The sequence below is a fragment of the Labrus mixtus genome, chromosome 21 (assembly GCF_963584025.1).
Source record: "Labrus mixtus chromosome 21, fLabMix1.1, whole genome shotgun sequence".
Classification (NCBI taxonomy): Eukaryota; Metazoa; Chordata; class Actinopteri; order Labriformes; family Labridae; genus Labrus; species Labrus mixtus.
Window position 1 is genome coordinate 10282890 of NC_083632.1, and position 566400 is coordinate 10849289.

At 39.1% G+C, this 566400-nt stretch overlaps 11 protein-coding genes across 14 annotated transcripts; 4 read left to right on the forward strand and 7 right to left on the reverse strand.

Moving 5' to 3' along the window:
* Nucleotides 1-691: 691 nt before the first annotated feature.
* Nucleotides 692-41562, reverse strand: svild (supervillin d). The gene is made up of 29 exons (XM_061029150.1): nucleotides 41181-41562; nucleotides 29622-30100; nucleotides 25222-25256; nucleotides 21864-21919; nucleotides 18932-19029; nucleotides 17602-17677; nucleotides 15705-16240; nucleotides 15054-15186; nucleotides 10397-10544; nucleotides 9552-9635; nucleotides 9154-9240; nucleotides 8737-8920; nucleotides 8463-8635; nucleotides 7297-7458; nucleotides 6954-7090; nucleotides 6689-6836; nucleotides 6433-6578; nucleotides 5999-6174; nucleotides 5633-5768; nucleotides 5132-5432; nucleotides 4796-4950; nucleotides 4156-4258; nucleotides 3860-4067; nucleotides 3641-3774; nucleotides 3405-3560; nucleotides 2943-3086; nucleotides 2301-2413; nucleotides 1747-1902; nucleotides 692-1576 (listed from the first exon to the last, which is right to left on the reverse strand). Exons 2-29 carry the CDS (start codon nucleotides 29984-29986, stop codon nucleotides 1490-1492), a joined length of 4437 nt encoding a protein of 1478 aa, XP_060885133.1. The 5' UTR covers nucleotides 29987-30100; nucleotides 41181-41562; the 3' UTR covers nucleotides 692-1489.
* Nucleotides 41563-43418: 1856 nt separating this feature from the next.
* Nucleotides 43419-50077, reverse strand: LOC132955789 (glycylpeptide N-tetradecanoyltransferase 2-like). Of its 2 annotated transcripts, none has more exons than XM_061028805.1 (12): nucleotides 49990-50077; nucleotides 49783-49891; nucleotides 48909-49053; nucleotides 48077-48195; nucleotides 47824-47915; nucleotides 47163-47279; nucleotides 46898-47068; nucleotides 45499-45607; nucleotides 45065-45235; nucleotides 44786-44953; nucleotides 44136-44273; nucleotides 43419-43606 (listed from the first exon to the last, which is right to left on the reverse strand). In XM_061028805.1, exons 1-12 carry the CDS (start codon nucleotides 50007-50009, stop codon nucleotides 43583-43585), a joined length of 1383 nt encoding a protein of 460 aa, XP_060884788.1. In that variant the 5' UTR covers nucleotides 50010-50077; the 3' UTR covers nucleotides 43419-43582. The 2 variants fall into 2 exon arrangements, with proteins under 2 accessions (XP_060884788.1, XP_060884789.1); XM_061028806.1 differs by having other exon boundaries at nucleotides 49783-49911; nucleotides 49990-50010.
* Nucleotides 50078-169361: 119284 nt separating this feature from the next.
* Nucleotides 169362-171840, forward strand: LOC132955979 (leucine-rich repeat-containing protein 51-like). The gene is made up of 4 exons (XM_061029099.1): nucleotides 169362-169458; nucleotides 169714-169919; nucleotides 170560-170708; nucleotides 171634-171840. Exons 1-4 carry the CDS (start codon nucleotides 169407-169409, stop codon nucleotides 171764-171766), a joined length of 540 nt encoding a protein of 179 aa, XP_060885082.1. The 5' UTR covers nucleotides 169362-169406; the 3' UTR covers nucleotides 171767-171840.
* Nucleotides 171841-207380: 35540 nt separating this feature from the next.
* On the forward strand, nucleotides 207381-367746 carry LOC132955509 (protocadherin-15-like). Its single transcript, XM_061028370.1, has 39 exons — nucleotides 207381-207527; nucleotides 221063-221077; nucleotides 221849-221914; nucleotides 231185-231345; nucleotides 231878-232033; nucleotides 235402-235521; nucleotides 236318-236428; nucleotides 240349-240519; nucleotides 250656-250764; nucleotides 253954-254066; nucleotides 255475-255681; nucleotides 259641-259775; nucleotides 263083-263232; nucleotides 263338-263429; nucleotides 264482-264583; nucleotides 273237-273369; nucleotides 274426-274505; nucleotides 276790-276883; nucleotides 282668-282796; nucleotides 291365-291484; nucleotides 291606-291791; nucleotides 292723-292959; nucleotides 295423-295539; nucleotides 298307-298447; nucleotides 300340-300452; nucleotides 320820-320929; nucleotides 323491-323631; nucleotides 326490-326617; nucleotides 330925-331155; nucleotides 331463-331551; nucleotides 334244-334420; nucleotides 334980-335198; nucleotides 336938-336946; nucleotides 338217-338327; nucleotides 353891-353912; nucleotides 354596-354634; nucleotides 354858-354931; nucleotides 360213-360342; nucleotides 364655-367746. Exons 1-39 carry the CDS (start codon nucleotides 207395-207397, stop codon nucleotides 365417-365419), a joined length of 5436 nt encoding a protein of 1811 aa, XP_060884353.1. The 5' UTR covers nucleotides 207381-207394; the 3' UTR covers nucleotides 365420-367746.
* Nucleotides 367747-368439: 693 nt separating this feature from the next.
* On the reverse strand, nucleotides 368440-449029 carry plce1 (phospholipase C, epsilon 1). Of its 2 annotated transcripts, XM_061027789.1 has the most exons (45): nucleotides 448889-449029; nucleotides 437429-437769; nucleotides 436247-436906; nucleotides 435433-435840; nucleotides 435012-435221; nucleotides 413682-413860; nucleotides 413008-413150; nucleotides 400321-400475; nucleotides 399797-399964; nucleotides 393898-394043; nucleotides 393569-393716; nucleotides 393302-393412; nucleotides 393081-393190; nucleotides 392834-392950; nucleotides 390874-391002; nucleotides 390648-390784; nucleotides 390039-390145; nucleotides 389762-389886; nucleotides 389479-389623; nucleotides 389078-389242; nucleotides 388725-388839; nucleotides 388373-388532; nucleotides 388166-388288; nucleotides 386982-387118; nucleotides 386624-386862; nucleotides 386369-386430; nucleotides 386116-386281; nucleotides 385850-385957; nucleotides 385380-385496; nucleotides 384369-384527; nucleotides 383861-383996; nucleotides 383542-383583; nucleotides 380585-380703; nucleotides 380311-380428; nucleotides 379311-379448; nucleotides 378224-378514; nucleotides 377899-378062; nucleotides 376432-376693; nucleotides 376175-376293; nucleotides 375630-375758; nucleotides 375300-375497; nucleotides 374745-374945; nucleotides 374446-374658; nucleotides 373702-373816; nucleotides 368440-372198 (listed from the first exon to the last, which is right to left on the reverse strand). In XM_061027789.1, exons 3-45 carry the CDS (start codon nucleotides 436859-436861, stop codon nucleotides 372002-372004), a joined length of 7146 nt encoding a protein of 2381 aa, XP_060883772.1. In that variant the 5' UTR covers nucleotides 436862-436906; nucleotides 437429-437769; nucleotides 448889-449029; the 3' UTR covers nucleotides 368440-372001. The 2 variants fall into 2 exon arrangements, with proteins under 2 accessions (XP_060883772.1, XP_060883773.1); XM_061027790.1 differs by lacking the exon at nucleotides 383542-383583 and having other exon boundaries at nucleotides 372060-372198; nucleotides 373605-373816.
* A 4043-nt stretch (nucleotides 449030-453072) lies between these two features.
* On the reverse strand, nucleotides 453073-464325 carry slc35g1 (solute carrier family 35 member G1). The gene is made up of 5 exons (XM_061028024.1): nucleotides 463853-464325; nucleotides 461592-461772; nucleotides 459861-459995; nucleotides 458868-459064; nucleotides 453073-457431 (listed from the first exon to the last, which is right to left on the reverse strand). Exons 1-5 carry the CDS (start codon nucleotides 464190-464192, stop codon nucleotides 457019-457021), a joined length of 1266 nt encoding a protein of 421 aa, XP_060884007.1. The 5' UTR covers nucleotides 464193-464325; the 3' UTR covers nucleotides 453073-457018.
* Nucleotides 464326-466484: 2159 nt separating this feature from the next.
* Nucleotides 466485-477276, reverse strand: lgi1b (leucine-rich, glioma inactivated 1b). Its single transcript, XM_061028992.1, has 10 exons — nucleotides 476726-477276; nucleotides 476516-476587; nucleotides 475030-475101; nucleotides 474307-474378; nucleotides 472450-472521; nucleotides 471526-471695; nucleotides 471183-471347; nucleotides 470333-470553; nucleotides 467432-467678; nucleotides 466485-466879 (listed from the first exon to the last, which is right to left on the reverse strand). Exons 1-10 carry the CDS (start codon nucleotides 476908-476910, stop codon nucleotides 466530-466532), a joined length of 1626 nt encoding a protein of 541 aa, XP_060884975.1. The 5' UTR covers nucleotides 476911-477276; the 3' UTR covers nucleotides 466485-466529.
* A 259-nt stretch (nucleotides 477277-477535) lies between these two features.
* Nucleotides 477536-496733, forward strand: fra10ac1 (FRA10A associated CGG repeat 1). The gene is made up of 14 exons (XM_061029011.1): nucleotides 477536-477547; nucleotides 478946-479091; nucleotides 479579-479671; nucleotides 480813-480858; nucleotides 481044-481120; nucleotides 481326-481409; nucleotides 481622-481706; nucleotides 482926-482971; nucleotides 492092-492205; nucleotides 493424-493466; nucleotides 494089-494222; nucleotides 494386-494436; nucleotides 495896-495980; nucleotides 496562-496733. Exons 1-14 carry the CDS (start codon nucleotides 477536-477538, stop codon nucleotides 496602-496604), a joined length of 1059 nt encoding a protein of 352 aa, XP_060884994.1. The 3' UTR covers nucleotides 496605-496733.
* A 3151-nt stretch (nucleotides 496734-499884) lies between these two features.
* Nucleotides 499885-511019, reverse strand: pde6c (phosphodiesterase 6C, cGMP-specific, cone, alpha prime). The gene is made up of 22 exons (XM_061028993.1): nucleotides 510517-511019; nucleotides 509773-509925; nucleotides 508747-508836; nucleotides 508424-508564; nucleotides 508217-508291; nucleotides 508028-508092; nucleotides 507669-507735; nucleotides 507336-507383; nucleotides 506592-506741; nucleotides 506202-506345; nucleotides 505755-505820; nucleotides 505412-505567; nucleotides 504857-504964; nucleotides 504317-504426; nucleotides 504138-504225; nucleotides 503940-504040; nucleotides 503636-503743; nucleotides 503434-503497; nucleotides 502291-502365; nucleotides 502087-502170; nucleotides 501079-501232; nucleotides 499885-500991 (listed from the first exon to the last, which is right to left on the reverse strand). Exons 1-22 carry the CDS (start codon nucleotides 510985-510987, stop codon nucleotides 500945-500947), a joined length of 2565 nt encoding a protein of 854 aa, XP_060884976.1. The 5' UTR covers nucleotides 510988-511019; the 3' UTR covers nucleotides 499885-500944.
* Nucleotides 511020-515584: 4565 nt separating this feature from the next.
* Nucleotides 515585-518472, forward strand: rbp4 (retinol binding protein 4, plasma). The gene is made up of 6 exons (XM_061028245.1): nucleotides 515585-515625; nucleotides 515856-515958; nucleotides 516127-516263; nucleotides 516391-516497; nucleotides 517335-517547; nucleotides 517717-518472. The coding sequence occupies exons 2-6, from the start codon at nucleotides 515857-515859 to the stop codon at nucleotides 517740-517742; spliced, it is 585 nt and encodes a 194-aa protein (XP_060884228.1). The 5' UTR covers nucleotides 515585-515625; nucleotide 515856; the 3' UTR covers nucleotides 517743-518472.
* A 1858-nt stretch (nucleotides 518473-520330) lies between these two features.
* On the reverse strand, nucleotides 520331-530100 carry cep55l (centrosomal protein 55 like). Of its 2 annotated transcripts, none has more exons than XM_061028069.1 (12): nucleotides 529977-530100; nucleotides 529290-529516; nucleotides 529085-529192; nucleotides 528085-528240; nucleotides 525464-525517; nucleotides 524924-525050; nucleotides 524381-524517; nucleotides 523954-524147; nucleotides 523584-523707; nucleotides 523186-523257; nucleotides 522679-522804; nucleotides 520331-522460 (listed from the first exon to the last, which is right to left on the reverse strand). In XM_061028069.1, the coding sequence occupies exons 2-12, from the start codon at nucleotides 529476-529478 to the stop codon at nucleotides 522248-522250; spliced, it is 1500 nt and encodes a 499-aa protein (XP_060884052.1). In that variant the 5' UTR covers nucleotides 529479-529516; nucleotides 529977-530100; the 3' UTR covers nucleotides 520331-522247. The 2 variants fall into 2 exon arrangements, with proteins under 2 accessions (XP_060884052.1, XP_060884051.1); XM_061028068.1 differs by having other exon boundaries at nucleotides 524381-524526.
* Nucleotides 530101-566400: the final 36300 nt, after the last annotated feature.

Sequence of the window (566400 nt, forward strand, 5' to 3'; positions counted from 1 at the left end):
ACTTCTTATTCAGATATCACAGGCATTCATGGTAACAGTTTGTATTACACATAATATATCGTCACAAGTTTACATTTGTGATGCCAGCTACAAAGGCAGTTCAGTCAGGACCACTTTGTCAAGAAAAATACTTTTAAAATATTTTGATTTTTGGCGGTGTGGCTCCGTTCTGGGATCTCCCTGCCCTTCCACGCGTTAACTTGGGAAGCATCAGCGGGAGCAGCACACATTCCTGCCCTTCCCGTGCATACAAGGAAAGCTGAAGGCGAGAGAGATGCAGCAAAACCCCCAAACAGAGCAGGCATCGATGACATCATGACATTGATTAATTCAGACACAACATAAAAGGAGGAGCTGGAGCAGAGGAGGGTTGCAAACGCGGCTTGCAGAAGGAGCAGCAAAGAGTAGGAAGGTTAGAGCATCTTAAATAAGGCGGCATAAGTGTGATTAGCAAATTGGATGCTTAGAAGCCAATCAGCAAGAGGTCTTGCATGAGATCAGCTGTTCACAATGAAACACTGACATGAAAGCAGAGCATGACTCCGTGGCCTGCCTGAACTAACGCTATGCTCAATTTTATACAGCACAGTTACTCTCTCGCTGTCTCTCTCATACACAAATATACTTAATACTTTTAAAGTTGCACAATTACACACACACACACAACATTTATAAGAAGACAAAACAGTCATTGAGTCCCAAGAACCAATTGTTTATAGCTCTACAATCACAGGCACACAGGCAGCTTTTCATATAAACCAGGAAGTATCCAGTACCAAACTTAAGAAATATTTTTGGGTCAGTCTAAGGATGACCGTGATGTTTGCATAGTCAGTGTTCAGGTTTCATGTTTTTATTTGCTTTGGGATTTTGGAGTGTACTTTAGAACACGCCGGTTAAAATAGAAATATAAAAAGATAAAAAATATTTTTTTCTCCTATGACACAAATCAGATGTCTCGAATACAATCATGATTTTTAAAACATCACATTTCTTTTAAACAATCACAGATTAGAGGGAAGCTTTTCTGAGCTTTGACTTGTTTTACTTCTTTTCTTTGTCAACCTCCAAGAGGAAACGTTTGGCTGAATAACCTAGTCCCAATTATATGTTTTCAGGAAATACCAACAAAAATCACAATAAACACTCCCACAGTCTTCAGACAGACACTTCACATACAAACACATTCCCACCCAGAAGTTGACACTGTTTGGCGTACACTTAATAACACATTCATTCATAGTATATTACATATTTATAATTGGAGGTTCACCATTTCAAAGATTAACAATTGCACATAATGGTCGGGTGAAAAATATAAGTGTTAAAAGAGGGATTATAAAAAAAAGATGAATATTTAAACACAATTGTACATTTTCTTTTCTTAATCCTTTAAAAATAAGGACATTTTTTATGAGGGGAATAAACATAGTAAAGACAAGCTGCTTCAAACATAAAAACAGACAGTTTTGTGTCCAAACAGATGTGTTTAAAAGAGGCCTTTGCTTTTCTTCAGATTCTTTTGTTTCCAGTTTGGCAGAGCGTTGAACTCGACTCGACTCATCTCAAGAAGCGTCTGCAACACAAATAAGTCAGAAGACAAAAAAGAAACAATCAGTGAACATGTCAGGTGTAACATAAGCATACTGTGTATTAAAAGTAACTTTTCTACTCTGTGCGTGCATAAATACAGATACAGGAGTGAGTTAAGAGGTAATCTGTTTGTTAGTTTGAACGCAGCACTACCTTGAAGTCCTGGTCGGACAGGTACACCTCCAGGCGTAGAGGGTCCACTCCCTCTGGCAGTGGTTTCCTGGTCAGTTCCTCGATGGAGTACTGCTGTTTACTGAGCTTGGACAGAGCCTCCTTCACTAGGATCACCTTGGTTTTGGAGCTCTCAGTCTGTGCACACATGTCAGTTCCAGCAGGTAAACAAATAGAATAGTTTTTGAACCTACTGATTAGAATACATAATACATCTCACAGACGAGACATAAACAACACAATGCTGACATGACAAAACATTTAATAATAGAAGAATAAAGAATTGAAACTTGACATAACCTGTCTTTATTCATTTAAAATCTCTCGTGTTGTTTTCTGCACAATACTATTACACTCTTTTCTTTTATTATAATTGTTTTCTCTAATTGAAGTGACTGCTTGCCGGCTGTTTCTGAACCGATCTGGTTCAGTGAGATCATTTGGATTCTTACTGGTGACAACAGCATGGAGCACTGCATACTCCACTCTGACGTAATAACAGAGACATCACAATAGAATAAAAAACAGTATCCTACCTTTGAAGGGATACTGGTGTCTTTCTCCCAGTATGGAAAGATGTTGGTGAATGTGAGGGGTTCACAGCCTGCAAGGACCAGATAGGCCAGAGGGGGCCTCCGAGAATTCTTCTCTGTAAGTCAAATCACAGGGTTGAAAAGATATTAAAGAAGTGCTTTGAAGCCAGCAGTGCTGCGTGACTCTTACACTTCATGAAATCAAAATGCTGGTTCTAAAAATAATTCACCCAAGTACATTTTTTTTTATAATTTTAGAAATGGGCTAATGCAACTAAAATATCTGTTTTTTTTAAACAGGCTGTAAACATGTTTATTTCTGCTTTTAAAAATGGGCATTTTCATGTTAATCTGTAGGCTCTTGCAGTCAGCTTCCCGTGGACACTTGATGAACTGCAGCATTTTGCACTGTCTCATTGCACATTGAAAGTTGCTGCTTGGTGTGTGAACATTTTTAGAACTGTCAATGATTAAAAGTGAAAAAAAAAATCCATTTTGGTGAATAATCAGGTAGGAGTTTAGTTCAATGCATTACATTTATTAGAATAATTCTGTTTGTGGCTTCCCTTTTGATGAAGAAGAATTCCAATAATTGTAGTTGGTCAAGGACGCATTTAGCAACAATGGTCATCAGTCTCCTCTTACCTTTGCAGTACTGCAGCACGGTCTCCATTGCGCACTTCCTCTCATTGTTCCAGCGGATCTTTGCGGAGCCAGTGCACTGTGTGTCATCAGGCTGCCAGCCCTGCCACAGGTACACCTCCATACGATTATCAAGCATGAACAGGGCTGGGAACAAACAGCATGACAATTACATCACTTGCATGATGAATCCATAAGCATTCAGGAGTTGTATAATCCAGGTATTATTGTTTACTGCAGTACTGACAGATATTATAACTATATCCATTAACACTTTATTTTTTCTATCCATTTATTAACAATAAGTTTCTATTCAAATTATTCTAGGATAATAGATCAGAACTAGTTATTATTATTTTTTTCCAGAAAGAAATCTGAATGTTCTGTTTCATTGAACTCATTTGGAAAAATAATAATTTTTCAAATACACTATTAAATATTATTGCCACAGGTGTCTTGTAGTACCTGGCTGCTGCGCTGAGTAGAGGTTCTCCTGCAGGAAGGGCATGGCCATGACTCCCTCCATCACCCTGGCTGGATACAGCTTCTCCTCCCCTTCGAACACCCCTGAGCTTGCTCTTAACCGGAACAGCCGGGGTGTGTAATTGTACTTCCCTGGATCTGGAGACAACACACACAAACATTAGGTTGTGAATTTACAAGAAGCAGTAACTGATGATATTTCTCTCTTGAGAACACACCTTGCAGCATACAGTCGTAGGCCTTTTTGTGCTGCGGACCCAGAGCCTTTGTGAACTCTGCTGGTTCAGACCCCTCCTCCACCTCCTCCACTTCGAGGCTGCTTGCACTGCTCAGACCTAACTCTGAGGGGCACCTTGAAGACCAAGCACAGGAAAAAATGTTGCTCCATATATCTGAATCAACAGGAGATCTATCAAAACATCTTCCCCAAGCCTCACCTTTGGGTCACTTTGTCCGCAGCTCTTTTAGCCACCTGCCGGGCGCTGGCGTGAGCTTTACAGCCGTGCCACAGGTAGAGGCGAGATTTCTGAGCATTCAGAAGCACCAAGCTGGCACGAGAGCGCAGACTGGCTCGCTGGCAGTCTACCTCCACCAGAGAGGCCTCCACCTCGGCCTCACCACGGACACAGAACAACCTCCAGCCATCTGGATGGGTGAAAGCAGCCATGGTTAGAATGATTCAGAGAGTTAATGTGATATGAAATATTAAAAGCCAAATGGTGTTTTTCTCTACCTGTGTTGTTGGCACTGTCCTCTCTGCTGCCCTTGTGGATGACCAAACCTCCCTGGAAGAGCTGGAGGAAGCACGGAGGCTCTTTTCCCTCAGTCACCAACACCTGGACAGCCAAGAAGAGACAAATACATAAAAGAAAAAACAAATTGATTTACCATTTGTTTTCTGCACCAGTAATGAGTCTGCCCACGCCAACATTATTATTTTTGCATATTTTAGGTTTCATTACAAAATCTCCATATTCAAAGAATCTTCACGAGCAAGGCAACAATGTAATGCATGTCATTGAACCATTATACATTGAATTTGCTTTCTTACAAGATTTTGCAAAGCCTATGAATCCAGACCAGTAATAAATGTGGAAACACTCTTAAAACTCAGGAAGTTATTTAAACACAGTTCAATTGTTTGTTTGTGAGAAGTGCTCATTTTGGAATGTTATTTTAGCTTTATAAAGATGTAATTTCCAATAGTTTCTTAAAATGCTTTTGTAAGACACACTCAGACTTCGGACCTTTTTATTTTGCATCACATTTTTTTTAAAGGGTAAATCTACACATACATTTATGTATATGCCAAATACATAAATAGAGAGAACATTTGTTTTACTTATGTGTGGCTGTGAAGACTGATCACTCACTTGTGACCCCCTGTGGCTGCCCAGCTCCACGGTCATCAGAGCAGAAGTTCCTTTCTCACTGACGCTGGAGTGACGGCCCTGCCAGAAAAAACAGGCAGTCCTCTCTCTCCCAGGAGCCCCCGCACTCAGCTCACCGGGTTTCTGTCGCTTCCCCACTGACAAATAAACACAACACAGTGGAAGATATCAGAACTTCAGCTTTGAGGAAAACCAACACCACTAACTAAGTGAAGTCATGCAGGTACAAAGTCCTTCTACCATTATCTTCTGACTTTTCTTTATTTTCAAATGCAAACCAACTCCTCAGGCCTCCTTTGTGCCAAACACTTGACTCACCGAGTGTGGTGATGGAGTACTTCCATCGGATGATGTAGGTGTCTTCTTGGTGCAGTTGTCCCAGGCTCTCCTCAGGCAGCTCCTCCTCTCCGTGCTCTTTGATGTGCCAGGAGTCTACTACTACTGTCGACAGCTCCGCCTGTCTGCCGTCATCTGCCCTCACAATGCCGTGGCCCCGCTGGACGTCCACGCCCTCAAGGACTGTCTTCACCGGCCCCGGCTCGTTGTCAAGCAGGGTTTTGGCGTCACATGGTTGCAGGTCCAAGTCGAAGGAGGTACGATCAGTTGAGTGGACTGGACTCTGAGAAGAAAAATATAAGTCAGTTTAAAGTACCGGTAGTTACTTCTGTCAACATAATCCCTTTATAAAGTCACACTTTGTTCTTAATTTCTAAAAGAAACAAACAGATATAGTTAAACATAAAGAAGTTTCATTAACTATATTTGACAAAAAAAATATATATATAAAACATCAAACACATTTAGTCTAACCCTGTTTACCTTGACTTCCTCAAGCTGTGCTGCTTCCTCCTTCTTCCTCTCGGCCCAGTCCAAGAACTTCTCTCTGAAAAGGGCCGTCTCATTGTGCTCTGATAGCCGACCAAACAGAGTCCAGCTCGGACGACCCTCCCCCTGTCTGAAAATCACAGAAACACACACAGAAAGGAAGTCATTTAAAGACTTCTACCAGGCTGCAGCTGCACTGGCATGACAAAACCACTAGGGGCTACAATAACACAACCAAAGATAGCACAAACTCACAGAACATGTTTTACTGTATAAAACTGCTTTTATTCAGAATAAAATGCCTAAAACAAATTCCTCAAAGTGCTACAGAAGGATGAAGATTTAACATGAGATACTCACTGAGGTACATCTTTATCCGTGCAGGAAGCGTCTAAAGGGTTCACTCTGCAGTTGCTGAAGTCATAGCTGCCGCTGTAGAGCTGTTTACCCAATTTAACAGCCACTTTTCTGTCACCCAAGGAGACGTCTTTCCCATGCCAGACGTACACCTCACTGCCAAAGTCAAACACGAGGACCTGGTGTTCAGAATGGGCATTAGGGAGGGGACACAGAGAAAGTTAAGTGCAATTCATAAAATGCAGAAACAACAGAAATATTGTTTCTTGAAATGCTTCTCGTGTAGTTTTCTAACTTTTAAACAATTCTATTTTTAGACTTTCTGTGCTGTTCCCAGACTTTTTTAGCCAGGTGTAAGATGGATCAAATCTGTTTTCCACACTTGTCAAAGCCTCCCAGAAACATGAGTTCATTACTCTGGTGTGCAGCTGTGTTACCTCTTTAGAATCGAGCAAGGAGACACTCGGGATGGAGGCCCAGGCGTCCTCATGAGGCACCAGCTTGTCTCCCTGGAGTCTGTACACCCCGTTAGAGTCACACACTCCGCTCTCATACAGCTCGTCCTCCTCTGGCTCCCCAGCCCCTGTCACACACACATCCTCCTTGTTATGATTTTAAAGGTAACCAGAGATGTATTGAAAGCAGATGATGATGGTGGGGTATGTAGGTAGACTTTTAAATTTGAGTATGAACCTCTGTATTTGGTTTTTCCTCCGAGCAGGCTCCAGAATTCGTTGGCCCATCTGCTATCAGTGTTGATGCCTTCCTCCAGGTTCGTCACCTGCGGGGCTTTACACCCAAGGTCCCTCTTTGCCTGAACAAACGCTGCCATCTCAGACGCCTGGCCAAACAGAACACATTTTAACAGGTTACAATGCAGCATCAGCACCTCGCTTAAAATTCCAAAACTTGTTTTAAACTTGATTTAAAAGTTCCCATCTGTGGTTTCCTTCTCTACCTTTGCTTTCTCAATGACGTTGGCAAACTCTCCACTCCACATATAGCAGTGTTTCGGCGTTATGAGAAGGAAGCAGTCACCACTGTTCAGGGAGCGCGCCGTGGGCTCCATCAGACGCACTTGAACATGCCGCCGACCTGAAAGATATGATCAAACAATTTATACTTTTAAACAGCCATACCTGGACAGATAAATGATTGATATGAATAATTATTGACATTTGAGAGTATCCAATTACAGTAACAGTTTTTACAGGTTATGGTTAACCCCCCCAAAACCCCCCCTCTATTCAACAGATATATTTGCCAAACAAACATTTAGTGCATTCCCTCGAGTCTCTGACCTTTAATGCGAATGAGCATGAGCTTGTTGAAAGGCAGAGCACTGTTGTTGGTCACAACATCCGTGGACTTGACGTTGCGCAGGTTGACCTTGCGGAAGTTCTCCTTGCTGGCCAGACCCGCCAAGGCCACGTCAGCCAGGTTTGATCTGGCATGTTTTGCCACTTTGACGGAAAGGACCAGAGACAGTTAGACATGAACACAGCTAAACACATACTTGAGGTCATTGTTATTAAATATTATACCATGCAGTGTTTCCCCTAGGTTTACAGCTTTGGGGGGGTGCGGGCAGACGGACGGCGACACAAACACTTAAAGGAATCTTGGTGTTCATGCGTTACTTTTAATGACAGCGGGCCGCCCCCCCCAATGGCAAAAAAATATATAATGCCAATATAATGGTAGGGGAAACACTGCCATGATCTGCTATCACACCCATTATTACAACAATCAGATTCAAAACAAAGACCATAAGAAACAATTTTCTTGATGCGTTTACTTTTGTTGACAGCCTGTATGTGGCTTTAATAATCACTTCCTCTTCTGTCACTGTGACAGCGTAATTGTGGTCTGTGAAGAGTACGCATAAAGAATCAAATAAAGGAAATGCACTGCAGCAGACTGATCTGAAACTGAGCATCTAATTCATGAATATCAGCTTGTACCTTTAGATCAGCTCCAGTCATTTACTTCAAATAACTGGCACTCGGCATGATAAAAGGTTCCTAAGACTTCAGTGAAAGTTAGTTTACTGAAGATGAGGGGAGTGATGTTTGATGTCTTGTCTTTGTTCGAGCAGTCTTTGGTTATATTCAGGAAAAGTGCCCCTCTGTCATCATCTGATGAATTCATTTCTTTTTGAATATCTATAATCAGATACCTGCATGTTAATACAGATAGGAATTTTGTCCATTAAGTCGCAAGTTAAATAGTAAACAATGACAAGTGCATGGAAAAGGGAAGTGTCGGTCCTGGGATATCTTTTATGACTTATCTACATATCCCCTGGATGCTCTGGAGTTGACATATTGTGTGCACCCATGGGGCTAAATGTGGTTGGTGAATGGTTTCACTGTGACAGAAGAGCAGCAGGTCGAAGTGATGGGCTAAGCTAGGCTAAGGTGAGCACCATAACAGCTTGACAATAAGTAACTTTCAGAAGTCTTACTCCTCTCCACTTGGATCCTCTTAGTCTCCACTGTTGCTACATTCAGCCTCTGCTCAGTGTAGACCTTCCGGATGTCGTTGCGGGCAGCCAGAGCTCGCAGAGGGTTCCTGGAGCCCTGATTCCTTCTGGCTGGTCGTACAGCTCGCTTGTGTTCTGCCACGGCTGAGTCCAGCCTGAAGACAAGTGTGCACAAACAGTGGTCCTTCTTAGTTTGATGACGGCAAAAAAAAAACCATCTTCAAATAATAGCAAAACATGTCAATCTTAGACTAACTTTGGTGTGTTAGCCTGGATCTGGCTCAGGTCCTCCTCTGTCAGAACCAAACTGGAGTCCTGGAGCGTCGAGGGCGAGACAGATTTGTAGAAGTTGCCGAATGTCTCCTCGTCATCCAGGGTCATCACTTCTTTCTCGGTTTGTGCCATCACCTCAATGGTGGATGACTTGCTTTGGCTCACGCCTAGCCGACCACCATGACAGAACACAGAACAGAGGGAACAGTAAGTGTTACTAAAAAAAACCATTTTCTCTTGTTCATTTTGCTTTCTTTCTTGGATAGTGACTTTGGTGAACAACAAATCCACAAGGTCAAGGTCGATGATTTGGATACACAGTATACAGCATGTAGCTCAGTAGAGGTGAAAGAGACTTAAGATTCAATTTAAATATGTAAAAAATATATGCAGATTTTACCTTTACTATGGAGCTTGTCGAGGAAAGACTCAAGCTTGTCAAGCCGTTTATCTCCTTCTACCTTTACGTCACTTCTACTGGAGATTTCTGTGCAACAAAAACAAACAGAGGTCTGGTTTAGTGTGCTTGGTGTTACAATACATTGTTAATATTTGGACTGGATATTATCTTAAAAATGTAAAGACTACTATCAGATTTGTGGGTTTTTTAAAGATAGATAGATTTAAAGATGTTGTCAAAAATTCTATCAGCTGGACTTTGTGGCATTTTCTTGACATGTCACCACAAGAGTTCATATCCAGAATCAATACAATCTACTCAATAGAAATCCACTCTGTCAACAGATTAATCTGGTTCATTATTAAAGTCATTATGCCTTTTACTTGAAAGTCTTTTACCTTCGTGTGGCTTTACCGGTGTGGCATTACACTTTTTGAGAGCAATGAGAGGAGACTCTTCTTTTCCCGTGTCCAACACAAGACCTGGTGAAAAACAAGGGGGAAGTTAGGGATGCAAAGTAATGGTTATTTTTCTGCATTATGCCTTACAGTGTAAGAACATAGTGAAAACTGCTAATAAAACATTTCCAGAAGATAAAATGTTTTGTCTGACCAATGGTCCAAAAGTGCAAAACAATTCTGTTAAACTTCAACTACGAGGAAAAAAGCAACAAAATCTTCTACTAAGGTACTCTGGCATCCTCCCGTCCCCTGTGATTGGTGAGGAGTGTCCGTATGAGTGAATTTGAGTGTGACTGGTTGTCTGTCTTTATGTCAGCCCTGAGATTGACTGGCAACCAGTCCAGGGCGTACCCTGCCTCTCGCCCAGTGACAGCTGGGATAGGCTCCAGCCCCTCGCGACCCCGAACAGGAAAAAGCGGTGTAGGTGATGGATGGATCTCCATGGGCTCCACATTTGTGTCAGGGACCACTGAAGATATTCTATATATAAAGACCACAGTAGGCTGAGGGCCCCTGTATTGCTGAGGATCAGCTGTGAGGTGAGATGATTCTAAATATGAACTGTAATAAAGGCTGCAATTATTGTAAATCTTTTGAAATTAGTGTCTACTTCTTGTCTGGAAAATAAAAATACTAATGTAAAGCTAAATGTAAGCGCTGCAACCTGACCAGGTTAGGAAAAGTAAAACTCATACAGTGTGCCAGATTGTCTTTGCCTATTACAGCAGAACAATAAGCCACCCATCTTCTATTCAGGCAACAATGACACACAGTGTTTTTACCTCTCTTGGCCATGCGTCCAGCCACAGTGAATTGGGTGGAGTCGTTGGCTGCTCCTTTGCCTCTATTCTTCCACTGCTCCTCCTTGTCTTTAAGGATCTTCATCCTATCTGCCAGAGACATCTTCGGCTCCAAGGCTACGCTGGATTTCTGGAGGAACAATTCAATTTAAGATTAAGCATTAGGACTCGTTTAAAGAATGTAGGTCAAACGCTTTACTGTCCAATTATTTCAAGGGAGGAAAAGACAGACGTGAGGATGCAGTGAAGGAACTACAAGTGAGCAAAAAAGATTGTATAAAAAGGCTGAAAAAATATAGGCAACCAATCAGCCACTCTTCAGTAGAGCTTTCTTTACAAGATTTACTCCTGCTGCCATTTTTGCACCTGAAACTTGCCCATTAAAAATGAATTAGCTGAGATTTACTGGCCCTCTTGTTCCCCCTGGACCCCAGGAGCTGTTACAGTAATTAATGATATTCCACCTCTAAATATTTGAAGCGTTTTATGGCCCTGCCTGGGTTTTTACAGGCTGCCTCGCCTTATTTCTCAGCAAATAATGAGCAATTCACTGCCTGTAGTATACCATGAGTACTGCCTTCCTTTCTAGGTATCACAGTCTTAAAAGCAGACTTAACTCAAAACTGTGACAGAAAAAATACACAGAAAAAAGAGAATAAAAGCATACCACAGATTCTTTGTGGTTGGAGCCTGCTTGTTAGTCAATCAATCAATCAATCAATCTCTATTTCTATAGCACATTTAAAACAACCTTGATTGACCAAAGTGCTGTATAAGCGTAAAAAACACAATGTAAAAACAACAAGTAAAATAACAAAATACAATGAATTACAATAATCCAAAACGAGAGGTTATGAACATGTGGATGACTCTTTCAAATTCATGTGGAGGGAGATAGGCCTAGTCAGGTATATACAGTATATTCTTGAGTTAGTCTACCCTTTATGAATTTGTATGTGAGCAATAGCAGTGCAATTATTTGGGATTCCCCTTACAGGCTTCTTAGGGTCACAGAAGAATCTTTTGTGGATGAAAATGCTCGACTGACTGTCTCACTGTAAGTCAAAGCATCATCTCTGACTTAATCATTCACAGATGTCAGAAGCTTTAAAAAAAAAATGCTGTGGCAGGAGTAATGAGCTTCAAATGTACAAGATTAAAATTAATTTTAGAAAATCTAGTGTTATTGTGATCGATTAAACATTTTTTTCCTGACTTAGCCCCTAATGTCCAGTTCGTTTGACTAGTGTGAGTGTTCCGATCCGTGTTCAGGCACGGTACACTTCCTGCACGGTACGGGAAAACTTTGCCTAGTTTGAGTGCGCCCTTAGAAAAACATGACCCAAAAAAAACAGAGGTCATATAGACTGTTAGACTCTAACAATATTTTTTTGCTTTTGAACTGTCACTGTGCAAAACTGTCCATCTTGCCAAACCAATCATTTTTGATACATTGGAAAAGAACCAGCAAGAAATATATCTGTCATACAACAAAAATGAAGCAGAGTTGTAAACAAAGCTGTAATATGTAATCTTTGTTCAAAATGAATGTGGCACTTTTCAATACATGAGAGTCATATAGCCAAAACATTCCCTTTGAGAATCCTGCACTCAAAAACACAGAGACAAGCCCTCCTCCCCCTCCTGCTTCATCTTTCACTTACTAAAGCGTTTTTTTTTTCACACTCCATTGTTTAACATGTTGCATGCTGTGGTCAAATATTAGCCTGACATGAGAGAAAAGTTCAAAGAGATACATTCAATCATTCTAGCAACAAACAGAGACATCACACTAGAGCTGAACTTCAAAGTGCTGATTTTATTACATGAGAGTAAAGATAAATGTGCTGACATATGGACCTGTTTTTGGCAGTGTTTGAAGCCAACATGAGCAAAAGTGAGTTTTCAACTATTTTATACAGGAATGAGACAAACGTCTATATTATAGGAGAAAATCCTGTTTCTTGTAACTATAAACAACACTGAAGCTTCAGGCTTCTATACACAACAATACCTGTGATCTCACACAGTCCCTCCAGCTAGCGGCCAATCTCTGGAGTCGATCAGAGAGGGGAAATACCTCGGCCTGACAGGACCCCAGAGAGATGGGAGGGAAGGAAAGGGCCGGGGCCGCAAACCCCGACAGGAAACCATTTTTCTCAGCCCTGCCTTACTGTATGGTGTTTTCAGTACTTTGGCCAAACCCACTGACACAGATATCGACCGACTCAGGGGGCCGGCAAACCATATCCATGTAGCAACAGGCAGGGTGTTGACAGCACTGATTTAACAGCAATGACTGTGTAAAGTTGCCCAGAATAAAGGGGGAAAAATATAACTCACAAAGTCCATGCAAAGAGGCACCTATGTGCACACACTCACCTGAAGGGGCGGGGAAAGGTTGACAGGCAGGTGTCAAAGAAAGGGGAAGAGTCTTCAGGTAAAGACAGAGGAAGCTGGAAAGAAGAGGAAAAGAAGGAACAATAGTAGGAAGAAAAGAAAAGGGAAAGGGAAGTTATCAGAGGAGTAGAGAGGAGAAAAGGAGAAGCAGGGTAACATAAGACCGCAACAGCTGGAGTGGGCAGGATTTAGCATGGATGACTAAAGAAGAGAGACATGGGTCACTTAGAAGCTGGGATAAGGTTTGAGAGGTTGGGAGAGGGAGGAAAAGGGAAACAGACTGTATGTAAAAGTGCATGTGAAGGGTGAAAGAGAAGAAAGCAAAGCATGGATAAATAGCGGGGAAATTTCTCATTGCGGTGGTGGGAAAGTTTTGACTACTTTTTTGACTATTTACGGAAAACAATCCCAATATATTAGGGATAACTAACTCATCTTTAGTTGATTAAGTGATACATGTCCTAGGGAAAATGTTTCCAACTGATCTTTAGTCTTTAATGGACTAGATCCGACCAGTTTTCAATGAGTCATCACTGGAAAACAAAACCTAGACATTAAGTAAATCCTGAGGGCTTTGAAAGCAAATTGTTGTTTCCACAATATTATTTTAATATCTTTGTGGCAAGCATACTTTAAAATCTGTTGTTTAAACTGCTGTCATAACTGAATTTTAATTAATTCTCCAGCAATGCCTCACTTTACAACACAACTGTGGTGTGCAGAACAGCTTTGCAGGTTTAACAGGAAACATCTGGAGCTTGTTGAAGGTGAGCCTGGCGTGTAGCATGCATGTTACATTCCCCTGGTCAACTCTATATCAACCAAAGAGCCATGACATCTGCTCTGGCTTGGCAGTGCGTGAGATAAAAACTGAATGCCTAAATGTGAAGCCAGCATCCTTTCCTCAAGAGAGAAACAAAAATGTAACAAAATGGTTCCAACGTGCAAGTAAATGCACCATAACTAATAGCATCAATGCCAATGATTTAGCCAAACCATGTATTATATGTCATGTGAGTTATTTTCCTTAAGTAGTAGCCACAGTGCACAGTAGGTTCCAGACAAATTCATAGGCAGTAACCACAGATAGAATTAGGAGGAAGAAATCCGCAGACATGTTGGACACCCGTTTGGCTCCCTCTCATGCGTGTGAGTGTTGAGAATGAAGATTTTGTGCCACATAAGGAATTACACTAAACTTTTATGGACTTACTGTTGATCTATCGTAATGCAGAAAGACCACACGAAATGTAAAAATGACTGCAGTTTTCTTTTTTTGTCAGCCAGGGATTTGTTCATATTTTTGGCTGTCTGTACTTAGTTTTAAATTATTTATTTTTTCCAGACTAAGAGCGGATTTTCTTAAAGGTTAGGTCATCGTTGGATGTAAGTGCAGCCTAAACCAGAAATCCCCCCAAGAGGATCATTGATCTGGACAGACATCAAGCCAGAAGATGGTCTGCATGACTAAAAATGACATCACTGCTGTTTTAAGGTTATCCGTGTTGGGTTTTCCATTGCTGATGCACTATTTTTTACTTGGACTCTCTATGCAATGCTTATAACAGAGTGTAGGAATTTTTTTTTCCACTTAAAAGCTAAGTGAGGGTGGTCTTGTTTGCTAAAGGGAAAAGCTTGTTGAAACCTGCATGCACTTCCAAATATGTCAGTTATCTTGTGTGTTAAAGGCTGACCTGTTTAACTGCATGACCTAGGGATGGTTATTTACATGTGTGAGGCAGTAAAGTCTACACAAAAAAACAGATTTTCTTTACTTGTAAAAGAGGAGTGCAAACGATCAACAAAGAAATCAGGCATTAGCTTGGGAGGTTTGCAGGTGTTTGGTCAGTGTAGGGTTTTACTTTTACAAGAGGAATGGGCGTGACCCTCTTTTTCTGTTGGAGGCTATTTAAGCTCTAGATCTCTGCATCCAGTATCACCACTCCCAAATCTGCTGCGCCCCCACCAAAGCCCTAACACTAAACTCAGACCCTCTTAGCAGTAACTCTGGGGAAAACAGCTGAATCAGCAGCGGAAGATAAAATGTCCACAGCCAAATCTTTCTCTCCCCGAAAACACAAAGCTGAGAGGAAGGCTCAACATATGGCAGGATCAGCTCAAAAAACAATCAATGAAACTTGCTTTTGTTTTCAGGGAGTCTTGACCTGTATTTCAGATAGAACTACCATATAGACACAGGGAAAATAGCTTTTGTTAAAGAAAAGGAATCAAAACATACCTTTTTCCTCCAGGCATTTTCAGAATCTTGGAGCTGACCAAAGCGATCAGCCAGAGACGTTTGGATCAGATCAGATGGTTTGAGTTTCTTCAGTCTGTCCGTCTTCTCACCTTCAGTATTAAACTCTGCCAGTCTGAAAAGACAAAATTCAACTTCAGCTTTCCCTTGATTTTTAAGGCAGCATGCACTGTCTTACATACAATAAGATATTTTTTTAAAGTTTATTCTTTGGGCTGTTGCCCTTATTTGGATAGGACAGCTATAGAGTGACAGGAGCTGTGAGAGGAGAGAGTGGGGGATGATTTGCACCAAATAGCTTTAGGGATGGGTCAGCATTGTCGTACCCTATATATTCCAATTATTGCATCCCATAATGCATTGTGAAAAGTAGTGTACAATCGATGGCTACTATCCAAGCAATATATACCATCGGAAAGCAGAAAGTAACTATTGACTGCCCTCAGACGGCTCCCTACTGCAACAATATTTGAGAGATGAATGTTAGTTTCAGTCGAAATTTAAATCAGTCATTTTTAAGCATTAACTTTTTTATTTTATTTCCTAGCTTTGCATTGACTAACATATGTACATTTATGTATTATAAGTAGGCCAATGGCATACTGTGTGCTCTGTTTGTGTACATTTAATGACCTCTGTTTGATAGAAGAGCCTGTGCTTCCATCCAAACTGCTCTCCAGCTCCTCCACATCCTCTGACACCGAGGACCTCTGCTCCAGACTCTCATCAGGCGAGGGACTCCGCATCTCCTCAAAGCTCCCCCCGCTGCTGCTGCCACTCTCCTCCCTCTGCTGTGTTTCGATGCTGAAGCTTCCTCCATCAGTCATATCCTCAGTCAATGACTCATCCTCTCTGTCACTCTCCCCATCCACCTCTTCCTCTATCTCCTCTTCCTCCTCTTCCTCCTCTTCCTCCTCTTCCATCTCCCCCTCCTCCTCCTCCTCCTCCCCGCTCTCCGGGTGGCTAAGGGTGACGCTGCTCTGGCGGGCCGGCAGCGTGCACTCAGGCGTCGAGCCCTCACTGTGGTCCGACTCCAAGCTGGTGGAGCGGCTTTTCTTTAGTATTCCCCTGATGCCCCGAGGTCCAGAGTCTTGGCGCTGCAGGGAGGTTGGCTGGCAGGGAGAAGAGGAAGGGGGGGAGGAATCTTGGTCATTGCTGAGGGATGGAGGCTGGAGTTGAGAGGGAGAAAACAAAGGCTTTTTTTAAAACTACTAGACATAATATTTATAATTTCTGGAAAAGACCAAACCAACATTTTCACACTTTTTCTCCACATAAACAGAATAAAGCCACAGCTTATTACTTTCTCAAGTACACAGACTTTATGACACTAAACAAATATAAATAACACATACTCATGTTCCAGCTACTACTGTTTAAGCCTTTTCTGACCAATGGCTGTTATGAAGACATTTTGGGTAAAGCTTGTGGCTTCAAAGGAGAGAAGCAAACACAGAAAAGCAGACTAAGGGCAAAAAAAGTCACACTTAAGTGATCAGAGGAAGGGGTCAAATGAAAAAAGGAAGTCATAGAGTTTATCAAAATGAAGCAATCAGGGTGCCAACAAAGGATGAGATTGTTTCAAGGTGTCAAGGAGAGCAGATATTTGTTTGTTTTTCCGATACACTCAATAACATGTTTAGATTTCAAAGAAAATATGCTCAGAGTAATCTTGTAATCTTTTTTACCCTCCCCAAAAACTAAAATGGTAACCCTTTTGAGAATGCTTTCATGCTTTTAAAGAGTAACTACAGTGCATTGCCTTCTAGCAAACAAAAATCAGTAACTAGCCATATAAACACGATTTTTTGTCTGTACAGTATAGGCTATTTCTTAGATGATTCATCAGCAGCTGGAACAACAGCAGATGACTTGCTGACAGGTAAAAAAAGTCACAAGGGAGTTTTGATTTAGGAGGGGATGAAGGGAGGAACACACCGTGAGTCCAGTCGGGTGTGAGAGTTCAATGCTAACCAGGTGGTCGTCTTAAATGAAAAACAGCAGGGTGTATAACGTGTGGGTGTGTGTGGTGTGTATACAGTACATGCACATACTGTGATTACATGTGAGGATCAGTTTAACAACACACTGACGTAATCACATTTTATCCACTGGAGAATCATAATGTGTGTGTGTGTGTGTGTGTGTGTGTGTGTGTGTGTGTGTGTGTGTGTGTGTGTGTGTGTATGCATTACAACTGTACATCAGTGACTGACATGAATTACATCTACACATCAACTTCAAAACACAAAACTAAGCAAAACCAGATCCAGAAGGTGAACGGAGCCAGAGTTAAGGTGAGTAAGAGTTTTGGCTCGCATGAGATGGTAAAAAAATGTTTTTACTGAACTGCAGTGGTGGTCAAAATATCGTCTTTCCATACAAAATCTAGGCAGGGTGCTTTTAGATTTGAGCCGAATGAGTTATGAAAACCATGTGATATTACATAACACACTTTTATAGTTGTACTGAGTAGCATGAAAACTTTAGAAAATACTTAAGAATAAAATGTGAGATGGGGGATACTGACCTTCTCTTCCTCTACAGTTGCAGCATTTTCATGAAGCTCCTCTGAGGCCTCTTTCTCATCCATTACTTTGCTTCCGCTGTTATCAGGAAGAAATAGCAACAAAAACAACAAAAAAGAAGAGAAGAAAGAAAAAATAGTAAATTGGTTTAGTCTTTACATGATGGAACTGCAGTAAGGAGCTAGCTGCAAAGGGGATTTAATTCCAAAGTGTAGTAACTTCCAGTCTGCCATATCATATGACATCTATTTCTTTAATGGACATACAACCTGGTATTTCATGTAGTCAGTCTATATTGTATTTATTGTGCAATACCTGATGTACTGTAAATGAACACTGGAGCAGATAATCACCCTGATGAAAAGCTACATTTTGTATCCAAAGCCGTTGATACAAAGCAGACCCTGAAAATGTATGTATCAATCTAAACAGCCTTAACCTGAAATCTTTCTGATTGTTTGTTCAGTAAATTTGAGTTGATGTTGCAGTTTGAGTTGTGTGCATGTGTCAACAGAGCTTTGTCACTCAGGAGACACAGCACTCACTTTAAAGGTCTTTCCTCTTACTTACACAAAGGGCGTTGTCAAATCAATAAACACTGATTTGTAATCAGAGGAAGTCTGAGCCAGCACGATGATAAAGAAGTTGGACTCTTTGAATTTGCTAATACACTAAAGCGAACCCTGATCAGCTCAGTAGGTCAGTAGGAGTCTGATGTGATTGTTTTGAACCTTTGGAAAGCTGTGATGACCAGACACATTCACTTTTGCTTTGAGTTTGCTCCTTAGGTTAATGTTTTAATTTGAGCTCTTTGTGTTCTACTCACATAGACACACAGACACACAGACACACAGACACACAGACACACAGACACACAGACACACAGACACACAGACACACAGTCCAGCTCAGTTCAGTCCTTGTACGCCACAGTAACTGTGCTAAGTACAGTCTGGCTCGCACTGCTGCGGCTATTAAACTCACTCTGGTTTGCATCACCATGGCTCCATGTTTGTGTGTATACATGTGTGCATGAGAGAGTGTTTGGTATTATAGAAGCTCTGCAGGTTTATCAGGTTTAACTCTGCAGCTGCTTACATCATTAAAAAGCCCTTTGAACTAGTCTGTAATTAACTCTGTGCTCAGATCAATCTGTGTGTCATTTTGTTTTAAAGCTAAACTTGTTTTCTTTCTGTTTGTGTTGGAGCATAATACCGATACCTTTCAAGTAAAAAGCTTTACAGTTTTCATTGTAAAGTGATTCTGCTATCATGACCAATTCTTTGAGAAGCTGACTCTGCTGTGATTTAAAATACGTTTGAAGCTTCCTACCTGCCAGAGGATTCCTCTTCTTGACTGCTCATCAGCTGACACCTCACTCTGGCGTTGGCTCGTTGGCCGCTGCCTCCATCCTCAGTCCCCTCCAGGTCCTACAGGTTGAGAGAAAAGTAGCTGTTACCTTAAAGGGTTTAGATCACGTCTGACAGAAATCCTGCTGAAGCCCTACACCGGTTGTAAAAAAGGAAAAAGAAAAAAAACAATTCACGATAAGGGAAGTAAATGAATGAACAAGGCTCCGCCTAATCCTTTAAGCAAAGCAGTTAACCCTTTCTTGAGTTCCTCAGAGAGAGCAATCACAACAACTTCAGAGGGAGTGATCGTGAAGTATTTAAGTAAAGATGAGAACACCCTGTGTACATACTGTGAAAGCTGAAACAGAAAGAGAAGGACTGCTTGTACATTTTCCACATTTAAGAGAAATACTCTCAGGGGAGAAATTTGGTTTATTTTGAAAAGTTTTTCTACAAGCTTCAAGTTTAAAGATACCCATGAGACAAAGTAGATGGTATATGGAAATACTCTGCTTCGAATAAAAATGTGTTTCTCTAATCCTTTTTCCACTTCATCTCCTAATAACCAGGTTAGAAATTCTTATTACAGAGCACCATGGACTCTGTGAAGAAGCAAATTTGTATGACTTCAAAAGTCAGAATTCTTTCATACTTCACTTTAACAGTTTAACCCTCAGTTTGTGCTTCCATTGGATGTTTCTTGTTAACACATTAATCCTGTGTGGGTTTTCTCAGCGATTAATATGATGTCACAGAATATGTTACTGGGTACAACTCAGATATAAGGCGAGTTTTATCTTCTTGTCAGTAGACACTTTAGCGAGGCCCTGAGGTGACCCGGTAAAGATAAGTGGATCTCCAGCTGTGAATGTGAGCAAAGAAATCGTAATCAAATGCTCCCCTTTTTTCCACAAAATTACATCCCAAGGCTTACACAATTAGAGACCTCTTACACACAGACTGATCACAAAGAAGGGACTAATTTTCCTCCCAGCATGAATTGATCAAAACAGCTTTTTATATACACTCAGGAACTCAAAATATAAACAAGCTCTCCCAGAAGTTTGAACGTTTTACTGCCTCCTTCCAATGGTGCAAAGCAGACATACTGTAACCTCCTCTCTCCAGCTGGAGACACTGACTCACTAGCTCTCAGCAGGGACTGTGGAGGAGAAATGAGTGATAAGGGAAAAGTGATGACAGCAGAGGGGGCGTGGGGTGGTGGTGGTGGTGGGGGGGATCTGTCATTGCCAATGACTTTCAATCGAGACATCTTGAAATAACAGAGATCTAGGTCAGAACAAAGGACAGAGGGAGAATAAAGACAGTCATGTGATTGTGAGATGGCCTTGAATGTTTTCCCAGCAGGTTTTCAGCTGGAGAAACTTGCTGCCATCTGGGTTCACTTGGCTAACCTTGGCACTGTTCCTGCTCTGTAAAGGCCAAGTCAGAACAGCTTCTTTCATCCAAATAATGCAACCGAACCACTTGTGATACTTAAGCAGCCTGGGAAAGCGTGATAATCTCTGCATTTTTAGCACAAACGAGTATATCTCCCATACAATGCAGGACATTATCAAGTGTTTGTGCCTGAATGGATCTTTCAACTCTGTGGATTTCTTTCCCCTCGCTGCTTTAAGACCTCCATGAATTGTGCGTTTTTGTGTGTGTGTGTGTGTGTGTAGTCATGACTTTGGCCAAGTGTGCATCCAGGTGCAGGACAGCTCAGTGTTATTTAAAACAGCTCAATTTGTTATTAATGGAGCAAACTTCCCAAAGGGGTTAAAGTGTACACCAGCTGCAGTGGAACAGACAGCAAGTAAATAACTGTTGAAACATTTAAGATAGAGCATCTGTGACATCATACATCTGTTAAATGTATGTTTAAAGCCATTTAGTTTAGAGTGAGCTGTGTTCTTTGGAATGTAAAGTTAGAGCCAAGAGGGGAAGCGTGGATAGAGCTGAGATGAGAAGGGCAAGAAGCATCGAGGTTGACAGCAGAGACAACTGTCAATCAGGCAGAAACACCTGCAATAGTTTTTTCTTCTTATAAACCCTTTTCACACATAAACTCCTGAAAATTTCAAACGTACCCCTCACAGCGGGAGGCAAGACATGAGGTAAGAAGGATGCAGAAGTGCCTAACATTTCCAAGATGGCGGGCGAAGCAACAGATTCCGATGCTATGATTGCCTAATATCAACGCTACATGTAACTGGACATATTCACAGAATGAACAAAGGAGTTAAAGAGAACAAACTGGTAAGCAGAGAATAGTATTAAGGGACCCTGCTGGCCTAGTGGTTAGATCGGACAGCCCATGTACAGATGCTGTAGTCCTTAAAGCGGGCGGCCATGGTTCAAGTCCAACCTGTGCATCCTTTCCTCAAGGACCTTGTTTTTTCAGGGGGCTTTTTATGCCTTTACATTAGAGATTGGACAGTGGACATAGTCAGAAACCAGGGAGAGAGAGAGAGAGAGTGGGGAACGACCAAAGGGAAATGAGCCCCAGGTCGGATTCAAACTCAGGCTGCTCACCTTCGAAGACTTAAGCCTCTTACATGAGGCTCTTATAGTCAAGGCTAATCACCTCCCTGCCTCCATGGCCCCAAGCTAGCTCCTCCTAGACCAGTCTGTCCACTGAGAGAAGTGAGACTACATTTATATTGACCCACCTCTTACTGCTGGTTAAACACAGACTGGCCTGTCCACAAACATCAGTGTAATGGAACATAACTGCAATTACTAAATGTGATGCGATTACTGAATTGTTTAGAGGAAAGAAAGAACTGCATAGCTGTTACCTGTTACCGAGTAAGCAGCAGTTATGCCTAACGCCGAACCCTAGTTAAACCAGAAGACGCTTCACTTATTTGTTAGGTGGTGTCAGAGTACCGCAGTTTTTTTCATACCTTGGAAAGAGATGTTTTGGAAGTCCTCTTGACTGGTTCCTCAGACTTCTCTTCACCTGAAAGGAACAGACAAACACAATGCCGGGGCATTACAACAACAGTGGGAGGAAATATGCTTTACGCACGGTGTGTTTGCATTTCTGACTGTCAAAGAGACAAACAAACACCTGTCTCTCTATCAGTTATAAATTGCTGTTCACTGTGAGGAAATAAGAAGCACACAAAAACAGACAAACTCACACACACAGCAGCATCCATCTAGGTGAAGTGGAAGATTTTCATGCAGGGGAATGGCAATTTGATAATGTAGACAAGAACACTGACAGGACATAATCTCATTGGCTTCAACATTGCTTAAGTAAATCTTTGTATCGGAAAAAGAATGTTGTGATATTTCTCTTCGCTTTTGGATGACTTTTGAGCTCTGTTGGGTTCAGACATACAGGCAAGGTAAAAACAGAGTCGAGAGTTTCTTGTTAAACAATGGACTTAAAAAGCAGTTATATTGTTAGTGTGTGTGTGTGTGTGTGTGTGTGTGTGTGTGTGTGTGTGTGTATGAATATATGTGGGAGAGAGAAAGACGTTTATTCATGGGAGTTGTTTAATCAAAAACAGTCCTGAGAAAATAATCTTCTAATCCGAAACAAAAGGAAACCATTACATTTAATGATACTTCACAACAACAATGCAGATTTCTTAAGTCAGCAAACTTCTCCCACTCTCGATGCATTTTTATAGCCCCCATAATCTAACATTTCAAGCCAATATTTCTCCCCTCCTAAGAAAACAAAGGAGCAAAACCATTACAAATAATGGCCTGTCTCTGAAGAACTCCCCTTTTCTAGTGGAAACAAAAACACTGGAGCCGAATACGCTACGTTTGATTTGTGTCCGAGCTCCCCTGCTGTCCAGAGCTGAGCTTGATTTAGATCTGATGATGAAACATTTCAGGCGGTGACTCAGACTGCACTCGTTTAGCTTTGACTCCAGTCCAATCTTTCTTACATCATTATCCATCCGGCGTCCAAGCGCAAGACGGAGAAAGAGAGAGAGAGAAAGAAAAAAGAAAAACTCAAGAGACGGAAAAACCTCCACTTAAGTTTAGTGACTTTTCCAGAAGTGTTTTTCATCCGTCTCTGTTCAGTCAAAGCTGCTGAGAGAATATTGGATTGACCGTTGACCTTTTAATGGCCAAATACACGCTATAAAAAAAAGGATGTAGAGTTAATCAAATCTTCATGATTTGTTTTACAGAAAAAATAAAGGAGTTATCACTGGGACATTTGATAGCTGAAGGGGAACCCAGATGAGACCATGAGAGGAGTTCTACATCAGAGCTCTGAATCCTTTACCAGCCATTACAAGATTTGACATTTGCCATGTAAACACACAGATATAGTCTCACTTCGCTCTTATTTTCACACACACACACACACACACACACACACACACACACACACACACACACACACACACACACACACACACACACACACACACACACACACACACACACACACACACACACACACACACACACACACACACACACACACACACACACACACACACACACACACACACACACACACACACACACACACACACACACACACACACACACACACACACACACTAGTTAACACATGAATACTGATTGTCTTTTGTTCCTCTCTGTGCTCCTTTCTAGGGCAGTTGTTTCTCTTGTCTTAGACTTGTTATACAACTAATCAATCATTTAACGCTAAAGCAGTCATCATGATCTAGTGTCTTTTATATTCTGTTCTCAAATAACCAAGTCATTAGGGTATTATTATACAAAAGGTAAAGTGATTTACATCTTTTTGTCAAAATCAGCTTTTTCTGAATGAACTTAGATCTTTTACAAGCTGAAGCGACATTCAGAGTTTCTAGCTTCCACATCATGACCTATTTCTGTTAGAAACAGGAGATGCAGGTGGGACCTTGTATTAGGCTACATCTTGTAAGTTGTTGAAAAGTGGGCAAACACATTAAAAACATGACTAACATGTCTGGATGGTTCACCACTGTTGCCAGTATTGGATGCAAGCTAACTTTTCATTCTTAGCTCTGTAGTGATGAAAGTGGAAGATTGATTGAAGAAGGGATGGCAAGGGATCTGTCTCTGTCTCTTGTGCTTTAAATATCACGTTGTAGATAAAACCAGTCTGACTTAAAGGAAGCCTGCACTGTGTAATGAAATAAGATCTGCCCTAGGCAGCAGGTGAGTAAGCACACAAGTCAAACACACTGATAAGTGTTTGGATTTAACCTGTGATTTATTTGCACATGGACACACCTGCTCTGTCAGATATTATTTATTCTTGCCATAAACATGTGCATGGAGAAAGTCAAAGTAAAATGCTACATTTTAGTCACTTTTTGGACTGGAAAACTAGCTGAAAACCAATCACATTGTGCAACAAAATAATGATTTTACGCATGATTAAATCATGTTGTTTTTACTAAAGCTGAAAATTATTTAGACTATTCTTATTAAAAACAATCCTGCTTACCTTTGAAGGTATAGAAAGGTCTGCTTTCAGTGTTGAGCAAAGGCACATGTTGAACAGTTCCTTTAAATATTCTGAAATACTGAAAAAGGGGGCTTGTTGTTTTCTCTTGGGGCCTCACCTCTCTTCCTGTCAAGGTCTGAAGCCTGGCACTTTCACACACACACTGAAGTATTCATTACACAATCACACATCGTCGAGGGGTAATAAGCACACAGCAACAAAGCCATGTCCAAACCATAAGAGATAAAAAGAAAAAAGGCATGCAGACAATAGAGAAAAAGGCAAACAGACAGACAGACAGCCAGGCAAACACGACGTACACTCAGGTGGCTGATGGTGATTTGGAAAAAGCAGTCAGCAGCCTGTGTGTATACTTTCTACTCTCTGTAGCAGCAAGCACCAAATAAAGTGCATACCGCTCGTTGGCTGAAACAAACCTGCGATGTGATTTTGAACGATCAATGATTTGCAAAGAAACACACACTAGCCAAAGTTAATTCACACACCAACTGAGGAGTGGTGCTCTTTGAACAAAAACGTTGCCCACAAGTGGGCAAAAATAGTCTCCCTTTGCCTTTTGTAAAGAAAACCATCGCCTGAGGCAAAACATTCAGTTTCAATAAAAACAATGATTAGATCTGTTTCCTTTCTCTCCTTCTCAGTGGCAGAGTATTCAAACAGCCAACATGTATAAAACCAGGTAGGTGATCTGACATCAGCAATGAGCTCAGTATTTTGAGAACTTGAATTAGTTCAGGGATAAAACAGCTTGTGGAACAATAGAGGATGTGAGTGCAGTGAAAGTGGAGGGTTCATCTTACCCTTTGGCTCCTCTGTGTCATCAGTTTCTATCAGTCTGGAGGAGAGAGAGAGAGAAAGAGAGAGAGAGACAAATGAGGTCACTATCTCACGTACTGGAGCGATGACAGAATGACTCGTCAATCTCAACCGCGGCTTGCAAGCTAGGCAGAAAAATAAATCCAAATATGTTAAATAAAACCACTTTAAGAGTTATAAACAGAACCATTGGCTAGTGTGCAGAAAGAGACTTACTGTGCGTCCTTTAATATGCATGTAACAACATCTATTCATGCTGCTCCTCCAGTCCCATGTTGGCAATGATATAACAGCACTGCCTGTGCAGCGTCTGAAGATGTCCATTCAGCTCTAAGTAATGGGCGTTAAATATGGATGGGGACAGCAGCTGCCTGTGGGGTAGCAACGATGATGTAACAGGAGGAGGGGAGAGCTTTACACACAAAGAGGAACCACGGTGGACATCTGGGAGGGATCAGAGGTCACTGAAGAGGGGAGACTGCCCCAGGCTGATCTGATCTGAGGGTTTGGGATTGTTCTGCAACGGCTAAATTAAGTCAGACCCTCTTCTGACCAGCTTTGTACTGTGCTGCACTGTGCTGTGCTGTGGTCCATTTAAACTGCAGCACTGTCAGGAAGTGAAAGCTGGAGTAGGGATGTTACTAGCAACTAATTTCCCTGTCGATTAAACAGAAATTCATATTCAGACTGGCCAACTAGTCTAAAGGAAAGAAAACAGTCAACATTGAGCACAATTTATTTAACACAACATTAGCATTGTCCAAACCATACTGCAAGTAGTCTATTTAATACTACCAGTTCAACATTCTACAATACTGGAATTGACAGCTAGTTTAAATGCCTCTGATGTGTGGCACTTTGTGACATGCATCACTCGGTTGATAAACGATGTCAAATTGGTTTGCAGTGTCTAAAATGAGCAGTGCTAGCACCACCGGCCTTACTGAGTACTTCCTGCAGGTCAACGTCTACATGCCTGTGCTGAACGTGGTTACGCATTGTTCCGATTGAGTCATTTTATTTATTTTTATTCTTACTTGCCCTACTCTGTTATATTGGATCTGACTCTGTACTGTCTAACCTTTTCTTAGATGGGTGTCACTTTGAGTCAAGGAACTTTAACAAGTCATTTTTACAGCAGTATATGATTATGAGTAATTGTGGGCATGGGTTGTGCTACCACGGAAAGATTTGTCAGTTTTGGTCTGGCTCGCCTCAGTAAAGCTTTGTGAAATAGTGGGCAATCTTAATATGCCAGGGAAAGTAAGAAGAGTTTGAATATGGGATCATTTCATGGGAAGCAACTAGAGATCACAAATTGATGTAGGTATAACAATAATTAAAAAGATAAACACATGCAAAGGACTGAGTGAGTCAATTATCAACACTTACAGTAAACCTCCTCACTCTTCCTCTTTTTAATTATGTCACACTGAGAGGATCAAGTTACAGTACAAAAAGGATATAATCATGACTGTATCGTGTTTCAAAGATTTAACTTCAATGTCTCTAATTTGTGCACCTAACTTCAGGGAAAGCTCCGTTTTCACATTTCACGTACTTGAACTCTGTAATGGTTAAGCCATGTAAACAATAATTAGCTCAAATCCTGTTCAGTCTTTCCTTTTATAATCCCCTGGCCTTACAATAATTTACCAGTAGCACAATTACTGGTGTTTATTACACATGGTTAATAACATCCTGAACACCAAACCCAAAATACTAGAATAAAGGAGGATTCATTTGGATGTTTAGGGAATGCTTTAAAACTCAAACTCATAAACAAAATCTTCTAGGGCTTGCAGATGTTCACTAATTGGAAGAGAGGTAGGTTGATCCTTGGCTGCTGCAGTCTGCATATTGAAGTAAACTTGGGGGTAAAAAACTAAACCTTTACTTGCTGTGTATGAGTGAATGTGACTGTAAAAAATAGTGGTGACATCAGTCTTTAATGTGAGTGACAGCTAATTCTAAGTGTCAAAATGAAGCGTCTGAAGAATGTCGCCCTTCAACTGTTAGAAGGGAAGCATTCTTGTCTGTCACTGATAAACCTGTTGACAGACAGTTCTCGTTATCTATGGAACAGCTGAGTTCCAGTATCCTCCTTGTTGCTATTTCTGTCGCAGACACACACACAAAGACATGTCGGGTTTGAAGGATCAGTGAGTATTCTTCAGACTCATTCAAGTACATCAGAAATTGAGACATTCTCTATGAATATACAACTCAGAGAACAATCTCTACCGATGCTTTAAAATAAAGAAAGGTGACATGAATGACAATGCAAGAGCAGAGAATTCCAATTATTCCCTCGAATTTAATGGGGGAAAACAACTTATTTTTCCCTGGCAGGTTATTGACCAATAACAACTGCTTCTACCTTAAATGCTTTGTATGTTGCATAAGCATACCTGCAGAAAATAGACTTCACAATTAACCTTGACACATAGCAAACCTCAAAACAGAACTGCCAAGATTATAGCTACCATGAAAGACAAGCATGTGGACAAACACATCAACTTGCCAACCTGTGTTTAAGCTCTCTGTAATTAAAAAAAAAAAAAAAAAAGTAAGCCATAACATTTCTGTGACTTTACTCTGGGTTTTACTAAATATTATCTCTGCTTGTGGTAAGCCCAGGCTGTGAGAAAACTACTCCCTTCTCATTAAAATTAAATCTAGCGAGATTATCACATAAAACACTTGATTCACTAAGATTTGCTGAAGAATGCAATGCTGCATGTACTGTTTTCAGCATGTACTGTCAATTACAACATAACACATGCCCTTTCCCAATCTTATTTGGCCATCTTCCAGCTATCTAGATGCCTTGCTTCATTAAGTGCAGGGCATGAAAACTTGGCAGAGTGCAATAATCCTACCTCCCCCCCTGCAGGCCAACTCTGACTTTATCTGTACACCGTCCATCTCAGCGCTTCTCTCTCTCTCTCTTGTTCCCTCAGGCTGTTTTTTCAAGAACAGACAAGTCTGGCTATGTGCACACGGCATAATCCTCTGCTTGATTACAGCTCACAACATCTCCAGACACACGACTGGTCGTGTTTTACTCCATTTATGTACAATTCTCTGAGGAACGCTGCTGACAGCAAATTAGATAAGTCCAAAATGTTCTTTGACAACTCCTGGTTTGTTATTGTCCCATTCCGTTAAACATGCTAGCTCCTCCATGTTGCTTTAAAACAAACCAAAAACAAGCTGGTTTCATGTCATTAGTGTAGAACATATCATGGCAAAACAAATGAGCCAGTCCTCTTTGCTTTGCACACATGGCCAATTTTGGAAATGTAGGCAGTCGTGTTTACTTCAAACTGGAGATAGCACTCAGTGTTCTGCAAATGTGCCGACTTGTTGCCTCCTCTTCCCCTCATTAAGAGTCAGTGAGCCCTTTTACAGTAATCTAATAGCTGTTTCTACAGTCTACTAGCTGAACTGCAAATGTTCCCTAAATCAAAGAATGCCTCAGAAAGGAGCCACTGTACTGGATACAATCTAATCAGAGGTGATCTGAACATTTACCTACAAGTCTAAGCAGATTTCCTTGAAGGTCGGGAGAACATTTAAACTGAATGAATACACAGTCACAGCACTCTACTTTGAATACAGTCAAAAATGAGACACACATGAATATCTGACAAACAATCAGGGTTTTTAGTGACCTATTTCTGAGATGTTGTAAGAGTCCCTACACCTTGGTAGCTTTGTGTTTCACATCTCTGGCCTAGTTTATGTAACATAAGGAACAACGCAAGGACTGGTATAAACAAACAGGCAACAAACGCATACTTTGCTTTTTACTCTTGATAATCCAAGATGTTCCTGTATCTTTTTCCATCTGAATATCAATACTTTAGAACTGGAGGGTAACATATTATCAAGTTATACATAATAATGGTGGAATAATGCTAATTGCTGATATTTTGCTAGCGTTGACAAACATAACCTCCGTTAGCACAGCTTTATTGTTACAGGTTAATTTCACATTCTACTTTACCAATAACTAGTTGAGTTTCATGTAAGGTTAATAAGTTACTGCATCAAATTAATGCATTAACTGGAATGATTATAGAATTGTTCTGACACAGATACTGGTATCAATATAAACCAATACTTTTGCAGCATATGGCATGATGTGTAAGCCAGATAATGCATTGATAGAATACCATAAATAATAAGCCCCCCAAACAATCTACTTGTTTCAGGTACTGTATCTTGTCATTAACAAACAATATTATTCTTAGGCTATGTTGAAGGAGCAATGGTAATGTAATGTAAGTAACCTGAATATGTATCTGGAAAATAATGCAATGGGAACATCTCTGCTGTATCTGAGACAACATTATTACTTAGAAGCAGAACATCTCACCTGAATTGCGAGGAAATCTTGATAGATGTGACAACTTCTGTCTCTCTGTGGTGAGTCTCCACTTTTTCCTGCTCCGGCTCATCTTCAGTGTGGTCCACTGGTTCTGCTGCTTTATTCCTGAGGCCCCTCCTGGTATAAGATTTCTCTGATCCATTATCGTCGTATTTATCCTTCTCCTTTTTTTCGGAAGATACCGTTTCGGCAGTGTCGTCAATTTTCCTGTCCCTGCGGACATATTTGGAGGTAAATTCGTCTGTGTTTCCATAGCGCTCGGCAAGCTCCCTCTTCCTTTCTGCCTTATAGCGAGCGATTCGCTCAGCTTTTGTCTCTAGAGCCGAGCTCTGCAAAGTGTCAATTCCATCCATTTTGGAGTTTGAATGCAGGTAAGAAGATTCAGAGTTGCTACTTCGATTGTCCTAATCCAGATTTGTAGATCTCCCTTGACAGTAATGTCTCACTCCATCCAAGTAATCCCAGTTCTGCACACAATAAAAGAAAGTCTATATTAGTGTTTTATAAATGTGAAGTAAAATTTCACACAGCATGCTCTGGAAAACTGTAAATCTCAATATACATTGTCAGCTTTCAATCCAAACTGGCTCTGCTGTAGAGCTCCAAGCCAAGCCCTGCCCTGCCCTGGCTAACACCATCACCCCCCTGTGAGAATGATGTCAGCCAGCTCTGCTCAGAGACCGCCGACCACCGCAGAGAGACTCTCATATAACCTCGACTTCATCGGCTTACTTGGAGCCAGTTGGAAAGAGGGAGGAGAGAGAGAGGGAGAGAGTGAGAATCACACATCAAATAACATCTTCATCCAATTTTAGGCCTTACATAACTGAGGCTCTGAGCCTGGAATAATCACCTCTTCAACATTATCCCACCTCATAATGAGTCAGTATTTACTACAAACACAATGATTGCCCTCAAGTGTGAATGTGTTAGCCCTGTGATGGACTTGGCAACCTATCCAAGTTTACACAGCCTCTCCAGCAATGCACGCTGGGACAGACTGGAGCTTTATGTGTCCCTGAGAATGATTATCTGTTTAACATTGACTTTCCACCTCTACCACGATAAAGATTTGAAATATTTTATAACTGTTCTGCTTTTGGATGTCTTATGAGTTAATTGTAATGACTTGAGTTGAGCTCATTTGGTCCCATTAAGTATTCACAGAGCAGAAAACCACATATGGCTCTGATGCAGAAGTTTGAAAACTGCCCTCACTTATGTGCATCACCAGCTGACAAACTGAGTAAACATTGTGTGCACGCTTTCTGATTGCTCCACTCCATGAAAAAAAAGGGGCTTTTCCACTGACATTTCCCACAATGCCTGTGTGCTTTCGATACTTCTGTCGAGGACATCGTAAAAACATCGAGTAAAAAATGGACAAAAACTGAGGTACTATACGGGGGGGGGGGGGGGGGGGGTGTCCAAAGTAGCCCCATGGTATGCCTCAAATTGCAAGACTTGGGATAACTTAGTGCCCAGGTTACATCTGGACAGTCTCAGTACAATTGTGACGTTAAGAAGAATGAGGAAAAAGTGAAGAATATAGGTCAAGAGGTAGAAAAAAAATGTGTGCATAGGGTGAAATAAATGAGCTGACTCCAAGAACCTTTTCCTGTAATGATGTCAAGCTTGAACAAATGTCTAGTGCACCACAACTGACCCCTGAAAACCTGCAGGGCTTTAAAACCAGCCCAGAATCAGGACCTCCTTGAATAAGGGGATGTAAGTGCGTTTGTGTGTCTCACCTTGACCTCCCCTATCCCACCTCCACCTGACATAATAGCACTTGGCTAAACAGTGCCCCCCTTGTGGGAATTTAAATGTAGTCTGACCATAAACTGTAACTCTGCTGGATGATTACACGTTGTCTGCGCCTTATTATAAACCTGGGGATGTCCAAGACACGGTCACTCTGGGAAACTTGTGCTCTAAAAACAATAAAAACCACCATCTGTTTGTTGCATTAGCAAATCAGCACCAATTGCTTCTATTAAAGCGACAAGTACCCTGTCAGAGAGATATTAAACTAGATCATATATTCAAGACAGATATAGCCGGAGTAAAGTCGTTTTAATGGATAATATGAAAACCAAATGTTCCATGAAGGTGCAGGAATAATCAACTGGTAGCGGTAAAATGTCCTACTGCCGAGACTTTTCTTATTAAGCTGTAAAACCTTACGGAGCAATAAAGCTCAGTCAGGAAAAAGGTGTTACATGGGGTTGTATCACATTTCCAGTCACACTTTGAGCATTTAAAGATTGTTTTCTGAAGGTATTGTGAAAATCCATATAACAAAGAAGTAGCCTGCCAACCCTGTAAAAATGGACGTGTTTCTCAAAACAAAAAGGTCATACACAGCAAGCATACAGGGCTGCCTGTAGCAAATGTTATTAAGTAGAAAAGTAGAGCTTTTGCAAAAATGTATCATGGAAAGCTAGCAAACAACCTTGTGATGCTAGTGGAGGTGTCACTCTGTTTCAAGCATCAAAATTTCCGAAATAATTATTTATCATTAACAGTTATATACAAGTGATTAAAAAAATGAAAGCACTTTCATGTTAGAAATCAGGGTTTAACTGATGCTGGTAAGGAATGACCACAAGACAAGCTGCAGCTAATGTGAGCTTAGCTTGTGTTGAAAGCGCGCATTCCTTCTGTGTACTGAGCTAATTATCATATTCATACTGCTGTTGTTAAGCTCCAGGGGTAAGTAACATAAAGTTTTTGGTACTTTTTTTGTTGTTGATCGCACTGGGATCAAAGGGGTATCCGGTATTGGTCATGTCTGGGCATCAGAGTTGGCATTGCTTTGAAAAAATGAAAAAGATATCTGAACATCTCTGCACCGAAGGGCACTCAAAACCCAGTGAATTACCTTATGAAGGCAAAACCAATCCTGAGTTCAGATGTTGATTTCAGCACTGTGCACGTACTTACATAATTCACCTAGGTCACTACCTATAAAAGGAGTGCTAAACAGTACACTAAAGCTCCAGTCCATGGAGACCCAGAACATCAAGCATGCTTTGTTTGGAAGCTGGTTGTGTTATTTTAAGGGACTGAACATACAAAAGTGTGAGTCATGTGTTAAAAATCATGGTTCCTATCAGCAAACGTGAGCTAACCCAAGAGTACTTGTTTTGGTAGTTTTTTGCTGTTGTTTTTTTTTTTTTTTTTTTTTTTACTTACAAAACATCCAAAGGTGTCTATACCTATATTTGGTTATTGTAAACAAGCCAAGTCAGCAAGACAAAAACACTTAAAACATGCTAATGCTGATTCTGTACATGATAATATAAAGCATTTGCATTACATTGAAGTGACTAGTAGATTTAGTTTCATCCGACTGTCCTAAAGAGACTAATTGAGGCCTTATCTCAGAGGACAGTGCGTCTGCCTCTCTAACAATGCAGTCAATCCTGTCTAACTTGCTAATTCATACATATACAAATTCATACATGCAATGTTATCTCTGCTCCTCTCTGCCATGTAAACAAACAGAGTCCTCTCTTTTTTCCACGCACTAGGCTGTTCTCTGACCTTGTTTTGCCTACTGGGGCTTGTTACTGGCAATGAGAGGAAGATCTGTCTCAACAAAGGCCAAGTGTGTCACTTCCTGACCCTGCCCCGTATCCTTCTTCATAAAAGCTCGATTAATGAGGAAATGTTACTCAAAGGACTGGCAAATGTTCAACAGCCTCTCTCTTGAGGGACAGGATGTGTAAAATACTGAGGAAACTTTGAATGGGTTCAACAGCCAGACATCCCCTTCGCACTCCAAACCGTATCAGATTTAGTGTCCCACCTGGTGGTCCCATCTTTAAATATTTACTTCTCTGCGACGACCTTCAATAGTTAGAGACAGTTACTTCAGATTACATAATAATTGCTGTTGACCTCATAGCAGATGTAATGTTTCTCAAATGCAGAAGTTGCAACAGCCACAAGCTGACTTGTAGCCCACCAATCTGTTTATTTATTCACATGTCCACACAGGAGGACAGAGTAGGAATGCAGGCTACACCCTGCTCATAAACAGTAGACCGTCTAAATATTCAGGAGCTTTGTGATTAGGAACAGAAGAAATGGTTGAATTAGCAAAAGGATAACCTGGTCACTTCGATGACCCAGGTTCATAATGTGAATGCAGGCTCTGTCTTGCCAACATTAATATTGCAGTGTGCTTTTTAGCTTGACCACTAAATATTTCTATTGACTTAAGACATCACAACACCAATGGAACCTATAAAGTAAGACACCCAAAGGCAGACTAGAAAGTCAAATGTGTAAACTAGAGCAGTATGAGAGCATATATTATGCACTCCTAAAAATATCTAGATAATCTGAAAATATTTAGATAATTTCAGGAGGACTGCTCAAGAAAGATAGTCTCCTGACCTGGCTGTTCACATACAGTATGCACCTCACAGCGAGAGACTATCCCTGTCAGATGGGAGGCTCAAGGTGAATCCTCTGCAGAATATCCTGCTTCGTTCTCACATCAGCTCACCCAGACTTGCTGCAAAAAATACCAGGGTCTGGCAGGAGAACTCCGGCTGAAGTCCGAATGAAACATTTGGTTGCTTGCGTTCACACATACAGCTCATCTGTCAAATATCAGGAGTTATTCCGGAGTTTTCTGCAAGTAGGTTTGGCTCAGTTGTACTTCTGATTTTCTGTACTAACCTTATAACTTCAACTTAACTCTGTGGAGGTTTGCTTCTGAACCTACAATTATTTGACAGTTATTAGGTTTCAAATTTACACATCTGCAGAGTTCAAATGGACAGCTATCAGAATGTATATGCTCAAAACCAACACTTTACAACAGTCTTCCACTGTAAACCTTCAGGAATCCGTATAAAAGTAACCACAAGCATCAGAGACTAAAAGACACTGAGTGTCAGAGCTTTACAAAAAGAGAGGAGGCTGTTAAAGATGCAGCCAGCTCCTGACCGAGGGAAGAGGGTGGGGAGTGGAAACTTCAGGTGCCAGGCATGGTTAAGCGAGACAGTGGACATAAAATAGACTGCTGGTCTATTTGGTTTTTTTTTAAATACTATGGGGAATTTCAGACACTTTTAGAAACTATTAAGAAGCAAAACAAAAGAATGAAGGTACTTAAGTCCCAAGGCAGGACAATTTACAGCAAAGGAAACCTGACAAACTTCCTAAAGTTTTGTGTCCTTGCTTTGAGGTTTGGTCCAGTAATCTGTTAACCATCATCAGTGTAAAAAGGCCACAAATAACCTTTCATCTAAGGCTTAATAATACATGTAATCTTCTTTTCTTTTTGATGTGCATTCAGAAATAAAGACATCATGACAGCTGCTGAGTGGTAACCAAAACTGTGGCAGAATTGGCAGGCTATGTGTTTGAGTGCATGTGTGTCTGCATTACTGCAACCAAGTCATGTGACCAACCATTGAAAGCAGATAGGCCTAAGTACAGGTCACCAGTCCCTAATCCAATAACTCCATCTTCCACATGGTACATACAGCTGCTAACCGATCTATTCAACCAAACACATGCATCAGAAAACACTGCCAGGGAGGGGGCGGGTTGAGAGAGTGTCAAATTTTATTTAAAGCCATGTTAATACTGCAATCAACCACATACTGAGCGCCAAATGTGTTTCTCATTAAAAAGCAATCTCTCCGCTTTTAAGGCGGTTTAAGTACCCCTCCTCTGTCCAACCTCTGGCAGAAGTTTTAATTGTAATTGTAGAGGAACACAACACTTTGTCGTGTTGAAACGGGCCTCCGCTAATAGAGATCTTCAAAGGCTGAAACTGACAGGAGGGGTGTGTTTGTTTAACACACACACAAAATGAAGTCACATGACTCAACTCTTCCCTGGCTGTGAGCTACAAGAAAAATAGGAAAAGGGGGAGAAGGGATGAAGGGACAGAGGGAGAAAAGCAGAGGAAGGACTGGAGGAAGAAGAGGGCTGATCAGGATCAAAAGAGCTGAAGAGGGGAGGGTACAAGAGAACGAGGAGAGCTGCATAGGTCAAGAGAGCAGAGGAAAAGAGGAAAAAAGATGGAAAGGGCTGAGGAGAGAATGGGCTTTTTGTGGGGGTGGATGTGATGGCTTTGTGGGGCATGTGTCTCCAGGGTGCCAAGGGGCCCCAGTCTGGTGGTATGGGGGATAAGATCTGCAGAAGAGGAGGATGGGGAAACAACCTAATCCATCCCTCCCCTCTCCCTGCTCTGTCTCACAAAGAAACAAACCCCCTTCAAATCCCTTTTACCAGAAGTCCTGCTGACTGCAGCCAGTCACCCGAGAGACAGTTGACATAACAGCCCCCTGGGTACTCATGCCTGAACTCTGCTCCAAGTAACTGACACTGTAAAAACTGTACGGACCTGCTCGAGGCAGGGCAACCATTGTTACACGGCAGACAGAGTATGCTGCTTAGCCTCTTAGAAATCCGTTTTAAAGAAGGGAAACAGCACGTGTCTTTCAAACTCTATAAGGTTTCACACAGAGATCGGTGTGTTTTTCTCTTATTTTTTATAAGCTAGTTCTTTGTCCTGTCGTTGCTGCTTTCTACTTTCAAAAGAGCCATTAAATGTGATGCATGGGAAGCCAAACAATCAAATACAAGCAAAGACACGCAACTGTGGGACCACAACAGAAAAACACACTGGATCCTCCATCCAGGCTGCTATCATAGAAGCTGCAGATTGGAGTGGGAAGGGTTGGGGTTATGGAGCTTTATCTAGCAAGGGGATCATATTCATGCACTTGCACACAAACACACTGCTACACTGGATTCACCTACACTTTGTTGGACAGATGTACTGTAGGAGCTATATTTAAAGCTCCAAACTTTCAAACCATCATCTATCTTTTGCTGCACACTGGCATATGGAAACAGTGCACCACTCCACAACAGATGCTTTGGAGTGGTGCACTGTTGTTTTTATTAGCTTGTTTTTCCCTTATTCCATGAGTACTTCCAGGATTTATTTCACTAGTTCCTGCTGGCATTTTTTTTTGAAGTCATGTGCAAAAAATTGCACAGCCGTGCAAACAAAATACATTTAAGAATTGCCAGCAAGGAGGAAACAAGATAAATCCTCGTCATTTTAAAGTACCAAATCGAGTGGCTGGAAAAATACAAAAATTACTTGAGCTCACCTCATTTCTCAGTCAAATTTGTACCAGGTGAATATTTATACCACTCAGGATACAAGAAAAATACACGTGCATATTTTCATGTTATTTTTCTCAATAACCAACAGAGTTACTAGAGTCAGAGCCGTCTCTCCATTTAATGCGATTTTATCACTTGTCATGAACTTCTCATCATGGACCTCAGCCACATAGTGGTCATCTGAGTATACACACAAGACTGAGCAGAGACATAGGACGACATGAGTGGGTAGGGGGGGTCAGTGGGTGGAATGTCTCATCCGAAAGATCCTGCTCCTGGGGTTTCTCTCTCTCTCTCTCTCTCTCTGGTGTCCACTGCGCACAGCAGAGTAGACACCATCTGGCCAGCTGGAATTCTACTGAGCAGGGGGTGGAGGAGTTAAGGGGGTGTCCTGTCTTGTAGGGGGATGGGTTATCGCTGATAGATGGAGAATTAACAGTAGTGGTATTAACCAACTCAGCCAACTCAACTCTTGAGTAAAAAACTAAAAAATAGATGGAAGATTATTATAATTATTATAGAAAAGTTGCAACATGGTCATTTCTAGCTCCAAACGCAAAAGTTGGTGACGGCAGAAATGCCAAACTCACAAACGATAGGTGACATCATAGGGTCTATGTCCACTTCTTGTAAACATTGGTGTGTTACGCAATATTGCTACTTTTACATGTCAGGCTAGCCGTTTCCCCTGTTAGATTTTATGCTAAGCTAACTGTCTGCTAGTTGGATGTTAGATAAATGGAGATGCATGGATACTTCCATCCAGCTCCTGTCCAGAAATGAATGAGAGTCTAAACCTTTTCTTAAAAAGGGTAGCCTACATTTATAGCACTATAGCAGACACATGTTGAACCAGCATTAAACTCCGAGAGTAAGCTGAACAAGGTTGGTATTATTTACATGCTCTTCGTAAACATTTCCCTTTTGTATAAATCCAAATCAATATTTACATACTCCTGTCAGCTTCCATTAAAATGTTGCTGTGTTACAACACAATACTAAACATCATCTCTGTATATGGTCTACAAGGATAAATCTGTGCATGTTTTATTAATGGATGTTTAATGGCAACATCTGTCACTCACATGGGCAAGGCAACACAATCCTGGTTGACATGCATATAAAGGCAGCCAATAAAATCACTCCTTTTGAGCCTAGATTGAAAACACTCTGATTTTATGGGGGTCTAGGTCTTTATTTTTAGTTGACTGTCTTGTCTGCTGAAATTCTGTTATGGCACTGAGCTTAAACAAAGCAAAGTGTAGTATCTGAGAGGCCCTTTGCTTCCCCTGTGCATGGAAACTATAATTTGAGCACAAATCTAATAAAAGCTATAAGTAGAACCATATGTATTTGCTATGCAGATATTAAACCGGTACAAGACCTCATTAACAAATACAGTTGGAGTCTTGGTGAAAAAGCTGGAAGTTGTCCACCCTTAAAGCTAGCTAGGTTTATAAATATGTCTTTAGATGTCTCTAGATTAGATCTTTAGAAAAGATTATCATGTGGGTGAAGAGTAGCACACTACCCTGTGGTTTTCCTATCATTTACATTGTTACATCACTTTTGCTTTGTATAAATATTTGTACTGCAGAACTTCTTGGCTGTGCAGCTGACATCAGACCCAACTGAGAGCCGTGTAGAGAGGATAGGTCAGACCTATGAAGAGGGGACAGATGGGGTCGAGTGGGTGCATCCTATGACTGATTTGAAGCCAAGTTTGCCGTTCTACTGTATCATGTCACCTAAATTCAAAGTTAAATGCTAAAAATGAAAATACAGAGTTATGGGTATAATATTCAGCGGGCTATATGAAACAATATCGACTGCTATACATGAATGTTTCCTTCACTAAAACCTCTGGATGTAGGGCTTTTACATAAAGCCATGAGTAACAGAGAAAATAAAACATTGTTTACTCTCCCTTTGCAGGTACAGAAAGAGGACATTCCTCTTCAAATCAATGGACGAAACCATCCACACATCAAATTGTAAATCCAAATTGGATATAAATGTAAATCTTTGCTACCACACTGAGTCCATCTGACTCCACAAGTGCCCTTATTTGGGTTCATTACCTTTAAGAGCCTTGTTAAAACCTTAATTACTTGTTTAAATCTAAATTACAATCCTAATTTAACTACCATTTAACATTCCTTCAATTACTCATTGAAGATTCACTCTTTGGGAGTTGCATTCACACAATGCACTTCTCAAACCCACACCTTAAGGACTGGGGGCTCGTAGAACAGCAGAAGATAATAAAACATAAGCCCAATGAGAGGCGATTAACCGATCTGAAGCTTTAGGAAGAGGGAAAGTCATCACAGAGGCCAAAAATAACAATAACAAAGCGATGCAGTTAAGTGCCATAGGAAATTCAAGCTAATTTTATATGAAGATTTCTCTTCCACTCAAGCTTTTTCTTTTTCGTCTAAAACTGCTCCAAAAAGTTACAATCATTAGAGACCAGGCCAAGGGGAAATTCATTCACTAATATTGATAACTTGCAAGAATAAATAAATGTCAAGTTGATGTTTAAGTGTTGAACAAGACATGTCTCGGCAGCAGGATGTCCTCATTTCCAGCACACTCGTCTCTCGCCTGTGTTGAGTAACAAGATCCCTTCAGGAGCAACATGACGACACGAGGCATTCAGGTGAATGATACACTTAACGCTCAATTCTGTTCAACAACAATGGAGCGTCTGTCTTTTTGTTTGGGGTCTTTACATGGTCCAAAGAAAGGGGCAGGTAAAGAGCAGAATTATGTGGGTGGAAAAGGGGGGAAAGTCACTCACGGGGTGGACTCGCTCTGCTTCAGCTGCTCTGCACAAGCTGGATATGGATCATTTGTGCTTGTGCTTCATCCTTAAACTTTATGCTACTTCACAACAGTAATACTAAACAGCATGCTCTGTCATTTATGTGTTGAAGAGAGATACAAACATGTGCTGTCCTGCTCGGTGCCTTGCAGAATGTCTTATCATGGAGTCCATCCATTTTTTTTCTACTTGCACAACATCAGCTGGCTGAGGAAGGTGTGTGCAAAAACCTGTTGTGACACAGGCCTTGCAGTCAGTGGGAAAATTACAGTCTGGCAGGCCGCAAATACCATAGCCCTTGGATATGAAGCTTCAATGAATTTTATTATATTCTCCATTTGAAAAAAACTAAAGCAGCTAAAGGGAAATGACAGCGAAGGAGACATAAGAGAACTCTATCAGGGACACATTTTTTCCACTTTCTCTCACTTACTTTTGGAGATACAGTTAAAAAAAAACGGAATATTGTATCACCTTCTCTACCTAAAATAACATTATTTTGACATTAACACTTAAATTAGCACATGCCATAAGAGCCAGGCCGAGTTGAAATCATAGGAACATGAGTGCTGAAAGAAAAACACAAAGAGTAAACAGAGGCAACACCTTGCAAGAGCACAGTCTCCATTTTCAATGGAAATCAAACAAGCCTCATGCATCGCCAATGTCCACATTACACAAGCATTTTGCAAGTATTTGCATAGCTGTGGCAGTGTGACACAGATAAAGAAGACTTTGATTCTACACAATGTGCGGAACCAGGAATTATTGTACCCTTTTTTTTTAAGTTGTAAAATATGTTTCTAAAGACATCGAGACTATTACAGCCTTCACACACTTGTTTATCACTTTGTTTTCACAGGTGGTTTTGCAGAAGACAACCTCAAATGCTCTCTCCTCTCTGTCACTCTGTCTCTGAGCTGACTTAAGGCTCAGTCTTGCTTGTGGAAAGAGGGCAGACAAAGCTTGACTCAATTGATCTATGTTGAGTATTTGCAGGGCAAAAGTAGGACAGTGGGTGAAAGGATAAAACCAGCAGGCTCAGGGGGTCTGTCACTTGATATGTTATAGCCTACAGAAACTCAACATACATAAATATCATAAATAAATAAAACAGAACTGATGTGCAGAATCAAGAGTTTACGCTCCTCATGGGATGAGTTTGTGCAAAGGTACAAACCTTCACAAACAGTGCAAATAAGAAGTAAGGTTTTTTTAGATACAAGACTCGAGTAAACAGCAGGAGGGCGGCTGGTTTCCTCCAATGTCACCGTGAGAACTAGGTTAATAAAAAAGGAAGGAAGCTAAACTGACTAATGCAATGACAGCTGATGAGTGTGTGTATGACAGTAAATCGACACACTACGAAGAGTAGCGAAATAAGTGACTCTCACAATTGCACGTTTCCTTAAACGCCCATAAACAAGTTTAGTTGCCTAATTCATCCATTATTTAACATGGTGTAACCGCATATAAAGTTACACTGCAGCGACGTACGTGTATAACAAAGTTACAACATAAACTGTGAATTCATAGCGTGCATAACTTACCTGCAATTCTTTATGGAGGCCTGAACCAGCGTCTGAAAACACAAAATCCACGGAAGTACGCGTACTACAGCTGTTCAAACAAATACAACGACAAAAAAACAGATGTTTGAACAGCAACTTAGCATACGTGATGTTCTGTAAATTTCCTGCTGACATTTAACCGCAGCACGTCACAGACTAACGTTCAGCCGACAACGAGCGCGACCTCGGCGAAAATGATAGAAACAAGTAGACATGAATTAACACTTGTCTTCTTTCGGGAAAAAAAAAAGTCTATATTTCTTTTCTCACGCTCCACCAAAACTACAGAGAGACACGACTCTCTCCTGCCCATGCAGCAGAGTGCAGAGACGGAGGCAGGCACTGAGAACTGCTGCTGCTGCCGCTGCTGCTGCCGCTAGCAGATCCAACAACTTCAAACTTAAAATGCCTTCTCGCTTCTGATTGGTCCACACTCAGCGTGATGCTGCGTTCACGTGCCCACTGTGAGATCCCGTTTCTCTGACTGTGGTGGGGTGTTTTTCGAAAGAAAAAAATAGTGGCTATGGAAAGTGACCATTTACATTCACAACAGTATTTTTGGGGTAATCGTATATACTCATATATAGTCTGAAATTTCATATTTCCACCCACATCTCAATTGGATACTATGTTAAGTGTGGTAGCGAATGCTACTTTGTTTTACACTGGAGTTACCTGAAGAGTTTAGTAAGAACCCGATCAAGATATCAATCAGTATCTGACGTCTTACAGATATGTTGTAAGTGGCAAATGTATTTTCTAATGAATGTGATTCTTACATTTTCACTTTGTCAGCAAAATAATTTTAAAATGTGACACAGGAAAGATTGATTTCATTCAGTTTTAAAAATTCATGTGGCCTATATTGGCAATCGTTTGAATAATTATTGTTTTTTTTTCTTCTTCCAAAAAAGCATCTTAATTTTCAGTACCAGTATCAGTCTAAAAAAAGACATAGCCTTTTGGTTTGGTTGGGCTCTTGATAATAAAAATTGCAGGCAGAACAAACACTTTGTAATACACTGGAATGACATTTGGTAGCCTACAGATTTCTTAAAAAATAATGCAGGGTGATTATTATTATTATAATTATCATTTCAGGGGGCTTTTAACTTGAAACAAATATTGATTAGATAATACAAATAATGCATGCATCAGTCCGACTTTATTTTACAACTGTTAAGGGCTCTCAACAACACGCAGATTTCAGACACTAGACAGGATTAGTAGTTCGATTTTGCAGACGCAACGTGCAGGAAATGTGATTTGTGAAAATCACTGGCTTATTGTACCAAACTTTTATTTCTTTCACTTTTCAGAAAACTGTGACTGCGTGTATTTTTTCAACACTCATGAAGGCATCATCTCTTACATATAGCCTACAACAATAATATTGTGGGTGTCCACAATAAAAAAGCACAGCTTAATGTCAAGACTAGAGTGCCTCCTGCTGGTCATGCATTGAAAATATAATGTACCGTCTGGTTTAATACATAAATCCATGTCAGTAGTATAATTGTAATCAATGCACGTTGTGTAGTCTTAAACCAATGAAAAAAAAATATCTTATTGCTTCAATATAATCTTCTCCTAATTAAGAAAAGGCAGATTCAGTCGATTATAAGCAGATGAGTATGAAAATAAATTATTATCATCAGTCATTTTCTCCTCTTAAGGTTAAAGGGGCTGGATCCTAGGTTCTTTTTAACATTGAGTATGAACAACACAGAGTATGAATTATTGTTTTTAATTTAATTATGAATAAATTAAGCTGCTTGTAAATCATCCATAAAGGAATCTGATCATGATCATACTTTATTTAGAAAATCATGTCTAGATGAGATTTAACGTGGTGTGTTTGTGTGTTTGTGTGTTTGTGTGTTTGTGTGTTTGTGTGTGTGTGCTCTGTAATGTGATTAATGATTTTGTCCTGTTATCCAATTTATCGGTTGCTCAATTATTAAGTGTTTTGTCACTTGAGGTTATGTGAAGTAAATAGTCTGATAAAATAACAAGAGAGTAACAAAACACACACAGACACAAACAGACAAACACACACACACACACACACACACACACACACACACGCACACACACACACACGCACACACACACGCACACACACATTTCCGGAATTGCTTGATTCTGTTTACTTAATTCTCCATCATGTCAGAAACAATCTATTTGTGGCTCGGTAAATAACTGACATGCTGGTGATGAATTTATTCACAAATAGAATTATGTCTTTATTTCTTTGTGTTTGTGTTTTCTACAGTTTGTTTTCCTTTAAAACACAAATCCTTCCTGCTGTTGCAGTTTGAGTTCCTGCCAATCACGCTTGTCTTTTCCTCTTCAGCCCATTCTCTTCTTCCAGTGGAACGCTAGTTTGGCAACAGCAAACCCACCTATAAAACATGCACCCAATACAATGAATTTGTTTTTATTACACAGACTACTAGGGTTTGTATTTTAGGTGTGATGACATCATTCCTGCTGATTGTACAGCAAAACAGACTTGATCAATATCATGAAGGAATGTTAAACCATGAATTTCAGATTGTCTGTTGATCATCATCCTTCGTATATTTTGACTTTGAAGAAAATGGGGTGTATTCTTAAGGAGGTAAATTTTTCTTTTTTTTTTAAAAAAAGAAAGTATTTTATAAAGATTTTAAATGCATTTCCCTCCTTGTAGCATGTAGATGTTTAACTAACGATTCAGTGTTTGTGATAGAGTTTTACAATGTGAAGTGTGTTGTAAACATAGAAAAACAAACTTATTATAGCCCCTGAAAGGTATCATTATTGCATTAGGAGACATATACACAATAGCTTCAATCTTCCTCCTTCCAAAAAGCAAACATCAGCCCAGGAGGAAGATGCACATAGTGACAGTGATGTGTTTAACAAGTGAAGAAGAACAGTTTCCAGTACCTTGTCTGGTCTCACATTAGGACACTTCCAGTTGTATAGGTAGTAATAAAGGCTTGAGTCATGGACGCTGAACTTAAGCTTCTCCAGGAAACTCTTGTTATCCATCACGTCCAGAGCAGAGAAGATGTCGAATCCTTTCTGTCAGTGTGGACAAAGAGCATTTATTTTTTTTGTTATATTACCCATTAAAACACTTGAACACACATAAACATAACATTGATGCCTAGAATACCAGTAAGATCTTTACTAATATGTCTTTTAAGTACATATGTCATTTAACTGCAAGTGTATGGATAAAATTTGAAGTAGATTCCTACAAGTCATTTCTGAGAAATGAAACAAAAACATAGTATACCAGGGGAAAAGATTTGTATAAATGCTAATAAACCAGTGTCAATTACTTAGTTTTAATAGGTTAAACTATCTACTGTCAAAGAGCCTACGGACATGTTAAAACTAGAGCTTACAGATTAAATAAAAGTACATTTGTCTGATATATAAAAAAGAAACATTTCGTAGGATGTAAGAGGCATTAGCATAATATGCATAATTTAGCATCCAAAGCTTTTACTTGAGTATAATCTGAATCTAATTGCAGGTTTCCAGGTGATGTTTTATGGTTAGAGCCTTTAAATAAATAAGTCACTCACAGATTTGGCCAGCACCAGTGTGTCCTCCAGTAGAAGGCCTGGGTCAGTGGCGGTCGTGGCAACATAAAGGAGAACCGCTGCTTTCAGGCCAGTGTGGACCGGGTGATTCAAGACTTTGTAGGAAGTGCTGTGAAAACTCACCATGTCTGTCAGTGTGCCATCATCGCCCTGTGTTTTGAGGGGAGGTGTGATGAAAAAAAATATTGGAAAATTGCGTGGAAAGCTCTTAAATCTGTAAAGATGGGGAAACACAGGCTGATAAAAAGTGTAAGGTCAGACCTCCACCACATATGTGTCAATCACATCCTTCCTCGGCAACAGCCAGTGCTCTACTTCCTCTGAAGACAACATGGGCCTGAGGTGAAACTTGCAGAGGTGTGACTGGAGAAGTGAGCGTATTCCCACAACATCTTCTTTAGTCATTGGGCGCAGGCCAGGTGTCTTTGTCACCTTGGAGAAATCAGAGGAACGATATATAAGGACAGGGGGGGAAATGTATCTTTAATTATTTTAAACTAATATTAAATATTTTAAACATAATTAGTCCACAGATGTGAACAGTTCCAGCCTCCACTATCCCGAACGGGTCAAGCATTATAGATAATGTGTGTGTATTTAAAGTCTAACATCTTAGTCTATTCTGTGATATCAGACCCATGTCAGGCTATAAATGCACTACTTACTTTCACCTCTAAGTGGCAGCAGAAACTAACCTCAGGCAGTCGGTGGAATTTGAGAGCTCTCTGCAGGTTCATGTTTTGTCTCAGACCTGGGTAACCCACATCATTCAGCTTTCGGAGATTCAGAGGGCGATGCCAGGGACTGTACGGGCAGAATGTTTCAGAAAATAAGTACCAAAAATGCTATGTTTAGGGTAACTCAAGTTATTTTCTAGCCACTATTGTTAAGAGGAAAATCATTAGTATTATAACAAAAGTTTAAATCCATAACCAGCAAAATGAACTTTCATGTTTTATCTAAATTCTTTATTGCGTTCAACTTCTCAACATTCTGTTTTCAAAGCTAAAGCAACTTTAAATATTCACGACTGAATAAGCAACAATCACAGTCAAAGAGTTCAGAGAGAGAAAAAACAGTTATGAATTATTAATGAAGGATGTTAAAGAATTCTGTTGAAGTTTTCTAGTTGAATACATTTTGTAAAGAAGAAGAATACAACATACTTTATTAATACCCAAGGGGAAAATCAGAGTTTTCACTCTGGTATTGAACACGCATACACACAAATAGGACACGCACAAACAGCATCCTATGGATATGCACTTGTAATTGTGAGGGGAATGCACATGGATGCATGCAACAAGCAGTCAAACTTTGGTGATTTGCTCAAGGTCACCTTGGCAGTGTTCAGGAAGTTAACTGGCATTTCTCCAGAAACCAAACTTAATTTCCATAATTTGGTCTGTATGGGGGACTCCCACTGTTAACTCTCTGGTTCCAAACCTAAGTCCCTACAGACTGGGCTACTGCCACCCCGAAGTTGCTGTCTTTGCTGAGTTATTTAACACAACAGTGATTGAGACAATGACCTACAGAGGCCTTTACATTTGCAGTACTCTTTGGAATATTAGCAACATGGAGTCTAGTGAATATTCCCTGGAAAAAATCAAAAGCTCTATCCATCAACGGTTAGAGAGGCAACCACAGACTGGTCTGAAGCGTTGTACAGTTAACAGGTCAGTACTGAGTCAAACAGTTGCTATGGCTAAACAATGGAAATGGAAAATAATGTATTCAGATGAAGATGAAAACGCAAAGAGCAGCAAAGAGTTTAAATCTTTAACAACTATGAAGCACAAAAAAAAAAGACAGACTAGATCTATAAGATTGCTTCTTTAATACTCTAAAACTATAAGCTGGTTTGGTCAAATTTCATTGGAAGCTGTCTTATATATACTGAAAAACAGTATATCCATGAAAAATGACTAAGATTCTTGTGAAGTAATCTTTTTGGTTCAAATCAAAACATACTATTCATCTTCAAAAGCTTATTGAAAAATACATTTAATTCACTCTTTTCAAAGTTGAGATTTTTTGCCCCACTTCACTTTTTACTTCAAGTGGGATTCAACACTGTGTAGCAGCTACTACCTGCAGGAGCTCAGTGGTGTAGGCAGAACAATGCTTGCTGTGTAGACTGCCTGGTAGATTCCCTGCTGGTTGACCCGTCTGGTGAGCTCTCGGATCAGAACGGGAGTCATCCGCTTGAGGCGCAGCTTCTTGTGAACACACAGGAATTTGACCTGCACCATCCGCTTCTCCCTGCAGAGCACATTTATTAGCATTTTCTTTGGGACTTTGCAGAAAAAACTCATATTCATGTAAACTCATATCTCTATATTTATGAGATACTCACGTCTCAAAAATGCGGACTTCTGAAGGAACCGCAGCAATGAAGCCGACCAACTTGTTATTGGCCTCTACTCGCACACCACAGTGCCACTGAGCCACCCAGTTAGGAGGTTGTAAAGCCCTTAAGAGGAAAAGAAGGACATAGCTTGCAATGTCACTCTGCAAATGAATGAATAGGGGTAGTTCAATAAACTCTGATTTAAAATAATTTCCTAGTTAAGGATTGAGCCCGAGGTGACTAGGCTGAATGAATAGCCACAGCAGTTTTCATGGAGCTCAGAGCCAGAGGCCTTCACCTTTTCTTAGAAATATTTCTTAGCAATATTATAAGTACATGTTTAAGTGTAAATGTAATTCTGTTTATATTAGTGTTACTTTACTGAACTTTACATTTTAATAGACCACAAAAAAACATTCAGTAGAAGAAAATGAATAAGCAAGTTTGTAACTGAAAGAAATCATTTGTTTTTTATAAAGGTGTTGATGTGTGAAAGTGACAATAAAGGATATGGATATATTTATCTTTATACTAAACCCCTGCTTCAAGCAGTGCATGGGTAAACAGTCTACATGGCCTTAAGATGGAGGAAAAAAAGGTTTTAAAATTATTATTTTTTAAACTCCATAAACAAGGATTGTTCGATTTGCTACTGCTGGTCACTTACCATTGCAGATACTCTGGAGAGAAGTCAAATTTGATAGTGTTGTCGTCATCCTCCATGTAGTTATCATTCAGTAGACTGCAAAGCTCACTCAACTAAAAGGAAAAGATTTGAAGATTTCTGATTCCTGTTTTTTTCTGCACTTCATGCTAAGAATTTACAATTTTCACTCCTAAATGTGGCTCAGCCCCCCCCCCCCCCCCCCCCCATGGATACTCTGTGGCAGATGGGTGTGACCTTGCAGTATGTGACTTACCACTTTGGGACTGCTGAGGTCCAGCGTGTCCCAGGAGTAACCCTGTGGTAGAGAAAAAGGTTCCTGACGGACACTGGCTACATCCTCCACTATTGGGCCATGAGTTTCATTACTTTCACCTAAGGACACAAGTGTAGAATTAAATATTTCTAGGTGATTTTCTCTATTAGATCGGAAATTTTATATTTACCAACAAACTGTATTTTCTGTCCGTGAAAAAACAAAGCTACATTGTGCAGCTGGTTAGCTTAATGTAGCTTAGCATAATAAAATGGAAAAATAAAACCGCTAGACTATATCTGTCCACAGATACCAAAGCAGCTTCTTAAGCTCATTTGCATGTTATGTCTTGTTTGTTGGTCAGACTACAGTTAAAAATGACAATTTGATATTTTTGGATCTGAAGAAGAAGCTTAACCAATATATTAGCTTAAATAAAGGAAACCGAGAAACTGGTTTACGGCTAGCTCTGGCAACAAATACAAAATTGGCTTAATAAAGCTTTGTGTTTTTAACACTTTCTTTTTCTTTTTATACCTCTATGTTTCGGTTTGTCAGAGGAATTATTAAGCCAAAGTTTAAAAATCCAGGAACTTTTTAAATTCCTGGAGTCCCTGATGGTTGTCTGGCAACTGCTCAGAGCTAGGTGAGGTCATTTGGTCTACAAACTAATGTTAAGATAAATATCTGATGGTTTTGGTCTTATATGTAGCTTACTTTTTCCTGTAGAAAGAAACAAATAATCTAATATCTTAAATTAAATAAGTTTGATCCAGTGCTTTGTTTCTACAGATTTTTGGCATTTTATCAATTAGACAATGTTACTTCATACCCAGTCTTGGGACAGGCTGTGTGTCCCAGAAGTGGTATGTTCTTTTTTTGGCCTGCTGCAGGGTTTTTGGCAGACTTGAGCCCATTGAGAAGAGGTGGAGAGCTCTCTGGATCTCCTGTTGCTTTTTCTCTGGAAGAGCATCCAGCTTTTAGAGAAGAGAAGACAGGCAAGGATAAGTTGCTAAAATCTTTCGAGGAAATTGAGGTTTGAAAGTTGTAAGAAATCAAACTGTTAAGGCTACAGATGGGAAATGCCATGCTGGCACAGGAACACTCTCTTGATCTTGTATTGTTTTAATCAGTCCTTGTGAATTTAAAATGTTTTTTTATCCTAATCACAGAGATTTTTTTTTCGTAATGTACAATGTCACTTAAAAATCAAGGCATGAGGAATGTACTGTTAAAGGAAAGACTAATATCCCACTTTAAGAAATGTTCTTAGGGTCCTCTTTTTGGTCAAAATGGTTTCTTTTTTTTGTTAGATTCTTGAATGAAGAGATCTACTGACATTAATGAATAACTTGCAATAAATAGCACTTAATCAGATTCATTGTGTTGACCTTAAAATTGGAATAATTTCCCTTAGTATTTTGTTTACTTTCTTTCTTTTAACACTGAAAATCATAGTGGATCATCAAATACATTGTGTTTCTAAGTGTTCTAAGTCTTTTAAAAAAAACTGCTCAGGTCCCTTTCCTCCATTCAGGCCCTGGGTCCCACTTTTCCCCCCAATATGACGCCCATGAAGAGTAGCATAAATCCTCTTAAATTGTACATTAGAAACTGGTACTTTAAACAAATACATGTGCTGTTAATGTATTATATGAATATTAGAGACAAATGTATGAGTTTCACTTTGTTTCAAGTACATGTACCATGGCAAAAGGGTCCCTTGGTCCCTCTTGCCGCCAGGAATCTTCCTTTTTGTTCTTCTTTCTGCTCCTTTTATGTCCACCATCCCCTTCTTCTGTTAGCTCCTTAACACTGAAAGACATTTTCATGCACTGATCTTCATGTATATTGCACTGAATAATTTTGACCATCTTAAAAGAAAAGAAAACTTTGAATTCTGTCATACTTACAGCGAGTTTGACTCAGTCATTGGTAGTAAGTGTGCGTCCTTGAAGCCGAGGGTGAATTGGGGTGTTTTTCTGACACATTTGTGGTTTTTCAGCTCTTATCTCAGCGAGCAGCGAGGGGAGGAGAGTGACCGCCTCAGTAACCCAAACCAACTCCCACCCAGCCGTTAGATAACTCAGAGCAATTCTAACAATTAAATATAACTTCTCACGGCCTCCATATGTCAGACAGCTGCTGAATCGAGAGCACTGCGGCAGATTAAAGCTTATAACAGCTTGATCCATGGGGTGTGTTTAATTGGTTGAAGTTGTCTAATTGCACAGTTCGCATATAGGCCTCCATAAAACTTAAAGCTTTGACCAGAGTTGTTTTATCTTTTGTGGGCAAATCATTGTCTCTGTTGGCAAGGGTGACCTGGCCAAGAGGGCAGCAGCACACGTGATAAAAAGCATTACACGATAAAGAGACAGTTTACAAACAATAAGTTAGGAGAGAACAACAGTTTACAATGTGCAAATAAAGTGCAGAATCTTGATCACAGATTACAATTCAGAAACACAGGCACTGTCCAATTGTATCGTGTATTTTATCTTTTAAGATCGAGCCAAAGGCTTCAAGCGAACTACGGTAACTGGGACGTGGCTGAATGCTGAGTGAATGTTTGGGCTTTTTTGGTTTTAGTCAAAGCTTCAAACCAGCCATTGTGTCTATCAATTAAAAAAGTTATAATTTAGAATAGACTTCGAATAACTATGGAATGTCTTGCATCATATCATGCCTTGTTGTCGTTGTTGTGGGTAATTTGTAACTCACTCCTGTCCCATTGCACCTAAACTGTGTCTGTGTAACCATGTTCTTCAATAAATGGTGTAATCTTCTTTGATTGAGGATTTAGCTAAATTGTACAAAATGCTGCTCACATCATTTTTCATGCAGAAAGTGAGGCCTGGAGCTATTTTTTGTCTCTACTTTATGATTATACAGTGGATTTCTCCTCTCACTGAGAGCTGAATACCTATAGGATAAGGATGCTGCTAACAGCTGTCACCTTTCAGGGTGAAGTAGTAAAAAAAAAAGAGTGCTGAGTTATAAGTACTTGACTACGTCCATAAACAACTGATGTGACAACAACATGGCAGAGCGCAAGTCTGGGCAAAACAAATATCTTTTACAGCAGAAGTCAGAAAGAAATGTATTTAACAGTATAACTGTAGGCTTTTTAAAAATAACTAATCTGTGATCGTATGAAGACTAAAAGTGATGCCTAAATTTGTATTAGGTGCTGCTTGAGTAAATTGACAGTTGGTTACATGGTAGACGCATGTAACTGCCTAAGGCCTGTGTCAGCTCCAGCTAGTTGTCTGCACCTAGCTTGATCGAAAATTTGGTTGAGTTAGCTTTCCAACATGTCCCATCCCATCATCAACACTCTTGTTCAATGAGAAGTGTGTTTAAAATAGCCCTCTCTTCGAGGAGGAAGTCCACTATTGGTGCGATTCTTCCTCCCACAGACCTGTCACCCTGACAAACTGCCTACCTAAACATCTGTTGGCTCATTTGAGGCTAAGCTAAAAACATACAATTTCAATGGAGATATAAAACATTCCTTGTCATTTTAGGGTATCTTACTTTTACTTCTTTTGATCAGCTGGAAAAATGTAATGAAAGCCAAGCTTTTGGATCAACTACTGCAATAATGAAACTTTTTCATTATGACCCATTAAACCACATCTCTCAGTTAATAGCTCAGGGTTACATTTATCAAGAAGAAAACCGTCTTTTTCTGACTTTGGAATCAGAGCAAGCTTCTCTTTCTGGGTCCTAATCAACATCTTTTCATCATAGAGCAGGACTTTGATGTTGCCAAAGCCTCAGAAAATGAAAATGGGTCTGTTCTGATTAAGAATCTTCCCTCTTAAATCATGCAATCGTAGGACCCTATTTGTTGATTTTATTTGGCCGTGTTGTCTGCCTTGATGAGTTCACCTTGAGCTGATTGCTCCTGGCTCTCTCTCCGTGCCAGATTTTTGAGTCAGAAGAGGTCTTATGTTCAATATAGAAGCTGGCCAGCTGTGTTATTGGTGACTTGTCATTTCCCGTCTGCCTTTGTCCATCTTACATTTAGGTCGGTAAGCTGGCATTATGGGGAAAAGTGACAGTAACAGTCATTGGACAGGATTCACTGTCTCGTTCAAGGACGTGGGAGATCGCTCTCAGAGAAAATGGCCGTTCTGGGAGATCGAGACATTGACTTTACAATTACAACTGTTACATCTACAACCACTGACAACCTCCATCTCACCTTTCCTGGATGTCTGCCTTCCTACCTCTCTCTCTGACTCATTCGCTTGTTTTATATTCCTGCAAAAGAAAGACACAGAAAAGGCAACAGACACATTAAACTGTCCTTGGCAAACCTGCACTGGGCCAAAACTGAAGGGAAAAACTCTTAAACTGGACCATCTCTCAAATGAAGAAAGTAATGGCTTCATCACCTGAAACTTCTCCTGAAATGTTAATAACTTTCAACTGTAGTCGCTGGACAGGTGAGTGACAGAACAATAAACACACAACATTAAGGTACATTTCAACTACAGTTGAAAATGAGCTATGATGGCTAATCTGGCACATTGCATTGTCCCAATAAGTTTACATTTTATAAATAAATACAAATACATAAATTAAACTATTTATTTCTCTGCAAGTTAATAATTCTTTGTTACAAGAAAGACTCATGATCTGTCATTTCCAGTCCTCCGGTTCTACATCTCTGAATCTTCATTATAAAATCATTACCGAGAATCCTGCCTCAATACATCAAAGTGCAACAAAGGTTCATGTTGTTTGTGCAGGATAGTGATGGTGCTTTTTCTGCATCTAAAGTCCTGTCAGGTTGTAAACAAGACACCTTGAGTTAGCTCAGTTTTTGTTTATAAACTATTCTGACACCTTTGAGCTAAGATACCTTTATTTTCATTACAAACAAGAACAGTAAGTCTTTTATGATAATAGCGGTGCTGTTTTGCTTGTTCCTTAGAGTAGGTGCTCCATGTACAGAGGCCACAGTCGTACTCACACTGGTCACAGGTTCCCCTCTCGATCCTGTCGCTATTTGGTCTCATTTTGTATTCGTTTTTTTTTTTGTTTTGTTCAGTTTTTCTGCTTGAAACACCAGCAAGAAATTAAACTTTCCATCTGCAATAAAAAAACAAAATTTGTGTCACCTTAAATTACAATAACTAATCTCCCATCATGTATGTGCAGTGTTAAATCAGGCAGTTACATGAGCTACATATCCTACTCGGTTATATCCCAAGCCGAAAAACAAATCATCTTTTTGGATTTTGTCCATGATGGATTCCAAAAATTATCAGTCACTTTCATTATTGCAGCAGCCAAACTAATTCTGAGCTTTAAGTGAACCTGCATATGCTGGCTTGGATACCTGCCAAAGTGGGCGCGAGAAGAAGACCAATCTACAGAACCACATTCAAAATTGAGTCCATATTATTGGCAGTGTGCTCATATTACTTTCCTGCCCTGGTTGTGTGCGACGTACCTTATGTGGGAGTTGTAAAGGAAACAGAAACAGACACTTACTTCAAACAACATCTCTATACAGACTATGACTGTCAACAATATCCTCTTTTTATGTGTTTTTTTTTTCCCAGTTTCTCGTCCCTGTCGCATCGTTTTACCTGCATTTATGAGTCTTTGTTCTCTGTAAATAACTTTCTAAATACATTTGCCTGACCCAAATACCTCCAGGATAATTAAGTGACCTATTTTAATCAGCTAGTAGCTGAATCTAGAATTCATCTGGTGCTTTAGATATGAGGAAAAGTTAAGGATTGGGGGGGGGGGGGGGGGGGGGGGCAAATCTCACTCCGCCTGAGCCTCAGGGTCAGACAGAAATCTGGTTCAGGATTCAGTTTGGCTCCATTGGGGACACTATTTCAGCCAAATTTCATCATAAAGCATCATGATAGAAGATGCAATATTTGCACAATTCTTCTTCTTTGCACTCCTTATTCCCTTCTTTGCTTTGGTTTCAGGAATAGGATCATCCACATGAGTTATTTTCTTTCAATAGTTACAGTAATTTTTTCAATCTATCCATTATCCATACCGCTTTTTCCTGTTCAGGCTCACGGGGGGTTGTAGTTGATCCCAGCTGTCATTGGGCGAGAGGCGGGGTACGCCCTGGACTGTTCGCCAGTAAATCACAGAGACACCAATTAACCTAACGAGCATGTCTTTGGACTGTGGGAGGAAGCCGGAGAACCCCTGCATGCACAGGGAAACATGCAAACTCCACACAGAGTGGCCCTGTCTGTCAGGGATTCAAACCAAGAACCTCCTCTCTGTGAGGCAACAGCACCCTTCTTTCAATCTATGACACTAAAATCTGTTATGACACCAATTTTAGTCCGTTTCAGGTAAGAAACAAAGCACGATACAAGCCTTCTGTTCCCAGGTGTTAAAACTGTTTAATCTGGATTAAAAAATGTTTGCTGGTAAGGATCGGTTCATCTATTTTTCAAATCTGTATTGGATCAAGCAGATCAAGAAACATGCCTTTAAAAATGACCAAATGTTTATTATCTGTGTTCTTATTGGCACAAAATATCTCAATCTAGGCTTTGAGACATGTGAAGAGCAAAAAATATGCATGGGTCCTGGACCTCTCATATGCAATAAGGAGAACAACTGTTAGAAACTTCTTTTGATTGTTGTACGGATGAATAAATGAAAATTCTTTTTTTTTTTTTTTTAAATGGAATGGATTTTTTTTGCATTGACATCTGTTTGGAGGATTATTTATGAGGACGATTTTAAAATGCTTTTCATCTACATACTTTATGTCACTGGAACAGTTTAGTAATACACATGTAAAATGTAAAACAGATATGCACTATGATTATAACATTTTGTTGGAACAAGTCAAAACTTTTAGTTCATTTCTTTTCCTGAAATCAAAACTGTGAACACACTTTGCTGGGATAATTTTTTTATATATATATGTTTTAATTAAACCCGTTCCAATTTTTAAACAGCATATAATACAGGATGCACACGGATAAAAACAAACCTGGATTACATAATGGAATTAAAATTCAATATTTTTTTTTTCGGAAATAGGACTTGAATGAATCCAAGAGTCCAAACGTATATGGATACCTCGGCATGGGAAACCTTCTGGGTCAGAGGCACAAGTCTGTTTAAGGTGACGATCTGGGTTTGATTTAGTTTTAGATTGCTCAAGTGACTCTAACACTAAATCAACACGACAGAAGGCAGAGTAGATGGATGAACTGAATAAATAACATGAGGAGTGAGGTGAGGAGAGGAAGGGAAATTAATAAAAGAGGAGCAGTTTTATTTGGACTCAGACAAGAAGCCTCCAAAATCACTTTGAATTGAAAATGATGAGTTTGTTCGCCTTACCATCCTGGAGTGTTTGTGTGGACGACTGTGTTCAGACAGTTCTTCACACCTGTTTTCCCACATTTATGTGTATGCACAAGAAAAAATGAAAAAAGTGAAATTTAGGACAAAGTCCTTTAGATGTTAGAATACTGATGATTTTAACAAAGTAATGCGTGCCAGAGCAGTAAGCAGAATATTTTTTTATATTGAGATGCACTGAAATAAAGTATGCTAGTAAGTCTTTTAAGCAAAAAACCTCTTGAACTAAAATACTCATTTTAATCAGTCGAGTTTAGCTAATTTAAAAAAAATATATATTTCAAATTATTTTAAATGATTTAAGAATTCAAAACTTGAAACGGGACCAGCTAGTTTAAAGAATATATTAGCCTATAGGTGATAAAAAAAAGAAGCATATTATCACTTTTAAAAAAAGTTTTTTTTTGGCATCAAATTACTAAGAGACTTAAGAAAATGTGTTTTAAGAACCAATATTCATAGGAAACCATTTATTATAAAGATGAATGACCAGTCTCCATCTCTTCCCGCCAAAATTCCCCATGAAGGCTCCTGCGCATTTTATTCATAGTCATTTGGATCAGTAGAGATTGGCTTGTGGAATCTTGTTACTAATGTCCCTCCCCTCCCGCTTACAAAAACACATCTAACTTAATGAGAACATGAGTCAAATATCCCTCAAGGTCAGTAGGCCTACAGTCTATAGCAGAAGAGATGCTTGTGTTGGTTTGAAGCAGAATTATGGAAAATTGAAGGACTAATGTGTTCGTCTTTGTCAGAATCCCTCTCTAGTTTCTCCTTTTCTCAGATAATACTGTGCACACAGCAGCCACAGTAGATTAAAAGCCCTTTAAATAGCATCTTATTATTAATAACAACTTTTTTTTAAAGAAAAATGAACACTTGCAAATAAAACAACATAATAAGAACTAACTTTAATGACAGACAATGTTTGAAAAAGATTAATTGGGTGTGTTTTTTTAAAATAGTTTGACCCATGTCCCATCTGTTAACATGGAGGAGGCATAGCTACCTTTACTGCAACATTGCATTTCTCCTTCACTGAAAGACCCATGAGAGCCTGTTTTTATTGTTCCTGGTCGTGAAGACATATTTACTGTAATGGTTGGAATATATTTGGCACCGAGCATGTGTCTTTATGTGTGAGCTTTTCTGTGTGCGCGCGTCATACAGATTAGCCTCTGATCCCTTCGTAAACCAGAAATCAATAGGTCTCAGTCCGCATTCAGACGGTGAGACAGACAGTTCTGCTTCAAAACATCCAAACATTTCTTCTGCTCCACATTCAGAGCACACAAATGTCTCTCTGACACCCAAGAAAGGAGCGAGAGAGAAAGAGAGAGAGAGAGAGAGAGAGAGAGGGAGTGAGAGGGAGAGAGAGAGAGAGGGAGCGAGAGGGAGGGAAAGACGAGAGGGGGAAAAGGGAAAAAAGCAGGAGGGAACAGGTCTATTTTTGACATTGGTAAAAGATTTGGAGCGAACAAAGACACACACAGATGAAAAGTGATGGAGCAGGAGACATTGACTCTGTTTGCCTTAAAGCATAATAGCAGAGGTGGCCCTTAGCATTGTGGGCCCTTTGCAGGGGCTACATCTATTATTCTATTCTTACATGTTTACGGAGGCACTTCGAGAGGCAGGTTTTTCTTCAACCACTCTCAGTTTCTTTGCATATAATAGTAATCAAACATGATGCACATTTATTTATTATAGAATATTCAGGAACAATGCTTTCCTGACTTAACCTGCTTGTAGAGCTTGCTGAGATGTTCCCCGTTGTTATCCAGGAGGGAGAGCTCTCATGGCCTAGCTTTGCACACTAAAAAGTGAAACAACAAAATATGAATAATTTGAACAACATTAAACCACAAGTCAATTTTGCTTGCCACCAAAAGAAGCTACCCTTTTGCCAAGAGAGTGACAAATTACGGGATAGACATTAATAAATCAGTAGGAAAACATACACAGAAGCTGTTATTTTAAAAATAGAACACCAGAGGTCACTGTTTTCACTCAGAGGTAAGAGAACACCAGAGAACACCAGGGGTCACAAAACTGCTACCCAAACTTTCCTGTTTTTACCTCATAATCTGTTAAAAGGAACAGCATGGGATAAAATAGATATGACTCAGCATCATACATTTTTAAATTGATTGTTTCTGCTGCTCTAGAGACCTGCCAATCTGAGTTCAATCTGGGCTACAAAATAAGCCACATTTTTTGCCAGACAAGTCTATGAGACAAGCCACTTGTTCAGCACTTCAGTCAGGAGCAAAGTGGAGCTGTGGACAAATAGGTTTCCGAAGCCATCTCCTTAAATCATCAGTGTGTGGATTGACAAATACCTTCCCTGAAAGGCATCCACTTTGTCTTTTTTCTAATAAATGCAGGGTAAAATAGGCAATCATGATCACAAAGAAAAGAAACACAGGCAGTTATACATGCACGCACGCACACACACACACACACACACACACACACACACACACACACACAAACACTACATGGTATGCAATCATCAATTTACAGAGACAAAGACATTCATGTGTGTGTGCATATAGCAGATGCAAGCCACCACAGGACACACACACACACACACACACACACACACACACACACACACACACACACACACACACACGGCCTACATGAATGGATCTTGCATGCTGAGCCTGTTCTGGCTCAGAGGGACTGGCAGTGACTGGTGGACTGTCTGGCAGAGGCAGTGAGGTTGGCATGAAGAGATTGAATGAATCCTTTGGAGTTAACAATGACAGTGTGGATTTCAGTCATTATTTTAGATGGAAATGGAAAATCACATTATACTGTGAATCAGGTTTAACTGTTTCAACTCTGGATGAACTCCGCTCACTCTGCAAACCTCCCTGCTGAGTTCACTGTGTATAGTCCTCTGCAGTAAAAAGGGACCCCCTGTTGTGACTTATTAAATGAAACAAGGTTACTTGGCATTACAGCTCATTCACATTCACAATTGCAAGATGATTGTTTCTCCGTTAAAACAGTTAATCGTCTCCTTTTACTCCTGAAACTGCTTAAGAAAAGAATCAATCAAGTAACACTGTATCACCTTTATACTTCATGACTTAGACTTAGACTTAGACTTAGACTTTCTTTATTGTCATTCAAACTTGTACTTTACAGTGCAGATAAGAACAAAATTTCGTTGCATTTGACTCGTTAGTGCAGGATAAAAACAGCAGCAAGTATTCACATAGAAAAAATAAGGTGCAGATATAAATAGATATAAAAAGAGAAGCTATGAGTAAAATTACTATACAGATAAATATATTGCACGTTTGTGATGTATGTTATATTGTATTTTACAGTCCAGTGAGGTAGTCCTGTGTGGGGATTTGAGGGGGGATGGAGGGATTATTCATTGTATGTAAGTTAACTATGAATGCTGTTGTTAGCTGAATTTTCTCTTGTTTGTTGAGTTTAAGGATGCTGGGACATTTAAGAACTGTGTGGAAGGCTGAGCAGAATTGGTATAAAACAAATATATTGAAGGAATGATCCTTATCTTGTTTTGTTTCTGACTACATTTTTGTCAAAACTGCAGCGCTCAGCTGATCTATATACATCTATATTGTGGTAGCTATCTTTTTTTTGTACATTTTTAATTTTTCTTTTTTTTATTTAAGATGTGTACTGTGTTCACTTTTTGTTTGCAATCTTTGCTCTTTGCTGCTGTAACACTGTAAATGTCCCCGTTGTGGGATAAATAAATGAATATCTTATCTTATCTTGTTTTGTTTGTAAACAAATTACAAATTATAATATGATTAGGAACAAGGAGTGATTCGTTATCCAAGATTTTCTGCCTTTCAAAGAAGTTTCTATGAATTGATTTTCACAGGTAAGAACAAGAATTCAGTTTCAGCAGAGTCGAGTTTTACTGACAACAAACGTCATTTCAAAGAAAGTCCTCTAACTCATTATGTGTGTTGAAGTAGAAGAAATGGTTTAAATGTGTGAATATTCTGAAAACACAATTTGAAATGCTGTATGAACAAAATGAAACCAAATCCTGAGGTGTATTTTGTTACTTTGTTACATGAACCAGGAAAGCTGTACAAGGGCTGTCACAACAAAATAATTAAATGCTGTTTCAAATGCTGTTAGTGTTTTTTTTTCAGTGAAAAATGTAGTATCCTTTTTTGGAAATAATCTTTATTCACACTGCACCACCTGTAAGAAACAATTTGTGTTACTTTTTCAGATATGAATACTTTTTTCCTCAACCTACGGTGGAACCCAGAGTGAGTGCTGTTTTACACAGAGACCCTTTAGAGGATACTTATATCCATCAAATCAAATACGTAGATGGCTAAAATACAAACATTACATCGTCTGTAATCTGCTCGTGAAAAAACATCAGTTGTTAAAAACAGTCCATTAGTTTCCTTCTCTTTTCCGGTCCAGCCAACAAGATTACAGCAGACCCCCTGCGACCCCCTTTGGTCGGAGTATGAACTCTTGACTTCAGGGCGCTGATACATAACAGAATGCCCAAGATGAAGCCCAAAAGAGGTATAACATCCTTAGTACGACGCAGTATTCAGCTGCTTAATAAGTTCTGATTATACAGTATGAACTTGGCACTCTGCACTTTATTCAATTTGCAACTGAAATCCCTCATTTAATTATGTGATGCTCTAACGCGTTTTGATGTGCTGTCCTGTATATGCTTATTTGTAATGCGTTTTTATGCTCTCGGTGCAAGGCAAATTCCCCTAGTGGCAATAAAGGTTTCATTCAAATGTAGTTCCATATTTTTGTCTTGGTGTGTGAATCGCTGACATAAGAATACAAAGTAAAATAAAGCCTATAAAGGAGCAGGTTTGTGTGCAACAGGATTTGATAGTTTTATGCTTCCTAAGGACACAGATAATACAGAGCATGTAAAGTTTGAACTAAGGAAATAACCAGAGCTTCAGGAGATTTTTGTAGCCACAGCTAAGATATTCTGCTGCAACGTCTCCTCATGGAGAGGCGAGGAGATCTTTGAGTTTCTACAAGATTTGCTCTTTTTTCCCTCTCGCTCCCGGCTGATTTATTCAGCACAGACATTATAATTAGTAGAAGGACAACAGCATGGAACAGCATGCAAATGGCCCACACACAGAAAAGAACACAGAAACACTCAAACATTCACATCAACAAATGCATTTCACACAAAATGTATATAGGCTTGCATACAAGGACAATATTTCACACAGGTCTTCTTTCTGAAAACACAGTCACATGGGGAAATGATGACATCACAAAATGCTAGTGAATTTATAATCAGCATCATGACAGTCCGGCTACTGTAGCATGACAGTGGGCAAAGGAACACAAACAAAGGTTTCCCCACACAAAATGTTGTTTAATTTGGATTGCTTGCTGCTCTGAGAGAAGCAACATATTCTCAACATTCATTTCTCAGACCGTACTGTGCTTTTAGAGAACACCACTTTTGTATCCCACACCTGTATTGTGCCTGACTGGTACTGATACTCAATATCAGTGAATGTCGGTGAATCTGTTGCATTGTTGGTGTGAAGAGGCTGGCAAAAAAGGGGGAACATATTTTTCTCTAAAGTGTCAGAAACATGTAAGCTCTTTATGATGGATTCAATTTTAAACCAAAGCCCTTCAGAAGGGTCTGCGTGGTTTTTGAAAAGGGCCAATAGCTGATGACGGTGTGGCGAGGTAACTGTAGGACCTCCGACAGATGGCAGAACATGCGAGACATGCAGTGCCACATTTTCTGTATCCTGGCAAAGGGCAACTTTGAATAGTTGTCTGACATGATTGCTTTTCCCACCACGGGGTAAAATAGGTTTGGGAAGCTGTGTGTAAAAGCTTTCACTGCTGTGGGGAAAGTATCAGTAGAAAATTTGAATCACTCTTCCCAAACTTTCTTGTCATGAATTCCAAATATGTAACACCCTAAATGTGTGTGTGTGTGTGTGTGTGTGTGTGTGTGTGTGTGTGTGTGTGCAGTTGTTGATGCAGAAAAGGGGGTCAGACAGGGCTCATTTTTCCTCCTTTTTTTTTCAACTTTTCTCTCTTCCTCCGTCCTCTTCTCCTGAGAGCTCATTCACGGAGCCATTACATTTTTGAAAATGCTGTTGAAGTAATTTGTATGTAGGATTCACACTTTACATCCACGTCTCCAACTCATCCCTTTGAAGGTGAACAGAAATTAACCAGGACCTAATTTATGCTAAATTAGGCAGGCAGATTATCCAAAGTAATTTCAGTCAGAACACCTGTTCACAAGAGCTATTTTGCGCAACCAACATCTTGACACTTTACGGCTTAACCAATTATGCAATCCCAGCTCCTGAGATGATAGCTCAATAAGCACAATGTGTCGGCTTTAGATGTAGTGCGTGGGGATGATGGATATGAAAAGGTCCAATTATATGCCATGAAAAGCCCCATTGAAACTAAGAATCAACTGAACAACAAGAAAATCCAGGGATATGTACTTTTCTCTAGGTCCTAACGGGACTGGCAGAAAGAAAAATTGCAAAAGAGCAAAAAAAACCCCACAAATTTAATTGAAAAATATACTCATATTCATTTGGAAACAAATAAGCTGAAAAGGGTAAGTCTGAATAACAGACTTGAGTTCTTGAAAATTGTCAAGCATACATACACCAAACATTCTAGAGAGTGTTATCCGCTTTCAAAAGTAAAATATATTTTAATGTAGGTTATAGGTGTCGGTGATGACCAAGGCTAGAAAAAATATCTCAGTTTTTTGTGACATTTTATCACCAAGAAATAAATCATTTGGATAAATGAATTTGTAAATGATAACTATTTACATTAACCATTTTATCATTTGAGCGCCATGGGGTCTAACGTCTAAAAGTCAATGGGGATTTTGAATGGGTTTGTGGTTAGACGCCTGAAATAAGGTCTGTGTTTAACACAAGCTTAAGAGACGTTGCCGTTTTGTTAAACCACATAAACTACGTTAGTTAATACCCCCACTTGTGAATTTTGATTTTTTTTTACGCGTCTTTAAAAAGGCGGTTGCTAACAAGTGGCTAAATGTGACTACAGTGGTTGTCGGGGACATTAAACGTCATCACGCCGGACACAGAGGCCAGGAACTCTCGGAGATGTCTCATGTAGGTTTAATCTTAAAGGGATACTTCACCCATTTGCATTAAGCTTTGTATCATTTGAAACCTGATAGTAATTTTGAATGGTCGTGCATCCCGTCCTCATTTTCCCCTGAGATGGGAAATCTTTGTATTTCTAAGTCTGAAAAGGAGTGATGCAATTTTGCGTCACTGGAAGCTGTTGTGGTTAGCGGGGTGAAACTACAACGCTAGTTCTTCATATTTTCGCCCACTGAAGCTACAGACCTATCACAGATCGGTGGGTGGGAACTCACTCCCAGAATCGAAACTTAACGTCCGCCATATTACTTGGAAGCTATGCTAACAGGCTCTATGGAGAAAGCTGATAATGGCGAAAAAATATAAATACAGCGGCGAGACGGCTGCTGCCGACAGTCCGGTCTTGTGTTTTGGCTGCTGCGGCCGGACCACCACAACACAAGACCTGCCTGTCGGCAGCAACCGTCTCGCGGCTATGTTGCTGGCCGCGGTGGTGAGGACCAGGAGCCCGGGCCGGCTCGAGCTGGGGCGGACTGGTAGTGTCGGTGCTCTCACTGTTTGTCTATGGACTCAGACATAGAGTCTGTTTTCTGCCAGGAATCAATTCTGGAAGGAATCTCGGAATCAGTTGTGTAAACAGCCTTATGTGTTGAAGTAAATATGTCTGTAAATGTTTTTATTACTATATTTCTACTGCTACATTGTATATTTTGGAGAAACTGTAACGATCGAATTTCCCTCTGGGATTAATAAAGTATTTCTGATTCTGATTCTGAAATAGAGGACCTTAGTGGGAGTTGCCTGCGGTGCTGTGCATTCTGGGATTTGGTGTCTTTCATCCACATGAGCCAAAAACTACTACTACATATATGACCCAATGTCAATACAGATTCATGTTTCAACGGGTGAAGTATCGTTTTAAGGTTAAGGAAAATATTATGTTAGTAAACAATTTATTAAGCTACCCGGATTAGTTTATCGGAGATCGTCTGAAGCATAACGCTAGTGATGTCACAATCATCCGAACGTGGTGTGGTTCGCTTGTAGCATAACGTTAGCTTTTTACTTCTTCCGGCCGCATTAACGCTTCAAACATCATAAAACTGGTGCTCATCTGTGAAGATTATCCTGCCTACGCTTCATTAACGTGCGTTTGCCACAGAGCTTATTTTCTGCAATGATCCAAAATCCAATGCAAAAATCCCATAGGCGAATTCTCGTTAGACATGGCGATGCTACTTCCGGGTTGGCCTACAAAAATACGTCATATGGTTTGTTCTCTATGGCTGAATTACCTGGTTGAATAAAGTTTTGATTAAAAAAATGGCCAAATTGTATTTACGTCTTGAGAATTGCCCACAATCCTTTTCTGTCGCTCATAGGCAACATTACCTGGAAGAATGAGTCAGTTAGTTAGTTAGCTCAGCTGCTTCTAATGGAGTTCATGTTTATTTTATCTGCAGCAAAAACGTTTTTGAGTCCATTCAAAACGGCTCGTTTAAGAATATCGCGACTATTGAAAGTAAAACAGAACAAATTCAGTTTGAGTGGTAAATAGAGGTGCTAAAATAAACAATATGTTCCCGTCAGCTAGTAGCATACTTTTGCTAGTCGCTAAATTAGCCGTCAACGTCATGTTGTCTGGATGCTGAGTGTTAGAGATTTAACTGTCTGTTCATTGAAGAGGGACTAACACAACTATGACATGCTGGTTGGCCTCGAAATAGCTTTTGTCGTGCATCCCTGTTTATATTTTCTGCTGTTTGTTTGTGTTGATGCCACTTGATTGTGTGTCATGCCATAGTTAGAGTCCCACGTTTTGCAAAATCTTCTCAGGGAGCAATTCATTGTACATCTGATTCTTTCTAGTTTGGCCAAATTAAGAAATTATTTTATTTATAACAGAGGGTGGTGTTGGGTATTTCCACTTAAATTATAACAGGCCTCAGGCAAGGAGGGTAACAAAGGCTGTGAAGGCGGCTTCTAGGAAGGAGAGTAATACTGTGTGTATGGAGCTACACCACATGGTGCAGTCGTAGCATTAGGTTCAATCAGTTTACTTGTAACTTTGAAAGTGATCCAACGATTTCCTCCCAGTTTGATTGTAAAGCAGAACAAGACCAGAACTAGTGAGCATGGGTTGCCGGTACAGGTGTGGTCAGAGATATTGTCTCCTAAATCAGAGTGTTTTAATAGAAGACTTGAGGAGTCCATACATAGGGTATGAATTGGAGTAGATGTGTGATATCATTCCCTTCAGGGCTGGTATTGGCTTAAGGAGTCAGTCCAGTAGTGAATCAGAGGATAGAGTAGGACATTTTGGAGGATTATATAGTCTTTCTGTGACACAACTGTATAAATCTAAGAATGATATGAAAAAAGAGCAGAGTATGTTTAATTATCAGAGTAGTTCAAAGTAATTTTCAAATAACCTATTGATCATAGCGGCTCTATGTCAGTCATTTGGCAGATATTATACACTATTATTTGGCCTCATTAAAGTACAGAAAGTTTAGAGTTTCTGATATTTTGCTTAAACTTCGAGAACAGAAAACTGGCTTGAGACTTCCCCAAATCTAAAGTCTGGCTTTGGTCAGAGTAGATAGAGGGCTGATGAGATGGGACCTGTCAGTCATTTTAAAATGCTGATGGACAAGCAGCAGGCACCGTTCTGGACATCTAGTCTAAAGTCAGTGGAGCTTAGATTGCATAGAGTTAATGTATCTGGCAGTGGTTTTCACTTTAACATTTGGGCACCATCAAGTTTCAGAACAGTTGATGTAGTATTGGAATAAAAAACAATTCATTAAAAGTATTTCAGAAGCAGAAGCAAGGGATCCCCTGTATTGTTTGAGTAACTTGTAAAACTAACCAGGTCTTGTGTTGCATGAATCACCTCCCATGCCTTCTTGAACACTGTGGACTGATTCAGTGCCGGAATTGTTCATGCTTTCACGTAAGCCTCAAAACACAAAATGTTCCATTACTTTGGCACACAGTGCTCTCTCAGGGGAAATTAGTCTGCTCATTGTACACGGAGTTCAGCGACACACTGAACTCAGCCAGCAGGAAATTTGATGAGAGTATAAAAATGCAGGCGTGATCAGAGGAAAAGCTAAATTTAGAGTCCACAAAAGTCCACAAAATGCTACAGCTTGTAGGGCTTAAGATGATCATATATTCAATTTGAAAAGGCAGTAAGGGAGCATGGATTTATCTTCAATGGATCTGATTTAAACCTAAATCTGTGTTTCTCTGTGCATTTCTTCCATGTCTTCACTCATCTATCTTAAATCTCCAAATTTACACGTCCTTAGTCTTGTCTCTAAGTGATGATTACCATAAGAGCCACTACTGATAACATAATACTGTGAGAAGGTGAGGTAGGGCTGTGTTGAAAGAATTGTAGAAGGAAGCGCATGTTTTCTTTTAAAAAACATTACCTTGTCTAAATATATTCCTTGGAGTCAAACAACGTCTTCCTTCAGTTTTAACTGGGATCAAAATCACTGTATCCAACTCAGATTATTTTCACTTCAATCATATTTAACTGTTGGATTTAGTTGTTCCTTATCTCTGTTGTGTTCCACGCCAAATAAAAATAAAATACATCTCCATGAATCTTAATGTATCACATCCTCAGTCTCTTCACTTTAAGCTATACATATTGCTGCAATTCCAATAACAATAAAGAAGTTAAACCCCTTTTTTATTTGGGGAGTGCTTTTAAAAATCTGAATTAAACAGACTAATATAAATAATATAAAAAGCTGCATCATTCCAATAACAGTATTTCTTATCCCCCATCAGGGACAATAACTTTACAAACAAAAAATAGAAATCTTTCTGTGAATAACAAGTTTGCTGTGGTCTACAGAATTTTTTTTTCTCCTATGAGCTTTAACAATATTGAACATGTAATACACACTGCGTGTGTGTGTGTGTGTGTGTATGTGTGTGTGTGTGTGTGTGTGTGTGTGTCTGTGAGTCAGAAAAACAACAAACAGGGTGTCAAAGACAAACAGTCTTTATAGCTTTCATTTTAGTACGGAACACAGTGTTCTGTGACAGAGTTTGTTTGGCTGAGTCTACAGCTACAGACAACAGCAGGCTGTAATGTTAAAATCGTTAAAGGAGATCTGTACTGACCTACACCATAAATTACATCAGTCTGGGACACCTATTGAGTAGTTTTGCGAGATGTGTAACTCAGAAACCTCCATATTTATCTTATACTGACTTCAATAAATGTATTCATTCATTCATTTCTTTCAAATGTACGGGCTGATTTTTGCTCCATAGTGAATGTTGAAGAAACCAAATGGTTTAATATTCTTTATTGTCAGAACCTGACAAACTATACTTGAACAGAGCAACATTTCACAATCAAAAGCTCAGTGCACGGTGCTGGAAAACGCTGATGAGACAGTGTACTGCTGGATAGTAACACTTTATATATCCTACTGGCCCGGTGCTTGCTGAGAGTACACCAACACTTGTTTGGGACGTTCGGCCATTTCTTTCCTTCGCTGTTTTCTAACCGGAAAGATTGTTTTAAATGGGGGAAAAGGTTTGTGGTGTTGCCTGTATTAGCTGCACTTTCTGTCTTGGCAAAAAGCCAAATTATCTCCAATATCCAGAAGTTGAGTGGCCTTTCTTGTCGCCTTGAAGATGATGTTTTATCCCTTCCTCGAGCTTATAGGTTCGGTGTTTTCATCTGTGTCGCTATCGCTCATTTCGGCTTTGTTTCCATTCCATTTCAAAAGTCTGTAAGCCTGCTCCCATATCCCTGCGACGTGATTGGCTGTTTGTTGTCTTTTTCTTCTTCTCTTTAATGTCGGGTGGCAACTAGCGTTTAAGGCACTTAATAAGCGCCCCCCGCCCCATTCCCAGTGTTTGGGTGGTGTAATTAAAGGTTTAAATCTATTGAACTTTTATCAAACATTTTTATATTAATATTGAGAAAAATTATATATATTATATCGGTTTATGGCCTGAGTGAATGTTGAATGAATATGAAAATCAAGATGTTAAGGCAGAACAGAATTTCCCCAGTTGTGGCCCTGGAAAAAGTCAACACTTGCCATAAAAATATACGCACAACAGCACATACACACACAATCTGAAATGGCAGCTTTGAGAATGGGTTATTGATTTGTGATCATGCCTGCAGTGGCATTTCAATTCCTTATATCCAGCAGCAGAAATTCCATTAGGCTATTTATTACAAATGTCACAACGACTGCTGCGCGTGTGATTGCCGGTCTTGTGTGTCTTCTGCTTCCTGAAAATGTTTGAATGTTGGGTGTGTATGTGAGAGCATAAGTGTCTGTTTTTTTTTTTAATAGTAATTGTTAGTAAAACAAAGGTGTAAATGTGATTGCCAATGTGTGAGTGCGTGTGTGTGTTCGCCCACCACTCATCCTGCAGGGAGTTTCAGAGACGGTTCAGAGAAGCGGAGAACAATCAGTGAGAGGAACAGAGAGGACAGGAAGGAGGAGAGCAGTCTCAATGGGTAGGGAGAGAGAAAGAGGAGAAAGAAAAAAGTAGAGATAGTCAAAGGGAAACAAAGAGACTGAGAGAAATATCAAGCAAGTCAGACAAGAGAGAAACAGCATGAGAGAGCTACAGACAGAAGGAGAGACACGACACAGCTGTAAGTTAAGAGTGGAAACATACTTGTGATACACACTGTACAATTTATTAGGTTTCAAGCACTTTGTTAATTCTGACAGCGTGTCCAAACAGCTCGCGAGCATTACACCCAATTTACACATAATCCGTGCATTGTGTTCCGTCAGGGTTAGGGACAGGGAGCATGCTGCAAGCATCTGTCATCCCGAACAGACTAGATCGACCCAGACAGGAAGTCAAACAAGGGAGCGCACAGAGCATTCAACCAATTTCAAAATAAAAATAAAATAAAATATACAGACTCATGATCGTTTATCCCATCAATCTATCAACATCAAAGGTACCAAATGAACAGCAAATGTACCTTGGAGAGGCAAAGAAACATGTTGTTTGCACGTTGTTTACTTTGTTCCTGTGATCTTGTAGTTCTCCTGTGATCTTTCTACCCGTCAGTACAGCTTCTTATGCCTGGGTTCCGCTGCACTCACACACAAGTAAAAGCACAACATTTCAATCATAAATGTGGATATTATTTATGCACCAGCCACTATCTACACTTTGATAAACAAGCGAACAAAATCTTTTGAGTGAGATAAGCGAAAGAAAATCAATGAAAAGTCTTCCTGTTTGTCACTGCCAGTGCCTTGTAGAGCCCATATAAGCAAACAAAACAGACATGTCTTAAAATGTATGCCAGCATTTTTAAGATACTTCAATTTCATTGTTTACATTTTTTTAATGTAGTCCGTTTCTGCCGTCAATATGGGTTGATGTATTGTGTGTGAGATTCACACTTTATTTCAATTGCAGTCATTTACCAAATATGGTCATGCATGAAACTCTGCATCTTCACAGGTGGTTTTACATAAGCTGCCTGATTAGATCTCTACAGGACTGTGACGGATGCACAGCTTACATGTACTTGATTGACATGTGTCTCAGTTCACTGTTGTTTGACAACTTAGGGGAAAACTTGACAAATTCAGACTGCACACAAATTATATTTTGTCATGCATGGTAGAAAAAGCAAAGGTATGAAAAATAAGATGAATGACGGCTGCCTTCCCTTTTAGCTGCTCTGTAGTGTTAGAATTTACAAAAGATTGATCCTGACACCCTCAAAACGAACAGAGCTATGATTAAGGTTTATTTTTGCAAAAAACACGAAAAAGAGCTTGATCAAAATTCCGGATGCAAACAGCTCTATTTTGACCTGTTATTAAGGCCCAATAACGACTGAAAACACTGTTCACATGCCAGGCCAGTTGTTGACGGTTGGACTTTGTAATGAAACAACACACACGTGCCCAAAGACTCATCCTTCTACAGAGCAGTGAAGTGTAAACATACAATAATGGCTAATGGCTTATCGCCTTTTGGCTGCACTTTGCCAGCGTATAGGTGGATGGAATATTTGGGGAAATGTTAGTAATGTGTCTCCGCTGATCAAAGTGATGGTGCTGCAACTCTACACTCTGCTACAGAGTGAGCAGCACAAACCGAACTCGGGAGTCCGGCATTGTTGTTTTTCACCTACTGGCGCATGGCTTGTGACTGGAAGGGTAATTCACAGGTGGGAAAAGTCTCTATTTTTAGAGGAACAGTATATTACCAGTTAACACAATGACAGAGATGGAGGCTGTGTTAAAAAACAGGCTGGCTGGAGGGAGATTGACCTGCATGTGTAATTGGACAACATGTATTTTTGTTCTGTTGCTATTTTGATTCCGTTTGGGGGTGTTAAAGGTGATACACAAGATTCATTATGCTGCTTCAAATAATAAAGAAAGTTCACATATTGAATAAGTTATGGTAAAATAGCTTAGAAGCTATAATGACCTTCCAAGAAGAGTTTTTAAATAAAAATAAATAAAAAGTTTAAATCAGACAAAGCAAAATGTATATTGGCCAAAACTTTAGGGGATCTGTAGTTTGGTATTATTAATAAAGTTAACATCTTTCCTGTCTACTATCAACGGTTTTTGTCTATAGCGCCTCTAAACCATTTTCTCAGTCTCTTCTTCTCTGTCTTTACTAACATAAATCATTGTTGACAGTCATTAAGCTCCCTGTCTAAAAGTTTTAAGTGGCCACCAAAAGGTCAGAACATCTCAGATACCACGGAAAGAAGTAGAGGAGCTCAGATACAGATTGTGTGCTGTCTGAGCAGCTAGAGAAATGACAGTGATTCAACGCTCCACATACTGCAGCTGGGTCCTTCCCTTCAAGACACAAAACATATCTGGATCAAAAGCCCTGACAATAAATGACAGAGTCAAAAATATATCAGGTCTAATAAATCATTTAATGTTAGCCCAGGCCTACTAACAACCCCAAAACAAGAAGAAAACGTTCAAATCATTTTACCACGTCATCCAACCAGTTTCAGATATATCATTTGTGATTTTTTTTTTGGTAATGTTTTTGTATCTCAGAATTAGGGCTGCACGATATATCGTTTCAGCATCGTCATCGTGATGTGCGCAATAGGCACACTGCAAGGACATACATTTCTATATTTTACCACATTCAGTGTTTCCCCTAGGTTTAGAGCGGATAACGCCACAGATACTTAAAGGGATAATGGTGTTCATGTGTTTCTTTTAATGACAGCAGTCAATATAACAACTGAACAATTATTTGAACTTGTAACGCCCTGTCCAGCTTAGTTTTGGTGTCTGTTTTGGTGTTCATTGTCTGAGCACCCCTGAATGCAGCATGCTAACAGCGCATCCCCTGCGTAACGGCAGAGAGAGAGGGACATGCCCAGAAAAGTCTGAAGTCAACTAAGCCCACTACTTTATTTTCTGATGCTTCTTAGGGACTTTTTATTATTACGTGGGCGTCCGTCAACCACACACACCCAGGCCTCCGCTGGTGAGAGTGTGCTCACCTGTGTGCGCGCAAGTGTGCGTGTGTGCATCGGGGCCATACTCAGCCGTGCACGACACACGAGAATTGTAAACGCGCGACCATGTAGAGACAGAAATGACATGGCGTCGTGTAAATAAGATAAATAACATGAGGCTATTTAGTTTGATGAATAAAAGGAGGAGGTATAGACCTGTTCTATAGGAAAGGTATCCTTATGACTTCTGTTGTGAACTGGCGCTAGGACCTATATAGAATAAAGCCCGTTCAATTGTTTATTTCACGTCCTCCTTCCCACTACTTAGCATTTCATGAGCTGCCATAAAACTTGAAACAGTCGTAGTTTAATGTCGAAGTAATCCGTTGCTTAAAGTTTGCTTTGCTTCCAGCAGAAATCGCCCTTTTTCTCTTTCCAAGGCGGATCATCTTCACAAAATGCATTGTGCTTGTTCTAGAAATGTCTCTAAACATTACTTTTCATTGATTCACATCTCTGGCAACTGATTACTCAAGCCTACAAAAAAGGCAAAACGCAGGAGGAGGACAAACTCTGTGAGCCATTGCGCGCTCTCACTGTGTTAACATATTTAATAAATATCCCCGTAATATTATTTGGTCGCGGAGGGAAACTTAAATGATGGTTATTAAAATGTCTGACCTGATGTGAGAAGAATCACTAGCAGGAAATATTATAGATCAATATCAATAATTAACGGATCTCAACATGATTAAGACTCTTATTATTATAAGAGTTATTATTATAGCGTTCCCGGAGGCAGTGAGAGACAGACGCAGACAGGTGAGAGTCTGTAATCATCATTTCAGGGAGAGTCAGGGAGAATTCAGCTGAAAAGAGTGAAGCAGTAAACTTTAAAAAATATTGCAATATATATCGCAGGAAACAAAAATATTGCAATGTCATTTTTTCCCAATATCGTGCAGCCCTACTCAGAATGCCTATCCTTAATCCTTTAAAAAAATATTTTTATACAAACTGCTCGAGGCAGTTGCCCTAAATGCTTTAAGACGAAGTCATTTGATGTATTGTTGTTCAGTTCATCAGTTACTAGCAAAAGGCTATATAACAACATTTCCATCAATACTACAGAGTCTACATACATCCACAAAGAATAATTTCTGCAAGTGTGAAAGCCCTATATGTTAGGCTGTAACGCAGCAAATTGGGGTTTTGAGCAAGAAGTCACTTGAGAAGTAAACCAAACTTAAAGAACAATTTGATTAGAACTCTGGCAGTATGTGAACAAAATCAAAGCAGCAAGTACACTGTTGAAACATCGTGACATGAAATAAGAGTGTAAATAAATAAATGTCATTTTAGGAGACAGTGTTTTTAGGAAGTGTGATGTTTTCAATGTTTACTCTACTCTTTTAATTTGTTTGCATTTAAACATTTGGTAACCAGCACCTACGATGAGATGCAGTCAAGGCTAATGGGAATGTCAATATGTTCTTGCTTGGTAGAACAATTTCTGAGGATGAGGAATTCTTAACATGTGAAGTCTCGAGGAATTTCTGGCTTTTCTTTTATCTCATCACAACTACTTTCTACAAATCTAAAAATCTATGTTGTGTGTGAATGGTTGTGTTTGTGGGCACATGTGCTCCTTCATATTCTTGAGACAGATGACACAGTCTGAAAAAAATCCATAAACTCATCTTCTTTTCACTTCAAGGCAAATACACTTGTTCATATGTCCTGTCCTGTTTTGATTTTATTGCCCATAGACACACACACACACACACACACCCGCACACACACACCCACATACTCTAAGATGTGCACATAAATGCAACACACAGTCTTGCCAAGAATTTATCTAACTCTATTTTTGTCCTATCAGGATCTTCTGTATTCCAGTACTGTCTATTCTGTCATATTTGTATTTTTTATTTATCTGTGTGGTGCTGACTGATGACTTCTCATACTTGACCTGATACATAATACCTGAACTGAGAGAAGGTCTTAAATTGAATTAGTGATTGTGTTTGTCTTTGTGTCATTGATTGGGGTGATGTCGTTCTCAGTAAGTGCACAATAATGTCTAAATTAAGTATGCTAGATAAATGTAGGATGTGATTAAATGTTGATGTGGATGAATGAACAGATAAAGAATGGGGTTCCATGTGGATATTTATTGCTTTGGTTTTCTGCTCAGTGGAGAATAGGGAAAAGAGAGGTTTAGATTTAAGAGAAGCCAAAATACCCCTTTGGCAGGGCTCCAGACTAACTTTTTGCATTGGTTGCACTGGTGCGCGTAACTTTTTTTTTTTTTTAGGTGCACCAGCACAAAATTTAGTTGCACCCAAATTTTTCATTGCGTCACCTTTAACGCCATAAGGTCACCTTTTTATCGCTCTCCATAACTTTCATAGAATGTGAATGATTTTTAAACAAGATAAAGGTGTAGAGCAGGGGTGTCAAAGTCCTATTGGGTCGGGGGCCGGATTTGTTCAAATGAGACCTCAAGTGGGCCGGACTAATTTTGCAGACATCACTATAACTCAACACATGGATATATAGGCTAATGTATGATTAAAAAAAAAAAAAGACAAAAAAAGTTACTTCTATAGAAAACTGCATGTTAACGCATAAAATGTAAAAGTACATTAAGCAGAGGGGTTAACTCTGTCATTGCAAACTGCATGTTGGCACATGGAAATATTTAAATGTACCACATATAATTATGTTTTGTTTGAGATTATTATATTATTTTTAAGTTTTAATATTGCTGTTCAAGGTGATAGAAACTTTAACACAGGTTATTCTACCTGCCCTGGGATCAGTGCATTACTAGAGAGAATGAGAGAGAGAGAGGGAGAGAGAGACTTTAGATCTGTGTGTGTCAGGCCACAGCACAGTTTGCACTCGTTAAGGTTCATTACAGATAAAACCTGCTCACATGAGTAAGTTGTCACAAACACACAGAGTGTCTTTGATGCAAAGATCGAAGTCATCTTCAGGTATTTTAGTGTGAGGCATTATAAAATGATAACATGTTTCCAAACCAACAGACTTGAATTGATCCTTCAGCGTTGCACACTGCAGTCTGATCAGCTCCGTGTGCACGTTCTTCAAATAAGTAAACTCAGTTAAACGACTTTTGAGTCTGGCAGTCCATTCTTCTACGTGTTCGCAATATCGTGATCTAACTCTGTCACTGACTTTTAATGCGCCATGAATCTGTGCCATCTCCGTGCGCAATTCGAGGAAGCATTTTAGCGCTGCTCCACGGTTAAACCAGCAGACCTCTGTATGATTGGACTGCCTGTGCGTGATATCGTATTTGGATGAAATGTTCAGTAATAGTTATATTTTTACTGTCTGATGAAAGCGCAACAGCAGGCTATTGCATTTAGAAGTGATGTCGTGCTGAAACTTTTAGGTGATCAACACAACACGTTGACCTCTGGGTGACCTAAAAATGAACCATCTGTAATTAATTTCAGTCGTTATTCATTTTAATTTACTGTTTTTACAATAACCAGAGGTAAAATAAGTCTATCAGGCTCAACGCCAGTGTCCACAACCTACACTTAGTCTGGATGTGAGGACCGAGGGCTCCGTGTCTTGGCTGGATGGACTCTCAGTAGTGGGGATGGATGGAATGACAGTAGTAGGGCTGGTTGCAACAGTAGGCTTAGTTTTCTACCTCTCTTCATTTTCCCTCGTTTTGTCGCGTTTATTTTCTTCTTCTGTTTCAGTTAGTCTACTCTGGCGCTCAGGTCGCTCGCAATTTTTAAACACACACAACTTAGAGCAGTGAACAGGACCACAGCCAATCAGAGGCAAAGACCCGCCCGAGCTCTGTCTCTTATTGGTTTAGACCACGATATGATCCTACCATGAGTGTGAGTTCGGTCACAGGAGAACACAGAGAGATGATGTGCTTGCGAAAGAAATCTGTTTTCACCCGGGCAGCGTCAGGTGCACCAGTGCGACCTAGAGAAAATGTTAGTTGCACTCTTAAAAATTTTGGTCGCTGTGCTATTGGTTCTATAGTTTGATGTTAACTAATAATATTAATAATAATGGAATATTATTATTGGAAAATAATAATGGAAAATTGCCTTTAAGGTGTTAACAGATATAACATCAGATCATACTAATTTTATCTTAAGTAACGATCCACTTTACACAATGTTAAATAAAATAGTTCTTAAATCGATCAGCCAGGGTTACACTACAGTGGATTTCTTTCACACCCTCCACAAGGATTGTTTTCTGCAAGCAGCCAATGACTATCGTAAAACATAGTGGACAATTCTACTTGGTGAAAAAAAAGAAACCAGGATGCTAGTTCTAGGAACAAAAATTGTCACATTCCTACAGATTCTTCTCCTCACACCACTAAATAATTTATTACTGTAAATATTATTTATCTTATTTTTACCTAATTCTATTTGATCTATTTTACCGTATCTTATTTTGTCTTATTTTGGTTGTATTGCACAGTGGGATGGAGACAAACGCAATTTCGATTCCACTGTATGTCTGGCATATTTTGGAATTGACAATAAAGTTGACTTTGACTTTGACTTGACTTTGACTAAACATACAGGCCGTTTTTAAAGGAGATCTATTTGTATTATACACAAGATGGACAGTTGTTGGTGTAATCCCCGGACGTGGTTTCCTGCTACTCTGAACAAGATGTTAAGATAACTTTGTGAGACTTGGCCAGAACCTGAAGTCAGGTTATTCAGATGAAACTAAAGGATACGTCAACCCGAAAACTCACTCAAATTTCCCTGCGACAGCAAACAGAGCTAGCCAATTGGAGGAAAGTGGGCAGGGTGGGTGATAGGGTGGGCCTTAATTAGACAGCAGCTAAAATGAACCGTTTCAGGCAGAGGCTGAAATAAGGGATTTTACTGATGCCAGTTTGAGATAAATGAGGAGGCTTTTGAGCTGCACATCTCGCACTGCTACTTAATAGGAGTCCCACAGCAACATAAATAATGGTGAAAAGTGTCTTTGATAGATCTCCTTTAAGCTTACTTGCATTCAAGTTCTTCTATTTTCTCTTTTCTGCCAGTGATTGTGAGTCTGTGACTCTGTTACCACACCAATGAACCCTTAGTTTGAAATGTACTTTTATATGAACTTTTACAGTTAATTTGACATTGAATCTTGCTGACATACTGTTAGCTTCTTAGTTAATAGCTGAGCCGAGCAGTTCTGAGCTGAGCAAACTAAAAATGTCTATTTTTTGTGTGCAATTTTCTCATTGCAAAAGAACCTTATGGGATAATTATAATTTTCTTAGATACTATTCATGAGAGGTCAGCAGTAGGCGACCCTATCAGCTGGCCCCCTCCGCAGGGTCTGGGGGCAACTGAGACAGGGGCACCCCTGCACCACACAATGACTGAAGTAATAAAAATGATAATATATATAGAAAGAAAGAAAGAGGGGAAGGAAAGGAGGAAAGGGGAAAGAAGAAAAAGGAGGGGAAAAAATAATAATAAAGAAAGAGAAGAAAAGGAGAAAAATAGGAATAAAAATGAAAAAAAAAAAAAGCATACACTTGAATTACACACACACACACACACACACACACACACACACACATACAAGCAGGGCCCTTCAACACCCTCAACATACAAAATTGCAAAACGTTATTATTACTCCCTGCTTGCCTGTTTTGTCTTTGTCTATGCTGTGCATTGTATCGTCATGTCTCCCATGTCTCCTACATACTATTGCTCTTGTCATGTCCCTCACTCGTCTTGTGTTGTTCTGCATTACCTAATAAAAAAAAAAAAAGATACTATTCAGAAAAACCCACCGTGTTTCTGGCAAAACTGTTTTTTGGCTTGTGAAAAAAATTATCTTTGGCAACTGACCAATGTTTAAGTGTAATAATGCCATTCAAAGTGTCCACCATGGGGAATAAATAACCTCCTTGGAGTCCATTAATTCCTGATAATGAACACCCTGTTAGGTATTACTCCTTACACTTCAGATAGGAGCTGCATAATTCCAGTGAACTACTGCCAAGGTGCACTTGAAGGAAGTGTTCATCAAATAAAACCATAAAATCAGTTTGTAGTTTTTCCCTCACGTGGATCTATTTCTCACTTTGAGTATATTATGCCAAAATGGGAGTAAGTGAAGGGAAGAGGGCCAGCTTAAATACAGTATATCAAATAAAAGATCATGATCTAATCTTTTCATCAATGCATAGTACCTCATCATTTGTGCGATAATGTGACAGAATTTCTATCTTCAAATATTTTACAACTGCTGGGAATTGGGTCCAATTTTATTTTTTCCCTCTCTTAAAGGCTTTCTTACTTTCTTACCTCTGGCTGCAAGCCCTCGAAGCACTCTCAGTCAATAAACTGCCGTTAAATGAAGGTGATGATGATGAATGATGTAGCGTTACCGAGGGAATCTTTTTTATTTAGCCTTTTCAAAAGGGGCAGTGTCAGTGTATGAGCAGGCTGTCAACTTCAGAGAAACCACATCTATGAGGTGATGCCGTGTTTTCATCAGGGAACAGACAACACACACACACAGATATGTATGCGCATACAAACCAAATTACATTTTCTGAATGGTTTTCTACTTTTCACTCTCTCCTTTCATTACCACCACACACACCACAACTTCATAGGCATGTACACACAATCGCTGTGTAATAATTTATTGCATGTTACGTCTGGATTCTATTGGAGTAAGATTGCCTGACACTTTTTTATCTCAAAACGCTGATTTTGGAACTTGTATGGCATCATAGAGTTAAAGTGTAAGAGTAAATCATGATCAGTGGGGCGTGACGCACACATGAACCCCAGCCATCACGCGCACCCGTTTACTTTTAGTGAACTGGAACATTTATCTGTTCACGCTCACTGTGTCTGCATTTATCAACAATCATTAACTTAAAAATATTATCGTTATCTCACAGCCTGCTGTAGTCTGTGAACTTCTGCTAAACAGCGCTGCGTTATATCCAAACACTGAAGATACAGTGCACACTTAATGCATGCTCCGTTTTCTATTGTGCAGTAAAAAAAATAGACGACTATTTTGCCAACAACAAAACATGTCAGAAAAGAACAATATTTATAGGACTTAGTTTCATTGTTATATTATATTAAATGGTTAAATAAAAACCTTCTGCAAAGTACTGCAAGTCAAGTCAAGTCCTTCTCTCCTTGATTTGTATTCACCCAGTGAATTAAAGGCCTTTTTTTACAGAAGGGTATCTGCAGCGTTATTATAATCAGCAGCACTGACTAATGTCCCTCAACACAAGCATTGTAATTCCAAAATCAATATGAGGCTTTAATCATTAAGTAGGTATCGTGTGCAGTTTGCTTTAGTAGTGCAAGAGACTCATAAATGATTTAACATATTCAGTCTGACCCAGCTCTGTGCGTGTTTGTGTGTGTGTGTGCGTTTCTGTGCGCGTGTTTATAAGAGAGCAGAAGATACTAATATATAGATTGCTTTGTTAGCTTACATCCTTGGACTTGGCATAAATGACTGCTGTATAAAGTAAATAAAACTGGTGTTGGTGTTAAAACGTGACTGACATGGGTCGCCATGAGGAGGGGGGGAGAGAGAATTGAAGTTTGATTGATCCTGATGTTCGCACAAATCTACTTTTGTACATGTATTTGCTCTATGGGGGGGGGGGGGGGGGGGGGGGGGATTGTAATATATGATGTAATTTCTTTGTACATTTTCTAAATAAAAAATTTATCACAAAAAAACATGACTGACATGACATGTATGTTATGATTTACCATAAATGAATGCACCATTGCTTTATGCCTGTTTTTCCCACCAGCAGTTTTTTAGGAAAATTCCCCTTCACAGTTACTTTTTATGCAAATGTAGTGTGTTTACACTCTTACAGACATTTTAATTAAGAAAAAGTAGTCAAATCTAAGTGTTGAAATAATCAGCTTCAAGCAAAATCCCAACATAAGCAAAAATAATCCAACTTTAATCAAAAATTGATACAATCTAAATATTCAAGGTAGCCTACTCATTGTGGAAAGTGGGCTATTTGTAACTTCTAACCCAAAACTTTCACCAGATACGTGTGCATTGCGTGTCCCCTGTGGTTACGGCTCCTCGCGCAAAAACCATTGAAAACACAAAACAAACACAAAGACAACCGTTGTTCTGAACCGTCAAAGTGGAGTGTTTTATTATGAAAATAAACCGGATGTTTAAATGTTGTTATGATGTCTGACTTCCCGTCCTGCTGAATCTTTTTTGTGGTAAATTGTTTCTCCGGCATCTGTCAGAAAGAGAAGCCTCGCATATGGCCTCTCAGAGGGCTCGGGACTGACGGAGCTGAGACGGAAATGAGACGCAGCACAGCGGAGCCAGTAGAAGCACACACACATACTTTTGAATAAAGTAAAAACCAACAGCTCTGCTGCTGTTACGGAGCAGAGACGGACCCAACACGCTTCTGATGGAGGCAGTTTGCAGAAATTGTTAATTACAAAACTCCAGTAGTGAGTTACATAGTTCAGCTTGTTTGGCCCATACTATTTACATGCAGATGTGTTTCTTTTTGCTTTCAGGTCAGATAAAGCTAATTGCAGCTTGCTATTGCAAATTCTGATGCAGTAAACATGTTGAAATCAGTTTTCCATTATTTTGCTGTTGGCACCCACTAATCGCCACCTGCCACCTGAAGTAACACAAATCCCAATGAAGCTCTTTAGGATCTCTGTAGGACTCCACCCAAAATGTGTTTGTACAGTCCCAGCGCGCACCTGGTTCAGTTTGAAAATATGTATAATAATGGAAAGGATTCAGAGATAATTGGTTTTGACTGCATACATTTTTAATTAAATCATCTACCTTTTATCGCATTTTGTTTCAGAGAATCCACATGGATCATCAGCACTAGCTGCTGCTGTATCTGTCTCCCTCTGTGTTTGACTAACATGTAAGTGTAAGAGGATAAGTGCAGACACAGGTTGTTTTTTTTTTGCACATTTGTCAAATGTATGTGTTTCTCTTCTGACATCTGCCTGCATGAGCTTGTGTGTATGTCAGCTTTGAGTTAATTGCAGCTGTGTGCAGCGGTCTTTTTTCATATTTCTTTTTGGAGCCTTTGAAATCCTCTAATGTGAACCTTGTCACTCCATGCCTACGGTCTTAGAAAATCAAGCTGAAAACTGGAACAGCATTGGTTGTTCGGGTGTAAGGCTTTGTAGTCATAAGGTCTTTGATATTTGGAACTTTTTTAAAGCCTAGTCAGGCTGTGCAGGTAGAAGCGAGAGCAATCAACGGACTCAAAGCTGAAAAAGTATAAAATAATTAATACATTTATATGGATCAAAATATGTCAAATTTACATTTATATGGCTTTCACACTTGCAGTAAAAGAGATTTCCCGGAGGAGCTGTATATGTGAACGCAAACAGCCACATTTTTCGCTCGGACTTCACCCGGAATTTCTCCACGTTTTTCTGTTCGCCAGTATGTTGTTCTCCGCTCTTGTCATTCCGTTGGACTACACGTAGCATCGATATAAATGCAAGTATTGTCATTATAGCTTCGCGTATACTGATTTGAGTGTGTTGCTTCATCCGCTACGTCAAGTCTTACCTCATGAGACCACCCTCTCTCTTACAGGGATAGGCTCAAGTTGTGAGGTGCATATTTAAACAGCCAAGTCGGGAGAATCTCCGCCGCAGTCCTCCCAAGTGATCTACATATTTTCAGGAGTGCTTATGTGAAAACGGCTATAGTTTAATGTTCATGATACATTTGTGTTGTTTTTCCTTTCCAAAAAATGTGTTCCACTTTTTGAAGCTCTCAGTAAGGAGAATACGGAGAGTGAAAAACAGGTTGTAAAGGCACAGTAAGAGTGTATTTGCAATATTTGTAACATCAATTTATCAAAAAAAAAAACTGTCTGCTGCACAAGTTTCTATCCCTAAAAGTACCCCTACTTTGCTGGTAGTGTGTGATCTTTAAGCTTCTGTGATAAACAAGCAATCATGAAATATAAAGTAAAAAAAACCAATAACAAAACCTGCCCTGTACGTGTGTCAGCTGGTTTTGAGTGGCTCTGGGCTTAGTGATGTGTGAGCATTTGTAATTATGAATTCTTGTCGTTTTGAGTGGATAAAGGCACTCTATTGCTTGTGTGAACATGTGCACTCGCATGTGTGTGTTTAACTGCCCATTATAATCCAGTGCAAGTGCGGTCAGCACTTTCAAAGATCTTTAGCGTAACAATCAATAGGTACATTAACCATTCCCTTTATGAAGCAGCAATACGTGATCGTATATTGAATTGACCTTCTAGGAACTGCAGTACTTGTCAGAGTTTGATGTAGAAGAATAAGGAGGCTGACAACATGCACGTCAAAGATACAATGACTCATGCTGTGGTAGAAATGTAAAAACGCTGAGATGCATGCGGTAGCAGTGTCAAGCTTCAGTTTATCTGGATGTTGATTGGCTGCTTTGGTCACGCCTTCTACTTATCCCACTAATTAACTCAGAAATCAACCCTGTGCATGCTGTAACTGCTCATGTGTCTTTGTTTCATTTAATACCTAAACATTTCCCAGAAGGCCAAGAAGTCGAGTTCGGCTGTCCGCTGCCAAAGAGACATACAGCTGTGAAGATAAAAACTGTTTGCTGTTATAGGCTATTTACTGCTCAATTTGTGGTTTTACGGCTGACGTAATGCTCTCAGGAAATGAGTTTGAAAATGCTTTGTTGGCAAACTGGGGATTATAAGATAGGGGTCCAAAGAAATTGTATTGCTACATAACAGGACACTGGAACTCAGTAATTACTAAATCTCGCCTTTTTCCACTGTTGTAGCTTACTTTTTATTTCCTTATGACTGTCAGCCTTCACATATTTTTCCAAACTCGTCTTCTACTTCTTTTTTTTTCTCTCTAGCATCTTTCCATGGAGCAGATAGAAGAAGGGTCAGTGGGTGGGAGAGAACTATATCAGGATTCTATCAGCATTAAAGCTTTCTTATTTACACTATTGAAATTAATATAAGCATGACCTTTTATTGAAAGTTATTCTCAAACATTAACTGTTGGAAATCGGCTATACAAATGAAGTTTGTAGGTGTAGTTATTTGATAAGATAAGACATAGAGCCCTGTGTGAGTAAAATAATATGTTGAAACTTCTGTCAACATGTGAATATCTATTCTGAAGTGTAAATTGTGAAATATAATGAAAATCTATCTTTAATTCATTTTAATTCAAACAGCTATAAAGAATGATTATACTTTTAGCGAGAGCATTGTTGTTAACAGGCAGCTGGCGAGATTCACATAAATAAAACCGTCTAACAAGGGCTTACAGATAATTTGGTGCTAACAAGCCTGCAACCACTGCATTTTAAATATGAATTAATGTAGATTTGCACCCTACTAACGGTTTGACAGTTTCAACGAAAAGTTTTCATGCTTGTACTGTATCTCTTCTGAGTTCAGATTAGAAACTTGATTTGCATTCAGATCACAGTGAAAGTGGAGTCCGTGTATAATTCGACAGTTAGACCGTGGTGTGAGTTTAAAAAGAAAATTGCAGCAACATTTTATGCTGATTTCAACCTGCATGAAGCATTTCAATCTACATAATATCCTTATCACAAAGTGCCACAAGGGCATTTCTTCTGTCTATTTCTCTATCGTTTTCTGTAGTGTCTCACTCTTGCTCCCTCTCTGCATTTTTACACTATCCCTGTTTCTTTTGTAACAGTGAGTTCCTCCTTCGCTCTGTCATAATAAAATATGGATTTAACAAAGAGCCTATATTATGCCCTTTTTGGGGTTCATATTTAATCTATGTACCTACTTTTGTACGTTCACAATAGCTAAAGTCTGAAAAAAGTGTCTGTTTTCATGTACTGCTCCTCCTTGCTCCCTCTACGCTCTGAGTCCGTCAGCTACACTCTGTTGAGCCCCCACTGTTAGACCCCACGTGGGCCAAGTCTGCTCTGATTGGTCTGCCGATCCGCTCTGTCGTTATTGGTCAGCACGCTTCTCGGAAATTTCAACCTGAGCTGCAGGGCTTGCCACAACGAGCCAATGGGCTTAGATTAGTGATCTCACACTGACAATGATGCCACACTGACAAATTTTTATTGAGGGGGGCTAGAACCGAGCGTTACATGAGGCTAATGCTACAGCTAACAGGAGGAGGTAGGAGAAGCCGCGTTTCCGCGTGTGAGTTTTTGCACATAGATGTACCTAAACATGCAAAGGACACTTGGAAAACACACTAAAGGGCATATAAAACCAGAAAAAGCATAATATGGGACCTTTAAATGAAAAGTTCATTTGCTAGAATTAACATCGTCAAAATCCTTAAAAAGAAGTAGCATATATAAGCTGGATAAGGACAGCACTATGATTAATAACCAGAAACTGCAAGCAGACTCCTGCACAGCGCACACTGTCTTAATTGCCAAAATATATTTGCCACAACTTGGTACCCAAACATATGCAATTGAGACAATGTCTGTAGTTGTCTACAAAAATAGGCTATAGCCCCATTTAGAAATCCAGTTGAACCACAATTTGAATGATTAACTGCTGTTCTCTCTTAAGCTCTTGGGGTTAAAGATATGACTGAAAATCTGCTTCTTTACTTTTTCACACTGATTAATAAAGTAATGGAGTTTATATCTTTTTGAAAGATGTGGTATAAAAAGAGTTTCCAAATTTATAACAATATAACAAAGATCATAGGACACATAAGTCACTTTAGGACTGTATGTAAAGTTTAAAGACAGTGGATAGTCGGAAATCAGGGAGAGAGTGGGGAATGACATGCGGCAAAGGAGCCACAGGTCGGATTCGAACCTGGGCTGCCCGCTTGGAGGACTATAGCCTCCGTACATGGGGTGCGGGCACTAACCACTGTCCCACCAGCGCCCCAAGATTAAATGCTTTTTTACACTGATCTTTCTTTCTTGCAAAAAAACTCAAATGCAACAAAATGCAATTGCATACTACAATATATCACATAGACGTAATCGCACGACGGCACACTTCTGTTCCTTTAGTGAAGCGTTTCTGACAGTGGCCACAGGATTTAATTGAGTTCCTGTCAGAAGTATCAATTGTTCAATTTCTCATCTGTCACAAGGTTGGGAAAAGAGACGTGAGAGGTAGGAGGATTTAAACTCATATTGTATTACAACCTGTCAGTCAGAACATTGGAAAAGAAACCAATCGAAACAGGTAGACAGAGAACAGACTCATAAGGGGATTAGTACATATTGCAAACTACAGAATAGAGATCTGTTTCCTTTGATAACTTCAGACTTGAATCAGTGGTTATTTCCAAAAGTAGAATTATTCCTTAGAAGGCCAATTTTAACAATTGTTAATAAAGCTACTTTTTACTTTGTTTCACTTTAAGTTTGAATTAGTTAAATCACCTCATTTGTGCAATTTTCTTTTTCTTCATCCACAAAACTCAATAAATCTTTACAAGTTTGTTGTCAATTTCCAACACTTGATGTAAAAATAATTTCAATAACACTTTCACTTTTCTATCCTACTAAGTTTATAATTCTTATTAAACCAATGGAATAAAAAAAATGGATTCCTGTGAACTATGAATAGAATAGTGATAGATTATAGAGTCCCCCCCCCCCCAAAAGAAATGTGTTGGCTCATCTTCTAATCAAAGTATTTGCACCCATCCAGAACATTGTGAAGATTTTTAGTATTCATACCAGCAAAAATCTTAAGACTCAAGATCCTTCCCTCTGACAGGTTTATGTCTCTGCTGATAATTCTACTGTGAGAAGGTTTTAAAAAAAAAGAAGAGCAATTTCACCCCATTTAAATTTCTAGAGGTCACAACGCCTTACCAGAAGTCTTTCACCTGTCACATGGAGTTTTTGTAAAAGAAGTAGTTTTAGAAATGTTTCAATGTAATTCTCCCAACTTCTCTAATCTCCAGGTTGTTTAAAATGCAGGAGCAGGATCAGCCCCCAGCTGGCAATACAGAATGGATTGGGGCGAATTTCAATTGCTTCAGGTTCCATGCAGTTGTCTGCACTTGTGGTCATGACAGCGCATGTCTCAGTATCTTAAATGGGTATATTGGCTCTTTGGCATTTACTTTTTCAATAAACTTCAAATGAATTTAGAACATTACACAGTAATGTTGAAATGCATTTGAACCTCTTACCGCAGAGACACAAAACATTTTCATTACTTAATTTGAGCAATAATGAGCTTTAAACCAACAGCCTGTTGACAATCTGAAAGGTCCAACTTATTTTTAATATTATTGTCCAGAAACACAGGTCCATCAACTTGATTTGGATCGATGGTAGCTTTTTTTTTAAATGAACAATATTACCAGCTGACGAGAACACCTGTTTGGAGAACTCAGATCTTCCTGGTAAAAACAAATACTTGGGAGCCAACTTGGAGAGTTGCAGGTTCTTGTGCATTACGTGTTTCTCCATCATAGCAGTGGCTGGCTGCAGAAAGAGTGTCATGTCTCCTGTAAGTTTGCATCTCCTGAAGCGTGCCCCCCTTGCTTTTGCCACAACTTTACTGTCTTCATTTACTGAGGTCAAGTGTATGTCAATTTACACTGAGATCGCCCTCTGCTGGATGAATCGGCAAACTACTTCAGACGGCCCGATTCGCTGATAGTCTGTATATTTTGAATTTGAACGGCTCATTACAGTTCAAATAGGAATCTTCTCCCTCAGGTTTGAATCAATCTTTGAGTTTCTAATAAAAAGTGAGCCATATTTGGTCCCATATATTCTTCATATACACCACATTTTAGGGTAATGATATCTGATCAGTTCATTAATGAACATACTCGCTGATTAGAAATGCCATATTTTAGACAACATCAAAGGCCAATACAGATACTGGTGTTAGTACAACCTTTAAAAGGTAAATCTGGTTGGTATGTTTGTTTACATCAATTAATTGGTTATTTATCACTTCAAGAGAAAACAAGTACCCCTATTTTGTGCTGTCATTGTTCTCCAGTAGTTTTTATTCAGGTCTTTTTCATCTCTTTGACTCAACTCACAAGTGCATACAGTAAAGAAGGGGAACTTTTTGGCTTAAAGCTCCTTTCGTCTCTTTTTTTCCCTACTGTATGGCAAGTAATCTGTCGGATTTCTGCAGTGGCATTGCTGGCAGCCTTCATGTAAGGGGGCAACCCATGTTGTGTTGAATAAAGAAGCTCACACTCCATCTTTGTTCATTATTTAGAATACCTTTGATGTATAAAAGCTGTGCTTTTTTGTCTGTCTGGTGGTGCCATGAACAATTTTCATCAATAGAACAAGACATACTCAAGAGGTAGAGCCTTGGGTTCCTTTGTCAAATGCCTCTTTTTTTGCAAAAGGCCCCTGATACTTTAGAGGTTTCATATTTACGGTTCGCTGACCTACTCTTTTAGTCACTTCACTAACCCTCTCCCATATTGGTCTGTATTTTATTGGCTATAAGAGGTGCACTTCAGCTATCCTGGCCAAAAAGAGCTCCTTTGATGTTCAGGCACAATGTGAGCTTGCTGAGGATAAGCTGGACACAAATTCCTGCTTTTAAAGTTTCTCTTTGATTCAAATGATGTATGGTAGGACGTTGGTAAGGTTGTTTTAGTGGCCGTGATGAATATAAATAGAATTATATACAAGCCCACACGCACTCACAGTGCTCATGCTTACAGACATACTCTGCAACAATTGAGACATTTGAGGCCTTCAAATTCAACCTCTGAAGCTTCTTTTCCTCCATCACACACACACAGCGAAGTGTATATTGGTTCCCTCATAAATATTCTTTATGGGTAGTTAGGATTTGCGTAGGATAAAATATAGTGAATTATTCAAGTGAAAAGTTTTGCAGGGTTCAACAGTGACTCAAGATGAAAAGTGAGAAGTGAATATCTTAAGTAGCCACACAAATATACACACAAGCATGCAACCCACCTTCCGTATTTGTATGCAGAAAAAAGTGTGGATGCACAATGACAATGATAGTTACAGAGACACTCTGTATCTAACTCCTCCTTCAGTAGATGGCTCCAAAAGGAATACAAATGTCTCTTTCACTGTTTTTCCATCTCATCTTTTCACTGTAATTTTCTTATTTCACTTGTATTCGCTGTTGATTTTCTGTGTTATGATCACTTAGGAGCACTCTCTCATGGATCTCTCAGTTTCTTTTATGTTTCCATGGTGCTGTCTTATGGGTCTTCAGCTGGAAAAAATAAACAAAAGATTTTTTGTGTTGGTAGTATTACAAAAAAAAGCATTAGGATTCCTCTGGTATGCTCTCTGTAGGCCTAAAAATCTCTTGTGGTGAAGGTCATGTTGTAGCTCCAATTTTGTAAAACAGCATGAACGACCTGTAGCGGCCATCCAGTTTCATGCATGTTCATTACATTTCACGCACAGCCAGACTACAAAGTAGATGGCTTGCATAACTTTATAACATTGATCGACTTTTCTTCCTTTTTACTTCTCAAGCAAATGTTTGAATTTTTCTTTTTCTTCTTCAGTTCTCATTTATATTCTTTTACTTCTGCTTCTGACACCTTTTCTCTTGTCTTATTTGTTTCTCACCTTGTATTTCTTCCACTCTCCCTCCTCCATCCCCTTTTTCCCACTCAAGTTGTCTGAATCTCACTCTACAAGAAGGACCTGTCGTTCAGTATCCGCAGGGCTCTCTGTTGGACATCCTGATGTAACAGTTTCAAGTATTAAAGAGTTCAACTGTCTGAACCCACAGGTAACCCCCTTATGAGTCTTTGGAGGGTTTCAAAGTTACTCTGCACTTCCAACGACAGTCCTAACAAGTTCCTAGAGTAATAACATTTAACTATCTCCTTTGTTTACATCTCTGCTGTAATTGTTCCGTTTAAACTGGAGTTTAAAATCCATCTGGGGCTTTTGTTTCAGCGTTCACTGTCTCTACAACTCCACTAGTGTGTAAAAGTTTATGTTCTGGTATGCTGACTCCTAAAAGTAGGTGAAAACCAAGGTTGTAATAATGATTTATTTTTCTTTAATTTGTCCTCCCCGTCATTGGTTCCACTCTCAGCTGCAATATCGATATATTTTTAGAAATCTTTTCTAGGGCTCATAAATAGTAACAATGTTGCTTGCAGGATTCACTTAAACTGGTATCATTTTCTCTCAATCTATTCATGATTAGAGGTGGGACAACAAAAAAAAAATCGAGATTCTTATCCTCTGCGATTTTTAAATCGGTTCATAATTTCCAAATAATAAATCTTTTTCAAACACCTTCTGTCTCGCTGTAGCACTACGGGGCTTCCATAGAGCAAGCTACCACGGCTAAACACTGCTAAGTGCTAAGGCATTGGCATCGTCATTGAAGGCAGGTGTTTGGCCACACTTCCCGGGGAAGACTGTGCTGGACATGATTTATTCAATATGCAGGGTTTGCAAAATGAAAGTAAAATACTTCGGAAACACTACTATCACCCGTTCTCACATCATACGCCGTCACCCGGAGTTCAAAGAGGAACAGCGGGGACCAACACCAACAGCAGACAACCCACACTACACTTCTTCAGCAAACTTCCAGCAAACTCTGAACAGGCAAAAAGAATCACGAAATCCATTGCCTGTTTCATCGCAAAGGGCCTGCGCCCCTACAGCGTGGTCGAAAATTAATGATTTAGATTTACGATTAAGACAACGGAGCCGAAGTACGCTATACCATCCCTTAAGTTTTTTTTCTGAAAAAGCTGTACCACAGCTTTACGAAGAGACTAAGACAAAAGGTGTAGAGGCTTTGACTAAAGCCACCATGGTAGCGCTTACCTGCAATGCATGGACATCAAGAGCAACCCAGTCCTTCGTCACATTCACTGCTCACTACATCACAGATACTTGGCAGCTCGAATCTCGTGTTTTGCAAACTAGATTAATGTATGAAAGCCACACCGCCATTAACGTGATCTAATGTTCTGGAGTCACTGAGAACATCTTTATTTTTACATGTCTAGCATGATACAAAGTTCTTTTTTTAATGACAAGTTTCAGAAAAGAAAAAGGCAATGTTTGCACATTGATGTTATGTTAATGTTGTTGTCACTGAGAAAGTGAGAATGGAGAAAAGTTTTCATATGTGCAAGTTTATAAAAGAGCAAGTTTCTAAGAAAGAAAGGCAGCTAGCCTAAGTCTGCCAATTTGAATTTATGCAATTTTGCATGACTTGTTATTCTTAAAACCACTGACTGAGTGAGAATTGAGAAATACAAAACCTTTGGGCAAGTTGAGCATAATAAATGTTACCTTTGGTCTTAACATTTGCCTTTGCGTGTTTATATTATTGCAATCAGTCTAAAACCTTTTCAAATAATGAAAATTGTATAATCTTACACTTTTATGTAATACCGCACCACCTTTATTAGCTCACAGATGACTGAAGTACATCCCGAAGTATGTACTAATTAAAAAAATCCAGAATCATTTTGAATCGAAAATCGATTCTGAATCGAATCGTGACCCCAAGAATCGGAATCGAATGGTGAGACACCCAAAGATTCCCAGCCCTATCCATGATGCATTTGTGTTGGTTAAAGCAAGAATGGTCTGATGTCAAAGCAGGTCAGCCTCTGGATTTGAATCCTTATCTCTTTGGTTTCTAGGATTGAGGAGGAGTGAGACTTGGTGTGTGGTTTCTCCTCCACGTCTCCAAGCAGGCCTTAGGGAAGACCGAAAGGGAATATTTTCAGATTAATGGGTCTTTGGCAAGGTGCAGAGTGTGTCTCAAGCAGTAGAAGTGTGGCTGTCGAAGTGTAAGCACCTGCTATCACATCTCTCATACAGAGGCAGGGAGCTGATAATAAACAACTTGCCAGCTGCCTGCCTGTAACATCATGCTTAATACTCCTTGCAGCTTCTTGGCAGGGACTCAGAAAAGGCGGATTGACTTTTCTGGAAGTCCTGGCTTCTTTGGCTGATGGCTGCTGTGCTGGCCAGGAGGGTGGTCACAGCGTGATTGACTCGGAGAGTTTGATGGCATTGTTCCAGCTTCAGGAAGCGCAGACTGAGGAGTAGAAAAAAGGGACAGTAGAGAATGCTACAGAGGCCAGTTTATCAGCCGACTACCAGCCTTTCTTAATGAAGCAGGAAGTGTGAGACACAGCAGGTCCCTTTAGTGCTATCTACAGTATCTACATCTGGCATGGCATGTGGATTTGTTAGGAATTGGATGTCAACCTCTTTATCTCTGTTGAGTGTTATGATCTGGATCAGAAAATTAATTCAGTGGTCTAACATCATTGAAGCAGAGTGAAAAATATATATCCATACTATCTCTAACATGTGGTTTGGTTTTGAAATTGTTTTGACATGTCACCAGGTTAAGGTAATTCAGTGGATCCTATCTGGATAAATTGTTGCATACGATACTGTCTCAAATCAAAATTGTGTTGTGACGGACTATGTAAAAGATGTGCATTCAGAATGCGTGATGAAAATTGTAACTTTTAAATATTGGATGTGGGGGAACTTGTGTTTTTTATACTGAGGTCATTTACATGACTTAGAGGCTCAAATAGTGCGGAAAACAGCCGGCAGTTAAAACACACATCGTTGCAGAGGAACTCCGCAAAAGGTTGTACTCCATTTAAAAATGAGTGTGATAATTGTTGGCAATGTTTGCACTAATGCCATGTAAATTAATGTGTTGCCCAGTTAGTCAACCCTTCAATTTTGTAAAGACTGAAATGTCTCAGCAACATTTTTTTTAAAGTTTTTTTTTTCAATGACTTTGATGGTAAATGGACTTAAGCTTATATAGCACTTTTTAAGTCTTCCGACTACTTAAAGCGCTTTTTACACTTCATGTCATACTCACAAATTCACACACTGATGGTAGTGATCGCTATGTAGTATCATCCATCAGAAGTAGCTAATCCCATTCATACACCACCACCGGAGCAATTTGGGGTTAAGTGTCTTGCCCAAGGACACATCGGACATGTTGCCCAGCTGGAGATCGAACCCTCAACTTTCCGGTTGAGAGGCGACGACTCTACCAACTGAGCCAAAGCCGATGATCCCCCTACACTTTTCAGGAGGTTGACATTTGTGGTTGAGTGTTACGGGTAAATATTGGATTTTGACATTTGTTGTTCTCCTCAGGATAAACTGTAATAACTTGAATAACCCCTGAACTCTCATCATTAACTCAAAGTGTAATTTACCCAGTGCTCATCTTTATGTTTAAAATGCTGCAAACTATGGGTGCAACAGATCGCAAATCTCACTGTTTGGATTGGATCACCGGATTGTATCACTCTTCTACCCCCTTTGCCATTAATGTATCTCTGTTTTAACAACACAATGAATCACAATGCATCTCCATGCATCTCAATAATGTATTGCATCCTCTATACACATTGCAGTCGGATAAACTTGAAGTCTCTTTTTATTAAGTCATTTTTTATAAAATGTGACTACAAGAATCTGCAATATCAAAAGTTTCAATACCAGTCGGACAATACCCGGGGACAAATAAAGTTTTTTGAATTGAATTGAATTGAATTGAACTGTAAATTGCTTGTTAATGTTTATATTCTGTCATGCTTTATTAAGTTGGTACCATAGTCATTACATCAATTAAACATCAGCGTAGCACTGTCATACCCAGCATGGTTCCATACTGATATTTAAAATTCTGTTAAATCACTGTTCTGCTTAAATTCAGCCTCACAGAGGTGCTGGCATGGCTGTAGACTCTCACTGTTGTTGTTAGGCACACTGCTGAGAGGAGTTATTCTGTGTTACGCTTCACAGAGCAGAAAGAGCGATGCATACACATAAAAGAATACAACTATGCTCACAGGCAGTATAGATGGAGTCAAATAAACAATAATCAACTCTGGACTGCTGATACACGGACATGGATACACTACATGGAAAAATAGAATTAAAACCTCTACTTCTTTGAACATTGAACACTTCACTACACCAGTGTTTGCTGGTCAGCTTAAAGCTATCCCCCAATTGATTTAATGTCATATGATCAATTAGCTCTAGTTCAGAATAATGCAAAAGCTTAGTTATTTGGACATTTTAGGAAACCTTCACTTTTGCTCTCATGCTTAGCAGCTGTTTCCAGTGCAAAGCTATAAGCTCTCCAAACACTCCCAGTGGCTGCAAATAGAACATATAGGTGATATTAAACCAATTTTTAAGCATATTTGTCCAAATGTAGAACTAATTCTAAAGTGGTTTGTTTCACTGTATCCAACCCTAAATCATTATCACAATGGCTAGGATCAAACATCATGTAGGTGCAGAGCATTTCAGAGCTCAAACTCCTTCAAACATCATTATAAGACACTGTTTGTGAAGCCTTTTACATTTTCTCAGAAGCTATATTGACACTTTTATGGATTATTTTGGACTGTTGCCCAATATTTACAGTGAGAGCTGATGGTCCAGTGCTATGAATTTCAATATCACTTCCATCTGTCCCTTCTGACCGCATTGTAGACAGGCCTATTGATGCATTCAGTCCTGTGGTTGGGTTGAGTGTGAGTGGACTCTGGTGATTTTCACCCCATCTCCTCTGAGCACCTTGCTTTCAAAGATCTTTGAAAAGTGTGGTGGAGAGTGAATGTGGAAGATGGTATAATGATGGATCATGAATCTCTTCCTGAGAAGAGTCACCGTTTTCAGGCAGAAAAATGTTTCATGGAGCCAGAATGCCAAACCTGCCCTGCACTGATTGATGAGCACTTGAAGAGCATTGTGATTGGATATTCTGTATCTAAAAGTGAACACATACTGTCACAAAACATTGATAAGAGTAACTGCATCTTATTTTTGTATTTACTGAAGTTGTTGTTGAAACTTAAATACATAAAACCATTTATGGTAAAAATTTGAGATTCAAGTAATATTTATTGTTTTCTTTTTATGCCACTAAATGACAGTTGCAACTAAAAACAGCACCTGATAAGCTTAAGGTTAAACACTATGTAAGTAACAAAGAGATCTGGAGACACCCAATAAAAAGTATAATCAGCTAGGGCAAATATTTTAAGTCAATAAGGTGTTAAAAAAATACTAGTTACTATTCAAAATCAATATTGTTAAAGCTGCACTTAGCATTATTTCTACATCAATGCTGCTGATAGGGATGTTCCTGGACAACTAATTTCCTAGTTGGTTAACAACATCATTTTGTTTGTCTTATGTTAGCAGCGCTAGCACTGCCAGCCTTCGGTCCTCCCTTCAGCTTTACATACACATACGCGCTTTAAACACAGTTGATATGCCAGACGCTGCCGTATGCAACTTTAACTCCATCTTCTAGATCAAAGTACTGTCAAACCTTGAAGCTATATGCTATCTGTAAAATGTGTTTGTTTACATCCAGGTTGTATATTGGGGAGCGCAGTTCCATTAACCAAAGCTACAGCCATTCTTTGGATACAGCCCCGGCTAGTGGCGTGCAGCTGCATTGCAGTTTGAGTATATAATTTTACCGGTAGAGAACGTCAAAATATTAATAATTTGTGTAACCGACTAGTAAAGCTCATGCTGAATAACAAGGTTGATGACGTTTGGCCATTAAGTTGCATGAACTGGCACGTTCTTAGTTGGTAATAACGTGAAAAGGTGTATCTCCTGGTGACGGTATCAACAATTTAGCTTCTTCTACAATGTTCTAGAATGCTTTCAGTTTAAAGCCTGTATAAAAAGTCGGGCTGGCATGTCAGCTCACACTGTACGACTGAATCTGTTACGACGCCCGACCAGACCTTGCGATGTATGTGCTCACACTATACGACCCGATTGTCCGGCAATGAAATCAGGACGAAGCGTTGACAATTGTTAATAAAGTTTCATTTGAAAACTCCAACGGACCGTGGTTGGTGAGAGAGAAGGAAGTGGAAGTTGTTGTAGGATAGAGGAAAGTAGATACAATCGTAGATTAGGGGTGTAACGGTACACAAAAATTTCGGTTCGGTACGGTTCTCAGTTTTGATGCTTCGGTTCGGTACATTTTCGGTACAGTAAAAGGACCTGATGCAACACTTTTTTTTTCTTTATAAGGAACATTTAGAATTTCCCTTTTACACATTGGGCTAAGTGCAGCATTGACAGTTCAGACTTGTACACCTGCTCAGGTTACTTTTTAATAACATTTTAAATTAAACATTGTAAAAAAAAACACATAAAATAAACTTATGCTGCATCCTTCAACCAAAAGAGTCTCCAATAAATAAAAGATATGAATGAAATAAAGTATTCCAGAATGAAATGAAGTAATTAATATAGCCTATATGGGTTTATTTTTAATTAAAGTGACACCTTTTAGTTTATTATGTCAATAGTTTTTTGAATGCCCTGTCAGCACATAATAAACCTAATCACATCTGGGACAGTATAGTTTTATCGCAGAACTATTAATATTTCCCTCTGTCGATATAAGAACTTCAATGGCATTTGTTATGGCTTTGGCCCGTTCAGAATTACTAGCAAAAGGCTGTCTGTTTTTTCCTAGTTGCAGTGATGTTTACGTTCGCGTGCTTTAATAAGTTGGACGTGTTGCCTGCGACGTACCCGATGTCCGCTGAACAACGACGGCACACTACTCTCGTCTTGTCAACGTCTCTTTGTCCATTATTGTGGGAATGGGGAGGGAGGGTGTTCATTCTATCATGCTGCAGGTTATGTTCCCACACAGACGCATCTCCCCCTCCCCTTTTGCGCCGCAGTGCTGCTGGAGCGGTGTCATCGCTGAAAATGAAAACGAAACTTAAGAGTAAGTCCGTAAAAAGAACTCCATCCCGGTTATATGCAACTGTTCAAACCCACAGGGCTCGAGGAACTAGTAATCTGCACAGTTTATGTTTTTACCTTTTTTTCTAAAACTAAAAGCTGTGTCACATACCAGCGGCCGCAGCCTTCCTACACACTGAGGTGGGCTTCTGCTTTGCGGTCTGTGTGGGAACAGAGATTAAAGCACTTTTGTTCCGCGCGTACTCGGATCGGTCCGCGTGCGCTCCTTCCGAAAGCCCTGTACGGAAAGGGTCCGCTCCGAGTATGCGTACCTTTACACCCCTATCGTAGATATTTGGATACAAGTTTTAGAAAAGTGCTGCACTGATGATTTGTAACAGAAAAAAACGCTGGGTTGTGTCCTGCCGCTGGTCGCCATGACTACATTCCTCCCTTGTGTCTAGTGATTATATTGTAGTCACACACACAACTTCTGCCGGACCCTTTCATGACGTAAACTGCAAGATTTTAAATTCTAAATATTAAACATGTTGAAATAAATCGGGGCGTCCCCGACGATCGCCGGGCAAATCGGAGACGTTAAGATTGGATCTTTGTACCACTCACACTACAAGATAATCTGAACAGATAATCGGGTCCGAGCAGCCTTGAGTCGGGAGCGACCCTGCGATTGTCAGGAAGGAGGAATCGGAGCTCAAATCGGCCCGATTATCCTGCAGTGTGAGCCAGGCTTAAGCTTATTTCTTAACTCATTGTTTTGGTTTTCGGGCCTGCAACTTCACCCCTGTTCCTAAGGCGCACACTGTATGTTATGAATATCTGATAGAACTGGGAAAGATTTAACAGCTAAAAGTATTTTTTGCTGAGGATTTGGTGCAGACCAAAAGCTAGCCAAAAGAGCAAACTGGGTGGACTGGGTTAGAGCTATACAAACAGCACCAAATGAATGCCTAGGTTGCTACATACTGTATATGCTGGGGTGGTATATGAAGAATTGTTGAACAAGTTTAAAGGGAAGTTCTGTATGTTATTTCGAAACCTTCTTTTGCTGTCTCTGATGGCAAAATATAAATAAATCGAACAGCTCAGCCCAGCTGTTGCTCATATAGCCCGGGTAACTCTAGCATGGTCATTTATAAGAGTTGGCTTTCTTGTTACTTTGTTGTCGTAAAGTTCATTCAAAGAAAAACTTTCAGCACAAAATTACAGAAAGAAGGAAGGAAAAGTTTCCAGCTTTAGCAGTTCCAGGTTACGAGTGATGAGATTTGATGTCAACTGTAGTCCTTGGGGATACTCGGTGGTTCAAGAGGATATGGTCATGTGTCTGTTCAAAGGGATTTGATTTTTTTTCCCCATTTTATTTTCTGAAAACAGTATGTCATCATCATGGCATCATGACTCCTGACATCTTCCAGGCTTCCTCTTGTTGAGGACAAAACCTCCCCCATCATTATCATTCAATGCACACCCTCGTACACACGGATATACTTCATTCTTTGAAAGACTGCTCACTCAGTTTCGCTTTCACCAATACAGGCGAACACACACACGCACACACGCACAGAAAACACACAGTAAAACAGGAAATGGAGACAATGATGAAACCCCAGTGTAATGTTCAGTTCTCAAACATCTAAAAGGACTGACAAATGTCAATCTCCATCCCTCGTTTGTGGGTGTGTTTGTGTGACAGAGAACACAAAGCGGTCCTACTGATATCTGAAATTGTATCACAAGATTAAAAGATTCAACAACAAATGGATGCTCCCAGTTTTTTGTCTCACACTGACAACATCGAAGTCTGTGTGTGTGCTTGTGCGTATGTTCATGAAAACAACGTATAAAGGCATCTTGAATTATTTGTTGCCATCATTAGAGAGTGTGACATACAGTGTTATTTGGACCTGCTGGGATAAAAAAAAAAAAAAAAACAGTGCTCCTGCAGTAAATACACATAGACTGGTAAACACAAAATTTGCTTGTGATTGATAGAATCTCGAGCTGCAGCTGAAGACTGGAGAGCAATTTGTTGACCCCAGGACCGCATCAAAGCTTTTTGCTGATGAGGTAGTTTTACTTGCTTCACTGGACCGTGTCCTGGAGCGCTCAGTGAGGAGGTTTGCAGCTGAGTGTGAAGCTGCTGGGATGAGGGTCAGCACCTCCACGTCTGAAGCTAAAGCACTCTACTGGAAAACAAAAGGATTCCCCCTTACAGGCAGGGAGTGAGTCTCCTCAAAAAGTTAAATGATAATGCAGGGTTTGTACCAGACACTAATGATGAAGGAGCTCAGCATGAACATGAATCCCTCCACATTTAAATTGATAAACACTCTCATCTTTGACCGTGAGTGCTCTCTTTTTTCCTTTGCTGTGCTGGCTTAACACCTGGAATGTTAAACCAATGCTTTGTTGTATTTGAACAAGCAATTTGAGCTGATTTTACCATCCAGTCTGGATGTTTTTTGGGTTTATTCAATTGTGACGGGACCCTTGCATAGACTCTGTTCATGCCAGAAGGATTATATCCCACAGGGTCTGTGAACAACTGAAATCCCCAGAGAAGATCTGATAGATGTGGCTGGTGAAAAAGGATGGCTGAACTTGTGTTGCTTATTGCAACCTCCTGGATCACATCGTTACTTTTTAAAGTTTTGAATTCAGAAAAAGATGAAAAACTAAAAAAAGTGCTGCTAATATTGTGATTACCAGGTTCAAAATGTTAATCACAGGAAGAAAAAAAAAATAGAATCGAGTTTTCAAGAACACGGTCAAGTCCTTCTTTTCCCGTATTGGCGACTTTGTCTTATAACAAACACATGTTAATCATCAAGACTATAAATTGCATAGGATGTGCATTGCATTGTTCTCCATTGAATATCCTCTATTGTTTTCTTTGGTTCGTCTTGCTTACTTTGTGTTGTTAGGTCAAGCAACGTACTTAGATGCAGCTTTTACAGTCAGGTGACAACCTGAGTTTAAAGAACACCATTACGGCATTGATTCAGAATGTGTCATATAATAGCTTCGACTAAAAGAATGCAGATAGGCAGATAATGAAATAGAAACATGAAACAATCCTATAAGATGTGCATGAAACATTTGCCAGTATCAAAGTGAAAAATGATAACATAACTGAAGTTGAGTATTGTAACCTTTGCATACTGGACACTTCTTTTGTAACTGAGATCATTTGATTACAGAAATGGAAATACCAGCCAGCGTTTCCCGTAATTTATTTCCAGACCTTTGTCAGGAGAGTGATGCGATTAGTTGGGTGACGAACTCATCCAGCCCTGCTCCAGCAAATTAAACACACAGACAGGTGGAAAATATCCTTTTAAGTGGTTAGAATGAGAAATGACATGTTTGAGTAATCAGCATGATGTACAGTATATGACTGGCTCTTCTTAAAATAGTAAAAATGATAGAACATTAAAATGTTAATGTGGAAATCTTGTAAAATGTAAACACTTGCATGAGTTTATGTCACTAAATGATTCAGGAAGTATCTAGTCAGTCATTGTCATGCACACAGTCTGGTCTACGTTTCCTTTTGTCTGCCTCTCGTTTTCTCCTTGTCATTTTTCTCTAATCTCATCTGCTGGTTGTCTTTCACCTTATCTGTACTCTTTCAACCTCTCCCTTGCTTTCTGTCACTCTATTCTCTCCATCTCTCCTGTATCTTATTGATTTGATCCTGAAGTCCCCCCCACTAATACTGCAGCCTGATTTGATGAGCACAGGCTCATGATGCAGTGAAATGTCAGTTACCTTTTGGGAAGACAAGATTAGAGAGCTCGTGCAAACCAGTCTGTCTTCGTGTCCCCGTCTTCTAATCATTTGTTTCTCCCCTCCCTCCTCCTCTCCATCTGCCTCTCTGCTGTTTTCCCTTCCTCGCCAAATGGAAAATCTACCCGCATTTGGCGCTTGGTGGGTGTTCATTTCGGACCCTGAGTGTATGATTTAATGATAAAATATTTCAGCAAAATCACAAAAGAAGCGCTGTTATTAAAGACGGTAGTTAAGATTTTGTGGGGAACAAAAATCCTACAGAAATACAGTCCAGTTAAACAGCACCACTAGATCAACCTCAATAATGAACATATTGTAGACTTTCCCCTCGACTTCTTCATCAACAAAAGGAGGAAAATGTGGATATAAGATTAACGTCAGAGAAAATGTTTTCTTTTTTTCACTTTCTGTTCCGCTTCTACTGGGGTCTTTCTGTTACTTACTCATTATGAACAATTTTAGGTTGAGGCATAAATCTTTCTTTGGAGGCCTTTGACAATCAAATATTTGATTGAGATGGATCATCCAGTAAATAAGTATTATTGATTGCTTCTGTGACCATTGGCATCCAATAAACCTCATTTGTTATTTGTAATAAGAAAATAAATTGAGTGTTGTGTTGAGGCGGAGGCCGCTTCCCCATCAACATTAATACAATTGTGTGTGTGTCAGCTGGCTTCTCCGGCAAACAAATTGCTTTTGCCTTCTTTCCAAGCGACTTAGGCAAAGTAAGTAAAAAAAAAAAAAATATCGTGCTGTTAAAAAAAGACAGAAACAATTTGTTTCAAACCTTAATAAAAAAAACTACAAAACAAAAGAATTAAAGCGAAAATAAAAAAATTAATCTGTCACATCATCATAGAAAAGATGCAAACAAAGGAAAATGAAGATGAAGAGTTCATCCAGGTCACAGGTTTGTTTGTAAATGAGGGAACAGGCAGAACAAAGACAGTTTGTTTCACATCAGCTTAGGTTTCTTCAAAAGGCGAGGAAACATAAAGTGAAATGTAAAGAGAAAATAGAACAGACATCCACAGGGGAGCCGGTTTCTCCAGGTAAATAACATAATGTTCCGCTCAATTCTGAGTTGTTTTTCTCTGTACGATTAAAAGGTGAGTGTCATCAGCAAACAGACGATACTCCAAAAGCACAGCATGTTCTGCTTAAAAATTGGATACAATTATTAACAATAACAGTATGTTTTTGTGTAGCTATGTAAAGATCAACAACAATTTCTAAAGCATCTTACTTTCATAACTAATAATTAAATTTAACTAGAATTTAATGCCCTGATTGTTAATGCATATTGTACAACTAAATTCACAATGCATTTCTTCAAACCTTGTTGAGATGCCCATATGCACACATACATTCACTGAAGTCCAAGCAAATTGAAATAAAGTAGACAAATAAACTGCAAGAAGAAAATGTAAAAGATAATTATGATTTAAAAAGTGAGAAATTACAAAAAACAGAAAGATTAAAGTTATCATTCTGATAATAATATATAAAAAAGAAAAAAGGAAGTCAAAAGAATTGCATTCTGGGAGTTACTGTTGTATTGTTTTTTCCCACATCATGAAGATATTTTTGCATATTTATTGCACATGCACGTAAACAGTGATTCAGATGTTAAGTGCTGTGGTACTGGAAATGTGGTGAGGGGTAAATAGAAATTGTGGAGTCAGTTCAAACATACTTATGGCATTTGTGGTCCTATAAAGAAAAGAACATCTTCCCCATGAAACCTGTTTCTACATTTTCAGTCTACTTTACTGATGAGAAACACTTGTTGACTTCACCCTCTAACTGCTCCCATTATGTGTCATTGTGAGAAACTATGTGAAGCTTAAGGTTCATTTGCACTCCAAGAACATCACCCTGTTACTTCTTCGTGCAGCACATCATTCTCCTTTGGTGATGCTGTGGTCACAAAACGCCTCGAAATCAATGAGTCCAAAAGAGCCTATTGGCAACCAGCTTTGGTAAAGAATGGATGACTAGCCACTCATGCTTAACCACACAAGATTGTTATCACCATGAAAATGAAAGCAGCAAATATTGATTATCCTTAATTTCTTTTTAACTTCTACCTCTTGTATCTGCAATATATACAGCAATACACAACTTGTCTTAACTCTAGACACACTTATCTATTCAATGCAATTTCTTTCAATCATCTAATCTGGATTTTACAACAGTAGCAGTTGCTAAAGGGATACTTCACCCGCTGAAACATGAATCTGTATTGACATTGGGTCATGTAGTAGAAATGTGAAATAAATTTTGACCGTCCAATTCTTGGCCGTGAAAAGGCAGGAAGTGTCTTTTTGGCTCATGTTGATAAAAGATACCAAATCCCAGAATGCACAGCACCGCAGGCTACTCCCGCTAAGGTCCTCTAGTTCAGAATCAGAAATACTTTATTAATCCCAGAGGGAAATTCGATCGATACAGTTTCTCCAAAATGTACAATATAGCAGTAGAACAGAGAAGGCAGAAAACAGACTCTATGTCTGTGTCCATAGGCAAACAGTGAGAGCACCGACACTACCAGTCCGCCCCAGCTCGAGCCGGCCCCGGCTCCTGGTCCTCACCGCAGCCGACAGGCAGGCATTGTGTCTCGGCTGCCGAGCTGGCAGCGGCCGGCGGCAGCAATATAGCCGCGAGACGGTTGCTCCCGGCAGCCGGGCTATCTCTCTCACACAACCCTGTGGCACCGTAAAACGTAGTAGGCCTACAGATCTGCCGTTTTTACAAGGCAATCCCATACAAGTGAACGGTTAATGATCAGCACTTACACTTACTACTTCTTATTTTTTAAGTTATTGTATCTGATTACAAATTTTACATATGCTGTGATGTGAACACGGCATTAAATGTCGCTAGCTAACACCGGTCACTCACCAGGACACAGCCCGGTTCTCCTCACACTATAACTCAACTTCTCTCATTTGGCCGTTGTTCCTCCTAATCCTGCCCTGTTCCTGGTCTCTATCTAGCTTAACAGGTTCATAATTATAAGCCTGTGGACCATCATATGCATAGGAATATACATTTTCTTCCTATTCATTGGCAGGAGTGACAGATGGATCCATGTTTATAATGTTAAACAGAGGCAGAATCAGCGGGACTCATCCATGTGATCAGTTTTTAATGCGGAAGTAACCGCAAACGTACTAAAATGTCTCCAGGAGACCCTGTGGTTTATTCATTTCAGAATTTCTTTCAAAATATTATTTTTAAGTTATTATCCTCTAAAATGCTTAACTGGTGTCTTCAACCTCCAATATGCTCTTTAAGCTCTATTTCATGTGCACTGAATGAAAGACGTCAAACAGAAATACAAGGAAAGTTTAATACCACTCATATTTAAACTTTGTAATGCCAACCTCGATTTCCATCCTGCTGTGATGGATTTAAGGAAGATATTTAAAGCATGCATGCAGCTCCCTGTCTCTCACCTGTCCTGGAGGGTGAAGAATATATCCCACAGCGATGGAGACAATATCATGTTGGCTATGCTGAACACGCACACACACACACTTCTGAAAGTAAAAGTAGCTGAACCAGACTTAAATATAGTTCTATTAAATAAGTTATATAATTACTGAAGCACCATGATTAGTAAATGACTTCATCATGCACTACAAAATATATATTTTTTCATTCATCCAATGAAATCTTACAAAATATTGCAGACTGCTGTGTTTTGTCCAACAAGCTGAGTTACATTTGTGTTTCCATATTTTGTGCGCTTTCTAAGCCATAATGGCGGCATGTACATTTTTGACTAAGCTCTTAAAACTAAGTGGTTCGAGTGTGTGTGTGTGTGTGTGTGTGTGTGTGTGTGTGTGTGTGTGTGTGTGTGTGTGTGTGTGATATCTCTAATTTTTCCATGGTTGAAAGGAGGTGGGTTTTTTTTAGTGTGTATTCACAGCATGATGCCGTATTGCAGGCAAACACATGCAGCCTGAGGAGACACATTAGGATTAACACACACACACACACACACACACACACACACACACACACACACTCACACACAAGCACACAGTTGCATAAAGAACCATTGTGAGGAAAACAGGCAAAAAAGGCAGAAACACAAAATAGAAAACATGAAATGAACAAAAGACAACAAATGTCCTCAGCTCCTCTCTTGTGTCTGGTTTTCTGCCAAGAGTAGTTCTTGCTGCGGCAAGAGGCAGTTTAGAGAGTAATTCTAATGAATAACCTCTAGTAAAGCAAACACTTTATTAATGTGTAGTTTTATTATTCAAACTGATTAGATGCTAATCCTACTGAGGCACTCATTTGTGGTTGCCTTTCTTCAAAAACACTATCTACACAAGTCTTAAAATAATGACACATTATCACATTTAATTTTTATAGAGACAAACTGATACCATTTTTTGTAAACCAATATCGGTTCTTTGTTGTTGATGACTTTTAAGAAAGGCTGGCAGGGACCCAAAGGAAGAGCTAAGTAACTTTGCAAATGAATTAAATCACTAACTGTCCCAGAAACACATTCAGAATAAAAGCTTTGAATGGAAACTAGCGGTTGGCCTCTAAACCAGTATCAACACCGGCACCATTATTACTTTCTTTCACAACATGGATTTTTGAATAATCTATTTAAATACACAGGCTTGGTGTAGAGAACACTAAGTCAACACTGATTGCTCAGCTCACCAGTCACAGTGGCAGGTAAATAAAATTGTATTTTCTTTTCTTCTAAATGGATTTAACTAGTAGAACCTCACTGAGATCAAGACTCTCATTTAGTGTCCTGGCCAAGAGGGGCAGCAGCAGCACAATAAACAAGTTTCCAACATAAAACACAGAGCAATTTCAGACACAGATCAGCAAAAGAAGCTCAGATTGAACCCCTAGGTCTTCTGCATGTTTCACTCTGACACTCAGAGCTGGTGCCAGAGTGAGTTGTCAGTGAGTCAGTGTTTGTAACTGTGTATAATGTGATGTGCCTACATGGCGCCGCGGATGGTGGCCACAGTACTGCGCTCTCTAGTATAGTACTTGTCGTGTTTTTGCGGCCCTTCTCTGGAATTACTAAGCATCGGACTGTCCTCTGCTGCTCCGCGGAGATTATTGCCGGAGGAGCTGCAGCTCTCTATGGACTTTGCTGGAGACGCCGCTTACGGGGAAAGCGAGCAGGAGCGCTTGTTAAACTGAGGCAGCGGGGATTACGCACTGCAGTCACTGGAGCTGTGTGAAGTGCCCTCATGCGTCAAAAACTCCACCACCATCCCAGTCCCAAAGAAACCCACTGTTATGATAATGCGTTAGGAGGATTCACTTCAGTGTCTTTAGCGGTAGGTGTGGTTGGTAGGAGGAGAAGCGGGGTCAGTACTGATGTCACACCTGAGGGGGGTGTGGTGGCTCTGTCTCTGTAACCTTCATTAGCAGCACCTGCAGAGGAGCCGGTGGAAATTGGTTTTGAGTCGAAGAGATGCCACGAGGGAGACGCGAGGACGCAGACACCTGAGAGACTGAATCTGAAGTAACGTTTGTTTTTGTTTCAACACTTCACGGGTTCTTTTTGCACATGAACTAAACTGATATGAAAGAGAGGGCTGGCGGAGGAGATCGTACCCAAGTGACTCCGTGGATCGGGCTCTCCGAGTGAGCTGGTCGCGACACGTACGATGATCTTTGCGGTGAGTCACCGACACGCACCCCGCAAACAGACAGGACAGTTGCACACACATTCAGTTAAGGCGGGATACACATTCACGTTTATGCAACACGTAAGGAGAGGCATGAAGTTACGGGCTCACTGGCCTTAGCGTCAGGCGCAAGGATAGCATTTAGCTGTGGGTTTGTGTAGTGGCGTAACACCCACCATCACAGGACTCAATGACTACAGGCCTGTCACACTGACGTCTGTGGTCATGTCCTTTGAGAGACTGGTTTTGAGCCACCTGAAGGACATCACAGGCCCCCTGCTGGACCCCCTGCAGTTTGCCTACCGGGCCAACAGATCGATGGATGATGCAGTCAACATGGGTCTGAACTACATCCTGCATCACCTCGACTCCCCGGGGACCTATGCTAGGATCCTGTTTGTGGACTTCAGCTCGGCTTTCAACACCATCATCCCGGACCTCCTGCACCAGAAACTCACCCAGCTAACAGTGCCGGCCTCCACCTGTCAGTCAGGAAGTTGGTAATCCACTGACAGGAGACAGCAGGTGAGGCTGGGGAGCACTACATCCAGCACTCGGACAATCAGCACTGGCGCCCCCCAGGGGTGTGTTCTCTCCCCACTGCTCTTCTCCCTCTACACCAATGACTGCACCTCAGGGGACCCTTCTGTGAAACTTGCAGACGACACCACCGTCCTCGGTCTCACCGAGGACGGAGACGAGTCTGCTTACAGACGGGAGGTGGAACAGCTGGCTCTCTGGTGCAGTCAGAACCATCTGGAGCTGAACCCACTCAAGACTGTGGAGATGACAGTGGACTTCAGGAGAAGCCCCCCTTCACTCCCCCCTAACCATTCTGAACAGCACAGTGTCTACTGTGGACTCCTTCAGGTTCCTGGGATCCACAATCTCTCGAGACCTGAAGTGGACCTCCCATATAGACACAATCAGAAAGAAGGCACAGCAGAGGATGTACTTCCTGCGTCAGCTCAGGAAGTTCAACCTGCTCCAGGAGCTGCTGATCATGTTTTACACCGCCATCATCCAGTCTGTTCTGTGCACCTCCATCACTGTCTGGTTTGGATCTGCAACCAAACTGGACAGACACTGTCTGCAACAGACTATAAGGACTGCAGAAAAAATTATTGGTGTCGACCTGCACCCCCATCCAGGACTTATACCAGTCCAGGGCCAGGAAACGGGCAGGTAGTATCACTGCAGACTCCTCACACCCCGGACACAAACTTTTCAAACTCCTCCCCTCTGGCAGGCGTTACAGAACACTGTACACAAAAACAACCCGTAATGAGAACAGTTTCTTCCCCCAGGCTGTCACCCTGATGAACGCTAAACAGTCACAGAGTGTCAGACCTGTGCGGTGAAATTTTTCTAAACCGTCACTGTGAATATACATATATGTATATATATATATTATTGAATTTAAATGATAATATACGCACACTTATTTATGTAAATACTGTAATTGACATCTTAATTGACCCATCTGTCACATAACTGCATTTTACTTATTATCATGTTACTTCAGCATCTTTTGCACTATTCACCACTGCACTGTTTCATATTTAGTCATGTAAATATTAGTCTTTTCTTATTATGTTTATTGTTGATATTTAATGTTGTACCTGTACATAAGAGAGCACAGTTCACCGAAGTTAAATTCTTTGTGTGTGCAAGCATACCTGGCCAATAAATCTGATTCTGATAATGCATAACTTCATCATTGTGTATTTGTAGTTGCGGAAACGCTTTTAATTTTGAAAGAGCAGTATTAGGACATATGATGTTTTCAGCAGCCCACCACTATGAAAACATAGAAACAAAGGGGCTAAAGCACCTTCCACAAAAGTGCCATTAAAAAAAAATATATATATATCTTGTTTGTGCACAGAGTTGCCCTACAAGCAGATATATTTGGTTAGATAAGAACATCAGTGATTGTGAAGTGAGACTGCCTGCCTGCCTTTCTTTCTCCACTGGTTTCTCATTGTGCTTTAAACTCATTTGGTTACACATTCAGCTTGGATTTATATAATGTAAGTTTAAAGTTCCCATATTATGCTTTTTCTGGTTTTATATGCCCTTTAGTGTGTTTTCCAAGTGTCCTGTGCATGTTTCGGCACATCTATGTGCAAAAATTGTTGTCCACGGAAACGCGGCTTCTCCTACGTCCTCCTGTTAGCTGTAGCATTAGCCTCATGTAACGCTCGGTTCTAGCCCCCCTCGATAAAAATGTGTCAGTCCGGCGTCATTGTCAGTGTGATATCACTGATCTAAGCCCATTGGCTCGTTGTGGCAAGCCCTGCAGAAATTTCCGAGACGCGTGCTGAGCAACTGACCAATAACGACAGAGCAGATCGGCAGACCAATCAGAGCAGACTTGGCCCACGTGGGGTCGAACAGTGGGGGCTCAGCAGAGCGTAGCTGACGGACTCAGAGTGTAGAGGGAGCAAGGAGGAGCAGTACATGAAAACAGACACTTTTTTCGGACTTTAGCTATTGTGAACGTACAAAAGTAGGTACATAGATTAAATATACGAACCCCAAAAAGGGCATAATATGGGCTCTTTAAGACATATCTTGCACTGTGTGTTATGGTAGTCTTCTGTTTTGTTTTTGTTATGTGCGCTTGCATTTTGGGATGTGATACATCCCTTGAGAGTTACCATAGCTGCAGTAAAGCAGTTGTTTTTGCCGTAATCAGGCTTGCTATGCACATCAAATAAAGCCTTGGCTTGATAAGTTAAGTTATACTCTCTGTGTTCTTTTCCTACTGGGTATATTTACTCACAAAATTTTACTTGAGTAATAATGTCAACGAGTACGAGTACTCATTGCTACTGTAAAATAAATGTGTGGGGTTGATTTTAAATATGGGCTAGAAATTTGCTTCAAAAATATTTTATATGGTATCTTATTAGTTATTACTTAAATGTTTCCTAAATTTGCAACAATTAAAAAGGGATTAATTTGTTTTCAAAGCAGAAGACAGATTGATAAAGTGGCACAGGTTATCTGAGGACAAAATGCACCTTCCATTAGCAGCTGTTTGTTTTGTTTGTGTGTGTCAAATGTTTAATTCATCATGGAAGCCAAGGACAAGATGGAGTTTGGGGTTTTGGAAGTGTGTGTGTGTGTGTGTGTGTGTGTGTGTGTGTGTGTTTGAGAGTCTGGGGCTATACTGTTTGTGTCTGTGTCAGTGTTTTTGTTTGGGGTCTCTCTGCACCATCTGTTAAATAATGATTCACCTGTGAGGTCTCTAACACTGGTATATGTACTTCTCTGTGGGACTATCCTAATGGCTGTCACAGCAAATTAAGAGTCACATACTCAACAACACAAACACAGTTACATCCAAAAAACACCTGTTTGTTACAAATCCAATGTCAAAAAAACAAACTGTATGCTTAATTTTGCGTGTGTGTGTGTTTGAGAGTCTGGGGTTATACTGTTTGTGTCTGTGTCAGTGTTTTTGTTTGGGGTCTCTCTGCACCATCTGTTAAATAATGATTCACCTGTGAGGTCTCTAACACTGGTATATGTACTTCTCTGTGGGACTATCCTAATGGCTGTCACAGCAAATTAAGAGTCACATACTCAACAACACAAACACAGTTACATCCAAAAAACACCTGTTTGTTACAAATCCAATGTCAAAAAAACAAACTGTATGCTTAATTTTGCTTGGCTATCTTGATTTAGGCAAATGATTTGATTTGAGTTAATTAGTCAGTATAAATTTGACTGAGTTATGATGTCATTGGGTCCGTAATAAAATCTCCATTTTTCAACATCACTTAAGGAAAAACTTAAGTGATGTTGAAAGTAGCGTTTGTTTTAGTTAAATTTATACTTTATTTATTAAACCAATTTTTATTTAAATTCTTTCAAAATTTGAAATTGATCTTTGCTTTCCAATTAAATGTAAGACATTATTAATGCAGCTCTAATTGATTTGATTGTGATTAAGTATCAGATTTCTAATATATTGTTCTTAGTGGTTAATAATAAATAATAAATTATTAATTAATTGTTTAAATTGTGTTTTTATAAATATCTCAGTTTCATTTATTGTTTAAATGCAGTTTACAGATTGTCTTTGTTTGTTTGGTTTGTAGCCCCAAGTCATAGCACCCTGTGCTCTTGAGTTGCTAGAGGGTTGCTGGACCCCCTGTGCTCCTGCTTTCATGTCTACTAATCTATTATTTTGACCAAGAAAAACATGAACTGTATTCTCTGTGAGGGAGTAATCACTTTTTTACAACCCTGGTTTATTGCTTCAGATGGTTTGATACTCAAACACTCATTTGGGGTTGAGTATCGCTTTAAATCTTAAACTCACTTAAATTGTATATAAAATTGTTTGCTAATGGAAAGTTAAAGGTTTGTGAAGCACGGAGAGAATAATTGTATACACTCTTACATCTTTTGCTCACTATTTTTCTGTTTCCTGCCTGTATTTCTGGTTACAACACACACATACAAACACATGATCACAGCAGTGCCATGTGGTGTCAGAGCCGTTAAAGTAGAAATTATTCATCATTATTAATCAAGATAACTGTGAATATGTGTGTATGCATGAATGCATGTTTTGATATACAGGAGGTCAACATGTGCAATTTAATGTGTGTGTTTGTGGGCGCGGGGTTCACGGCGGGGTCAGCCTCTCTCTCTGACACCAGAGAGATACCCATTTAAATGCATCTCTAATTATCACACTGATAATTACACACTCTCAAACACAGACAAAGACGTGGTGGGGCTTGTGCACGTGGGCGCACACGCTCGAGTCTTAAGGTGATTCAACACATAATGAGATGGAGAGAAAGGAAGAGGGAGAGAGGCGCATTAATGCATCACAGGAAGACTTGATGGATGGTTAATGAGCAGCTTTATGTGTACAAAGACACATTCACAGAAAAGATGCGTTCACAGCAGCAGACCAACAGGCCTTTTAATATCAGAGGTGATACCGTGCTAACACTTGAACTCTATTTATTCTACTTTCTCTACTTTAAAGATAAGCTTATTGAGTAAAAGAAAGAAATATATTGAAATGAATAGCAACAATAACATTTTCCACCAGATTTCCAGTGAATGTTTAAACTTTTTCCATATTAAGCCAACATAAAATACATGTTCAGTACTCAGAAATATGAGACTACTACCTTGGCTATCTATCAGTCTACCATCTGTGCCTTCTGTTTTCCTGCAGGTGATGGCAGGTGGCTTCTAATACTTCAATCTACTCAAACATAAGTCTAACTGGCAATCCTTTGTTTAAGTAAGTTAGCCGACACACTTTGAAATCTGAAGCATTCTCAGGACAATCCTGGTTTTAGCAGAATTTAAAGCTTCAAATACACCATGATGAGGTTATGCACGCTAGTTTGACCATGTCTTAACTTTAAAGATTCAGTGATGAACCTTTGCTTAGTGTTATTTTAGTGCACCCAGTGGACAAACCAGCAGGTCGTACACCCTTGCCCTGTACAATTGTTTGTTTAAACAAAAATCATCATCCTGCGTTTTTATATAGTTAGACGTATCACTCATACAGATTCTTTGCAATGGAAAATGTAAACATACTTTGTGTCTGCAGCTTGCTGTATATCACTGACACCTACAACTACGGTGCTGCATTAAATTCAAAATGTTAAACCTTATTACGGTCATGTTTTTCTATTGAATCTTGTATATATTTGGCATAAATTAATTTCTTTCAAATTTGAATTTTAGAGGATAGGTTTCTTTTAGAAATGAATAAAGCAAATGGGAAGTAGCTCAAACTAAAAAAGCCCATTAGACATCCCTTCATTTACTCTGGGTTAGCTAGTTTGAGAATCCAAAGCAGACAGATTTTGTAGTCTATTGCCCGTGGCTACCTTGAACTGCTGATCCTCAAAATGAAATTACATTTGACAATTTTAACTCTGGATCAGTTTAGATAAATTGGTAGAGCCCCCAAACCAGATAGAAAACTGCGGAAACAGAAGCAGTGCCTACTGACTGAGTACAAACTAGTTAAATTTAGGAAAAAAGCCTAAATGTCAGGTGTAGAAAATTCATAAAAATCCTCATCTAAACTCATAAAAGAGGATACAACACTTTCAATGCACATACCATATGGCATGCAGGTAAAACAAAAGAATATATATTAATCCTAATATAACTGTGGACTATTTTACTTTTTTCTTAAACATATCATAGCCACCTGTTTAGCACAACTTCTGCTCTAGTTTTTATCAGCCATGCCTTCTTTTAGTCCGGCTGTAACCTCCCTTCTTGTCCGGCTTCAACAAGTTGGCTTTACTCACAGCAAAATTTAATTGGCATTTCCTCGTTGCAAGCCAATCAAAGGAATCTATGAACATGAAATTGTCCCGTTTAACCTGGTTACCGAGTGATACGGTTCCTGTGGTGTCAGGATGAGTGTTGTGTTCCCCTGACGACCATATGAGTTTTTGTTCCCGTGGTGATAGAAAAGTTATTCTAGGTCTTTGATTTCCCAACGGACCACAGTGCAAGTGAGGGAGAAAGGAACAACAAAAAAAAGAGATTCAGGAGAGGAGGAGAATGGTGAGATACCGGGGGGAAAAAAGAAGTATGGAGTGAGAGCATGGAGAGGTGTAAAGACAGATGGATCAAGGAAAATAGATTTTTTAGAGACAAGAAGAAGGGGGAAAAAAGTAGAGATAGCAACAAAAAAGAAAGAAAATTAGACTGGGACTATTGGCATGGCTGGAGGATAAAAACAGATTGTTTTTTTTCTGGTGTTCAGGATCAGTGGATGAACCGTCCTGCAGCAATCTGAAGTTTATTACAAAGTTTGACTGCAACACAATCTGTACATCCATCCATCAATCAGTCCGTCCATCTGTCCATCTAACCATCTATCCATCCAGCTATCAGCCTGGTTTTCTTCTCTCCTTCAAAAACAAGGATAAAGACAGCAGATTTAGATGGGGTTTTTTTATGCTCGATGAATTGAAGACGCCTGCGGCAACTCAATCTGTTGTCAAGTTTCTGTGGAGCCCTGCTCACAAGAAGAATTATTTTAGACCTTGTCTGATTCGTCCCCTCTTTTTTACTGCAAGAGACAGAAGTTGCAGTTTTCAGCTAAACTACGTCAAAGCGAAAATATGATTTAAATAAAATATATGGTTAATATCTTTACCTCTGGTCAAATTCACCCACTATTTGAACTCCAATCGTCTCGATTATAGAAATGGTGAATATAAATATACTGTTTGTATTGTTAATGATTGGATTCCTGCATTGGTGTTACATGCTGTTTAATGTAACAAGTCTGTGACCCACAGCTGGTCATTGAGTAGGTTAATCAAATTTGTGTTTTTGACAAAGTGTATGATATCAAAATATTTCTGAGAAGACTTATATTCAAATTAACCTGTTTTCATTTTGAAAATCCAAATTGACATACATATGGGGTGGGAATAGCTCACGATATGACACAATACAACATTAATATTTGATGAGTTTAATTTGATACGATATGAATCATGATGCAATGCAATACAGTATGGTACGGTACTCTAAAATACGATACAGGAAACGTTGCCAGTGATAACAATAATAACATGATGCAGTGATTCTGTGCTAATTGATGTATTGCAAGACAGTAATTTAATGATATATCACGGTATCTGACTGAGAAAAACAAAATGCCCTTAAAAAGGTAAAGTGCAGGGTTAAGTATTTATTCACTTATAGACTTTGTTTTCCGTTTTAAATAGCACACTTCATCTCTTAACTTATTTTCATAGCAGCCTTTTGTTGTTGCAGGAAAAATGTCTGTATGTGCAAAAAAGAGGCAGAACTAACCCCCACTAAGGAATTATTAGCTCCCATCAACTGTAATCTGACAATTATGTATTTGTATTAATAAATATATATCCACATAAAAGTACTGCTAACAATCTGTTCTAGTTTTTTTTTTTTAAATACACGAGGCATAAATCTGCTTAACTCAGTGGCACAACACCAATCAGCATTTAGATTCACTGACTTCCTGGAATGCATAAAAAATAATCAATCCGACTTCCATTCAAAAAAGCATTTTAAGAGTTGTTTTCTTCTGACTAATCTGGCAAAGCTTGTCTTTACAATTTTTCAGAATCTGCATCATTATGTTTTTATATTTTGGCAAACTTAATTCCTGTTAATTTAAGTAAATCACAAGAAATTTGGTTTCTTTTTCAGGCCCATACTACTGGTGGGGCTGGAGTAAAGCAGCAGTTCAACTCATATACTACTGTATATATACTGCGCAACAGATGAATGGGCGCTATTCCAAAATCTTTTAGACCAAGAAATTACTTTTTTTTTTTTTTTTTTACACTGCAGATGTGAACGCCACACAGAAAAGAAAGTCTTGCCTGGAAGTCACTTTAACACTAACTGCTGATTTCACCCGAAGTATCCTGAATTGCCCATCCTTTCCTAGAGGCAACAAGCGTATATATCAAACAAAGACTGCTAATGGGTTCTGAGAATTGTCCAGTTCAAACCACTGCAAGAGTTTCATCTTGCTATGAATCATCGGTCTGATCTGGCCTTTACTTGTCCTACTTCCTGGCATGTGTTTTCATTGGCTGTAACCATTTAGATTTGCTTGATTCATTCTTTAGGGGCTCTTTAGTTTGTTTACCAAAAATGTTAAAGGCATTGATTGAATTGGTTTGACCTGTATATGACTTGGAGCCATTCCTGGTAAAACAGAACAAAAGTTTGTGCTGATCTCGATCTGACATTTTTCAAAAACAACAGATTCTAAATGAGGTGTAAAGTGAGCTAAACCTTTGTCAAAGGAAATCTCTTTTGTTAGTGTGTCGATTTGCATGTCTCGTCTGTCAAGTATGATAATATAATTATTTTTTTCAGCTAGCACTAAAAGCAAACGGATAATTAGGCTGCTACTCATCTCAAACGGGCACACACACGGCACACACGGCACACACACACACACACACACACACACCCAACAGGGTGATTGGAATTGTGCTCTTGTATATACCCAAAGGCTCTTACGCACCTGTTCCTGTAGGAAATTAGAAAGTTCATACTCTCAGTCTCTTTCGCACACCTACACTACGTGCTGGAGGATACAAATTTAGGAAAGTGTCTAGCTGTGCACACACACACACACACACACACACACGCACACACACACACACACACACACACACACACACACACATACACATATCCTTGAAATAACCTGGCTCCAGGTTGTTGTTGGCTCTGGTTTTGTTTGCAAACTCATTATTAAGAATTTATATTTTTTAAACTGACCAAATTAAAGTCAGGATTTGACAAAGACTTTCTCCAGCTCTCATTGTAGGTTCTATTTCATTCAGTTTTCATTGGCATTAGGGTTAATATCCATAACCTACAAAGCATCGGGATGAATATCAAATGTTTTGTAGAGGTTGTTAAGCTATGAAGTATTGAGCTGCGTGATAACCCGTTAAAAATAATCCTTTTCTTTTAAAATGTTGATTATGATTATTTTTCATTTCGCCTTCTTCCCAGAGACAACCAATGAGCCAAGGAGTTCACCAAAAAGCATTGATGTTGTGCTTCCTGTTTATTTTGGAGTGATTCAGAAGAACATTGGTTTGATATTTTAGAAATCTAAAACGCAGAATTTTGAGATACTTTGCATGTTGGAAATTAGGTTGTGTCAGAATTATAGGTGAAAACATTCAGTCTTAATTTGATGAACTTTTTGAAAAGCTTATTTTTGTCTTTTCCCACTTTCCTCCGTTGCCCTATAGTGTTGGCAGGCGAACAACATCCTACCTGTCTATGTATCTGATAAATTATCCTTCCTGTTAAGCGATGACAGAAGCTTTTGGAAATGCCAACACCAATCAGACTTGGACCCACAAAAACACACAAACACAGACAGAAATAATCACAACTTGAACTCTGTCAGGGAATATTTTGAGAACTGTTTTTCTCTGTCTGTGTTTGAAGACTGCATAAATCAAGTCAATTATTGAAGAGTTTTTTAATCCTCAGGAAACTGTGGGGTGCCCATTACCAAAGTATGCTAATGATCTTTCCTTCCACTATGAATCTCAAGTGGTGAGTCATTTTAAAACATAGGCACTTGCCAATTGGAACAGGCATGACTATACTGCTGGATCTCAAGTTATGAGATAACATAAGAGTTACAGAAAGCTAGAGATGGAAACTCTTGAAGGACACTCGTGACATAATGGAAAAGACTGTAATTTGCCTTTTGAGAGATTCCTTCTTTCACTATCACTACGGTCCTTTTTGTGCTTGTGACTCACAAGCTTCATTCTGATATAGATCTCATCCTTGCTCTGTTTTACTTTATTCAACTGCAATACGTTTTATAGTCACTAGGGCTCGACCGATATGAGGCTGTGGGGGCCAATACCGATATCAATATTGAGGAGATAAAAAATTCCGATACTGATATCGGCCGATATCTTTTTAACCTTAGATGTATGTAGATGTAATCAAAAGCTTGGGGAAAAGATATATAAAGAAGACAAGATGGTCACTCAACTGGTAAGTAACTGTACCTGTACGTGCAGAGTAGAGTGATACTGCTTGATGTAATCCATATAGCACACTCTGCTGGTGACAGAGAACAGATAGTTTAATACAATGACATTCAAGTTGAATACTATTTGACTGGTGAAGAAATCGAGGAATATCTGCGATAAATTAGCCCATACCGTTCGTCACTTGCTAATATCAGCCAATATTATCTGCTGGCTGATTAATTGGTTAGGTTCTAATAGTCACCCCCTAATTAAACACAGCTTCCACGGTACTCAGTTATCTGTGAGCATCATGGAGTGAGTCTCTTTAGAGTGCATGCGTGATTGTCAGAAACAAAGTTTGTAAACTAGACAGTCAAATAGAGATTTTCACCCACTTAAGCAACTGACTATGGGGATAAAGAAATACAGATAGGGAGTGTAGAAAAGGGGGTGTCATTTTTCCCTCTATTTTCATTTCAGGACAGCCCATTCAAGTAAAGTCTATGTTGGGGAAACATTATTACAGCACCACTTGTGCTTATATTGGGCAGGGCGTCATCTGAAAGATGTCTTACAAATAATGTTTTAATGTAAATGTATTTAAATTCAATGAAATCACCAAAGTTTTAAATTATGAAAACCACAAAGATCTGCAGTGCAACTTCTTCAGCAGCAGAAGTGAAATTAAATGCTGGTAATTCTGTTTTTGACACATGGAAATAACAGGTGTGGCTTCCACTGGTTTTGTCCCGAGTCAGAACTTTTACGATAATGAGTTTATAAAATTGCTGAGATTAGCATTAAAAGTTAAATCATATCAGCTGGATCATTTCTCTGGAGTCGTCCTTCTTACGGTCCTGTTGAGCTTTAAAAATCACAGTCCTTTCATTGAGTCGTTTTACAGGTGGGTGTTTCTTCTTCTTCTTTACAATCTACCGTAGTGTGCAGTAACCAGCCTGAATGTGAGCTGTAAGGGGATCAAAGTTAATTGACTACAGTTGATATAATCTGCAGCTGCTGGCGTTTATCATTCAAGCAGCAAATGCAGCAGTCAGCACTGAATTCAAATCAGGAAGCCTGCTGCATAAAGTTGTGAAAGTACATATAAAAAAAGTCCATGCAAAGATAGGTGACAGACTTTAATGTCTTTCTATATAGACAAATTGGTGTAACAAATGGACAATAAAAGTCAAACATTAAAAACTTAGGACTTGTATTTGTAGCAGATTTTTAACTGATCCTGAAGTGGGAATTAATAACTATAAGCTTTTTAGTTTGTTATAATAGTTATAATAGCTCAACTAAACACTGTGTTTCTTATGAAGACAGAGGACCAACTCATTTTCTTCTTCCTTGAATAAATAGACATGTTTATTAGGGTTGGATCAGTTGTGGGAGAATACCATTTATATATGATATGGGTCAGCCAATTTTAGACAATATATTGACTAAGTGACTTTATCCTGTTTTATATCAGTTTTCTTGTAGTCTATCAGATCTCTATCCTCAGTCCGTGTCTTAACAGCATGCCACAGGAACGTGCGTCAGCAACTAATCCAGCGTTGTTTTGACCCTAAAACCTTGTTTCTATTTTCATTCCTGTCACAGGAAGGATTGACAATGCGCTGCGAGTGTCCAGCAGACATATATTTAAATGTATTTAGCTCTTCTTGCTCAGCAGAGCTTGTTAGCTTGTTTTAAAAAAGATGCAGATGTAGATAGTGGTTTAGATGTCATGATACTGTCACTGTACAGGTTGTTGTGGACCTCAGGACGAATGGGGATCCTAATAAATTCAATTCAATCTTGGGGAGTGGGAACATTTTCACAAAGTGGAAAAGTGAATGTCCTTTGCTGCGTGATGCAAGCAATGTCTGACACTCTTTTGTGCTTTTAGGACTCGCTGTCAGTCAGGACTCCATAGGCTATAGCCTTTCAAGAGGGCGGCCCAGGTACAAGTCCGGCCTGTGCTCCTTTCCAGCAGGTCATTCCCCGCTCTATCTCCTCTGTTGATAGCACAGAGTAGAAAACAGAGGAGATAGTTATCTAGAGAGAAAGACAAAGTCATGTAGGTAGTAAGAGAAATCTAACTCTTAAAGAAATACAGGCTTAAAGCTAAAAGTTGAGTATACTTCTTCACCTATAATGATGCAGAAAAAGAGGAAGAATGGTTATAGTGAAAGAAAGGGACGTGCATCTGACTTCTTTTTCAGAAATCATTGTGTCATATTGAGAGAGGTGTAAATGGCAATGTGCAAAGAGCTCCATCCTTTTTTTCTCACTCACTCTCTCTCTCCCTCTCTCTCTCTCTCTCTCTCTCTCTCTCTCTCTCTCTCTCTCTCTGTGTCTCTCTCACACACACCTCTAGCTCTCCTCCACTGTCTCTGTCATGGATCATTATACGCTCCGTCTGGATGATGATTATGAGAGAAAAATAAAAGCAGTGCCAGACACTGTGTGTTACTTTACACTCATGACACGTCCACACACACACACACACACACACACACACACACACACACACACACACACACACACACACACACACATACACAAACCAGCCTGTCTCTAGTTAAGTAATCATGAGGAAATATTAGAGCATACGGGTGGCTAAGATCAATAACCAATCAGAGTGTGACCTTCACAAATACACACACACACACACACACACACACACATGCACACGCACACACATGCACATGCACACGCACACATACATACACACACACAAGATGTTTTCCATCAGAAATTACAGTCATATGACTGACAGTTTTTTGCATTTACAAATAAAATGTCAGGTATTTTTGCCTCGCCTTTGACTCCCAAATATCTACTCGTTCTCCCTCCTGCACCCGTCCATTAACTGTCTCAAAGGTGCTACGTGAAGCATTTACAGATCAATACATTACCATCACTGCATTCATTCTGAGTTATTTGGATAATTAGTCTAAGTGAAGGAGACCAGACTGGCAGCTCTTCAGTGCTTCATTTTTATTGTATTAATTATTTTCAATTTTCATTTCTTATCCGTTTATAAAATAAATTAGCAAAGTGCTTGGAATTGTTAAGCTTGGAACGAAATATGTCAGCACTTACTATAAAATTCAGAAAATTAAAAAATAATAATGGAGTAGCTAGGTGCTTTTACAGTAATCAGAAGAAACGACTCCAAAGAGAGGCTCTTTTGTTGTTGTTTTTGTAAAAAACTGAACAGCTTTGTTTTGACCTGGCTGTAGGCAAGAATTTGTTTTGACTAGACTTACTGAATTATAAGTCTGTAATATATTTGATGTTAAAGCATGAATGACCTTATTGAACTTCAGGCTGGGAGAAAAGCAGTGAATGGACCTTCTAGCCTGGTAGTTAAGCTCTTGCTTTATAACAAAAACAGCGTGGTGAATTGTTGGTGCCTCGTTGAGGAATTCAATTGCAATACTCTTGAGCGTTACATATACATTGTGAATAAAAACATTAAATTAACTCAATCCATCTGTCAGAAGAGATGCAAGAAATATATATTTTTTAAATATGCCATATGCAAATATTTGAACAACTAGTATTTATGCAATTGTCTAAACAGAATCTCACACAAATGTTACCTTTAGTATCCTGTAGTAGAATCAAATTCTTATCATGCTTTTTCTTAATTTGTCAAATGCAGACATAATATACAGCGTTTTAAGATGTACACATTAAATAGAAAAATCTAAAAATGTACTTTAACTTAGGAAAAATTCAAAAACACAACATGTATTTTATACAAATAGTAGTATTTATTCAGCCTGTTACAAATAATCTTGATTTGTCAGTCCACCACTGAAGCAGGATGACGACAAATAATCAAGCTCGACTTTGCAAGCACTGTGCGTTGAGAAAGTGGCACTGTATTCTTCCCACAGCAGACCTTAAAGTGTGTTTTGTGTAAAGTTAATCCCCTGGGCTGAGGGCTTTATGTAACTTAACTTGGTAGATTTTTTGCACGTAACATATCTCACACCCTGTCAAAAATCAGCCTCTTTCCACATGGGCAGTATCGGCAGTAAAAGCTTGCTAAAATGATCACCCTCAAAAAAGTTTTGTAGTGTAAGCGCAGTACAATTAGTTGGAAGTGAGTAAATGAAATAGAAAAAGTGTTTTGTTTGGTTTCACTTCCCCTTTTCTGCATACATGCACAAAGCAATCACAACAATATCTGATAAATGTTTGGAAAGAGGAAGAGGTTAAAATGATCCAGACTTCACATCGCTGTGTGAATCTCCTGCATTTTAAGTGCTAGACCTAAAGGAAATATTTGTAGTGCAAGGTAAATTGCGCAAGTACTATCATATTGGCAAACTTTTTATATTGGACCAGAATTAAATTTAAGTCTTTATCTGCCAACACTTCAAATGGGTCGAAGTAATCTTCCATTCCTAGCTGTACATGTTCCTGACTTATTTTGTATAATGACATAACGTATCTAATTCTTCCCTAGGCTTCATGTGGCAAACGATGGTGGATTTATACGTACTAGAGACTGCTGGCCTGGATGAGCGACAAGCAGGCTAGCAACCCTCCAGGAACCACTGCCATGATCCCCGGCAAAGCCTCAACCACTTTCACCCCAGCACTACAGGAATCCCCGCTCAACGCGCCCAAATGCGTATGATGCTACAGTCTACCAGGGAAAACACCTCACAGATGAACTTATGCGCTTCTGTCTGCTACCTGACTCACCTGGTATGTGTTAAATATTTAACGCAAAGGGAACAAAACGGCCTGACGAGCCCCTGTTTTATCATAACCCAGCTCATGGGCCATGGCAAAAGATGAGAGTAGTCAGAATTGATCAAATTAAACAAATATTTTTATTTGAAAATGAGATGTAGAAATGTTGAACAACAATAGTTATAAGGTGTGTTTCATCTGTATCATCAGTGGTGAGTGTGTGGGTGGTGAGCATTATGTGGTGCACTATCATATGAAGAGTGCACTAACATAAAGAACTAAAGCAACACGTGTGCAGTCGTCGGTCCAGCATACACACGAGCACACAAACATATACACACACATGCTCTAAGCAAGGGCGGTCACAACTGACTCTTCAGCACACCTGCAAGAGTCTTTTAACATTTCATTTCATATGTCCCTCTTTGATTGCATCACTCATATGTGCTTGACATTTAATTAGAATATCTCCCACAGCAATTGAAGGCGTCATAACAGCTGGAATAGCAAGTAGTGTGATTATGCTGCTGCACATTGATTTTAGCAGAACTGACACTTGTTACCCTCATGTCACACAGACTGCTACCAAACAAGAAAATCAACTTTTGACATTTGGTCGCATCTGCTTCTGGGCGTGATAGTTATTTAATTAATTAACCTTTTTTTTCCACAGCAAATTTGTTCTGCCACTTTTCCATGTTCATTTATTAATTAGGCTCAGTTATAATTAATGCAGATGTGACCGCAAGTTCATGTGAGACAGAATGTACCAAAGGAAAGCTGACAAGGTGAGAAAGATGGATCAGTGAAGCACTTTTCTATCTTTCATTTCTGATGATCGCACAAAACAACTGACACGCACACACAAACACAACATTTGCAATGTACAAACAATGTTCTTGTCTCCAAGGTATCACATTAGATTGATTTAACGCTAACAAAAGAAGCTACATCAGCGCATAATACAAACAGATTAAAAAGTACAGATCCTAATTTTATTATGCTGAACAGATAATGGTTGAAATTATTTAGAGGATACAGCTGCAGTACCACTGTGTAAAATGTTATAATAAAAAGTCAAACATAACCTACCACCATGAAAAACACAAAATACAAATAAGATTCATTTTGTTTGGAAGTTAAGTTCCATAGCCTGTTTTGGAAAATTGTCTGTGGGGGCGCCGGTGACCTAGTGGTTACTTTGCACTATAGCCCTCAAAGCAGTTGATCCAGGTTCAAATCCGGAATATTGTTCCTTAGTTGCATGTCATTCTCGAGCATCTGTCTCTATAAAATTCTTACTCTTATCCACTGTCTTATCTCTACAATAAAGGCATGAAGATCCCCAAAATAAAAACATATGAAGTGTACAAAATGAACAGTTGCAGCCTAGAATGAATATAACGTTCACACAGGGATAGGTCTCATTTGTGTCATATTTCAGTGAATTTTCTTACTCCTAGTGCACTGCATGCCAGAGATCTCAGGATGTATTGAGTGATTTATACAGTTTATCATATATTACCCACTCTGTGTTTGTTTACACCTCCTGGGATACATTTGGCATCCAGTTCTTTGCGTGTGTGCATGCTGGTGCGTGTGTATGTATTTGAGTGAGGCTGAATGAGAAAAAGATAAGGAAGCACAGAAAAGGGTTCTCAGGTCTGTTCGTCTATATTAAAATTTCCCCTCAGAAAGACACTCGATTTAATTGTAGCTGCAGGGTGTGTTTGTTTTGGTTTTGCTGACCTCCCTGAGTGCATGCAGATGGTGCCGTGAACAAAATGTGGCCAACAGGACTCGCATCACTCTATTTAGCTGCATTATTCATTTTTAAATATTCTATTCAAATTATTTAGAAATGATCGATGTGGCACATAACCCCCCTATGGTCCTGTGTCCACCTCGCCTTTTTTCTGGGCAGAAAAGCGCTGGCTGAGTGCTTGGGAGCGCTTGCATGAAGCGTTTGAAACAGTTGAAAAAAACATTAGGTGGCCTATATTATTATATAAGTATTTTAAGGATTTTACTTGTTAAGTTCTTGGCCAAAAAGTTGTCATTCAAAGCTCCTGTCAGAACTTTTAGATGTGTGTCCATTTTGATGAGCCCTGTAGACAAAGGGGGTAACTTTAATATATTTGCTGTTTTTGTCATGATGATGCAAAAGTAGTTTTTGATTTTAAGAGAAAACTCTTCCTGCCTCTTATAAGGGTCTAAAGTATCACTTAACAACAATCATTATCCTTTGTAATTAAAAAATGCCAGTTTCAGAAGGGAGCAATTAATACATTTGTCTGACACCATTCAAAGGCATTGAAAGTAAACCAGTTATCATACCTGATTCTGGTGGTCTTGTTTGCTTTTGTAGATCATAAAGAGACATTAGAATTAATTCCAGTCTGCTTCATAACCAGCTGAAAAATTCTCACTGGAGCTTTATATTCTGTAGGACCTTTTACTTTGCTACTTTACATTGCTTTTAAGCAATTAAATGCTATTAAAGGCTGAATATGCAACATTTTTTACATAATGTAGTCAAAATCAAGTATATCCTCTGATAAGTCATGACTGTCTTCAATGAGTGTGACACCCGAGTCCCGCTGTCTGTGATGTTTTTTCCCGAGCCGTGTCTACAGCGTGTTTACATAGACGGCTGGCTCGTCCCCTCGCGTTTAAAAAGTTGTTTAATTGAGGGACTAGAGAAAAGAAGAATAACATACTGTACTCACTGCTTATTTGACTATCACGTAAGCGTTTTTAGATCCCTGCACGCAGTGTGAATCTACGAGCAAACTGAAGAGCGCTAGCATTAGCAAGCTAACAAAACAATGCAGCGCGAGTTGTTTTGGTTTCATGCTGGTGCTCAAGGGCGACATCAGCTGGATCAAAAAGTTGCAGATTCTTCCTTTAAATGATGTTATCTTAAATAAAAAAGCTTTTAAACATACTTTAAGTAAGAACAGCAGCTACAGTTTATGTCTTATTTTGGCTGCAGACACTGAGAGCCATAAAAAATACTACGTTTATAAATCTATGCTACATGCTTATGTGTGTGTCCAACATCTGTCGTCCTCTCTTTTGATGTGTGCCATCACGTTCGCAGAAGCCACAGTTGTCAACACCTTTTCTCCCTTTCAGTCCATCTTTCATACCATATTTACTATATATTCCTTTTCAAATATTTTGAGTGAAAAACCTTATCAAAAGGCATTTTTCCTTTCCAATAATGTCCCTTGTATGCAAAGTTTCTCTGCCTCATTCTCTCTTTTTGTGTGTGACTGTGTAAGTGTATGTGTGGAGATATGTGTGTGTCTGAGTCTGCGGCTAATACTTGAAAATGTCCCCAGGGCTTGGTAAAGCAATGAATGTTTCTCTGTCCCCTGGAGGACAGCGCATTCATTTAAAGTAGCATTCAGAAAGACTGCATAGAGGGAGAAAGATATGAACAAATATGAATGACCAAGAGGAAGCTGCTTTCTTTTAACTGTATTGAACAGTGAACATTTCCTGCTGTGTTTCTCCACTAATTGTTAATATTTCAAGTTTTACTCTAAGGTACTTTCACACACACTTGCTTCTTACTAAGATAAGAATGATGCATTTTTTCCTTTACTTCTGGACCGCTGCATCCTCACACTATAGATCATCTGTTAGCAAGACATCATACAAAGTGACAGGAAGCTCAAAGACCGGACATTTATGGCAACTGTCATCATGAATCATCAGCTCAGAGTCCACTGATTGATTTATATCCTTTGACATTCTCACCAAGACAAAAATAATTATGACAACAATAAGTCCAACTGTTACTGCACTCAAATGAATCTATAATCTGTTGTGGAGCATTACTTAGTAAATGCATGGTTACTTATCCTTAGTTTTTTCATTCCACTTAATACTTTAATTACAATCAATTTCAGAGTAACAATATTGGGGTAATATCCTAACAGCTACAGTTCACTCACTAAAGCCTTTTTGCTGCATAGAGAGCTTTTACAGTTTTTTTTAAATATAGCATAGGGAGTATATAGAGTAAAATACATGCAGAAATCCATCGATCCAACATCGACAAGCTTTTGAATTAATTCCAAAATCACACATGGTAAACTCATGATCAACAATAGCTTGCTTAGTGCATGCATTTGTCAAAATTAGATTTTTAAGACCTATTATTGGGCTTGTTGTGTCCCCCTGTGATGAAGCACTGCATTAACAATGTTACTGATAACATCATTTATCAGCCTTAGAACTCAAATCATTTTTGTTGCCCCGAAAACATGAATTAAGATGATTAAATTAAATTAAATACCATGACCATGCAAAGACTCTTGGACTATTGGTTTCAGGTAAGAACTATCAGTTTGGAAAACCTTTAGCTGGGGATAGCTCAGCTAAAGGTTTTTTTTTTTTTAAGCTGTCTGACAGTTAAAACACTTTTTCTGTACACATTTAGAGTAATAGATTGGTTGAATTTGTGACTCAACAGACTTAACAGTCTTGTTGCACAAGATTGCATTTTTGTCCCCATGCAGTCAGCAGTGGTAAAGCCAAAATGTGCACTAAATAAATACACCTTGGTACAAACAAAGGGATTTGCATCCTCTCTTAGTACAACAGTGGGAAAGACAGTTATCCAAAACACAGGCCCAGAGGAAGAAGGAAATAATTCATGTCCCTTGTCTTCTAAAATGCCACCTATGCTCAGGTGACGACCTGCCGGGGAGGAAGGGAACGGTTTCTTCCTCTGAATTTCAATGAATTGTACTTGCTGTAAATTTTTGTGGAAAATTCCAGTTAATGCTCTTTTTTAGGCACCGCATCCATACATAGTGTGAATCAAAAGTTTCCCTTTATTATATTATAAAGGCATAGAAATCATTTGGAATAGTAACATAAAAGTGAGTCAGAGAGTCCTCTTCCCACTATCCATTTTGAAATACTTGTAATTGTGCAGGACTATAATATGCAAATAAAAAAAAAAATTCTCGGTCTGCACATTAGCCAAGATGAACACTGCTTTGCTTTATTTTACAGGTTCCCGCACTTTTCTCCACATTAAGGCATGACGCAGTAAAATGCAAAACACCACGTTATGGTAAAATCACAAAATCTAAAGCTTAGATTGCAGTTTTGCCCGTAGGCTGATGCATGCATAATTGATCTGAAAAATGTCTGAATTATCCCTTTAAGTGTAAAACTACTTTGTGTGTGTGTGCTGTCAGTTAAATGTGTTTGAATAAATACAGTACTTTAGTGTGTGTGTATAAGTACATTACGATATGTGCATGCTAATACCTAAAATTGCTTGTGTGCCTGTTTGGGCGACTCGAGTATGAATTATTGAATAGTAATATCTCATGAGAAGCATATCACACGGACTGCACAAGACAAAGCCCTCTTGAACCCCTTGACACACTATAATCATAGCCCTCAGCTGCACACAGGGAGAGGGCGGAAAGAAATTGTGGAAATGTAGTAAAAAGGTGGAAGGGAGGAAATCATTTTTTCCTTTAGTTGCCCAACATCCTTGTGATGCCTGTTTGTCTATCGGCCTTCTTGTATCTTCAATCATTTTTGTTTCACCATCTATCATTTTGTGATCTTGGGAGTTAAAATGATCAATCCCTGAGGTTTCTGCATTGTAATTTACTGGCAGGTGACTGTTCTTGGATTCAAAAAGTGGACTTGCTCGACCACCTACCTGCTTAGAAAACAGAAAATGTGCTGTGCTTGCTCATCAGGAGTCTGGAGTCTATCCCTGTAGTGGAAGCTCAGAGAGCAAGAGAGGGTGCTGCAATCTGGGACAAGGTTACAAGAGCGATCCCCTGATCAACTTACGTTTGGTCTTGGGGATGACCATAAAGCGATGCTGCTACCATTATCACACATCTTCAGTTGTGTACCTTGTTGACTTTGTGTTTCGGCCATTTATCACAAGACTGCAGGCTGATCTGACCTGTGTGTGTGTGTGTCATATGTTGGGCCCCTAGATGGTCATTTGGCAGCCCTGACGGACGTCCCTTCTTTCTGCAACAGCAAGTGACTGCTCCTCTCTGTGATGTTGGGTAGTGCTTTGTTTTTCCTTCCCATTGGCCTGCTCTCTGACTCCTACTTTCCTCCGGAGCCTTTCAAGGAACTTGCTACAACACCCCTCCACTGGACGCACGGTAACATACCATCCTTGCTCCTCTTTCGGCCTCATCCCCCCACATCCACCCAGGGGACCAACGATGATGAAGAAACACTGGTAGATGTAGGAACATAACTATTTCGTTTTACTGAAGGGAATTTTTTTGCCAGTTTGGGTGCATTATTGGAAAATCAGTTTGGAAATCTACGTCTGCTTGTTCGGCTGATCTTCATCTTTTAAGACCTGACAATCTCTCTGACGGATGAATAATGAACTTTTCACAGGTCACATCATCTTCAAATGATGACAAACTGGCCTCTCACTAACAACTGATCTGCCTGACTGACCCATTTACTCCAGCAATCAATCAATTAAAGTGATTTCCATTGATCAGGTCCACTTTATGGTCCACATATCACATAATGACACCAGGAGTGAAAACTGCTCTTCTCCTAGGAGCATGTTTCCTATGTTTGATTATATAAAGTGACTGCTCAGGCTCTTATACAACAGCCCCTGCCTTTTCTTTGTCTCTGACTCTTCCAACATTTTCTTCTTAACCTTCGTTCCTGTCCTGTTGTTATTTTCCTTCCTCTCTCTCCGCTCTGTCAGATGAATGATTTTAAGCGGTTCAGGGGTCAAATCATCACCCACTGCACCTCTATGAACATACCAGTCCCACACCAATGATTGATATCTTACATATGGCAACTCCTTCACTACAGCCATCTGTCAAGCATCAGTCCTGTTTGTTTTTTTTTTTCAATCAAAGGAAAAGTGATCCATTGCTGTAGGAAGCATGCAGCTACAGTTTTCAGTCTTATCTAGCAATGCAACAACAGTATTTTTAGGCTAAATTTAAATGTCAACATATTTGATTTTCTTTAACATTTTGTCCTCATTATGGCATCATTCATTGTTTAAGACAACAAAACAATTCAAACAGATTTTATCAACTGTGTCTGCTGAGTATTGTACTGTTATTATAGTTGAAGACGATGGTAACAATATAAACTCAACACAACTGCTCAGAATCATTACAGCCTACTGCTGACTAATGTCAGAGAACATGAGTCCCTACCGTGACACAATGTGACGCAATGTTGAGAAGAATAGTGTTTTTAGCAGCTTCTCTGAAAACAGCCACTTTTTCCTCTTGCACACAATTTAATGTATCCTGTCATCCCTAGCCCTGATTCATTTAGTATCTTTTTACATATACATTTGGTAAATGGTTAATGGACTTGAGCTTGTATAGCGCTTTTCTAATCTTCTCACTACTCAAAGCGCTTTTACTGTACACTGCATGTCACATCTACCCATTTACACCCATTCACACACTGATGGCAGAGGTTGCTATGTAAAGTGAGTTAACCATCAGACTGAACTAATCCCACTCATACACATGCATACGCCGCTGACAAATTTGGGGTTAAGTGTCTGGCCCAACGACGCATCAGACATGATGCTGCAGGAGCTGGGGATCAAACCCCCAACCCTCAGGTTAAGAGACGACCGACTCTACCAACTGAGCCACAGCGGCCCCCAACTACTACTATTATTAAAAAATCATCAACCAAACCTTACTGGTTTGTTTGGTAGTCAGGACCCTTCACTCCTTTTAATTCGCAGCCCTCCATCTATCTATCTGAGGGGGAAAAAATGTCTCCATGAACCCCCTTAACTTCTGCTGCAGTGCTTTTTATGAAAATAAGGGGGGAGGGGCTCTAATGAAAGATTATCTTCCTTTATCTTCAAAATCTCTTTAAGTCTTGCTAATTGGGTTTTAATTTGGTCAAATCAAGATTCTGATGGGAAAAATCCCCAATTAACCCATTTAACTCAAGTTGGGAGTCTAAGACAGGAAAACATGCATTAATTAGTAATCTTTCATGGTCTATCTTATCTCTTAAAAGGATCATTAAAACTATATATTTTTTATTTTTTAATCATTTGCATAGACCTCTCATGAACTCAAACATAATGTATTGTATTTATGAATCATAACTACACAGAACATGGTTTATTTATGGTATGTGTGCGTCTTTGTGTAACAACTACCAAATAAAAGCTAAAACAACCTACATTTCCTGAAATTCTCATCTATTACAGACACTTTTGTCGGTAGGTAACCATCATTCATCACTGGCAAGAAGGTCGCATTACTTTTGTTTCTAGAAATTGCTTCCTTTTTTCCTCTGAGGCGATAGCTTTGATAACTAGGAGCAAGTCCAGGAGTAAGGAGAGTTGAAATTGATGCTGTCAGCAGGAGCTGTATAGTTTCTTCTTGGAAGGGATACTTAAGTTTTTCCTAAAAAACATTTTGCTCAAAAGCCGCACACGCGCTCTTCACGTTTATCTGTCTCTGTGTCTCTCACTGCCTGTCGGTTTATCTGCTCGTCTGTCATGCTGTGAAGCTCAGGTTTGAGCAGGGGGGATTAGAACCTACAACCATTTCTTCTTTAATAGGATTTGACAGAGAGGGGCCAGTTTCACTGTTAGTGTGTGTATGTGTGTGTCTGCCTGTTTCTGTGTGTGTGTGTGTGTGTGTGTGTGTGTGTGTGTGTGTGTGTGTGTGTGCGTGCGTGCGTGCGTGCGTGCGTGCGTGAGACAGTGTTGCTGTCATGGTCATGCCCCAGTCACAGAGTCACATACTGTCAATGTGGCTGTCTGTGTGTTGGTGCCTCTGTCATGCCTACGACTTTCCATGTCATAATCCTCATGGGCTAAACTGGGTGTGTGCGTGTGCGTGCACACAGGCACATGTAGCTGTGAGGAGGGGGAACAGAGGGTCTGAGACAGTCTTCAGCTCAATCCTCAGAGGAGATCCTCTAAGAGCATCAAGAGGCAAGGACTAGACAAGGTGCTTGTGTGTCTCTTTGTGTCTGTTTTTTTTTGTAACCTCTCACTGCATGAGGGAATGTGTCTTGTATGAGAAGTCTTCACTTATTTGAGGTATGAGTAGAGTTTGTGCTTACTGAACCACACACTACTAAACACACCTTTGTAGACATGTTTGGTGTCTGCGTCACTGTCCAAGGTTCTGAATCCATCTGACTGGAGATATTTGTGTAAAGGCGGTTTCTGATTGCTCTATTTTCATACATAAAATCGACAATCTTCTATATGACATAGAGAAGTTAACCGCCTGTGCTCTGATTCATGTCTCTGAATTTTTATCATGAAGGAAACATTTTATTGGAACACCTGAAGACAATGTTTAAACTACAGTATTAGTAGTTATTTAAACAAACATTACATAAATATTCATATATGATGACCGCTGATTTGTTTATGTATTGGCACACACATCTTGAATAGACAGTACTGCTCCAATTGCAACCAGTTGTTGAAAGTACACAAAATGTTCCTTCTTGTATTTGTTTGAATTGCCTTTGTTAGAGTTGTGCAAAAATCAGTTTTGCTTGAAACAGACAGTAGGGGTTAAGGTATGTACTTTCCATTATGGAATACTCCGTATTAGATGTTATATTAACTACAAAGCAGTCTACTTAATGCTCTTACAGACCTTCACAGACACACAAGAGGTCAAGGTCAGTCACAGAGCAGGTAGACAGTTGGATAAGTGGTTTACTTGAATGAAGCAGCTTGAAAACGGTGTAAAAGTTATATGAATAAAACTAACATTTCCTGCCTTGAAAAGAAGGCTACACTGTACATGCTAGAAACAATAAGGGCTGAAGCAGCAAGGACACCTGCTACTAAGAAATTTAACACAATTACCAAGGTCTCTGTGCAGCCTTTCTGTATGGAACCAAGGAAAGGTAAAAAACATGCAATTAGAAGCATATAAATGCACATGTTGTCTTCTGCCTTATTTTTTTATACTGACAAAAGCATATCTGACGCTGCCCCAATGCCTGTCACTCTCGACTGGCGCCCTATATGAGCCATGCTACGCCACATCATTATCCAGGCCACCTGCTAGAGGAGCGACAGATGGGAGAGGCTTACCTCGTGCACCCCCAACTGACAGCTCGAGTCAGCAGAGCAGACGTTTGTCAATGACAACCACAACAAACTCTGCTTGACGCTTGTACGCTCAAACCCTTCCCATATGTGGATGTGTAATGCACGGAGCCATATTGGTCTCTGATAGTGCAGAGTCAGAGAGAGAAGTTCCACTGAGATATGAATGACATGAATGAAGACTGTCGACAGATTGTATGCTAAGCTGAACTCACTCTACAAAACTATAGTTTGATTTGTAACAGGGCTACAACTTATGTCTGTCTAGTATTGCATTCAATGTTATTTTCAGCCCTTTCTCTTAGCATTTACTGGAAGATTTTGTTGAGTTCAGTCTCTTGACATCTTAAGGCAGTGCTTCCCCAGTGCTGTAGATACAGCACATAAAATCGGACTATATTGATGAATTCATATTGAATGAATTACTATCCTAATCAACATGGTCATCTATGACCTAACACATGATACAATATGTAGAATTGTTACACTAAAATATCTGAATTAATAAAAAATTTACTAAACCTATGATATATATATATTTTTGTTGAGTACTTAAATATTATCAACAATTATCAAAGCCAGAGAAATCCTTAATGTTGTAAATGTAACAGGACTTGTCTTGTTGTGGCGGGCCGCCATGACAGACACGCCATGTTTATCGTTGCCATAGAAACACTGCATGTTACTTCAAAGGCTGCTACATAAGGAAGTTGGAACTGCTACTGAAAGCTGCTGTACAGTTGCTGATCTTCTCAATATTCAAAGCTCTAGGCTTGCTTTAAGCTGATAATTTATGTGTTTCATCACAACTTTTGGGTGCCAATTCAATTTGCATTGCAAAGTATTACAATTCAAGTATTGTGATTCCATAGTATTGATTATTGCAAAAATTTCTTTGCAATTTTTCCCACCTTTTTTCTTTGTCACCTGGGTGACAAGCCCGGTCACATTGAGTATGTGATTGGTTGCTGCCCTGGAGCAGCGACATTCAGCACCTTGCTGAACAGTAGAAGCTGAGAGAAAACATGACATTCATTGTCTATGATTTTTCGCTTTCTGCTACTCTCGGCTCACATCAGCTGTTTTTCTGTAAAGGGATATGACATTATTAATATTGATCCCAGGGCAAAAAAAACTTTCTTTTAATTCATCCAGATAATCAGCCCTTTTAGATATTTGCACTGGCATCCTTTCTTAAGAGTAAATTGTGTAAAGGTTTTTTAAGTACATATGAGTGATGTGAAAAAACCAGCAACCATTCAACATATTTCCTTTAGAATACTTGAGTCAAAAGAAAAAACTAGCTCCTATTATGATTTCAAATAATAATCCAATAAAAATAGAGGCTTTACTCAGCTTTGTCGAAGAAAACAAACAACATATCTAGGTATGTATGCTGAAATTTTGAATGTCCATTTTGGAGAGGAACTTGAATTCCTAAAAACAAATGAAAAGTAAAGAAAAGTTGACCATGAACTTCAAAAGAGTTCATAAAGCATAAATTAACATTCCCCGTTATAAAAAGATATAATGCTGTTTATGGCCGTTGCTTATTAAAAAATGAGACGTTCATCAAGTGACAGAAAGTTGTTTCACTACCTTGCTAAATACATCTTCTTGAGGAGAAGAACATCTTTGAAAGTCCCAAAAAGATAATTTGATTGTACATTCTTGAGAGAAACACAAAAGTCACTGACTGCTAGGGTCATGGATCTAGGTCTAAACATAACAACAATAAATTCATTAACATTAGTGTGTCATCTGCATATAATAGCATTATATCGTTTAATTGATACAGAGAAACCCCAAGAGAAAAATGTTTCAGAGGGCATGAGTGCTTACAGATTTTGATCTTGCACTCTCTTAAGAGCATCAGGACTTTTAGCAAATTTGTGTAACAAACTTAAAGAATAAAGACTGTAATCCAATGAAATTAGATTAAGTAACAGTTAAAAAAAAAGAGGGAATAAGTGAGTCTTCATGCCTCAATAAGTTCAGTCTGTTTACATTTAAACAGCCCATTCTGTAGTGCTATTATCCTTTTTATAGATTTAATTTTGTGCTTTTTGTGACATTATTGGAGAGATAGGACGTTGAATACAGTTGGAAATCAGGGAGAGAGAGAGAGAGAGAGAGTGTATAATGACTTGTGGGAAAGTGGCCACAGCTCAGCTTAGAACCTGGTCCGACCGCTTGGAGGACTATAGCCTCTACACATGGATGGATCTACACAGATTGTGCACTAACCGCTTCCCCACCAGCGCCCTGCTATTTTTTCATTGTGGCGTCAGGGTCAATGTCAGGGTTTATGTAGCTTTCGAATGCAAACTTCTTTTTTTAACATTCAATTATGCATGAACCGATTTTATGCTGTTCAAGAAGATTCAGAAATCATGCAGAGGTCAAAAGATGGAAATCAAGTTCATTATGAAATAAATTCACTGTTAACATATAACATTAACACATAACATAACACATAACACATTTTTATAACATAAAAATCAAATATATAAGGCAAGCATTTAAAATGAGAATTTCAAAGACATTAATACCCACTTATAAGAAAATATATATCAAATTTGATTGACCTCGTAATGGTCACGTTATTAAGAAGGTAATGGGATGATATCTATCTTTATGGGCTGTCCAATGAACACATGACATCAGCAGATTTGACAAACACACGCACGCACGCACGCACACACGCACGCACGCACACACGCACGCACGCACGCACACACACACACACACACACACACACACACACACACACACACACACACACAATCATAGACAAAGGCATTTAAATGTGTGCTTTAACCCCATAGATGGCAAAGGAAGAAAAACATAATTCATTATTATCTTCAACACACAGACAGAAGCCTCTGAGCTTGAAAGAATGACAGAAATAATTGATGGAATTTGAGTGTGCGCATGTACTGTATGTTTGTCAACGAGCACGGAGAAAAAAATTGGTGAAAGAGTGTATACATGTATGGGGGTTTCACTCCCGGCTAGAATGAGGTTAAATGTATTCTGAGGACAGACAGTAGTTATTTTACACCACATGAAAACTGTGTTTGTGTGTGCAGCTGAGTCTCTGCGTGTGTAAGTGTGTATGCATGTGTGAACTCAGCATTTGTAAGAAGATAAGAGTGACTAATATATGTCTCTGGTGCAGCAGCAGCAGTGGATGTTACTGGAGGGTTTAATTAGCTGTCACACAAAAGCCAATAGACTGAAACACAATATTTAACACACCCATTACAGACTATGTAAATGAAAGAGAAAAAAATGTGTGTGTATTACCATGTGTGCGTTAAGCTACACAGTTCTCAGTTTGTATAACTTCTATAGTACACATATAATGTGTTTTTAACCTGTTATTATGTATGTTCATTCTTCAAGCGTATGTGGGGAAGACAAGTGGGTTCAGATAAGAGAACATAAGACCACTAGCCCAAAAAGCAAACCATCAATGACTGTAGATGGTTAAATAACCTGCTGAAGTTAGGGACTGAATCAAAGGTGCATGTGGGAAGCTCAAGAGGGCTTCCAAGACTTTGTTAATTGCGTTTTCTGGATCATTGAAGCTTAAAATGTTTTTTTTTGTAGCCTGATTAATTTTGAAAGACATAACAAACCACAATTCATTGACATAAAAACTAACAAGCAAATTTATTTGAAATAAACTTTGCTGTATCTTTTGTCAATAAATCCTCACTTGTCTGATCACATCTCATTTTGACTATAATTGTTATCTGGAAAACAACCGTTTCAACGGGACCTTGTCCCTTTAAATTGTGTACATCACCTCCATTTTCATCAATCTAGCATAAGCTCTACGAAGGACAATATTGATGGATCAACCAATTTGGAAATATCTTAAACACTTAATGAATTGCTGTGATATTTGATAAATATATTCATTTTCCTTTGAGGATAAATATCACAGACTGGTGATCCAGTTTTTTCATTCATCGCTACTAGCAGATTGGCATTTTTGGTGACACGTGAACTATTTGATGAAAGACACTTTGAGAATATTACTGCATGAATATCTGTATCTTTTTGGATGTCTAAGAGTAACAGCTGTTTTCAGTAAAGAGTTTAACCGTGTGTTCATGTACAAGTTTTTTAATTTTCATGAAAGTAGACTGATTAGGGGAACAGCTGAGGATTGCTTTGATCCTATGATTGATTTCAGCTGCTGAATCAATTTCCTCTCGAAAGGACAACTCTGAATTTTTATGACAGGAAACCAAAGACATTTCTCCTGAGTTTGCTAAATGATCCCAAACTCTGAAATTGCTTCAAATATCTTCAGTAAGGTCAACATTAGTCTTCAGCCTCAAACTTGAGACGATCCCAGGAGTTCTGCCTGGGGATCTTTGGCTGGGCACTTGTCCAAACGGTGTGCTAAATGTGATCGATAACATTTAAAAATCAATCCTTAACTGCAAGTTGCAGCCCCTGAAGCTGTGCTTAAAATGGCAGTAATACACTGTGTCCTTTAAGTTTTCATCAGGAGTCTCTGCAGCATTTTGGACCAGCTGTGTTCTGCTAGTTTACAGAAGAATTACTGTAAAGACTGATTTGGCTTTTGAAAGACAAAACTTCAAAAGGGTGAAACAGTTTAAGAATTTCCAATAAACACTTATTTTCTCTACTCAAAACCCAATAAAGTAAGATAAACGTTTGATTCTACCTTTGAGAAAAGAACTTATGAGAATTTAGTCAATTTAGTATATGGATGCAGAAGAAATGTAATTGTATTTAACATTTCACAAGTTTATCTTTAGTCACTGTTCCATTCATGAAACCCAGTGGTATTAAGCCAGCGTATGATAGCAAATAGCTGGTTGCATCCATCCACAGCCCAGGAATTAATGAAGGCGTCAGTTTTAACATAAATTTTCTGAGATTTGATAACTCATTTGTTAGCTCCAGAGAATTCTCTTTTTTTTTCTTGACTATGGTTGTGATGGTTTGTTTTGCTTTGTGTTCCCACAAAGTCTTGTCCTGACTTCTAAGCACAATCAACATAATCATTAGCCTGAAAACTTTATTCTCCCGGTGGTGTTGTGCTCAGAGGCTCTGGGGCAGACCAATTTCCGCCTTTTGTATTCACTGAGCTTTAATTAAGACAATGAGGATTTAGCATCCTCCAAAGACATCACCCAGGGGATTAATTCTACCTCAGCTGCTCCCCATAACTCTCAAACAAAATAAAACAGTCCAACACGGTTTGGTTTTTCAGATTAAAACATAGAGTTTGGATTATATTTTCAGTCTAGGGGGACTTAAACCCAGAAGCATGATTTTTTATTTTATTTTGTGGCACAATTTAAAACAACTGCATGATCGTTGTAATTTAATGTAAACTTTCAGATCTTAGGGTGAACATAACCATATTTTTGGATTGACAATTGTGCGTTCTTCTATTATGTAGAAGGTGTTGGATACATTTGTGGTCCCTTGGGTCATGACGGATCCCACATGATAACAGTATTTGGCTTGCAGCCCTCGCTTTGATCATAGCCTATACAACTTCAAAGGCACAAAAAGAGAAGTTAATTTAACATTTAATGGAACCATTTTTTTCTCCAGGAAAAGTAGACAAATCCTACCTGAATTCCACCTCTAAGAACAGAGATGGAAAAGCATGTTTCTGCTAATAGCTGTGAACTCTTGGCACTTGGTTATTAGACCTCTGTTTGATAGCCAGCTTCAAGAACTCTAAATTGCTGCTCACATTTTTTTCTCAGTGAGCTAAAAATGTCAAATGGCTAATAACAGCCAAGGCAGACAGAGAATCATATTCTGGTGCCAAAGCCAGAAAAATAAACACATCCACAAAGAGTAATGACAGTAGAAAGGTCAAACAGGCTGGCTGTAGTAAATTAAAGCGCAAATCTGATTTCTTTGCTCTATATGACAAAGGTTAACTGTGCAATGCAACCTTCCTGTTTTGAGTTGTTGTGTATTTGCCATTATGATCGGTAAAAATGACTCTCATTCACCCAAAACAGAAAAAAGCAACAATGAACAGCTTAGTTGACTGAAAACTGAATTGAACAGAAAATTACATTTTAGTCTGATAATCAGGAAATCTATCATGCCCTTAAAGGTGAAACCCTGAAGACAAAGACAACAAGGATACTCCGTAATGTGTCTGAACAAGTTGTCCAGACTTACACCAAGTCTAAACACAATTTCTTTGCTATATTGTATGTTGCTGAGCGACAGGAAGAGGTTGCCAAGTTATCAGTCACCAGTATTTTTTCTAAAGGTATGGGATTTGAAGGTACCGTTGAGCTCATGGATCAGCGGTGCTCCTTTGGGTATCTACATTAACAGTCCATCTTATTTCAATAGAGGGCTTTCCATAAGCAAACAGCAGACTAGTCACATTAATGCAGACTGCTTTTTTGTTATTGGTGAGTCTAAGGAAATAGTTTGGATTAACACATCGTGGCTCGCTTGACTGCGCTTTTAAGAAGCATATACTTCGGTTTCAAATCCGTTTTACAAGCTTTTGATGGATGTCTGATTCTGTGTGGGTGCAGAGGCTCAGCTAAGAAGAAGCTTCAGTGTTCAGTGAATATTAGCAAAATAATTGAACAAAGGAAGAAGAATAAAACATTAACATAATATGACTCCTCCTATTGTGGTAAAATCTATGTATATATATATATATATATATATATATATGGATCTATATATATATGTATATCTGGATCTATATATATATGTATATCTGGATCTATAGATATATATAAAGTATATATATGTATCTGGAACGATAACTATCTCTATGCGGAATGCATCAAATTACTGCAGCTTTTGTTGAGGGTATGCTGTAGAAAAGTGTGGGAAAACAGCTTCAGATTAAGAGTTACTAACTTCTTTGTTTAAGCACTTAGGGGCGAACATCACCAAAACCTGTGGAATCCTCCTTTGTACAGTTTTAGGGTCCCTATTGTTTCACCTTAATGCTCCCTGCGGTAAAACTGCTGCGAGAACATGATAACAGTGGTGCTGGAGATTCACCAATTTAATTATTATAGAGCCAGGCACGACTAACAGGGGAGATGTTATTATAGCTAAAGAACTTTTGTCTTGACTTCCTAAGAAATGAAATATCTGCAGTATGTTCAAAATGATGATGCTGTTTTTCTTAGATTAATCATCACTGAATGAAAAAAAAAACATACTATATCTGATGTGCTTGAAGAATATAAACCGAGCAATAACAATGGCTGAATTATATCAGACATATACTGTAGGCATCTCAAGTTGATTTCCATGCTGCTTAAAGGCAGCAAACAGAAGCACATTTATGTTCTCACCCAATTTGTTTATCCCACTTTTACACTGTGATAAACTTTATTACATTTTGGACTTCGAATTACTTTGTCAGGTCATCTAATTATCCTTATTATCATCTTGTTATTCCCAGGAGGTTTACTAAATTTACTGCAAGAAAGAAGGCCAAAACTACCATATATGTTTCATGGTTCAGTAAAAAGTAACACATGTCTATTCAAAGACAAGGCATTTTAAGTGCACATCAGAATTTAATTTGGATTTCTTCCGTCATTTTATTACCTGTAAATAAGAAAGGAGTACAAAGTCTTTGCTGCTTTTCTTAATTCCAGTGCAGGTCTGCAAGTACCACTCAAGATTAGTTGGCACACATTACTCTTTCATCACAGCTCCAGGTTATTTGGCAGGCAGTAAGAGACATCACTGTCTCAAAAAGGAAAGCACAAAGACATTTGATCCTCATCTGTCCAACTTGTATAACAAGTGTCTGCTTGTGTGAAGGCCGTACATTCATGTGAGAGTGTCATAAAAGCATGTCACAGAGCAAGAAAGTAAACACGAGAAAGATTCAACAGTGATACAAACTTAAAGAGTGTGTGTATATGTGTGTACAGTAGCAGTGAGACAGCTTGAGAGAGGATGGGAGAAATGTCAGCCCATCCGTCAACATGACATGTGCAATCTCTCCTCCTCTCTGTCTGTCTCTGTCTGTCTCGCTCTCATTCACTCGGTTAATTCAGGACTCAGAAAGCTCTTTCTCTTCCTCCCATCTCCGACATTAACACACTTTCTCCTCTGGTCCCTATCTACAACTCTAAATCTCTTGCTTCTCTATCTCTACACTTATCTCCCTCCTCACACTCCCTCTTTGTTATTCTCCTCTTTGGTATCTTTTCCTCTCTCTACATTTCTCTCTCTCTGGTTTAATACAGACATCCATCTCGCTCGCGTATCCCATACAGAGAAAACAATGAGATGCTTTGGATGCGTCTGCCCTTTAAAAAGCTTCATACCAAGCTGCTTTTTTTTGGCTGAGCGGAGCGCTTTCCAAAGTTGAAAACAGCTGACCTTTTTCAGAAAAGCACGTATAACATCCACTGCTGTTTTTATCAGCTGCCTGATCATGACAGAAAAACAAGAGGACAGAGAATGGCAGCTTCCTACAACAACTGCAATGATAAAGGGGGATTAAAAATGACACACACCTGTTAGAACATGACCATGAAGCTGGTTGCTTATTGGGAATATCTATTTTCCTTCCACTTAATCTAAAGTTACACTGGTTGCAGTGGTGGGCGATATAACGATCTTAGATCGTGAAGGATTTTAACGTGCTGACGATCTGCCAAAGCTGAGAGATCGTAGAACCGGGCTCATGTGTTTATTCTATCATGCTGCAGTTTATTCTCTGACACAGACGCGTCTCCCTCTCTTTTGCTCCGCAGCGGTGAAAACGAAACTTAAAGTCCGCAAAACAACTCCATCCTGGTTATATGCAACTGTTCTGATATTTTTCCAAACCCACACGACGTGAGCAACAGTTCAGTTTACGTCTCGGATAGCGACACATGAAACCGTTTAACGAGCCGGAGAGACGTTCACAGTCAGAGTCAGACAGAGCAGAGCTCAGACAGACAGACAGTGGAGATATAAAACCGGTGTTTAAAATGTTGCTGTCGGTGTTTTCTGCTCTCTCTCGGTTTTTAAAAGTTACTATCAAGCTTCTCCACCCGAAGCTCACCTGTTGTGATTACCGAATTTATAGGATTACACTAAGCGACGTTACAAAGCAGCAGCCAGGTGAGCGTGAGTAACCATGGTGACTGTCTGTCTGTCAATCAACGATGTCCCGCCCCCTCTATGAATTAAACTCTTCTTTCAGTAAAACTTACTTTGATCATGTGTCACAGAATGAACACATTCTGTATTATGTACATAAACAAAACTAAAGTTAGTCCAATGATGTCACAAAAAAAAAAACAATGCCTATGAACAAATGCTGCAGAGCCGATATGAAGCTACAGCTGTAGGAACTCTGCAGGGCTAAATAGAACAGAAAGACAAGAACTCGAAGTCTACATGTTTTTAAATGAATGAATAACTGCATGAAAATGTTCTTGATGAACACAAAAAGTGGACACTACTAAATCATAATTTCAAAGTGGTGCAGAAAACCTTCAAATTATGCATAAATATTGGTCAAATCGAGGGAAAGATATTTCTGTTGCTAAAGATGTTCTGGGTGAGACCTCCAGACCTCCTACACAGATGTTTTTCAAATAGACTAAACTTGTCAGCTCAGTTTTTTTGCATTTAAAAACATTATAAAGGGAAATAAGTTTGGTTGAACTGGTCAGTAACTTACAAATTAGTCTTAAGATCAGTATGAAAAAAATCGTGATAAAATCGTGATCGTGATTTTGGCAAAAAAACAAACGTGATATGATATTTTTCCCATATCGCCCACCTCTAACTGGTTGCAACAATAATTTTTATTGGTCGATTTATTGGTCAGTTAATTTTGTTGTGAGGTACCGCAATGCATAGACACATCAGTTAAATCAGACCTCACCAGGAAAAGAGAGTTAGGAAAAATATTTGAGTTACACCCTTATGATGCAGTTCAATGGCAGGAAAAAAAAGAGGCAAATTTTCTGCAGGCTGCCATACAAATTCCATTTGATTGTTGGTGTACACGTTACTTTCCTTTAGCCTTATACGTAAAAGAAACAGCAACTCCTATAGGACTCATAACCCTTGTTTTTCAGTCTTGAACGCAGCATGTTGCAGACATATTAAAGAGTTACAATTCAGTGATTATGAGGGATGACTCAGACAGCAAGTGTCCGCTCTGATCCCGGCCCGAATCATAGCTGATAAGTATTTACATAAATGTTATAGAGGATCCGACAGTTGTAGCTGTGCTAAATCAGACTCACTTTGTTACAAGCAACTTGATCCAACAACTGAAGGCTCTGATTCACAGCTATGAAGCTGATATAGTTAAATAATTGAATGATTTGAATTAAAGTTTAAAGGGGAGAATGTGGAATCAGGGAATGAGGGATCAGCTATATAGAAAACTTGTTTCTCTACAGGAGATTATTGCCAGAGTGCAGACCAATGTTGTGAAACAGACAAACTCAAACAGTTCTCTCTGCGACATAAAGTAATTACCTAACCTAAGCCCCAATCCCAACCAGGGATGGGGGGGAAGCCAGCTGAATATGTATATACTTTGTTTCTAAGATCATGTTTTTTTTGGTCTTTTAGAATTTCTTGGTTTGGACAGCGAATTGAGTTGTAAATAAAGTAAATGAAAAAAAAATATGGGAAGCAAGAATGGGGATGGTGTGCAGCAAAGGGTCAAAGTTGAACCCGGGCCACTTTGTGAAGTGCTGGGCCTCTGTACATCAGCTAATCCATCGCCCGACCTGAATTCTTACCAATTAGATGATCAGAACACTATTTGTCATTAAGGGATCTTTGGTGGGCATGATTCTGAATTAAATTGACAGTTTGATAATCAAAACTCAAGTATCAATTAGACATTAGCGACACATGAAACCGTTTAACATTAAAAACCTTTAATTCTAACGTTCAATACCAAGTTGACACAACACTAATTTTAAGCTGTCAAACAGATGAACATAAACCTCATGCCTTATTGGATTAAAAACAGAGCAATGCTTTAATATACAGTCTCTTTACTGTGTACCACTCTTTCCATTGGAGTTCACACTCTGGAGATTGCTTTTCTTGAAGTATTATACATCTCCTCCACCTCCACTTTCCTGTTATGTCTGCTCATGTAGGCTGCCCTTTAAAAGGCCAGCAACAACCAGGGTCAAAGGTCAAATTGATTGAACTTTGTATTGAGTGCCTCCCACACCTGAGTGGGGCACATCATGTGGCCAGCAGCACTCGGATTAACGGAGCGTTAAGGCTCTCCATACAAGAATACAAGGGCTTGACCGACCAAGAGGGATTTATTGTTCGGCGTGTAGGCGGCCCTGGTTGACGTAGCTTGGACATCTAAAAAAATGAATAAACCATAGAAAAACAGAAATCAACCCTTATCCACTTTTGCAAAGCTCTATAGTATCTCTTTTATCGGCTTGTTGTTTGTTTAAAAAATATATAGTTTGTTATACATTTATGCTTAAATGAAGGCACACTGGGATGTTATGGAAAGCCCATACTTCCTTGCATGTGAGTAATTACACAACATATTCAGATTTTAGCTTAAACATTGATCTGTAAATAAGCATGTTGACTAGCAAGGCAAAAATCCATAAACATTATTATTTGTGTTTAAACCATGCCATTGGCCTCTCTGTTATTGATTCAGTTCAGACTAAACTTGAGTATTGGCTGATACAAAGTGTGCCCTCCAGTACTGCTGCGGCACAATAATATACAAAGTATTAGTGGAAAAACCACGATTGTAGAAGTTTTGCGACCTGTGACTATTCTGCCAACACAACAATGTTTATGTGTGTGAATGTCCCACATTAATAATGTCACGGCTCTCTCACTCTGGCTCCCTCCTGATTGAGGTTCATTCCGTTCACCTGCTCTCACCTGCACACCAGCTCTCCATCTCCTCATCAACTCAGCAGTATATATACCCCGGCTCTCCAGTCACTCATCGCCAGATTGTTGTATCAACTACTGCGGTAGACTACGGCTCAGGCTAAATTAAGCCTTTGAAAAATCTTAGAAATTAATCTTTTGTGCATGTTTTGGTTTTTGAGTTTCATCCTCTCTCTTCCTTTGCTTCAGGATTGCCATTCACCCACCTGCCTTCCTGCTCTCTGGACTCAAGACTGCTCAGCCACACTCACACCCCAACTCTGGTCTGGTCAGCCTTCACCCCCTTCACTCTGCTAACCTCCAGAATAACCTTCAACCCATCTTCATCTCCATTTGCCACAATAAACCTCATTACCAATCAACCCCTCTGTTTATGTGTCCTGCATCTGGGTCCTAAATTCACTAGTCGTAACAAATAACCTGTAACAAGTCAATTTTTGGTGGTATAATGGTTATACAATTAGTCCCCATACTGCAAACCATTTATTCTGGTAGTATAAGGGTTGCTTCTTATTTCCTTAGGACAAAACCAAAAGGTAAAATGGTATTCTGTTCTGCCCTTTAGATCTCTGACTCGATCAGACAAATTCACTGATCTCCACACTTCTTCTTTATGCCATGCACAAAAGGAGACATGCTGAGTGAAGCACAACAAACTATGCAAGGGCATGCTCTCACACGCCACACACACAATAAGACGCAGCCCAACAGACTTAACCACAATTGGTTTCAGTGAGTTGTCACATTGTGGCCAAAAGTCAATTTTACACTTGCTTAGCCCCATAATAGGAAGTCATGTTGACAACCCAACAATGTAGCTCAGCTTCTAGCGGGGTTTTAGACGAAGAAAAACAAGGAATAGGAAATAAGGCAGCAAGGGAGGGGGATTTTATGCAACATTCAGGGGAGTTGATAGAATAAATCGCTAAATGATTAATTTGTGCAAGTGACCACCCATCAAGCTTTTGGAAGACAACTTTCTAATGGGTCAAACTTTGCATTATTATTTTTTAAATGTAATGCCTAATTGTAATCTTTGTGAAAGCTTCCTACTTTTTGAAATAATGACTTTATTGTTTAATTTAATCTTCAGAACTAAATGACATTTTGAAATTGGCAGTTTGAATGAGTGTTTTCTCATCTCTGTTGATATCAGCTCCAATGTTAGCTGTTCATTATCTCTGCAGGGAGTCAGAGCAGAGGCACTGCTAACGCAGACTGAACTGAACATTTCCTTCTGCTGCCAATTGAACAGGGCAAAAGAGTAGATAGACAAGTTAGGCTACACTTCAAGCTAGGTTCACACAAAACAAATATAGACAAGAAAGCCAAAAAATGTTTTACTTTATATTTTTTTGGTATTGTTTGTATGGTGAATATTTCATGGAGAAGATTACACAGCCCTTGCAGTCAGGCAGGCTGGTGTATCTCAGGAATGATGAAGACAACACCAGCACCTTTCTGTGAAGTTCAGAGATGTTTAACTTTGTTGGAGTGCCTGTACAAAAAGTGAGTTATGCCAAACCAAAAAAAGGAGGCAGTATTCATAAAAAATCGTCTGAGAAAAACTGCACTTTAGAACAATCATTGGCATTGACTGTATGCTCTTAGACGCCATAAGTGTCATTGAACACATCCAAACAGGTGCACTCATGAACACCTGTTTCCCTGATTCCCCAACACCCACTCCAACACAGTCGGCTAGCTTCAGAAACTCATAAAGAACCACAACCATTGTCCTTATTAACATCTGGTCGAACAGTACTCAGCCAAAGAAGGTCATAACATCCTATGTAACTGCTGAAGAAATGATTCATGCCTTGGCTCCATGTTGTTTGCAGCAATCTGTCCAGCTGTACAAGAGATTAGATTTTTTCCAATTTCCGTCCAATCGCCAAACATGTGCTCAAAGAGGCGGCGGGAACGGAAACATTAATTCCTGCTAATGTCACTGCAAAATAGCTGCCGTCTTGCAAGATAGAAAAAAAGAAAAGAAAAAGTGTTGTTTGAATGACATAATGATTATAAACAACAGGGAGGTTTTTTTTTACATTTGTTTAAACTACCAATTCCAAACACTTTTTAAAGATGTTTAACTGGCAAAAATTGGGGATTTGCACGTTTACTCGAATAAACGGTCAGTTAAACCAATTATTAATATTTTCAATTGAGCAGCGAATTATGGTAGTATTTTGATCTAAAGAATGGTGTTAAAGTTGTATGTATACTCTGTCAGGTTGAATTGGTACATTGACTGGAGCATTGTATACCCACATTAACCATAGGCGAAATTTCTATTCAGTTTTAGTTAGGAACTATATGCTTTTATTGGGATTAGACTTTTAACACAATTCTTGGTCGCTGATTCGATTCATATTGCAATTCTAAAGTATTGCGATAAAACAAGTATTGTGATTCTATGCTATCGATTAGATTTTTTTCCAGCAAAAAGTAAGCGAAATCATACAATAGGAAAGAGTCAGTCAGTGTTTTATTATCATCTATTAAAATCTCAGCTGTAACATCCAGTACATCTGTTCCTACAAATTCACTTTTTGTGATCATCAGCTGACAGCTTCTGTTTCCTTTGTTACCTGGGCAATAAGTCCCGCCTCATCTAGTTACTAGGCTACCTGTCAGCAACTTGCTAAACCACACATTCTGAGATGTTTCAGTGTTACCCAGAGCGGCTGAATAAACACCAAACACTGTGAACACTCTGAAAAATATGTTGAGTCGCTGCTTATTTGTTGGCTTCATTTTGCAGATGCATAATTTCTTGCTTGGTAAATATGGACCCACACTTGTCTCAGATCAGGTAAAATGGAATTTAAGGGACCTGCAACAAATGGCAAAGGTCCATTTATAAATGTTAAGAGAATAAATACACTTCTTTGAAGCCATTTCTTCAAGTGTTTGACAGCTGCTTCCCAGAGGCCTCATACAATGAAAGTCTTTTTTTCCTTTCAGTGCTTCTTCCAACTATATATTTTCTCTCCAAATGATAAATGTTTGAGAGAGAGATAAGGAGAATGTGACAAATGGTCTTCCAGGACACTAAGCAGAAGGGGAAACAAAACCTCACTGCGTTCTGGGTTTATAAGATTATTTGTTCATTTGTGTGATATACTAAGATGATAAAAGGATTTTTCCTTCCGAGTAAAAGAGTCACCCTAAGAGAGAGAATCACATCGTGCCACCAAAATGGTTTACACTGCTGTCATATTTATTGGTCTGTTTGTTTGTTTGTTAGTAAGCAAACTCTCCTTAAAAACTCCTCAACTACCTTTAGTGGAATAGTGATGAACTGGGCCAGATGATGACTGCTGATGTATTGAGCAACACCAGGTGCCAGAGGGCTTAAAAAAGCTGTGTTTATACTCATCTAATCTGGATGTGTGGCATGTAACTTACTTTGAACTAGGCCTGTCGCAGAGGAAGGATTTACAGTCGAGCCTGATTCATCAGATTCTGCCTGTAGTTGACTGACAGTCAAAAGTTTTTTGTTGGGGGGCGCTGGTGGCGCAGTGGTTAGTGCGGGCGCACCATGTATGGAGGCCATGGTCCTCCAAGCGGGCGGCCCAGGTGGCTCCTTTCCCACATGTCATTCCTTACTCTCTCTTCCTGATTTCCAGCTCTATCCACTGTCCTATCTCTCCATTAAAGGCACAAAAAATAAATCTTAAAAATGTGAAACTTTATTTTCAAAACTAAAGTAAAAAAGGATCCACGGTTCTACTCACTCGACATTGCCTTCCAAAGATGTTGGACTTCCCTCTCTGGTATTTAAACTGTTGTATTAGCTCCTGTTTTTGTCAAGAATAAGGAATGTATTAAGAAGGTTAGAACAAAACATGTTTTTAAGTCCTACCCACCAACCATTCTCACTTTAGGAAACACTGGATTAGTGTTATAACAGCACTTACAACCAATGAGGGTCAAAGTCAGAAAATGCGGAATTGATGACAACCTCAAGGACCGTACCACTTGATTATATAGCAAAAAAGCAAATTTCTACTTTTTGTTGGCAGTCGGCTTTTATCCAGGGTGACTTTCAATGACTCTACAGATGTGTATTCAGCATTTTGCTCAAGGACATTTTGACGGGACGGACGGCTGTTGATGTGCACACTGTCTGCCTCCAAGATTGAATCTGTAACCTCGCGGTAATGGGATGGTCTCACTAACCGCTAATCTACTCCGCCACCTGAGAAAAAGAGACGGAAGAAATGGATAGACAGAGAAATATGAGGGAGTGGGTAAAAAGAAAAGGGGATGAGAAGGGGAAATGGAAGAATGAGGGGAAAGGATGATAAGGGAGCTGAGGAGGAGACAGTGAGACAAAGTATGAGTGATAGTGAAGAGTTATTGAATAAGGAGGAGGAGGGAGGGATAGACGGGGAGTGATTGAAGTGACAGAGCGAGCGATTGAAATTAGAAGAAAAGAGAGACATTTTGGGAAAGAGAGAAATGTGCAGGAAAGAAAACTGGACAAAGATTAATTGAAATAAAAAGTACAGATGTCACATTAACAGAAACATTCAGCTCTTCTGACTTGTACTCTCGGTTGGTATTTCTATATTAAATACACATCAGCCATTGGTCAGGTAGCAGGAAGTGGTAGAGCTGTACCCTTTAGCCCTTCATTTCCTCAATGACAAATTCAGGTGTCCTTCGATTCCTCTTCCTCTCTGTCTCACTTACCGTCAGCGCTATCACATATTCTCATTAGTCACCATGGCAGCTAAGATGAGTGTGTGTTTGTGTGTGTGTGTGTGTGTGTGTGTGTGTGTGTGTGTGTGTGTGTGTGTGTGTGTGTCAGAGAAATAGAGATGGAGGGAGAGTGTTACAGTGAGAAAAAAAGGGGAAAATACATGAAGAAAATGATGCATGAGTGTGTGGATAAGCAAACTTGGTGGGGGGTCGTGCTGTAGAGATTGTGTGTGATATATATTGTGTGTTTTATATTTAACCTAGGACAATATACGATACAAATTGATATTTGAATCCATGGTTACTGTTCTTAATGTGTTTTTTATTTTTATTTTGATATACTTTATTAATCCCCGAGGGGAAATTCGGATTTACACTCTGTTATTTTAGGGACATACTTCTCACACACATGCACAAACAGGACATGTAGACATGCATTGGTGGAGAGATGTCAGAGTGGGGCTGCTACACACTGCTATGCAGAGAGCGCACTAGAGCAGTTGGGGGTTTGGTGCCTTGCTCAAGGGCACCTCGACAGTGCTCGGGAAGTGTCCTGGCACCTCTCCAGCTACCAGACCATTGAATTGAATTGAATTGATTTATTTAATAGGGACAATGCAATTTAACATAATTTCAATACAAAGCATGAAACTGATGTGCTGCATAAAGAGTGTATAGCTATTGCTAATTTCCAACTCGTGTCCCCAGTTCCACCAACTTCCATATTATGGTTTGCACTGGGACTACCTTTCCAAGAGGCAAGAGAATAGCCGTTGTACAAACAAATATTTTTTCAACATGAATATTATTATGTTAAGGTTAAGGCTAATTCACACACGCTCAGGTGTCTAACTTTGCTCAGGTGTCTAACTTTGACAGGTAGTTGGGGAAATAAATAAATGTTGTTACCAACATAGAAATCTTGGCTGCACATTTAACTGTGTGTGCTTTGTAAAGCCCTGCTTACACTTAAAACAAAGTACGTATTTCCTCCATGAGGCAAATTAAATTGGCTTAAATTTTTTAAGCCAATTTAACTATAAGTAATGAGATAATGGAAACCCTTCATGACATATTGTTTTGGCTTTCATGTGGCATCTGTAATTGTCACATGTGAAGGATGGGGCATTTAGGCACTTGCTCTGCATCAGACTTTGTTTTTATTGATCAACTTTTCTGGTATGCTCTTTTAAGATTGCGTTTTTTTGTCTTCTAGTACCTAGACTCAAGGCATTAAAAATGTCATGAAAGCCATCACTCCCAACAACACCCTTAGGTTGTAAACCTTAGCCATGATCAGGCTATAAACGACGTGACTTTGGCAAGTTGTGGCTGGAGAAAGTGTTTGCACGGGGTTTGCTATGCCAGCTCATCTCAGGTGAGATTCATCAGGTGTTTAATACGAGCGGATTTTTTGGAGCTGTCCAGAGCTAAACGATAAGCTTAAATTTCTTCTTCCTTGATCATGTAGGAATATACACTTATATTTATATTGTATTTGGACTGTTGGTCATAACAAAAAATACATCTGAAAAATTCACTGAAGGCATCAAGATATTAACATTTGGTGTTCTGGATTTTATATTGCCTTTCAAACTGACAGGTGTTCCTTGGAAGAATCACATCACTGACAGCTTACACAGTGACTACACTGACTTCAAACAGTCTGGACTGTGCGTCTGTGCAGATTAAGGTACTATTCGTGGCAAAATTATGACCATAAGCAGCTGCCATTCCAGTTGGAGAAAAGACTAAGCTACCTCCCCAAAGCCAATGCTGTCCGACTGGAAAAGGAAATTATTGGAGCAGATTGGACTGAAGACAGGAAAGAGCCAGGAGAGAGTCTTTTCCCAGTGTGCCAAAGCGTAGGACCAGTTCCAGGAACAGTCTGTTTGTAACCAGGACGCATTGCCAACAGGGAGCGAGCAATCAGAGGGATGACATTTTGGACATGGTAAATTCCTCTCTCCTCTCTCCTCTGCACTCCAAAGACACAGACTTACGCTTTGTTTGGCTGGTGAATGCCAAAACATTCACCATCTATGAAAAAAGATACACATAGAGATGAGAGATGAGATGCACATACTTTTCCTTGACCGTTACTTGCAGCAAATAAAAATCTCTTAGTTAGGTTAACCTTTTGTTTTTAGGTCAAAACAGTTAATTTTTAAAATTCTCTGAGAAGAAAAGCACAATAATGTCATAAAAACAATTATCTTTTCATAATAGTTGTGAATTACAGTTTTTGTTCTTTTTAGGACTACTACTAGTAATAGAACTGTTCAGTCAATGAGTACTGGTGCCTAGATTTATATGTCTACAGTCAGTTATAAAAGTTCTTTATTCACAAGCCTTCATTAAGCATGTAGCCTGGAAAGTTGAATCCTTGGCCTCAGGCACTGTATCCCAAGTTCAATAACACAGCATGAATTTTACACACAAACATGCACTCATGGTCAACAAGTCTAAATTAGTAAAGTAGTTTCAATGGTTTATCAGGGCATTCAAAAATACACCATGTTAGGATCGAAGACATTACACGTGGTACAGTTTATTCTCTTCTACATCCCCTACAATGTAGGAATCTAAAAAACGATTTCTCCGACTATAGTTACAGACAGATCATATTCATGGTCACACAAGGATTGGTGTGTAGCCAAGCTAGGCCTATGAGACTGTAGCTAAGGTTACATGAAGGCTTGCTATGAGCTTAAAGTTAATATCAGCACTTTATAATTGTCCCTGTGAGTTTATTTACAATGTTTACCATAGTTATTTGTGATAGCATTGCATTTGCTAATTTGTGCTGAACATCAAATAATACAAAAAATGATGGGGATGATTAAAAGTATTTGGTAACAAACTAAAGTATTGGCATAGTATTATATCTAAACAAAAGCCATGGATAGGATGGTCAGGATGAATGAACGAATAAATGAATGAATGAGAAATGTGGCCTTCTGGCGGAGCTTCAAATGTCAAATGTTAAATCTATCCATAGCAACCCTAAAGATTTGCAGCGTATTAAATGACAATCTAAAGTCAAGAGGTTTCTCCCTGAAAAACAAATGTCAATCTTATATCGGTTCCATTGAAAAAATGAGTGCATCACCTACTGTAATTGGATTCATCCTCAGAGGATAAGGAATATTCATAGCTAATTACAGTAGGTGATATCGTAAACTCGTGAGATAAATGCCCCGGTATCCATTTAAATGCAGCAATCTTGAACATTAGATCCTTTGCCATTTTCTTGCCCATCAAGTGTTGGACTTATGTCGTCATCCCCAGAGCTGGGCTGCTTCAGTGGTTAGCAAGTCATGCTGAATGTTGTTAAAAAGTCAAACTGGTCTCTGGTATAATAAAACAGACTCCCTGTCCTCAACTTACCTACTGAACTTTCGCTGTTATGGGATATCACACTTTTTTCCAATGAATATGGAGACTTTGTAAGATATGAAATAATGATAATAATGAATAATATCCCTTTATTTGAGAAGAGTGTCGACAAGATCTGGGTTAATATTAGCATGTGTGTTGGTCTTAAAGTCAAACACTCTCAGTTGAATGTCAGCCTAAAATGGGGTGAAAAGTTAAAGAACCCCCTCAGATATATAATGACAAAGAACTGTTTCAACTTGACACACACACACACAATGCCATTTCTCCTTCAGTTCTGTGATAATGTGACAGCAGAGGTCAGAGATAAAGGGAGAGCAGAAGGGAGATAACTTTGTGAGGACGGCAGAGAGACTGTACATGAGTGTGTGTGTGTGTGTGTAGGAGAGAGGGTAGTAGTATTGAATGTGGGATGTATTTTGAGTAGGCCTGTAATTGCATTGCTTTTATTCCAGACCCATTACGTTTCAGGCGTTACGGTTCAGTGCATGCAGTCACACGACAAATACGTCCTAGTGGAGATAAAAGGCAATCACACATAGCAGTTTCTAACCCCAAGCCAGGCGGCAGTAATCTGCTCGTGACTGTTTTCTAACTGCTATTAAACAACGGATGAAGAAGAAGAAGTAGACACAACAAATGACATGAAGAAAAAGATTGGTATAAAGTAGCAACATGATACTGCGGAGCAACAAGACCCAACTGCTTCACACTGTTGTGTGGGGGGCAGCTCTGATCGGAACACTAGGAAGGTCTAGTCAGCCAGCTTAGGTGGGTGAAGCAAAACTTGCTTTGAGTAGAGATTGACAGTGGGTCGTTGTCAGGCTTTGTTTGGGCTGAGCACTTAAGTTTCATTCTCTGAGCATCAAACGTTTACGCGGGTCACACCCTCTGTTGATTGCAAGCTGAAAATCCAAGCTTAAAAAGAGTCTGATTCTTAAGGGTCAGTTGACACGGGTCACACCCTCTGTTGATTGGAAGCTAACAATCAAGCAGGGGCTGTATTTTCACTTAAATCCAATTTTAAGGGAGTTTGAATCTGAAACAGCCAGCAGAACAATCTCTGATTTGAAAACGGTCTGTTGATTGCAAGCTGGAAATCAACCCGGGGCTGTATTTTCACTTAAATCCAAGCTTAAAAGAGAAACTATCACTGAATTTGTACCAAAATGGTGAAACCAAAACCTAGGTACGGATCAAACCTTGACCGCTGTGAACTGTTACACCCCTAATTTTTTGCGTTCGAGTATGAGAAAAAATCATTTTCTGTTGGATATCTATTTTGTCTGTTGTTGAATTTTGGTGCAGTAGTGTCAGCTCCCAGTCACAAGGCAAGATTCCATTTCGTATGTCAAGTCTGGTTCTACTTGAGGTGTCTGCGTGTCAAAAGAAAGTTTTCTGTGCCACTGTTGCCAAATGTTGCCGAGTATTTGCTCATCTTGTGGCTGCCCCGACAGAGACCCAGCTCAGCTGTCTTTTTCCTGCTATGTGAGTCCAGGTTGGGCTCGCTTCAAATGCCCTAGTTGTAATTTTAACATAAATCTCTGTTGTCAAACTATGTAACTTTACCATCTAAACAATAAATTCACCTCTTCATCTCCAACTCTCTTTCTCAATAATAAACTGTTCCACAAAGAGCCTCTACAGGACTGGAGCACTTCATTTGAAGACTATATGCTATCTTGTTTTCTGAATTTGAATCATTCAATGCAAGTCTGTTGCCCTTTTTCAGCCACTGTGCCGTAGCAGGAAATAAAAAGACCTTGAGAGACAAAGTTTCAGGGGAGAGAGGGCACATCTAGCTTCACACAACAATTATATATTCTTAAATTATCATTTGAAGGACAGTTAAGTGAACACGATCTAGCAGACTTTTTGTATTTATTTATTTTTATAGAAGAGAGTCAGGAGTGCTGGGGCACCACTCTAATCCACGTTAGTGTCCTGATGGAAACCCTGCATTAACACACTCACTAATAAGGCTTTCCAGGAAAATTGGCCCAAACTAAAGAAAGTTAAAAAGGAGTCGGATACACATCTAAGCCCCAACAATGTCTTTTTTTAAATAATGTTTCACCCATTAAACATCAAAGAGTTCTTGAGAAAAAGTTCTTACCAACTTTTATGGATTAGTAAGGAACTAAACTCTGTCTTTCGAAAACTGAAGAGTTCCCACAGCTTTCCTGTCTCACCTTCCTTCCTCATCATCTGTTTTTCTTCCCTTGTCAACCTCTCCCCCTATATCTCCCTGCCTCTGTCAATCTACTCCATCACTGTTCAGTTTTCACATCCTGGTCCTCTCTTCATCCTCTTCTTGTTTCCGTTCTTACTCTCAGCCATCCTGTACTTTTATCTCACTCACTCCTTTCCTTACATTTTCAGTATTGGAGGGTACAGTTGCTCGTTCCAAGTTCAAACACTGATTCAGAAATGTAAGCATGCATGGTTTTAATTCATTTTAAGCGTCTCTTCCTGTTCCAGCTTTGTTCCTCTCTAAGTCTGTGCTTCATTGAGTACTATTCAAAGAGTTACTCTTTAAAAAAAAATGTTAAAATCATTATTTGATTAATATTTTTGTATTCAGTGGCTTTAGAAAAACGCATTTACCCATAAGCCTTCAACCATGATTTGCTTCACTATGACTTAAGGTTCAGAAATGGCTGTAATAATATAAACAGGACATGCATGATTGTGCGGTTCAAGCATTATTAGACACCCAAAATTATAGCTAATAGTTGGAAAATAAGCTCTAAATAGACATATTTGGAACAATCCTTACTATACTCTCATATGTGCTTATTTTGAGTGTTTTGAGTATTTATTTTTTTAGTGATCTTCAAGTTAATCAAAATCCCAATTCTACCCACAACACACTTAGCTCAGCCTTTTGCCAGTGTCTCTGACGTTGGCATGGAGAGAGAACAGATGTAGAGATGCTCCGTTAAAACAACACATTTATTACAACTTACAAACTAGTCTTTGTATCTCTGTTGTGTTATCAACTTGAAGAAACTGACATAAAGCAGGGTTTAATGTAGGGTTAGTCTACGACTGAAAATGTTATAAATCTCAAACATAAGCAACAAGCCGGCTTTCGTAAAGGGCTTCACTTTCAAAGCAATATCACAGACTTGACAAACAGACTAGATAAGTAACATGGGAACCACATTTAGCTTTTATGGATAAAGAAAAGTTGTAGCATTGAAGTGGATTGGACATGATTTACATTCTAAGTCCTGCAGTGCAACTGACTTCTTAATTACTACTTTAGGAAACCAATCAGGCCTGTTAATGTGTTTACTACAACCCCGCCCACTTCTACAACCTGTCAGTCAAAGCACTCAGACATTCCGCAACCACTACATCAGGCTAACCTATACAACCACACAGCTCCCTTCCTCCTCATCTCATGACAAGATAAATCAGCCATTCAGACACTGAGTGACTACACCCACGATCCCCCTAACTCCCATCACGTCAAGTTACAAGTCCAGTGTGTGTGTGTGTGGAAATGTGCTTACTCCCTACAAACCTGTATGTATTGGTAGTGCGTCTGCATCTGTACTGAAAGATCCACCTTTTTTCAAGACATTTTCATTCAAACATATGTATTTATAGCTCTGAGTTCAAGTGCATCTGAGAATGTGAGAAGAAAAGGCAACAAACTAGAAAGCAAAAAGTGGGAAGAGAGATAACAAGGCAGAGGGAGAAAGGACAACGGGAGGAGGGGAAGATATACCGGAGGGAGCGAAAGAGATTAAGCAACAGAGAAAGACAGACAAATCATTAAATTCATACCCTGGCCGGGAGGTAGATGGCAAATGAAGTTAGTGGAGGTGAAATTGTTACTGAGGGTGATACAAAATTCAATTATCTCTATTAGTTCACTTCATTATCTTGGGCTCAGATGCTCTAATGTTCACATTATACTATCACTAGAAAACGCTGCCTCTCTGTTGGATTCATCTCTTGCTCTATTTTTTGTGTGTGTGTTTGAGTGTGTTGTTTTCCCCTGACAGATTAATTGGCCTGAAAAGGAAAAAGTGGAAGTATCAGCTCTGTCATAACCTTTGAAACTGCATTTTGAAAATCAAGGTCAGATTAATAGCTTTTTCATAACTTTTTTTTAACTATGCCATTTCTGTGTTTTTGTCTTTCAGTAAGCTCTGTAACTTACTTTATCAAATGCATTCTTTGCCATGTCTCACTCAAAAACAAGCTCTCAATATCAAAGTACTTTCTGGTTAAAGAAAGGTTAAAAAAAAAAAAGCCTTTATACAGCAGTGGCAATTCGTCTTGTGATAAGATTCATATTACAGTACAGTTACAATGAAGTATCTCACATTTTATTTTGATACTGCTAGAGAGCAGCATTTGTCTTCATACAGTCAAATTCAGTCCACTGTATAAAATGTTAAAATAAATGGTTTTGCTGATCACTTTGCATACATGGGTAGCAGTGTTTCCTTTTTTTCTTTAAATGTTTTTTGGGTCTTTTTGTGCCTCTATTGGATAGATAGGACAGTGGATAGAGTGTAAAACCAGAGAGAGAGAGAGAGGGTGGAAAAATGGTATGCGGGAAAGGAGCCACGGGCTGGATTCGAAACCTGGGTGCCCCTTGTGCCTCTGGTAATGGTGTTTTCTGACCAAAAATTGTGTCCTTCTTTCAATCTCATTATCAGCTAAAACTTCTAAGTATATTAGAGAATTGCTGGAGACACTTCAGCGTGACAAATAATTCTTGTTAAGTGAGCTTGAACCCAAGGCCAAACCGCTACCACACCAAAGAAATCTACATATTTTTTTATGGGCATAATTTTATAAAGTAACACCTCTATTACTTTGCCTGTCCCCTTCCATAATGAAGTTATTGTTCTGTGAGTGAGAGGAGGCTCAGTTCAACTACGCTGCAAGGTCAGTGCTTATTGATTTACCATTCATCTGTTGTTGAGGTCCTTACCAGTGTTGGGATGATAATCTTGATTATGAATGGATAGTTCAAGTAGTGTTATGAAGGAGGAAGAAACAGGGAGTGAATGTGATGAGCCCGGAAACAAAGAGAAGGGGGAGATAAAGAGAAAATAAAATACCTGAATGAATGCAGGAATTCATTTCGAGGTCCTCGAGCCAATTCTTTTTCCATGACATTCAGCAAAGTCATGGGAATAAACACAGAAGGAAAATAGCTGCCAAAAAAAACCCAGACAATTAAGCAAAAATGAAACTTTAAAGAAGTATCTTTTTACACCTCTGGTCATTTCCATCTGTGTTTGTTCACCTAACACCATAATTGAAAACTAATGAATTGATGTGAGCTAAATAATGAAATATTTCTGTGACTGAATGTTCTACATCCTGCGTTCAACTTCCCCAGGTTCTCCTCCCTCTGTCAGCTCTGGATGCTTTTCAATTAAAACTTTCATTAAAATGCCTCAGAGCAATTAATGAGATCGTTAGATTTAGTAATCATATAATCACCGCATGGATAAGACATCAGACTTTGAATTTCAACGAGAGAACAACAGACAAACAAATCAACAGCCGAGGTCATTAGGAAAGTGTCTGTGCATAATTCTGAACATCCAGGGCAGCTTATTCAACTAGGATGGTTGAGCTGCTGTTGAATCAAACTGTGTGTGTGTATGAGGGGGAAAGTCAGACTGTGCAGCAACAATTTCAAACAAAGTTTTCAGTTTTTACCTCCTGATCATTGCAATTGTTTAGCTAACATTTACCTTAAAGGTCAAGGTTACAAATCTTGAATTGTATTTTCTAAATCTAAAGTTTTAATAGAGGGTCTATTGGAAAGTGAAATGTTTAGCTCACTGGGTCTTGATTTCAAACAAGACTGGCTCTTCTCTGGCAAACTGGTATATCGACAGGAGCAATTTGTAATGAAATTTGGCCAAAGGAATGTTGTTGTTAACCTGCAAGGAGGATCAAAGGCTGGCAGTGTTACCCACACTTAGCCAACCAAAAAAACAATGTTTACATGCAGATAATTTAAAGGCATTTTATTTCTTACCTTTAGACTAGTCTGAATTTAAATGTCCCTTTAACTAAATAGGAAGTTAGTCGCCTGGGAACAGCCCTAAAAACAACCTTTGACATGTTTTATTGATGTTTCCTGGGATTATTGGGTGTTCTCCGATATGCAGACTCTCACCCGACAGAGTTTTTTTTCCTTTCTTTCTTTCTTTCTTTCTCGAGTCCACCTGTCTTGTAAACTAAGCACGCTTCATAATTACGTAAAGCCATGCATGTGTGTTATACGTCCTTATGTACAAGAGGTAACCGTGCTCAGGTCCGGTTAGTCCTGGAGCAGTGTGAGTGCAGACCAGCAATGGGGAATAGGGAGTCGTGTAACCTTGACAACTTTGCTAGTATGAGTGTGCCCTTATTCTATGGCATTCCTGCTGCGTGATCCAGTTATCACAAGCAACTTTAGGAACCTGCACACTGCATTAGTGTACTGCAAAACATCTGCACCTGACCTTCATTGGTTCACACCAGGCCTTCTCATCCCCTGCTTTGACAGTTGCCTACCAACCCCCTCGAACTTGAATCTCTTCTTCTAAAAGGCCTACTTTAACTAGTCTTCCCAGGGAAAAGTCACCCCTAGCAAGATCATCCGTCATGTTGTTTTTGAAGTTTGGTTACTGCGATTATCTCTGAGAATCTTAGCTGTCTCCCGATGTCAATCTTCAGATGCCAATCCTGTGCATGTCTGAGTAGTCACCCTGTTAGAGTTAACTATCGCTGCAGTCGCTCTCGAGCCTCAACAAGGGCAATAGACTGCTTTACTGGTGCTTCTCCCCGGACAACAGTTAAAATATGCTACAGAATCTTTCTGCCTTATCGACTTTCACACCCATCACAACCACTTCCAGTGGTAAGTCTGGAGTTTTGATGGTCTATGTTTCCAAGAAACTTTGTCAAATCATGAATACCCAACTTACCTTAAAACTATTAATTTCAAGCTTTAATATCTTTTCACGAAACTTGGTTCTATCCTTGGATGTGGGATGGTACCGTTGACTAATTGAGACTATGTTCTGTTCTATGTAAAGCCCTGCAAAGGCTTGAACCTCACACAAATTAGTCATCTTGATACTGACACTGCACTTATAGTTGCTGTGGCATGAATAGAAGTAATTGACAGAACAACATTATATGATAATTCTACCTGTTGTGATTTTATGTGGCAAATGAATAATTACTTATATATCACAGCCAGAAGAGTGACATGTTGTTTTTACTCCATGTTGGTGCTCATAATTATAGAGTAAACAATCTGACATATGAACGTGAGATGAAGTGTGAATTGTTTTTGTTTTTTTCTTTTTCCTTTTCTGTTGTGTGTTTTGGCATGTACTGAACAAATTAAAAAAATTAAAATTACTAAAGCCCTACAATTACTGGTTCAGCATGTGGAGTCAGATAAAGATTGACAGGCCAGCAGTACCTAAGCTATAAAAGGACAAAAGCTGTTCAGGGGAAGGGGTTAGAAAACAGTCAGCCATACAGTTGTAAGTGAATGACTCATTCTTGCAGCATTTTAATCAATCTACATTGACAACTGAATTCTCTTGAATATGTTTGACATGCAGGAATTATACAGAAAATGTTTTGGAGTGGTAAGATGGATTTGAGTGAGTTGCTTATAAATTTAAGTAATTTCAGAAATGCAGCTGAGCCATGTTTTTCACAATGTTCATTAAAACATTGCTGACGTACGATATCATTCAGCCCTTCTGACTGCTATAGAAAAGACACAAATGGAGTTTTTTTTTTAAAGTGGCAAAGTCACCATAAATCGAAGAAAGGAAAGCAGAGACGTGCATTTCCAACATAACTATTAAAGTCTTTGAAATCATCTCTGGGCTGCTTGACCAGTTAAGAGGAAGCCTCAACAACATTGGAAAACATAAATTATTTAAATATTGACTGTCTAACTTTATCAATATCTAATTCCCCCCCAGAAGCTGGTACATATAGTGCATGATGTGCTGTATACATCATGTTTATGACACGTCCATGTAGATAATGAAGCAAAACATTTCTCCCTCAAGGCTAACAGAGATATAAATGATGTAAAGCAAATCAGAAGTGAGGCTTTCTTGTTGGTTTCTTTTGGTGCGAATGTGTGTACGCACTGAGGGAAAAAATGTGTGTGAATTGGGGAGGGATGTGATCACAGCAGAAGGTGTGCTCGTGCATTTCTATTTGCTGTGCCTTTTGAGGGTGTGAGAAGCAATAAGACATATTTAAATCTTGAATTTTACAAATAGAGGCAGAAATGAAGCAGCAAGAGACGAGTTACTATGCGGCACAGTGAGACGGGGCAAACAGATTTCAAACCTGGAGTTTAGGCAGCACAATATTGTTTGATCAAGCATGCAGAGGAGAGAGAGTACTCAGCAAACTCACCCTCTCTCCTTAAAATCTAAGACTTACATCCTTAGACATGGTATTTTCTCTACTCCATACATACCCATATCTGCGTTCAGGAGCAAACGTTCCTGATTCTGCATTTATTCTGCATTAACAGTAACACTGGACATATGCTGTGCTTATTTCATTCAGCCGTCAGTGCAGCACCTTTATTAGAAACTCCGAAAATCACAGAACACGTTCATTTCTGCTGAGCCCAACAGCAACTATTAGACCGAGATAATAGTGAATGCATGTTTAGTGCTAAAATGATTGCAGATTAGGAGAAATTGAGCAATTATAAATCTTAATTCAATCTTTTACTAAATATGAATTTATGCTATCTTGGTGTTTAGTGCACAAACATGATGTAATCCTTTAGAGAAGTCTCTAATCCAGTCGTAATGTCTTTATATTAAGACTGACTGCAGTTGTTCATGATATGAGATTCGTGATAACATTCAGCTGTTTATGGATATGACAACCAAATAGATTGAAATTAGACTACTAAGTCATACAATCAACTACTGCAAATTAGGCAGTCAGATAGCCAGTTGAGGGGATAAGATGATCAAATTTAATACTTGAAATTGGACTGTTGGCCGTTAAATAGACGATGCCTAAAAAGTGGACTTGAACGTGCTTCAATATACATAATATACTTAAAAGCAGAAACCCATAGCTTAATGTGAATTAAAGGGATTTTCCCTCCTTTATTTAAGGTTGTTGCATTAATATTTTCTAATGGAGGCAGGGATTTGGCATTTATGCAAAAGACAGCATGCTCAAACTCACAGTCACAGTAACAATGCTAAAATGGCGATGTGTAATAGGTCATATATGCCACCTGCAATGAAATAGTTTAGTGCGTTAGCATGCTAACACAAAATACGTTAGTATTCACAGGCAAATGAGCATAAAATAGATTGTTGAGGCTTGCCTCATGGTTAGCAAAACCAATGCATATGTAATTTACTTTGCATTCTTACTTAGCCTTCAGGGAGAGACTCCACTGATTGAAGGTGGAGTCTGATTGTGTGGAAGCAGGTGAAAAAAATGACCCTACTGTTCTCCTCAATTGTTTTATAACCTCAGTTACATTTAATGTAATGAGTCAGAAGCTTGTCAGAAGTAATGCAGCAAGAAGATGTCGTTTTTTAAGATTCATCCTGATGAGGATGTACTCAGCATCTTATCTGTCACCTTGAAAACATAATAAACACAGAAGAACTACACTTAAAGTTGGTAATCAATTTTCAAATGAAGAAACAAAAGTCTCCTGGTCACTTTAAAAAATCTTGTGTCAAAAGTAAAGTTGTATTTGTCTGCAGGAAAAACATTAAGCGCTTATCTATAAATGTGGATTCAGGGAATGAATGTTTCAGATTAAAAAGGACATTTCCTTTCAAACACAAACTCTGATCATGTTGGCAGTTTGCAAATCTATTAAGTGAAGTTTTACTGATTTATCAACCAAAGTTTCTTAAAACATCAAAGGAAGCACTGCATGATTTTTTTAATGTAAACAATCTTAAAACAACTTTTGAGAAAACTCTGTGTAACATCTTTGACCCTGAAGTTTCAATGAGCTCATGGTGAAGATGTTGATTTAAGATTGGTACTCCCCCCTCCCTCACTGAGCCGTTGGTTTTTATTTTGAGTAACATCCTCATCCCTCCTCTTCTCCATAGAACTCTGTGATGGTGCCCTTGACAAAAGCACTTAACCCCACCTGCTCCAGCTGGGCTGCACTGCAGCTGTATCGAGCAGCTCCCCAGAGTGACTTTGTGTAATTGAATTCGGGGTGAAATGGGTGGTATTGGGAAAAAAAAAAAAAAAGGTGCTCCCTATGGTCTTTGGTTAAATAAAGGTTTCTAAAAGTGACAGGAGGAGCTGATCCTGCTTTCTTGTAAACAGTTTAAGCAGCTTTTCAGAAACCTAATACTTTGGTTGTACTCTTCCTAGTCTTTCAATTAAAAAGAAAATCATGTATGTAAACTTTGTATGTGACTTTTATATTTTTGATTTTGTTGTATATTGAACCCTCTTCTATTTCTTTCCTTAAGCCTGCAGGATAATCGAGCCGATTTGAGCTCCGATTCTTCCTTCACGACAATCAATTAACTAGACTGTGGCGGCCCGCCATAGTCTAATCTGTCGCGCCATAGTCTAATTTGCCCCGCTAGCATCACGGAGTTATTATCAACTATAAGAACATTTAAAGTTTTTTTTCCCCAACATTTGAAGTACAGTTTACCCTGTTAAATGTGATGTGTGTAGCTGCAGTAGCCTACACCGGAATGTGTGATTGTTTGCCGTTCCCTAAAACGGTCCGTTACCGTGTTTATAATACCTCCTGTTTCACAGCTCACAGCCGCTCGGATCTTTTCAATCGCTGCGCAGCTTTCGAAGGTTTTAAACACAATCAAAGACGTTTGATCACCCTGTCAGAAAAAGCAGCGTCACTTGTTGTAAACCTAGATGTCGAAATTCTAGCTGAATATTGTCACGGCTCTCTCACTCTGTGGCTCCCTGCTGATTGAGGTTCATTCCTTTCAGCTGCTCAAACCTGCACACCAGCTCTCCATCTCCTCATCAACTCAGCAGTGTATATATACCCCGGCTCTCCATCCACTCATCGCCAGATCGTTGTGTCAACTACTGCAGTAGACTACGGCTCAGGCTAATTAAGATTTTGAACGATTTTTTGAAAATAATCTCTTGTGCCATTGCGCGTGTAAGTGGACGGACTAGAAACAAAAAGTTAAATTGATCATTCCTCTACAGTTTACGTGTCAACCTGTGAACTACATGGCTGACTGCAGTCTCTGCTGTTAACAGACTGATGCCGCCCAAACTGCTCAATGTGCGCTGAGCGGTCGTCTGTCTCTGCGTCTGCACGTCACCCTCCCTGCTTATTAAAAAGTATATTAACTGGTCATAAACCACGTCTGAATGTTTTGATTTTGAAATGATCTTAACTCGTCTGAGCTGCTGTTAATACTCTAAATATTTAGAATACTGAACATTACAATCAATTAATAAAATATGCTTTTGCGCAGCAAATTGTATGACGTCATCAAACAGAAGCATGTTGTGGAGGAATGATCCAAATGTGGACAAGAGGCTTGAGATGATCATAACTGAAAGAGGAGTAGGAACAGTATGCCTGCTTGAGGGTCTCTATGGGCCAAGCCTAAAGCCATTTAACTTCCATGGGCATTGGATTTTATGTTTTGACAATTTGTGCACTACAAGAGCACAAAATTGATAGAAGATAACAAAGTTTTTCATACATTTAACCTCTTAATTTTGCACAAAATTGATGCATCAGACTTTAAAATGTACACATTTTTCTCCCGGGGGTGCCTGCCCCCGGACCCCCCCAGAGAGTTTGGTGTCCCCCCTCCATAGTCTCATTAAATCCTGTGGGAAACACTGAAGGCTGCTCGGACCCGATTATCTGCTCAGATTATCTTGTAGTGTGAGTGGTACAAAGATCCAATCTAAACGTCTGCCCGGCGATCATCGGGGACGCCCCGATTTCTTTCAAACATGTTTAATATTTAGAATTTAAAATCTTGACGTTTACGTCATGAAAGGGTCCGGCAGAAGTTGTGTGTGACCACAATATAATCACGAGAGACAAGGGAGGACTGTAGTCATGGCGACCAGCGGCAGGACGGAACCCAGCTTTTTTGTATTTATTTATTTTTTTTACTTTTTTTTTTTTACTAGATCATCAGTGCAGCATTTTCTGAAACTTGTATCCATATATCTACAATTGTATCAACTTTTCTATATCCTAAAACAAGTTCCACTTACTTCTCTTTCACCAACCGTCATCCTTTGTTTTTTTCAAATGAAACTTTATTGACAATTGTCCCAATTTCACGCGTACCGTGTGAGTTCTCCGGCCGTGCCCGACAATCGGGTCGCATAATGTGAGCGTGTACATCTCAAGGTCTGGTCGGGCGTCGTAAATGATTCAGTCGTACAGTGTGAGCTGACATGCCACCCCGACTTTTATACAATCGGGGAAAAAAATCGCACAGCGTGAGCCAGGCTTTACTCTTATGTTTTTAATGAAATGTGTTCTATTTTAATCCAGTATTTGCAAAAACAATCCTGCATTGCATGCTAACTCTTGCTAATTAGCACTAAAAGAACAGTAGAGATCGCGCTGAGAAGAAACTCATGAGCTTTATGGTCATGAACTAAAGTGCTGGACAAATTAAAAATGTGACCTGATGATGCTGCTCTGAGAAAAGTCAACGGCTCACCATAGTTATTACAAGTTTTCCTAAGGGGGGAATATGAAAATATGCTGATCATAGGACACGTGTGCAATGCCAGGGGGTCTTATGAAACAGCTTTGAAAAGCTGTATGTCTGTGGTTTGTGAAACAATCACAGCATCTTGTTCTAGTTAACATCATGGTATTACCCCTCATATCATATAAATCCTCATGGTATAGTGCTCCTATGAAAAGCAGAGCAGATGTATGGATGAGCTGTGGAGTGTCAGATCCAGGGAATCAGATATTTGAACTCTGCTCTAGACAAACAAAGGATTGTCTTTCATTTTCTCTCTCAAACTAGTTTATTAATTCACTGCACTTTAATTTTTCTCTTTGGCATATTTAACACATGGTATTTCAATTAGCATGTTTTACAGAAAAACAAACACCAATGGAAAACATCATGAGAATCAGACCTTAATCATCTATCTCAAATACGCCACATTCTATGAATTACATTGTACCAACTCCTTCAATTCTCACAAACATACAGCTTTGGCAGCCCCTCTCATGTTCCCATGGCAGCAATCACTCAGAATACAGTAGATGCATCCAGACACACACAAACACTACTTAAAGCCGGAGAGAGTTGCAGTGCTTTAAGACTTCCTTTAAAAGACGACAAAGTTTCAGCTGATTTCTGGTCATAGTATATTCCCCAAACTTCCATAAAACAACAAAAGTGAAACATTTCCTACACTCACATTGTCTCATTGTGTCTCCAGATGTACAGTAACTGTTAAACTGAGTGAGGAGCTAATTACAAGCTTCACTGTACAGTATCATCTGTCTAACTTTCATCCTAATGGACTGAAACACTGCTGAACTCACACGGTCTGTCACACAGACTGACGTGACTGATGCTTTGTATGATTGGTTGAACGTCTGACCGACTAAACAACCAAAGAATCTGAGAGAATGACGGGCGGTGAGTGCAGCTGATTGACTGTCAGTAGCCCTTTAATACGAGCTGAGCAGCCATGTGTGTCCGTGCCATGAGCGGGTTGAGTGACCGGCAGGCTAATAGCATGACCTCCTGTGTGATAATAATGGGGGAAGAGAGTGAGAATGGTGTCAGAAAGACACATCAGGAGCAAAAGAAGTGAGGTTTTGATATACAAAGAGAAAATGACTGAAAAGGCAGTCATATAGAACACCTTACAGACATGGCCACACACCCATACTAGAAGAAAAAGGGGACGGATTAGAGCGACTAATGGAGTCAAATGGAGATCGCCTCTTCTAAAAAAGTAGAGAATGAAGAAAGTGATAGAGGCTGGATCAGGAATAAGACTGGTGAACTTGTAGGTGTTCCTAATAGATTACATAAATATCCCCTCTATGCACCTTTTGACAATGTTTTTTTAGTCTTAGTGTTTGTCTGTGTCTTTTTACAGTTATAATGCACAATACCTCATTTATGTCCTTGGGTGTATATTTAACTGTCCCCTTGGGCAGAAGTAAGGATAATGACGTCTGTATTCTCATGTGCTGTTACAGTAAGAACGATACCCCTGACATGGCATTTTTGCCTTAAAATAGCCTGAAGCCTAGACTGAGATATGATGAGCAATCAGTTTAGATTGTCTTTGCATATAACCATTGGGATTACATTTATTAAAAGAGGTATTCTTTGAATCTAAATTTGACACTTGTGATAGAAAGCTTCATACTACACTAAGTGCTCTCTTAAATGAGGATGCGAAGTCCACATAAACTGATACTTTCAACTTAGTTTGGTTGATCGTAAGACTTTCTTGACGTGTTGCTACAGAAACTGGAACATCCTCTGCCTTAGTTAAACTGCACTCATCTTGTCTGTTACGCTGCAGTCCATTAACCTCAGAACTGGGAATGAAGTAACACCTGAGTTAACCGCGTTTCAGTTGCGAGGCAACATGAACACCCCCACGAGTACCTTGGTTTTGTTAGCTGAGACCAGGTGATAATGAGACTGTCACAGATTGTCGGAAAACGAGTAGAGGTGGACCCAAGTGCAGAATGAACTAAAAGTCTTTAATAAACAAAAAGGCAAACAAAATCTTACTTCCAAGATTCAACAAACAAAAACCCAGGGATCAAAACAGGGAGCCACAGAGGAGCACGAGCAAAAACAGACATACCAACGAACGACATAGAAACAACAATGAACTGACACAGCAGGGAAGAAACACAGAGACTAAATAGGCAAGAGAGTAATCAAACACAGGTGAGACTAATAACACAGGTGAAGACAATCAGGGCAATCAAGGCAGAGAGAAACACTGAGGACAATACAAAATAAATCATGAAACACTAAAGGCACACAGAACTCAAGAGTCTAACAAAACATACTAGAACACAGAGATACACGAGGATAATAAATGACAAAATAAAACAGAAGACACTGAAGACAAAACTAGGAAACCATGAACACTAGGAAACATTAACACACAAGGAAAACAAGCAACACTGGGATAAAACAGGGAAACTCAAATTCAAAACCAAATCATGACAAAGACAACACATCATCAGATGGAACTTGCACATTACACTAAAATAGGACTAAGCTGCTGATGAACACAATAGTTACAGCTAAAAGAGGGCTACTGATGTTGCTTAGAGTTTCCAAGTCGGAATTCCAACTTCAGGGGGGCGTTCCTGATGACGTATTAGACCAGTAACTCTGAGTTTTTGACTTCAGAGATCAAATGGAACGCACCATTAGAGTTGGATATATGCATAATCCCAAGAGCATTGCTATTCAAAAGCAAAGAAGCAAACAGCTAAATACATCTTAAATAAATCATCAAGAGCAAAACAAAGGACAAAGCATGAAGATGATGTGAACAGTTTTTTTTCTACAATGCGTTCAAAAACCAACAGTGAGCTTAAAATATTTGTACTCAGTAAGCAAATCATCCAACCCAGTATATTTGCTTACCAACAGTCCATATAAAATGCATAGTTTGGAGATGTCAAGTTATTGCACCCTGACAGCTGTTAACAAAAACTTTAAATCAACCAGGTAAGATTTCAGTCATAACTTTTGCCTGGGTTTGAATATTTCAATTTATGCTATCCTTAAAATGAACAGCACAGGAATTCCAACATAGATTAGATATGTAACTACTACAACCCAGTGCTGGTTACAAAGATACTAGAGAAGAACTGCATACGATTACTTATCCATCCAATTTACTGTATTCTTCACAATAAGGAGGAAATGGAACTGGATTTAAATCATGCATCAATCATCATCTAATCCTCCAATGTATACTGACTTATTAGGAAAACTATGCTGGTGAAAACCTTATCAGCATAGCCATTATGTAAAAATCTCAGCTTTTCAGTGCAGCAGTCCTTTTACTTTCATTATAGCTGAATATGTACTCTTTTCACTGTCAATACAAAGTCAGGGATGTTATTTTAAGCACCTCTGTGATGCACAATTGTACACAGTCCATCATTATATACTGATTTAAGGTACGATTATGCAAATCTTAAAGCACCAGTCCAACAGCTTTTACAGCATCACTAGAGAACCGGTGATGTTTTATTCATGTAAAAATGTATCAGCTAATGTCATGGTTCAGTGTCGGGTCAATCAAAGAACAAGTGCTGTATTCTATCAAATGGCACATGCAAGAAGACAAATCCACACAGAAAATAATGGCATCTGTCGTTTTCTCCACTGGCAGTGACTTTGATACATAATGTGACCAGTAAAGGACGTGACTCCCTCTTCTTCAATGATCTTATCACTAAGTTTGTGTGCATGTCTGGGTTCAACTTTCTTGAGTGCAAAGCAGGACAGTGTTACAAGTGCAACTCAACATACACAGGAGCTGGTCTGAAGGGGGTATATTGTCCAAAAAAGAAGCAGTATGGCTGGTCATCCGGCAGGAGAGGTTGTGGCAGGCGGGCCGGAAGGCAGGCAAAAACACTAGGGGGAAAACAAAGAGAGACAAGTGGTACACTATAGAAAAACTCTTCAAGAAAATCGCAACAAACTTCTCTATCCAAAAGGGCAAACTCTAACTACCACTGTTGGTGAGCGGAGAGTGGATGGAAGACGAGGGTTTTTTTTTTTAACACTGCAGGCTTGATTGTGGATGGGAAACAGGTGTGCAGCAAAGAGGAGGCGATGGAGAGGCTTGACCAGGTAATGAGAAACACAAACTGACAGGAACAGACGGACACAGGGGAGATTGGGAACACAGGGGAGGCTGAGGTTGCGGACAAGGCTGTAACAGAAGTAGTGACTTTAACAGAGAAGTTTTTCCCTTTACAAAAAAGCAAAGTCCTCCAATGCAAAACAAAATAAATTAACATAACCTTGCAGACTGTTGATACAGTTCACCATTGAAACTGCTCCAATTCATCACTTGACATGAATCATTTTTTCCTCTAGTAAATTGATATGATAACAATATCTAGGCTGCACACAGAGAGAGTAATACCAGGCTGATGTCAGCAGCTCCTTGTTGTGACCACCTGCTACACCTGCACTGACGTTTAAATTGTTTAAACATTGTCACCACGGTGAATGGGAGAGCAACACAGGCAGACGCACACAATTGTTAGAGTTGAAGGTTTTAGAAAATAAACTTTGGCTCTAATTGTTCGAAAAACAAAATCAAAAGAGGAAGAAAACTTCTGTGACTTTTTGTCTGTGTTTCTATTCTTAAGTAGATTGACAAGCAGACATGCTAATCCAGCCATGATGCCGTTTTAGCTCTCACAAATCCTTTTTTTGTGTGTGTAATCCTTTGTGGTTGCGACGCAGCTGCAACAAAAATACGGCTGCTGAAGGAAAAGAAGTGTGTCACGTCATGTTGATGCGTTATGCAAGGCACGCGTGGTGCAGCAGCCTAAAGTGCTTCCTTGTCTTTTGCATCTCTGCTTGCTCAGATCATCTATTAACACAATCATTAATGCAGAATCCCAAGGCCACCCTAACTTCACCCATAGTGATTATCTGCAGTTGCACTCACAGACCTTCAGTGGGCACCAAAAACAATTCCTCCATAATTTAGCTTTTTGATAAAATACTCATCATTAAACTGTGTTTCTTCTATGTTAAGTACCTTGAGCTAAATTGTGAGGAATTTACTGCAATGCTCCAGTTTATTAATTGTGGCTCTTCAACAAGTGTGTAACAAGCCTTTATTGTAGCATAAATACATTTTAAAAGTTTAGAAAAAAAAAAGTATAAAAAATTGATTGTACGCAACATCATCACTGCAGATGGGAGTGCAATCCACTAAAAGCTTTTTCAACACTTAGTTAAAAAACTGCACATTCACACGTTTGAGCTGCTCAGTAACATTTCTATACTCTTTGCTGCTGCACAGACTCACTGTAGTAAATGAGGGTTAAACACATTACTCAAGGGCAAGGAGATTGCAGTCCCAGCTGGAGGAAGGAAAAAGTTCTACTCATTCATTTAAGTCCAGATCTTTCCATCTGGTCTGGACCTCAGCCTGCATTCTGAGGGATATTGGGACTTCTGTATTGATATTTTATTCAACTAAAAATGACCCCATTTCCTGATCTTTGAGGCACCGCCATGAGAAAGACAAACACACACACACACACACACACACACTTTTCCAGTTACACCATGGTGATACATACTTCTAACATGCTCAACAAATTGACTGGTGAAAAAAAAATACACATTTTTATGTACAAGATAAAGAGAGCATACTCTTAAAGAAGGTATAAGTAAGTAAACCTTTATCACAAATATTCTTCAGGAAGTCCGACACTCTTATGAACGTGCTCAAAAACAGTCTGATTCCAGCCAGTGTCTCTGTGTCCTTGACTTGAACTCATTGCAAATATGCCTGTCTGTTTTCTGCTCCATCTCATTGAAGGACTGCCTTCTCCTTCAATGACATGCAATTGTACTATTATTGGAGCCACACACACACACACACACACACACACACACACACACACACACACACACACACTCACACATTTATACAGAGAGACGTCTTGATTGAACGACAAGGTGAGGAGAAACTCGGGCTGATGGATGTAATTTTCCATCATCACCTCTTCTCTCTCTTGCAGGTCTTTTCTTCTTATACTTGCCCTCTGTTCGTCCTTCCAAACTTAAATTATTTTTGCATTAACTGCATCTTCTCTTCTAGTTATGTACAATTATCTCTCTTCATTTGCAAATCAATCAACAGAGAAAGTGCTATTACGCCATGAATCTGCACAAGTCTTTGCATGTGTTGTATATACAAGCATGTGACAATATTTATGCATGTTCATTTTTGTAGCTCTAGCTTATTTTTCAGTTATTTAACAGTCTTCCTCACCGCTTGTTTTTCCTGACAGGTGACTTCATGTTATGAAGATACAAAATTTAATTGGTTTATACTTCACAGGCATTGAGTCTTATTACTAATTCCTCCTTAAAATCAATCGCTTTTTGACTTTGGGCATTTTTCTTTGAAAACTAATTCAGTATGGATGGCAGGCATTAGTAATGGGATGACATTTTAAAGTTTTCTTGCTTGGGTTTTATGAAAGTTCTGACACAGTAGAAGTTTTGTAGTCTATAATATGTCTGGGAAATTGAACTCAGTACTTAGTTAATGGACCAGGCAGGTAAGAAATCCCATAAAATTATTAAGTTCACAATCAATTTCATTGAGTTTATAATAACAACACACATTTGGTTTGCCTCTTTATTATCTTTGGATAAAGAAAAGTCACCATTTTTAAAAAATGTAAACTGAAATCAGCAGTTGCTTCAGAGGAAAGTAAATGGTTGCTAGGAACAGTTTATTTTGACCCACATGTTTATTTTTGAAACTAAAACAGAATTTCACATTCACACTTTCAGTTTTTTGATTTATAAATGCTGTTTGCTTGACCTTGAGGCTTGAGCATGAACGGCCCTCCAGTGGATCTGTCCTTTAAAAACCTCAGCCATATTGCAGGTATCATATTTTTCTCATATTTTACAATCTGTTTTAGCCTTACAGCCGGGTTAGTATTTTTATGGTATTTCTTATTTTATAGTCGTTCCTTTAGTGTCTATTATACTCCGACAGTTGTTTGTGCAACTCGGATTTGCTATTGTAACAACTAATGCTAACATTTATTATACAATTGTGCATGGCAACACAGATTAAACAGCAAAACTTGTTCCCAAAAACTTGCCAGCTTTTCACTATAATTGTTTTTTGTTTAAGCCTCAATGTTCCCAAAACCCCGAAATGGCCTACGACCTATAAGAACCAACTCAGAGATGAAGTACGTGAGCTGCTCTTTGCGTCTCAGTTACAACAGCATCCAGGACTATTCTGGCCTCCACTGTATGCTGAACCACTTCCTGGCTGAGCCAACAAAGCTCGGCTGGTTGGACCTGTCCTTCAACAAAATCACAAGCATAGATACAGTGAGACCTCTCTACTTTTTTATATCATGTAAATGTTTTTTTCCAATGTTTATCTGTCTTATTAAAACAAAAAATTCGTTTTTTTTAAACCTATGATCACACTAATATCCCTGATTTTAAAAAAGTATAGTTATATTTTATCCATAGGTATACTGAATCAAACACTTTACACTAAACTAAATATTCTAGCATAGTAACATCACTGGATGCTTTAAAGCTGTAGTTTGCAACTTTATTTCATTATAATTGTAATTAAAACGGAATATATTGATCATCGTAATTACTGACAATATCAAATCCATTGAAATGTTCATTTGAATAGGTATATGATCTGTATTTGTTAGTTATCTCCTTTGTATTAGAATTAACAAAAACATTCAGGCTAAATCAACTACCAACTATCAACTAAATAACTAGCCAATCACAGCCAGTCTGAGAGGAGAATGTTTGGGTTGCGGACAACGATTGGTTGCCTTCCATTTAAATATTCATGTTCATACTGACACTTTAATTTGTGATTGCCTTGCAAATAATTCACAACCTCATTCCTGCGACATTTTTACGATTTATGTTAGCAACTTATTTTGCTTTGATTGTGTTTGTGTGTGTGTGTGTGTGTGTGTGTGTGTGTGTGTTTCAGGTTTTGTGTGAGCTACGTGAGCTGCGTGTGTTGTACCTTCACAGTAACTGCATCTTGAGCCTGTCAGAGGTGGACAAGCTGGGAGAGTTGCAGTTCCTGCACACCATCACGTTGCATGGAAATACCATTGATTCCATCAAAGGCTACAGGTGGAGACTTTGTTATCTTTTAGTTCAGGCTCACACACACATTTTGCTTGTCTGGTAAAACATGTGGGGATATGCAGCAATTGTTTCTGGGTTGTAAAAAAAAATTCATCTGATTGGATAGAACCAGAAAGTCAACTACTACAACTTCTACAACTAGAAGAAACTACTTTCGGCTACTTTACATTCGTAGTTTTACTCCTTAATTGGTCAAAAGCTAAGCCTGGGTGATTATGAGATGATTAATGGAACTGAAAAGATGGAAAATCATGGCTCTGCTACATAAATTAGTATTTCCATGCACTTCTCTTGGATCTTTGCTTCATAAAGAAATATTAAGAGGTTTTTTTCATCTTTGTGCCTGAAAAAGTTATTTAAACAAAATCATGGAGAGCTGTAGAGGGCAAATGTCTCTTTTATGGAACCTCTAAAAAACACCCTACAATCACTCCTTTTTTGTAAAGGTTCACAACCATTAAAGGCAAGTCAAAAGTACAAAATTTTGTTTTGAAATTTAGCAGGAGAGAAGCCTAAAGGGAACAGATACAGCACTTGATGTTTGGCAAATGACAAGGTGAAATGGTAATTGGTGCTTAAATAGAGAATGGGCTGCAATCTCTTATAATACAAATTCTGTTGCAATCTCCATAACAACAGATGTATACACAGAAATAATCAAGGTCACCCTTTATTGGTTTAATTTCCCATGCATTAAGCTTCTGGATTTCATTTTCATCCCATTTCATACTATCATTTATGTAAAACGAAAGGAAAGTGCAGACAAGGTCTTCTCTGCATTAACTGAAACATGTCTTCCCCATTCAAAGCTAAATATAGATTCATTATATGGAAGCTCACTGAATGTCCATGAAGCCCCTGGATTTAAAGCTTATGCTGTGTGTGTGCATGTGTGTTTGTGTGTGTTCAGGCAGCATGTGGTTTCTGCCCTGCCTATGTTGAAGAAGATGGATTTCAGTGCTGTGACACGAGAGGAGCGAGTGTTGGCAAACATTTGGAGTCCCTGCACCAACCAGGGCAAAATTGCTGGATGGCCATTGTGATATATTTGAAGTCCTAAAGTGCCTGCTGCCAGCTGGATTTCTTTCCCTGTGTTGTTGATGAATTAAAAACACATTCTCACTCCCAACTCGTTAATTATGGCAGCTTGACTCCTAGCTTCAAATAATGACACTCTAGGCACCGTCCTATCATCAGTAACGTAACAATATAGATGCACTGCATAGACTAGACTTTGACTCTGGCTAGACTTCCAAACTTACGATGTTAAATAAGGGATTTGACGATTAATATATCACAGTGTTTGACTCTTGGATCTTCAACAGTCATTGCATCGCTTTAAAAGTTGCAAAGAAGTTGCAGTTTGGTATTGGTATTTGATTTAAGTTATGTACATACATTATGGGCCTGTGTCCACAGACAGCGCAATTGCGCTGACAGCGTTCATTTTTAATACAAATCCAATGTAGTTGGAGAACTCACAGGGCTCTCATTTGAAAACAGTTTAACTTTTAGCACAACGCTGCAGTCGTTAATCTCACTCCTCCCTCACCAAATCAGAATCAAGACATGGTGGGACATCAGCTTTGCTAACATCAATGGCGGAGGAGACGCTAGTTACTCATCTTTACGAGGGTACAAATTTGAGGTGTAGTCCTGCTTCTGATGCCAGGATTTGGCCGTTTTACATATTTTTTTCTTGCAGAGGTATCTAAAACACACCTAACGGACATTACCAAGGGAAGTAGAAGTTAACTTTCGTAACCAAGCAACAATGAGCGCTGGTGAGAATCCCTCTGTAATGGAGGTCGTGAGTGCTTCCAGCACAAAAAGCGATGTCTGCGCACACAGGCCCTAAAGCTTCTGTGAGGACTTTAACTGATTATGAAACAGATGGAAAATAAAATGGATGCCTCTTATGAGCTACAAAAGCATACAAGACCATCAAGATTCATAGATCGTACATTTCAAAGGTCGTAGCACCTACCTGCTCAAGCACGGTACACTTCTTTGGCCCTGGCATAGTTGGAATGGGTTTTTAGATTGTTCCCATAATGTGAGCCAACCGTTCTGCACTTTGGATTTATTTTTGATTTTTTTTACTTTAACCTGAGGCTCCTCTATCAGGGAACAGAACCTATATCCTTAGTTTATGTGTGCTCATTGGGTGCTCTAATTGTGTGGTGACCAGAGAACATTAAGGGTCACCTTTACTTAATGTGAAATATAAAAGCTTTGTGTGTGTGTGTGTGTGTGTGTGTGTGTGTGTGTGTGTGTGTGTGTGTGTGTGTGTGTGTGTGTGTGTGTGTGTGTGTGTGTGTGTGTGTGTGTGTGTGTGTGTGAGAATATATATTTAAACAAAATAATGTTTACTTAAGTGGAGGAGGGTTTGGCATTTGGCGTCAGTGTAAGGCAATCAGAACCCAATTTACAGAGGTCTGCAATACATGCACACACACACACAAATAAAACAAATATGGATGTGACATGTCCGGTTTACATTGTAAACAGCTTTGGGTCTCTGCTATTACCATCTGGTCTTGTTAGAGAAGAAATGTGGACCATAAATCAGGCCTGAGGCTGAGTTAGCTGGCTGTCCTCCAGGCTCTGTTTGGTGCAGGGTCGTGTATCCGTGTTTCCTCCAGCGAAATCTTTAATTGATGGGATGGAAATGCTTCTGAATCAGCATTTTGATCATGTGATACAAAAAGGGCTGCGGAAACCAATACTAATGAAATTGTTTGAAACTGAATTTGGACCTCTTGGGACTAAATCTTGAAATTAATGCTTGTGTGAAGTAATTCTCTGTGAGTGTTGGAGACCTCAGGTTCTTTTGAAACATAGTACTAATATGACTCTTTTTCAAACAGCATTTAATCCATGTTTCATGCTGTGCAGTGAAGCCGGTATCAATGAATATCTCTCCTTTAGACTGGCAGCTGCTCTCAGCAGGACTTCTGCTTTGACTGTACAGTGCTGAAGGAAATACTTTGACACAGATTTTGACTGCTTATTAGCTACCATACACGAAAGTCACTCTTGTTGATTATATTTCAGATGTGCTTCTCTATTTGATACGTTGCAGACTGCAGTGAAGTAAGATACAGGAATGTCGACACATTTCCAAGGTTTGCAATGAATGGAAATATACAGTACAGCTGTCAATGAAATATTATTATGCTAATGTTTCTCATGTAGAATGTATCCCTGGGAATACAATATACCAGGCTGAGTTGTACAAGGAAGAAGTCAATGCAGTCCCCCTTTCCCCCAGTTAAACAGTTCATAGTGTTGTATGATCAGATTATTTTATGGACAGCTTTTGATTAAATCAGTGTTAGCAGACTTACGAGAAATCAAATGGATACATTATTTTTGGCCATTTGGTATAGATGGTGTCTTGAAGGCTAACAAAGTATTTTTCATACATTGGCCGTTAGTTTGGCACTATAAGCTTCTGTAGTTTAGTCTGTAAAGTCTGGGATATCTTCTAATTGGTTTAAAGATACAATATGTAGTTTCTGCCGCCAGAGGGCTCTCAATCAATACTACAATAACAAAAGATGACATAGAGGTTAGCGGGGAATCAAGGGAGAGCTCTCTGCTACTCCCCTCAAACTTTAAACAGTTAGCAGAGGCCAACATCTACTCTAGTGCAGATGTTGTACATCTACAGCAACTGCATTGTTTTAAAATTATAATAAATTCTTAACGAAAGATAGCGTTTAAACAATGAATACAGTATTTTATATCCATGTGATATACAGCTTGAGAGGTGTTCCAAACAAGGGTTGTTGTAGACTTCTATAAACTAAATTATATGGACTAACTTTTCTCCTGAGGTAAAGAGAGCTCTTAGCCAAAGCCAAAGTCAGCTTATCGAAGAAAGTGTCAGCTTTTGTTTGATCTGGGACGAGACCAAGCTGACCTTCTTTGAATTGAAGTGTTGTCTTTTCAGTGGAAAATAATTTAAAAAACCCTCTGGAGTATCAACACAATTTGTTGTTGTTGGTTTCACTTCACTTCTTTGCCAATGGCAAAGATTAAAGCTACTTTGGTTTTACTGTTACCACTCAATGCATCTTTTCTTCTGCATTTATCCTCATACACACAGCCTGTGGTATGTAAGTATGTAATTCCTAGTGTTTTGAATACCCCCTCATTTCAATTAATGTATTGTTTTTCATTTTTCATGAATTCAGCAGAGCCACAGTAGATTTATCACATGCTTTCTGCTTACAAATCCAACAGATCTCTTTTGTTATTTGCAGTGCCATGAAGATTGTTGTCAATGGGAATTAAGGAAAGACAAACACTATAAAGAATCTTATTTACACTTTAGAGTGTTGACATTAGGCTGGCAATTTTGTCTTTTTCATTTATTTTGAATATGGAACTCATTTACTTTCCAGCGTATGGGTAACAATACAGTTTGTATTTATAATTCATCACTTTGTGCAAAGGTTCCTCTGGTGTCTCATCTTTAGCTGGACTGTCCATATTGGTTATTAACTATTTTTAATGAAATGTTACACTGATCCATAGTTTTGTCCACCTACTATAAATATCTAAAGTTGTCAGTCTGAATCATCACATAGCAGTCCATGAATTACTTAAAGCAAGATGCCTTCTTTAGTTATTTGTAATTAATTATTTACCGAGTTCCATTCTTCATCTTCTCACCTTCAATAAACAGCGCTGCCAAACTCTATCGTGGACGATTCATGATGAAAATGACTTACCAAATTGAGTACAGACAGTTCGGACTAAACTAAAAAAATATTGTACCTTGAAAATTCAGAGGCAAGTTGCAAAAACTGTGCAACACAAATATTAAGCCAAAGGCGGGTAGTGTGTTAGTCAGCTGTCAAATTCTGATTGAACTCACATTAAGACACCTGGATGAATAGTTTAATCAGTGTAACATGATGCAAATCAAACCCAAAGTGTTTGGTGGAAACGTTTTGGCACTACTGAGTCAAGTAACAAATAATTAAAAGATGCAAAGTAGTTCAAGATTATCAACATTATCAAGTCACCTGCTTTTCCCCCCACTTCTTACCATTCACCCCTTCACTTCCAATACGGCGGCCCAGATATGCATATTGTCAAACTGAAAATGTGTCTTTTATACTCTTGCCTGAGTGCAATATAAAAATCAGAACTGTCCGGGGCGCCGTTGGCCTAGTGGTTAAAGCGTGTGCCCTGTGTACATAGGCTGTAGTCCTCGACGCGGGCAGCCCCTGGTTCGAATCCGACCTGTTAAAGGTTCCTTTCCCACATGTCATTCCCCACTCTCTTTGCCCCTGATTTCTGACTTTCCACTGTCCTGTCTCTACAATAAAGGCATAAAAAGCCCCCAAAAATGTTTTTACATAATAAAGTCAGAGCTGTCCTACACGGAAAGACAGAACAGAGCTGCACGTAGCACCATGTGGCTTTGATGTGGTCTGAGGAGGCAGACGACATGCACAAATCCCAGTAATCCTCAACACTAAAACTACACCACACTGCTTGATCGTCACCGACACACCCCCTGCTGTCCCTCTCCTCCTACTAAGGTGCAGTTGTTCTCTGCTCCCTTCAGGGAAAATGACATCAATACAGGACACAGAGAGTGTTTATAAGATATTCTGAGAGCACTAGCTACACCAGGTAGTTATATTTTCAGTTTCTGGGAGGGAATCCAGCTCAAGAGCCATAAAGGACAGAGCCCAGAGAGTGTTATTTTATGAGCCCAGATGTGTTGAATAAATCATTTTTCTCGGACCTAATTAAACACTTACTGCCTAGCCCTGTAAAGCTATTAACATCTGCTCTACCAATGAGCGAGGAAGAGCTCCAGCACTGGATTACATTAACCATAGCAGACAGAATATGTATAATCTTCTCTTTCATGATTTTCCTTTTTGTGTTTCTACGCCTGTCTGTCTGTCTGTCTGTCTTTATAGCTTCCCTCCTCTCTTTGTAATGGTATGAGTGTTTCTGCTGCTCTCAATTTTTACATTTTGTTTGATTTCAGGGATGAATTAATTCTTACTGTTCCTGTCATCAAACAGAATACACATAGTAAAACTTATGTCGACACCTGTGTTCATTACATTTCTGTTTCTCCCAAATTCTTAGAAGACTTGGAACCAGCTGGTATTCAGTCATTGATTTAGTACAATAGAAACTCATAAGACATTTTGTCAGAGGGTTTTAGGAAGTAACTGGCCAGTCAGAGCCTAGGAACCAGGCACAGTAGAGCTTTAAAGCATTGTATTTTTTCTCTCTTTAAATAATCTTGCATGCAGCGGTATTCCATATAAATTCCCTCGGCGTTTGGAGAGTCATGTTTTTACACACCAAAAACGTGAAGGATATTAAAGGTCTGGATTTCAGTATTTTTCTATAAACTTAGCTTCCATCATCTGCACATATGGCAAACCTCATACTGTATGACGTTAAGTTTTTTCTCAAATATGAAGACACATTTGAAGCTGCATGTTAATTTCCCAGAACAGTGTGCAACCTAGAGCATGTCTGACATGTAGAACTGAGTTGTATGGGTAGAGGAGTCATGTATTAAAGCTGGTATATGAAGGATGTTAAAGAGTCTCACTGCCTGGAGAAAAGAGCCGCTCAGTGGTTTGGTAGATGTTTTTGGTTTGGACAGGTATTATTTTTTAAATATCCTTTGGGTTCTGAACAGGCAGGCCAAAGTATTGGTTATTTATTGGTATGTCTCTTGAAATATTCTGGTGAAGGGCATCTTGCAGTTTTCCTGTGTAGGGTACTGGGCAGTATTCTTCTGTGGTGTTCTATAGTGTGTAATATGGCTTGTTTACTTTAACAAAACTGTTCTCCTTCTCAAATGCCCAAAACAACTTCATACGAATGAGTCTATAAAGTAATCTATCTAACCTCCAGTATCCCATCAGTGATGCTTAGTAGATCAGTACCAATGATGCTTTGGACAGTTTTCATCATCCCCCGTAAAGACTTCCTGTACCATACCATTTAAACCAGTTACATGTCTAGTCAAGATGCTATATTCCCAATGTTAAAGTTAAGAATTAAACAAAAATACCTTTATCTTATAATGTTTCCTTAACAACTTAGCTGAGAAACTCTGGACAAGTTTGGCTTTTATTTTTTTAAATCTTAAAGAAAACTTTAAAGAAGGAAACAAACTGTTTTTCTTGCAAGTGTTTTTCTCTAATCTGACCCCTGAAGCTGCTTTCAGACTTTTTCTATAGGACCTTGTTGGTACCCAACATAATGTGTAAGACAGTCCTAAATAGGGTTAACTTATCCCTTGCACTTTGTCTCAAACTAAAGAAATCTAAGTATTTATTGTACCTTTCCTTGTATTTGCAATGTAGAGCACAAAGGAAAGCACAAATAACAATTATAATGAAAATATTAAACTGCTGTGGTTTATATGTTGTAAAGAAAGTAAAATAATACCCCTAATATGAGAGCTGTAAAAGGAAAAAGAGTTTCTACTCACTTGCGTAACTTTTTCTGCACTGCAGTGTCTCTGCTTCCTTTGGAGTCAGGAGAGTGGAAGGAGAACTTCACCTTTGTGGATCAATAACGTTATGAAATCAACTGTGTTCCCTCAGTTATGTGATGGTATCTTAAGCCACAGGGCTCCCACAAGCTTTAGGACTGTGCTGCAACAGTCTTTACATAATGGCATTATCAGATATTCTGCATGCCTTCTGCTAATTATACCTCCTCAGATGAGCGATATTAATCACTTTGGGATCATTCCGTATTATCCCTCTAGTGCTTTGTTTAAAAGAGACAAACCTCCCTTGTAGTGGAGGGTTTTTTCTTGATAAATTGGGGCCTCCTGATCTTGGCTGCCAGTCACTGAGCTCAATAGGATTTGGTGTAATCCTGCAGAGAAGCGCAGAGCAGATGGACACACTAGTAAGATCACAGTGGTATAGGGGCTATAATTGGCCTGGGCCTCTGTCTGCAAACCCCTTTTACTGGTTGTAATGGCAATCCTTGGATTATGTCATCAGATTATAGATTAGATGTACTCTCAAACTACAATGATTGCCTTGATAGATTTCTAAACAAAAGGAACATTTCATTAAAACATCACAGGAATCAAAAAAACAGTAGCTCTTATATTAATTGCTAATTTGCACACCACATACAGTCACAGTAACTTTACTGTAATCTCACTGAGCAGATGGACTGACAGGTAGGTTTATATTCAGTAACTCCTCTACCTTCATCTATCACATCTGAACTTTATGATGAAGTTACAGAATAAAGAAAAGCATGCAATTACAGGCAGCTGTCTTGAGGTGCCACTCTTCCACGTATCTAGTAAAACATAATTAATAATAATTAAGAGAACACTTTTGTTGAACATTTGCCGAGTTCACATTTTAGATTAAAAAAGTGTAATGGTGTAAACATGCCCATCTTAATCATGGAGTTAATGAGGCATTAAGATTTAAGGGAGTTACATTTAAGCTGTTTGTTTAGAGGATAAGCCTGTTTGAATCTTTGATTTTAGTTCTTATTTGGATCATAATCTTAGCTCCTGGGAGTTTAGGCTGTTAGATTTCTTTTGAACAACATCTTTTACTAGTCTGCTTACTAGTTTCTGTATTACTTTATGGTCCATCAGTAAAAAAAAAACTTTTTTCTTTGATATTTCAGATATGTCAAAATCTGAAGTCTACTTTAGATGACTGCTATAGCCTAATAGATTTGAAGAAAAGCTTGATGTTTTGATTTCAGATCCTCTTGTTTTCAACTGTGTGTACATTTGTCTCCAGACAGGCTAACCGATTAGAGAACAAAGTCGCTGTTCTCCTAGATACTCCTTTCCACTGTTATGTGTACATATTTTCCTTTTCTTTATAGTGCTATTATGTAGTTTGGTGGAGTACAACGGCGCACAAACTGAATAACTCTTTTTACAATTGCCTAGAAAGTAATATCTTTTCCATACAAACAGCAAACAGTAAACCCAGATCAGCAGCACTGGAGACAAAGTCTTTATAATAAAAAGAGGGGGGGGGGGGGGCTTCAGAACAGGATCACACAGGTTTTCTACAGAGACTTTAGAGATTCATCAAACCCACACTGAAGACATATGATCAAGTTTTAACAGTCTTTGCAGGAGTTTAGTTAACAGCCTCAAATCTACATATTCAAAGTTATTATTTAATAAAGCGCTAGCTGCGACTCTTTATTAGCCAGCGTGTAGTGTGCATTCCCCCCTGTGCCAACTGATTACGACTTTAATCATTGTATTAGGAACATTCTTTGTTGTGAACCTTTTATTCAAAAGGGTTAGTCAAAGTTTTGTAATATTATATTATTATACGTACACTGTTCCCCCACACAGGCAGCATTGTGCATACATGTCGGCATGGAAATTGTGTTTACTCAAGTACTGTATAAAATAAGGAAATAAACGCATTCAACATGTCAGTGTCTATTCACAGGTCTTTGAGAGTACAGCTGCAGAAGTGAAAACAGTCGTACCCATCCTCCAGAGGGAGCAGTACAAAGTCTAAAACTGACCCATACATGGTTCAACATTAATTAGGGCTGAAGAACACATTTTGGTTAAATTTGAAATGTATAAACACAAATATTGGGGTGGGGAGTCAGAAAGAAGTGCCAGACCTCGATAGCCCACTCCTCATCTCCCCTTTGGCTAGCAGCTTAAGATTTGTTTGCCACTACTAGCCTAGCATACCCAAATCTTTGACGAACAGTAAGTGGGTTGAGGTTGCACTGTTGTGGCTGGTGGCAGTTAAAAAAAAACAGGATTTGGGGAATTTACAAGACAGTGTTGCTATTTCTTTTTACTTATTTCTTTAGCTTTTTGAAAATGTTATACATGTGTAATGCTAAATATGTTTAAACGCACAGTATTGATTCTCTCTACTCACAAAAAAAATAATAACAGGGTTAGTAAAGGTTTTAATTAATTTAGATATTTGAATGTAACTTTTGTCATAAAATGATATCTCATATAAATAAGGGTTCTTTACAGCTTACAGGAAGCATGACATCAACGTGTTATTTGCACATTGTTCAAATTAGTCTCTTCACATTCTGTATTATCATTACATATCTCTCTTTCTCGGTAGCCACTATAATGTCTCATCTGGACCTGCAATGTAGGCTCAATCTTTTTGATGCACCTGAAAATACACCTTGGGACATACAGGTCATGCTCGTCTTTTTAGGTACAGTGTGAACTTTTAGCCACGACAATAAAAACGAAAATGGTTTTATTTGAGGAAATGTATGCTGAATTGTTTTTTTTCTCTGAGAACTTCTGTCATAACACTATTGTGCGTGAGTGGACACTGACGAGTTAAAAAACGTGGCAACACCTCCTGTGCTTCCCTCTCCGCCATGGGGCGCAGAGACCAAAGCAGAGCGGAGCAGAGAGCTGCAACCAGCCGGTAATCCGTGCGCCTTTTGCCGGGGACGTAATTAGATTACGGCGGTGCAGCGATTCCTGCTGATGCCTGCTGCTCCTGCGGTACATGCACGGCTACCTTTCCGTCCAAAGCCCCCCTTTCTGACTCCGCATCGACTCTCTCTCTCTCTCTCTCTTTTCTTTTCTTTCAGCAAATGTCTCTCTCTCTTTCTCTCCCCCGCTCTGTCTGTTTTCCTCTCTCTGGTTGAGAAGGCAAGAGGGAATACTAGAGGAGATATACAGTTACCCTGCCTGCCTCTCTCTCCTACAGAGCTCGCACTTACCTTGCAAGTCCCAAGCCGGAGACTTCAAGTCAGTCAAAGAGGACTGAAGAAGAAAAGGACTATTTTTTGCACAACAGAAACGCCACAGCTTGACTTGAAAATAAACTATTTTTTTGTATCGTCTAGGAGGCGCGGACTGCCCTTTCTCCACTCCTAACAAAAAAAAAAAAGACAAGAAAAGTGTCCTCGCTTTTGAGTCAGACGAGTGGATGACTTTTGTGGATGTTATTTGCTGGATTTTCTCTTCGGGCTTCGTCGCACGGCGGCCCAGAGACGGCAACAGTGTGTGGAAAAGTAGATTTGCATGTTAAACATATGGCTTCACCGGGGATGACAAGGTAAGTACCCCTCTTGAGCATTACTCTTCCTTATATTATGCTCGTGTGGTGAGTTCAGGGACCGAACATGCAACCCCTTTTCCCCCCCGCATTTCTTTTGTACATTATCCCTTCACTGTTCTGGAGCTTTATCCCTCCGCAGGCTTGAAGAAACAACTAAGTTTTTGTGTAAAGACAGCGGTGCTCCTGTTGCTAAAATATGTGGCAACTAAAACAGATAATGTAGCTAACGCATGCTTTTAAAAACTCAACATGCTGGTTTAGATAGTTGGAGCTTCTTCTTCGCCTGTTTCTAAGGCGGTTTGAGTCACTGTCCGTGGTGCTGAAACAGTAAGTGCTGCTGGTTTAGCAAAGGGACGTCGAGTTGAATTAATTCAAGACAACTCAGCACATTTATATGCAACACGATGCTTTCATTGATCTCCGTGGTCTTCAGCTACTGAAATTGACAGTTGTCGTAATTATATCGCCTTTCTTTAGTATTAAAAGTTTATATTGGGGTTTTTATGTTACAATAAGGTAAATAAACTGAGTTAAGCTACATTTCTGGTAGTTGTAATGCAGTCTGATGTCTTTAAACCTTTTATATGTGATACAAGTCTGCAATTGAATCCCCTGTAATCGATCATCTGAAACTGTTGTACAGTAGCATGGCTTCAACAAGTAGACAGTGGACGCGCGTATGAGCAGCTACAGTGAGGTGTATTTATATAAATATGGTCTATGGTCCCGTCAGAAGCAGGTTTACTCCCAGCAGCCTGTGTGTCTCGGATTATACAGCGAGAGAGAGAGAGTCATCCGATTACCTTAAAGTACGGCAAGCTGTCGCCTTCTCCACCGAGCAGATAGTGAGGGGAGAAAGTCAAAGGTGATGAATGGTTTGGGATGTTGTAAAGAAACAGGTGAAGGGCGCTGCTCTTTGGTTTTGGCTTTCTTTTACTATAAACGTAAACTGCTCTGTGTAATGTAAAGCAGGCACGTGTGTAAATTGATTTAGGTGAAGTGTTTTTTTTTTTTTTTAGTGCTAAATAATAATTCTACCAGGGGGCTAAATATTGCTGCCAAGTCTGATGAAGCAGAGGAAGACTGCATATGAAAGAGTATACCCTCTGGATTATGTGCCAAAGCTTTTATACCTGTGAGTGTGTGCATGGTGTGTAAGCGTCATAAGTGTGTGTGGTGTGTGTACAGAGGGGTCAGATGGACAGAATGTGTTTTGTGAACCTGGGACCCATCCACTCGTCACCATGTCAAATCCTGTTAGTCACGCTGGATGACAGAAGCACCAGGACTTCAGTTTAAATAACTGCTGCTAGGACTTTGCCTTTTCAATGAGAGTCTGTCTTTAAACTGAGAATATACTGTCATAGAAAAAAAAAAACATAGGCAGGTAATGATACAAAAGGAACATGCATACATAATCCCTTCATTTAAAAACGCCCTCATCTTACTTGAAGTCCTTACTTTCTCTAAAAGTAGTACTTTTTGCTTCACAATGTTAGGCACATTATTGTAAGAACACAGTGTCTCTCTTAAATGTCAGCAACTGACTATATTTGACAACTGTGTTGATAAATTGGCTTCATAAAATCATTTAAGATGCCAGTCAAACATGTTTTTTTTTTTTACTTCAGTCTGTCTACAGTCAAACTTAAAGCTTCTTTCTTGACCCTTTATTCCGGTAGTTTCATGTAACAGCAATTTGCATGCAACACTTGTCTTTCACTTTCTCAACATACTTTTGAGTTTATCTAAAACTATTCAGGGATTTTACCTCTGTATGAGAGTTGTCTGCTTTTTTTTTTTTTAGTGCCGCTTGCTCCAAGACAGAACAATTTGTTGCAGAAATGTCAGCTTCAAATTATGATAATTTTGGAAATTGGCTCACAAAAGTAAACACAGAAACTCAACATTATGACCTCAAACTTCTTCTTTTCGAGTAAGATGTGAGTACTGCAGTCAGCTGTTAGCAGTAATAATGAGGGGTTATTGTGTTACTGTAAAACTGAGGGGGAATGATAACCTTTTCATTCAAGTGGTTCTCATTTTAATCGTTACAACTGAAAGCCGTGCTGGTCTTTATTTTAATCATCTGCAAATTAAATAAGAACTACAAGAGGTGCTTCAATTACTACCTGGTGGGATAAGTATGTCTTATCTGGTGTCTGGGGTTCACAATTAAGAACTACTGCTTTAGTCACATAGCTCCTAAATGCTTCGTTTTTTTTTTCATTTTGGTGAACATTATCAAATGCATTCAAGCTCAAGACTCTGTACTCGTCCAATTTTTCTTTTAATTTCTCAATGAATTCTACAAAAATGTAGATATGGCTCTTAGACAAACTTAGTCTCTTAGAAATCATTTAAAATGTAAAGACTATGAGTCCAGCTACTAGAAATCACTATAAATCATCCACAATACTAATGAGATTGATTTTTCCTGAGGTATGTGATGAAAAACGGTTTAGATACAAACAATAAAAGTATTTCTACAGTTTCACATTTTACACAAAATATGCTCAGACGACTGGGCTACTTCGAAAGCTAAGAAAGGAATTGTTTTGGCTAAAAAGTATTGAAATTGTACTGATTCTATTGAAGGCCTGTCTAAGTTAGTTGGTATTTTAAAACATGAAGTATAGTCCAAAGTTTTTGGTCAAAACTCTAGATGGAGGGCACTGACCTCCTTTCTGCAGAGCTTGGCATGGCAGGTAAAAATATATTTTTTTAAACCACCTGGAGCTGAGCCTCTGACAAAGTGAATAACTGTGACAATGACCACTTACACACACAATGATACTTTTTCACCCCTCTGGCACCTCTCTGAAATGAATGCCTCAATGAAAGTTTCGGTTTAAGAAGAACTCAAAATCCCTAAATGACGGGCTTAAAAAGTTTAATCCTAAAGACAGTTTGACTTTGCCCGACCTATTCTCAAGTTTGACTTTTTGCGATCACCGCGCCATTTTATCATTCTGCCCATTTGGTCTCATAAATACAATGTGACGAAAGCAATGGGAGAGTTTATGGGATTTTGATGCTTTTCTTAGTGTTAAATGAAATCACATTTACCGAAGGGGCTTATTAGAACATGACTGTATGGTCTTTATATTTCTATCATATTCAAAAGCAGATGAAAACTCTTTTCCATAATTAAATTGCGCAAGTGTTTTCAGCTATTTGACCTTCTTTGGGGATGCTGCCCGAGGCTTTTTCAGTTTCCTTTTATATCATCCATACTTTGTTTCATTTTCCCCCTGTTACTTTCCCCCCAGGAAGCAAAATCTAAATGACAGGGCTCGCAAGTTAGGGAACTAACAAAAACACTGCACTTGTTAGAAAAAGGTACCAAATAAGTGGGCCTTGGGTTTGTTAAAGGTGGCAGAGGAACGTAGCCCACCCACTGATTCTATCAAAATGGTAGACAGACATAAATTGGAGCCTAAACAAAAGGAAAGTGGGAGGCAATAAACGGATGGGGTAATGGAAGGAGTCACAAATGGCTGAAAGGAAGACATGTTTTCAAAACATACACACATGAGATTTTCATTCAAAAAGATAACACAGAAGCCAACTGGAAGTGTTGACTCTGTGGAGACGCACAACCAACTGAGCAGAGAAAATCGAACCTCCCTTTATAGCTTCCCAACCCGGCTGATAGTCATCAGCCATCAGCTGGGGGAGAACATCACAGTTGCCGTCAATAGCTCCGGATGAGCAAGTAAACCTGTGACCTAGTTCCTTGGGAATCTATCCAGGACACCCTATAGATATGTATAATGGTTGGAAATTAGCACCCGTCACCCGCCACGTTAGGGTGTTTTTTTTGGCAGTGACTTGTGAATTTGCTCAACCTACCGGCCACAGTGGTCGGTTAAGTAAAAGTAACGGGACAGAATGATTTGTTACAGAAAACAACATCAATTGACTCACAGGTCTCCTGCTTGTTCCACTCTGACTTTATGGGCAGAGCCAGGCTGTCCTGCATGGTCACTGACCACAGGGCTCCGCCTCCTCCTAGTCTCAGTGTTTACAATGCTATTGCTTGGCTGTGTGTCTATTTAGCCCAAGGCAGCATGGTTTAGCATCACCATTAGAGCAGGTCTACTTGCTGAAGGGGTGTTAAAACGTATGTCTTGCTGCTTAAGTCCAAGATGATTAAAAGAAGCAGGTAGGCGATGAGTTAATATCCCACCCTGACATGTATCCAAATCTGTATGATCATCTATTTTCTTTGAACATACTTTAAAAAAAAATATCCTCTTAATATTCATAATTTTGTAAAAATCCAGAAAGCATCACAATAAGTCTCCTCCGCTTAATATAAATCAAACATGACTGTTGCGTGAGATGACACTGTGACTACATGAGGATCACTATCTTGCTTTGATAATAACAATAACATCTATAACTGACTTGCATACTTTAGCTGTTAAAGTCTTTCATAACGTTTCCTTACCAACAAATCCCTCTAGACACTCTGGAGATTACAAGTTCTCATTATAGCTTTATTTACATTGACTGACTTGCCCCTGTGATATCGGTACGCTCTATATTTGGTTCCTTTGTCCCAGTGGGCAGGCTACCTATTAGAGAGATGTCATATCAGATTAGCCACACTCATGTGAGCAAGGCTAACTATTCTTATTCATGACAGATAGCAGGCATAGTTGAGTTATTCCGTTTCCTCCTGAGACTATGAGTGCTCTGTATGGACGAAAGCATACGTCCCTTATGTGGCTTATTCTTATGATCATTCTAAAAATACTGTTTATTTTGAGTGCGCTTCTAAATATAACCCCAGATTACAATTGTAAACTGTATATATATTTCCAATTTAACTCTTTATTAGACGTTTCTTTTATGTTGTTTTGTTGTACATGTCCTGTGAGGACCATATCTTTTCATTAATGCTCACAAAAAACTGTCATAGTCCAGTTGTGTCTAAAAGAGTTAGTCAGGACTCTGTCTGAACAACACTAGCTGCTTCGTAACTTAAAACATATTCTGTGGGATAATGAACTTGGTTTCAGTTGTTCTGTCAGATAAAAGAACATATGGTTCAAATCAAACAGATCATATTAGCCTACTTTACACCTTATACAGCACATTTAATTACAGGTATAAGCACAATGTTCCATACAGAGTGTGAGACACCAGTGAAGTTGAAGTAGTAAATATAAAACATTAGATGTAAGTACACACAATTAACACTTGACAGATTTTCTCCCACTATTGATCACACCTCAGTTTCCCCCCTCCCCCTCAGGTTTGGGGAGGGGGAAAGGTTTGGTGTCATCCTCGACAGCACACTACCATTCCAAGCTCACATCAATAGAATAATGTCACTCAGTCTGCTTATTTCCATCTGCGTAACATTCATTGCCTCTCCGCCCGTCCCTCACACTCAACAGTAACCCCCCCCCCCCCCCCCCCCCCCATTAATCATATCACTCCTGTCCTTCAGCAGCTTAATTGGCTCCCGGATAATATCGCATTGACCTTAAGATTATGCTCACCTTTAAGACCATTTATAACAGTGCTTCACAAAATTGTATGAAAAATACACTCGAATATATGTTTGTTGTTCAGTCATAGCCACAGCTCCTGTAGGTGGAATAATCTGAAAGGTTTATAATAGCGGAAAGAACAGTTGTAAAACTACATAGGATGTCAACAAAGAAATTCAACCTTGTGCCTAGAATTGAATATTGGATGCCAGTCTTCCCTGTGGTTGCTTTATGACTTTCACCATCTGTGTTGCCGAGAAGAATATGATTGACTTTACTTTAGTTTATTTGCTTTATTCTTTGGCATTCCATTCACACCAAAGTTGGAAATTACTTTTTTTTCCAACTGCATTGAAGAACTGCTTATCCACATTGACATTTGCTGGCGTTCTCATAGTACTGGTGCCAGATTCAGTTTAATTGTTTCAAGGAAGGGATTGAATTTCTGTGGAACAATACAACCAAGTAAATTGTTCATAACAAGATTATCGTCCTGCAGGCCAAAAACGCTATCTGAAATCTGCATATCTGGCAACCCAGGCAGACAAAACAAAGATGCCAATTAGTAAGAGCTGCCTAACTCATTTTCTTTGTGACCAGATTTTTATTCTGTTTATAACTGAGGAAAGGTAAAGCTTATTGTATTGCAGATAATTATAGCTAAGGGTGTAAAAAAAGACACATTTAAGTTGTCACTAAATCACTAAAGGAAAAAGTCAACATCACATTTTTTTTCAATTTATATCTCACCCCATCCTTGATTTTAATTTCCCAGTTTTTTTAGTTATTTTTTTTTAAGTGGGTCAAAAAAAGTGCATTTGCTTGTTTGCAGTGGGTGGGTGGGTCCCTGTGCATCGAGCGGTTCATTGATGTGCCTGAGTCCCAGGGTGAGATTAAATGAACTAAATTTTAATCCTGTGTGGTAAAAGTTCTAAGAGCCCCCTACCCCAGTTTAATACCCTAAGTAGCTTTCTATCTGATCAGGGTATCCTAACCCTCTCCAATCCTGGACCCAAATAAGAAAGAATTAGTCAATAATCCTTAGACATAGTATAACATGTTTACCATGAAAATTCACTATCCCCACTTCAGGGACTCCACTTTGAATGCCTACACATAGTTTGACATATTGAGTTAATGATACATGGCCAACAACAGTGCAATGGCAACCTCTTCAGAGTGGCTGGGAAAGTAAAAGTGGGACATAACCAGAGGGCACTGAGGTAATGTAGCAGCAGGTTTTCACCAATGTTGCAGCCACCTTGGGCTGATTCCTGTTTCGTCAGTCAACACAGCTGCAGCGATTATTTAAGGTCAGAAATGGGTTTCGTTGTTTACAACAGACCAGTGATAATGGTGTGCTATAAAGTGTAAAAATAATGGCTTCCGTTTCTATGAACTGTATGTCAGGAGCACAGATGGACAGCACTGTGGGATAGCAAAAATACAAGATTGGATTAATTGATATTTATGGTAAATAATGACATCCACACATATATATGAAGTCAAGATATTAACAGGTTATTTTTTTATATTTAGTTCACCATAAATATAAAACCAATATATGAACTCTCAAACTTCATCAACAGCACTAATTATTTATTTTTCATTAATAATCCCTATGAACACATTATACATATACACATATTATATTACCTCAAATGTGTTCGTTTTCTTGTTGTCATTTGTAGTCCAATAATTATATGCCACCAGCATTTCAGCAGGTTTTGGTTGTGCAGAATAACCATCCCTGTGGTTTGCAAGACCATGTCTTTCAACTGCAAGTTTCAAGATGCAAGTCAGACTGTTAACAAGTAGCAGCACATGTAAAAGGACTTGTAGCCCAGATATCCGTTATTGCTTATCGGCTGGTTACACTGGAAGCCGCGGAAAATTGCCAATTGCTCCTAGAAGCTATATCTTTGTGAGGAAACTAGCCAGATCTGGTTCTGACAATGGTGTATGAACAGTTGACTGAGTAATTCATATGATGTGAAAGGTGTTTGTAGTACTGTCAAGCCTATAGAGACGTACCAACTCTGCAATGTCCTAAGCTCGATAAAGTCATTGTTGTTATTTTTGGTGGAATCCTCTTTAACTTTGTATCCCACTTGCCTTGCACCAGATTGCCGACTGAACAATTTAGGGACTAAATGTTAAACTTAAGATAGCGTTTAGCAGCTGAAGAGAAAAATACTATTGTGGGAGTTGGTGGAGACCAATAATAGGCTAAAGGGGGAGAAAAGATTGGACTTCAACTTGTCAGATTGAGAAAAACACACTTGGAAATTGAAAGCTACTATTCCATTGTCTGTCTTATCTGTAAACAAGTAGTTTTCTTACTTCCTATCAATCTACCTGAGAGGCTACAAATTATATGACAAGTATTGGACTGTAGATTTGATCTTGTTGCAGACTGTTGCTAATTGAACAAACATGTTTTTTTTTCTCACATTTTTTAAAAATAATTCACCAAAAACAAATTTTTTCAAAACAGCAGTTTTTCTCAGGATAAACCACACTGCATTTAGTTATTTATGGAAAACTTTGATTCATTGGCTTTAAAAATATAATCTGTTCGAAAAATTAATTTTTAAGCAGTATCTTCCTCCTACTTGTTCCACACACTGTTTTACCTGTTCTCTACATTTAACGAAGAATTAACAGGAAAACAACGCTTTCTAGGTGAGATATGTCTGCTACTATTTAGGCTAAGTTATAATATTAAACTTAACACTTACACTTATTACAGACATTTGCATATTTTGTGTAAAATCTGACAGTTATTTAAAAAAAATTGGTGCATTTGAAGAGCGTCGGATGATTGTTCTCGGAAGTCACTGTGTCTGGTTTAAGATCTACAGAGATGCTCTGAGCCTGTGTTGTGACACTCTCAACTGTGTTGGGCACTTCTAGCAAAATTCCCAAACACGTAACCGTCAGCAGAAATTCCCATTATAGGCGGCATAGAGAAAAAAAAACAAACAGAAGGAGGCTTTTCTCACTGGAGTGTGAGAGAATATTGTTTTACCTCTCTCTGCGAGGGACAGCAGATGGAATTGTGTATGACAATGGAGCAGTCTTGGTGTTTTTGCAGGAGTCTGTGTGTGTTAGTGGCCACATGCTAAGCCACACAAGGTTGCCAGTGTTAAGTCTTGCCTTTGGCTCTGTGTGTGCGGGGATGTGTGTCTGTGTGTGTGTGTGACACAGAGAGGGAGGGAGATTACAGTGTCTATTGCCAACTTCAAAGTGCCTACTGGTATTGTGCCAGGTCAGCATGTTTACACAGGAGAATTGGTGTTGGGACACACACGCATGGGCCACACACACTCCTTGTACAGGCACATGTGTAGACATATCTTATCTCTAGTTGTGGCACCCTTACACACACACACACACACACTCATGACACGCACATCGCCCAGAGTGCACTGGTCTTATCAGAGGTCCCAGCGAGTTAGGGGAGGCGTTTAATCAGGGTCAACACACAGCTCTTGGCAGCAAAACTGATTCCTCCATCGCTCTCTCTCTCTCTCTCTCTCTCTCTCTCTCTCTCTCTCTCTCTATTTTTTCTTCTACGAGCTCTCCCCTCACACTGTGCTAGTCTAGCTGGCTAAATATTTTGCAGCAACAAAATTTCCTCTCAGAAATGTTGAAGCTGAATCACTGGAGGCTTCAAATAGTTTCACACTCAAAGATTTACCAACTTCCTCAGATATTTTGAGGGAAAGTTTGTTCAAGTCGAGCAAGCTCTGCAAACACACCGGACTCTCTGACTGCCTTTGTACTTACACTAGCTGCTATTCTCTTTTGTGGGAAAGCAAATGGTAGTATGTTTCAGAAACAGTTCAACCCTTTGGTGGATAAACTGAATCCTTTTCTGGCAGATAGTTTGAGGTGACATGGTAGGGATGGGAATCTCTCCTCTACAAGATTATCATGATTCCAATCTTGATTTATAGGATACGATTCGATTAATTGAAGAATTATTGAAATATGGAATGATTCAGTCTGATACGATTCAATACTGTAAGATTCAATCCGATGTAAACTTATTGAGGAATCCTCAGTAAGTTTGTACTTCTTGGAACTGAAAAAAAGGGAAACAAATGAATCCAGGGCTCGGACTGATGCACTTGAATCTTCAACATTAAGATTGGTTATTGATTTGAATCGTTTAATTTGAACACCACTGTTAGAGTCGTATGCAAACGAAAAAGCTGATTAGTTTAGCTTAGCATGATATATACAAGCCCAGCTAGGTCCAATGGTTAAAAACGTCTTACAAGCTCCTAAGAACACCAGTTTACACTTTTATTCCTTTTATATCATCTATATCTGAGGTACAGCTTTTTAATTTATAATGTGAGGTAACACATGAGGATAGTGTTGATAGGACGGGCTATTTTTTATTTTTTTTATTTCTTTAAATAAGGCCACACTCCATCATAACAATGACTCATCAAAATGGTTAGGATGGTATGTGTAACTTGAACTAAAGCAAAAGAGTTTTAGACCTGATAGTATGAAATATTTCTCTCTACTTTCACCAGTTCTAGTACTTTTTATCTTCAAGTTTTGGTGGTTGCACATCGGCACTCTGTTGGGTTAGATTGAACAGAACGACTGTAGTCCTATTATGAATGTGTTTTGAAAAAATGTAGGTCACACATTCTAACACAGTAACTGGGATTTTAAACCACAACAGGTACTGAACGTGAAGAGTAGCAACACTACAAAACATTAGTTATCCAAACGAAGTCACAGACACCACCCTAAAACCTGAGTGTACACTGGCCTGGCATTTAGAGGAGCTCAGGCGGGGATAGTGAAGATTTCATGCACGTACAGGTTAAGGATTTTTTAGGGGGGTCACTTAACACCCTTTAGGGGGAAAGATAAAGCTCAGAGCCCACATATTAGACTTATCTCCTCCTTAAGGTAAAAGTGTTAGTCTCTTGGATGTCAGTTGTTGTGACTTGAATGCTGATGTTTTTCCTATAAAAATCTGGAAATGTTTCAAACCCTCAGAAGTTAAAGAACTTTTTAAGAAGCTGGGTTTCTGGATTGCTAGATATTAGCCAAGCTAGCATATAAAGTTATTTTAGGGTACCAAGGTTTGTATGATGTGTTCAGTATTTATTAGAAAATCAAAATATAAGCATTGTGACAATGAAATCAGTTTATAACTAAATGCTGAATATATGCAAATTAGCTTTGTAACTGTTAGCTTTTTAGCATTCAAACTAAGGGTGTGCAGTAAACCATTTGTATTACGTACTGCCACAACATGGATTTTTGCCATACAGTTATCACTGGTTTAGAAACGCTTTGGTTGTCGTGCACACACAAGGCAACACCGATTGCTCAACCTACCAGCCACATTGGTGGGTATATAATAGAAGCGTAAAATAATGATTTTTGACTGTCAAGAGCACCAGAAACTCAGAGCAGAGCCAGGGGTTCACAGACCGAAGGGCACCACTTCCTCCTGTTGTCAGAGCGGGTGTAAGTGTTTACCATCAAAGTGAATTGTAGCGCAGCAATTTAGATAAACTTGTATTCTCTCCTCTCCAACTTTCGGCAAATTACAGCGACATAAAGTGGGTGTGCTCTCCTGCTGCACGTCTCTTTCTCTCTGTCTGGAGCTTCAACATTGGCTATGTTGGGAACTGATTGGCATATCCATTAACCAGGTCTCTCTGCTTAAAGGTGTGTAAACTGATGTCTTGCTTGCATCTTTTCAAGCTGTTGAGGTACTTATATCAGTGCTTCCCCTAAAAAAACTTGACCTTTCAAGGGGAGGGGGGGCGTTGGGGGGGGCGGCCCCTATAATGGTTGGGGAAACACTGTATATTATGATAGTCATATCAGGAAATGTGGTGTTTTCGGCAGCAGCTTAACATAGGAGGAGGAGAGAAATGAAAGTTAGAACCACACAGATTCAGTCAGAAGCTACTGAGATCTAAAGTGACTTTTAAAACATCTTTGTCTGGTCTGGTCTCACACACAGGAATTTATTAGATATCCAATCTAAAACTTTTACCTATAAAAGTTTAAAAAATATATAATGATATGAATCTGAGGGCATATCTGCCATCTCTAATTCAAACGTTAGCAAAGCAGCCTTGAGTTGCTTTGAAGACCAAAATCACTGAGGTGTTCCTCACATATGGGTTTGAAGATACATTTTAACTAGCTTTACAATTAGCTATCTATGTGGTTTCTCCAACTTCACCCTTTTTTTGTAAGAAATAGGCTAAAACTGCAAATCAAGCTCAATCTTACACAAACAGCACGGTTCAAGTGGGATCAGTGAACTATGATCGGATCTGTTTTGTCAACTGTGTAATGTCCAAGTAAGTCAAAATTGGCTTTTTATTTTTTTGTGGTTTATGACATATAGATAGCCAACATTACTTTGTCCTTTAAGGCACTTCTGTGTGGAAAAAAAAAAGCTCTGAAATCGATGTAAGCTGGTAAAAAAGTATGGCTTTTGTAGAGATTAACATGCCGACTGGGCAGAGGCTAAAAAGGAAATTGAAAACACAACCATCTCTCTTGTACATGTCACTTCTTCATCATGTTCCCTTCTCTCCGTTTTCTTTTGCTGTTCCTCTTCCTGTCTTCTCTTGAGATATGTCTCCTCTCCTCAGAACATGAAACCACTACCACTCAAAGAAAGACAACTTTACAACCAATTATTTTCACTCCATCAATTATTCTTCCAGTGTATTTGCTCCCCTTCATTCCTTAGTCTCCTTGCTGTCATTAATATTTAACAAAAGCTGTCAGTTTTGAAGTGTTTGAAGAGTCCAGCTAAGTTTTTCTCTGTTACTCGCTATGTCTTAGAATGCCAATGAACTTGATGAGTTTGGGCTCTTTCAAAGTTTTAACTTGTTTCATTTGTACTAGATAGTACTCTTGGTGTTTTTAATGGCTTAATTCAGGGTTGACTCAATCATTCATTGTTTGAGTTGTTTATTCATTCCTTGAAAATTTAATTAATATTGTAAAGTCTTAAAATAGGAGCTTTATGCCCTCCCCCTGTGCGTGAGGAGCAGTGCCCTGCAGATCATTGGATCAGCAGATTTGCTGCCAAGCTCAGGTGACAGTCTAGGTGTTGGCAGCTCTGAGCTGCGTGCAACCTCTGATGCCTGTTCCAGGGCAGTATGTCAGGTCTGAACAGAGAGGGTAAGAATTACTTCATCAGACTGACAAAAGTCGTTTTTATAAGTGTCAGGTTCATATGGAGAGAACTCACTCGGTGTTGAGAGTGTTGTTTTTTTTGTTGTTTTTTTCCTGTGTTGGATTCCTGGTCATGTGTTTGGAGGAATGTCTTATAAATGTTAGACCTTGGTGTGAATGTTTTGAATTTGCTGAATTTACTTAAGTTTTTCTGAATTTGTACAAGTGTTGTTTCCTCTAAGAAAACAGCTAAAAAATAGTCACTCAACATTGTAGTTGGAGCTTAAAGACTACAATTATCTGCATTTTTTTAGGCGTGGCTGCAGGTTTGGTTATGGTGGTCAGGTGGTTGATCCCTTTTTTGGTAACATTGCCATGTAAGTCTGTTAAATTGTTTGTATTCTCCAAACAGTTATGTTTGTTTTGATGATTTCAATGATCTTCTTAAGGCTAATTAGCAACGGTTAGCATGCTAACAAGCGTAAGAAGATGCATCATACCGAGACAAAAATGATCAACAAGCATTGTGAGTGTGAGCGTACTGCGTTTACATAGGCATGCTTGGGTTGAAATAGGTTTGTTAGCCTTATAGTGTCTGACAAATGTTGCTTGACCAATATAGGAATTAAGATTCAGGATATATTTGCCTCCATTTAATTTAATTCACTCCTTCGAAACTTACTAACCTAGCTCTATGGAAGCCCAATACTGCGTTGCTAGATCTTCTTGCACTGAATGTTGGTTAGTATGTTTGTTTCAATGAAATATAATGTAAACTCCTAAACAAAAGTAAAACTGACCACATCAGTAATGCTATACAGTTTTCCTTGTTATAAAACTCAAGCCCCTTTTTACCATTATCAATGTCCCTCTAAGTTGACTAGACCTGTTAAAATAAGACTGACAGTAGTTTCTTTCCTTTGGACAACAGCATGTACAATTCCTACATTTGTATTGACAAATGCACCACTTTTCTTCCATTTTTCAAGCAAGAAAAATGTGATGGCTGCTCTGGAGATGTCAATTTTCTCCAAGAGAGTGAATACATTTTAGGCCAAAAATATAACACAGGTGGGAAGCAGAATTGTACTTAACATTAAATCCTTGACACTTTCCCTAAGTTGTTGTTTATATTCCACATTTCCTCATACTCTACCCAGTGCTAGTTCTGTAATTCCTGAAGAAAAATGTAATCTTCATTGCAGAAACTGATCACGTTTGACAGGGCTTTACAGTGCGTCACAAATTCTACAAGAAGATTGGTCTGTGCTACGAATGATTTTACCTCATCATACTGGTGCAATGATAATGCAATACTAAAATTGAACATTCTTGAAAAATGAAATTCAAACCATCAGAAGTTTACACAACTTTAATCATGGAAAGTACATCCTTGAATATTTGGATTCAGATTTGTACCAGTGTTTGCTTATAATTTTTTGGCATCCAGGGGTAACAACCTCCATAAACAGACTGAAGTTGTATCATTTCTAACAGGTGAATATCTCTTTTTTTTTTAGCAGATATCTCCACTTAGACCTAACACTCAACAACACCACAGCTGGTGCATGTGCATGTTCATGTGTGTGTTCTGTTTGTGTGACAGCTACAAGCCTTCTCATTGTTAGCTGGGGTTTTCCAGAAGAAAAAAAAGTATCCGACAAATTGAAATTAGAGCTGCCGTGACATTAGAGGTGAAATCAAGCGCATGATATGAAATGTGAGATTTATTGCCATCCATACAGTTATGTGATGGCAAAATAATTGCTGAGCTGAGAGGTGAAGGCTATCTGACTGATCAACCGTGGTCACCAGCGGCAGCCTAATCTGTCACAGTTAACACCTACTTACATCATGTTAGCCGCAGGGCATGCCTCATTATTTACTCAGTCACATATGAAGGCTAACATGTGAGTACACACCCTTAGCATGTGTGCCAGGATACCCCTATCACACTATCTTATATGTCACATATACAGTACATATCTGCATATAGACTATGTTCCATTGTGTCCTGCATTGAATATCTTTTTAATGTTCTGCCTCTCAAGAGAGGTCTGCTGAGAGTGTCACACTGAACCACAAATACTTAACTCAGTAAATGGAGGACTCCAGAAGGAAAATTCTAAGTTTGTTTAAAGGCCATCAGTGTCGGTACACAGAAAATCCAAAAACTCAGGGGCAGAGGCATCCCAAACCGTCTAAGGCTAAGGGCTAGGTCAAAATAGAAAAACGGTCAGATCGAAGGCTACCAGAAACACCAAGAAGAATGCTGGAACGCTGACACAAAGTGCTAATAAACTGGGATACAAGGAGGAGAATACAGAGACTATATATTAAAGGGGTGTGGAGACAACTAGACTAAGGTGACAGAGACAAGGGAGGGGGGCCAGGAGGGATAAGACGTAACTAGTCTGGAGCTTTGACAGAGATTGGCTGTGTCTGAAATCACACACTATATAGTGCACTATATAGTGAATATGCCATTTTGTAGAATTCTGAGTGAGCATTCTCATTGATTCCAAACTGGGGGGGATGTGCACATGTGAACTGTAACAAGTCTTAGTTTAAAGCTTTCCATTTAAAAAAGTTGATTAAAGTGTGTGTGTCTGATTTCACTATTCAAAATTATTATTTTTGTCAATAAAGTACAGATACCAATCTAAATACCTATTCTGATACTGATTATACTAACAATTCCAATACCAATGCTGACCCTGATACCAATACCAATGATGATACTGATACTGAAACCAATGGTGTTATTGATACCGAAACCAATGGTGATACTGATATTGATACCAATACCAGTACAGTGTTTCCCCTAGGTTTACAGCGTTGGGGGGGGGGGTGGGGACAAGCCGACACGCCGACACACCGACATGCCGACATGCCGACACAAACACTTGAAGGAATCTTGGTGTTCATGTATTACTTTTAACGACATCTGTCCTTTTCTATCGGAAAGGTATCCTTAACTGGAGGAAACACTGCAGTATGAGACATGCCTCTTGAAATACATTTTCAGATAGGGCTGGAAATTGGCAAGGACCTCACAATTACGATATGTATCACAATTACGATATGTATCACAATTGCTCCCTCTGAGTCTTTTCTCCAAGTGAAAGAGTTTAAGTATCTCACGGTCTTGTTCACGCGCGAGGGAAAGATGGATCCAGAAATTGACAGGCAGATTGGCGCAGCATCGGCATTAATGCAAGCATTTTACTGAACCACCATGGCAAGAAAAGACTTGAGCCTGAAGGGCTCTATAATACAATGAAATATTCTATAATATATATGTTCATGCTATGCCTAAACTTAAATCTTTTGATTTCAAAAAGAATTATGAGGGTTGTGCTTTCTCTCTCTTTCTTTGATGTCTACCCATTAGCCAGCAGCTAACTTTTATACGTCTGCGTTTTCCTTCAGTGTTACATTTTTAAAGTGCGAGGCCTGGTTGCAGGTATGAGAAGGCCTTCGGTGTCAGAAAGAAAGTTTGAAAAGTGTGTTTCAGACTGAAAAATGCCTTCTGTTAAACCAGCCCTGGTGGTGCATTGGTGGGAGGAACCAATAAAGTATGATCCAGGAAGTGTTTTTGTAGGTGTAGGTTACTGCATTAAAAGGCTTTACAGATGTCAAAACACTCACACATGAAAACACTCACACATGTTTAGACTGTATTCATACCCAAAGTACATGATTGGCAAATGCAGGGTATCGCCTGATGATTTTGGGTACATTGAAGTAAAAGTTGAGCCTGGCTTAATTGTTTTAATTCGATGAACATGTTGTACCTTCTTATCCCTTCCCCCTGCCCTAACTTCGATTTCTGTTGTGACATTGTACTTTCTGATTTAGAACAGTTTCTTAATGTCAGAATAGACAAACTCAGCCCATTAAACAAAAGTATTGAAACGGGAAATGTCATGGCCACAAGGGGGTAGTTAAACAGCGTTGTATAAGAATGGGAAAAAATAAAAAGAGGGCCAATGAAATAAAACAGTATTGCATTGTTGAGTGAACAGAAGAATCTTGCTAAATACAAATATCATGTATCTAAATTAAGTAGAGGCTCCCTAAACATCCTTACTTTGCACCACTATGAGTAGATAAGTAAGTTAAAACCATTCTGGCAATCTTTACAGAGGACTGGATTTCCATAAGATTTTCATTTTGATACATTGAATTCAATTATACTGCTTCTCTCCAATCAAACAGGACTGGAGCCATTCTCCCTGCGTCATATTTCCGACAGTAACTGAATTCAGCTGAAAGGGATTCGTGTATTATAAAGTCTTAAATGAGACTAGAAGTTCCAGGATTTGACAAAGCTTGCTCGCAGGATGAGTTGCCAAATCTTCTAAGTGGAACGAATACAGTGGAAAATGCAGCATAATTGTCCTCGTTTGAACCCAACTTCCTTCCAACTCCACCTCCTCGTCCTCTCTGTTAATTTAAATCTCCTTTTCTTTCTCAGTGTTGCATTGAATTTCAATCATTTATTGGCTTGATTGTTAAACAAAGCATTATTGATGTGGCAGCTTTGAAAAATGTGCAACGGAAACAAAAACATATTTACACCTCAGTGCTTTTTGGTGCTTTATTGCAAGATCTGAAACTATGCACATTCTCTCTCTCTCTCTCTCTCTCTCTCTCTCTCTCTGTCTGTCTCTCTTTTACCATAATTCTCCATTCTCCAACTGTTCATTTGTTTTTAAATGTTCCCATTATTTTGTCATCAGCCCGCTTTTCTCTCTTTATCTTGCTTTTCCGCTGTTTGCTTTAATGCCTTATTCTCGCTTCATTTTCTTCCTCATCTATCTGCTTACCCTGGCTCCCTGCTTGCTCACTGGTTTTGCCAATTTAGTGTGCGTTCACAAACTTCTCATATCCTTCTTTTTCCTTCTGGCTTGCCCACAACTGATCGATATATCTATTTCCTCAGCCAATTTTTTTTTTTTTGTACCTTCCCTTTTCTCAGCGATAACAAACTGATTAGGTTTGGAACATAAAAGTCTGTGAGGCTTTGATGCGAGCGAATCCCGCAAATTGCTTCATTTATTTCGGTAGCACTTGAGGTTAAATAACTGCAACAAGTATCTGTTATGTTGACAAGAACGTTTAGCAGGTAATGTTGCCACTTTGGTATGCCAGCTTTAATGCTGCTTTCAAGTGCTGTTGAAATTTATTAAAATTACATCTTGAGTGCAAATGAAGGACCCTGCAGAGGAGGAAAAAAAGGAAATTAGGAAATTCATGATGAGTTATAAAAAATAAGAAGGAGTTTGGTTGTCTTTGCCAATAGCTGATGGCTGGTGCTAATTTAGTCTCATTCCCCCACCTCCCCCCATGACATCCCAGCTTTATAAAGTAATGGCGGCTTGGGGAAAGAGTCTTTCTGTAAGGGACTTAAAGGCATCATTTATATTTTGGTTGGCTCAGTGGTAGAATCAGTTGTTGGCGCTTCAATCCCCAGCTCTTTCAGTCCGATGTCTTAGTATCCTTGGGCAGGACACTGAACCCCAAATTGGTCCTCCACTACACTAGTGGCCTACAAGTTCTTGTGAATGGAATAGTACTGATGGGCAGTTTGGCACTTTGTGTAGTGGCACTTTGTGTAGTAGCCTCTGCCATCAGTGTGTGGATGTGTTGTAAATGGGTGAATGTGACATAGTATACAAATGCTCTGACTATTGAGAAGACTAGGAAAGCCTTAAACAAGTCCAAGAACATTTACCAATCCATTTTATAACTATAAATATTATGTTAAATTTTATGAGGGAAAAAAAAAAAGGATCTCATTAAGTCATTTTACACCAGCAAAATAATATGGAGCATCTACAGTGTTATTTATAAACCCACATTTTGTAGTCTAGTTTTTCAAACTGATCTTAGTATTTTTTGATGTCTAAATGGTATTTGTTAGTTTTGTGTGGTGTCTTGACTGTTGTTGCAGTTGCTGCTGTGACGGTGTAATTTCCTGCAAAGGATTAATAAAGTACCCATCTGTCATCTATCGATCTACTGTACGTCGCAAAAGCTATAGCAGCAGCCTGTTGCAACAGTAAGTTGATTCAGACTTTATTCCCACCCTTTTGCCAAGCAGAAAGTCAATCAAAGATTAAAAGTATTGGATGGCCAAGTGGATGTCAGAGGGGCACATGCCACTCCAGGCAACCCATTGTTTAAATATTATGTAGAAATTGGCTCTGTTTGGGTGAAGTATCTAGTGTTCATGCTGGCGGGGCAGGATGAGAGGTTGATATGAGGTCATTGTGAAGGACTGGTCTGGTTAAATATTTTCAATTCTCCTTAACAGTCTGTTCTCCTTCATAAGTTGAAAAGTTTGCACTTCGGGCCGCCTTTGATGTGCTTCCATCACTGCTTGTCTTCCCAAGGAATTTGCACTCTTTTAGAATCCAGAACTTGAGCATTAAGACCTGAGGCTTTAGAAGACAACTCTTTTATAATTTATCATCGCTTCCGAGCCTGTCTTTTCTCTCCACTTTCCCCTCTGTGTCTCTGCTTTTTTTCTGTTCTGTGTGTGTGTGTGTGTGTGTGTGTGTGTGTGTGTGTGTGTGTGTGTGTGTGTGTGTGTGTGTGTGTGTGTAATCAGGGAAATTGTTGCATTTTCGATTCTGCCTCTTCACACTCACAGGTGCTGACTGTCTCTGTGAGTTTGGCAGAACAAGAAGAGACGAACAATGTGCACCGATATTAGTTATACACAAATGTGTGTGACTTTGTGCTTTTCAATACTGCCACGGGGAGAACAATTTGCCCCCAATATGAATCCTTCAAACTGGTTCAAACTGGTTTAATTCAATAACCCCATATGCAGGTATGCAGTGGCATGTGTATTTACAAAAAGTGTTTACTGTTTGCATCGTTTACTTCATTTTGACAGTGTAATTCAAGCTGTTTATCACATTAAAGCAGGGAAATTGATTTTAAAAAGTTTAGCTTGACACTTGTCTAGTGGTGCATGACAAGCTCCTGGCACCTTTCATGCCTTATCCTGTTTCTCAAAGCCTATTCCCCTTTGTATAATTACTGAAACAAAACTGTATAATAGAGTGTCGAATGGAATTGGAAAATAAGCAGGGGCAGGTTGAGGTTTCATTTAAAAAAAAGACTCACATTGGAGCAAAGGTATTAAATGAATACAAAATTAACAACTTGAATTATTCTTGTATAAATAGTCTCACAATATAGCTGCTATTTAGCCATCCACTTATGGGCAGATTATGGGGCTACAGCAGCCTGAATGCTGTTAGAAAGAAAGAAGCGAGACCCTCACTCTGAAAGACAGAAAACAAACCAGTCAGCTGTGCGGTGGACTGGTTATTACTGGGTCTCTTTCTTTTGAAGTGAGTGTGCTTGTTGCGCGTGTCTTTTACAGTCTTTTCTCAGTTTTACATCTCTTTTAAGTTGCTGTAGGAGTCTTTGTTGTGTTTAAGACACTTTTCATCATTTTTTTAAAATCTATTTGTAGTTGTGTGCATCTTTGTAGTCACAACATTGACTTTTAAACTCTTCAAACAGTGTCTGCTCCTGGTGTCTTGGGCCTGTTGCTATTACACCTGTTTTATAATTATGGAGTTTCATCTAATGAATCTCATCTCTAAAGATCTCATCCATAGCCCCTGCTTTTGGACCAAATTCTCAAGAGAGTTTTGTAGTGATGCCATAAATAAGCATACGGGCACTTAGTCTTAGCCTTTTTAAAAGACATAAAGTTTCTATGTAAGATCAATTAAAAAAAATCAATTATAAAATAAATCTCTTGCTGACATTTTGCAGATCACCAAGTTGTTACCCAAATTTTATTCAGATGTAATGATGTCATCAATAAACCTACAATGTGATTTAAACAGAAGAATAGAAAAATATCCCCAGTTCTGCTCTGAATCTGCACCTTTTACCTTTTTGTTATGTTTTCTGTGCAGCGGTGTGGCTACATAATAGACCATCCTGTAAGAGTCACAGGGTTTCACATGTTCAGTGTCCTGGCAGGCGAGCCTCCAGCAAGACAGCAAACCAAACGTAGTGAGTCGTTCTGAGTAAGACTGCCAGCCATCAGCTGAAAAAAATGTCCTGCTTCTGCCAGCCATCAGAAGCAGGACATTTCTAGTCTTATTTTGGCAGCAGACGAGCTGTGAAAGATGCAGTCAGACACAGACAAAGACACACACACACACACACACACACAGACAGAGACAGACACCAACACAAACAGGCTAAGAGACACACTGACGTTGAGAGAAATAGACAGATGTCATCTCTGACAGTACAAGGGAAATATTTGTATTTGTTGTTCTGTTTCCGCAGCACATGGAAACGCAGTCGGTTAGAGTTACAGTAACGAGGTCTTATCAGCCACTCGCGATGACAGGACGCTGATGACAAACACTGAGATGGTGAGCAACATGAAACAGGACGTCAACATCTCTCACTTTCACTTCTTTTTTTGGGTCAAGACTCCGTTTTGTTACTTAGCTCTTTTATTTTTAACTCAGAGCGACACATTCTGCATAATTATCTCCACTATTTAAAGGTCAAACTTTTGTTGTTGTGCCTTCCGAAGTTGTTGTTTTTCCCTTATCCTGCTTTGCAGTCTTTTTCATGAGATGGCCATTGTTTCTTCCTTACCCCCCCCCCCCTCCCCGCCTTCTCATTTTCTTCCCCAACCTTTGATCATTAAACATCAATGGGAGGTTGGCCTTTAAAGTCCACGGTCACAATCTGTACCTCATTTTTCCCCCCCGTCTTTGTCAGTCTGCTCGTCTGTCTGGTGTTGTCTCGGTAAAAGTCTTTGTTTTCTGGTCCCTCTCTCTCTTTCCTAATCTCTCATTCTCAATCTTTTTCTACCTTCTGCCCCATCTCTCCCCTTGTTCTCTGTTCTCTCTCCCTTTCTTTGTTTCCATTGCATCTCCGTGTTTTTCTTATTCTCTCGTCCTCGGTTTCCTTTGTGTGGCGCGCTCCTCTCTCTATCTGTCGGCTGTATTTCCTCGCTCTCTCTCTGGAGGAATGAGACGTTTTGAAGTTCTACCAGAGGAGAAGCGCCTTCAGCCCTCGTTCAATTCATCCTGGTTACTGACGCTTACAGCATGGCCTACTATTCAGTGACACAAAGCATTGTGAACCTTATTAGGGAATTAAACATTAGCCAGCAACTCTGCCCAACTCAGAGTCTCACAAATAGGGTCAACTCATAAAGATTCATGTTTGTAAATTACAGACATGGTGTTCTCCCTGTTTCTCCTCATTCTGCTAAAATGTTTGATTTTCCATCACTGTGTGATTTACTGATAAAACTGTGTCTGGGGGAAGCCATTTTGCTTATTCAAATGGTTTTTGTTTTCAGAAGTGAAATTTTAATGAACTGCAGTTGTGGGTTACGATTACAAATAAATGAATAAAGGCTTTGGTTTGGTTAGACGTGCATGTCGTGTGTGATGTCGCACAGTCATGCGCGCTGCAGCCGTCGCGTTACTCCAAAAAACAGTCATTGAAAGCAGGTATAAGTGATGTTGGAAAGGCAGAGTTGCAGCTCAAAGTTTAAAGCAATGACCCGTCTGTTGAAATGAAAGACCTCAAAAATAAATGAACAGGAGCAGGATAGAATGCGAGTAATGCTACAGGGACTGGAATAGGAAGGAGGGGAAGGTTTTTATTTATTTTATTTTATTCTAGCCCGGGATTTGGATGGGACAGGATTTTTTTGTGGGAGAGGTATGGGAAAGCCTCTAGTACATATAAGAGAGAACTTTGGTTCTGAATCAGTAGGCTGTATCTTTAGCTAGATCTGTACATGGACCGTCCAGTGTTATGGCAATTTGTTAGTCTTACATAACACATCAATGTTAACTTTTGGTTCTACATAGGACACAAACAGAGGTCTCTTCAGTGGAACAGAAAGAGATTTCTAGATTTCATTTTGGGAAAACTGGAACACCATGTGAATGCACATAAATCCTGTAGATTACATTTTACTGTTCTACCAACACAAGACCAGGTGACGTATACAGATGTTACATTTAGGCAGAAACATTTATCTATTTGTTTCTCTATTGTAAAGTGATACTATTAGGTATTAATAGAAGTTTCATTTGTCTCAAAAGGGCGAGAACAGAAACATCTGACCTTCCAATTAAAAGTAAAATACAAACAATTTCCGATATGGTCTCAGTTGTAGGCCAAATCATATAACTTTCATTAAACATTTTTTTTTTTCTAATTCCTCATTGTTAGAAAAAAAAAACAATCTTGCTTTCTGTTTTCTTGTAAAAATAGCTCATTTGAGAGAAACAAGTCTATTTTTAGTTTGTTTTCATTGTTTTTCTCAATGTGAGGTTATGAAGAATAAAAAAGTTCATCTCCTAGAAGGGAATCACAGTTTGGGTTAGTAGATGTCAAAGGATAATGTAGCAGAGGCTGTTTATTGTATTATTCAACTCAAATGACAGACAGATATGCAACAGAAAACGAAGCCTGTCGCAGATATTAGATTTGTTTATCCATCCCTTTCAATCAAAAACTTGAATTATTTTCTGTAAAGCTTGAACATTAATGGAAATAGATCAGTAAGAACGAGACAAACACACGTATACATATAACCTGAATTACTATCCATTTAAAGAACTTTTGATTCACTTCCTTGGTGGTTTCAGAAAAAGATTCAAAGCAATGTTTGAGAATATGAATAATAAATAATCTTCAGATAATACTTTGGTACAACACTTTCATGTTTTTATCTAGTGGGATTATGTGCAGCACTGCAACTCTTTTTTTTTTGCTGATGTATTTTTTGACATGTTAACATCATATGTCTATTAGTCTTTGCCATTACTACAATATGTCTTCCAGGGGCTCTATTTACAGATAAGGGGGTGAAGCCTTATTAAATAACTACCAGATTAAAAAAAAAAAAACATCAAAGTCATCAACCAGGCTAGCATGATGGTATAGAGACTCTTAGGAATGACTAAATATCGAGCATCCATATCAATTCATAAAGATCAGTGCCATTGAAAAAGAATGCCATCTGCTTCTCTCCCCTCTCTACGATGTCAGAGGTGTTCCTAATATACTCTCAGGGCTTCGTCTTGATCAGAGTCCACCACACCTGGAACGCCTTTACAGATACACTGAAGCACCAGGGTCTAATATGCTGAACTCAATTAAAAGCAGGTTAAGAACAGCATCGTAGCACTACTAAGTCTGCCCCTGAGCCCCTGTGACCGCATCTCACCTCTGGGGTTTGGAAGAATATCACAATTACATTTTCCCTGTCAGCCAACTCTATCTCCATCCAGGGGGCAGGGCAGAAGTGATCTGACTCTGTCACAGTAATGTCTGCCATGGGAACTTCTATAAATCAGTTCTAATTAAACAGGCGGCACATTTGACGTGATGGGAAGACGTTAATGTTGTACTTACTGAAGCTAGAGGTTTCATCTCAGATAAAGTCTAATATAGGATCATATCTTTCTGCAGAATGGAGAATACTTTCAGTCTTACCACAAAGACTTGGACAAAACACTATTTTAGGTTTGTCAAATTAATTATATTGTAGACTACTGCTGTTCTGTGTCTGGATTCAACCAATTACTATAATAGTAGTAATAATACTTCTGTATATTCATACTATTATACCGAATACTAATTTTAAGAAATTAAATTGCACACATTGGATGGTTTAGTTGGTTGGTAAGCTGAAGGGTGAATAAGCTCATTTTAAGAAGACTGTCTGGGAAGATAGTGGAGAAGGAGTGTGACAAACATACTCATTCACATCGAAGAATATGGGGTGCCATATGTGCCAAAATTAGGTATTAGTAAACTGTGCTGACAGGATATGTCCATTTCAATCGGCTTCAAATCGTCCTTTATTGTCACAAAAACTGTTTGTCACAGGTTATTTCCATTTTGATTTTTCAAACCTAGAGATTAACATTTTGCTTCTGATTGGTCGAAAATGTTGCTCCATAGAAAAACATTCTATCAGATTTAACAGTATGATGCAGGGCAGAATGAGGTTTTCTCCTGTGCAAAGTAAAACGATTGTCTGTATTGTGGATCTGTGAATACATTTCTGTATGAGTTCACAAAGATAGCACCGAGTGAAACCTTCTCTTTTCCCTTGAGCTGTACATGCTCTCCAAATTAAATGTAATCAGACTTGAAGCAGCCCACGTTCACTCCATTTGCACTTGGTTTTAAATTGCCATCTAGTTATGTACCCCTTATCTGGATAACATATAACGTGATTTTGATTCTTTACACCTTACACCTCTTAATTTGAATGCATCCTTATGGGTATGTTTTCACTTCAGGAACTTTGCATACATCTATATAAGATACGAAAACAACAACAGCCACACCACAATCTGCACTTAACATGTGTTTGTTTTCATCCAGATGACAGGTACAGAAGCAATAATACTTTAGAAGCAGACATCTCAGCTAATTGTTATTCTCCCAATATCATCTTCAAAATGTCAAATTTGCGCTAATTCTGAGTTGTTTATTGCTACTGCTTTCATTTTACATCACAACACTTAATAAATAAAAATAGCAAATTTACATAAATACTTCCTTCTCCATCATCGTCCACAGGTTTTGATATTTACATTCATGGTGGAAATCCCTGTAAAATGATCATTGTCTTTTTATGCACAAGCACAAAGACTTGAAACTGGCTACAACATTGCAGCGAAAGTTGAGTAAGGAAAACATACAATCTTGTGGGAATGGGTTTGAAAAGTGTAGTGGAAAATGCCAGCTTTTAATGCTGCATGCATTACACAGCTATAATGATTATAACTGACCTGTGACCATGTGCTCCCGCCCACTTCTCTTTCAGCAGCTGGGTGCTCGGTGAGGAATGGTGGTGAAGATGGTAAGGACGCACTTAATGGGGCCGCTGTCATGGGGCCGGGTCAAATGGATGAGTATAATGGGAACAGGAGTCCTTTATCTGCTACTACTATCCACCTGCCTCGGACAAGACACTGAAGGTAAAGAGTCTCAGTTTGTGTCGCCTCCTTCATCTCCCTATCCATCTCTTCTCAGCTGCACTTGATGCCTTTGTCTTGCCCTTTTTTCACCTTTTTTTTTCTTTTTTTTTGAATAATTAGAATCTTCTCAAGTCTCCTCAGTTGGGATTTAAGATCAGAATTGTGCACAAAATGTTCTGTATTCTGACGTATTTTAGACAGTGAATACCTCTCAGTCAGCTGCAGCAGTTCAAGAGATATTTAATGTGTTGAATCTCTTTGATGTAAAAGATGTGCGAGCAGTTTATTGAGTTTAACTTTTATTATTCATTTTCCACAATCTGTTGAATATTTTTTTTTCTACACCTGTTAGCAAAAACATTATACTGTACCTGCTAACGGGAACATGCTAACATTGTTAGTGTCAGCAAACACATTACACCTGCTGCACATTAACATGTTAGCATTGTAGCTGTTAGTGTTCTGATGTTAGCATCTACTTTAAGTCTTGTTACTATGTTCTTGATCATTTGTAAGATAGCTTAAGAAGTATATTTTAAAACAAAATTCCTTCATCCTTTTCACTCATAAAATCATTTAACCTTTTGAATGTTACATTCAGCTCAGTTAGCAGAAAGGTTTCAATGTAGTGCATTGTAAATATTAACGTTCTATTCTATGTGGTGACATACGTGTTATATGTTTTAGCTGCTTTGTGTTTTTTTTTGTGTTTCTTCTTTCACTCAACGATAAACTTTCAAGTCCATGAGAAAAAAAGGCCTAGCATATTTTTTTGTTGAAAAAAAAAACATCCATGTTCATTTTCCCTTGAAGTGAGAGCAAAGTGAAGCAAGGCAAGTCAGAAATTAAGTCATCACCGAGGGTAGAGCTCAGCATAATACTCGCTTGACTTTCTGCTCGATTTGTCAGAATATTAATATTCCATTTAACTTTTAGTCCCTCAGATTTATCTGGTTGGCATTTCGCTGACAGTGGCTGCAGCCAAAGGTGAAAGTCTGGGACTGTGTACGCGTCTGTGCTGAGGCAGGAGAGAAGCATGTGTTAGCATCAAGGCTGTCCTTTACTGTGTTCGTGGAGAGTTTCTCTTAAGTCAGGTATATTCTTAATACCCATACGACAAAGAAAGTCCCTGAACCCATCACACATGTCCTCCTACATACAATTAACACATGTAAAACTGTTTCTAAATGTTTGGCAGCCATTATTCTGGTGGCATCTGCACATGACAAAAATAGTATGTTTTAATAAGCCTGAGTTTTCAGGTTGACAGACAAAATGTTACTCCTCCTCGCGACATGACTGCTACTACGCTTTTAATGAGCTCCAGTCCCAGGATCCTCGGTTGATTTGAACTGTTTGGACCCTTGCTTGACAAGAGACGCAGTGTGTCTTAATTAGCCTGGGTCCTGAGGTACGGTAACAGACTATATTTACTCAGATTCAGTTTCCAGTGTGACAACAGTACCAGTGTATTTTTAAAACCTTGATCGAGCGATGACAATGTGTCAAATCAGGCTTTTGGGCTGACGTTTAACACCTCAAAATGTATTTACTCCCACTAAAAAACCTGTTAACTTCTTGCTAATTAAAATCTCATATGTTTTAATGCTCTTAACTGAAAGTTTGACTTGCAGCACACTCTAACTATTGTTGTTGGATTCAAATTCTACTTAGTAGAATTCCTGTATTAGACCTGATTATAACTTCAATTATAGCCTTGTATTGTTTAGGTGGTGGTTCACTGGTTGGTTTAATTGAATGCAAATGATCTTCTTATATTAAAAAAGACTAAACAAAAAGTTATGCTTGAACTGCCATGGAGTATATTGAGGCTAAAGTGTTTGATTGTGTTTCTTTGCACCTGTATGTTTGCCCATAAGAGTTTCAGCATGACGATGAAACCTTTAACTAGTTTGTGTGTGTGATTACATGCCCCTGCGGTGTATTAAAAAATAAGACCCCCCCCCCCCCCCGGCCACCAAGAAATAGACAATAATAAATAAACCTGATATTTCCAGATAGCCGTCTCTATCCTCTTTCACGAAGCCATTTCTCTTACCGTGACTTTCTCAGGCTGGCCAGTTTTCCTACGAGGCTCAATGCAAAAAGATTCTGACACTATGTAAATGTCAGTTGCTAGCGTGACTGTGACCCTTTCCCAACTGACTTTTACTCGCTAGCCCTTCACATCGGAGTGTCACTGTGAATGAGCTCAAACTCACAGCTGTTTAGGGCACTCTGAATTTAGAGGGAGGGTATAAATAAACAGGTAAATTATGGGGCACAGCTGCCTCCATGTCATTACCAGGATACATACATCACTATAGGGACGGCATGCTTGTAAGCCTTAATCCTACTGTCCACTGGTTGTTGTTTATCATCATCCTCATTAACCATTCACAAATAGATTTTTTAAATGTCATGTTGGCATTTTGCGACGTATCCTGTCTGTGTTCAATGAAAAATATGCTCTCTTGGTTTACAATGTTTACTATAACTCCAGTGTAAATCCCTGCATCATTAATCTCAGTTAAGAGGCTTTTTTTTTAAGGATGATTAGTCACAATTTTGAAATACTTCACTTTTTTACATTATTTTAAAAACTTGAAATGTACCACATCGAAATGCAAAGAAAGCTAGAAGCCTATTAGTTGTAAAAGTTGATAAGTATGTTGGGACATTTCTGGGGCAACACTGGCACCAAATCGATACTGTATGCAATGGTTGCATATCAATTGCAACATAGCAATGCACCAAATCCCAATTCTCTTCTAGATCTCTGAAATACTGCTTGAATTTCTTTGCAATTCAGAAGTGAAAGCAAATACCAAGAGTGCTCCAACTATAGTTTGATAAACCACTTGCACTTTAAATGGGGTTCAAAATCTTTGATGGTTGTTTTTCTGCATTGGATAAGATTTGCAATCAAAGAAACAACCTTTTAAACCTCTGTCTGTTTTCAACATCCCTTTAAAAAGGAACAACAAACCAGTCCTATCCAACCACAGTAACGTGGATGCTATACCCATGTCAAGTTTATTGATGTTCACCATCTGCCAGTCTATGCAAGTGAGTTATAAAGATGCAGGTTTCCATGACATTGTTTCAACCTGTTTTGCTTCTGTTTGATGGAGCGGGACAGTATATGTGCTGTGACAAATATGCTACACCGCTAATGTCTGTTGTGCCAGTGTTGCGGGGTTGATACTGCAGATTTATGTAGTATTTTTGTGCGTGTGTCAGCATGTGTGAGGCATTCAGAGTGTGGATGTGATTGGAGTTGGAGTTTTCAAGGTGATTTTAATATTTATCGCTGCTTTCCTTTGTTGTGAGATGTTTCATCTGAAGTGAGCGTCTCTCCCATCTGTCATCACTTCAGCCTCCCTTTTCGTCTTGTCCCTTTCACTGCCTTTCTTTTCAGTCCGCCATCAGCCCATCAGCCCCTCTCATGTCCCTGTTATACCCCTCTCTCCAAGGAAGACTGATCTTTGGATGGATTGGTGTTTCTCCACCCCTTCCTTTGCTTTTGGAACTTTTCCTCTCTTATGTTTTTAGAGGCTTTTTTCTCTGGCATACTTTACTTTAAACGCCAATATTTTTTCTGTCTTTGTCAGTATGTTTCTTTCAAAAGAATCCAACATTTTTATTGCGTCAAGTCAAAAATATGTAATGGCAACTTTGTCCTTGACATACAGCACATACTTGATAGCTTTTTTTAAACACTTGTTTTTGTATAATTTAAGCTGGTATGTTTCTAGATGTTTCCCTGCCTTTGTTGGAACATTGCATTGCTAAAGTCACCAACAGTTGATGCATCACCATTGGAAGTAAAGCAGGGCTCCAGAGTGCGACTACATGCGACCAAAATTTTTAAGAGTGCGACTAACATTTTTTCTAGGTCGCACTGGTGCACCGACATGATAAACAGAAAAAATGATTGTAAGAATCACAATTCCAGGTTAAGAGGTCGTATGTACTGTGATGTATGTTTATGGATACGTAAAATAACAGGCTACGTTATGAAAAGCTTTATAACTAGCGTGGCTGCAGGATTGGTCAGTAGGGAGAGAAAGAGTTGGTTTAAATTAAAATATAAGCCCTCAGCATAGCTTTGGTAAAGAAAAGTTAGTTTTTGGAAGCTGAAAAACACATTCTTTCTGATATTGTTCTGCAACTTACCGTTTATTAGCTGCTATGCTGCTAGCTAACAGTCAGGTTTTCAAACCAGTCTCATTCATTCTTTGGAAATTTGAAAATGATTCTGGCTTCTGAAATTCAAAAACACCTTGCTGTGTATGAAGTAAAATGTTTTTTTTTAAAACATTTTTAAAATGTCAAAAGAGGAACATGATTACAATTTGAACCTTCAATGAAACACTGACATGAAGCTTAAATGTGTGTTTCCTTCTTTTTCTGAGCAAAAAACCCTCTGAACATTCAAACTATTTGTGTAAAATTGATTACAGCTGAGTTAAATCCTGGCTATAGTCTGAGACTAGGTTTCTTTCATGCCTTTATTTTAGAGATAGGACAGTGTATAGAGACAGAAACCAGAAGATAGAGAGTAGGGAATGACATGCAGGAAAGGTGCCACAGGTTGGACTGGAACCTGAGCTGTTTGGTCTCGAGGACCTAAGCCTCTGTACATTGGGCGCGTGCACTATAACCGCAAGGTTACCGGCACTACAACAAAGGGGATCCAACAGTTGCTAGACACCATCAGAGCATCTCAGGTTATTGTTGGGGTGTTTATGTGTTTCCACCATGTGTCCTCAGAACAACTACCGACTGATTACCACCACTACCGCTGTCAGGTGTGTTCAACCCAGCATAGGCCAGGAGCAGATCTGACATACTGAGACACAGACAGAGAGAAAAGAGAGTCAGGATAATTGATAAGCCTGCACAGTGACAAAGTGGTGATCCCTACAGTACTGAGTCCGTGTGTTTCTTTCTGTGGGAGCGCTTTCTTGTGTGCGAGCAAGGTCTACAATCCGTTTTCTCCAGAGATACATCAATCTAACACAAGGTCACACTGTCGCTCCTCTCCTTTTACTCCTTATTTTCACCTACTCTCCAACCATGCGCTCTTTTTCCTCCCATCCCCCTCTACCAATCCGTCCCTTCTTTCTCCTTCACTTTACCCCGAATTGTCTCATCTTTCCTCTCCATTTTTGTCCCCTCTGTTCCTACTCCGTCCTCTATGGATGAATGGATTGGGGTGCAAGGATGGATAGATGGATGGATAGATGAATGGGTGATGGATGAACGGCTGGCTGGTTGGGTAGAGAAGTGAGGACGGAGAGGAATCGGACCCCGGGGAGAGGTGCAGATTGGTATACCTGCTGATGGAAGCTTTAAAAGTACATGACACATGAAAACTTTTAGAGAGAAAAACACCCTTTCTCCTGTCTGTCTGCTCCTGTTTTCAACCTTTTATCACCATATCTCACCAACCTCTTTTTTGAAAGACTGAGTAGTCTATTTGGGGAATTCATGCCTGTCAGCCAAGTCGGTAAACGCTGTAACAAAACTTTTTGGTTTGTAAGCCATGTTGCTAAATGGAAACCAGGATTTTGGCCAGTATAAATGGAAGAAATGACTATCCCAGCTTCTTGTTTTAAGATTTTACACGGTTTAATAATGTGCTTAAAAGTACTGTACATGATCTCAAAGGAGTTATTTGCATATCAACGAACTCATTTCAAAGATCCCCAATTTGTAATTAACTTACAAACCCTGGGTGAACACTGTATTTGGCTGCACGCCCCCATACATACAGTACTGTGTTAGTTCTATGAACATACTTTGACAAATACTATCACAATGTTAGGTCGCTTTGATGAAACATGTCCTCATTAGTTGAATTGTGTGTATGAGCGATAGACACTTTCTGTAGGTTTTACTGCACTGATTAAACGATATTGTTAAACAGTGTTTCTTAAACATCATGTCAAAGATGCCACAGTATTAGGCCCAACATCTAACAGGAGTTTTTGCTTATACCAAATAATATCAAGATGTCCCTCTGTTGGGTTACTGAATGATGGAAATGTTGTGAAAATACATTGCTGGGGATCCCCTGGAACGCGTTCTGGGACACCTAGGATTTGAAAACAACTGTTCTGACAGACTTTTTTTTAGGAACGCATCTACAGATGTCTCTTGATAAACAGTATATTGAATGGCAGACTAATTCATCTCCTCCTGTGCTATATTATCCATTTTGCTTCAGTGTTGCTTATTTGACTGGACAGTTTCATCATAAAATGTTTGCTTTGCCACCTCCAAATTCTGCAGCCATCAATCAGCAGTAGAAACTCCTCTCCCCCGTAAGAGAGAAACCTCTCAAAAATCTGATCAACTAAGAGGTCTCTTGAGATCATCTCCGTCTGCCTTTTTTATGTATTCACATAATATTCCAGCATATTTTTGAATTCACTGTCAGTGGGTTTTCCCATCTACTGTTTAGATTCCATGCAAGGTAGCCAAGCAAGACTATAACAGATGACAACATGGAGAAAGCAGTGAAGTTCAACTTCAAGTGAAATGAACAGAAACATGGCAGGGTGAAAAACTTCTATAAGAGAAATTAATTTATAAAGTAAGCAGCATATGCACTACACCATTTTTTGTAATTGTTTCTGGATATTTGGTCAGGATATAATCAATGACAGAATAAATATATGATATCTTCTACCATTCTTTCAAAAGAAAATGAGAATGTGATTTCTACTGATGTTTGTTTGGAAATAAAATTAGTTTTAAGCGCCAAAAAAAAATCTTACCCCCCAAATTAAGTGAATAAAATAATTTCTCAAAATATTCAACTATTTATTTGGTTTATACCAAGATTATTCAGCCCATACCAATGGGATTGAAAATAAACAAGAAAATAACTTTTCCTGCCACTTTTTCTCCCCTGTGACATGGGCCCTCATTGCATCACTGACAGGCCCAGTTTCTAACTTCATCAGATGAAACGAGTCAATTATTTTAGTGGAAGCAGGCCAGTGTGATGGCACCGATGTCTGAGGTACTACATTCTTCATTGTCATTGGGGAACAAAGCATCCTCAGCTTGCCAATACTTTCTGCTACTAAGTCCATGTTGTCTGATTCTGTGCCACGTGCAGACACACTGCTAATTTCTCTTTGGATTAAACGTGATGAGCATTCTGATTTTCTTTCACAGCATATGCTTCTTTCCAACCTTAGATTCCCCAGGTAATTTTAATACTCTGTTACCACACTTTGTTCAAAGACTGTGCCAAACATTTGATCTTACAAAAATACATGCATTTTTTAAATGTAGACTTTTTAAGTGTATAAAAGATGTGTAAAAACAATATTTTGGATTTAACACTTTAGTGTTTAACATTTATCAATCTAACTGTCTGAAGGATGAAGGGCTGCAAACTAACGATTATTTTGACCATTGATTCATCGACCCATTATTTTTCGATGAATTTGATACATTTTTATTTTATTGCTCCCCCACACACATTTCCCCATTCTCCTGCTTGTATTTTGATGGACTAAGACGCAGAGCGGGAGAATATATCATGGATTTTGAATGTCCAACAGCCCAGCACTAGATTTTTAACAAAATGATGTTTCTTCTTAGTTTTTATGATCAAATATCTATTTTTAACTTGCCAATGTAATGGCTTTGTCATGGTAAAACCGTTGTTAATAACATTTCTTCTTATATTTTTAGTTAATCATTAAATCATTACCATCACTGTAATTAATGGAAATAAGTGTATTTAAACACAAACACAGTTTAAGCTGACCAGTAGCACTTGGTAGCACTTCGCTCAACTATCTGATTGTGACATAAAAAAGCTCTGAGCCTTAGCACTAAGCAGGAAGTGACTGACAAAAAAACCCAATGTTTTTTGGAAGTTGTGAATCCATTTAAAATCTCAGAAGATAAGAATCTGGATTTTTTACATAAAAGGTTTTTTTCCCCCACCTCTATTGATTTGATCTATTCTCTGTTGCAGCGCTACTTTGATGAGTTGTGTTGTTTACTAAATGCTTCCAACAATGTTATAACAGTGGAATATGTTATTTTATTCACAGTTAAGCCATTTTCACATATGCACTCCGGATAATATCTAGATAGTTACAGGAGGACTGCTCCGGAGATTCTCCCGACCTAGCCGTTCACATATGCTACTCACAGCGGGGGACTTTACCTGTCAGAGGGCAGGGGGGTCGGGGGATTTCCTGAGGTCCGCTACACAACGTTATAATGAGAATATTTGCCTTCATATCAATGCTATGTGTAATCCAATGGAATGACAACATCCACAAAAGAGTGGAGAACAACATACTGATGAACAGAAAACATAATGCAGCCGTTTAATTACATGCACAGAGATCGTAGTGGTCGCGTGCAGACACTTTAGGCAGACACTGAATATAACCGTCATTCTCTTTCTATTGGCTCGAGGTGAATTCTCCGGAGTATTGCCGCATTCTCACATCAGCTCACTCAGACTTTCTGCGGAAAAAATACTAGGGGTCTGGCCGGAGAAACTCCGGGTAAAGTCCGTGTGAAAAATTCGGCTGTTTGCGTTCACATATCGCCTAAAGCCCCTCCGGGTAGCCAAATCTCCGGAGTTTTTCAGGAGATTTCTGTATGTGTGAAAAGGGTTTTACATTTTGATTTCATTTCATTTACATCAGAAACTCCAGACAGTACACCCAAGAGTGTGGATTGCAGCTAGCTATATTAGCTAATGCTACATGTGGCTTCATCATTCCACCAAGTCATTCCAAATGAGTCGACTCAAATGCATTTTTAACCAAACTAAAGGTTTTTTCCAATGAACTTATCCACTCACTTGATCCCACACTACTGTGTTACATCGTACAACTACCTGTATATTGTTATAGGAACTGCTCCTTTAAATATGTTATTGGAAGTGGTTGCTTTTCCCTGTTGAGGCACACATTCTATGTACCCAAGTGATCCTGGCCTAGACACTTACACAGACACACACAGTAACACTTTTCCAGTAGCCCACTGAGTCATAGTCTCAGCATGTATATTTTATGGTAACTCTAGCATGTGTGAGTGCAGACAGGCATATGGGGTTGATCTTGTAAACCGTGTAAAGTGGCGTGAATGTGCACATGGAGTTTTGTTGCAAAGAAACGGTTACTTAGCAGCATGTGTGTTTATTCGTGTGTGTGTGTGTGTGTGTGTGTCTGTCATGGAGACAGTTACTAGGCCAGCAGTCTATGTAGTGAACATTAGACGTGTTTGTTTAGACTCTTAGGTATCAGTCAAAGTCACTTCTTATCCTCTTCTTTCTTAAAGGGGACTTTTTTTTCTGCATCACTTGGCATCCTGAACCTGCTTATTCTGCCTGCCAACTTCAGATGGGCAGAATCTGAATAGCAAATAAAGAAGATATTGATTAGCCCACTTGAGGTTGGAATAAAGAGGCAGTGTTCGGATGATAAATCCAAAATGGAGCGAGCCTTTTGTCATGCACTGCCTGTGATCTTGTCTGAACGTCAAGGTCTATTCAAATATTTGAAGTCTTTTTTACCTGTGGTTTGCACCTTGAACACTCTACCCCCGATTCCCCTCATACAACTCTCCATGGGGCTTTTCATCACCTTGACAGAAACCTGGCGTTTGGTAGATTTATTCACTTGCTCATGCACAAAGTCATTTTAGTGATTATTTTCCCCCAGAAACTTTAAAAGAGGAGTGCAGGAGTGTGCGTGCTTAGAGGAGAATAAGTGAGTGCTTACAGGAAGAGAGGCACATATGATTGAGGAAGAAAAAAAACAAGTTGACTTTTGATGGTAAGCATGAGTAGACTCAAGTGAATAAGTACCTGCATACAAGAGGATACTGACTGAGCCCTTTTGTTGGATATCTCACACAAACAAGTGTCCTCTCGTCAGGAAATACGCCGTGACCTTTGTGGATAAGTTATTTGCATTTCAATGAAATCATATTTTCATCCTTAATTTCCTTCCTTGTTCCGTTTTGCACATTACGATGAGTTAACTGAACTTTCAAGCACTGTGACAGCAAATTACTTTAACACTTAATTCAATGTAGGAAAACGTGTGCCAGCTTAATTAGTTTCATTTTATGGTTTGACTTCTGTGCAAGTAACTTATGTATTAATCAAATTTCAACATGCAAAAGATGAAAATATTATTCAAATTTATTTAAAACTGAAAGACATTGGACTCATTAGCATTAGATTTGTAAAAGGTTTTCATATTTTTAAAAAGACATTTCACTAATTTCATTTTGGTATCTTATCTCCATCTGTCTATTTAAGTTACAACTCCGACTGCTTACTGTGTCATCCTATTTATTTTTCAATGGGGGGGGGTTACAGACTGACAGGCAGAGAGAAGGAGGTGGGTGAGAAGAGACAGAGGATGGAAGTAACCAAGGGGAGAGAAACAGAGAGATGCCCCACAGAGAACAAATGGCTGGTTAGTAATAGATGAGGGGCATCAGCTTACACTGAAGGATAAAAAAAAGCAGTCAAGCAGGAGATACACATCTGTCATCTGCTGTAACACACACACACACACACACACACACACACACACACACACACACACACACACACACACACACACACACACACACACACACACACACACACACACACACACACACACACACACACACACACACATACTATGCCAGCTGGTAGAGTGTGATGTACCTAGTGACTATTGTTCCATGGCTCATGCGTCTGAGGGCCATAAAGTAAAATACTTGATACTTGATAAAATGCAAATTTCAATTCATACTAGCAGACTATTCTAAAGGTAAGAAAGCTCTCAGAAAACAGTCAAGATTTAACACGCCTAAATATGAAACAGCATCATGGGAAAACAATGTCAAATGGGTTTGCCGAGTGTGGCGAGTGCAGTTCTACACCCTTGAGTCCTTCTTGCAGGTTAGTGATAGGACGATCTTAGATCGAGATGGATTAGAATGTGTCGACAATCCGCCAAAGCAGAGAGATTGTAGTATTGGGCCACAGTGTACAGTCTACCTGTACAGTCTATCTGTTGCAGTCCACTTCTCATACACATACATATCCAATGTTTTTTTTCTCAGCTAAATCACACTACTTGCTACTCCATTTCATGCCGTCATAACAGACATGTACAGTTAAACCGATCATAGCGAACTTGAGGTTTGACTAGAATTTTTTTATTCCAATCCTCTTTTCCTTCAGCAGGATTGATGGATGAAAATGAAAACTGAAGCGTAAGAGATTAGGTTTGCATTTTGTATGGCAACACAACAAGCCTTTTTAACAACCACAAACAGACAGCATCCTAAACGGTATGCTGAGAGTCAAACAGCAGCAGCCACAACGCAGTCATCCGAGGCAGATCTCTTGCCGTTGTTTTAATTGTAGCTGCCTGTGTTATTCTGCTCACTCTTAGTTTTGCGATGTTATTAACAAGCCTCTCCACACAAGACTCAACTGTTGTACTTGAAATAACAGAATCGTGAGTGAAACTGATTGATTAACACTTTGTAACTTGTTTGATTATCTATTTAAAACCAGTAATGTAAAAATGTCAGTTTTTGGTTTTATGCTGAGTTATATTTAAATATTTCTTGACAGTCTATCCATGTGCACAGCACTTCTTATCAGAATTTCTACTTTGGTGTCCAATTCCTACTTTATTCAACCAACCATCCAACCCAACCACTCTATACCTTCAGTGTTGTGCAAGATTTTCAAGCTTCCTGGATTGAATAAAAAACTGTCATTGAACATAGGGATGGGCATTTAATGCAGAAATGCTGTTGTTAAAACACTGAGAACTGTTGAATGAATATTCAATGCTTTGAATGATAGCTCTGTTAGCATAATCCCAATGCAGGGCTAACAGGTTACCCAACCTTAACTATATAAACCTTAATGTTTCTGAGCCATTGGTGACAATGGTGGTGCCAATTATCTTGAAAAGTCACTGGCCATTAATGTCAAGAAAAGTGAAAATAAAAACATTTGTTCAAGTTGTACTACTTACTCTAAATAATCTTGTCAGATTGCTAGCTAGAACAATTGTTTGTCGACAACTTGGATTTAGTGTTGGATGCTAAAAAAAAAACAAATATACAGTGTGAGTACAGCTGAACTTCCTTTGTGATGGAAAATATTGTCTAAGTAATGTTAGTGGGGTACTAAATGCCAGCTCTAAGGACAAGCTTGCAAAAACACTTAACAGTTATGATATGCACCTATAAAACAGCCGAAACAGTCAACAATCTATCAGTTTTGTTTCTTGGTTTCAGGGTGAGCTTAAATAGAACAATGGAAGACATTGCATGGCAAATTGGAAAACCAATCATTTTCTGCTCCAAGATAAGCTCATCCGAAGCCCTAAGACAGTCAAATCTATATTTTGGAACACTCAATACTGTCTCCCATGGCAAAAAAAGAAGAAAAATCAAGACACAACACCAATGTATACTGAGATAATATATGATGTCACACAGCTGTAGTGCTTAATCATGGAGGGGAAGACATAGAGGGAGACAGAGTGTGAGAGAAAGTGTGATTATTGTTCCATGAAGTTTATTTCCTAGGTGAGTAGGAATTCATCTTCCAGCTTCCCTTTGGGATTTTTTCCAACAGTCCTCAAGAGTTGTACCATACAGTTGGACTCTCTGGTGAATGTGAGGGTTCTTGAACTATTCTAGCAAGGACAAGGGGATAACAGAGAATCCTTGAATGTCAATGTTGATGTTTTTCCATCAGAATTGGAACATTGTAAGCCCTCAGCTTGGGTTGAAATTACTTCTCCTGGTAGTACAGTACTGGTAGCTGTAAGAGATAAGGAAATAAAAAATAGTTTCTTCTTCTTCGAAGCAATACACAGCAATACATTTTATTTAGCCTTCTACTTCTGTGTTAAAGAAGTGGCTAAACAAACATTACACTGCTAGCCGAGTGTTACACTACAAACAGGCAAATTATTTTCCCATTAAAAGTTAAAACAATTAACAGAGGTTTAATTATAAGCTTCATGTTGAAAATGTGTTGTTTTCTGACCTGGCCACAGCAGGGTTTCTGGAGTAGTTGCTAGCTAAACTGTTAGCTTGGCTTTTTGCTAGGTTCTTAGCTTGTTTCTTTAGAGTGAGGATTTCTCACTGTACTTATTATTATACAGCCAGCCATACAACAGTGATAGCCATCATAACACTTCATACAGGGTTAATAGTGTAGCCTAAAGCTGAAAAATAATATGTATATTCTTTAAAGTGTTTTGTCTTCAGCAGTTACTTTGTAAATTCAACCTAGCTATCAGTATGTAAAAATGGTGCCTACACAGTTCTGCCTCAAACCCACTTAGATGTTTATTTGACTCCATAAGCCCACATTTCTTTCCCTTTCCTTGCTCTAAAGTTTAATTCATGAATTTTTTTCTGCCTTTTCCTTCCTTCTATCCTGCCTTTGCTGCTACTTTCCTCCTCTTCTCTTCTCCCTGGTGGGATGTCTCAAACGGCAGATTGGCAATATGAGGGTAAGACCTTTCTCCTCTTTTTTCTTCTGTTAACCGTGTGTTCAGTCATTGTGCTGGATTATTAACCCCTGTTAACCCTGTAGAGATGACAGGTTGGGGGTTACATCTGCTGATTGTGGAAGAAAGGGTCATGACTCTGTCGTCATCGCCGGGTTCCTTACCTCAGCTGTTTTTCTACTTAATTTCCTTCTAATTATATGATTACAAAGCTGTTTCCCAACCCATCCATTTGTTCCCAACAAAAGATAAATCAATGAGAAATTATATCAGTTATTCCAACCCCTGTTTTCCTGACATTGTTTTAAAGATGTTGCCCTATCAGCATGATTCAGCTTTCACAAAAAAACGTATCTAACTAACTATTTCTCTACTTTTCTTCAACTCTTCCCTAAAAGTAAAGTCCCTTCCAACCAGCATTGTTTGTCATTACGGACACTTCATTGACCGTTCCTTCTTTTTATTAATTCTTCTGCTAGCACCATTCAAACCTCATGTTCATACATCTAACTTAATAAAATAACTTTACACACATTGAACACATTCTGTTTGATGCATAGGTCTACATTATATCCCCAGAGTCTCATTCAATTTCAAAGGGAGTCTCTGACTGATTGTAGCAGTCATTTATATTTAAAGCAAACAAATATATATAGAAAATGATGTTAATATTCTTCAAAATTCAGTTTTATATTTCAGACTTTTTCAAAAGCTGTGAAATCCTTGAATGTTGCACTCATAATTTTCCTTTTTTTTCTTTTGTCATCTTTACAGAATGTAAACTGTCGAGGTCGGGACCCCCTGCCACCATTGTTGCCATAGATGAAGAAAGCCCAAACGGTAAAGTGTCCTGCTGTGCTGTGTTATTTCTTAATTCTATGCCACAAAGTTGACAAACACACCTCTACAACCTTTAAAGTGTCAAGTGGAAACTTTGGTGAGAAGTTCTTCAGATAAGCGTCACCTTTTACAGTGTGTTTAACAAACACCGTAAGATGATCTTCACCCCTTCAGCAGATGCTGGTTGGTATGTCATGTAACCTGAACTCATTAATATTCATTTTGCTGCCGCTTTTATAGTCACAGTTTGAGTCTGAACCCTTTCCCAAAGTAAAAGATTAGATGATTCAATTTAGGCTAGTTCACCGGCTTTATCATGAACAAAAAGAAGACATGGCTGTCTTTGTGTCTCAGTGTGATGGCTTGTTCTATGGTGTACTGCCTTTGTCTTCGCTGCTGGAACACACAAAATAAAATCCCTGTACTTCAAACCAAAGGTGGAGATGAAAATTGCGATCTCATTGCGATGAGATTTGCACTATTCACCACTGCACTGTTTCATATTTAGTCATGTAAATATTAGTTTTTTCAAAAAGGTCTACCTCCTCAAAAAGCGTTAACTCGCCTTTTGAAGCAAACAAACACCAATATACATTGAATCAACCTGGCCCCCTGAAATCTGAGCTGCGTCCTGATAAGAGTGTGAGGGTTCAGGGCGGACCCACTGTGAAATCATTACGTGCTTCAGGGCGCTGATGTGGACGTTCCAAAGCCAAAGTCGCCATTTCTGTGAGATACCTGCAGACTTTTCTGTTGGACTCACTCATATTGATGAAAATGGTGATAAGTGAAAGACGATTTTGCACAGAACAATGGATTGTCTGAGGAAGAAAAATCACCAGGGAGTAAATCTGTAGGTGTTATGACAACTTTTTGTGTTGGTTATTTATGTTATACTTCAGCCTCTGCTTTCTTTTTCTGTTTATACAAAGTGTTAATTTTTCAAATAATTGGTCAAATACACTCATATACTCACTACACACAGGATGTCAGTGAAGTCAATGAGGATTTAGTTCTCAGGCTGAAGGGTGGATATTGGGTTTTGGGCTAAACAAGCTGTGGACCCACCCTCTATTCAAACTCACAAATCCAACCAGTCAGGATGAGACCTGCGGGACAACACTCCACACAGAGGACAGAGCACGCACTAGAATACAGACACTGCTACACAAAACTAGAAATGACTTTCATCTACCTGCCACTGCTGCTGGTGGATTCAAAAATCTACCAGCCACTCGTTTTTTTACCAGCCACTTCATTTAAACAGGCGACATTGTGTAATGACGTATAGTAATGACAGCTTATAGTATTTGAGGAATAGGCTTTTTTATGAAGAGAAATATTTATTCAAGAAAATACTGATTTGCAGGCATCATCACAGTCATATCGATTTCTGCTCGAAAGTTTGAGTTTCATTTTGTCAACTACAGTAACTTACTGTATTTACAGCCACTCCTTTGACCACGAGCCACCACCACAGCCAGCTTCTTTTTTTTTTTTTTTTACCTTTGACCTCAAGTGAAGCGAGTCACAAGTTAAAACACACCTTCAGCAGGTAGACCTGTTGAATAGGAGATGCAAATCTGTGCTGCACTGGGCTCAAGTGACACTGAGCATAGCCGTTTCAGCACAACACGCCTATCACTGTGAACACTGACACGAGGAGGAGATGTCTGTGGTCAGCGAGCGTGTCGGCTGCCTGGCTCTGCTCATGAAGTCAGAGCTGAACAGCAGAAAACCAGGAATTAATTGACGTTGTTTTCTATCACAAATCAATCAGTTTCGTTACTTTTATTTACCCACCACCATGGCCGGTAAATTGGTAGGCGGTGGATGACCCAGATCAATGCTTTTCTAAATGTAAAGTTACAGCCAACAGCTGTTAGCTTAGCCTAGCATAAAACCTGGGGAAATAACTAGCCTTGCACTTTTCAACGATAATAGCACAACTCAAAAACAGCTTTAAAAATGTGTTATACCTTTTGTTCAGGCAATATTAAGTCACAACTGGTATACCAGAAATAAGTGACTATATCCAAACAACAAGTAGCCCCATAGACAACACTCTGTGAATATAAAAATATCACTTTCTAACAAGAAAAATGCTAATTAGTACTTTTAAAAGCGCTGGTAGGACAAGTAAAACAGTAGCTTTTTCCTCAGTTTATGCTTAAATAATCTGACAGCTGCAGACAGATACAAGAGTCGATCTCCTCAATGAAACAAATATCCACATTTTTCTTATTATTTTGGATAGATTCTTCTCTGGAATATAAATAAGTCAACTTTAGGTTAGAAGGTATCTTTCCGATTGATACTGGGTTGTAGGCCAATTTAATTATTGTTCAAGATCTTTTTTAATGAACTATATACTTTTTTGTTTTCCACACCCTGGCGTTTAGTGTCAATCTGTTGTTTTGCAGCTTAATTCCTGACTTAGTTTACAAAAGATCTGATGATGGACATTTTTTGACAAGAACCCCTAATTTGAATATTTGAGATAAATAGAAAAATGTTCCCTCTTTTCTCTCCTGCCACCTTTAATCACCTGACAAAACAAAAAGTACGGCTGCATGAGTTTTCAGACACCTTTTATCCGAACACCAAAGGTAATATATTCAGTGTATTTTTATTTCCAGAGTTTGCTCAAACTGTTTAAGACCTTCATAGTTAATTAGCGACTCCTGGTTTGATGGCTCTGTTATTTAGACTATGCAGAGGACAAACACACAATCCCAGAGTCTCCTGTGGAGTCAGTCTAACTGCAGGCATCTGTGTGCATATAAAGTTCATTTTTAGAAAGATCAAAGGAGGTTATTCATGGAGGGATCCGTTTTAATTGATGATTTTAATCCCTACTTTGGTCACAAGTAAATTAAGGCTTATGTTGGCCTCGAGGAAGGCCGATAAATCGTATGGGGGGAAGGTGTTAATCTGTGCTTTTAAATCAACCTCTTATCTCCGCTCTAAAGATTAATGTTCAGGAACAGAAACTTGTCACAATGTTTGCCTTGACTGCTTTTCAATGAGTTTTAAATTATGAGACCTGATCACTGTAATCCTAACTGACATGAAAAGAGATTAGCATAGCAACACCAGACAGGGAGGAGAGCCGAGCCTCACATCTACAGCACCCAGCTCGCACATCTGTATCACTTGATAGCTTAATGCATCATATTAAGCTAATCATCCTCCTATTTATCCCGTTCTACATTTAAACAGGGTAACACCACATTCTTCATTCACAATATTTGTAATCAGATAAAGACATGTGTGTTATATTTCCATCTAACTCAGTGTTTCCACGATTAAGACGATAAAGATACAGAATCCAATATGAATGTGAATGGTGGGTGGCATTTCTGGCATATTTGACATCAAGAATCAAGAAAAGAATACGTTATTAAATTTGTTATAGTATGATTCCAAAGGTTATCTTGGTCGAATAATTTAGAGGTAGAATTAGAAAACGTGCATCCTCAATAAAAAGGAAACTCTATCCTTTACTGTCAGGGGGGCAGTGTCTTTTGTGCAGCCTAACAAACAGAACCAGGGGAAAAAGTCGGCAAATCAGTCTTTCTACACATTCATAATGCAACAACTCAGACAATGGTATCTTCATTGTGTCCCTTCCGCTCTTTATACTTCAGGTTGAAGATATTCAGACATTATGAACTTAAATAAATGGACTCTAGAAGTGAGGAGGACCATTAATTGATTTTAAACCAATGTGGATACGTCCTTGTATTGATGCTATCTTTCAGCTACACAATAGTTGTTCCAATTCAAGATATGCTGATAATAAGCATTCAGCCTACAGATTGGTTTAGGGAGCCAAATGTTGTGCTTTTCTGTCATTGTGCAAGTGTGGCAATAACTTTATATTCAGGTGATTTGTGAGTGTGTTCTGTACTACTGGCAGCTACAGTGTATGCTTACATGGCACTACAGTATGCATGCATATACAGGCATTTGTCTATGTCTACATTTGATTGTCTAACAACAATAAAATGCATCAAATGCATGTTTGTGCTGGTGTGTTTATTGTGTATATGCTTCATGCAGATATGTGTGTTCATGCTTGTTTGTTGGTTAATCTTAGTAACAGTGCAGTTGAGGAATAATTTAGTAATTGGATGGTTTGTTTGCATATTGCCATGAATCGTTCTGTGTCTGGCAAATAGTGTTCAGATTTAATAGAGTCTTGCTTTAGGGTGATTATCTGGGGTTGTTGTTGGCAAATAAGAGATAGACTCGAGAAAAGAAAAGAGGCGGAGAGAGATAAAGGGGGAGGCAGAGGGGGAGTGTAACAAGATACAAGTTTAAGAATTGTACCTCCAGGAAATGTCATAAAAGTTTATGTTATTGACGTTGGATTGAAAGTGGTTAGAATGTGTGTGAGGGTGCCAGAATAGCCACATATGTACAGTCATAGCATAAATATGTACATGCTTTATTGCATGGGATTGGTTTTCAAGCACATTACACATTTTTACTGGCACGGAAAATTGCGTGTAATAGTGTACAATAATCTTCTCTTGTTGCTCTGATATTATTAGTGTACACTTGTAAATGGTCCTTTGCCTTGCCAATCAATCTTGAATATTGATATTGCTGTCCCCGAGCAGCAATCGTTTTCATTCCTTACATGGATGGAGAAGCGTATCATCTGCGAAATATATGAGCTAAAGGCTTGTCCACTGAAGTCGCTTTAAAATCTCCAGTACATGTGAGCATATATGCATCAAACACGAAAAGCAATCATCATCAAACAGATGAAGTACAAATGCCTACACCTGTTCTTTCCCCACTGCAGTTTTTGGATTAAAACGTTTAAAAACCTGGATTACTTTTGGCTTTTATAAGATATAGAGGATAGAAGATACACAGAAAATATTTGAATTGACTTTAGTGGGTGTGCGTGGCAGACTTAGCCCTGTTCTGCTTGTTGTGTGAACACAGTCCATGTGTTCACCTTCACCCAAAGTGAATAAAATGAATGAACTAACAATGTAATGCAGAAGGTTTTCTTTAACCTGCTGAATGTCACCCACAAACAGCGGATGCGCCATCTATGTTGACCAATATTTTCCTGTTTCTTTTCATCGAGCAGGCATAGGCTGACATTGGTTTGGAGTTGTGTTTCAAATGAGTAAATGTAGAATGAATAACAGATATTTTCATTAATGTTGACTCATCATGTAGGGCCAGGTTTTTACAATGAACAGTAAAGAAGAGTACGAAAAACCAATTTACAACCGCAAAAGGCAATGCTGCAAAAAATAGAGCATTAAGAGAAAGCTACAGAAAACCACAACTCACAAACATGTGAAGTTGTTTTATTTTATTTCATTTCATCAATCCATGCACTCTCAATGTCTCCTCTTTATTCTGCTGTGTGAAAACTGCATATTGTAAATAACTTACGCTTTAAACATGATACCATTTTTTCAAACATGATGTGTTTTTATTTTTTATCACCAGAGGTTGCCAATTAGTATTCAAAATAGTGAGAATGTAAATCAATGAAAGATGATATTGTAAGGTATGCAGATAGTATAAAAAGTGTGTTTTTATGGCCAATTTGAATTAGAAGATCCCTCTGGAGCAGGTTATGTGTGAAGCATTTAGTCAGCATGTCCATCTTGCCTGCTTATAAAAGAGCCAGCTTCTTTATTCTGAAAATGTGACCTTAGGGTTAAAAAAGCCTTCCATAGCTATTAATCTCTCTCTGCTTTTATCTCCACTGGTGAATATATGCTCTGTTTTTTTACCTCTATTTTGGTCTCTACCAAATTGCCGTTTAAAAATCTGGGGTTTTAGCCTCTTAAGTATTAATTCAAACTTACCTGCTTCTCAAAATACTGTCTTCCTAATATACGGTGAAGTCTTTAGAGCGTTTCTCACTGAAACAACAGAGAGGTTAGATTGAACCAAAATAGTAAATCTGTAAGGTGAGGAGAGCAAAACAATAGGCACACTTTTTATTGGACAATGTAGCAATGGGTAAAAAAAATAGCATTGATTATAGTTGTTGTAATTGCAGCTAATTTTCCCTCTAGAGGACATATCCTCTGATGATGAATGAATTTCTGTGATTAAATGGTAACAGGGCAATAGGTAGAAAAACTGACATGTTACACGGTCTGCTTTGCAGGTTGTCTCCTTGAAATCCCCTCCCCCAACCACCAGCTGAAGTAGCAGGCAGATGTGATGATTTCTTTTCAGTGCATGGGTTCTACCTCAAGCTAATGTCCTGTAAAAATTCTATTAACACGCTGCCACAGTCCTCGTTTTCTTTTTTCCTAATATTCTCTTCTCAGCCTCTCATTCAACCCAATCTTTCTTTCCTCAATCTTACCTCTGCTATCTTTTTAATTTCTCTCGCTCTCCAATCGACCTTTGTTCTTCCTCCTTTCCTTGGACAATTTCTTCTTTTTGCCCTTTATATTGCCTGCTGCGCGCACACCCACAGACGCCTACAGTTCTGCTAAAACACTTCAAAACACGGGTCAATTTAATCAGGTGCTGCTGGGTGCAGTATTCAGTCACACATCCTACAAAGTGAGGTCAGTGTGAGAAAAGCCCATTTATATTAGACGGTCCGGGAATTAAATTAGAAACAGTCACACAGGCTGTAGGCATTATCCGTCTCGATCTACTTTCCCCGTACTTGTTTTTTTCTTCTCTCTCTACATTTTGCAAGATAGATGCAGAAAAAACACAGAAGAGGGATAGCAAGGAATGAAACGGCTCTAATGAATTTCATTTTCTATCCCGTCTCTCATATAAAGAAACCAATTTCATTAAATTTCCCCATTTATTTAATGTCAGCGAATCACGACAAGGCATTTGACAAGGTTTCCATGGCAGCCCAGGAGGCCATGACCTAATTTTATGTTTGTCAGATCTGATGTGAGATTGTTCAGTGTGGTGTGTGTCTATGGTGTTGAACCTGTGCGGCTGTGTGTGTGTTCACCTGGAGGGGTAGTATTAAGTATTAGGCAGGAATCCAGCACACAAACAAGAAAACACAAAACTTCTGGCCTCGTCAGGTTTTCATAATCTTGTCTTTATTTCTCGTCACTGTGTGTGGTTTACTGTGCAGCGTACAACTCATCTATGGTATTTTGGTTCAAGGGTAGGGCCGAGCGAAAGTCAGTAATGCCTCATGCCAAGGTCCTCCCAATAATCAATGAGCATAGTCAACGAGGGAGAAATGGTGATTCAAGGATTAAATCTATTTTTATGTAATTTTCCATCCACATGTAAGTAACCTTGACCACACGAGTGCTGATTGCAGATGGAGTATAGCTGCTTATTGCAAATTCTTCACTGCCTGACAAGAGCGACCGCACTGCAAGAACCTGATTTCCATTAATCGAAATACACTAAAAGATTTCAGAAACACATACAAAAGTCCAAAACTAAGTCAACATCAGAAACATGCCGCAAAATGAACAATAAGAACACATGCTACAAAGGCCACAAACAGATGCATTGACACCACACTTGTTGATGTTTTTTAAACTATGCAGAGAGTAACCCTTCGTTCAGACCCAGAGAGGTCACTAGACCCAACAGTACAGACGAGCTGAAGGCCGCCATCAAAGCAGCCTGGGCTTCCCATAACACCTCTGACTGCCTCCATGCCACATTGACGCAGTAATTCATTCAAAATGATCTCCGACCAAGTATCGAGTGCATGAATTACCATTCTTTTCATAAGGTATTTTTGTAATATAAATCCTTTTGAGATCCTGGAGATTTGATTTTCATGAGCTGTAAGCCGTAATCATCACGATTAAAAACAAAAAAAAAAAGACTTGAAATATTCCACTTTCTGTCTAAAGAATGTAGATCTAAGAAGGTCTCCCGTCTTGAGTTAAATAACAGACAAAGTTAACTTATTCACGGTATTCTAATTATATAAGCTGCGCCTGTATATTGTTGTAAGCACACACTTCACTTTGTCTCACACTGAAAGCAAACAACATCTAATAATGTGCTGAAGTATAGTTCTGTGCTCTCTCACACAAACACAATAGATTTTTCTTTTTTGATAAATAATGCAGTGTGTTGAGCTGGATAATGGGTCTCTTATGATTCGGAGCTGCACAGAGTCAAGCGGTTAAATTTTGAGCTCCTCTAACGTTTCTTTGTCTTTCCTCCCCATATATTCTATATACTTGTTCTGATTTAATCTTTTCATGTAAAGTTGAAAATAACCCTTAACAGGTAATAGCAGTGTAATCTAATCTTGAAAACAATGCACTGGTTTGTATGACTCACTCATATGCAGCCAACAGAAGCAAACTTTTGGCCTCTGTAGGAGTTCTAATATTGAGATAAAATATTGCAAACAATTTGAATACACAGGGAAGTTTGGCCTCCCTCTGTTTTCATTTTGACTGTCAATCACCGACAAAGTCAGAGATCTTCTATTCAACAAAGATGTTTATCTGTTTGCGGTTTCTCTCTTCTTGTGGAGCTGACCTTGCAGCCCTTCTCGTCTGCATTTCCTTTTCTTTCCTCCATTTTGATTGAAAGATAATATGCAGTCCTTCCAAAAAAATATACGGCTGACAGTTTCCATTCACATCATTTATGGTCTCACTGTTTATATTTCTCTGACTCTGTCTTTCTTTGCCTTTCTGTTACTCTCCTTCCCAAATAAATTCACCGCCCACAGTTGACTGAGAGTTAAATAAATCAAGTTTTGTTCCAGACGTGCCATCTGGCTTATTTTAATGCTCACTTTTATTTATATTTTTTTGAGGGGTTTGGGGTGAGATATCATGCAGATGAAATCACTGAAGTCATTACAACTTTTTATTCTCCACCTCTGAAGATTTCACGGATAGATTTCCTAACTTACTGTGAAATGTTTGATTTTATTTTGTGCTGCTCTTGGTCTTTGGTATTTTCAGGTACTCCTATTGAGGAGCAAACAGAATTTAAAAATCCTTTTCCGGTCTGCCCTTAATTTAATTTCCATGAGTTCCACAGGCTTCTTACTCTCTCTATTCTGTTTGCTTGCTCCTTCATTTCATTTCCTTTGACCTTGGCTGCAACCTAAATATAATTTCCAGGTATATGCAATCCATCGAGAGCACATAAAAGGCAGTACTTTCCCATTGCAGCCTCAGTTTTTTTTTGTTTTTTTTACTTATAAAGTTTGATCTTGGACCAATTCTCTGCAAAAGTTATCTGGAGGAGTTCTGGACTGTGTGTCTCTGGCTAACTGTTGGGGTCTTATTGTGTTCCCAGGAACGTTATTGGTGGAGAACATGCAGATAAACGGAGTGGCTGAGGGTCCGGATCGTACCATCTCTCTGTCACTGAGGGATAACCACAACTACTGGGTCATCCTGGATCCTGCCAAACAAGCACTTTACCTCAACAGCACAGGAAGGGTTCTTGATAGAGATGTAAGGAAAAATAGAGATACATTTTATTTGATGTCTTTTACACTAAGAAGTAATATGTTTGGGTCTTATTCATGTCATAGAATCATACCCTACGGATTGGTTCCTCAGTGTTAGAAAGATAGAAATCCAAATGTATCTGGTCCGTCACACAGGGACCACTTCTGTTTTTTTCCACATAGCACATTTAAAGCACTGTGGTGCACACAGAGACCTTTTTCAGAGGATAAATATTGAAGAAGAAATTTTTTGCAGCTTCTTCCACTTACTGTTGTGAGTAAGTCAAACAGTTTTAGCTCCATTTACACTGGAAAACAACCAGCTGTTAGCTTTGTAAAATAAATCAGTCTATGATTTTTTAAGTTTTATTTGGCACTAAAGGCACCGTAAAAGAGGCAGCCAGTCTTCTGTGCAAAATTTGAATGTAATTTGTTTCATTTGCTGGTTAATTATTTACCACAACTGCAGAATTGTATCCTTTGATTGAACATTCATCGCTTTGTTTTTGTCTTTACTTTAATTTTTTTTTTTACAGCCTCCATCGTATATTCAGTCCATCGTGGTTCAGGTTCAATGTACCAATGAGCTCGTCGGCACGGTGATTTTACACGAAGTCCGCATCGTCGTTCGTGACCGCAATGACAACGCGCCTCATTTCCAACAGCCGAGATACTACGTCGCTGTCAGTGAGGTAAAGACACACACAATTACACATACACACAGCTTCTTTCTCTCATTGGCTAAAAGGAAGTCCATAGTACTCTCTCTCTCTCTCTCTCTCTCTTTTTTGTACTACCTTAGAGTCTCTTACCTAAATCAAGGGTCACTTATAGCTCTTATCCTGCCAGGCTGCTGTCTATCATTATGGCAGGTACACGACACAGGGGTCTGACACCAGAGACGAGAGAGAGAGAGAGAGAGAGAGAGAGAGAGAGAGAGCTAAAGTCCAGCAAGTCCTGCATGAGTACAATAGATCAGTTGCAGTACAGAGACTTTCCCATGCCGCTCTGGGGTTCATGCTCTGTTCCAGCACTGCCAGTGTTATAGGCTGCATCAACTCTGCAGAAATTGTAGCCTGGCACAGATGCATACCGGGATGTATTTTAAATAAACTACCAGACAGTAATGTGTATACCATTTTGCTGTCAGACTAAAGCTAAACTGAAGCTGAAGGGCAGCACTATAAGCAGGAAAAGAAGAGTTTTTGTGAAGCTGAGAAAGCATCTAAATCTGTTATTCGAAGGCTTTAAGATGCCAATCTCACAGTTTTGTGTCCTCCAGAGTCTGTGGTTGGGGAGCGGAATTTAACTAGAAGAGGTTCAAACTGAACCTGGACAAGGATACATGTAGCCTGCTGCCAGCACAGACCCGGGCAGACCCAGTAGAATTTCTCATTACGCAGTCCTCCACCGCCTGTCCAACTCAATCTGTCTTTTCACCCTCGCTCTTTCTCTCCCTCCCTCTCTCTAGGTCTCTCTTCATCTCTGTTTTTTTTTTTTTTTTTTTTTGCAGCCCCCCCACCCCTCCTCTCCCCGTCCACCCTCTCACCACTTCCAGCTCGTCATTATGTCACCTTTTCTCAACCTAGCCACCTTTCCTCCACCACTGGCTATATATTTCTGTCTCTCCTCTGCCACCTCTTAGAGCTCTCAGGTTTCTCATTACTCCTTCTAAAATAAAACCCTCCACTACCGTCTGTGACAACCTTACAATTTAGGAGATGCATCGTAAAAAACACAAAAATATGTTTCCTGTGCCAGGCAAGGTAACTCTGGGGGCAATCTTTTTCTTTGTAATTTATTGTGATGTGTGCAATTATTAAGATCTGAGTGTAGGTCTGGTCATAGGCAGAGAACAAATGTCTAATTCAATTATCTTCCCTACAGAGCTCCAGCCACCAAAGCAGTACATTTAATAATGTCTGACTCTGGCTTTGTCTACATTAAACCACCTTTTATTTGTCTTTCACTAACAATTATTGAGTGCAAGACAGTGAGGCAGACAGATAAAGGCAGCAAAGAGTTATTTATAACGGCGTCTAGGACACAATTTATGACTTCACAGTGAAAGTTTTGGGTACAAGGTGATCCTTGTGGCTGATTTCATGAGTTGGCAGCGGTGCCTGAAACAGGAGTTGTTTCATTAGAGCTGTTTCCAAAAGTGGCAGAGTGACAGGGAGAGACGTTCTGAAGACCATTGTTGTATCAGTGGGAGGCAGAGATAACCCTGTTGAGGGAACTGATGTAACAAATCATCAGTGCAGCAGGTAAATTAAAGTTAATCTCAAATGTTTCATGAGCCGTCTGGAGATTAGACGTCTGTTTTGACACATAATCACAGAAAACGCAGCACGGCAATTTATGGTTGGCAAAGTTATCGCTTTTATGTGCTCTGGCAAGGGCTCAACTTTTAGTATAAAGTTTTCTCTTAAAAAAATCATAATGAATATCTGGATATTGAAGTTTTCTTCCTGCTGGAAAGTGACTTCTCTTGTGCACTAAAATTGGATTGTAATTTGAAGCGTAAATGAAAGCCAAAATCAAAAATACTTTTGCAAATAAACTAATATTTGTCAGATCTTTTAGCCCACTGATTAGCTTCTACATGACACTGTCTCAGCTTTCCAATGAAAGTCATACATGTTCACACCAAATGTAGTAGTGTGTAATAGTATGATTAAACTTTAGATCATGGCACTAACTTAGGATAGCTGTTTTTATTTACAAGTTAGCATTATCCATTATGTTCTGATTCTTTGCGGTCCCATTGTGTAGGCTCCATCTCTCTACAACTTCAAGTTGTGTTCCAGTTATTTCTATCACATTCTGCTTATTGGTTATTTTAACATTAATTGCTGCTAGTGTAGGGTCAGGTTAGCTATTTGCTACAATAACATCAATTCAAAAAATGTCAGATATGCTAATTCTCTGTAGCTGGTGAAACAGTGGTTAGCCATAAAACTAGCTTAATGACAGTGTTATGGAAGAAAAACATTAGAGGCTCCCATTGTAAATAGTTTGGTACATGTACATTTGTTTAACTTAACAACAAGAAGCTGGCAAACATTGACGATTACTTGTGCTTTTAAGCAACATTTATTTTCAGCTCCATTCCAAAGGGAACTCTCTACGTTTGCTATATAGTTTTCTTCAAGTCAGATTTTGCTGTAAATTTTAAGCCTGATTCAAACCCTAATATTAAAATAAGCATGCCTCTGATATGACAAGAGGTGAAATCACACAGCTAACTGAAATACAACTGTTCATATTCGCATTTCACAGCTAAACCAAGTGAACCATACTGAAAATGAATGAACACGGTGTGGCGTTTAAGACAGAATGTTTTATTAGTTGATTAATGAGGTTAACATCAGACTCACTGTGAAAAGGGATAGCATAGTAATTCATGTTTGTAGATGTAATTTGACAGTGACTTATTTTATAACAGTTTAATTATTTTATTTCACTAAAGTCAAGGACACAATTTAGGCTAAAGAAACACTCACTTTCTTATTGTTTTAGAGCTGAAGACAACTCCTTTAATGTCTTACTTCATTTTTTATTTCCAAATGCCCCGTTTTTAATCGCAAATTTCCAATTTGATAAGGGCAATGAGGTGTAGCAAACATTCCAAACATTCCCAGCAGTAACGGAGGGAGACACAATAAGTTAGCTCAACAATGCTGCCTGTGTTTTTATTTTCAGTCCAAATGAAATCACAAAAAGCTGCAAGCTGATTTTTCTTCTCAAGCCCCATTTGAGCACAATAAACATAAAACTGCAAGTCATTTTCTGTTTGTTTTGTCAAGACAGTGGGGTATCAAAATCCCTTAAGTCCAGACTTGTGAAGAGATTTTTAAAGGCTCTCTCCTTCATCTCTGCCTCATACAGTCAAATATGTTAAGCATGACACTCTCAGGAAGATGAGACAAGGACAGTACATGATAGACACCGTTTGCTGTCAGCAGTACAGAGAATAAAAGCAGTGAAGTGTTTGACATCATGGAGTGTGAGCTTGCAGACAAAGATGCTGAAACTCTCTGCTTGTGTTTGTTTTTAGCTGACGCCTGTAGGAACCACCGTCTTCTCTGGTTTCTGGGGGAACAATGGGGCAAAGGACATCGATGACGGTCCCAACGGACAGATAGAGTACACCATTCAGTACAACCCAAAAGACCCGGTAGGTTATCCATGTTTGTTCTTTTTAAAGTATGATACCCATGTTATGAACTCATAATATTATATTTTGGTTTAGCAGTAAGGAGGTGGCATTGAATCAGACTCTGGTAACTGAGAGTAAGATTAAGGAAGAAAAAAACCCACAAAAAAACAAATAACTTTTAAAATAAAAAGACTACATTGTTTAAAATGAAGACCACATCCGTATTTTGGCCTAATTGACCTCTGGTGCTCCATATGGCTATAAAAATAAGGCGTACATTATGCTATTGCTAAGCTGTTATGCCCTGGTTCTACAAAAAAAGTAGTGAATATATTGATGTTTGAAGTTTTACTGTACTCCATATGTCCTTGTCTCAGAGTTAAGTTGACCGTCAAGGCTTTAGCCAATAACCTCCTCTGTTTCTTAAGCTAGCAAGCTAAAAATTTTATTTAAAAGTTCAATAAATATATTTTATAGTAATAATAATAATAATAATAATAATAATAATAATAATAAGATTTAGAAAAAAATGTCATTTTTGTACTAATTCTTTTTTTACTTTTGTAATTACATCACACTGTGTGCTCCTCTTGACTGCTAGCTCATAGAAATGTACCAGTTTATAACTGAAACAATCCGTGTCATGGCAAACCAATGAAGGAATAGTAATTTCTACTGCTACACTAATACTGCTGTAACTTCTGTATTCCTCTTACCAATAAACATGTAAACTATGATTAAAAAGATGAGGGAACTGCTAAAAAGAAACTGACTCCCTCTGTTTGTTTTCGTGTTGTATCTTTGTGTGTTTCAGACCACAAACAGAACCTTTGACATCCCGCTCACACTGTTTGGCTCCGTAGTTCTCAGAGAAAGACTCAACTATGAGGAAATAACACGGTATCTGGTCATCATACAGGCAAATGTAAGTGATTCTTGTTTTCTCTCTGTGTGTGTTTGAATTCATGCAGCATTATATGAGGCCGACATGATACAGTTTTATATATAATACTGGATTTAAAAGTTTAATATTTTCAGAACAAAGGTTTTCATGTGGGACCAGTTATACAGAATTTCTGGGAAAGAAATCCCTGGTTTGAGTGGGAGTAGAGTCTGCAGCGTGAAGTGTTCTTCTATTCATACATTTTTTCTTATCAGTGTTACATTAATGTTACAAAGCCTTGGACTACTTCTGCTCTTGTCAGAAACCAATAAGTGCTTCCTTAATTTCCACTAATGCCTTTGTTAATGTGATAGTTTTTTTTTCTCTTTTCATTTCTCAGCACTCTGTATGTTTTATTCATAACGGTGGTCTATAATATAGTTTATTTCACTCAACATACTAAACAGACTAAATGATCTAAACTGATGTGTGACAGAAAATTGTCTTAAGCTGCTAATTGCACCATTAAGGTTTTTTGTAAGACAAGAAAACGCTGCGACAGAAGCTGTAGCTTTCAACTAAGTATTGTTGGAAACATTCATACGTGTCAAGGCCCATTTACCCTGAAAGCATTATTAAAAGTCAACAGTACACTGAAAGATTAATGTGTTTTTGACTGCTTGAAAGCCTGATGTATTCGCTGTTCATCTGAATACAATATTAAGAGTGTTTTAGGGGCTGTGTATATGCTGAATATAAATTCTATGCAGACTTGGAGACCATGTACAACCAGGATAAAAAGCCCTTTTGAACAAGGCTGACCTTAGAGATTCAGTTTTGTGACTTTAAATGAAGTAGTGATAGAATAAGTCAAATTAACTCATACTTTCTTTATTTAATCAACAGAATAATGGTTGATCAAACATACTAATTGACCTTCCATAAGTACTCTAGGACTCACAATTCTTACATCATGTATATAAAAGTGCATGCAATCCGTCATCTGCAGCAGTTGCAAGCATGTCAAACCTTCGACCAATGTCTTCCACGAGGTACCAGTTTGATGAACCAATCATGCCTCCCTGTCTCCCTGCTCGTTCTCTACCCCTTGCGTGCACTAGCCCACACTCAAAGCGCGTCACAGATGACCACAGATGGATATACACAATGCAAGCGATGAGCTGAGATCTGGGGCGTGGCCTTTGAGGGAACACAGAGGGGAGAGGGTGGGTGTAGACAGTGCACTGAGGGAATGCTACTTTCAAAATCATGCTAGTGTTTTTTGAAAATGACCAACCCTACCCGTTTGTTTTATGTACATTTACTCTGCTTACGTTTCTCTGCTGTCACTATCTAGATAACATTTCCACAATTATTTTGCATTGCATGCACTACGACAGGGGGGGGTGAAACATATGGCTTGTGGGCTGGATTTGGCCCATTAGCCGGTTTCATCTGGCCCGCAAGACGCTACGGCGAGATGCAGGAAACTGTCAAAAATATAAATATTTTTTATTCTTATTTTCACCTATCTGTTAAAACAATGTAAACTTAGCAGAGTCAGAGGTTAATATGATCATTCAGTATATCAATTAAGAATGACTCTTTGAACTATCTTTGTCAGCTGGGAGTAACATCATAAAAAAGAAAAGTTGCCAAGTGTACTATTGTTGAGGCTGCATTGTTAGCGCATCAAACATGCTGTCCAAAAAGAGAAAGGTTGACAAGGAATGCTGCCTTAACTAGTCTTGCAAACAATTTGAGAAAGTTCCCCTGATCCAGCTCTTCTGTTCTCAGACATTTACAAAGTTAAACTTGTGAAATCTAATTGATATGAAATAAAGGCTGAAACACAGCAGTTCTATTGACCATTTAGATCAGGGGTGGGCAACTGGCGGCCCCCATCAACCCTAAACATGGCCCTCAGGTCAATTTTTACATATCAATTAATTGGGAACATGAAGAAAACGTGACAAAATATGCCATGAAATCATGAAAACCAGAAGTATGTCCATAATAATATTTGATCACTGGTATATGTTGAGTTAAATTGGAGAAAAAATTGACTGTAATCCTTTTTGTATACTACAATTTGGCCCTCTGGCAGTGAGAATTAAATGAATGTGGCCCTTGCTGTGACCAAAGTTGCCCATCCCTGATTTAGATGAAAAAGTGTTTCCTGTGAATACACTGAAAATCCATCATTGTATGGAACTGAATGTCAGAAGCAAAAGCAGCTCAACAAAGAGACAGAAGCACTTGAGTTAAATGTGTGTGACTGCAGATTCATTCCCAAGTAGAAATAAAAAAAAACTGCATAGCTTTAGTTCCAGTGTCTTATAAATCTGTAATGTTTGGTAGCTAGTTGTATTGATTTTTTTTTTTTACAATGGCTTAACTGAAACCCAGGCCTCCTGAAGCTCTTGTCAATTCCGTTTTCAGTCTGTGTCCTGCCGAGGACATTCTAGTCTAGTGTGTTTAAATTCAAAAGCCTGACGCCATTTACAAAATTAAAACTTTCTACTTGAATGAAACGATATAAAAAATTGATGGGACTGAACTTTTAGGCCTACACTATTCTAAAGACAAAATTAATGTGCCTGTATTCATTTCTTTATGTTGGTTAGAATTTATTTTGCATTGTAATTCAGTACTCTTACAAGCTAGCATTATTGCACAACTAGTTAGGCAAATAAGCTAAAAATGGTGCTAAATTTGTTTTGCAGTAAAGGCTCCATACTGTCCTTTACAAGACTGCACAGTTGTTTGTATGTTGTTCAAATCCCTGACAGACAACTGTCAGGTCATGAAAACTAATTGTTCGACGCAAACCTAGCTTCATTTCAATGCTAGCAGTTAGAACAGAGCAGAATTTGACACATGCTAATGTTCACAACAGTGTCAATACGGATGTCTGGATCTTTCTTTGTGGTGAACCAGATGTACTGGTGGAAATGAGATCTTCAGTGGTTCATTGGGCTGACTAAGCTGTCTTGATGAGGTTTGAAGTCTGAAGAAAAATCTGTTAAGCAAATAGAATTGTATATGAAATAGCCATCCATACTGTCAAGATTGGTTGGAAAACAAGGAGAGGTGGACCCAAGTGCAGAATAAACTGAAAGTGTTTAATAATCAAAAAAGGCAAACGAAAACTTACAATCCAGAACAAAAAAACAAGGAGACACTAGTAGACTGACAACTAACATATGACGTACAATGAACTGACACAGAGGGCAAGAAACACAGAGACTAAATAGACACAGGGGTAATCAGACACAGGTGAGACTAACGACACAGGTGAAGACAATGAGGACAATCAACACTGGAGGGAAACACACAGAGGCAGGACAAGAAACACTGAGGACAACTATGACAAATACATGAAACACTGAAGACACTGTTAAACATCAAGACACACTAGAACAGAGAGGGACACAAGGATATGAAATTACAAAATAACACAGGAAACACTGAAGACTAAACTAGGAAACACACAAGGGAAAAAACCAGCAACACTAGGGAAGAACAGGAGAAATCAAAACATGGAAACCCAAACGCCGAAAAAAACAAAAACAAACAAGACCAAATCATGACACATATCAAGCTAATATATCAAGTATGCTAAATTTCAGGCTGTCGGTGGTTGGTTTAGCTTCTTTTATGACTCTACTTGACATATTTGCTGTTTAAAACTAAAAACGTGATTTATTACTTTGATCAAAGTGCTGTACTAAACATGTTTTAGTCAATGGTGAGGTATAAACTGTAAGTAAAGTAGACACCAGCCTTTGAAGGCATTGAGAGTTTCCTGCTGCGTATTGGTTTAATTTTCTGAGAAATATTCAGCACGATCATGTTGAGGTCACTTTCTATTTAGGACTTGGGATTCAGTAATGCAAATATCTAAATACAGTGCAGAATAATCCAAAAGTTAACTAAAACCTCTCTCTGTGTGTGTCAAGGACCGGGCCCCTTACCCGAGTGAGCGGCGTACAGCCACCACCACTCTGACCGTGGATGTACTGGATGGTGATGACTTGGGTCCCATGTTTCTTCCGTGTACGCTCGTGGGAAACACGCGTGACTGCAGTCCAATCACGTACAAGGCTAGTGTACTGGAGCTGACAGAGCCGGTAAGTGTATACCTGTTATGCACCTCCGTAATACAATGTATGGCATTTTGTGTGTTTGTATGGGGGCGCTGAGGGAATGTTTTTATCTGTGATTGCTGGATACATTTTTTGCCACGAGCAGATAACGGTTGAATACTTACTTTAAGGGAACTTTTGTGAAATATGATGGTTATTTTGTGTTCATGTGTTTAGACTTCATTTAAGTTTAATACCGGAAGAGTTCATTCTCACCATATGTGCGCTTCTGCGTATTTGAACATAAATGTATCGACTGATTATGTTCCATTTTCACTGTCATAAAACTGATGCAGATTTTTATCAAAATCATCAAATGTGTGATCCCCAAATCAAGTAAAATTATTTAGTTGTGCCTCGATACAATTGGTTAGAGCCCAACTGTTTTAAACACTTTTATTAATTGCCGGCTTTGAAGATTAACCTTCTCTGGTCATGGATAACTCTTGAACTTTTTTAACATAGTAGAACATCAGTATTACGCCTACAGTAAGAGTAACAATTATGAAACGTTCGGTTTTTAATTTGACATTCGTGTTGGTGTTGCAATCTAGATGTTTAGAAATCAAGGATCAAAGGCTAAAATATGTAATTTTAAAAAAGCAACACTTTAAGTAGTTCTGTAAGTGAACTCAAAAAAGGAAGCTGTAATGTTCAAGTTTGTGAAATCCTGCTAGCTGATATTTTGTGTGCATCCCTTCTTTAATTTAGAGGTTATTTCTTATTTTGAGATTATACCAGTCTACCAAATCTCCACCTGAAAAACATGGACAGTATATAATCATGTTAGTTATTTCTGTCTCCAAAATTTGCACTGAAATCTATAAGATAGGTCATTTAAAGAAGACCCTCAGAGTGTTTTTGGATAAGAAGTCGATTAATATTTCTGTCAGATCGTCCTGCAAATCTCTTGTGAATGAACAAGTGTTGTTTAAAAGCGAGTCTGCGGCACCGTGGTGTGTATTTCTGCTTACACGGCTGTATCTATCCTTTTGCATTTGTATCCTGAGCATTTAGCTGATGCTGTTATCCAGAGCGACTTACAATACCACTTTGTAAATGAGACAAAGTTGCTGCAGGCGAAATCCTCAACTCTGACAAGTCAGCAGAGCATTCATCCCTCACCACACACAGACACACACACACACACACAACCCTTGATCATGACAAGCCTGCTTATGCCACAACACCCACATCAGGCACCCAACTACACACACATTCAGAACAGTATCGGGCCAGGAGAATCTAACTGGACATTGTGTAATTTATTTCTTTTTTAATGCTGATATCTTTGCACACACATGATCCACTTTGCTCTACACACACTCAGAGAACTCTTTCTCTGCCTTCAAACCTCTCTCTCTCTCTCTTTCATATCTCTTCTCACTCTAACACACACACAAACACTTTCCAGAGACTAACACACACACACAATTTTTCTCCAAGCCAAGAGAGACACGACGCGGAGCAACGGGAGTAAATCAACTTTACACCTTGTGGTTTTGAGAAGGAACAAGTGTGCGCAGACAAGGACAGGGTTTACGATGGAGAGATGGGTGTAGAGGAGGAGGGGGTTGATCGCACAGGGAGAAAAAAGAGAGGAGAAAAGGCAGACGCACAGAAAAGTTAAGCTGGGAAATTACTTTAGGGTTATTAACAGTCTGTAGGTGAGGTTATAGTAGTTGCACCAAACACAAAGATTGTTTATCACAGTCGATTTGCGACCAATACACAACTGCAGCTGACTCAAGATGCTTGACTGAATATAGTTTTTATACAATTGCAACATCACAGCAGTACAGAAAACACATTATGTGTCAATATCAAACATAGGTTGATTGTATGTGCTTCTCTGTTTACATGTGGATTGTTGTTTGCTTTTATGCTTTTTTGAATTAATACTACTGTGGAGGCTGCTGAATCTGTGCTGCACTTAAATTTGAGACAATAAAGTGTTTCAGCTGGTATTGCATTATTTGATATGTTATGTTATGGTATGGAATGGTTTTGAATGGTATGGAATGGTTTGGTTTGGCTTGTTATGGTATTGTATGGTATGGTTTGATATGGAGTAGTTTGGTATGGTATGGTATGGTTTTATATGGTGTGGTATGGAATGGTTCGGTATGGTATGGTATGGTATGGTTTGATATGGTATGGTATGGTTTTATATGGTATGGAATGGTTTGGTATGGAATGGTTTTGTATGGTATGTTTTATTTGGTATGGTATGGTATGGTTTTATATGGTATGGTATGGAATGGTTTGGTATGGTATGGTTTTATATGGTATGGTATGGAATGGTTTGGTATGGTATGGTATGGTTTTATATGGTATGGTATGGAATGGTTTGGTATGGTATGGAATAGTTTGGTATGGAATGGTTTTGTATGGTATGTTTTATTTGGTATGGTATGGTTTTATATGGTATGGTATGGAATGGTTTGGTATGGAATGGTATGGTTTTATATGGTATGGAATGGTTTGGTATGGTATGGTATGGTATGGAATGGTTTGGTATGGTATGGTTTTATATGGTATGGTATGGAATGGTTTGGCATGGAATGGTTTGATATGGTATGGTTTTATATGGTATGGAATGGTTTGGTATGGTATGTTTTGTTTGGTATGGAATGGTTTGGTATGGTATGGAATGGTTTGGTAAGGAATGGTTTGATATGGTATGGTTTTATATTGTATGGTATGGTTTGATATTGAATAATTTTTAATGGTGTATTTTAGTATGGTATGTGTTTGGTATGGTATGGTTTGGTATGGTATGGTATGGTTTTATATGGTATGGTTTGATATGGAATAATTTTTAATGGTGTATTTTAGTATAGTATGTGTTTGGTATGGTATGGTTTGAAATTGTATAGTTTTTAATGGTCTAGTTTGGTATGGTATGTGTTTGGTATCATATTGTATCATATAGGGATGAGTCGGGATTTTTGAATATTTATATAGCCATTAATTATTCAAAATCGAACACTTTGGTAATTCATAGTGCTTTCCACAAGACATCTACTTTCTACATTATACAGAAGATAAATGCATGGACAAGTTTTTCCAGATCCTGCTGGGACATCAGTCCTTTAATTATTGATATTTTCTTCAGGTGATTGTAGTCCAACTTTGTAATTGTTGCTTTTAATATTCAGGTCTGAGTCCATGACTACATCCAGATTTCTGGCATGGTCTGTGGTTTTTAATATTAATGACTGAAGTCGTGTTCTGACTTTTAGTCACTCCTTTCTTTGGTCCAAAAACAACTACCTCAGCTATGTGGTTGTTTGACTGAAGAAAATTATGGCACTCCCAGTCATTGATTTCTCCAATATATCTTCCCAGTGCTTGTATGGGTCCATAGTTGTTGAACATTGTGACATTGAAATGTAGATATGTGTGTCATCTGCGTAGTTATGGTAACTTTTTTGTTGTTTTCTAAAATCTGAGCCAGTGAAAGCATGTAAGATGTTAATCAAGTACACCCGGTGGATTTTAAGTGAATGTATCCCTGCTATCAGCAGCACCATGCACCACTTAAAATAATCTTTGAAAAGTCCCCAGTGACTTTCAAACAGTACTTTGTTTGAAAATGCACATCCAAAGTATAGCTTCCCAGGAGTTGATACAGGCAAATGTTTGAAGACCTGATTACTCTTTTCGCGCAGCAGACATTTTCACATGTCACAGCAGGAAAAGTGCAGGTGTATTCAAATCTAATGATGGTTACATTCAATGCAGTTTGGCCATTTGCACTCAGAGAGGTTACCATCCTGCCTGGGTCAGGTCTGTTTCTCTAAATTCAAGTTGCTGTGGTTGGTTAATGGTACAAAGTCTTGTTCGCCTTTTGATGTTATTGTTCATTTATTAATACTGCTGTGGAGGCAGCTCAATATCTACAGCACTTGAAGTCCAAGACGAAGGGGAAAATTAGGTGTATTGGGTCGTGTCACGTCATGTCGTTTCATGTCGTTGTGTTGTATCATATAAGTTATTTCTGTTTCCTGCCGTTAAGCATCTAGAGTCATTTTGGTCTGCAATATTTGAAAATGCCCCCTAAAACCTGGAATATACCTGAGTGGTTTCAGACTTCAAGGAAAGTCAAGGCTCGACTTGATTCACACTAAAACTGAAATCAGGATATCTCTGTTTTTTTTAATTATTATTATTTAAGTGCAGGGAAATACATTCATAGCAATTCATTTCAGATTTTATTTATAAACTGAAGTCTCTTATCAACTGCTAAAAAATATCTAACTAATAAAAAGCATTATGACAAAATAAAATAAGAATCACTCCCAATTTACAGTTGTTTTTAAGCTTTGCTGAGTTTAAGGGCTCATCAGATGCATTTACTGTACAGCTAGGTGAACTCTTAATTGCCAAGAATTTTAAATTTCTACAAACATGTCACAATAATACCCTGTAGTGCCCATTTGTCTGCACATTTGGCCTCATAAAAGTTGAGGCAACATTTGAATTATATCAAAAGTGACACACAAAAAAAAAAGTTGTAAAAAAAAGATTGGCAGCAATATCCAAGTGTTTTATTAACAAAATGAATCACTTAAATTGTTTAAGGTCATTTTGCCAACAGCTTGTTCTCTGCCAATGATTTTACCTGAATGCACCTCTGTTTATTCAAAGCAGCTGCCTCTCAGGCCCTCCGTTTGATTGATTAATCCAACATCCTCTGATACATCCTGCTTGAATGGAACCCCAATAAAGGGAATGTAATTAACACTCAGAGTTTACATTTGTACCCATCAAACTGTCATTGGAAGAAAGAGAGAAGGCTAGAGGACAAAAGGAGAGACAGACAGATTGACAAAAAAAAAAAAAAGAGCGGCTACTGTTGGGTTTTAAAAGAAAGATGAGGAGGTGAAGTGAGGAGAGGAGTGGTTGCAGAGGAGAGTCAAGGCACTGTAATAGTTTGAGTCCTAATCAGACTGATAAGATATGACAACCTCTGAGCCTCACAGCCAACATAACTGTTTGCTGGCTGTGCCTCGCTCCCACACACCGACACACACACACACACACACACTCTTACACTTACACACAAAGATGCTGGTCATTTGTCCCGGGGAGTTTGCTGTCAGGCCACGTTCGCACAAACACTTCAAAAACGCTGCTGCCTAAGCAACTCAGAAATGTATGGCTGTGGGGGGGGGGATTATTGAATAGTACAGCCAACAAACCAATCATTTAGTTTTTATTACATCAGACTGGCATTTAATTGGATGCAAGTTGAAAAAAAAAAAAGATAAAGCATAGCAGGCTCCGGAGAATAAATGCTTTAGCTTCATTTGTGACTGCTTTCTACACAGAGCGTAACTTTGCAGCACTGCAGCACACTGCCTTGTGGAAATATCAGCAATCTGTTATTTTTTTTATGTGATAGGGGAGTTCTGTATCTCTGTTGCGCCTCGAAGCACACGTGCTCCTGTAGAGCTCAAAGGTTGACACAAAGCCTCACCTGACCACTAGACGCCCTGTGGGAGTTTTCTCCTCCCCCTCTATCCCCCTCTGGATCAGCCACCTGCCTGCACAGCTGCTGCTCATTTGCTCATTAATTCCCCAGTATATCAAAAAAAATACACACCTCCCCTATACGCACATTTGCCAGGTGTTTTTGCCTGGTTGTTGTTGTTGTTGTTGTTGTGTCTGACTCGTTCACGTCTGCTTGCTTACCTGTTGCTGCTATTCTTCCTGCTGATTCTGCAGCGTTTGCTCGCCTGATTCTGCCTGCCTGCATGTTTTTCTTGACAGTAAGCCGCGGGAGCCAGGTGAGAAAAGAGGCTTTTAAAGTTGCCTCTGCATTGGAGTCCACACTTTGGGCTCATATCACTGTGAGTTCAGTTCTACCTAAGTTAAGTGGCTTTAATAATTCAGAGGTTTTGAAATTTTGGTTTGCTCTCAAAAATCACTTATTCCTTAAAGTATCGCCTGTTTTTCCCACTTACTAATCAAGTAATACATTTTAAAACGACAGGGGATAAAGACCTTATACTATTATTCTTCTCGGCCAATTACACCTAGCAACAGCTTGTTATCCGTTGGTAGATCACCGTTGTTAAGAGGAACAAAACGTTTGTAAGGAAAGCACACTGTTGCCAGGGATGCAGCCCTAAACACAAAATCTGGAGGACCAACTGTAATAACATCAGTTTGCGGAAATGAATCTGTTCCATTTTTAGCGTCTGTCTGTTTGCTGTGGGAGAAAAGAGAGGGTAACAACAATAGAAAGAAGTTAAAAGATGCAAAACTGTACCCTACGTCAGAGAAATCTACAGAACTGAAGATGACGCACGAAACGGCAACCGGTCACGAGACGTGGCGTGTGCTGCGTGGTATGCAATACGTTGGTGTCTAAAGACTGTTGAATGGAAAAGAAAACGTCAACAGGCTCTGACATGACGAGGATGAAAAACTTTTGCAGATGTCTCACTGCACTTTCAGTGGAAACATTAAATTAATTGTGAGTAATGAAAGCTAGTTTAGCTCATTTTAGGAAAGCTGTAGCGTTGTTTGTTGTTATGGGCGCAGCTCCAACTGTAGATTCCAACAGTCTATTTCTTCAGCAGAACAAAATTATATTGTTTAATAATTTCCAAATCAATACTTTGTGACAAAGTTTTCATCCCTTACTGGATGATGTATCATTGAGCAACATGGAAAGTGTCAAAGATCATCACTGTGTGTGATATTCAGTAAAACTGCACGACCACAGTGTTGCATTGCTTTTAAACAACAGTCCTATGAGAGACATACATTTATAACAAGTAATAAGCCACCACAGTTTTATTTATTTATCACTCATGTATCATTCATCACCTCACAGCCAGTGAAAATCTGAAGTAGCAGCTTGATTTAACTAAACAAAGAGTCTGCTGTTGGTTAATGGTTCTCAGAAGAGCTGCAGCAGATTGACACTCATGGTTAAAAGTCTCAGTGCTGTTACACCGCTCATTTAATGTCTATTGTTCCATAAAATGACAGTCAGAACTAACTTTTGTATGCGAGAAATTACAGTCAAATCCTGATAAAGGGCTTTTAACTTGTATAAATGTGTTGTTTTTATAGTTTTGCCCAACACAAGACCTACAGCAACTAATTTTGCTTAAATAAACAATACATCTAAATTTATAACCTTGTGCTATTGGATTTTACAAGTTAATATGTGAATACTTTTACTCTGAAATGTCCTTCCTGCCATCCACTTCTATGAATGACAAAAGCCATTCCGACCATTATTATAGTGCTGCTAGTGTTTTTAAAGCTACAAATGAAGGCTACAGTTTTGCCTCTAAAATGCTCTACGTGCTTCTGTTAGAGAATGTGAGTGCTGTGTATGTACAGTGGACCACACAGCCAAACACCAGGCTTTAAAGCCAGACTCTACTTTAGTTAAATTGCTTTGCTTCTAGTGCTTTCCGAGAGAGGAAGATTTGTATGGGCAAAAGAAAGGTTGAGCATCTCGGTAGAGGGGAGTGTAAAGGAGACTTTTCGATGTTATTTCTTTAGAAATTTGAAGTGGTGGTCTAAGGGAGGAAGGGCAAGAGGATTGGGTCATGAGGTTTAGATAATATTTTTTGAGGAATAGATTGAAGTGAATGTTTAGAAGTTGAGATTGATGCATTAGACCCATTTTCATTGGCCAGCTTTATTTTGTCAACCTGTTTGTATTAAACCATAAAGGTTACCGTAAGTAATGAAACATTTCACCTTCATTTGATTACACATCTGCGCCTTGCAGTATCTCAACAAAGCCTGGAGGGAATCTTAATGTATCTCATTTATTATTTTCATTTTGTCATATCCATCCATTAGCTTCTGCTTATCCAGGCCCAGATAGCAGTGGCAGCAGACTAAACAATTCCACCCAGCCATCTCTGTCCCTCGAAATGTTTCCCAGCTCCTCCTGGAGGAATTCTGAGGAGTCCCCATGCCTGATCAGACATGAAATCCCTCCAGCGAGCTCTGGGTTTATCTCTGGTTGTCTTTCCAGTTTGACTTTCCAAGAACATTTCCAACAGGAGGCTTCCTAATCCGATGCCATGTGTGGTAATATGCTCTCCGTGATTGTTTAGTGGACAGTTCATCTTCTTGCTTACACTTTCACTATCAGTATTTTACTATACATGTAACATGCGCAGAATCACAGAGACGATGTGATCAGATGTGAAATACTGTGTTTTTCTTCTGAATATTTGTCAATTGAATCTGTTTTTAAAAGCCATTAGCATTGTCTTTAAAATACAGATATAAGCATTGACAATAAACATTTACAATATCAGAAACATTAGAAGTGTATAATTGTTGTAAAAAACTTTAACAAAATTTATCTGAACTAAGGTGACCACTTAGAGTTGAATTTTTTCCAAAACACTTTTCCACTTTAGATATGGTGACCCATTTATTTCACATTTTAGTTCACAATGTAGTCAGCAAGTGTTGTAGTTTATAAGTTTAGATTAGATTAGATGTTCTTTATTTTCCTCAAGGGAAATTTTGCCTCAAGCAAAAGTGCAGAGAAAAGGCACAGCCCTGTGCAACGTGCATACAATACACAAAATAAAACATGAAGCAGGTAAACCCTGCTGCACTGCAACATGATCAAAAAAACAGTTTGCTTCAAAATCACACATGTGATTGCATTTATCTGGAGCACACCTCAAAAACAAAGGCTCAACCCAGTGTTCAGCGGGAAATAAATATCATTATGTGTTACCTAATAAATAAAACAAACAAGTCAAATACACGTTTTGGCTTCAAAAATAATGGTAGGTTGTTTTTTTGTCTTTAATGTCCTGATTCAAGTTTGAACCCTTAAATCAAACACATAATCTCTATTTCTGTCACTTAGGAATCAAACGTTCTAACTTGATCGCATAAGTACATCATACTTTTTGTCCACTGAATATGTTTGTTAGATTACTATCACATTATTATGTCAGTGTTCTTTTTTTGACTCCTCTTTTCTTCTCTGTAGCATTTACATATTCCTGAGCTCTTTGTTTACCCTCCTCTCCTGCAGAATCCTCTCCCTCCCGTATATTTACACCCTCTTTTACTCTACTTCATTACTCGCCATAACTTCCTCATTGCCTGCGTCTCCCTCCTCTGCTCTCTCTGTGACAGGCAGAGGAGATATAGCTCTACGATGGCTAGTAGATTTTAAGTGCTGCTTGACAGGCGCTGTGTTAAAGTATTGTGTAATAGCAGGTGTATGGGCGTACTATCGTGTACATTGCCTGTGTGTGTGTGTGTGTGTGTGTGTGTAGATGTGTACTGATCCAATTGTGCACATTTTGGAATACGAGCAGTCTGATACGTGCTATTGGTTTGACATTTTACAGCTTCAGTGATTGTAGATGTTATCCCATAGGCTTGTAATGTCTCTCTCATTGGGGGTCTTGGTCTTGCCGACACCTCAGCATATTACACTATTATAACTCAACATTATAGCCTGGGCATACACACACAGTGCAGACACAAATCTACACTTGTAGAGCTCTGTGTCCAAGAGATCTTATTAGTGCAAAATACAGAAAAGGGTCCTAATCATGTGTGTGTGTTACGATTATTATATCACAGAACATGTTTGTCTTCCCTTTATGTGTTGCAGGTATCCTCTGCGAATGATTTAAACTTTACCTCAGTGTGTTTTTGCCAGTAATTGATTTTCCTACATTCAGCAGCCGTCTTCTGTTTGTTTTCTGTTTAGCTCGCTTGCTGGCATGCTCAAAGGTTGTCCGCTCATAAATAAAAACGCATTAGAAAAGCTTTTTGAATGCCTTTTTCAATAACTGAATGAGTCCATCAAGCAATTATTTATTTTAATATCCCCCTCCATTGTTTAAGCTTTTGTTTTAAGCTGTTTCCTTTTGTTGCAAACATTTCTTACAAACTAAGCTTAATTGAAAAAAGATGTTTCTAAGTGATCTATTAGAACATTAATTCAAGCTTGCACTGTTGGTGAAAAGGAATAAAATGAACATTGAAGTTTGCTTTTTTGATTTCTGCTTCAAAATTAAAGTCCCAAAAATTGTTTTTGTCGCTTTGGTAGGTAATATTGTCACATTAATATTTGATTGTTGTTCTTATTTCAGGGTAAGGTGAATCCGCTCAATGTGACTCCTCCCATTCAAGCTGTGGACCAGGACAGAAACATCCAGCCTCCCTCTGAAAGACCAGGGATTCTCTACTCCTTCCTCATTGGTAGGTTGTGTGTTGTGAAACTCAGTTAGAAGACATTCATGAATGTGCTGTCAGAGAAATGTGTAATATTGGGACACAGATTCAGAGGATTGCTGCACATTAATTAGCATGATTGCTAATGGAAGTATTTGATATCTTTATTATATTTTCAATAATACATGAAATACGTTGCAGAAGAAAAATGTTAAATATCACTACATACCATGATACAAGACTGGAGCCTTATTTTGACTCTTGGCTGGCACAGACACATGTACAAATATTCCTGTAATGCTAGATATTATTTCACTTTCATAAGAATGTTGTCTTTCATAAAATTAAGTAAAATGGTTAAAGCTAAATCTTAACAAAACAAATAGAGAAGGAATCCCTAATGGTGAGTTAACCTCACCATAATAGATTCATGAATATTGTTATCATCTGCCGCTTTAAAGACTGTAACACCCACCAACGTAATAAACCACAAACATAACATAGATCTGCAGTTTTTAATGGAACAATCCAATTTAAAAGAAAATATACAGCTCACTACTCCTGCTCGGCATCACTAATTTATTAGAAAACATTTCTAAGATATTGGGGGATATTTTCTTTTCAATGTGATAGTTTGTTGTCCTACTCACCTACTACAAAAGATAGTGTGATGTGCGCAAACCTCCTGTAAAACAATGGAATAATCCCACAGATGTAATAATAATGACAGTTGACAAACCTAATATGTAAATCCCTGAAGGGATTTGTTACGTTTCTTGGAAAGTGAAAATCTTTCAAGCTTTCACAAATGTAATATGAAAATGAAAAATAATCTTTTTGGTCATTGTGAATTTCATTTCATTTGTTTTTTGTTCTGTACATGTCAAAACACACAACGTTTTTCTGTGAACGTCGTTTTTCACAATTTATCTCAATCAATGTTCGGAAAGGAGCAGGGAGAAGAATAAATTTTATTTTGCCCAATTACAATGACTTGTCAACCAATACCATGGCAACATAAAACAAATCTGACAATCTTTAATTCCACTTCCCCATAAATAAGGAGGAAAACACACACACAAAACACACTGACTGCCAATTTCATTTACTCTATTAATTCTCTCCTTGTATATTTTGTTAAAGTGAAATATCTGAACACAGAATTCCACAATTTGATTCCTACAACAGAAATACACATCTGTTTAAAAAGTTGTCCGTGCAAACTGATGCTTCAAATTAAAATTGTTGCTTATTTACTTAAACACCTGCCAATTGGTTGGAGTCAGCTCATTGGCTAATATCAGGGGTGGATTACGTTTGAGGCCTGTTATTACGTTGGCAGGTGTAACAGAGATAAATCTGTAAATCACTCTGGCATCAGCACATCTGTTCACATACCGCTTTGATGGAACCACGTTCTAATGCAGACCTAGTTAAAGAAAAGGATTATTAGGTTTTTGAGGAAGGCATTGCAACGTTTATGTGCAGGATGATCTCAGCAGAATAAAATAGTGTCAGTCAGCAGGAAGCTATCAGGCAGTTTGCACGGGAGAAGATGTTTCCAACCTTGCAGAGATGGAGTTGTCAGCCCTTTTGATGCATCATAAGTACCTTAAGTTGAAAGTGTTTTATAACTAACACTGCATCACTTCTTCAGCTCCTCTTGATTACTGTGTGAAATGTAAAATGAAGAGTCACAAAAAAACGTTTACTCCTGAGGATCTGCATAGTCGGTAAAAAATTTACTGACATGACTTGTCGGGGGCTTGATTACATTTCCCAGAATCCTGCTGTGAAACTAATCTGTCTGAGTAGGAAGATTATGAGCAAAAGTGTCACAAAGGGGCCGAAAAAACATGAAAAAATGAATTAATAGCATTTGAGTTTGTTGTGAAACCTTTTATATTGAATAATTTTGTTTAAATTCATATCAAATATATTTATTTATCTAGCATCTTTGATACAAACATTCAGTCGAGAGAAATCACTTTTCATACGAACCATAAAAACAATAAAGTGTTTGAAAATAATGAATGATATTTGTTAGATACATGGTAAATAGACTTGTATAGCACTTTTACACGGCAGGTCACACCGACCCATTTATGATAATGATTTCTTTAATTCAAACGCGTACAAAAAAATAAAAAATGTAATCTAATCTAACTAAAAAAAATCTGTGGAAAACAAATTTCACACCATATACACACCGATGACAGTGGTTGTTATGTTAAGTGACCATCAGAAGTAACTAATCTCGGGGCGCAGATGGCCTAGCGGTTAGGCTCCTTTCAAGTCATTCCCCGCTCTCTTCCGATTCCTCCTCTTTCCACTGTCCAATCAAATAAAGGCAAAAAGCCCGAAAATAATAATATATAAAAGAAGTAACTAATCCCGTTACACGTTGATTCACACTGACAAAGCAGTAGCGCCTAGCCCAAGGACACGTCATACATGTTGCTGAAGGAGCTGGGGATCGAACCCCCAACCTTCCATTTGAGAGGCAACCAACTCAACCAATTGAGCCACAGCCGCCCCAGATACTAAAAACAGCAGGGATAATCCTGTTGTTAAAACAGTGTTTAAAACCCATGACCCGGGTTGAAGTATTACTCCAAATCTAAATGAAAAGCCAGATTAAAAACATTGATCTTTCAAATACATCAAGAGCCTGCCACGTAGATATCCTTTGGCAGTTAGTTCTCGCAGTGGTTTGTTATTGTTCTGAAAAAGCAAACTTTTGAGAAGCCTGTTTTAAGAATATTTTTGTTCACAGTGGCTTCAGGACAAACCTTGTGAAGAAGACTGGCTCTCACACAAACATCTGTAATCTCACATGTGGGGCGAATCCTGCTGCTTTGTAGTCATGTGCCTCCATTGCTGAACTTGATTTCCCAACTGGGCAATGCTGCATTCCACAGCACTGTGAACTGTATGTTTGTGTGTTTGTGTTTGTATCCACCCCACCTGTGGAGAGCAGAGATGAGAAAACCGGGACCATTAGCCATGCCTCACGCTCTTTCTCTCCCCCCCCCCCCTCCCTGTTTCTTTCTACTTCCACCAGACTCCCAGCAGACAAACATATATTGATTTTAAACCAATTACTGATTCCTTCTCCTTCATGCACACACACTGAGTACCGTAATTTTGTATATTTTGCTCTGTTCTTACTGTTTATGTATTTTTGCCTCCTTCCTCTCTGGCTCTCTCACTCAGGCAAACCGGAGTCCTATGCAGACTATTTCAGCCTGAACAGAACCACAGCAGAGCTTCTGCTACTAAAGCCCATCGATAGAGAACGCTGCCGCAGATTTGATCTGGTTATCAAGGTGAGAAATGCTGCAAAAGCTGCAAACAGGGGAGGTTTAACAAAATTTCCTCGCAACATTTAAAAAAAAAAAAACAACAACCTTCCTCTCCAGTTTGCAATGATTTATTTGATGCCCTTAACCACCAGGCATCCATCAAGTGTTTGGATGAATCTAAATTAGGATTAAATGTTTCTCCTTACTTGTTTATAAGGACCCTCCTGGTTTGGATCAATAAAAAAGCAGTCCACCCTGCACATGTTAAATGCTGGTAATTAGAAAGCATTAGGACAGTCCCATGGTGTGTGAAGGGGGTGTTTTTGTCTTAATAAGGCTTGTAATGGAAATGCACCACCAAACACAAATTAAGTTTGGCTCTACTGATATATAGAGTACGGTACGTTTTTTTCCCCTCTGTATGATGTTACGGGAATTCATTTGTTACATGTGCAGACTTCAAAAACATTAAGAATCTCCTCAAAGTGTTGGAGGATAATATCAGATAAGGCACAAAGGTGTTGCTGTGTAAAGAGAACTGAAAAACATGAAACACAATGATGTCGCTCCATGTAACATGCGCTTGCCAACGATATCAACATCTCTGTAATGCATTATGAAAGAATCATTAGAAAAATAAAGTGTCAAAGGGATCCAGAGATAGGTGTCTGTACATCCATGCATCCTTAAATAAGGGGCTCAAACAAGAATACCAGCACATACTTGTATAGCTGGAATTACAACACTTCCATCTACCATCCTCTGATGGGTTAAAGCTGTCCAGTAACTATCTACTGTATTGAATGGGCATATCCTGGTGTTGCCATATTGGCATTGATCAGACTTTTGAAATATTTTCTGATTTACAGACATGTTACAAAAAGAGCCAGTCTAGACCTTACCTTATTAATCCACCATATGCACAGCATTTGTCAACATTTAGCAAAGTAACAGTGGCAAGGAAAACGGCGTCTTAACAGGCAGAAAAACCGTCAGCTAATCCTGCAGTAATTATAACTATGGCGGGCTTGAGACATACAGGTAATGACTAAATTCAATGATCAGCACTGGTTATGATCAAATTACCGAAAACTAGAGAATTGATTTAGTAAAGAGTACAGAGTAGCAACAGTAAACAGTAAAGAGCAACAGCAAAGAGTAACCATTCATAAACAGTTTTTTCTCTAAAAACCTTTGCCTCTGGAAAAAAAAAGCTTCAAAAAACACAAACTTATAAAGCAGACTCTCCGGTGAGTCACCAGTAATGGTGGTATGTATTTGTAGTTTGGCATTTGTCAGAACTCCTTTGTCTGCCATCTAGGCACATATTATGTGATGCATTATCATTAAATACCACTTCAGTAGCAGGAGTAATGGCTGGAGTACAGCAGCCAGCCAAAATGAACAATAATTCTCTCTCTCCCTTTTATAGGCTGAGCAGGACAACGGTCACCCTCTGCCAGCTTTTGCCAACCTCCAAATTGAAGTTCTGGATGAAAACAACCAAGCACCCTACTTCTTGGAGACCAGTTACCATGGGTACATAAGCGAGGCATCAACTGTGGGAACCACTGTAGCAACCAATACTGGCCTTTCTGCACCACTAGCCATTGTCGCGCTGGATAATGATGTGGAGGAGGTGAGGGGAAAAAGCGTTCTGGGCTGTTATTGACTAAATAAATGATTGGCTGATTAATATTAATATTCTGGCAATTACATTTTTTAAACTTTTAGTCTTTGGAATACATTTGTATTAGATAAGGAGAATAATATAGAGGTTCCTTTTTCATTTTTAGAGGTTTCATTAACATTTATGAACTTAATAAATATTTTTTTTGTGTTTTTTTTATTCAAAAAACCAACAACAACTTTATTTTTATAATTTTTGGAAACCTTATTCATTTTTATTTGGGCTGTCAAACCATTAACATTTTGAATCTGATTAATCACATTTTTAACTGCAGGTTTGAATTTCCATTATTTCCCGTTGAAAATAAAAATTGTTGAGCTTTTATTTTGAATTTTTTGTACTGTCTTAAGCTGAGAGTACTTTACTGAGAGCTTTTATTTCACATTTCTGGTAGATGGAAGGTTTCGGCCATTAACTAAACAATGGAAAAATGAGCTTGTTACGAATCAAAAACTAAATGGAAACGGTTATAAGGGACTCCAAAAAAGTCAAATGTTTGATGTCACAAGGTGGATATTAGTTTGACTTGTCAACTGAGCTGTTTAGGAGTTTTTCAAAAGTGAAATAAGACATTAATCATTCTTTTCCATCACTGTGACTACAGGGAGACACTGCAGAGGCTTGTGCCCATTAATCACATTTAAAAAAAAACAATGCATTAATTTAAGACGTTAATTAATCGTGATTAAATAGTTAATGCAGACAGCCCTAATTTTACATTTATTGAGCTAATTAACATACAGAAGACATTTTTGCATTATTTTAAAGCCTTAAACATTCGAGGAATCATTTAACATGAGCTGTTTAATGTGCCTCCTTTACAGCTGACAGCCAATGACACAGCTGTAGGTATCTGAGTGTTTTCATTCTGTCTTTATATCTGTCTCCTTATTCTTAATTTCTCTGAAGCTTAAATTCAATGCCTTCTGCTCAGCGTCTGTGGGCAACTTTTAAGTAATTAACTAAGTTAACCTGTGAGACCTAACAATTAACTTGGAAATTTAACATTAGCATAGCCTAGCCAAGCCTTCGCTTATCAGTGAATTCAGCTAGCATTAGTTCAGCTAGATTCTACCATTGTTTGCTAGCTTGTCAGGTAAGCAAACAGAAGCACTGCTAAGGTTTTATTTGAGCTAACATAGGCTTAATTGGATTTCATTAGCTGCAGAAAGCCAGATAATTGAGCTGACATATAGTAAGCTAATATTTGTTAATGTAAGCTAGCTAAAAAAAACTAAGCAAACTCAGCTGAGATTTGATTAGATGTAGCTAAGAAGTAAACTCATACCCAGTTCATGTTTTATCAGTGTAAGCTAGCTATTAAATCAAACAAACATGAGCTCATTTAATCCTTGATCTATTTAATTATTTTTTTCCGAAAACTCTGTAAACAAAAATACATTCCCTTCAAAATGATTCAGATGTCAAGTGTTACCACAGCAACATTCACATACCATGGATAAAGCCAAAGCTCGACTGGCCTGTGATGCTATGCTATGAGGCTAAACTATGATGAAGCTGCTGTTATATGCTTTTATACTGGTAATTAAATGATAATTATAATTAACCAATTGTAAAATAAAATGCAAGTCTCAAGTGTGTAAGTCATTGCTTGAATGTTCAACTGATTTCAAACACAATACAATCCATATCTTAGGAAATATGAGCCACACAGTGATTGCCTTTATATGAACAGAAATGAAGGATTGAGCCACTGAAGTTTCTGTTTCAGTCATTCTAGTTGTTCTACTGATCTCTATTTTGTGCCTTGTTTGCAGTGTGTGAAGTGTCTTTTCTAAATCCCTCTAAATCTGAATAGCAAAACCATTTACCTTTTAATTTGCCTCTCAGTGATAATGTAAGAATGTACAATGCTGCAACATTGTAATCGCCCATGCATTCCCAAGAGCTTACTTTGTTTAAGATGTAGCATGGGCTTTTTGACAAAAACAAGCTTTGGTTCATTGCTTTCCAGAAGACCCCCACAGCAAGGAATGAGCTTAGTTGGGATAAAACTGTGTGTGTTTGTGTGTTCCTGAGACTGTGTGTGTTTGTGGCACTTGATATACGCCGGGTTATTTTGAATATTGCTAACCTTGTCTTTCCTCTGGCATTTAAGTACCAACAATGATGATAAGTCCTAATTGCTTTATGTGGCGTCCATCACTTTTATTTATGTGTGTGTGCATACTGCTGTGTTTGTGTGTGTTTGTTTATTTATGACTCAATATACACATCGGCTACATCGACAATATCAGCCCCCCCTACACTGCTGAGCCAGCCCTATCTGCATGAGAGCTCACACTCACATAACACATATACAGCACACGCACACGCACACACACACACACACACAAAAAAACACAGAGGAGATGACTGTGTGGGTATTGTCAGGGGAGGACTTGGATGAAGATTGTGTCTCTATAACTGAGTATAGCACACACACAGCCTGCTTAGGAGTATTTTTATGTCATGAAATCAGGGAGGAGGAGTATTTCATTAACCGTTTCCTATCTTAGCACTCTCTCCTAGTTGTTTTGCATGTGGAAGCATTGCATTTGTCATGCTTTGCCACTTTTTTTTTTTTAGATTTTCTTTTTATTCAAGTTAAAGTCAAACTGGTGTACAGCATTTTTAAATAAAAATCATTTTTTTTCCGAAGATAAAAGACAAAAAATAAAAAACAGACATGCTATAAACATAAAAGCACAAGATTAAGATTTACTTTTATTGATCCCCGCAAGGGGAAATTTCAGTTTTTACACTCTAAGTCATGCAACACATACATGCACAAACAGGATCCTATGGACATGCACTAATGGAGAGATGTCAGAGTGACGGAGCTGCCCACAGTGGGCGCTCCTGAGCAGATGGTGGGGAGGGGGGGGTCCATGTGTAGCAGAGAACCAGGGGAGTTACGATACAACATCAGCTATTTACCTGAAATGTGGGTTTATAAACTCAATCCATCCTTTCCAACATTCATTAAATACATCACTCTTCAGTCTCAAAATAAATGTTAATTTTTCCATTACAAAGATGTCGTGCATTACATTGAACCAGTCTTCTAGTACAGGTGGGCCTCGACATAACCATTTTTTTGTTATGGCTTTTTTACTAGCAACCAACATTATTCTGTACATGTATGCTTTGGAAAAGTCTAGTTTTGCCACATTTTCACGCCAGTTTTACTTAATTTTTTAGGATTTCAAAACAGACATGGGAATAGAGACAGATGTCTGATGTGTGCTCTTTTAATAAATGTCTTTTTGTTCCTCCAATCGTTTCTAAATATCAGTTTATTCCTTAATTTTGCACTGATGGAGGCTCAAACGACCAATGTGTTGTAATATGATGGTGGTACTACAGACCTCATAGATGCAGTGTTAATCTCGTCAATGAAATAAATGACGAAAATATTCGTTGACGAAGGTCTTTAAATTAGTCAACTATGACGATGACGAGACGAAACTCCGCTATTTGACGATTTGATAAATAATATTACTTCATCATCTAATTGACGAAAATGTGACAAAACGAAAACTACATTACAAGTGACGATTATCACGTACCCCCTCAGCTGTTCTAAAATCATTGTAAACCATAGCATATTTCATCAAAGGTGTGTGGTGAGTGCAACAATGTGCAGCCTGGAGCCTCTCGCCTGCAGGTCCGTGAAGCCCCGCCCCCTGGAGCTTCTGATAATAAAAATAAAAGCTCACGTCTGATTTTGTTGACTAAAATAACTTCTATTTTCGTCAACTAAAATGATGTTTTAACACTGCATAGATGTAATCATGTGTCTTTTTATTGTACAATAAAGTACCTTCACTTGGTGATTCAAGCTCATAGATTACTGATGTGAGCTCTTTTCTGTTTCTCTAAACATCTCCCTCTCTCTCCAACAGACTAGAGATCCGCAACTCCAGTTATCCTTGGACAGCTATTACCACCTTTTCTCAGTGTCTTCTGCTGGAATGAGAAGATATCTCACCCTGCTGCAGCCACTGGACAGAGAAACTCAGGACTCTTACACATTCACGGTAAACTCTACGGCCTTGGAACTTCTGTGAAATTGATTAGATTTAAAGCAGTAGTGGCATCGAAGTTTCAGGAGCGACTCTACTAAAGCAAGGTTAGAAGGTAACTTCAACAAACTTCAGAATGCTGCTGACCAATTAGAAAAAAAAACTTTTTTTTAAAAAACATTTAAATATAAATCCACTGTTTCAATAATATAACCATAAGCCTAGGTATGGTATAAGTTGTGTAGATTTAGGGACGTGGTCACCTTGAGTTACAAGAGTATCCTGCTAACATTAAAACAGCCAATTCATGCATCTTAGTCTCTCAGCCATGTTAGTGTTGTTTCTGCCTTTTGGGGGGATATTTTAAGTCAAAATTGGACAATAATTGATCTTTTTTGGTTTAATGGCACTCTCTCACTTGTTGTACAAGAAGACCTGGCTCAAGCTTTTTAGTTCAGTGAAATTCAAGAATTGTTGTATTAATTGTATTTATTTATTGTTTTTTCCTGTCTCTTTACTTGTTCAGTGTTTGTTTAACTTTTATTTATTTATTTGTCAGCCAGAGCTAAGGAGTCAGGATTGTTGTTGGCTTGTGAATATAGAGATTACAGTGGACCATAGTGACAAGAAGAGTGCTTTTTGTTGTTGTTGGTTATACTACATGTGTCCTTCACTCGCTGCTCTCCAGTTGGATGAGCAGGTAGTGAGTCAGTTACATTTTACAAGCACTTTCAGCTTCTTCAGATTGATAAATGATCAACTCTGGTAAGCCACCAGCATTAATAGAATCTTATTCTGTTTACATAACAAGGGTTAACTTGCTCATTCACAAGATTATGGATACGCCACTGGTGTAGACTGTTAAGCTTTGATAACTTTGCCTTGGCCAACCCTTTGCCCCTCTCCTTGTCACTTTGTGCTCCAGAAAACCAACATTGTGTCGGCCAAATGCAGAACAAGAGGCTTGATATTCCCAGTCAAGAAACCAATTGGTTACATCTCAATGGCATATTTTATGCAGTCCATAATTCAGGCCAGAATGTAGCTCTTCTGTTGCTTGGTTTCGAAAAAAAAACCCTAATTAGAGACTCTCTCTCCATCACTTTCTCTCCGTCTCTCTTGTGTTCTTTGTTGTAATCTTCCTCTGGTCTACTCTCCCTTATTTTATTCCTTCTTTCTTTTGTTGTTCCTCTCTCTCTCTCTCTCTCTCTCTCTCTCTCTCCCAAAATGCTATCCTCCCTCTCCTCTTAGTCTCTCTCTCTTACTTCAGCGCAATCAAATTCAGCAGCGTCTTTATTGGTGGGCCACAGAGAGGCTGCCAGTTGCCAAGCACAGTGTATCTATCTATTGATCTGCAGCATTCATACAGCAGTCAGTTATCTGTCAAGTTCAACCTGGTCACACTGCTAGTGTGTGTGTGTGTGTGTGTGTGTGTGGGAGTGCAGCGTATTGTATGAGTTCATGCATCCTTTTGTATGCATGCATCTATTTGTAAGTTAAATGTGGAAGCGGCAGAAGGTTTAGAGTATTGATTTAGGGGCAGAGGTGTACAGTAATCATCATGAAAGCTTTGCAGAAGAAATCAAATTCCAGAAGCAGAGAGAGAAAAAAAAAGAGAGAGAGGCTGCTACAAGACATGGAGGATGGTTTTCATTTAAAGGAGTCAATCAGCTTCTTGGCAGATGAGCCTGTGGAGAAGATTGGTATCAGTGAAGAAGCTTCGGCTGATATGAAGTCTTTTATTCACTATCGAGGGTACAATGTTTGTTTGGTTGATTTTTTTTGCATTTTTCTTTGTGAATGTAATAGTGAGACGGTACAAGAGTTGTTAATCGACCGGAGCAAATACAAATGAATAATTTCTGCTTAAAGGAATAGCTCAACTTATTCGGAAAATACACCTTTGTGCTTACGGCAAAGGTTTTATTAATAACACTAACAGAGCTCTCATGTCCGTTTGATAAATAATAAGCTAGAGCTAACAGGCAGTTATCTTCGATTAGCATAAAGACCAGAAGCACTGAGAAACAGCTAGTTTGGTGAAGTCAAAAGATTAGAAAATAAAATGCTCTTAAGACCTCTGAATCTGAGTATCAACTGAAGGGGGGGAATGAAAAATATCAGAATATTCCTCTGTTTGTTATATTTAATATATCCCAAAAACATCTGGAGTTTTTACACAGAGGTTTTGAAAGGCACTTAAATAGTGAGCCCTAGGCATAAACCCCCCCTCCCCCCCCACTTTCTCACCCCTCCACTAAGTTAACCTAACCACCAGTGGCCTGTTGCACCAGCTTTGTGTCGGTTCTGTCTTAAGTTTTTATGTAATGCGGACTAAACCCTATATTAAAACTAGTTAGTTAGCCTAAGTATTGTCATTGTTTGGTTGCACCACAGAGGCCTAATAACAACATCCATAGAACCAAAATACTGTCACAGAAATGCTGTTTTAACTTTATGTGATGGGTCAGTGAAAATCATCACCCACCTTCTAATACGATACACCATGACAACCGTATTTTACTTTTTTTTACAACTAGTAGGAGCTGGGTGTAAGATTTAAGTTTTAACTTAAGTTTTAACAATCTCAGCCGGTGCAAACACTAAAATGTTAGTAGTGCTTTAACTACATCCTAAATTAGAATTGATGATCAAACTAGTTTGAACTTACACAGAGCTACAGTGCTGCTCTCTTATTTCTACTTCATATTCCATTCGTGATCACACACGTTTCAGTCTACTCTATTACAATTAGTAAAAAAAAAATAAAAAAAGAAGAGAGAGAAAGCATTTTACCTTATTGTCAAACTATTCCTGTAAGAAATGACTTCATAGTAAATGACTGCTTGTTTCGGAAAGTTCATGTAAATCTATGAATTGTAAAACAGGACACCAATTTGGATTGATCTCTTTTTCTTTTTGTGACATTATTAAGGTCGCATGGCATCAACAATCATCTTGAGGGATAGGGATTTTAAATATAAGGGCAAAAAACCAGGGAACAAGAGTTTGAAGAGTTTTAAAGAGTTTTAATTACGCCAACAAAAACATATGAATAAACTAAAGACCAGGGGTTGATGTTGAAAAAGGACAGAACAGCTCTGCTTCTAAAGAAACAAGAAAAAAACAGCACACTCTCAAGTTGTCAAAGTTATGTTTAAAACATAATTCTATCACCTCAGGAGTCTCTAAACAAATCTTTTGCAGCTGTAATATCTCCTACAAGAAGGAACATTTTATTTCTGGTCAAAATATAAAAGAAAACAATGCGCATACTGTATATTTATTCTCTCTGTCTGTGTCTCTGTCTCTGTCTCGCCAGCTTTTAGCATCAGATGGTGTCCAGCAGAGCATGCCTGTTACCGTGGTGATAACAGTGCTGGACGCTAACGACAACACTCCAACTTTTGCAAACGTCTCCTATAATGTCAACCTGTTCACAGACATGATGCCTGGAGAAACTGTGTTACAGGTACACACTGTCACAAACATGAAGTGCATCTTAATAACTGTAGTGGTGAAACACATTCTGATGTTTTGGGATGTCTGTGAGAGTTTTGTTTATTTTTCTTCCCAGCTGTCAGCTGTTGACTCCGATGCCGGTCCTAATGGTCAGGTGACCTACAGGATCCTAGCAGGTGACCAGGGACATTTTCTTATTGGACCCAGGTAAATACATGGCTTGCATTCAGATATTACCGGTACTTGGAATTTTCTGAAGTCTCTAAAGACACAGTTTCCCTGCTTCACTGGCTGTGTAGTCATGATGTAAAGCTCTTTGTCCTACTTATGTCTGTCTAATAACAAGATGCAAAAATTACAAGTTATATTTCTAAGAGGGAGTTTCTGGCCAGGCTCAGTGACTAATACTATCTGTTGGCATGGAAGCGAACAGTTTGTGTAACTATACCTTTGACTTATTCAAGTGTCAGAACTCTCAGTTATGCTGTGATTATGTAGGCCATCGGGCAGGAGACCAAAAATCCACTTGAGAAATGACAAACAAAAAAATCCCCCAGTTATATGTAGGTAAAGCTGAATGGTACTGCTAGTCTTATAGTTCAGGTCCAGGTGACTTTATTTGTACCTGTAGGTCGAATTGTTTTGCAGCCAGCGAGACGATGACTTCCATTGTGACACACAGTGACAAACAAATGAAACATGAAGCAACACAATGAAGAGAAAAGACAAACGAAGAGTGCTCAAGGTTCCACCAGTCAGGGCACATAAAAGAGAGAAATGTCAAGAAATAAGAAATCACTTCTACAAACTACCTCTTAATTGAAGCCTGGGTAAAAGCAAGTTCAGGACTAAAATAAATACATAAATAAATATGTATGTGCAAATGTTACTACAGCTTGTTTAGTTCAGTGATATCAGCAGGAACAAATCTATTTTAGTATTTATTACTGTTGTCATTAGGGTGGTTAAAAAAGGTCATTCGTGTGTGACAAATAAAAAAAAAAAGAATAAAAAAAAAAAGATTTAAAAAAAATAAATAGTTTTTTAAATCATGTGAGATTTTAGAGAACACAGAGGAGGTCGACTTAAATAATCCTACAGGACGTGTTGAAACACTATGAAGCCTCAGTTTGATCTGCAGTTGTGTCAGATATTCAAGGATTAGTTGATTCATCAACGCTAACATGCTACACTAATCAGTTTTATTGAAGTGAATTGACTTGCAGTGTTGATGAATACTTCATGAACTGTCTCCACAGCACTGGGATCATCACCGTGGCAGCGGGTGTGGAGCTCACAGTGGGTCGGAGCTACGCTTTGACCGTGGAGGCCGTAGACAACGGACATGTGCCTCAGAGAAGGTGAGGATTTATTTCTTGCTTCATCAGCCTCTTCCTTTGTCTGAGCGGAGCAGAGGCTTAAAAGGTCATCAGATTTCCTGAGCGTTCACTCTCATTTTTAAGACACTAAAAGGCACTCACCACCTCTCCTCTCCTTCTTTGTTTCTCTGCCCTTGCTATGTTCAAAGTGTTTCACTTTAAGTGTTCACTCAAACTTTTAATCGTGGATTGTTTCGTGAATTATAACTTTGTATTTTAAAAATGGCAGGGAATGGTTTTGACAGAGGAGAATGTGTATACACTGAATAACTAAGAATGAAAGATATTGAAAATTATTTAAATTGTGCCTCACTACAACTTCTGCCCTCCATGAGTAATAGGAAGGAAATTAGACTGTCTGCAATTTGAGCAAATTCAGGCACTCTCTGTATCTGGAATAAATGCCACTGATGGGAGAAGAAACTAAATCTTGTTCATCTCACTCTAGATAAGAGATAAGGGCTGACATGATAAGATGACATTTTTTTGTTCTCTGCTGCCTCCTGTTTCCCATCTCCAGCTGCCCTATCTCTCTATAGATCCAATCAATGTGGACAAACTGTTCCACAACTTACAACATTTTGTGGAAAATGCAGCGTCTCTTAATGTGTTGCAAACTCTGTGTGTATCGAGTCGGTCACTACAGCCTGGCGCAGAGAGAGGGAGCAGTTGAATTATGGATTTTATATTCAAGCAATAGTTTTGAAAACTGAGAGTAAAAGCAAACATTCAGAAATCATCAAACTGTTCAGCTTCAACTAAAACAGAAACACCATAAGGAAGACTGGAAAAAAAAAACATGAGTAAGTGTCGTCAGTGAAAACTAGAACAATACAGTCTGAGCAATGGCCCGGTGCCTGAACAACAGCCTGTTGGTTGCTGATTCTCAAGGCACACTTGGTTGTCTTTCTTTAGAATTTGCCCTTTCCCATATCTCAACAAAGGGATAAATTGGCTCTGAAGCGTCTTTGTAGAAAGGACAAACAAACTAAGTCAATGCTCTTCAGACCAGCTGCACATAACAAAGGAAGCACTTAGGCTCACAGTTCAGTTACATACAGAGATGTTTTAACTAAAACATTTAATGAAAGTCCAAAAAAAAAAAACACACTTTAAAAATGTGTTATAGTTCATCGAAACACCTACAGCATGCTTTAATATGAGAATATAGGAAAGTAACATATGAGATGTGTGCATTTTTCAAAATCCAAAATTTAATCTGTGATGCAGAAGTGGGTACTCTTACTTTTCATCTGGTGTGCATGTTAACAGGTTAGAGCTGTCATATTTACCCCCTGCTTCAGAACCCCCCCCCCAAAAAAAATCATGACAACCAGAGACTGTGGACTTGTACTGCAAGGTGAGAAAGGATCTCAGCTAATAGATAACATCTGGAGAGTCATGTGAACATAAAACTAGGAATAAAACACATTTCATTCCAGTTCCAACATGTATTTAAATTCAGAACTGCCTGTGTCTGGGGTGCTGGTGAACTAAGTGTGTGAGGAGTGTTTAATGACTAAATCTACATTTAAACCTCTTTAATCCAACACTCCAAGCTGACAAAAAAGGACTGCTTCTCACTACAGCATACTGATTAATCATACTTGTATACTTTACCTTGCATTCCTGTGACACTGTTACAAAGTTTGATGCCATGAAAAATACGTTCATGGCATCATCATCTACAAAGAGAGGGACATTGCACTTATTAGGCGAGATTAATAAATATATTCGATTGAACAACCATGCACAGAGCCACTCCTGCCTACCTTCACTCCTATTTAAGAAGTCTTATTGATCAAATAGTGGAACACAACGTGCTATGCCAGTGCATTTGGTACATTGACTTTATACAGTTGTATACATTTTCAATCTTTTTAAAAGTATTTGTTTATAGTTTTAATAACATGCTTAATTGGCCAGATACTGTTTCTCTTTCACAAACTGAAATTGTCCCTCACATACGCATGCAGTGTCATGCATCACTGCAGAGGTAAGAGCTGTGGTAAATAGATAAAGAGCTGCAACGCTGCTTAAGCAGAGCAAACACTGAAGTTTAGAAGTGAAAAGATCTGATTTGATCAGCTTTATTTATTCATGGCAAGTCTAATTCATTATAATATGCCCAGATCAGCCCAGAAGCAATCCCCTGTGCCTAAGAGAACACTCTAGTTCCAAAAAGAAGATAATTCATGTGCAGATGGAAATTGTGGTTGATTTATGTGTCTGTTAATGCCACAACTGCAATGGGTTGCTCATTCCAACTAAGTTTGTCTGTCTTCATAATAACTACAATCCTCTCTGGTCCTGTGAACGTCTCCAGCTCTGTAGCTGCCAAATCAATACAAAATGTGAACCACTGCAAATTGAGGTGGTTCCAGTGATTGGCTCGCAGATTGTCCCCAAATTTCCCTAGACCCCTTGTCTATCTCAGCTGGAAACATAACCTGCTTAACAAATCAATATCTATCTGTCTGCTACCTAATTTATTAAGACTATGTCTCAGGACCCCGAGTGGGCTGTGTCTCCCCTCTAACAAGACATGAGTGACAGTCTTCTTGCTAGGAGGCTGGAGATTTTGAAGAATCCTTCAGATTCATTTTTCATTCAGATAAGAGGAGTCTCTGCATGGCCTAGATAGATGCAGCTCATAATACAGCAAACAGTCTATGCTCGGGGCCTCATTTATACTTTTATCAAAGTGCAGGGTAAGAAAATAGAGGGCATCAACAGAGCAAACAGATGAGGGAGGATCAGTTGAAAGAAAAATATCCTGATTGAAATTAAGATAGAGAGAGAATTTCATATTTCTTTCTTTAGGGCATGTAGTAAGTATAAATGGAACAAGGTCATCTGATCAGTAACTCGACAAACATTATTTTTTCATTTAACAGTCAGCTTATCCTTGGCTTCAATGACTTCAAACACCAGCAGTTCAGTAATAATGGAGTTCTCGTAAACCTCAAAGAAATCACTTTTTTTCTCGTTGTCGACTTAGAAGTGGCTCATGTCACAGGGCTGCAAAGATTACCCAGACACACCTTTTCTTCTTCAATGCTACCGACGTACCATGAGATAAAATCAACCTTCATTCATCCCACAACGGAGAAATTTACATACCGGTCAGAAAACGGAAACCCCAAATCCTCCATCAAACTTATAGTGAGCAGTCAAGCCCCCCAAAAAAACAGGGAGGTGGGAAAATGACATTACCATACAGAACTTAATCGGTAATTCATTAATTCAAAGCACTGGTAACAAGGAAGTCAAGTGCTGAAGGGTTGTAGCTCTTAGTAAATCACTGACATTCCAAATGTCAGCAAATTATTATAAAGAGCAGAAAATTAGAATAAGTGGTTTGAGTTGTACATCTAGTATCTATAAAGAACATTTCAGTTCAGGATACTTTACTGTTGGTCTTACTAACTGCACATACTTTTGTCTGCTTTTGTTGCAAAAGAGTTCAGTAGTTGCAGGATTAATTTGCATTGAAGGTTTTCATGTAAACATATAAAGTATATTCAAATGAACCTTGGTCATTGGCCAAAAGTTAAATCAAAAATCCGCCCGCCACCAGCTGCTGCAGCCTTCCGGCAGTATCTCCATCGGGTTGACTCAACGTCTACTGCCTTGCACACAAAATAGACTTCATATTTATCCTCAAGTTGATGCTAAAGTCAGGGGCATATTAACCTACCTAAAACTTAAATGTGATGTTTAAGATAATAAAGAGCAGACACTAAGTCTGCCAAACAATCTAGATATGAGGAGTGGCCTTGGTTGGCATAGTCACGGCTTACTCTATCAGCTGTGACTGTCGTCAGGGCAGGAAATGAACTAAATGTCTGTACATCTACAGAGATACAGAAATTCCATCACAATGTGAAAAAAAGTAGATGTGAAGCATAAATATTTAAGCCGGAAATGGAGTAATTGTAGTAGCATTTGTATTAAAACACAAATGTTGGGGCGCTGGTGGTGCAGTAGTAAGTGTGGAGGCTGTAGTCCTCCAAGCGGGCAGCCTGGGTTCGAATCCGACCTGTGGCTCCTTTCCCCCCCCATGTCATTCCCCACTCACTCTCATTTCCTAATTTAAGACTCTATCCACTGTCCTATCTCTCCAGTAGAGGAACAAAAAGCCCAAAAATAAATCTTAAAAAAACAAAAAACAATAAAAAAACACAAATGCTAGTTAGACACTTGTGAGACAGACAACTGATACTCAAATAAAAATTGTTCAACGTAAGCTTAGGAGTCTACAGCAATGACAAGTGGTGCAATTTGATGCAGAGAGTCCGGAGGAGAATAAACTGGCTGGTAAATTGCACCCAGGGACAAAGCAATCCACCTAAACACTCATATTACCCAATAATGAGTTGCTGGACTACAAAATACCTCTGATTGAGTGGAGAGGAGGAGGCTATTTGTGTGTGCAAAAGGGCAGATTGGGGACTTGAATGTGAAGAGGATGAAACAAGCTAATAAATGTGTTCAACACTAAGCAATGTAATGTTTCTTACAACCTGTCAGCCTGGTTTTGGTGTGAAATGTGTGTGGATACATAAAGTATTTGTTTGTAATAAGTAGAATTGCTTCCATTGGTACACAGAGAGTTTTCAGATGGAAACAGAAAAGATGAAATAGACCATGCTGCTGCAGTAGAAACCACAACCGAGTAATCTCCATACCCTCAATCGGTTTTCATCAATAATGCCATCTGAATCATTTCACTAAAACACTGGCTTTCACTCTGTCTGGAGGCTCACATTCTTTCAGCCTTTATCCATTTATTTTTTTTATTGTTTAGAACGTAAACAGATTTTGCGGGCTATTGTTTAGACCCGGGGTTCTGTAGCTTTTTTCAGTCAATGATCCAGTTTGAGAAGAGTTAATCTCTCCCTTCTCCCCCCGCTGGAAGTCTGCACTCTCGCAAAGTAGGAACACAAACTAAGTCCCTGGGCCTTCTTAGCCTGCAATTCAATGTGAGGAAAACCAAACATCACTTGAGGGAAAAAGAGGGGAAGACTGGAAAAACTGGAGTGAAAGGGTTCCTTTGACACTTCATGAATATGATTATATGTTGGGAAAGGCCCAATTTTACAAATTTAAGTGAGAAAATGTACTCTCAATTAACAGTATAATTAGGTCAGGATATTTTGTCTTCTCATGTATTCATTCTTTGAAAAAAGTGTTGTCTTTGTACGGTTTTCCTCTCTGGACATGTAATGTGGTTTAATTAGTTTAGGAAAATAATAATTAAGAGTACAAATCGTAAATTCCCAGGATGATTTAAGGAGGTTACCAAGGACAATCTTTTTGAGTCCCAAGAGCTGAAATGGTCCAAGAACTGAGTTCCTGTCTTGGGCAGTATTATTTTGCAAACTTTTCAGGGAATACTGTGAACCATTTGGGGGAACATTAATGTAGGATGTTCCCTCTGGGTCCTTCCACCATGTCCCCATAATGTTTTCAGAACCTTCAGTGACTTGAAAGGAACCCTATTCCAATAGCTATTATATATTCTTATAGACTGTTGTTATGTGATCAACTGGAAACCAAGAAGGAACGTCCTTTGAAGTGAAGGAAGTTCACTTAGTGGACGTTCCCTGATGGTTATCAAGGGAGCTCTTAAAAAGTCCTTAAGGAAACATTTTGAATGTGACCATCTGCTTCCATCCCAAACGCCCTCTTTGTAACTTTGCCATGTGAACATGTGTGTTTTCACTGTCTCCTAATGTCTTCTAGGGATTTAGGCTGTAGCTCTTTCATCACCAATTTGGGACATTTTGACAAAGTCCCAAATGTTCTGTTAAGGTTTGGGATTTTTATTCACTTTAAACTTTCAGGGTAAATTACACAATGTTCCAATGAAGGACTCTACTTCCTCTTTGCTGTTTGTGTTTGATGGCTGTTGAATAAAGCTTGTATATTGAATTCTGTTTAAAAATCATACGGTTTCAATAAGAGTTTGAAGAAGCTATTTAAGATTCAGTATTGTAAAGGATAACTACTTAATCTTAGAGCTGTTTAAGGATGAATAAATGGGTGCTGAATGCTTTAGAGGTTTTGACATAATATAAATATTTAAGACAAAATTTTGATCTTTTTTTCTTTAAACCTATAAACAATATATTTTTCTTCACATCTGCACGGTAACAGGCTGCACGGTGGAGCGTTGGTTTCCTCGCAGCAAGATGGTTCCTAGTTCAAATCCCTGTCGTACAGGAGCCTCTCTGTGTGAATGTGTGGGTTCTCCCTCTTACTCTGGCTTCCTCCTACAATTAACTGGTGACTCTTAATGGCCCGTAGTTGTGAATGTGAGTGTGGCTGATTGTCTGTCTCTTTATGTCAGTCCTGTGATGGACTGGCGATCAGTCCAGGGTGTACCCTGACTCTCGCTTAATGACAGCTGGGATCAACTCCAGCCCCCATGCAATCCCCGTCTGGAAAAAGGAGTATTGATAGTTTATTGATATTTTATTATAGTTGCATATTCTTCATTTTTTGAAAGCTCTGTTTTGGAATATACATGTTCCATCTAGACCTGAAAAGGAGATAGTATCTTTCATGACATTCAGAAAAGAAACAATAATTTTTAACTACTATGTAACCTCATTGTAACTCAGTGTTTATTTATGTAAATGGGGATATCCTAGACAGCTTATTCCTAACAAATTACTTGAAGTATCGCCTTCAAGTGATGTTCTCTGCCAGTGGAGCATCCTTCGCTGGAAGTCATAATGGAGACTTCTGGCCCTCACATTTTGTTCTTTTGAGTTTAAGAATGGGTCATGATTAAAACTCGAAACATTGTTATATATTTATCAAAGTCCTCAGTTCTCCGTTGGTCTCAGCTGAACTTGCAGTTAGTGCATTGTTATCTTCTAATTTGCAAGTCAATACTTTCTAGAAATTGTTTGCAACACAGCCCTCTCAACTGTGGGTCTCAACTGTGACAGAATATTTTTCAATTGTGTGTTGCTTAAAATATATCTGTGAAGACAGCCTACTAACGGCCAGGGATGTTTATCAAAAGAAAAAGTAAACAATGTAATGTAATTTAAGTCTTTATTTTACAAAGTGACATATAGTATTTGTCAGATAAAACTCCACATTTATTTCCTTTTGATGTCATCACCTTAAAAATAAGACACTCAAAGTATTTCTCCTTTTTAACTTCCTCTTAATTCACTTGTAAACCCTTTATCTCTAATTCTTCAACTTCCTCTCCTCTATAAAGACGGTGTTTCTTTAATTCCTGCTAAAATTAAGTTATTTTTTACCTGTCAAGTGAACTCTGAATCCACTTACCATCCTAGGTTGGTTTGGTTTGCTTTTTCTATGTAAGGGGTCATTTTGAGAGGAGGTGTCTCTTCTCACCCTGAAGACATTGCATTCCCCCATAACAACCTGCTCACTAAACATTATCTAACTTATCACAAGGCTAAGCACTTTAGGAACAAGAATAGTTTGCATTAAATAGATTAGGAAACAGTTGTATTGATTCAAAAATTGCTGCATTTCTTCCGCTCTGTTAAACTCACCGCTGACATTTTGCTTTTTCATTCACCAATCATTAAACACCGCCATACCCAATGGTATTAACTTTATACACCGTCTTCAATTTTATCCATTACTCTGTCTTAGCCTGCAGCTGTTTTTATAACATCTTTGGTTTTTGTGTCATCTTCACTATTTAGTCTCCTTTTTATTTCGCAAAGTACACTGTCCTAGGTCAGATTTACTTCTATCCTCAAATTAATATTATTAGGGTTTGTCCTCCAGAGTCTGAGATTAGAAACACATACCTAGCAAAGTCTGTTCCTCATTGCTCAGTTTGCTAAATATTTGACCTTGGCAGGCAATTATTGACCAATCAGACACAAACGATTAACATGGCAGTGTAATGAATAACTGTAATGAATAGTCAAATGCATTATCACTCCATTTATTATGAACTGCAGTTCTAAGCACATGTTTAAAGCCTTTTAAAAAATTGATTCTAATATAATTTTAAAGATGTATGTGTTTGGCCGACTCATCTCTCAGTAACAGGTCAATTTCTTAAGAAAAGTGAAGCCATGGTACATCATTTACTTCTGAATGTTGCAGTATAGAAGGGTACATTAATTGATGATGTTGAAAAGCCCTCACAAGATGGTGTCGCTCTTTACACATGGCATATTTTTCGAACGATCAAAGAATAAAAAATAGAAGATTTTCTCTGTGTAAATCTGTTCCAGCCTTCACATAAATAAATAACTGAAACAGCAGGATAAGTTTGTCAAACTGCAAATAGAAACCTTAAGCCCTGCAAGAAGACGTCAGCACTCTCTCTTTGTTGTTGACTCTACGCTTTTATCGATTAGTTAAACACGGCATGAAGTGCAAAGAAACAAACACTCGCCGACCACTCTTAACTTAAATAATAGACCATTCGCCCTCCCTGACACTGCTTTGTTGCCCTCTATCCTCTTGTGCTGCCCGCCAGCTCTTTACATCCTTCTTTTCTCCTCTCATCCCTCTCCAACATTTCTATGCTACTATTCCCCCTTTTATCTGCTTCTCTGTTTCAGGCTGTGTGGTGTCCTATCTGCCTTAACCAATTCTCTTTTATCTTTTCTCTCTTTAGGTCATCAATTACCACGGTCTATATTGAAGTTTTGCCCCCAAACAACCAGAGTCCTCCTCGTTTCCCCCGTCAACAATACAGCCTGGAGATCAGTGAAGCTATGAGGACAGGAGCTACACTGCTTAATCTGCAGGTACTGTGCAGTCACAGTCAGTTACATACACAAACAAAACTATCTGGTTCCAGCCATTTATCCCACTGTAGTTCTTACTATTTAAACATTTTTATCCATTTTCTTTTAGCTATTATAACCATTTATTCTTGACTTATACTACTTCTGCAATTTGTTGATAACTTTCAGTAATAATTTTAATAGTTGTCTTTGGTAATTATTTCTTACTACCAACCTTTTTGTAGTTTATATTAGCTAATTAGTTTAACTTCTTATCCTTTATTTGTTGCTATGTGGTTTAAATGTTGATTAAGCTAGTTTGTACAATACAGCGCTAACCATTGTTACCAGTTTATTCGCTACATTTAGCTAACTTTGAACACTTTAAATAAATTTAACTAGTTAAAATATATAGCGCATTTATTATTTATTAGCCAGTTATTACAATGTGTTTGCATTTTGTTAGCTATTTATGTCAACAGGTTATCCGGTATCTTGGTTGTAAGCTAATTAGTTCAACTGTAAATAACGCACATTAAGCTAACAGTTTCCATATTTCTCTATGATCTTTACCTATTTTTTTTTAGTAAAATGCTATCCATTAACTAATGTTAGCATTCTAGTTCAACTGTTTAAATAGCATCTTGAGCTAACTAATTTGATATTCATCCATTGCCCTGTTCAAAATGTTGTCTTCTTTGTTTCTGTTAGCTAATTACTTCAACTGTTAAAATGTGTCTTCATTAAGCTAACCTAATCAACAGGTTAGCTTCTATTTAGGCTAACAAAATTTAGTTAAATATGTTATCCATTATATTAAGAAATTTTACATTTATCCAAAACCTTTAGTCAATTTTAGCTGCTATGTTAATTGTTTATTTCTTATTTTTGTGGAATATTTTGTACTTATCATCTTGGTTTAGTTACTTACTGGTACACAGATTTCAGGGTTTGTATATGAATGTGGAAGTTTTTTTAATAAAAGAAAATCATAATTTTCATTTATTTATTATTTTTAATCTATTTGATGGAAACAATATTATGTCTATGTGTTGTTGTTTTTTTTTATACTTTCAGGCAGTGGATCGGGAGAGGGACCCCATCACCTACAAAATACTCAGTGGAGACCCTGATGGATATTTTGCACTCAAGCAGAAGTAAGTGGGCTGACAGAAACACAACTCTTATTATTTAATGCTTGTGGATTAGGTACAAAAGTAATGCCCTTTTTCTTATCTGTGTGAAAAATCAGTAAAATATGTGTTTGAGGTTAAAAGCAGTTTAAACTAAATCATACTGAGAACTATGAGGTCTTCACATAAACACACCCACACCCTCTCCAACATCCACACCACTCACCACAGACACTCACAGACTCGGAGAGCTTTTGTTGTATTTAGTCATTTATTGCTCATTAAAAATGCATTTCATATGCAGCATGGGGAGAGATCCTATCTACATTTCTGGAGGGAGAAGGATATAGAGAGAGAAAGACAACGGAAAGTATGGTAAAAGACTGCAAGAGAAGGGGCAGAATTAAAAAGATGTGGAAAAAAACCAGGGAAGAGAGATTAGAGTGTTGGATAAAGATGAGAGAGCAGGGCTGAAATGGAGTAGAAAATGAGTGTTAGAAAGCTGAGAAGGAAACAATGAACAAGAATGACACACAAATTATGATTTAATAGAAGGATAAAATAAAATGTTTGTAAAGGAATTATCTAAATAAATCCTTAACTTCAAAGATTGAGATGAATTAAAAAGGAAATATGTCTAGCCAAAACTGATGGTATTATATCATTGCTCAAGCTGTGTTTTCTGTATTAAGGCACCAAGAGTAATGGAGTAAATTTTTACACACTTTCTGGAGTGATATAACATTGCATCCCTGCAGAATTTGGCTAGTTTAAATACACATAAATAATACATATGAAGAGCACCAAAGTAGGCTAGTATTCCCTATTTTTTTTGATGGACGGCATTGATGGAATCGAAAATGTCCAAAAGATTTGAATTACTTTGATACATAATTAAATGGACCAGCCTCAGAACAGAATGCAAAAGATGAACTCTGAGGAGAATTTTCAACCACTGATTTTGAATGAATTTAAATAAATTTGAATTCTCTTAAATTCTCTCTTAACAATGGGATTTACTCTAGATCATTCCATACATAAAGCACATGTTTGTCTTCAGAACATGCATATTGAGGAATTGTGTTGAGATTTCTAAGATGATTATTTGCTACTATACTACGCGTTTGTGTGTGCGTGTTCAAGTGTGTACATGTGTGTTCAGGGACTTGTCTTTCCACAAATCCGCTATAAATATCCATGAACTGTCTTTGAGTTTGTTCTGGAAAAAGAAAAAGCTTCTCATCTTCCCCTCTGTGGAACACTTAACATCTGCACTACACAAATTTACTCGTGCATCAACACACAGCCGCACACATATACACACACACGCACACACACACAGGGGAGATACACACCCTGTCAATATTTGGAGAAAATGTGAATTTCAGATTGTGTCTAATTCATGCAAGTAGCCCAAATTAGAACTACTTCAATCATTATGTAAATCTTCACTTTGAAAATAAAAAAAAAATTCTAATCAATCAGGGCCAACATCAAAGATATCTGCTGGTTTGATTGGTCAGAAGTCTCAGACAGCTGAAGCTGCTGATCTTCTTAAGTAATTAACTCACTTCTCACTTCTGCCCTAAAATCTGACTTTTATCTCTGAGCTTCTGATTGGACACTTTGAATTGTATTCAGTAAGTTACTTGAATATGAGATGTTATGACTATTAAACAAAGCAAATAATTGATGCCCTGTTTGTTATGAAATGCCAGTGAAATGTGATTTCATCTGTATTTGATACATAATGATCTGTTTATGGTCTTATTTTTGTGAAAAGCAACATTTACCTGATTATAGTGTTTTTAATGGCACATCTCACTGTCTGAGCCATTACAGCAACATCACCCTAGAGGAAGTGCCTTAATGTCATTGTGGGGGAGGTGGTGGGTGTGAGGCTTCATCTGCATCACCAAAGTAGCCATAACCACAGTTGAAAATACACGTCTGGGTGTTCAGAGTTTTATGGTGTAGTTATCGGAGCTTGCCAACTGTTTAGATTTGTCTCCGAAGTGGTGTTTTTAGAGAGGAATACACATTTTCAGTTCAAATGTCCCCCATGTTACCAGAGTTAGCAAAGAAACAACTTACAAATAGCATCATTCACAGCATAATAATGATCATGACTCTTCACATTGAACAACTTGTCAACTTAGAAACTTAGAGTAAATAAAAGGATTTTTGCATTCATAATGATTTTTCCACACTTTTTTGGCTTGTGCATTTTATTTTAGTTGACTGTTTTGATACATTTTGATCTAACTCTAGGAGGTTTAACACGGCTCTCTGTGTGTGTTTTCTGCAGTACAGGGCACTTGGTTCTGGACAAACCTCTGGATCGGGAGTCTCTGGATTATTACTCCCTGGTGGTCACAGCCTCAGACAGACACCCAGATGGGGTAAGAAAATAAATTGTACTACAAAGACACTAGATGGTTGTAGTTTACTTTTTCATAATGATAAATGAGTTAAACTCTGTGTTGCTAAGGGATACACTGAATCCTTTTCAGTGAGATGCCACAAATAGCTGCATCATTATGTTAAAATAGTTACTTCACTTTTAATAACCATAAATATCTAAGAGTTTTGATTTCATATGAATCATATGGATGTCTGAATAAATGATAAGAAAGAGAGAAGGTAATATGAGCTCCAGGGCTGTAACATGACATAATTAGCAGTTTAAGGAGATCTATTATGCTGATCCATATTTAAATACATGCATTTTTTTCCCGATGTTGAATGTCCCTACTAAGCCTCAGCAATTTTTTTTTTTTCAAGCAAAACATACAGTTGTTGGTGCAATCGCCTGTCGGGTTTCCTGTTGCTCTGAACAAGACTTTGTCAGGTTCTGCTGACATACAGTATAAGTGCAAAGCATGGGGCAAAGTTGTAGGACATGCCCACCCCGGCAGCTCTTTCAAGGACACGCCCACCAGGAAGCTAACTCAAATTTCCCTGCGACTGAAAACAGAGCTGGCCAATAGGAGGAAAGTGAGCATGTAGGAAGGGGGGGCTTTAAAGAGAAAGCAGCTGAAATTAGGGATTTTCCTCACGCCAGTATGAGGCTTTTGAGCTACACATCTCGCAACACTTCTCAATAGGTGTCCCAGACTGACATAATTAATGGTGCATGTGAGCATCATAGATCTTCTTTAAGATAATGGACTCATTTTAACGTAACAAAAATCTGAGTGAGGATCACCTTCCCCATAAGTTTTGGTTTACAACTTTAAACAATCAAACGTGATTGAGAAGACCATTGCGGTATGAAACTGTGAACAAACACACTTGTGTCAGTAGTGACACTGCGGAGTTACTAGGCTGTGTAATACCAGCTGTTGGGACTTTTTGATCATTATAGGTAATATTCTTCCTTCTATATCAAAGTTTATGATCAAACTCTCATAAACCTTTGTGTTAAGTTTTATTTTCCGAAGAGAAGACAGCAGAAAAAAAGAAAGAACTGCTTTCCAAAACGTCTTGCCATTACATGCAGATAGAGCAGTTTGAACGACCTCAAAGTGATGCTGGGAATGCATTTTCTTGTCACACAGAAACTTTGTCTGCAGATTGCAAGAACTGTTTTGCAAAGATGATGGCATGTGTGCCCTTTCTCACTTACTTAATTGATCACAGGTCACCAGAATCACTTTCTCTCGCTCTTTCTATTTCTGTCCTTTCTTTTTGCTGTCCTTTTAAAAAGTCAAACCTTCAGACGCTCTCTCATATGAAAGTCAAATAAAGACAATGGACCGACTCCTCCCTGCCCTCCCCTCTGTCCCTCTCTTCTTTTCTTTCCTCCTCTCTGTTCTCTTCCTCATCATTCATCTATTAATCTAGCTTTAAGAAAAGTGTGAGACTCTTTCTCCTCTGCTCCTCTGCCCCCACCTCCCACCCCTTCATGCACATGTCTATTATAACAAAAGGCAAAGTTCAAGGTCCCACTGAGAAGAGAAAATGCTGATTTAAATACCCTGACCTTGTCTCACACACACCAACACACACAACATCATGGGAGAGAATGAGTGGGAGGAAGAGAGAGAGATGAAGGAAGAGACATGGGAGAGGTATTCAGGGGCCTTTTATTACCTTAACAACTGTGCCCTGGTTCATACACAACTCTATAAAGGACTTGACACATACACACCCAGAGCCTTGCGCACACATACTTACTCAATTGCTCTCTGGACCTTGACAATTAGCGTATTATCTTAGTGCCCCCGAGGTCTTTAAGCCAGAAAATGGCTAAAAGTAGTTTGCACATTTGTCTGCTTGACACTCCATTATATTGTGTACAAGAGGGGGAAAAAAGGAGCAGAGAAATGTTAATAGAGAAAGAGAGAGAAGGTGTATGAGAATAGTGGTATCAGACACACCAAGAGACAAGGAAGTAAGTCAAGGAAAGAGAGAAATAGGAAAAGGTGAGGATAAGGGGTGTAGTTGCCTCACAGAGGACCATTAATCAGCATCATTCCAAAGGCCTTGGGTTGTCTTCATATGCGTGCACACACTCACACACCTGTCTGTGTGCCCCATTATTAAATGTCCGGTTGTGAGAGTGTCAGACTACAAAGTGCCTAATTGGCTATTTGGCCGGTAAATCCATCATACTGCCACACACTTAGGAGCCTACAAGCCTGTGCAGTAAACCAGCTCCAATGTAAGGGGCACGGTGCATTGTTGGACTGGAGTTAAAGTTTGGTGCAGTACAGTTTGCTGTTGTCACATGGACTGTTTGGTACTCAATCATGGCATGGCTTTGTGAATCCGCTCCTGCTTCGGTCATTAAATGTGGTGAGACTTGGTGCTGCTGTTGCCACGATGATGGCAGTAAAAGTGACTCTATACTGAAACTTCTTCAAGTGTTTTTTTTTAATAGGAACAAAATTCTAACTTTCTAACATCTGTACTGTTTGTAGCACCAAGAACAAGGCACATTGATTCATTTCTTCGGTTGAAAATACATTAGAAATAAGATTTGACATTAAAAAAGTGTACAGCTGGGCACTACATTATATATGGAACTTAATTTATAATAACTCATTTGTTTCTTGGGGACTATTTTGGTTTTAATATACATCAGTCAGAGAGAGTTGTTATGTTATGCAGGCAGGAAGGTAGAACCCAAGCGTACTCCATGTTTAATATGCTAGTGAGTGTTGACAGCAGCAAGACAATGAATGTAAGAATGATTTGAAATCAACTGCACGGGCTATTTAATATCATTCCATGGAACATGTCGCCCAGCGCAACAATATGGATTACTGCTGTGTCTACATGATTTATACAAAAAAGGAGGTTTTGACGCAAAGGAACAAGTTATGTCAAGATAGGCTTTTTACAGGATAAGAAAGCAATGGGAAAAAAAAAAGATATATATATATATATATACGTATATTTTAAATGCCAGTCAAATCTTTCAGTTGCAACAACGTAGAGCAAAAAAAGGCAGTCTGGTGTTTAGGGTTTGTGATAGTCGGTTTGAGCTGGCAGACATCAGCGGATTTCCCTCTACACACGTAGCTGCTGAGCAATTGTCAAGACAGACAAGGATTACCTGCAGAAAGTGACACATTTTACTGAGAAGGGGATGAATCCACAGGAATTACTTTTTAACCTTTTACTATCCATGCTAAACAACAGGGAACTAGTATAACGTAGAACTTTTAACACCCTCTAGTACAAATTAATATTTACTATAAGTATTGATTGAAAGGATTCCCATATTTATTCATATATTTATATTTATTCCATAGAGAAAAGGTATACAACTTAAACCTTAAACATAGGGGGGTGGATGTTAGATTTTGGCAGGTGGCCATGGTTTCAGCAAGATAATAAACTCTGAGATGGGCTGTTATTGAAAAATGATGTGCTTACAGCTGCCTGATGCAAGAATGGAGCTCAGTGCAACTCTGTCTCGCTCTTTGTGTCTGTCTGTGTTTGCCAGCATTTCCCACAGCTTCCCTTTTTATTATATCACAGCTCATTCTGCTTTACATATATTGGCATTGAGATAAACTGTTTTGTCAACTGTGAGCTCTCAACCTCAAATTACTTGCATCATCGTATGCCCTGCCAACCTCAATAGCCTGTTGTCACCTCTGTGATTGTCATTCTCCCACACACGCACACCCCCGCACCCTGCTTTCTCTCTTTTCATCCCAGTGGTAAGAATCGGTTTGCTCATCCTGATTTTCCACCTCCCCCACTTGCCTTTTTTGAAAGTCAAATCTTCCATCATTCTCTCTCTCTCTCTCTCTCTCTCTCTCTCTCTCTCTCTCTCTCTCTCCCTCTCCCTCATGAAAGTCAAACCAAGAAATTAGTGACCTCCCACCAGCTTCTGTCTTTTCTGCTTCTCTGACCTTAGTTTGTAACATTTTTTTCTGCTTTTGCTGCTGGTTTTATAACTGTGACAATAAAAATAATAATTTTAATGAATCCCCTCCACATTTAACAAACCTGCTTTAATGCTTCAGGCGATTAATCCAAGTTGTTGTATTACCCCTCTGTTGGCAACAACTTTCCATTGTTTTGTTATATTACCAATCAATTTCATAATGGGCTCAGTATGGCCACAGTAATCGCTTCACTATCAATACTGTTCCTTAAGATACATCATCATTTCTTTAAAATGAGCACCCATCTCTTTTATTTCAAAACATAACATTAGCATAACATTAGCATAGGGAGTGAGCTCATAAAACCAACTAAGCTGTCTGTTCGTAAAGGACTGTCATGGGAATCATTGGTGCCTTGTTATCTATTTCAAGCTGAGGATCCTCTGTAGCAAATCCTATAGGAATGTTATACTGAAGTCAGCTAATATATTAGCACTGCAAATATTTAGATTTTTGGACCCTTCAGCATGAATGTTATTTGCAGACCTTAAAAATAGCTATCATTGGAACCAGTTGAATATGCCCTTACCTATTTGTTTATATGTTCTGCCAAATGCTTAAAGCATACTTATGGAAATCTACCTGGAATGTCTGGACATTACTGCACTAGTATGGTTAGAAACACTAAATTATGCTTTTGTTGTCGTTCTCCACAAGGACCAAAACACAGCCTTAAGCACAGCTATACAAAGCTGGCATGGATCCTCATGAATGTGCCAGCCACTGTCGAATCCCATTGATAAATACCATTCTCTGGATGTTTTTCAAAGTCTTGGCCAGAAGACTTCTGCCAGTAGTTGGAAAAATAATTATCCCAGATCAAACATGCTTTACCAAGGGACCCCTTTCCTCTGATAATATTTGCAGGCTCACATACTGAGTGCAATACATAAAATCCAACCCGTCTGTAGCTTGGTATAACCTGATGTTGAACTATAATTTCATTGTGTTGCATGGCATTATCTTTGGAGGTTGCTAAGATATTTCAGAGATTAAATATTAATATATCAATGTGATAAAAAAAAAACTCTATGCTAACCTATAGTTCTGGGTAATGTGGGAGGTGGCTCCTCATTGTTTTTATTCAAACAACTTAAAACATCTATTTAAGTGCTTGCATAATTCTTTATAGACATTGTCCCCTATTTAAACATTCATATGTATCACATTCAATATCACTCTATGCAGATGACACATTGATTTATAGGGCAAATGTTCAGAAAAGGTCTCTCAGGACAGTATATTTGTCATCACAATGAAGATCTCGCCCCCAATTATCAGTTCAATGATCCTTCTTGCACCTCCAACAGGACACTGAATAAAACAGGATGCTTTCTATGATGCTATGTGTGGAATGATAAAGGAGCCTATGCATGCATCATAAAGAAAATTCTTCAATTTGGAAGACTCTTACTGGTGCTTGTAAAGGCATTATAATTACATTTTTGTCATAGAATATATATAGCACCAAGAATTCGTTTGCCTCCATTATGGTGACTTTCATGTCTATCTCATAATGCATTTAGGTGTGGATGGCCCTGTCGGTTAAATGTTTGTAAATCTACTTTAGGGTGAACAGCTCAAGCAAAATCCTGGGCAAGCTTTCAGCTAATTGGCTGTCAAAATTGGCTCATTAGATGGTTACATAAGAGAGCTGTTAGTGAGACAACCAAGAAGACAACAAAGAAAGCGGAATAGAACATTAGATGCTTGTAAAATTGTATCTTCTGATGTGTTGTGGCCTGAATAGTAACACAAGTTTCTGTTTTGTGTGTGTAGACCTCCTCTGTGACGGTGAACATTGTGGTGACCGATGTGAATGACAATGACCCGCTATTCGATTCTTCACTGCCGGTGAACCTCACTGTCATTGAGGAGCAGGATCACGCCTATGTTGGACAGGTCAAGGTAGGCAGATGCACACAGACTTAAACACCTGCACAGAGAGGCAGCAAAACACACACTTTTTAATCCCTCTGTTGCTTCGTCCTTCCCTGCTCATTACACCTATCGAAATTCATGTTCAGGATCCCCACTGTTAAATGATCATTTATGTATGTGTGAACATGTATGAACAAATCTTTTGTATGTTACAGCATTTGTTTGTACAGCTGTGCAACCTTTGTGTGCTTTTCTTTACACTTATCTTTCATTGTATTGATGTATCTTGAGCAAAACTTTAAAAATAACAATTTATCTCCCCGCATCAAAAATGTCTGCAAATCTGTCATTATACATACATGCTTCCCTGCTGCTCTGGGCCTTTTAATTGCAGATTACACTTGTTTACACTTGTTTTTTCTTCTGGTTTTATCTGCTTGTTTGAAACACTTCTTGTGTCACTGTGGCTTAGCTCCTTTGTCAGTGATGTCTTGTTTCTTAAATCACTACACCACGGTCACCGCCCTGAGAAAAAGACACATGATCACTCAAACTATAAAGGCTCATTTAAGCCTCATCAACATTTCTTTGTCTTCTCTTCTGCAGTTTTGTACGATACACACACACACACACACACACACACACACACACACAAACACACACACAAAGATTCACACAGGCTCTAATTAAATTCTGCTCTTATAATCTTCCACAATGGGGACTATGGATCCCTAACATAACTCTGCAAACCTTGGTAGCTTTGTAATTAGGACTTCATTTTATTATACTCAGAGGACTTTCTGTGCATATTTGTAGGTAGAGAGGATTTTTGAGAATTGTGTGTGAGCATTTTGCACTTGGGAAAGGTGTCTAATTGGGTTTGGTGCTTTTCCCATACTTTAAATATTGCTGCCTGAGAATTTTTGTATTCCCCTCCCACGTCCCCCGTGACAATAGATATCTGTCATCGTAAGGGAAGTTTGACTTCACATAGATTGTTTTTTTTTGCGATCAAGGTTTTATTTAGATAAGTGCTAAGAAACAACATCATACATTACAAATGTGTTCCCTTTTCTTCCCTCCACCTCCTACATCTCACACAGGTACATAGTGAATTTGTGATATCGTCATGATCTATCAAACTTCAAACCTCCTTACACCTCCCCAATCCTCCCTATGGCGACGCCCCACACATCCCCACCCTGGATCTCTACCCCCAAAGACAAAGAAAATAAAAACAAGCTTAAGGTCAAGCACGCTGCACACTGTCTTTAACTAGGTTATAGGCCGCATCCCACACTTGGAAGGTCTCAAGGCTGACCCCATGCATTCAAGCCAAGACCTGCAGATAATTAACGCAGCAGAAATAGACAACTTTAAAGCTTGGTCCAAAAAAAAGTTTTGGTGAACATTGGTCTACTGGTACAGAATTGGTGAGCGTTAAAATGCATCTTTTTTTTTTTTACATTGAGGATAAGCGTATGGAATAACTTTGCAGAATTATGGGCTTGACTGGTTGACTTTTTGTAGCTGTTTGGTAAAAGGCTAAAACATGCCTCAACTCCATCTCTGTGTCTGTTACTCAATGAACCGAAAGGTAGGTAGAGTCAGCAATATGGTAAGCGCTATCACTCCAAAACACCTCTTTAGAAACAGTTGTGTGATGTCACTGAGACTAAATCCGTGTTTTATACACCTCCACTTACCCACTAAAACTTCCTGTTTTTGTACTTTATACTAATAACTGAGTATATATATATATTCCCAAGACAGGGGTCATGGCAAAATCTGACACCTAGGGCACTGATCTTCAAAGATGCACCCCCATTCATGCCCTTGCTTGGATTTTCTCAAAGCTTAATTCAAAGCTTTCATGCAGCGATGTCAGGGGTTCAGGGGTCTGCTACTTTGCCAGGTTCTAAATCATGCTCCTCTGGTTGAATAGTGTGACCACTCCTGAGATAAATATATGGCCCCTCTAAATGGATGTCATGGATTTTCAACAGCCATACCGTTAACAGGTTTCAAACTTAAAGGTTCAATATTTCTTCCAATTTGTTCCAATTGGGCAGTTTTCCAAACTCGTAAACCCAACCTTAATCATAAAGAGGGCATTTAATTCAGAGCTTTCCAAGTTTTAACTCTCGCTCAGACCTTTGGGCCCCTTCCAAATTCAACATGCAAAAACACTATCCTAATCACTAGAGAGGGCACTTGAATGTATTCCAATCCTGAACTTCCTCCCTTTCAAGGACCCTTGGATTTTCTCCAAGCCAAAACAGACGGTGTGATCCCTCAGCAGGCCATGCAAGGCACGACTCCGGGCCTCATTCCAAACGCAGGGTCCCTACCTGTAGCTATTAAACAGATTTCCTGAAGAATGAATGGGCCTGACCTTGGTGTGCTGGTGGTTGTACGAGTGAGCTGGAAAGAGAAATGCACGGGTGGCAGGGAGAAATGGCAGAGGGACACTATGCAGAGGAAAGAGGGGTAGAGAGCAGTGGAAAAGACTAAGCTAAGAGGGCACGGCTGCATTCCTAACCTAAATGTAATGAGTTTAACACGTGGTTTCTATTTCAAAGAAGATAAATAAATACCCAAATAAAACTGCAAACCTCCAGAGATAAGTCTTATGACTCTGTAAGATAGAATGATAGTACCATAGGTCAGAAAATAAGAAATAAATGCAAAAAATGTTAAAAACAAATCATAACAAATATAATGTAAATAGTGTGATGTCATCTAAACACTATACCAGACTTGTTTGGTTGTATGTGGTTGCATTTAAACATTACTGGAAAGCAGCACCTGAGTTGAAGAATCAAACATGGTTTAACAAGCTCGCTTTCTGCCAAAGCGCCTCTTCATTAGTCTACAGCCTCCACCACCAACACAACAGCAGATGATTGAGCTGATTTTTAGACCTTCAGCTGCAGACAGGAGAATGAATCAGTGAAATCGCCTGCTGGAGCTGATAGGAGGAATGAAACATTGCACACTGTTGCAATGATTGCTTGTTTCTTCAGTGTGGTAGCTTACTCTCCGCATGTACCATTAGTGGACAAAGCGTGTTTATGACTAACTGTGTATGCATCTTGTTGTTGTTTTTTTTTTATTGTAAATCCTTTGAAATTGATTCACTTAAAAATTATGTTCAGAGGGAACCTTACTTCAGAAAGTAGATTGATTTCTCTACATAATGTTTAAACTCCAGTAATCTTCCATTTACGACAGCAGCAGTTCACTATACACAAACTCACACAAACACAAAACTGACTTTGTTTGCTGTGTATACCATTGTTCCTTTTTGTTTATTTATTATGAAGAAACGTCTACTTGCAAACCCTATTTCAATAGTAATACTGATGATAATAACTTACAGCACTTTTCAAAACAATTGACATAATGCTCTACACTTATTACAAGGAAAAATACTTTAGGCAAATACACAAATACAGCTATAAGAAAAAGAAATTAGAGCAAATAAGAGAAATAAGATCCCAAAAAAAGAAATGTAAAATGGTTAAAAAAAAAAAAAAGGTAAAACAAAGCTAATGGTTAAGAAAAACCACAAACAAATAAATAAAGATGATTAAAAGAGAAACTGGTGCTTTGGTTAAATGGAAAACGTCAATTTGTTATTGCTCTTTAATTACTAAAATATTTATAAAACTTTATAAATATATTGATAGAAAAGAGACACTGAGTTTGCCTGCCTCAGATTTCCAGGCAGGGAGTTCAGCCTCTGTGTGATCCCAACTGCAAACAAGCCGTGGTCACCCTTTGTGACCAGTCGAGATCAGCAGCCATTAGTAGCCAGTGAAGAGAAGTGAGGTCTGGACTAATTGGGGGCGGCCCGTAGCTCAGTCCATAGGGACTAGGGTTTGGAACAAGAGGGTCACAGGTTCAAGTCCCCATGAGGACCATAATATGGAAGTTGGTCTAGTAGCTGGAGAGGTGACAGGGTACCTCCCGAGCACCGCCGAGGCTCCCTCGAGCAAGGCACTGGACCCCCCACTGCGCTGGTGTGCTCCCTGCATAGCAATGTTTAGCAGCCCCACTCTGACATCTCTCCACTAAAAAACATGTCCTGTTTGAGCATGTGTGTGATTCGGGACCTATGGGTGCGAGAAGCCAGTCTATCATTAACTGAGTGTAATACCAGAATTTCCCATCAGGGATTAATAAAGTATATAAATTAAAAAAAAATAGATAATAATGTGGTCACTTCTCTTGCAGTATGAAAACTAGCAGCAGCGTTTTGAATACCCATATGATTTTTTAATCCAAAGACTTTCAGATTAAATGATGCATTGATGCGCCCCATTAATGAAGCAAGACAAAAGCCATTTTAAATGAGCACCATTTAAATAGTTAAAATTCTGTGCAACACAATAATTGTTTTTCTTCAGTGCCGTCCTGTCTTTCATCCCGAAACCATTCTGATTAATCTTTTCACCCTGTGTGAGGCCCCCCTCCCGCCAATTGGGGAGCCACTGCTCTTAACTTTACTAACACAATGTGCTGGTACAAGTGCAGGACTGAACATTTTACTTTGTCACACCAAATTGTTGAAATGGAGTTCAGGTGGAGAACACAAATTGAAACCCAATCACACCCTCACATGCAATGTAGAATCAGGAATAATTTCAATGGCCTGTCTGTATGTGTATCTTTCTAAGAAAAGACTCTCACACTGTTATTACACCTAACTCTATGGTTTATTGGTGCTGAAGAAGAATGTGCTCATAGACAGAATGAAAAAAAAGTCAGTAATTTAGTTTCACTTGCAGGTTCTTCTCTCGCTGTATCCAGGAATGAAATTAGAGTCTGAGGTGAGAAAGTGATGAATAGAGAAAAGTGGGAAATTTGGAGAGAAGTGTGAGCACCAGAACAGGAGAGGAAGAGCTTGTGATTGTAGTGATTTTGTATTTTGTATATTTCAGGCCTTGAGCTTTTTTTTATTTTATGTTTTTGTCTGTGTGTGTTGAAAAGCAGCAGACGTTACGCTGCTGAGACATTAATCCTATTGTGTTTCTGGCTTTTAACTGTCTGGCAGCGTAATTATACTGAGAGAACTGTGAGAAAGACTGTGAGTGAGGGATAAGACACAAAACAAAGAGGGAATAGAAGAGGAGGATCGAGGCAAAGAAAGGGAAACAGACAGTACCTGACTCCAGGAACTGCAGGCATCAATACACAGACATCAGGATGATTAAAGCTGCCTACATGTACTACCTAAACTATTTCATCCACTGTCTGGAATTACATTCTTCAGAAACTTGACTGTAGTATGGACAATATTTGGATATTAAGCATCTGTCCCATACAAAATATAAACTGTATTGATTAAAGAATTATTCAGGGCTGACTTGAGGCACATGCAACAAAAGGTGGTGACTAACTTGAGCCTAAAAAAAAATGTAGTTCAGTCCTGAATGACAACTCTCCTGTTGAACTCTCTCTTGTCTCCACTCACATCAAATGCTCAACCACCCACTCACAACGACACAAGCTGGAAGAGAGGAGAGATGAAGGTGCAGGTGTGGAGAGAAAAAAACAACCTCAAGCTATTCTTCCAATAGAGAACATTTGGCTCAAAAAAAGAATGGCTTCAAAATAGAGGTTGTTTTATTTTAATATTTTCCCAGGGTAGGAAACCCCTTGACCACCCTGCCAAGTTAAGGGGTATGCCCCCTGAAAAATACTCCAGTTGTCATCATATTTAACCACATTGTATAAGGATCGAGCTACACACAAATATAAACTTAATAAACAAAAACATACATTTAATGTTTCAAACCTACCATTGAGGCATGTAAAGGTTTATCTGTCACAAAAGTATTGTTGTAACAAATCTCTGCGGTCGTTGGGTAGTAATGGTTTTGGGAAGGGGGCAAAAAATCTTAATGTTGCCTAGGCTACCAAACTTTTTCCATTTGACATTGTTCATTCCTCATACAATCAACTCAGTAATCAATTAGTCGCCTTGCCGATGAGAACGCTAATAAGTCTAATTCTCCTCTTCTGCGTCTCACAGTTGCACTTTCACAAATTGTCTTTCTCCTGTTGTGTCCATCACAAAATGTGTCTCTTAAAACTCCAACTTATCTTATTTTCCACAGACTACAGAACACTGGCAAAACACAGCCTCATTTCTATGAATCCTAATAGTGACTGTGTGAGGTAAGATGAAACTTTAATTAACCAAAATTGGATGAACAGGGAAAAATGGGTCAGTGCAACAGCAAGAAGTGACACGGCGCTGCAAATGAAATGGATGATAGATATGAACTGAGTCACTGAGGTTTGATAAACACATTAAACTGACAATTTTGACACTGCTGCTTCAATTCCAATTTCCAATATCCAGTTACATCAAGAAAATGGAGATGAAATGACAACCTACGTACATTATATAACGTAAAGACTGCGAAAGCATTCACTCAGAACTCAACTGACTTTTAATGCAGCGTTGAACCAATGGTCGTCATCCTCAAGTCATTTGAATGGATGAATGACATTTGTAATAACTACTTTTTTAATCTCAAGAATAAACATGTTTCATTCCATGAATTCATCACGTGCATTTCTTTTTCTCCAATTTCCATGATTGCTTATTTCAGTAGTATCATTTTTTTCAAACACCCTGCTCACTGTTGTTTGCTTTTCTGATGATATTTTTTCCCTCTGTGTTGAATCTGGGCCAACCTCTCCTCTATCTGCACACTTGGTCTTATTTCAAGTGGGTTGAAGTGCACCTATAATTTATTTGTTTGCCCCCACAGCTTTGGCTGAATTGTGAGTAGGAGGGTTTAATTATTTTTTTTAATTGAAGTGATTTGTTATTTTAGTTTTAGTTCAGCATTTTTATACAGAGTGAATAATGTGACAATTATTGGAATAATTCCCATGAAATGTTTCATGTTAACAAGTCCAAGTAGATCATTCTTAAATGGGTTTAATGATCCTTTTGGATTTCATCATCTTCAGTTTAGTGTGCTATAGCTGTGAGCCTTGTATGCAACTGACACCGAGGCGTGTTGTTCTTTCAGAGTAAGAGGAAGGGTAACACTTTATTTGAAGCGGTATGCATAAGACTGACTTAACACTGTCATAGCCATGACATAACATGACACATGTCATGTTATGTCATGGCTATGCTGAAGCTGAAGGAGGCTTTACTGTATGAATGTTTCAAGAAGATTACATCATAGTGTTGAAGTCTTGTATGTCACATCTTCATGGCAATATTTTGTAGTCTTTGAGAATTTGTTGTCGTTATTTATTTCTACCCCGTGAACACTGAAACATAATGTTTTCAAAACAGGATCTTTTTATTCTGAGGCGACACAGTTTGAGTTTTTAGCATTTTTGCAACAATTCTCCTTATTTGTAATGTTCTGATGGGAAGTCCTGATCGCTCAAACTCTGAAAAATAGTATTTTACACAAACACATTGCATCGTTTTCTTTTTTACCTTTTAGCTTTGAAAACAGGTGTGAATCAATTATTTCCAATACCCACTTGAATGAGGCAATTATATCTTTCTTGTGGTGACTATGAGAGGCAGAAGCAGCGTAAACAAGGGTTATTTCCTCACACTCATACACACATACACACACAGCAAGTTGATATTTCCTCTGTTCTGCTCTCCTGCACCTGCTGGGCTCTCATCTATTTTAACATCATCAGAGTGCTGATTGGACAGGCTGAACAGTCTGACGAGGTGAAAGGCACACCAGCAGCAATTTGTTACCTTCTCAACAGCGTATTAGGCTCAGGAGATGATGAGGAGATGGAGTCAGAGTTTGGCTAGTGCGGAAAGTTGGAGAGTTGAATGAAGTGCAGCAAAGAAAAGAAAAAGACACCTAGTGCTTCTAGTTCCAAGTGAAAATCAGAACCACTGTCTCATTAACTCTGGGAAAGTTTAACAATTGCTCCTAAGTTTAATTCTCTGGACAGTTGGATTGGGGGGGGGGGGGGGGGGGGGTTGCTGGAGTGCCAAGGCTGAGGGAAATGTGAAAATGTGAGAAGGCAAGACAGAGAAGAACACAGAGGTGTGTCTTTGTCACCTTGTCAGAGCTTCCTACATGACGCTATGACCTCTCTTAGCTGAAGTTTAAAAAAGAAGTGAGAGTATTAAATAGTTGGGGTTAGAAGAACAAGGTCAAAAGTTTAGAGTCAATACAGTTGAATTGTTGGTGTGTACTCATTTGAATAAAAGCACCCTGAGGACAGCAGAACTGATTGATTATTCTCCTCTGAGTCATTCTGCAGTATCTCTCCTGTCAAACAGACGCATTCATTTCAATTATTTTTTACTTGATTCCAGATGAAAGGCTTTTGGGACTTATACACACAGTGTTCACACACAGTTTGCTGGATTTAAGAGGAAGTTGAACTAAAACTGACAGCTTGATACATTTCACAGATTTCAAAACAGACTATTTAAGTCTTTAATCATGCTTTTTTTTTTTTTTTTTTTTTTTTTTTACATGTTTGCTGGAATCTGTATTTTTGCATCCAAAAAGCACTCATGTTGTCTTTCTTCATGCATAAGTTCATTTACTATTTGTATGTGTCTGCGTGTAGGCTACTGACCCAGATCTGGGAGCGAGCGGTCAAGTCCATTACCGGCTCGTCAACCACCAGAAGCTGTTTTCCATCAACGCCACGGGAGCCATCAGAACCACGATGCCACTGGACAGAGAGGTGACAGGAAGTGACCGATAAGCAAAAAAAAACGACAGGCAAAACAAATCCATATAACAGTGTGACCATATTCCATAGCTGTACTGTTGATGTTTGACAGTGATTCTCCGTCATCCTTCAGCTCAAAGGTCACTACCTTCTGATCGTTGAAGCCTGGGATGGTGCCGTGGACCCTCGGCGCTCCAGACTGACGCTGTTAGTCAACGTCCTGGACGTAGACGACAACAGCCCCACCTTCACACAACAAACCTACAATGTCATCTTACCTGAGAACACCCCAGAGGACACAGTCATTTTACAGTTAAAGGTGAGCGAGTCAATTCAACCACTCGAACAAACATAGAATGTAGACGATTTTAAAATGATCTGGTGCAAAATAAATGAGATTATTAGTTTATGCACAGCACAATCGCAGAAGGCTGCAACTATTTTTGCTTCTTCAGGTACAATTTTTCAAGCTTCCCCCTCTCTCTCCCTGCATTTCCTGTCGCTCTATAGCTGATCTAACAAACAAAGACAACGGCCAAAAAAGTTAAATAAAAAAGTACATCTACAGCCATATACGCACCCTTACTATACCTTTCTGTGATAACATTATGTCCTCACAAGGGTGCACACACAACATGTGTCCAATAAACTGTGGGCAAATTCAAACTAAAACATTTTCTTTTTTTGGCAGTTGCTTAATATTACCAAGTAAAAACAGAAAACAGAGACCATGAAGTCAATTTTTTGAGGAAATACCCAACCAAGACTTTTAATCAAACTGCCTGTGTGGTTTTTTTCTTCAGTCCAATAAATGCATTTCAAATCATGAGATCAAGTCCAGGCAATGAGACCGATCTTTTTTTTGTTTCTTTTAGAGTTTCTTATCCTTACATTCTTTTTAATTTGAAATTGAACCAAACTGGTTTCATTTAATGTTCCAGTCAGAACAAGGAATGTCCTAAAAAGACGTTTCATTTTTAACTCATGAACACTGAAAGTCAGAGATAGTTATAAAACAGAGGGCAAATAAGAGACGGACCATCGGCTGGACCATATGTGTTACCACCACAGGGGTTTTAGAAACACCAGCTCAACCTAGTCATAATGAAAATACTCCAGTCTGTTACTGGATACAGCACATGTAAACTTTTTTTTTCTTATATTCCTCCTAGCAAGTATGAAAAATTCAAGCTGCCGTCAAAAATTCACACGGCTGTAATATTACTTTTTTCCTCTTTCATCCTTTGTAGGCAATAGATGCTGACCTCAGCTCCAACCTCACATATCGAATAAGAAGTGAAGGCTTGGACCAAGAGATCTTTCAACTTTTCCGCATCAACTTGGTGACAGGGGAGGTGTCCGTTCGCAAAGTGCTGGACTACGAGGCTCTCTCTGACCCAGAACCCACATACACATTCACTGTGGAGGCCACAGACATGGAGGGATCCATGCCTCCTGGCCTGGCCTCTGTTACTGTCAGGATCATGGTGAGTGTGGGTTGTGATGTGGATTTCCGTTGTTGATGATATGTTTGATGATGAAGAAATTCGCCGTTGAGACCGACTTGCTTTTAAACAGAATTATTTGTTAACAAGTTGCAGAATCACTGAACACGTCTGTCCAGGAGAGTCAAGAAGCCAATAATGATCTCTCTCGAACATACATTGAGAGTGCTATTTATACATAATGTCACAGGACACATGAGGACATCTGTTTCTTGTTCTTGGGTATCTCTCTGGACACAGGGGTCCCTTTGTTCACATTCCACTGTGGGGGATCCTTATCTTAGATTTAGGCATTTCCTGGCAACTCATCACTCAACCTACCAACAACACCTCTGAGCAAACATTCCACTGAAGGGGACTCCTTTATCAGATACAAATTCTTTCCAGATGTGTGCAGTATACAACTTAAAGGGCAGTATAATATCTCTGTCCTAGATATTTAAGACACTTCAGCTGTCTTTCTAAGAGTGAGGTCAGAGAGACAAGTGAGGTCACTGCTTCTCTCTTTTAGTTCACTTTCTTTTCAGCTGAAGGGAAAAAGTCTTTGAGGCAAATTTCTTCTTGGTAATGGCTAAAGTTTAGAAATGTTGACCCGGTTAAGAAGTTGAGTCTTTACCAGCTTTGGAAATACGACGATGACGGATAAAATGATGTTGTAGTCTTGGACCACTGGCCAAGCTAGGTTTTGGCCTCAGTTTAAAAATAAAATCAGTTAAGTCTCCATCCTTTGTAGAAAACGAAATCTTGAAAATTGAGTGGTCCTGCTCTGCGTCTGACACGTACATGACAACGGTTTTGTTTCATGTTTTTATCTGCTGTCCTGTATGGTTGTCGACATCTCCCGATGCTAGGCAAATGACCCTGGGGTAATAAAGTTTTTATTCATTCATTCAGAATGAGTCGACACATTCCTGATGGAGCCTAATGTTTGTTAATGAACGACCTTGTTTTTGCAGTGTTCTTTTGCGTGACAAACTTTGTGTGGAGTTGAAGTTCTCCGTAGAAATCACAAGCTCCGTCCATCTCAGGGAGAGTTAGTCTGAGTGGTTTGTCCGTTGCCCTGTTCTGTGATAAGACTATAAGCTAAACGTCACTATGCTTGAACCAACCAACAAATGACTGATGATTACAGACAATGTGAAAATCCAAAAAAAAAGAAAAAGGAAGAAAGTGTGGGTGTCGAATAAACGGTCAAACTGTGCATGGACACAGTTTGGATCGCTGTTAAGTTATGTCCAAACAGAAACCAAATCATTTTCTTGCGATACTCACATAAATTTGTCCTCTGGATCCAGTGTATATTTACAGTACAATGGTTCAACCACTAACCCGAACCCTAACCCGTCATACTGCATTTGCTTGAACCAAGAATAAAGAGATTTAGTTGTGATTTAATTGCAATAAACAGGTCGAAAAGAAGCCTGAATAAATACATCTGATGAGGAAATAATGAATTAATTCTAAGGTCAGCGGATAACTTGACAAATAAATGCAAATTTTAAACCAAGATCAGATCAACCATTTGTGGCAACAGAGAAAATCTCAACACTGATTGGCTTTTGCAACACAGCATTGCAGACATTTCTCTATTGATCTTCATTTTTTGGCACATTTTCACCATTCACTCAGATCCAGCATTGCTCGGAACTTGTACGGCAGTCAGCCGGAGCACCATACTCGCCTTCTGCTTTTATTTCCCTCCCTGTGATGCTGAAAGGCTGCATAGGGAGTTTTTAGTGCTTCTGATCCATTTGTATCTGTTTTATTAAGATGTGCAGGCAATTGTTTGGTGAAAAGCTTTGGTACATTCATCTCCTGTCAGGACTCTCTGACATTCAAGACTTCAGAGCAATAAGCTGCCGATTTCATTCCTTTTCACACCACCTTTGTTTACCCCCTCTTTTCCCCCTGCGCTGTCTCAATTTGACATGTGTGAAAGAAGTTTTAAAATCCATCATTCAGCTAGAATGCAGGGCAATCAAAAACACATTTTTTTCCCCTTTGTGAGGTGCCCTTCCTTTCAAGCTTGCTGCTATTCTCTGGTACTGCTGACAACCTGCATTGGTTTAAAAAAAAAAAAAAAAAAAAGACCCAAAGGTATTCTGTCCTGTGGCGATCCCATTTATCGTACTCACAGAATAATGGTTATCATTTTTGGGCCCAAAGTCAAACTTTAGGATTAGCTTTAGTGTTAAGTATTGTATTCAGGGGTGATGCCACTTGGATAAGGGGTTGTAACCATTTGAAGCTGTTACATTTTCTCCCCTTTAGAAGATAAATCTTTCCAAACACATGAAGTTGAATCCACCTTAGTGAGTATCTGAAACTGAATGAGAATAGGGTCTGCAGGAAAACAACAAAAAGCAGCAACAATTGGTGTATTTTATACTGAGAGTACCACTTCCGTGCTCCTATGTGTGTTTTTGTGTGTTTCTCTCTCTCCAGGACATGAATGACTTTTCCCCTGTATTCAGCCAGTCAGTGTACCGAGGCGCGGTTGCCCCTAATGCTGTCAAGGGAACCATCGTAGCCACAGTGATGGCCAATGACTCTGACCCAGCGGTGAGCATTTCCTGCTGCTGATATTCAATCAAACTGCTTTTCACAGTGTGTCCCTCAAGTTGTGAGTGGCGATGAAGCAAGATAATGATGCTTGACTCCTGTTGGTGAATGTGTTTGCACTGTTTTTTCTACCCCTTTGTAGCACTTTGCGATCCCTCAATTGAGCTTTTTACTCCAAACGTCCTTGTTATATTGGTTTGTTTATTCCACTTGTTGTAGAAACGAAGGTCAGCCCACTTTAGAGCTCCAGTGTAAGCTGTTAGATAGTTTGCTGTGGTTAACACCAGGTTTTAAAGGTAATGCAATGCTCACACTGGGGTCCTAGTGCAGTTTCACAATTGCTTGTGTGCATTTGCTGAGTCACACAGCTTCATATTTAGATCCAGATCTGCAGAATAGCTGTGTGAGAAATAGCTCTCATCTCTATTCAAAAAATCAAAAACAAGAAAACAACCGGTAGATCTGCAATTTTACTGGATAAATATTTATGAATCACCAGAGAAGTATTCATAGAAAGCCAAAAAAAAAACCTGTACTTTGCATCACTGCACAAGAAGCCATGATCTTATATTCCTGTGAAATCGTCTACACCGGTGATGTTTCCCCATAAGCCTCTTTTAAAGCCCCATGTTTCTCTGACTAATGTTTCCTGCCTTCTTCCTACATCAGCTGAATTGATTCAGTCTTGAGGTTTAAGCATCCATATGGACTCTCCAGGGTCAAAAAGTTTCATTATAACGCCCCAGCTCTCTGCTTTCAGGGCTCTCAGGGCTCATACAAGGCACTAAATACCACCTTAACAGCCCTGGATATACTGTATGTTTGATATTTGGTTTGTTGTGTCGCTTAAGTGTCACTTATCCCCTTCAGACCCGAGATTTACCTCTTAAGTACAAATCTTTATAAGAGTTTGTCACAGCAGAGTTTTGCTGACTCACTAGGAGCTGTTATCTCAGCAGAGCTTACATTGGAGCAGACAGCTCTGAAGTTAGTGCAGTGCTTCTACAAAATGTAACTGCTTTATGAATGATTAAATAGAACAAGAATAACTGTTTGTATGTGTGTATGTGCTCCCTCTGTGTGTCTAATGAAAGTATATTGATGTTTTTCCACTTCTTGTATTTTTTCTGCTGTTGCTTTTATAATCTTTTAAGAAACATGAGCTTAGAATCGTCTCTGTTTGCACTTTCAGTAGCAGGTTTATTCAACTCAGAAATTATCTGTGTCCAAAACAGCGATCACAATGACTAAACAAGCCCTAATCTTACTGAACATGAAACATTACTTGAAACAAAAAAAAACCTTTTTTTTACCTGTTGACCTAACTAAATCAAGCGAAAATGGAAGCAATGAAAAAGGCCTCCTCACTCCCACTAAACTGCCACTAGGTGTGCATTAAATTAATTACAAAAAGTTTATTAAAAAAACTCAGATATTTTCATCTAAATCAAACTACACCTTTATCAAACCAGGGGGCGACCTCAAGTACTGAAAAATAAAGCCAATGCAGAAGACAAAACTGCAGCTCCTCAAGTGTCCACTTGAGGCTGGCTCCAAAAACCAAGGAACCCCTTTAGAGCTCATATATGGCCATCCAGCCTGCATCAATTCCACCTCAATGGCCTCCTTCTCTGTGAGCTGGTCAGTGGATTCCAGCATTACCAATATTATGACTGTAATCTATGGGCTTCTTAATGCCTCTTCAGAAACCATCCAATGAAGTCACCAAGACAGCGTCCATGTTTTATACAGTCTAGGTTTCAAACTGTCAGAGAGAAGAGTAAAGACATTTACAAAGATTTACAGATTACACACCGAATTAAAGATGGAGTGGGCAGACTGCAGTCAGGTAACATTTAAGAAGGATCATGACATGCTTGGTCCAATCCAGTAGCAGCAATCAGTCTTAATGGACTAATCAGAGACAGCACTTGCATCAGCACCAATTTACAAAACACATGCCAACAGACATAGACACACTCTCACATATGGAACATCCCACTGACCACGGTACATGGGAGGTGACAGAGAACTGTACATTTAACCAGAACAGAAAAATAACTATGACTCAGGCTCTATTTACTAGCAACATGGCTTTGTAGTGGTGGTTTGTAAATTTCCCCACTGTGGGATAAATAAAGGATTATCGTATCTTATCTTTTCTACACATTAGATCGCAGTGTACTCTCAGCTGCCGTCTGTATCTTTACTTAATTTAAAATAACTATAGCCTCAATCAAGATTAATGTTCACTTGCATGCAGAATCGTTTTCTCTCCCAAAGAAAGAGACAGACAAATGTTTGATAAAGACCATCTCCCAAACAATCAGGCACACTTTTTACACTGAAAAAAGTTTAGAAGGTATAAAACATTAGGGTACTTTTATTATGTAAATAAATCAGTTTTATTTATTTCCTGACATTTAGAGTCAAATTGGTCTCACCAGCAGATGTCCACTCATTATAAACTTTACAGTTTGATCCACGGTCATTAGACTGCCTAGGCTGGGACCTAATTTATCCCAAATGGTTATTTTTAACAAATCATGTTTTCAGACAAGGACACGTTTTGACTTTTAGTCCCAAACTAATTACTTTAAATACTAAATTCTGTGACATTACTACATTATGCTGTTTCTAGGTGCTACTTTGCAAAACCTTTTTTTTTTTTAAGAGTGGCATCCGAGAGAGTCTGTGAGAGCTATCTCGTGTTAATGACAGATTATTCTAAAAATGTCATCCTAAGTGAACTTTTTTGTCTTCACAGGGCACTCCAGCAGGTCTAGTGCGATACAAAGTGGACCAGGAGGCTCATCCGTACTCTGCCAGTATATTTGATGTTGAGGAAAAGACGGGGCATGTGGTCACCAGAGTAAACCTCAATGAGGAACCCAACTTAAAGTTCAATGTAAGTATTCACACATAGCAGGAGCTCACCAGTAATCTACAGTGTACAGGGTAATGTATGACATGGGTCATCAGCCCGGGGTCTGGACCCCCCAAAAGTCATAGGATGATTCTAGCAGGCTCTGAGACTTTTATTTATTTAAAGAATTAAAGTAAAAAATGAAATACTGCTAGACTAGCTGATGCTTATTCTTCTTTTTTTCTGGACTATTCTTAAGCCATGCTTGCAAATTGGTTTCTGAGATGGCAGTGTCAATCAACTTGAATTCAGTAGTCTGAAAAGGGAAACTAACAACTTGATTGAACCTCTGCTACAAAAAGAGATGCAACAGCAAATTGGAATTGCTAGATAGTAAGAAACACACAAAAACAAGTGAGGTAATGGCGCAGTATTCCACAGAAGGTTCCTGTGACTCAGTTAGATTCACACATGAGTAAGCAGAACTGGAACATACTGCCGTTTTCTCAACATTTTGCATGTTTTTTATTTGTTTTTTGCATTAAAGATTTCATAAAATAAAACATCCACTATGGAGTCAAACAGCTGTAAAATACTCTCCCAGAAGAACAAACGAAACCCATCAAACAGCCATTGATCAAGTGATTCTACTCTCTATCACACTGTAAACACATATTCAGAATCATAATCAATCAAATCGATCTCTTCCAGATGCAGATATTGGCACAGCAGCCGTAGAGGCATCATAACTAGAAAAGATTGATCTGATGCATCGTTTTTATGTTGTTTTTAGATTGAGGTATTTATGGGCTGGGTAATGGGTCAACACATAAACTGAGTCATTAACAATTTGAATCATCACTGTCAGATTTCACTTGCCGGTTTGTAGCTTTTCTGTTAATAAAGGTGTGTATGTGCGGACAAGCAGAGTACAGAACTGTAGATTTATTAGTTTCACTATGTTCCTCAGCTGCACTCCTCTTTTTGGCTTTGCTTTGGGCTTTGCTAATTTCATCGTTTCATTGGGCTCTAATTAACACAACTAAGGATTCAGCGTCCTCTGAAGATGTCTCCCAGGGGATTAATCCTACCTCACTTGCTCCCAATAACTCAAACAAAATGAATCAGTCAAACACTTTGTAACTTTTGGATTCTGAGATAAACAACATTGAGAAGGTATCATTATCACAAGGACAAACACACATAGTCTCATGTAGCACATGTCTGCCTAATTAGTTGCATTGAAGGCACGGTAGGTATTTTAAGAAGAAGAAGAAGAAGAAGCATGCACAAGAGGGTGTCAGAGAATAAAAAACGGTTTTCTGACTTTAAAGCAACCAACCAATCAAATCTTTGTTGCAGTTATAAAAAGTCATTGCACAAACAAATGAAAACAAAGCACTTAATGCCCAAATGTGACAATAAAGTTTATGAGTAGAAGAGTTATCTATGCATTCAGTAAGTGCCTTGTTAAAGTTTAGATTCTGTAGAATAAAAAAAGGCACTGCAGTATTCGGATCATTTTTCTGACTAAATGAGATGGAGGAAACAATATTTCAATGGCCTAATATTGAAGTTTTCCCCTCATTAAGAATCCTTTGGGGCCAGTTAACAGTGGTTACCCCCCCCCCCCCCCCCCCAATTAAATTAAGAAGAAAGGCTAAGCAGGAAAAATAAGCAGACCAGTGGGATACACACTCATGCTGTTCTTATTTTCCCATGCAAATAATGTGCTTTTAGAACATGGGGAACAAAGATGTCGATATGTACTTCTGGTTTTATTCGCCTGTTATGCATAATCTGCATCCAGTCATTCTCCACGTCTACACTGACATGTTGCAAGCAAACATGGGGATGCCTATGTTGTGACTTTGTTCTTACCTGTGTGTGTGTGCGTGCGTGTGTGTGTGTGTGTGTGTTTGTTTGATTGACAGCTGGTGGTGGTGGCCTATGATGATGGAGAGCCGACAAAGGAAAATACAACTTTGGTAGAGATCACAGTCCTTCAGCCATCTGTCATTCCAGTGTTCGCTCAGGAAGTATACAGGTACACACACACACCCATTCATGTGCAGTGCATGGTTTCTGTTATGCATGAAATTTCCATGCTGTTTTTTGTGGCAACACCTGCAGTTACTTGAGATAACATTGAGAATATGATATGAACACAAGACCCAAAGGCCTGTTCATTCATGGATTCATGGATTGCAGTCTGTGCAGTTTGTTACAGCGCTGCGAAAAAGCACGTAGCATTTTTTATCCAACGTGCACTTGAATTGCGCACGGAAGTGGTGGACTCCACCTCTTCAGATTCAAACTGTAAATAAAGTGTTATAATGATACATTAAAATGAATTATAACTTATTGTTGCAAATCCAAAGATAACATTTTTAATCGCCAAAGTTTAACTAATTTCTAAATCATCTGTTGAATTATTTTTTACATAAATGATGGATACAATACATCTATATATCAGCTTTTAATGAACAGTAAGTGTAGCTTTCTAAACCTGACCTCGATGCTTGGTAACAGCTGTGGTCTGTGTTATTATGCTGTGGTGCATCATGTCGAGACAAAGTTCCGCTTCTGTTGAAGCATCATAGATATGAAGCGTTTTCTATTGGAGATTAAGTCAATACAGAGTGTTTCTATTTTTGTTTGTCACAAGTAAGACCTTCACAATGCAAAGAAAGTCTGAAGGAGCTGTTAATGATAAAATAAAACCTATGATCAACCTAAGGGCAAAAACACTGAGTTTATTCTAGTTTTTGGGGTTTGTGGGAAAACAGCCATGTAGCTGTTGCAGACCAATGGAGTTCCAAAGAGCATCTGTATAGTTGCACCGGATGGTCCTCTGTGTGCCCCCTGATTGAGATGGAGGTTTTTGTTTTTCATTCAGCAAATTATTAGAAGGTGCAATTAAAATATAGAGAAGGAGATTTACCATACTAAGAAAATAATCAATTATGTTTATTATTTTGCAGATAGAATTAGGCAAAGAAAAAAAAGTAATCAATCATATTTAACTTTTATCCACGAATAAATCTACACATAAACATGCATAGACACAGTACAGGACAGTCACTACCTTCTTTATTGAATGTTTACTCAGATAGCATTCTCTGCAAACACATAAATAAATAAATAAAATAAAACAGACGGCACAATGTGGGATTTGATTGCAGGGAGGACTCTATATGAAGCGTAACATTTGAAAAGCTTGCTTCATTTTACAATTCTTTTTAAAAATAAATATGTACAGTGTCAGTGGGCAGCAACACACTTTTCCCTGTCTGCTGGAAATGTGCTCAAAGACACCGACACATTGGTGTGCCTAAATTGAAAAATCACTTATTTTCTGGGTGGGCTAATGCATGAAATGTTCTTTCCTTGCATGTTTCAGTGCAGTTGGGATTTATAAAAACGGCCAACACGGCCTCCCACAGTACACATCCATGTTGAAATGTGTTGGCAAGCATGATGCCTAAAACAATTACTGCCTCTTCTGTTATTGTTCTTTTAATCGATCACAAAGCAAAACAAAGTTTCTGCTCTCATATTTGGCTGCATTAATGTCTGAAGCTGTCAAACATCAATACACCAGAGGGATTGATAACATATACTAACACACACTCTCTCTGTTTCATTCACAATAATAAGTGACACTCTCACCTCTGCACGCTCTCACTCTCAAGTCATCATTGTTACTCATGCGACTGATGTTTGCTTTATGAGGTCATGGGGTTACCTCAGGATTTCTCTGCTATGATTGGCTGGGTGGACAGAGGGCACAAGGTCAGATGTGAAAATGGCCAATAAACTACAGCTATTATCTCTCTGTTTTCTCCATCTTAATCCGTCATTCTGTCTTATCACATCTTTCATTAGAAAAACTAACAACATTATCATGTATTCTTCTCTGTCCTGATATTTTGACTCTCTTTCTAGATGGGACTTTATTTGAGCTTCTAATTTCCTGCCTGTCATAGTGTTATTTATCACCCCCCCCCCCCCCCCCCCACACACACACACACACACACACACACACACACTCACACACACAAAGAGCTTTGGGCCGTTGAATTGGCCTGCTTCCATTTGCTCTTCCTTGTTTTTCTGGTCTGACAGGAAAAATATCAAAGACATCAGACTTAGATGAAAATTGCGGAAACATTCTTTTAAGGGTCATATTTTCCAAATGTTTCGCAATTACTGTTTTTAGGCCGAAACAACATCGAGTCAATCTCAGTGAGCTTTTTGTGGCTAATTGCTTGTTGAGGGAGAGCATCAGTTTAATCTCATGCTTTTATTCTCTCTCTCTCTTTATTATGTTTCATTTTTCGGGGTATGAACTCATCCTGTTTCCCCTTCCTTGTCTACTTAAATCAAACATCAAAGATTATTTACAAGTTTATTTCTGGGCCTTTTATGCCTTTATTTAGTGATACGAGAGTGGCTAGAGTGAGAAATGGGAAAAGGAGCCGCAGGTCGGATTCGAACATGGGCCGCCTGCTTGGAGGACTACAGCCTCCTAACATAGGGCATGCCCACTAACCACCAGGTTACCAGCACCCCACATCAATGATTTGTTAAGTTTTATTACCTTGAACGAAACTTAAGAAACCACCCAGCCTCCTCTGTAACAACTCAGTCATTTAAATGAAATTCAACAAAAAAAAATGGCCCCATCGATTCATTGATGCTGAAGCATCAAGAGGGAGTGTTTATGTAAATCTGTGTTTTTGTTTTAGTTGCTTTTAGCTTTCTTATTCAAACACCAAAGCACCATAAGCTCTAAGCTAATGAGCTTGTTTAAGAGTAATTGGACTTCAGTGCCAAATACAAACATATTTCCCAAATATTACAGACAAAAATTCAAGATGTCAATGTTTGTCTTTCATACAGAGCTCTTTTCTATTTTAGGAAAAAGGGTTAGAGGCAATAGAGAGAAAGCGATATGTCATCCAGCCATATAATACAGCGTTTATGAATATGTAAAATAGCTTCCAGCTAAAGGTACGTGTGCCTGAGTGCGTGGTCGTGCACTCTGTAGAATCTGCGTGTATTATTTGTAAATAAACACACAGCTCACATTAATGGATACAGACACACATTTTTATCTTTGCTTGCATGTGAATGTGGATTATTATTTTTTTTTAATTCAAAGGCCTGTAGTTTAGTGTGTGTGTGTGTGTGTGTGTGTGTGTGTGTGTGTGTGTGTGTGTGTGTGTGCGTGTGCGTGTGCGCGTGCGCGTGCGTGTGCGTGTGAGAAAGAGATAGTGTTCTTTGTTCTTGTAATTCCATGTAGTATTCACACAGAGTACAGTGTACCAGCTTTGAATTAATTATCCCATCTTTAGTGAATAAAAGCCTACCATTGCACCAGTGTGGTTTTAAGACCCTACTAATGCAGTTAAATTATTTTTGCATGGTTTTAACAGAGGGGGCTCTAGCAACAGGAGAGGCTGAATTAGTAATATTTATTCCTATATTTATATATAGAGAAACAAGGGATTCATTAAACATGCACTGTTCATCACTGCAAACTTTCAGTGGTGGTCAAGTTAAATAACAAACATTTGACGCATTAGAAGTTGATCTAGTGAAAATGATTCACTAGTTATGTTTAAATATTGTCTTTTCATACCTGCTGTGCTTGTCATTTTGTCAAATCTGCTATTATATCGTTTTAATATTTAACTTTGTGTTCTTCATAGTTCTGAATATTGGCAGATGAAACAGACACAGACTCAGTTCTACAACAAACTGCATTTTTAATGACAGCTGAGCTTAAAGTGCAGTCTTCCAGCTGCTTGTTGGTTGTTAGTATCCAGGTTGTATGAGCTGTTTATAACCTCTTTTTTTCATCAGTATGTACAAAAGGTGTATGTTTTACAGTGAATGGCATTTGCTGAAAGTCAGAGCTTTAACCTTTTAAACCAGTTTTGTTTTAATTTAGGTGAGATTCAGTGAAACTACATTTACAGAGAATCTCAAGTCCACTGTATTAATAATTGCCATACATTGCCATGCTGCCAAACACAGTTTTAGAACTTGCCCTGCCATTATTGTCTATGTTGTACTTGACATTGTTTTGTCCAGTTTAAAAAGCAATATGTCACATTCTCAATCATTTGTCATGACAAAACAAGGTTTCTGTGTCCAGAATACATTCAAGTTGAATAATAAGATACAGAAGAACATGCATTTTTTTCAAGGTACACACTGTTTTACATAAAAAATTGCTCACAGCGCACCGAGACTGAACATCAGTGAAGCATAGCTTTGCAGCTGTAACCTGCTGTTTGTGCATTTTCACTCCGTGGTTCTCTAATCCGGTAAAACAGTTAACAATGTGAGGAGGACATTTGTTAAATCTTAGTAATGTCTGTGTGTGGAAGAGGATTTTCTCCCTCCTCTGATTTCCTCACTGTAGGACCATGCTTGCACCTGCAGTATTAGTATGCAGCCAGTATCACACACGCATGAATAGTTATCAGCACCCAGAGGCTATTATCAGCATGAGGTTAAGTGAACCGAAACAAAATATTACTCTTTCAAAGATTATTGAGATCCACAAAACCATCCCATCACTTAATCACTTGCAAGCATGTGCGCATGTATGTGTCTGCTTTGTGTGGGTGCATTTGTGTGAATTTAAGTGCATGTGTGAGTGCATGTGTGGGCTCGTCCCCATGCTGTCAAAATGCCTCGTAGCTTGTACTTTGTTAATGAATCTAGTTAGAAAGTAGGGAGAGAGTCAAGTGCCAAAATACTTCTAAACATCAAAGCTTTGTTTTTAATCCAGAAATTGAGTGATCAAAAGCAATGTGTTGCTTTGTCTTGCGTCATTACATAGATAGAGATAAAACTCTACAGCATGGCAACAGATTGAGATAAATCTGGTCGTTTTATCAATTTCTCTGTAGTGATACACAGTTCATGCTTTTTCGAAGAATCACAGGCAGCCAGGCAGGAGGTCACAGTTTTTATCTCTATCAGCCAGCTGGACAATTTCAAACCCAGAGGACAGTCATTTTTTCTCTCTGACAGTTAACATGTCATTTGTCTGGCATGAAAGGAAAAATACTTTTGTGCTCATTATTTATTACAAGAAGATACAGACTAACATAATCCTTGGCAATATCATCAAGTATTAAAAAAAACTACAAGGACTGAAACTGTACTTTTAATTTTTGGGGAAAAACACAGTGGTTTGTCTGCTTATCCAAGGCAACATAGTGTTATAGTGTCATAATTTACATAGTAGTTGAAATAATTCTGAGTTGGCACCTTATATGATTAAAGTGTGGAAACAATAAAAACCCAGCAGGACCCAGAATAGAACCTTGAGGCACACCACAGCTTATTTAAACAATTTATCACTTATTACTAATATGGCCCTCGTTGTTATCTCTCTTATAATCTTGCTATCTATCTACAAAGGCAACAGACAACTTCATGCTCAGTAAACTATCTTCTGTTAAATTAAACTTCTTCTTTGCCAAAATGGAATTCCCTGAGGCTCTCAGATATTTTATCTATGAGGTAAACATATCCTCCCCTATGTCAAAAACAAGCACGTCCAATCTGTGGCTCTACAAAATCCGGAATATGTCTAACCGATTCAGTTGAAGGTAACCTTGTTTTGTTGAGGCACACAAACAGGCAAGTACACGGAGAGTGCTCCTGGCAATGTTACGACTGTGACAACAAATGGCAAACAACCATGGTGTTGTTATTTATAAGATGGCTTGCAGCTGGGAGAGAAGCAAGAGAGAGAGAGGTGAAGTGAAGACGAAAGAACTGGTAGAGGAAGATGTGAGAAGGGGATAGTGGAGAGAAGCAATTCATAGGTGGGGATGTAAGTTTCAGATAGAGAAAGTAAGAAGTAGGGAGTGAGAAAAGCTGACATGGGAAAACAAAAAGTAAAAGTTTTGTAGGAACACAGTGACTGTTCTGCTGGAATAAACCTTTTAAAAAAAAAACACTAAAATTGATCGACAGGTAGAAAAGCAGAAACGCACACACAGACAGATCAACATACAGGCTGAAAAGTCTTTAAAGTGGCAGATGAGCTGACAGGCTGACAGATTGAAGCAGATTGAACCAAACAAGCAGGTAAAGACTCGAGTAGAGGAGCGTTGAGACGCAGATGGACAAGAAGATACACAGAAAGGCAGGCTGACAGTGTAAATATACTTCCAGCTTGATAGATAACACTCTTATAGTCAGTCAGGTAGATAGACATTTTTGCATTCCCATACCTTAGGTAAAAAAAACACTTTCATTTTGCTTATTTAACCCGTTGTATGGCTGAGACCTTTTATTTTTGTCTTCCGACTTCTTCTAACTACTCGTCTTCACAGATCGTACGCAGCTCCTCTGTGCAATGCAGGAAAAAGTCTGAAAGTATTAAAAATTATTACGCAAAGATATAATGCATGTGCATACAGCTAGAGATATTTAGATAGATAGATACTTTATTGATCCCGAGGGAAATTCAAAATCACAAACAATTCAAACATCTCTACATTTAAAACTCATGTGAATTTACATATACCAGTTGCATACCTGTAAGAACTAAACAAGGAACGATCTTTCACAAGATGCAGCAGGCAGAGAGCTCATCTCTGGCAGCTCCTAAGGCGTAGATCATTATGTCAGTCTGTTTGTGGCTGTAAAATACAAAACCTCCAATGTCAAGGTTTTTAAGTCTTGATAAAGGGAGTTATGGTGTGAGACTGTGAGTACTTCTGCCTTTTCTGCATGTTGTGACCCTAAACCAATGCCAGAGTTTTGCATTTTATAAGCTTGAAAAGGTAGGTAGCTACAGTCATTTTCAGCCTCACCATCTTCCTGCTCTTGTAAAAATGTATGATATTCAGCTGGTATTTTGGTTATAAAACTATAAAAGAAAACAGTAGAGACAGTTTTCTTTGCTCTAACATGAATTTCCAAACCAACAGAGCAAAGACAAAAAGCCAAAAAGAAACTTTGAGTTTTCTTTAAACTGAGCAACCATCTCTGACAGTTTTACACAGCATATCTTCTGGAAGTTGCCCTGAAAGTCCAGCAGCTGTCTAGTTTTATGTTGCAACCTGCTTTAAACTCCTTTTTACTGGATTCTGTGCAGTATGAGCATCAACAGAGAAACAAAAGTGTTCAGAATACATTTTTCAAAACGTTGTTGTGCATAGTCTAAATATAGCCATTTATTTCGCATCCTTCTGAAGTATGTGCTGTTTTGAAAGGTTCATTAACTACAACTTATACATTTCAGTATAAGTACAGCATAATTTTATAATTTAAAATTTAATTCAAAATAATGCAAATCTATTTTTATTTTGAGAGCAGGTCTATGTTGTAGTATTTTTAGAGGGACCCAACCTTTATCCATCATGAGCAAGTTCTTTTATACATCTGGCAACTATGGTAAGAAAAAACATTAATTTAACAGGCAGAAACCTCGAACAGAACCAGACTCATTGGTGTAAAGCCATCTACAACGACTGGATGGACATGTGAAACAGTTAACATATGATTATGAGTTATACTGACGCACAATGGGCCTCATTCACTAATATGTGCGTAGAAATGTTCTTACTCTCTGCACATAAAACAAGTGCATACGCAAAATCACCATCAAATTCATGACACGTGCTTACCAGCCAATTTTGTTCTCACCAACTTGCGTATGATAGTGAATCAGAATCATTCTAAATCGTCAGGCGTGTGCCTGCAGCCTGCAATCAGCACACTACCTAGCCCCCATCTCTCCATATAAGGACATCCGATTGGTGTATCAGGATGAGAGCGCAGAGGTGGAGACATCGGTGTGTCTGCGGCTTAGATGCCATTACAGTGAATTACCTGGTTGCAGCAGTACGTGCATTGGCAGTCGGAATCAGTGTTAACTTGTATTTCTCTCTTACCATGTTACTGACGGTAAACATGTTTTTCGATGTGAACCTTGAACTGGGGCGGCGCATGCGCAGGGTGTTGTGTATGTGTGGCGAGACTGGCTGCAGGCTGTTGTGTGTGTCCACCAGGAGGTGAATAAAGTTTCGACACCAAATTAACGTTGTGTTTATTGCAGTTACCATTGGTAGCAGCGGACGACTACTAATTATAAAATCCCGCCGAAGTTTGATGAAGCCAGGCCGTACGAATGTTGGTAGAATGAAGTTAATATCTGGACGCGAGTTACGGAAGTCGACAAAAAGGAGCAAGCCCTTGCTGTTGCTTTGGGGCTTGAAGGAAGAGCCCGGGAAACGGCGATGGAAATTCCCGCAGAGGAACTGGACAGTAATAACGGTATGGCTGCAATGCTAGCAAAACTGGATGCCGTGTTCCTGAAAGAGGAAAAGGACCGCGTGTATGAAGCATATTCTCATTTTGATGGAATTAAAAAGGATAGCTCCATTTCCATGGCGGACTACATTATCGACTTCGAACAGCGTTACAACCGGATGAAAAAGTACAACATGACTCTTCCTGATGCTGTATTAGCTTTTAAGCTATTAGACACAGCGTGTCTGGACGAAAAAAAACAGGCAACTAGCTTTGACGCCGTGCATTGAGCTAACTTTCTTGTCTATGAAGTCAGGACTGAAGAGAAAGACGTCAAGCTCCTCGGATGGAATACAAGTGAACCAGGACGTGACGTTCTTCACAGATCAAAGACAGCAAGTAAGAAGTAAACGGAACATGATATCGCAAAGTGGACAACAAAAGCAACCGTTACAAGGTACCAATCCGTTGGATAAATTCGGTAAGAGATCGAAGTGTGCCATTTGTCAGAGTACCTTTCAGTGGGCCAAAGACTGCCCACACAGAAGACTTACTGAAAATGAAGAAGAGTGTAACATCACACTGTTAACAAAGGACTCCATGTCTAATACAGAGATTTTTTTGACTGAATCTTTGGGATCAGCTATTATTGACACTGCTTGTACTCGTACGGTTTGTGGAGAGAAATGGCTAGAAAGCTATATTGATGACCTTAACCAAGATCAAGTTAATCACTTGTTGCAAACGAAAACAACCAGTTGTAGGCCTTTTCGTTTTGGAGATGCAAATGTTGTCCATTCTAACAGAAAAGTAAAGCTACCTGCTAAAATAAGGAAGACAAAATGTCATATTGAAACTGAAGTAGTCCAAGCTGACATTCCATTGCTGCTGAGTAAAGCATCTCTAAAAAAAGTAGGAACTGTTTTGGACATGGAAAATGACAGAGCTGTGATGTTCAAGCAACCTATTCCCCTTGAATTCACTAGTTCCAGGCACTACTGTGTAGACATAAGAGATAAAGAAACAAAGAGAGACAATGAGTCCAAAGTAAGCCAAACGGACGATGAGGTCCTAGCAGTAACAGAGAACCTCTCCCCAGATGAAAAACGCAAAGCACTTCTGAAGCTTCATAAACAGTTTGGTCATGCATCTGCAGATAGACTACAGAGACTCCTACATAGCTCAGGAAATAAGGACAAAAACTGTATTACTATTTTACAAGAAATAGTACATAACTGTGACATATGTCAGAGGCACAGCAAGACAAAGCCCAAACCTGCTGTGGGTTTGCCTTTAGCCTCAGAGTACAATGAAACTCTAGCAATGGATCTACATGAGCTGGAACCGTGTGTTTGGTATCTCCATATAATCGACCACTTCACACGCTTCAGCGCAGGGAATACTGTGAAAACTAAGAAGGCCTCTGAAATCGTCAACTCCCTCATCCACTCATGGATAAGTGTACATGGTCCACCCAAGAGGATCTACAGTGATAACGGGAGAGAGTTTAACAATGAAGAAATGAGAGACATGGCTGAAAACTTCAACATCGAGGTAAACACGACAGCAGGATACAGTCTTTGGAGCAATGGGCTACTGGAAAGACACAACCACACACTCACAGAGATCATCCGGAAGGTGAAATGAGAAAATGGATGCAGCTGGGACACTGCTCTGGACTGGGCTCTTATGGCGAAGAACAGCATGCTTAATGTTCATGGTTACAGTCCACATCAACTGGTATTTGGACAGATTCCTAACCTTCCCTCTGTTCTAGTTGATAAACTGCCTGCTCTAGAGGGTACTACTGTACGTACAAGGGTAGGGGAACACATATCAGCTCTGCATGCTTCTAGGAAAGCATTCACAGAAACCGAGTGCTCAGAAAGGATAAGAAGAGCACTCCGCAAGCAGCTTAGACCTACAGATGACAAATATGAAACAGGGGACAAGATATATTACAAAAGAGCAGACTGTGCAGCATGGAAGGGACCTGGGGTGGTTATTGGTCAGGATGGTTCTGTTATATTTGTGGGACATGGGGGAATTCTTATAAGAGTACATCACTCTAGGTTATGTAAGGTAACCGCACAGGATCAGGTTCAAGGAACTGTACAAGATGATGCAAATAGAAAGACAGGAAGAGATAATAGCATTGATAATAATGCTGCAGATATTGAGCAGAATACAGACAACGATCAGGAAAGCACCAATGCAGTGAACACAGGTGAAGTACAAACACCCATTATGACATAAACTCAAGACAACACCAGTGATGAGGAAATTAATTCAAGGGTTATGCATCCTACTACAACGCAAAATGAAAAAAGGCTCAAAACAGGACAGACTGTAACATTTAAGAGCAGAGATGATGGTGTCTTACATAGAGCCAGAGTTTTAGGCAGAGCTGGCAAAGCTACAGGTAAGCACAAAAACTGGTATAACCTGCAATATCTTGAGCCCAATGGCAGCGATGGACAAAAGGAGTCAGTTGATGTGTCAAGTGTTGATAGTCTCAACATTGAATCAGAAGTCAGTGAGGCAGATGTTCTTATAACCAAAGACATCTCTTTTGACGCAGCTAAACAAGAGGAAATAAATAACTGGCACAAAAATGATGTATTTGATGAAGTGGAAGATGCAGGTCAAAAGGATATTTCCACCAGGTGGGTCTGTAGTCTCAAAGACACTGCTAAGGGTTAGCCAGAGGTTTTGAAGAGCTTAATATCAAAGAGCTGCAGATTCCCCAACATGCGCTTCAGAATCACTTAGGATGTTATTAGCCGTTATCTGTCAAAATCAGTGGCAAATACATTCAATGGACATCAAATCTGCATTCTTGCAAGGTATGGAGCTGTCTAGGGATATTTATATCCGCCCTCCTCCAGAGGCAAAAAAAGATGGTATCCTATGGAAATTAAAAAAATGTGTATATGGTCTTGCTGATGCATCACTGTACTGGTACAACAAAGTGAAAGAAATCATGCTCAAGACAGGTGGTAGAGTGTCACATGTGGATCCAGCAGTTTTCTATTGGTTGGATGAGCACTGTAAGGTTACTGGAGTACTTGCATGCCATGTAGATGATTTTCTATGGGCAGGCTCACAGCGCTTTACAACAGAAGTTGTTCCTCAGCTGAAGTCTACATTCCTTGTCGGACATGAGGAGCATGAAAACTTCTGCTATGTGGGGATTGATTTTATCACTGGTCATGGTGAGGTACAGGTGCATCAGCACAGCTACATTGAAAACCTGCAAACTCTTCACATGCAAACAGCACATGCCACACAGAGAGATGCCCCTCTTAATGAAACTGAGAAAGAGCAGCTTAGATCTAAAATAGGACAAATCCTATGGGTTGCTAGACAGACCAGACCTGATGTGATGTTTGATGCTTGTAGTCTGGCCTCTAATACCAAAAATGTTACAGTGCAATCTATTCATGAAGTAAATAAAGTAATCCGTAAGCTGAAGTCTGAAAAGGTGACCCTAAAGTTTCAACATTTGGGTAACAGTGACGCTTTGAACCTTATTGTTTTCAGTGATGCCTCTCTGGGAAATCTTCCAGATGGCGGTACACAAGGGGGAGCTCTTATTGCTCTAATGGGAGAAGAAGGAAAGTTTTCCCCTCTTTGTTGGCAGTCTAAAAGAATAAGACGTGTGGTACATAGCACGCTTGCAGGTGAAACTCTTGCTATGTCAGATGGAATAGACAATGCCATTTTCTTAGGCACTCTCTTTTCTGAGCTCACTACTGGAAATGCTGGACTGAATGTTCCTCCCTTGGTCTGTGTGACAGACAATCACTCTCTCTTTGATGCTCTGAAGTCAACAAAACAGGTCACAGAGAAAAGACTCAGATTCATGATTATTTAATACATTTAGTCAATGCATTACTTAATTCACGTTTTTAATGCTTGTCTTTTAAACATTTTAAAAATATATATATATATCTAAATATTTTTTTTACTGATTTTTATTATGTCATGCATTTAGTTAAAAGAGTGTGTGTTAACATTTTCTGAGAAAGCTGGTCAATCCTTTGTGTATACGCATTGTCTGAGGAGGTTGTATTTTTGTTCGCAGAGTAAGAACAAATTCAAGTAAGAATATATTGATGAATCCCAGATTTGTGCGTACAAAGACAAAAGACAAAAAGCCAAGTTAGTGAATGAGGCCCAATGATACAGAGCATACTGAAGGTTTTAATATACTTGTATATAGTTAATATAAAATATAAAACCTGACTCCAATTAAAACATGCTTTACAAGGAGTTAGAAATGTTAATGTGCAGTATTTAAAACACACACCACCAAAAATGTTCAACTTTAAAATGATAAGAAATAGCAACACGCACAATGGAATCTTCAACAGGCTGCTACCTAGAACAGAAACAGAAGTTCTTCTGTTAGAAAAAAACAACGTACATTCACTGATACATAACTGTATATTAGCTTCAAAGAGCCATTACGTTCAAACACGGCAGTAAATATTTAAATCATGGTTTTCTTATTCTGATATTCTGAAGTGGATCTTTATATTTTATTAATAGATGCGGTTGCTTCTGTCAAGCATATAATAAGAAATGGGGGCAAAGGATAATGTAGTGAGAGAGAGAGAGAGAGAGAGAAGAGATTGATTGGTTGGTTTGGAGAGACAGACACAATAGGCTTAGTTTTGATTAATGATAATAACGAGCTGAATCATTACCATCTCCTAAATTGTCTCAGAGACACACCCACCACCACAGAGACACAAATAGTTTTTAAATTCTAGTCACACTAAGAGTACACACATGTTTAATTTAACCAACCCCGAATGTAAAGTGAAACACACCAGCTAACAAAAAACTATGACCGACGTAGAGTCGTTTCTCATGGTTTTTGAATGCTCATGTTTTCTTTTTTCATACCTTTTGGTATGCAAAGATTTTTAGAAGTAATCAGTACAATCTGATCAGTCGGATCAGTCTGTTTCCACCTACACTTGGCTGAGTGTACATCAATAATGGTGACTGCAATCAGGACATTAAGAAACATTACACACTGCTGCTAACTGAAGTCAGCTAACATAATCAAAATCTGTTCTTATACTTAAAAAACAAGTTCATTTAGTCTTTTTGTCATTGGTTACACTTTAAATCCATTATTATACATCATCTTCAACAACAGGTATTCCATTAGTGTACAAGCCATCGTGGAACCAATCAGTTATCATCTGACAACATTTCATGTCTCTGGTAAAAAAACGTCAATTTTTCACAGCGTTTCTCACCGAAAACTCAATCAGCCGGCGTGTCTGACCTCAGCCGGCGTGTGTGACCTGCTTCCGGGTTCCGGGATAGCTGCGTTAATCAGATAGGACACACTGCTTCTGGAGAAACTCTCCTGCACCTGTTAAAACACAGGAATGAATGCGTACTGCGTAACGCGACCATGCGTTTCTGCGTACTGCGATGGTTTACAGTCCAATTAGAAACTTGAGATGTGACTGTGTGTTCAGATTAGAAGCAAAGCAAACTGTATCCCTCAAAATATGTCCACAATATAAACACCTCAATTTCTTTGGTTAATCATATCCCCTAGAGAAGTGCTCAATCATTTCTTGTGTTTCAGGTGAGTCTGATTTTAACTGCAATTTTTGGCCTAAGTCACATAGAGGCTTGCTTTGGCTTATTCCAGCTGTTTAAGCCTCCCCCCAAAAAAACAGATTTTCTTGTGATTTACATACAAGTAATTAGTCTTAGATATGGGGAAAATAGTCATGATGGAGATTTGTAAAAATGCAAGCTTTGTCAAGTCTTTTCTCAGGAGGAAAACCTTTGAAACGCTTGTTTTTTGGTATTTGAAAAGCTTGAATGGCTGCCGTGACACAGCATTGAGCAGATTGTTTGCTCAAGTTGTAATTTATGACCTTGAATGGTTTGTTAGCTGCACTTGCGTGCAGATTATTGTTTACAGAGATAAATAGATAGTTATCAGATTACCGATGATGGGAGCAGAGATGTCATCACAGCTCAGACTACAAGCAGAAACCATAGTCTGGTCCTGCAGCTACAGATTCTACATTTGTATGCAGAATATCTCAATGAAGATAAGGGTATACGTATCATTTTTACAGCAAGCAGTCTTGGAGCAAACCAGTTTTTGAATACAAACTTGTGTTCTGTTCAACTAGACCTTCCATTTTTCAACCATTTCACCCTCCTCATTCAGTTATTTTACCTCAAGCACACTAATCCAAACAAACATATTCACCATTTCAAAATCACATTTCTTTGATTGCCTCCTTTTGTCAACAGCCCTTGTATATAATGTCAGACCCTTTTTTTCCCCACTGCTCTGTCTCAAGTATGTTTTATGTATGAGAACTTCAACCAAGCTCACTCAACTTCAGGCTGTTTCAGAAATGCTGAGCCGTTTGACACTCAGTTGACAATTACGACAAGACTGTCGAGCAAAAGGTGAGAAGAGGGCCATGAGAAGACAAAAAAGACACTTGCTGCTGAGAGACACTTGCCAACAGAACACGGAACAGACAGAATCGTTTTGGGAGATACAGAGAGAGCCTTTAAGACCAGAGAAAGTGATTGACAGAAAGAGGGAGTGACAAATATTGAGAGGTCTTGTGTGAATGTGTTCAGCAGAATGGAAGAAGGCAGGAGAGAGCGAGAGGTGGATTAGAGAAAGGGAGAGTGCCAGAGGGTGCAGAAAATGAAGTTTGATTATTCAGAGTTTGCTGTGTAAAAATAACCAGTATTGGCTCTACTAACATTTAAACTCTTCCTAATTTTGCTGAAGTTATGTTCTTCAATGGTTTGAAAAAATCGAATAAAACAGTGTTGTAAAATGTCAATGCCTTCCTTATCAGTTCGAATTTCAACCAGCATGTCTCTACAAGCTCTGGAAATTGTACAGACATGTGCTGAAAAATCGAAGCCCAATGAAAAGTGGGCACAGTAGGGGATGAAGTAACTCACAGAAGCCCAGCCAGCCTGTAAAGGTTATAACTGCAGGCACTTAAGACGTCTCACTCCACAGTGTGCTAATGACAATCCTACACTCAATTAGCATCCCTCTGCAAAGGCTGAGGAGGAGGGAGCAGGAGGATACAGTGACAGATGTACAGAATAAGAAATGTCATTTATGTTTGGTGTTCATCTTCTGGCTAAGACAGCTCTTTGTAAAAAATATTACAAATACAAAGAAATAGAACACAGGTGTTGTTGTCTGTCAGATTTTCAAAGCTATAAATGGATGTCAACTGCAAGAGGACTTCATGCAGTTGGGATGACAAACCTTAAAAAGACAAAGCTATCTATATCTAATTGATATATACCTTATTTATCTTTTGAAATCAAAGTATCATAGTAGTTCAATCAGGAGACTTCATTAAGAATGCACAATTATTTATTTTACAATTTAGAAAAGAATTGTGCAAAGTCTTTTGGGATTAGACTCCATCTTTATGACTTGGAGAGCTCGGAGGGGTAATGAGGCCAACAGCAGGATATGATACGATATGATATGATGGAGTCTAGAGTCTAGGTGGTGGTGATAGAAGAATGCAGGATGTGATGAGGAGTCGGTCTCTGAGCCTGAATCTGAGCCTAGAATGGAGGGTCGCAGCGGTTGCACTGAAAAGACAGATTGACTGCAGAAGAGAGAGGGAACAGGTTTTCAAATTTGACAGCAGCAGGATGATTGGTTGAGAGAGGTTGTAGCAGAATCTGGTTGGTTAGTTACCGAAAGAATAAACATCCGTAATGAGCTGATAACCAGATCCGGGAGACGGAGGCAGTGGTAGAGGGAGTGGCTTAGAGAAGACAATAAGCACAGTCAGTCTGCTTGAATTTATGCTAAGCTCCATGTCAAAGGCTACAAGATAGCAACATTTTATTTTTAAATTAACATCCATGAAGGTCTATACCAGTCATTGTTGGCTAACCAAACCATCCTTAATTTAGCTACCATTATCAAGCTAACAATAGCTATAGGACAAGCTCAAATATTCACATATTACAAGACTAAAGGTGTCAATAGTTGCATGGTTGATCATAGATCCCCTACTGTACTTTTGCCTCCTATATCACTCTTTACTAAGCTTAGTTTGCAAATGCCTAAAAATCCCAAATTAAAAATATTTCATTTTACCCCACTTTTTGACAACCAGCTCGCTCTTATCCGAACACCTTGGCCAATCAGAACAGCTTCAGTTAATATTTTTCTTTGGAAGTGGTTGGATGATGCAACAGATTTTTTTGTTTTAACTTTAGCAAAGACACTGCACACTTGCACTACTACTGGCTCTATTCAGTGTGCCAAGACAAGACAGGTCAATCAACCAATATAGTCACGACCAAAAAGCTACACATTTTGGTGAGAGAGTTTTTGCATCATGCAAGGTTTTTAAAATTGCCCAACTTAAAACCCATCTTAGACAAAAAAAAAAAGAATGGCTGCTAAAGTTGTTTCACAAGATTTAACACACTTGGGATCGCTTTGCTGTCCTCCAGGCATGCCTTCCTACACACAGTACAGCATGTCATACAGTAAATCACACGACCGTCACATGAATAACAAACAGCCTCTTAAAGGAGGGTTTGCCAGAACTTGACACAGAGTCAAAAACCCTGCACTAGGGGCGTCAGTGGCCTAGTGGTTAGTTTGCGCACCCCCATATACAGAGGCTGTTGTCCTCAAAGCAGGCAGTCTAGGTTAGAATCCTTCCTGTGGCTTAATTCCCCACTCTCCCTGTCCCTGATTTCTGACTCTATCGATTCTGTCGATACAATAAAGGCATAAAAAGCCCAAAAATAAAAAATCTCTGCTCAACACATAGAAATTTTGCATGTGGTGCAGACAGAGAAAAATACTATGAAGAGAAGAGAGAGAAACAGAATAACAGTTAAGAAAGAAAGAATGGAAAAAATGAGTTGTGGGAGGAGGGACAGAAAAAATAATGATGAGCCAAAATGATGTGTCATGTGTTTCTATGAAACTGGCCGAAAAAGGAAAATGAATGAGTGAGAGACACAAATGACAGTGGTTTTAAAGAAAGCTCCACAGAGAGGAGCAGGCTATCATTACTTGTATATATGATCTATTTCAGTGGATAGAGTGAGAAACTCAGGGAGAGAGAGAGAGAGTGGGGAATGACATGAGGGAAAGGAGCGACATGTCTCTGTACATGGGGCACGCAAACTCACCACTAGGCAACCGGCCCCCCGAGTTGTTGTTTTTTTTTTTGTTTTTTTTTTAAAGAATGATGAAATAACAGCTGGAGTAGGCCTGCAGCAAATACATTTCAGGCAATGCAGTGTCCCCACAAGCATACAAGAACAAATGTGTATGTGTTAGTGTGTGTGTGTGTTTGTGTGTGTGTGTTTCTGTTGTTATCAGTATCAGCCCAGCTTGCTGTAGTCAGGACAGCAATGATTAGAGCGCAGGAGGGGGCCACAGGCTTGATAATGAGTTGTGTGTGTGTGTGCGTGTGAGTGTGTGTGTGTGTATGTGTGTGTGTGCTTATCTGTACTACTCCTTACTTGACATGTGCAGGGATCCCTGTGTGCACCTCTGTACCTTTAAATGTGTTTCAACCCATCTACAAGTGCTAGTGTGTGTTTCTATGATTTTATTGAATGTGTAGAGGTAGTCCAGTGTATCAGCTTTACTCTGTGTCTATGAGTGTGTGTGTTTGTTTGTGTGCATGAGTGTGTGTGTGTGTGTGTGTGTGTGTGTGTGTAGGCATGCTCTCCATTGTGCTCCACTTCGCCCTGTCAAATAGCTATTGTAAAAAGGGAGGGATGGAGGAGTGGATAACCATTGTAGCTGAGGTCTGCTGGGATGTTGGCTAGAAGTAGCTGAGAGAGGACAAGGGGGGCTGGGAGGGTATGTGTACAGTGTAAAACTGAGAAAAGAGGAGATTTCGATGCCGAAAATGAAATGTTAATGTCCATGAATTGAGACTTGAGAGAGTGTGAAGTGGAAAATTTCAGCATGGATTTTGGAGGATTGAAAAGTGAGGAAATCAGCGTTATAAGGGAGGTAGGCGGAGCATAACACCTAAGCAAGAAGAAAGTGAAAAAATGATTTAATGCTTAAATGTTGTCTCAATATACTAGCCCAGATTAACTGATAGGCTGATTTGCAGGGCTGAATTAACTTCTTCACTGCAGACTTGGCGGTTTCCTTTTTTCGGTGTTGTGTGCAGATTTAAATGACCATACAAACCCGGCCATTTACACGTTGGTAACATTCTTTAAGCATCTCTCCTTGATTCCTTTTACATAGAATTTCTTTATCACTTGAAACACAAATTCAACATTTTTTGTCCGATTTTTTTAAAACAAGGACATTCCTTCTCCACAGACTTACAAGGAGCACAAGATTGGCAGTGGCTGTTTACGTAAGAAAATAAAAGCTGTGGAGGCTTCATTCATGTTATTGGTTACACCTGTGTGACAAGACTTCTATTCTATTCTATTTTTGTTTTCATATATAAAGAGGATTTGCTTCAGCTGCTGCTGTGATCAAAATCCCCTGGGTTTCATTGGCAAACACAATGCATTCATTTCCCCGTTTAATTCTATATTCATTCTATAAACTTCATGTTTATTACATATTTGCTTGGAGGAGTCTCTGAGATGAGCAGGTGGCTGGAGGAGTAATTGACTGCGCTCGAAGTTAACATTTACAAACACACATCCACACATTCTCTCTGTCGACCTGCTCCCAAACAGCCCCATTCATCACGTTGTGATTACTTGATAGCTTAGCCAGTTGGTAGCCCATGTCATAATGTTTAGCCAGCTGTGACGGTTGGCCTAATGACGGGACTGGGTTTATTTAATGGAGCAAAATCTGCTGGAAATGTGAGAGTTGCCAGATCCTCAGAAAATCTGTCAGGGTAGTAAAGCGGGGAAAACTGCCTGCCACATGCAATGAGAGGCAGGTGGACAGAAACAAGACGATGCTGGAGCTCTCTTTCAAAGCTAGTGATGGTTTAATCTCACTGCCTGCATGGCTCAGGCCACTAATATGAACTGTTAGACACCCTATTCCAAATGTGCTGGACCAGACAAAGTTGTGAGATGTACACGGAGGCTGTAACAAACACAGAAAGTTGATTTGGCTTTTTAATAATAGAAGCTATGGCACCTCACCAAACTCCTGTTAGACTCCTTTTCATCAGAGTTCACCATATGAAACTGCAAGATTGCTAAAAAATAAAATGTTTCTAGTTGACTTGTAATTGAAGTCACCATACGGTTGTTTTTAACCACATAATTAATCAGTCAGCTTGTGAGCTAAATTTGGCGTAAGCTTCGCTCACAGCCCACAGAGCCCCATCAAAAAGACTCTGAGAAATACAACATTTGAATATCATACAACATAAAACTGCTTTATTCTTGGGGGGGGCTTTATCACCTGGTGTGTATGTTTTTAAGAGAACACCCCTTCAGAGATTATGGCTCCAAATTGAAACAAAAGGAATCTGCAGACAAAACAAGCTAAGCTCATAGAAATAAGTGATCCATGGCTCAGAGCCCGCAGCGTCCTCTAAAGTCATGAAGCTGTTAAAAAGAATTAGGGATATAGATTAAAAAAAAAAAAAAAAAAAACTTTCATTCAGTGTTTTAAAACATCTGATTGCACATTGGTTCATTAGAAACCTATCAACAGGCACCACTGTCTATTAAGGGTTACTTTGAGACACTGTAACGTTTACAGACTGGTATGCTGTTAATTCGTCAAGCAGCTAAAATCTCCACTCAATGACTTCTCTTCTTGTGTTTAATTTTGTCTGGAGCGCAGCCCTCATGTCACCCATCTCACACCTTAAGATCAGCTTCTTTTTTGTTAATTACTGATTTACATCTGTTGACTTATTAGTTGAAACCCTGCTTAGATATTCTTCAACTTTGGCGGGAATTCAAGGTACAGAAAGCTGCCAGCATGAAGGAGTAAAAAATGTAAAAGTTTTTGACAGATAAAACTCTCAGCTGTATTTAACCTGCCAAACTGCAGTCAACCCTGGAGAGGAGTTTGGCCCACAGTCTACATATACATATTTAATCTTTCTTATCGGCTGATATTGATTGACTGATCCATTCCCAGGTTTCCACCAGTGAGCGAGGAGGCTGCTGTTGGAACCCCAGTGGGATCCATCATGGCAGCTGCTGTCAATCAAACCATGGTGTACTCCATCATCGAAGGCAACGAGGGAGGTGAGTGTGCTCTGGAGCTTTTTATACTCCAAATAGTGCTTGGATTTAGCTCCACTGCCTGGATGTTAGAGCCAATAAAGTAGCTGCTTCACTTATATCGTAAACTTATGAACAGAGTTATTAGCTGATTAACAGCGGACATGCCAGATTCAGGGTTAACTTGATGGTTGAGTACAAATTGTGTGACAAATTGCAGGAAAAAACCAGAGCAATGGATTAAAGAATAATTAAGATCCCAGATGCTGCCAGTGTCCACACAGGTGCACTGTATTGTTAAATTACAATCCAACATTTCTCTGTGGCATGTATAAAATAATAAGCAGGCCCAGTTTGTTCAGATTTGTATCAAGATGGCAAGATGAAAAGATCTCATTGAGTGTGAAAGACGGTTCATTGCAGGGGCATGAATGGAAGGAGCTTCAGTTACAAAGTTGAGCACTTGAGTTTTTCCATAGAAACTAAAGCTAAAAGCACATTTTAATATCATCTGATGGGACAGATTTCATAAAATGAAGCTGGTAATAGTGGCTAACAGCATATATTGGATGCCCTTGTGAGTCTTTATTAGTGTAATATGTAAGAATGATTCTTTATTTTGAAGAAGTTAATAGAACAAAAGTTGGTAAATAACTAAATAGAAAAGCAGTTGAAAAGATGATGAGTAAACTAATATGGCTGACAGCATTAACTAGTAAATCACAATTAAGGTCTAAAAATAAATAATTCATTTTATTAATCACAATTAATCGCATGCTTTTTTGCCCCTTTAGGCACTCTGTGGATAAGCCTCTGCAGTGATTTTGATGTCCAAACTGTTCCACAAATCTACCCCCACAGATTGTTCTGCACTTACTTCTTAATATTGTTCGCAGAATTTTTTAAGGTTCAAGTTTAGTTTTTTAACGTTAAGATTTCCTTTTAAGTTTGAATCCCCTACTCTGTTAAAGATGAGCAGATTTTGAATATGAATTTTAAGTTATTCATTTCTTGTTCAAAATACAATTCAATGGACTTCTTCTTTTAGGTAGAATCCAAACAAAGTACTGTAGAACACAAACCACTTAAGGCAAATTGAATTTGGTGCAAAGGACTAACGTTTTGACGCACTGGGTCTTCAACTGTTTGACTGTGAAGACGCAGTGTTGTGTCAGTTCACTCTTCTTCTGGTGCATGAAAATGTTGATGAGAACATGGTCAGAGTGTGTCATGGAAATGACTCATGACTCTTCTGATGAATCATACTTTACAGTATTCTTGAAAAATAGATTTTTTATAAACCAAGAGAAAGGTATGGCTTTCATACTTGAGGGCGAGTATCCGTCCCCTTTGTGTCTCGGTACCATTTATTAGGGGAGGTTGAGGTCCATATTACCAAATTATTTCGAGGTATCACTTCAAACCAACCATGAAACATCTCTGCTTTATTGGGAGTGATGTCTTTCATGAGGACAATGCAAAGTGACAGGTAGACTCTGGAAGAGGAACATTTTGGCAGGCACTGAAAAGGTGTAAATGGATCCATCGCTCCAAGATGTGCATGTGAGCCTAACTCTCTCTTGGTTCACACTAAAAATAGCCACCAAAAATGGTCTGTTATCTTTGTCAGCTGCTGCTGAAGTTACTCAGGAATAAGCATCCTGTCTACTCATCCTTTCTACTCATGAAAGCCACAGATTGAAAAGTTTCTCAAAAACCAACCAAAAAGTTTAACACTGTGTCCACAGTCCATCTTGGCGAGTCATGTTTGTATTTATATGCATATGTTTATGGATACCCTCATAGCTGTTACTGTTACTCTTCTGATTCAAAAACAGCTTTAGGCTTCTTTGATTTTCATTTAACTCAGATAAACCAGAACAGATGCATCTCAGATTTACATGAGATGTGAGTAAATTATTGGTATAATCTGGATTTTTATCCCTGTCATTATAGACATAAAGAAAATTGTAAATTAGGGCCCGACCGATATTTTTGGGGCTGATACCCATATTAGGAAGAGAGAAAAAATGATACCGATAAATAGGCCGATATCTTTCTCTGATCTATGGTCAATCTGTAGAAATAGATATAGATATACACATTTATTGTGTTAAGCCCTCAAATTCAGTTGTCAAACACTTGTGGAAAAGACATTCAGAATAATGAAGACATGATGGTCACTCAACTGGAAAGTAACTGCTCATGTATATACATGCATCACCACTTGACACCCTGGAGAGTGATGATGCTTGTTGTAATCCAAATAGCGCCCTCTGCTGGTGACAGAGAACTGTTAGTTTTATACAATGATGATCAAATGAAATGCTACTTAAGTGGTGAATAAATCTAGAAATATCGACGCGTATATTTGATAAAATGAGCCGATACCGACAGTCAAGTGATAAACTAATATCGGCCGATATTATCGACTGGCCGATTAATCGGTCAGGCTCTAGTGTGTAAAACCACATAAACTGCTGACTCAATATCCAACTGCTTCTTGACCTTTCTCTTCTATATTTTACTGTTCCATTAATTCTACCTCCCTCTCTCTCTCTCTCTCTCTCTCTCTCTCTCTCCAGGTGTGTTTACACTAAATGAAACAACAGGGATGATTTCCACAGCGAAGCCCCTTGACTATGAGGCCAATTCCAGCTATGTTCTGAGAGTGGAAGCAGACTCCATGCGAGTCGTGTCCTCAAACCTTCGAGCTCCCTCTAAGAGTAAGTAGTTAGTGTTTCTGAATGTTCCTCCTTGACATTGGGTTGCATCACTCTGAAATTACAACCGCACACATACACACTGGATTGAACCACCAGCTGGTTTATACTATTGAGATAATATTCACAGGCTGTGCAGCTTTTCCTTTAGCCCGTTCTCTTTCTTTCCTTCAGTCACTCACACTTTCATTCTCTCTTGAGCTCTCTCTTTCTATTTTTTCCTCGTACAACTTCTCTCCAACTCTTCTTTTTGTCTGTACATCTTCGAAGACATGTTCTCCTGGGCCTTGGCTGCTGTTGTTACCTTTCAGGCAGCTTTTTCTCCCCCCTCCCCCCTCTCACTCAGCTGTCTATCAAACCTTTAGGCTGCACTAGCTTGTTGTCTGTCTGTTGCTCTTTCAGAATTATTTCCTTTCCTCCTCCTCTTGCTGGATTTATATCTCATTGGCTGTCAAAGAAATGTTGCTGGAATCTAAATCTAATGTATCAAAAATGTTTACGATGATCAAAGAGGCCAAATAGAGGTGCGTGCAGTTTGGAAGATTGAAGATTTTATCAGTGAAGCTATGACTGACACAAACATTTGTACAAAGTTATCTGCACAGGTTGAGTCAGTGTAAAATTGTGCTGAACCTACTCGTTTTTCTTTTTAAACAGAACTCTAAGGTTTTCCAGTCTTCTTTATAGTTCTGTTCTCTCCCTTTTTCACATGTGTTTATTCCATCTTTCGTCTTTATTTTTTTTACCCTATTTTCCTTATTTCTATCAATCCAACAATGTCATTTTTAAGCCGTTGCATAGAGAAAAGACAGACGAATCAAGTTGTCATGTATTTAATTAAAATTGTATATTTCTGAAGGGAGAGTGTTTCTGTTTAATCCCCTTCTTCTTCTTCTTCTTCTACAGAACCACTGGGAACATATAAAAGTTCCTGGAGCTGTGGGGTTATGGGGGAATAATGTGCTGTGTGTCTGATCAGGGAGAGCTGAGATTCAGTTTTTGTCTTGGCTGAGTATTAATTGTTTGAATGGAATGTGATTTTGACGCTACAAGTCTGCCTGTTTAATTTGATTATGTAAATCAAGTATTGTTCTTCTTCTCCTTCTTTGTCTTTTTCCTCTTCTCCTCCCTCTCCCCTTTTCTGTATCTGCCTGTCTTCCTCCCTGTAAAGACACATCCTCATTCTTTTAGTTGTTGCTCAGCTCAGCTTTGCGTCTCTTCTTTCGTCTTTAATTATAGCGTTTACCACATGCTGCTCTCTTTTCATCCCCCTATTTGAGTTTAAGCGTTCTGCAGAGATTAAAACTACAAATCATTTGTAGTCATTAGCAAATCTCCATCAATTCTTTTCAGTGCGCTTTCTAATCAGGCAACAAATCAATAGCATTTTAACAAAGTCTTAATCCAGTTTTCTACCTCAAGTCAAGGTTGGAATTGTAAGTAGACGTTTTAGTGCCGAGTCTAGTTGACTCTTGTAGATAAGCAGATTAATGTTTGCATCTTCTTGTTTGTTTTTCTTTTTTTGTGCCAAAGTTCCTCATGAGACTTTTTTTTCCGTCTTTTTTTCTTGGAGTAAAAACTTGAGCTCGATTTGTCCTTTTCTTTCTGACACATGACTCACCCTTTTACTGAGTTCTGTTGTTGTTTTGTTGTTGCTGTTTTCACGTGGGTGTGATTCAAAAACTCCCTGTTTTCAGCCAGATAAGACTGAATGAGAGCCGGTCCAAGCTGCAATCATAGAATAGGAATGACGGAGGCTCACTGGCACAGTATTCTGTTTAGTACTGAGAATGTGACGCTTGGTCGATTTGCAGAAAAGTTTCATCTATTTGGGTTTATCAGAAAGAAGTTTTTATATGCAGTTTGTGTTTAATTCAAAACATCTCTTACTGTTTTATTGGTGAGAAACATTTTAATTCTTGGCATTGATAGTTTTCAGACTTTTGGCGATGCAGCGTTCTTAAACATTCATTAGTCCCTAATTTTTCTCCTAGCGTTATTTTTTGAGAATTTGTGAATGTTTTTGATAAGCTCTAGAAAGTAAGCTCAAAATATTTTTTTCCTTCCGCTGTCTCACCTTTTAATCATTATGTCAACATTAAATCCTTTGTAATGAGTTGTGCCCTGCATGAAAAGATTTTTTTTTTTTTTTAAACCAAAAATGAACCGAAAAGTTTGGGATTTTGCACATAGAAAACTTGTAGTTTTTGGATCCTCTATGCAGACTACTCACTGATCTGCAGTGTGCAGGGGTCAGCTGTAAAGATGTGATGTCAAATGTGCATCGATCCAAGTGTTGGAGTCTTCTGTTGCTTTTCTTGCTGACGTGTGAGACGGGTTGGACTGCAGGTTCACAGCTGCAGGCCTGCTGTGGTGCAGCTCTGCCTGTGGATGAAACCATGGCTCGTATTGGTTATAGGTGATATACAGTACATCAAGGCATTTATTCATAATTACTTATTCCTTTACTGTTTTCGTTTTTGATTCCTGTAGCTTTATGATAAGTTAAGAGGAAGTGCTTGCAGCACCTCTAGCATAAATACCAAGCAATTTCCTCGAAAGGTGTCTTACCTTAATTATATGCATACTTTTTCTAAAATCTAATGACAAAAAAGGAAACAGAAAAATAATTAGGTAAATGTCTGCGCTCCATACCACATAAACGTGTTTCTAAAAGTGCATGCCCTTTATATATAGACCAAAAGTACTGCATTACAACCACTGCCTCAGATCCAAGCTCCAGTCTGTTTACCAAAAAAAATCCACTATTTGTGATTCATGGAAGCTCCCATCTTGTACCTTTAGTTATGCTTGATACCAAACTCTAACTGGTTACACTTGTGATTGTATTTGTGTCCTAGCCAACACAGCCAAGGTGGTGATTGACATCCTGGACGAGAACGACCATCCTCCGGCTTTCACCAGGTCTCTTTACCTCGGAGGGGTTGCAGAAGATGCAAAAACATTCACCTCTGTCTTGCAAGTACAGGTAAAACATTGCAAACTCACACGCATCAACCATATATAGGTAAACTTCAGGTGATACATTTAATGTAAAAACACATAACGAAATACTGTTACTCAAGAAGAGAAATATGGGTGCCACCATTACCCTCAGATACTTTAAATCAAGGTCAGTCTTTGGCTGCATGCCCGCTGCTACGATCTCGATCATTGCCTTGTGCTTCATTTTGCTGCTGAGTTTGCTCTGTTGTTCCTGGGTTTCCCCCCATAGTCTATACCCAGGCAGGCTGCCCAGTATATTTACAACTACCAAAGTTTTTTGGCCCCCCATATTTGCATTGCTTTTTTTTTGTTTTGTTTTTTTAAATCCATACACTCCTACCATCTAATTTCATTAGTAAAAAAAATCTTCACTTGCTTTATACCTGTAGTGTCTGTACATTGTGCAGTAAGAAAGAAAGAGAGAGAGAGAGATCCGTCTCTTCTGAAATGTGTTGATTGTGGTGCAATGACTCATGTTAAATACTGAATAAATCTCCTAATGTCGTTGCTTTCATTGTACTGTGTAGCTGGTTGCTGCCTACGTGAGGCTCTCCTATGGTGATAACAGAATCAAAGTTTGGAAACTTTATAAAACATACTGCGGACACATGATGTAGAGAGCTGGACAGCACAAGCTGTGTTAAAGCAGCAATATGTAACTCTCAAAACATTTGAATCTTCCTCCCCCTGCATCCTCCTCCTCCCTTGAGCCAGTGCGCACTCAGGTTGTCACGGACATGGAAGCTTCAGTGTTTAGCCAGCTGCTAAACTGCATCTGTCTTGAAAACTCTCCGTTGTTCAAAAGCATCTCCAGTTTTGATCCTAGTTTTGACACGTTTCTGCTCATTAGAAAAGACGCTTTTTAGGTCGGGTAGAATCAGTTCAATCTGAACCAGTTAGAGACTACAATAAGTTAAATATTAATGCACAATTAACTGAATCCATAAACATACCATAATAAGTATGTGTGTATTTTGTTATTGAGAGAGATAACATTCAGTCTGCTGGGTAAATAGAGGAAATGGTTGAAGATTGTTCCCTGCTTCTCCCTCGACATCGACCTCTATCTCTCTGTTAATTGATACATATCTTTGTTTTCCTTCCGTTTTACCAATCTCAGGAGGATTGCGTATCAGTGTAAACAACCTGAGCTTATTATTTAAACGCCTTCAGGACCAGAAATGGGTCACACAGTCTATCACATTCAGCTCTTCTATATGAGAGGCAGCAATATGTTTTAATGAGCCTCAATGCCACAAGAGACACGGGCAGGGTATGAGCTTCAATATTTGATTACAGTTTTTTAAGATCATTCGTAGATGTTCCTGTTTAGAGTACGCACAGTGAGGGTGACATCAAGATGAGGGAATAAAGGAGAGAGTGTAAGAGTCACACTAAAAAAACATGTTTTTTCACAAGTGTATAAAGTGTATTTTCATTTTTTCTGAAGTATCTCAAATTATAAATCCTCTGCTGAGTATTATATTTGAATTTAGAGCTTTCAGACTGCGTTCAGCTGGGATTGGTTTACAATGACCCCCTCCCCATCAGCCTGACCTCTTTGAATACTCGAGAATTCTGACAGGGAGGACTAATAGTCTGCTAGTAGGCTCGAACACCGCAGGGAGAGCTCATAGATCTGGTGAAAGGAAGAGGGAGGATTGATAGTTAGATAAAGATAACTGGCATACTGCTGAGAGACAAACCGAGCGGACAGAAGAAGGCAGCGAGCTTATGTATGATTCATGAGAGGACAAATGGCTAGAGACGAGACGTAGGGGGATTCGACCAGTAAAGACGGACAGTGATCCTGGCGGCACATTTGCAAACCCTGAGATGAAAGAAAGTCTGGGAATAGAAAAAGGAGAGAAAGTTTGAGGCATGTGCATTCTCATTCAGGCAGTTATGTCTCTCAAGTGTCACTAAATCCATCACATCTGTCTGACTTTCAGTCTTTAAGTCCCTAAGGGGATACTACAGATATTGATTGGACTGCAGATGAGTCTCAAATTAGCATCCGTCTTGTTACCATTCCTTAAATGTTTTTTTTGTTTATTTTTCAAATCAAATTCACTTCACCTTTCTTTTCCTAAGACGATTCATTTTTCCCACGATCCCCAGCGCGTTGTGTGTAGGAGTGTGGAATTTACTCTTTAAATTACCTCTTCTTGTAGTGGGTGTTCAAACCAAAAATAGCCCTACGTTGGTGGGGATGTGCTGCTGGAGGCATGATGAGTAGACGGAAAACAATCCAGGTAGCCCAGCTTTTTAAAAATCAGTTCATAACATTGAAGATATACGACATGACATAACTCAATTAAGCAGCAAAAGAGTCACACAACTGCTGAAAGTTACACCAGCTGCAACCATTTTATTGTACTGTAATGTTTCAATCGTGGATTTATCATTGTTAAACAGCACTGTAAAATACATTAACCACCTCCAGCTGTCATTTAAATCAAATAATAATGCAAACTGTAGATTAAAAAGTTAGAGTCTATGTCCTGATTGCAGACTAGGTAGGAATAAAGAGCTGTACAAAATCTGCACACTCTACTGTTAAACAGTAGAAAGTCTAGGATGAAAAAATGCTTGCACATTGCAGTCATACCACTATATTTTGATTGACAATTGTAGGATTGCAAGTTAAAAGACCAGCCTTTCAAACAGTTCAGACTCGAATCAATCAATTTGTTCTGTTAAACCAACAAAGAATGAAGAGTTTTCAGCATCCTTATAAGTTTCATTTGGTTTCTATATGTGGACTGAACTCCGGATCTGGTAAGTTTTTGCATTCTTCTGAAAGGAAGACGAAACCTCATTTGAAAACTTTTCTAACTGTAGTTTCAGGATGCATAGCGTGAGCATATATGTATTTTTGTCCATAAAAAAACTGTCAAATGACAGTGAAACTGTAAACGTTGTTTGCTCGTTGAGAAGCCTATTATGAAGTCTGTGGTTTGATGAGTTGTCCACCTTGACCTCCGTTTACTGCACAAATCCACACTTCATTAATTAAACAGATAAATACCTGTCAAGGCTAAAAAGGCCAACTTTATGATTGAATCTAATGAGTCTTGTGTTTCAGCTGTGCTCTATTTTTGTCATTTCCTGCTTAGTATCTCCTTGAGGCCTTCCTCTAATACCCCTGACTATCGATATTTGCCTGTAAAAATTAAAACAAAGGCTTTCTTTGCCCGTTTGCTGTAAGTTGCTCTGTCAGATCCAGATGAAAGACATCGAGAATTGTAGCAGATAATGTTATATTACAGAAAGAGAAAATCTTTCCTCTTTAAATATGTTATATAAAGGCATCAGTATTACACTGAGGCTGTTTTACAACCAGTACAAAAAGGTTAACTGAACTTAGTTACATCACTTGTCCAGCTTAGAATAGAAAATGTCACACTGACACACTTATGCCTTAGCAGTTGAAATGTCTTTTTTTTAATAGAGCTGCAGGTGGTAATGTATTGCTGAAAAGTAACTCCAGCCTACCTCTGCAAGAAAGAACACTCACACAAAGAAGATCTTTACATCCTTTCTTTCCTCAGTCCTCCAGTTTCCCCTCCTCTTTTATATACATGAGCCTATTTCATTTGCTTCCTTTATTCTTTCGCCCTCGCTTTTTTTTTCCTTACTCCCTGGCCTTACAGTAAAATAGATTTTTTTTTGTTTGTTTTTGCCATCATAGCTTTACCTTTGAAGTCGAGGGTGCCTCAGAGCTGGATCTGTACTCTATACTCTCGGTCCTTCTTTTTAAGACTCAGTAATAAATCAACGTTTGTCTGAGAGTGTGTCTGCATGTGGATGCAAGTGTGAGGTTTGGATGAACGTGTGTGAACAGGGGAGACATTTGGTAGTTAGCCAGACTGACAGAACACACGAATAGACCTGCACATGACTTCCCTTTAACCCCTACTGGTGAGGCAGGGTACTGCTTCTAAAAAAAAACGTGCGAAAAAGATAGAGAAAAACGACTCTAATGAGAAATACACACAACAAACAGGAAATCAGTGCTAAACTAATCCATAATCACGGCAGAGCTGCATATTGATCAGCTGCTCAAACACCTGGGATTAATTGATCACAATCATGAAAATGACCACAGAGCAAAGAATTGATTAAGATAATCGCAACAATGACTTAATCACAGTCTTGTGTGCATGGATGATAATGATAATAGAATTCATTAAAATGCTGATTAAGCTGCTGATATTGTTGTGGAGTCATAATGATGATGATTATTATAATAACACTGTAGTCATTGGTGTTGTTCTCATTTCACAGGCCCTGGACAGAGACACGGGGAACTACAGCTCTATGATGTACCGCCTCATCATCCCCCCTCCTGCTGGTAAAGACACTAAAGACAGCAAAGACGGCTTTGTCATCGAGCCGTACAGCGGCGTGGTGAAGACGGCCATCATGTACCGCAACATGAGGAGGTCGTATTTTAAGTTTGAGGTCGTCGCTACAGACAACTACGGTCAAGGACACAGCAGCAAGGCGGAGATAGTGGTGCGTATATTTGTGTTTTTGACATCAGAGACGGGTTTGTAATGGTTCTATTAGGAGGTTTATTTTATCTTACGTTCACATTGTCTTTGAAAAAAACAAAGGATGTGGTTTTCAGTGGATCCTTCAGGCAACTCAAAACGTAAAAATAAATTCTGCTGGTCACAAGCTTGATGCATAGTTTGATTGGGGATGGTGTTTTTTTTAAAAGTGGTGCAGTAAATGTGCCATCAGATAAGGTTTAGTGGAGAAACTAGCAGCTGAAACTGTTGCAATATATATTTATTTCAGTATTTTTTTTCTTGTAAAGGTGTCAGTGGTGAACCAGCTGGACATGCAGGTAGTCGTATCGAACGTGCCGCCAACTTATGTGGAGAAAAACAAGAACAAGCTTCTCAGGTAACAAACTCTAATTACCAATACAAGCATTATTAAGCATTATATCACTATGCATATATATACATGCTTCAGTTTAAGGCAGTAAGCAGGTATTGTGCAGTGTCCCCTATACATTTTATCAAGAGGGTGGCCTTTTAATTGCATGACTGAATGCATCTCTTCATATTGTTCCTATTTTGACATGGTTTCCCTCAAAACCTTTGCTCTTTGAGTTGCTCTGCTTATACTGAAAATTGTTTGCCTGCTCTCCCCCTGCATTCACCTGGTGTCGTACACATTAGAAAAATGTACATGGAAAATGTACATGAACGCCTGCTCAAGTCCGACAACAACTCAGAAACTCGGGAAATGATTAGGTGCCGACTTGCCGACTTGACATTATTATTATTATTATTATTAATATTATCGTCATCACATGGGGGTCAAAATAAGTTTTGTTCATGTTCAGATACTTTTTATGAATTCACTAATTGCACATCAGCTTTTTGCACACTGACATTCCACATGTCGTCTCTGTAGCATCGATACTGTTGGTTGTTGTTGTTGTTGTCGTTATAACATTCCAGCTTTCCGAATTGAAAGCCTGTGAACATACAGGACCATCGGAAGAGCACCTGAATGCAGCATCAGTTCAAACTTCTCACTTCCCACAATCACAGGCCAGACAAACACCTGACATTCTATTGGGTTGGGGAATTTGGTGGGGTTGTTGCACCAACAAATTAAATGATAAAAAAAAGGGATAAGTGTTAACTCAGAACAGGTACGCTTTAGTACACTTGAAATCCCCTGACCAATAGAATGTCAGGTGTTTGCTTGACCTGTGATTTGACTTCTGTCTCTCTGTGTGTTTGCTTGACTTTTAGAGCATCTCAAACAGACAGATACTCTCGAACCGGGTGATCCATCTGCCCTCTGCAGCGTTATTATTGATACTTCCCTTCCTCCTTTACAGCAGGCAGCTTAACTTCAACATGTAGCATCAACACTGCAAACAGATGGCAATGGATGCAGTTTGTTACATGTTAGTAAATCCAACATAAATCAAACAAAACACATCTAGTCATTGTTTACATTGCCACTAAAGGCCTGAAAAGATATACAGTTATAAATTGGTTGTTTAATAAGTGAACAGTCATGCAGTGCTGAAATAAAGTTTGGACCGCAGATTTGATATTTGAGAGTTTTATCTGGCAGACGTTCCTCTGTATTGATTTAGCTTCATGGGAGAGACGGATGCTGTAATTGCTACCATGGGGAAATCAACACAGAGCTGATAAAGAGCAAAAACAGTGCTGCGTTTAAAAATAGAGGTTTATCATAATCAAGTGTCCCAGAAAGTTTAAAATCTCCAAGTTGTTTGTTGAACTAGAACTCACACTGGTACTGTGACCGGGACATCATCAGACCACCACAGCTAGAGTCCAGTTTCTGATCCTACAACAGCCCCTTTATAATCCTCCAAATGTTTGTCCTTATTTATGTGTGCTGGCATTTAGACAACAAGGGCCTGATCTGATCAGAGTAAAGCTGGTTATAAGGATCAAATCCTAATATTGGGTTCAAAAGAACACCAGTATAATATTGAATCAGTTGTAATAAGCTACTCCAGTCATATCTTTATCCTGAGAAGACGTCCGGTTTGTTTTTGTTCTAAACTTTGGAGTAGGTGCAGCAAAACCTCGATCCATAAAATCCTGATAAAACTGATCCAAGCAAAGGGGTAGATTCAGGTCAAACTACAGGAACAGACTGTAATCACACTTTTTAAGTAGGTCTCACAAAACAACATTCCGAAAGTGATGTTGATACTTTACATGTTTTTTGTTCTGTTTGTTTTTTTTCGCTGAATTGCAGTTACAGTACCATGTAGAGTTGAGGAAAACAAGATACGATGTTGTCCTCATAAAACATTGAACCAAAAAGCTGTTTAATATCCAACAGGAAATGTTCAATTCAAAGCGACTGTCAGAATTGATTGTTTTTGTATGGCTTTTGGCGCCATATAGCTGTTTGAGGTTCATTTCCAACATGTTAATATTACCTTCTATTGTTTCCCATAATCCTGTGCTGTAACCCTCTACCTCCTGCCCCTTGAAGCAAACACAAACTGTTTTAGAAATGCTTTACATTTTCTCTCTGGATATCCAAACATTAACGATTCATGCCCTTAAAAAACATGAACTACTAACACCACAGTAAGAGCTTTGAATGTCAAATACTCTGACATTTCATTCAGCTCCGCTTGTTTGAGGAGTTTGCTTGAATGTAGCAGTAATGTAATATTATCTCTCTCCACAGTCTGGCAGATATATTTCTATAAATGTAAAGAAATGCACAGTGTTCAAACTAAAACACAAACTGCATTTCCCATTATGTGTGTTGTGATATTTCTGCAGGGCTCTGTGTTTCAAAGCACTTATCACCTTTTCTCTCTGCCTGACTCTTTCTTTTTTCCTTAAACACAAACACTCAGACATATACATACTCCACAGTGGGACAATACCTGTAGTGTGCCGGTGTTTCAGGGGGGGGAGAGAAATCAATATTGCACAGCATGAGTCTGTCTAGCCGAAGCGGTGAAAAAACATTGGTGTCAGTGTTCTTTCTCTCTGCATGTTTCAAAGCACATGCAAAAACATAAATGTACATTTTACTGCCAAAAATCACTTTTTTTCTTTTCCCTCCTCAGCATTTTGGAACGCTACGTCCAGGAGCAGATACCAGGGGCAAAGGTTGTCGTGGAAACCATCGGGCCCCGTCGCCACGGTGATGGAATGGAGCAGGAAGACTACACAAAGTCGGACCTCATGATTTACGCAATCGACCCGCTGACAAACAGAGCTGTATCCAGGCAGGAGCTCCACAAGTATGAACTTTGCCAACAAATCCATGAAAAGTGAAGTGGCAGCTCTCCAAAAGCTTTATATAAAAAGAATAGGACAGGGACCTCACTGAAGTCTCTATGAAATTAATTAATTTCTATATTTATCAGCCTAAATTAGGGTTTTGGAGTGCTGCCATTCACAGAAGTTTTTAAGTACTTTTTTTGAAGCTTTCTGTCAGCTTAACCACGGAGGAAGAGGAGTTCATGCTTAATTCTGTCCTTCCTCACTTTGACAGAGAGCTATTTTAAAGATGCAAACAAATAAGCAACTGTTTTAAACAGCTCTTGATATGTTTCTAGCAGTGTGGGTGTATTTTTGTTTTACTTTAGCCTGAGACTCGCTGACCTGATGATCAGTTTTTAGCATGAATCCCTTTTTGACATCTTGCTGGCAGAGAATCTTCGCCTTTGCCCGAACATAACACATAAACACCCTTTTAATCTTGGCATCACTTGTACTAAAACTGATGGATTCATGTGTAATTTGTAAGGTCAAATATACTTCGATGAACTCAGTTATTATCTGTTTTCTGATCCCAAGGTTTCTTGATGGTAAACTCTTGGACATCAACAAGGAGTTCCAGCCCTTCCTCCCCCCTGGTGGACGGATCCTGGAGATCCGAACTCCTGAAGTGGTGACCAGTGTGAAGAAAGCTGTGCAGTCTGTGGGCTACACAGAGGGGGCGCTGTTGGCTCTGGCGGTTATTATTATTATCTGCTGTGTCCCTGCTATACTGATCGTTATCATCACCTACAGACAGTAAGTGCAAACCATGTGTAGTATATATGTTTTTCACTCCAATCAGGCACTGTTGGATTTGCAGGGAATTGTAGGATATCTCGCTCCCCCTGTTTTCAACCTTGTTTCAAAATGCTTCTGAAATAGACTGAAACGTATACTTGTGCCTCTTTTTACCTACAAAAGCAAACAAGGCCCTCAGCTAGAGGACTTTTACTATATACTGTATATACACTGTCAGTGATTGTTGCTGGTTACATGGGGTCTCTGTAAAATGCAGTGATTTATAGCATGCAGACCCGAAGAGCCTTTGTTTACAATTCCCACAGAAAAGATAAAAGTGAGTGATACGTTTTACGGTTAAAAGACAGCAGGATGAGAATACTTATTAGGCATGTACATGACAAGATCACGTACTGCTTTGTCAACAAGGGTTGCTGAAGTGATACAAACTGAAAGAACCTGACAGTAGCTGTATGGATAAGGCTGGCACTAGCCTACATTTCAAACAAAACCATTAGAGAGCAAAACCAACAGGACACCCATCTACTAAAAACTGTTTAGTAACTGAATCAATTAACCTCCATTGTTAATTAAGCCACACCTTAGCTCTAAGGGGCGGCCATTATGATGAATAACAAACTGTAGTACTCATTAAATCTTCCTAGTGCAATGACTTTCAACTGAAAATACCTTTCAACTCAGTTATTTTACTAGTAGTGAGTAATATTTGCTTTAAGATATACCTCTCCAGACCTTTTTGTAAATACATTATATTACTTTGTATTTATCAAAAAAATTTAACTGTAACCATGAAAAATTGGTTTACAGTGTACTACCACTGATAGTCTTGGGAGGTAAACATTGACAGACTGACTAAAAAATGTCTCAGTCCAAACAAAGTCAAAGCCACTCATTAATGCACAAGGTGTGAAAGTATTGTGCAGACCTCATAGGCTGCTATTTCATCTATTGTAGCCCATCAAAGAATCGTATCTTCTGAAGCGGGCAACGTTCCTTATTATGTGGTTTTTGTGTGACGTCTTCTGCCCACCCTTCTAGCCACCAACATGACTGCACTTGAAGTGAAACCATCAACTTCAACATCAAATTGGTGCTGCTTAAGTCCTCTAAACACACCGGTCGAAAAAAGAAGCAGCATTTGACTTTAAATAGGAGGGCTAAGAAAAGATAACAAGCCATTTAGAGAACTCGTGAATTTCTGTGAAGAGAATCCCGACAGTCATAAAAATAGACAAAGCCGGCAGTCTCTCCCACAGGACGTCCTTTTGCACTATTCATCATTTTATCACCTGGGCCAGTCAATTCCCCGGATAATTCAGCATGGCAGCCTGTCCCCCAGCGCCAATTCTAATAGTTTGTTTAGCTAACCACCGTGAGAGGCCATTAATTTGATCCGTCTCCCAACCACACATCAACAAACACAGAAACACAGATTTCAGCCGGATCAGTGGTTTTGGAGTGAGCTACTCATCCCGCTGAGAAAAAGAGACTAATAACAAACAAAGGACAAGAGCGGAGAGGCGATGTCAGAGAAAAACAGAATGGTAATCATCAGTGTCATAATCACTAGCCTCTGTTGCTAACTAACATTAATGAAGACCAATTGTTCAGCCTGCCTTTAAATGAGAAAAGAAAACCTGGCTGTTGCAGAAAGACTGTGTGATTTGTGCTTCAAATAATCATTCATCTGTCTCCATCTTTCCCCGCCGCCCATCTGCTGCGTCCCGCCACAACAGGTTTAAAGAGTGAGTACTGTGCTTTTATTCTTGTGCTGGAGTAGTAACTTTGTGGCCGTCTTAAAAACACCTTTCACTCTGATTAATCTGTTGACTTTCATTGTACAATAAAATGAAGAAGATCAGGAAGGGCAGTGAAAACAGAAAGGACAGTGCACAATCAAACAAATGACTCCTGAAGAACATGGAATCAGTAAATGTCAGAAAACTGAGGTTTTTATTAGAGTCTGTCTGTTTGTGTGTGTGTGTGTGTGTGTGTGTGTGTACGTGTGTGTGTGTGCGCGTACGTGTGTGTGTGTATGTTTTGATGTCTTATTCCTGATTATATCGACTGGAAACGAAAGTTAGTTGTTTAAAGTTTGACTATTTAACTTTGCCAAGAAGAAATGTATCTTCTTTTACACAAGTACAGCTTCATTTTACAAACTCAAACCTGCCGGTGGCGTAGTGGTTAGTGAGCGCACCCCATGTACAGAGGCTATAGTCCTCTAAGCAGGGTTCAAATCCGACCTCTGGCTCCTTTCCCAATTGTTGTTCCCTGCTCTCTCTCTCCATGTTTTCCGACTTTATCCACTGTCCTATCTCCACAATAAAGGCATAAAAAGCCCCTCAAAAATATAAATAAATAAACTCATGTTCAGCTTGTCTGACTGGTTTAACATTGGTTTTGCTATAACATTACACTTCAATCCGTCCAACATTTGTTTAGACATATAACTTCAATCTCTCTGTGATGATGGAGAAAATGTCAGGGTATTACAAAATTGTTTTGGGGGCTTTTTGTACCTCTATTGGAGAGATGACAGTGGATTCCGTCAGAAATCAGGGAGAGAGATGGAGTGGGGAACGACATGTGGTAAAGACTATAGCCTCTCTGCACACGGGGCGCACACACCAACCACTGCGCCACCGACGCCCCAGACAAACTTAGTTCCATAGGAAGCATGACCGTCTGTGATAGAATGCTCTGTGGTTCATTAAATGGTTGATATATCAGTCTGGACAGAAATGATGTTTTGAAGGATAAAAGCAAAAGGGTGTCATTACTAACATATGCCATGACACCCTTTTCAATACTTAAATACACTCTAATATCATAAAGGTGCCTGCATGTAATTGTTTAAAAATAAAAAAATAATTTATACATCATATATATTTACTTTATATATTGCATGGTACTGCAAACATTTTTGCAGAAACCTGAAAAGTTGTAGCGTCCTCCTGCACTGCTCTAACTTCACAAGACAAACTGTGTGTGTGTCCTCTCTGCTGTGTCCAGACGCCAAGCCGAGTGTGCCAAAACTGCACGCATCCAGATGGCCCTGCCAACGGGTAAACCTGGGGGAGGCACTGCCAACAACCTGTACGAGGAGCTGGGTGACAACGCCATGTAAGTGGAGTGTGAAAGTGGCATTTTACATTGACGAGCCAAAGCAGAGGAATTAGACTAACTGGTTGACACATTCACAACCTCTTAAGATGTGTTTAAAAAGCACATGAACAGGCTTTCTAACACAGAGCAGCCATTAAACAGATTCTTCAAAGTCTTGACTAAGTTTCATATGAAATTGATAAGGCGGCCGTACTGGCACAAAGTGGTTGCACTTTCAGCCTTTGAAGACGTTTCTTTACCTGTTGAAAATCCTCTGAATTTGTTTTTGAAAGTTTTAAATGAATTATACAGAAGTAACTCTGTTTTGATGTCTGACGTCAGGATTTACAAAATGTTTCATGCGGTCGATCACTGAAACCACACTTGTCGATCCACCTCACTAAAGTTACTTAGCTAAACTTTCCCAATGTTCTCCTGAGCTAAAAGCACATTCTAAGATGTTTCATTTAAGGGGAAAAAAAGTCTCTCAAAGAAGCCTCAAACAGATGTGAATGTAGCGTCAAAGCCGTTTATAGTCTAAAGACATTTCTCTGCCTTTGTTTTTCATTTTTGAGGCAAAAGTAAAACTGACATTGCGGCGGTACGACACAATCTTAGATTAATCAAACAGAGCCTAAGAGCGCCGCATCAAACCGACACCAAACAAAGCTTTGATTTTGAATGCATTAACAGTTGAAGATAAACCCTTCAATTTTATCTACTCAAAGTTAGACGACGTTCTTTCAGCTCTTTCCTTGTCATTTCCCATGTTGTAATGCATACTAATGTCCTCACTATAGAAAAGATAACATGAAGGTCAACGATCTGCACACAGAACAGTTTTTCACTTCAAGTGCAGCCTCTCAAGTTTTCTGAAAGATTAGTATCGACTGATGGCTTCAGCCACTTTAAAGTCCCTACAATGTAGCCTCTAAAAATGTCCTTTTTTCTTGATCAGCTTTCCAAGAACATTGCAGTATGATTTATTTTGCTTAGCGTTTGTTCTGAAGTTTAAGTTAAAATGTATCATTTATTTTTGACAGTACTCGTTGAAATGACAATGTGAGCAAGCATACAACTGCAGCAGCATTTTGAATGATTCCCAATCATCCATTCATTGTAACCATCCTGCTCAGTCCCCTCGCTCTACCCACCGTAACCCCTCCTTTTGACCCCTAAATGTCCCCTGTGCAAGTACTTCCTACTGTTGATTATCATAAGGCCATGAACCCTGGCCAGCAAATGAAGCTTTTTGATGATTATGCAAAACTGTCTTCTCATTCATTCTGCCCTGCATCTCAACCCCATCAGGGCTGAAGGACAATATATGCTACCTAGAAAAGTGGCTTTATTATTCTGACATTCAGGAATGGTCTCTAGTCTACACCCCTTAGATCCTTTATTTTTGTAAATTTTCTTGAGATTTTATTTTAATTAATCTTCATTTTAGACACGTTAATTTGTCTAATCAAGTGGCTAATAGGGACTGGACTGTGAAAACACTTTGTTACCTGATATCTGAAACTTTGAACAACCTCAGACTCTCTCTCTCTCTCTCTCTCTCTCTCTCTCTCTCTCTCTCTCTCTCTCTCTTCTACACACACACACACTTAAGGCAATACACGGATACTTCATTTGTAATTCCTTATTGGAGCGTTAACAAGAAGTTGAGAGGAACTCTTATCAGCATTACATGCATCACCAGTTTTCTGTCTGTCCTTGATATGCCTTCCCATTCCCATTAACATGAGCGCAATTCATATGCAAGATGGTAGAAACTATCTCCAAATGACAATAAGGGCTTTAAAATGTGTGTGTGTGTGTGTGTGTGTGTGTGTGTGTGTGTGTGTGTGTGTGTGTGTGTGTGTGTGTGTGTGTGTGTGTGTGTGTGTGTGTGTGTGTGTGTGTGTGTGCGCTGGTGTGTGTGCTGGTGTGTGTGTCTAACCAGCCCAAATGGTCCTGAAAAATGTGTGCGGAAATGAACTTGGATATGAGATAATTGAAATAAATGCAGCTCGTAATTTATAAAGACCACCTCAGGCAATAATTAATTCTATTGATAAGCTGCAGAGCATGTTTAATTGTGGTGGGGAAGGTGTGTGTGTGTGTGTGTGTGTGTGTGTGTGTGTGTGTGTGTGCGTGTGCGTGTGCGCACACCAGGAAGCAGTTTGCGATTTCTAATGAAATACTTCTGTGTGTCTGTGTATCTTCTGTTCAACTACAATCTTTCAGGGGCTAGGGAATCCCAAACGAGTTTCAAATCTGGCAAAGTTCAAAGTTTTCTCATTCATAATTAAGGCCCATTATCAAACTGCTCAGTCGACTGATTTTCCAGGCTTCTTTTTTTTCTTTCTTTTAATTAGATTTGGCTGGTCTCTTGACAGATTTGGTTTTGAAGTCTGATTATTAACAACTAGAAGCTGAGTTTTCTTTACGTAGCATTAGATGCAAATTCAGAGATAGGCATTGATCTGTTAAGCTTTTAGTATCAGCGCTATTTTTTAGAATTTATTTGTAACGTGGACGTTAATTTGAAAACAAGTATCAAAACCTTTAAGTCTTAAATTCTGTTTCATTTAATGTCCAAACCCTGCTCTTACATGGTAAGATGGATCACAGACAACCTGAGTAAGAGCATATCGCCTCCTGTACTTCAGAGAGATTTTGGAATAACGAGCCAGTCTCTGCCCTGGGCGATTTATTGTGAAGTGCTGCTTGACCTAAATGAATGTACTTCTGGAGCGCCGCTTGAGTGAAGACAGTGATGATGTATCAAAAAAGTTTCTTTATGTGTAGATTTTCAACACAGACGTGTGTCATTCTGAGTTTTCTAGGTCTTCATGGACTCTTAAGAACTCGCTATATTGACCCTGCAAAAAGCTCATGTTGTCGTTGTTTTTTTTGATAATATCCGTTAACCTAAATGTTGACTTCAGTTTTCAAAGTTAACAACATTATAACAGATTAACAGTTAACAAAGTTCCATATTTTGATTAACTGTCCACCTGTGTGCAAATTGAACAGAGAACATCTCTCAAAGGTGACATGAAAAGTTACAGCACATGTTATTGTCATCACTTGTGTTCTGTTAAAACTGTAGGTGTGAAGGAGCATGCCTTTATATTAATGTAGATTCATGGCTAGTCCACACTCTTAACATTTTGTTTTCTTCAGGCTCGTTTTCTGGAACATAAACTGTTTCTGTGCTTTCTTTGCCACTTCAGGGTTCTGGGTGTTTGACTGACTTCTGTTGTGAAAGGCAAACCCCATAGTGAAGGTTTTCTAAATGTTGTGATGTCCTCTCTATACAACTGATCACTGGATCAAGAAATGGCATTTTTCCGTTAATCTTTGAGCATAAATACTGCAATAATCAAAATATCTTTATTGTCCGGTATAGTTCACTTCACTCCTTTATATTCCAGTTGTAGATACCTCTTGTTTTATTTGCATTTATCTTATTTATTCTGTTAGATTTTTTTTTTTTTTTTACTACCTACTGCTACTTTGTCTTTGTGGTGCTGCAATGCCCGAATTGCCCCCCTGGAGATCAATTAAGTTTTATCTTATCTTATAATCATAACCAATTTGTGAATGGTAATTCAGTTATGACTTGAATGGTTGCAAGTTTTATGTCTAGACCGATAATGGAAAGTGAGAAATAAACACGACTTTTATAGAATGTGAAAGGGCCATTCCTTCACTGTCAACAAGATAGTTTTTGTTGTGTAAAGTATGTGACAGGTCAGGAAATATACACTTGAACAAAAGTAGTGGACAATGATTTAAAGCTAATACAAAATTTTCTGGACAAACAAATCCTTAAGACATTCTCTTATTCATTCAGAAAAACTAACAGATTACATTCCGCTTTCCTCTTTCCATTTATTGTGGTGTGTTATTGTTATATATAGCAGAAGTCTTTTCTTTTTTTGCTCCCTCTTTTCACAACTTTTCAATTTTAACATTATTCTTGTTGTCATTTTATTCTTCTTTTCCTCGTCTCTTGCCGACTGATGCATTCATCTGTACATCTTCTCTCATTCCCATCCGTCCACCTTTACCCATGACCGACAGACCAAAGTGAGTAGGATGTTGAAAAGTTGCCTCACATCCTTGGCCAGTTTGACATTATGCTGTAACAGTTCTGCTGCTTTAGTCTTGTGTTTGTGTCTGTGCTGGTTAGTGGTTAGTCTTGTTTGATGTACAGGGTCATTTTACCTTCATAGATCAGAGAGATGTGTAGCTAGATGTGCGTCGTGCTTCTAGCTGATCGGTCATAGATTAGAAGTCTAGTTAAGTTGCGTTGGTTGCCTCAGTATAGAAGAAGGCAGCAATGTAGCATGGAGTGCTAAAAGAGTTTGCATCTTCAACAAAGTTGCCAGCTACACCAGAGATTTCACAGATCGATGCACCTTTACCAAGTGAGGAAATAATCAGTGTTTGTGTTCTGAACACTTTCAGAACTCCATCATGCAGGCTGTCTATCCTTGCCCCAACAGATCTGCCATTGTTTATAGTTTCAGTCGTGCCTTTGTAGTAAATCACTTTTCACATACGTAAAGTCTATTTTCATTCTTTCCCTTAGTGTTTGAAGACTGTTTTTTCACGCTCCATCTCTTGCCCCTCTGGTAAAAAAAGTACTGAAATAAAATGTTCTTGCTTCTTTTGAAATCCATCCATTTCCTCTCATTCCTTTCTTAATTTGTCTCCTAATGTAAAGTCTCTTTTTATTTCATTTACCAAACAGCTCATGCAGCCTTTCAAAGGTTTTATCCACCTTTATCCCATTCTTTATGTTCTCCACTTTTTATAAAACAAGTTTCTTTACAACTTTGCATTACTGCTCTTTTAGTTTAGATTTCATTAAGTCTTTATCTGCCTCTTCCCTTTCTTTTAGTGCCGATCACATATTATCAATTCATTCCACCCTTCTCTCCCCTATATTTGATATGCCTTTCTTTTATTATTTCTCCCTTCATTCCATCTTTTTCTCGTTTTCTTTTCTTCCATCCATGTGCTAGCCGGGCAAACCAAGGTGGTGTTGGTGGCAGGGGTTGCAGTTTGGACGAAAGTGATCGCCAACGCCTGATCTCAGATTTCGCCACACGAGCAATTGCTGCTCATCGTCAGTGTATTGCTAATGGAGGGGTACTTCATAACCTACCTAAGTCTGAGTCCAGCATTACCTTCTTCTCTGATGAGAACCCCCTGACTATCAAAAATCCAATCTACCATGAGGATGGGACTTTGAGCAGCCCTGACACTCTTGGGAGAAGCCAGAGGAGACGAGATCTCCTTGGGAATTTCTCACCTTCTAGGAATGGCCTTCGTGAGGCCTGGCTGAGACTCAGCTCCACTGGAGGTGATGTTGGGTTTGGTGGCTACAGCGGCAGTGACAGCGGGTGGGGATCTGGGGGTGGACACAGCTGGACACTCCCATCAAGACTACACCGAAAAGAGATGTATGACGCTTTGCGCCGTCAAGTGGTCATGGATCCTGTGCAGTGGGAGTTGGAGCTTCTAAAGGCCGAATTCAAGGACAGCAAAGATGCTGGTCTTGATTCAGGTTTTGACCGGGGGTTGGATTCAGACTTACTTGGAAGCCCAAGTCTGGAACCCAAGCTGACGGTGAAAGAACAAGCAAGACAGTTTGAGCAACAGGCGCTACAAGAAATGAGGCAAAGGCAAAACCGAGACTCACAAGGATCTTTGTCGCCTGACATGCTACTTTCGGTTTATCCTGAATCTCCTCTGTACCAGAAGCATAACGCCTCCCTAAATTTCCCAACTGTTCATATCAAAGAGGGTCCCCCAAGTATCATTGTCACTCACAGCGATGGAAGTACACCTCCACCAAGTCACAAACCAACTCCTCCTGTGCTGCGACGATTTGGGTCAAATTTAACAGGAAATCAGTATGTGGACGAAAGACTTCAGGTTACTCTAGAGGTAATCCCTGATCCGCCATCAACCCCTCCTCCACCGCCACCTCTTCCATGCCCACCACCACCTCCACCTACCACATCAGCTCCTCCACCTCCCCCACCACGCCAACCTTCCTCCCCTGCTCCTCTCCCTCCTCTTACTCCTCCACCACATCACCCTTCTTCCCCTGCACCTCTCAATCCTCCTATTCCACACCACCCCTCCTCCCCTCCCCCTCCCCCTCCAACTCACTCCAATCATACAGAACAACGGACTCCTCCTCCCCCACCTCCTCTACCTATGCCTCCCCCACCTCCTCCCCCACCTCCTCCCCCACCTCTCCCTCCCCCTTTGTCCCCGTCACTCCTGCGCCCGTCCACCTTTGTCCTGCCGTCGCTCTCAGAAGCACCTACCTTGAGGCCCGTTTCCCTCCGGCCAACTCTGCCACCCCTCCCCATGGAGCCTGAACAACCTCGACGAGAGTTGAAAGGAATACTAAAAAACATCCAAAACATTGCGGACATTGAGAAGTCTGTGGCGAACATGTTCAGCCAGATCGACCAAAAACAGATCCCACTCAAAAAGGTCATGAAGAGCCACGCTTCAATGGATTCTCTCGACTCTCTTGACTCTTTGGATACATTAACAACATCAGGAGGAGGAGGGGAGGGAGGGGAGGGAGGAGAGGGAGGAGAGGGAGTTAAAGAAGGAGCGGGTGGAGGAGGAGAGGATCTTCCACTCCAACAGATTCAGCCCAACCCAAAAATGAACTCCATCGTGGAAGAGCTCGAGAAACGATTCCCCTCTCAGTCTACAATACTTTAGCCTTTTGCCTTTTCGAAGTGGAGAGCACACAAAGAACAGTTTCTTGACATTGTTGCATGGTTGCAGAGGAGTTGTCAAGGGACTGATGCTTAAAATAGCTCAGTGGGATGCTCTGAATATTGGGTGACTTCACTCTGCTGCCGCTGTTCTCTTGCAACAAGACTTTTGTTTTCTACAGGAGAAAAGAAAGAAAAAGAAGTATGAGTAAGATAAAAAAAAAAAAGTACTGTTAGAGAACAGAACAAGAGAAGGGGAGAAAGTGACTCTGCATTCTGTAACATTTCTCTTCATCTCTCTTCAGGAAGATAAAGAGTGTATAAGAAGGAAGAGGAAATAATAATCAGTTTAAAGGTGGACTAAGAGTACAGGAAGATCAGACTGTTGGCTCATCGGTTGGTACCATTGTTCGCCCAGTAATCTGCTCATTTTAAAAACTTACAGATCAAATCGTGTACCAGTGAAAGCGGAGTAAAAGTTGCAGTGATTTCAATCAAGTTACCTTACCTTGGTTTAAATTTTGGACCACTTGGATAGTACTTTTGGAGCAGTACTAAAGTAACCAATGAGCGAGTGCAGGAAAGAGGGAGAACAGTAAACACTCGAGCCTGAAGGCAAACTTCAACCAGCGTTCTTCTGTTGAGATAAAACAAAAAGCTACAGCTCATCCCCAGTTTTGCCGAGGAAAGGACAACTTATATTGCAGCATCTCCCAAAATATTTATACATTCAGACTCGTTGAATTCTGGATGGTGTTGTGGTTTTGTTATTTCTTACTACAAAGTATTTATCTTTGGATCTTTGGTCTTTTAACCTCAATGAGATCCCATGATTTTTTAGGAGATCTCTTAAGGTGGTCTTTCTCCTTTTTTCTAACATCATTATCTTTATATTATCCTGTAGTCATTGATGCACCAATTGTTTTTCATATCTTGTAGTGCGTTCTTCAGTGGTCTCCCAGTCTTGTGTTCTTTCCGGGAACCTTTTAAAGGAATTCAAAAGCCTGCTTCAATGCTGAATATACCATATAGAGGGCTGACTCTTTTTCTGCCATTATTATACAGTAGTTTCCTACAAACAGATTTTATTGGACTTGCTAATGAATGCTGAGGAAAATTGGCTTAAAAAGCTGCAGATGAGAGCAGTACATTCAGATGATTAGAGGTGGCAAAATGTCTCCATGTTAACTTTCTTCCTGGCTACTATTATCAAGGGTTTTCATCCACACCAAGCCATTGAAATCTTATCAACAACAAATTATAATCAATCAAAGACACATGATTGTTGATCGGCCCACATGCTGTTGTGAGTAGCTAATTACGCTCTCTGTGGAGTTAGTGCGCAGTCTGAACTGGGTGTGAAAAGTAAACATGAAACAGAGGAGAAGGAGAGAATATTTGAAACCTGCCAACTTGGGTTGAATTTTGCTGGATGGATCCAGTCTTTTCTCTGAGGGCTGAAAGCTTTGCAGAAGCATTTCTATTCTACAACTGTATGGTTTTCATTCTGGATGTCATCCATTAACACTTGTTTAGAGTCAACTTTTATATAAGAAAACAGATTATTTTCTCTATTCTACTATTACATTTTTACATTTTTTAAGTGACTGTTATCCTTGTTAGTCCATTTGGGTCTGTTCAGCTTTCTGTCAAAGACTCATTAAGTTGGTACTGTAGTTATTTTTGTAGTTCTCCATATTGATTGTTAGCCCTTTAAGGTTTCCACACCTTTGTCTTGTTGTCTGTCTTTTATTAACTCATATTTATACTTTTTCTTTACTCTATTGTATCGTTTGTTTTCTGTCTGTACATCTGCAGTGTTCATATATTGTCTTTTAATGTTCAACAGGTTCAACTGAATATTTGTTTATTCAAGGAGTAAAAGTAGAATTGAGTGTCTAGATGCATAGCTATAGTGGAAAAGACATCTTAACCTAATGTAGAGTGACAATTTTTTTCAAAATATATGCTGACCCTTTATAAACCCTTTTTCGAGGTTGTCCTATTGTTGTTCTAATGTTGGAATACTTTGAAAAATAATCGATATGAAAAGGTACAAAAGGAGGCTTTTTTTCTCAATAAAATATGTGGTGCTAACTTGGAGTCAAACCATAATTTCACAATCTCTGTGGTGTTCAAGTTGTCCCCATTGCATCTGTTGCCTTAGTGCTATAATTTTCTCCTCACTTTTATACTCAGAGGTAATGTATGGAATACTCCTGGTTCATTTGAATGGCAGCGAGACACACAGTATGTCACATTAACAGCAGCAGTAGATAAACTGTAACTAAGATAGAAACCCAAATCATGTACATTCGTCCTGCATCTAAACTGCACCTTCCCCCTGGAAAGCCTGAGGGAGGAGCAGAATAGAAACAGCAGTGCTGTGGGCATAAATGCAAAGTGGAGCATCTCCTGACTGACAATGATGGAATTGTTGCTGTTGTTTACTCTTGATGAAAAGTGTGCAGAGGGGAGTCATGCCGCTGGCCTCCTGAGTAACGTTATTGTTGTACTCACCTCAAATGTGAGATCGGGTGTGTTATGAAGGTCGCACAGCCACATCAGGCTCAAGTGGAACTACTCTGTGGATTCATAGCATTGAAGGGGTTTCTGCTCTTTGAGAAAGTTAATTTGTCAGCAAATGTCTACTTTTAAAATGACATAAATCTTATTCCATTGATGTAGACTGGAACACGTTTTACATCACCTGCTGTTTGTTTCTACTGTCTAATTTAGTGTAGGGCATAGTTACAACATTGCATTCAGGCTTATTCATCAGAGGTCTGAGCGTTTTTCAGCAGACAAAATGTTTTCCAGCATCGTTAATGGAATCAGAAATGACTCAAAAAATGTAAAGATTTAGTTTAGCTTGCGCTTTTTGGTTTTGATGTAAATGTCTGCATTCCCAGGCCAAATCTTATCTTATGTAAAAACTCCAGCCCTAGCAAAGCATTTAAGTCACTTTTATGTACGTGAAGTTTCGTCTCTTTTCCTTGGATTATCTTTTTTCCCCAAACAAAACAAAACAGGAAATCCCTTTACTTTAGGCAAGAGGGTTACATTTTCTACTGCTTGATGAAAGGGAATTCATTCTTACAATGACATTTATATTAATACAGATTCAGTGGCACTGATGCTCATTCTGTATGTGTAACTGGATCAAATCATCAACATGTATACAACTGAATAAACCCAGATACTCCTTTATGTAGTGATTAACATTAAAAGAGGATATGTGATGTCAGACACTGAACTATCACACAAAGCTTGATGGATCGTTTCTCAATTGAATCTGTAAAGCTGTTAGCAATGTCGCCAATTTAACACACACACACACGCACACAAACATAGTCTGTGTTATTCACCACATTCCCTCTGCAAACTTCCTCTGATATCACGCTCATGGTCGGGAGCTCATATGTTATGATGTTGTACTGCTGTCACAGATAGCATGAGCACTCTACCATTCCTTCAATCAGCTTACATTAGCATTATTTAGCGTACGTAACAGTTATTGACGGGAGAAGTAAATTCCAAGCTATCATAGATAAAATGTACTGTTTTCCTGTCATATTGTGCAACACAAAAAAAAACATAATGTTGGCGAGGTAGTGGTAAAATGCTAACTTTAGCTGCCTCAAACATTAACTAAAGACTAATCTAATGTGTTAATCAAATATGTTCTTTAACCATGAGACAAGATTGGGATAGAGGTTTTCCCCGATATATTGTCTTTAAAATACTGATTTATCAAGACGCATTGAAAGGATGACTATTTGTTAGATTCCCTCCCATAATATGATGAGCATTGTTTCAGATATGCTGATGTGTTCAGCAGTATATTCCTCTGTTTACATACATGAATTAATGATCAAGCTATAAACCTGTCTTGATGAGCTGTACGTGTTTGAGAAGCTAATGGACTAACACAGAACATTCTACATGTGTAGTATAGTACACACAAGAGTTTGGGTATGAAACGCAATGACGCCACGTACACTGAGCTGCATCAAACAGGTTGCAGGCAGCGCTGCAGGGCGGCTGTTTCAGATGACTGCTTTGGAAATGTTTCATGTTAAGATTGGCTCTCCACCTCAGTGTGCTGCATGTCACTGCACACACTCACACCCGCGCTGTGTATCTTCATTGCCTCAGACAGATTCCCCTTCAGTTCTTTGTGTGTGCTCTTGCACGGGGAACAGACTTCTTTTGACATCCTGTTTTGTTTTAAACACTCAGCAAAGCGTGTCTGTATTTAATTGAAAGTGAACCGAGAAACACAGTTACACGACACGGTGAGGGAGCAGTGGTTGTATAATTGTAAAGTCACGGGTTTGATCCTTGGTTCAGTGAAGATTATCATGGAAAATGTGGCATTTGAAGCAAAGAATGAGACGTGATGCTTCAGAAAACTGTAATGTGCTCTTGCAAATAGTGTTTTTTGGAACAGGTTTCTACCGACATCTTTGTGACTTATTATCATACACAGGAGCATCTTTTCAACCACACTCACAAGTTGACTCTTATTTTTTGTGGTTTGGCCAGCACTTCTCACTGTTTGAACAGTTTAATGTCATTTAACTTGACTGATAAAGAAGTCAAGTTAACCTTGATTCATTTTAAAGAAAAGACAAAGGGTTATGGTTCAAATTGATTGTCATCGATTTTGGAAACACATTAGATACCCCTGAGAAAGAGTTCAGAACCATCATTTCTGTCACCCTACGTTGTACTTTGTATTCAGTGCAAATGTTTTAAACATATTAGCTACAATGCTAAACTGTGATGGTACATATGGAAAACATTGAGTATGCTTGTGCCCCTTAATGTTTGTGGTGTCGGTTGGCTGAGAGGTTAGTCTGGTGCGTCATGTACACAGGCTGGTGTCCTTGAAGGCAGCAGTCCAGGTTTTGACTCTGACCTGCATCTCCTTTTCTGCATATCATTCTCCACTCTCTTTCGCTCTCTCACTCTCTCTCTCTCTCTCTCTCTCTCTCTCTCTCACTGTCCCTATGTGGAAGAAAAGCATAACAAATCTCCAACACAAAAAAAAGCTATAGGCATATTTTTGCATTGAGTGTAAATCTGTTCGAGGTGGGTTTAGTCAAGAAATTAGAACCTCAGAAATGCCAGATGACTTATATCATACTGTAGGTGCTGTATAAATATAAAGTTGTTTGAAGCTTTGTATATACAGCTATTTGTCTGCAGGTTCTCTCTTCACATTTCAAACACAAAGAAGCTCTTTCTCACTGATGCTTACCTCCCTTTTCAAACAGGTTTATTCTGGAAATGAGAAGAGATTTTTGTATTTGAAGATATTCTCTACATGTCATGCTGACAAGATAAGAAAAATGTACCGATAAACAAATATAAGAGAGAGGGGGTTGTGGAGTTGGAACAGCGCTGAAATCTGCAAAAGAGAGCGAAACAAGTTGGAGAAAAACGGGGGGGAAAGGAAGTTACAAATGTGTGCAAAGCGCAAGTGAGCTACAGTAGAGAGAAGGGAGAGACAAAATGTTGAAAGGAAAGAGACGAGAAGAATTCTGTTATATTCGGAGTCCTTTAAGGGCTAATAATATGTCTTCTCTCCTGTCTTTCTGTTTCTCGTACACACTGCTGAACAAGGTGGAGGGGACACAAAGCGCAAGACTCAATCATGTCAGAAGTGTGTATTTTTGTACTGGTGTGTGTGTGTGTGTGTGTGTGTGCTCGACGGAGATCAGATATCACTCTGTGTGTTTCTGTTGCAAGAAGACCTAATAATGTGTCTGTCACAGCAGCAAGGACATAGAGATAGAGTTATTCTTCACACACAAACACAGATTAAACAACACACAATGCTGGGCACACTCTCCTTGCAGCTTTATTCTGGAGCAAACGAATGTGTACACACACACACACACACACACACACACACACACACAAAACTTCTGTTTCCTTCTAACCTGTATACCACCCAATGATCAACCTTTTCATCTGTGTATTCATCCATTTATTCCTCCATTCATCACCTTTTTTATTCATCCTCTTCATCCAGCCTTCACTACATCCACCCGTCCTTCTTTCAACACTTCTACTTAAGCAGATAATCTACTGAATGAAAGGCCACCATGCCTCCTTTAAGTGTGTGTCACTATGTGCTTTAGAATCACTGCGATAGGCTCAATTAATGTGTTAAATGAAATGCTCCAGTGGTTTAAAGAAATGCGCACGTGTTTGCGCTCCTGTAACACAAAGGGGAATGTGATGTGTCCTCTAAAAGTCGCCGTTTGTTGTTCTTGTCATACATCTTCATTTGGCCCGCTCATTACCTTGTTTGCACTCGACAGTGCCTCCTGTTCGGAACATAACAAGACACATGGTCGTACATTTTTTGGTCTCTTTTTCTCTGTATTTTTCTTTCAGATTTTTGCTTGTATTGTTTTTCCTGCATGTTTTTTGACATTTCCTTTTGTCTCACTCCATTTCGCCTGTTCCCTCACATTCTTGTTTCTCTTTTTTGTCTTACTTGGTTTTTCTCAGAACAGTGAGTCTTCATTTCACAGTACTGTTAACATCACATCGAGCTTATTTGCTCCTTTCATCGACTCTCCTGCTGGGGGGACAACAATCTGATATGCAGTGAAAATAAATTGTTTTCACCCAGTGTATTAATTTCAGTCTTCAGTCGGTATGGATGATTGGAACTTAAAGCTTTTTTTTTCTTGTCTTTTTTTTTTATTTTTTTGCTCTTTGTGAAAGCGCCTAATGGCTTTGTTGATGAGAGACAAGTTTTGTTCATCTGCACGGGAAACATGGAGCTTTATAGTACAAGGAAGTCATTAGCCTAGCTTAGCATTAAGAGCAGCAGCAATGTAAGTGCTAGCCGATGGTGGTCAGCTGCTTAGCACCGTCTGCCTCTGAGACTACCACTGGTTTATTTATTTTTTTACTTGTACCAGACAGAGTCAGTCCTGATGTTTCGTCCCTGAAAAAGCATTTGCTGCCGACACCGTGTTGATAGTGTGAGCTCTGAGATGTTGTCAGACCAAAACATTTTAATGTAATACTACTGACCTCATATAATTATGTCTATTTTATAAGCACTCGAGAATGTCCTCTTTGGACATGTTTGATTTTCTGTCACTAGATGACAGAACAAACAAACAGAGAAAAGGCTCCTGTCTCTCTTAAAAAGGTCAAATGTTTTGATAGAATGAAGGTTTGCTCATTGCTGCTGTAACTGAAATTAGAGTACTCTTCTACTTCTTCAAAGCATACCAGACTCTTTTCTTATGTAGAAGCATTCACCTCATACAAACAGACGGTGCTTAGAAGGAAAATCTGATTTCATTTAACTGATCACATCTAAAGTTTTCATTAAACGTGTCACTATGAGGTGCTTTAAGGATTTTAAGCTCAAGCTTAATGTTGTTCTTAATGTACAATTTGTATAAGTCCTGAGTGTCTCAAACAAACAGTCCAAACCCTCTCTACATATGGCTGGAATTTATGTTACATCCGTCTTTCAAAAGAGGTTTTCACTTCCCTTTGACCTTTTTAATCTATAAAAATCACTTCATTCTCTATGGGTGGTTCGTGGTTCTTGGAATTGTTGTATGCATGCAACACCTAAATGTCAATTTCTGAGCCAATAAAAAAGTGAAACCAAGAGAGCAATATGTTAAACTGGACTGGAAAGCTATAAGACACCATAGAGGGTTGATTAGAAACCTTGGAGTCTCTTCATGAGTAAAGGTTTCTTGAAAAAAGACGGGGAAAAAGCCATGGCACTCATCTTCAGAAGAAAGGTTAAAATGCCTTTATTAAATTGGAAAGATCTAAAAGTAGAACATGACAAAAAAAAAAAGAAAGTTTTTTCAACTTGTTGCCTTTTTCTGAAGAAAGGTTTCGGCGTGGACGCGGAAACGTGTGGAAGCCAATTTAATGAAGGTATTTTAACCTTTCTCTCAAAAGCGAGTGCCTTGGGGTTTTTTTCCCGTCTTTTTAGAACACGCCCTCCACCAAAGAGCACCATCTCTTTTTTGTACTTCTACTAGTTATAAGGAGCTCTCCTGTTCCTGGACATTTATTTATGAGGAAGCATTTGATGACTTTCCCCATGCCAACCAGCTGGTCAACTATTCACCATATCGGTCAAAATGATTACATGAAGCTACTGAACTTGAGCTTACCTCTATTGAAGCTTGTTCACAGGAGAGTGTACCGACATTCTGATCATGTATTCTACAGTGTGTTTACATTCACAGTTTTTACATCTGTTATTCACATGTTGCTCTGATGAAAATGAGCCCAGCACAAATGAATAATGGCCACACATTAAACTAGTCACAACTTTCACAGTCAATGAAATGTTGCTTTATTATTGCCGTGTTTAGTATTTCCTCAATCTATGGTTTTCTTAACAACAGGATGAGCTCATTTGAGGTGTAAACATGATGGTAATATTATTTATGAAGCTATTATCATGATGATGGTGCAAGAATGCTCAAATGCAGTTTCACTTTTTTTTCCCCATCAGTATCCCGAGTTCTTATATAACCCTCCAATATACACACACTCCCATACATGCACTCACACACATTTCATCTTCTTACTTTCTTCTTGCAAAATGGGTTAAATTCTGTCAAATTAAATACGTTTCCAGCGGCCACTTCCATCTGGGTCTTGATTTAGACATCCCATTTCCTCTGCAGTAAGAGAAACACACAGCAAAGTGCTGACATGAGTTACCGACACATCTACATCAGGAGGATTTTGTTCATCGTAAGGTTTTCTTGACCGAGTTGGTAAGTGCTCTTTCTGTTTCTCTCTTTGATCTTTCAGGCGCGGATACGGGCAACATGAGGTAAGTTTCCTTCTCCGTGTGCCCAGTATGTACTCACTCGCATCACTTCCTCTTTTCCTCTGATGTTTAGTGCTGTCCTTCTGTCTTTTTTTTCTTTTCTGTTTCTCATAATGAAGACATGGTATCATAAATTAGAGCATCGTTTGTGATTTATTGTGTCATCACCGGCTGTTTCCAATTTCTACATAAATGATATGTCAAGTTTACTGATGGTGATACTTAAATGTTAAAACAACAGCTTATCTGAACACAGAACCGATCTTGCCGTTAAAAAAAAAAGGGCTTTTGGAAGTTCAGAATGTTAACAATCTTTATTCATATACCCAAAAAAATTACAGCCAGGAAAAACATGTGGCCAGATGTTTGTGTTCATTATGAACTACTGTGATGGTGGTATCACCTATGTGACAAAACAGACTTTGAACTTACTTAAATATCTGTTTCCCCAAATACATGTGTTACTGATTCAACTAAAGAATTGAGTTATACCTCCTAATGGACCTAAAATACTTCATGGAAGCGATTGCAAACAGAGTTATCTTCATTCACACAATGTCAAATGTGGAACGTCGGGTACTGATTGTACATTTCACAAAATAGATGTGTACCATTTTGGGGGTGAATTCTTACGATAACTTCCTCCATTTGTCCTGTCACTCGCCGCTTTTCTTTTCCTCTGGCAGACACAACAGCTTCTCCGACCTTCTCTGCTCAGACCTGAGGTACTCTCTCTCTCTGTCTTTTGTCTGTCACTTCCTGTGTGTGCATCAGTTCTTTCTGTTCTGTGTATGGGTGCATTGAATGTAAGATTAAAAAGCACTTCTGATGAGGGATGTGTTTTATTTATAAGTATTTGTGGTCCAGTGGATGGGTTTGTATACGTTTTTTCTTTCTGTTCTAAGTGTATGTTTGGAAAGCAGCTATTAATGTCTCTTCATTTCTCAGGAGTTATCAATGGAGTCTGGCATTGACCCCGGCCAGGACTACTACACACAAGACTACTACAACTATGATCACGGGTAAGTGCGTTCTTTTGTCTGAAATGTTTCCTGCACATCTTACATATCCCTGTTTGTATAAAGAGGTGGTACTTGGGTGCTGGTTTAGCTGAGTCGGTAGAGCAGGCGTCTCATGTTCTGAGGCCACAGTGCTCGCCACACAACACAGAGGAATTATTCTTCACTGAGTTAGAAGGGCCAAAGATGAGGAAGGGGAAACATGGGAGTTGTTGTAGATAGGTTTGTTTGATTCATCACAGTGGGGTACAGCAGTGCTCTTTAGCAAAAGTCTTGTTGGATTATTCGACGTTTTGCTTTGTAGAATCCTCTTCAGAAAAATGATCGGCGCAAACGTAGAGGTGTTTTGATGTTGCACGTTGAGTGTTTATGTTTACATTCAGAGGTGTTAGCCACTACAATCTAAGGCCATTATCAACAGTACTTTGAGTAATCTAAAACAGTAATCAGGACACTCTTTATTATAACAGTCTGGAAAAACTTAAAAAACCTCCGGTGGTGAAAAATGAAGCGGAATGCGGGAGTGCAAAATCCTGCAGTTTGTCAAGTGTCCACTTGGGGCTGGCTGAAGAAGCACAGGATGTCACATACACACCCCATTCAAAAAAAGCCTGTTTTTACAGCATGGTTCAAATATGAAATTGGTCTGATTAGTGAATGTCCCAGTAGACGCACACTGTACACAGGGTGAATTTTATTATAACTCCATTCTGATTCTATGAAGGATAAATATTATTCACAATAAGGCGCGGGACTGACAGGCAGGCGCCGTGTAAGGGTTTGTCAAGAGGATTAAAACACGCCGCAACTCTTAGTCTACCAATAGGTCGAGTGAAAGTTAGGTTGAGACAACATTTCCAGCATGGTGACCGCCATGGATGGGACTCCAATGCCTCGTGCACTAACAGATGGGTGATGTCACTCAGGCGTCATCCATTAATATTTACAGGTGATGGGGAAAAACACAAAATCCCCCCTACAACGTGACCCATCCATTCATTTGTATCAAAAAGCCCAACAGGTCATTCACAGCTACAGTGAAGGACGATCATCGAGGGTGAAAAATGATGTTTGCCTTTCCCTTTTTGAAGCATTTTGAAATGTTCCCTAGCTTTATACTAATCAATAATACAATGTGGCGTTTGCATTATTGACACATAGTCGGAAAGTTTGTCAAGGTACTGAATGCAGGCCGTGGCCCCTTCAGACATTCTGCCTCTTGCAGTGACTGACAGTGTTGACCATGTCATCAATGAAACATATTTCCTCCTACACACGTCTGGAGCGGCCTTCATCCAGCTGAGCCTCTTGTCATGTGTTTTAAAATCAATCTGACTGTGTCACTCACACTGAGGGATGGCTGCTGTCCAGTGTTGACACCACTGACCTCCCTCCCCATTCGTGTGTGGTGTCTATGTTATTGATTGTCAGGAAGTGAAAAGAGTGGGATTTTTGTTCTGAGGGAGTGTGTGTGCGTTTGTGTGTCTGTGGGTGTTTGTGTGTGTTTGTGTGTCTGTGGGTGTTTGTGTGTGTTTGTGTGTCTGTGGGTGTTTGTGCATGTACTGTAACGTGTGTGTTGATGCTTGGATGCCTGATGTTGTGAAGGATTGGCAATATATTGAACACACATACAGACACATTAGATCAAAGCCTTCATGAGCAAGAGCGCTGAAGACTTATTGCATCTCTCCCAAGCGTGTGTGTGTGTGTGTGTGTGTGTGTGTGTGTGTGTGTGTGTGTGTGTGTGTGTGTGTGTGTGTGTGTGTGGATGTGTGTTTGAATGTGTGTCTTCTACCGCATCCAGCCTGCCATCTGTGATGCATTGTGTAATTTTTATAATTTTAGCTGCAGACTCCCGGGAACTTGATTTTATACGCCCACCCACCCTCACACATAAATACACAGTAGCAGACACGCACGCACATAAATTCTCTCGTGACAAACACATTCATTCACTTGCTCACACACTCGCTCTTTCACACACATTTCTTTCACACACATGCGCGCGCACACACACACACACACACACACACACACACACATAGCTTATTCACTCTGCCTTGCATTGCAATACTGTAGCAGCTAATCAGGCAGCCAGCCGTGGAAGCAGACAATGGGCCAGATGCTGTTGGCTTAGAGCAACATCCACAAATTCATGTCTGACTCGTACGTACACGGGAGCAGGAAACCAGACTTTGTGACCCGGTGGGACTCAGATGTAATCACTTTATTTGTTGCATTTGTAAATAAAAGATGCAGGATTTATTCCCAAGGACAGCTCTGGGAAAGGTTCAAGCCACCTCCCAGGAAATACACAAAGTTTTGGAGTTGGGATTGGCTTTTTTCTTGTCTCACAAACAGACAACAGCTGGTCCAGCGTGTGCCTCTGTAGCCGTACTGATCCATGTAGACGGACGGTTCATAACCTTCTGACCTTTTCTTTCATCTGTCTTATGGAGTTGTGATCTAAATTGGATTTCTCTGCATGTTGGGAATGTAGCCATCTGCCTTTAGCGCTGTTGTGATTGGATTTGTACAGATGCAGAAAATAACTTCAACCATTTGTTGCACAGGTCTGATGTTTTGACGCCGACAGGGGAAAAAAACAAAAACTGCAAAACAAGCCAAATTCACTTTGCCCTCAAGTCAAGAGTGAAAAACGCAAACAGAGGAATAAGGGATTAAATCTTGCGCTCCAAAATTGGTTGTGGCGTGGGCGATGAGCTGTGTGACTGTCATGAAGCTGATAGGTGCTGAGTTAGGGCACCCACATAAAAAAATGTAGGACAAGATGAGTGAGATCTGGCATGAACAGCGCTATGAAGGTGCAGTTTTTATGTGGTAAACTGTAGCAGGACAAAGACGAGAACAAAACAAGCAGAAAATAAGAGTTCAGCTTGTTGAAGAAGGATTCAGTATTTATAAAGTCATGCTACCCAGATGAGGAAATATATTAAAGAGACAGTCCAACAGTTTTGAAATAGGCTCGTTTGCTTTCTTTCAAAAAGCTTGAGGAGAAACTTGACACCCCGCCTTTGTCCCATTAAACAAAACAAATTAAATATCGAAGTGTTTTTGCTACACAAGTCTCGCTCGTGCTTACAGAATGTCACAAATACATCCAACAATGACAAAAAAAAAAAACTCTGGGTATTTTTTAATGCTAGCTAGGAGGTAATTTTCTTGATCTCAGGGGCGCGTACTAATTTGTGTTCCTCCCTCGCTCTGTATGAATGTTCTCCAAAGACGGTGCTGCTGTGGATGCCAACTAGCATCTGCAACTGGTCTGAAGAAGTCTGAAGCTTCACCCAGTTAGCTTAGCCTAGCACAAGACTGTAAGCAGGAAAAGACAGAGCGCTAAGCCGCGTCAAAAAGTGACTAAATCTGACTTTACGCTTTAAAAATCATATTCTGTTTCTTCAATATGTACAAAGAATGTGTTAAAGTAATAAATAACTTCTGGTTTTACTGGAGAAGTGTGATTATTTTTGGACTATTCCTGTCTAAGATAAAAACGTCTCCTCGCTCCATCTTTAATTTTTACAGACAGTTTGAAGGTTGGTGTGCGTTTTTTAATTCGGCTTGTTTCAAGAAGGCAGATCAATATGTATTACCCCCAAATGTCAAACTGCTCCTTTAATATATTTTTCCATTAAAGGGAATGAATGTCTTCATACAAATTGCTCGTGACTTCAAACAAACTTTACATGCAGACTTATTGCAGAGATGTAATATATCATTAAGATGGAGAAAGATCGTCATCTGTCCATCACAAATCAAGTCATCAGTGTAGTTTACTTCCTTAAAAAGACTAATATAAACTACAGAGCCCGAACTGTCATGTCGCTTTGCTTTTATTATCATAATCTGATCACACGTGTTGGGAGTGATCATGAAACAATCATTCGGAGACACACCTGAAACCAGACAACTTACAAGCAAGTTAATACAAATCCACTGGGGTCCAGATAATCTCCCAGAGCTACAAAAAAAAAAAAAAAACATGAAGTCTTAACTGTAATGCCAGATCATTCTGGCATCTTTGCGCTGCATGAACTGATTCTCTGTTTATTACTGCCCCCTAGTGGAGACATGAAGAGGGGGAGCATTGAGGGGGAAAAAAGTGGGGGGGGGGGGGGGGGGGGGCAACGGTGATGGGAAGAATTGAGGAAAAAGGGGAAGAAAATAATTTGTCAGAGAGGAGAAAATGTAGGCATTAGGTTACTTTAGCCTTTAAGTAATTTGAAGTGTATGCACTTGATTTTGAGCGTGTGGGGTTAATGACTGTGAAATCCCATAAGACGGTTTTGGTGGAAGGTTAAGACTCATTACATTAAGTTGCAGAGGCCGTGCTCTAAGGATTATAACTGTGTGACATTTATGACTGACTTGCTCTTTTCTCTTTAACCCTCTTGTGTCTGTGCACTTTGGCTTTCCCTTTCCTTCTGTTCCCCGCATGCTCCTGCCTCCCAATCTCTTCAGTCATCCACCTGTCCCTTCCATTTCTTTATTACTGTGGCTCCTTTATGTGATAAGAGGGCGACTCTCCCTCTCGTTGTGTGACTGTAAGCAGAGTAATTACAGAGGGCGACTTTTCTCTGTACAGCTCTGTAACCCAGCCAGAGGACTTCCAGCAGATTTGTTACTTTAATCACACTGGGACATATTGTTTGCAGGAAAGCATTGAAGAGATGTGTTTTTTGACCCACTGGCTCCCCGACTCGCTTGCTGCAGGGCACAGAGCCCAAGTGGTGATACACAACACAGCTTTTATTTCCTTTTTTTTTTTTTTTTGGCTGGTGGAGCCAGGCAGCGCTCCCGGCAACCGGCAACAAAGAGAGACAAAAGAGAGGGGAATCGATTGCAGTGTTTTCTGCTTACAAAGTGTCTCCTGGCAACAAAATGCGTCTTTTGTGATTAAGGCAGCTTTGCTTAGTCAAGTCATTAGATACTGCTTATCTTTGGAGAGAGCCGCAGTGTTGCACTGTGTGTTAGTTCTTCAAGTGTCTGCGGATTAGCATTTGCAAAGTGCAACAGTTGTGTTTGTGTAGGGCCTGTTTGCACTTCGGATTGGTTGAAGCTGTTGTGCAAAACTGCAGCTTCTATTTTTTTTTTAACTTTTATTTCACCTACAAAAAAAACGACTGCATAGCTTGTAACAACCTTTAAAATTCACAACATTTAAAGTGAAAGTTTTCTCTGCACAGCTTATTTTCTGTTGATTCTAATCTCAAAAAGCTGTTTGTTTCTTTCTTCCCCCTCCCTCCACTCTGTGTCGGTCCAGGTATGACCTTCCTCAGTACGGCAGTCGCAGGAAGCTGATCTCCCCCTCCGGCCTCTACGATGAATATGGAGAAGTTGTTGTTGATGACGATGGCAGCTATTACTACAGCCCACAGGAGTCTGATGGAGAGGTAAAAACTGATGTAGAAAAAGAACACAAACCAGTTTTTACTCATGGTAATCATGTTGCTGCTGTTCTTGCTGAGGGTTGATGGGAACATCAATATCATTCTGATGGCAGTACAATGCACAGTTTTTGAAGCCAGAGGCCGCAGCATAAAGACTAAACAAAGGAGGAAACGGTTAACGAGGTTCAATCGATCAATCAATCTTTATTTGTAGAGCGCTGATAAAGGTTCTTTGTCATGGTAACACAAATCCTCTCATCAGCACTTCTAAAGCTCATAAATGAACATTAACACCTCATTTGTTTTGTCTGTACATAAACCTGGAGAAAGCCGTTTTCATGCCGTCTTTAGTCTTTGTTTGTATTGTTTTTTTGTTTTTTTTGTTGAGGCCTGCTGTCCAAAGTTAACCTTATTTCAGCAGTAACCCAGAGCCGAGTCATCTGGTGTGTCTTTGCCGTGACAAATTAAAAACCTGCAAGCATGCAGTGCTGCTGGACAGCATTCAAAAGTGAACATTTACCATTTACAGTTACATCAAAAGTTACAATAATTGTCGCAGTTATTCAAGACCTTTATAATCCAGACACTGTCTTACACAGCTGGACAGTGCAAACTGGATTTCCTTTATTGAATTTCGTTCATTTGTGTCAGGTGAATACTTAAAGGTAAACTCCCCCACAATGTCTAACAAACATTTACTGGCAATGTTTAGGTACCAGACCTTCATCAGGCAAACCGTTTGTCAAAATGTGCGTCCAGTCATCATTATGATGTCAGCCCTGACGTCTCAGAAGCAGACTGTCAGCCCGCTCCACTCTTTGTATGCAGGACCTGTTACCAGACTAAAACCTCATCTTTTCACCTAACTCCCACATTTTCAACTATTCTTTAAATTTAAGTTGTACCGTTGGCCTTGAACTATTCCTGGGTTAATTTTTTTGGCAACAGATATCCCCAAATGTTGCACAATATCCTAAAATGATAGAATATTTATGACATGTTCACTTCATGTAACTTTCATTAAACCAACCGTATCAAAGTTCTGAGTAGGGCTGACAGCTCCCCCTGTGGAGGAATAGTTAGTTTAACTAGTTCAGTGATGTTTTTGGCAGGTTACATGTTTTTCTTAATGTTTTTCTTTTATTTTGGACTGATGTCATCACGCTAACAGGTGAGGAGAAAGTTACAAGGGGGTAAATTAACCCCACACACCGCCAAACTCCAGCCTCGTCCTCCGCCTTCTCACGGCCCCTCACGGCAGAGTACTGAAGGCGACAGAAAACAACCATTAGAGGATGGTACTAACTCCAACATGAAACCTAAGAGCTCCAGTGCCGTCTCAAAGTTGAAGTCCATGATGAGATCGAGTGCACTGCTCTCCGCGGGGAGTAAAACATCTGGACAACCTCCTACTGTCCACCCGCCCTGGAATAAAGCCAGAGTCCGGCCGGTGGAGGAGAGAGAAATAAGGAAAGACAGATTGGAGGAAAGAAATGGGGAAGGAGTTGGAAGAGGATTTGAGAGAGAGGAGTTAAAGAAAAGAGAAAATAAAGGAGGAAGAAGAGAAGAAGAAAAAGGTAGGGAACGAGGAGAAACACTGGGAAGAAACAAAAGAAATGATGTGACAAACAATGGGATGAGAAATGGTGGAGGAGAAAGACTCGTGCTCCCTGGCTGGTCATCTAATGGCTACTATTCCAGCCTGGACGGCGGCCTGGTCATCGACGGGAGTTATTTCCAAACGTCGCTGGAAGCCAGCAAACCACCACCGGCAAAACAAAAGCTGAACGAGGCCCTCAGTCTTATCTCCCTCAGCAGAAGGCTCCAGGGACCTTTCAGGGTGGGAGATGAACAGTGGAGTGATGAAAACAGCCGGGGCAGGGGAGGAGGGGAGAACGGCAGGAAGATGTACGGCTCTGTAGGTGATATGAGCGTTTCTGCACTGGTGTCTGAGCAAGCCCCGGGGGAGGAGAGGAAGAGATGGGAGAGACAGTTAGGAGAGGAGAATGGTTACCCTGAGGTGAGGTGGAGGAGAGGGAACCAAATTCATGAAAGCGATTCAGACACAGCGAGTGGCGGCAGAGAGTCAGAATTTAGTCAGTCTGACGCAAGTAGCCCAACCTCTTCTGTTTCAGCGGAGCACGACGAGAGCCAAACAGAGACAGAAAGTGAAAAAAAGGAGTCAGGAACAGAGGAGGAAGAGGGAACCTCCGACACAGACGTGGAATCCGAGCGTGGAAGCCAACATGAGGAGTCAGTGAGAAGGGATAAGGGGAAAGATTCAAGCAGAAAACACCCAAAGGGTGACGCTAGTAACAGTTCGAAGAGCAGCAGCAGTATTAGTAGTAAAAGAAGAAAAAGTAGTGTCAAGTTAAAGAGAGGAAGTACAAGCAGACGCTCCCTAAACAGCAAAGAGAGACACAGAGAAAGCAGCAGAGACTCTGAAAGTAAAAGATATTCGAGGCCCCACACATCCAGACACTCTACACATGAAACAATAGAAGAAGAAAGCGAGGAAGAGGAGGAATCAGAAGAAGAAGAAGAGGAGGAGGAGGAGGAGGTGAAAAGCGTCAGATCACGTAAGTCTTCGTCAGGCAGACGGGCCGCCAACCACATCCAATCAGACCTCAGCTCAGGCGTGATGGGCACCTCTGATGACTTGTCAACGATCATTGAGGACCCCGAGGAGGAGGAGGAGGAGGAGGAGGAGGAGGAGACAGGCAGTGGCCATGGCGGGGAAGGAGAGAAGGATGAGGAGGAAGAAGAAGAAGAAGAGGGGAATGAGACTCATGATTGAGATGGAGATGAGGCCTCAGCTGTGCCAAGATTGAATTTCTGCCGCTAAGTAAGATCAGGGTAAAAAATGGCTGGATTGGGTGTGCAGTCTTTATCTGAGTGGATCTATTACTGTAGTGTTTCTTTTCCCCTTTTGTAGGTTTGATTTATTTACATCCAAAGGAGTTTTCACTTTCTCTGGTTTGTCTTTTTGTCTCCTGTCCTTTCTCTTCTTCTTCCAGCTGCTATTTTTCTGCTCAAATATTCTAATACTATGACATTTCTCTTTTCTTCATCACTCGATCAGTGACTTATTCCTGAACGTTTAATATACAGAATATTTCCAAGAAAATGTCCACAAAGCTGCTTTTAATCTTAAATCCTCCCAAACTAAAAATCTGTAGTAAACCCTGCTGCTCTGTTCTGTCTTTGCTGTGATTGCAGTGTGAGTGAGTGTGCTGCTTCTGTTTTGTTCATTTTTCTTGACTTAACTGTACAGTACCGGCGACCTACAATAACGTCACGTTAATCTCTACTGACCTCTAGTGGTCAAAATCAAAATCCTCCCCTTGATTCAGTTAGAAGAGCCTGTAAACCAGAAGACCACACAAAACGCTTTCATAGTGGTTTAAAAAGACAGGGGTTATAGTTAGGGGTGCTCTTTAGAATGTGTATTCTGAGTTAACTTCAAATAAAGGATTTAAGATAATTCAAAGTAATGTGCAGCCCTGTTAAAGGCGTACTATGCGACTTTCAGAGCAGATTTTTACGATCACAACAATGCCCTCCTCAGACACACCTCCTTTATCCCTCAGCCCCCTCCCCGTCTGTCTCACTAGCAGGGTTAATAAATATCTGAAAACAAGATTCTGTGATCCATTTCAAGTCATTTAAATATGCATGTCAGAGTTGATTAGGATGTTAAATGTTTGTCTTTTTAGGCAATACAAAGTGTTTTCTTCATTTTAGAAAGTATGTTGGTTCCCCTGTAGTCAGTGTTATATGATACTCTTAGACACAGCTTCCCAGCGGGGTCGTCTCTCTCCCCCCACATGCTGGGGGGGGGGGGGGGGGGGGGGGTACAGTCGGAGAGGGAGGGGTTCACTAGAGGAAATTAAAGTATGAGCATGTTTGAGCCTCTGAAGGATACATAAACAACCTGAAAAGGAAGCGCTGTCCCAACCATGTGAACACAGAGCAGAGAACAACAAATCCTGAGGGAGTTTTACTTCACTCTCTTTTTAGGAAGTAATCACTGCACAATATATTTACATGTTGTGTATTTGATTCATGCTGTATTAATATTCAGAATGTCACATATAATGCCTCTAAATGAACAGTTTGGTGAAGTCAACAGTGCTTTATTCTGAATTCATTCCATTACAAAGAGATTGTAGGTGTTAAGACCATGCAAGAAAAGGATAAAAAAAAAAAAAAAAAAAAATAGATTTTTGTCAAATGTGTCTAACACTGGAAAGTAAAATAAAAGATTTTGTGTCAGAAGTTAACTACATGTTTTTCTATGCTGATCTTTTTCCAGCATGGGAGTAAAAAACGTCGGATCAAGCTGGTGGTGGACCGGGAATACGAGACTAGCTCCACCGGCGAGGACAGCATGCCAGAGACTCAGCGCAGTCGGTTACCCTCCACACTCAACAGCCACGCTAACGTCAACGGCAGCATCTATGTGGCCCAGAACGGCTCCATCATCCGCACCCGACGCTCAGTCAACACCACAGGTCCCGCGCACACCAACATGAACAACAACTTCAAACTCACCTCCCCCGTCTTCAGCTCACGGCTGGCAAAGCACTTTAAAAAACTGGAGAAAATGGCTGCCACGCTGGAGGAGAGAGTGCCGCTGAACAACCCCAGGACGGCAGCAGACGGCGGTTGCAACACTTTGAGTACCTTCAAAAGCCCGGTTGCCTCTGCACTGGCCTCTTCCTCTTTCTTGAAGACTGACAACAGTAAAACGCTGAACACGTTTAACACTCGACAATCAAGCGTTTCTTTGGGGTCTTCCAGCACCAGCAACACTGGAACTGAAAGTTTGGCGTCCAAATCAAACCTGCTAAAAGCGGCGGAGTGCGGCACGGAGCAGCCGCAGAGCTCAGCGGAGAGAGACGAGTCGAAAGAGGGCGAGAGAGAGTCGAGGGTGGACTGCAGCAATGATGAAGACGACGATAACGGACTGGTCATGAGGGAGCCGCTGGAGTGCCCGAGTGACAGAACGCAGTCGGACGAGGAGGAGCTATGGATGGGCCCGTGGAACAGCCTTCACATACCCATGACCAAACTCTGACTGATCCTTACCGGACTGTGCTCGCCAAGATCTTTAAAGCGTTCAGACGTCGTATCTGTTTATTAGGTTTGGAACTAATTGACCATGTGTCACATAGCGGCCACTTCCCTCTAACATCGCGCTCAGGGTGAAAGAGAAAACATTTTTGAATGTTCCAGGTCATAGGTCTGAGGAATGTGGAATCTGAGGAATCATTATCATTTCAGCATCTCTCAAATGATCAGCCACTGAAGAGACAACGAACAGAGGAAACACAGAGAGAAGGGTGGCCATATGTCAAGTGACAACAGCATATTTGATGACCACTTGGTGTATCAAATCTTGATTTTTGAGTGACATATGGCCCGATAATGTCAGGCTGAATTATTATGATGTGCTTATTAATGAAGAAGTGACGTAATAATAAGGATTGTCAAATACCCTACATTTAAACCGCTTACAATGAGAATATACTAGAAGCAACACAACATAACAGACTTTAAACTTCCCACCCTGAGTGTGATGACAGAGGAAAATGGCCACCTTGAGATTATGGTGTTTGGATGATTGTCCAAAACCAACTTCAGGAAACGTAACTATCTGATTCATATTTAGCTAAACTGTGAATTAGCTTATTCTGGTAATCCAACAGATTTTTATTGAGATTAAAAAAATCTAAACACTTTGTTAAAGTTCAGAGTTAAAACTACATAAGAACGATGAAGTTCCTTGGCGTCTTTTTAGTGTCTCAACCCTAACTGATCTCAGAACCCGCTCCAGAAAATTGGACCTAGAATGAGAGGACTTGTTATATTTCTATTTTATTAAAAGATCATAAAAGAAAACTTGCAGGAAATGTCTTCAACAGCCCTTTAAGTGAACGCTGTCTCCGTACAGAAACACACTTGTCACATTTGGCGTTCTGGCTGACGGTGGGACTCACCCTGACACTCTGCATCGACACATGATCAGAATCAAAAACGATGTCTTGTACTGTTCAAACTTGCCTTTTTATCTTTGTCAAGGTGCTTGGCAAACTTTGTCCAAATAAAGTACTATTTCATCCATTCAAAAGATGGAGTTTGGTTAACTTGGTGTTGATGTCACCTCTCTGTAGAACCTACACCATGTGACCCTGGGGAGAGGACTTCCTAAACGTCTGATGGGGTTCATAGGAGGGATTGAATCGCATTGATACTTTTAAAGATTTGGTCATGTCATGTTTGTACTAAATATATTCAACTAGAGCCAGCCGCTAGTTAGCGTACTGTAGGCTGCCTGTTATTGTCCAGGTCCCACCAAAACAGCTCTGCTCATCAGGGAATAGATGTAATAGCTGGTGATTGTGTGTCAATGTAACATCCACATAAATACCAGGACCAAGTGTTTCCAAGCAGAGCATCACAAAGAGGTTCATACTGCTTCTGCCTGTTTGCCTTGGGGCCTTTTTTTTTCATCCAGAGGGAACTCAAGTATTTTTCAGTCTACATATTGTAGAGCTAAACCAAAATTCATTGTTTTCTGACACCTTCATGTCATTGCATCTGTTCACTTTCTCAGCAACTTGTCAACTCCTTGTCAGTGCTGAGTGCAAAACGTTCATAATTCAAGTGGCTGATAAAGTTCATTTTGGGTTACACTTTAAATGCACTTTAGTCTCGAGTGAGAAGAGATGCAGATGAAAAGAAAGGAGGCGGATTAATTCGCTTTAACTTTCAGAAAGGTCTCCGCACATTTTCTTCTTTGGCTTTGAATGACATCAGCATTTTCTGTTTTAGTATGGATGAGTGAACATTTTTGCGTTGGGTTGAAATTCCCTCATTGTGCTGGAACCCTGAGAGATCCATTTAACGGTGCACATGGTTCCATCTCCCTCGCCAAAGTACATCGTTATTAAGGTGGGAGAACTTTATAATTGTGCGCCACATTACAGTGATTTGTTTAAATTGAAGTGTAAAAGAAGCTGGACCATTAAGCCGCAGGATTAGCAGGTTTTAACACTCTCACATTTAATTTGATGACTGCATAATTTTGCATTAAGGAGCTCAACAGAGGGTACTGTACCGGTGGTGATATTTAAAACAGAGTGCTCTTCATTACCGAGACTTACTGGACTGTACAGGAGAGTAATGTTTAAAACTGTTTCTGGAAAGAAGGGCACGCCTGAGCCGCTGTTATTGATTCAACTAAACGCGCTGATCATGTCACAGAGCAGAAGGTGGAATGAACTCTGATTATTTAATACAGGACACAAGCACAAAACATTTCACTGAAATAGATCATGTTGATAGAAACATGTCATTCATTCAAGTTTGTGGACCCTGAATTTGGCAGCTAAATTGTTCTTTTCCAAAACCAATGTTCTCTGTGGAAAAAGGTCAGAAACGTTGACCTGTGGCGTGTTTTGAAGTCAGGAATCAGAGGATTCAACACAAAACAGACAAATTGTAAATGCAATTAGCCTTTCATCAAGTGCCCCCCCCCCCCCAGGCAGACGTTTCAGCGGCTAAAAAGAAAAAATGTATTCCTACTGCGATACAGAGTTTAAACAAGGCTGGATAAACACTACTTTTTAACGTGCTTTTGCCCCTTTGTGGAACTGTTGGTGTGATTTTAAGTGAGTTTAATGCATGTGAATGCTTTTATGTCATTTGAGCCTCTAACCAAAGGTCACTTTCTGTCACTCTGTGATTGACAGTAACGTTCTTTTGAATCTTGAAGTTTTCCAAGATGTGTTCGCACACCCAACCATCTCATAAAGTATGTGCTTAGGGAGACAAACTATTACTTGAAAAGCAAAAAATCCTGCACGCTACCTTTGCTAATTATCACCAACTTATTAGAAAAAATCACAACGTTTCGGTCCCTCTGAATCTTTAAGTGAACATTGAAGTAAAATCACTAAAAATACATTCAGAGTTTGTGTAAATTAAAGAGTATTAAATAGTATTAAAGTCAACAGACACCAAAGTAATCAAAGCACTTCAAACCCAATAAAATAAGAGTATTAGTGCACGAGTAAAAGTTGGACACATACACACTTTCAACATATTTATATATTTATTTATATTGTGATGATAATATTTGACAAATCCAACAATTCTAATCCATATAAAAATTCAAGTAGACAAATGTTCACTTGACAGCCACATCATGACAGCGATAGTGGATGTTAAAGGGTATACTGCACATTTTATGGAAACAACAGTTTGCTAAAGATGAAACAAACTAATACAGGTTGTCGTATTCAGGAGATATAATGAATACAACAACATTTCAATAAAGTCTGTAAGTCTCAGTTTGTCCACAGTTACTTCAACTCACTAAACAAACGTTCAAAGATGCTGCTGTGTACTGAAGGATAACAAGCCACATGATACTACACTGAAGGTTTGACACAAATGAGAATATTTATTGACATCTCTACAAACGTTTGAGCAAGAGTTCATCTTGTCAAATGCTGAAATAAATTAAAAAAAGAATACTTTAAACTACTTACAGGAAATTACACTGACAACAGTTCAACAAGAAAATAGCCAACCAGGGCTTCACATTTCAATAAATAATATCAACGCACGTTTTTCTCAGGTTCAACACATGAAGAAATGATACATTCAGAAATGAGGTCTACAAGTTAGAAAGAAAAGGAAACAAGAACACTGCTCTGCCTGAAGGATGGAGATGATAACAGATTAACAATAAAACAGAAAATGTCCCTTTCTGTCTCACACAGGTCCATCAGCTCGGGTTGAGTCTTCTCTCGGAAAGTCTGACCTTTTTTTTTTTTTACTTTAATAAAAACTGAACTCTTAAAGTGTAAAACAATTACAGAGATTTCTGAGTCGTGACATTTCTTGGATCACAATCTGATCGACCTTCATTAACATTCACCTAAAGTATCCGACTGCCTGAAACATGTCAAGCTCAGGAGGAAAGGAAGAGTCAATGTAGACATTAAAAAAAAACTAAAAAAAACATATTTCACTTTTCTATTGCACTAAAATTCAAACTGGACTACTCAGCACTTCTGTTAAATAAAAACTAAGTAAAGGACAAAAAAGCTCAATTCTCTCTGAGGGGGTGTGGCAACATTTCATACCATCACAAAATAAATTATTCCAAATGACAACAAATCGTGTTTTGACTTTAAATTGTAGCATCAGGAGTTCACTGTTTGCTGGTTTAATAAAATATATTTGCTGCATGTATACTTAAGGAATTCATTCTTAACACTAGGATGGTTTGGATGCTGATTAGAACTGTCTAGAACAGCTGTGGATGTTGTGCTTTGCCTCTGGTCACTTCCTGTCTGCACCCGTGTGTCTGATCAGACTTCAAGATGTTCGTTTACACTCACTGACTGACTGGCTTGTGTTGTACTTACTCTATGAAGTACATCGCTTTGGATGAAAGCGTCTGTTAAATGAATTGTAGAATTGCAGGGTACAGCTCAGTTTTACTAAACTCTAAAATACAATAGTCTCTGTAATGTTCGACTAAGTAGGGTAAGAACAGAGTGCAGGAGGCAGCTCTGTGGTTTCTAATCATGATAAAGATTTCTTTGTAATCTAAAAGCCATGATTTTCTCTGACACTGAAACATTTTTCTATAGGTTTAAAAATCACGTGCGCTCTTTTGATTTTAACAATACTACACTAAGAGATCTTTGTATTAATAAATGAAATACTCAACAAGAAGTCAAAGTTTTCTTTCGAAATATGGAAATGTTTCACATCAAAACAAAAAAAGGGATAAATGGCCCCAAATACACAAAGATTGATTTCATTTTGAAAAGAGCAGCAATAATAAATCAGGAAAAGTCTACCATCATTGACGATAAATCAATATTAGTAATCTATAAAGGTACTGCATTCAAAATCCATAAGACAGAAACTGTCAGCTAACACATGAAAGTTTAATGGAACACTAATCAGTCAAATGTTTGTGTGTAACTGTAATGTGGCTTCAGACTGAATGTCCAGACTGGATTGAAACAGGAAGAAAAATACAGTTTGTTCTTCTCGATTCTAAATTCTTAACAGGGCTGAAAATAAAAAGTAAAAAACAAAAGAATCACATTAATCCATCCCGACACAACCCAAGAGTCCATCAGTCACTGAGCAGTGATACGAAAACGCTGAAGAAGAAGAAAGAAAAAGAAAATGTGCAAAATGCTGTTTGGAGAAGACCGAGCTGCGTCCTTCCAAAGGATCTTTATGCAATGATCACCTCGTACTACATTATGTTCTACATCACGCGCTACAACATGTTCGACTTCACATTGAAGAGAATTGTTGTTTCCTAACTTGGTTTGTTGCTCTTTGAGCATCAGACGGGAGTCGAGGATCACTTCATGGACCAAAACCTCCTTTCTGATCCATAAATGATTACTTAATCCTTTCATATAATTTTGCAGATTTTAGACAAGATTTCACTGTGGTAAACAAATGTTTAGTCCACTCGACAGCTTTTAGCAACCTTCACGTCTTTTCTTAAATTAACACTAAAGTTTTCAAATCAGCAGTTCTCAATGATAATACCTTAAAACCCTTTGTTTGAGTTTATTTCAGTGGTTACTAAAATAGGATTCCTCTGTTGTTATCAACGATGAAGAGCTAAAAATCTGTAATGGAAGAAGCAGCAGACGGTCAGTGTGTAGAGGAAAGTAAGGGCAGTGTTGCCACAAAGTGATAAAAAGGTTGTAACTGCACATGGAAATATTGTGCATGTCCACGGCCTCATCATGCTGCTCATGTGTCGTCACCTGTAGTGCAGAGGCAGTAGTGTAATGTTTCTTTATATTGTTGCCTCGGTCTGTGAGTGCAGTTACAGTACTGTGACACTGGAAAGAGCAACAAAAAAAGAAAAAAAAAGAACCAAACAAGCCAGCTTGTCAGCCTCCGTCACAATGCCCTCAGCCTCAAAAGCCGCTCCCTGAGAAAGAGAGACGAATACTGTGTCACCTCACACTCTACTACGTCTCCTTTTCCATCTCCATGAGCAGATCTCCCTCTGTCTGCTGTGTGCTTCTTTTGTAAGATACAAGAAAAGGGAAGCGTGTTTCATTTATTTTGAATCAGATTCACGAGCCTTTACTCAGTATTGAATTTTACTCTGGTACTTTAAAAAATGTTTTAAAGACTTGTAGTTAGCAGCACTGCAATGTGCAGCACTCTTACCTTTTTTCAGGTCTTATTTGTGGAAGAAGAAAAAAACTCAAACTTAAACGACAACTCTTCCCTCTTTAAATTGGAGTCAAGGGAATGTTCCTTCTTTTCTTACAGATCTCTCCTTTCTATTGAGAAGAGATTGATTTGTGTCCCTGATGACGAACTTGATCACTACAACACAACACAGCAGCTGCTCCTCCAACCAAAAGATCCAGAGCTACTCGCCCACATGACCATCACTACTCTAAGGTGAGGCCTAGCGGGACTTCCAATCAAGAAAATCTGAAGAAACGCCAACTTTGAACCGAGCAAAGGGGCTGAACTCAGTCGTCAGGATCAGAGTCCTTCAGGAGCGTTTCCCAGAATTCCTCTTTGCCTCTTAAAAAGGAGAATTTCAGATGTGGTCAGTCGAGCCTCTCTTTCTCTCTGGGGTTCATTTGTGGATCTTCCAGTTCCTGAGGAGGTGGAGCTTCCAGGCCTGGGGGGTCAGAGAGGAGGTGGGCAGGTGGACAGGTTGGAGTTGGCCCCAAAAAGAAGAGGAAGAGGAGGAAGAGGCCTGTAGCAACCTTCCTGTCCCGACCCTGCCCTCTGCCACCCACGCCTTCAGACCCGCAGCTGCAGACAGATACCCTGCAGAGACATGAGGACATGAGGACTCTAGAAACAGTATCAGAGAGACATGCCATCATAGAGGGGTGACATCAGAGAGGCGTGACATCAGAGAGAGGAGTTGCCACACTGCAGCATAAAACCATGTGTTAAATAAAACAGATGAATTGTTGCTGAAAATGAAGTTAAATCATTTGTGATGACATCATCATTTCAAGATTTACATTAAAACATTTGGAAGTAAAAACAGGATGAACTCAGTGCTCGTGTGTAAAGCTGTTTCCATCTTTAGCGATCGTATTAAATGATGCACTTTCAATATTTTCATAGATCCCTTTATACTTATTCTACAACTATAACTGCACATCTATTTATACTTTTAAAAAACATTATTGTATTTTACATTTTACTTTCAGAAAAAACGTTTTTCAGATCCAATGAATTTTTAGTATTATTGCAGACAAATTTATCATAAAAAATATATTTTTTTGCACAAACATTTTATACTTAATCATACAAATATTACTTCCTGGAACCATTTACAAATTTTGGAAAACAAATCTTGCCATTTATATTTTCTTACAAGTCATATTGTGGATCCTACAGAGCCCCTGAAGTCCCAAAAAGTAGTAAAAAAAAAAAGTAGTAAAAAAAAATACTGTATATACTATATATATTGTGCGCACAAGATTTTTTTTTTTTTTTTAACTTTTTGGGACTTCTTGGACTCTGTAGGATGAAGTTATATTCATTTTTTTTTAAATCCATTTTTAAAGTTTTCCACAAATGTTTTTGCAGTTCCATTTCTACGCTTCACAAAGATTATTTCCATAGTCATCGAGACCCCTTTATAATTCTTTGCATTTTTTTGTTAAACCCATTATACCTTTCAAAAATATTTCTCATGGTCCATGAAGACTTTGATCGTCTTTTTATAGACAGTATATTTGCTGATCCATCTATCCTATTTCACAAACATTACAGATAGGTTTGCCTCTTAGCTCTGTTATATCTGATGAAGGGCGACCGCTCCACAAAAGGAAATTAACAGTCTGTTGTTTTTTTGATACAATGAGATAAAACGTAGAGTATTATAAAATAAGAGTTCAATCAGGGTTTGTTACTGAGATAATAATGACAGTGGACTGACATTGTTGTTAACATGAACTTCAGACTGGACTCAAAACAAAAACAATCACTGACAGTGTAAGAAGAAAAGTGAGTGTCATGCGTTGTCATCCTTAAACATCCCAAATTCAACCACGACGTGCTCTTGTGGGATTTTAAACACTTACATTACAAATACTTCACAATCTAATTCACAAAAACTGCTCGCACAATGAATTATTATTCAACAGACACACATAAGACACTGAGCTGTTTAAGGTGTTTGTGTGATGTTAGATGTTAGAGACAACATACGGTACCTCTGTTGCCTTTCCATGCACAGGCAGCAGGCAGAGTGTGAGCCTCACTCCTGGAGCTCAGTCAGAGCCACACAGCATGCAGCTCTATCATCCTTACTCTGCGCCGGGCCGTCCACTCCGCTGCTGCCGGTTGTCATGCTGCGACTGCGACTCGTCAGCTTCTTTAGCTCACTGGCAAAAGAAATGACCTTTCTTTTGTCCTCACGCACAACCTGGGAACAGAACAGAGATTGTTGTTACAGAAATACAGAAAGAAAAGAAAGACTGACAACATTCAGCATTTTTTCCTCCTTAATGTACCATTAATCTCTATCCTATATTATATATTTTATTTCAATGTGGGTGATGTTTCTAGTTGTCTTCATTGACTTCCACAAAGATTTATAAGACTTTCTTTTGAACCTTTATTCAGATGATTTAAAACAGTCTGGTTTACAAACATGAAACAATGGTTCATCAATAAAAGAAATTGTGAAAAACAACATTTTAAATACATAAGATCTGGAAAACAAGAAAAATATGAAATTTTAATAGCAGTCACAAACAAAGTAACAGACAGTAGCAGCAGTGAAAACAGACACAGTCCATCATGCAGGAGTTAAAGCACACAACATGAACACACTGAGCTGAATGAACAAACAAACAGGCATCACAACTATTGCACATACAAAGTACAACTTTTCTGGTTGAGGTGTTAGAGAAGCACTTTCACAAAACAAAAGGCAAGCAGACAATACTGCACTGAGGTCAGTTATGTAGTACATACATTAAACATCCAAACACATAAAAATAGAAAGTTAAAAGTCTAGTGCTACAAATCCATCACCATGTTTTGTGCTACCTGCTCTTTGAGTTTAAGAATGAACTTCCCCGCTCCCCGCCAGCGGCTCTGGGCTTGATAGACGCACTCATGATCCAGTAGCAGACGCTGCAGCGGTTTAGCCGCGGAGGACTTCTTGGAGCCGACGTCTTTAGTAACTTCTTCCATCAGGGCGTAGTCACACGGGTTGGGATTAGAAAGGATACTGCAGGAATACTTGGCCTTTGATAAAGTCTGTACAGACAAAAAGTGTATGAAAAAGGTTAGGTTTCGTAAACACCTGGAAAAGTAACAGATGTGCTTTTTTTGACCCTCCTCACTTGCTGTATGATGTCCTGAGCTGTGCTGTAGCGCGGCGCCTTGATCACAGTGTGAGGCTGTTCTGGTGAAACTTCATGGACCTGGATGAAGAACATGTCGTCCTCTGCTCCTCCTCCTCCTCCTGCTCCTTCTCTGCCCCCAACAGTCACCTCCTCCTCCCCCTCCAGCACTGTGTTCTTTTCATTTAAGTTCTGCAAAAACTAAAACAAAACAAACATTAAACATACTGGAGAAATCTAGATTCCAACAACCAACCGGTTCTGCTGAGAGGAAAAGTTACAAAGATTTCTAAATTAGTGTTTGTTTTGTTTTTATCCAATGTTTTGTTGTTTTATATTTTACAACCACAAGGGGGAGCCAGAGTCTGCAAAATGTAGGAGTCAGAACCGTCAAGTGCATCCAGTGGAAATAATTAGTTTGTTAAATTTAGACAGAAACATTTAAACAGGTCAATACCAATTATTACATTTTTTATTTTTGCATAAAGACACAGGTCCCTGCTGTGAGAATATCAGCACTGAGTGAAGATAAAATGGAGCTCTCTGTGATTTTACCTCCTCTCTGGTTTTGAGGCAGATCCTCCCCACATATCCCTCCTCAGTGTTCCAGCTGGAGACCAGTCTGAGCACCTCCTCCTCGGGCGCCAGAGGACGATGCTGAGCGCAGCGCTTCACCTCACTGCGCTCCTTCAGAAGAGGAATCCTCTCCTCACACAGAAAGTACTCTGAAGGGTTTCCTGATAACGCTAAAACCTGTAGAGGGGTTTGAGAGGAAGAAGCATTCATGACAAAGAGTAAGACAGAAATCTCTTTGCTTGTTCATGCTGCAGACACATAATTCAAGCATCACAGCTCTTTTTATTTTTATTTTTCGACAGCACAGACCGTGTCCAGCAGCTGTTTGGCCGTCGTCTGTTCTGTGACACTGAACACAGTGCAGGGCTCAGGACCAGGCGCCCCGTACACCGTCACCCTGTGCTGCTGTGAGACACGTTTCTCCTCTGAGCTGAACAGCTGTGGAGAGAGCAGGAGAAGTACTGTTCATAAGTATTTTTATATTATTTGAATTGGAAGCATAAGAAAGTTTCTTTACTTGGGTTCAAATAAATAAATATATACCGGTAAGTATAACCATTCATTTGATTATCAGCAAATACAAATGTACCCATGCTGCTCCAAAATGCTTCCTTTTAGCATTGTACTATAATATAAAATGTGTTTTGATGAAAATTACAGAAGTAATTAAATAAAACATGACTGCTGTATTTTTAACCACTTTCATCATATTTGATTTTAATGAGATCACAATATATTCAGTCACTTTTAGCCACTGGAGTTCTTGCATTACAAATGCTTCACGTTGGTTTAGTGGAGATATAATATCAAATGAAACTCCATTTCTCAGAAATTCAGAAGACGTCAAATCTTACCTGTGATGAGGGAGTAGCGCCCCCTGTAGGACCTTCCTCTGTTCTGCGGCTGTAGATAAACAGGCTGGAAACTTCCAGAGGTTCGTTATGTTGTGTCCTCAGCTGGACGTGTCTGTAACCTGAAACACACACAGGAACACAAACCTCAAATAAACTGATATTCTTCTTACATTGAAGATTAAAAAATAATTCAATAAGGAGGTTAACTCTGTCTCTATCCTTCTTCAGGTTACATCTGTAGTGACTAAAACTCGTACCCTGCTTGAGGGCCTTCAGAGGCAGAGTCCTCTGAGCTGTCGTCTGGGAACTGTTGTTTTCCACTACGGCGAAGCGCAGGAAGCACATGTCCTCAAAGTGCACGCTGAACGTAAAGTGTTCGCTCCACATGGGGTTGAGAGTGTTTCGATGGATGGGTTTGGTGCGGAAGTGGCAGCTGTCAATGGGCATGCCCAGAATGTCTACCTCCAGGCAGGGGCTGCCTGCGCTGTTACCAGGACAGACGTTCTGACCAGACACAACCTTAGAGACAAAAACACATGTGGTTAAGATTTCTTATTCCACTAAAGCAGGCTGGAGAAGCCAAACATCAATCAGTGAGGTCACTCTGACCTGCCAACTTCCACTCTATTTCACCTTCTTTCCGTCTCTTTCTCTCACACATACACACACATGCAGAAACAGGTTTTATGAGTTTGAGATCATCCGTCTGTTTATACCGCTGCCTTTAACAGACCTGAGTTCATGTTGTCTCTGAGAGCTTTGGAGCAGAACATCTGAGATTGTAGATGATCATGAATGTCATTAGATAAACAGTTTCATTAAAGGTAGAAACTCTATCAACATAAAAACAAATTAATGAGGCTGTGATTATATAAATAACTAATATGAATGAACATATTATGCCAACAGAATTTAGACTTTAAATATGCACGACCTTTAAACCAGATCTGAGACATTACCTTTAACTGCTGACAAGGACAATAAATACAGTCAGATGAGAGGAGGGGGACAGAGTGTTGTTGACATATTGAAAAGCTTCTATGACGCTCTGTTCTCGTTCACTGTTAAAAAGAATTAACTGGGTGGCCTTCACGACTGTCACAATAATGAAAGCAAATACACAGCATGTCACAATAAACCTGTCCAACACAACTTAACAGACCTAATTTCAGCACTTTAAAGTCTGATGATGTCAGTGCAGTCTTTGCTGTTAAAGGACAGAGAAAAGGCAAAAGAAACTCAGGAGAGGGCATCAACTTAGTAATGCTAAATATTTGAAAGTATGATTAACTATTGTTAGTTCTTATTCTTTTGACTATTGTTATAATATATAATAACTATTGTTCAGTTGTTTACATTGTTATCCTTGGAATGGATTGAGCATGACAACTAGCTTTTAAGCTAACATTGTAGCATTAACATCGGTCTGCTGTTGATTCATGTACATCATCCCTTTGGAAATGAAGACATTCAAATGTATATATTGAAACCCCCTATTTTGAATTCTTCATTTTTAATCTAGTGTTTTAACATTAAAGAAGAAACAGAAGCATTTCCTAAAGCCAACAAATATCCTCACTTCACACACGTTAGTACACATGTTATAATCGGAGATTCTTAAACTAAGGTGTGGAACAAACAATAAGAGAGAGATCATGTTCTTAAGGTTAAAGTAGACTTCCTGACTGATGTGGTTTCCTGCTCCATTCGTCATCTTTACTCACAGTTAGAGAGTAGACGGCTGGGCTCATTTTCTCCACGTCTCTCTCCATGGGACAGAACTGCTGATAGAGCGGACAGCTGCGGTCCCATAGCACTGCCGGCTTCAGGACGTAGCCACAGCCCCCATTGGCCTCAAACAGAGCAGTGTTTAACTGCATGGGGAGGTCTAGGAAAGAAAGATAAAACAATTTACGGTACTCTGTGTTCAAGTCTTCTTTATCGTCCACTAATCTGGCTTAAGTGTTTAGTTATTTCACTGTAATAAAAACACTCTAATCATGTCTTTTCATACAAAGAAAGAAGTGACTCTCTTCACGCTGTCCTCACCATCAGTCTGATAGTTGAGTGCCACCAACTGAATGCCGTGCAGCCAGAAGAGCATAGGGTTCGGGTTTGTCGAGTCGATCCTGGTGGCTGCTGGGTAAGTCCTGAGCAACTGAGACACTGTGTGGTGGATCAGCTTCTGCGAGTAACGCCGGCACAGACGCTTGGCCGCGTTCTCGTTGACGGAGGAGATGTGGTAGCACTTGGGCGTGCGGATGATGGCGCTGAGAGAGGTGGGGGGGTTGAGGGTGGGGGACGTCTGCTGCTCCTCCCAGCTTAGCCGCTCGGTGCCACCTAGAGGGAGGAGAGAGTGGCGTTAAGCATGTTCTTGTCAATCTTTGATAGTCATGGTCCAGAAAATGATCCCATTCTAACAAGAAAACAAGCTTTAATCTTTCTCGACATAAAAAGACATAATAATAACTCGTATCGATGCAGGCCTGCTTAGGGCATCCATAGCAGAGGTTTTGTTTTTTTAATCCGTGTTTTTGGGAGGTTTGATCTTTTTACTTCCAGCTTGAAATTCCTATTTTTAAATCAAAAACATTCCTTAAGAGTTAGAAAATCTACCTTGATTTTTTGTAATTACAGAAAACGAACAGAGCCAACATTCAGTTTTATGAAACACAAAAAGAGGATTAAAAACTCTAAAATGATATGCAGGTCTGCATTACTGGTTCAAACACAGTCATAACAAACACTCTGAAACCACTAACTCATTCCGGTGTGCTTTGTCCTGATGAATCATATTTCACAGACGACAGCATGATTTGTTACAGCCTGCTTTGGACTGTGGTCGGTATTTAGACAAACACATTCTCCACCTCTTCACTTCTTTGTGAAGAGGTGGAGAACATGTGCTGGATTTACTGAGAAGTTTGACGTTTATGGGGAAGACTAGTATAAGATGGAGATGAGATTTATTTTGGTGAAATTTTTGTTTTTTAGATCTTTATTTTTCTCAGGTTGATATAATATACATTATTTGATTTTAATGCTAATTCCATTTTTTTCGTTTTTAAACACATTTCCATCCTCTCTAATATTTCTGAAACATACCCAAAATAAAGAACGGTAATAGATAAATTACCTCTCCCAGGGGTGCGGTTCTGGGCCATGACCTCCCCTGTTGTGCTGCAGCGAGCAGGAGCAGTGCCAAATATGGACTTCCTGCTCTTTCCGCGGTCCTTCCCCCTACCAGAGCCGGCCGGAGACAGCGTGGACAGGCCTGTGTTCCCACACACACACACACACACACACGAGGCAGACAAGGAAAGTGGTCAATAATGCAAAGCAGACAGAGTGGAGACAGCACACTGTAGTACACACATGACATCACTATCCCTCTCAAAACCCAGAACTCATTTTCTCTAAATGCTGTCATGCTTTCTTTCATAATGAGGAAGTTGGCCTTTTCGCTGCCAGACAGCACATCAAGTGCAATTGTTCATGTCGGATCAATGTCTGCTCCCAAGGATTAAAAACATGCCCCACATTCTCAGAAGAGGGAGGCCTTTATTTAAGATCATTCAAATATTAGTCATCTACTTTTTAGAAGTAGCATGTTCCTCTACAACCAGACCCTGAGCAGTCTGCTGTCCATGGAAACAGTAAACAAATACAAAAGCAGTGGAAACATGGGCAAGTTTGTAAGGGCACATGTCATGCAAAAAGTTCAAGACTAGATAAGAGATTGATATTAAAGGGATAAGAAGAAATAATTGGGATGAATAGCAGCAAAGAACAAACACAGAACCCAATAACGAGGTATTAAGAGAACTTTTTATGGGCGTACGTTTTGGGACAAATCATGTCTCTCCCATGAGGGACAAAAAGGAATCTCCATCTAAGTGGGTGTCCTGTGTGGGAGAGGAATGGACTGTGACAGAGGGATATTAAATGTCCTTCAATGAAAAAAACTGAGAGAGGTTTGACCTCTGAAACATAACATGGGAGTGGATTAAAGTAGGACAAGTCAGAATGGAGTTTAAGAGGAGGGAGTAGAAGAAGATTTTGACAGAATTAAGGAAAGGAAAGGAAAGGAAAGGAAAGGAAAGGAAAGGGACATGGAGTAATGGTGAAAAATCTACCAGGGAATTTCACAGCCTGGCAGTAGATGATGAGGTCGGACAACTCCTGGGCAATCTGTCGACTCTCCTTTTTGTTCTGAGGGAGGTAAAACTCCTCACCCAGCTCCATATCAAACACCTGAACATGAAGGAGACAGGGGTAACAGAAAACACTGTTTTACTTGAAGAGAAGTTATAACAGTCTCATAAATATACTGTACATCATTGTTAAGTTAAGTAAGTTAGTATTAACAGGGTTAAGCAATAAGGTCAGTTTGATACTGTTGTTCCTAACCTTTCCTTTGCTCTGTGTGGTGCTATCAGACTTTTTCATCCTCTTGGGTATTTCATCAACAGGTTGCTCTTCTTTGTCCACCGAGCTCTTCCCCTCCGGCTTGTCGTCCAGGATGTTATCTATTGAGAAAATAAGACAAAAAAATCAGGAGTGCTGAATATGCTGCTTAAACTTTTTCAGTGCGGTGTCAAAGCGCTCAGATTGAGTAGACAGGATTTCAAACTGGCTTCACTTTCACACAGAGATGATGGTCTCGATATCATTGATGATGTTGATGGTTGTGACGATTGTTTTTGTTTGATAACGACGACTTATAAGATGGTTTCTATACTGATTAGAGCTCTCAAGAACTGCCGTCAATGTTGTGCTTTGCCTCTGTGCAATGCCTTGGAAGAGGCATAGATCCTTGCTTGTGTTGTACTTACTCTCTGATGTACGTCGCTTTGGATAAAAGCGTCTGCTAAGTGAATTGTAGAATTGTAGAGATGTAGCCATCATGGCTGCCTGTGAAAGCTTGAAGAACCTGACAACCAAACACGAATGTCCAAAGACACGCCTCTCTTTCAGGACATATTTTACCTTCAGAACATGTTTCTAAATATATAAGATCATCATTTCTGCACAACATCTTCCTAATATAACATTCTGTAAGCACAGCAGGCTGCATGACTAATGGTTATACATTAGAGCTGGTGTGACAGTTGATAAACTGTATGTTAAATTCCCAGGATGACATCAAGTATATCCATAGAAGTAAATTTGCAATCTGGGAATCTTACTTCTAATAAAAACAAATGGTGACAAGAGAGGAGCTGGATTTATACTGTGACATCACTAAACTCTAAACGTGAAGTTTACTGCTGATTACAGGCCCCTCTGTGTGAGCTTCAGTATAAATCCAGGACACCATTTAGTTTGGTCTACACTTCCATCTTTATTTCCACCTCTAGAGTATGTACATACATCTAAATGTACAGTATGGAGATTTTTTTTCCCAGGTATTTACAAAGTCTTGTGACTTTTGATAATTCAGATGACAATGTGTAGTGTGAGATTCATTGAGATATTTAGAGATTCGTTTTTCCCTTAACAGGACTACATGTCAAGATAATAACACACTTTAGGAATCACTTTACAGCTATAAGCATTCATCCTATTCTTAACTACTTGCAGATCCCAGTATATGTATTTTTGTGAGCAAAGCTAAACAAGACCCCTTTAAAGCAATGTCTCTGTAAACAGGAGCATCATTAGGGAGTTCTTCCCTTTGCTCTTGTTACTCCTACACAAAAACACTGCAGGAAACGTATCAGCTTGAAAATGCAGAAGTTTGCTGTTATCGTAGAAAACTTGTTTGACTACTGACATTTGGAATCTCTTCCCTTAAAAACAGATTTGACCCCGAGTGTCGTCCAGCGAACAGTAGCCAGAGGACTGAGCTGGACCAGAGTGTGACAGAAGGATGCTAACGTTACACCAGCATGGTGGCAAAGTAGCAGTTATACGCTCATGTGTTTGTATTGACTGTCGCAGAGTAGAGTTATATAGATAAAGCTGAGGGTAATTTTTGATTTTTTTTCATTAAGGGTTAGGGTTAGGGTGTTTTAATGGCATGAGGTTTAGATCAGAAAAATTTTGTTTGTTTTTAAAGTCCAATGAGTGTAAACTTCTACGACAGGGACATGCAGAGGGCAGCAGTAGTAGGATGGGAGAAGTTCTGGGTCTGGGACCGGGACGGGGTAGTTTCCCCCTGGTCTGTTGTTTAGTGTGGGGGCAGCGTAGGGCCTGAGAAACCAGATGGCTTTGTTTTGTTTCCCTGATGAGCCTGCCCAGCCACTGGCGAGGTCACAGACAAATACAGTATAGTATGAAGGGGGAGGGGAGGGGGGGGCGATGTGTTTGTTGGAGAAAGAGGAATCATGCAGACAGCTTAAAATCAAAACACAGACTAAAATGAATAAAATGTTGTTAACTACACACACATCTGATTCCAATGTCACTCACAGTTTCTAAATAAACTTGTTGGACGGTTTTGGACAAACTGCAGCTTAGGTTAAAGCAGAACATCTAAGAAAGTGAAGCAAACAAGCAGACAAGACACAAACACAACACAAGCTCTCTTAGTAATTACCATAAAAGTACAATAAATTACGATAAAAACATATGAAGGTTACTCCTATCACAGAGTTTGTACCATACAGAATCTTCTATAGACAGATCAGACATCACAGATGAAGAATAAACACAGCGCTAACAAAGTCACCTCAGTTCGCACAAGGACCAAGAAAAACGAGCTGGAAGTTTGAGATGCCTGTTGATATTATTATAATATAATAATGTTGATAAAAGAAGTGTTTTTATAAAACATCCATTGATAGAAATATTAAATATGTGAGGATTGTAAAACCAAAGTCAAGTTCTTAAACCATTACAAATCAAAGTCATTCAAACACAAACCATTAAACTATTATTCAATGTTTTTGTTCAGTGGAGAGTGAGGGACGATGTCTTGTTACAGATGTCAACAAACAGTTGAAACCATTAGTGATTACATGTTTTAGTGTCAAATATCAAAATAGAGGCTGTCATGTTTCAAGTTTGAATTTCTGCACGTTCATGTAAAGTAAACTGGTACCACACAGCAACAAAAACTGATGTCCAAAAAAGCTGAAAGCTAGCAACTGTGACATGATGAAGGCAGGTACATGAGTCAGTACACAGCAGTAATGCAGACTACTTCAGCCAGCTATATACCGGTGTTTCCTTTGTAGTTATTTTGCTTTGGTAGATAACCTCAGCGAGACACAGTCACAACAGGAACTCTCTTTTCGATCAATAGACAAAGTTGTGAAACAGGTCTAGATCCAACTTTTAAGTCTCTCATAGGTTTAATCAACTACCAATGAAAAATGATATAAAAAGGAAACGCTGGTACATAGAGAGAGCCAGGCATTTACCTTCAAGGCCATATGAGGCAGTAGAGGCTGTGAGGACATCAGCTAAGTGAGGAAAAGGCAGGGGGAAAAAAACAGGAAAGGATGGGAGTGAGAATAGAGAGACAACATAAAGAGAGGCTGAAGTGTTAAAAAACAGAGAAAGAATAATGTTTGAAAAAAGAAACATATTCAAGTCCCAAAAAATAAGAATATCTTATCATTTTTAGTGTGACTTCGCCTGATCATCTCTGAATATTTTGAGTTTCCTTCAGGTGTTTTCCTTTGAAACTCTGAGTAATCTACAACCAAGAATCACAAATGGGATAGCCGCTCTCCTTACCATCTGATAAAGACTCGTAGTCGTAGTCGTACTCGTCTTCTTCCTCCTCCTCTTCCTCATTGGTGTGGTTGCTGGGCGAAGTAACCCCGGGTGAGCCATTGCTAGCCTGGGCCTGCATGTGGGCCAGCTGATGAGCCTGAGAAAGGGTTAGAAAATAAAGTGTAAGTGCTTTTATAACACATCTTCTGTATAAGGAACTAACTGTCACAGAGCTACATCTGTAGCTGATGTATGCTCTGTATCTATCCCTTACATTTAAATATACAGTCTCCTATCTGCACAGAATCTGTAGTATATATATACAGCAGCACTTTCTGTCTGCGAGGTAAACTGTGAAAATAGTGTTTACATTTGAGCACATTAGCATCTTTTATTGATGTGTGAAAGCAAAGTGCTAAATATTGCATGCACTAATGCTACCTGAAAGGCCGTTAAAAGGATAGTTTATGTGAAATATAAATAATGTATTGATGTATGTGTGAACGACATGTTTTTTCTTCATTCTAACCTTCTGTTTGAGGATGTCCACGGGCGCCTGGTGAGCTTTGAGTTTCTTGTTCTTCAGGAGGATCTTCCCCCGCAGCTGCAGCGGCGACGGTAGGTGAGGGTCGTCGCTGAAGTCACTTTCAAAGAGGAAGCGCGTCACGAGACGTTCCCCAAACACCGTCTGAAGATCAAATAAATAATACGAATTATTGATGTGTGTGTATCAACTTCATGTCAGACAATGTGCGCAGAATGTCAAGTGAAAGGGGGAGAGGAGAATCAAAGTGTTGTTATCAACACAACATTACATTTCAAATAAACAAGCCTGCGGTGACATAAGCTGGCTGGAGGCACCGAGCTGTTTGAACATGAAAGACTTTTCTTTATCAAGCCGCTCAGAAGAAGTCAGTCTCCAGGGAGGAGAGGATGCTGGGAAGTTTTGTTACATGAAAGCAAGATGATATTCCATGATGTGACTGTCCTGCCCTGATATGTCTGGCCTTGATTTTGATGTCTTAAAAAGAAAAAGAAAGGGAAACTTGTAACCTAAAGATCAGAAAAGCAAGCGTCTGGCTGGAGCCAGATGGTTCAAATGCCCACAGCAGCAAGAAACCAAGCAAGGAGAATAATGAGTGGAGTGCTGCCCTAACTTGAAAAGTGCTACAATAAGCATCTGTGAGGAAAACATTTCCACTGGAGGAGACTGGCTCCACTTCAAAGTGTAGATGCATGTAATTCCCTAAATATAAAGCAATGTAATGCTAACAAGGAGACTGAGAAACTAAGAAAAACCTGCCCTGTGTTTCAAAGAAATGCTTCTTGTTAATATTTAGAGGTTACCTGTGAATGCTATAAAGGTAACACGATGGGAGGAGTTTTGTTTACACAGATGACAACTACTGTAACTCTCCTGTCTCTATTTACATGATCTAAGAGTTTAATATCAATGACATCAGGACCATACATTGAAAACATTCATGATTAAAGATACTGATATCTTAAGTCTATATTTCAAACACAGCAGATGTCCTACCTTAAAGATTTCCGCCATTTTGCGCTGCTGTGGTAGGGAGCAGTGGTTTTCGATGGACAGGATGACGGGCATGTCAGAATTGACAAATGCAGAGCGGTTAACAGCTTCCACCACATCCTGGAGGATCATGGGAGAAATTAAATTCTTAGGGATGGTCCTTCAGGTCAAATACAAATAAACACATTTGAATGAAAATCGTTAATTATAAGAATTACTTTAACAGCCCTTAAATACATCATCAATTTAAATACAGGTGTTAGAGGGCTGGGATTTCATTAAATAGGATTGATTTGGCCTTCAAGGAAATCTGGATTGTTAACTGAGATCAGCTCATGTGTGCTTCAAAATCTGATTAGTTTGCTGAACCAAAATAATTTCTGTCTATAGGCCCTATGGAAGCAGACGGCAAGGGACTATCATTCAAAGGAAGCATTTGTTCTGGATTATATCTTATTAAAAACATTTCTAACCTTAAAGGGAATCTTCGTGGTGAGTGTGTGTCCATGATAAATAACTGGCATGCCGTCGTCTCCATCCCAACAGTCCAACTCGACACTCCTGCAGCCTTGCAGCAGCACCTAATGTTCAGACATCAAACATAACAAAAAAGGTAAATAAAGGTAAAAAAAAATAAATATATATATATATATATATATATATATATATATATATATCTATATAAAATCAGGCTGCTCACTAATGTGGTTTCAGGAAGTGGTCTGAACAGCTTACTCACCTGACTGTAGAGCTCTACAGAGGACTCTCCTTTGAGCTGGTGTCCTGTCAGATAGGTGTTATGAGAAGACTCGATGTAGTAGTAGGAAAGAGGGTACTGCAGCTCCTCCTGGTTCATCTGTGACTCCTCCATACGAGAAGCAAAGTTCTCCTTATCCATCAGGAACCTGGCATGAGGAGAGGAAAGGTAACACATCCATACATGAAGATGCTGTTGGACTGAATATAACTAGATTTAATGTTTTTTTGTTTACCTGGCGAAGCCTTCAAATGACATCCAACCCATTTGTCTCATGCTTGCTGAAGGCTCAAATTTCTGCAGGACAATAACAAAAAAAAACTTTTTTAAATTATCGATAAAAAGTCTCTATCTCCTTCACCTTGTCTCAGGTTCTTTTTCATCCTTGTTCTCAGTCATCTCGAGTAGTTTCTTCAACATCCCATATCCAGTTCACAACATTTACTAATGCTTAATCAGCGTCTTGTATTTTTTCTTTTTTCGCTCCTACCTGTATGATGCTGAGAATCTCGTCGTAGCTCAGGTGCTCTCTCTGACAGTTGACTAGGAAGTCGTTGAGTTGAGGGATAGCCAATCCCAACACCCCTAGAGAAGAGTTTTCCACGCCTGTCCCGTTGGTAACAATGCTGGCTGCTGCAATGGCGTCTGAGATCTGCTTCTGGTTGTCTGACATCTGCTGCCTTGTTCGGATAAACAGGCCGAGATCTGAACCATTGCGAGTTAATAAGTCTGCAGAGGGGAACAAGAGGTTAGGATAGAAGGATGGAGAAAGAAAGAGAAACAATGTGGTGCTTGTACACATTTTTTTTGGACAAATGAGGTCAGTGAATGTAAAAGTCGTTTTTTACCGAGGTCTGGCTGAAGCCCCGTGTCTTTGTCGTCTATGCTGAGGTTTGTGTAGAGAGGAGCAGATTCTGGACTGGAACGACTACAGGGGACAGCAAAGGTGTCAAAGAGCTCCTTCAGATCCTTTCTGCTGCGGATACTGTGAGGGAAACAACGCAAAGGGGAATTCAGTGCAAATATAAACACCTTAGACAGACAAGCAGTTTTTTAAAAGTATGTCAATTTCAGATCACAGACACATTTGTGTAAAAAAAGTGTTTGATCAGCAGAATATTTTTTTTTTATTATCCAAAAGCTTTATTAAATTAAGATGATCTTGTTGTTGACTTACTTCATTTTTAGATATTTTTACCAAAACAAATACATTCAACATGTATAAACTTCTATTCAACAAATGTTCAGATGGAAATTTTCGGTTTGCTGTAGTTACCTAATATTTATTGACCTATGAATAAAATGAATGAATAAAACTTCAATCAGAGGTCTGTCCAGATTGCTCTATATGAAACATCGCTACTACAATCTTTAAAGAAATGAGCAGTATTTCATGACCTGCTGAAATACTGTCGTTCTTTTTTCCCTTTATGCCACGAGCTACAGTATTGTTAATGTAAAATAAAAAAAATGCAGGGCAGTTTATGAGATGATATGCCACAATCTAAGACATGTAGGTAAACTGTTATCTAAAACGTATCAGAGAAAAATATAGTTCCCTTTCATTTAACAGCTGAAAATAATACAGAAACTGAGAATTATCAGACAGGACTTCCTGGAAAATGTGCTCGGCATGACTGCAGAGGGGAAACTTTTGTTGAATTTCTTTTATCAGACTGTCTTTGGTAGCTGTTGATAAGGACACAACAATGATGTAACAAGACAGAGTGACATAGCAAGAGACACTGAGCAGAACATCTTTATTATACACATATTGATGCTTCAGAACTTGACCAAGTGACAGACTTAAAGATACACAAAGACAAATGTGTTTGATCCCTGTTTGAGTACAGCAAGTTAAAAAGTAAGAATATGAATCAAATGTAAAACATTTTTAATTTGTCCTGTACAGCTGGTACAGTATTTAAATACCAGCTCAAGTAAAGGATTTCCCCCAGAATTTTCTTTAGTGCAACAAAAAAAAGGCAAAAAAAGAGAAAAAGAATCTAGTAGAATAATGTTTGGTTGATACCTGAATGACTTAAAGAGCTCGACAAACTCAATGAAGCTCATCGTGCTGTCTGAAATCATGAGGTTCTGGAAGCCTTTGAAACAGCCTTTACCTCGACCGTGCCACGACCTGCTGTTCCAAGAACTGCAAGAAACATAGAAGAGATCCAAATAATACAAGAGCTCAATATATCACATTTCCAATCTTCATTAACAACACAAGACTCACCCTGGTTGTGACTTGGTATTTCCTGAGAGAACGGGAGAGGTTTGTGGGCGGGACTGGTTAGATCCCGCCATGCTGGAGGAAGAGGAGGAGGAGGAAGAGGAGGCTAGCAATCCAGGGCTCTTATTGGATGTAAGGGAGAAGGGTCCAGGGAAGTTGTCGTCTATGGAGGCAAATAGATCAGAGAGTAATTAAAACATATAGAAACACAGCATAATCTGTTTCCAACTTAATACCCTGTGAGTTTTATTATTTGACTTAGTTTGTAGTCTTTGGGATATTTACCTCACTTACAGCATACATCTACACATTTTGATTCTTTGTTTTTTGTTAACAGCTAGAAGTTAAATGTCACCTGGATCATCTTGGTCGATGCTGTCAGACTCTGGTCCGTTTCGGTACAGTCCCTCCTTACAGCTCCGTGTTTTCCTGGAAACCATCTCGTCATCTGTGGCATCCCCACTGTCTCCCTGTGGTGGGTTTATGAACACATACTGCATTTAGTACAAGAAATAACAGATGTTTGCTGTAGGTGAAGACTGAACTGTTAACTGAACCAAAGGTTTGCTCTAAGAGTTGTGCATTGAATTGTTAACCAATCTATGTTACAGTAGTTATTATGAGAGAAAACGTTAAATGGTTTAATAGTGTCACTTTTATGCTGTGCCACAAGTGCGATCTAACTTTAGAACTTTAATAAGTACTGACCCTGACAAGGACCTTCTTCTTCTTCTTTACTTTATCGTTGATGCTCAGGGGGCTGTTTTTCTGGGCAGCAGATTTCTCCACTCCACCTATACCCATGTTCCACCTGCGCCCACCAAACAGCTCGATGGCATGGGCCAGTGTAGGTCCCTCGTACCTCCCGTCCTCCTGACAGAGACAAACAGGCAGACACAGACGAAGTTTTGATGTCAACATCTGTTTGCTGCACACGTTTAGAAAATAAAATTAATTCAGGTATTGTTTTATTTCCAAATGTTTTAGGGATGTTTTCACATCTAATGAACATTAAAGAATTGTAAGTTACAGTTTGTTTAAAAAGGGGGAGATATTAAACCACAAATACAGAGTAAGTAAGAATAAGTATCAACAAACAAAGTGTATACCTGATACAGGCTGACATACTGCCTCCTCAGCCACTGCAGCCTCTGGTCAGGAAACTTCTTTAATTTCCTGGTTGCATTCACCAACTCTGACAGGCCCTTATGCAGCATCCGTGCAGTGTGGTTAGGGGCCACAAAGTGCAGCAGTCTAGAATCACAAGTAAGGAAATAAATGAAAATAAGTTATTAACAGGGACATCGTTTACTGATGGAACAGTGTTGCTAAGCAACAGTGTTCAAAAATGGATTTCATAGAACAGTGCTAATGGAAACCAAGGTCACTAACCTGTTGTCAGTGGTACTGAGGCCATAGAGAAGGCTGAGACCATTCTCTTCGACTGTCATCTGACTCAGCTTGTTTTGTAAACATACGGCATGAACGTCCACTCCTTGATGACCCAGGAACACTGCCTGCACATTTAAGGAATCACTATGTTAAAATAGTCACAAGAAGTGTAATCTCATAAATGACCATCAATTATTTTCAAACACAAAACTAAATACTAATCCAAAGAGATAAATAAATATCCAGATCAGCTCTATGTGGCTTTTTCATAACACACCTTCACAACTCCCAGGTCCAGAAGGCCCTCTGCGAGTCCTGCCACCACAGCCTGTCCTAATCCCAGAGGTGGCTCTGAGGGGGAAGACCCTCCGCTCTGAGGCTTACCTGCAATAAAGGAACACATTTACAACATGTGTCAACGGCAGTAAAGGCATAGGACATTGAACTTTTACAACCAGTTTACACTGTGTATGTGTTACAAAAGACATGGCACCTCCCCATCCAATATTTTTTATTCTGAACGTCTGCTCTCCCTTAGTTTGAAGAGGTATGATAGGAGAGGAAATGGGCCTTGTCTCCAGGAGGTATAACATCTTAAATGGTGCAACCACAACCAAGGTGAATCCGTTCAGCAGTTCTTTAAGTTAATTTTAACCTGTCTTAAAATCAGCAGCAGGAATCTTTTAAGAAGAACAATGTTAGAAATTGTAAATATTGTCTACATTCAACAACAGTCTGAACAATACGAACTCCAGAACAGGACAAGATTGCAAAGTTGGAAGTGAAACTTAATTCTTTTAGTAGATTTATTTAATTGAAGGACAGATACCTATGCCTTTTAAATTATATCAAGATGTTTTCAATGACTCTCTGTACAATTATTTACCCCAGGTGAGGGTTGTGTTGTCGGGTTGCAGTCGCAGCAGACAGCGAGCTGTGAGGTGGCTGTCCTGGTCGTAGTGGATGACTGTGGCTCCCTGCAGCAGAAACTGGTGAACATCTGGCGGTAGCGACAACACATACCTGGAAAAAGACAATAATGGAAGTGTTAATTGTCTGTCCAGCTATCTATGTGTGTGAGCATGCATGTGTGCATGGTGAGTGTTTCCTACCAGGGTATGAGCTCAGTGCCATGGCTGAAAGCTCTGTGTGTCTCCTCGGTTCCCTGAAACTCCACCTCCTTCACCAACGACTCAGACGACAGGTCGCCCTCAGAATCCGACAAGTCTCCCACCATGAATCTGGACATGGAAAGAAAGGTAATAAAGAACAATTAAGTATTGGAATTTCTAATTTTGGATTCACTGTTTCAAATGGGAATCGGCAAATGTATCTGTTTATGCATTTATTCAAACTACGTACAACAGCAAGGGAGGTAAAGCAAAACATGTTGACTAAGAAAACAGTAAGAAATTACCTGCGTCTACAAAAACGTACTCTGTACTGTAGTTCATAAGCTGAACCAGCAAAAGGGCAGCATGCATTTGTCATTACACATTCATTGCATCTAAAAACACTTTGACTGAAACAACATCTGTTAACCACATTACTCATCAATGTTTCAAACTGATGACACTTCTCTGACCACTTACAGGGCACGGTTTGATTCTGGCGCCATCCTAAATGAATGTGAGCTAGAACAGGAGAGAAAGAGGAGAAGAAGCCTGAGATGAATAAAGAGAAGACAGAGAGGTTTCTACAAAAGTTCTCATAAGGACGAAGATGAATAGCAAAAAGAAGATGCCAGGGGGGGGAAAGATCAGGAACAAAGAAAAGAATTCCTAAACCTCTTTGAGTAAGAAAAATAATATTTATCTGCATTCCTGCGCGGACAAATGAACACCATATCCCTCGATGTTATCATGAGTTTTAACATGGAAAGATAACTACGAGTCAAAGAAAATGGTCTCGAAAACACAGAGAAGATCATCCAGGGCTCCTTTGTACAAACACCACAGGTCAAGCTTGGAATAAATTAAGTTTTCTGTATGCTGTGTCCAAGTTACCTGCCAGTGCAGTGCGTCTGAAAAGTACCAGAGCTCTGTTCTTTCCTGTCCTGACAGGAAACTAACCTCTTATCTTTTTTCTCTGTGACACCGGGGTTTATGTTAACATCACCTCATCACAATAACAATCTGCAAAATGTGTTCCTGCCCAAAGCCATTATCTTGTGACGGTGTTTATGAAAGACAACTGTGGCGTGACTGAACACTGAACTAACACAGAACGATATGCACAGTAGGAGTAAGAGATTCAGCATAATGCACCAGACAGACTGCATATTTCTCTCTGAGAAACAGAGTATCTGTTTAATATTATTAAATAAGTCACGTGGCTTTTTATCAATGTACATATTGTGGGAACTCTTTAGCCAGTACATGTGGCTCTTGTCTTTCTTTTACCAAGACAGAGAATAAAAGTCGTCGCATTTACACAAACATTTAACAACTGTTTCTCTGTGTCACCTCTGTGTCTAATAGCTAGTGTTAAAGTCAGCTAACTTCATATTTAAGAGGCGAGTCTGGAAGGGAAGCAACATTAGAAAAGCAGATATCTATCTGACAGAAAAAAAGAATAGAAAAAGGTGCATGTAAAGCTTACTTGAAGCGGTTTGTGAGAAAATGATTAATAAAGCAAAACATTGGAATAAAAGTTGAGTAAAGTCTAAAAATATGGATGAAATGTTCTTTAAGCAGAACAAAAGATACAAGTTGACGTTAACAGCCAGAATGAAAGAAAGAATGACCAAAAACAGAGAATAAAAAGTGATTTGCCAGGGTTTTGATGGCTTGGCTCACATGCTATGTGCCTTCTGATACTCTACTGTTTATCTAATGAGCTTGGTCATAACTGCGCAACATCCCCCACACTCAGAGATCATCCCTCAGCCTCAGTTATTGGTATACTGTATCATTACACTTTACTGTATCCTTAAGCAAGACAGTCATTTCTGAAGAGATCCAGAGCTACCAGGTTCTGCAAACTGTGACATCTTTGAGCCTTTGGGGTAAAAACAAAATGCTAAAAAGCATATGTGAAAGAAAAGTAGTGAAGGAAAAAAGTGATACTGACTGATTGCGGCAGCGATCCCTGAAGGAGTTGTTTCGGGATGAAAGGGATGGGCCGGTAGAAGAAGGACTGGTGGAGGCATCATCAGGATCCTCTGCCTCCAAACTCCGATTACAAGATCTGAGGAGCAGAAAGACAAGAGTGCAAGAAATGTTTAGAACAAAGAAATATGGTGTGACAAGAAACAGTGGGAAATTAAGCATACAACAACAGAAGAGTCAAAGTGTTATTTAATGGTCTTGACTTGTACCTGATAATCTGGAGGATGTTGCTGACGGTAGCTTCCTTCTCTGGAACGTGCAGACCGTCTGAACCAGAGCGCGACATGAAGTTGTGCTGGCCGCTGTACTCGGAAACAAACTGGAGAGAGGCAGACGGAAAAAGAACAAGATGGATGATGTCTGGTTCTTCTTATGGTCTGGGTCTGGTCTGCTGGATGTTTTCATGTTAGCTCATGGTTGTTTACTGTACCTCTATTGAGTCCTCTGTGTGATCTGGAGGTTGTTTGAGGCTAATGATGCTTGCTGTCCCATCCAGAGCGTCACCGAGCTCTTTTAGAAAAACCCCACAGAATGGCACCACCTGTAAGGCGAAAACTCATCTCAATTAAAGGTTTTACTTTAATCATGTAACTTTACTACAGTCTTAAATAAGTAAGACTGTTGTAAGTCATACAACATAACAACTTAAAAAGATTATTGATGACAAACTAGACCACATGAATAAACAGCATCCCACCTTGCATCCTGGGATATTCAGAGCTCTGGTCACCACCTTCTTGTACTCAGCAGAAGACTCGTGCTGAGCCATGGCGTCCTTCAGGCTCCTCATTGTTTCGATGTCAGACTGATCCATGAACTGCCACATCTTCAGCACCTTACGGGACCTGAAGGATGAAGATAATCTCAAATATCAGTCGGTAAATTGGATTATTTATTTATTATTTATTGTCGAAATTGGTGCAGGTTATTAAAACTAACAAAAAGGGGAAAAAGGCTACTAAAACACTGTTGTACATCTCTGTATAGGGTATGTGAGTGAGTTAGTGCTGGTGTGTGCCTTTAAACCTGAGTCCAGCCAGGAACTCCATGACACTGTTGTAGTTTCCCATGTTCCAACAGCATTTAGCCACATGGACGAGGTAGGAGAACACTTCCCTCTTCTCCTCCATGGACCCTGCTGTCAAGATCAGCCACGTCACCCAAGAACTCACCTGTGGAAACAGAGTCATAGAAACACATTGAAAATGATTTGAAAACCTTTGTTGAATGCAGGCGAAACTTTTCATTTAAAGATGCAGAAAAAATGAAGTATAAACAAAAAAAAAAGGTTTTCTTTCTGGATTGATTGATTTTATATGATGCCTTCACAATATGACAAAATATGCAATGTGAGATGATATTGAATAAACCAAAAAAGTGCATATTAGCTACAACTCACAGTCTGTTTATGACAATGTTCTCCTCATTACAAAATAAATCCAAAAAGCTGATTGATTTCTGGGGGAGGTTTATTAATTTATTGGTATTTTTATTTATTTGTATTGCAAATTCTTGCAGTGCATCAATGATAAAAAGTATTGCACGGTTCTCATTTTTACAAAGTTATGTTTTTCATTATTAACATAATTTAATAAAAACAGATCAAAATAAATCCTCTGTGGGGATAAAATAAATGATCACATAGGCCTTAATGAGGATGCAAAATGCTGAGGAAAACATTTTAATGGTGAACTCCTCTGATTGGACAATCCACATGAAGGTTGATCTTATCCATCGAATCAGAGAAAAGTGTGTTACAACAAGGCTGTTACTAGGAGTGTTAGAACCCAGTGAGACATGAGACATGAGGTCCACAGCCAAGTGACGCTCAGCTGAAACTCTGTATTGTGTGTGTGGTCTTACTCGTGCTCATGGCATGCTTTTGAATTCTGGTATGGCAGGCTGTGTCTAAAGCAGTGATGTATGCACAGGAACTTAGCCAGCTGGCCACACACACACACACACACACACACAGACAGAAGAAAGAATGAGAATCAGATATCTATCAGCTGCACTCTGTCACTGTGCTGACTGCCCTCAAGTTCTCGCAAAAACGACACGATGTAAGAGAAAGATATGTATCAGTGACAGCTTCCTTTCCCATTCTCTGAGACTGACACGCACACACCCACAAGCACAGATTTTAATTGAGCTCCTTTTCTCTCCACTCCACTCAACTTTCTTAATGAAGCATTAATAACGCTGCTGATAAAAAAAAGGGCTTGACAGTGGAGAAACAAAGCACGAGATACACTATAGTGTGTGTATCTCTATGTCATTTTACCTCATGGATGTTTTCACACGCGCAAACACACACAAACTCCCTAACCCCCCTTGCGTGAGGTAAAAACATTCCCCTGGTCCAGAGTTCTGTTACTGGGTTATGTAAGGATCTGTAAGCCCACCTCAATCAGACTTCACAGGGACTAAAAAAAGCCACAGCAACACGCACACACACACACACACACACACACACACACACACACACACACACACACACACACACACACACACACACACACACACACACACACACACACACACACACACACACACACACACACACACACACACACACACACACACACACACACACACACACACACACACACACACACACACACGTAAAGAATATGTAGACATTTGTTTGAGGTTGTTTCTTTGACTTCTTTTTCATCTATGTCATCTTAGCCAGTAAACTACAAAATGCTACATAACACATGTAACCAAACCCCCTCCTCATGTACACGATACAGACCCTTACATACCTTCACAAGGTATGAGGACATAGATACTCACATATCAACCTCAGGCACTTACTGTATATACAAGTGAACACACAGTATATACAGACATGTTCGATAAGGGCCTGTGCTTACACACATCTTACCTCATAAACATATATTCTACAGTCTATGATAAAAAGTTACATTTTCTTTGGCAGACTCAACAAACCATTACACTATTACCATGAGTGAGTTTCAAATGATGACCAGCAGCTATTTGAAGTCTCAGATTTTCTCCCTATCTAATATGAGTGAAGGAAAGCAAACCATTTGATGCATTCCTGCGTGATAGAAGCATGAGCATGAAGGGGGCTCAGGGTGGGGAAGGTTACTGTGAAAATGTAATCCATCTCAGACTGTCTCCTCTAAAACTGTACTCACTAACGTCGACTCTCTATTTACTCAAACTGAGACCCATGAAAGATACTCCTCCAGCAGACCTGAAAGAACACGTTTCATTTAACTTAAAGCTCAATGTAACTGAGGTTCAAGTTTATTCTTGACCAACTGAGGTCCAAACTGCACAATTTTTCCAGTAAATAAATCTGATTGGTTGAAAAATATCATAAATTTGGGTCGCGATGTTTCACTGAGGAGTTGGTGGTGGGTCCTGGGGCTAGAGGAGTTCAGAATCACTGTTCTAGAGCATTCTACCATATCACTTTATCTCGACAGGCAGGTGGAGTTTGTCAGAGACTTGTGAATTAGGAGTGGGAAACAAGATGTTACGATACCATATGATAAGACACCATAACCATATCATACACCATACCATACCATATGATATAATACAACATCATACTTTACTATACAATCAAACATTGGGATCCACTTTGTTATTGGAATATCGATATATGCTCCCAGCGGTTCAATAACTGTGTCACATGAGGCAGGACAACGATAATTTACTGAATCTTAATGTTTTCCAAAACCTTTTGTACATTTGACTTCTTATTGCTTTAAAAGTGTAGCTCCTCTATCATCTGATAATCATTTGATATAATTGAAAGCTCCAGAATGGCTAATCAATGGATCTTAGGGTGGGTCTGTTTCCTCAACTGTTTTTATCCAAGGTAAAAGATCAGCTTTTTAGTAGACGTGGAAGAGAGATCCTTAATTTTCACAGAAAAGTATGAAACATTTTGACATCTCGAGTATCATAACATCTGGAAAGACTACAGGGACTAAGCTTTTCTAAAAATGACGGTATATCAAAAAGGCAACTTAACATCATCTATGTTGTTTACTTTTCACTGTTTTTGCCCAAAAAATAGAGCAACTGTGATGAAATATATTGCACTGCTGTGGTTCTGTCACATTGTTATCAAGCTATCTAGAAGATCAACCAACAAACCATGTTACTGAAATGTGAAGATCTCCCTGATTTGACAGTCTCTATCTCTTCTGTCAATAACAAAAAAAGGTCAAATGCCCTCATATAAACTTGTAATTAACCCTCCTGCAAACATTTCATTATAAAAAACAAACTTAATTCTTTCTCCCACTATGCCCTCTTAGTTCTCATAACACTGGTTTATCATATCAAACTGCTCAACCTTATCTTTGTGTTGCAGACTGCTTGTAATTACATAGATCACTTTTTAAATAAGCTGATTAGATTAATCACATACAGTGATTGTTTTCTAACCTTTGCCTTTAGTCAGACAGATCAGATACAGATGGTGAGGTACAGAACATCAGTCCTGGAGCTGTTTCTAGACAAATCTACTGTACATGGCTGACAAACAACCCTGCTAACCTACAGACTCTTATCTGTCCCTCCCCTGCTCTGTGCGTGCCAGGATGTGAGCGCCGATGTGAAAATCTGCTATCAGTCACTTGTACTCAGCAGCTGGGTTGAGTTACAGTCACCATCCGAACCACGCTGACAGTCTGCAGAGAGGCTTTTTGAATCGCCACAGATCAAGGCAGTGTATAGTTGGCATATCTTCTGATATTCCAGATCGCATAAATGTGTACTTAGTGTTGTGTATGAGAGATTATAGACAGGATATGAAGGCATGCTATATATAGAGAGTGTAATAGCACACAAGAGAAAAACAAAGGGGAGGAAAAAGAGATAAGGACAGGAGATGTACAAACAGTGTCCTTAAAAATAGCAGATATGTTATTCATGATAGTTTGATCCCTCTTTGATGTCTGTGTCTCCGTCTGTCCGTCTCCAAACGTGCTATGTTATTAGTCCAACTATGAGGGTCAGTTTCTCCTTGATTCATCAATTACATAACCAAGGTTGACAGAGAACTGTTACACACTCAGCACATGAGCACACACTGTACTCCTAACTGTCAAAGTTTAACACGTCAGACGGAGAGAGACCCAAAGTGCAGAATCACTCACTTCCATACTCAAAACCATTTGATGGTTTTTGGGAAATGCTGATGAAAAAAATTCACAAAATGTTGTTTGTAAAGAGTTGAGGAAAATAAATCAGACCCAGATCCAAATGTGTGGAAGTTGAGTTTAACAGCCTATGTTGATTTCCCAAAGCCAAAGATCCTGCATTAACATCCTTCTGGATTCATCTATACAACACAGGGAGAAAAAAAAAAGGTCTAAAATGCTTGACCAAATCTTTTTTTAAATCAGTTGTTGTGACTTACTTAAATTGATTTATTTGTCAGATTCATGGTGAATAGAGCCACTATAATTCCCTTGTTATAAAAGAATAAAAAATACTGAGGCCCTGAAGGCTCAGGTAAAAATAAAAAGCTGTTTGCAAATCTGTTCCCAGAGTTTACAAATCTGTGCACACAAATTGCAAATCTGTGCACAGTTTCCAAAAGGGTATGGATTCTAAATGTGTGCACAGATTTGTAAACTCTGGGAACAGATTTACAAAAGGCTTGTTATCTTTTTATACTTGGGCCTTAAAAGGCTCAGTATTTCATTTTCTGAGCATTTTTCATCAGAAATAACAGCAAACTCCATCGGCATCTCATCTTCTCTATCAAGTGTTGAAACGTGAAGCCACTTGCAGGCTTCATCAGCGTCTGCTCTGTTGTCATTTGACTCTCACTCCATTGTGCCCGTATATGGCTACAATGCACATTTTGTGTGTCTCTCTTGTGTCTCTCTGCCTTAAATGAAACCAGCTGATGCAACTTAAAGATGACATCATTATTCTCTTCCAATCTCAAACTCTCTCACTTTCCTCTTTCTGAGCATTTCAGAGATGTGATTGTTTATTCTCAAAGTCACTCACCAGGAGAGACACCAGGCCCAGCAGAGAAGCTTAAGCCAACTTACACTGCTGCGAGTGTGTGCATGTATGTGTGTGTGTGTGTGTGTGTGTGTGTGTGTGTACACACACAGTGTGTGTTTCAGTCAGGGGCGGATAGGTTGGTATGACTCAGACGGCAAATGCAAAAAAGCAAACCCAGCTGAAGGAAAACAAAATTACTGGTCTGCTTTGAATTCCAGGTTTTAACATTCATGTCAGATCTCAAGGTACGTTTTGATTCTGTCCGATGATGTCATGTAAGGCAGTCAAATTCAGTCTCTCGAGCAGGAGAAGCACTCTGTTTTTTATCAGTATGTTCCCAATAGGTAAGTTCTCTCCCTGTTTCCCTGTTTTTATGGTGTCATTTGAAAAAGTTGTTCAGAGCATTCAGGAGTCAACCCATAAAACTACTCGACATAGTTTTCTGATTGGTATCACTTCTTTTCGAGTGATCTCATCCTGACTTCAATCATGCTGTAAAAACCGAGCTTGTAAGATATAAGATGACTGTGCAAGGATATGATAAATCACGGCTCTTTTAAACAAATTCATCCTGATATCTTCAGAGGGCTTACAGCACACATTTGGAATGGCATCAAAAAAACAAAAAAAAATGTAAGGTTTGAAGTAGAGGTGATCCCTGAAGTAATTTTTCAAACATAGATGCCTTTAACTTGCTGGTACTAGTTGTAATCTAATGTGTCTCTAGCTTCCTTCTCCGAATTCAGGGATACCTCCTTTATGATTTTTTATAGACTTGACACATGTTTCAGAACAGACTGATCTCAACACTTATCTGTGTATGACATATGAATGACAAATGTGTGACTATGATAAATAGGGAATCTTTTTTTTTATTCTAAAGCCTTACATATTTTATCACAAGTATTCTCACCTCATTGAATCGTGCCACTAGGTCCTCCACAGCGTTGCTGGGCTGGGCACTCTGGGTAGGCATAGCAGGCACTGACAGCGAGGCCTTGAGGCTCGGGTGGCGTTTGGTTTGACACTCGGGACTGCCCAGATCTCGAGTCAAGAAACAAAGGTAGTCCAAGGGAAAGACCTGCAGACAGATAGAGTATGGAAGGAACAGATGAGTGAGTTTTCATTTCTGTAAGCTTAGAAATACACTCGATCTCATGACGCTGGTCTTTCTAATCTCATGTTATCTTGTAAAAATTTGACATGGTAAAAAACTACAATAATAAATATTGTAATGTTTATCAGTTTTGTTTTCTAAGCATTCTATACAGAAGATTTATTTTTGCTTGAAAAACATTTCTGGCATTAACATTGTAGAAAAAAATCAATGCCTGAAAGATTATAATAATTCCTCTTTGAACTCAAACTCTTCCTCTTACAACAAATATTTGAAAATATTCTTCAAATCTGATATGTGTTTGTGTAAGTTTTGCCCACCCGTTTGTAGAGCTGCTGCTCTTGCTCGGTGAGGATACAGGCGATCTCCTCGGGAAACTGAACAAGGTGGCGCACATCTGCCAGCTCCTTACTAATCCCACTGATGCTGGGAGGAAGAGAGCTGTTGCTGCTCATACTGTTAGCCAGCTGACGCTCTGGTTGGACAAATAGAGAGGAAAAGAGATCATGAATTAAAAATTGTTGATCCTGCTTTATCACATATGAACATCGAGCTGGTATTGTAGGAGATTGGAGAAAACACCAGAACACATCAACACACAGTGAGGAAGAAAAAGAGGAAAGACAATCAATAATGGACAGAAAGAAGGAAAGAAGGAGGAATGAGTTGTCTTCACTAATATCGCAAGAACATGGAGACTGCTGATTCTGATTAAAAAAAGAAGAATCTTAGGGAGAGGAGGGATTCAATCTGAGACATTGATCTACTTTGATGTTTCCCTTTCACCATAAAAGTTTAAAGCCTCAAAGAAATGCTCGTCTCTTTTCCAGGATTAAACTGAATGTCTCAAATCTTCTGAACCATCAATCCCTGCATACCACAAACTCCCCCCTCCCCCCAACAAGAGGCCAAGAGCAGTCTGCACACTTCAGCCTCAGCAAGTAAACAGCATTGATCACCTGCCAGCTCCTGTGTTTGGATTTCAGTCAAGTCAATTAGTCTTACTGCTTACACACAAACAAAGCTGTCCTCATTTCTGCTAACAAAGATCTAATGGACACTTTCTACCCTGGTGGTGGAGCCGCCAGGTAGGCAAACTGTACATTGTTGGGATGAGTGCCACATAAACTATTAGGCTTGTTTCCACTGAAGGAACTTTTCCAGGAACCATTTATAGGTTTTTTTTTTATGAGCATTTTCATCAGACTGCAGTAATATACAGAACCTTTTTTTTTTCTTTTCTTTTAGAGACTATCTCTCGGACTTACACTAGACTTTTAATTCTGCATTTTGCAGACTGGTCTAACCTAAGGTATGGCACAGCACTGAAGACAGAAGGGAGACGTCGTTTTACAGTGGTTGTATGCACGTGGATCGAGCTTTTGTGCATGGCCCCTTTTTCCTGCATTGTATCCATGCTTTACTCCACAGGAGTCCGTTTAGCGCGTAAAACAAGTGAGTTATACAATGTTTACAAAAGCATGAAGGAAAGGAGACGTATATTAACCTGATTTAAGTCCAGGAATTAGACAGACTCTTCCTGGTTTATGTAAACTGTCATAGTCAGAGAAAATTACCTACCCCACTCCCACTGCCTTACACACACATTGTTCACAAAACTGATGCTGATACATATACAAGAACACACTTAAAGGTTGTCCTTGGTAACCCTTGAGATGTTCAGCAGGTAGCCATGGTAACAGCAGTAACTGCTCTGCAGAAAAAATTGCTTATTTGCACAGTTTGATTTGTGGATCCGGCTGAACAGCTCCTATAATGAACTGTGTGTGTGTGTGTGTGTGTGTGTGTGTGTGTGTGTGTGTGTGTGTGTGTGTGTGTGTGTGTGTGTGTGTGTGTGTGTGTGTGTGTGTGTAATAAAAGGCAGAATAGTCTTAAGAGATGGAGGAGAACATCTTCAAACATACAAAAGAAGCTTAGAAAAAGAAGACTGGGAAGAATAAACTGAAAGAAACTTTGAAACCTTGCGTTAAGGTCAGAGCAGATAAAGATGTTGAAAAAATAATTCACGCAAGCAAGAAAACAAGGGATGGAAAAACAGAGATATAGACATGAGGGCAGAAGAGGTATAGCTGTAGAAAGGATAAGAGATAAGATAAAGTAAGAGTTAAATGGAAAAGATGAAATGTTGTAGTTTAGACGATGCAGTAGGTGAAAACTAACTATCAGAGTTATTCAGCACAATCCACTAAATCCTAAAAATGCTCAACAGAGAGACTCATTCTAGGTTATGACTCATGGTTTGTTTAAAAATATCGAGGTGGAAGTCATTTTTTATCAAAATGTTTGTGTTAAAAGAAAGAGCGAAGACTAAAAATTGAACATGCAAAAAAAAATCTAAGTTTGTTTCACATTCTGTCACATAAGTATTTAATTATGTTGAAAAATGTCACCATGTAGTCAAGATGTGGGTTTATATGTGGGTCATCAAATTCTTTTTTTTGTCAGCAACTTTCTTGTACAGGTAAATTGCCATCAATTTATTTGTCAGGGACAATACATTTAGACATTGTTACATATAATTAAAGTGTAACTGATGAAATGTATCTAGGACTTCTAGCCAGGGCTAATTAGCAGTCCTTGTCTGTGGTTAAGCTTTTAGAAAATAACATACACTCATGATACAACAACACTGTAAAACAGACATAAAAACTGCAACTCCAGACATAAATATTGTAGCAGGCACAAGATAAGCAGCGACATAGATACATAAAAACAAACAGTAAAGCACACATAGACTGAAACTGTTCAACTGTAAAATCCTGTCAAGACAAAATAAGCAAAGTTTAAACATCTAAGACCTACAACCATCATCTTCCCATGTCTACCTTAGACCTACATGTTGATATTTTAACCCTTCTAAAGTGGAAATGGAGACTCCGTGAAATGACTGATATTAATGATATGAATTTCATGACCCACCAAAGGCCTCTGCCATTCATGTATTCATCCTTTAAACTGGGAAACACACAGGCAGACAAGGCAAAGACAAAAAGCTCTCAAGAGAGAATGAATTAAAGCAAAACAACACTACCGTTCTATGTTGAAGATCTAGGACTCAGATTGTAATCGATGCATTTAAATAAAAAGCATCACTAAAATGTTATCATCAATCTAATGTGTCTCTTATCATTTGTTATTCATGATATTTCAAACTAATGCCTGCAAAGCTTCACACAATCAGCACAATCATCTTCAACGACAACAGAAAGCTGTGATAAATAAACACCGGGGCTGAGATCTTGGGTCACTGTGATAAGTGTTTCTAATAAAAGCTGTTTGGACTCATGAGATGAAGCCTGCTGACCCGTTACACCAGTGTGAAACACACTGATGAGTAACATTGAGCATGCAGCAAACAAGGCTGCGAGAGCAGGACGACCTGAGCCTGGACTAATGTACCATGAAGCCTCTGTGATTTTAATGCAGAGGTTTACTCATCGGTAATGCACGCTGAATACAAATGCCCTATGCATGTGGATGTGTGTGACTGAATACTGGTATGTGTGTGTGTGTGTGTGTGTGTGTGTGTTTAAGTGTGTGTTTGTAAATGTGTTGATGAATGGGGTAGATCGATTGAACATCCTTTTTAACCAAAATTTCTGTTTTGAAAATTAGCATGACATCAAGAGAAGCAGGATATACAGGTGAGTGTGTGTGTGTGTGTGTGTGTGTGTGTGTGTGTGTGTGTGTGTGTGTGTGTGTGTGTGTGTGTGTGTGTGTGTGTGTTAGATTTATCCAAACAGCATTTTAGTTTGTAATGCACTGATGTCTAATCTAGACAAACTATTTATTTTTCTTTCTAAATTCCTGCATGTGCACTATTTAAAAACATTTAACAACATTAAAATGACATTAGGCTAAGGAACGTAAACTTTAGACAAAAGAAACAGAAAATTGCAATGAAATTTGTGTGGAACTTAATACTTGAAGTGAAGTAACACCCTGTGTTGGGAATGGGGCCTGACTCTTTGTTGTGGTTTTCTGTTATATCTGCCACATCTCTGATGACATCAGTACTATTTTACTTTAACCATCACAAACACTTTCTCCATCATCGTACATCAGATTAAGTAGTAGTACCGGGTGATATAATAATAGAGTGCAGTATAACAAAATCAACACTTCATAGGTTTAACCCAATGTCAAATCCGGTAAAACAAGTCTCCCACAGTGGGATACAGCATCTGTTAATTACTCCAAGTCAACCAGTACCTGACTCACTGCCAACACTGGGTGGGCACTTGAGACTGGAAAATCAAATATGAATGTATACCAAAGGAGAGGAACCTTGAACAGAACCTCCGCCGTCTCTTTTCCCAAGCCAAGTGCACACCTACTGTACACTGTTCTCAGAAGCACGTTTAAAGCTGATGACAGCTTCAGTGCTTGAGTAAGTAGGGCACTCAGACAGGTGCAGCACAAACAGCCTGGGTCAAAGCACTGTCGTCAAATCAGCCTTTCGGGCCTTTAAATGTCTTAATGTATATTTTTCAGATAACAAAACAAAAATCTCCAGTCAAACTGCATCCGGCAGTTTCCTATTGGATCACAGCTCAAACATAACAAATTATTCAATTGCATAAAACACATGCAGTGAATAAAATCTGGTACTACATTGTCCTTGTTAGCATGCACTGCTAATCAACCATACAAGAAAGGTCAAGTAAGCACTTGCAAATAAAATCAGAGAATTGTAGTAAACTCTCACATATAAATAAGTAGAGTAAGAACCCTTATTACACAGATGAAGAGATAGAGTAGCAGCAGAGGCAATAAACATGGATGAGTCAGACTGCTGAGCACACTGAATTATCACAGAGTTTCCCCTCTTGGATGAGATGTTAACATTACGAGCACACACAGAGACACGTGCGGACGTAAATATAACTTATAGGTTCCAATGACCTTTCTAGCATGAAGATAAGATGTTCAGACCTAAACAAAAGGCTACACGTACAGAATACAATGTTTACATTCCAGAAAGTAGGACAAATAATTGAGTCAAGTTTAAGTGAATTAGGAGATTTAGAGATGATAAAGATGCATATTGTCCAAGCTGTTGGTTTGTGAGCTTGATCTGAGCAAACTACACTCTGAATGAGGCACACATCACTCTGTAAAAACAAAGTTTAAGAGATGAGTTCGGTGTGTAATTTCATCATGACTTGGAGTCATTTTGTTGCTTTTGTGTTTTTTACCTGTACAGTGAATTCCTGTATCTTAAGAGACTAAACATACACACAGCCATGTGTGACATTCATTCTTAGGGTCAATTCAATGCAAAGTCACCTAGAGACCCTGGAATTCTTCACTGTCAGCCTGTCAGGTGGCAGGTATGAAGGACAACACAAACATTGTTCAACCATTAAGTTTTATGACAATCTTATTGTCCACTTTACTGACGTGGTGTTTTGAACTTTTGTGTTGAATACAATATTTTTGTACAATTACAATGTTGCAATTCAGTATGCAAAACTGATGATACGATATGCTTTAATGTTGCTGTAAGGAAATATGTTTTTTTCTTTTAAATAAGCAAAGGCAACAGTGACATTTAACAAACTAAAGGTTGTTTTGAAGAGATCAGAAACACAGAATAAATAGGATAAAAAAATTAACCATATGGTTGAACTCCAACACCCTAGGTCTGCAAAGACTTTCAAAAGGCAAACAGCGAAACAGTGAACCATCATTCAGAACCTATTACACAGCAAAAACAGATGTTAACGTGAACTGTCCATATATTCCACTGAATACAAAATGATTTACAATTATGTTCAAGGAATCCTGCAAGAAACTATCCTCATCTAAGAAGACATGACACGAAATTAAAACATTTTTTTTTTATAAATGAGTAATATATAATGAGTATATATTTCTAACACTGACATAATGACTTTCACCACAGTGTACTCACTTCCCTGGATCTTTCATAATGCTTAACCTAGTGTGTGCCCACACTGGACAGAGTAGTGTTTAGTACTATTGTTAACATATATTCAAAAGCAGTTCATTTAACACGAGTAACAGTTTAAAGGTTACATATCCACCCGGCCAGCAGCAGCCATACTGTAACTCACTTTTCCTCTACTCACTGATCAGCTTGTAGTCCATTCTGTGAGAGTGCTTCATGGTTGCTAGATACAGCTGGGCGCTCTGCTTCCCCACCGACAGCTCAGTGACCGAGGTACACTTGTCCACATTTGAGCCTGTCTAGTATCTGCTGCAGCTGCTCGCTCTCTCTCTAACTCACTCACTCTCTCTCTCTCCAATTTCAATCAAACCTCAACTGTCTTTGGCTGCACACACTGTATCTCAGCATGTTGCTTTTTCTCCCTCACCTGGCTTCTCTCTCTCTCTCTCTCTCTCTCTCTCTCTCTCTCTCTCTCTCTCTCTCTCTCTCTCTCTCTCTCTCTCTCTCTCTCTCTCTCTCTCTCTCTCTCTCTCTCTCTCTCTCTCTCTCTCTCTCTCTCTCTCTCTCTCTCTCTCTCTCTCTCTCTCTCTCTCTCTCTCTCTCTCTCTCTCTCTCTCTCTCTCTCTCTCTCTCTGCCTCCTGCCCACCCCTCACTGACACACTACATAGTTCACAGACATGCGCTAGAGTTAGACCGCACACCAGACTACCCACTTCACGAAAAGGGAGGGTCTGTCTCTCTGTCACCCAGTCATTAACACAGAATCACTGACTGAGTAATGTTGTCAATGTTTGTTCCCAATACCTAGACACATGAGCATTGGTCATAATATTGAGTACCCCACTGATACTAGTACGTTAAAAAATACAATTGGTATAAAACACTAGCTGACATTATATTGGTGTATAACGTTCAATAAATCATTTTTAAAAATCAGAGACTTATTGGTTATTTGGTTTTATTTAAAAATGCTGTGGATGACGCATAACTTTGTGCAGTGTCCAAAAGTAAGGAAGTGTTGTGCAGCACTAACCTACACTAGATAAAGCATGTTCAGCACTTTAATTGTTTCTTGGAGCATGAATCAAGACATATTTGAAACTAGTTTCACTAACATTTTTAAGAAGTGAGGTTCCCTTAAATGGAAAAAAACTGGCGACAGTGTAAGAGCAGTGTGTTTGCTAAAAGAAGTGTTACAGTTGCTCTAACCTTATTCAAACCCATGCTGTTATTTGTCACAGCAACAGCTTAGCAGCTTCGGCTGTTATCTAAATCAAAATATGATCTTAGATTTCACCAGAGCCAGTGCAAAAACATGATTTATTTATACAGTGCATTATCAAAAATCATTTAATTTGTGAATCATGTTCAAGTTTTCAAGTTTAAGCAATGATGGCTTCGTAAACACTATGTGCTCTGAAAAATCCTTGACAATTCCATACAGTACAATTCCTCAACACATCTGCTGTCAATGGGTACTAAGCAACACAGTGTACAACAACAGAAGAGGAAGAGAGAAACACGCATTTTTGAGCCGGGAGGATGGCTGCAGATCTCTGAACTGCTTACTTCTGTTTCAGCAGTAAATTGTGTTGTAAAGGAAACACGGTCAGGGAGTGGAATAAAACCAGTACCATTCATAGCTCACATGAATATGGTTAAATCCCTAAAGGCATCGGACAATTTTTTTATTTTACTTACTAAAACTTTGTGTTCTTTGGCAGTGAATGAGGCAAATAGAAAGGACACAAAAATCCACTTTGTGAAGAATGATACAGACTCAACTAATCTTAAGCATCAATTTGTCATAATTATGTCATGTGTTTTCCTACCACAGCTGGTTTTTGTATGAATTCTCTTTTCGAGTTTTACAACTTTTTCATTAATTCAATCTTGACTTTGTCTTTACAAACTGAATAATTTGATTCTTAAGTGAATCTATAAGGGATGACAGCAAAACAATAGAATACCTAATGAAAGAAACTAATAAATAAACTGACTTCATTAGGACTGCAACTAACAATCCTTTTACAATGACATCTAATCAATATTTTGTATCAATCATCCAAGCCTTACAACGTCCAACATTTCAATCAAGTTGAGCCTAAAGTGTCTTCTTCAAATGGCAGAATATTCTCCACTACTGGACTATTTTAGCATGTTTAATGTGTTAAGAATTATGTAAGTATGAGAGTAGTTAAGTATTGTATATCATTCAATCACCTATAATGTCTGTATGAATGCCACAGTGGTGACTTTTAATGATCATATAATGCATTTGTATACAAACCAATATGGAATTTATGAGATTGAAAAGGAAACGAGTACATTTCGAGTGAAAATGTACTGATCAGCCAATAAGTGCATATGTGCTCACCTGTGATACTCCTCTAGGCATGGTCTAATGAAGAAACAATGTGATGGAGCCATTTCTATCTAACCCCTTTTCTGAAATCTGAAATCTGTCTTCAATGAACAAAAAAGTTTCATGTCGCCTGATACCAATTTATATCTGTCATAGACCCCAAATTATTGGCAAACTGTAATATCAAGCTGTAACCAACTGAAACAAAACTAATGATAGAAATCAAACAATATAGGCCAATGCCTTCACATCAAATGTAGAAATCATGTTAATTTTGTTGCAAATAGCATGATTTGTGTGCAAAAGCCTAACATATCAACAGTATCTTTTACATACATTGAGTGGGTATCAGACTCCACTAATTCAACAAAGGCAAGCTCTATAAAAACAAAAGCCCTCTCTATCTAATGTAGTGAATTATCTCTAACATCAGCATTAAATAATGTCCTTTATGACCCGGGTATCTCCACCATTTGTATTCAAGCAACACACACACACACACACACGCAACGACACATAACGACACAGAGAAGTACTGTGTTTGTCTCTATCGCACTCTGTCTTTTTCCCTCTGTCTGTCACTTTCTCACTCAGTCTGCTCATTAATTCTCTGTCCAATTTTCATGGCTGTAACTTTAATGCTGATGCCAACTCTGTTCGGTCCATTTAGGCACGCACGCACGCACTCACACTCACACACACACACACACACACACACACACACACACACACACACACACACACACACACACACACACACACACACACACACACACACACACACACACACACACACACACACACACACACACACACACGTCTGACCTTTACCCGCTCTTACCCAGATGACATTTTTTCCAGGACCAGTATTTGTCTTTAAAGGTGTCAGTTTACCCTCACAACACAAACCTGTCATACTCACCTCGACATGTGCAAACTCAACCTGTTAAACACCATGATATATCATCTCCAAAACTTTCCTCCTGACCTGCTTGCAAAACCCAATGATCGCCATCAGACGGATAGACATAAATCATGTACATACTGTACATTAGAGGACGCAGCAAAATAAAGTGTCATGTCATTAAGGTAGACGTGGCACGGGAAGAAGGTCTTTAAACATTCCTCTTCTCAACACTCACATTAAAACTCTAAGAATACACTGAGGTTTGCCAGGCGATTATCCCGGTAATCCCTGAAAGCATTTGGGCCAGAGGCAGTGATCGAGTTTGCTAAATTGTACTTCCAGCCCCAGTTTTGCTAGAATAACACTGTATCTAAAATCAATACCTTATTAGGAGAGGAGAGGAACAGTAGGATAACCACAAGCACTAAGTATTCACAAGGTAAAAGAAGATCAAAGGTGATTCTTGTACACACACATTAAAACCTGATAATTATCGGATCTCTATGTTGTAACAAAGAGGTCTTTCGGAGTATCTGTATATTTTTTTAATTCCCTGAAAATAAGAAAGAATATCCACTTTTTGTCAGATGTAACACTTCATGTTGCTACTGGTTACTCAATATTTGAAATATTGAATACTAATCCATCCAGATCTTAGCTTTAAAGGTCAACAAACCAAATCACATAGTTTGACTAGGGAATAAAGGATTATTCTGATCCAATGTTAATTACAACTAATGAAGCAAAACAATACAAAAGGAAAATAGAAGTACAACCTCAAAAGAAACAGATTTAAAAACAATATTAGTAACAATGGATTTTCATTTACAAGACAGGTGCATTTGAAATTCAAGAACAGGATGAAGGCTAAATGAAAGCAGAAGAGCTTTGTATGGAGAGAGAACACAATGGCTTTTCTACGGAGGTGACAGAAAGATGACCCTCACCAGTGAGGGAAAACCCTTTGATTTTCTGGAGGAGGTAGACCACTTGTACGGTGCATGTTCCAGTAGCATGGTGTGCATGTGCTATTAGGATGAGTTCAAGCCTCCTTCTCTCGTTTAAAGGTGCATATATGATGTAAAGAAAGGGAATAGGGGTTGTATTGAGACTCTTTAAAAATAATAGGTGAGTTTTGGAGGTAACTAATCAAACCAACCCAGTCCCTTTCAAAACTAGGTGCAATTGGGTTTTTTTTGTGCAGTGTTGTTTATATTCCAGATGTAGATATTTTTAGTATTTAGACATGACTCAGGCATGCTCATCTAACTTCTCTCTGGACAGTTTATACTGTATACTGTATATATGTATATATATATATACATATATATGTTGGCATGGTTGTCCTTGGTACTGGTAGTTACAGTAGGCTTAAGGAAATTTAGGTGCATATATGAGTGTGGATGTGTGTCTGATTTGTGTGAAAAGGTTAGCATTAGAGTGAGCTGTGTGCATGTCCTCCTCTTTTGGAATCACCCGAAAAACAATATTTAAGACCTTTAATTGAAGAATAGGAGCATTGCTGGGCTTCTTTGTGTATGTAAAAGAGTCCAAGCATGTTACTTTATGAATAAGGCTCAAGTTCAATGATGAGAAATACTTTTCTGATTACTTAAGAGAGAGTTTTCAAGTGTTCAAGTATGCCAATCCTCTATGCTGCCTCAAGACAGAATTGAGTGGCAACAACACAAATGACCATACTGTGTTTTAAGACAATGCAGGCACAGACTGGTGCAGCAGGTACATTTTGGTTTTTGTAATGGACATGGAAATGACCGTAACAATCTGTTACAAACAAGGAGTGACAGATATAGCAATTTGCACAGACTTACATGTTTTCACACACCAGGTGTTTTCATTGTTTCTGAATCTTCATGTCGATTTCAAACAAAGCGTCATGTGTCAAATTCATGCCAATATTCTGTAAGAAAGAGTACTATTAGCTCGAAACAACTTTTCCTAAGATCGCACAATACAATTTCAAATTTAGTCTTTCCTTTTAATCAGGACTACATTTCTTTGTTTTGGACTAACAAGCGGACCAAACTTTACAAACAGCTGAAACTACAGTGTACGTCTCTGATGTCATTTGTAGAGAAATGACACTTAATCTGGTACACTTAATGTCAAATCAGTCAAACACAAACTTGTGGTTTAAGTGAGCGTGGAAGGCAGAGGTGATAGGATGAGGGGAAACAGAGCACTTCTTAAAAAGACAAGAAATGATTGGGGTGGGGGTCTAAGTTATTAATGCTCTTGTGTAATATCTGGGTAGTTTTGGCACTAGGTTAGAGAGACAGAGAGGGTTAGACAGGGAGTCTCTCGTGTTCGTGTATGTGTTTGAGTCAGAGTGTGTGTGTTTGTGTGACTATGAAACCCAAGTCCTGCCAAGACTTCTAAGCTGCTATGTGTGCGCGTGTCTGGCTCTATTCTGTTTCCTGCAACACCCATTAGGACAGAACAAGGTGTCATGTTAAAGATATTTGCTCTACGTGTGTTAGACTTTTTTTTTTTGCCTCTTAAGCAAGTCATAAAAAAAATTTTAGTTTCAAAAACTATGACTTGCCTGAACTGAAAAGACAGAGAGAAACAAATAGAGAAATATAGTTTGATTGTCTGCAAATAGTTGAGTGTGTGTGTGTGTGTGTGTGTGTGTGTGTGTGTGTGTGCATGTGTGTGTGTGTGTGTGCGTGTGTGTGTGTGTGTCTGTCTCTTTGATCTTGCCAGAGACAGCCTGTCCCCTGGCCCACTGCCTGTGGAAATGAATGTCAGGATCAGCTTACATTGAAGTCATACGTAACATCATTGTGGAGAAGGTGGACAGACAGTTACCAGCTGAGCGAATGAACGACTGCCTGACTGGTTGGATAATGAAGTCATACAGAGAGCACACGAGAGGTTACACTCACTCTCTAATTTCTTAAAAAATAGTTGTAAAACATTTAAAGTTTTTCTTACTGCATGGAAAAATAAGCTGTGGACATGTGCATGCATATTATGTATAAAACACCCAAGTAAATTCAGATATCAGGCTAACACTGCTTAGCTTACACAAAAGGAGGGCAGCCATGATTGAAGTGCGTTTGACCTCTTTTCAGATGTTAAGACATAACCCGGTGAATGTGTGTTTGAGTGTGTTTCATTGCCATGTGAACCCTTTGTTGTCAGTGCCTTACGCCACTTTAGCATTATCTGTGTGTAGGTCTTAAAAGGAGAATGGAGTGGAGTGAAAAAGAGTCAAAAGATTGTACAAGGACAGCGGTGGAAATAAAAAAAAGGAAAGTAAAAGGAGAAGGGCAACTGCTGAGATCATCTACAGACGTGCTTCTTCTGACCCAAAACCCGCTGCGGATAAGAAACCATGTGGGAAAAGGAGGGAGAGAGGACAGTGAAGCCGTAAAATCCCAGGGGAATAGTGAGAACCTTTTATTAGAATCAAACAGATACAGTCTGTCTGCCGAAGTCTGTGTTTTACTTGCAATCAAATCAAATATTCCTCTATTTAGAAGCATATGTAGCACTTTAGATATACAGTATATGTAAATTGGGTTTTTTTTTTTGGGGGGGGGGGGGATTGAGCCCAGGCTCAGGTGGGATTGAGCCTGGGCCGCCCGCCTGGAGGCCTCCATACATGGGGTGCTCGCACCACTGCGCCACCAGCGCCCCACAGTTTGATTTGTGCTGCTATTTTTGTTTCACAACGAGGCACTGAATACAATGTTCACAAGAATACAAGCTTTTTAAAAAACTCAAAGCTTCAGACAAACAAAACATGTCCACACTGCAGTAGAGCACCTACCTTTCAGCACGGCGTGGCCGTTGGGGCCTTGTGGCATCGGGTAAGTTAGAGTGGAACGGGCACCGAGAGCGGCTGTGGCCTCCAGTAGAGATCCTGTCAGCAGGGAACACACTGATGTCCTCTGGTTACAAGCACGATAAAGCCTGGAAATTCATAACAAAAAGAAAAAAAAACAAGTGTTACGTGTGCATTCAATTCTTTTTTTTTTTTAAATCATAAACACTTGATTGAAACTCTAAGAACAAATAACAAAATGCAACACTGCAAGAGAAGTGAATGATTTATGGTCCAGTATCATTACAAAAAAATGAGTAATTGGAAAAATGGTGGCGATATAATGCAGAGAGTTGGTGAAAACCAACCCTTCAACAAAAGTTAACCTGTGACTCTACTCTGATCATTAAATATCATTTAACATTAGTGTTTACATATAGTATTTGTATTTAGTGTGATGTAAGTACACTTTACCATACATGCAGTATGGTAAAGTTCAGAGAATGAATTCTTATCTTGATGATTAGAGGAGTCTAGTGTGAATAAATATGCTTTAACTTTATCCTTTAGCTTGAATGAAAATGAATCCCTTCTTTACTCTTTTGATTTGTTATCTCACAAAAATGGTGCTGTAATGAACATGATTAAATAAAAGACATAACACTTGAAATGCTACAAACCTCAGAGGGTAAGGAGACCTCCGGGCATCGGTGCAGAGGTTCCGATCTAGTCTGGCTTGATTGGCGTTGCAAGTGTGCGATGACTCTCCGAGACACACACATACAGGGTGAGGCTGCAGGAGCTTTTTGGCAGGATGGATCAGGTTTGGTTCCTCTCTGTCCAGCACATAGTGGGTTACCTGTTGAGGAAGTCATCAACAAAGGATCACTTATTTACAGACTTTACTTAAACTCTTAGAGATTCCAAGGTTTCACTTTCAGAGTTACAGTTATAGAGTTTACACAGTGACTGCAGTATAAAGGACTAAAGCCAACTATAGTCTCTCATCCTCCCATTATTCTTTCACAGAATTACTGACACAAAGCTTTCTGGTTAAATTCTTCATCCGGTGCTGGTTTTCATCCAGCATTCATATTGTTTTATAGCTTTTGAATCAGAGGTCATTGGCTCCTCTACTGTGGTTATTATAGGAGGCAATTTCCTTCTGACGGACCAGAATATAAAGTTTGACAAGAAAGAATGACTATAGAAAACCACCACCGAGGAACATAACAGACAGGAAGATGGTAAAGGGATCAAGACAGAAAGCATCAGAGTGAGACAGAGAGATACTCTCTATCTATCTTTATAGAGAAGGAGAATAATAATAACGTGCTGGAGAGAAGGAAGAGACGTCACAAAAGAGTTTTATGTTTTGACCTTAAAGAAAAGCCTCCTCCTCTTTCTGTCACATTCTTCTTCTTGGAAATGGGTCTCATGTAAAAGTAAATACTTCTCAAAAACGATCGACTACACCAGCGTCCTTGGGTGAACCTGCTCTGAGCTGCTCTGGCAGGAATTTCAGAGAAAAGCCATTACGGAAACATTTTGCGGCACCGTAAGTGGGCACTAATGCTTTTAAGCTTGGTTGAGAATTTTGCAGAATAGGACAAAATCAATACTGTTGACAATAAATAAAATACATTGCACATTTGTCCTTTACAGTGCCAGGAAGGAGGTAGTTAGAAGCTGTCGATCCTGAAGTCTGCGCTGCAAAGTTTGAATTAAATGCATGTGAATCAGTGTGCCCTTTCACCAATAAATGTCTTGTTTGTATTAAGAGCTGGTTGGCAGTAACATGGCATAAACGCACAGAGTGCATGGCCAGCTAGTTGTCTCAGTGGGACGGGTTTCCTGAGCGGGGTGTAGGCCTCGCTGTTGTCAGATCGGAGTCCATCCCGGGGGGGAAAGGAGACATACCAGGCAGCACATTCAGAGAGCGAGAGAAAGTCGAGCAGAGAAAGGGTGAGACACAAAAATGAACACACAAACATGCACACGCTCCTTCTCTTTGAGTGATAATGTCAGACACATTGGATTGACCTGCATTCCAGCAAAAAAAAAATTATTACTAAAAGCTGACACTTTGGACGCCTTCATGACAGTTAATAAACAGTGACTGAGTGCAGGCTAATAGCGCCTCTGATATTTACCCCCCCTCTTCTTTATCTAGAACATTCACTCACATTGACTCATAATTTCTCCTCCTCATGTCCACTGTAGAGACACAAAGTGTGTTTATATTCACAGTGGGTTTTTTTCCTCTCAAAAACAAAGGTAACAGTAAAATAATGTGACTTGACTGTGTCATACATACTGTATCACTCATTCCTCTATTTGTTACTCAATACTAAGCTGGAAAGATAATCCTTTAATTAAAGTTTTTTTTTCTGATGCTATAAATAAATAATACCCACACAAATCATTTGAAAAGAAGTTTCTATGCACTTTAATGCTGCTCAAATATTTCAAAACATGGAATTTGGATGGAAGTAAAAATTGTAAATGAAAAAGCCAACAAACAGATAAAAGAAGAAGCAGCGGGATGATGTCACACAGAGGTGAAATAAGTTAATGGATGAGGCATGACAAGAGGGGAAAGTGACATCAAAGTCTAATAAATAAAAAAAATCAACCCTGGACTTTACCTTTTAAGGGGCCTTTTGTATTCTTCAGCTAATCAGATATCGTGATGTATCATTATATGATTGCCTTGCAATACCGTATATCAATTATCACAGAATTGTTGTATCTTGATATTTTAGTTATTGTATCATGTCCTGTATTGTATTGTTTTGTGAATGGAGCTCAAAAAGAGCTAACTGAGAAACACTGACAACTTAAACCAGTTATAGTTGACATTTTCTGCTGTTTCAAGGCATCATGACTTCTGTTGAAAACAAGTAACAACCAAGCTGAACACCTGAACAAATAGTCAATGATGACTAAAAAGGCTGGTGTTTTTACCAAATTAGACTTTTTTTTGTTAAAAAGATCAAGACTCTTTAGAGATTACAAACAATGCTGATTGTTCCTCAACATTCTGATGAAAAGTCTAAAAGAGGTGACCAATGAGGCAGAAAAAGCTGTGTGTAAAGATGTTTGCTTAAGTGTGTGACAGTGACTTCAAAGCAGGGAATGTGGTGCTGCTTTTGATGGACACACAGCAGCTGTCTTCACACACACACACACACACACACACACACACACACACACACACACACACACACACACACACACACACACACACACACACACACACACACACACACACACACACACACACACACACACACACACACACACACACACACACACACACACACACACACACACACACACACACACACACACACACACACACACACACCTTCAAATTTCAGGCACACATATGGAGGTACAGATAAAAACTCTTCGATCACAAGAATTCAGCACAGTAGCATCTCTTTATATACTTTAGATATAAATGTTCATCAAAAACGAATGATCTTAAATATCTACAAAGATAAAAGAGTGGAGATGTTTCTGAGGTTTCGTGTAAGAGGAGAAAGTTTGTCTCTGAGCATCTGATACCTCTGATTCTCAGGTTTCACAGATGTCCCAAGACAACCCATTAAGGACAGAGAGGAAATGTACTGCTGTTGGGTAGGAAATTAAAAACACAAATCAAAGACACAAGGGATTAAGTGAGTCAGGGTACTGAATGGGGGAGCCAGCCAGCAAGCTAAGTACTTGTTTAAACACCAGTGAAATAAAAAAAAATTATATATATATATATATATATATATATATATATATATATATTTCATTTTGTTTAAGATAGAAAATTGTGAATGTTAAGTAGTCTAGCAAGCATTCAGATAAAATATAACTCCTATGAGTTAAATAGCATCAAGCACATCAGGCATGGGGGCAATTACTTTATTTTAGCTCAATCACAACATTAGTCCACTTCTTTCTAGTTAGTTTCAAAACAACTGGTGTGTGTGTGTGTGTGTGTGTGTGTGTGTGTGTGTGTGTGTGTGTGTGTGTGTGTGTGTGTGTGTGTGTGTGTGTGTGTGTGTGTGTGTGTGTGTGTGCAGGAACAGCTAATAGCTTAAGCCCAGTGGAGGTAAGTCAGAACTGCTTGAGGCAGCTGCACTGATTATTACAGTAACTTCCCATACAATATCTCCTCGGTTTACCAGTCACTCTTTCACTAATATTTGTGGTGCAGTACTACAAATTTACAATTTTATGCAGAGCACAATGTCCATATTCCACAGTAAAGTACAAAATCAAAAAGGATTTCCTTCAGAGTGAGAATTGTATCTTAATCATTTCAAGACATTCAGAATGTGAATCTTATTTGGTTTGTTTGTTGTACTTCACTATACTCGTTTCCAGCTACACAACCTGCTCAGCACCAGAAGCAGACAGACATTGTAAGACACTAGATGATGAACATAATGTACTTTTTTGCAGCTTAATATCTTTAGTTGTTAGAGGCCATAAACAGAGCTAAACATGGGGTCACTTACTCAACATGGTAAGCAGAAATACCTCTCTAAGAGATTTTTCCGCAATGAATGTGTAAGTAAGCATTATAAAGTTTGTTATATCAACTAGCTACGTGATCACATTTCAATGTTTTTTATATTTTTTTTCCCATTGCACTAATGTGTGCTCCCTATGTGCCAACACAATTGTTCCATGAAGATGCTTTAATTTCTGTTTCACAAACCAACTCGTTCTTCTTTCCTCACTGCTGGACACATGTTAAGCGTGTCCAGCAGTGATAGTTTGAAACATGCAGTTAAAAGGCTGTTCCTACATGTGGGTTGTTACTCATTATATTTTTTTCAGCCAACTGAATCAAGGCTTTCCTTGACCAGTGCCATGGCCTTTAACGTCGTTTTAGTTTGGGATTAAGGATTTGGAGGTCATTTTTTTATGACGTTTGGCTGTGTGATACCAACATTTTCGACAGCATTCAACAGAATGTTAAAACAAAGACAATCCCAAGTTATTACCCAGATTTTTCTCCGTTGTGGGATGAATAAAGGAATATCTTATCTTATCTTAGATGAGCGTAATACCCGCGGGGGACAGAAGTTTATCTGAGTATGACTATTTCTGAAGGCTGCAAATGTTTTGCTGCCATTTTTCTTCTTCAAACAAAGTGTTACAAGTCTTCGGCTTTTTCTTAGTCTTAGTCCGCTGGTTCCTGAGGAGTTTGGGGATTTTTTTTTCCAACACAAACATGTCACACGGGATACAAAGCTCATAAACTAAAATCATTTTAAATACTTATAAAGATACACACCAATCATAAAAAAAATTAAATACAAAAAATTAAATTAAATTAAAAAAAAATCAATCATATGCAAGCTATGAATTGCATATGACTGACTATCAGTCTATGTCATCAACAGTTCTAAATGAGTTTCCTTTGAGTCCCATTACCCCGGTGGGTAATTTCTCTGCCTGGCAACAGCCATTCTGGGAAGGGATTAGCACGTAGCATTGCAGGGCATGGTGCAGATCTACTGAACTCTGAGCTGGAATGCACAGATCCAAAACACACACACAAACAGACACACAGACACACAGACACACACACACACACACACACACACTAAAATCCAGACATGCAAACACACTGTGACTCATGCTGTTATGCATTTCACAAAAGACGCATACAGTATGTTTGTAGGACACTGGAGATGCTGAAGCTGGTTCCCTGAAATCCAACCTCCAAACTCCTCGACCCCTCTCCTTTGATATCTGCGGCCCACAGACACACACACACACTCTCTCCTACACTGACACCATCTCTGCATACTAACACTCTGTGTATCATTCACATACACACTGCTGTTCAATTAAGCGGAATATTCTCCAGAATTTAAAGGCCAGCGTCTCACGATACATAGTTGCCCAGCTGTCTGTGAAATGTTGCAATGGTGTGTGTGTGTATGTGCGCGTGTGGATGTGTGTGTCTATACAATGCAGCCTGCTTCCGACTATGGCAACACACAAAGGACCAAAAAAGTTTTACTTGGTAAGGATTAAACGCAAATAAACACCAGAAACTCACGTGGGATTTGACAAATCACTGCCACCCACGACATTCTCTCCCACGAAGCCAAAATGCAAGGACTGAAACACATCGCTTCAACGGAGTTCTACTTTTAGAAGCATCATGGAGGGTCGAGGTTAGCCCAGGTCACCGGGGGGTCACTGTTAAAAGAACTCTGTTATTCTGGTCTGTGGTCTCTGAGCAGAGGTCATTGCAGAGACGTCAGACTTAACCCTTGCTTTACTGTGAAAGTTGATTTTTGTGCATACATCAGTGTGCTTTGCTCCAAAGTTATTCATCCAGAATACTCAATAAGATGATCAATGTAAGACTGAGATAAAACTTCCTTGCTGGAATAAATCAAATGTCACGATACATTAAACTAAAATAGTATTAAGTAATGAATTATACAGCACAAATAAAAAGGGTTCAGAGAGAGATGGAAAACAAACAGGATTTGGCTTTTACTCATGTGCAATTTTATATTTGCAGAAATCTTATTCCACAAAATAAATCTTGTATTGATAATCGTTAACACTTAAATCACGTAACGTTGGTGCATATAGTGCATTAAAAACGCTTCCAAATGTTGATCTAATTCTATGATCATTTTTTATTCACTTGGGAGCCGCACGCTGGTGCAGTGTTACCGCTGTGGCCTCACAGCAAAAAGGTTCTTGGTTTGATTCCCCAGCGGACAGTCTAAAGACATGCCTGCTAGGGAAGTTGGAGATTCTAAAATTGCCTGTAGGTGAACATGTGAGTTTGCCTAATTGTCAGACTATTTCTATCAGCCCTGTGATTGACTGGCATCAGTCCAGGGTGTACCCCCCCAGCTGGGTTAGGCTCCTTCTCCTCCTGTGACCACTGACGGGATAAGCCGTATAGATAACGGATGGATTGATTGATGAATTGTCCTTCAAACGGAGACATTTTTTTTTCTTTTTTAGCAAAATTATATTCTCAATTGCTTACAGGTAATATCAGAAAATCACCCCATTAAGCTGGTTTAACTATGAGAGACATTTAACATAAAGGATAAAAAGGCTAAATAGATGTTCATACCAGTGTAGATAAATGCAAGTAGAATCATTTTGCTTAATCTTTTACTAGAAAATGTTCTTGTGTCCTGCTCTTTTTATTTTTATCATTTATTGTGTTGCCATAGTTCAAATCAAAATAAACAAATAAAATGAACTCGATAAACCTCACTGCTTGGCTCATTCTTGATCGTCTGCAAATGACTTTGAAGAATTTGATCCGAGAAAGCCCCATATCCCTAAATACCTGTTGAACGGTGTGTTAAGAGTGGAGCTCAAAAAACCTCACAAAGCTTTCTGGGAGAAAGGAAGAAAACGTGCACCCTATCTTGAGAACACGATTAACACGTTTGAATCGACAGAAATTAGACTGTTTGAAAATTAAAGAGCCCGGCATGTTCAGCGGCGCTGGTACACAAATAACTTAACCCCCCCCCCCCATCCTAAACAGAGAAAACCAAACCAAAAGGCAAAAATTAAGCACACCCAAACATGACGAACAGGCAGACATCAACATCTAAAAAGGTGCTTCAAATGTGTTCCGCAATCACTGGTGTGTGTGTGTGTCTTCTTATGTGTAAACTAACACTCGGCACACCAGTCTCTTTATCCGAGCGACTTCAAAACCTGGTTTGCATCACCTAAAAAAAAGAGACAACCTCGCTGCTCTGTCCTGTTCTGCTCTGACCTTTTCTGCTGTTTCTGTCTCCACAAGGTAATGTTTGCTTTCCCGCAGTCTGGACTGTGTCAGTGCTCTGCTCATTATCCCTGCACACGCTCATCATTCATAAAAGGCCTCTCTCCAGTTTTAAATACTTAGATACTAACTACATGCGTGTTTTTCTATGCATGCGGGCTGTAGGTATTGACCGTAAGCTCTGGTTTTTCTGTACATTTGAACACGTTTTTGTGAATATACTGTACATGTGTCATCACTTCTTTTAAGTCTCTTCTTATTAAAACTCACTTAGATTTTGATTTATAGATTTGATTTTATGTGATATGGCCTTCTTGCTGTCTTTTAAAACCGTTGTCTTTTTTTGTGTGTCTAAATGTTATCTTATTTTTTTATTTTATTTGACTAACTTTATCCTCAACTTCCTTTTAGTCACTTCATCAATTCCTTTATCTCCTTAATTGCTCTAATAGTTTTTATTCTATCATTTAGCAATGCTTTATCTTATGACCTTTAATTATTTACCTTTATTACTATTTCTTAACTTGTTTTTATTGCTCTCACCTCTTGTTTAGCTTTGACCTTTTATTTCTGTTATCTGTTGTTTTTTCTTGCTTCTAACACTTTGTATTGTTTCTAATTTCGATCTCTTTTAGTTTCTTACATTATTTGAATTTCTGGTCCTCTAAGTCTCAGCTCGTGTTGTTGGGTTCTTATGATCTTATGATGGTTGTTATGGTGGGTCGCATGATGGTTGGGTTAAAGATGTTGTTGGATATTTGTTATATGGGTTCTTTTGCTGTTTGGATGTTATTTTGTTGTGGTTTTTATGCATTTGCTGTAGGTCAAAGCACTTTGTTAACCCACGTTGCTGTGTAAATGAATTCATTATTATCATTATTATTATTATTATTATCATTTTCAAAATTATTGTGTTTAGGTGGTCTATGCATTTCTAGTTCAGTAATCCTTCTTTGAAAGAGCGCTGCTTAGACTAGAAGAGTCTGTAGCTTGAGTGTCTGTTTTCAATAAGCACTTAAGAGTGCATATTGGATGAAATACACATAGACATTAAAGCAAATTAAGATCATAATCCAAATCAAATTAGGTTATTAAATATAAATACTTATAAATCAACCAAAATATGAAATCAAGCACTTTAAAAGACAAGCACAAACCGCACAGTGTCAAAGTCGCACACACATAAAAAACACCACCATTAGAAAAGCTCCTCGTTGTGCACTGCCTGTGTTATGAAACTTTGTCTTTGTGGGAGATGCAGCACAGTCAACCACATTAAAAGATGGAACTGGAGACAAGAGGTGTTTACAGTACATCAACACACACGATAAGCACAAGACCTACAGCAGATTCTACTCCAATGGACACGTGGAGGCAAAGAAGACAAACAAATAGAAGTCATCCCTGCACACCTTAATGCAAGAGAAATATACGTAGCAGGAAAAGGAAATGATTGGGGGGGGGGGGGGGGGGTTTCGTTATCACACACACACAAACGCGGATGAGTTTGTTTAACAGAAATGTCAAAAAGTAAACCCCTCTTGTGTGACTAACATCTCTGTGGCTCAGAGGATTATGATGCTGACATTTCTGGACCCGTGCAACACGGCAGGTTCCATATTCTAAGGGGCCTAAAGTATTAGTCTAAGAACTGTGCATAATTCTTTTAACTTAAATTAAGAAAATGTTGCTTTAGGTAAGGCCACAGATTCAAGACTTTCATACAACATTCTGTTTGCTGGTGTTAAAAAGTTGGGTCAATGAAATTGATGTGGGTCTAAAAACATGCATAAGTACCAGCTGTATGGCTTAGGCCCTTTTTCTTTCACAAAGGATCAGTGGATCCTCAAATCACTGTTTCACATTTGCTGGAGATGGAGAGGAAGAGGAGAAAAATAAGGGGGAGGAGAAGGAGTAGTAATGAGGACAAGCGACAGGAAACTGTAATAAAAAGATCGACAAGGTATGAAGACGGTTCATAACAGGAAGAGAGCTTCAACAGAAACAGAAGATGAAAAAAGAGAGGACAAAAAGATGTTGAAGGATGAGAGAGAGAGGAGGAAGAGAAAAGGGACCATGTGGCAGGGGGGGGGAAAAGAAGGTAAACAGAGAGAAACTGAGGGGAGTGTAACAGAGGGAATGGAGATCGAGGCCAAGGGTGACTTGAATCATAATCCCCTGTTAAATTTCACAAGAAGCCGTTTCACCAAAGATCCAAGAGCTGGGCTCCGCCTCACACCTTTAACAAGCTTAGGGCACAACCGTGTGAACTTTTATGCGTGCATGCGCAACACTGAATATGACAGCAGTGGAAAACATGCAATTTATAAGCAACAAGCACGGAAGTTTAAATTGAACATACTGCAGCTAGGACCGGCAGCAAAACAAAAAGATGAAGAAGTGTGAATGTTATGTGCATGGCATGGACCTTTTTCAGGGCCTGAAAAGGGAGAAAAACTACGGAGAAGAACTAGAAAGAAAGTACAACAGAAAATACCTGACTACAGGAGTGATAAGAGAGTAGAAAGGGAACGACAAGTAAGCCCTTGCTAAAACTCGAAAGATGTCACTATTTTGAAAAGTTGGTTATTAATACTAGATATACAGTGTTACTACATATGGCTTTATTGTGCCTTGATCTTATGGTCATAGCTGTCAGTTTTTGCTCACAGCCTGCACCACAACAATTCAGAAGATAATACATGCAGATGGATAAGTTAAGAAACATCACATTTTCAAAGGCTTTAAAAGTGAGTCAAACTTAAGGTGAAGAAACAGCAAAGATTATGTTATAAACATTCACTTCATGCACTTTTATGTCTGGTGTATGCAGGAATATCTTTTCATAATATTCCCTAAAGTGATGGCAACATGCAGACCTCTATGACGTAGGATATTGTGCACAGTAATACATCTCAGCTAAGACGACGGAGAAATCGATTGAAGTAGGATGTTTGTCTTTATCTGCAAAATATGTAATTCAGCTTAAAGCTCTATGAGCTCTATGATAAAATGAATTACAAGCAGATAGTAGAGGGAGTATAACAGAAAGGAAAAGTTGCAAAGGAAAAAAAAAAAAAAAAGAGGGGTCATGTCAAGGGCCAAAACAACCTGGAACCCATTACCCAGAGCACCCAGTGGGACCCCTCTGCAGCACCACACTCCCCCGCTTACAGTTCTCATGATGTCATATTACAGTACACTCTCCCTACATAACAGTACACATAACAGTCCTGGTCAGACAGGCGGAGATAAGCCTGATGAATGTTTTTCACTTTTAAAAAAAAATGTTTTTTTGGTGCTACATGCAGACAAATACAGTCTGAGAGATTTGGTGTTTCTGTATGAATGTTTTCATTGAGCCGTGTAGGTTTAACTAACATAAGGTGGGATAGAGTCTTCCTATCTTAACCTGTAATATGTCTTCTATATTAATGCTGTTGCTATTGTCATTTTTTATACATATACATATATATATATATATATATATATTGGATTTTTTTTTAACACAGCTAATCCAGGTCTCTTTCCTCCACTAAATTAGAAATCTTCATTTATTTAATTTTACATAACAGAACATCTGGGTCATGTTGGCTTTTGTGTACAGCATCAGGTTGCGTTTTTACACCTGACACAATTATAAAACAGCTAAATAAACGATTCTTTTAAAAGCACTACACGACAGAGTATTCTCCCTGTTTTCTACATGCAGCTTTTGGAAAAGCTGACCAGGCTAAAATGTGAATCTTAAAGTGTAATTCCCTTCGACCACATGCCACAATGAATGAAAAGATGCTTGAAATCTCTCTCTTTAGTATAGCAAGAACTTGTAGTAAACAGTTTACTTACTGTAGCAGAGAAAAGGCTGATTTATAGAAGAGAAAGGAAGAAAAAGCACCCAGGTCCAATCCCTCACAGTCTGTGTACACTTAGAGAGAGAGGCTGCTCAGTCGACAGAGAGCAGAAGAGAGAGAGAGAGAGAGAGAGAGGGAGTGTGAGAAAGTGAGAGAGAGATTTACATCATTAGAGCGAGTCTGCTACATGGTGGAGAGACAGAGAGGAAGAAAGAGAAGGAAAAACGAAAAGAAAGGTAGAGAAGCATGGAGGAGAACACAGAGAATCAGGGTACCCCCATATTAGGTTATGAGGCAACCGGCTCATTACGACCAAGCAGCAAGACATGAGATATTATCAGTGAGCACAATTTAAACACACGACGACGGAGGAGACACTGGTATACAAGATTTCAATCGATCCTCCTCTAGGAATCTGTCTAAACAATGTCTAACACAACTCAAATAAAGCCTCTGTGTTTTGATTTGGGGCTATTACACAGAACCGGAAAATCGACCATTGAGCCCCCCTTTCTTAAAACCAACATTAGTCCTGCATGAGTCCAATCTGCATGATCCAAAAGTGATCCACTAAAGACAATCCACTGTGAGTGTGAATCAATCAAGTTTGGAAGAAGACATTTTATTTTTTTTTAAAAATGGTTGTTTTGTCAAAAGAAAGCAGCTGCATTATTTAAGCAGCAGATCACTTTTGCTTCCTGTAAGAAGTCCGGAAATGGTGCTAAACCTTTTCCCAATTGGCCTCATTAAACAGTGCAGCAGACTGCTACACAGTGAAAATAAACAGTCAATACAAACTGTGCCATGTAAGTAATTTCAAAATGCACCAATGAGAGTACAAACAGTTAAATAAACTATGGTGGGTCTTTATAAAGATAAAGTACAATGTTAAGTGTATTTCTTCAAGTGCATATGATTTGTCACTTACATAAAATGAAGTATGACTTTAAGTTTCAGTGATACTTCGATGAAAACGTGAAGATGAAGACTGGCTGACGTGACTTAAAGCTCCGGAAAAAGTTAGTGAACAGGATTTGAGTTTCTATTTTCTAGTCAAACTATTATTCAAAAGCTGGATATGAACCAAATGAATGAGATTTCTTGACTGTAGAAAAAGATCAACGTCCACTTTGACGTCACTGAAATAGAAACTGTTAGCATTTACAATATGTTCCTTGCCTGTATGTGTGTGATATTTCATGTTCTCACATGGTGTCTCTGTAAATTGTAGCTATAAACAATGAAATCTGGTTACAGTAAAAAAAAAAAAATTTAAAAGGCCCCTCCATGCTACTCCCTCCTGGGCCTGATAAAGTCTAATTATCACCTTTAAGGTGTCATCATGGAATAACAATAACCGTGTTCCAGCTTGTCTCATCATGCAGACAGGTGAACCTGTGGGGCTTTTTAAACCAATAGAGACTGAGGTACGGCCACTTGATCCTTGTTTTTAGTGGCTGTTTCTATGCCAACCTCTAATTAAAGACCATTGTAACAGCTTCTCTGTTAAAGCCAGCTCGCTCAAGGTTAGCTCCCAGTAAGTGCCGTTTATTGAAGAAAAAAAAAAAGAACTATCGGTAGATATATTTGCAGCAGAAAACCCTGCCAGTAGAAGACAATAATGAAACGTTGATGAATATGTTAACCAGAATGGATTGAGTAAAAGATATAACAGTAAAAATAAACCTGTGACACATCCTCACAGTAAGACAATGAGTTTGTAGCGTTCTAGAAGACATGTAACTGTGTTTAACTCAGGGGCCTTGGTAATGTCTCTTCTAATCAATTATTGCCTTGTTAGCAAACGCATATAAACACACTTAATCACTACAGTCACAGGCCAAAATGAATACAGCATGCTCTATTGAATCTGCATAATGAAGAGGAGAAAAATAATCGGTTCATGCATGGCTATTAACATCAAAGCAGTTTTCAGAACAAAGCTAACAGCTGGCCTGCGCTCCGTCTTTGCTTTGCATTTCTTTGATCAATACTCAGCTAATAGGGCCGGCGTCATGAGCCAGTAACCGGGGGTCACAGTCATGCTTTATACTGCATTTGTTACATTAATTGCCTTTGGAGGGCACAAAGTCCCCCGATCAATATTAATTAAGACAAAGATTCAGTATGATGTGATATTGGCTTGTTCTGTGACAGTGCACACATTGCATTTACTCAACATCTTCCTCGACCACCGCTGATGACTCATTCTAAAGCTCTGAGCTTTTCAATAGATCATAATGTACAGGTGTAACAGCAGATGTCCTGTTTATTTAAAAAAGAGTGCTGCCCTCTGGTGGATAAGCTTAAAAGGTACTGAACATGTTTAATTTCAATCACAACATTTGTCAAGTACATTTTGCCCCCCAAAAAAAGGGAAATTTTCTTTATTTTTTATTATAAAGACTTGATGAGTGCTAGTGGTTATTGCGCACGCCCAGTGTAAGAAGGCTATTGCCTTTCAAGCAGGCAGCCCGGGTTTGAATCCAACCTCTGGCCCCTTTCCTGCATAATTTTTTTTATTCACTGTTTTGACTGTTTTATGATGTACTCTTGGGTTTTCAGCATGTATGATTTTATATTTTTATTGATAATGAAAGTAACTCTTACTCTCTGCAAATAATGAATCTCTTGATTAAAGTTTTGAATATTTTACTAATCCTTAAGCGTATATAATGTTGGAAAATTGTACATTTTTCAAGAACCTTTGATGACAGCTTTAATCTGCTTGATTTAACAAACTAATAGTTTATTTCTCATGACATTGAAAAAGCTGAAGCATATTCATTTATTATCAGGCATTACAATTGCCACAAAAAATATTTTGCCAATCAAATAATAAATGTAAAGAAATGGGAATTAAGAAACTGTTTACAACACATGACTAACAAGAACGACTAGTCTGACATTAAACACAACCCAGAACCACAAGCATGCTGACCAGAAAGCAACAGGAAGTAGTTAGTATGCTGTCAGTACTGTTCTGACTCCTCATGAAACGCATAACATGAATCAGGTGTTCACATACCAAAAATATTCTGAAATACCACTACTACTTCTGCGGCATAAATTATTATCTCTGCCACTAGATGGCACCAAAGGCAGACTTTTCATTGTTCACTCCACCAGTTTTGATTTGCTCTTTAATTTGATAACAGCCCGTTTATAATACATGTCTATGTGGAAAAAGAAGGGGTGAGTGCATACAAAGTGATTTTCAAGTTCTCCATTCAGTTAAACACTTTAGAAACACATGCAAATGTTAGTAGATGGTAATTCAAGCTTAGCTGACCTTGATGCAAGGTTATTACTTTAAGATTTCTTACTCTTTGTCAGAAATTGTGCTTCAGTGCCTTTGTCAGTGCATTTCAATGTTTCTACAAAAAAGAGAAAATTATTACAGAGCATCCTGTGTGCTGAAGGGTTTATATTTGGCTCAATCCCCTCTGTTTGACCTGACGATATGAGTGTTGACAAGTATTGGCAAAGGAAGGGGAGGTGGCAGGCTTTTGTTTTTTGTTTTTTACATCAATTGTGTTATTCTTCGGATGCAACAATTACAGCAGGACCCACAACTGCTTCATGCTGTTATTTAATCCAAATTTAGGAGGATTGACGCTTAATTTCTTACTAAATGGCCTTTTTTAATCAAACCAGCGGATCTGCGGGTTATCTTAGAGACTTAAGAGTGAAGCACATTAACATCACAGGAGGAGTGCAGAACTGTGTCCAGCCGTGTAGTCAGAGGACTGTGAGCAGGGATGTGACATCCCATGGGGGTGATGAAACTGGGAGAGGTCAAAAGAACGGAAGGTTAGAGAGTCAGTCACCATGACTGGAAGTTCAAGTGTGTGTGTGTTTGTTTACATTTTTAAACTTTATGTATTCCCCTAATAGGAAATAAACAAAGTGTGTGTTGTGCATGTGGCTTAAAGCCCACAGAGTGCCATGTAATTATATGTTTCTCAGGTTATTTTTAAATGATCAGGGGTGTGTGTCTTTGCAAACTGCATTCAAGGGGTCAAATTTTTCCACTGTTTTCTGTTTGTGTGCCGGTCCTGACCTGTAGTTTAACGACCTCAGGTCTGGATCTTTGTATGAACAATTTCCCAGTTTTTAGAGCAGTCAAATTTTCCCACAATATCACAGAGATTAGAAAGGGCCTGAGGCCCATGAGGCAAAAACTCACCCACATGCAGTTTTGACACCCTTGTGTCACCCCAAGTAAACAAACAGATGGAATGTGTTTCAACAAAAAACTGCACATGCACATGTGCTCCTGTGTAGCAGACTCCTACAGATACACCAACAGTGCTGGAGTTCTGAACAGAGTAAACACATTTTTTATACAACAACATTGTTCAAGATATTGTCATTAAGAATTCTACAATTTCATTTAGCACACTTTTGTCCAAGGATATGTACATCTTAAGAAGAACACAAGCAAGGATCTAGAAAGGAGGAAAGAATGTCAGTAAAGCTATTTTCACATAAACACTCCTGGACATTTCTCAAGGATTTCAGGCCTGTCCCTGGAGATCGTACCGGTCGCTTGCATACAGTCTATGGTTGGCACAGATTGCAGGGAAAAAAATGTCATCACCCCCTCCCACCGGCTCAAGTTGAATTCTCCTGATTATATCTTGCTGCGTTCTCACATCAGCTTACTCAGACTTTCTACAGAAAAAATACAAGGGGGCTTGCAGGAGAAACTCTGGATAAAGACAGGGGGAAAAATGTGGCTGTTTGCATTCACACATACAGCTCACCCTGGAGTTTTGTGCAAGTGTGAGCGCACTATAAGAGCCAATAAACAGCTTCAAGTCTGATCAGACACAGTTGTTGACAGGTATGGGCACAACAAAACTAATGCACAGAAAAACATAATACACAGAGAAAACAGAACTCCTTACACAGGTATGCTATATATTATTTACTGTCCTACCCCTGTTTTGTATAAGTGCACATCTGAATAAACAAGAGTGTGTTTAGCACATACACACAAACAGACACACACGCTGACTAATCTCTTGCTAAGCCGCAACACCCAGCTGGGTTAGTGGAGTGGCTGCTCGGCACATTCCTTTGTAGTGGCACAACACACAGCGAGAGAACATAGGAGTGATAGACACAAGGTTAAATGGGTGTAACATACATGGAGGGGAAATGTGTGTGGTTTTATGGATGTGTGTTTATGAATGGGGTTTGAATGGATTAGTCTTTTTTTTTTTCATAGGCAATTGAAAATTGAGAATTTTAGGATTTAGAAAAGGAAGATGATTCACCATGTTGGAATAAAATAAGTGTTAAAAACGTTTATCTTTGTTTACAACCTCCCCTTGTACCAACTACCAATACTAACATCAGGAGAATCATAGAGTCCATTTACAGACATAAAGATTCAAACATAACCTGTACTGTTGGGCTTCAATCTTTAAAACTGAATGGGTTGGATGGTGTTACCATTTTGGATCAAATATGTTTGATATGATAATCTTATATTTGTTGTAAATGTAGTCACCCAAAAAAACATCCTGATGAGCAAATACTATAAATACTCTGGCACATTCTGTACTACTACAGTGATGCAATTTAAAGTTGCTTTCTAAAGTTGACACCTGGATTTATTAAAAATGAATCACAATGTTCATTTGCATACTTTGCTGATTAATAGAAGGTCTCCTAACAATGAAGGACAGCTGCCAATGTAGGCAACAATGTTCCTGACTCCAGTTCACTTGGCAAATATGTTCATTCCAAGCACAGCCACATTTCACAGCATACTTTAACATCATCTGTTTTCTCTTACCATTTTCTTCCAAACTGTTTCATCATAGTGCTTTACATTGCACGCATGGCAAGTGGTGGATTTTTCTGCATGTGTGCAGTTTGTGTCATTGTTTCTTTCTCTCTTAAACACTTTAAGAACACTGTTAATGCCCTCTGTCTGATGATCCTCACAAGTAAATGAAACCATCTGAGCGCAATTACCTGGAAAGTCTTGAATTTAATGACAACATGGTGCCGGATATTTACTGGACCTTTTATCTTTGAATGCTCCATTCTACACAGGCACTAATTGGTAGCGAGGATTTGGATGTGTTTGCAAAAGTTATTGTCTGAACTCATAAAAAGACTGGTCTTAAAAATATATTGACCCTTTTTACAGGCATTGACAACAGCTGTTTTGGGAAATAACAACAGCTCTTATGTGTCCCAGTGGCTGCATTTTCATATTACTGTCTTAGACAGCCCGGCCGATGTTTGCTGACCATAAAAACTTGGTCAGCAGGGTCAGAGTCACGCAAAAGTGCTTGACTACAGTACACACTACGTCGGAACTGACTTTGCCTGGTGAGCCACAGTAGCGTAGTAGTAGAAATATTGAGGAAGTAATTATATTGAAAACTGAAGGTGGGGAAACGTCACCTTATCTGATTTAAGTAGTTTCAGAAGGAGTATAAAGAAAGGGTTTTTTCTCATTACTTACATCCTAAGTTTTTCAAAGTGGAAAAAGGATCAATGGATCGTATGGATCATGAACTTGAACATATTGAAACTCATTCATTTACATTTGCTTTACTTTACACCAAAGACAATGCACACAGAATTAAGCCCTATGAGTTTGTTCAATTATATTAAAGTTGTTTTAGTGAGTAATTATACATTTAATTGATAGTACTGAAAAGTAAGGATTTTTTTCTCATATTGACCACTGGTCAATTTATCAGAAAGAATCTCTTTTGCAGTATGGCAAAATTGAGATATCAGTAATTAGCAAATATCATTGTAAAACATTGATACGATAGTGTGTGGTAATTGAACTCCTGGTTTACACATCTAGTTCAAAGTATTATTACTTAAACGTAGAGTGAGAGCATTCAAACTGGGCCCCTCCTCCTGGGCTCAGCGCATATCCACTGCATGACGTAGTGTGGAGGTTTACTGCAAGCTACTATCTTTAATAGGCAGTGTATTCACAATAGACAGTGTGAAATCTGTCTGTGATGAAATAATTAAAGATACTAAACTGTAATAGCATATCTGTAAGTAAATAACTTCCCCAGTATGATATAACTGTACTTTTAAGGGCAGAATTCTGGCTTTGTGTGAAGACTACTTTGGATCTCTGGTAGTGGGAAAACGATATATTTGTCCATCCATCAATCCCCCTCCCAGTTAGTCTGTGTATGTATGGGCCACTGCCGGCCTGCCTGTGGGTGTGTGTGTGTGTGTGTGTGTGTGTGTGTGTGTGTGTGTGTGTGTGTGTGTGTGTGTGTGTGTGTGTGTGTGTGTGTGTGTGTGTGTGTAATGGAGTGCATGGTTACTTACCACTCAGCCTGACACCAATTTGGTTTAAATGAAAGGACTCAGCAGGGCTTTAATTGGTAGCCTCCACAAAGTCAAACAATAAAAAGCTTCAGGCTCCATAGACTGTTTGATCCAAATGCCAGGTGTGTGTGTGTGTGTATCAGTTGAAGTGAACCTGTCACTTTTAAACTTGCACAAAGTAATGAAACACTTCCTTGTTTTGTGTGTTAAACTTCCCCCACAGTCATTGGTAGAACAATTTTTAAAAAACTGCCATAGGTGGGTTGATTTAAAATGTATTTCCTGCTAAGTTCAGCTTTTTGTAGAGCTGAAATTAATATTAAATTGAAGAAAAGGGCTGAAGTACAAATTACTGATTAAGTATCTGCCTGGATAACTAAATGACTTCATTACAGAGCCTTAGATTGAAAAGGAAGGAAAATGTAGTATTCCAGAAGATAGGAAAAGGGAAAAACAGAGACCTAGTGCTTCACTTTCAAAAAGAAAATCCATTCTCTTATTTTATCCTGAAACTTGGGATGTTCCGAGATTTGGACAGTTTGGACACTGCCAAACTTTGGTGAGAATGTAAAGTGGATGTATTTTCCTTTCCCTTTTATATATTTTCCTTCATTATGATTTTCCATTCTGACCTTCTAAACAAGTTTCAAACTTGTGTTCATGACATCTTTGTGTTTTTTTTTTTGTTTCCCCGCTTTTCTTCCATGGTAGATTTACTTCTTTTTCCACTGTTAAAATGTAATTTGCTCTCTCTCCTAGTACGTTACCCTTCCCTCTCCCTCCCACTCCTGCCCTGCTCCAGTCCCTCCTTCACATAGTCCTGTGTTCTTTGGCTCGCTTCATTAGTTGTAGCAATAAACACGAAGGGCCACAGGATACTTCCAGAAAACTCCTCAGCAAGATTACTGCAGAGTCAGGCGAACATGCCGCATGTAGGGGGTCTGTGTACCATTACGTATCATGTGTGTGTTTGTTTCAATTCCATGTGTGGAATCTCAGAACTTCCTACAGAATGTGTGCATGAATTCATTACAAGTGAAACACAAACATGAACAATTTCTAAACCCTTAAACTGTGTGTCAATGATGCAATCATTTGTTTTGTTTTGTTACACTGTTAAGTTTCTATTTGCTGTATGAATTCTAACAAAACATTTATGTAGATTACAAGGGAATATGTTTAGGACTTCAGGTTTTTCACGCATGCGTCCAATGGTTTGTAGCAGGACATGTTCCCACTATTTCACAGCTTTTATGACCCTGATGACAACTTCTTCAGCTCAACTTATTCACTGCTGCAGTGTTTCTCTGAGTTTCTCTGGTGACCCCTCACAGGAGCAGCTCAGATGGTGTTTTGAAAAGGAAAGTGCTGGCAACCCCCACACTTTTCAATGGGCTCATTATTAAAGCTGCTCTGCTTGGACTTAACTCTGCCCGTATTTCTACGACCACAAAGGAGTCATAAAAACACTTTGGCAAAGTCAGAAACCACACTGCAGCAGCAGCAGCAGCAGCATGCACATGAGTACCAATGTGTGTGTTTCTATGCTGTAAGTGTAAAAGCTCCATCTCCATTGGTCAGAACCTTTGGACAGGACATGGCTCTGTTGTGGTTATGCAAGAACCCGTAAAAAAATAAAATACCCAAATACAAATCCATGCAAATTATGCGGACATATTTACAGTAACGCTATAAACCGGCCAGAATCCTGTCATAGAATCACAAGGCATAAAAAGTCCACAGTGATGTGTGCAAATAGAAACTTCTCATCTTTAAGAGACTTAAGCGGGCCTAAACTGACCGTAGTGTTGATCTGCAAAGGTGGTTGTATATGTCCGCAAGAATTTCTTGTTTTCTGTCTCCATGTGTTTTGAGTTCTACAGGAAGTGGCAGGATAAGATAACCAAAAACAACTTCAGAGCATCCTGGTGGGATGCTGCTGGCTCTAAACCTTCAGACTCTCACCTCCCAGATTGAAGAGCCCGACTTTGTTCGACTAAATGCCCCCGGGTAAAAGGTTAAACAGTGGCGGCCGAGGCTCCTTAAGTTGTGCAGCTCCTGAGAGAGGTTTGTAAAAACACTCACTCTCTCTCTTTCTCTTGCTTGGAAACTTGATAACGACACAGAGAAGTACTGTGTTTGTCTCTATCTCACTCTGTCTTTTTCCCTCTGTCTGTCACTTTCTCACTCAGTCTGCTCATTAATTCTCTGTCCAATTTTCATGGCTGTAACTTTAATGCTGATGCCAACTCTGTTCGGTCCATTTACACACACACACACACACACACACACACACACACACACACACACACACACACACACACACACACACACACACACACAAATTCAGTCTGTCAGTAACACTGGGAGCAGAACTCACAGAGAATAAATCATTTTTCCACAGCAGGGGCCTTCAATGAACAAAGAGCCAGTGTGTGTGTGTTTTTTTTTTTTTGCACTTTGTGTTGGTCTATTAACATATTCCTTGATCAAATTATTCATCTTTCATGCAAAATATGCATCACATTTCAACCAAAACAACAGAAAGTGCTAGCCAAGAATAAATCAATTCATAAATACTCTTGTGCCACTGCAGCTAGTTAAGAAATGTACTTTTTCTTGCAGCTAAAAAAAGTGAGATTAAAAAAAGTGAAACTACTAAACCCAATGCTTTATCATGAATGGGAACAGCACATTATTTTAAAGCACTTGAAGAATAAGCACACTATAGCTTGAGGCTATGCATCAGTGATGTAAGACCATGAACACCATAAAGATTGAAACGTTCCCACTGCAAGGAATTTCCTAAACCTGTAAAACGTGCAGCCTTGGTAACCTCTGCTTGGGATGATGATTGAAAACATGTTTAACTGTGCAGATTAAGACTGCAGACTTTTAAGAAATGCTGTTGTGATGCATGCTCCATGGTACTGCTGTCCTTAATCTAACTTTCACACCACATTTGAGAGCTCTTTTTAAAACGTATGAAATCTGTAAACAGGAAGTCTGTGCTTTTGTTTTCTTACCTGCTTTAGTTTATCTCCAACAAAACGTAGTATCCCTCTGCAGAATCGTACGTCTTCTCTCACGCTGCACAGTAAGATTGGCGATAAGTCTGTCTTCTTAGGACTCCAAATCCTGCGATGGAAAATCAACTCCCAGACCTCCTCTGAGATGCATCCCGACGGCAGGGTCCTGACAATCGCTCGGGTTCCGGTACACACTGACTTGGTCACCTTAAGAAAAAAGCAAAGTTCTGTCAAGAACATAAATTTATGATTTTATTTATTCTGCTTTACTTAATCTTTTATAGATTTTTTTTTCATTATTTCCAAATTTTTTGTAGCCCTGTCTTTTTTCTGTTGTTTATTTTGTCTTTGTTTAATTCAAATTTCAATAAAAACTAAATGAAACAAAGAAGAGAAAAGGAATATTGCATGTAAATACCTTTTGATTATTCTTGAAGAAGCGCCTCACCAGGACGGTGGAACGCTCTATACGATTTCTATCAAACTCTGGGTCACCACAGACATTGTCTCCATCCTCTTCATCAGTGCTGCTTCCCCCGCTGCAGGTCCTCATCACCTCTGGGGACAACCTCTCTTTGTTACTGGTGGATGTCATTGTTTCTAGAGATGCCCGTAGGAGGAAAAGTTTCTCCAGGGAGCATTTATTAACTCGAGGCCTTCGATTGAGCCTCTCCAAACTCGAGTAGCCATCGTTTGGATGACGCCGTTCGATTTGTCCGTTTTGGTGATGCTGGCGGTGGGTGGACAGAGGGGAACCACAGGGAGATGATGCCAAAGAGCTTGGCTCACTGCATGTACTGCACTGAGAAGAATGGCAGGTTGATGTCTAGAAGGAGAAAGCAGAGCAAATTAAAGTACTCTGGGCTCCCCCCTGATAATTAATTACATGTTAGTCTGGGGAAAGAGTCATTGTCCACAAAGGCATATTACTGATGGCCTAAAACAAACAGGATATTTAAATCAATATCTAACAGCTGAGAGGACTAGTAAACTTCTGGCTTAAACTTAATAGGTTTATTTGAGCTCTTTAACAGCTGAAGTAGCTTCAATGTTGCATCTGAAAGTGTAAAGAATTTAATTTATAGTGTAAACTTTGTGATGTTTGATTTTCTCAATGGTAAAAAAAAAAGATATTCAAGAGCACGAGAACACATAACACAGCCTTTAAGCAGCTTGATGTATGTTTTTTTGCAGATAACTAGCAACAGCAAACTCCTGTTGTCCTTTATTACCTTGTGGAAAGCCAGCATAGACACGGGCATGCTGCTGCGGCGGATGTGTCGTTGCCTTGGCCGAGACGGGCTGAGATGAGGACTGGTAAGAGGGCTGGAGCCGGGGCTCGGACTGGATCTGTGGCTGTCATAACAGTAGATATGTGGACTCCTCTTCAGGCTCGACATGTTGCAGGAGCAGTGGGTGCTGCCAGTTCTGTTTCTGCAGGCATCCACACCCTCTGCAGAAGTGTCCAGCTGGCACAAAGATCCCTCCAAACCTTTTCCAGGTAATGGAGGAAAATTGGAAGTTATTCCTTCAGTTCTCTTGCCAGTCAGCTGCTCTGGACAAAGTTTCTCTTCTTTACTCAACAGTTTTGATCCATAGTCCAAAATCTTGTATTCTTCGTTCAAAAGTGTACCTTTCCCACTGTCACATGACAACTTCCTATATACCAGGAGGGATGGGCTACTCCGTGGTTTGAAATTCCATGATTGGTCAGAGTATCTCCGTCCGTTCAGGCTGTCCTTTACATTTCCAGCCTCTCTGCCTGGTTTGCTACCGGTGGATGGAGGTGAAGCACGCTGAGCCAGAACAGCAGCACTGACCTGTGTCTGATTCTCTTCAGCAGCCATCACATCTCCTTGGAGCGTCCTGCTCTATCCTTGGTTTTCCTGCAGCTTTGGAAATCAAAATATGTTAAACATACATTAACCTAAGAGCCTTCAGGAAGCTGTTTAAAAAATGTCTCAAGACCTTTATTTCTTTATCTAATTCTGATCCAAGACAGACAAATATGTTTCCCTGAAACACTTGACTCCTAACGTTTAAATAGCAATGTCCATCTCAATTAGTGGCTCCAAAGAGCAGAAAGAGGAAAATTAAATTTGCAGAGGAAATGAGATTTGCAGACTTCAAAACCAATATATTTTGTAATTTGACAGCACTGTAATGTTTATAAGACAGCTGGGTTAGGTGACTGTGAATGATACTCAGTATAGTTTGTCCTGGAAGTAGAGTATTCTCAAGTGTCTCCCAGATATTTAAAGAAGTTTACTATCTTCCAACTAGGTGAGCTTAAAGCAGCTTTACTCTGTGGTGGACTGATGAAGAGGCTTTCATAATACGAGTGCACTTTAACCATCAATAATACACCATCATTAAAACAATGTTTGTGATTTAGGTCATTTAGAAATACTTACTTGGACAATGAGAGAGATTCTCTTCAGGTCATGCTACACAACAGACCCAAACTTCTTCACTTTCAATTTCCCATCATGGTCAATGGCCTGAGCAAATAATGACTTCAGCTCCAAAGCACAGTGTGCTATGTGTGCTTTGTAAGTGTGTTGTGGAAACAGAAGCTTGTGCAGCTGTACAAACCACCAGATAGAAAAACCCACAGAGGTGACCCGGGAGGACTGAGGAATTTCCTTGATAATAGGGTCCACAGTCAAAGTTTACAATGTTGTGTGTGTGCCGGTGTCCAACAGCTCTGATTGGTCCTGACGGGCATTGGTTGCATAGTTATCTCCTGCAGGTCCTAAAAGAGACAAGAAAAAGTAATACTTAATTTAGAATTCAGAGAAATCTAAGTCCATGCCTTTAAGAATATTCAAAGATATGGCGAGACAAGAACAAAGTTTTAGGACTAAAAAAAAAGGGCTGAAAGACACATGAGAAGTACAATTAATAAAACTTAAAACGACTCAAATATTTCTCTCATGTCCTTCTGTGCCCCCCTCTTTCATCACATCTGCTTTCTTATCTGAAACTATTCAACTACATCACCGTACAGACTGTAAGCTATTGTGACCAACACAACTGTAACAACAATTGCTAAATTTTAGCAGGAAGAGAAAACAAGGGTAAAGGAGAGAAACTTATTCTAGAAACATCAGAACTAAAAACACTCTAAAGCCCTCAAAATAGGAACCGTTGTTTTTCCATGGATTTGTTTATAATGTGAATTTTTTTGGGATTTTCAACTCATAATCATAATTTATAATTTAGTCTTTAGTAGGTGCCTTGTAAGATGGAATTGTTTGGATGAATTGAAGAGTGTAAATTCAGTTTAACTAAAGCCCAACAGAATCAACACTACCAAAATCCCAAATCCTGTGCAGTTTAAGTTAAAACATGCTGATGATACAAATGAATACAAACATTTTCCATTTCCACTTTCTCAAAATTCATCATCAATCATGACATTTGTTTGCAATTATGGAAAAAAACCTATTGTACTTTTGATTTTGTCTAGCAGTCCTAGAATCTTTCTTTCATGAAAGGACATTCAGCTAAAAAGTTGAAATGCTGTCAAAATGATTTTATTCAACACTGGTTGCTGTCTAAATCAGAGACTAGTCAGGCACCAAAACATCCATAACATAAACACTCAACCGCAACATGCAGGCATGCTAATTGTGTGGTTCTGGTGTTATAGTGGTGGCCTGAACAGTGATGAATAAATCAGAAGAACTATACTGCCTGAAACCCTTATAATTAGAGTGACCACAGTCCTTAATTTGCTGCCAAAATGTGTGGGCTACAGCAGGAATGTGAGATCATCCCAGATAGGGAGGACCAGCTACACACTTAGAGTGTGTGTGAGAGGGAGGAAGAAAGAAAGATGGGGTAATACCAATTGGGTGGTAATGACTCATCTTATTGTATCAAGGTGTCTGAGGTCTGCAGACTATTTTTGAAGGCTCTATGCTGGATTCAGATAAAGAGATGAAACAGACAAGTGCTCTATTCAGCACATAAACTATTAACTTTCATGCAATTCCTCCTGCTTATGGGATCAGCACAGAAATCTAAAGTTGTTTACAGAGTAATCACCCGTCCATCTTTGGCTATCTCTATAGGGTGTCGAGGTTTACATATCAAACAAGAAATGTTGGGTGACACATAACACAAGAAATTTCATTAGAAACAATCCTCAGAGTAATGCTAGAAAATATTCATAACAAGTGATGTGACAGGAATGGTTTCTTCCAAAAATGGATATCCACATTTACCTAAGTTGTTTGCACTACTCTGGCAATTACTGATGTCATTATCTCCCTTCTAGATCCTTGCTTGTGTTGTAATTACTCTCAGATGTACCTCACAATCGGGGCTGCTCAATTATGTCAAAAATCAGAACAAACACTTTGAAACATTTACCACACATAACAATGATAATGAACAAAACCTGTGCAATACAGCATGCCACCCAGTAATCGTTTCATCTCTATTATCTTGTTTTCATGATTGTGGGAAGCCAGAACCACAATTGAAATTGAAACTTGATTAATTTCCCAGCCCTACCTCACATTGGAAAAAAGTGACTGATAAATGAATTGTAGGATTGTAGAATCAATTTCCAAAAACTGTAGACAAGTGAATAATCAGGGCTGAAGTGCGGCTTTGCAGAAGAGACTGGCTACGACCCATTTTTTTCACATTTTGTTTTAGTGCTAGAATTTGCAGCTCACATCTACAATGGAACTATGAACCAACTGTATCCACCAGCACCAAACTAGAGGAAAGTTTTAAATACAAAACACACCTCCATAAATCCCTACACACATTTTATTTGCCTTGCAAGTGTTGCTGAGACAGTTTTGAGTGAATTAAACATGAGGCCTCCTGTCAAAATACAGACTATACCAAAAACGAATTAAAAACAAATCTTGGCAGACACCAGAGAAGGTTACACAAAACATTATTATAAAATATGTAATAAAAAGGTAACATTTGTAAATCTACCTGATGGAATAACTAGCTATTTATCGAAAGAAATCAACTTTGCATTTGAAATCTTAAATGATCCTGTTGTAGTACATTGGTCATTCAAGCAGTGGTAACTTAATTTATGGCCATTCATCAAACAGACTTAGGAAGTCAAGGAGAACTGGTTTGGTGGTTATGGGATAGGCTTAATATTTACCTTTAATAACTCAGTAGCCTTTCTTACATAAGAAAACCTTTTTAAAAAAACATCTTTTTACTCTTAATGATGTCTGTGAACAAAGTTTATCTTGCTGTATTTCCCGAGAAAAAAATTGAGCCAAAGAAAACTACAAATAACAGAAAGACAATGAACCACACATGGTGTATTTTTGTTAAAAAAAATAATAATCAACTGTAAGATCCAAAGTAAACAATGGATTTCAGATTGTCCAGTGCTCAATATTCTCCGACTGAAAGTGTAACACATGGGAGCAGCTTGTCCCGACCCTGGAGCCCAGTGCTAACTGACAGAGGACCGCTCTGTGCAGCAAACATTTTTTTTTTTTTTTACAACATCTCACATAAATTAAAGGACACTTTTACCTCTATAGTAAATGTTTGTTGAAAAAAGTTTCAGAAACTGACCTACTTAAATAAAGGTGGTTTTCAGAAAACCATGATTTTATCAGCAAGTTACCATTAATCATGTCTGAATACATTTTTTGAGTGCTCTGTTTATGACTGCATGTCTCTCACCTGCACGTGTCACAGCTATCGAACCGGTCCAACCAGACTTCAGAAGAGAACATGCTCAATGTTTCACACTGACTGAACATATCCATGTAAACTCTTTGAATTGAATCATTAAGGGGAATGTTTTGCTTTAGTGTTTTGGATTATTTCTGAACTGAAAGTAAAAAAATACACCCCCTTTCTGTGAACCTGTTTGTACATGCCTTTATTCTTGTTGGCCTGAAATCATGAATCAAGTTTGGTATGTAACATTATCAAGAAAGCACACCGGCAAGTCATAACAGCTATTTTCATTCGTGAGAGCAATTGCAAATCAAAGTGTAGTGCAATAAAAACATGCACACACACTATTTAAAACTTACAATTCTATTAAAACAACAAAAGTCTATTCATCATCTGTCACTGTGACTTCACAGATATTAACTTAAGTCTGGTGTTACTTAAGGTCAAAAACTGACACATAACATATGTAAGGGAATGAAACCGACCAATTATGGGTCATGAGGGCAGACCTAGCTTAACATTTTTGTTGCCCAAGCCAAGGAGTTCCCTACTGTAGCTCTAACTCCTGAAGCAATGTGCCTGCAGGCATGACACACAGTTGTGCTAACCGTCAAGCTAATTTAAAAACGTAAAATGTGAAGTTGAAGTTTAACATAGAAGGGCCATGGTACACAAGATCAGTAAATGTTTATCCGCATGTTTGTATTAAGTTCTTGTAGGCAATGCTAAAAGCTGATTAGAAGCCACAACAACATTATATACCTTCTTCACAATCATTTCAAAAGGAAAACTGCTTAATATCAAAAAGGAAAAATTCATGTTTGCAGCTGGTGAACCAAAAAACAACCATGATCAAAAGCCAAACACAGTTCAAAGTAAGTCTTGTTATCAGCTGAACTGTGACCCTGGCAGGGGAAAGCAAACGGCTTGTTCAGGCTAAATCTCAGCCTTGGGCAAAAAACGCAGACAGACACTAACAAATACACACACATGCACTTACACACCCAGAGACTGGGAAACCAGGTCACACAGTGTGACAAGTGCACTGACCAAGAAAACCTCTAATTGCTTCTACTTCACTTGTTGTATTATATACAATATTGTCCAAAACATGGCTCACACTGTACCAGGCTTCTTTTTCTAGAAAATATCAGAAAAATCAAATATTCACAATCATTTTATGAAAATAGGAAAAAGTTTGAAGAGGTTCTCTTTCATTTGCCTCTTGATGACAGAGTTAGAGGGGTAAAGTGAAATCAAGTGTGTGTTTGGGTGTCTGCCTGTGTGTGTGATTTAAGGCCCTGACACACCAAGCAGACGGCAAAGAACTAGTGGCGGGAGAGAGGGAGAGAGAGAGGGAGAGACTGTCATGAGCCCTCCACAGTCAGTCTGCCATCAGAAAGGGGATGATCTTCACCTCATCTGACTGACAGTTACAACAGTAAACACATGACTGGCAGTGAAAAACAGAGAAAAAATATTTGCAGTGAGTTAATATTTCCGTGATTGTATAACAGAAATTCAGAGAGATGTAAGACAATAACATCACACTGAAATCTTGTTTGGTTGTTTTATTTTTATTTATTTTTTTAGGTTTTTGGATTATCAAACACCCTGTCCATTTTAATTAATAGTTGAAACAAAGCTTTAGTGTAACCAAGAGCTTTATAAAGCAATATGAGATCATAAACTTAGACAGGAAGCACATGTTGATAGCATAACCAAAACTAGTATAAAACACAAAAAACGCACGCCTAGGAAACAGGAGTCTTAAAGCGCTCAGCGCATTGCTTACAATATCCAAATAATGGTTTGTTGAATCATGACAGCTTTCTTTGTATGTATCAGAACACCAGATTTGTTCTGCTGCATAACCCTACTCTTTATCAGATCTATAGACTGTAAGTAACATGGACGAAGCCTGAGTGACGTCCCCCATTGGTTATTGAAGGGGGCTTTTGAAGCCCGTCGATGGCTGTCGCCATGTTGGAAATGCTGTCTCAACCTAACTTTCAGTCGACCTCACAACAGACAAAGAGCTGAAACTGATGCAGGTCTTAAGTCTCCTGACAAACAGCTACACCACACCCGCCTGTCAGTCCGGTCAGCCACGCAAATTATTTTGAATAAAGCTCATCCTCCACGATCCTGTTTACTGCTCAGTATTTAAGCAATACGCTGATATTTTAGTGAAAAAACATGTTTTGTTGCAGCAGGTTAGAATATAAGGTTGATACCACTCTCATTTTGCAATGTTTTGACACAATAACATAATTATAAAGCTAAATTGGCTCAGCATAAAGACAAAAGAAAGAGAGAATAGGCTAATCTGTAGTAAACAAAATTATTGCACAGCATCCCTTACAATTGTAATTCAAGTTAAATATTGTTCATGCATTATCTATTATTTAAGACCAACCCAGGGTAACTGAATGAGCAAAATGTTATATCAATCAATATACTTAAACCAAGCATTTTTTAAAGTAATTAACATTTTGAACGGGGCTTATAAACCAAAAGAAAACTTTTTCGAACTGCACCCTTGAAAATTCAGATGAAATAAGCACAGACAGTCCTCAGCCCACTCTGATTTAAAGCTGCTGCTGGGTACTCTTTCCAACCAGATCCAACATCTCTGGTGCTGCAGTAAAGTATAACACATGTTGATGAAAGCTAAAGGGGATGATCTCAGCAGCACTTCTGATGATCCTGAAGAAACTATAATCAGAATCAGATGCCTAACAACAGGACTGTATATATTTTGCTTTGAGTGTGTGTGTGTGTGTGTGTGTGTGTGTGTGTGTGTGTCAGTTTTTCCCTCATTTGTCTTCAGAGGTTATTTCTTAACTGCAGTACACATAAATATAAAAATATTTGATTTTTGAGCAGAACTCCTCAGTCGAACCAAGTAATAACACAGAAACCTTTAGAGCCAGGTCCACATCAGTGAAGTATTAGTGAGTTTAGGTTCTTAGAATCTAACATTCATGAAGTAAAGATATGATTTACTGTCACGTTTAAAAGCATAATTAACACCTTTAACAACCTTGGTTAAAGGAGGACAGTCCTCTGCATTGCCACAATCCCTTGCTACAAATGTTTGGTGATAACCATACTAGACAATAAAGTTAAATGGAACTTGGGGCAAAAAAGAGGAATCTAAAGTACCGTCCATATCACTTTATTTCAATGAATGTCCAAGTATAAAAATTGTTCACACCTTAGCCAAGTATTTGGAGAAAAAACAACATGGTGAAGTATTAAAGGTCTAAAACCACCACTGTTTATTTTATATGCTGACACATTCAACTACTTCAAACACTGGATTTCAACACTAATGAATCCATCCATACTAACCTTTTTTCTCATTAAAATGATGGTCAATTTGTGTTAATGAGTTTGTGTCACAGGAACAGACCAGTTTTTCAGCCCTTGTCCTAAATGATCACTTATCCCCTCAACAGGGAGCCTCCACGCTCACATAATAGCCTTTTTCTAATGTTCATTCATGAGGGATTATTTCACAACTCATCCCAACGATGACTCACAGCCTGGTATGTGATTAGGACCAACCTCACATGGGGCCCAAGTAAAGAACAATCAATGAGGCAGAAAGCAGAACCGTACTGACAAGGACTTCTATCCTGCATATGTATAATTATTGTAAAGCTTACTTTGACACTTTACAGTCAGTGGACAGAAAAAAAAAAAGTGTATAACCAGCGCTGGATTCAAACTAAGTTGCCACTTATCCCCCTGAGCCGCCAAAATATTCAGCTAAATACTTCACACGATGTTCAGCACTGGCTCTTTAGTATTCCAGCAGCAGAATAAGGAGGTCAGAGAGGAGGAATCCCCGTCTCTGCTGTGTAGGGGAAAACCAACATGCTATGTCATGAGAGAGTGTTGCTCCACCTGTCATCCAACTGCAAAGAAAAATGACAACACCGGTTTCAATCAGATTAGTCACAAGAGAGACTTCCTTTACACAAGAAACTCTCTAGTGAGTCAAGCAAATTATAGTATATTGCCACCAGTACAGTAAATCCTTCAGTTTCCTTTAAATCTGCAGCATACAAATGCACTCCTCATGCAAAGGAGCCCCCTCTCTTTAACACAGGGGGGCAAAGAAGAAAAGAAGCATCATATGACTACAATAGAACCACATTCCTTAAACTGGTCACAGTTGAACAGAAACTGACAAATGTTGCCAATGCAGTGCAAAGACCTGGATGAAATGGATGGATCGGTGCAGCTGGGAAGTGAGATAAAAAATATTTTGAAGGACTTAAAAGGTTAATATTTTTGATTCAAGCCCATTCTAGTTACGTCTTTATTTGGATTTGTGCATTTGTGTCTAAATGGAGTGGAGTAGCAGCATTTTAATCTAGCTCAGAGAAAACTGGAGTAAGCCCAGATCAATATGTTGAACGTTAACTGTTTCATCCCCACCCAATTCAAGCCGCTACAGCATTTAATGAGTCACTGCCCCATTAAATCTTGATTTATATTCAAGTCAATCAAAATAAACCTCTTATTTTCAAATGAATTATGAATTTAACTGTACATTTTTCTTTTTGATTACACACGAGAATCAGACATCTAAAACAGATTTAAAAAGGTAAAAGTAAACTATTAATTATCAATAAATTAATGACTCTATTTCTATTAATAATTATCGTTTTCGAGAGGAACTGTCAAAACGTACCTTCAATCCAGGCCAACTCAAGTTTGAGTGAATTCAAAGAGCTGCTATTCACCACTAATGAGAGGGTCTAGTTTTGGCAGGGAATCATGGGTCAAGTGGTGAAGAAGAAGTAATGAAAGAAAACTGCTTTCATCTGCCCGTCTGCACAGTTCAGTGGCGAAATCAGGATGGAATATAAGGTCAATCTTTAACCAGATACAAAGGGAGGCATTCCGCCTTATTAAGAGAATTTAAAGCTTGTATTAGTCTTCATTAAAAGAGAGATGTATTACATTCTAGGGTTGGGATCCATAATGAGTCACAACACAAGGCAGTTTGTGGCGGGTCCCCACATAACAAGAGTGCTGGTTATGTTGATATTAGTCATGGTCACATAATGAGGCCACACTGGCAGAGTTTGTTAGGTTATTAAGCCTGAGTAGCGACAATGTGGCCACCTGGTTCACATGGGTTTTTTTTATACAATTTAGACTGAAAAGATATTCAAAAAAATATATTAATATCTGTAAGGAGGGACCCAGGCTAAGGACATATAATCTCTGATTCATGAATACTTTGTCAGACACCAAATACTGAAGCATCTACACAGGTCACAGGGCAATACAAGTGATTTAAGTTATTGCAAATCAACTACTTTCCCCATAAAGTTATAACAATGGAGATGATAACAAGTGCACCAAAAACAAAAAGATCAAGAAGAAGAAAAGGAGGGAGATTTTCAAAGGATGAAACAACAGCCTGCAATCCTTCACTGGTCAGCTTTCACTTTCAACAGTCTCCTCCTGCCAGTAATAAAGTGAGAGGCTGGTTACGGTGAAACAGTCCGACAAACAGACTTTTCATGCAAGGGACCTGGAGAACATATGGCTTTGATTAGAGGGCAGGGCAGAGAGAGACTCCAGTGGAAACAGCACAGACAGAAAGAGGGAGAGAGAGGCTCTATGTGTGAGAGTGTGTATAAATGTTTGTGCGAGCATTACAGAGGGAGAGAGGCTGACTCAAGAATGGGTGACTGTATTTTCATGGTGGATTAGTGTGTGAATGGGGAGCATGGTGTGCGTCTGTATGCGTGCAAGCGCTGATTAACAAAAGAGAGAGAAAGATGAGTCAAGCAGGGGACAGTGTCGAACTTTGATGGCAGACAGATATGAGTGCCAGCTCTTTGCCATCGCTTTAAGGTTTTTCATATAACTAACAACACCTGTAGATCAAACAAACTGAAGAGGGCACTCTTGTTTGTGTAATCAGTTTTTTTAAGCATGTTGAACGAGGACATACTATCGATTTTGATCGTATGGCAATCACAGGACAAACACATTTTCCTATCCTATCTTCCTGTACCAAGTGTTTGACCTGTTCAGCAGCTTATCTAAGTTTAGATCAGAGACAAGTTTGAGCTAAAGGAAAATATGTTTTTTTTCTATAAAGCCAGAATACTCGGCTTCACGGGTTCTGGTTTATGAGAACCTACAGTAATTGCTTCTTTCTGTTTTTTCCATGAAATGCATATGGATATTATTATTTCATTATTGTGAAAAGTGCTGCAGGGTAAATCTTTTTTTTTTTTTTATTGCAAAATTAAGAAAAGGTTACATGTTTGGCAAACGACTGCCTGAGGCACAATGATTGGAACATCATTTTGTAAACACCACCATGCATTCACACTCTGCATGCAAACATTAGACCTGTCGGATTGCAACCCAGACACATGTGGGAAATGCATTCTGCCCAATAAATAACCACGAGATCATAACCTTGAGGTTGCCTTGTAAAATGGCTGGATGGAGAAGGATGGAGAAGAGTCCGAAAAATCCAGAAACGTGCAGAACAGCAAAAGGAAGAAAAGAAAGAAACTGGAAGCTTTGGCAAATACGCACAAATGAGGCGGTTTCTACGAACTGCATGTCATATGGTCAATACAATATTTAACAAGGTTTGGCACGCCACCGTTTTCCTCCTAATGTGCTTGCCTACGCTGTGTAAGTAATCACTTAAGCTGTTTTCACACGTTCACTCCTGAGAATTGCTAGAAGATTTCATGACAGCCCTGAATTCTTCCTGAGCAGCTTATTCACACATGTCTCTCACAGAGCAAAGTTTTCCCTGAGGAGGAGAGGATTCTTTAGAGAGCAGAATCCGAGATGGCGTTAGAAAGCCACAGTTTTTTTGCCTTTATATCAATATCACGTGGACATATCCACAGTATCAATGAACAAATGGAAAACAACACGCTGGCAAGCAGAGAAGAATATAAAGCATGTTCATTACATGCACAATGATCGCACCAGCTCACCCCAACTTCACAACAAAATGTCACTAGGGGGCAATAGGAAGCAGCAGCAGAATCAATAAATTCCATATTACACGTTTGGACTAAAGGTCGACTGTGGCTGCGTATAAACACACTGAAACAGCAGAAACTGTTAGGTATCGAGACAAAGTCTAAATTTGTTCCACAGCTGAACAAATCAGGGAGCCAAAGGAATTAAAAAAAAATAAACAGTACATCTGAAAACAAGTTAAACCAGTCTCCCATCCTTGTCAGTTATCTCAAAACATCGCCACGCCTTCTCTCTAACGGGTGGACTCACTTTGTTTAAAAAAAAATAGATATAAAAATGATCAATAGGCAAGTAAGCCCTCCAGCTTCTCACTTTGCACTGCAAACATCTCCCTGTTTACCAGGACCCATCAAATAGTAGGCCTATGTCATGTCCTGTGTATTTTACTTCAAGTCTTCATGTGTCAAGTTACTGATCCTGATCAGCTTCATGTGACGTGTGTTTTCTTTTTATACACATTTGGAAATTGAACTGATTAATCAGTCAATTTATAGCAATAATAAGGGATTCATTGGAACGTCACAAACAAGGGGGTCAAAGGTAACACGGTCTCACAGGGGGTGCCTTAGGGACTCTGCTTATGTAAACAATAACATGACCTGTCACGCTCAAAAACTAACAAGCGATATGAAAGTGAATGACTAAACAACTAAATGGGCCAACAATATATCCCAGTCAGTTTTGTTAATGTAGGGGGTCAATTTCAATATGAAAGAAGTCAAAACAATTACACGTGATTTCAGACTTAGGTGCAATAATACCAAGCTCAAAGCAAGCACAGGAAACGCAGGCTGGCAATAGTTTCAAACCCTTTTAAAACCAAGATACCCCCCAAAACTCGTAGGAATCCCGTTTTCTGTTCCAAGTTTCAGGGATGGTTTTCGGTTTATGGTGGCAGCAGTAAGTGCAGTCAAGCTCACAAACTTTTTGCCCTACTTGTCCTTTCTAATACGGAACAATAAACAGCAAGTGGATGCGATAACACAACTCAGTCTTTTGGGGTTTGTGGACAGAAAACAGCTGACAGTGTGGGTAACTTCACAAACAAACCGCAGTCCCGACCAGGAGACTAGTGCAACACAGCCCACGTAAAGGTGTGCTGACGTGACAGTTTAGGGATGAAAATTAAACAAACTTACCCACTCGTGTTGTGAAACGAGGGTAGCATCCGTCAGAACTCCGCACAATGACTAGTTAAACACATGTTTTGGTAAGTTTTCGGAAACTGTCTCGCTCCACAGCGCTCGCGGACACAGAGAGACAGTTGATGCAGCAGCAGCTCGTGCTGCGGTGGGAAACCGCTCTCTCTTCTCTGGTGCGTTCAAGAGCTCCTCGGAATAATGTACTTCCCATACTCCCCATTCCCAAAATCAAGACTCAAAAGTTCTCAAGGATCTGTCTCTTTTTGTCAATTCAGTTGTCAAACACAGAAGTTTTTTTTTTTTGCAGACTACATGGGTTTAACTGCAGCGCCAATTTGGGAATTTTTTTTTCCAATGGGAATTTGGAGGTAATGCGGTTGATATGCAATGTACACATTGAATGTCACGTATTTAATCTGGTTTTCATCCATCCATTATCTTTTCCCGCCTCACAGCAACAAATTCAACAGTACCTGAATGCAGCATCTCTTCTCCCAGTAGCTAACTGAGCTGTGGACAGGAGGACAATAAGTGCAGCTCTCTCTCTCTCTCTGTGTGTGTGTGTGTGTGTGTGTGTGTGTGTGTGTGTGTGTGTGTGTGTGTGTGTGTGTGTGTGTGTGTGTGTGTGTGTGTGTGTGTGTGTGTGTGTGTGTGTCACCACATTGGAATGTCTGGCTACAATTTCGCACCATAGTCGCTCCACTATATGCAGCGAGTCGTATAGGCTACATTATAGTTGTTTTTTTCTCTGTCTTGCTTAATGTTTTATAGCAATTCACAACGGAGTTCACTTCAGAGTTCACTTGGGATTCATATAAATTCACAGATCACCATGACTAAAGATGATCAGATTAGCCTTCATAAAAAATAAAACTCATGCACTTCGTGTCATACTCAATTTGTTGGTATGCCTGGACTATCCCTTGCCTCAGTAAAATCTCACAGAATCCAAAATTGAAGATTGAGAGTTTTCAAACAAGTCCTGATATGATGCGTTGTTGTTTTTTGCAATTAAATACAGCAAACGTATCATACAACAAAATCGTGAATTTTGATCTCCTTTGCTCACTACATTTTTATTTGATTCTGAGAGTATTAGCCTATAATAATAACAACAACAGGACCCAGGTAGCGGCTGTACAGTCGCTCTGCCCCTGAACGCACCTCTGCCCCGCCCCCGGCAGGGACAGCAAAAGCACGTGCCTGAAAGAGGTCCCCTTTTCCACTTCACAGCCTATAAATGCATTTATTTCAGCTTGGAAAATGAAGGATAGATTTTCCAATTCCCTCCCGCTCCTCTGATGGGAAGTCTGATGCCATCCATGAGGAATGTGCAACCCTTTCATTCCTCCAACTCTCCTCCACCCAGGAGCACGAAGAACCTGTGGGAATCCCCAGTTTACTGATTCAAAGCAGGGACTGGGATGCTGGCTTTTTCCTGTATTATCGAGCATTTTTACCTACAAACATCATCTGTATGTCTTGCCCCACTCGCTCTTCCCAATATTTCCCGTCTCTCGCTCTCGCTCTCTCTCTCTCTCTCTCTCTCTCTCTCTCTCTACTGCCATATCAATAAAATAGCCCAAAGATACGTTTTAAAAAAGACATCACAACTTACACTCACATGTTGCAATGTAATAAATACAGTAATTAGAAAAGGCAAAGCAGATGTGCTGCATTCATGTCTGTTGGCAGAAACTCAAACAAGTTGCATTTCAGGCGACACAGTGTTTCAGTGAGTCATATCAAACCAGGTGTGTTTACTTCCATGGATAATGAACAATTAGACTGTGACATAAGTGTGTCAACTGTGACAGAGACCATAGAGTATATCAGTCATTTTTGTTTGTTTCTTTTTTGTGAGGACTATCTGGTCCTCATATTCTATATTTTCTTATATATATATATATATATATTTCTTATCCTTTATTTTATTACTTTTTTCCATGCTATTTTTAAAACTAGTTTCAGAAAAGGTGACTTTACAGGTGAAAGAAGAGCAAGTCTTCATTTTTTTGTGCATTGTGCCCTCTGCTGTCAGTAAACGTGTATTACAGTATGTGCAGGTTTTAACAGTCATTTTCATACTCATGCAGTTTTATGTCTGTACTGCACTTTTTATGAGATGCTTATTGACCAGCACCAACTTTCATCAATGGCATAGTGTGTCCAGTCAGTGAGTCTTGACAGGGAGTCAGTATAAGTAATTGGCCACCATTCTATTTAGTTATATATTATGTATTATGTATTATATGTATGTATGGGCGGCTGTGGCTAAGTTGGTAGAGTTGGTCGTCTCGTAACAGGAGGGGGGGGGGGGTTGATTCCCCAGCTCTTGCAGCTACAGCAAGACACTTAACCCCAAATTGCGTCCGCTGCTTCGTCGGTGGTGTATGAATGTGTACAAATGAGATTAGTTACTCCTGATGGTCACTTTACATAGAAACTTCTGGCATCAGTGTGTGAATGGGTGTTAAAGGGACATGCTGTGTAAAAGCGCTAGAAGACTAGAAAAGCGCTATACTAGCTCAAGTCCATTAACCATTTATCATTATTTATGATAGGAGTTATGAATTATATGTATTTATGTCTTAATGTAGTTTTGATCATGTGTTTAGCCTGTGTGAACTTCTGTTGCAAACCAAATCACCTCTTAGGACATTAAGGTTTCCTAAACTAATCGATATCTGGTCTTCAATGCAACAATAATAATAGAAATAGTAATGACACAATAAATCACAGCAACAGCATCAATGATACTGTCACTTAATATACTCAAGGTAAAAAATAAAACTGTTATTATTGGTAAATGTTTCTTCTTGGCACAATATGACCCTGAACAATAAAAGTATAGTGTGTATAGATAATAATGCTGTATAGATGTAGAATGGATTTGAATTCTTTGGGAGTTGAAACATCAGAAGGAAAATTTAGAACTAAAAGTGTTCCATTTTTGTACGAGATATCCCAACCTTCAAGTTCTGCTCTATTACAAAGAACTGCTTTGTTCTCGTTCAGCTTCTTCACACTTGATTGAGCTCAGTGCTCAGCTGAAGAATTACCCAGCAGCTGTGCCCTGATCCAAAGTGCACGTAGTCAGCCCTCCATGGAAGGTACAGGCCCTTTGGTTTAGAAAGATATAGGTTATATTGCAACACAATGACCTGCAGCCTTTCTGCATGGATGTACAATGCCTCCTATACTGTGTTGTTTACAAACAAAGGGTAAATAAACAAAAGGGCAAATAACCTGTATGCACGCATGCACACACAAACAAACAATGGTTTCAATCCCATTTAGCCAGGTGCTATTCTGAGCACTCGTGTTAAACAGCTATCTGACTCAGTGCTTCTATGGACGTGGAGCCTAGTTTGTACTATCGTCACCTATTGAACCATGAGTAACCCCATGACCAAGGACAAACATGCTTCTACACAGGGATTTGTTCCACACGTTTCAGTCATGTGAGACAGAAACAATGATTCCTCAAGGATTTATAAAAACAAATTAAAAAAAAGAGACAGTGGGAACACAATTTGTGACAGTCGCTGCCCTACCTTTAATAGTCAGGCTTCTACCAGAGGCTCTGCTTGTCAACAGGCAAGGCAGGCAACTGCTTCGGGGGCCCCCCCCTAACGGCTGACAAACTTTAAGCCACAGCATTGCCTTAAAATATGCACATTTTGCAATGGCAGTATGAAACCTCCCTAAGCGGGCCCCGTCTGAAAGCACTCACTCTCAATGCCCAAAACAACATTTGTCAATGAAGATTAAATGAAGAGGAATTATCTGTCTGTGAGTGAATGAGGAAAATAATAATGAACGCTGGTTGGAGGGCCCCCCCACCCCCAATTAATTTCTGCCTAGGTCCCCAACAGACCCTAGGCTTTTACTAATGTTCTGTGTCCCTTGTTCCTAAAGAGGAATCAGCTAGCCAGATTCCCAGCACCTGAGCTTGGTGCTCTCAGGGCATAAAAGCCCAACCCCCAGTGTGGCTCTGTCTCTCTCTCTCTCGTTCCACCTGGACTCATCCCAAACATCCACATTCACATTACTGACTCTACTGACAGACACACTCCATGTTTGCAGTTATATAATAATTATTACTTAAGAGTTAAATCGTGTACTTGCCCGGTTATGACAAACTGTTAAAGTAACGCCACAGACAAAGAAAGACAAGAAACTCTTATAGAATTTATTATCAAATCATAATATACCAAATATAGTTCATCACTATGCAGAAATAAATACATCTTATAGAATATACTGATGTAATACAGTACAGAAATAGTCAAATAAATACTATTTAAGCATAGTTTAAAACCCTAAATAACAGCTTCATTAGGTTTGTAAGGCTTAGAGGTCCTGAAAGAAATGTTAACAATCTGAAGGAAATACATCACGTTGTGCTTACGTTAAATACAATTCTGATCAGAAAAAATGTCGAAGCAAAGCAAGCAAGGAGAACATCAAATAAGCCTCCAAAGACGTGAACTATTTAACAATGGTTGCAAAAAGTCACTGCGCCTTTAAATCAATTCTACACTAAAAGGGATCACATGTATCAGGCCAATTGTTTTCTATTTTCAAACTCTGACATCTCTTAGATTCATAATCTTGCATGGTGTGTTTTACATATTTATTGTACTCTTTAAAATCCAGTGGGTATGATCAGAATCTGCAGAACCAAATGCCAATTTAAATTAAATACTGCTTTTGTAAAATATTAAGCATTTGTTTGGTGATGAATGCACCAGTTTAAACCACTGCAACAAAAAAAACTCTCATACGAGAGAGCTTACCCAGCATTGAAAGGAACATTGCTTTTCATATTTCACACATTGTGACCATTTTAAATCAAGATGTTCTTCAGAGTGTCTACGGTATCCTTCAAAAAGACGATTAAAATGATCTAAAAATAAAGAATATGAGCAAAAATGAGTGGTAAATAAAAGGCTTCACATGAGACTGTAAGATAAAACAAATACGTGTGTGCAAACTCAGGGTTCAGTTTGTGGTGATATAGATTTCCCTTAATAAAAGAGAAAGCTCAAATTGGAGGGGGTGGGGGGGGGGGGTCTGAGGGTGGAACCACACAGTTCTTAACAGGTGGATCAAAAACAGAAACAGCGGCATGTGAAGAACAGAAGGGAAGAAACCGCAGGATATTAAATTGTTCAGTCTCGCAGCAGTAATTGCCTTTCTTTCTTTAAGCAACATTGCACCCAACTAAACATTTCTTCAACAGCCGCAATGAGACGTCATCAGTCCTGACAGCAGGAAACTCACTGGTAAACGTTAAAAAATACTGCATGAATTTTACAAGACACAAAGCGGAAGAGAACAAGCCGGCTGCTGTGCTAGAAAGCAACATGGGTGGAAACAAGGGTATAACACTGCAGCAGAGTAAACAGGTAGACATGCTACCTTATAGTACCTAAAGGGTGAAACACAGTATTGCTTTTAGCACAAGATCCAATGTCTTTTGGCCTAAACGTATTTCAATAATATGGTAGCCAAGAGTGACCTTGGTTGCCATTTTTTTTCCATTGAAAAAGAGGATCACTTCAAAGGAGAACTTTTTTCTTCTGCAAGATATTTATCGAGGTTCCGAAAGTTAGTGATAATAAATGGTTTAAACCTTCATTTTAATGACTGTCAGGGATTTCACACGTGAGCATTGTGTTTTTGTGTCTTTGTTTAAGTACAGTTTTATGTGTTGATCAATAATCTGGGCTTTCTTCTCTGACATTTTCTCCTTGAACAGTTTTCAAGATGCCATCTGTCCATGCTTGTATGACACTCCTGATCTGTGATTAAAAAGAGGAAAATGCTTGTGTTTTTCCCCCTTGATTATCTTATCATCTGACAAAGTTCATTCTCTTGAGATTATGGCGTTAAACATTGTAAAAACAAGCATGGCCACTCTTGGCTTCTACACAATGCTTGCTATTTAGGACTCGTATTTAGTCTCTCTTTTTGTTGTTTTTGCTGAATGTTTAACTCACCCACAAAGCCCAAATGTCTGTTTTCACCACCATGACAATCAGACACAGCCGTTAACACAAATCCACTCATGCATGAATCACAGATGCCCGTCTGAAGCGAACACAAAAAAAAAACATGCTACTGTTTTTGCTGCTAACACCTCGATCTCAGCCTTCTAGGTAGATCACAAAGTGTGACAGGTACATCACTATTCATCTGTGCGCTGCAGAGTTCATTTTGCAAAAACCTGCAGAGTTTTGATGAGGCTGCACCACTCGTCTGTCTTCCTCGGGTGCTTGCATTAATTGAGCGGGCTATCATCTTTCAATCCCTGAAGCTTTCTTTGTGGTGCAGCTTTTGTATGATGATAGGTTCATTTGTTGAATAACAGTGGCAGGTCATTGACGCCTTTTCTCCCCTCAAGCAAAGACAAAGTGCAAACAACACCCCCCCCCCTCCCCCCTCTGAGCATGGTATTTATAGACTCCCAAAATCACTTGTAGGATACTTTTTCTCTGAGATGATAAGAAGTGCTAGGCAACATGAGAGAGCTGACTCCTCCTGAGGCGATGAAGATATCAGCGTGGCCTTGGCGGTGGGTACGGGGTGTGTCATGTCGCAGGTGCCTCATAAAAAACATAGAAGACTTCATGTTTGATAATTATAGTCATTCCTTTGAGTTTTTTTTAAGGTAACCTACTTCATATTCATATGCACCATCACCCCTGAGATGTGCAACTGAGCGAGATGCTGGTAACTGAGAACTAAGGGGAGTTGGAAATGAAAGTTCCCTACTTAAGGCACTTGAGGATTAGGTTAAGAAATGATTGGCCATAATGTATACAAGCTCATTATGTTTAATTTAGAAGAGAGGAGGGGTGGCAGAAGAACAATGACATCAAAATTCAGTTCATATCAAATGAATATTTTTACAAGTTGGGTATGTACATGAGCTATTTTATATAAACTTCTTACTAAATCTGGCGGAGTCAGCATTTAGTCACCGTGGTGGCGATTTGTGGAACAAACTGCCTGCTGACCTGAGGTCTATAGAAACTTTTATTTCTTTGAGGAGCAGTCTAAAAATATTGCTTTTCTCTCCTGCCTTTGGCTGCTAGTTTATCGTTGTGTGTGTGTGTGTGTGTGTGTGTGTGTGTGTGTGTGTGTGTGTGTGTGTGTGTGTGTGTGTGTGTGTGTGTGTGTGTGTGTGTGTGTGTGTGTGTGTGTGTGTGTGTGTGTGTGTGTACATATGTACAATTAGTAAATAGTCCTGTGTGTGCGCTCTAATAGAAACAGGTATGTGTTGTTGGGGCAGGGTCCTTTTTTTAAATGTGTTTGTTTGTGTCTCATGTAGAGCACACTGAGTTTACATTTGTATGAAATGTGATATACCAAAAAAGTTGAATTGAATTGAGTTCTAAAGCAGTTAGGCAAGAGATCCCTGAGAGAATCATACAGCATGTTTTCAAGTAAAACTTCATTTAGGAACTTCATATTCAACTTCAACATTTCTTTTTGTTGACTCAACTTTTTTAAATGACACAAAAAACAATGTGGCTACTATTGTCAGCACTGTTAATATATATATATATATATATATATATATTTGCTTCTGACCTCTTTAAAAGTACCTAGAAGTTAGCACTCTAAAATGAAATCTGTAGTGTAAGAGTTACAGTTTGACACAGTATACTTGGTCCCAATGCAGAAAACCTCTCTCTTTGGTTATTTAAAGTTAAAGCAAATGGAAAATTCTTCAGCAGCATTTTTGCTGTCATTTATAGAAGAGATAAAGGGAAATCTCTGTTTTATAGGTGGTTATTTAGCTACACAGGCTCAACAGAGCATGATATAGTTCTGCAAGGTTTTCCTCTTATTTCCTTCTAAGATGTTTCCACAGGGACAAAAGCATAATAATAAAATACACAGCTTGATTCTCAGGAATCAATTTGTATAGAGGTACACAATTCAGTTAAGAATTGAAACCTCTACCTGACGATTCTTCTATATTTCTTCTGTTAAAGATCTGAAACTTTCTCACAGTTCTGTGTGTAAATAACGAGTAAAATACAGAAGAAATCAAGAACATAAGATAGAAAATGAAGAATAAATAGTAATACCATAGTACTCTACGTTGCCTCAGCTCTTCCGAGAGTTGCTGAACCACTTCCTAAGTGCTACTCCACTAGTGCTCGCGACTACGCACAGCGCCCCGCCAAGGCTCCACCAGGTCGGTGCGCGGTTAAAGAAGATAAACTGGAAGATGAACGACAGCACCACATCGAAAGTCCTCATCAGGGCCACGGGCGCAGCCTTCTCGATCTGCAGGGCCTTTGTGAGGAAGATCTGTCCGGCGATACCCAGGACGGCGATCAGCACCAGGATCCAGCGATCACGGCCACAGAACGGGATCTTCCACTCCCCAAGGATGGTTACGGTGATGACGCACTCGATGAAGCCGATGACAGCGTAGTACCAGACAGAGAGGTAGTAATGGACGCTCTTCCCGATCTTTCGAAGGACAACAAATGTAAAAGCAGCTCCAATAGCTCCTATAAATAAAATGTCAAAAAAATAAATAGATTAAACTGAGTACAGAGATGAGAAGAATATTACAAACAGGATTGATCAATAAGAACGACGTCTGACACTTCAATTCATTGAGTTAATTAAACTTCTTGTTGGTTTGAGTTGACTCTTAAAGTTGCACCATGTAGTTTTAGTAGAGAAATGTGAAAGTTGGAGAAGTGTACAGATTCTGTGGTATATGTTCATTTCCTCTATACACAAACTGTCCTCAGATGAAAACTTGGTCCCTGGAACACTGATTGAAGATAAAATGCTACGCGAGAAGTTATGGTGAGGGGCCTGCAAGAGTGAAACCGTAACTCTCCTGTTAGCTTTTAAGCTCCAAACAGTGTTCAACGGACCCATTTTGTCTTTGAGTAAAGTTTGTGTATTTAAACTCCAAAGTGCACCTTTATAAAAGAATTATTCTGAAATATTTCTCTTAAGTGGCAGCATCAAAATGCTCTCTCTTGTCAATGGCAAAACGCAATTAGACACTTGTGTTGCCCGCCCTGCTTTGGTCTTATGTAGCTGATGAGGGGAATTTGCAATTTTATGAAAAATCAGAAAAGACACGCACATCCCTAAGTGGAGGAGAATGTTTCGAGCCAACATGCTTTTCCTAAGACTTCCACATCACTTGTTAATAAATCTTTTAAACAGGAGCCTCTGGGCGTGAGAATCATTTGTGCTTGTTTTCATGCAAAGTTGCATTGAGCATTTTTTAATGTCTGCGGGGAACACAAGGGTTTAATGGGCTGGGAGATCACTCCAGTGAGTCCTATCAGTTGTAGTGCTGTTCGGTTAAGCTTTTAAATTGCACTGCAAAAAACAACAAAGTAAAAACTCCCAATTCATTTGTCATTTCATTTGGAGACCCTTGGGGGCGCTAGAAGCTGCCTGTAGCAAGGTCTTTGAGATATGTATTGATGGTTTTGAGTGTACTGATGGAAAATGGAAGTTATCATTTATTATTGACTGAATGAGTTTAATGAATAACTTAAAGTAAGGAACAAGCTGTCTTCTCCTTATTTTTTTTTTTACTACAGAGGAGTACGGAGTGCTGAGCTTTGACAAGAATAAGACAGATGCAAAGAGATCAGGGATGACCTTGACCTTTGACCACAAAAATCCAATCAGTTAATCCTTGACTCACAGGATCTTCTTATGGTTGGTCATGAAGAAGCTCTTAGCTCTGCAGAAACAGCATTCAGTTTTTGCCTTGGTTATTTGATAAATCAAAGCAGCTACAGCTAAGTGTACTTGTTAGAGATGATAACGGTACATACTTACTGCCAGATTGTGTTAAGCTATAAATCATCAACATGATACTTCTTTTCTGTATTACTTAAGTTATGGTCAACAAAACTTCACTGCTTTTTGAGCGCTTCATGAACTAGAACAGAGGAATCTTTTTCACCCGCAAATGCAGCAATGGTCCCCTTGAGGTGGTTACTGTAGTTTCCTTCAATTCCATTTGGATCCTCGCCAAAAATAAATGGCGGTCGAGCGATGAGGATGACGCCGGTCAGGGTAAAAAGAGTGAAGACACAGTCCCAGATTGTACACCGCTCCTTTAGGAAGATCCAGGCCAGGAGGGAGGTGAAGACTGGATTACTGAAACGAAAGGGAACAAGGAAAGCAAGGTATGAATGGAGGTATGTGTGGTGGAATTCCTGTAGTTGTTTAGATTATAATGTACAGATGTCATTAGGTTTATTCACTGTTCTCTAATGTCAGTCAGACCTGACCGAGTTCAGTTGTTATTAGAACACCAAGTACAGCTTAGAGAGTGTCAGCTGTTCTTCCTGATATCTGCAAGGATGTTTGGTAGACTTGTTGTCTGCTCCAGTGTTATAGACGTCACAGATTAATCTAGGTGGGTCAACATGACCCTGATAATGGTAATGTCTTTTAGGATACACGCGATGCCTTTCAAAAAGTTCTGCAGATGTGATTGCGCAAGACACGAGTACAGAAGTGTGATGTTGAATCATGTCTCCTCATGAGTATTCTTCTTATGTATAAACTTTCATCAACGTAAGCCATCTGAGTCAACTGAGTCTTATTGTGTGGAGTCAAGTCTTCATAATTTTCTCAACAGTATGATGTTTTAAAAAAATAAATAGAGGGAATTTGAGGGAAAACAGGTTTAATCTCATCGGATTTGTCTCATATTAGCTATCTCGCTCTATTAAAATCCCTTCCAGCAGATCTTTAATGAATTACTGCCGGGATATGAGGGGGGAGCGATAATTGAGAGTAATGAAGAAACAGAGATAAGGGAGAGGAAAGAAAGAGAACGAGAGGGAGATTAACAGAAAAAGGTGAAAGTCGTAGAAATCAGGCAGGATAGAACATGTTTGTAATTATACTCTAATGTCTGCTAATCCACAACCAATTACATTCTTACCTGAACATGATGACCGTGGCATCTGCAAGCGGCATCTGCTGAACTGCATAGTAGAGCAAGATCATGGCGTTGGATCCAATGAAACCCCGAAGCACCAGATATATACGTTTATCCCTTGGACCGAGGAAACCTGTCCTGGAGGAGAGGAGACACGAGGATGATGGATGAATGAAAGACAGGATGGATGGATGATTGGACTCAGTGATAGAGGAAGTTATACACGGAATTCCTCCGAAATATTTGGCATCAATGAGTGAGCTGAAGGAAGACAAATGATCGGACGGCTGGAAAGACAGATGGGTAGATCTAGGTCATGTGGAGATGACAGTGATGGATTGATGAAAGTGATGTTGGGGCTGAAAGGAGAGGCGGTGATGAATTGATGAAAAAAAAAAAAGGAGGAGGAATGTAAAGGACATATGGGTGTATGGACGAATAGGTAAACAAATGAATAGAAGAACTGGGGAAGTCTTTGAGAGTTAGGTTTATTTTGATTCTTGAGATAAAATTTTGGTTCTTAAGTCAATTTGTTTTTGCTGTTCAAAAAACAAAGCATTTGTAGTTTCTATCTCCAAAGATGAAGTGAGATAAAAGCGCAATAAATAGACTGAGTACAATTGGTATAAGATGCAATATTTGATCATATCTTCCTTCCCTTAGCACATCTGTTATGTGTTTTTTTGTTGTTGTTATTTTCTGAGGGTGAGCAAGTTATTGTCTGCAATAGAGCCCAACCGATTAATCGGCCAGCCGATACTATCAGCCGATATTAGCGTATCCAGTGACTTTTGTAATAGGCTAATTTTATCACTGGGTGCAACTTTTGAATGTCTTTTTGTGTTTTATTGTTGATATGTGCTGTTTTTTTCTGATACCATATTAGTTTATTTCTAATAATTCCCTAATCTTTTAGTTTTAGTGCCCTTGGATTCGAAAAATCAGATGAAAACTTCATGTGTGGCCGCACTTTGGTGCAGTGGCAAGCACTGTCACCTCACAGCAAAAAGGCTTCTGGTTTAATTCCCCGTCGTACAGGGCCCCCTCCCCTGTGTGGAGTCAGATCAGCCAAACCTCTAATTATCTAAATGCCTTATCCTTCATGAAATCTAAACACACAAGTTATAGAGTATACTGTATACCGGTATGTGCCAAAAAGAAATGTACTATTCGGACCGAAACCATTTTTGTTACCAGGCTGTAAACACATTCATTTCTGATGTCATTTTTTTACGGGTTTTAAGGGGATTTCTGGCTCTCACTCTTTTTAGGAGCAGCTCTCATGTGGGACAGGAGGAACAGCAGTTTTTTTTTTTGCACTTGACAGGTTGACAGGAAGCTTTAGAAAAAACCTTCCCAACAGCCGACACTTAATCAGTATCATGTGTTTGCCATCAACAAGACAAAAGGGAATGATGCATGTCTCTTACAGTATTTTGACAACTTTAACTTGTTTGAGCAGCGACTCTGTGTTAAGCCAAAATAACTGCCTATGAATTGGGTGACGAGGCACAAACACAAATGCAGAAAAACTAGCAGGGATCTGCAGATCTTTGCTTTGTTTTTTTTAGTTAATCCAATCCTAACATATAAATCATTGTTTATAATTACTGTATGTATTACCATAGCCTTAATTATATCATGTATGGTTTATATCACATTTGTACCTGGGATTAAAGTTGGACTGTTAAACGATGTAAACCTAAATGTTGGGAGTGTCTTCATGATGCTTACTTGCTGTAGATGAGTAACGGCATAGTAAAGATCATCTGGAAGAAGCAGCGTATGGCACTGATCTCTACGGCGTGGACTCCCTGGATGGTTTTCACCAACAGGGCAATGATGGAGAAAAAAACTGTGGACAGGAAAGCGTAGAACAAACCAATACCTGGACATCTCTTTTGTTTCTCTGAGCCTGTGCAAAAAAAGAAAAGGAGGAAAGAATCACAGATCAGGGTCAAAGAAAGGGTGTCATTTATTTACAGGTTGCTTATCTTTACAGTGCTCATGTTGACACAGTGACTACAGGGTGAAACACCGAGGCTGAGAGTCTGTTATTGAACTCTGTGTGGCCGAAATAGATATTCTGTTGAAAAATATACAAACAAAAGATCTGCAAAAGAGAGCAGCGTATTGTTTGCAAACCCTGCCTGTGGAGCAATAAACTGATATATTTGTGTAGATTAGATTTCAACCTGAGGTCACACAGGTGTCTGTCTTTTGTATTAGTGCACAATGTGAGGTTTCCTTTTTATCATACAGTATGTGTTTTCCTTGCCTTGCACCAAGCACAAGACCTTACCTTACCTTTATGTTTTTTCTTAATGGAGGAACACTTTCAGATTTCAGTTCTGCCTCTAGTGTTTTATTATATTCTTACTTTAAATGTAAGACCTAGGAGAAAGGATGATTATATTTAGATTGTATATTACTGTATTAGTATAACACACATTTTATTAGACAACTAAAATTAGAAGTATGTTTTGGGTTAGTAACCTTGAACACCGTCGAAGTATTCATTTAAGAGGGACATGAAATATTTCCTTTTTTCACCAGGTACAAGTTATTAAGCAGTGCCCTACAAAATATCTCTATTATACCAGACTCTGGTATTAAAAACTAACAATAAAACAAATCCACAACATCTTCATTTTCTAAAACAGTTACAGCCAAGGATAAATACTTTTTTTTTGCTATTGTGCAACTGCTACTTGAACTGGGTTGTTGGGCAAATATAAACAGATTACCATTAAAGCTATAGTGGAAAAGTTTAGATTGAATTTAAAAGATTGAGAATTACAAAAAATGCTACTTTGAGGTGGCCCTTGGCTGTGAGTTAAAAGTGCACAGTCATCCATCCTCTTTAAGGGTGATGCAACTGTTAAGCTGGCTTACAGCAGTTTATCTTCATGGGCTACAGTGGTGTACAAACTTTTTTTTCTTGCGGGCCAAAATTGTCGTGTTAGAATCACTCGCGGGCCACAGGTTTTGTTTTTTAAAATATAGTTGAAAAAAATAGTACAGCTTTGTAGATCAGAATCAAAAGGCTCGCTAAAGAAACCCTTTAATAAAAGGAAATCAAATACGTTGATTCCTTCGTTTGATTCCTTCATTTATTCCTACTTTATTTGTTTTTTTTTTCTCAGAATCAAGCCTGTAACGTGGTTCATTTTTTTGGAAAAGCTTTCTGCATTTAGCTCAGGTCATTAAATGGTTAAACAACAGTCCGCTTGTTTGCAAAAACTGTGCACAAGTTTTTTTCATAGTTTACAAAAAAATTTGGAAAAATAGTAAAAGCTGTAGATTAAAAAAAAAAAAACACACACATTGCCATGAACATTTTCTATTTTAAGAATATTGTTCAGCCCTTATTAACATGAAAAAGAAAAATAAGAAAATGTGCCAATCTTAATCGAGGCCAAAATCTTCTGATTCTTCATTTGAAGTCACGGGCCGCAAAAAATCCCCTCAAGGGCCGCAAATGGCCCTCGGGCCGCACTTTGGACACCCCTGGGCTACACACTTAGGCTAGTTAGAAACCCGTGATGTTGACATCTAGGCTACAATTAGGCATACAAAACAATGTTGAGGGGGGAAAAGTTCATCATAGTAGCTATTTGTGAGACATTAAGTATATATTTAAAGATACTGAAAGATTTTATTCTGAAAGAAAAAAAAAACAAAGGCCCCCAGCTTCAGTGTAAAGCTCCTTTAACTGGGATTTCCTTCGACTATAAAACTGCCAATAGGCTAATAGCACACACGTGATATCAGCTCTAGTGATAAATAACGTTTCACAGTTAGATAACGTAGAAGCTACGCAGGAAGTAAGTTCTCTGGTTGCACCCATAGGCTGTAAATATTACCTCATGTCACATCTAATTGTCGCCTCGTCACAGACTTCTCTAACAGTCGACATTTAAGCGGAAATGACCACACTTTTGTCCACAGTTTGATTACGCAATTAAAGAAACCGAGTGCGTGCGGTCCTATACCTTCACGTGCGCTTTCTTCTCGGGGTGCGGGCTCGTTTCTGACGCAAAACGCCGGTGGGCATAACCAGTTCTTCTTCTTGCTGCCTTCCTGTGAATTTTCACTTCCCCTCTCTTCTTCTTCCTCCTTCTTCGCCTCCTCAGCAGCAGCATCATCATCGTCGTAACCGCGACAGTTACTTCGCAGGTGAATCGTCTCTGTTGTGCGTTCATCATCGCCACTCTCGCCGTGGTCGTCGTCGCCGCTGTTTCTGCCATGGCTGTCAACTTTGTGAAACACTACAGTAATGTCGTCCTCTACGGCTAAAGCCCGCTCGTGTGTACAGTTGTTGCAGTCGCCCATAGTAAGATGTGACGGCGGAGCGACAGCATGCCTTGCACAGAGTACAGTCCGCCTTCTTTGGTGCCCTGGGTGACTGAGAAAAGACAAGGTTAATGTCTATCCTTGGTAGCAGAATACAATCCCCCATGCGGTAGTTACTTCACCCACAGGGGGGCAGAACTGAACCCAAACTAACCCTGCTGGATAGTTAAAACACTACCCAATGATTACGCCCATTTCAAGGGGAGGCAGTGGGGATTTGAACCATTAAAAATTAATATATAAGTCTATAAAAACAAAAAACTAAGGGACTATAATTGTTTTGGATACATTGAATGTTATTGGAATTCGTTTGTGAAATTATTTCTTGGAGGTAATCATTCTTTTGCTCTTACTGTTGGATTTTAGGCTCATATTAATTCACTTTCTACTATTTAATTTTTCATTCTTGGCCTACTTTTAACCGCACAAGTGGGATGCCAGCAATACGCCAAATGACTTACTGCACTGAGCTTTAAATACGGTCTTCTTTTTCTAATGACTCGCACAGAAAAGTTTATGAAGCCAAGAAAAAGAATTGCAATTCAAAACTGTCTCCAACACAAATCTTTTTCTTCTCTTATTTCCTTATGGTATTAAAAATAAAATGTTACCACCAAAATCAACAAAAACAACAATGGAACTATATGATGTTGCATTTTAGTATTTTATTAATGTACATAAAATACAATTACCAATATGACAAAGAAACAGCTAAAAACCTCTATCACTACCTAACTGTAATACACTGACACAAGTTAGCATAAACTAATTTACCATAGTAGCATGTTACTACCCCCAAAAGAGGTGATCTCTAATTGTCTTTGTTGTACCTACACAAAGTTATGTCTTCAAAACATAAAACACCGAGTGTGGTCCCATCTACATACAAAAGCGATATATAAATTACTTTACACAGTGTCATAAAAACGTAAACATTATATTTGGCAAATTGTTGTCAGTGAAGGTGTTAGTTGTTATCAGAACTGTGTCTCTTTTGTGTCAGAATAAGAGGAGTGTGTGTGTGTGTGTGTGTATGTGTAAAAGCACAGATGCTAGGTGCTGCACAGTGGTTGGCTTTTTAGTTGTGGAGTGAAGACAACAATGGTTTTGTCAATGAGGGAGAAAAGGGGCAAGAGTGCAGTGAAAAAGGGAGGGCTAGGTGACACAGTGGGACGCTTCTAGCTGGTCTTTCATCAGGATTCAACACTGGTGGAGTCAGTGTCATGCATGCAGTCTTGCTCAACCGATGGGCCATAGAGTAGAAAGGATAGAGGCGTTTTCTTGTGTAACTTTTTGTGTTTTGTTTCTTAAATTTATACACTTGGATCATCATTTTCAAGAAATTAAAAAGTAATCATAATAACTGATGGAACACAGGTGAAACTGCTGCCAAAGTGCCCTTTAGGAGGACATCATTCTCAGAAGTAGCTCTGTCTCTCCTGGCTTGAAGTTCACACAGCACTGCTGCTGTTTTGATATCACATAAGTTTGATCGTATTTTAATTTAAAAATACATTTGTAAGGTGGTTCGTGACAAAAATGCGTAAATGTTGAAATTTGGTCCCTATAATAAATACAAAGTAAGACGTTCCTTCATTGACCATCCCATTAGTTTTACACATGTTCCATGGTTCCACTCCATCCTTATCTCTTGCAATGGCATGTCACTCTGAAGTCAAATTTCCTGAGGTGCTTATTAAAATCAGAGAAGACTTGCAGGACTTTTTTTTCTAGAGTCTATCCAGTTAGTTTGCCCTATTATTTTCAGAAGTATTTTTCACCCTATTTTCCTACAATATAATGTTCCTATTACCACTACCAAAGTCAAAATGGAATCATTACTATACAGTAGAAATAAAAACACTGTACTGAGATATATACAGTATGTGTTGTAACTGCAAGGGCACCTGCAGGGTGAATACACGTTTCATAGCTTGTTGTCCTTAAAGATAGTCAGTTCGCACTTGTGGACAGTGGAATTAGGTTTATCAAATGCAGAATAATCCCTCTATCTTAAAGAATAAAGATGAAATTAAAGAAGTTTATCAAAATAGAGTAGTTGGACATATATTCAGTAGCGTGAAAATAGTCAAAGGCAACAAAATAATCCCAATGATGATAACCAAAGTAAGAATTCCAAACAATAAGGGTATAGATTGTATTCATGATACCTTTTCCTTGAAACATCCTTATTTTAAAGTTAGTTGGGAATTGCTGGTGCATTTCTAATGTGACTTTGGAGTTCAATTCAAAATCACAGAAAAATAAATCTTTTGAATGGCAACGTTAACCCATCCCTACAAATTGATAATGGGTTTAATTACTCAAATCAATCATGAGATGCTCGTATATTTGAGTTTTTCCCTTGAAGCTGGACGCAAGCAGGAACACTCGGTCGTCAATGGAAACCATAGAAAATGCCCGAGGCGCCTGGATATTCAGCTCCTGGGATGGGACAAACTGGCTCCTCTTGCTGTCCCATTGGTAGACCTGCGTCAGTGAATAATCGCTACCCAAGATGGCGTACTGCCAGTTGCCGATGGAGACAGGTTGGAACACCATGGAGCCGCGGGAAGGAAATGTCTGGACCTCTTTGAACATGGCGCCGTCCCAGCGCATCACCTTGGAGTCCCCGATGAATCTTGTCAGGCATATAAACAGCTCACCTTTGAAAAGATTCAAGAGACTGTTTAGCTCTCACATTCAGCTACTTCAATCTGGATCTAAATAGGAAAAGCTGGGGGAAAAAAAACAGTTTACATAACTCCAAAATAATTCACATCTTGTTATGAATTGCTACTTCAAAAATGCTCCATAACAGATAAGCTTTCTGGTTTGAAAGAAAAAATGGTAAGAACATTTGACAGTAATAAAATATGTGCAGGTTTATTTGGCAGTGGACTGTGACAATTACTCTTACCACCTTCAAAGTAAATGCCTCTAAAATGCAGAGCAACGAGGAGCTTAAGTGTTATAAATTAACTGCAAGTTAAAGAGCGTGAGTCATAAATCCTTTTATTAAATTAACCGAATGTTTGGCCATGGATCAAAGTCCACTGTTAATCAAACTGCACACCCAAGAATTTTTGCATCAAACAATGAATAATGGCCTTCGTCTTCAGCAAATGTACTGTTTGCTATGTCAGGGACAAATTCTTCAAAACATCTGATACTGAAATGTCTTAAATATAAAATGTGTGTACAGCTGCAGCCCTAACCTTTGACCTGGAAGTGTTTGACGGAGAAGACATCCTCCATGTCGGGTATGTCTGTCCTGCGATCGAACTGTTTCTGGCTCCTGTTCCATTGGTAGACTACAGGCCTCTGGGAGCTGCTGGACAAGATCAGGTGGGCTTTGTTGGAGATCTCCAAATATTCTACATCTGTGTCGCGGTACCACGGGTGGAGGGATTGGTGGGTGTAGAAGCCGTTACCGTTCCATTTGTACACTGTTGTTGAGCCGGCCTATGAGAGGAGGAAGCACATGAAGTCCTACTGCAACCAACTAATAAATAAGATCTAAAAAGTCTGAAGAAGAATTACATTTGACAAGTAATTGACCACTAAATTGCAAATTTAGTACAAGTGTGTGTGTGCTTGTATGTTTGCCTGAGTGTCCCTGAGCATATGTTACAGCATATGTGAACATTTAGCAGTGCCAGGGTAATCAGCAGCTGTAAACTGACATGCTGCAGAGAAAGACACCAAAGGGAAGAAAATGCTGACATGGTGGGAGGAGTGGTTTAGAGGAGCAGTGTGTATACAGTGGCTGGATACAATAACAGAAACGCATGCACCACATAAAGAGATCAGTCGGGCTGCTCCTATGAGATAATGATTTGGGCTGTTGACCTGCAGATTGTCAGTTGCATCTCTGTATTTAGGTTCTTCTACAGAGCAGGAGCAACAGCAAGAATTGAACGATCTGCAGTGGCGTCTTCCTCTACAAAACAAATAGACCTTGTCAAAAAAAAACTGCTAAGATTAATCCTTTTTTAAGCTTTTTATTTATTTCTCTGAAGCTCTTTTCGCAGGGCCGAGCTGATGCTTGCTTATTTAGGTCTGCAGCTTGTTCTTATCTACATGTCGTGCTGGCCATTATTTATTTTTACAGACAAATTCGCAAAGCTCTCCTTTTGCCAAATCAAGTGGACACAGTCGTTAAAAACAAGCAGTTTCTTGTTTAAAATCAGTTTCACTCTGCTTTGCTGGCTGATAGCCAAGCTGCCTCAAATTTAGCATCACAAGCTAAATACTGTATAATCCATTATGTGGTTCAATTACAGTGGGTACGGAAAGTATTCGGACCCCTTTACATTTTTCACTCTTTGTTTCATTGTAGCCATTTGCTAAAATCAAAAAAGTTCATTTTATTTCTCATTAATGTACACTCAGCACCCCATCTTGACAGAAAAAAAACAGAAATGTAGAAATTTTTGCAAATTTATTAAAAAAGAAAAACTGAAATATCACATGGTCATAAGTATTCAGACCCTTTGCTCAGTATTGAGTAGAAGCACCCTTTTGAGCTAGTACAGCCATGAGTCTTCTTGGGAATGATGCAACAAGTTTTCCACACCTGGATTTGGGGATCCTCTGCCATTCTTCCTTGCAGATCCTCTCCAGTTCTGTCAGGTTGGATGATGAATGTTGGTGGACAGCCATTTTCAGGTCTCTCCAGAGATGCTCAATTGGGTTTAGGTCAGGGCTCTGGCTGGGCCAGTCAAGAATGGTCACAGAGTTGTTCCGAAGCCACTCCTTTGTTATTTTAGCTGTGTGCTTAGGGTCATTGTCTTGTTGGAAGGTGAACCTTCGGCCCAGTCTGAGGTCCTGAGCACTCTGGAAGAGGTTTTCTTCCAGGATATCTCTGTACTTGGCCGCATTCATCTTTCCTTCAATTGCAACCAGTTGTCCTGTCCCTGCAGCTGAAAAACACCCCCATAGCATGATGCTGCCACCACCATGTTTCACTGTTGGGATTGTATTGGGCAGGTGATGAGCAGTGCCTGGTTTTCGCCACACATACCGCTTAGAATTAAAGCCAAAAAGTTAAATCTTGGTCTCATCAGACCAGAGAATCTTCTTTCTCATAGTCTGGGAGTCCTTCATGTGTTTTTTGGCAAACTCTATGCAGGCTTTCATATGTCTTGCACTGAGGAGAGGCTTCCGTCGGGCCACTCTGCCATAAAGCCCCGACTGGTGGAGGGCTGCAGTGATAGTTGACTTTGTGGAACTTTCTCCCATCTCCCTACTGCATCTCTGGAGCTCAGCCACAGTGATCTTTGGGTTTTTCTTTACCTCTCTCACCAAGGCTCTTCTCCCACAATTGCTCAGTTTGGCTGGACGGCCAGGTCTAGGAAGAGTTCTGGTCGTCCCAAACTTCTTCCATTTAAGGATTATGGAGGCCACTGTGCTCTTAGGAACCTTGAGTGCTGCAGAAATTCTTTTGTAACCTTGGCCAGATCTGTGCCTTGCCACAATTCTGTCTCTGAGCTCCTTGGGCAGTTCCTTCGACCTCATCATTCTCATTTGCTCTGACATGCACTGTGAGCTGTAAGGTCTTATATAGACAGGTGTGTGCCTTTCCTAATCAAGTCCAATCAGTTTAATTAAACACAGCTGGACTCCAATGAAGGAGCAGAACCATCTCAAGGAGGATCAGAAGAAATGGACAGCATGTGAGTTAAATATGAGTGTCACAGCAAAGGGTCTGAATACTTATGACCATGTGATATTTCAGTTTTTCTTTTTTAATAAATTTGCAAAAATTTCTACATTTCTGTTTTTTTTCTGTCAAGATGGGGTGCTGAGTGTACATTAATGAGAAATAAAATGAACTTTTTTGATTTTAGCAAATGGCTGCAATGAAACAAAGAGTGAAAAATGTAAAGGGGTCTGAATACTTTCCGTACCCATTGTATATAGTTAGAAAAGATGGTGTTGTAATGTAGCCTTACAACGAAATATAGACTATTGTACACTGATAAAGGAGTGCGGTTTGGTCATCATAAGCAATTTGAAGACATGTTCAATCCTTGTAATCAGACAATAATAAAAAATGTTGGTGTGAATGTTTTGATTAAATGCTTTTGAGTTTTGGTAAAGCAAGATTTGCCAACCTTTGAGCTGTCTGCAATGACAAAGAAAGACTCTCCATCGATTATGAACGTCTCAATGTCGTTGGGTTTGCGAATCTTGAGGATGTCAATGTCCTGGATCTTGATGAACTTGTTGGCAGAGATGTCGCGTTTGTAGATGTGCGAGCCTCCAAACAACTGAGCCACTATGACAAAGAGGTGGTTGTCAATCACCATGGGCTTACAGACCACAGTGGAGGTGCCTGCATGATAGAAGAGAAGGCAAAAAATCAAGGACATGTTATCAGCACTGGTTAGTCAATCATTATCAATATGTATTTTTTAATAGACAACATTGGGAAGGACTTTCAAACTAGGAAAATACACCTTTATGCAGACGACATAGTTATATACTTAGGTGCACTTTTCAACAATTACAGATTTTTTCAACAGTTTCTTTAAGTGGTCTATAATATTAAGGTCACCAAATGTATGACTCATCACAATCATTAGGTAGTATAAATATCAGCACTTTGAATTGGGGGCAGGGTGGCTGTATTGAAAACACATCATCGTGTTGGTATTGTTTGGATAACAGACTTTCTTTCAATGACACATTGAAATCTAAAAATGAAGTAACTGAAATTAAGAATACATTTGTCATTTTCAAACTACTTTTTGTCTTAGCTAGTAATACAACTTGTGTTGTGCTAAAGTCTAATATAGTCTGGATATAGTCTACCAGCTTTCTTTTTGTATACCATAAAGAGCAGTTCATTCATTCATGCCCCCATTAATAATTCCACAGTGGCATTTCAGGAGGAACATATTTATGCCGGCCTTCTCCACAACAACAACAACAAAGCTGCTGCTTACTTTTTCATGAACTCACTTTCAATGGTGTCATAGGTTCGAAAGGTCATCTCAACATGATCCCATTCCAGGAAGCTGCACGTCCCAGCAAACGGTTGAGCAAACACAACAAACTGATCCATACCGAAGGTGAAGGCCTCCACCGAAATGGACTCAAACTTCAGGGACTGATAGGAGGCGAACTCTGAAAAAGGATGACATCATAGTCAATTTTGACTTATCCTTAAATAATGATTTTATATTGATACGTCTTCTGTGAGAAAGATGGGAATATAACCTTTAAGCAGCCCTTTCTTTATTAGATTTCATAGATTTAGGTTTTGTATCTTCTATTATGCTTCTATGACTCAGAAAGAAAATACCTGATGTGATGCAGTCAAAAGAGTGTGGCAGCAGATCATTGAGCAGCTTCCCCTGGTGGATGGGTGGGCCGCTGCAGTGGATCTGGTCCAGGGTGGCATTAGTGTTATGCATCCACTCCACCAACCACTTCAGCTTGCAGTCGCATATGAGGTTATTGCCTCGTAGATCCCTATGTGCATGATCAATGCATTTGCTCAGACATCATTACACTAATATCTAACATGAATATTAAGCTTTTCGTTTCCACTTTGTGTTCTGTGTCTGCTTCCTGTTCTATTATCTGTCTCTCCTGTCCTTTGGCTGCACTTTGGGTTGAAGCCAGAAAAGCCACAACAAGTGTCCTGTCCCCTAAGTAGTCTGTGCTTGTCGCCTACTCCCAGTCTGAATTGCTGTCGACCTTGGTTGTGTGTACAGAATCACTGTAGCCTGCATTATTCTGCCTGATTGTTGCAGTCTAAAGCCAGAATCTATTTATTTTCTCTGTAATTGACTATTTTACTCAGACATTCTCGCACTTATTATCTCTGTCTTCATTTCAGGACATAGCTTCTTGTAATATCTTGTTTTTTTCCCTAGCTTTTCATACTTTTTATCTCCGCATTTTTCATCTTTTATTTCCTTTATCTGATGTCCCTCATCCTTCCTTTTAATCACCATGCGCTCATAAAATTATTCAAATATTTAATCACACAGTTTTAGGAGAGAAAAAGAAAGACAGAGATGCCTCCTAACCCCTCCCCAATGAAAGTCTCTGTTGTACCATAAAGTGTGGCATTTCATTTGATACAACATTTTCTATTTCAAATAGTAGTTTATCTATAAAAAATAACCTTACATAAATCCACAGATATGTCTGTAGAGGAAACTGATAAACTAAATGGTTGTTAGATGTTCCAGCCAGACATGAGACAAACTGTACTCACACTTTAGTCAAAGCATCCATGCCCTTGAAGACATCTTTGGGCAGCGTCTCAAGGTTGTTGTAAGCCAGACTCCTAATCAGCACAGAGAGGAAATCATACACAAAGTGATTGAATTAGACTGCCTCTCTGCATATAATTGACTTTGAGTCGGTACACAGTCTGTCTAGTCATTATAGTGGCTTTTCAATTCTTCTGTTTGCCAGCTTGTCTTCAGAAGGAGAAGAGTGAACAAAATACCAAAATTTAAGTCTGCCCTGTGCTTTTCAGATAACAATAATGAGACAACTGGCTCCAGTGTGAAATAGAAACAGAAATGAAAGAAGGGAAATTACATTTCATACAGGGAAAGAATGCCATTTATGAAAAGCCAGTTTTATCCAATACACAAACCCCCTCTTTAAGACTGCCATGTGGATGACATTGTAATAGGAAAGTTTAAATGAACCCACCACAGCTGGCCTTGTTAGGCAGAACTTTAAGAGAATGAACTCCAAACTAGAAAGAGATGTGAGGAATGTCAGCACTATTTGAATTCTTCATTATTTATCCAAGAGTCTGTTTTCTTTGAAGATAGAGGCCATCTTTCTATGATTTTGTGAAAAGGTGCACTTTCTAATCATGATGTACATGAAGTAGGATTGTATGACCCCTGGTTGTGCTTATAAATAATGAATCTAGTGTATGTGGCACATTCAAAACATCCTTTCTAATGATAGATTTATCGTAAATGGTCATTTACTTTTCCATGTTTCACTTCACTATGTTTTACCACTTTATCCTTTATAATGGAGTCAAAACACTCATTATTGGCTGGACTATTTACAAGTATGCCATTATAACATTGTCTTACTACTTACAGCAAAGGTGCAGCTCAGCTATGATTAACCAGATAACAATCAAACTGAAAAATAACTTTGGTTTTCATGTGTTGTGTTGACAGATGGATCAGCAAGAATAAAAGCAATTCCTAATAAATAAAAAAAACAAAAACGTGTTTCATAAATGTAAAATATGATTGGTGAGAGTTCAAACATTTGTGATGCTGAGCAAAAGTATGCCAGCATTCGACTTTACTGCATAAACTCTAAACGGGCTCGGAACGACCCGTCAGAGATTAGGGGACAGAGTACAGGTCACAAGGTTTAGAGTTTCAGTACAGTTATATTTAGTCTTGACCTACAGTCACTCACGTTCTCACCTATCTTTAGATTTGAAAAGCTTTGAGTGTTTACAAAAACATTGTTGGTTATCTTTTTTCTTCATCGGGAATTTGCTACTTTTATTACTCTTAATGAGTAACGCTAATTAATGACGTCTTTTCTTCATACTAAAACTCTAAATACAAATACATGTCAAACTATGCATTATTTATCAGTCACACAACAGACATCATACATTTCTCAAATATAACATTACTGCTCATAACTGATATTAACTGAAAAAAGCTAAACAATTCTTTATGACAATCACAGACACTGAACAATTTCACTTTTTTTTAATTCATTCATTTTCAAGTCAAAATGTGCTCTGCTGGTTCACTGAGTCACTAACATTCAGATCAGGCCTCAGCAACCTGATCCAGCTGACTGTTACAAACAGTAACCTTGTTCATCACCACTGTCAGCAGCAATTTGCCTACCTTTGCATTTCAGACACTGACGAAGTGATACAGAGTGGAAAAAGTGGAATTGATGCTCAGGTTTTATGTTAATACAACGTGAATACTAATATCCCATTACCACAGAGAAAGGAGAATGTGAAATATGGCTGTGCAGATCGTTGTCTCACAAAAAGGGGGAAAAAAACAAGTATACCAACAATTTGAAAAATAGAAAGGAATGCAAGGAAGATACTTACAGATGTATCAGAGTTTTCAGGCCTCGAAAAGCAAAAGGGGATATCGATGAAATTCTGTTGTTTTCAATAAATCTGTGGATTAAAAAAAAGGTTAACAATCACGTGCAAATATAAGATACATTTTGACACTGATAATGGGAATCATATCCTAACTTTCTGCAGGTTCTCTCCAGTTATAGAGTTGTATAATGTAATACCTTCAAAGCCCAAAAAATATATATAATATGTAGCATACCCTAGGCCCTGAACAAACCATGCTTCTGCTCATTTTTTTGGGGGGGGGGAGGAAGCAGCTAAGCTCTGTCATGACCCAACATCAAGTCAGCAAACTTTATAAACTCATTAGAATCATAAAGATGTAGGTTGTCCTCTAATCAGGCAACATAATTGTAAGCACATGTGTGGTTGAAACTTGAGTGTGTAGGGACTTGCATGCCAATTTTGCTTATTTTCTGTAAGTGCGGTACTCCAATAATGGACTCATTGTTTCAGAATGCAATGCTGGACAACTAAAACAAAACATAACATTAGAAATGATAAACTACCAGACATTTAGGAAAACTAAAACTGTCGTAAAAGTTTGAAAAGGTGTCATTAATGTTGATTGTAATGTTGTTTTTCATCCGTTCCTGTTGGCACAATACAGACAATGTGCTAATTGCTGGGATGTACGGCTTCCTGGAATGTACCAGGCTTTTATAAAGGAATGAACACATTACTTACAGATATTCAAGATGAGGTAAACCCAAGAAGGCATCCTCATCGATCAGGTCAAAGGAGTTTGCTGTGAAAAGTCTGTGAAAAAAAACAAAAAACAGTCGAACATTTGATTAATTTAAAGATACAGAACACTGGATTGAATTAAATCTCCCAGGTTGTTGTTCTTGTATCATTATTCAAAATGGTGTTTTGTTGAACATTAATGTCTTGCCCATCACATTGGGGTACATGCATTGATTTATTACATATAATATATAAGTGTTAAACCGAGGAAAATAAGATCGAATGATCGGGTGTGAGAGTTACTGCAACACACAACAACAGACTCATTCGGCATTTCTGCCCACAGCGTGTGGTTAGAGAATGAATGAAATGAATCAAACAGAGAAGCGGCAGATCACTCCTACATGTTTTGCATGAATTGAATGAAAGAGAGAAATGGATGCCTCTTCCTCCCACATGTTTCTGAGTCACCCTTTAAACCCATACTGTAAGATAAGTGTACACCACTTATACATTGTGCACTTCATTGTATCTATAGATGGAATCTTACAGTTCAAACGTGTAGGGTTTTACTTGCATGAAATTTGAACATTTTTTATCCTTTTTGACGGTCAAATCCCTTCTTAATCTACTGTTAAAAAAGTACTCCTTTTTAGAGCTCCACAAAATGCCTTTATGTCCACACACTGGACATCTTGTTTAAAATAAAAACCATCAGGCTTTTTTTTCTAGCTAAGCAATCAAGCGACACTGACCCTGTACACCCTCTCTGTTGGCCACAGAGGAGCTGCATTGATTAAGTTTGCACTCTAATAGGGGTTAAGATACTCCAGGTCACCTTGGCAGTAAATAATGAGAGCAAGAAGGTGATGCTATACCCGTTCCCTTTCCTGTTTAAATTCCCCATCCTTCTGCACACGAGCCTCCATGAACACTCAAACTGATTTAATGTCATCTAAGCACGTGGAAAAACTGATGCCAGGAAAACAAAAGAGAGCCCAGTTAATAGTTACCTCACCGTAAGAAATCACTTAATAGACTCCAGTCCTACAAGATGCTTAAAAATAGATGTCTTATGTAATCTTTCGTTTCAAACCAAGATGTTTCTGTTGTTTCTAGGTGCTTTATTTGGGGGTGAATGGGGACATTTTCATTATTTGTTTCTGCCCCTCCATATCTTGCCTGCACATGCACACACACACACACAGCTTCTACACACCCTCTGCTGTTATTGTCGCTGTAGCCATGTGGTGTATTGCATAATCCCGACACCATTACAGAGAATACCCCTTTAAATCTGCATATCAGACTTTAGATAAAGAAGTCTGCTGGGGGTTGGGGGGTTGGGGGTGTGTGCCTCATTGTTTGAACACTGAGCATCTATATAGATATAGATAGAGAGATAGATAGATAGATAGATAGATAGATAGATAGATAGATAGATAGATAGATAGATAGATAGATAGATAGATAGATAGATACTCACAGTAGTTGCAGGACAGGCGTGTGAACAAAGCTTCCTCCTGTGATTTCATTAAATCCAGACTTGACAAAAGATCTAAATATACACAAAAGATCAAATAACAAAGATGTCACCTGGATACACTGGGACATGGAATATTACTCAAAGCTTTTCAGACAAAACAGCATCATTAATTCCCCATTGGGAGTCTGGTGGTGTTGCAGAACTACTTACAGTGAAACGACATCCGACGGGAAGGTGTGAGGCACAGATCGGACGTTCTCGCACAGGGCGTTATCTTTGGTGCAGGTACATCCAACGGGGCATCTGGGCTGCCTCACTCTCCTCCCGTCTGCCAGAACCAGGCTGACAGCAGCGACCCAAACCAGGAGCGTACATCCTCTGCCCGAGTATCCCATGCCTGCTGTCCCGCTCGAGAATACCAACACTCCTGCACATGCAACTTCTCGGCCTGATCCTCCGGCAACAATCCTTAATATGTCAGTGTCTCGTTTTGATTTTGGAAGCTGGTGGCTGGTTGTGCTCTGATGCGGGCTTGTGTCTATGCCTCTTGCGTCTCAATAGGACGGCACGGGTCCAGCGGATTCGTTCAGCAAGGCGCAGGATTACAAATGCGGGACAGACGGGACATGGGAACACAAGACCAGTCACATATCTATAAAATACCCCAAAAATAAAAAAATAAAAGAATGTCTATTCCGCGTTAAATGAGTTTCTGTAGTCTTAATTCTGCGACCATGCAAGAAACCAAAACAATAGCAGCGTGAATTCCCGTGAGAGAGACAAAAAAAAAGGGAAGAAAGAGAGAGCCGGAGGAGAGAGAGAGAGAGAGAGAGAGAGAGGGGACAGAGAGGGGGGAAGGCCCCAAGGTGCGCTTTTTTAGCAGCACTGCCAGCTATTATTTATGCGCGCTTCAGAGAGCCGTGCATGCTTAATGGGAAAACGGCTATTCATGAGGCTGTGTGCAAATAGTGCACCTGCCTCACTCATTCAGAGGCTTTTCTGCTCTGCTTTGGCATAACAATGGCATCAAGTGTGAGCAGAAGACTGGTTTATATGGCATGGTTTAAGATAAACATGGCACATTAATTCAGTGATATTTAAGCAAATGTTGGATTGCTAATGGAGGACGTTCAGAAAATGATGATTTGGACGTTATCTTTAAAAGGCCGATTTATTTATGCATAATCATACTTAGCATTATAAAGATTGGCCTATTCCTCGTAGTTTTAATGCAAATTGGCTAAATAGTCGATAATGCAGAAACACAGACCTGAATAATTCTTACTCTTTTAAAGTAACAAAGAATGAGTCATAGCTCTTTAAAGCGTTGGTGTTTCTTTCTTTCTTTCTTTCTTTCTTTCCCACATTTAGGCTGCTGCTTGTGTTGACTTCAGGGTCGTGGAAAAGTCACGAAACACTGCACTTCTGTTTCCAGACTGTGTGAACTTTCACTCCTGGCTGCCACCCCCTAAAACCAAAGGAAGTTTTCCCAGAACCACCTCAATACTGCAAATACAATACCCTCTTTGTTTTGCATATACAATTTAAAAAGCCCCTGAGCATCCCCAGCTTATAATGCGATTTAAGAAAAATGCACCCTTAAATTATACGCTAATCCATTTAATCCAAAATGATTTTTTTTTTTTTTGGCTGTTAGTAAAGTCTGTTTTTGAAGGCAGTGATTTAAAAACAAATTGAAGGCGTGCTAAAGTGAGGCTTTAAGGTGACCACCTAGACCCTAAAATGCAAAAGAAAAAGAAGACTGTCACAGCCTAAATTTAAACAGCTTTATTAATCAATTAATTTTTTTTTTTACATCGCCCAAAACAATACCCTAAGTTGAAATCACGTATAAGCCTCGACGACTCCTAAGTTAATTCTTATTTTGGAGGGTACAAAGACTTTTATTTTCATCTCAGGCGAATAATTCATGAAGTCAGTGTGAACGTCATTATCCCGCGATTGTGCTTGTGTGTCGTCATCATCCCCGCGACGTTCTTTTTCATTTTGTAAACATTAGCTGGAAGGTAAATTGAGGAGACTCATGGATAATCTTGTGAAGGTATCATTTTAAGTCGATTCATTGCTTTGAATAAACGGGAGATTGGGTGATTATTTAGCGGTATATGTAGTGAGCTGGCATGAAACATTAGCCTGTTATTTCTACCTCACACTTACGTTACTTGACTTCTTAATAGTTGATGACTTCTTTTGTTGGTCAAACTACACTTTGAGCAGAGAGTTAAATTGTACGATACTGAAGAAAAATCAACGTGGATACAACACGACTCGAAATGTTTAGTGTCTTCAGGTCGTGTAGTTTTAACTTACCTGGCGTGTTTATATGAATACACATATTTCTGTATATATGTCGGCTTATGGGGGTTATGCATATTTCCCTGTCTATGGACCAGCTATGCCTTTTTAAAGAATGCATCAGTCTGCTCACTGCTGTGTTTGAGTGTGATCTCACCTCCGGGTTTCGTGTTCCTCCAGGTGCACGGAGGGGGGGGCTATGACTCTGACTTCAGTGATGACGAAGGGCCAGGAGAGTCCTCAGAAAAAGGACTTAAAAGGTGAGAAAAGAATTACAAATGCTCAACAACAAATTGATCTGTTCGCATCTTTATGCATATCTACACTCGTGGTGTGTCGGTGCTTACTTACTGCATGAAGGATTTAACTGTGTGGAAAGACAATATGAGATGAGATTCAACTTTATTGTCGTTACACATTTACAAGTATAGAGGAACGAAATGAGGTTTGGCATCTCAACAGAAGTGCAATAAGCAGAAAGTGCAAGAATCTGTGCTGTGTACAAGTAATTACAGAATTTACAGATGTAGACTAAAAAAAGTGAATTATTAGGTATATATATATATATATATGTGTACAGAATATATATATGTATATATATATATATATATGTGTGTGTTATAACACTTAAGTCTTCTGAATATACACAAGTTCCTACCCTGCCAGTTTTATCTAAGTCTATAGTCGTTCACTTTAAGACAGTTTTGATGGACTCAAGCTTTCTCTTTGTATTTGTACCTATTACAGGAAACGTGAGGAGGAAATCCTGCAGAAGCCTTTCCAGAAAGGCCGGCACTCAAAGGTGGCTCACCGAAGTTTACACTCCAGTGAGCTCGACAGGTACAAAGAAATATACTGTATACGTCCATCACGGCAGCGCTTTCCCGCTCGCTTCATTCTTTTCAGTCTTCATGCGTTTTACCTGTTCGCGCTGCAATTAAAGTCATCTCTGATAATATATAACAACCGCAATCAGTAGTTAATGACATCATTATATCACGTTCAGCGTTCATTTGCAGTTTGTGTGCCTTTGATGTATGACACAATTAAAATGAGAGGTATCTAATTTTAACTTTCTTGTTTTAAAAACTTATCACAACTCAAAAACTTTAATTATTTCCCCCAATGCTCTTGCTGTACCTTCCAGGGAAGATTTGTGCTTTATGAATTCAAGCTTCCAATAAAACCAAATGAGACCATAAATCTTTGAGGAGGGACGGTTTTCTGTGACCTCCATTGTTCTTGTATTAAGCTCCTTTTGTTAAAAGTTTGTGAAAAGTGGAGCAGGATATTCAAAACAGAAATGAACTTAATTCTTCTTCTCGTTAAAAATGCAACCACACATCATGCTCACAGTACAGCAATGCCAGGTATCTTACACATAATACCCTTTTTTTTAAGTTTACAATGTTAGACATGATTTTCTGTAGTGACAAAACTATGTTCAGTGCAATCTCTGTTTGAATATCCTGCGTAAAAATGCAGAATCCGTTAGCATGGGACAGGATTATCAGGTATCAGAAGTGCTGTGGTTTTCTTTTGCAGTCCAAGTAGAATTGCCCGCTCATGCTTCTGACGACTTCTGACTGCATGCAGCGAAACACTCCACGCGGAGAGCTAAAAGGAGGCAGAACGTATTGCACATTAAAGTAATCCTATACAACTTTGGCGTTCATCTAACAACGGGTAGTTTCTCGAAACAGATACAAACACGCAACTTGAACGTGCACAATGCTCTCTAACTCTTGGATGTTGTGCCTCAGTTCTTGCTTCTCGAGTTGCCTATCAGACTTTAAACGGAGGCGGAAAAGAAAGTATTGGCCGTAAATCCTTTATCCCTAACTGCTGGCTACACGGGAAGCAGTAAAATTTGAGCGTGACTCCCAGAGGATATATCGATGTCAGACATTAGCCAATGGATTCTGAGATTGGATGATGGAGGACCATTCTCACTCTGTTTTCTGTTTTCTTTTTTTCCCAGAGAGGAAGCCAGGAACAGAAGAGCCCACCTGATATCAATGAATGCTGTATCCTTCTTAAGTTGATCTTGATTTGTTAAGACTTACATATAGTATATTGAGAAGAATGTAGCTGTGGATAAAGGGCGACGTGTTGAAGGGATCTCTGTGTAAATGCGTTAAAACTAAGCATTGTGAGAAATCATTTTTGCGACCATTTGAAACGAGAGCTGACCCTTAACAGAAGTCTGCAGTTTGAGCGCCATAAGAAGTTTGTGGGGGACTACATACTTTATTATGGAGGACAGATGGCCGACTTGAAACGCTCGAGGTAAGTATTGTGCAGCACATTCAAGCTTGACCGTCAGGCATCTGCTGTCTCTCTGGCCTGAAAGTGAGCCCGCTGTGTTTAGCACATCAGACTCACATCGGTCTCCACTCATTGAATTACAATCGTAAATACAGAGTATTTAAGGAGATTTTCTTCTCTGCTATGCGTTTGTGATTATTCTTATTTCGTGCTGTCTGTCCGTCAGAGCCAATGACAAGACAGACGTGGATGTGCTGCGAGAGAATCACCGCTTCCTCTGGAGGGACGAGGACGAGGATGACATGACATGGTAACCACGCAGTCAGCCGCTCATGAGGGCTTCTGTTTCTTTAAGGGCACTTCTTATTAGTTGTGCTACTCTTTCAAAAATGTTTCCCTCTAAAGGAAGTCTGTTTGAACCGTGAATCCACAAGTATCCAGTACCTGGTGACAAAAAGCAGCTTGTTTCAGATTTGTTGGTGCCTTCTTCTGCCTCACTCTTTCGGCCTTATTCTGTTCCAGGGAAAAAGAACTTGCCAAGAAGTATTACGACAAGCTGTTTAAGGAGTACTGCATTGCTGACCTCAGCAGATACAAGGAAAACAAGGTGGGATGAGTGTCAGTAGGTAGCAGCAGTAGGCGTTTCGCAAATGTCAAACTTCTGAAAGTGTGTGCAGTAACAGGTGGCTCGTGTCCGCTGGTGATTAGTAACTATTTAGAATCAAATAGCTCAAGTTGTAAAATCAGTAAAATGCTGAAAGAGGAGGCCAGTGTCAGACAGGAATTGGAAGGATGTTATAATCTGTTTTCTGAAGGCAAACCACGCAAAGAAAAGAACACAGTGTTCATGGAAGCCATCGAATACATCACGATCCATTTTGCAATGAAACTTATTTTCCCAGCGGTGCTTCCATGAGTCAAGGTTAATATTTTATAAGTCAGACACTTATCTCCACCAGCAGTGGTCCACTCCAGATGAATGTGAGGGGTATGATGTGTTTTGGCACTGTGCTCAGTCTCTAGTGACCGTGGACTTTGGTTTGAAGCCAGGCTTTAAAACGGACAATATGTGGAACCCAAGGGCGATGGCTCTGCAGCTGCCCTGGTATGTGTAATGATGCTGTCGGGGATTCATTTTCAATGTTTGATAACTTGGTTGTCAAGTTGACAAACAGCTGATATACGTACATAAAAAAGGATATAATGATGAAAGCCCCTGGAGTCATAATTCAAATGTTCATAGTTTATAATCTTGCTCTTTAGCCTTTAGTCCAGTTGGCTCAAAACATGCCGCATAAACTCTGATTACGTCACAAATTATTCATAGCTGTTAATGACTGCAAATGCAGCGCTGAGGTGCATCATTCCCACAAGTTTAGTCAAATTTCGATCAGCTGTGTTGGGTAAATGAGGTGTGACAGCGTGCAGATGCCTGCACAGACAGAGCGAGGGCTGTGAGAGCTGTGCGGCGGCATGGGCAGAATACTAACAACTGCATCCCAATCACTGCTCGTTGGTGCTTCAGTCCAACTGCTGGAGACGCTGTATGCATTCACAGAAGACTATACCAACACAACAGTGGTAATGTGTGTGGAAAAGATCCATTCACAAGAAGGCAGGCATGACAGGAGAATTCATGTTCAGATTAACCAATGCTTTAAAGCTGCATAACTAACTAATGGCTATTCAGAGATGGAGCAGATACCGAGTTAAGATATGGAAGATTGATTTCAGAGAGAAATTGTAATTTATGCCGCGTGTCTGGCACTTTTATTGTAAGCAATTCAGCTAATTGAAATGGATCTTGTTGAATTTCTGCCCAACAGTTTGGATTCCGTTGGCGGACTGAGAATGAAGTCGTCTCGGGCAAAGGTATGGCCTTTTACCAACGTTCTATTCCATTTTACTGCTTATCGTAACGCGTGTAAGATTTACCTTTGAAACTGATCTAGAATGCAGAAACATTCTTGTTTGCGACATATCTTCTTTTCTTTATGAAGATGTTTACTTAGCCCAAGCCAGGTGCCCTAAAACCCTGAGCAAATCCTAGTATTCTGCAGGTTTTGTGGTTTGAATTCAGACTGGAAAAGTTTCAAAAATAAAGTAAGCTGAAGCTCAAAAACAATGCAAGAAAAAATGCAGTTGGTTTTCGGTGCTGCTGGTGCAAACTCTTCTCTGTCGATATATGGAAGGTGAAGGTAATATTAAAAACATTTCCTGAAAGATTCTAGAAAATAAAAAAAACAGCAATCAATCCGAAAGAAGTGTTTTTGCTTTGTATAAAATTGACTTTGCGGTTTTATTCTGTTTTGTTGCCTTACTTCCTGTTAGTGAAAAAAATGATGAGAATGTTGTTTTCTTTATATACTAACAGCTATAACAACAAACTATTGTTATTAGTATGTGCACTCGGCAAAGAAGCATGTAGCATAGATTTGTGACACCTCTGCCATAGTGCCCACAAAACCATTCACACATTCCTCCACTAGATGGCGACAGAGATAACGACAAGTCAAACTGCAAAAGAAACATGACTGGGACTACTTCCTTACACTTCACTCCTCATGTTAGACCATTGATGAACACAACTTTCTCTAACTTTACTTTGATCGTATTGTCTCAGATCAGCATCATAAGCCTTAAATATATTTGCCCCTTCAAATCTTTTTCGTCCACTTCTTCACCTCTGAGCTCCTTTTTCACACTTGATCTCTAGACTCGCACAAATTCTCCTTCATGCTTATCTTTTTGCTTTTGTTTACATCTCACGTCCCACGAGCGTCCTTCAGTCTATCTTTGCACTTGCGATGGAGCCCACTCTGTACGTCTGGCAGCGCTCCCTTGATCATGGTCTATTAATTGTTGGGGATTAGCGCGACACCTCCTTTTTCTGTGTACGGCTCCTTCTTGCGACACTGACAGATATTTATAGGTTTACCTGGAAGGACATGATCAGCAACTCTGTGAGTGTAAACCTGCCATGACAGCCCGCTGAGATGCTTTGACCTACATGGACACACAGACACTCTCTCTCACACACACACACACACAAACACACTCTAATACACACACCCGTTTAGATCAATTCACCCTCACAAATATACACAGTATGTCTGAGAAAGCTGACTAAGCCAATATATTGTTCCAGATTAAGACTCTGTAATCTTGGTCTGTGACAGTTCACCCCTGTAGCAAAACTCAACAGGAAGTGGATTAGATTAGGTCAGAGGCACTTCACTTGGACTGTCGCGCCTGTGATTTGTGTACATTAAGAAGAGACATACTTCTTAAGCACTATTAAGAGCATGGGATGGTAAAATCGATACTCATCTAATTCCAACGTCCTCACTCGGAGGTCAAGGAAACACACCAGGGCAAATTGAAAGTTAAGAGTGTTTGTGTTGCAAGTTAAAAGTGGAAGGAGAGTTTGTCACGGGCTCATTATGACTTTGATTTGAAGGCGAATAAAAAGTCCTGTTTAAGAATGAGAAAACGTGTGTATTGTTCGTATAGTTACAACTGGATTAGATGTTGTTTGTCCAGGTTTCAAAGATGACAATGCTCGACTTCTTCCTTTGCATAATTTAGACGCGACTAAACAGTATTCTCGTGAAAACCGATCCATCTGCTTTCAAAGGGCACTCCTCTTCCGATCTGACACTGACACAGTTTTGGGAAATGCTGCCCTGATCATCTCTTACTATCTGTGCACTTCAGGACATGTTGGTGTTAGGTAATGCTGACTAGTCCTCAACCAATCAGGGGGATTAAGAGGAGCACTGACCTTCATTTTTAAAGGCCAAGAGGATAGGCAGTTCTTAAGAAGGTCCTTCTCTCTTTTTTGTGTGTAAAAGTACACAATAAAGGGATCTTTCTCTAAATGTTTAATGCTCACTCCCCCTTTTCAAAAAGCATCCTTGAACTGATGAATACTTTTCCCATTGACCATATTCACACACATGCTACACTCATCTTGTTCTGGTATAATGTCGAACTATTACGTTCCAGGTTGTAGGCCCTTCAAATGTTGTGATTCTGACCATTCACTGACACATAAAGCTTTAGATTGATCAGCAACCGCAAGGACAATGAAAAGTAGAAATCCAGAGGCCACACTTAAAGTTAGAGAAACATATTTTGCTATCAGAAAACACAAATTTAAAACCTATAAGTCCTATCCTTTATCCATTTTTTTCTGCTAGCTCGTCAGCACGATGCTCAATAGCACCACTAGTGGACAAAAAACCGTTCATAGTACCTTTAAGTCATGTGCCCGAGGTCTATGTAACTTCTGTTTTGTGCTGTCCTTAAAATTATAAATCAGCACATTAGGCCAATCAAATTTCAATATACAGTACAAGGCATATTTTGCCTTTATATGAGAAAATCTGTACTTTATTCAGAGTATTGGGTATGAAAAGGTGTCTTAAGGGCCTCTAAATGCAGAGGTTGATAGACAAGTGGGGTGTTGAGACATGCTGGCACTTCATTCCAGCTCATGTTATTTTCTGCAGGTTTCCCTTCTGGTATAAATTCAGCTTTCGTTTTGCTGTCAGGAGGGAGGTTAGAGGACAAAGGTAGCTGAGTCCAGGCTTATTTTTGGTGGGCCTCCTGTCAAAGTAAATGGAGTGCTGTCTCGCCTTATGAAACTTCCCTATGTTTAAAAAAAAAACAGTGTGTAGGAATCAGGTGTGACCCACCTCTGCCACCTTTCTTTAACTCACACTGTTAGCTGGAGTGGGAGGCCACTTCAAGCCTGCACTGTGACACTCAAGTGTGAAGTTATCGACTGCTGACAGTAGATTTTATTGGTGTTATTTTTTTTTATTCTTCATGGTTTTTTTTTAACACAACTCCCTTTGACTTTTATCTAAGGTTCCTACGCAGCGGTTGCTCTGTTACCTGTCAAATTAGAATCATAACTTATAACAAATGACGATTTAAAGGTGCGTCTGCTTTAGTCCGGCCTTGGTTCGGACATAAACTGGATTTTTACTTTGTCAAGATATCCTGCTGAGAAATAAATCAGCCTCTGAAAAGTTATTTCTAACCGTTAAAAGTGATAGCTCATTAACCCCCGGGCCACTAAGCTTTCAGAGTTACTTAGGCTAAGAATAGAGACTGCCAGTGCCTCTGTCTTTTGATGTTTTGAAGGTGTTTATTTGAGTTTTTAAAGTGTGTTGTGTACATCTTAAGTAGTGAAAGTAATTCTCAGTAGTCTGCGGATTGTCTAAATCTCCTTCTCTCTTTAGGCAGCCTTAATGCAGGTCTTTGTTTACCTATGGTATAAACAACACTCAGCGGTATGTGCTGCTCTTCGGTCGACTACAGGGTGCTGTGGAGTAAATCAAAGTTGCAAAATACACCGGTCAACTCCAGGTCATCCGTCTGGGACTATTCATCAATATTAAAGACAAAAAAAAAAAAAAAAAGGCTAAATCTGATCCAGAGTCAGAGGTGGGAATGTGTGTGTGGAAAAAAGAATCATTCATTCAGAGGCCAGTTACATTCCCAATATTTGAAAAAGCTGCCGGGGGGGGGGGGGGGGGGGGGGGGGGGGCAGGGGCAGGCAGTGAGCGAGCGTGGACTCGTGCAGTGTTTCCCACAGGCTGAGAAGTTATTAAAGGTGGTTGACCCCCGAGGAGAGGGGGAGGTAGAGGGAGGTGGTTCTGTTTTCCAGCCAACTCTGGCTTCACAAGCTCAATAACTATTGCACTTGAATGCAGACAGACTTTTCAATCATGTCTGCACTTCAATATCTGTTCATTTGGGAAACATGTAAACATGCTCAGCAAAAGGCAAAATCCATCCTGTCAATCAGTGCTCACCCCCTTCATTATGAGTTTCAGTTGCTTCCTTCTGGTTCTCGGTTCAGATGTCTCTCAGTAGAAACCAATAGATACTGGCACTCTTTTGTCCCCAATGCCATTAACCTCCTTAATTCATTTCAGGGGGGATAGTTGTGTTGGCTCTGCTGTTGGTACCAATGATGCTGATGCTATTGTTGTGTTTCAGTTTGTATCTGAACTCGGCTGTGTCACTTTGGTCACTTTGTATTGGGAAAACAAAACCTGAGGAAGAGCCCAGTCAGCTCGAAAACATTGTGTTCCTCTAATGCACATATAGCAAATAAATAGGTTTATATTCGGGAGCCGTAGTGTTGCGAGTCTTTGTTTGCATCATAAGTATTTTTTCAATTAAGCACCTAATCAAGTGATGCGTGTGTGTTTTTTGACTTTTTCAGTTTATGTTGGAAACATAGTTAGCAGTCACTCTCTCTCTCTGTCTCGCTCTCTCTCTGTCTCGCTCTCTCTCTGTCTCTCTCTCTCTCATGTATGTAGGCTGATATTATTGTAGTTTTGTACAGTATGTATTTCACTGTTTAATGTGCGCTTGTGGTTTTTATTACTAGTGATGAGTACTTAACAAATAGTGACCTGTTTATATTCTTGACTTGGCACTTTATTTTTTTCTGCAATGGAAGCTGCTGAGAGCCACAGTCAAAGATGATGGCCGCTGTATTCAGTGCATCTCAGCCTCTTCCTTTTTACCTCATTAGCTTTCTACATGTGTATTGTGTCTCTTGTCTTTCTCTGTCCTGTTAACGCCTTGCTGCAAAGCAAATTGCCCTTCGAGGGAGAAAAATCAAGTTGAATGTGTAGGATTATGACAGTTTATTATGCTTAGTCATGATGGAAATTAGTGTAGATTTGCAACAGCATCTGTTCTGAAAATCTTTGACTTTGAAGCAAAAGCTCTGCCTTTTGGGAAGTTTGAGACGTTTTTTTTTTTTTGCTTTCTTGCTGAGAGTTAGATGACAAGACTGATACCACACTCTTGTCTGTGATGCCGCTATAACAGCAGCTGGTTAGATTACATCGTCACAACCACTGGAATATGAACAAAGAGCAAGTCTGGCCTTTGGTGAAAATAAGAAACCCAACTGTGAGCACTTGTTAAGCTTGCTGAGTTACACATCATGTCATGTTTGTTAAATCAGTTAATAAAAAAGAACAAACGTAGCAACATAAATGTGTGCTTTTTAGAGGCTTTTGCACACACAGTGATTGCCTTGAGTTGCATAAAGGCTTTTGATGAGGACAGAACTCCAGATAAGTGACTGTAACTGCCCATTAAATAGTCCCTAACCTTATTTGGCAGTCTGTTTTGTTACCTTCTTTTTTGGGGCCGTTTTGCCTTTATTGGATAGGACAGCTAAAGAGAGACAGGAAATGCTGGGAGGTGAAAGCAGGGGACGACATGCAGAGGGCGGCAGAAGTCGGATTCGAAACACGCAGCCGCTGCTTCGAGGACGATAGCCTCTGTATGTGGGGCGCGCAACATAAACCGCAGGGCTATCCAACTGTATGGTTCAGGGGGCCAAATTTTCAGAAAGCTAAGGAACCGGGGGGGCCAGACAAGCAAGCCCATCACAGCAGTGTGGCGCTCGAAAGCCTTTTTTTTTTCCATACACAAAACAAGCTTGTGATAGGCTGCGAGCGCAGGACCAAATATGTTCTAGTAAACGGGATCGCTCTGCTGTTTTTAACACTTTACTGTAGCAACAATGACAGTCATTCACAAGTTTTTCAATTCAATTTTTTAAATGAATTGTAAATAGAACTGATCCGCGGGCCAGAGTTGGCCCCTGGGCCGCCAGTTGAATAGGCCTGCGCTAGACTATCGTTGCTCCGTTTTGTTACCTTTTGAAAGGTGTCATTGTTTCCCTCAGTCCCAAGAACTTCATACTAAGCTAAGTAAGCTAAGCTAGGTAAACAAATAGTATTTACTGACTGGCCATCAGTATTAATCTTCTCATCTCCTTTTAAGCATGAGATCAACCAAGTGAGTCTAAGGTCATGTAAGGTCGAGTGAATTAAGAGTAAACACACAGCAAACTGGAACATCATAATAAAGTGAGTTGCTAATTTAACTTTATACCTGACATTCTTATTCTGTCAAAAACCAGCCTCGCTTAACACGTCCGCAGACAACTTTTCCCAACTACCCAAGAGAGAATCAAAAGTGAAAAGGCACCGGTTCAGTCTGTCACTACCCTGTGACTTCATCCAGTGAATGTTAATCATGCAGCCATCTGTCCTGTTGTGTTTCCATCCTGATTTCAGGCCACTGGCTGGTGGTATTAGTGACCATTGACGTAGGAGGACAGGAGTTCCCTCTCTTAATGGGTTTAGTCAGCCAACCTGATGCTAGTTCTTTTAATGACGTATGTGAGGCTCACATGATGTGTGAGGATACCCACTACTTACCAACAAAACACGTTGATCCTCTTTTTTTTTTCTTTTTTTTTTTTTTATTCCAAAGGGTTTTAACAGCAACCCACACAGGAGCTTTTGTGTAAAGCTGGTAAGAAGGGATGCCCCGTGTTGCAGCATACTGAAAATCTGCCGTCTGTTCATTGCCACGCTGAATACAGTTGTGCTTATATTCTTTAATCTGTGTAAATGAGTGACCAGTAGGGGGAAAACTATAAGAAAAAAGTGAAGAATTGTTTCCTAGCCTTGACTTTTGTTCTTTTCTTTTTTTTTAAATTTATGTTAAAATAAAAAGTTTTCCAGAAACAGATTTATGTAGCTGGAGGATAGCTCATTGAAACTCACCATGTTTAACCTTCTGTTAAATTAAATTATTTTACATTCAACACTGAACAGCCTCCCTGCAGCAGCAAGGGGATTCAGTACTTTATTCAAGGGCTCTCAGCTTTGTTTAGAAAAAAAAGCACGGGCTCTTAACTTCATTCTTAGCAGATCAAAGCTGGAGTGTGTTCAAAAGGAAGATGTATTTGATTGGTGTGTGTTTGTGTGACGTGTGTGTGTGTGTGTAACGGAGAGAGTACGATGTCATGGAAGAATTCCAACACGATTGTAATTGACGTCACCGATGATGGTAAAGAAGAGTCTGGAGTCTCTCAGGTCTCCTGGCACCTGTCAGTCCTCGTGGTGGAACGTTGGCAAAGAGTTGATAGGATGACCCCGTCGACAGTCACACCCACATGGTGTAACAAATGTATGAGTCATTGTTGATTTAAAGGGACAGGCTTGCTTCTAAGTTAATTTTCACTTTGAACTATTTAAAATTTAAGACAATAGAATTATAGGTAACCAATTAGTAGCTTCTTTTAGTTAATGCAACCGTTTTAATTTGATTACAATATTCTGTCTCGCTCATTGTGGATTTAGGTACTGCATTGTTGGTTATTAACTAAACCTTACAGATCCTTTATACAACAAAGACATCATTTTATATGACTAGCTTTTATATTAATATTTTACTGGTATGTTTCTTGACTGTAGGAGTATTCCATTTTGTATTCCTATTTTACATGTTTCCCTTTGAACCGATACCACCATGGCCAATTCTTTGTATGTGTTGCCTTACTCATCAATAGACCTGATTCTAAATTGGAATATCTGAACAACAACAAATTTGTTGTAATAGATTAGATGATCCAATGACTGTTCCTCTTGCAATCATCAGGTCACATTTAATAACGTTAATTTGGTAATTCCACACGGCTATTATTATATTCAAATGTCAGTGAGAATAAGATTGGTGACAAAGACTCAATCTCTGTTACATAGAGAGGTAGTGCGAACTATGATTTAAGCTGCCTTCCCTCTTCATGTGCTCACTTCTGGCAACAACAAAAAAAGACGGTTAAGACGCACAAACCTCACAATGGCTACATCTAATCATTTTTCTTGTATGAAATCGGTGGACAACATTGGTTAAAGCTGCAGACCTGACTGTAATTTGTTCAGATTTCACAGAATAAATACCCCATTGCAAAAAAACAACCTCAAAGTGTAAATCTCCAATTCAACAATTATACAGGTTGGGTTTTCTGTATATACGTCAAAGTAAGAGAATTATAACCTTACACAAATAATTTTGAAAGTTGTGATCGTACGTTATTCCCTGAGCCTTCATGGTTGGTCAAAGTGATTTCAAGTATAATAGTAGTTATAAAAGTATAATGGTTTATGGCGTGCATCGTCACTGGTAATGATGGAACGGAAAATAAACAAAAAATAACAGAAAACTTAATCAGTCCCACCCGGTCCCACCTCAATCTTTTGCTCTGAAGCGTCCCTGCTCATAGACAGTCTCTATTTAATCTCAACTCCGAATTCATGCTTTGATATTGTCTTCAATTTGGTCGACTATAATCTCAAGCCATCCTAAATAAAGCCAGACCACTTTCCGGTAACTGGAGCCAGAAGTGTCTTTTTAAGCTTACGTCATAGCTCACTAATCTTATACAGCACGTGAGGATACATTTCCCCACAGCCCAAGTGGCCCCAAGCAATGACAGCCAGCATCACCTCACCTGAACATTTACAGAGTCTCAAGCTTGGGCAGATGAAGGCAGACATCACTTTCCTTCTCACAGAGTAAGGAGTATTCCTCGCCCGTTTGCCAAGAATGGACTGCTCTGACGCACACACTCCCATTGCTACAATCTGGAGGAACCTTGGAGACCAGATCAATGCCACCCTAAGCTCCTCTGGGGATAATAGGCAGGCTGTGCAGCGGCTGGAGGGAAGCCTGAGGGGATGAGGAAGAGCTGCAGAAAGGGAGACGAGAAGGGGCAGGGGGATAAGGAGAGAGGGGTGTAGAAAAAAAAAAGGTGGGGGCAGGAATTGGAGGATGCCTGACACAATCTGTACTCTCAGGAGACTTGTCTGCTTCTCTTTATGCTGAGACAAAACATTTGTCTTTTTACCATTCTGTTCTATTTGTGTTGTGTTTATTTTTTATTCCTCATAAATATTTACACAAGAGTATGTGTTCATACACTGTCAAGGCTCTGTGGCTTGCTTAAACTTTACGTCATTAATTATCAACAAATTTCCTATTTCTGTAAGTGTTTTCATGTTTTGAATTGCAATAATTAAGACATGGATATATAAAATGTCTCTTTAATATTATTGTATTATTATACAGTAAATATGCTTTCTGATCCTCCAGGTCAGTTCCAGTGTGGAAACAAACGTTGTGAGAAGCAGGAAGGCCTAAAAAGCTGGGAGGTGAATTTTGCCTACGTGGAACACAGTGAGAAGAGAAATGCATTGGTCAAACTAAGTAAATGCTCATTGATTTTTTTGCTTATTCTGTAATAAGTGTGTGTGTGTGTGTGTGTGTGTGTGTGTGTGTGTGTGTGTGTGTGTGTGTGTGTGTGTGTGTGTGTGTGTGTGTGTGTGTGTGTGTGTGTGTGTGTGTGTGTGTGTGTGTGTGTGTGTGTGTGTGTGTGTGTGTGTGTGTGTGTGTGTGTGTGTGTGTGTGTGTGTTTGTGTGAGTGCGTGTGTGTGCGGCTTTGGCCTAGGCCTAGTGGGGATTCCCCTCTAAGACCATGCTCATAATAATAATAATCCTCCTCCAGGTATCATACTGCAGAAAATCCTGTTAAAATAATAACGTTAAATAGACAACTACCAGTCACAATGAACTCAGTCAAGCAGGAAATGAAAGTCTCTTTTAACAAGCAACAGGTTGCTTCCAGTCATGTAGTTCCTCCTCAACTTAAATGTTTTCTAAATTGTTGTAGTTCTAAATCAAACATTTAGACACTGCTAAATCTGTTGACACTAAAGAAACACAGTCTGATGACCCAAGATCATTGACTTAGTAAGGCATTTTGGAGAAATGTTATTGATAGGTATAATGGGTAAATTAATTTATTATGATAGATTATTGACTATATTCTTAAAACATGTAAGCATTTATGTATAAATAGAGCTTCAAATCTTAGTGTGTAATATAAAAAATATATATCTGACAGAGCTTAATAGGAGTTCCACAGGGTTCTGTTCTTGGTCCTCTTTAATTTCTGTATACAATTATTGAAGTTCACAGACATTTGTGTACGGAATTAGGTGGCAACTTGAACTGAAAACTGGGCTCAAGTCCGATTAAAATAGAAGCAGGTGTGAATTTAAAAAAAGGAAGTTAAGTACACCCAGCTTAATACGATACAAAAATTATAAATAAATCCTAACAAAAATTATTTTAAATGCAAAATCATTTTGATTAAAAATGCTATTAATTTTGATTTACTATTTAAATGCCAATAGGTGGCAACTGTAGCTGTAAGACTCATCTCTGATTCCTATAGTAAAGAAAAAACAACACATTTTTCAACCTTTGCGAGAAACCAATGGTATTTAAGTTAATAAGCTGAAATTAAAGTTCAGGGGAAAACTATCAAAGTGTTTTGAAACTCTTTACATATTTTATTTAAACTGTATGTACCAATCCTAATAATCCTCAAATTATTTCAATTGTTTTTTTGTTTTTTTAAAGGAATATGCCCTGAATGCTCTTTCAAACTCAACTACCACCACAAGTAAGCTCTTAAACTTCTCACCCATTTGACATATTTTCACAAATGATGTCAATCTTTAAACCCATGATAGGTATTTTTTAAAGATTGTGCAATGGTCTGTGAGGAGAAGGGCAGGTCATCTTGGACAATGAGCGAGGATTGTTTTCCAGCTTGTTATGATTCAACCTGTCTTTTTAAACATCAGCTGACTTTCCCTCACGCTCTTTTGAGTGTCATGACTACTTTTCACATTCATAATTTTTGCAAATGGAAGATTTACACATCTGAATGTGAAAGCAAAGCTTGAGCCTGTTATCTATGGAGATAGAATTGTCTCAAAAAGATTTATACATATCGAAATGATATGTATAAATATGCATACATTTATAAATATACAAATACAAATAAAAACTTGGCTTTTTACAGTAAGTTACATTTGAATAGTCCCTAAGAGTGTTTCTAGCAGACTTTGTAACAAGAAAGCCTTCATTCATTTAAGCTCTGGCAAGATGGCAATGATTTATTCATGCACCTCTGAAAGTGCCATTGGTCCCCAAGGATTTTAGATTGTCTCCAAAATAGTGCTGTAATTGGCTGCTTTATAGTGTGAATACATTTCCTAGTAGTGTGATTCTGTTTGCAGGAGAAAGGAGGTAAAAGCAAAGAAAATCACTAAAAGGTTATCTGAGAATCAGGAGCCGCCACAGAAGAAGAAGAAAAAGAAGACAAAGCGGTCCTCTTCACACTCAAAGAAGCACAAACACAAGAGGCACCGAGGTAGGACTCCTTAATTAATTAGGCGATGTCAACAGATAGAAAGAGACCGTTGAAGCATTTGGTTTTGTTTTAAGAAATTATTTCATTCTATTCTTTTGTTTTGATATAATTTTTTGTAACAACTCTCACATTATTTATACCTTCTCTCCTTGTTCGCCTACAGATCACTCCACCTCTTCCAGCAGCTCAGAGGAGTCCCAGGACTCAGACAAAGGTAGCCTTCATAACTCCTTCACACACACACAAACACACACACACACACACACACACACACACACACACACACACACACACACACACACTCACACACACATACATTGGAGAGTTCATGATCTATTCCCCCTGACCTTCAGGGCGTGACACTCCTCTTAAATTCTGGAGTGAAAACACTCTGACAGACCTTTCTGGAAAACCCTCGTTGAGCCCTGTAGTTAATATTGATAGACAGATTGCACGTCTGTTCTTTATCAACCGTCTTTCACCCCACTTCTCTTGACTTTCTTGTTTCATCTTGTCCTTTTACCCTTCACTGTGAGGAGCATGAAAAGAAGTACATATTTGACCCTCTGTTCCAGGGTCTGGATGGATGGATGGCTGTATGGGTGGACTAGTTCACAAAAACAATTCTTCTCTGTCTAGAGGTTTTGTCACTGAGTTCATCATGCATTGTAATCCATACCCAAACACTCACTTATTTTCTTGAATTGTCTTAGACAAACAGCAGTTGAAGGCTGAACTGGATTTAACCTAGGAATCCTAAAAAAAAATCATGCAATATTTGAGTGACGCGTTCAGGGATAGTTGAGGACTTTAAAGTCTTAGAAGCACTTTGTATTCCGGAAAATAAGGAGAACTTTTTAGTTGGACTACATCCAGAGGGGGTTGTTAAGCTTTTGTTTTGTACAATGTGATTTGGTCTGATACCTCCCAGGCTTACAAAAATAGTCTGCTGGTCCTATAAAGACTACCAATTATAGTGCCGCATCTATAGGTAGTAATGATTGACCCGTCTTAGTTGATACTGACTTGCACTTTATACAGCTTACCTAAGACATTACAGTACACCGAATTAGCACAAGCTAACTGGCCCACCGTGAACCAAAAGCTCTTTGGCTCATTGGTATTTATGGTTCCAGGTTATTTATATGACAATAAATATAAAACCCAAAAATGTTTTTTGTGAAGCCTAATTAATCCATGACCTAAATTAGGCTATTGGTATGTTGCAACTTGATATTCCTTTAAAAGAAATATAAGGGCATTTATTTACAGGCTTTAATTTCCAGCTGAAAAGAAAATTAACTGATTGGTCAGATACAATTTTGTCAAAGTTGATTGAATACCCAGTATCTATTCTGAAAGGTAGAATTGTTGATTCTTGGAAACGTTTTTTTTTTATATTGTACATACATTGTCAGTAAAATCCTGGACACTTCAAGGCCAACATTTTTTCCCGCATTACACACATGAAGAGCTAGTTGACTGTGAAGCGATAACTGCTGTACCGAAAGAGGATATTATATCAGATCGCCTACCCAACCTTTATTCTCTGGGCAAAAAGCCACACCATCCGACAACCCTGACCTTGCAACTGATGAACAAAGGTTATTTGGTCGACCCAGTTTCCCTTTCTGGAAGCCTGACTGACAGCTTTCTGAAACTCTCCAATCTAGACTCTGAAGCTGGAGATGAGCGAGAAGGCCAATCAGAAGCCGACCACTGGCGAGGACCCGCCCCTGCAGTGGACGAAAAGTCAAGGTGAGCTTAACAGCTAATGTTCATATTATACCAGACTCAGTAAGCTGCAGTAAAACCATCAGAGACAACCTTTACCACTTAGGTCCTCATAAGAAACATACCTCTATATAGCACAGTAGACCTCTTAGATATCATGCACAAAGCTTTTCTGAACTGTCAGGAAGCTGTTAAACCTTTTATTTGCTCCTGTCATGCATCTCCTGATATGGGATTTCTGTCGTTAGATAGATCAACCCTGGGAAGGCAGTGTTAAAAAAAGTACATATATACTCTGACGTTAGGTTATATAGTGGTTGTGCTTTTGAATAAGATGTTATGTCTCTACGATTACGTTAGGATAATCATGCTGAAGAACACCTTTATGCCAGCCTACTCCTTTGTCAGGATGTTGGTACATTATGTGTCTTTCTGCACCATGTTTGCCTTCATTTAAATGATGTCTGTTTTATATTCCTTGTTTTTTTTAATTCCCTAGAGTTTCAAATAAAAAAACAGTTCTATAAATAGCACATTTAACAGTCTGTGTGGTGCATGACAGAAAGGTAACTTTTTCCATGATTTTGTTTGTTGAATCTGTCTAGGGAAGAGGAATTTGACGACTACTTTGAAGACATGTTTCTTTGACTTTGCCGGTATCAGCGGACGTCCTGCTGTGAATACACTTCTGTCGGAGCCTCACTGACATTACAAGCTGTTCTGTTTGATTGTCTGTGTCATTACTTCTACAGAAATAAACCAAATGTTTACCTTGTATCTGTCAGAGTCTTTACAATACTATCAGCATCTCTGTTTCAATTCAAACACCATCATGGCAGAACATCATTTAAAAAAAAAAAAAAGGTTTTGTCACTGGAGCAGGAACTAGAGATGGCAGTGTCTGACTGTGCTTTGGTCCACAACTTGACTGAAAAGTCTTCATACATTTTTGATTGGATGAGTTAGATTAACTTTAGAAAAAGCTCTCCTTTCCTCAGAGCCAACAGGAGTATACACAGTAAAATTTTAATTTCCATTGGTTCAATATTTTCTTCAAAAAAGCAAAATTTGTTACATTCCAGCCCAGCCCTAGCCAATTTTAGATGCTAACATGCTAATTTTAACATTGTTAACAAAACACATTACCTCTTTATGTTACGGTCATTCACCAAAAAAAGCAGTAAAATACATTATTTAGTTTTCTTGAAGGAGAGCAAACCATGAAAAAAAAAATTGCTCTACTTAAATAAAAATGCTGTCAAGGCTGTTAATGTCTGTGCTGATTTTCGGCTAATTTAAAAGACCTTCTGCTCTTTTGTTCATGTTTTTCTTGTATTGCTGAATCTATTCAAAGTTTTCCTGTGAAATTAATCTTAAAAGAAAACATCTTTTAGCACTTTCGTTTACACATTAGCATACTGACATGAGGAGCATTTAGCTTAATTAGCATATCTATAGACCACTTGTTCTTGTGAATTATCTTAACTTTATGTTATATTTTATTATATGAATCTTTACTTTAGATGTTGCCACCTTTTTTGACTGCTACTCATTGCTGTGTAAGTGAAAATGCACTGTAGCAGCTGCGGTAACAATACCAGAGTCTAGCACTCCGCTCTGAAAAAGGGAACCAGGATTAGCAAGATTTCCCGCCTGCCAAGGGCAGATTGAAGCACTGCCTTGACTTCAACTCTTGAAACAGGAAACTGCGTGAGGTTGTTTAGAGATTATAGACCTTGGCTTAAATAAAGACAATTACTTTACCTCTTACTGCTCCGTTTGTCTCACTTTAACTTTCATCCCAGCTTTCTCGGTAGAAGACATTTACTGTTCGACTGATGGGAAAGTTAGCTAACAGGTGGTGAAGTAGAGTAATTGGAACACTGAGTAATAACTGTTTGTTGTTGTTGTTTTTAGTGGCAGTGGGACATCATTTGCCCCCCTGGATGTACCTAAACTCCTGGATGCATTTACAGTTAATCAATTTTGTTTTTAACATCTGTTTTGATGGCTAAAAATTCTTGCCTTCACGCCTGGGTACACTTTAAGCCCTTGCTAACGTCCTGGGACTCATTTTTAAATGCAAAGAAAAACAATTTAAGCTTTCCTTGCTACATATTTGAAGACATAAACATCACATATTTTTGAATGAGGGGGCTTTTAAGTTTGACCAGTCATATTTTTTGGGAGCCTTGTGGAGATGGATTGAAGGGCTCCTTTTACCACTGACCCCTAATTATCGGGGGGGAAAAGAAAGGTCATGTTGATGCAGAGTTTGACAAGCGGATGTGTCCCACAAATGATAGATTATAGGGCTTGTTCTCTGTGTTCCCTAGCCAAGTATTCAATTTTGTCAGGGGAGGCCTCAGCAGAGTCCCACACTCAACAACACACAGTAAAGTGTACAGCTGCCGCATTTTTCTCCTTTCAAAGATACATCATTTACCATAATCCCACACCTTTTAAAATGGTAACCAAATAGCATGCTGTCTGCTCTTTTCTGCATGCAGAATCTGCAGTTTGCAGGACACAGGAGGTTGAACATCGCCAGACACAGTATCAGGGCAGGGATCAGAGGCAATCCACTGATCCTCTTTCCCAAGAGGCTCATCCAGCTTTGGAGCCTATAAGATCTCTGCACGATATATGTCTAAGAACGAGCGCTGTCGCTGCTAAGCTCAGGGTTTCTTAGGTTCACTCTCCGTCTCTGGCTAATCTATATGCGCACGAGTCAAGTGTGAATAAAAGGAAAAGTGTCACTTTAGTTAGCTGTCTGCGTTTATAAATTGAGAAGAAGTGATTGTCACTATTCTTGCACCTCAATAAATTCCTTTATTTGCTTACACATATTACATCTCATGACACATACATACAGTAGAGGTCATTTCATACGTCAAATGATAGATTTTCTAATGTCGGAACAACAGATGATGGTTTAAGTAGAAAGTGCATCAATTTGTATCTCAGAAGAGGATCCTTGAAGGAGAAGCAAGGGAACGTTTTTTTTTATCATCACTGGAGACAGAACTAGTAGAAGAACCATCCGTGTAATGATGTCCACAAGAAGGAGTTTTAAATCACTTAAACTGTATCACTCAGGGGGTTGCTTCAGTAAATGTTTTCGCACCGTTTTGGCTCCAGTGATCACAACAGCTCCTCGCTTTCCCTCCCAAGCAGCAGAAAAAGGAGTTTCCAGGTATTCCCAAAGCCATTCTGATAGGATTAAGTGCCTTTGATTGATGCTCCGTTGATTAGAGGAGATAACATTGTGTAACGGGAAGTGGAGAGACACAGCTTGTTTTAGCACCCGGGAGGGGATATTGCTAAAAGTGTTTCAGAAAGTTCACGAGGGGTTTGCTGTCTACTCACATGCCTGACCTAATCAAGTTCAGTTTTGGGTTTGCATTGAGAGGTGATGTGTGTGTGTGTGTGTGTGTGTGGGGGGGGGGGGGTTCTCAGGGAGTTGAAGTCAAACAAAAAATGGACTTTGGCTATTACCAGCATAAAAATCAATGCTATAACTACATGAGCCACATTTTAAAACAAAGTCATCTGCAAATACATGTAAGACTTTGGTAGCCTTCCTTACCTCCTCTGTAAGAAGGGTATTTAAAGAGTAAAGCTGTGTGGCTCTCAAACACCGGCTGGCAATCAAATCCTATCAAATCTTCTTACAGGAGAGGCCGATCTACTGTACCCTGTTTAACTGACTCTTGCTGCCTTACAAGAGGCAAAGGTTGCTTTGACTGTACATCCTTCAAATCAGTTGTATGCTTCTTTTATTCTTAAACAATTTGTACTTTATATTTCTATGTAATAATCTATAAACATGTGAAATCATGCACGCGTAAGAGATCTTTGTTGAATTTACATGGTCTTGTAGTTGTTCACTAAACACTGGTGTTTATAATACATTTATTGACTGTAGTCATTCGTCCACATTTTCTGGACAAAAAAAAAAAGCTGAGTTTTTTTTTTTTTAAGCGGACAAGTTAAGTTCAACACCTTCGTGATGTTAGAATGCCTTTCCTGGCAGATTCACAACGCCTTCCCTCTCAAAGCTGCACTCAAACTCTCCATCCATGACGACAGTTCAAGTAGAAAATTCTCAGACAATGAAACTAAAAAATAAATACTTATATAGATAGATTGCATATTAAAATAAATACACCCGTTTACAATTTCGTCAGCGCCTTTTGAGGTAAGAGAACATCAGCCCTTGTTGACTATCACCACCCTAATCCAAGGTTTGTCGAACAGCATGAACAGATTCTTTGCATTTTCACATTTTATACTACTTCAACCGAAAACCAGAAACATACCCCAAATCCCGAGAGTATAAAGTTTTGTTCTATTTGTCCCTCATCAACCAGACATGGCCTGCCACTGCCAAACAGCAGCAGCTAAGTGCATCGTACAACCTTTAGTGCTACTAAAAGAGTTTGGATCTGTACATTAGCTGGACTTGGAACATTTGGTAACAGCTTATGAGCAAATACAACCACGGTTTCAAACCATACATGTCACAAACACTTCCATTATTGCTACCTTAAAGGGAGATATATGTTGTCCATGTAGATATTGGTTTTTTCAAATGTTCATGCAGACGCAGAAGACGGAGGAAGTTTCAAAGACATCAGAGTCAAACAGCTTCTCTTGCAGTCAAGAGTCCCAACGTAACTTCTTCTTGGTGATGTTTCTGACTCTTCCCTCCTTGGAGAAGAGTTAGGCCGGCACCGCAGACCAGACCTGACTATGCTAGACTAAAGCTTAGGCTAGACTGTTCCAGACCAGACAAAAGCAGGGCTGGCCTGCACCAGAGCGGACAGCACCTAACCAGAGAGTGAACTATACTGGTGTAGATCAGACCAGACCGAGCTAGTCGAGTCAAGCTCCAACTAGACTAGTTGTCAGACAAGATTAGGCTAGCGTAGCCTAGCTTGGTCCTAACCCGACCGCATCAGTCCGGATCCAAGCACTGCAGTGACTTAGCAGATGGTGCAGGTCTTCGACTTCCCGCCATCTCCACCTCCTGCTGGGCAAACAAGAAATTTTTAAAAAGTATTGCTGTTGGAAGATTTTCAACACTTAACTATAGTAAACAGACATCCATTCTATGTACCTTTTCTAGCTTCCTCTTCCTCTAGTTTCTTCTTCTCTTCCTCAATGGCCTTCATCTTTGCATTGTACACCTCGGCCTGCGCGTTCCACTGTGCCCGGTTGTAGTTCAGGCCATCGAACATGGGTGTGATCTCCTTGTGGAACCTCGAGAACTCCTGAAAAAAAAAAAAAAGGACAACACTCTGAGTTTAAGTGTATGTTTTTTTTCTCGATTTAGCTGTTGCAAATGATTTAGCTGTCCCCCCTTGGGACCACCAACAAATGTTCATAGTTATGGATGTGTGCTTTCTTGTCCAAATACCATCCTGACAAAGTGACAAACAGCTAACTGACATTCCTGATGGGGCCGGCTGAGTTCAACAGGTTCATGTACATACATCCTGACATCCAGCCTGAGACGACTGTAGCTCCAAAAACAAAAGCTCTTTCAAAGAGATGCAATAAGGGAATAAGTTAAGCAGTCGACTTTTTGGTTGTTTTTTAATCTAGCTGTTTCTGATATTAGACTGCATTGGAGATCAAGTGTACATGCTACTTTTGTGTTAGCTTCTTCAGCTCTGTCATGGCAGAGTTGAAGCTGCACCTTATGGACAGTCTCGTAAAAAAAGAAAAGAAATACTTTGCACAGATAAACGAGAATGGCTTCGTAATAAACATGATTGCCTTGGAGATAGAAAGCCAGACATTAAACAAGGGGTTCTGAGTAGGGTTAATGGCTCAGTTTATCTTCTGTTTGCCTTTGTTGAGCTCCTACTATAAAAGTATGAAAACTGATTCAACTGAACTGAATGAAAACAACTCTTCAACATGAATATTGTTTGCTATAAAATGTAAAACAAACAAGAGCTGTTAAATCTTTACGAGCCCCTATTTGACTGAGGAGTGTTTACATTTTCTGTACATAGAACATCATCATAAAACCTTCGCCTCTTTTCTATCGTGTAATAATTGTTTGTTTTTTCATACAAAAGAAATGATGGATGTGTGTATAAGCAAAGCCATTTATTACCTTGTATACAAACGAGCACACAAAGTCAATGAATCCACACTGCATCTTGGGTAGCTGTTCGGCACAGTTTCTGTCCATCATTGGCTGAGAGGAGAGACACACAGGAGAGTTTGGGATGATAAACATTATCAAGAAAGCTTAAAAAAAAAAAAAAAGCAAAGTAAGTGAAAGGCAATGATTGCACAGGAGAGGCGTGAAGCTTACAATTGGTTGTTGGTCCAAAACATTTCGCTCCAAGTCTCCTTGTTCCCAGAATTCAGCAGCGACCATCAGAGCCACCTGGAGTTGAATAAGACAGAGAAAAGAGAGCGTTTAAGCAAACCTTCACTGGCTTCTCCAGTTTCTTGTTGGATTGATTTGAACGTAATAAGACTAGTCTTCATGGGTAAAGACAGGCCTACAGTACGAATTCTTAATCATTTTAAAATCATTCACGGCATCTATCAACCTCTGCAGCCAGTTTAGATACTGTCAGAAAACATCTCTGCCCATTTTTTTTTAACAACAAACTACAACAGTAGAACTCTCTTACTAAGACTATAAAGGCTGCAAACTGTTCACATTATGCAGGACGGTTGAAGTCAAACGTACTCAACATTAATCGTCACTCTGTTTTTTTCTCTCACATTTGAACGGTGCTGTTTCTTTGCTGTTTTTCATCACCCATTTCTTCACTTAAGTTAATAGTAAAGTACTTTGAATTACTCACCTGTATGAAAGGTGCTTTGTAAATGAATTTATATTATTTTATTTATGAATAGGAAACTTATATTATTATTATTATTATTATCCCTGCACGGGTTATGTACATTTCTTGAATAAGTCTATTTTTAATTGCAGAGTTTAAGTTTGATTCATCGAGGGGTATTCTTTAAATCTTTTTTCGGGTATGGGAGGGGGGGGGGGGGGGGGGGGCGTCGGTTTTGTGGTTAATTTGTAACAAATGTTTCCTGTCATGTACGTCTTTGTAACCTGCTACTGGATGCTTTGAATTTCCCTTGGGATCAATAAAGTATCTATCTATCTATCTATATTGGATGGATTACATTAATGAAATAATCATATTCAGCTGAATTGTGAGGAAAATATGGAACTCTTTACCACTTATAATATTAACATGATCAGGATGGGACTTTCACAGCCAGCTGTAAATATGAAACATGTTTTTGGACCTCCTATAAAGCTTCTATAGAGTAATAACAAACACAGAACTTCTGAGCTTAAATGTAATATTCTAGGCTGAATAACCCGATCAAAGACTCAGGACAGGTTTATTTGAACAATCTAATTTGCTTCTTTTGAGCCTCTCTATATCTGTGTAGTTCAGCAGTTGTAAAGGCCACCCACCTTGCTCTGAACCTCCCAGGGTTTGGTAATAGCTGACAAGTCACAACCTGTCATCATCATGGCCCTGAAGGTTGCAAGAACAGACAAGACAAGAGAGTCAGCGACAAAAAAGAAAACATATCCCACTACTTCTGTTTTTCAGACCTCTCCTTTACAAATAGATTTCAACTATATTCATCATTTGCTTGAATCAGTTACGTACATGATAATTTCCTTCCTTGTTGGGTTGTTGGAAATGTGAGCAATGGCCTCCTTTTCATCCGCCATTGGCTCTGTGGCATTCACGATGTTCTGGAACATGGTTCTCTTTCTGCAAAGGGAAAAAAAAAAAGGACCACATTAGTGGACAGCCAGTCAGACCAACGACATAGACTGATACCATGTAGACAGAAAATCTGGGAGCAACATCAGATCAATTTGATTCCAGTGACTTCATGTGTGAGGCTGTAGCGTGTTAGCTGCTAGCAGTGATGAGTTGGGTCTGAGAGTTGAGTCAGAGAACCTACTTGAAGTAAAGGGCCAGGTCGGTGGCGATGATGCAGACATCAAACAAATGCTGCACGTTCTCAAACTGACGCTTCTGCAGGTTGCAGAAGATGTTGAGGCTCTGTGAGGGACAATGAAGAGTGGTTCAAAATGTCTGCTCATTTATGTCTGCTCAAGTATTCTTTTTTAAATCGTCCTCAAAGTAATGCTTGTCGTACCTCCTCTCCCATGAGTGTCTTACTGTACTCCAAATGGTGCCTCTCCATAATGGAGGAGCCATGAAGTTTAGCCAGAGGATGTTGACTCCTAAAGAAAAGAAACAAAGATAGGTTAAAATAAAAATAAAAAAACATGTAGGTGATTCACTCCACACGCATCGTAATATGTCTCCACTTGCTTTGTCTGGTAGAGGTTGTTGGTCCCTCTGTGGTCGATATCGTGGCAGAAAGCAGCGGCTACCATGGCGAAGGCATCTAGATCAGAATAGTACTTCCTCAGCCTTCCTGTCTGTGGGGGACAAAAAAATCGTGCTTAGGTAGAGGCAGCTGGTATAGATTCTGACGTCTATAAAAACACATCATTCCTTCTGACTTCTTTGTAGCCAGTTTAAAAGCAATCTAAATCAGGAAATTGGAGACAACGTCAATACTCCTGCTTTCATGTTTTCAGACTAGATGTGGAACCTTTTTCCACCTGAGTTCAAAGACTTTCTCGAGAATTAGGAAATGAATCATGCAATGAGTCTTGTACGTCTTGTCACTACGTGTGTAGCATTAAATATTGTGCAGGAAGCTAACCAGTGCGCCTGCGGTAAACAGACTAACACGCCTGGAGTTCGGCGGGGAATGAGAAGATGCGAAACACTCGAGAGAACACTCTTACTTTGAACCAGTCAAGCTGCAGTGTTGGTGTTGGCAGATGTTGTGCGGAGCGTTACCTGCAGCAGGCAGAACATGGTGTGGCCCACGTTGAAGCCGTGCCTCCAGTTGTGGTAGGTGATGGCACGGTAACCCTTCCTCACTGTGTACATCCACCTGGTCAGAGTCTGAGGAGGGGGAGAGGTCGGATATTAAAAAAAAACCAAAAGTATAACCAGAGAAAAGATTTGATTAGGAGGAAAAGGAACAATTGAGAGAGTTTTTGAAAGAGCAATGACTCACTGTGACCTTTTTATACAAGTCATTTAGCCCTTGGAAACACACTTTACCTTCACAGCTAACGCTGAGATTTGTGTCCAATTAAAGATCATACAGACTGAAAAACAGGCGTACGGCAGTATGCAGCTCACCTCAAAGGGTTTGCAGATGATGCTTTGAACATTCATCCTGAAGCCTTGTTTCTGTGCTTGACGTATTTTTAAGTGCTGTACATGTTTGCATTTAAAAAACTCTCTCATTCAATCTTAATATGGGTAAAAAAATTCAATATAATCAAGGGTTCCTTAAAGTGCTTGCAACAGTGGTTAAACTGAGGAAGAAAAAAAAACACTCACCTCTGCCGGAACTTTAAACTTTTCAACGACTCCCAGCTCAAAGAACATGCGAATTCCGCATTTAATGAGGTCATGCTCTGTGACGGGGAAGTCGCTGAAGGAGAACAGGTACAGATTCTCTCCATTGACATTGTCCGCTGGCGGGCATGTTGCTTTCTGAAAAAGAAAAAAAGCAAAAAAAAAAAGCACAACGCAATTCAGACGGAAGGCGTCCGTGAATAATTCAATCCTCACAAGTTAAAATATCAAAAGGAAAACTTCAATCTTGGGATGTTTAATGTATAAAAGATATATAATTATTATTATTTTTTGACTGAAAAAGAAATAAAGCCCCTTAACTTACCAATAGTTTGTACATGTCTTTCTGCTCGCAGTCTTCAGGGTCAGCGTCAAACTTCTCTTTGGTGTTCTGGTTATAAAAAAAAAAAAGAAAAAGGATGCATTAACATTTAACATTCAGCTTTTGAACATGCCTTCATAAATTACAGCAAAATAAAATCAAGATGTTTTATTTTCAATCGCTTCAAACAGGAGCTCAATGTATTAAACTGTTGTGTCGTTGTCTCCAATGTTAAGCTTCCAAAGTGGATAAGTGATCCACAAGACCTTTCATTAGTCATGTAATAGCTGCCATAAGAGGACTGCTGTCCGACAAAAAGCTATTCACGGTGCATTAACCTTTGACTACTGTTGATGCCTTGCTTCATCAAAGGCCTGAAGGTGAGAGATTTAAAAAAAAAAAAAAAGCCTCTGGAGAGTAAATGTGGAGAAAAGAGAGCCTGACACTGACCAGAATGGACTGCATCTCATCAGTGGTGCATTTGGTCTGGTACATGAGCATCTCCTGGGCGATGTCTTTCCTGTACTCCATGCGGTTCAGCCTGTCGTAGGTGTCACAGTTCAGCACCGACCAACCCAAGAACTGTGTCAGGGCCTGGTGCACATCATGACAGCGAAAGACAAAAAAAAAGATTGAGGAAAAGGTCAAAGACGGCAGTTGTACCCTCATTAATAAAGCTTTTGGATACTTTTCTTTTAGAACATTTTCTTCTTCACTCGCAAATTTTAAGCTGCACAATACTCCAAAATCAAAACAAATCCTTTACTTTACGTAGGAAAACCTTGACCTAGTGTGTGATGATGCAGGGGAAATAAAAAAAAAGGGGTGCAGGGTGCTGACCTCAGTGATCTGCTCATCGTGCTCATCAAACGGCTTGCCATCTTTCCTGTTGAAGAAAGTGGCGATACCCACTATTTCTTCCTTCTTGTTGACGATGGGCAGCGACAAGACGTTCTTGATGACAAAACCTGTGTCATCCACAGCCTCTTTCTGAAACACACAGAATATAAAAAATTGAATCAATCAATCAGCCTCTGAATGCTTTGTGATGAATATCAAGACATCAATACACAACTTTTCTACATGTGGATGAACAGAAAAAGGGCATATATTACGCAAAATGCAATTTAGGGAAGTTTTTCTAACGCAAATATGTGTCTGTCTACAAACTACCCAAAAATGAGAAAAGTCCATCCTCTCCGTCTTTCCTCTTTTCAGAAAATGTGCTCAAACAGGCCGTTTGGAGAATTTCCCATCATGACATCACAAAGGGCAGTAACCCCTCCCTTTTATGGGTGACACTCCCACAGCTAGGTGTTCGTTCTGCCCTCTGAGTCTGCCTTTCCATCCCCTTCCAGAGAGGGGGGCATGCTCAAACACAGCTCATTTGCATTTAAAGCTTCAGACACAGAAACAGCCTGTTCTGAGCAGGGCTGAAGTTAAGGGCTTTATAGGCGTGATCAAATACAGGATCAGAGTGGATTTATAGCAAGAAACTACACATACATGTTTTTAAGGCAGCTCTGAGACTTATTTCAACTTGTTGAAAAGAAGTATATTGTGTGACCTTTCAATTCCCCTTACCTGGAAAGTGAAGAAATCATCTGAAGCCACGTTCATCATGTTGCAAATCTGCAGGAGGTCACATTTCAAGAAGTTAGCTACAGTTCTAGACTCTGTAAATGTAACTTGATACCTATTTCTTATCAGTCGTTGCAATCTACTTCATCCCAACATTCATTCAAATGTCACACAACTACTCCAATTAGTTCATATACAGTATTCCAATGGATAATCTATTACCTTCATTTTGAACTAAGTGTGTAGCTGCACTCTTAAATTCCATGAGTCATTACTTTCTATTTTGTCTTATAATTATAGAGGTTGTGATGATTATGGCAGCAGTAAGACACTCACAAAGCCGTTCTCTGCCACATAGGTGGGTAGCCCGCTAACTAGAGCCCAGTGATCTGCAGGTGGACCCCTGAAAGAAAGCAGGAAAGAGAGAAACAATCAGAGGTCTTTCACATAAAGGGAGATCGTAAAAACTGTGCAGACTATCAGTGCTTCATGTATTTTAAATCAAACAGGATGCCTCCATTTCCCTTTCTTTAAACCTGAGCTTTGTTAATTTGACTAAGTGCAAGCTTAAACGTTGAATATCACTAAATTATTATTATTTTTTTTTTTAAAGAATAATCACTAAAAACTGTTTGTTTACTTTTCATAATGCTGTTATTTGAGTGTATGTGTAGCATGGAACTGAAAATGCTCACGGTATGACTTTAATTTCTTCTTTCGCTTCCAGGAGGTAGTCAATAATCTTGTAAAAGATGACTTCCTGTTTGGAAAACAGAAGCATTTGAAAAAAGTATTGATCACCTGCACATGGCTTCAAAGTTGATGTGACAAAAAAAAACAAAAAAAACAGAGCGGAGACACAAGGAGACAAATGAGTTGGTTACCCTGCCGTCTGGTGTTTTTGGTCCTTTATAGGGTTCCACATCTCCCAGTTTCACAGGCCATTCATCATAGAATTCCTTCAGGGGGAGAATTGCAGACAGCATGAGTTGTTGGTTGTTTTTTCTTTTAAAAGTAATTTAAGCATGTTGCCTTGAATGCTATCTACTAAATCCTATCTGAAAAACTGAATCTTGTCTCCCCACACAAACCTTCTCTTTGGTCATGTCCAACAGACCCACTGAGTATCGTTCGCATTGTAAATAGGTCCTTACAGTGTAGAGCGCTTTGTGGAACTGTCTCTCAATGTCTGTCAACTCCTCAAACACTTTACTGGCCGACCACAGAAGCACCTATAGGACAGAGAATGGCATCGTATGTATGGAGAATGAAATTTCAGCTGGTGCTTTAGAATAAACATCAGGTTACTACAAGGGGACTCAGCGTTAATCAGTGCCTAATGATGCAGAATTCCCAGTGGAGGACGAGGGATAATTAGAGCACTGGTGTATTTAACAGCAGCAGCTGAGTTTACCTGACTCCTTCTGGACTCCACGTTGAACATGTAGGCTGTGTAATGCTGCAGGGCGATGACTTGAGCAAAGTTCATGTACTTGTGGAAGAGCTAAAGACCAAAGCAGATTAGAGGTTTCATCAATACACAGCAGCAGCTTTAGGGACTGGTGCACATACGAAACGATACACTTCAGCTTCCATCTCCAGCAAAAAAACAACAACAACATAAGCATCATAAACGGGAAGTGTGTAAGAATAATATGACGGTTGTACAGAGCATGTATCATCATGTTGCTCACACTGATGTTAAAAAAAACTAAAATTAGACCGCAACAAAGATCCTGAGTAAAGGTTCATGTCAAAATATTCATCTCATGGGCTGATGAGAGTCGATTGCACTTGGGATTTTACTTTTTCAATCATTTGATGCTTGATCATGTAAGCTTTTAAATGAGGGTTTATGTTTTGGAGATGCCAGCTTTTTTTTACCACCCCAAAAATGAGTCCACATTCTAAACACAAAGTATGCAAAGATTGAAGGCATCATAATGCATATTAAGCAGCTAAAGCTTTGGCTCCTGGCAGTGATTCCTGTTTTTTTGTTTTTGTAGATCGTTAGAATCACTATTTTTAGCACTTGTTAGAGATAACAAGTGAGTGAAGTCATAATGCCTTTCTTTTTTTTTTATACATCAATTCCTGAAAAAGCAACCAAATTTAGTCAAGTGTGATTGGCTGCCACTGACATCAGGAGAGTGTTTTGCACCCTATAGCGAGGTGTAATCAGACTACACTGATAATCTCTAGTTAGCTGTAAATCTGTGATAGCAGTGCACAGGCTTTTTAAAGCAGCAGATAAACAGCTACAGACGATGGACGTTGAATTCCTGCAGGTTGTGCAGAACCGTCTCCAGATAACAACACGAATAATAACACAAAGATCAAATTAGGCTTCACTTTATCATTTAACACAGCCTTGTTTCAGCTCACTCTGTGACTCTCTACACAGAAGTGTGAATGTTCATGATTCAGTATGTATTCTTACCGTCTCATCCTCTGCAGAGAACGTATCAGCTCCTATTTTGTTTAGTGCCATGACGACGCCAAGGCACTCTTTGTCAGCCACCAGAGGGAAAGTGAGCATGCATTTTGTCTTGTATCCGGTCTGTCTGTCCACAAAGTCACAGAACTTTTTATTCTGCATCGAGGGACAAAGAAAACCATATCAGATGGGGTTTCAATGTGAAAGGGAGCATGTAAAGTAACAACACAACATACAATTTTATGTTGTTCTAAACATGGTTTTTATGCTTATTAATTGACTGTCAGATTGAGATTTATAACCACAGTGGTAGGTATTTTTCCTTTTCAAATGCAGCTGTCAGATCTTACTTCTACAATACACTAGAATTTGTTGTTCGGTTAGTAATTTAAAGTATTACCACTACTGTTTTTGCCATGTGTAGCCTACATTTGAAAATGAAATAAAGGATCTGTAAATCAACCAAATCAACATGTTTTTAAAATCTCACTCATGTTGTAGAAATGGTAGGCACTGGCAAATGAAAAAAAACATAATGTAAAGTCATAATTTGTTCTCTTATTCTCCTAGCCTACCTATTTAAATTTTTGACACAATTAACGTAGGCCATTTTTGAAAATAACCAGCTAGCTAAGAAACAGGGAAGTATCTTATCTCAGAACATTTTGACCGTTTTATCATAATTTGAAGCCAGCATCACTTTCTACACTCCACACTACAGAGAGCCGATACTTAATGACTTCTCACCGCTGAGATGTCGGGAACATTTTGAGGCTTTTTGCAGAGCGCGGTGTGTCCGACGATACCCATCTCCAGAGGGAACACAATTTCCCCCTGCGGATTGACCAGGTTTGCCTCGTACTTGGACGTCGGGTTCACGTCAAAGAGGCAAGTGGCGAGCTCAGGGATTCCATTTCTGGACCGGCACGCGTAAAAGCTGACCCTGTCGGCCTGTAATATCAGGGCGACTCTCTGCAACACTTTGTGGAGGGATTGCTCCATCGGGACTGCCTGTTTATGCAGCTCTTGGACCAACTCAAAGATGAGGCCGGACTCTTGCACAGAATTAAGATCCTTGAAGGAAGCGGTGTCTTTGATGTCGAGCGGCGCAGAGAAGGCGGCGGACAGGGCTTCGGCGCGCAACTTCTTATCAAAGTATTCTTTGGCGAACTGCGGGTTGTTCTCCAGGTATTTCTCCACGCTATCCTTGTCTGCCATGTTGAACTCAAATTGTGGTTTATTCCCGTCGTTTTTTTCCCTAAAGCATCACCTGCAGAGTAGGTAAAAAAGCAGAGGGGAGCTGTTTTGTGGCCTACAGGGTTGGGTGGATCAGTAGCATCCGTTTGAGTGGACGTTCATTCTCCTCCACGGTCCCTGAGGGATTCACTGACACGTCCCGTGTCCGCCGACAGACAGAATAGGACAGAGTGCGGCTTAGAGGCTGAAAGGATCAAAGTGGCCGCTAATTAATGTGACGTCATGACATTAAACCCCCTGCTCTAAGCGTCCTTAACCCGCAAATCCCAACGCTGATCATTTTATATCGGGCTATCCTCCCCATCTGAGGGAGAAGGCAGCAGTGAGACTGTTTTCAGGTTAAATGTCAGGTTGGCTCCATCACATTGGTTCAGATGATTTTCAAAAGCCCCCTTATCCAAATAGCCTATACATGACACAACACTAAACACTTTGGAGGTAGCCTACTTAGTCAAACAACCCTTAGCGTATTAAACAATTTGAGCTAGCTTTAAAACATGGTGTCAGGTGTCCTTGCCTTAAATGACCTCCGTGTGAGTCAACCCTGCTTTACTGCTATTCTGTCCTTGTTGCTATGGAAGATAAAGTAACCTAAACAGCCTAGTGTCACTAACTATCAGTGAATGTGTTCAGAACCTAACATGCAAGAAACCTCCCAAGTTGCTCGTATTAAATCATCATGGAGGTATCAGTTCCAGAACTGGATAATGGCCAATCAGTGAGACTTGGATGTCTGAGAACAAGGTCCTAAACAAAGATGGCTGGCTATTATTAACTAAGTGCACTGTCTGGCTAGCTGCTGGCAAGCTGGCAAGACAAGGAGTTCCCCACTATTTTCTGCTGTGGGGATTAAGGCAAGTTTATCAAGGGGAGCTACAAAAGGTATGTGTGTGGGCGTTGCGGAAATAAATTAGAGTAGCCCATTACACAGTAGGCACACTGGTTGGGTGTTGTGCCAAAGAGGAAATGCTGTCAGAAAGGACGGACGGATATACTTGAACAATTTAAATGTAATCAGTAATAAAAAAAAAAGTGATGTTAAAGAGCTTGTTAAACTGAACAACAGCTAGATTGTAGTTTGGTAATAGGCGGGAGGTCACATATTGAGTAGTGAAACAATCATATCTTATACTATAACATAACTTATACAAGTTTCAGCATTAATAAGCAAAAAGAAATAGATGCAGAACTTGACTGGAACTGGACCGTAAGACCAGAAACACAAATATCTCCTTCCCTGCGACTTTGCGTGAGTCTACATGTTATTACAGACCAAGTTTGTCTTTTGTACGTTTATTTGTAAATTTCTGTTTAGTGGCGTCCTCTGTTGTTGAAAAAAATGAAGCAAATGCGGAAGAGCAACAAAACTCTGTTCCTTGAGTCTCCACTTGAGGCTGGCTCCAAGAGACCCAGAAGTCCCATACACACACCCAATCAAAATGTCCATTTTGACGGAAGAAATAACATGTATACATGCTGGTACAGAAAATAAACATTTTAGTCTGAATAGTGTCTGTCTTTATTGTCACATACTATACAAGGGTTGAATTATTTTATCACTTCTCTTTTGATGGTATGAAAGGTGAGAGTTAGCTCTTTGTCTGGAGGCTTACATCCTGCCACAGCTCCAGCACTTTGCCTTTGACAAGGTTGACCGATAAATATTTTAAGCCAGTATTTCCAATATGATGGATGCCATAGATTCATTAGTCCATTTCAGAAACCAACGGGTGACATCACTGAGACTATATCCGTAAAGACTATGGTTTCTGTTTAGCAACCAACAGCTAAAATAAAAGTCTGTTTACAGTATTTGTGCTGGAGTGATAGTCAAGAGTCCCAGCTCTCATAGAATGCCTCTCTGACCAATCAAATAGCATGGTCAGATGTATTGTATAATTTTGTAATATAAACAGGATATTTACTCAGCCTTTATCATAGACTAATTTTAAAATCATGGCATTTTCAAATTATCAAGATATCTTATAATTACACTGAATAATCAAAGGAAAAAAAAACTGTGTGCACATACCAATCATAGTTTAAAATGTTGTTTAATATGGCTGAATTACAAAAAGGCGGAAAAAGTGCTAACTCAGGGGGTCATTATGGAGCCATTTAGGAGCCTGGAGAGACGAAGCTTACTGCTAAGCTCAGCCAAAATGATCTGGCTCAGTAATTCCCATCACTAACAGCAAGAAATAAAATGTTACATTTCCTTAGTTTTGTTATGTCAACCAGTTCCACAAAACTGCCTTTAGTAAACTGGGAAAGAACAAGATAATTTATGATTACTACATGAATCCAATCCAACCAAACTGTCTTAACTCAACTTTATTGTATTAGGTCGAATTTAAATGACACATTGAATATTATGTTGCGCATACTTAATAGTTATTCAGAATTTAGTAAGCACAATTATATTAAGTGAAGTTAAATGCTAAATTAACACCAATAGTCTTTCAACCACTCAAAACAATATTAAACTACATGTCACACTCCCCCATTCATTCACACACTGATGGCAGAGAATGCTATTCAAAGTGTCCATCAAATGTACTCGCTTATCCCTCTGACAATTCTTTGATCCTCTGAAGTAAGTGTCTGAGCATCCCAAGTTTACCCTACAGGACCCCTTCCAGGACAATCCTAATGATCTGTTTTTTTATCGTGTGATTTACTCTGCCTGGTTAAGGTGTTCCAAATCAAGCGTTGTTTGTTTCTTTCACAATTCTTCAGAGATCAAGTTAGACCTACTTACGTTGGTTAAGTTAAAAACACAAACACAGATATATTGATTATTTTAGAAATAGATTCCTTTCATTGAACAACAAAGAACTGAGTACTCTTCATACTTATGTTTTGAGCTTTATATGTGTGACTGTCTGAACTCGGAGGATTGTGGATGATGAAGTTGAAGTGCTGGAACACTTTCCCTTCATGTCTATAGAGTTTTAGTGTGATTTTTTTTTTTCAGAGACAGGAGATGTGCGGAGAACGAGAGTTGGGGATGACATGCACCAAACAGCATCAGGTTCGGGACTTGAACCTGCAACCAGTGCAACAAGGACTGTAGCCTGTGTACAGGGGAGCCTTCTCTACCTACTGAGCTCTAAGCAGGCGCCCCTGAGCACAGAAATTTGCATATATATGTTTTTATTTTTCTTGCTGCAGAGGGTTATTAAGTATGTCAAGTTACTTTAGTTTCACTCCCTTTCTTTTTCCATTTTGCACAATGTGGGCCAAAATGTTAAATGCATACAAAAAAACCTGGCAGACCTCCTTGGCCAATCCTCATAGTTATGAAATCTTGCACTGCCTCTGGCCAAATTCCAACCACCATTATCATTGCTGAAAAAGGAGTGATTGGGTTGTTTTTAACTGGCCAGGGCTGTGGTTACGCAATCTCCAGTTGTTTGGCTGGACTGTTCTGTTTTACTCAACCAAGCACCCTCTGAGGACCGGTTACATGATCTCACTGCAAAACAAAAACATCAATGTATAATATTTTCAGGTTATAGAGAACAGTTCTATGTGTGTGTGTGTGTGTGTATGTGAGAGAGAGAGAGAGAGAGAGAGAGAGAGAGAGAGAGAGAGTTGGACACCGTCTCAACTGGACTGCACTTTAAAGTAAAACCATTTTATCTGTACAGAATTGTAACAGCTCATTTGCCGTTATTGGTAAATGCCATTTTTTCCACGTTTATATGTACTCTGTATCAGTATCGGGCCTTTTTTGCTGGTCATAAAACTCATCATTAAAATCCTCTACATAGTTTTATAAGCAGTTTGACAAAGTTAAGAAACTGTTTGCTAACCGATTCCTGGAAAATAAAAACAATGCTTTTGATGATTTGATTAATTTACTCATGAGTGACTGGCATTTCAAATTGAAGACTCAGTGATTAAATGAAAGATGGGATTATCGCTCTTTCATATTGATTACATTTAGTTGTGAGTGAACTTAGGCACTCTCTCAACCATTTATGCAAACAGTCCTCTGAGTTACAAAGAGCACTAAGTAGAGTCAACAGCTGACGTTATAATATGGATAGAAAGAAGAAAACAGCATTTAGTGCGATCCAGTTTACTGACACAAAAAGGGGGGGGGGGGTGAGTCCACTCGTATAAACACATTTCAGATTTGTGTTGTCTGAATGTAGTCTAGTGCAAGTGCATCAAAGTACGCAGAAAACAACTATCAAGGTACAACTTTTTCCAATCACCTGTCACTGACAAAGTAGTATATTTGTGTGAAAGGTTGATGTTTGTATCCATCTAGCAGGCATTTTAAAGTGTATTCCAGATGTCTGTTTTAGCTTTGTTGGTGGCAGCTTTCAGAAGACAAAGAACACTTCAGCAGTTCTGCCAAAAAAAACAATTTATTTGGGGGGGGGGGAGTCATATGGAGGGATGGTAGACCATGTGACCACACAATTCAATAGGAATGAGGTCTGAAGTTATGTAAATGTTTGTCCAATGGAAGGCAAGCTAGCTGTGGGGAGAGCAGACATTATGCAATACCAGCTTCTGTATATAAGGCTGCTACCTTCAAGAAAAAACAGAGGATCTCTGAGCCTTCCACATTTGGGTAGCCAGGTATGTACTTGTTTTTATTTGATTTTGATCGTTGTAGGAGACATAGTTTTGTGTTGTTGCCATGTATTGTATTTAAAACACTGGTGGAAAAGTTTTTTTAGTGAGTTGATTTGTTTTTAAAAGGTTTTGGTACAGAGGGGACTTTTTTTGTGCAAATGTAAGGCACATTTGAACTGGCAATGTGTCTAAAAAAAGTATTTTTTGTATTGTTTTTCCTTTCTATCAAGTAGAATGCTGCGTTTTGTTGTCGCCCTCTGTCTCCTGGCTTTGTCCTGGGCACAGGAATGCCAGGTAGCCAACATCCAGGTCATGCAGAACTTTAACAGAACAAAGGTGAGCTCAAAGTACACTGGGTATTATTAAGTTCTACTTTAATGACATATGTCCTCAGTGGTTTTATTTTCAAACTATTTATAAAAACTATCAAATACATTTGATTTAACTTTACAGAATTATTGAGGTGTGAAGTGGACTGAAGCAGAATTTTTTTTTTTCTAACAGTATACAGGGTCTTGGTATGCTGTAGCCAAGAAGGACCCAGAAGGTTTGTTCCTTATCGACAACATCGTGGCTCAGTTTACTGTTGATGATAGCAGTGTAATGGAAGCCAGGGCTAAGGGCAGAGTCATCATCCTCAAGTGAGTTCAGTTTGCTACTCTGGTGGGCTCACCTTTCCACTTCTTGAACTCTAATTTAACATCTTATTCCTTGCTCCAAGTCTCAAACCAGTACACTCTCCCTATCTTTTTTTCTTTTTACCTCCAGCAACTGGGAACTGTGTGCCGATATGTACGCCACCTTCCAGGACACCGCTGATCCTGCCAAGTTCAAGATGAAGTACTGGGGGGCCACAAGCTACCTGCAGACTGGAAGTAAGTTTTACAACATTTACAGCTTCTTTTTTCCCCCGATGATAACTTACTTCAAATTCTGTCCTTAAGTTTGTTTGTTTCTTTGAGGCAACAAATGTAACACAGGGTACCTTGGAAGCATTGACTTGTCCTCATTGGTTGAGAGTCACTGATGTCATGTTGCAAAATGGATTGTTGACTGTTAGATAACTGTTGATTTAATTTAATCATCAACTGAAGTTGATCTCTGTGACCTGACCTTTGAAAAGAATAATTCAACAAAATGCTTTCCAAGAAGGGGACAACAGGTTGTTGACTGTAACTTTGACATCAAATTAAGAATGGTTACTCATTAATCAGTACTACAATTCATAATATGAGGTTGAGTTACAATTTAAGAAATGGCATGCAATCCCTAAACTACAGTTTTAAAACCACTGCTGACCTTTTCCCTACTTTATTATCTGTAGTTTTACCCATATTCATCAGTATGATTGCAACAGCTGTTGTCTTGATGATACTTTGGCTAATTCTTCCACTAATGTGTTTGTATTAAGACTGGACCAGGTGCTAAATTTACAGAAAATAATTTGAAACAATAAAGAAATAATCACATCTTTTCTAAACTTTAAGTGTGGAGTTTCAAACATAGAGCAGTGGTGATAGGACTTTCTGGACAAATTGTTTACTACTGTCTACAAATGAGTCCACACAAACATCAGAGATGAATGTAAAACATTTATTTTGTGCCTGTTGTAGTCCCAAGATCCCTTTTTGTGGCCCTTAAATACCATGCACAGCTCACAAATTCCAAAAGAAGGTAAGGTCAAATTCTAAACTCTGCCTCACTTTTCCCAGACGATGAACATTGGGTGATCGACACCGACTACGAGAACTACGCTGTCCACTACTCCTGCAGACAAGTAGACGCTGATGGCACTTGCCTGGACAGCTACTCCTTCATATTCTCACGTCACCCGGCGGGTCTGAGGCCAGAGGACGTGCCGCTGGTCACCCAGATGAAGCGGGACCTCTGCCTCTTCGGCAAATACAGACGAGTTGATCACAATGGTGAGTTATGATCCATACCTTTTGTGAGAACCGATTGAATAATGAACTAACACTGCAATTCGAGGCTGTTTGGAATTTTAATGGATTTAAAGTCAATGAATTATACAATTTTGATATCAGGATTGTCTTCTTGCTCTTGTGATGACATAGATTGTTTGTGTTCTTTCAGGTTTCTGCGACGAAAACAGCAGCTGATCTGTCGACACTCAGAAATCTTCCTCTTTGAAGCTCGCACCTCTGGGACTGGGTTCCCCTCTGCTGGTCTCTGGTTGAATCCCAACAGATTCTCTGTCCTCTAAAAAGAGAAAGAAGCCAATTCCTCTGCACCAAATGCACCAAAATAAAGCAAATAAAAATTGTCACATGTACGCCTCTGTACAGCAAACAGAAAGGAAATATGAGGGTTTATCCTGGGTTGGTGTCACTTTCTTGAAATTGCACATAAGTATAAGAGGTGCTTGGCTTTTTGAACAATTTAAGTCTCCAGTTAAGATCCGTCACATTTCTAGGTTTTTGTATAAGAACTTCAGATCAGTGTGAAATAACCTTCCTCTAGTAGAACTAGTAGAATCCCTTTGTTGTCCCAGTGAGAATAACAGACATATCAGAGCATTGAAAAACCCTTTTTGCAGTGTATCAACCAATGTGGCTAATAATCAGATCAAGAAATCTCCTTGAAGTGACTCAGCATATCTGCAGCTCTAGAGTACAACCCCCATGTTTACTAAAGAAACCAGGTTCACAAATCACTGGCTTTGCTTTTGCACTGAAGGATTGTGTTGTGCAGCATAAAAGCAGATATTGTTCATAAACCTTAATACATACATATCATGAGTCTATAATGGCATAATGGTGTGGTTGTTTGGTGATTGTATGATGTATACTTCTTGATCCAGTTTTTGGAAATAAAAACATTTAAAACATGTTGGATTGTTCCACTTTTGATTGTCTGTATCCCTGGATTGTAAATAATGAAGTCACATGGTTTGCCTTTTGCCTCAGTCTGTCAATACTCATGAAAATCTGAGTATATGTAGAATTTGATGTTTTGATTGAAACCTTTATCGTTGTTCAAAACCAAATCAAGTGAATAAACGTAGGTTGAAGCTTAACAGCTGCTTCGACTGTTTTTGAGCAACCTAAAAATACTTTTTGCAAGTCAAGTTTTTAAGAATGATATTATACTGTACATCACATACGAACATTATTATGTCCAAATTAGATTAAATGCTTGTATTTATTTTGAGTACTGTATTAAAAAAGGAGGCTGTGAGGAATTGGCCCCACCCAACCCACACAGCTTGGTTTTATAAGTGGTGCCTCCCCCTTGGCCGGATGTTACACAAAATTTAAAACCCATCCAACACCCACCATTACCCCTCCCACTGGATTGTCTTGAGAGCTGTTGGGTGGATTGCCACAAAATGTGAAAGTAAGTGGTATCAAAAGTATCAATTCCAATTTCTTTTGACCGTCCTGTAGCTCCACAAGTAGGCTTTTGAATAAACTTTTCTAAGGAAATATCTCCCCATACCCTGGATTTTTCCCTGATTATGTATCTCAGGGTCTTTGTTGATCCCTTTAACTTGTCCCCTAGTGGAACCAATAAGATGACATTTGTGGTTTGGAGTAAAAAGACAAACCAATGAACGGCCATTCAAATTTGGTACAGCTCATCAATATGAATTTTAATCAACTGATGTCTTGCCTTCATCATGTAGTGACTTCATAATGCTCAAAACCATTAAAAATAACAACAACTTTTTTTTTCAGCCCAGTAAGAAAATGCTTATTCACCAGCCAGGATGTTGGACAAAAAACAATGGCCAGTTCTGTTTGGGTAATCTGAATGGACAAGAAGTATTCCATGAGGGCGGGTATAGAGCAAGACAAAACATGGCACTTTTAGGTGTGTATCACTTCACCTCAACAGAGTCTTTGTCTAGATTGATCTAGTTTGTGAACAACACAATTCTCGACAGATTCTTATTCAGCACGTCACATAATAGATGGAAACATTTTGATAATTGGGCCCTATTCAAAGTAGGTGTAGTGAGGTAACATGTACATAGATGCAAAAAAAATGAGTGCAAGAAAATGTGGATGTGTTGCTCAGTTACAGTTAAGTCGAGGAACTAGTTGTGTTGGTGGAGCCAAACAATTGATGAATTATACATACATATATATATATATATATATATAAATATGTTGTTAAAAGGCAAAACAAAATTCAAGATTGTGCTTTTGATCTGAACATCAGCAGGTCTTTCATAGACACAAGGCTACAGCCGTGACACTTCTTCTGATACAGAGGTTAATATCAAGGGCTTTTTTTACTTTCATCTTTTCGAATCACAGACTCTAATTTGTTACAAAGGATTACACAGATCAGATAAAGGTTTTTTTTTCTTCCCCCCCTTTCTTTTCTCTCTGTAGATTAAGCTTAAAAATCAATTATAGGATAAAACAGCAGTGTGTTACATCAGTCTGATAGTGAATGTAATACACTAATGATGATTATCAGTTGACAATAAGTACAGTTCAGAGAGAAACGCAAAGCCCAGTCACGCTAAGCTCGACAGTACAGACCTCTTATCTGTCAAACTGAAGAGTATGCAATGACAGATATTCTTAGAAGTTGGAGTAAAATAGATCAACGTGGTAACAGTACTAAAAGTGAATGATATAGGTTCAGTATGAAATGTATTTCAACATTATATTTTACTAATGAGAAAATCTTAATGTAAAAACACAAATGAGTGAAGACAGATGGGAGCGTTGCATTGGAAGGAGATTCTCATCTTTATTGCACATTTTTGTACAGTACAGTGCAAGGCAAAGCAACTCTGGAGCCCACGATTACAATGAAATAAAGTCAACTATAAAACACAGCAAAAATAGATTCTGAGATCCCATTTTATAAAAGATACACATCCTCAGTTCAAACAAAACAGCGCCCTTAAAATATGCCAGTGTAGCAGTGTCCGTCTGTCTTTAAGTCTATCAAGTCACATTACCGAGGCTGCAGGAATAAAGGCACCTTCACTAATCCCTCTACCTTAAATAGTTTAGTACAAGGAATTAACTCATGCAATCTCATTCCAGCCTCAGAGGGCTGCAGGCTTGAAAAGTCAAGGTGTAGACAGAAGTGAGCTTCACTTACACAGCGGGAGAATACATGAATGACCTGGCACCATGTGACCAACTAAGCTCCCTGCTGCAAAAAAAGAAAAGCTAAAGGTCTGGTTAAGTTTAGGCAAATCAAGAGTGTGCAGTTCAGGTTGGAGACAGATCTTGGTCATTGTTACACTCAACGTTGATCAGCGAGGATTGCCTGACTGTTTGAACACAAACTGATTGTTGCTGCTCAGAGGTTCTTATTCTCTGTATAATTCAAACAATCCAAATGTGACGCCAATATTTAAACCGATATGCAGTTTTATTGATTACTGGAACTCACTGTGGAGGAACACTTTCAAACATTTCTGGCTGCTTTGTAAACTTTTATACAAATAAAATACAATGTACTCCCCAGATGCAGAAAAATAAAACCTTTAATTATTTGAAAAATAATATCTTACTTTTAAGGACAACCCAAATATAAATAAGTTCATCAAGTACACACTACAGTATTTCAACAAGAGCTTCATCAAAGGAAAACAAAACAAATACAATGCCCCCCCCAAAAAAGATACAAAAAATATATTAAAAAGTCCACAAAGAAAGGAAGGTAATTGTATAGTTTGGTAAATGTCAATCTTTGGCCCGATGGTTATAGAACTGGAGTTTTCTGGTTTTTTGTTTGTTTTTTTACTGTCGTACTGAATACGAAGCAGTTTCAGACATAAAACATTTAGGAGTGTCCCTTCATCCCCCTTGAATAAATAAATGTTTAAATATCACGTCTGTGTTACCTAAGAAAAAGGTTATTCTAGCTCAAGAGAACAAGATTAAACGGGGATACACCTCCACCCATCACGTTTATGTAATCAGTCGTGTTCAGAAGCTGCACTCACGGTAAGTCGCTTTGTCAGACGAGTTAAAACGTTTTGTTTTTTTTAAATCCTTGAACGACCTTTGTTGTTTTTAACACAGCTTTTTGTGGAATCAGTGTTGGCATTGAAAGCGGAACAAATCAAATAATCTCAAATTAAGAGCTTCATTTCTCTAAATGGTTCTTTGTGATGCAGTCGTGTTGTTCCACAGCTCGCGAAAAAAAAGAAGTGAAGTTAACATTTTACAAAGGATGCACAAACTCATCGGTATCAGCCCTGTTGGCAGAGAAGAAGTCACCTGTCGGACAAACTCGGATTTGTTTTTCTGGGAAAGATCAGCAACATTTAAAAACACACCCAATCTCATCTCTCATTTGAAAAACAGACACGAAGAATAACAAAAAACCCATCCACGTTGGAAAAGGGAGTTAGAGATTTGTCATTTTAAACCTCAGTATGGTCTCTGATTTTCACAATCAGTGCATCTCTACTTTTCACCCATGGTCAAATACTAGATTCTACCGTTACCAGATAACCAAACAGTCATCTTTTTTTTTTTTTTATCACTTTTTATTTAAAATGTAGAGGCCTGGAGGAGTTTTAAACAAGTGGAGGTATCAAATATCGTGGATATCGTGGATATCTTGCTAACCTTCATGGTAGAGATGGGGTCCACACACTCACGCAGGGAATAAACATCTGGACTCAGGCTAAGCAGAAGTCAATGTGTGCCAGCAGCTCCCTGTGGCGGCTGGTGGGATAGTGGGCCCGACACTTGGGGCACTCCAGGAAACTCTCATCCAGGAGGTTTATGATTTTAGAGGGAGATGTCGGACCGGGCGAGACGTCAAGAGTCAGACGATCAAACTCCAGGCTGTTGTAAGAGCTGGGCTCCGAAAAACGGGCGTTTGTGTGTTTCTGAAACAAATTAGAGGACTTTTAGTGTTTTTACATTTAGTCTAAATGAGATAATAAGACATGAAAATAAGAAAAAGCTTTAAAGTAATAATCTCTGAAGACAAACAAGGCGCTCAGGAGAGGTTACCCAGTGGTGTGTGTCTCACTGACCGAGCTGAGCCCGTGTTTCTGAAAGACTTCATAATGAACATGTGGTTATGATCAGCAGTAACACTCACAGCAGACTCCAGTTTGGCAATCTGATCTCGGGCCTTGCGGAGCTCCTTCAGAACCTTATGTAACTGGTGCTGCATGCTCTGACGATCAATCTTTTCATTCTCAAAGTCCTTGGCAGAGAGCTGGATCTTGGGAGGGGGGAGAAATATATGAGCAGGAAAGAGCCAAGAATTCACTGCCTTAAGATTGCACAAGTGGGATCAGTATGAATTTCTACACTTATGAGAAATGAATACGTCTCCTGTCACACTTTGAAAAATAAATACATGATAAGATTGCTATTTTTGGCATCTCCTTTTAGTAATAAAACATGTTTATGTAATAACGCTTCAATTTATTCTTAATAAGGCTGAGCTGATTGACCTTCGTAAGCATTTATTTGTGTAATAATGTGGTTGAACCCTGGAATTCAGGGAATGCATGTTGTTTTCCACTGTTCCCAATGGATGAAGATTTTGATACTGAATATGTTTTATTTGTTGTGAAAGGTGGACTATTGTTTTTGTTACCTGTTGCTCCAGAGCTGCAATCCTCCTCTGTTCTTCAGTTTGGCTCAGTAGAGACTTCTGTAACATATTAACCTGCAGAAAAAGGGGAAATTTAACAGTAACTTTATGTACATTTTCAATATTTGTAGCATGCTAACTGTTGCGTCACACCACAGCATTATTCCAACAATAACAAGGACAGAGCAATACAATATACAAACTATATTCAAAAACACACACTTAAAAACAAAAGATTAAACAGCGCCAACATTTGAAAAAACATGTAGTTATTTTAAATGGATTATATTACCTATCCTTTAAATACAGGCTGCTTTTGATGGATGGGTTTCATTCATAAAATAATCAGATACTAGTCCAGAGTAACGACAGGTCACATGACAGTGACTGTTGAGCGTTACCTGTTGCAGAAGTTCAGCAGATCTCTTCCTCTCCTCCTCCAGTCGGAAGTTCATACTCTCCAGCTCGGATATCATCCTGTCCTCTCGCTCAGTCGACACCTTTCTCTCCTCACACGCTTCATGTCTAAGGGTAATGTTTATGTAGCCCGCAGAAATAAATATTATTAAGAATATGTTTTAAATCCTGTTAACTGTTGTTAATAATAATAATAAAGACAGATTTTTTACTGTGTTTCTCAAACTAGCATTCAATGTCAATCGACATTTTGGCAAGAATTATGGACTAATCCAATCATAGGAGCATGATTTTTCACACCAGCTGTACCTTTTAACATAGACCCTCATTATGATTGGTTCCCACTTGCTTTACCTGTTGCTGAGCCGCTCGGCCTGCAGCTGTATCTTGGCCTCCTCCAGCTCTTGGCTCTTCTCGTTGTACGTCCTCAGAAAGGATGACAGCTCGCTGCTCTTGTCCTCATACCTCCTCTGCAGTCTGCATGTCTCCTCCCGGAGCCTGGTGACCTGCTCCTTCTGAGACTGCAGCTCCGCCTGAGCATTCGACGTCTGCAGAGTCAGGGGAAGTTCAACCTTTTAAAAACAGTGAATTCTGTCGCCAGTTCCTTCCACTAGAGTTCCTCAAATTAATTATAAAAGATGCCTGCATGCAAGGAGTTCTGAAATGCGAGGCCATAAGTGGTGTTGCAAGCTGATTCAGTCCGACTTTGTGGTCGCAATAAATGAGTGCATCTCTTCATTTTTTTCGAACAGGGACAGATATGATTTAAAGCAGCTTTTACCTGTGTCCTCTGCACATCCAGCTCCTGTTTGGTTTTAATGACCAAATCTTTTTGGCTGTCCAGGTCTTTCTGTACGCCCAAAAGCAACTGCTCATAGTGGCTCTTCAGTTGAGTTTCCTTTTCGGGACCTGCTGAGTCTAAAGGAGCTGATAGAAGAAGTGTTAGCTGCAGATACACGTCAACAGTTTTGAATCTTTTTTTAAATAAAAGTTTGCCATTAAATAATAATAAAAAAAAAATCTGTAGTCAATGCTGCCAGTGTAGCTAATTATTATTATTTTTTAAATCATGAATAATTCATTCTCGTGTGATAAGTCTTCTTCTCCTTTTCCACTCAAAGCCTGCCACCTTTTAATCTTTAATGTGCCAACAAAACCACAACATCCGATTCAAACTCAAAAGTTCCCCCTTTACACACTTTTGTATGCATCAGAGCACAAAGTGTTAAAAAGGTTCATTGTGATTTTGTTAACATTTCATGCTCTGGGCATACAACTGCCGGATGTCATATGTAGCTTATTCAACTCCTCCTACGTTTCCCACCATCTGAAGGGGCCTTTTGTTTGGCTTGTAGCTGCTGCTCCAGATCTTTTACGCGAGCGAGGACGGACTGAACGTAGGCCTCTCTCTGCCGGTCGTACATCAGCCACTGCTGGTTCTTCTCCAGAGCCTGGAGGTGAGACGAACACTTTTTATACAGACAAACTGTATTCACTTAGAAAGAAAAACTTTTTAGGGAACAAACGCTTGGAGTGGTGACGAGCCTTTTTCTAATCAAAACTAAGCGGAAAGAGAAACTGCTTTCATGCGTACAACATATTTCAAATGTTTTCTTCTACCCCAAAGAGACCCCATGTGTCCTTTCTTCACACAGACTAATGAGATTGCCTTGAAAGTGAGTGTTTTGAAAATATCGATTGACGAGCTTCAGGGAATTTTTTTTTTTAATCCCTCCAGCCCTGAACGGAGTGTAATCGAATGAACAGCTTGCTAGAAAAACCTTTTCCAATTACCTGATAATATCCTCCATAATGACAACATGTCACGCAGTAAAATAAACAGTAAATCATTGACCACACTCACGTCTTTTAGTTGATCTTGTACCAAAGCCACGTCTGCAGGAGGTACCTGTCCATTCTGAGGAGAAAGCATAAAACATACTCAAATCACTAAATTAGAAGAAGAAGAAAGGGGTCACAGTGCCTTCTTCAGATTTGAGGAACGATTCTTTCACAGAAGCGACTTTAAAGAAAGATTTAGAGGGGGAAAAAAAAACTGAAGCGAACTGAATTCAACACAATTCAGGATTATAACACATCCATCCAAAACAGATGAGGCTGATCTAGAATAAAATGGTAACTGGTGAATGGACTTAAGCTTTTATAGTGCTTTTCTGGTGTTCTGACTACTCAAAGCTCGTTAAAACCGCAGGTCAAACCTACCCATTCACACATTGATGGCAGTGGCTGCTATCTACCAACTGAGCCACAGCTGCTCCTGGGTATTAACAGGGAGGTTTGCCAAAGGCTAAGAATCAGACATCATTCTTGTTTGAATTATTTATCCTCTTAATTCTATACCATGCAGCAAAGAACACTGCAGCAAGTGATCAATATAGACTGCTTCTTCAGAGCAACAGATCCTTGACAGACACCCATTCCTAGAAGACAGTCCATCTTCTCATAACTGTCCCCTTGATCCCCCCAAAGTCTGATCCCCGCCAACGTCTGAGCTGGAGCAAACCTGAAGCAGTCTTGTCACAACAGTAAGAATCTAACGGATCATCTCTGCTCTTAAGCTCCAACACCTCCAGACAAGCATCATTAGCTTGTCAACTTTTTCCACATGGATTTTAAAGCGCATCCCATAAGCTAAGCCTGCTAATAGCTGTTGTGAATCCAAGTCTGAGGGAAAGGAAAGGGGTTGGTGGGGTCAGGTTTCAGGAGGTCAAATGATTTCTAGTAATGGGAAAAGGACCTAATCAAAAAGCTTGTAGAAAGTGTTCCTGGAAATTAGCATTAAGAGGCAGAAGATAAAGAAATGTGAGCTAAAAGACAGGACAATTAAAGGAGGAATATATTTCTTCAAGTACCAAGTTTTCCAAAACATTATTCATGCATTCTGTGCAAAATGTCTACTACGGACTCCTGTTACACTCATGGTTGGAGAAGCTCCAGCAGTGAATGCATCAAGGGCAACACATAGGTTAAAAAGATTTTTTGACAGTTTGTAAACATAAATGGAAAAAAAGGCCTAGAGCTTTTTTGGTAGGTTCTGATATCATACACACAGAAAATTCTTTTTAATGTAAATGCTCTGTAAAGATAAGCCCTGTACATGCACTGGTGAACATTTCTACATGAGATAGTAGTAAAGCAGAGGACATTTCTCCGAGGAGGAATATCAGGGAAAAGTGGTGATTTTTTTTTTTTTTTTTAATCTATACTTTAAATGATGTTTGACTACTTTGGGCTCCCAGAAGCCCAGAGATATGTATGTGATCTTAGAGTGTTAGCTCTGAGTCTTCAACTCTCCGAACTCCTGATGTGTTTTCTTGTGATTTTGAAGCCAAGGAGAATCCTGATGACTGCTCTCTCGGAGTGAAGTGCGAGGCCTGCTGTGCTGAAAGCATCAAAGGGGCCGACTGAGAGTCTGTGCTGCGTTTTGATACCGAACGAAAGGCGGCAATTGTGAGAGAACTATGGGTTTACTAAAGACTCTTGATGTGATGATTTTAATGATCTGTAATGATGTAAGCCTATAGACAAAGTGTGACTAGAAAGTTTGTATTCAATCTTTTACAACACTTCTGTTACTGATGTGTTAAACTCAATTTGCTATGTCTCGATTCTAATCATGTATTTCTTCTGTCTTCCAATATAACACATCAGTGAGCCTGCTTTAGAGAGGTTATGTCAGCAGCTGGGGAATACAATCAGAGGTCCCACAATGCCACCCAGTGGACAGCAGAGTAACTACAGGTTCATTTTCCAAACACGGTTCCTGTCATGCAGCATGAGTCTCAGGTAAAAAAAAAAAAAACCCAAAAAAACACCACACACATTCAGTTGAAACAAAATAAACCTGTTGAAATGTACATGACTAAAATCTTGGGGTTGTTTACATAAACAGGGTCTGAGTTGATCAAAAACTCAACCAGGGGCTGATGTCTGAACAAAGAATGACTTGTACTTTGTAAATTAAATTCAGACTTTTGCAGTGCTGGCGCTCAATTTAATTAATCACTAAAATGAAATGTTGCATGTCTAAAGCAGCCAAAAATATGTCTACTGCTTCAGAACTATTGATATGCAGTAAAAATAAAATAAGTATTGGCGAGAGGGGATATTAAAATGGAAGAAAAGGAGAAGCAAGGGAAACATCGGGTTTGCAGAATTTAATCGTACTCCATGGATGAATGATGAGTTAATAAATAAAGGATGAATTATTTAACCAACTTTGCTTATCAGGGATTTTATGAAATTGTTACCTTTTCTACAAGAATCTATTGAACATACTTTTCCACCACCAAATCTTTGCATTTTGTATCCATCAGCCTGAAATAGAACCATTTATAATATCCCAGGGCTAGTGATCAATAATTTCCCCCAAAAAGAAAATGAGACACGTGGAAGAGGAGACGTATTCCTTTCTAACTAAAATGAACATGAAGATGTGTATAAAGGCTTTAAGTTGGTACCTACCACAACCTGTGTTTCCAGAGTTTGGCACCTGGTAGAAACAGTGACCAGCTGGTTTTTCAGGTTCTCTGTCTCCTGTGACAAGTTCTGGAACAACATGTCTCTCTGCTCAGCCTCCTTCCTCCGTTGCTCCAGCTGGGCCTGCAGTGATGCTACCACCTGAAATGCACAACAAACTATAAAACAACTTGTGTTGATGTTTCCTGAGGATATTTTCTCTCCTCTAAGGAATTATCTGCTTCCTACAAAAAAACACACACACACACACACACACACACACGGCTGAGAGTCTAACTTTGCCTTCCAAGCAGCTCTAGTTGTAGCCTTTTGTTAAAGAAAGTTAATGAAGAAGAAACACAAATGTAATTATATCAAAACAGCATTTGCACAAGCTGATGTTCATTTACCACTGTGCTGTTCCAAGTTTGAGCCTGATGCCATTCTGGCCGACTAAAATTAGAAACAATTCCTGCAACAGTGGCAGAGATTTCACCAGGATGAGAGATGATAACGTCAAACAGATAGCATCAATTTCTCCAGCAGTGTCAAAGTGAAAGGGCATGAATGCTAATGCATGCACAGACACACTACAGAGGAAAATAGATTGCTTCACAAATATAAACTGAACAACCACACATCATGTGTTAGTATGCAGTTCTGGCTGGCTGTCTAAACTTCACTTAGCTGAGCTGCTGTCAGAATGGGACAGAACCCCCACCGCCACCCCATTTTTATGACAGCTCAGAACTCAAGTGCGATTTATTCCTTCCTGACAGATGTCTTCTGCCAGCAATAAATGTGCCACCAACAAAAAAACCAAGAGTGCAAATATTCCCTACTAGCAAAAGACAAAACAATAGGTGTATCTTGTTACTCCACATCAGGCTGCCATGTTTTTTTTTTTTGCATATCCATAAGGACTTCAGATGTATTTATCTTTATCAGTTTACACTACATTTGAATTTTAACCGTGTATATGCAGAAATGTGTCATGTGTGCATACCTCTCCTCCTCTAGCAGTAAGCTGCTGTCTCAGTGTTTCTAGGTCCTGCTCTTTGACATGCAACTGCTGGTTGTTTCTCTCTCTCAGTGTCTCAAGGGAAAGAATCCTCTGGAAAAAAAAAAAAATCCATTAACAAACAATGTTAAAACAACCTAAACACTGACAGAGCTGCAGGAAACTGACAAAAAAGATGCACTTCCGTTACCTCAAGCAGCTTGCTTTTGTCTGAGTCAGGTGGTTTGATGTGTCGCTTGGCCATTTCATCGACTTTCTTTTTGAGGTGAGCATTCTCCCTCCTGACTTTGTCCAGCTCCGCCTCGGCTTTAGAGGCCGAGCTGCTCGATTTGAAACCCAACTTGGTGACAAAGTTGTCTTTGGCACCTTTAGATGTCATGGCTGCTTTTGTGGGTGTTCACCAAATGCCACAGATTTCTGCAGGAGAAAGACAAGACATTTATACAGACTAATTAACAAGATGCTCAGAATTTAAATGCAGTACGTATTTGGTTTATACATAAAGTTCACAAAAATCATAAAGTTCAAAACACTAAACCCTCATGAAACGTTCAAGCTGAGATATTCTGGGGCACACCTGCTTTTGAATCTCAATGTTAATCACAGAAGTCAACGAATTCCCATTTATATAAATAAACATTTTACATGATTCACTCGTATATTCAAGAGACATTTTAAATAATGGGTTAATTTAACGATATTTCACAAAGAAATATATGAAACCAATCAATACGATAAATCAATAAAGACTGACAGTTCTTGAACGTTACAAACATTCTTCATTTGAAAAACGTCGTAGTTCAGAGCTCTCTTCTTGAACAATATTTGAAAAACAAACACTTCTGAAACACATTAACCCAAATAATTTGACACTTACACAAGAAGCGGAGTGAAGCTACCTCCTGAAACTAGTCTGTCTGCGGCAACAACAGGACCGTTTTCCTTGCCAGACGCTTTCGTTTCCTCAAGTTTGAATTGCAGCGCGTTGACGTCATTTCCGTAACGTGGTGGTGGGGGTACGTATGTGTGTGTGCTCCGGGGTGTCTGAACCACAACATGTTGGGTGGTGCAGTACAGAATACAATATAATTATCAAAGTTCCCTGCAGAGATACAGAAAATACTAACATGATTTAATATCTTTAATGTTTGATAAGAAATTACGTTTTTTTTTCTTCCAGAGATGGCCTTGTGAATGATTGCACAATGATTGTCTGGACGCCGGTCTACCCTTTGCACTAAATGAAGCGAACAGTCACAGCAGCCCTACACTGCCCACTCTTTAACATGTTTGACGTAGGCCTACAATCAATCAAGACTTTTATGAATCGCCAAAACTCATGTCACAACAGTGTAACATAGAATGTCCTCCTCCTAATTAATCTTTACAAATACAATTTTATTGTAATGTAGCCACCATGAAACAATTTTGGTGCAAGAATACATTTCCTGTTTGGTTGCAACCTGCGAGGTGAACTGTCATCTGAGATTGTGGCTGCAGATATACCATCTGTTATTTTTAAATATTTGGTTCTGAAACTGGGGTATCATGGAAAGAATATGTTTCAATGCTTATCATTGTGTAAAGCTTTTTTGTTTTAAGTTTTTTTATTTTTTATTTTTTTTGGGGGGGGGGGGGGGGGGGGGCAGAGTAACCTATTGCATTAAGATTTAGTATTTCTGAGTTCTACCTCTGTTTTCAGCTAGACTTTTAACTTCCTGTAGGTGTATCGATGTGTTTTAGACACTAGCTTATGTGTGTGTGTGTAAAACACAGGTTTTACCTCTGGGTGGGTTGGGTGATAAAAATGCAGAGGTGGAGAGGTTGAGTGTTGGTGTAGAGAAAAAAGCATTGGGTTTGTGATATGACCCCCCCCCCCCCCCCCCCCCTGTTGCGGGGAGAGATAATAGCAGGATAACTCAGGCTAATTATGATGAATTTTAGGGCAAAAACACTTTGCATGAGCCACACTGTGCTTGCATTTGAATTATGCTGAATACAGATTCAGAGTTCAGGCTTGGGAGTTCATTCCTTACAATTGAAAAACCAATGACCATTACCTTGCTAAATTAATCCGACCTTGATGTTCTAATTATAGTTTTTCTCTCCATGTTATACTCGAAGCATAGTAATTACATGTTGTGTGCTTGGTCTGATATTTAATCCTCTAATAGCGTAGTCTATCTTGTTGTTGTTTAAACGTCAGATGTTTACACTGTAAAACGAAGTAGCGCCTCAACCCTGTCGCAGTATGATGATGAATTGAAGCTCAGTGTTTTGGCTCCTTGTTTCATAAGTGCAAAGAAAGGCAGTGAGTCGATGTTGGCACATTATCATAACAACACTGTAGTTCAGGTTGTCTGTCATATCACCCATTCTTTGCATTTCATGACATTTTACCATATCAAGTTTTTGTACAATCTGTTTCATACCCACCTCTTTATTTACAGGCTGTATTGACATGTTTTACATTTATTGTAAAATCAGAAGGTGACACAAGAAAACAAATCATTAGTATTTCTTATCTGTTTCTGTTTAATTTTTATTGCATCAGTGAAACAATACAATATGATAACAGGATCCAATCTGATCTGATATGATACACCTTATTGTCCCTGAAAGGAAATTCTTGGACTTGGATGCTGTACGTTTCCAGCTCTCTCTGCTACACTTTTTACACAAAAATCATTTAAACAGAGTAACGCAACATCACATACCAATCACATCAGCATTTACACATATTTCACATTACCCATACTGCTCATGTTAACAGAAATGAGTAAATATATTGAATAAGGTCATGATTAAGCCATTGCATAACACCTTTGGAATCAAGACACCTTAGTTAAAAATTTGAGGTGGGCTAAAATGATTGACTAACAGTTGAGTTTCTCTAAGAGTGGAGAGTACACTAATCAAAAATAAATGTCTAGATTTTAGTAAGACATTGTATCTACCCTTTCAAAGGCAGCAAACCCAGATTGACACCTCACTTTTTGAAAAAAGTCTTTCTGAGAAAATGTGTCATCACAGGTGATGTTGCTCTTTTCCTCTCTGGTGCACTTTCTTCTTCTGGGAATTTTGTAGGTGTTGCCTTGTTTTTCCTGAAGACATTCAGCCACAGGGGCATCTCTTGCAGCACAAGTCAAGCATTTCCGTCCTAATGTCGTTCCTTATGCCACACTTGAATTCTTTCATGTTGATGGGCTTTGACCTGTGGTGAATCTTTATGAATCTGATGACTTTAAAAAGCTCTTCAAAGTTCTGTTCCAATGCAAAGAGAAAAAAATCATGATGTGGGAAATATACCTCACTGTTATACAGGACAAAATATGCAAGTTTGCAGTATTATGAGTAGTACTTGATCTGACAAAGGGGGAAACAACACCTAAATAACAGACATAAATGATTTTTATTTGACATTCACGTTGACTGCATTGTGCATTGTCTACGTGTTTTCCGGCTGCGATGCAAGCACAATCAATCCATTGTACCAAAGTTTTGAGTTTTTATTCTGACCTTGCCTCACAACCTTCAGCAGAGGAACAAATTCTTTTCAATCTGTAAAAGCGGCAGACAGCATTTGATGTAACTCAGATGAAAAGCGCCGGCAGATTGTTCCTGTCAGAATCTTTGGAATGAAAAGTAGTTTAAAATTGTGAACCGTGTGTACTGTAAGCATAATGTAATTACTAAAGACACAATGCTTAAACACATGATCAGATGATGCTGATATATTTTAGAGGTAAATATTACAGACCTTTCTAAAGCTTCTTCAACTGAAACAGATCAATTGACATTAAAGTAATAAATTGGGGACTATCCACATATTTGTGGATAAAAAGTTCACCAGAAATGTGTTGCCTTTACATTTTGTTCAATTTAAAATAAAATACAAAGACAGTCTATAGATAATAAAATGTATTTTCTCTCTAATTTATACTGGGGACAAATCTATTGCTGTTACCTAATTACAGCAGTCAAAATCTATGATATAACTATGGCTGTGGATCAGTGGAAACGTTGGTCGCCTCTTAACCTGAAGGTTGGGGAATTGATCCCCATGTCCTGTAGCTACATGTCGGATGTGTTCTTGGGCAAGACACTTAAGTTCAATTATTATTATTATCAATCATGGTCAATCACTGGTCGACACTTTACATAGCAGCCTCTGCCATCACTGTGTGAATGAGTTTCACCTGCAGTGTAAAAGTGCTTTGAGTAGTCAGAAGACTAGAATCGAGTACATTTACAAATCATGCAAAGGTAAACATGTTCTTTGTTTTCTATGATGCCGTGTTTGCTTTTTTTAATGCTTTATCTTACGATCATTTGTCAATTGTTTCATTTTTTCAGGTAAAAAAAAAATCTTTATTATCCTGAATAATCTAGATACTCAACCTGTTAAAGACAGAAATCAATGGTCATTTCCTGTAATTGCTTATGATTTTCAAGACATCACAGTGCCATCACAGAACTGATTGCATCTTGACAGCTGTAGTACCTGATTTAAGCTGCATGTATTTGATGACTTACGCATCAGACTTCATTTGAATCAATATTCATTTATTAGTTGTACCTGACAATCCTGACATTGATCTTGAAAGCTGAAATCCGGTTTGATCGAATTAAACTGACACTCATTTTTTTGTGTTCTCCACATAAACTTTAATGTAAATGGATGTATCATCTCTTAGTTTCAAAAGTGAAGCTAATAGGAATTTCTTAAACCTTCATTACTTGTAATCGCCAGCAGGGGGCGAATCCAGGGGTTGCAAAAGGAAGTGTAACTGTATGCAACCAGATAAGTCAATTGTTGACCTTCCTGTGCTATTTGTAATCCTCTAAACATTGTCAGAATGACTTTTGGTGTAAGCCTTAAGCTTTAAGTTATTTTCAGTAAAGCATGATGTTAATTTTAAACTTTATGGTCCAGTTATGGTCGATTTGACATAAAGCAGGGAATTCTTTGGGGCGTGGCTCACTGTGACTGACAAGTCACCATGTCAACCTGTCAAGCAGGTGTAGAAATGTGTACCCACCATCTTTCCCAAATATGATCAACTCTTGTTCTAAGAAGACAAGTCAATTGTCAATTGTCAATTTTTTTTATACATACTTGACTTACAAAAAAAAATCACTTGTCTCCGAACCACGGACGGTACAAATTGTAAATGTATAAAAAATACAAAATATATAAGGATAAAATACAGAGACAAGATTGCTAACCACAAGGCTTCAAGAAGTTATTCCACACATTTTTCTGCGTAAACCAGGGGCATTTCCAGAGGGACGTCAAGGGGTGGCCTTGAAATCTGATTGGCCAGCCCATGGTGCCACCCCAAAATCCCAAAGCATTTACTAGCAATGTTTGGGTACCTCAACATTCCCAATAAATGTTTGTTTGCAAATTAGACATTGTGCAAGAGTTTACATCCTCAAAGAATAATGCTAAGTATATGTTGCATGATTGTGTTACTTTTGAGTACAGAACATTAATGGGGATAGAAAGGGTCAAATCAATTACATTGATTCATGTATGTACACAAACTTGACAGAATAAGTCAGTTATAAATAGCAAGTTATAAATAATTAAGTAATCTCAAGATAAAAAAGGTTTTGCAACCATGGCTGTCATTGACTTCCACAGTTTTCAGCTCAACCTTTATTTTTCATTTGGTTACTTAGTCCTACATGAATCATTTTATGAAAATATAAAAATTATTGTATAAATCATCGTCAACTGTTCTGTCCAACAGTAATTCCCATGTGATAAACGACAGCACAGATCAGCGTGAGGCCTTCTCTTCTCTCTGCACCCAGTGATGGCCTGCATGGTTAAAGGGCAGCCTAGGATGCATTTTGTTCTCTGTACCATCAAAGCAAAGTATCTTTAACTCTGCTCCCCGGAGAGCAGCAGAGAGAGGGAGTCACGGAGAGTTCTCCTCGATATGGAGCGCCAAAGCTCCAGAGCCTGTTCCCATATGCTAAAGCTGGAATCAACTCTTCCCTCTAGGTTTGTCCGGCACGCTAATTAAAGACTGCAGAGAGACAACAAGATGACAAGTAGCATGTCACTGACTGAAATTAGCTATGAAATCTGTAGAGAGAGTAACATTTATCCAGACCGTATAAATGTCTCTTACTTTTCACCCGCTTCTTTGTTGATTAGGGAGCTGCCAGACTCAGGGTTTTTCTCAGTGCCAGGGAGGGGCTCGGTCCATGGATCAGCCCCCTGGTGAGCCGCGTCTGCATCATCAGCAGAGCACCAGCATCTCCACCACTTTTCAGCAGACCCCATGCTGCCCTGCATCACTGCCTGGCTGTGCTCCATATCGCCTGGAGCCAGGTCGCTGACCTGTGAGAGGTACACTTGTGTCCTGGCTCACATTATCACTGCACTGTATACTGGCACAGCACAATATATATATATATATATATATATATTAAAGCAATATATTCTGTGGCCCTCAGAGAACTGTAATGAATCAGCTGAAGCACCTTGATTATCTTGGATGTAATGACACTTTAATTAAATTGAGCTGCAGAGGGAAAGAAGCAGCTATTTGTTTATTCTTCTGTGTCCTTATGGTCAGAGGTTGGCGATGCTACTTTTTGGGGGGTTGTAATGTGAGTATAGGTCTTGACACCTAGTCTGTAGTACCTGGAAATTCTGTCAATCAAATAAGTTTTCATATGAACAAGCTTAAAGGTCATAACAAATCATTATTTAGCGACACTTTAAACTCATGTCCTAACATGCCAGCTGCCATCAGAGTGCTTGTTATTCAAGAACATTCTAAACTCAATAATTAAACAGTAAGAAGTATTTAAGTGAGCTACAGGCTGAAAGTTTGGCCGCTCATCCACAGGAGCAGCTTTGAAGCAAGTTTTTCTCAGGGACACTGACTTGTAACGTGAAATTGCTTCTTCAGTACATTTTTTTAAAAGATCTGTTTTAGGGGCTTTTTATGCCTTTATCTAAATGATGGACGATCACTGCAGAGGGTTGCAAAAGTAACTGCCCTTCATGCTGTTGCTCCTGCATTGCTTTGTGTACAGTGAAGCAGTCAGAAAATAAAATCTCCAAAATTTGACTGACAAATGCATTGTGACTCGGGTAACTTCTTGTAGGGAAATCTAATCATTGACTTTTAGAGCGTATCGCATCATACAGTATGAAGTCTGTCGGTCCCATATGCTGGGATAGTTTGATGCATTTGCGACCCAAAAAGGTGAAGGTCAAGAAAAAAAAGCATTCTCAGGCAAAACACATGAAAACCGAGATTTTGACATGTGCAGAGCTACTGTAATCAAAGCAAAAAGTCAAGGAACAAAGTGAGATTCATAACCCATTAATATTTCATTCTGATTGCAAGGAATTTCCAGATGTTCACAAATACTTTGGAGTGGCACATCTGCTAGCACTCTCCGTAAATACTCGCTGACAACACAACATGTAGCACAGTGTGACTAAAAACAAACATATTTGGTCACACTTTGACACACTGAAAAATAAGGAGGAGGTTGCAGGGCTTGTGTTCTCGAAGCGAGGGTTTTACTGACTCTATTGACTGTGACAACAACCCTCTGACACACTAAGAAGTTCTTTTTGTGGCTTAAATCCACCTTAGGACCAGGAGTCCACCGTGCTTCATTATGAAAATAATAAATGGTTGTTACATTATCTAACCAAGCAACTCCTTCATACCGTTTCTGACGGGGAGAGCACCTAAAATACAGACTGATCATCATCACATGGGTTGTCTCAGTTGCTAATCATAAAATAACTGAAAGCCTATTTAAAAAAAAAGCTTATTTCAAAAAGTAGTAAGGGCTCCTGCATGATTTATTTCAATTTATTTTAAAAATGAAGGATGATCTGCTCTGGGATAAGTTTTATAAACCTTAAAATAATTGAGAAATTTGACACAACAAAAGTAACAATTAGTGAAGCTGTTGCCTTATCTGAACTGCTCACATCTGCAATGCATAACCTTATTATGTCAAAACCCTCACACTTGTTTTGTTTTAGCTGCAGGCTTGAATCCAACAACAAACAACCCAACAAATAATTGTAATACTCTGTTCTCTATATACGCTTGTCTTTATTTTTGATTAATTCTTATATGATCCAAAGCTCTCTTTGCCATTGACAACCTTTTTTGCTCTTAAAACTCTGAACTCATTCAGTGAGAGATGCCATTGCCCACATGAAGAGGACAGAAAACTACAAAATAAAAGCACTAGCAGAGCGTCAAAATGACAGATTGATTTAATCCTGATCATCGCAACTCCTCAAACCAATCGATGCATTCCTAATTCTAAAGTATAGCTCGATCACGGCTTTTAAAAAATGATGGAACAAACAAATCGAATAAAAACGAACAAAACTAATCATTACATAAGCATGAAGACCTTTACTGACACAGGTTGTTCCTATCATAAGTCACTTTGATGGCCTACAGGCCTTAAGGGAAGGGTTTATGTAACTTCATGTGAGCCCCACTGAAAGAATGTGTGTGCCGTTGGTTGAAGTAGAATTTTGTGACTAAATGCTACAACTATTATTATTTTCTTTTCTTTTCCTTGGTCCTTTTCTTCCCTCTTGTTCGTCTCTTATCGCAGCACACTCTGTCCCCTTTCCTGTCTAACATCTTTCCATTGCAGACACTCTCTCCCATGATGCCTGAAGTATTCGATATTGGCTAATAACACACTCTTAAACACCAGGCCCACTCCTACATCACTGCTCTCCTCCACACCGTCACACTCCGTTCTTCCAACACCAACCTCTTGCCTCCCCCACATAGAACCAAGCACCAAACCCTGGGGGGGGGGGGGGGGGGGGGGGCTTCTCCATAGCTGCCCCCTACCTCTGGAACTCACTCCCCACACATATTCAACATTGACCCGTCCACATTCAAATCACTACTCAAGACTCACCTCTTCAAAAACATAATGTATGGTTGTGATGTGTATTCTGTTTATGTGTGTAGCTAATATGTTGTTATGACCTGTGTGTAATGTTGCAATGTTGAAAACAAATGTACAGTGTCTTTGAGTTCCTGAAAAGCACTTTATACATAAAATGTCTTATTATTTATAACCGCAACAGTCACTGGGCAACATCTACTAGACATAAAGATCAAACTTTGAACCAACACAGTTTTAACACGATATTTTTCCCAGCTGAAATGAAACACATAATTTACATCAGTGCTTCTAAACTTTTTTTCTCTCTCTGTTTATCCTTCACAGAGACACATTTGCATCCACTCCTCCTCATTTTGTGTGCGCCCCTTTGAACTCAGCGCTCTCATTCCAACACTTCTTGCTCTAATGATTGAATTATTGCTCTTCACCCTCCACAACACCATGCCACAGCCATGCATATATGACCCACTGTACACACCAACGAGCTAGCGTGGAGTATAGAGAAAGGGTTGCCAAGATTGCGATGTGACTCAGACCGTGTGTTTGCAATCTATTAAAGGCCTAATAGATATTCCCTGGGCCTCAGTGTTTCAAGGAGAAAGAAAACGTATTTTCAAAAACACTGAAAGCTTGATTGAATGTTCCACTCTGTGACATTAAGAAGGACGGAGATGGATATTTCTAGGGCGCCATAAAATAAACAGCCATTATCCTACCAGTGTAATAATCATGTTGAACAGTAACACTCATTACAAAACGTAATTAATGAACAACCCAATCCTGCCAAGTCCAACTCAGACAGATTCCAGGCCTGATGTCCCCATGCTGTTCCATGGTGGGCAAATCTAACTGAGATAAGGCTAATCATCTGCTTTGCATTCTAGCACAGTAAAACTGAGTGCATGTTGTTTGAGAGGTTATTACACTTTCCATGGCAGGAGAATGAACTAAAGTAATTTTTATTGTGTGACTGTGTGTGTGTGTGTCTTTTTGTGATGTGTGTGCCTTGCTGTTACAGCAGGGAGTCTGAATAAACAAGAAGTCCCACATTTTCTGGTCCAAATATGAGTTTGAGGAGCAGTGTTCAAAATACCCTGGAAACACTTCTTTTTATTTTACACATTTATAACCTATACATATCTATAATATATCTCTGTAAAAACAGACCGTAAATCATACATCTCTTTTTTTCATATTGCAAAAATGTAAGCCACTTTTTCAAAATGACTTTAAAGACAGGAGTCTTCATACTTGAAGGGTGTATCTGAATTTAAATGCAATATTCTGTGCAAAATTATTTGTTGCTTTTGAATTAAAAATATAAACAAAGTTATTATGTGGAAACCTACAGTGATAAAAAAAAACCCTGATTCAAGTCCTATTCAATGATGGTGCAAGTTTTAATCTTTGAAACTAGTTCTTTACATTGCTGCAGAATATTTTTCAAGCTCTAGTGCTTAAGATACTTGAATAGATCTTTTCTGATGAACAGATTAATACTTCTTTATGTTAAGTTTCTTACAGAGTGTGCATCAACTGGAGCAGCCTCAACACTTGCTCCTGCTAGCTTAATCTTGAATGTACTGTCTGATAAGAATGCAGCAATGGAAATCTGTATTGCTGGCATGCATTTAGGTAAATCCACTTTTGAAAAAGGTGTGAGATAAGGAGTTGGAATCAAGTCAACTTAATGCCAACATAAAGACAGTAATGAGGAGACTGCTTGGTGATACTGTAGAAAAAGCTATGCCCATTGAACAAACAGTAAGGACCCAGGAAAGACAAAAAAGTATTTAATTTAGTAAAAATACAAGTAGAATTCAAAATCATTAAATTAAAAAATAATCAAATCTCCAATTAGCCCAGTAAAGGAGCATTGATAGAGGCATTCTAAGTTAGATGCTAGCTTAGTTAACAGTAAACTGATGAGCTAAAAGTTTGCTATTTAACTAATTAACAGTAATGATAAAGAGGGTACTGTATCTCTAGATATGGGCATTTGGGGAGTTGACAAAAGCTTCTAGTTAACGTACTGTTCACAGATCAGACAAAAGGCTGGGTAGAACTTGCTATGTTGCTACTACTGGCGATAGCCTACTAGCAACATGACCTTTAGCTTATACAGATTGCAGAATAAGTTATGTATCTTAAATAGTAACTAGTAAACAAGTAAAGTGTAACAAGTAAACTGGACATTTTGATAGACTGATTTTTAATGTCTTTACACAGTTTCACATTTTTTTTCATTGTGCGCAGCAGTGACACTTGAACACCACTGACAGTGTTTGAAATTAGCAAGCAAGGTAATGTTGAAGCTAGTAGTAAGCCTTACTCGCTTTGGAAAAAGGTTACAAATAGTTACATGTTAAAGTGATGGAAAAAATGAGACAAGAATGATGACTAAAAGTAATGTATGGACAGTTGAATTAGCATTGGTCAAATATTGAATAAATGGCAAAAGCTTGAAAACTAGTAGGCCTAGTTAAATTTTAACAACCAAAATAATGGATACATTGACTGGTAGTTAGCTTAAATAGTTATCTTAAAGTAAAAATGTAATGGGGAAAATGGATTGATTAATGGAAAAAAGGTTTAAATGTTCAGCCTATGTCACTTTAGGTAATTACAATAGTATGAATTCAAGTATTGACCAAACTGACCTTAACATTGACAGTCCAATGGGCCACTGTAACAATATCCTTTTGAATTCATCGATTTGAATAACACACTTTTATGCGGTATCTGAGAAGTTGGGGTAGGCTATGTCACATAAAAAATGGATTTGGCAAATTACCTATGCTGTTCCTATCCAAACGTCAAGTAAAACCATCCAATTCCTGGAATATACAACTCACAACAAAAATGACTCATGATAAGAAATATTCCTGCTCAGGGCTGCCGGTAAATTCATCAGCACCCTCTTACTTGATGGTCTCCACCAACCCTTAACGGTTATCAGGCATTTCAAATGAGCAGCAAACACAGAGCTGAAATCAAGTGAATGGCATCTGTGATTAATAGTCCTGTCAGCAATCAGAAAGAAGGTTTACATTGGTACAATTGGCTTGCCCTTATTACCCCAAAGTATACTCTTACTGCTGTAGCCTTGGAGAGACAATCACATATTTCCGTGACACAAATTAGAGTTAAAAATCTTGAAATAAGAAACAAAAAGGAGAAGAAAGCGGCATATAAAAAGATTATACTTCGTCAGGTTTTCCATGACCTTCACATTTTATTTAATACCTTTTTATGCTGATTGTCTAAGGTGAGTCATCTTTTTAAATATTCTATTTAAATACAACCAAGAACATCTTTCATTTCCTTTTCCCTATCTTTTACAATTTGCCTCACTTTTTTTCTCCTCTGCAAACTTGTGTTGGCTAATCTCTCGTATGAATGGTGATCTCTTCTAGGGAAACTCTCCCAGGCAAAGTTTTTCGTCTCCTAAGAGGATGAAAGATTATTATAAGATCCTTAGTCGTAGTCATGAGAGAGCTTAAGCAGCCGACATCATTAGTGCAAAGACTGAACATCAGCTACATCAGATTGTCACGTCTCCTTTCACAATCACTGAGGTCTCTATGACGACGATGATGATGCACATGGAATACAGTGTCCATTTATCAACATCTGTCACGTAATTGAGGTCAATGCAATTTTTTAGTCTTCTGACTACTTTTACACCGCAGGTCACACCAACCTATTCACACACATTCACACACTGATGGAAGAGGCAGCTATGTTAAGTGACCATCAATATTAGCTAATCCCATTCATTCAGATGCCACAGATGAAGCAGGGAGAGCAATTTGGGGTTAAGTGTTTTCCCCACGGACACATCGAAAATGTGGCTGCAAGAGCTTGAGATCGAACCTTCAACCTTCCAGTTGAGAGACAACCACTCAGCCACAGGCGCGCCTGTATTGACCAATCACAGGTTGTGTTCCAAAATACTGATGAACCAGAGGATTTTTTTAAGTGACATTTTGAATGGCAAATGTAGCCTTTACCAATCTATTGAAATATAAGGAAACATAAACAAGAGAGGGAAAATGTAACATGTTGTTACTTTTCCTTACCTGTTTAATGACAGGTGAAGGTTACTTGTCTGTGAATGTGCCCTTGTTTTCTACCAAATAGCCAAGATGGCGACCTTGTGGCAGAGAATGTTTACCATTGAAGTATCCATAGTGCTTTGGAAATACATTTTAAATATCAACAGCAAGAAAGAAAAGGAGGCTAATTTTGACACTAAAAAGCAATCAGTTTTTGCCTGTTCTAGAAATTAAACACAATTATACAAATGTTGAATCAGAATAAACTGAAATCAGTGCTGCTGTTCTGTGCATCTACTGTAATGTACTGCAACATTTTGTATTACTTCTATCCATTGATTATGCAGCAAGCAAAATTGTATTGATGCAGACAGTGAAGACTACATCAACACAAATAAGTGCTGGGTGTCCTTAAGGCAGCTGCTTTTCCACAACATGTACTGAATCAAATATGGGCTCTGACATCAACATGTTATGACTTCCATACATGCATCAGGCCAGCTGTGTGAAGCTGAAGCCTATTACTTATTCACTGATGAAGCCTTGGCTGAACTGTCTAGCAGCTGCTTAATGTGGTATTTGTGATTCAAGTAGCAAATAAAATAGCTGGTATTAACATACCCTGGCTTGTCAGTCCTCAGTGTAGACAAACAGCTTTACTGATTACGCATGAAAGGAATAGCAAAAACAAATTTCACTCAATCTTTCTCTTTCTCTTCCTCCTCCACTTCTCAGTGCGCAGGACATGTTTAAAACATTATGGAAGTTTGCTGACGCACTTTGAAACTGAAATTTCACTGCAAATGTCTATGCTTGTTCCTCTCTGTTGTGAACTTCATTCATGTGCGTTGCCTGAACATTAGATGAGCCTCTGTAATGGCAAGAAATATGAATCTGAAAACTGTTAGCCTGCTAGGTAGGGGCACAAAAGATAACGATTAGGTGTGGGCTGGATTCTATAAAAGCATGCATGAGTGTAATTTAGGGTAACCATTCGTCTCGATTTGACTGGGACTTCCTGTTCTCAATTTCCTTAGCCCCCACAAATATAAAAAAACCACAAATATGTCCCGGTTTTAACCAATTGACCAATTCCAAAACAATACACCATGCTTGCAACACTGATTTGCCTCTATATATGTCAATCATTGTTGCGTTTTGCACAAACTGAAAGTGCTCATTTTCACTTGCCAATGGTGGAAATGCCGACATACAAAACGACAAAACACAAACGGTGGGTTCAGCCTGGAAGTAGGATTGTTGCGATCTACTTCAGTGATGCAAATGCCACTGACAACTAACTTTAACTGGCCGCCCAGGTGGACAACTTTGCCTTCCACATTTTGTGACCAGTGCACATCACCGATCTGTGGATCGATACATGTGGATTTGCAGTCAAATTAAAGTGTCCCACTTTGGAAGTATAGTAGTTGTTTAAGTCGTTTTTAGGTTTAGGTTAGTTGGTGAAGTTGTGCCAGAAAATCCCTCTGCTGCTTTACCAATTTGGAGGTTTGAAATATGGTCCTCTTAGTAAAGTTGGTTCAAGTTTTAAGAGCGGAATATGAGCATGGAATCTGAGAGGAGAAAGTTGTGTGGTTCATGAGGCTTTGGCAGAAACGTTTAATAGCTTGTAATAATTTTTCCATCTGGATGCTTAATTTCTAGGAGGCAGAGCTGTTGATTTACATTTTTAAATCATGCATTACATTTGTTGGCTTTAGGACTTCATGGTCTCTGTGCTCTAGTTTACTTTCCTCCTTGCTTTTGCACACATCAAAAACAAATTCTAAAAAAAGACCAGTATAATATAGTAAAGGCCAGAATATCACGTAACCTTTATAGCTGTGGACAACATTACAGATATATTGTCAGGCATCAATAATTGGCCCAGGTTCCTGATGCCAGTATGGTGTAGCTGAAAGATGTTTTAAATATGTATACTACTGTTGTTGGCACTGTCTTGTCTGCAATGTGACTATCGTTTGGGGAAAAAAGAAAGAAAAATTCAACCTTGAAACACAGCAAATGCTTGGATATGAAAAGCTGGATCCCTGCTAATGTGAAACACTTTTAGTTTTGTGAATTCATAATGAATAAACAAATTGGACATCAATTTTCTGTAATAGTTTCAGCACTGCTTAAAGCATCTTTCCTGATCTGTCTAATTTCCATACTGTTAGTGGGTAAGTAAAACTTTGGACACCAGTGTTTTCTCGAGATGAATCCTTGTTTACTCATGAACCCCATGGGATAATACAGTATTTAAAGCTTTCTTTGCACTTAATCTCCAGATGCCACCAGTTAAGTCCTGAAATAAACATTTGAGATCTCAATGATAACACTACTGAGTAGCCATGATGAGCAAGAGGAGTTGTGTAGCATCATAACACTAAAGCACTATTATCTAATCTCTTGCGGTATTATAACAGTTTATGTTTGAACTGGGTTGTTCTTTTGGGGTTGCACAGAGAGTGACTCAGGAAGCTTTGAAAGTCTCCTGTGGGTAACATGTCTAATTATACTCTTCACAACACTCATCTCCCTTTATGAGAAATGCCTGACACATTCTGCAGCAGAAGGGAAACACAATGAGACCCTGAAAAGGTGAACAGTCTGGTTGAGGAGTCATTACATGGCAGAGCAGCTCTTGAGAGCTTTACATTCTCCCGCAGAACATGCTGTTAAAATTTGCCCTGCTACACAATGTGTCGGCGTTATCTCTGATCCAGTAAAAAGCACTATTAAATCCTGAGCAAGGAGAGATTTTTTTCATCACTAACACCCCTTCTGGCAGGGTCTACTTCTATCGCATGTCACCAGCGGCAAGGTCTTCATCAGCATGACATCTCCACTCCTTCAGCATCAATTTTAAAGTGCTATTTGTTGATGCTGAACCCTGTAAGGATGGTAAAGATCATCAGAAAGATTAACGCCGCTGAGTTGCTGAGGGCAATTCTGTTGCAAAAATCTGATACTTGTTGAGATTGATGGGCTTGATCTCATCCAGCAACTTTGTTAATATTTCTTGCCTTTTATTGGAAGCCTCATTCCAGCCAGCAAAGGGTGAAAGGAAGGACGTGACTGTCATTAAAGATCAAAGTGAATACATCATGTGAAGAGCAGTGGAGCATAAGAATCATATTGCTTTCCTTACAGAACATAAGATGTGATGCTTCTGTTTCAAACGACACTAATGAGATCCCTTATGTTAACTTTTCCAGAGGCCTTTACCATAGGCTTACATTTGAGTTAATGTGATACACCATGAACTGATATGATACAGTTTTAGTTGAAACATTAATAAAGAGCTTTTTATTTCTAATTTTTAACCATACCTGCAAACATTCTTGTTTTTCCCAGGTTTCTCCGGTATTACATTTCTCCAGTCATTTTCATAGCCGTACAAACTTATATAAAATATTACATATACACAGATTCTCATGTTTTGGATTTTTGTCTGAAGGTACCAAAGTTACCAAGTTGTCTGTGAACACACACTTACTGTAATCAACAGCTACATGAACTTTCAACCCCTTCTTCCCCACGACGTGGCATTCCACAACGTGAATAAAAGGGATGTGTGCACGCCTGCACTTTGCGCAAACAGAGGCGGGCAAAAGCTGAATGAAGGTGCAAGGAAGCTGGAAAAGTCGGGGCAGCACAAAAAAGTTGGCGGCTGTGGCTCAGTTGGAAGAGTCGGTCGCCTCTCAACCAGCGACACTTTACATAGTAACCAGTGTCATCAGTGTGTGTATGGGTGTGAAAGGGTAGGTGTGACATGTGGTGTAAAAGCACTTTGAGTAGGAAGAAGACTAGAAATGCGCTATACAAGCTCAAATCCATTTACTATTTACCAAAAAGTAGCAAATACACTGTCAAGTTTAGGCAGAGCTTGGCTGAAACCTGCCACCTGGATAGTAGCCATTTATTCTGCAAAGTGTTGTTTTTTTTGTTCTTCCTGTGTGTACTCCCTCAAATTGACATTATCAGTTTAGCTTATGCAGACGATTCATATCTCTACTTTAGAAGCAGTAACACCATACAGCCTTAAGTTTCTATTAAGTGTAGACCAAAAAAGAACGTGGACTTTTCCCTTTTGGTTTAAAAGTTTGACAGCATGTAAGCAACTTTACTTTGAACATACACTACAACTTGACGCACAGAAAGCACTATCTCAGTGCAGTTTTGAACAGTAAGTACTACGTAGTAGTAGTGTGATTTTTCTCACACCATAGACTCTATAGACTCTATCTATCATACATCCTGCTAAACTAACTCCAATGCAGGCAGATGTTCAGCTGTTTCATGTGCAGAATCCCCCCCACCAGCTTTTCTCTCATCATGTCATCTGTCCTGTCCAGTTTTTTTCTGCCTTAACTTGGCAGGCGTTTTCCAAGCTTGTAGAAAATTCTCTGTGAAAAATGACCAGCAAGTGGAAATTAAAGAGAAAAGGGAATGACAGAAAGAGGTGAGACAGGTGCCCGAGGGGTAAAGATTCGTCTGAATTAAAGATAAAGCTGACCGGAGTTTAAGCAAGCAAAGCACACCTGAATAGCGAAGAAGGCTTTTACGTGCATGCAGCCAAACACACATACGCTATTCAACCCCAACCCTCCTGTCTTGCTTGCCAATTTTCTAGTTAAGTACCTTCCCATCTGAACAGTTTCTCCTTTTATATCTGAGATGAAAAGATTTTGATATTTCCCTTTGGACGTCTTCATAAACCATTCAATCATTTGATGTATTAATTCCTGTGAGCCCAGTTAAAAGAACACTGAGCTAATGTAGAGAAAACACACCGTTGACATAACACACACAGCTCAACATTTTAATGGTTAAGTGTGTGTGTGTGTGTGTGTGTGTGTGTGTGTGTGTGTGTGTGTGTGTGTGTGGAACAGCATGTGTATCATTCACATGGAAGTCAGAGCCCAGCTGAGTTCCTGTGCTGCCCTTCAAGACATTTCCTTTTTTTCCGCCCGTCCTTCCACAGGTGACTTTCCTCAAATAAGACCCCCAGCTGACTTGACAGGAAGCAGACAATGTCATTAAAAACACTGCATCTGCCGAGGGGGGTGGGGAGGAATGTTAAGTGTCCGGAGATCTGCCACTTAATGTGACAAGGGCATTTCAACACCTGACATAGAAAAGGGACTTCATCCTAAATAGAGACTCTGCACTGTAAGCCATGCTGTGAGCTTTACCTCTAAATGATCTTCATTTGTCTTTTCCTTTTTTTTGTACCTTTTGTATTCAGGCAGATGAGTTAAAGAGTTGAAATACCTCCAGAGCCTTTTATCAGGCATCAGGCCAGGAAAGGGGTTTAAGCCTGCAGGGCAAATTTAAAAGCAAAACCATGGCCTATTTTTTTAAAACAATACCTATAAGTTTTTAGTCTCTTGCTTCGTCTATCATTAGTTTTACAGTTGCCGTCAGTGACATCATCCATTTGATAGTGTTAAACACACCAGAAAATATGACTTAAATGGGAATCTCATATGCAGCAACCCTTTCTTTGTGTGGCCAAGGAGGAAGACCAAACATAATAATTGTTACAGCTGCAAAGCTATTCTATCACACGACCAGTACCCATGAGCCTCTGTGTTCAAAACCCTGACCACACGCAACATACAGGTGTCATGTTTGACCTGACATTAAAATCTGACAAATACAACCAGAAATAACATGTAATGTGGTAGGCTACATTCTGGAGTTGTTTAGAGGCATTTTCTTCTTTAAATCTTTGGATGAAGAAGGTCAAGCCATTTCCAGTCTTTATGCTAAGCTAATCTAATCAGATGTCCCATTTTGATGTCTGTGCTTTTGTTTTGAAATGTGTTTTTAATGTAAGCTGTGTTTATTGTTTGAGCCTTGTCAAAGGAGAATGTATGTCCCTGTTGGGTCACACAGTGAAGTTATCTTATCTAATTTTGGTTAGCACTTTATGGGCAGATGTTAGACAGGTGTTTATCTTTTCATATTTTCTAGAAAATAAAGTGAACACGTGACTTACCCGAAATATTAAACGATTGCCCTTTTTTTTTTTTTTTTTTTTATTTGATATGGAGTTATAAGCTGCTGTAGACTTTATTCAAGAATCAAAAGTAAACATACTTATGGTCAGTATAATATATTTACAAATTAGGAGGTATGTTTCCCTCTGAAATGTTGTATCGAGTGTCACGCAAAGGAAATGCACTAATAAGAAAGGGAATAACTCAACATTGTACAGTTTAATGCTGCTTGAACAAACATACTTTCCACCATCTCACAGCTTCACGCCGTCAACTTGTTGCTATGGTTATCTGTAGCACATCCAATGGCATCGCTCATGTGAACAGATTTGCCGTGAACAAACAACAGCATGTTCAGTGTGACGTTTGGTGTTTAGGATCAGAACAACATCACCGTCACATACTGTACATATCCTGTTTATATTAAGAGGAGCACTAATGTCGTTCTTTTTCTGGATAGGATCATAATGCAACATTATGTGACTGTGTCATGCTGCAGTCACACGTGAGCACATTTACTGACGGTCAATGCCGGTTTGTACAGTGGTTCATATTTAGCATATGTGCTCCTAACTTTATACTCTTTGTGAGTGTATATTTTTCATCAATTAAATTAACTTGATGATAGATGTACATTGGCAGCTTACAAATGGGTTAAATTGGAATCATGCAGACTTGATTTTACTCTACACATTGCCACAGTCTTAAAGAGTATTGCTAGCAAACTCTGCCCCTGCTTTTTTCTATTTTCTAAGAGTCTGCCATGTGGCCCTGCTGATATCTCAAATGCAAGCCATGCACGGAGGATAGAGCAAGGTCAGCCGCTCTTGCATCGCATGAATTTTTTTTTATGTGGGGCCCACCAGGCGGCTGTTCCTCTGTGCTCATTAAATGCAACAGACTGCCAGACCATCTATTTGTGGCAATTCCTCTGATAACCGATGTCCGGATGGATACAACATGCATGTTTGTATTTCGCTGAGCGGTTCACCTAGTGTGCAAATAAGAACAGTAAAACAGAGCAGCTTTCAGGATCAGAGCTCGAAGGCTCTTTTATTGAGGTAATGTTTGATGGGTGTGGTATAGGCAATATGGCTGCAGTCAAAGCCTTGTTTACTATGCATGCAATTATTTTACAAGCTAACGTTTAATCACAACAAAAGTAAATTCATGTGTTTCTTTTAAACTCTTTGGAGAATGACTTGAACCTTCACAGCCCTTTCACACAGCAAGCACTTGACGGCTGTCCCGTTGAGGTGCTGCAGCTCGTACCGACGTGTTGTTCACAAAGGCTGCATGTCAGCTGTGATGCTGCTGCTAAGAAGTTAACATGAGTTCGATCTTGTTTTATCATTGATAACACTCCATCATATTAAGGTTAAACAGAAATCAGAAATGGAAATAGGTAGTTTTGAGTTGGATAAAATTTATTTTCATGTCTGTGATGTATTCTATCAATAAAGCCATTAAAAATACAATGAAAGGTCTATTATTTCTGGTATTATGCCAGTAATACTTTCCACATATCATTTTCACAGACCTCAATGGCAAGCTTTTAGCATCAATATCAATTCAAATGACTTTATTTATCCGTTAGGAACTTCATTTGTGTAAAAGAGCATCAGTGCGCATACAGCGAGACACAAAAACAACAACAGAAACACACACATACAAGTGGCTCTATTAAAAGCATGATAAATAGGTCATAAATAATTGTTATAAGCGTCATAGCTAAGCATTACTCAGGGTTCTACCTAAATCAAGATTAACCATGCTACCTGAGTCAAATACAGTGCTGGCACTCATTTTGCATTACACACATGCTTTGATTCCTTTCTCATCTGTGTCACTGCAGGACAGGAATTGAGTTTCCTCTGAAAAATAAGACACACGCTGCTCGCTTTCATGTTTGTCAACAACCCCTACAGTTAGTAAAATGGCAGGATACTGATGGTGCTGGGCGAACTACTTTGAATTGGAGCTGGAATACTAAAGACTTCAATGTGATCATATCTTATTTTAAAACATGAGTAAAAAATGTTACGCATACATTAGAAATGAAGATCAAAATGTGATGGGTTATTCTCACCATATTCTTCCTGTTTTATCCTTTTGACATAAAAGAAAATACTTGAACAGTTGAAATTCAGTCCTAAAATTAAGTTTTACTTCCAGCTCCATTAACAGTTGGGATCTTATGCAGGAATCCCCCATTGTGTTATCAGCAGAGGTGCTGCTTGTCAACAGGCAAGGCTGGCAACTGCTTGGGGCCCAGACCAGTAGGGGGCCCCTGAGGGCTGACAAACTTTAAACCCAAGCAGTGGCCTAAAATGTGCAAATTTTGCAATGACAGTAGGAAACCTCCCTAAAGGGGCCCTTGCTCACTCTTGTTGCCCTGCTAAGCTTTGCATGCATTATTGCTTTAAAAACTGAAGTTTGCCAATGACAGTCAACAAAGAAAAAATGAAGAGGAGTTATCCGTCTATTGGAGAGAAAAAAGAAACAGAAAAAAGTGGAAGAGGAGTAAGAGTCAGGACACTGGCAAACATAATGGTAATGAACGCTCCCAATTGATTTTGGCCAAGGGCCTCAACAAGACTCCATAATCGTCACTGGTTATCAGGAGAATTTAACGGAAGACACATGTCGCTTGTCTCCAAATGTATTAAAAAGGCTTTAAAGCTGTGATTCTGACTCTGTAAACCAGGAACTGATTCTGTGGGAAATATTTTTGAACGTTTTCTCTTTCCGGTGTTATTTATTTATTCCAGAGTCTAAGCCAGTAGCCAAACTACTTCAAAGACATCAGGGTCTCTTGTGGATTTGCTTCATCTAGAACATTAAATTGTGAAACTAGGGTATATTTATTGCTGCATCATCATCACAGCTAGAGTAAAACACACAACATTTCTTTAATCATTGATTTAGGAGAAGTTTTATCTGGTACAGAATTTCTGTTATTCACAAAAGTTGGTGATTATGTGAGAAAAATACACTTGTTCTGTTTATAATCTGATCATATGTGTGATCTGTATACCTTGATTTGGTCCAGACTGTAAATCAAAGTTAATTGTAGGACTTTTAGTTTGTAGGGAAAAATTTAAGTTTGTATTTTTGGGGTCAAAGGTATTTATTACCAAGACTCAGTGTTTGGTCTGGGAAGATCAGAGAGGCTGCTCAGATATCACTATAAAGACCATCTTTGAACACACTAACAGTATCAAAAGTTGTTTTTACCAAGTATGCAGAATGACCCACTCAGAGTAACGAGGTATGGCTTGAATGGGTCGTATATTTCAAGTGTTAATGTGTAAGGTTTGGCTGGATTTGCAGGACTTTGACTAAGGCTGGGTGGCTTGGAAATGTATTTATTTATTTATTTGTAAATTTGTAAATTTCAGGTTTTTCTTTTAGATTTCCAATGTTATTTTAGTATTTCCACATCACTGGGGGACACAACCTTTTGACACCACACAACTTATACAAATGCAAAATATTGTCATCCTTATGTTGAATATAGAATATGTGTACTGTATGTTAAGACATGATGATAATAAAAAGTAATATAAAAATGTTTCCAATCTGCTTCATGTTTTTTGCACAATTTTGATTTGTTCTACATTTTTGTATGTGTTTATTGTTTTATGTGTGTTATGTTAAACGCTATGTTGAGTAAAATTCCCTCAGGTCTTTGTTAAAATGGACAGGACAGTGCTAATTTCAGATTAGTTCAGTTCCTGCCACCACATGGAGGAAGAAGACAGCCCCTCAGGGAATATTTCTAGAGTCATTAAAACGGAATGTTGGCACTAAAGTACAGCTGAAGACTTTCTATGGCCAAAACACCCAAACATATAACATCCAAATTGGGACGCATATATAGATTGTAGAATTTTGTTTTGAGATGTTTATTAGCACCAGTCTGTCTCTGCCTTACAGAACCTGCCAGCGAAACAGGACAGTAGGGGTGGGGAAGTGTGTAGACAGTAGAGGAGGGGGGAGCTGGGAGATGAAGGAGGGGGATCCTAAGAGAGCATTGTTTTGATCTAAAAATCTACTCTGAAAGTCCCAAAGTAAGCCTTTCAATGCCTTTAATGGCTCTGCTGTGGTCCTAGATCAACCTTGTCTTCTTATTCCACAAGTTGGAAGCTGCTGTGCAGGAAGACTTCAACAGTTCCCACAGGGACACGAAACAGCAGAGTGAGGTGGGAACTACACCTCATGCTGTGAAAACAGAGGATCCGGATCTATCGCTTTTGCAATTGTCTGCTATATACTCCAGCCTGTGGGAAAAGATGTTGATACTTGAACTGAAATTCCTTGAATTTATTATTTCTGATTGCTGGGGGAAATGTACATTTTATTTATGCTTTAGAAATGATTTCAAGTTCAACACAATTTTTAGGAAATTGATTACAAAGTTCCCTAAGATTTAATGGCTTTTTTACAACTAGAGATAAAACAAACAATATTTTTCAAGCACTTGATAAAACATTTCTTCAATACATTAAAAAAATATAGCTATTGAAATATACACGCAAACATTTCAGTTTCTACTGATAAATCCCTCATAAATCTTGCTTTGCATGCTTTAGACACAGGTACAAAAACCTTATTTCAATCCTAATGTAAATTGTAAATATTTTCTACTATACATAAAACATGGTATTTAGCTCTGCAGAAATATTGAAGCTTATATCAATAGGCCTTCATAAATATTACATTGGAATAATTGAGATACATATCAGCAGCGGGGTCAAAAGTATTGACATTCATTACTCAGGTAGAACTCTAGATAATAGGGTTAAAAAAGACTTCTGTAGAAGTTGAAGTATCAACTCAAGCTTTTTACTCTTTTTACTTTAAGTAAAAGTGTAAAAGTACTGGTTTCAAAACTACTTAAAGTATAAAAGTAAAAGTAATGTAAGGGGAAAAAAATGCCATTAAGGACAAAAGCTTAGGCCGCGCCACAGGGGCCTATAGTGCCTATAAAACATTTTTCTAAAGGCCATAATGACTATAATGTTATATTAAAATGTTAATGTTGAAAAATTTGGGATGCACCTGTTTCAGATGCATTTATGCTCATTGAAAATGAATGCATTTTAGTACAATGCAGATACATTAAAGAACCATATATGTGTACTACTGAGCATTAACATGTGCTTCATGGGGCAGAGGATATGATGACTAGTTGCCTTTGGGACAATTCGCTCGAGTTCTCTTGAGTCTCTGCCACGGACATCTTCGTACTCGGCTAAATACGTCTGCTATTTCCTTGCTGGAGTGTGACGTGATTTGTGTCATGTGCAGGTGCGATGGATCGTGTACAAACCAATAGGGTGTCGGAATTGTATATGTTTATACTTCTCATCCAACCACAATCAAATTCACTCTATCCGGATGGCGCGATTTATCTGGATAGGTATTTTTTTTTTTTGTGTGTTTTTTTGAACGATGGCAAGCCGGAATGAAAACAAGCCGAAATGAAATAAGAGTAACGAGGCTATTTTTAAAATGTAAGGAGTAGAAAGTACAGATAATTGCGTGAAAATGTAAGAAGTAGGAGTAAAAAGTCGGCTGAAAAATAATTACTTCAGTAAAGTATAGATACCCAAAATTTCTACTTAAGTAAGGTAACAAAGTATTTGTACTTAGTTACTTGACACCTCTGCATATCAGTGAAGTAACATACATCTATATGTATCCATCTACTGATCAACAAGAGGAACTTAAAAGGGGATCTGGTGTTTCAGAAACTACAATTGCTATGGATCTCAAGTATCTTACATTGATTTTGAAGTTCAGCTGGATAACGGTTCTGAAAACAACTCACTGTCACAAGGGCTGTGCATAAGTGGTGTGACCTGCACCACTGTGTTTCTTGGTGTACCTCATCCTGAGTAAAGGAGGGGACTCTATGGGAGACAATGTTGAAGCTTGTATTCCTTTGTGCCATCTGAGTTATATCTCTATGTCCTCAGTTCATGCACAGTGGCATCTTCTGTTATTCCTCCTAGACTGATTGATTTGCAGCGGAAGTGGCTTCATAAGTATGAAAAAAGGAAAACAGCCCATGTAGTTCACACAGCGGGGACCTGGTTTGGCTGTTGCTTTATTTATGAAGGAAACAAACCCAGCCGCTACAGAAGCAGCTTGATTTTTTTTTTGTCCTCTCCTATTAGAGTCACTCTCTATTTTTCACTTCTGTCATAATGTAATTGGTAAATTTAAGGAGGGTTTTGAGGATAGTTTTACAAAAGAAAATAAAGTTTAACACAACAGGCCTATAATTTCCTGATCTGACAAATTATTCTGTCATTTATGCAACATCCCAATCAGCCATGTTGTAAACTGTTAGATTGCTCACACAGTAAGCATTTGCTTTGTTCAACTATGTTCTAGGGAATACAGCAGTGCTTTTACATACAAGACCACTTGTTTGTGTTTTTCTTTTGTCAATTCAAGACAATGACACAGCAAACACTATTCTCAGATGACACACTCAGGGTGGGTATAGTTTAATAGCTATTATAAAGTTTTACTGCTGGGCTCCAGGTTTATGTCAAATAAATGTTGGAGAAGTGATAAGATAATATGTCACTTTTTCTCAGGATAACTTTCATGGTTTACAAAAAGCTCCAGACTGTAAGACATTAGGGCTATTTGTTAGCTAGAAACAGCAACAGCAATTTTATTTTTAAATATGTGTAAACCTTACCATTTGATTAATATGAAAAGGTGCAAATTCATTAACAATTGGTAAAAAAGGGTTAACATTTGCTAAAAAAAAAGGGTTGAGCAATAAAATGTGTTGTCAAATGGCCTAAAGTCACTGTGAATTCTAGTATGATAGCTAGCATTAGCATTTGAAACTTGCAGCTAAGTAGGAAATAGTTAAATGTGAAACTCAGCTCTTGATATTTGTATACAACAGCTCCCAAAAAAGGGCTAAATGTTTGTGTTAGCTGTAATGGTATATGGCAGCTAGAGAGCTAATGTGATGGTGTACTTTGAAGTAAGGCATTATGTCCTTCTTAATTGTTACTCAATGGTACAATGGGTATGTTAGCATTTAGCCACTTGAAGGTAAGCTAGGAGGTAGCTGAATGTATCACACCATTTTATATAGCTTGATCAGTTGGAAATGCTACATTATGAACACTATCCATCCTAATCATGACAAAATAGGAAAATGACTTCCTTGTGAATGTGGTGACTTATATTTATTTCTGGAGGGATCCTGCCATTCATCTTTACTAATATAACCTGCTCCGAGGGAACACAATCTGTCACATTGATCTCTCTCAGGAGGGTTGAGTGTGATGCACATCTGATAGAGTTCTTTCAACTACTTGGTGAGAGAAGCAGAGCGGCTGTTATGTTGACATACACTCATAAAACTCATAAAAGGAGTTGAAAAGTGGCCATCAAGCTCATTTCCCCCCTCTACTGACCCGAAGTAGCCTAATACGAATCCAGACCTTTCAATAGTTATTAAACCTTTTTTACAATCTCATCCCGCATGATTTTTCCTCTCAGCTCTCTCAGGCTTGGCCCAGTGAAATACAGGCCACTCCACTGAGCTGAGAGGTGGCAGAAACATGTTCTTTCACTCACTTTTCTTTTTCAAGTTCCACGAAGTGGGAATAAGATGATCCCTCCTCAGCCCTCTCTAGACCTTTGTCTGACCTACATTAAGCATCATGAATGTAATCGACCACCCAGGCATATAAAACCAACTCGGCTGAGTCCATATTTTCTTCTAAAAAAGCACTTGAAAATCTGGTCATCACTGCTGAACTCAGTGAAATCATTATATAACGCTGTAAAGGCAAAACTTTATTCAAAGATATATTTGACATTATACTGATAATGATCTACAGCTCAGCCATAATAATGTAACCCTTAAAAGGAATTATTACTGGGGCGTTGGATAGCCTATAGTGTTCATGTCACACGCCCCATGTACAGAGGCTTTCATTATCACAGTGGCCGTGAGTTTGAATCCAACCACAGCCCATTGCTGCATGCCCCAAATCTCCTCCCAACATTTCTTGTCTCTCTTCAGCTCTCCTATCCATTGTCCTATTTAATTGACAACTTAGTAGATGTTATTTTACTCATTGCTTTACACCTATAACATATTTGCATGCAGCTCATAAGTACACAGTATTCTGTAGCCCCTCTGAGTATATGATGTCAGGTTTTTTTGGGTAACATATTTACATTTCAATAGCTCCAGAGAAGGTGACAGAACTATTCAGTTTGCTCAGAACTCAAATTGAAGTTTGGGCATAAAAATTGCACCTCTGGTTATAGCTTCAAGTTTAATCAAGACAGGAGGGGACCCTTTTATCTCTTGAGTTCAGGCTCTTTAACAATTTCAGTTTGTCAAAACCTAAAATGCAAAAAAATTCTCAAACTATCTTTTTGGGAGGGGGGGGGGGGGGGGGGGAATTATGGGTATGGATGGTCAGGAGGAAGAATGCGAAGCAGGCCTGAAGTTGCATTAATGTTTGGTGACATAACCAAACCAAAGTGCTAGTAGTGCTATTTTACTAACATTTTACAAAGATCAACCTTTAACCAGCGCTAAAGTAAAGGCTGTTACTCCCCTTATTCAACTGCTGTCAGTGTGTCACATAAACAAATACATTTTTATTATCATGCTTAATGTCTAATTTACACAATGAATTAAGTTGTTCAGCCTTATCAGCCCCAAATGTAGAGATTAAACACCTAAGTCCCTGCTGTGTTTGAGCAGCTAATGTGCTGACTTTGCTATGTACCTGCACCCAAGAATTTTGTCTTTGCCAACGAGCAAAGGGAGCAAAAATACTGTTATTGATCCTTTGAGCAACAGTCTTGCCTTTCATTTTGAAATAGGTTCATGTTGATGTTGCATTCAGGAGGACTGCCCAATAGTTGGGTTAGGGCAATTATCCAAACGACAACATAGTGACTGGCAAGTTTGCGTGAATTTGATGAGAGCAGGAGAAGCTTCCTCTTCCTGTTAGACAACAGCAGTACTTGATAAACTGATAAGACGTGTCTTTAGAATCTGTTTAAAAAGACAGAAGATGTACAGTATATCTATTACTTTAAACAACTCAAAAAAGACAACATTTTCACATATTGTTGTTCAGATTGGTCAACATCCCAGTTCACTTGATTTAAAAGTTTAACAATATTGTTTCAGTCTCTCTAGAATGAATTGAACTGAAGCCTCAGTTCAGACCTCAAACAAAAGCTCAATGGCCCATTTTCTCCTCTAAATGGTAATGTGAACTTCTTACACTTTGAATCCTGCAGAATACTAAACTGTGCGTCTTGACAGCTTGTGCATAGGGAACCTTCTGATAATGGCTGAAACAAAAACAGAGTCTGAGGTCAGGGCCACGATCTGTCTTGAATAGTGACTTGGGAGACCCAGAGGTTCATGGGGGTCTGCGGCCTGTGGATGCCCTAGCAATCATAACCTCCCTCAGGGTTTATATGTGTTGTAGGGAATCCTTATAAGAACATGGCTGTTATTCCTGCTTGTCAGCAGTTCAGCTGACTTGAGAGGACTGTTGTGTGAGCAAAACTTTTTTTCTGGGAGTCTTGAGGGTTTTGAGTTTTTTTGCTAAAGCACACAGAAAAACCTGTTTATGGGTGTTCAAATAGCGAGCCCATGTTGGTTAAATTCCGTTATACCACAGTCTGGGTGACTTGCGATATTTATTATCTTTCAACCCTTTCATTGTCTGCCTTTTATTCATCTTTTTACATTGTCATGTCATTATGTGACTGTTAGAGGTGTCAAAGCCACCGACCCATTTCACCTATATGAACGACCAACGATCTGCAGCACTATTATTACTGTATAGCAAACAGAGCCCCTTTGCTGTAATACCTGCATGGCATCTGGTCCTCATTATTCTGCGTGTTTTGGCCTGTTGGGTCAAATATGACATGTAACTGCATGTCATTAAATTTAGATAATACAATGAACCACACAGGAAGGAAAACATTGTTGTCCCACTGCACAGGTCAACAGTCTCTGACCCTTCACATGTTAACATTCATAGGGATGATGGAGAGCAGTGTTTGTTTCATTTTTAATTGAAATGTTTAGAATAAGCAGTTTTCTTCTTTTTTTCTCTTCCCTTGAACATATCATTTCAATACACCAGTGTTGTTTATACGTGTTACCAAATGAGTCATTAAGCATGGGGTAAGTTAGCAACAGTCTATACAGGTAAATAAATTCAGAATTTATTAGAATATGAACTGCTTTCCAAATCATTTGCAATTATTATGTATGCATTAGATAATCCTAATGATCCAGAAACAGCTGAAAACGTTGGACATTACTCTGAATGTATTTTGATTCTTCATTTATGTCAATTTTGATGCACCAATGGAAGCCAATCAGATCTATTGGTTGCTGAATAATGGGGAATTTGCCTGGAATCCAGCACCTCTCCACCTTAATGTGTGTTGTACATAGCCTAAAGGTAAATAATCATTATATGAGCAGTGTATTGGATTTCTTTCTACAGAAGATGACCTAATGACACATCTATGTCGTATTTTTTTTCACAATGCAGACTGAAGTTGCCAAAAACACTCTTGGCAATTCATCATCTTTGTTATTAATAAAATGCTTGTTTATTGATTGCAGCCCACAATGTCTGAGCTCCATTTTAGCAAGACAGAGCAGAGGGAGTTTTTTTTTAAAGTCCTTTTCGTATCGCCATTGTTAAACCACTATACAATGTTTTTCCTTCTGAATCAAAAAATAACCTCATAGACCCTTTCTCACATGAACTCTTGACATAATGGAGACAGTTTCAGGAAAGCCACGTCCTGTAATTCTCTAGAATAACCTTTTACCCATGTCCCTCACAGGAGGAGATTGTCAGTGTTGAACATGTTTTTACTCAAAATACTATGGTTGGTCTGGGTGAGGGGTGGGGATGTAGGTTGGGGGGGGGGGGGTCCTCAACTAATGTTGGACAAAGCAGACACAAGGCATGTTGTAACTCCCTCCTGACATCCTGAGAGACGTCAAACCTAATTCTCTCATCTGCTCTCTCCATTATTAATTATACTGTGATTCAATGTTTATGTATTGCTCCCAATATTCTACAATGTCTACAACTTGAAGACTTGTATATAGAGTAGGACCTATTTTTCTGTAAAGAAAAACAATATTATAAGATTGAGATATTTTTACCATTTTCTCAGGACCCTCAAATTTTTCTGGATGATTCACTAAAAAAAGGAATGAAAGTGACTGGACATGATTTGAAAAAGGCCCTAAATAAGGTCTAAATAAGGTCTAAACTCAAACAGTAGTGCAAATCAGGTCAAAACCAAGTCAAGAGGTCAAAGAAGTGCCTGCAGGGCTCAGAGACCGGATTTTGTCGAGGTATAGGTCAGGGGAAGGCTACACAAATTGTGCCCCACTGAAGTGCCCTCCATAGTTAGAAAATTAAGAATGTTTGGAATAATCAGGACTCTTCCTAAAGCTACTCTGTGTCCCTGAGTGGTTGATCTATGAACCCAATGGCAAATAACTGGAGGGACTTAAAATGTCCTCGGCCAACCTGATAGAGCTGTGAAGGATCTGCAGGGATTGGCAGTAATTCCCCAAATCCAGACGGAGAAAGCATGTCACGTCATACCCTGCTGTAATCATTGCCAAAGGTGCTTCAACTAAGTACTGTGCAAGGTGTCTGAATACAAATGTAATCGTGACATATGTAAGGGATAATACTAAGCAAGGTTCTCATAATCAGGAATCTATGAGAAATGAGATGATTATGGACACCTTGATCATAACATTTGGCTTTCATGCATTTTGTGTTTAAGCTGTACCTCTGATTCCCTGTTTTTTACATAAATGTGTAGAAATTCTTTGTCATTATTTAGTCTTTAGAGTAACTTGAGGGGGGAAATATTTGAAATTATAGCATCTTATAGAAACTAGAGCCTCCTAGTAGCAGATAGAGTTCAAATGCTTCTTCATATGGTACTGCAAGTGGCGCTGCAGTTCCTATGAAGTTATTAAATGTTATTTGGTGTCACTTGTGATTTCGACCCTCTGCAATGGAACCGCAGGTACTGACAAGAAAAATAATCAGAGCGAGCGTTTTAGTTTTGGACGTGAGCATCGTTCCTCAGCTTGTTTGTAATGCATAGAGCAGGTTTGTACAATGTAATCCTCAAACAATAAAGCCATCTCGTTGCTCATTTCCATTTCTTCAAACTAGGAATTGGAAAAGACTTCAACATCTGTTTTATGGTGTATTCGTTAATGAAGTCTAAGTCAAGAGATCAGAGGAAGCTTGGGGGAAATCTAATTAGTATGAGGATATTTACAAAGCATTTTTCTTACCAATATTTTTTGAATATGGCGGAAATACAAACAACAGAGTGAAGGGATCACCAAAGTTATTACACATTATCCTGAGAGAGACGTGAATGTTTGTACCTAATTGCATAGAAACAACCCCAGATAGTAAGACGAACCACAAAATGTGTTGGGCTCTCGGCAAGTCATGGCCCATCTTCATCAGCAGTTTTTCTGGCGAGCAAACAGTGCTTTATACACTTTTATGGCAGTCTTTTTTAATAATTTATCAATCTTGTTGTTCTTGTGATGTCAGATAGGACCAAAGTGTGCGTCAAAGACCTGACCATCACAATAATAGAAAAACCATTGTTAATATAGCTTAGGAGATGGACTGTGTTTTCAGTCTCACATATTTAATATAAGAGGATCCTACAGCTTTATGAGACCTTCATATTCTCCTCCCACACTAGACACTCCAGCTGGTAAAGGCTGTGCAACTTTCCATTTCTGTTCAAGTTAAGAAATATTGTGGATAAGGCAGATGGCAGGAAAAACAAAACATTTCTCACTTGGACATTATACATAAATCAATGTGAGAAAGAGGCAACAACATACTTTGTGGACTAACAGAATGACTAATTTCTCATTTTTTGATGAGTGCATATGTCAGTTGAATGGGTTTGACCACTAACTACTTACACAGCAGCACTTTGACTCTCAGGGTGGGGAGCTCAATGCTCCTGTAATTTTGAACTGCTGTGTTCCAGGAAGCCAATAGTTGCTAGACTCAATGGATCCAAGAAATGTTACTAATTTCATCGCTTCCTGACTGATCAGCAACTGTAAATTAATTATGAGTGAAAATCTGGAAGAATATCGGGACATATGTAGTTATAAACAACATAGGCCCTATAGAGTAGGCTACTGTTACAAAACAGCTAGTGTTAGCGTTTAACAACTTCCCGGCTAACATTACCGTTTTATTACATGATACAACGTGAAATGTGTCAATTCTTTGTGTAAACTAGGTTGGCTAATGGTAGTGTTAGCTAGCCAAGGTTATGTTTAAAAGCTTAAACATGTAGTTAGGAAATGCTAACAACTTAGCAGTTAGCACCAAGAGGTCATTCAATTTGTTGTTTTTACACAACTTTGTATTTGACAACTTCCTAGCAAACATTTGTCATTATCATAGAACATGAAAACATTTGAAATAAATTCCTTTCCAAGGCAGACGTTTGTTAGCTTACCATAAATGTTTAGCTAGGCAAAGGCAATGTTGGGGTAGATATCAGTTAGGATGTTTCTGGATCAATGCTTATAGCTAAAATTCTGGTTCAGAATTTTAATTGTCTTTTCATTTGCTTTGCAATCAAAAAGTGTTGAATTCCATTAAACGTGATATTTTCAGATTGCCTAAGCCTTGCTTCCCCTCTGAGTATGATGAGTAAAATGGTAACTGTGTGAATATGTTGAATGAGAGATCTTGCTTGAACCTGTAAATGCTATTAGAATGAGTACAGAAATTGTCAACAAGAAACAAACAAATCGCATGTAATTTAAGGATAATAATTGCCACCTGCATTTACACGGCCACTGGATCTGTTAAATATCTTCTGATATCCCACGTGGAGAGGATCTACGAAGAGATGTAAGCAGACATCCGCACTGGTCGCGCTGCATTACACATGCTGACCTGCTGTACTCATAATCTCCATGCCATCTGGTTGGGAACCTCACTGTCCCTCCTGCACCTCTAGCACATTAGTATTCCTCTCACACTGAGCGAGGGAGACGTGTGTGTGTTAGCTTGTGTGACATTCCTGGGAAACAAAAAAAGAGGTGACACCTGTGAGGATTAAGCAAACGACTACGAAGCCCGCCTCCCCACAAACCTGGCTCATTCAGGTAATGAGAGCACTTAGTTTTTTAATTGTCATTTTTGTCCTTGCTTGTGCGAATCCTGCCAACAAATGGACCTACAATGAAGACTTTAAGCCCTTTTTGTATTGACATAGCCATAAAAGCATAAATCCTCTAATGTTCTTGAAAATATTTTGTCTTTCAGAAATGTAATCCCTACTGAAGGCCAATAATTAGCAGAAACAATGTGACATCAAAGTCACATTTTTAATTGAATAAACCTTGGCTGTAGCTCAATGAGTGCTTCTTAGTCTTTATTACAGTAAGTTCAGCAAGTCGGTACTTTCAGGTGGATCTTCTTTGTTTCCTTGTCTCCCTTTATTTTTTGGTCTCAGCTGAAGAATCCAGTCACTGAACAGCGAGAGTGGGACTCTTTGGAGCAGTGCTTGAAACGGTATTTCCAGTGTTTAGAGCTCACTGTGATCAAAGACCGATCCCTTCACTTTCCAATCCACACAGTTTCTCATTAGTGCCACGCTACGAAGAGACTGCTCTGGTAGGGATGTGTAGTAGTATCATTGTTTCCAAGTTTCAAACCTCTACTGCAAAACAGGGCAGTTTAGGTTGAATGTTACATAGTGAATGGTGTGTTGTTACATGTAAGATCAGTTTACAGGTCCAGTGTAACCTGCATGTAAATTGTTTGACCACTAGGGGCAGTGAGAACACAGTTTCTATACAGAATCACTTTTAATTTGTAATGCTAACACTGTTAGTTTTTTAAACATGTAACTACTGTTGAGCAACATGTTAACCATTCTGAAATGTTTTAATGTCCATCCGATGGATTTAAGTGTAATATTAAACCTTATTTGAGCTTGTTTCATTCCTCTGCAGCTCTTAAGGGATATCTCTGGCTCTTAAGAAGCTAAATGTTCCTCTGTGTTTAAAAGCTAGTCTCTTCCAGCGTCTTTGTGCCTTTTAGTTCTCAGCGGGAAGTGTTCAGTGGATTTTTACAACGTTTTCACTCAAATCAGCTGCATGCTGTGACAGACAACTATTCCATGAGAGCAGGTTTGAATGGACAGCAAAACAATGAGCAGAACCCTAACGTATAGCTCTGCATGTTCATATTTGGTGAGAAAGCTGGTCAATCATTTGTGCATACGCATGGTCTGAGGAAGTTCTAACTTTGTACAGAGTAAGAATAAATTCAAGTAAAAAGATATTGATGAATCTCACATTTGTGCGGCAAAACTTCTTATGAATGGATTAAGAACAGATTTGTCTGACACGTTTGTGAATGAGGCCCAGTGTCTTCACAAGCATTGTGTTTGTGTCCTGTGGTATATAAACAATATCTTACGTTTTAATTTAAATTGAAAAAAATTACTAAAATGTCATTCATTAGTAGCAACCAAATTAAATTCATCATACAGTCCAAAGGGCAGTGTATATTATGAGTTTTTGATTTAAAACTACAGTAAAAGTAATCAGGGTTATTGGTATGTGTCAAAACATGAACCTGCCATTACTCAGTATTTTTACAAAAAAAAATTTCAGAAAATGTGGAACGAAGACTTGTTCCAAAATAAATTGGCAATGGATATGAGATCATTCAAAAGAATTCTAGTTTTCTCTTGTGATTTCAATTTCAATCAATCAATCAATCAATTTTTATTTGTATAGCGTCAACTCATAACAAGTGTTATCTCGAGACACTTTACAAAAAGCAGGTAAAATAACTTACTCTTTGTCTGTTAACATTACAAAAGAGCAAGTAAAAGACCTTACTTATTGCTATGTTACAAAGATCCGGCCTATCCATCATGAGCACTTTAGCAAAGCAGCAAAAGTTACAGTGGTAAGAAAAAACTGCCTTATTAAAAGGCAGAAATCTTCGGCCGGATCCCCGGCTCATGACGAAACAGCCTTCACAGGCCTAGACTGCGGAAAGGGATAGGGGGAGAGATGGGATAAGATGCAGGAAGAGGGGTATGCAGGAAGAGGGGTTGGGGGGGGTTGTTCTGGCAGGCTGTCAACCAACGATCCGGTGGGGAGGGGGGGTTGTTCTGGCTGTCAGCCAACGATCTTGAGGAGCCTAAGAGAGCTCAAGAGCTCCCAGGAAAGTAGGTGGTTAGTGACTGAGATTTACAGATAGATACATGCAGTAATATGATGTACTGTATATGCACAGAGAGAGAGAGAGAGAGAGAGAGAGAGAGAGAGAGAGAGAGAGAGAGAGAGGAGCTCAAGGTGCCAGTTCCCCCGGTAGTCTAAGCCTGTAGCAGCATAATTAGGAGCTGGTCTACACTAGCACCAGCCCTAACTATAAGATTTATCAAAAAGGAAAGTTTTAAGTCTATTCTTAAAAATACAGACCGTGTTGTATCCTCTGGAACCGGCTGGAAGGCTATTCCAGAGGAGAGGAGCCCGATAACTGAAGGCTTTACCCCCCATAGCACACTTAGAGACTGTAGGTACCACTAGTAGGCCTGCATTCTGGGACCGTAATGTTCTCGAGGAGCAGTACGGCACTAGTAGCTCCTTAAGATAAGATGGTGCCTGGCCATTTAGAGCTTTGTAAGTGAGAAGAAGGATCTTGAATTCTATTCTAGATTGTATAGGGAGCCAGTGCAGAGAAGCCAAGACAGGAGTAATGTGGTCCCTTTTCCTAGTTCTGGTCAGTACACGAGCTGCAGCGTTCTGGACTAGTTGAAGAGTCTTTAGAGACTTGCCAGTTTTCCCATTCTGTCTCTCATAATAAAATGATTTTGTATCCTTTGAGATGAGAATTATTTGGTATGTGGAGCTTATCACACGTCACTACACATAGGCTTATGGGCATCTGGAACAGCCAGTTTTCCAAATATGTGCATTAAACTCCTAAATAATATGTAGAGAAAGATAGAGATGGGTACCTTAATAATGTGGTGGTTAGTTGATGGGACTTACAGCTGTCCATCATGAGAGTCCTAAATCTTTAGTGTGTTATAGGTTAGACCAGGCTACTCTGAAAGGCAAAGAATGTTCATCATATACATCCATTTCATACCCTTAATAGAAGTCACATTCAGTATCTTTACTTCTCACTCAGTTTGCACTCCTCTGTAGTTCACCACCCTCCCCTTATGCTATATCCTGTGAAAATTCAGTGAAAGTGCTGAATTCTGTTTCATGACAGTCTTCGTATGTATTTATTTATTATGTATTCATGCTAATTTTATCTTCCACTTGCAGCCGTCTATGCTCAATTTCCCCTCGGGGATCAATGAAGTTCGTTTTAATCTTCACACAAACCCTCTTATAGACTCAAGATACTTTTATTCTGCAGAGCAGTGATGAAGACATCCCTGTAAAACCCATTTTCAAGTCGTGAACAACTTACCTTGCCAGCAGACTCTTGCAAAACTAAAAGGGAGGGAAACTCAGACTGAATTTGACGTAAATGAGGCATAAATAAAGAATCGTAACAGGCTTGTATGCTGATGTGCTTCCTTTCCATCCACAAACCTTATGGCCATTGTTATAATTCAAAACAGGGAAGTTGATCTGCTTTTGTGTTTATAGCCCGTGGATACAGAATGAAGTGCTTCATGGGAAATAACAAATTTAGTCTGAAATACCTTTTTTCTTTGCATGGAGTGTTCAACAAAGATTCAACAATTATCCTGTGCTCATTTTCTACTTTCATGCTGGTATGTGGGAAGGTAAGAAACTATGCTTAAGAGTTGAGGGAAATTTCAGGGGAGTATACTCTGTCCTCATACACACCTGCAGAGCTACTTCCTGTAATTGAAACAAAAATAATGAGCTGTACTTAATTAATGAAGCTGTTTGGAGGGTTGAGGTTTGGGTGATGGCCAAACAGGTGCCTGAGTAAATCCAGGCTGAAAAAAGGAAGAGCATACCACAGGTGTCTGAAGCCATGGAGATAAAGGCAAACTCTGTCCTGACCTTGGCATATATTCTTCATTAGATCCCATATCTGTGTAATTAAAACTACGGATGTTACTTTTTTTTATTTTTTGCTCTCTGATACCTGGTATGTGACTTGGCCGTTACTAAGTACCACACCAATACCAG

Bases quoted from the DNA above. Each gene is read 5' to 3' on its own strand.
- svild (XM_061029150.1), bottom strand. From the start codon at position 29,986: ATGGATGGAATTGACACTTTGCAGAGCTCGGCTCTAGAGACAAAAGCT. The intron at 25,257-29,621 runs GTGAGATGTTCT...TCTCTCCTCCAG, and splicing joins AAGATTTCCTCGCAATTCAG to ACTGATAGAAACTGATGACA. The intron at 10,545-15,053 runs GTATGTTTTGAT...TTGTTCCTCCAG, and splicing joins AAAATGCCTGGAGGAAAAAG to AAATCCAGCGTAGCCTTGGA.
- LOC132955789 (XM_061028805.1), bottom strand. From the start codon at position 50,009: ATGACTGAGTCAAACTCGCT. The intron at 49,054-49,782 runs GTACATGTACTT...CTTCTCTAAAAG, and splicing joins CAAGGGACCCTTTTGCCATG to CTGGATGCTCTTCCAGAGAA. The intron at 45,236-45,498 runs GTTAGTTTCTGC...GATTTCTCCAAG, and splicing joins AATTCCACCGACTGCCTGAG to GTGACAAAGACACCTGGCCT.
- LOC132955979 (XM_061029099.1), top strand. From the start codon at position 169,407: ATGAACGGCCCTCCAGTGGATCTGTCCTTTAAAAACCTCAGCCATATT. The intron at 169,459-169,713 runs GTATCATATTTT...TTTTTGTTTAAG, and splicing joins AAACCTCAGCCATATTGCAG to CCTCAATGTTCCCAAAACCC. The intron at 169,920-170,559 runs GTGAGACCTCTC...TGTGTGTTTCAG, and splicing joins AAATCACAAGCATAGATACA to GTTTTGTGTGAGCTACGTGA.
- LOC132955509 (XM_061028370.1), top strand. From the start codon at position 207,395: ATGGTGGTGAAGATGGTAAGGACGCACTTAATGGGGCCGCTGTCATGG. The intron at 331,156-331,462 runs GTGCGTATATTT...TTTCTTGTAAAG, and splicing joins GCAGCAAGGCGGAGATAGTG to GTGTCAGTGGTGAACCAGCT. The intron at 360,343-364,654 runs GTAAAAACTGAT...ATCTTTTTCCAG, and splicing joins CACAGGAGTCTGATGGAGAG to CATGGGAGTAAAAAACGTCG.
- plce1 (XM_061027789.1), bottom strand. From the start codon at position 436,861: ATGGCTGCTGAAGAGAATCAGACACAGGTCAGTGCTGCTGTTCTGGCT. The intron at 375,498-375,629 runs GTCTGTGCTGTC...ACCCCTCTACAG, and splicing joins CCAAACAGCTGCTGGACACG to GTTTTAGCGTTATCAGGAAA. The intron at 374,659-374,744 runs GTGAGGAGGGTC...TTGTCTGTACAG, and splicing joins CTCAGGACATCATACAGCAA to ACTTTATCAAAGGCCAAGTA.
- slc35g1 (XM_061028024.1), bottom strand. From the start codon at position 464,192: ATGGGCGACTGCAACAACTGTACACACGAGCGGGCTTTAGCCGTAGAG. The intron at 461,773-463,852 runs GTATAGGACCGC...TTTTTTGCACAG, and splicing joins AGAAGAAAGCGCACGTGAAG to GCTCAGAGAAACAAAAGAGA. The intron at 459,065-459,860 runs GTAAGAATGTAA...CTTTCGTTTCAG, and splicing joins GCCACGGTCATCATGTTCAG to TAATCCAGTCTTCACCTCCC.
- lgi1b (XM_061028992.1), bottom strand. From the start codon at position 476,910: ATGGGATACTCGGGCAGAGGATGTACGCTCCTGGTTTGGGTCGCTGCT. The intron at 471,348-471,525 runs GTATTTTCTTTC...ATCCTTTTTCAG, and splicing joins TTTTGACTGCATCACATCAG to AGTTCGCCTCCTATCAGTCC. The intron at 467,679-470,332 runs GTTGGCAAATCT...CTCCTCTCATAG, and splicing joins TCATTGCAGACAGCTCAAAG to GCCGGCTCAACAACAGTGTA.
- fra10ac1 (XM_061029011.1), top strand. The intron at 479,092-479,578 runs GTGAGAAAAGAA...TACCTATTACAG, and splicing joins TCAGAAAAAGGACTTAAAAG to GAAACGTGAGGAGGAAATCC. The intron at 481,121-481,325 runs GTAAGTATTGTG...TCTGTCCGTCAG, and splicing joins GCCGACTTGAAACGCTCGAG to AGCCAATGACAAGACAGACG.
- pde6c (XM_061028993.1), bottom strand. From the start codon at position 510,987: ATGGCAGACAAGGATAGCGTGGAGAAATACCTGGAGAACAACCCGCAG. The intron at 508,837-509,772 runs GTAAGAATACAT...TTTGGTCTTTAG, and splicing joins TCTCTGCAGAGGATGAGACG to CTCTTCCACAAGTACATGAA. The intron at 504,041-504,137 runs GTACGACAAGCA...TGTCCCTCACAG, and splicing joins AGACACTCATGGGAGAGGAG to AGCCTCAACATCTTCTGCAA.
- rbp4 (XM_061028245.1), top strand. From the start codon at position 515,857: ATGCTGCGTTTTGTTGTCGCCCTCTGTCTCCTGGCTTTGTCCTGGGCA. The intron at 516,264-516,390 runs GTGAGTTCAGTT...TTTTACCTCCAG, and splicing joins GGCAGAGTCATCATCCTCAA to CAACTGGGAACTGTGTGCCG. The intron at 516,498-517,334 runs GTAAGTTTTACA...CACTTTTCCCAG, and splicing joins AAGCTACCTGCAGACTGGAA to ACGATGAACATTGGGTGATC.
- cep55l (XM_061028068.1), bottom strand. From the start codon at position 529,478: ATGACATCTAAAGGTGCCAAAGACAACTTTGTCACCAAGTTGGGTTTC. The intron at 525,518-528,084 runs GTAGGTACCAAC...CTTTCTCCTCAG, and splicing joins CTCTGGAAACACAGGTTGTG to AATGGACAGGTACCTCCTGC. The intron at 524,527-524,923 runs GTGGGAAACGTA...TTCTTCTATCAG, and splicing joins ACAAAAGGCCCCTTCAGATG to CTCCTTTAGACTCAGCAGGT.